This window comes from Rhinoraja longicauda, chromosome 3, assembly GCF_053455715.1.
Source record: "Rhinoraja longicauda isolate Sanriku21f chromosome 3, sRhiLon1.1, whole genome shotgun sequence".
NCBI classification, from domain to species: domain Eukaryota; kingdom Metazoa; phylum Chordata; class Chondrichthyes; order Rajiformes; family Arhynchobatidae; genus Rhinoraja; species Rhinoraja longicauda.
The window spans coordinates 45,671,224-46,086,275 of NC_135955.1; the positions used below are offsets into that span (position 1 = coordinate 45,671,224).

General features: G+C 40.4%; 1 protein-coding gene across 2 annotated transcripts; it reads left to right on the forward strand.

The window, feature by feature from the left end:
- The first annotated feature begins 7,631 nt into the window (after window positions 1-7,631).
- On the forward strand, window positions 7,632-385,540 carry glis3 (GLIS family zinc finger 3). Of its 2 annotated transcripts, XM_078396063.1 has the most exons (11): window positions 7,632-7,749; window positions 12,940-13,445; window positions 111,926-112,121; window positions 121,069-122,104; window positions 261,338-261,499; window positions 265,713-265,823; window positions 300,740-300,881; window positions 319,511-319,676; window positions 341,715-341,881; window positions 363,867-364,049; window positions 383,560-385,540. In XM_078396063.1, exons 2-11 carry the CDS (start codon window positions 13,052-13,054, stop codon window positions 383,694-383,696), a joined length of 2,694 nt encoding a protein of 897 aa, XP_078252189.1. In that variant the 5' UTR covers window positions 7,632-7,749; window positions 12,940-13,051; the 3' UTR covers window positions 383,697-385,540. The 2 variants fall into 2 exon arrangements, 1 of the variants encoding a protein (XP_078252189.1); XR_013547051.1 differs by lacking the exons at window positions 319,511-319,676; window positions 341,715-341,881; window positions 363,867-364,049; window positions 383,560-385,540 and adding an exon at window positions 265,172-265,303 and having other exon boundaries at window positions 300,740-300,766.
- The last annotated feature ends 29,512 nt before the right edge of the window (window positions 385,541-415,052 follow it).

The window sequence follows — 415,052 nt, forward strand, 5'->3', positions numbered from 1 at the left end:
GAAATTGCCATTGTCGATCAATCAGAACAAGAGTGATGCATTAATTAATTGAATTGGATTCAATTAATCAATTACTTGAATTGAATTAAGGCTTGGGCAGCAGAGTTTTAGTTAACCTCAGGATTACAAAGAAATAAACAAGGAGGGTATTCCATGAATCCAATGGTATAGTCAAGTTTAGAGGTAGCAAAGGCAGAGATGAGGATTTCAGCAGCAGTTGAGCTAAGTAAGAGGAAGAGTTGGGTGATATTATTGAGCAGGAAATAGGCTATCTTAGTGCTGCACAGAAGTAGTCTGTAGCTTAATGCTGGGTCAAAATATATACTCATCAATTAATTCTGGATCCTATTGTGGGCCCATCTCTGTATCATCATAAATAATGAATATTTAAATTCCAATTTGTGAAACAGAGCTCTGGTTGGTTAAATCAAAGATCTTCACTGCAGTCGAGGGACACAAAAACAACACACTATGTATTTGCAATTTGGAAGAGAATTTAGTTAGAATAAAACAGGTTTGCATGAAAAATCTCTGTCATAATGTGAATGCAGGAATTTACAATGGAAGTAAACTGATGTCAAATTTAGAGAAAAATAAAATGTTATGTAATAGAAATTTATAGCTGTAGGATATTTTGCCTATGCCTAGGGTAAAGAATAATCTAATAATCGTAATTTTTTTATCAATAGTGGTCCAATTCTGTTATCTAAAACAGATGTCATCTACTGCACTGTAAATATCATTCTATTAATAAGAATGCATTTCCTCTTACATAGATGTATATTATTATTTAAAAGAAATATTAATTTTATTCCCAATTGTTTTAGTGAAAAACTGAAGCTAATATCAAAGTCTTCCAAACAGCTTCAGTTAGCACTCTATGATAACATAATTAGTAATTTGTCATAGTCTGGTCTAAAATACTACAATGATACAATAATTTTACAGTAACACCTCCCGCCTGCATTTTATCGGTGTCTATTTCTTATGCATGTCATATCATATCATATCATATATATACAGCCGGAAACAGGCCTTTTCGGCCCTCCAAGTCCGTGCCGCCCAGTGATCCCCGTACATTAACAATGTGTCTTAAGAAAGAAAGAAATAGACTTGTATTTATACCATGCCACAAATATTCTATCAAATCCCCACAGGAGTATGGTGTTGAGCAAACCAACTAGCTCCATCAAGGCCTAATATGGAAATTTAAAAACACAAGAATGAAGGAGGCTGCAGAAAGTGGTGGACATTAATTACTGACATCCACACCATCGAATGGATCTACAGGAAGCATTGCCTCAAGAAGGCAACTATATCATTAAAGACAAACATCACCCAATAATTTTGTTGCTATCATTGGAGAGAAGATACAGGAGCCTGATAATAGTTACCCCTCGGTTCAAGAAGAGCTTCTTCCCATCAACTATCAGGTTCTTGAACCACTTTGAACAACTCTAACCAAAACCCTACTTCAGCACCAAATTACTATGGGCTTTGTATGACTGAGATAATATATATAATGCCATATGATAATGTGTACATGTATGTCTTACGTATCTTTAATGTATCCCTGAACAGATTTTTTTTAAACATTGGTATAAACATAAATATAGATTTATTTGGATGTAGAGAAGGCACCAGGTTTACATTTGCAAAATGCAATTTGGTGGATAAAACAATGTAAAAGTGTATAGCTTTGTACGATATTTTATTTATATTTGCCTATGTCCGAGGTTTAGAATAATCTCACAATCATCAATTTCTATGAGTAGTGGACCCAGTAGCTTCATGCACATAGTTAACCTTTTTTTATGAAACAAAGAGGCATGGTAGTGCAGCGGTAGAGTTGCTGCTTTACAGCGAATGCAGCGCCGGAGACTCAGGTTCGATCCTGACTACGGGTGCTGCACTGTAAGGAGTTTGTACGTTCTCCCCGTGACCTGCGTGGGTTTTCTCCGAGATCTTCGGTTTCCTCCCACACTCCAAAGACGTAAAGGTATGTAGGTTAATTGGCTGGGTAAATGTAAATGTAAAAATTGTCCCTAGTGGGTGTAGGATAGTGTTAATGTACGGGGATCACTGGGCGGCACGGACTTGGAGGGCCGAAAAGGCCTGTTTCCGGCTGTATATATGATATGATATGATATGATATGAGTACAGCACAGGAACAGCCCCTTAGGTCTGCAATGTATGTGCCAAACATAATGCCAAGACCAATTCTTATCTACCATCATATAATCCATATCCCTCCTTTCCCTGAATATTCATGTGCTTATCCAAAAGTCTTCTAAATGCCATGTTCATATCGGCCTCCACCAACACTATCGACAACACGTTCCAGGCACTCACCAGCCTCAGTGTAAAATATTCATCCTGTGCATCTCCTTTAAACCTTGCTTCTCTCAACTTAAATTTATGCACTACATCAAGTATTTGTTATTTTCATCCTGGGAAAATTGGTTTTGACAGTGTTCTCTCTATGCCTCTCATAATTTTATCTACTTCTATCTGGTCTCCACTCATCCTTTGGCATTCCAGAGGAAAAAAATCCAAGTCTGTACAATTTCTCCATGTAGCTAATATCCCCTAATTCAGGCATCATCCTGATAAACCTACTCTGCATCTTTTCAAAGCCTTCACCTCTTCTCTCCCCATTCTGTTCTCTCTGTACATGCTCCCCCTCGGCCAAATCATTCAAAGGCACGGCATTTCTTTAGACCGCTATGCGGATGACACACAGCTTTAACTCCCCCTGAAACCCAACAACCGGTCAAATTTAATCAGCCTCATGCACTGCCTTGAGGACATCAAATGTTGGATGGCACAGACCTTCCTTCAACTAAACGAGAGCAAGTCTGAGGTCATCCTATTCGGCCCCCCCCGACTCCATCAAAACGATAACAGGCAGGCTTGGAAGCCTATCCTCCCTAGTCAAACCGCATGTCAAAAACCTTGGCGTGATATTTGACTCTGCATTAAAGTTTGACAAGCAAGTCAATGCTGTGGTAAAAGCCAGCTTCTTCCAGCTTCGTACCATAGCTAAAATCAAACCATTCCTCCAATTTGACGACATTGAAAAAATCATTCACGCATTCACTTCCTCCCGCCTAGACTACTGCAACTCCCTATACACTGGGATCAGCCAATCATCCCTGTCCCACCTGCAATTGGTCCAAAACGCCGCAGCGAGACTCTTGACGGGTACCCGTAAAAGGGACCACATCACCCCGATTCTGGCCTCTCTCCACTGGCTCCCAGTACTGTACATAATCAACTTCAAGCTCCTCCTATTCACATACAAAGCCCTAAACGGGCTTGCCCCCCCCCCCCCCCCCCCCCCCCCACCATATCAAAAATCTTCTAACCCACCACTCTATCTCCAGGTCCCTCAGGTGGGGCTACTCACTATCCCGCGGTCTAGGCTTAAGCTGAAGGGTGACCGTGCTTTTGCGGTTGCAGCTCCTAGACTGTGGAACAGCATCCCTCTCCCCATCAGAACTGCCCCCTCCATCGACTCCTTTAAGTCCAGGCTCAAAACCTATTTCTACTCCCTAGCATTTGAGGCCCTCTGAGGGGGCGCTGTAAACTGTTTATGTATGTGCTGTTATGTTTGTGTGCCATTGTATGTCCGTTCTTAGTACCTGAACTGATGTACAGCACTTTGGTCAACGTGGGTTGTTTTTAAATGTGCTATACAAATAAAATTGACTTGACTTGACTTGACTTCACATCTTTCCTGCATTGGGGAGATCAGAACTGCACGCAATACTCCAATTGAGGCCTAACCAAAGTCCTACAAAGCTGTATCATGATTTCCTGACTCTTGTACTGAGTGCCCCAACCAATGAAAGCAAGAATGCCGTAAGCCTTCTTTACCCCTCTATCTATGTGTTGTTACTGTCAGGACTGTTTTGGGCTTGGACCAAAGATCCCTCTGTACATCATTGCTGTTAATTTAATATTTCACCGTATATTGACCTACCAATGTGTAGCACCGCACACTTGCTTGGATTAAACTACATCTGCCATTTCTCTGCCCATTTCTGTGGATTACAACATATATGTGCATTCCTATCAAAATATGCACATTATTTAAAGTCTTGCCTATTCGATACAACACTTTCAAGCTTTTTTTTCATTCTACAATTATGTTTTAATTTGTTTTATTGTATATCTATATCTATTTCCATATATGTTCATATGGTCATTTGCATATCACTGTACCTTAATTGGTACACGTGACAATAAAAGACCTCTGAAACCTTTGAGATATAAACATATCTCTCCAGAGATGCTGTTTGTCCCACTGAGCATTTCCAGCACTCCAGCATTTTGTGTCTACCTTCGATTTAAACCAGCATCTGCAGTTCTTTCCTAAACATATCTATGTTTAATTGTATATAGGTATGCAATAAATAAACTATTGTAGGTCACAATGCAGTTGCAAACATCTGCCATTGATGTTGCCATGATATTGATGTCTCCCTGTCCTTAGTTTCCATCTTCACTTCTTTTGAATATTTGTATAGAGCAGCTCTATAATTTTCAACATGCACCCTGAATCTCTTTAACTATGATTCATTTGAAATTGCCCTCACTGTCTCAGACAGATGTGCATATATGCATTGCTTGCATATACCTTGCTCTATGTTCTTCACTTTGGCCACCATTACCACAATGATTATTCTCAGTGGTATTGGTTGCATTCTTTATTGTAAAAGTTGGAAAGCGACTTCTCATGTTTTATGTTTTGCCTCCTCGCCCTGCTACCTAATTTCATCAGTCCCAACTTATCTCAACTGATCTTCAATTTTCTTTAGTGAGGCTATGAAGCCAAATACACCATTTGCATCCTAGCAAATCAATGACCCAGAATTAATTTAATTAATATTGCCCAGAGTCTCTCCGCGTTTTAAATATATATATTATTGGCCACCTCACAGTTTTCAGGCAGTTTGCATTTCATTTTGCCTATGATCAGGCTTAAGATAGGCAGAAGATGTGGTTATTGTGATTTTTTGCAGCTTTAAAGGAACTGGAAGCATGCACTGGAAGGCAGAAAGTTTTGGACAAGGTCAGATGATCTCAAACACATGGAATGGAGCTGAAGGGTCAGATAATATAGCATGAGAATATTATAATGTGAAAATACATGAACGTGATAGAATTGGATGGAATGCAGTCACTGAAGGGGAAATTGACAATAACAGGTAGGGTAAAGAAAAATGCAATAAAGCAGCACCCACAGGTTCAAAACATACAGTATTCATGCTCTGCAAAAAAATCTTGAAGTTCTTGAAATTCTAGCATTGAGTAAGTGGTGGTAAACAAATGTTCTGTGAATACAAGATAATAAAAAAGTGATGGAGAGAGAATGGTGTAAACTGGATTGCGAGGGACAGCGTCACCTGTTGAAAGCACTTAAGCTACAGAGAGAGGTTGAACAGGTTGGGTCTTTATTCTTTGGAGCGTAGAAGGTTGAGGGGGGACTTGATAGAGGTTTTTAAAATTTTGAGAGGGACGGACAGAGTTGACGTGGGTAGGCTTTTCCCTTTGAGAGTGGGGAAGATTCCAACAAGGGGACATAGCTTCAGAATTGAGGGACAAAAGTTTAGGGGTAACATGAGGGGTAACTTCTTTACTCAGAGGGTGGTGGCTCTATGGAATGGGCTTCTGGTGGAAGTGGTGGAGGCTGGCTCGATTTTATTATTTAAGAGTAAATTGGATAGGTATATGGATAAGAGGGGATTAGAGGGTTATAGTCTGAGTGCAGGTAGATGAGACTAGGTCAGGGAGAGTGGTCGGCGTGGACTGGAAGGGCCGAACGGGCCTGTTTCCGTGCTGTAGTTGTTATATGGTTATATGGTTAAAGCACTTGAGGATGTGATGGGAATATTCAGTAAGGAACGTATAAAATGCAAGGATAGATGGAAAGCCCTACGAACTGCATTTTAACCTAAAATGAATCCTCCATTCAAAAAATAATCTATTCCTATTACAATGTTGGTTACATCCGGTTTTATATTTATAAAGAAAAAGAAACCAGAAACCCATAAAGGGATAAACCAAGAAAAATACACCTGTAGAAAGTGCTTTCAAGAAATGACAAAATAAAACAAAAGATGTTTGAGAATAACTATATCCTCTAACTTCCTCCAATTAATGTCATGCTTTGGATATGCTAATTGATAGAAAACATTTCAAATCAATCCAATAAATCCATTGACTTGATTAATTCGTCGGTTTAAAATGTTTTCATCGTCGATCATTGTAAAGGGGAACAAAATGTCGCCTACTTTAATGATGGATAATAATTGGAATTACCATTCGAAGTTCTTGTACTGCTTTTTGCATTCTCATTATCCAACCAGTATGGCCCAAGACACTGGGAGTGTGCGTTTTCGCGATAGAGGTTTATTAATGTTATGTTCAGTGCCTGGTTGCAGCGTAAATGAGTACTCTCGACTGGCATGGTGATCATTTCTCCGTGGGTTGTGGTAACCAAGTGAGTGTTCATTCCTGTTTACAATGACTGAGTAAGGTGAGGGTGCAGCTTTTGAATTACAAAATGTCTTTCAAAAGTGTGTGACGAAGATGACTTAATATTTTCTTCCTAGTGTATACACACACACGTGGCCAACAGATTAGTGAAACATATACAAGTGTCAGAATATTTGAATAACGTATTACTTTATCCAACGCCTTTGGCAATTGAACAGCAAGATCCTCGCATTATGGTTTAATCCTTTTATCGCTTTGTCCTTGCAGTTTTAAGGATTTGAATAATCATATCATATCATATCATATCATATATACAGCGCGGAAACAGGCCTTTTCGGTCCACCATGTCCGCGCCGCCCAGCTATCCCCGCACACTAACACTATTAACACTATCCTACACACACTAGGGACAATTTTTACATTTACCCAGCCAATTAACCTACATACCTGTACGTCTTTGGAGTATAGTCATAGTCATTTTTTTGTAAAACAATATTACAATCAATGTCTCAAATAATTAGCTGTCGTGAATTAAAAATCGCCCAGCCCAAATACACATGCGTTGCTAATTCGTAAAATTTGAGTACATTATAAGGAATTAAGATTGTTAAGCGAATTGAGATAACCTATTTCTACTGGAATTGCCGATACCACATCCGTGTGTAGGTGCAGATATTAGTATTCATGTTGCATTCAAGACAGTTAATCAAACGCACTCAGAGATTAAAGACAATTTAACGGAAACAATGCAGATGATATATCTGCAGCACGCTGTCGTGCGAAACTCAGCTGCCGCATGCAGGAGCGCAGACTTGTAAAAGTTCTTTCAGCGAATGGCTATTGCATCTCACAACTCCTCGGTTGAGTGAGTTTCTACAAATCGGTCACCAATTACCCGCCCCTGCATTTGCATTGGGTTGAGCACAGATCTGCAGCCACTGGCACAGATACAGCTGCAGTCGCAGCATAACACCAGGCATCAAAAATAAAACCCGGACATATTGCAGTGATCCCAAAGCTAACAAAAAAAGTCGTAGAACCCCTCCCCCTTGGCGAAAAGCAAAGAGAAAGGAAATGCTTCTGTACGGAGAGAGAGAGATCTGCTGGGAAAACTCAGAGGCGACATGGGATTTGTTTAATCTGTGAACGGCGAGAAACTTCACTCCGGAATATTTGCCCCGATCCAGACACACTCTCAATCATGAAGGGGCTTATGGTGCGTTGTGCGAATCACTTAACTATCCGGTAAGTGGCTCTTGATTCGAACAGGATGCAAAAGTAAACCTTGACAACATTTCTACCGTGATCTGTGTGCAAATGACTGCTATGTGAATGCTTGCGATTTGAGCGAACTGCTGTTGCTGTCACAACTATCAGAAAGACACAAGGAACAGCAAATGGTGGAATCTTGACCCGCTGAGGTACTCCAGCACTTTCTGTGCTGTTTGAGAGAGACGCAATGGAATAAGGGGTCAAGCATGATTACCATTTTATCTCTGGTGTAATGTGCATCTGAAACTTGTGGAACCAGAGGGGATAAGCATTTATGAGCATTTATTTCAATGTGAACAAACACTGAAACAAATGTGGAATGTCTCGAATAACAACGTTTTTATGTTGCTCTGACCCTTCATTGAAGGTGTGCAGTCGATGTGAAAGTAAAGAGAACTCCAATATCTCGCCCTCCCCCGGAGAACCAACAAAACACTCTGAAAGATTTGACTGCGAAACACCTTTCAGGAAACATGGTCCTGAGGCTCTGCATTAATCACAGGTGAAGTGTTGGGATGAAGTGACGAACAGGCTTGTGTCCGGGGCAAATTGCTTTTTGCGGGGTCCATAAAATGTTAGACGAGCGAGGATTATTCATATTTAGTCGTTGTTATGAAGTGGCAAAGTTAATTAGTGACATTGCAAACTTGACGCGGAAATAAAACTGAACACCAAAGCGTGGTCATAGGATCAATTTCGCTCCTTTACTTCCTTCCTGACAATTCCGAGTGACAAACAACAGAAAATACTCATGATTTAAACCCAAATCCACAAAAAAATATTTGTCATGTAATAGCGTGTCCTTTTCCACCAGTTCTCATGATGCTCTGCAAAATGCTTTAAAAAGTATGCCTGCGCTCAGAATGATGGCACGTAACTGAATGAGTATAGAAAATAAAAATAATTAATTCCTCTAATATTCATGCTTGGTACCGCGTTCGAATTTATTAGGAGCGGTCCTTATTAGGAGTGTTTATCAGTCAATCCCCTGGTACTTTAGATGGACACAGAGAGCTGGAGTAACTCAATGGGTCAGGCAGCATCTCTGGAGAGAAAGAGTAGGCGACATTTCGGGTTGAGACCCTTCTTTTCTCCAGAGATACTGTTTGGCCCGCGAGTTACTCCAGCTTTTTACTCATTTCGGTTTAAACCAGCATCTGCAGTTCCTTCCTATAGCCCTTGTACTTTACCTGCGTACTGTGCTGCATGTAAGACATCTGTTTGCAATGTCTGCATGTTAATGTTCCTATTAATCTCTTACAATATTAAGTTTAATTAATTGCACTGACTTTTAAAGCAATCAAACCTCATCTTCACAGTTCTGAATCGGTATGGACAGGCAAGATTATTTTAAAGTTGTTTATTGCGCCCGGGTGCAGCGGCGAGGACAGGCGGGCGCTGGATGGAGCCTGGAGCCCGGACCGGACCCCGGGCTCGCGCTCCAGGTGCTCGGGCTCGCGCTCCAGGTGCTCGGGCTCGCGCCTCTAGGCGCATCCCATCACTTCCCGCTTTGAATCATCGAATGCAAAGTTCCCACGTTTTCCTCTGACTTTGTTCGCTGGAATACTCGCTGGAATTTAGAAGACTGAGGGGGGATCTTATTGAAACATATAAAATTCTTAAGGGGTTGGAGAGGCTAGATGCGGGGAGATTGTTCCCGATGTTGGGGAAGTCCAGAACCAGGGGTCACAGCTTAAGGATAAGGGGGAAGTCTTTTAGGACCGAGATGAGAAAACATTTCTTCACACAGAGAGTGGTGAGTCTGTGGAATTCTCTGCCACAGAAGGTAGTTGAGGCCAGTTCATTGGCTATATTTAAGAGGGAGTTAGATGTGGCCCTTGTGGCTAAAGGGATCAGGGGGGTATGGAGAGAAGGCAGGTACTGGATACTGAGTTGGATGATCAGCCATGATCATATTGAATGGCGGTGCAGGCTCGAAGGGCCGAATGGCCTACTCCTGCACCTATTTTTTCTATGTTTTAAAAGCACTGCCTTCACCAAAACGTTCTGTTCCACCTGCTTTGGGCCACTGTCATTCGCATTGTATTTTAAACCAGTGTATCGGTTTTGGGGGTAGGGTACTGACATGGATAGAAAATTGGTTGACAGACAGAAAGCAAAGAGTGGGGATAAATGGGTCCCTTTCGGAATGGCAGGCAGTGACCATTGGGGTACCGCAAGGTTCGGTGCTGGGACCCCAGCTATTTACGATATACATTAATGACTTAGACGAAGGGATTAAAAGTATCATTAGCAAATTTGCAGATGATACTAAGCTGGGGGGTAGTGTGAATTGTGAGGAAGATGCAATAAGGCTGCAGGGTGACTTGGACAGGTTGTGTGAGTGGGCGGATACATGGCAGATGCAATTTAATGTAGATAAGTGTGAGGTTATTCACTTTGGAAGTAAGAATAGAAAGGCAGATTATTATCTGAATGGTGTCAAGTTAGGAGGAGGGGGAGTTCAACGAGATCTGGGTGTCCTGGTGCATCAGTCAATGAAAGGAAGCATGCAGGTACAGCAGGCAGTGAAGAAAGCCAATGGAATGTTGGCCTTCATAACAAGAGGAGTTGAGTATAGGAGCAAAGAGGTCCTTCTACAGTTGTACCGGGCCCTGGTGAGACCGCACCTGGAGTACTGTGTGCAGTTTTGGTCTCCAAATTTGAGGAAGGATATTCTTGCTATGGAGGGCGTGCAGCGTAGGTTCACTAGGTTAATTCCCGGTATGGCGGGACTGTCGTATGTTGAAAGGCTGGAGCGATTGGGCTTGTATACACTGGAATTAAGAAGGATGAGGGGGGATCTTATTGAAACATATAAGATAATTAGGGGATTGGACACATTAGAGGCAGGAAACATGTTCCCAATGTTGGGGGAGTCCAGAACAAGGGGCCACAGTTTAAGAATAAGGGGTAGGCTATTTAGAACGGAGATGAGGAAGAACTTTTTCAGTCAGAGAGTGGTGAAGGTGTGGAATTCTCTGCCTCAAAAGGCAGTGGAGGCCAGTTCGTTGGATGCTTTCAAGAGAGAGCTGGATAGAGCTCTTAAGGATAGCGGAGTGAGGGGGTATGGGGAGAAGGCAGGAACGGGGTACTGATTGAGAGTGATCAGCCATGATCGCATTGAATGGCGGTGCTGGCTCGAAGGGCTGAATGGCCTACTCCTGCATCTATTGTCTATTGTTATCATTCGCGGTAAACGGCCCTGACTGGCTAACTGGCCGCATAGGTGAACACCACGTTTCAGGGTCGGGACCCTTCAGACTGATGAGTTCCTCCAGCAGTTTTTTTTTTTTTACTCAAGACTCCAGCATTGCAGTTTCTTGTGTCGAACATTGCATGGTTCATTGCAGTTTTTGCTGCGTGTGCGTTGCTTTTTAAAAAAAATTTGAACCACTGTGAAAATTTGGCTCCGGGTTTCCAAATATTTACTGGGGGAAATGCAAACCCGCCCGTGGATATCATCCCTCCAAACTTTCCCCAACAAACAAAAGCAGCCGAGATAAAATGTGTTCTGTATTTGCTTGCGCCACCTTTTCCCCTTCCCTGTCACGATGGATGACAGTGTCAGTGCTGACTGAGGTGGGAGCGGACGGAATTGAGCTCCTATCTGTTCCCAAACCTTTCTCAGCCGCAGTGAAACACCAGCTGGGATCCTGAAGCAAACGGTAGGTGAGCTGAATCCCGCCCCGCCTCTTGTTTCCTTCTTTCCGCCAGAGGACCAATTGGTTGCAGCCCGCCTGCTCTGGCGAAAACATTTGATTGCCATTTCACCTGTCAGCCAGGCTTGGGGATTCGGGCATTTCGGCACAGGAGTTTTCTGCAGAGTTTCTTTTTAAACATATCGGCTGGATATATTTTCGGCACCACGGCACGCCTGTCAGTTTGCAGTTTCTTTTGGTTTCATTTAAACAACTCTGACAGACGTGTCAGAGCGTGTTGCTGCTCACTGCAACTTTTTGCACTTTGGCACCGTGCTCTCTGCTTTCCCGCGACACTTTGCCGCTGCAATGTACCGCGGATTATCTCTAATTGCTAAACAATGGACCGCTCAACTGGTCTGCAGTCACACCATGTACATACAACAAGCTGCCTCTTGGAGTTTGCCGAGCGAGATCCATGTAAAATAAAGGAGACCCTATTTTTCTTAAAAATACACAAATAACATGAATTGAGAGTACATTTTGCAAAATCTACAAGGACGCGGTGGTGACTTTGTGATATCTATTTGCATTTACTACCCATTAAAATAACTTGCATCAAATGGGATACTTTCACAAATAACTGGACCATTTTCAGTTTCCTGTGCTCCTGGTTCATTTACTAATTCTATTGCTTTTAATGCAGAAACAGCATTGAAGTATTTCCCCCCCACCCCCTTTCAATAAATGTGGAAAATAGAAATAGAAACGAAGTGAATAAATGTGTGATCAGTGGCCCTTGGGAAATATCACCCAATGTTTTGAGTATGAATATCAAAGAGATCGCCACAAATCCGAATCCAGTGCTGGTGTACGACCATCTCCATCTCCTATTTGTTGAGAAGGAAAAAACCCTCCAGATGCGGGAGATGGGAAATATAGCAGGGAATTCTCAGCCTTCCGGGTGGGTGACTTTTTCTCCAGAACTGCGCTATTGAAAGGTCATTGACCCGAACCTTTAGCCCCGTTTCTCTCTCTGCATCTGCTGCCCGACCTGTTGAGAATTTCAATAATTTTTTGATTTTTATTTCAATATATATGGAATTGCTTTAATGCTCGCGTTTGCCCAGCTCATATTTTTTGTAGTTTTTGTCAAGCCTCCCACAAGGACACAGTTAGACCTGTCTTATGGGGTTAGTTGCTGCCTTTAAAACAGGTTGTCTCAGTATTATCAGAAGTGAAGCAATCGTACACATTTGTTAAAATCGTACAATTTCGTTGACAGCGTTTGATTCGGGTCGGATGCATGCACAGGTTGCTGCAGAAAATATAAATTAAACCATTTATCACATTCAGGATAAGTTTTATCAGGGCTAAAATGCAAGTACTGTACATTTGACCAAATAATGGCTGTTCGGCAAACAGGGTAATATTTATATATAACAATTCATCTGTGTTTTCATGTAATGCATTATATTCAATAAAACAAGCCTTTACAAGTGTGTATTTGTTCATTTGACAGGTGGATAATTTGACATGTGGATAATTTATTGAACTCTCATTAACTCTTGGTGGATTGACGAATTCCGTGGATAAACTCAGCACTTTTTTTTCGCTCACGAACCGATATAACCATGAACGGAAGACCATGTAATATTAACCACCGGGGAACGGGTACTCCTCAGGGGCCAGCCTTAATCAATGGACAACAGATCCCGCCCATCAGGATTCAGACAGAAACACCATGCCCGTCTTCAAACAGTGCAACACCGAGTCCCGCGGCCGCAATGCTCGCAAACAACATGCACTGGGAGCTGTCAATGAATGGTTGCCAGCACCCTACCGATACACCTCAAAACACCAGCATGCCCGAAAATGCCATCCATTTACCCGCTCTAAGTCCGAGAAGGCAGGTGGTATCAAAACATACCTTTCAAGTACCCCAACTACCGGGTCATTCAGCAGCCCTTTCCTCAAAACCAAAATCCATGGAGTTTAGAGGCATCTTTTCGAACAGCTGTGCAAAAGGTAAGGCTTTTAAAACCGAAATGGATGTTGTTTTCGCTTGAGAGTGTCTGTGTGTGGATAAATCTGAAATGATTAATTAAGTTATACATTCTCCAAAGAACTTTTAAAGCTAGATATTTTTTGTTGCCTGCATAGAATATATTACTTTCATTGCTGGAAAAACAAGCATATTGGAAATAATGGTTGAATGATTAATAATGAGCTGACCTGTCCTGATCCACTGCCTTAAGCATGTCTTTGCATGTTGGTGGTGACGTCAGCACACTGCCAGCAAGTTGCTTGGTTAAATAGTAAGTGACCCTTTCTAATGTTACTGCCAGCTTTTTTAACCTTTTGCTTGGTAACTGTTGCATAGGACTCCTGCAGCACATGCAGTGAATCAATAACCAGCTTTTCGTGGCGTATCTTATTATAAAGCATACTGATTTATTATTCTCAAGTATTGAACGGCAAAATATCAACAGATGAGTCACCGGATTATAAAACAATCATTAATCACAGGACAAATCATCAGTCTTCAAAGTGTGTTGTGCTGCTGTTATCTGTTGTAACAGTAGACACCAGCAGAAATAGAGTGTATATTCGAAAATAACACATGGAGAAATTTCAAGGAAATAAATAACCCTGCAATTAGGACATCACTCTGACTATGTTGGCTCCCTTGGTTATTTGTCATTTTAAAACTGGGCTTCTGACCACTCACAAATTTTGATCTGAGATCTCAAACTAAACATTTTGTGCAATGATCATCCATATATTTTCATAGTACATTTCATAAACAAAATAAAACAATGACAATGTACATTTATACTGTATGCTTTTGAAACCAGATGGTGCACTGTGATTATATAACTCTAGTTTGTAAACGTTAGTTATTATTATTCGACAAGGCTATTATGCTTTGCACTTAATTTATCATGCTGTCATCACCTTCAAAAAATGATGCATCGAATTGTTGCAAACAGTCCCTCATCTCTTGTCTTCCAAACAAGTCTCTGAATAGAGCCAGATATCACGTCAGTTTAATTTAATCCATATTTCCCAGAAGTTGTAAATATCATTTTAACTTGCATAATTTGTTTTTTATAACTTTGGATTTGGACCCATTGGAAATGAACTAATAATCCAAGGGTCATACCTCTTTTGATGTTTCACAATAGTCAGAACCAATATAATATATTCTAGTTTATTTTTGAATCTGAGTACAAGTTTAATAGATTAAAAACATCAGTGCCTTTTTTTAAGCAGGACTGCAAGAACAAGGCCAAAGTGCAGAAGATCAGTGGTGGGAAAGTGACTGGAGGGAGTTCTTCAGAGGGGATTGTTTTTCAGATTTGAAGCTTGTGACCATTGGTGTGCCACAGAAATCAGTGCCGTGTTCACTGTTGTTTGTCATCTATCTTAATGATGTGGACAAGAATAGGGTTGGCATGGTTAGTAAGTTTGCGAATAGCACCAAAATTGGTGATGCAGGGGCAGTGAAGAAGGATTACAACAGGATCTAGATCAAATAGGAAAGTGGGCCAAGGGTTGCCAGGGGAAATTTAACTTGGGCAAATGCAAAGTGTTGAATTTTGATTAGTTAAACCACTGCAGGACTTGCAGAGTAAATGGCAGGGCCTGGAAAGTGTTATTGAACATAGATATGTAGTGGTATAGTTATGTAGCTCCCTGAAAAACCTGACACGGGTTGACAGGTTGGTGAAGAACGCAGTTACGAGGCTTCATGAATCAGGCATGAAGTAAAAACAGTTGGGACATCATGTTAAAAATGAAAAATATCTCTTATACTAAACAAAACATTATTGAGCCACATTTGGAGTGTGCAGTTCTGTTCACCTAGCTGTTGGAAGGGTGTCATTAAGCTGGAAAGATTCACAACTGAGTCATAGAAACATAGAAAATAGGTGCAGGAGGAGGCTATTTGGCCCTTCGAACCAGCACCGCCATTCATTGTGATTATGGCTGATCATCCACAATCAATAACCTGTAGCTGCCTTCTCCCCGTATCCCGTGATTCCACTAGCCACTAGAGCTCTAAATAACTCTTTTAAATTCATCCAGTGAATTGGCCTCCACTGCCTTCTGTGGCAGAGAATTCCACATATTCATAACTCTCTGGGTTGAAGGGCTTGAGATTTAAAGGAGTGACTGGATATGTTAGGGCTTTTTTACCTGGAGCGTAGGAGGCTGAAGGGTGCTTTGGTTACAGTATTTATTTTCTCAGGGTAGGCATCTAAAGCTCAAGAGCATAGGTTTAATTTGAGAGGGGAAAGACTTAAAGCAGACCTGAGGGTAAACCTGAGCCTGTACAGAATTTTAGATTCTGGCACAAAGTGCAACTCACTTAATTTGGGCCAGATAAATGTCCATGGAAAATTTGCAGATTGTTTATTAACAAAGTGCTTAACGTTGTCAATGCCTCATGCTCTCCCAAAATGATTTAGTTTGAGCAGTTTGTAAATTGAAAATAGATATTCCATAATTAATTTTTCCAAAACATTCATGATTTTAGTGGACAATGTGTTGGACCATCATAACAATATGTATTTTGACATTGCCGTCCAACAACACATTTAATTTGTCCCAAATGAAAGATTCTCGCCTTTCTTCTATGTTACTCCAGAAGATTGTATGGCTTCAGAGATTTCAGATCATTGCAACTCTAAAGCATCTAATGGTTATTACCACTATTTTCTCCCAAATATAATTTTTGTGCAAGTTGTAACTCTAGTTGCGAAATGTAATGTAGTTTACTGACTCTGGGCTGTATCATTTTGGCCCAGGTTCACTGTTTGGACTCGCTGCCGGCCGGGCCTGATCATCAGTAGTCTGCGTATGAATATAGAGGACTATACTATCTGACCCCCTGCACCCAAGAAGCGAAACGGGTTCTGAGTGGCAACTGGGCCACCATAACCCTTGAGGCTCTGCCTTTTAAATCCTACTAGACTAAGTGGACCCATTGGGCCCAAACATAGAAACATAGAACATAGAAACATAGAAAATAGGTGCAGGAGTAGGCCATTCGGCCCTTCGAGCCTGCACCGCCATTCAATATGATCATGGCTGATCATCCAACTCAGTATCCTGTACCTGCCTTCTCTCCATACCCCCTGATCCCTTTAGCCACAAGGGCCACATCTAACACCCTCTTAAATATAGCCAATGAACTGGCCTCAACTACCTTCTGTGGCAGAGAATTCCACAGATTCACCACTCTCTGTGTGAAAAAGAAAATTCTCATCTCGGTCCTAAAAGACTTCCCCCTTATCCTTAAACTGTGACCCCTTGTTCTGGACTTCCCCAACATCGGAAACAATCTTCCTGCATCTAGCCTGTCCAACCCCTTAAGAATTTTTAAAGTTTCTATAAGATCCCCCCTCAATCTTCTAAATTCCAGCGAGTACAAGCCGAGTCTATCCAGTCTTTCTTCATATGAAAGTCCTGCCATCCCAGGAATCAATCTGGTGAACCTTCTCTGTACTCCCTCTATGGCAAGAATGTCTTTCCTCAGATTAGGAGACCAAAACTGTACGCAATACTCCAGCTACAATACTCTATAAGATCCCCCCTCAATCTTCTAAATTCCAGCGAGTACAAGCCGAGTCTATCCAGTCTTTCTTCATATGAAAGTCCTGCCATCCCAGGAATCAATCTGGTGAACCTTCTCTGTACTCCCTCTATGGCAAGAATGTCTTTCCTCAGATTAGGAGACCAAAACTGTACGCAATACTCCAGCTGTGGTCTCACCAATGCCCTGTACAACTGCAGCAGAACCTCCCTGCTCCTATACTCAAATCCTCTCGCTATGAATGCCAACATACCATTCGCTTTCTTCACTGCCTGCTGCAACTCAACCATATTATGGTCACTCTTGCCCAAGGGGCCACGCACATCAAGACTCCTAACTAATCCTTCCTCATTACTCAATACCCAGTCTAGAATAGCCTGCTCTCTCGTTGGTTCCTCTACATGTTGGTTTAGAAAACTATCCTGCATTGGTGCAGCACCCTCTCCTCTCCCCCCCTCCTCTCCTCCCCCTCTCCTCTCCTCCCCCCTCTCCTCCCCTCCGCCCCCTCCTCCCCTCCGCCCCCTCCTCCCCTCCGCCCCCCTCCCCTCGGCCCCCTCCCCTCTCCTCCGCCCCCTCTCCTCTGCCCCCCTCTCCTCTGCCCCCCTCTCCTCTGCCCCCCTCTCCTCTGCCCCCCTCTCCTCTGCCTCCCTCTCCTCCGCCCCCCTCTCCTCCGCCCCCCTCTCCTCCGCCCTCTCTCCTCCGCCCTCTCTCCTCCGCCCTCTCTCCTCCGCCCCCTCTCCTCCGCCCCCTCTCCTCCGCCCCCTCTCCTCCGCCCCCTCTCCTCCGCCCCCTCTCCTCCGCCCCCTCTCCTCCGCCCCTCCTCCTCTCTCCCCTCTCCCCCTCTCCTACCCCTCCTCCCCCCCTCCCCCTCTCCTCCCCCCTCTTCCTCTCCTCCCCCCCCCCCCTTCTCCTCCCATGTACCGTTTTGGCTGTAGTTCAGGAACAAACAAACAAGAGTTTTAGTATATAGATGGTGATCTTCAATAGCTCAAAGCACAGAACAATACTAACACTTAATTAACAAATAAAGTATGGGAATATATTTAAAATCTGTACCTGTATCTATAGAAACAGGAACTTTCTCCATATGGATGGTGTGGTCATTTGTATACCAGCCAGAACTTCATATGAAAGTTTAATCTTAACAAATCTCCACCATATGTATTGCACAGCTACTGGGCTTGCTGGAAGGTTCTGCAGTGGGTGGGTGGGTGGGGGAGTCAAATGCACCAGCATTAGATGTGCAGCTCATTTCAGACTGAAGCATTTGGCTGTGTTTTCCACCAACAGTTCCTTGTGGGACCATTGACCATCTGGTAGCTTGATTTGGCCCTATCTGGTTTGACAAGAATACATCAAATTAAAGGAACAGTTTTCCTAATTTTAAGTAGATCCCAAGTAATACAGTTGACTCGGCCATTTTTCATTCTAAAGATGCTGAAATTTTAGCCTTTTCAAACTTAGCATTTTGCATTTGGCAGAGAAATTAAGCTTGTCTTGCTCCAATGTTGTTTGCAGTCAGACATCACTTCAAAGTATCTGTACACCAGTTTGCAAAAAAAATCTCACTGAATAAATGTCAATTGAATATTTTAAAGGGATTTTCTTTCAAAGGTCTACAATTAAGATATCAGTTTAAAGAGCTTTGAAATACCAATGAAAAATTCCCGTGAACTAAGCTTCCATTTCACAGGAAGTCTATTAAAAATAACACTTTCTCGTCAATGGACATTTCCTGACATCAATGGTAGCATATTTGAAGACTGTGTTGATGCATGTAGAGAACCATATAATAGAGAAGATAGTCAAAGATAATTTTTTATGATTTGAATTGCTTTGCATAGGCTAGCTGATTATTAATTTCGCTCACTAAAATAAAGCCAAACCTATTTCTAATTGTAGATGCCCAAATGAGGAAAACTGTCAATGTAGTGTTAAAATAACAATGTTATGCATTGAATTACTCGAGAAAAAAAGTATTTCACTATACCCTGGCACTCATGATAATAAAGAAACTGTTGAACCATTGAATATATAAGTGAGAACACATTTTGTAGCATGAATATTTATTGGTATTATACTCTAACTCTGCATACTCAAGTTGTCAAACAATCTTTATATATATATATATATAAATATATATCACTATGAAGAGGCATTGCATACATACTGGTGACAAGCCATACTTGAAACTATTGTGCTGAAATCTTAACACAGGAAATTCTGTCAACAAATTCCAGCTGAATGAGGCACATTAAGTGACTGACGCACAAACGTGTCTGCAAGAGAGCAGATAGATACTGCAAGATCTCTTGCATTTTGTGAACTGCAATCTTGCAAAGATGTGTTTCAGATCAGGAGGGAGGGGGGAGGATTGAAAATTATTACTCTGTTAAACTGCAATGGAGATTTTAGTCTCCCCTATAAATGCTGAATGCAACAGTATTGAAGTTAAAAGTTGCAGTCGTGGACTTTATGCCAATTCCTTTATTGACACCATTTTACCTGGGGCTTTGTATTGGGCAATCCAAAAGCACAACTAAATGGAGAATTATTTTTATTGACCTATTCAAAAGAAGCTCCATAAAATTCATTTGAGACTCTTAAAATGGTTCTGAGCAGGAGTTATATTTATGACGTAAAGGCACATATTTGTGAGAGTCTTGCCACAAAAATCAGATTAGCAATCTGATTACAGAATTCAATTCTACAGAAATCTGATTAACAGTGACCTCTTGAGTATTAATTCTGCTTCCAAGTTGATACAAGTCCAAAACCTACTCTCAGTACTTACTAACTTAAGTAGCAACATAAATGCCTGTTTATATTTCAAAAATTATTCCTAAAAGCTTAATCAAAGACAATTATAGTTTCAATAATATAAAAATAATTAAAACTGGAAATGCACTATTTGTCAGACCATTTGTCAACTTTACTCTTTGTTTTACCATTTTTCCCTAATTTCTAATATTGAAGGGAATTCCTGTGATATTTTCAAAAGGTTGTTTGTTTCTTAACAGCCTCAGATTTTAACTTTTTTAATTTTACAGTTCAAATTTTAACAGCATATTATGGATAATAACATCAGAACAGTTGAATTGGTTCAGTAATAACTTGAAAAGAAAAGTAGCGAGCCCCCATCTAGACTGGTCTAAAAGATTCTGTTACCACACCATGTGGCTGACTGTTAATGTGGGCTAAAGGATTACTAAATTGTAAAACAATTGTTTCATGAGCAAAGCAAGCACTATTTTATCAGAAGATAGACACAAAAAGCTGGAGTAACTCAGCATAACAGAAGAAAATGAATAGGTGACATTTCAGGTCGAGACCCTTCTTCAGACCCCATTCCCAATTATACTATTTTCTCAGGATTGCTTAGTTATTAATTGTGGCCTGGCTATTGTCACCAATGTCCTAAAAAATCTCCTCAACCATCCCATAAAATTCCGTCTATAAATTCCATCTAATCGGCTCAGTTAAGCATGATATTTTATGTTAGGTCAAAGGGATATTTCCAACATTATGTATGTATTCCATTTCCTTTTCTCAGACTGCTGCTGAACTCTGTTTTCTGTGACCTTGTAATCAGAATCAACTTCCATACTACTGCTAATGGCTTCATCTCCCCGTCATCTGAACCATGTCCATGAACATCAAATTACATTGCTTGTCAATGACTGGATAATAGATTAGACAATCTTTCCCCACCAAATAACAAGGGAATGTCCAAGTTTTCATTCCGTCACAAGTTTCATCTCCCTCAATAATGTCTATCTAAGAAAAATTAAATCGTATATATCCTACCATCTCCATCTTCTGCTCCCCATTCTTCCACAAGGCTTTAATTCCTCATCTAAAAAATCCACACCTGCCTGCCTTCTCATTTTGCACCATTCTGAACTCTCACATCTGCCCCATCTCTTCCTGGCCTCTGAGATGACTTCCTGCACAGTCTTTCTTCTCTCTCTTTTTTTTAATGAACAACTCTTAATTCTCCTAATTCTGTTTTTTTTGCAGTTCTCTTCATAAATCCTTCAACCTCATTACCTTATTCTCCATATTTTAAAATCTCATAATCTCAAAAAGCTTGCATTTCATTTTAATTAGGAGTTTGGCTAGTACATTTAACTGTCACATAGCTGTTCATCTCATTAGATTTTTCTATGAAGTATCCAGGCATATTTTTCCATGAATAAATCTGTTTTATATATCTTTATTGATTTGTATAAGATACGAAAGCTGTAATTTGACTTCAGTTCTACCTCTATTATAAACACTAGTTAATTATGGAGAAAAGGAGTCTGAAGAAGGGTCTTGACCCGAAACATCACCTATTTCTGTGTAACTTCTGTGCACACCACCTGTGTAACTTCTGTTCCCCAATCTAGAATCGTTCTTTATAAACTGCAAACCCTTTTACTCTCTGAGGGAATTTACCTCTTTTATTCTCGCTGGAGTTTACATCCCCCCAAGCCTGCGTACGTGAAGCGCAAATGCAACTCGCTGACCAGGCATTGAGGGTAGAGAGTGACTTCCCATGGTCATTGTTTTGGGGGACTTTAACAAGGCCAACCCAAAGTACAGACTTCATGAGCTCCCAACCTGGAGCTCAATGCTCTCAAGACAGTGGAACTAATTGTAGACTTTCGAAGAGATCCCCCTCCCCTCCCCCCACTCACCATCAACAACACCATAGTCACATCTGTGGAGTCATTTAAGTTCCTTGGAACCATCATCTCCAGGGACCTTAAATGGGGGGCCACCATCGACTCCACAGTCAAAAAGGCCCAACAGAGGATGTACTTCCTGCGGCAACTGAAGAAACACAATCTGCCACAGGCAATGATGGTCCAATTCTAGACTGCTATCATTGTCTAGAATGACAATGATAGCAGTCATTCTCCATGATGGTCTGGAAGCTTTCTTTGTAGCCCTTTTAAAATAGAGGTTCAACGTTAGCCACTCTCCAGTCTTCTGGTACCTCGCATGTGTCTAACAATGATTCATATAACTCACCTAGGACTCCTGTAATTTCTTCTGCAGTTTCCCACAATATCCTCAGATATATCTCATAAGGTCCAGGAGCTTTATCTATCTACATATCGCTCACCTAGAGATCCTACTGAATGTTTCATTTTTTTTTCCTTAGTACCTAATCAGATGTACAGCACTTTGGTCAACGTGGGTTGTTTTTAAATGTGCTATACAAATAAAATTGACTTGACTTGACTTGACTTGACATACTTCGTCCAACTTCCTCCTTGACTGTAATATGAATTGGCTTCAAGACATCTCTATTAACCTTTCCAAGTTCCTGGATCTTGATGTCTTTCTTTGTGGTAGAAACAGAGGAGAAATATTAATTGAGGACTTTGCCTATCTAATGCGGCTGCAAGCATAGATGACCACATTGGTTTCTGAGGGGCCCTTTTCTCTCTCTGATTACCCTTTTTTTCCTGTAATGTATAAAATAGCTTTTGATTCTACTTAATCTTATCTGCCAGGGCTAATTATGCCCCTTTTTGCGCTCCTGATTTCCATCTTAAGTCTGCTCCTCAATCCCCTAAACTCCTTCAGGGATACTAGTCAGGATCGCGGGAACGATGAACGGAGCAAAGTACAGAGAGATCCTTGATGAAAACCTGCTCGAGAGTATTCTGGACCTCAGAATGGGGTGGAGGTTCACCTTCCAACAGGACAACGACCCGAAGCACACAGCCAAGACAATGCAGGAGTGGCTTTGTGACAAGTCTGTGAATGTCTTTGAGTGGCCCAGCCAGAGCCCGTATTTGAACCCGATCGAACATGTCTGGAGGGACCTGAAAATAGCTGTGCATTGACGCTCCCCATCCAACCTGACAGAGCTTGAGAGGATCTGCAGAGAAGAATGGGAGAAATTACTCAAATACAGGTGTGCCAAGCTGGTAACGTCATACCCAAGAAGACTTGAGGCTGAAATCGTTGCCAACGGTGCCTCAACAAAGTACAGAGTAAAGGGTCTGAATACTTATGTAAATGTGATATTTCAGTTATTTCTTTTTAATTACTTTGCAAAATTTTCTAAAGACCTGTTTTCACTTTTTTTATTATGGGGTATTGTGTGTAGATTGATGATTAAAAAAAAAGAATGTAATCCATTTTAAACTCGGGCTGTAACATAACAAAATGTGGAAAAAGCGAAGGGGTCTGAATACTTTCTGAATGCACTGTATGCTTCCTTATTCTTGACCAAAGCCTCAATTTCTCTCATCATCCAGTGTTCCTTCATTTACCTATCTTGCCCTTCACTCTACTTTGAACTTGTTCAAACTTGTTCCATACATCCACCACTTTCAAAGGAACTCTCACTATCAGACTTTGAAATGCATCCCACTTAACTAGATATCCCTTTGCCAGCAAACAACCTATTCCAATCAAATGTTGCAAGGTTCTCTCCAATATCATCAAAGATAGCCATATCCCAGTTCAGAGCATTAATTTGCATATGTTATGTTGATACAAATCATAACATGTTCAAAAATATAATTTTGATAAATACTGAAGTTGGCCATCTTTCACACTGACAGTCTTCGATTCTAATAAAATGCGTTAATAACTTGCACCTGTGAATATGGTTCAGGAAACCTAATAGTACATCTAACTGAACAATTATCTCATGTGGAATCAGAGAAGCAAAGATTCTTATGAAGGGCATTAAATGTTGCCTTTGACTGTGTTAGTTTTTCTTAAACTAGAAATTCACTGAAGGATTTTTTTTATCAGTTCCTTGTCTTATTTCAGATATTCTGACCTCTGTTAAAATCATACTGACACAGTGTGGAAACAGGCCCTTCGTCCCAACTTGCCCACGCCGGCCAACATGTCCCAGCGACACTAGTCCCACCTGCCTGCGCTTGGTCCATATCCCTTCAAACTTGTCCTAATCATGTACCTGTCTAACTATTTCTTAAATGTTGGAATAGTCCCAGCCTCAACTACCTCCTCTGGCAACTTGTTCCATACATCCACCACCCCTTGTGTGAAAACGTTACCCCTCAGATTCCTATTAAATCTTTTCTCCTTCACCTTGAACCTATTTGCTCTGGTCCTTGACTCCCCTACTCTGGACAAGAGATTCTATGCATTTACCCGATCTATTCCTCTCATGATTTTATACACCTCAATTAGATCACCCCTCATCTCCAAGGAATAGAGACGAAGCCTACTCCCTATAACTCAGACCCTCTAGTCCTGGCAACATCCTCGTAAATCCAAGAAAGGAGCGAGAGACAAAACGGGGAATTACAGACCAGTCAGCCTGACGTCGGTGGTGGGGAAGATGCTGGAGTCAATTATTAAAGAGATAATAACAGTGCATTTGGATAGCAGTAAAAGTATAAGTCCAAATCAGCATGGATTTATGAAAGGGAAGTCATGCTTGACTAATCTTCTAGAATGTTTTGAGGATGTGACAAGTAAAATGGATGAAGGGGAGCCAGTGGATGTAGTGTATCTGGACTTTCAGAAAGCCTTTGATAAGGTCCCACACGAGCGATTGGTGAGCACAATTAGAGCACATGGTATTGGGGGTAGAGCGTTGGCATGGATAGAGAATTGGTTGGCAGACAGGAAGCAAAGAATAGGAGTAAACGGGTCCTTTTCAGAATGGCAGGAAATGGTGAATGGAGTGCCGCAAGGCTCAGTGTTGGGGCCGCAACTAATCACCATGTATATTAATGATTTGGATGAAGGAACTAGAAGTAACACTAGCAAGTTTGCAGATGACACAAAGCTGGGTGGCAGTGTGAACTGCGAAGAGGATGTTAGGAGGTTGCTGGGTGACCTGGACAGGTTGAGTGAGCGGGCAGATGCAATATAATGTAGATAAATGTGAGACTGTCCACTTTGGCGGCAAAACAAGGAGGCAGATTATTATCTCAATGGTGTCAGGTTAGATAAGTGCAGCGAGACCTGGGTGTCCTTATACACCAGTCACTGAAAGTTGGCGTGCAGGTACAGCAGGCAGTGAAGAAAGCAAATAGAATGTTGGCCTTCATAACGAGAGGATGTCAGTACAGGAGTAAAGATGTTCTTCTGCAGTTGTATAGGGCCCTGGTAAGACCACATCTAGAGTATTGTGTACAGTTTTGGTCTCCTAATTTGAGGAAGGACATCCTTGTAATTGAGGCAGTGCAGCGTAGGTTCACGAGATTGATCCCTGGGATGGCGGGACTGTCATATGAGGAAAGATTGAAAAGACTAGGCTTATATTCACTGGAGTTTAGAAGGATGAGATGGGATCTTATAGAAACATATAAAATTATAAAAGGACTGGACAAGCTAGATGCAGGAAAAATGTTCCCAATGTTGGGGGAGTCAAGAACCAGGGCCCACAGTCTTAGAATAAAGGGGAGGCCATTTAAAACTGAGGTGAGAAGGAACTTTTTCACCCAGAGTTGTGAATTTGTGGAATTCTCTGCCACAGAGGGCAGTTGAGGCCAAATCACTGGATGGATTTAAGAGAGAGTTAGATGGAGCTCTAGGGGCTAGTGGAATGAAGGGATATGGGGAGAAGGCAGGCACAGATTACTGATTGTGGATGATCAGCCATGATCACAATGAATGATGGTGCTGGCTCAAAGGGCCAAATGGCCTCCTCCTACACCTATTTTCTATGTTTCTAAATCTTTTCGGAACCCTTTCAAGCTTGACAATATCTTTCTTATAACATGGTGCCCAGAACTGAACACGATACACTAAATGCAGTCTCACCAACGTCTTATACAACTGCAACATGACCTCCCAACTTGTATACTCTTCTTTAGACTTTAGAGATATAGTGTGGAAATAGGCCATTCAGCCCACCGAGTCCGCGCTGACCAGCGATCACCCCATACATTAGCACTATTCTACGCACTAGGGTCAACTTACAATCTTACTGAAGCCAATTAACCGGCAAACCAATATTTTTTGGGATGTGGGAAGAAACCGGAGCACCCGGAGAAAACCCATGTGGTCACAGGGAGAAAGTACAAAGTCCGTACAGACAGCACCCACAGTCAGGACTGAACTTGAGTCCCCGGCTCTGTAGGGCAGCAACTCTACTGCTACGCCATTGTGCCATCCTCCCTTCTTTGCCGTGTTACTCCTCATTTTTTTTCCTTCGATCTCTTTACTAAACTTTGCTCAGTAAATCACTTTTTCTTTATCTATATACTAAAACTCTCGTTTATTTGTTTGTTTGTTCCTGAACTACAGCCAAAACGGTACACGATAGCGTGACAATTTTAGGCCCACCTTAGTCACCGTTGTCCCTTTGGTGCTAATGGAAGAAGTTTCATTGAAATCGGTGTTATATTTTTTAAGTTATTCACGTTTTAAAGTTTAAATCTCCTAAGGAGGGAGGGGGGAGGGAGGGGGGGAGGGGAGGGGAGGGAGGAAGGGGGGTAGGAGGATAAGGGGGGTTGAAGGGGATGGAGTGGGGGGGAGGGGGGGAGGGGAGGAGAGGGTGCTGCACCAATGCAGGAGAGGTTTGGGCCCAACGGGTCCACTTGGTCTAGTAACTTAAAAAATTTCTCATCAGGATATTTCACATTTAGTATCTTATAACATCATTCCAAGTAATTTCCACATATGACTTCAGCACACAATTATTTTTTTCTGTATGTTGTTGAATAAATTAATGCAGAATAAATCTTTATTTATTTTGAAAAATCATATTGTAACTGGTCATCCTGACATTGACTACATTTTGCACCGCTGTAGCTTATTCTTCCTACTGAACATTTTGATTCCTTTGGTCAATGAATTAAGGGAAATGAGAATAAATGGAGTAAGTTATTAAGTTATGAAGAACAGGTATTAGATTTACTGAGGAAAGTTCAGTGAAGAGATCGAAGGAAAAAAAATGGGGAGTTACACAGAGAAGAAGGGAATGCGGCACAATGGCGCGGCAGTAGAATTGCTGCTTACATAGCCAGGGACTCGAGTTTGATACTGGCTGGGTGCTGTCTGTAGGGAGTTTGTACGTTCTCCCTGTTACGGCGTGGGTTTTCTCTGTGTGCTTTGGTTTCCTCCCATTTAACAATCTTATTAGTAAACATTTAATAATCTTACATATATTTAAAGTACTTTATCTTTGCTTTGACCAGACGTTCTGGCTGCACTTGTCAAATTTGTCTGTCCTCGTGTTGAACCATTAATATTTACTTGAAGCATAATATGTGGAAACACCAATAGCTTGCACCAACATTACACTTTACACGTTTCTTCTTAATCCAGGATGTAAATGACATCAGAAATCAATTAACATTGTTAAATTAGGAAAATTCCATCAAAGGTTTACATAGAAACATAGAAAATAGATGCAGGAATAGGCCATTTGGCCCTTCGAGGCATACCACCATTCAATATGAAAATGGCTGATCATCCAAAATCAGTACCCCCGTTCTGGCTTTTTCCCCCATATCCTTTGATTCCCTTAGCCCTCAGAGCTAAATCTAACTCTTTCTTGAAAACATTTGTACAGTTCTATTCTAAAACTATTTACATATGTATTATTCACCAAAAATATCATCTTACTGCAAACCTATTGATGTTCTAAAGATTTGGAGAGTCTCTGGTTTCTAAACCAGATGGGATACAATGACCATTCAGTGGAAGTCCTGGATTAGTTTATGTTGTTTTGCACTTCAAGCAACAGATTGAATATGTGGGTGTACCTCAGCCAGCAGTTATCTTCATAATGGAGATCCAAGAAACTGCAAGAGAAAAAATCAAACTGCTGGAGGAACGCAGCAGAACAGGCACCATCTGTAAAGAGAATGGGTAGATGACATTTCAGGTCAGCACCCTTCTTCAGACTGATTGGAGTAGGAGGAAGAAAGCTGGAAAAGAAAAGCAAGGGTGGATCAAAGCCTGGCAAGTGATAGTGGAAACAGTGGGTGGGGGGGGGGGGGGGGGGGGAATTGGCAGATAGACGGGGTAAGTGACAAAGGCTAGAGGTGAAAAGGGGACAAAATGACAATGATATGAAAGGGAAATTTGGGACTTGGGGGATGAGATATGAGCATAAGAAGGAGGGGAAAAGAGTATAGTGACAAGGGTAGTGGGAAATGGTGGAGAAATGTGTGTGTACCATGGTGGGGGTTGGGCAGGGGAAAGAGAGGTGGGCGGTGGGGGGGGGTATATTGCTTGAATTTGGAGAATTCAATGTTCATACTGTTGGATTGTAAGCAGAATATGAGCTGCTGTTCTTCCAGTTTGTGTATGGGCTTACTCTGGTCATGGAGAAGGTGATTGCAATGGAAAGTGCCTGGGGAGGGGCAGGTTGGGTGGGAAGGGGCGAGTGCACCATGGATTTGCAAAGAGAGCGGTCTTTGTGGAAAGCAGGGACTGGGACTGAAAGGTGTGACTGAATGTGGGATCACATAAAGGGTGGTGAAAATGTCAGACAGTGATGTGTCGGATGTGGGGGGGGGGGGGGCAGGTGGGGTAAGAGATGAGGAGCAGCAGAGTACTATTCTTGTTATATCTTGGGAGGTTGAGGGGGAGTGCGGGCGGGAAGCAATAGAAGAGCTGCGAGACAGTGAGGAGACACGGCTGAAGACTCCATCTACAACTGCAGGGGGAAGCAATGTTTACTGAAGAAAGACATCTCAAATGTCCAAAAGTGGAAAGCTGATAGTGGGAGCAGATGTAACAAAGACGGGGGAATTGAGAGTAAGGGATGGTGTTCTTCCAAGAGACAAGATGGGAAGAAGTGTAGTCAAGATAGCTGTTAGAGTTATAGGTTTTGTAGTAGACATCCATTGATAGTCTGTCCCTTGTGATGGAGACAGTAAGATCGAAAAAGGGAAGAGAGGTGTCAGAGATAGTCCCAGTTAATTTGAGGGCAGCGTGGAAGTTAGTGGTAAAATTGATCAAATTAGTGAGTTATTGTAGGGAATCTAATTGGGTCTCTGCTCAAAGAAAGAACCAGAGGGCCCTATGGTCTTCCTGATGTGGTAGAGCGACAGCCATGGTAAATGTGGGTAGCTATTAATTGGAAGTTATTGAAGTGATAAAGACTGTGTGAAGTGTCATTTTCATAAAACAGAGGAGAGCAAAATATAATTTCTCTACAGGTCACCAGGAAAGAGTAAAAGGTTTCACTTTCATTCAGAACTTTCATATCCTAATTGATTGACAAATAACAATGTACTTTTGAAATGTAATTACCAGCACACGAGTGAATCCCACAAGTGTCAATAAATGAATGACCAGTATGTCTGAATTGATGGGTACAGCACAATGTAAGGGGGAATCACTGTGTGAACGAGGATCAAGCCAAGCCCTGTTATCATTCTGATCTCTTTTGATTCTGCCTTATTAAAATACCATACCTCATTTTTAATAAACTTCCAGTTCAAGATGAGTTGAAGCGTAGGATGAGTAGAGATCTGTTCACTGTCATTATCTCTGCTTCAAAACCAAAGTTGTGGAATGACATTATTCTGATGTACTTGTATATCTGCACACTTTTAGAATGAGCTAAAAATTACTGTTGTGTCCTTCAATGTTTATTAAATAATGGTTCTAATACTAGCAATGTGGAAGACAACAATCCTCCACCAACCTGTTTTTGATGAGCATCAGCATTTCCTGCTAATCAAAATGAATAAGACCCTGGGAATAAAACTCTCTTTCTATATCTCAGATGTAATTCATCAGGAACAATGACATTTAACACCATGTGCAGACTGTGGCCAATGGTTGAAGTCCAGAATTTCACATCAACTACCAAGTCTGCTGAGGAGCAGTTCCCTTCTGGACAACCTACAGCATATTCCCAACAGCACAGATAATTATTATCAACCCGGCCTTCACAACATCCTTTAACTCCATTGATGAGAGAGAGGAAGTAATGTTGCAGTTTCTCCATATTAATGTCCCCAACACAATGGTGTTGATTGTGCACAACTCGGCTTCAGTGAGTGCATCATACTCTTCCCATCCCTGAAAGTAGACTCGAGAAACAAGCACTTGACTCCAATCTCTGCCATGGGAAGACATTTTCAGGAGAAAATTGACAATGGTTGGAGAAAATGTAACAATGATTTGGGCATGGGCACTTTAAAAAAAGGATGTAGATTAGCCAGGAAGGTATTGAACACTACAGATCAACATAATGAGGCCAAAGAACAGAAGGGTTTCACAATATCCCAAGATGCCACCCCACCCATTCCATTAAGCACCATCTTTCCAACCTTTGTCAAACACTGGAGATCATGTATTGGGTATGATTGTACTGGAGATAGTGCAGAGGAAATTCACCACAACGTTTCCTGGATTGGAGAACAATAGTAATGGGGGGAAATTGGATAGGTTGGGTTTGTTTTCTCTGGGGTGAAGGCAGCTGATGGATAAACTGACAGAGGTACATAACATTCTAAGGGCATAGATGGGATAGATAGATGGTCAGAATTTTTTTCCCCTTGGTATGAATATCAAAAACCATCTGCCCTCCTCCAAATATCTGCCCTCCTCCAATTCCAGCTTCTTAAGCATCCCTAATTTTGAAAATCCTTCTCTAAACCTTGGCTTCTTACCATTCCAGTTCGCACCCCTTAAGAACATTTCAAAACATTGTTTCCCATTATTGAAACACATTGGCACATTTTGCATAATTTCTTCCTGTTACCAATATGTATCTATTTTAGAATACCTTTAAGAACTTGGAATGTTTCCAAGCTATGGTGGTGCACAATCAAAACGTAGCACTACTTCTCAAGCTTTGATTGAGGCTCATTAGGAGAATGGAGAGTGCCAAACCAAAAATCAAATGAGAATGCAACAGTGAATTAAAATAACAAACTAGCACCAGTTCAGGTTTCTGATCTGGTTTAATGGAAATATTCTGTAAAACAATTATTCAATTTTCATTAAGTCTGCCCAGTGTAATGGAGCTCTCAAAATGAGCAGTAAATAACTTTCTTGACTCCGTGTGGAGTTCAATACTTCTGGAGCGTGTCCACTGCCACAGCGTTTTCCCTTCGGCAAAAGAAGGTGATAGTTGAGCTTTTATAAATTAAAGATCCTCTGGACGCATTGATGTGATTCATTTGTTTACAGTCTCCTTTAAATTTCACCATCCTTTTGTCATTTAACCTCTTCTGCCTTTCAAGCTTTCATACCTATCTTTTTGATCTTTCCTTTCTTTTCTCTGTACTTGCTAAAAATCCTGTTCTGGTGATGAGATTATTAAAGTTTAGTCTGCATCGTTTTTCACAGAAAACTTGAATATTTACAGCTTATTTATTTTCTTAGTTTCAACTTTCAGTACCTGCATCATTTTGCATTTGTTTTAGTGGGACAAAAATTATCCAACAATTAGACAGCAAATAAAAAATGGGCAGTGTTACTTCACTGGCAATTTGTGCATCACTGGAACTCAATTATGAAGGTTGCTGAGCATTAAATGTCAGCAAGCAGATTAGTTTATAAAGGGTGAGATTATTTTTGTATGTTAACTGCTTTCTATATTTGTTCCATTAAATAACTTAAGTATAGGTGTCTAATAATGTTTTGGAATTTATACAACCTTACCCTTGTAAACAATGTGATTGAGTAAAGCTCCTTCATTATTTACAATGCAGGTATCAATTTCTGGAATGTTGAGTCAATGAACCTCCATTTCTTTTGGCTGCATAGTTCATCTTATACAGACTGTAGTTCACTTGACGCATTCGTGCCCCCGAGTTAAAATATGGTGGCTTCAAGTCCCATTAAAGCATAAAACCAATGTTGATACTTCAATGCAGTGCCGAGAGAGAGCTGCACTGTCAGGTCGTGCCTTCTGCAGAACAAAGAGCTTAACTAAGAAAAGAGAGACTTTATTGTTCTGTATGAGATGTTTGAGAACTCACTTGCTCCCTCTTAATAAAGATTACTAATCCTTAAAAAGTTTTTAAAAAGCTGATTTATTAATGCAAACTAATGTTCATGACATTATTCAGGCAGATCAGTTTAGGACCTTCCATATTTTTATTTTAAAAGGTGGTTTCTTTACATTTTATCCATTAGGACGAACCTGACATCAATTAATTTTGCATTTCTGGCAAACATACTTTATAAGTGTAAAGATCTCTAGCTGCCAATGAGTCACAATTCATTGTTTTCCTTCCAACTCAAGAACTTTGGTGTGGTTCATAATAATCAATCATGAATTTCTTCAGATTTTTCCCCACACAATTGAAAATATGTCAACTTTGTTGTGCAGACTTGTCACTGGAGTCCTATGTTGAACCTGAGGGATCTCAAGATAATAGGAAATGTATATACAGAAATTGCAGAGATTTTGTGTTTTTAATTTGTTTATGGCCATCAATTTAGAATATTCCAGGACATTCATGGCAAGATGCCTGGGTGACAACCAGCATTGCTTGTGATAGTTCATATTTATTATTTCATCTCAGCATTCAATTTATGAAAATATACATTGTCTAATAAAACCAAACGGTGTACTTTTTATGTGCTTGAATGCAATTTTTCTGGAATGTTGACATGGTGACTTTTTTTTCCCAAGTTACATTTTATGTTGTCATTACGCATGTTAGAGCAATTTCTTAAATTGTATAGCTTTATTATCTGGACCCAACATTGATTTTCACCAATATTACACTCACTGTGGAGACTAACATTTATTCTATTGAGTACTCACAATTCTGGAACACATAATTATTTTAACCAAAAAAAAAGATGTTATGAAATTAAGTATGCATTTAAATGTGGTTAATTCTGTTGTTTTAAGGCTTTTACTAAGGCCAAGGCTGATATTATTGAGGTTGTCATCAAACCACAGAATGAGCATTTGCATCAAATTACTTTTCACTGCAATATTAAACTGTTTAAAATGGCAGCTTGTATTTCCATAAAGTTGCCCACAGTAATTTCTTTACTTTTGTGTACAAATCCCAAACCAGTTGTGGATCTTCACCACCTGGTTTACTTTGGTCTTTTTTTCTATAACTTGCTCCCCTATGCTTATTTTTCTTTAACAAATCTTCACCAAACCGTATTTTCTTGATCATGTCTACTTTTGTTTCTGCTCTTGTCTTTTCAATCATTTAATCATCTCCTTTTCTCCACTTCATTTTTTGAGCACCCCATTTCTTACCTCTTGTGTAGCTTGTTATCTTCATCGTTTTCCTGCTTCTGTGTCTCCTCATAAACAATTCCTCTTTCAGTTCTGATGAAGGATCAGCAAAATTATTTTTCCTTCCGCCACAGTTACTACTGATCAGCTCAGCGTTTGAGTCATTTTATATTTAGTTGCTGCTCTGTGAGATTGACTCTTCTATTTCACCTGACGGTACAGAGAAGATTTACGAGGATGTTGCTAAGACAAGCTGCCAGAGGAGGTAGTTCAGGCAGGGATTATCCCAACATTTAAGAAACAGACAGGTATGTGGTTAGGACAGGTTTTGGAGGGATATGGGCCAAACGCGGGCAGGTGGGATTGGTGTAGCTAGGACATGTTGGACGTTGTGGGCAAGTTGGGTCAAAGGGCCTGTTTCCACACTGTAACACTCTATGACTCTATAATTTGTTCTATATAGAAAGTAGATTTAGATGTCTTGATGATAGTTGATGATTGTGTGACTGTTTACAGCTGTTTTACACTTTTCCAGTGAGGAACTGTTTTACTTCAAATCAAAAATGTGGATTATTTTCTCAATAAGTTGAAAACAGATAAATTACTTGCCCTCACCAAAGTATTGTGACCTATAATTATCCTAAAACGTAGGTACAATTATTGTATGTAACAATGCGTGCTGGTATGAATTTCTGTTTTCTTAAGATACCAACAATCAATGATATTCTACAAAAGATACATATTTAGTTTAAATTGCTGATTTATTGAGAAAACAGAAATTCTTGCCACCATGCATTGTTACACGGAGTAGCTATCCCTACATTTTAAGACAATTATAGGATACAATACTTTGGTGATGGGTAGCTTGAGCATGAAAACCTTGGCTGTGTTATCTAAAGAAATGAATGAAGGAGCCTGGCTTCTAGAAGGGAGCTTCTGTTCCTGTTTGTTTTATAGCAGTAAAACTACTCAATTACTTTATTAAAATCAGTTGGACTCTCCGAATTGAATGATTGCTGACAATTTAACAGCATGGGCAAAATTTGTAATTCGGAGATCAGCAGCTGATATTTTTAACCTAAAGCTATAAGAGCACTGCTCCCCGGGTTAGGTTGTAGGCTTAAGTCTCTTAACGTATTTCCCCATTATTGCATAGGCAGTATCAGAAATGTTATTCATATGTTACTTAACAATCAATGTGTGTTAAATATTCTGCAAATTTTAAACATTTAATTATATGTATCTATAATGAATGTTAGTTTTAAAGTGGCAACAATTGGACTGCTTCTTAAAGGAAAATAATTATTCCACAATTAATAGGCATTCCATGTTGCCTATGGACTACAACCATGTTGAAAAGTACAAAACAGTAGTGGCCTGAAATGTAACCCTGTTTATCTTTCCACTAATGCTACGTGTCTTACTGAGTATTCCAGCATTTTATCATCTTGCTCTCAAATTGCACGTTGGAGAAAAGTCTGTTTTGTATTTTAAGCTCAATTTCTATGTTAAAAATAAAATAATGCATTGTTATTGCTCCATATTTGTACATAGAATGATTGGGATGAGGATTTGTTGTGTCTTGTCCTTTCATCTGATGTTCTGTATCCCACTGTGGGGCAAAGACACGAGAGAGCTAGATAGAGCTCTTAAGGATAGCGGAGTCAGGGGGTATGGGGAGAAAGCAGGAACGGGGTACTGATTGAGAATGATCAGCCATGATCACATTGAATGGCGGTGCTGGCTCAAAGGGCCGAATGGCCTACTCCTGCACCTATTGTCTATTGACTCGGAAGATGAAACAGAACCAAGGATGGAGTTTCTTCGTCAAAACATAAAGCGCTGGAGAATTTCAGGAAACCAGCCAACATCTGGTGATGAAATGGGCAGACAATGGGATCCTTCTTCAGACTGATAATTGCAGGGGTGCGAAAGCTGGAAAAGAGGGATGGCGGCAGGGACTAGTCTGGCAAGTGATAGGTGGTTATAGGTGGGGGGGGGGTTGATTGGTGGATGAATAGCGTAAGTGACAAAGGCTGGAGGTGAAAAGTAGACAAGGGGTCAAGGTGGAGTGGAAAGAGGGGGGGGGCTAAAAGGGAAATGAGCTCGGTGTTGGGAGATGAGTGTATAAAGGAAAGGAAAGGAGCAAGGTGCCTGGGAGGGTGAGAGATAGTAGGAGAAATGGGTGTGCACTGGGGTGGGGATTGCACAGGGAAGAGACGGGGGGTAGTGGTATATGACTTGAAATTGGAGAATCCAATGTTCATGCCCAAATTCAAATAATCTGTCTCACCTTTGGTCACCTGTGCATGCTGGGTGCAGGTATGCCTTGTTAAGAATTATATAATGTTTGGTCAAGGAATTGAAACACTGATTGAGCAAGCCATTTTTAAGAAAATTTACATCAAGGATTCCCAAATCATTTTTCTGGGAAGGGGGATCTAATAACTGACGGAAATCCAGGGCAAAAACATCTAAATACACCTCAGTGGATTTTGGGGCCTTTGCCATTTTTGTGGGTACTGCTCAATTAGTTGGGCTGAGACACTGAAGCATTAGCTAATTAAATATGATAGATTTATTCAACCTTGGCCTCTGTGAACTATAAATATGCACTGCTGGCACCAGTCCCAAGAAATAATTATAACATGATCCAAAGTTTTAAAGTGGGTTTAGTCACAAAAATACCAAGTATTGTTGGATGCAAATCTCTTTAGTCTTTCCTAATCTTTTCTTCCTGCACCTGTGCTAAACAAATCAGACGGCAAGAATCCCCATCCAAAAGACATGCAGATCAATCAGGACTATTGCAAGCCAAACCAGTGTACATTCCTCTTGAGAAGCCAGACAAGAAGCATTATAACCAATGTGTTGTATATACTTTTTTAATAAAAAGAAAACTATGCGCAATGTACTTTATCTGACATTGAAACTAATTAGAATATACATTTGAGGGGATGGAAATTAGTACATTATAACAACCCTGGGCTTATTGTGGAATTTTGAACTAAAGTACATAGTAGGAATGAATTGTGCATCTGTTAATCTAATTTGCAGGTCTCCAGATGCATGTGTGAAATACATTTATTTTATGTCAGTTATTTTTTTCATGAATAAAAATCTGGATCTAGTCAGGATTTTAGTTCAGTTCAGTGACTTGGTATGAGTTTATTATTGTCACGTATATTGAGATACAGTGAAAAACAGTTATAGAGAGAAAATATGCAAGGTCTGCAATGAGGTAGGTTGGAGGATTGGGTGGGGAGTGGGGTGGGTGTGATGGACTGGGCTACATCGACAACTCTTGCAATTTCTTGTTGTCTTGTGAAGAGCTGCTGCCAAACCAAGCTTTGAGGCATCCCTTCAGGATGATTTCTACACTGAATCTGCAGAAGATGACAAGAGTCATTGGAGCCATGTCAAACTTCCTTTATCTTCTGAAGAAGTAGTGGCCTTAGTCAATAGTCAATAGTTAATAGTCACTTACACATAAATGTGTAGTGAAATGAAACATTACCCGCAGTTCAACAATAAGACCAATAAGAATAATCAATAAAAATGCAATAACACATACAATCATAAACTAACACCAAACAAAAGAAACATCCATCACAGTGAGTCTCCTCCAGTCCCTCCTCACTGTGATGGAAGGCCAGAATGTCTTTTCTCTTCCCCTGCCATTTTCTCCCGCGGTCAGGCTGTTGTAGTTACCACGTCGGGGCGGTCGGGACTCCCGACATTGAAGCCCCCACCGGGCGGAGAAAATCCCGCGGCCTATTCCAGGCCGCGCCGGACAGTGAAAGGTCCGCGGCGGGCCGACCCAAGCCCCGCAATCCGGGGCGGGCGAAGATGCTGCCGCTGCCGGATCTCCCGATGTCGGCCCCCATCCAGGGGCCTGTGGGCTTCCGACGTCCAGGCGGCCCGCGCCGGAGCCTCCGGAGACGAGTCGCAGCCGCTCCCGCAGCATCCGCAGGCAGCCAGCGCCGCAGGTGGTGAGTCCGGGCCGTGGGCTCTGCGAACCAGAGCCCCAGGTGGTCCCAGGTGCATGGCCGATGGTAGGCCGCAGCGGGAACGGAGACACGACACAGAAACAAATGTGTTTTTTTGTCCGTAGATTCAATGTGGATGGTGTAGGGCAAATTATTGGTGATATTTACTTGATCGCAATCTCCAGGTCATCAAAGTCAAAACTAGATCATAAACACTAACCCATCCCCAAAAGTTACCACTTAAGTTTATGTTCTGTTATAGTCTTTCTAATCTTTTGAAGAACAGGGAAATATGAACTTAAAGAGAAAGAACAGCCAGATCACAGATAATGTGAGTCCCTCACCCTGACTTGTTCCAGACTAGCTAAATAATTTACACAATGGTATGTGTGTGTGCGAATGAGATTGTGTGTGTATGCTCGTGTAGGTGAAGATAGAATGCACTTGTTGAGACTGCTGGAAATATAAAGGATTGCTGCAATGTTTGAATATAATTCAAACTATATCTCTGTAATATTTAAATAAATTATGTTCATCAGTTGCATTCATGTTCCATAATGCATCTTTTAAGGTTTTGCATAAATTAGCTATTACCAAAGATCGATGTTGCATTTTGTGTCTACCTTCGATTTAAACCAGCATCTGCAGTTTTATCCTACAAATATTGCTATACACAAGTGTTTACAAGCAAAGATCGATACAAAAAGCTGGAGTAACTCAACGGGACAGGCAGCATCTCTGGAGAGAAGGAATGGGTGTCGTGTCGACCCGAAACGTCACCCATTTCTTCTCTCCAGAGATGCTTCCTGTCCCGCTGAGTTACCCCAGCTTTTTGTGTCCATTTTTGGTTTAAACCAGCATCTGCAGTTCCTTCCTACACAGTGTTTACAAGTAGGTAGGTTCTCAGTTTAATCTGAAGAATGCATTGTTAACAACGATGCAGTCACTGAGCAATGCTTTCAAGTATTTGCCTGGACTGTGGTTAAGTGTTGAATGATACCTTCAATCCATTGTTTTTGTCATGATTTAGCTCTGAATCTTTGCATGCTGTTTTATTTTGATAACCAAGGTGACATTACAAGCACCTGCTACTTTCACTTTTCAGCAAGTATTGCCGGCTGGGAATGGCTAATGTTTCACTCAGTCATATGGGCACTAAGGTCAATTAGTTATCTTGATTTAAATGTCCAGTCACACTAACCAGTAATTAATGTTGATCGGGATAGTGTATTGTTCCACAGGGGCACATTTTCATAGCAAGGAGATTATTCTTAATATCCAATTTTCTGATGATGCTTACATTTAACCAGCTGATAGATTAACTCAATTGCAATTTCATAATTTGCACATTCATTGTATCTCTATTGACAAAACTCCACCAAACCACACTGTATATGGACTGCGAATGATTAAGAAATGAATGTACTTTGTATTCCATTTTAATGATTCATGCGCTACAATCTTGGAATAAAAGTTTATAATTAAACTAACCAATTTATTGACTATAAAAGCAGCATTCAACAGTGGCTAGTGTAAGAGGATTCATGCTCTGGATAATTGATATGAATAACTAGATTAAACGTTTCCTCTACCAAAGAAACTTGGAAAGCTATTACTTGGAACCCATAGATTTGTAAAGCTACACAGCACGGACACCTTCCCTAGGGTCCAACTCATCAATGTTGATCAATTTGCTGACAATGCGCTAAGTGCAAGCTAGTCCAACGCGCATGTACTGGGTTCATATCCCTGCAAACCTTTCCTATCTCTGTACCTGTCCAAGTGCCTTTCAAATGTCGGAAATGTCCCGACCTCCACCACTTCCTCCGGCAGCTTGCACCACCCTCTGCATGGAAAATATTGCCCTCGGGTCCCTTTTAAATCTTAAATTATGCCATCTTATTTTAGACTCCCCTATTCTGGGAAAAAGACATCCAATCACCCTGTCTGTACCCCTCATGATTTTATATACTTCTATTCTGTCACCCCTTGGCCTGTAAGTTCAGGGTAAAAGGACCCAGAAGCAATTTTGTTGTTATGTAAATTGGCACTTTCTAGAACAGCCTTTTTAAAATTATGCTTTCGTTACTGAAGTCAGTCTAAGCATGCACTGATATATTAGATTACATTTTATTTGGACCAGTATAATAAAACCCAGCAGAGGAACAGAAAGTTCAACATTGACTATTTCAACATTAACTCCATGTTTTGTTTCCTTCATCTAGATTGATAAGATTTTAAACTAATTTTGGAATAGCTTTGTTAGAAATCTTATGGGCAATTGGTCGTCTTTGCAAAATGCTCACACTTTCCAATTATTCAGACACTTTTTAAACTAAACTATCTTGGGAGACAAAAGCGACAATGTTTCAGGTTACCAATGAGTCAGCAATTGGCAACTATCGGGCGACAGGCTGAATGGTGCATTGCTTACAAAAACAAGTTGTGAATAATCACTATTCAAAAAGTACTAAATAAAGTTGTCAATATTCACTGTTGAGGTTGGAAAAGGTTTTCAGACATAGAGAAATATGTAGATTAAAACTGAATGGCTTTGAGTAAACCTTTGTCCAGTGATCAAATCAATAAATTTGAATTTTGTCAGAAAGGGAGTGTACGTGAAGCATTTTATAAACACTTAAACCTAAAATTAGATCACTATTTTGAGGTTTATTGCAATTAGCCTATGTACATAAAATCGAATTAATATGCTTCATCATTATTCCATTCAATGGTGACTGGGGCTTTTTATGTTAACTCCATTAGTTACTAGTTATGTCTGTCTCAAGATGTTTTTGTCAGGATCTTTGATTCTGTGGCATTGTAATTCTAATGTTTGACCACCAAGTGGTGTTGTGGAGTGTATTTCAAAAGCTTCATTAGATTTTTTCCATTTGTTTTCATCCTAACAACGTTTTGATGTACAAAATAAGAATATAAACAGAATACATCGAATATATATGATCACAACAATGCATATATATTTTTTAAGTTTCCTTTTCCTTGATCTGTCTCAAATGATTAGTCAGCAGTTAGATATTTTTCACTCCATAATAAGAGAGCTTTAAATCAATATGTGTATTTAAGCATGAACCATTTGTGGAATGTCTGGCATACAATATGTGCTTAACGGTGGTAGGTTAAAGGATGACATCTCCTCCTGAGGATTTGAAATTTGGATTTGCAAAATATTTAAGAACTACTTGGAGATTCAGTTTTATGGCATTTGTGCATTTTAGACACATCATATACTAACAGAGGCATTTGTATGGGAGATCACAAACAAAAAAGATTATTTAGTTAATAGTTGGTGTCATTATGGCTTTCTTCTACAAATATTTAAGGCTAGATTGGAAATGACAAAGCAAACAGTGTCATCAATGTGCGATCAATAACACAGTGCTCGTCAAGGGGAACAGTCATCTTCACTTTCACTCATCCACTGAATCCATGGATGCAACTGTATTGGAGAGGGTACAAAGGAGCTTCACCAGGTTATTGAGTACAACACAGTGCTGGGGTAACTCAGTGGGTCAGGCAGCATCTCTGGAGAACATGGATAGGTGGTCATATCACCTGTTGACACAAAATGCTGGGGTAACTCAGCGGGACAGGCAGCATCCCTGGAGAACATGGATAGGTGGTCTTATCACCTGACGACACAAAATGCTGGGGTAACTCAGCGGGTCAGGCAACATCTCTGGAGAACATGGATAGGTGGTCTTATCACCCATCGATACAAAATGCTGGGGTAACTCAGCGGGACAGGCAGCATCCCTGGAGAACATGGATAGGTGGTCTTATCACCTGACGACACAAAATGCTGGGGTAACTCAGTGGGACAGGCAGCATCTCTGGAGAGAAGGAATGGGTGACGTTTTGGGTCGAGACCCTCAGTTCTTTCCTATATATATGGTCTTATCACCTGCCAGGCCCCCACCTCTTTTCCGGTTCGCTATCCACTATATTTACTCTGAAGAAGTGTCTCAAACCAGAATGTTGCCTATCCTTGTCCTCCAAGATTTTATTATTCTAGTCCAAATAAAATGCCTAATCAGTGAGTTACACCAGCACTTTGTGTTTTACTCAAGATTGCAACATCTGCAATTCCTTGTGCCTCAATTTCATTGGTATATTGCCTAACATGGAATGTTTCAACCATGGGGAGAGACTAGAAAGGCAGGCTTTGTTTTCTTTGGAGCAGTGGAGGCTGAGGTAGGAAGGTGGCACAACGGTAGAGTTGCTGCCTTACAGTGCCGGAGACCAGGGTTTGATCCTGACTACAGGTGCTGTCTGCGGAGTTTATACATTCTCCCCATGGCCTGCTTGAGTTTTCTCCGGGAGCATCGGTTTCCTCCCACATTACAAAGATGTACAAGCTTGGAGGTTAATTGGCTTTTAAAAAAATTCTAAATTGTCCCCAGTGTGCAGGATAGTGTTAATGTGCAGGGATCGTTGGTCAGTGTGGACTCGGTGGGCTGATCAACCTGTTTCTGCGCTGTATCTCTAAACTAAACTAAACCTGATGGAAGTGTAAAGATAAGGAAAAATTGAGATAGGACAGATAGAAAGAAACTTGTTTTAGTGAACAAGCTGTCTAAGACCAGAGTGCATGGAATTATGATGAGCAGTAAGGTGTGTAGAGGGGATCTGAAGGGGAATTCTTTCACCCAGAGTGTGGTGCAATCTGAAACATACCACCTTGGATGGTGGTAAAGGCACGTGCTTTCTCAACATTTGAGAAGCATCTGGAAAAGCACTTGAATCATCAATGCATAGTAGACTACAGACCGTGCTGGTAAAAACGATTGGTGTGGATGGATGTGGTGAATTTAAGGCCCAGTTCTTACACTGTAAAATTCTAGTGTCTGATTCTACATATCAGTGTTGTTCAGGGTCTTGTCTTTAATTGTATATTTTCCCCTTATATTCAACATCTTAAAATTCTCTGGATGCTTTAAAGGGAGAGCTAGATAGAGCTCTTAAAGATAGCGGAGTCAGGGGGTATGGGGAGAAAGCAGGAACGGGGTACTGATTGTGAATGATCAGCCATGATCACATTGAATGGCAGTGCTGGCTCGAAGGGCCGAATGGCCTACTCCTGCACCTATTGTCTATTGTCGAAAATGCAATAATTCGCATTTGCTCAGATTAAATTCCATCTGCCAATTCTCCACCAATTTCTGTAGCTGATCTATATCCTGCAGTATACTTTGACAGTCTACTAAGTCCACCACCCAGAAACCTGGTGCTATCTGCAAAGTTACTAACCAGCCCATCTACATTTATGTCCAAGTCATTTATATATATCACAAATAACAGAGGCCCCAGCACAAACCATTGTGGAACGCCACAGACCTCCAGCCTAGATATTTCCTTCACACCGCAACTCTGTCCTCTGTCAGTAAACCAGTTCTGAATTCATACAACCGTCACTGTTAATCCCGTGCATCGTAATCTTCTGAATCACATGGTGGACTTTATCAAATGCCTCACTAAAATCCATGTAGATAACATTCACAGCCCTATCAATCACCTTTGTCACCACCTCAAAAAACTTGGACAAGGTAGTAAAATACTTACTGCGTTTTTGTACAAATCCCTAATTAACTCACAAAGTGCTGGAGCAACTCAGCAGGTCAGGCAGTATCTCAGGAGAGAAGGAATGGGTGACGTTTCGGGTCAAGACCCTTCTTCAGACATTATCGTTAGTCTTCAAATAAACAGAGGATGCAATATCTGATTGTGATTTAAGAGTCTTTTGATAGCATTATTGCAATATCTACAGTTGGGTTGAATATCCTCAGTTCTGTTCCAGAACTCATGACAGTATTGATGACGGTGATAAGGTCACTTAAAAGGAAGAATGGAAGACGATAATGTGGCATTGGTGAACTGCATTTTACTCCACCATTTTTAATGAAGCGTATTGCATAAGCAGTTCTCCTTTTGGCATTAATGATTTAGGTTCCAATCATAGGATTTGACGATTAGAATCAGAGATGAAACTACTTTTGTAGAATGGAAATTTGTCTCTCCTTTTCTGGCATTAGGGCCTTGATGTGGGCTGGAAAAAAAAACATTGCCTTGATCCTCATGCAGAATGAATTAGCCCTAATTTCTGTACCTAGCAGGTGCATTGTTGATATGGCTATTTGTTGCCTCACATGAAAGAAAACTTTATTGGCTGTGGAACACTTTTAAATAGTCCAGAGTTAGGAAAAACTACCATATGAATGCTAATTGATTTTTTGTTCCTTCTGGCGAAAAATGGTCCGATTTTTATTCTTAAAGATTTTTTAGAACAGAGATATAGACAGGCAATCACAATGTATTTGACTTTAATGTGTATTGTATTGGAAAGGGTGGTATGTTTTTACCAAAGAGTGATGGAAAAAATGGACATCAAGACAAAGTAAAGGTTAGAAATCATTTCAGAGAATGGTAGTGTTAAAGATAGATTGTTTCAGGGAAGATAATGAAAATAGGACTGGAAGTAGTAGAAATTGTTCTCTGTTGTAAGAAGCAGACAATTGTGTTGACAGTCATGGGGACATGGAAGTATTGGGTAATCCAGTGGTCAGTTAAACTAGTGGTTGGCTCATGACAGGAAACTAAGGTAGTGCATAGTTGGAAAGTCGGCAGGAAAACTATGCCAGTGAACTTTGCAATTTATTTCTTTCAAATCCGAATTTGTTTTGGGCCCGACTACCATGGATTGTTTTTGTATAGCATGTTGGACATAATTCAAATAGTTTCCTGACAAAAGTATTTGAGTGGGATGGTTTTATCAATGGCAAAATGTGAGTGTGAGGTACAGTGTATATCTCTGTGAAGCTGGATTCCCTTCTATTATATGTATTTGCTCACTGGGTCAATGAACTTTGTAAATGATGTTTAATCAATGGAAGACATTTAAAAAGGTCTTATGATCCAAAATGCGATGAAACTGGTAATCAATTTGATTCTCTTCTTGACATATGGACATGTACGGTGAGGTAAAGGTACAATGCAAAACGTGCTAGTGCAGCATCGCAGGCACATAGGCTCATACAACAAAAAAAACATAAATTCTACATAAACTATCCAAGATGGAGAAAGGAAAAAGCTTGCAAAAAACAAGAAAAAGAATGAGAAGACATTAGTACAAAGAAAATCTGTGCAAACAAAAACATTAGTGCAATATTTTTATCATCTTCATAGAGGAACACAATGAAGGACCACAGAGGATGGTCCACCCTCCCTTCCTGTTAACCAACTGCACCTCGGACTTCAGATATAACTCCTGCCACCTGCATAAGTTTTCAGATGACTCTGCAATTGTGGGCTGCATCAGTGAGGGGATGAAAGTTGAATACAGAGGTGTAGTCAACGACTTTGTTGAGTAGTGTGGGCTGAATCACCTGCAGCTCAACACCAATAAGACTGATGGTGGACTTTAGGAGGAGAGGAACACCCCTTTCCCCTGTCTCCATCAATGGTGTGGATGTGCAGTTTATCAGGGAGTACAAATACCTTGGAGTGTACTTGGACATTAAACTGGACTGGTCCAGGAATGCTGAGGCCCTGTACAAGAAGGGACAGAGCTGGCTGTACTTTTTGAGAAGGCTCTGCTCCTTCAATGTCTGCAGTAAGACGCTGCAGATGTTCTACCAATCGGTGGTAGTCAGTGCCATTGTATTCGCTAACGTGTGCTGGGGCAGTAGGGCAAAGGCTGCGGATGCCAATAGGATAAAAAAAATGTGGATCATCATGGACAATACAGCTCACCCCCTCCATGACACACTGATCAACGTGAGGAGTACCTTCAGCATCAGACTGTTTCCACCAAGATGCAGGACAGAATGCCACAGGAGTTCCTTCTTCCCTGTGGCTATCAAACTTTACAACTCCTCCCACTTCTGTCGTGGGGTAGACTGAGTTTGACTCCCCAAACTCCCCCCCCCCCCCCCAAATCTTTGCACATCCCTCAAGCCTTTCCACTTGTCACTTTAATTTCATGTTTCATGTATTTTGTGTTTTTATCATCTTCCCTCCTGGGATAAATAAAGTTCTATCGTATCGTATTGAGGAAATATTTACTACAACTCAGTAGATCAGCTAATTGAACAAAGACCAGAAATGAGCTTGGAATTTTTGGTTTGTATGAGTGAATATCCTATATTTTCCCACCATGTATTTTTATTCCCTTTTACTTTAAGCTTCTGCCGAAATTGTACACAACCATTTCTATAGAGAAGGAATGATCTTGCATTGAAGTCCCTGGAGATACAGGTACTTAATGCAGATGTGGCTGCCAGGATTCTGATGCCCTCCACAGCTCCCACATGATGCTGTTGTGGCACACTAATTGCAATTCCATCTCTATCAAATGTTTTACGATTTACTTTTGGTTGAGACCTTTTTTCAAGAAGGGTCCAAATAAGGGTCCCAATCCAAAACATTGTTTGTCCACTCCCTCCACAGATGCTGCCTGACCTGCTGATTTTCTCTACCACTTTGTTTTGCTCAAGGTTCCATCATCTGCAATTCATTTGACAAATCTGGAATCTTGGCAAATAAGAAAAATAAGCCATGTTTAACCAATTTAATAGCTCCAACAGTTGAAAAATTAAAGTTTTTGCTCTTGCATTTCCCCAATTATTATTATCTGCAAACAAAATTTTGACAAGAATGGTCAAACTGTGGCAAATTTTTTTGTGCTGTGTTAATTGTTCTCAAAGAAGATGTCTTCTTGATTTATGCACACTACTTTGAAAACAGATTTTAAATACAATCTAGAGTCATAGAGTGATACAGTGTGCAAACAGGCCCTTCGGTCCAACTCGTCCACACTGGCCAACAATGTCCCAGCTACACTTGTCCCACTTGCCTGCGCTTGGTCCATATCCCTCCAAACCTGTCCTATCCCTGTCTAATTGTTTCTTCAACAATGGGTAGTGCTTGTTCCATACACCCACCACCCTTTGTGTGAAAAAGTTACCCCTCAGATTCCTATTAAATCTTTTCCCCTTCACCTTGAACCAATGTCCTCTGGTCCTCGATTCCCCTACTCTGGGCAAAAGACAATGCATCTACCCAATCTATTCCTCTCATGATTTTGTATACCTCTATAAGATCTCCCCTCATCCTCCTGTGCTCCATGGAATAGAGACCCAGCCTACTCAACCTCTCCCCATAGCTCACACCCTCCAGTCCTGGCAACATCCTCATAAATCTTTTCTGAACCCTTAAAAGCTTGACAATATCTTTCCTCTCACATGGTGCCCAGAACTGAACACAATATTCTAAATTCAGTTTCACCAACGTCTTATACAACTCCACCTTGACCTCCCAACTTCTATACTCAATACCAGAGTATGAAGGCCAAAGTGCCAAAAGCCTTTTTGACCACCTTACTGACCTGCAACTCGACTTTCTAGTGCAACAAAATTTAGGAATTACCAAGACAGATTTATTTTTAATTCCCCTGAAGAATATCAAGTATTGGTCACCCGAGAGGGAGTGTGTTCAGGGAAGTGGAAGAGAAATCAAGGCTGACACTTGCAGACAAGTTGGAAGATTTGTGTTCATAAGGTCATATGATAGGAGTAGAATTCGGCCATTTGGCCCAACAAGTCTACTCTGTCACTCAATCATGGCTGATCTATCTCTCCCTCCTAACCCCATTCTCCTGCCTTCTTCCCATAACCCCCGACACCTGTACTAATCAAGTGTTAATAATATCACTAAAACAAATATACTTGTAGGATATAAATATGTGAAAATGGATTAAGATAGAAGAGAGAATTGTGGTGATAAAGAAAGCTTTTGCTGCAGTGTGCAGGTGGTTTTATCATGGGGAGAAACGTAGGCAAACTCTGAGCAATGAAGGAATGAAATTAGCAACCTAAGAATAGGAGAGTATTTAAGAAATATTGTTGATTCACTTAAAAAAGAAATCAGAAATTAGGTCAAGAAAAGACGAGCCCAGGAGACTGGGGTGATGTTATAGAGGTGTATAAAATCATGAGGGGAAAAGATAGGGTGAATGCACAGAATCTTTTTCTCCCCAGGGTAGGGAAATCTAGAAACAGAGGACATATGTTTAAGGTGAGAGGAAAGATTTAATAGGAACCTGAACTTATTCACACAGAGGGTGGTGGGTATATGGAACAAGCTGCCAGAGGAAGTACATGAGGCAGGTACAATGCCAATATTTTAAAGGCAGTTGGACAGGTACATGGATGGGAAAGATTTAGAGGGATACTATTCCAAGTGGACCCATTGGGCCCAAACCACTCTTGTATTGGTGCAGCACCCTCTCCTCCTCTCCTCCTCTCCTCCTCCCCTCCTCACCCCTTTAAAAATATAACACCGATTTCAATGAAACTTCTTCCATAGGACCACAGGACGATGGTGAGTAAGGTGGGCGTAAAATAGCCACACTATCGTGTACTGTTTTGGCTGTAATTCAGGAACAAGCGACCAAACGAGTCGTAGTATATAGATGCACCATACGGAAAGATTTAGAGGGATATGAGCAGGTGGGACTAGCATAGATGGTCGACATGGACATGTTGGGTTGAAGTGCTTGCTTCCATGCTGCATGACTCTATGACCCCTGGTGCAGAAAATGTTTATTAAAATGTTTGTTGGGATGAGGCATTGGCAAAGATGATGGTGAAAGAACTTGAAAATCTGGAGAAAATGTAAATAGGCTGGGGAAAGCCTGGCGATGTTCTTCTTTGAACAGAGGAGGGTGCAAGGGGATCAGGGGAGAATTATGATGGGTTCAGGAAGAGATTGTTCTTGTTGGCAGAAAGGGTTAAGAACTAGGAGAGAGAATAAAATTGATTGGCACAATGAAACAAATGTGAGAAGAGGAAAGAACTATTAAAAGTCTGGAATGGAGTTACAGGATTACTAATGAAGGAAGATTCAATAATATTGTTCAGAGAGTTGTGTAAGTAACTTAATGGATAGCAGCTAGCAGATCATAATGTGTTTCTTTGAGCACTTCAGGAGCATGGTGCAAATAAAAAATCTGCGGATGCTGGAAATCGAAACAAAATATAGTGAAAATACGAAGCAGGTCAGACAGCATCTATGGAAAAAGAAACGGTGTTAACATTGCAGTCAAAGAACCTTCATCAAAATTGGGAATAAAAGGAAACCAAGTTAGTTTTAAATTGTAGAGAGAGCAGAGAAGGGTTGGAGAGGAAAGTGGGAATATCCCTAAAGGGACTGGCAAGGGGATAAACTATTGATAACGCAATCTGTTAATAGAATTTGAACAAGGAAACTTAAAAGTTGTAAGGAAAGCTGTTAGTGAAAGAGAAAAACACATGAATAATGGAACATTAAAGTTGTAAAATGGAGGCTTGTCGGGAATGCCCATTGGATTCAACAGCTTCAGGTAACGTCGTTTCTCCCTTTGTGTTGGAACTTATCAATACTACCCCAGGTCATCCATCTGCAAGATTTAATTTCCTCTGTGGTTCTTATATAATTATTCAGGTCAATGACCTTCATCAGAACTTGTCCTTCTGATGGAGGAGACAATTTCTTCCAATTGCTTAATCTCTCCAAATATTGAATGCCCTGATTAGGAAGGGCTCTGCTGAACTGATCGAAGAGCACACATGATCGAAGAGCACTCTTCTTTTCATGAAACCAAAGTCATGACCGACTATTCCCTTCTAACTTCCTCTCTATCTTCTTGACATCTTTCCTGAAATATTATGCTTTGTATTCTAAGCAATGCTGAGCTCTGACTGTCGATTAGTGATTTTTTTTGCATAACCTACTTATTTTGTAGTAATTTCTGCTAATTAAGTCTAGTTCATCCCATTCTTTCTAAACCATTTTATCAATTACATGTTGCTTCAGAGTTTTGAATTTACATCCCCAAGTCCCTCTGCACTTGGAGCTCCATCAAAGTAATACCATTTAGAATTTACTTGTTTTTTAGGTTATTTCTCTTTGAGTCAATCACTTCACACTTAGCTATTTTAAACTGGATCTGGAAGTAGTAAAATAATTCTGTAATAACTCAGCAGGACAGACAGCATTTGTAGAGAGAAGCACAGTTAATGTTTAAGAGTGATCAGCATCATCAGAATTTATAATTGAGTTAATCTTAGTTAAAATAAAAGTTAAAATAAACCTAAGGAGACAATTGTTTAAACAATTTAAAGTGCAAATTTACCATACACACAAAACACAAATTGTACAACAAATACCAATATAGGTATTTAAAACATGCAAAACAATAATTTTGATGCCTGAAGGACATCATTCCATACTTTAGTCAGGAAAAGATTAATTGCCTTTTCTTCATTAATCACTTTTCCAATTATCATCATCCCTTTAATCACATTGCTTCTGTTTTTTGAATATGCTTGAAATGTGGTACTTTGCCAAATGCTTCCTGCATGTCAAAGTATTCAACATGAATATTTATAATTTCAACACAACTAATCTCAGGGTGATTTCACTCTGTATAATTTCACTCTGGTTCAAATTAATACTCACGGCTTAAAATGTAATTTGAGAAGCTTCACTAATATTTGGCTGTGCTGAGTGCCAATTACCTAGGAGAGAATTTTGAGTTAATAGGATAATTACAAAAACCTGAACTTATTTACTTTAGTTAATTTGTGGGAGAGTGGTGATAAAATTAGGACAATTGGATGTTATGGGTGCAGCCTTTTCACCTGTATGGATCTTTGGCCCGAATGTGTTGGTTATACTTGGTTTATATCACAGTTGACTTGGAATCAGAAAGTTGCTGGTTCAAATACCACCAGAGAAGCTTCTGCACAAAAATCTATGCAGCACTAATAGAGAGCACTGTGCTTTTACAGATCTTGTCTAGAAAGAGAATCACTTTTCTCAAGTGAATGTGATAGTTTTACTGTATTATTTCAGGGGAGTAATATCTAGTTTCCCGACTAAAATAGTAACTGGATATTTTCACTTTGTTTGTAGAGGTTTGCTGTATCCAACCACATTTATGTCAGTGTTGCAGTAGTAACTCACTTTTGGGTATTTTGAAAGAGGCATGAATGTGCTGTATAACAGGTCTTCCCCACTTTTTGTACAGTAATAACCCTGATTCAAAAAGCTGTAAAAAGGCACATTTTCAAACTCTGTTCATCAAAGCTCACGATAATGATTTTTTATCTGGAGCAATATGGTTGCCAGAAGTAGGTTCGAGCAGAGTAATTAAATCTTGTTTTAATTCTGTATGTTCAGCTGCCTTTCGGATGCAATCCCCTTAAAAAAAGGAAACAATCGCCATGGGATTCATGAATAGTTAAACCATCAGGAATCATTTGTTTCTAATCATGTTCTTACTCTTGATGGTATGAGTTATATATATATATATATATATATAAATACGCACACGCACACACCACCAATAAGATATGGCCAGAGGAGCTGCCTGCAATGATCTTACTTTCTGGGATATTTGGGGAAATTGTGAAAGAAAATACTTGCCTACTTGCAGCTACGAACAGATTCTTATTTATTTTACGTCAGAATAAGTTCTAGTCTTGTTATAATTTCTATAATTTTGCATGAGCAACCACTGCCTCTTACCTCTAATCTCTCTATTTGCTTCTCTGATCATGTTGATTCCACCAATTCCTCTTACCTGAAGTGGCAAGTCTCAGATAAACTTCATTGTCAAAATGCCTTCAAAGAAGTTTGAGTTCCTTGTTTGAATGACTTTTGGTTCATCTAGTGGTGCTAATTGTCTGTAAAACTCATCCTAGATCCATAAAGATTCTCAAGGCATTTCTTTCAAGTTCCTAGACAAGTTCTTCTGTCTCTCCTCATCACCGAAATGCTCCTTCCAAGGCAAAACCCTCTTCACATCATTCATATCGTGCAGTGACCAGGACTGTAAACAGTACTCAAGATATGGCTTAACCAACATTTTATAAAGTGTACCATTTTCTTAAATTCCAACTAGAAATCAAATTGGTCATACAAGACCTCCTCTCTCCTGCTCTAACAAAGCTATACTGACTATCTTTGATTAACCCCTGCCTTTTCAAATATAAATTAATCCTGTCACCAGAATTGTTTCCAATAATCTCCTTACCACTGGCGTAACACTCACAGGCATTGTACTTGCTGCCTTTCTTGAATAAAGGTGCCGCATTTGCTGTCCTTCAGTATCTGGCACCTCACCTATGGATAGTGAAGACTTTAAATCTCTGTCAGGAACCCAGCAGTTTTGTCACTTGTCTCCAAGGACATCCTGAGATATATCTCATCAGGTCCTGGAGATTTATCCACTTTTTATCCCACTTTAACATCAAATTCCTCCTTTTCAAAAATGGCATGTTCTAGAATGATAAGGAGAATGATGGTGCAAGGCAAAAAAGGTAATAATGGGGCAATAAATTATGCACAAATGTATTTACGGGAGACATATGATAATAGCAGAATCATTATTTAAAATTGCTGAAGTGAGCATGGAGCCCAGAAGGCTGCAGTGTGCCTTGTATAGAGATGAAATATTATTCTTCAAACTTGTGTTGAGTTTTATTGGAATATTGGTACAAATGAAGAACATCAGACAAATCTTTGTCATGCTTGTGGATTGGATAGAGCTGTTGCCCAATATGTTTTTGGTTTCCCTAGAGGTTGGTGCATCATAAATTGTGAGGAGAACTAAATTGCTAGTTCATCTGCACAGTCTGAGAGTAATTATGAAATCTTGTGAATGGAGAACAGAAAGAGGTACATGATATTTATGACATGCTGGTGTGTTTTTAATATTATTATTCTAAGATGCTCCCAAAGTGTTAAATTCTCAACTCATTCCCAAAAATGCTGTACAGAAACAAAATACATTATGTCTACATTTTCACTCCTATGCCAATCTCTGACTCCACAACCTTGTTCCCAACCCAAAATATTGTCAATCATTCCTTCAGAAGTGGATGTAATTCATTATTTACAGTCCTTAGAGATTTTTTACTTTATTGTAAAACATTCCAGTTTACATGCTGGCAGAGCTTGTTAAAGTTTAATACTTGCCTCACAAATAATGGTTTTAAGGACTAAATGTCTGACAATTCCGTTATGGACAGGGAGTTGTAAATTTCTCTCTCACATCCACAGTCTATTTTTATAAGCAACCATGTTGCTCTTTGGGATTTTTGTGATTGCAGGGTAGTCAAATTCTCTATACGTGAAGGCACAAAACACCCCAGCCTAAAACCTTTGATCATGTGCAATGAAGCCTTCTAAAGGGGCCATATTTCATTAGGCAAGATCAGCAGAACTACATTTCATTAATCTGGATCATGCAATTGTTGTCTCAGTTTGCACACCTCTTCAACACCTAAGTGCCTAAATTGCAGTGTTCATGGTGATTGTACATTGAAGGACTCTTGGCAAACTCTTTCAAGAATCACTAGAGTCAGTAGTGGTTCCAGACAATTGGAGAATTGCAAATATTACCCCACTGTTCCGGAAGGGAATGAGACAGAAGAGTGGAAACTAGATAGACATAAGAAGCTGGAGTAACTCAGCGGGACAGGCAGCATCTCTGGAGCGATGGTATGGGTGATGTTTCGGGTCGAGACCCTTCTTCAGTCTGAAGAAGAGTCTTGACCCGACAGGTCATCCATTCCATCTCTCCAGAGATGCTGCCTGTCCCGCTGAGTTACTCCAGCTTTTTTTGTCTATCTTCGGTTTAAACCAGCATCTGCAGTTCCTTCCTGCACAGTGGGAACTGTAGGCCAGTTAGCCTGACTTTAGTGGTTGGTAAGATTTTAGCCTCCATTATAAAGAATGAGGTTTCTGAGTACTTAGAAGTTCATGATAATAGGCTGAAGTCCGCGTGGTTTTATGAAAGGGAGATCTTGCCTGACGAACCTGTTGGAATTCTTGGAGGAAGTAAATAGCAGGATGGACAAAGGAGAGCCAGTGGATGTTGTTTACTTGGATTTTCGGAAGGTCTTTAAGGTGATGCATGTGAGGCTGCTAAAGAAGATGAGAGCCCATACTATCAAAGGGGAAATACCAGCCTGGATAGCAGGTTGGCAGGATGGCTTTTTCTGCTTGGCTGCTGATGACTAGCGGTGTTCCGCAGGGGTCTTATCTTCCGTGTAAACCAGCATCTGCAGTTCCTTCCTACACATGCTGCAGAAGGACTTGGACAGGTTGGGAGATTGGGCTAAGAATTGGCAGATAGAATACAGGGGCAAAGTCCAGAGTTATGCATTTTGGTAGTAGGAACAAAGGCGTATACTATTTTCTAAATAGGGAGAGAATTCAGAAATTGGAGGTGCAAAGGGACTTGGGAGTGCTGGTGCAGGATTCCCAAAAAGTTAATTTGCAAGTCGAATCAGTAGTAAGGGAGGCAAATTCAATGCTAGCATTCATTTCGAGAGGACTAGAATATAAAAAACAGAACTGTGATGCTGAGGCTTTATAAGGCACTGGTCAGACCACAATTCAAATACTGTAAGCAGTTTTAGGCCTTGTATCTAAGGAAGGATGTGCTGGCGCTGGAATGGGTCCAAAGGAGGTTTACGAGAATGATCCCAAGGATGACCGGATTAACATATGATGAATGTTTGACAGCTCTGGGCCTCTACTCTCTGGATGAGCGAGGATGAGTGAAAACATTGAAACTTACCGAATAGTGAAAGGCTTGGATATAGTGAATGTGGAGAGGCTATTTCCACTAGTGGGAAAGTCTGTGACCAAAGGCCATCGCCTCAGAATAAAAGGACTTACCTTTAGAAAGGAGAAGAGAAGGAATTTCTTTTGTCAGAGGGTGATGAATCTGTGGAATTCATTGCCACAGATCGTTGTGGAGGTCGTCAATGGATATTTCTAAGGCAGTGATTGACAGATCTTGATTACTACGGGTGTCAAGGCTTAGGGGGAGAATGTCGGAGAATGGGGTTGAGAGGGAAAGATAGATCAGCCATGATTGAATGGCAGAGTAGAATTGATGGGCCAAATGACCCAATTCTGCTCCTATAACTTATGAACTTCATTATCACCTTTTTAATCAAAAAGGTGCTTGTGAAGTTTGTCAAGAATCCTCTAATCTCCTAATGCATCCTCAGAAACATAACCTGCAGCATTTTAAAATGCCCGAGGGATCTATTTTGTGAGGATAGATTAACTAGCTGAGGCCTCAATCCCTTGCTGTGTAAAAGAATAAGATCTGATTTGATTGAAAAACAAACGTTCCTGAAATGGATTGATAGTATATTTGCAGAGAGGATATCTCCTATGGTCAGGGAAGGACAATTATTTTAGGTTAAGGGGCTATCCATTTAATATTTGAAGAGGCACCCTTCTCCCCTTCTCCATTACAGTCATTAAATATATTTCTGCTGTTTGGCTTTAACAAAGAATGCATCTTCTCAGATTGCTGGGCAGAGTTATTGGGCTTTATGTTCAGTTGAGCGGAATCTTATTGGGAACTGCACGTTTCCCATTTCAATGGATTATTTTTGAACTAGTTAGCACAGAGATTTGAATGATGGTATGTAAGATAAGGAGTACAGTCAGAGGTACATCAGAATAGTTACGCCCATATGTAGCAAAAACTTGACTGATGGTTTTGGTTATGGGAATGAAAGCACAATAGCTTTGTTATTGGATATGTAATCATAAAGCTTGAATGATTAACCGGGGTTCAGGGTCAGCAGTGAGGGAATTTAAATTCAGTTAATTCATTAAGACTGGAATGAAAAGACACCAGACTCGCATAGAACTATTGCAAAACCCAGTTAGGTTTGCTGATGTTCTTCGCGAATGAAATCTCCATCCTTAGCTGGTCTGGCCCGTGTTCAGCTCCACATACAGAGCAATGGCTTGAGTCTAATAAATCATTCAGTTGTATTAAGCTGATGTTTTAAGAATTGACATTATAAGGAAAAAATCTGGATGAACCATCCAATGTTGATCCTGAATCAGAACCCAGTCAACTCTGGAAAAACATCCTCACTAGTATTTGGGGACATTACAAATGTGAGATTAGGTAAACTGCATCCGAGCACATATATCATCTCAAAATCATACAGCCAATCTTCTCTGGATGTGTGCTATTCCACCAACTATGCACCCATTATGTGTTGTGGTGTATGAATTACATTTGTGAAGGAGTGGCAGAGGGAGTCTGCAACATTGGCTCTGAGTCTCATGAAGCCTTGCCATCAGGTCAATTATAAGCAAGTGTACTTCTTTGTGTTAACTGTTCATTGTCCATAATCTACCAGATGTAACGTAGCAGCCCACTCAGGCTTCCTTTACACCATCACGCAAATCTGTGCTTTCTGCTGTCGAGAAGAAAAGGTGTATCTAATCCACAGAATCATTCACAGTTAACTGGTGGATTAAGACATGCGTGCAATGTTCATACTCTCCTGCACCCTTTCATTGGCCATTAGACATTACACAGAAAGTATAATGCAAGGTCGTGGTTGTATCACGGATTCTATGGGCCAAATGCCCCTCTGTAAGCGTGAAATATTGCAAGAAATTACTTTACGTGAAAGAGAAATACATTATGTAAATATTGGATCTGCTAGTTTGTGTAGGAAAAAAACTGCAGATGCTGGTTTAAATCGAAGGTAGGCACAAAATGCTGGTGTAACTCAGCAGGTCAGGCAGCATCTTGGGAGAGAAGGAATGGGTGACGTTTCGGGTCGAGATCCTTCTTCAGACTGATGGGAGGGGGAGGGACAAAGATAGGATGTAGTAGGAGACAGGAAGACTAGTGAGAGAACTGGGAAGGGGGAGGAGAAAGAGAGGGACAGAGGAACCATCTGAAGTTAGAGAAGTCAATGTTCATGCCGCTGGGGTGTAAACTGCCCAAGCGAAATATAAGATGCTGTTCCTCCAATTTGCGCTGGGCCTCACTAGTTTCTTCTAGTTCTGCTAGAATCTGCTAGTTTCTTCATTAATTCTGATTTATTATTTTGAAAGCACTGTACACATTAATGTTAATATATTCAGAAATAAATACTGTAGGCAGTTCTCCAAGATATTAAGGAAAAAAATGTTGATTTTTAAGGGGTGGCTGTTTCCTTTCTTGCCATTGCAAAAATTCCTATCAACAATCACTGCTTCACACTGTCAGCTTAACCTGAGAATCCCTCAAGTTCACATCACTATGCCTGTTTTAACAAGAGTAAAAATTAGGAGGACCACAATGGTGGGTGGCAGTGTGAACTGCGAAGAGCATGTTAGGAGGTTGCAGGGTGACCTGGACAGGTTGAATGAGTGGGCAGATGCGTGGCAGATGCAATATAATATAGATAAATGTGAGGTTATCCATTTTGGCGGCAAAAACAAGGAGGCAGATTATTATCTCAATGGTGTCAGGTTAGGGGTTAGGTAAGGGGGAAGTGCAGCGAGACCTGGATGTCCTTGTACACCAGTTACTGCAAGTTGGCGTGCAGGTACAGCAGGCAGTGAAGAAAGCTAATGGCATGTTGGCCTTCATCACGAGAGGATTTCAGTATAGGAGTAAAGAGGTTCTTCTGCAATTGCATAGGGCTCTGGTAAGACCACATCTGGAGTATTGTGTACAGTTTTGGTCTCCTAATTTGAGGAAGGACATCCTTGTAATTGAGGCAGTGCAGCGTAGGTTCACGAGGTTGAACCCTGGGACGGCGGGACTGTCATATGAGGAAAGATTGAAAAGACTAGGCTTGTATTCACTGGAGTTTAGAAGGATGAGAGAGGATCTTATCAAGACATATAAAATTATAAAAGGACTGGACAAGCTAGAAGCAGGAAAAATGTTTCCATGTTGGGCAAGTCCAGAACCAGGGGGCACAGTCTTAGAATAAATGGGAGGCCATTTAAAACTGAGGTGAGAAGGAACTGTTTAACCTAGAGAGTTGTGAATTTATGGAGTTCTCTGCCACAGAGGGCAGTGGAGGCCAAATCACTGGATGAATTTAAGAGAGAGTTAGATAGATCTCTGGGGGCTAGTGGAATCAAGGGATATGGGGAGAAGTTGGGCACAGGTTACTGATTGTGGATGATCAGCCATGATCACAATGAATGGCGGTGCTGGCTTGAAGGGCCGAATGGCCTCCTCCTGCACCTATTTTCTATGTTTCTATGGTAGGGATGGTGATTCAAAGTACATCCAAAAGCTGATAAAAATATAGTCTACATTTTTATCAGCTTTTTAAAACTAGTTAGCACCAACAATGGGTGAGTACCCAAAGTAATTTATCCCAGTAGACACCTCTGCCCACCAGCATAGCACTCGGTGTTGAATGATGTTAGATCTGTACTCAGAAATATCCTGAGTTCTCGGCTGGATATTAATTTGGATTTGGACTGAAGCCCTGTGTATCAGATCATGTTTGATGTGATCCCTGACAGCTGACCCATACTGGCATTGAATGGACCAGAGAACCCAAGTCCACACTAGGGTGTTCATGGGCTGACTGGATGATTGGAAGGGCAGTATTTTGCCTCCGGTCTGCAACCACTGCCTCCACTGCTCTGCTCCTGGGCCAATGTGTTTTAACTGTATGGTGATGACATCAGCCACTCCTTTTTTTCAGGAAGTGCCAACCCATCAGCCTCAGGCTTTACTGACAAAGTTGTAATTCTGAACAGTATGTGGTTACTTCAAGCTACGGGAGTGGGGGAGACTTTAATCCTCCTCTGAGCATTACCTTTACACTTTCAAACCGAGACAGCAAAAGAATTCCAGCCTTGTCTGAGAAACTGCCGTCCTATTAATCAATAGGAAAGAACAAAACGTGTTTCCATATTCTGCTGTTCTAAGAGTAACCAAGGTGCTATAACCTCCATGTCTATGCTGCCTTCTGTTGGTTTCATTTAGACTTGTTGTGTGATTGAGCACTGTCTTAATCCTGGGCTGTTGTTAGAGTAAACAAGCCTCGTTCATAACCAGGGGTACAGTGCTGCCCGAGCTCACCGGAGCGCCACTCCGTCACATCTAAAAAAAAAATAATAATAAACTGCGGGCAATTTAACAGTGGCCGCTCTGGACCAGTGACAGCTCCGGCACCTAAAAAATTAGCACTGCAACACTGCTCATAACTACCTCTTTCCCACTACACCTCAACTCTCCTTAACATTCAATCAATGGTTTCCTATTCTTCATGTGAAAGAAAGGGTGGTGGTTCTCAGCTCGAGAACAAATTTGTACAGCATCATATTTAGTTCATTTATGTTGTATTCACAGATGAAAAGTTTTTACCATTTGTGGTTTGTTTGCCTTTTGATTTTACGCAGGTAAAATATTGCTCTGTACAAGATCAGATATTAGCAAAGATTTGGTCATTTGAATATCTTCAGCAAATTGTTCAGTTTATTTTCTAAGCTATAGTGCCAGTGCAATTATAACTCTTTCTCAAAGCAAAACATGCAAGTGAAAATGTCAATTGCTGCAATGGTTAGGTTGACTGCATCATTGCCAGGAACTGAAGCTGTTTGATCTGTGACTGCTCAGGACCCCCACTGAGCCAGTATTCGGGATTGCATCTCATAAAACATGGAGCATCTTCCAAGCATACACACGGTGCACGTCAATGGTTCTTTTCCTAATCTGTTTTAGCAAATTGTTTTGTGGCAAAAACAAGCATAACATAATTTTTTCTTCTTTTCAAGTCAATGTAGAGTAATTTTGTAGAGAAAATAATGTAACTCGACATAGAAACTGCCTTCTCTGAATAATGTAACTCGAGATAGAAACTTTGCCTTTGCTGAATAAATGTCATCCTTATTTCTAATGCTTCTGCAAGGCTACATTTTTATTAGTTTCTTCACAACCATTGAGGCAGGCAAAGGAGAATTTAATAGATTAACATGGGAGGCTCATGAGTTGTCGTGGTGATCATGGGTAGGCGTTTGAGGATGGCCTGTCAGCCTCAATACGTGGTTAAGCTTCTGTTGAATAAAACTTGAATGAGGTTCAACTGTTGCTGTTAAGTTTTTCTCTTCTCCTTTCTCTTTGCCTATTAGTGCATAACACAACATTTTTCTTCCCTATATAGCAGCGTTCCATGTTTTAATGAGATGCATCCAGCATCTTTACAGGGGCAGTACAGAGGCGCAGCGGAAGTGTTGCTGTTTCAGCGCCAGAGTCCCGGGTTCGATCCTGACTAAGGGTGCTGCCTTTACGGAGTTTGCACGTTCCACCTGTGACCCTGTGGGTTTTCTCCAGGTGTTCCAGTTTCCTCCCATACTCCAAAGATGTGCGGGTTTGAAGGTTAATTGGACAACGGGTAAATTGTAAATTCGCCCTAGTGTGTAGGATAGTGCTTGTGTACAGCAGGGTGATTGCTGGTCAGTGTGGACTCGGTGGGCCAAAGGGCCTGTTTCCGTGCTGAAGTCTAAATCTTTCCCAGAAGATAAATTAAGGTGAACAACAATCAAAGTTTATACTGTAACATGGGTTGACCAGCTTGTTTTACTGGAAATATCAAACTATTCATACTGCTTCCTGTCTAAGAGCCTAAAGGGTTTCGGCAAAGTCATAATACATCAACAGAACTTGAGTAGATAAAAAACCATAAATTTTCCAGCATTTGGAATTCCATCATTCCATTTGAAGTTTACTTTCTGTCTGGCATAAAATGCTGGGATATTTGATAGTTTTGAGAATTTTTCCTGATTGTAATTGAATGCTTCTTTCTGAGGGAGCAGATCCACAGGTGTCTTTAATATAAAAATTGACTGTCCATTACTATTGTATAGTAACTGCCCATTGTAACAGTCATTGTAATTGTATAGTAACTGACAATTACTATTCATTCTGGAATAATTTTCAATATTTTGTTTCAAATTTCATAGAAAACATTTTTAGTTCTTACTCAAAATACTCCTGGTTGTGATTTGTGGGGGTTACAATGTTGGGAAAGACTGCTTAAACTGGAAATTTTCTCAACAAAGGTTACACTAATGGGTGGAAAGGAACTGCAGATGCTGAATGGGTGGCATTTTGGGTCAAGACCCTACTTCAGACTGGTTAGGGATAAGTGAAATGAGAGATATAGATGATGATGTGGAGAGATAAAGAACAATGAATAAAAGATATGCAAAGAAGTAACGATGATAAAGGAAACAAGCCATTGTTAGCTGTTTGTAGGGTGAAAATGAGAAGCTCGTGGTTTGGGACCTGCCACATTTTCCCATCTTCCTTTCCGCCTTCCGCAGAGACTGTTTCCTCCGCAACTCCCTGGTTAACTCATTCCTTCCCACCCAAACCACCCCCTCCCCAGTTACCTTCCCCTGTAACCGTGGAAGATGCCACACCTCTCCCTACATCTCCTCTCTTGACTCTGTCCAGGGACCCCGACAGTCCTTTCAGGTGAGGCAGAGGTTCACTTGCACCTCCAACCTTATATACTGTATCTGTTGTTCAAGATGTGGACTCTTCTACATTGGTGAGACCAAACGTTGACTGGCCTATCATTTCGCGGAACACCTTTGCTCAACCCGTCTGAACCTACCTGATCTCTCAGTTGCCGGACACTTTAATTCTCACACTTTCCATTCCCACACTGACCCTTCTGTCCTGGGCCTCCTCCATTTTCAGAGTAAGGCCAAACACAAATTGGAGGAACAGCCCCCCATATTTCGCTTCAGCAGCTTACAATCCAGATGGATGAATATTGATTTCTGTAACTTCAAGTAACCCTTGCATCGCTTCTCTCTCTGTCCCTCCCCCACCATAGTCATCGTACTAGTTTCACTGTTGTCCTATTGAGTTTCACTGTCTGTACAACTCGTTTTCACGCATCCCACAGCCCCCAATGGACCATTGTGGGCTCTACCTTTCCTTGATCATTGTTACTTTTTGCATATCTTTCATTCATTTATTCTATATATTCCTCTATATCTCATGTTTCCCTTTCCGCTGACTCTCAGTCTGAAGAAGGGCCTCGACCCAAAATGTCACCTATTCCTTTTCACCAGAGATGCTGCCTGACTCTCTGAGTTATACCAGCTTTTTGTGTCTGTCTGGTCTGGCGAAACTTTAGTTAGGATGTGGAAGTCATTACTACATGAGATTATTGATGATTACTTTAGAAATAGCTAAATGATTTTCATATTGAATGTTAATTATTAAATCAAAATAAATTTAAAACAATGAAGCAGAGAGTAAGATTAAGCATTCTGGTCTTAAGAATAAATGAGAACATAAAACATTGCAGCACCAGATCATGCCCTGCGGTGCAGCATGGCTACGTTGACAATGACACCAATCTTACTAATCACATTTGCCTGCACATGGTCCTTATCCCTCTATTCTTAAGATAGTCACAAAATGCTGGAGTAACTCAGCGGGTCAGGCAGCATCTCTGGAGAAAAGGAATAGGTGACGTTTCAGGTCGAGATCCTTCTTCAGACTGAGAGTCAGGGGAGAGTGTAATTAGAGGTGTGAAAAGGTACAAAGAATAAATGAATGAAAGGCATGAAAAGAACAAATCAAAGCCAGCCACGATGATCAAGGCAAGGTGGAGTCCAGAATGGTCTCTTGTTGGCTGTGAAAAAGGTGATAACGAGTAGATGCAAACTGAAACTAAGCAGGACGACAGTGAAACTATTAGGACGACTCGGGTGGGGGAGAGACGGGGAGAGAGAGAGGAATGCAAGGTTATGTCAAAATTAGAAAAATCAATATTCATACCACTGAGTTGTAAACTGCCCTATTCTTTGCCTGTTTATGTGTCTTTCTAAATGTTTTTAAAAGTTGCATCATCTTCTACCATCTTCCCTGGCAGTGCATTCAGGCACCTATTCGCTCTCTCCATGTAGAAAGAAAACTTGCATCGCACCATCTCCTTTAAACCTCTCACATTAAACCTATGCCTTCTAATACCTGTGAATAAGAGTTCTTATAGATTAGTAAAATGGCTATTGAAACTAGCATGACTCTTGGAACAGAACATTACAATGAACAGGATCATAATTCTCTTCTGCAATTTTGATTTCAATATTCAAAAGGACTAATCCCCTGCTTTCACATTGTCAATCAGGAACGTTGCTCTCATGTTACACAATGTGGCAAAATAACCAGCATGTGCCTCTAAATTAACTGTTGGATTTAAGCAGAAGCTAAACAAGCACATGACAGATTTAAAAAATGGAAGAATATGTTGATATAATTAGATCACAACTTTTATTTGAGAAGCCTGATTTATAATCCGAACCACTCTGTAAGGCTTCTCATGAGAAACATATTTTAAGTATATAATCAGGTACGAATACTTCAATTTGTGGTTATAGTGCCCCATCTCTTTGCTGTTCCACTTGGCTTCCTTTTCACGCTTGTCTTGCGGCCCTTTCCCCTGCTGCTCAACTTCCATTCCCTCACTGTGATGCTCATTGCCTTTCTGCCTCTGCCTCATTGTTCTGCTTGTTTCTTGATTGTTTCTCCATTTGGTATCTCCTCTACTCCCTTGTTGCTCTGAGCATCACATCTCTGATGTTCTATTATCTTGTTCTTGTGATTGTTCACCCTCAACTCAGGCAATAGATTTATCACTCCTCCACTTCTCTTGCCACTTCCTTGCTGCTTCACACACCACTCCTATGATTCACCTTTCTGCTTGGCCTGAAGTGTGCCCAACCCTTCTGCATACCAGTGTTAAACAATGAGAAAATTGTGTCCATGAATACTGAAAACATTGGTGGCAAATCTCTGCATACAGTAGCATATACATGCAACTAGAGGTAGAATGGACCTGGATCTGGACTCGGGGCTCAGAAGATTGGTTCAGGCCCAGCCTGATCATGATTCCAAGGTTCCTGGGTGTATCATCTCTAGGACATTGGTCTCGGGTACAGAGTTTTGAAAAAGATGGCTATTAAGATAGGAGGTATTATACTCATCTTTTTCGAAAACTTAACAGATTCTGGAATTGTTCCTATGGATTGGAGAGTAGCAAATGTGACCCCACTATCAAAGGAAGAAGGAAGAGTGAAAGAATTTATGAAAGGAAAGTCATGATCTATTGGAATTCTTTGGGATGTGATTACAACAATAAATAAGGTGAACTAATGAATGCGGTGTATATGGATTTTGGGAAGACTTTCAATTATGTCCTACACTGGAGATTTCTCAACAGGTGCGGACTATGTGGAGGTAATGTAGTGGCATTGATTGAGATCTTGTTTATTGGCCAGGAAGCAAATAGTGGGAATAAACAGATCATCCTCAGGTTAGCACCCTGAGATCAGTGGGGTATTTGCAAAGATCAGTACTTGAACCCCAGATATTCACTGTTTATTTCAATACCTTTGCTGATTTTCAAATTGTTGGCAATGTGAACGATAAGAAAAATGTAAAGAGGCTTCACGGGGATAAAGCAAGGTATGTATGAGAATATGAAATATATTATGGAAAATATGAAATTATCCACTATTGTGGACAAAACACTAAAACAATGTATTTTCTGAAATGGTCAGAGTTTGGGTAATGTTGATGCTTCAAGGGAACAAGGTAAGCTTGTATTCAAAGATTAATAAAACTGCTTTCAGTTAAGGCAAGTTTATCTATGTGAGGAAACTAGGCCTTATTCTCTGAGATTTAGATCAAAGAAACATCTCATGAAAACTAACAAAACACAAAGAGGGCTTGATAGGCTGGATACAGGGAAGATTTTTTTTTCTCCCCACATTGAGATGTATAGAATCAGGGTTCATAGTCTCAGCATAGGAAGCAAACTGATTTAGATTAAGATAAAGAGAAATTTGTTCACTCAAAGGGCAGTGATTCTCTGGAATTATCTACCCTGGACTGGTGCAGAAGCTCAATTAATTCATTTAAGACTGAGATAACAGATTTCTGGATACTAAGGGAATCAATGGATATGGGGATGGTTGCTGAAAATTACTCTGAGGTAGAACATTAGCCATGATCTCAATGAATGACAGCACAGACTCCGAGAACTAGATGGCCTACTCCTGCTCCCATTTCTTGTGTTGGTGTGCACACATCAAGGACCAGTACTGGGATGAATCTGGGCCGACAGTAGCATGAGTCCAACTTAGAGACTTTAGCCTTAGTCTTAAGGGCCTGTCCCACTTAGGCGATCTTTTTGGTGACTGCCGGCGACTGTCAAAGTTGTAGCAGATCGCCAAACTTTTCTTTTACCCGACGACAATGACCACGACAATGCCAAGTCAGGTCGAGATTACAGCGTCTTCTGAAACATCACGAAAATTCTCACACTGTCAATGCTTCTCCGGCATCCTGGTTTTCGCTGAAATCACTGACAAGTCTGTAAGTACTTGAGAGTTTGGGACTATAACACCTTGTATGGGTTACTTAAAAACCAAGCTTCACTGTAACAAGGAATAAACTGGATTTACTTCCAGTTTACTAATAGCTGTATTTAAAATATATAATTTTAAAAGTGCTTCAGTGGAGCTTTGTGAAATGTGTGTGGGCATTCTTTGAAAATGTAAGGGAGATGTATATCTGGTTTCTGGGTTGAATATCTGGGTTTGGAGCCCACTTTAAATGTAATGGCTGAGGCCAAAAACATCGCGAAAATTCCCACGCTTACCTGACCGTCAAACTGTCGCCTCCAATCTACCTGTCAAATGTCCTGACGGTAAATAAATTGGTTAAACACAAGCATTTTATGGTATTTTGAAATGACTTTACTTATTTTAATATTATGTGCTTCTAAATGTATCTTAAGAGAACCTATCAAACCTGGGGACAGCATGCGACAGCGACCGCAATAAGCTACGATACCTGGCGACAAGCCAGCTGTTGCTGAGAGATTTCAAACCGTTTGATTTCTCGGCGACGCGCCGAGATCCACTACGATCCATTACGATCTTTGGAAGACTCCTCACGATCATGCCCGTGACACCCCGGTGAACGTTCGGTGACAGCCTAGTTGCCGGCAGTCACCTTAAAATCGCCTAAGTGGGACAGGCCCTTTAAAAGTGCTTCACCTAATGATCTAATTGGCGGCTTCTTTTAAAACATTGGACTTCTTCACAAGTCCTTGATCAGGACATTGACATGAAGAGTACTAGATGTGTCAGAAATGGGTAAGGTTAGTGTGGGCTTCGAAAACCAAACTCATGGGTCGATTGTTGTTCAAATGGAGTTAGATGGCATACAGCAGGGCTTTATGTGCAATGCTAGTCGTGGCAGAGAGGTGCTTGAGATATTTTTATGTAGGTTGTACAGCAGGAAAGCTAGAATCAAAGAAAGCACCGCAGAGCTCCAAGAAGAGGATGCTATGCTTTAAAATAATATTGAACACGTTCGGAATAAATACTAAAGTTAAATTCACATTGCGAATGGAAACAAAAATAATCTCTGTGCTATTGTTTCTATGCCCTCAGGGAACACTTCTCACAGCACTCACTGCCAAACATCAGTTTTCAGTATCTTCGGTTGCCAATGGAGGAGCCCACATCCATTCAGCAATCAATTAACTTTTTATTCATAAAGGTTTGAAACTTTCCAAAGGTCTTTTGGCAAGTCAGAGCTCAGTTGAGGCTTCACAGGGTTGTCAAAGGGCAGTTACCAGGCAGTCTGCCAGACACACCCCTTGAGTCAAGCAAAGATCCACCCACTTTCCACCCACCAGAATATGCTGACCTTTTCTCCATGAACTGGAATTCTGGCAGAACAATGTTTTGTTCCATTTCTGGCTACAATCCAATAGAAGCTGAAAAGGCATCTAATAATTATTTATGCTACTTAATATGGCACAAAAAGCCATTTAGCCTCAGCAAAAAGTAGCAGAATGGGTGCTAGAGGCATCAATTTTCGCAGAGTATAATGCTTCATTTAAATAATATAATCAAAGTGATTGTTAACCAAAGATAACATTTTAAAAGTGTTTTCCAAAGTCCTACACATGTACTGCATTAAATGCAAAACAGCAGTGCAGATAATAGGAAGTATTTTTTGAGCTTACTCTACCATCTGCTATCCAGATTTAGCCTGAATTGCTAATCAGCTTTATTTATTCACCTTTGGTACTGCACTTATAAGCTCAAGTTCTGGTGAATTTCTCAACTCAAAAAGCCCCATAACCTTTGATAATTTTTCAAAACTGACCTAGTAATTCAGGTGTAGGATTTCTATAAAGGCCATAAAACTTCCTTACTTTTGTTCTTTGGTCTTCTTGAGAAAAGATTTGTTTTAATTGGCAGTTCAATTTGGAATGTTCTTCAAGGGGTACATTCCCTTTTGGTGAATAAATGTTAGGTGAAAGACATCCATTTCCCAAATCTACTTCAGACTTTTGAGCCTCTCATCATTAATAAAAGTATTCCAACTAGGCTTTTCTGGATCTGGCGAATGGCCTTGTCACACATTATTCAGCTTGTCAGTTTCACACACTCACTGTCTGTGATCCTGGGTAATGTTATTCTCACATCCACACAGCTTCTTGTTTCCCTTAATCTTGTGTAATCTGCAAATGTCCCTGCATTGCAAATGGCCTTAGGAGGCCACACATAGGTTGTACATCATTTTGATCTCTTTACCTAAAAAGCATTATACTTGCCAGAGAGAAAGTGCAGTCAGACTTTCTCCAGAGATTTGTATCTGCCATATGTGGAATGATAGAGAATTAGGCAGGAAATGGTTTTGGGTAGACTGATGGGACTGAAGGCTGATAAATCCCCAGGGCCTGATGGTCTGCATCCCAGGGTACTTAAGGAGGTGGCTCTAGAAATAGTGGAAGCATTGGAGATCATTTTTCAATGTTCTATAGATTCGGGATCAGTTCCTGTGGATTGGAGGATAACAAATGTTATCCCACTTTTTAAGAAAGGAGGGAGAGAGAAAACGGGTAATTATAGACCAGTTAGTCTGACATCAGTGGTGGGGAAGATGCTGGAGTCAATTATAAAAGACGAAATTGCTGAGCATTTGGATAGCAGTAACGGGATCAGCATGGATTTACGAAGGGGAAATCTTGCTTGACAAATCTACTGGAATTTTTTGAGGATGTAACTAGGAAAATTGACAGGGGAGAGTCAGTGGATGTGGTGTACCTCGACTTTCAGAAAGCCTTCGACAAGGTCCCACATAGGAGATTAGTGGGCAAAATTAAGGCACATGGTATTGGGGGTAGGGTACTGACATGGATAGAAAATTGATTGACAGACAGAAAGCAAAGAGTGGGGATAAATGGGTCCCTTTCGGAATGGGAGGCAGTGACCAGTGGGGTACCGCAAGGTTCGGTGCTGGGACCCCAGCTATTTACGATATACATTAATGACTTAGACAAAGGGATTAAAAGTACCATTAGCAAATTTGCAGATGATACTAAGCTGGGGGGGTAGTGTGAATTGTGAGGAAGATGCAATAAGGCTGCAGGGTGACTTGGACAGGTTGTGTGAGTGGGCGGATACATGGCAGATGCAGTTTAATGTAGATAAGTGTGAGGTTATTCACTTTGGAAGTAAGAATAGAAAGGCAGTTTATTATCTGAATGGTGTCAAGTTAGGAGGAGGGGGAGTTCAACGAGATCTGGGTGTCCTAGTGCATCAGTCAATGAAAGGAAGCATGCAGGTACAGCAGGCAGTGAAGAAAGCCAATGGAATGTTGGCCTTCATAACAAGAGGAGTTGAGTATAGGAGCAAAGAGGTCCTTCTACAGTTGTACCGGGCCCTGGTGAGACCGCACCTGGAGTACTGTGTGCAGTTTTGGTCTCCAAATTTGAGGAAGGATATTCTTGCTATGGAGGGCGTGCAGCGTAGGTTCACTAGGTTAATTCCCGGAATGGCGGGACTGTCGTATGTTGAAAGGCTGGAGCGATTGGGCTTGTATACACTGGAATTTAGAAGGATGAGGGGGGATCTTATTGAAACATATAAGATAATTAGGGGATTGGACACATTAGAGGCAGGAAACATGTTCCCAATGTTGGGGGAGTCCAGAACAAGGGGCCACAGTTTAAGAATAAGGGGTAGGCCATTTAGAACGGAGATGAGGAAGAACTTTTTCAGTCAGAGAGTGGTGAAGGTGTGGAATTCTCTGCCTCAGAAGGCGGTGGAGGCCAGTTCGTTGGATGCTTTCAAGAGAGAGCTGGATAGAGCTCTTAAGGATAGCGGAGTGAGGGGGTATGGGGAGAAGGCAGGAACGGGGTACTGATTGAGAGTGATCAGCCATGATCGCATTGAATGGCGGTGCTGGCTCGAGGGGCTGAATGGCCTACTCCTGCACCTATTGTCTATTGTCTATTGTCTAGTCCCTGTTCTCTAGCACTTATATGATAGAGAGATAATTTAATTGAACCCCTTCAATTAAACCCCTTCTTAGAGGGGTTGATTGGGTAAAACAGGAAAGAAGTTTCCTTGGCCAAGTGTCACAGTCCTTTCTCCATGTCTACTGTCAATGATCTGCCCACATTTCCCTATGTGGTCAGTCATCCTTTCTCTGAGAACCCAATGACTTCCCACCACTGATACCAGGCCAGTATTTGTTTTCTTCCCACCACTCTGTTTAAAAATTGCAATAACATTTGCAATTTTCCAATTGATAACCACAATTGGAAAATACCACTTTGGAAAATGATGACCAATCCTCAATTTCAATGTCATCACTTTGTAATACTCTTTATTAAAAACACTATAATTGTGTCCATGACCAACTCTTACTAATAATAATAATATTTTTTCCTTATGATTAATATTCCGGTTCTCTATTGCCATTGGTATTTTTCCACTTCCTCCACTGTCTAAGGAGGCTGAAAGTCTACTTCAGGCATGCCTTGAGTTAGTGGACTGGAACATGTTCAAGACTGGTTCATCCAGACCAAACTTTCATACCTCAGTCTTCACCAGTTTCATGAAAAAAATGTGTCGATGACTGCATTCTGATGCAGACATTTAGGGTTCTATCCTAACCAGATATTTTCGATGTACAGAGAGATTTGCTCTCTGCTAAAGACAGATCCAAAGCTGCTAGATGACCTGGCACTATATAAGAAGGCCAAGAATTATCTTTGTAAGGTTATCAGGGATGCCAATAGAGAATTCCAGAACAAGCTAGAGGCTCAATTCAATTAAGCAGGTGTCAAGCATCTGTAGCATACCTGAATACCATCAGGGGCTACAAGCCAAAACCAGATGTGATCTGTGGCAACAATGCATCTCTGCTTCTGGAGCTCAGTGCATTTTACCCCAATTTTGAAGAGGCAAACAAAGTTCCACCGTGGCATGTTCCCCATCCCATACATCCCAATGACAGACATCATAATTTGCTTTCATATGCGTAATCTTTCAGAAAGAAGTCCCTGGATGGCTTCTGAAGTCATGCTCCAATCAACTGGCCACAGCCTTTGTCGATGTTTTCAACCTCTCACTTTACAATCTTTTGTCGCCATCTGCTTCCAGGAAGCCTGCATTATTTCAGTCCCCAAGAAAAGTAAAGTGACATGTCTCAATGACTATTGCCCAGTACCTCGAACACTGACTACAATGAAGTGCTTTTTTAAAGATTAGTAATGGGCCACATCAGCACCCGTCTACCAAAAACTCTACACACTTTGTAATTTGCAAACAGAAAAAAATACTTCTCTGGAGGAAGTCATCTCTCTTGCATTATATTCTGCTCTGACTCACCTTGATAATGTGTACATCATTGTCATGATGCTATTCATTGAGTACAGGTCAGCCTTCCACACCATGATACTGAATACGTTCATCTCAAACCTCCTGGATCTTTTCCTTCAGGCCTCAATCTTCAAATGGCTTCTGGACTTGTTGGCTGGCGGACTTCAGTCAGTTAGAATTAGTCATAACATTGTTTCCCCCTGTACCCTCAACACTGGTACTCCTCAAGACTGCATGCTCGGTTCCTGATCTACCCGCTGTATAATCCATGAATATGTGGCTGAGTACAGTGTCAACTTGATAATCTTCACCAATTATACCACTGCTGTCGACCGCATCAACTACAATGAGGAGAAAGAGTACAGGCCTTAAGGTCGAGGGAAGGGTGGGAGAGAGGTGGTGGTGAACACAACGCTGCCTTTATCAACAGAAATTGGTGTACAGCATCACGTCGCGAGGCATCCATAGCACCAGCAAGCTAACCTGTCCCTTCCCTATGGTGATCAAGAAAATACTTCAGTCTAAAGAAACATTTCTTTCCATAGATTCTGCCTGGCCTGCTGAATTTCTCCAGCTATTTATGTTTTGCTCAAGATTCCAGCATCTGCTGTCTGTTGTGTTTCCACAAGCATATACTCTCTTAAGCATTTGAGAAGATTCAGCATGTCCATGAAGATTCTCTTGAACTACCCGCTCTCGATGCCAGAATCTGCAAAGAGTGATGAACACAGCCCAATCCATCACAGCCCAATCCATCACTTCCTTCCGTCCAGTCCATCTTCCTGATGCATTGTATCGGGAAGACTGGAAGTATCGTCACAGATGCATGCCACCCTGGCCATTCCCTTTTCTCTCTTCAACCTTCTGGAAAAAGACAATGAGTTTCAAAGCCTGGATGTCCAGACTTAAGAACAGCTTCTTCCCCACTGCTATCAGATTCCTGAACTAATCAGCTCTTTCACACCCCTTTTCCGGAGGTATTTTCAAGTACTTTTAGTATTTACTCTACCTCATTTGGTTCTTCCATTATTGCACATCAGTATTTTTTTTACCCTACTTAAAGTTTAGGTTAAGGCTTATTAATGCCACGTATACTGAGGTTCAGAGGAAACTCTTGTGGACTAACCATGAGCTTTGTTTTGTATGCTACCCAGTCAAATTGGATATACATAAATAGAATCAAGCCAAAGGGTACAATAGGTAGAGCAAAGAGTTTAGAATACAGTTCTCAGCACTGTAGTGCACCAGTTCCCGAGACACAGTGCAATGTCCTCAAAGGGGTTGAAGTGAATCAGGCAGTTTCCGAGCTTATGGAAATACTATTATCAGGCTTCTGAACGGAGGGGAAGAAGCTGTTCCCGAATCTGGTGGTGCTACTTTTAAGCTTCTATATCTTCTGCCCGAGAAGAGCTGGGAAAAGAAGGAATGACCAAGGTGGGACGTCTTTGGTTATTTTGGCTGCTGTTCTGAGGCAACGTGGTGAGAATGGAGTCAATGGTGGAAAGTCTAGTCTTTTGATGGACAGCGCTACATCCACAACTCACTGCAATTTTTTGCGATCTTGGGCAGAGCTGTTCCCAAACCAAGCTGTGATGCAAACCAACTGTATGCTTTCTATGGGGCATCTGCAGAAATCTGTAAGAGTCATTGGAGTCATTCCTACGTTCCTCAGTCTCGTAAGGAAGTAGAAGCGTTGGTGTGTCTTCCTGGCTGTCACTTCAATATGGTTGGTCTATGACAGATTGCACTACAATCTTTGCATCATTCTGCTGCTTTGCACTTAATAATAATAATAATAATAAGCATTTATTTTATATAGCGCCTTATCGGGTGCTCAAAGCGCTTTACAAAAACAATCAACATAAAAACAAACAGACAAACTATCCTAATGGAAAAGCGGCGAATAAACAACGCCAGCGTCCTCTCACGTCAGGGTCCGGCAGTAGACAACAAAAAGCACAGGACACACAGATACAATTTTTACACAAACAGCCATCACAGCGATTGCTCCAGGCATACCCTCACTGTGATGGAAGGCAAAGAAAAGTCTTATTTCCTCCTCATTCTTCTCCCGTGGTGCCACGAGGTGATCGAGGCTCCCAACTTTTTGAAGCCCCCACCGGGCGATGGAAAGTCCCAGGGCCGAGCCGAGCAGGCCGATGAAAGTCCTGAGCCCCCACTGGGCGATGGAAAGTCCCAGGGCCGAGCCGAGCAGGCCGATGAAAGTCCTGAGCCCCCACCGGGCGATGGAAAGTGCTGCGGCCGAGCCACGCAGGGCGATGAAGGGCCTGCGAGCGGGTCGATCGTACCTCGCGCTTCGGGGCGGTCGAAGCTGCTACGGCTGGAGTTCCCGAAAACCGGTCGCCAGCCAGGGACCTGCGAACTCCCGATGTTGCGGTCTGCAGGGCCCACGGCCGAAGCCTCCGGGATGGTAAGTCCAGGCCCTGCGACCGGAGTCTTCAAGGTCGATCCCAGCTGGAGGCCGCCGACTCCACGATGTTAGGCCGTAGCGCGAACGGAGATACGACATGGTAAAGGTCGCATCTCCGTTGAGGAAGAGATTAGAAAAAAGGTTTCCCCCAACCCCCCCACTACCCCCCCACATACACAGAGTTAAAAATAGAACAAAACGTACATTAAACGATGACAATAGACAAAAACCAAAAAAAAGACAGAGAGACTGCCAGTGAGCCGCAGCTGCAGAACACAGCCACGCCCCTTGATGTATATATTGTTATATTTAACATTACCATGTACAGTGTATACTCTATAAGCTTCATTCAAGCAAGGTAGTTCATTGCACCTTGGTGTACATGACATAAACTAATCTGATCATATAAGATCAGGTGCACTGATCGTGGAACCCATCCACTAGCACAAAAGCAGGGAGATTCCGATCTCAAAGGGCCACTGTGACAGAGGGAGGGGTCAGCTTGAATGGTGCATGGGATGGTCAGAAGGAATAGTCGGTGTCATGTGCATCTATCAAAGTGCCTACCTCTCGACCAAAGGAGGCGAGACCCTTCTTCAGACCAGTCTGAAGAAGGGTCTCGACCTGAAACATCACCCATTCTTTCTCTCCAGAGATGCTGCCTGTCCCGCTGAGTTACTCCAGCATTTTGTGTCTTATCTTCAATATCAGATATACACAGGTATGGAATTGAGTGTATTTGTAGCATGTGAACAAACAAGACTGGAATGACTTTCAATAGCTAGAAATGACCAATTTAAGTACATCATAGGTAGTCTTGTTGTTCTTCTTTCTTGGAGTGTTCTATTAAAATTGCCAGGTCTCTTTTATTTAATTCAAGTCTCAGAAGAGAACATGTTATGCATTAAAAATATTTAGTATATGAAATTATCTTCATTGACTCCATTTCCTTAAATCTTGGGTTCTTCCATATTTGGCATTTGCATGGTTAATTTCATGATTTCCTAATTGCATCTACTGCGGGTACAGCATGTACTTTCTAATGGGACTCCTAAGAAATAATTACTTTTGTGAAAATCACTATCTTGAGTATCAGTTAGATTTCGAATTAAGTACACTTCCCCTGCAGTAAAATGCAAGACATTTTTTGTTTTTGATGTTTTATGTTTTCTAACAAATCTTGCAATTCCTTTCTCAAAACTTACTTAAAACTGCCTCTGCAAATTGTTCTTTACTGATTATGAACGTAAAAAAAATTCTAAATATATATTTCATGAATACCTTTTATACCTTCTAAAAAACATGAATGTTGCATTTTGTTTAACTGTATGGCATCCAAAGTAATGTAATCATTCATGACTGAACAAAGCACCCATTAAAAGTTGGTAGCAAGTTAAATACTGCAAGCGACTCCCATGTTTGGGCTATTTGGAAATTCGCCCTTTTATAATTCACCAATAATGTTCTATAAGGAATAAAATTTGCTCTCTCTGAAATTATGTGAATTAAGTGTAAATAAATCCACACAAGGATATTTTTTTCAGCTTACATTTCGTGATGCATGAGCACATGACGCAGCTGTGTGTTATGGAATATCATGATACGAGGCATTCTCAAGAAGGCAACATCCCCTCCACCTCACCCACCACCTCCTCTCTGTAACACAGGGTGCATTGATTTGAAACTCATGTCACTCATATCTTATATTTCCTTCAGACATAGACAGAGATAATTTGGTCTATTAAGTCTATGCCTGTTCTCAAAGCAGGGCGGCACAGAGGGGCAGCAGTAGAGTTGCTGCCTTACAGCGTTTGCAACACCGGAGATCCGGGTTCGATCCCGACTACGGGTGCTGTCTGTACGGCATTTGTACGTTCTCCCTGTGACCTGCTTGGGTTTACTCTGAGATCTTCAGTTTCCTCCCACACTCCAAAGACGTACAGGTATGTAGGTTAATTGGCTTGGTGTATGTGTAAATTGCCCCTAGTGTGTGTAGGATAATGTAAATGTGTGAGGATCATTGGTCGGCGCAGTATCTCTAAACTAAGCTAAAAAGCAATTCCATAACTTCCATTCTCCCAGTTATTTTTCCAAAATCTATGCACACTCACATGCCTATCAATACCCCCAATGCCCCTTCACACCCCTGATACTCGTGTCATCCACTCACAACAGAGGTAATATTCAGTAGCCATTGAATGTACCAAATAACACATCATTGGGATATGGAAAGAAACCGCAGCAGCCACATGGTCACAGGAGAGTGTGCACAATCCATTATAACAGCATCAGGGATCAGGATTGAACCTACGTCACTCAAGCTGTGAGGCAGCAGTTTTATTTGCTATGCTGTATTGAATAGTGAACTATTATTTTTCTTGTGAATTGTTAAATGGTTTCAAAGCAGGTTGCAAACCAAGGCCAGTGCCTGTTTCATGGGCAAAGCAGACTCTTAAGCTTTCAACATAACTAAGGGGTGTGCAAGTATTTGCACATTGGTTGTACTAGTTGCCAGAGTAGACTTGTTGCAGGTTCCGACACCCCACTGACTTCAATGATAATTGTGAATTAACTCACAAAGAGAAAAGTAAGGAGCTCTCATGGAAAAAAACATTACTTTCATTATATACTTCACTTTTTAAAAAATCATTAGTTAGAAGTCCTGTAGTAAGAATTCAATTCCTCAAATCCTTTCACTTGGGGCAGTCCTCTTCCTTTACCTAAGGTCCCATTGACCTCTGGATCATATGGCTGGATCATGGCAAGCAAAGGCTAATAAAACACATCCTCCACACCCAGTTGAAATAAATGCAGGCATGAGCAGACAGTGCCAGTTCATCATCATCTGACCCAATAAACACAAGGTAAACAGAGCAATATTTGCTTACCTGTCTTTAATTGATACGATCTGATCACTAAATAAATTTCACACTGTAGTTAACATCATTTCAACAAAATAACAATTTTGTTGCGAATTAATTTATCCTTAAGCTGCCTAGACAAATTTAATAATCATTTATACTCAAATAGGGAACCTCATTCCAATGTTAAAATTGATTGAAAGAACATGTTCTGCTATTTTATTAACAAAAATGGTCACCCTCATTTACAAGGTAAAGCTACATTTTCATAACTCAGAGTCAAGTTGTGGTCTGGAATTTGTTGAGGGTGTAAACGTCAAGTTGAATTTCGTCTTTAACGTATATATAATGCATCCGTTTGTGGTAAGAGAAGAAAAGGTGTCAAACCTGCTGGGTAACATCTGCCACTTGGCCATCAGTGCTGCACAAGTGGGAATTTGTTGTCAAGAAATTGGTGTTAAATGAATTGTATCACAAAAAAGATAGTAAATTAGCGATACGGAAAACCGATAATTAAAAGATTTATATATTTTCAATGCAATTTAGTACCTCCAGACCATAAAGGAGACACTGTCATTATGGAGCCTCATTGCTACAGGTGGTCAATTTGACCAGGAAGGTCTGAAAAATATTTAGTTTTGATGGTTTTCTTTATTTTTCTTTTTATGTCTTTTTTTCACAAGTAAATTATATTTCACCCCTATTTTCTTCCTGTATCTAATTTTAATAATAATTCATCTAATTTCAGTGTCTTTGCTTATCTGTTAAACTACAGTCAGTGGTCTCATTGATCACCAAAATTCCAAATGCAATTACTCACTTGCACATTGAACAACTGTGACGGTCATGAGATTTATAAATATATAAGGATGACCCATTGTGATCATATCCAACTAGATGTACCTCATTCTGTATTAAATACTGCATAATATTCATGAACTATAATGGATATTGGATGGATATGAAACCATACCACGTCCATTTAATATCCATTTAATTCCACCATTATAATGATTTCCCTCAAGATAATTGTCATAAAATTGGTGTCAAATAATACTAAAAGATAAATAATTTATTTTTTAAAAAGTAAATGTATTCTATGAATTTCAGTGTAACTACATTTCCACCATCATGTAGTGTATTTTACTGAATCCCACTCAACTGCAATCTGTTCTTGCTAAATTTTGCTGACTCCCCCTTCAGTATTCAATTGATGAGAAATTTACCTTGAGCAACCTCACTGAAAGGACAGTTAGTAAAGTTTCTGCTATCACGCTATCTAATTATCCCCCCAAATAAAGTTTGGATATTGGGTCAATTGGAATTTCAAGAATGAAATATTTCTATGAGGATCTAAAGCAGATATATGGAATTGAGGTTCAAAGGCACCTATGGTTTAGTTAAATGGCCTAACAGGCTCAAACAGGAACATGATCCACAGTGAGTTGCTGTCAAGCAATGAGAACACCACCTCTCAATGCCTTTTAACATCTGCAAGGCACAAGTCAAGAGTGTTGACATCCATTCCTCTTGTCATAGCAAATACTGCTCTGGCAAAATTCAGAAGTTTGATGCTATCAAACCAGCCTGCACGAACTCCATGCCATCCTCTGTCAGCAGCGCAATGTGTTAGTAATGTGTGCCATCTATAAAATGGACAGCTGCAACTTACAAAGATGAATTTGATAATATAAGCCAAATCCAAAATCTTTATTGCCTGGAAGTACAAGACAGCATTTGCAAGGAACAACGCCCACTATAATTGCCTCCAAGATGCAAACCATCCTGATTTAGGCATACATCTGCCTTTTCCCTTGGTGGCTTTATCTAAATCTAGAAACTGCCTCTCTAACTGTACAGCGGGAGAACCTTCACCACATTCAGTGCAAAAAGCGAGCAAAGTGGCTTCCCACCATGTTCATTTGTGAAAACAATGATCTTTAAGTGCTACTTTGCCAGAGTAGCACTTAAAGATTCCTTGAGTGAATAAAATATAAAAAACCTTCCTCATTCTATTCTAGTTTCCATCTTACTTTCCTTCGTTTATTAATCATGTCAACTTTTTGACATCATTGGTGAATACAATGAAACCAAATTGAAACATGCATTCTCACCTAAATATAAACCATCAGAATCATTTATGACTGCGTTCCACCTTTACCCATGCTGTTCAAGTGTCTACAGCAAAACTGATAGAAGGTTCTTCACTTGCAATGCAGCAAACTGCATATTGCTCTGAAGAATGACCTAATGAGGAATGACATTCTGATTGCCCTGTTTAAAATGTTGGCCACAACTATATTATTGGGAAGGAAGGGCCCCAGCCTCCCTAAGATGCCCAATGCAAGATTTGAGGTAAAACCGCATCAGATTGACACTAGACAATAGACAATAGACAATAGGTGCAGGAGTAGGCCATTCAGCCCTTCGAGCCAGCACCACCATTCAATGCGATCATGGCTGATCACTCTCAATCAGTACCCCGTTCCTGCCTTCTCCCCATACCCCCTCACTCCGCTATCCTTAAGAGCTCTATACAGCTCTCTCTTGAAAGCATCCAACGAACTGGCCTCCACTGCCTTCTGAGGCAGAGAATTCCACACCTTCACCACTCTCTGACTGAAAAAGTTCTTCCTCATCTCCGTTCTAAATGGCCTACCCCTTATTCTTAAACTGTGGCCCCTTGTTCTGGACTCCCCCAACATTGGGAACATGTTTCCTGCCTCTAATGTGTCCAATCCCCTAATTATCTTATATGTTTCAATAAGACCCCCCCTCATCCTTCTAAATTCCAGTGTATACAAGCCTAATTGCTCCAGCCTTTCAACATACGACAGTCCCGCCATTCCGGGAATTAACCTAGTGAACCTACGCTGCACGCCCTCAATAGCAAGAATATCCTTCCTCAAATTTGGAGACCAAAACTGCACACAGTACTCCAGGTGCGGTCTCACCAGGGCCCGGTACAACTGTAGAAGGACCTCTTTGCTCCTATACTCAACTCCTCTTGTTATGAAGGCCAACATTCCATTGGCTTTCTTCACTGCCTGCTGTACCTGCATGCTTCCTTTCAGTGACTGATGCACTAGGACACCCAGATCTCGTTGAACATCCCCTCTTCCTAACTTGACACCATTCAGATAGTAATCTGCCTTTCTATTCTAACTTCCAAAGTGAATAACCTCACACTTATCTACATTAAACTGCATCTGCTATGTATCCACCCACTCACACAACCTGTCCAAGTCACCCTGCAGCCTTATTGCATCTTCCTCACAATTCACACTACCCCCCAGATTAGTATCATCTGCAAATTTGCTAATGGTACTTTTAACGAGATCTGGGTGTCCTAGTGCATCAGTCAATGAAAGGAAGCATGCAGGTACAGCAGGCAGTGAAGAAAGCCAATGGAATGTTGGCCTTCATAACAAGAGGAGTTGAGTATAGGAGCAAAGAGGTCCTTCTACAGTTGTACCGGGCCCTGGTGAGACCGCACCTGGAGTACTGTGTGCAGTTTTGGTCTCCAAATTTGAGGAAGGATATTCTTGCTATGGAGGGCGTGCAGCGTAGGTTCACTAGGTTAATTCCCGGAATGGCGGGACTGTCGTATGTTGAAAGGCTGGAGCGATTGGGCTTGTATACACTGGAATTTAGAAGGATGAGGGGGGATCTTATTGAAACATATAAGATAATTAGGGGATTGGACACATTAGAGGCAGGAAACATGTTCCCAATGTTGGGGGAGTCCAGAACAAGGGGCCACAGTTTAAGAATAAGGGGTAGGCCATTTTGAACGGAGATGAGGAAGAACTTTTTCAGTCAGAGAGTGGTGAAGGTGTGGAATTCTCTGCCTCAGAAGGCAGTGGAGGCCAGTTCGTTGGATGCTTTCAAGAGAGAGCTGGATAGAGCTCTTAAGGATAGCGGAGTGAGGGGGTATGGGGAGAAGGCAGGAACGGGGTACTGATTGAGAGTGATCAGCCATGATCGCATTGAATGGCGGTGCTGGCTCGAAGGGCTGAATGGCCTACTCCTGCACCTATTGTCTATTGTCTATTGTCTATTGTCTATAATCCCTTCATCTAAGTCATTAATGTATATCGTAAATAGCTGGGGTCCCAGCACCGAACCTTGCGGTACCCCACTGGTCACTGCCTGCCATTCCGAAAGGGACCCATTTATCCCCACTCTTTGCTTTCTGTCTGTCAACCAATTTTCTATCCATGTCAGTACCCTACTCCCAATACCATGTGCTCTAATTTTGCCCACTAATCTCCTATGTGGGGCCTTGTCGAAGGCTTTCTGAAAGTCGAGGTACACCACATCCACTGACTCTCCCCTGTCAATTTTCCTAGTTACATCCTCAAATAATTCCAGTAGATTTGTCAAGCATGATTTCCCCTTCGTAAATCCATGCTGATTTGGAATGATCCTGTTACTGCTATTCAAATGCTCAGCAATTTCGTCTTTTATAATTGACTCCAGCATCTTCCCATGTTAGATCCCATGCTTTTTGCCATTTCACATGGGTTTTTAGGCAGCACAACAATGGCCCAAGCATCTTCAGGTGGGTGTTTTTGACTCTTCATCTCTACATGACCCCATCCAAATCCGACTCTGACTTGCTATGACTGCAAATCCCACTTGCTCAGTGAAAGACCAAATGCTGACATTGCATCTAATTGTACCTCTGAATTGCAAAGTGCCAGATCTCATCTGGTAGCTGAAGTGAGCTATGACACTGGAATATGTTATAGTAAGAGAGGGAGGGCAAGCATGAGGCATTTGCTTGCACTCTCTGCAAATTGTACAATATGCGGAAGTGGAATATGAGCTGGCTTGTCAAGTATAAGCAATCTTAATCTCCCTGGTCATAGACTCTGGAACACAGCTCCAATAATCATTAGCTCTCTCCTACAGATCACTGAACCAATGCTCCAATTGGTTTCTGTTGGCATAGGTTATCTCCTACATTAACACATAGAAAAGGGAAATGCATTTGTAAATGTTGTTTAAATGATTTGCCACTCAATGTGGAACACCTGGAAGATGTAGAAAGAAGCTTTGTCACAATGGTAAATATGGGAAGGTGTGGCGAGTCATACCTTGATTGATATCTTGCATTGATTGATCGAGATTTGTTGTTGGGTGAGTGAAGAGTGTATAAACGTGGAGAACTGTATGAGATTAGTTGTGCAGATGTTGAGAGGTTGATTTAATGATCTCTTCAGTGATCTTGATGATGCAAACAGATAAGAGGTCATTCAATGCTTTGGGGCACAACAGACACCTACTTGGGTTTCTCTGGCACGTTTTCAAGTGCATCCTCCTCCATTGCAATCATGTATAGTCTTTCTGCTGACTGGATAACACACACCAAAAAAGCTTTTTACTGTATTTCGGTATACGTGACAATAAACTGAACTAAACTAAACTACACTCAAAGTAGAACTCATATGTGGTTTTGACAGACACCAAACCATTAGGATTGAAATTTTACTGGACATATGTTTGCTATTACTTGGGCTGCAAACATTTCAACATTCAGTTACTTATTGCTGGAATTGAAATTATTGAAATGAACTTCAGTGCTAAAACCTAGATATTTAATGTCAAGCAAAATGCCAGACTTTGCGTTTAATGTACTTTAAATGTGAAATTTTGACTTTCAAAAAAAAATTCATTCATCGTGGGAAGACTTAGAATAATCATTTGCCTGGTTAACTGTGGAACAGGCTGTAAATGCAGTGTAGATGTAATTCACATAAGTAAAATTTTTAAAAATTGAAATGTAGAGGTTTCACTATTATGGCCCAAAACCTTTTATTGTCGATTTGAGCACAGGTATCTAATAATGAATGACTTAAAGCTTTTGATACCTAGAGTAGGCATTCTCTATCCTTGTCTAACACCCCAGAGATAAACGGGCCTACCTTAGTTGAGAGACATACTTGAACTTTCAAGTAAACAATATCATTTTTATGTGGTTTTTGACTAACTTATCATGTCAAAATCATCAAAATATATGTATGGATTGGAGTCCAAATGATGATCTCCAATCATCAAATTAGCTTTTTGTCTTTTCCTGCTATTGTATATTTTGAATATTTTATAACCAAAATAAGTTTATATTCTTCCATTACCTGTATTAAAAAAAATATAGATATTGAAAATGTTTCACTTTTTGATGAAGCCAATGATATGTAATTTGGAGAGCAAAAATGTCAGAATCCCAGGTGAACCTGAACCACTGTGTCAAGTCTGTAATGTGAAATATATTGTACCTTTGTTATAACTGCTCACACTGTCATAACTGCTCACACTGGCGACTGGAAATCTCCACCATAAATAAAAAAGTTTTTAAATAAATTGGAAACGTATTTTCAGATTGAAGAATGTCTAGCCAGACACTTCTTCTTGTGTATGGCATGCACAGCGTAAAGTTGTAGGTCAAGGGTAGACATCCAGGCCAGGGCAGCATCAGTTGCTGGGTGGATGGCCTTGATGCCACCAGGGAAAAGCCTCAGTGAGCAGTCATTCACGATGTGTGGGATGGTCTGGTCTGGATATCCGCATTCGCAAACAGGGCTGTCTGTTATCCCCCACTTGTGCAGGTGATGAGCTGTTCTTGCATGGAGGGTGCGGATCCTGTTCAGGGTTAGCCATTGCTTGCGATGGAGGTCAAATCCCGGTGGTTTCACTGTGGGGTCTGTGATGACCTTTCCGTTGTTGGTGTTGGCATCTTGCCAGGCTCTGCGCCACTCAGTCTTGGGGTCAAAGTCTTCCAGGGATTTGGCTGAAGACCAGAAGGGTTTGCGGGACTTCAGGCGCATGTTGGGCAGATTGTTCAAGTCAGCATGGATGGGAAGGTCAGGGTTAGCCTCGATGGTGCATCAATCTTTCAACATCCTCTCCCTTCTGCGTATGCTGGGAGGGAGGACAGGGAGCCACTGCAAAGGTGTTGACTTAAGCGTCCCTGTGATGACCCACATTGCAGAGTTAAGGACAGTGTCAACTCATTTGGTGTGGCAGCTATTAGTCCAAGCTGTTGAGCAAAACTCGGCTGTTGAGCAGACTAGGGCTAAGCTTGCGTTACGGAGGGTGTATGCATTGGATCCCCAGCTGTTGCCTGCAAGTTTCCTGATGATGTTGACCCTTGCTTTCATCAGGCTCATGTCTTAGTCTATTCCCTGTCTGAGGTCAGTAACATTAGGTAACTCTCCCAGTCACGATCATAATAGTGGTCCCAGCACTTTGCCCAATACTGGGGTTAGTGTTTCAAGGGGAATGTGATCAGGAAGTATGTGCCCAAAGTCAACAGGGACTGAAATGTTCCTTGTAGGGTTTGGTGGAGTGTTTATTCTCTTCCTGGCCCTTCAGGGGAAAGTAGAATAAAAATACGATCTAAACTGTTTGAACAGCTTCAAGTCTTCACTCCTGTTTACAGGAAAGTTAGTACAGCTTCCCTGAGATCATCAATTTAACGTTGTGGTCTATACCCATTTATGTTATCAAACTTCTGTTTACATATTTAAAGGCACCCTGCTGTTCCTGCTTCCTATAAGAACAGGTTAAAATAAAAGACAACAAAAACAGAATGTGTGCCAGATGATTTTAATTACCTGTCCATCCATTAAATTGTCATTATTTGTTGCTTTCTAATAATATAGTTATAAAGGAATGCAAATCTAAATTACTGACTAGATTGGTATTAATAAACATCCGTTTTACTGTCTGTTGACCTTTAAGCACAATTAAATTTGTATGTCACATGGCAATATTAAATGGTGAATTTACGTATTCAATTAAGTTGGTTCGTTTTCAGCTGGGTTCTTTGTGACTTATATGTCAAGTCAAGTCAAGTCAAGTCAATTTTATTTGTATAGCACATTTAAAAACAACCCTCGTTGACCAAAGTGCTGCACATCTGATTAGGAAAAAAAAAAAAGAAACATACAGTGGCAGGCAGCCAAACACAACGGCGCGGCCATCTTGAACAAAATGTTTAACTAAAGCAGAATGGTGTCCCGCGGCCGCGCCGCACCGGGCGATGGAAGGCCCCGTGGCCGAGCCGCACCGGGCGCTGTTCAGTCCCGCGGCCGAGCAGCACCGGGCGATGGAAGGCCCCGCGGAAGAGACCTAAAAAAAAAAGAAAGATTTCCCCCCCCCACCCCCCCCCCCCCCACATACCCCCCCCACCCTCACCCCCCCCCCCCCCCCCCCCCCCCGAGTGATCAAGCCAATCACAAACTCGTGGCAACATTCTCTGTGACCTATGTGTCGGCTTTTGACCAAGCCTATTGTATTGAGGATCCAAGAGCAATAGTTGGCAAATTGATTATATGTGATTTCTCTGACACGTAGACAAGCAAAAGCCAATTCCTACATATTTTGCCTAAGTAGATTAAAATCTGTAACAAAGGTTGTCAAGTCAGTTTTCACTGACCTGAAGACCGTTCACTTTTCAGTTTTACTTTTGGTATTTGAAATTTCAAATAAAAGGAACAATAAAGTGAGTGAAATGCAACAAATCATTACTTCCATATCTTTAAAAAGAAAAACAAAATCAGACTTGTCTTTCTTAATTTAGCCAGGTCAGTCTGTTCAAGGGCTAATTTCTGATCTTGAACAACATTGACAAAATAGATTCTACTTCAAAGAAAGAATAGTTGTGGTTAAGATGTCAGCCCCCTTAAAGGAGTTTTGGCACGGCTGTAGCAAGGGGCAGGAACTGGAGTAGTCTTTACTGGGCTGACTCATTCATACTAAACTTAATCCTGTCGTCTATTCTCTGGCTTTGTACTGCACTCTGGAAAGTATATAGAACCTCTTTAAATTGAAGGAATTGAGTTTTTGTCAGTGCTACAAAAGCCTTGGAAAATTCCAATTAATTAGCACGCCTTGTGCTAATGAAAGAATAAAACTGAAAAGAGAAATACCTTCAGGTCTGAGATGAGAGTACGCAAGTGGGAACAATGCAGGTTTTAAATATTTGTGGCTGTTTGTATAATTTTCCCAGGCTTTGCCTCCTATTACCAAGGTCGAGAAGAAGTAATGGTCAAATGGTTGGTGATGATGAAGTAATATTTCATTTTTATTTGCCTTGATAAGTAAAACAGTTCAAATTAATGTGGTTAAATGTCCTTATTTGAAAATTGAAAATGGTACACGTTTGGACATGCATCCAATTTACAGTATCTGTTTTCTTTACACCCAATTAACATCAATAAACATTCCATTCAATTTTGCATATTCACTTGGCAGACCTACAACCTAAACACAATGACTGTTTACCATTACTCACTTCTGAATTAATTTCCTGGCCTCAGCAATTTTGCTTTACTGCTAGAAACTCAAAGTAGGGGACTTGTTTTTAAATTTTGCTCAATGTTAGGTTGGAGTATTTTGTACAACTTTGGATAGCCATTTAAATCAACACTCTAAAAGCAAAGGAGATGGTTGAGAACCAATTTTCTTGTCTGTTACCAAGGATGTTACCATGGATTAGTTATTTAGAAAGACCTGAATTTAGGATATTTGCATTGTATGAAGGATGGGTCATGATGAAAGCATTCACATTTTTGAAGGGTTTGTGATAAATTGAAAAGATAACAACAAAAGGTGCACATGTGAGCCAGCGGAAGAACAATTAAAGGGGAGGAGGTGAGGTGAGTACATATTAGGGTGGCTGGAAGGTGGGATTCTCTGCTAAAGATCAATCCTATGGCACCTTACTGCATGTAAACTGTCTTGGCAGGTTTCAATTAAAGTGAGTTTTGCTGAGGTCTTTCAATGGTGTAAATAGAAAAGTTGCCTTGCAAAGCTTAAGAATTCTCTTCCTATCTATCCTTTTTGCTGACAAGGCTGATTGAAGAGAGACCAAAGGCACACCTCCATCCTCCCAATTCTACATTGTATGAAACCAGCTCCCAGTGTACATTTAATATCCCCCCCCCCCCACTCTGATAAAAGTCATGTCCAGTTGCAACATGTGGTTTTACAAATCTCCTGGATCAAATTGACACTATCAGAGTTTGAACCTTCTTTGCATTTTTCATGTCCTCAGAGGAAGTTCAAATTAGTTGAAATATGTTTCACTGATTATAGTTGATTTTAAGATCCCATTTGAACCTCCGTAAAATGGCGTAACCATGATTGATAAAATTGACTTGCTATATGAAAGAAAAGTAACCAATAATGAAGATCATTTTCAATTATATTTCATTTTGAGAATGTTTGCAAGCATTAATTGATTTGCTTTTTTAACTTTGAAGCATAATTTATGTAAATGTTATCAGAGTCAAATATCAAGAACCTCTGCTGGCACAAGGAAAAAAGAATCATCCCAACTGGAAACATTTTCTGTAATATTTATTTTTACCTAATGACCCATAACTTTTAAACCAACCATGGAAAGAATAGTTAAGCTCATTAACCAAGCATGGAAATGCTGATGGCATATTAACAAATTATACGGAGCCAGCTCTTGTCTATATGTTTCTTCCAAAATTCAATTTCGCAGAAAGCTCGTTTAAACAATCTTTTTACCTGCAATATACATGAGTCCTAGTATTGGACTTATAAGCAGACACTCTATTCCCAGTTCTATCATGGGAAGAGATTATAAGGCAGAGTAAAATAATTTGGGATATGCTCAAAACCTCCTTGAAGAATTGCAACTTCACTCATCCATGGGAACCTTGGGCCTATCATCACTCAAAGGAGTTTAAGGATGGTATTGAAAATCTCGAAGCCATGTATCAAGAGCTCACGGAGCCTTTGCATGTGGTAAAGAAGGAAATGGCAACTCACAAACAACCTATTTGCATGCCCCATTGGTCACCAGCTGCACAACCTGTGTTTACCACTCAGGTGTTTACCTGTGTTTATCCACCTCAGATACCCCAAAGCTGGAGTAAAAGTAAATCACCCTCAATGCTGAGAAACTATTAAGGACAGAAGATATTAGTTGTATGGGGGAAGTATTTTGTGCCACAGCATTTTCTACCTTCTCTAGAAAATTATATTTTTGTAATTGTAATTATACGATTATGGCCATTATCAATCCAGTAATATCTTCCAAGCAAAACAAAAGGTCACCACAATTTTCATCAGTATTGATGTTTGGGGCTGTTTCTGTATAATATGATTCCATGATTTTAATAAAATAACTTATGTACTCTGAAGAAGTTCCGCTTTGGATAAGGAATAATTAGTTGTCAAACAATTGTCTACAGGTATGTTGTCTTTTACTTGGGTCGCATCTGAATTTTGAACAGTAATCTATATATTACTAAAACTCTCATCTTGTATATTTGTGGGTTTGTGGATAGATTTGTTCCCAAAATACAGCCAAAACGGTACACAGTAGCATAACAATTTTAGACCCACCCTACTCACCATTCCCCTGCGGTCCCGATTCATCAAGTTTTGTTACATTTTTAAAACAATGAACTTAGTAAACTTTAATAAATGCGCTCCCCCCCCCCCCCCCGGCCGGGAGGACCGGCACCCGTCCCGGCGTGCCCCATGCCTGACCTTCCTCCCGTGGTGCAGCTCGGCGACAGAGGGTCAAACAAGATGGCCGTCGCCGCTGAGCAGCTGCCGAAGAGGTTTGCACCCAACGGGTCCACGGCTCGCTCTGGCCGACACGATGGCTGCCCGGGGCCGAGGTGAGTGGCTCCCTCTCCCCTTTCCTCTCCCGCCCTCGCCCGCCCATGGCCCCAGGGGACACTCCCCAGCCGGCAACGGGTCCACGGATCGTCAGTTGGGGGAGTGTAAGAAAATAACTGCAATAAATGCTGGTACAAATCAGTTGGGGGAGGGTTTCTGGGCCCGCAGGAGAGGTTTCCACCCAACAGGGGTTGCCGAACCCGCAGGAGAGGTGTGCACGGAGGGTTGCTGGGCCCGCAGGAGAGTTTTGAACCCAGCGGGTCCACGCCTGGCTATTTCTTTTTAAAAATGAGCAATTTGATTGGTTTTGTGTGCAACCTTGATTTACAGTTGTTTGGCTTCTTAATTGCTAACCTTTTCTGCTAATCTATGAATCTTTATAGTCAACTGGTAGCAGTTTTTATTTGAAACAGTTGCAAATATGATGAATGTCAGGCACAAATTAATTTTTAGCATTAACTTAGTTCATACACCACATTATAATTTCTGGCACAAAGATCTCTAAGTTCAAGTACCACTCGAGATATTCAAGCACTTCAAGGAGGCACTTGAGAGACAGCTGCACAATCAGAGCTGTTGTTGCTGGTGCAGGGCACATGGTAACACATTCCAGGCTTCTGCAAAGTGCAACACAGAAGCCAGGATAGCTACCGGTTGCATGGACATACTGTCACAAGGCCATTGGGGCAGAGCATGGTTGGAGCCTTACTTTCCATCCACTGCAGCACAATTGCCCTTTGCAGCCTGTTGTATCTTATGGAAGGGCCAGGGCAACAAAGAAAACAGGACCGTAGGGGATGTATGGACACAAAAAATGTCAGTGATGCTGCAGGGCACATACTGTGATCAATGCAATCAGGCCCGTTAAAATTCTGGCCGAAATGATTCGTCAGAATAAGGCACAAAGTGCTGGAGTAACTCAACGGATCAGGCAGCATTTCTGGAGCACAATGAAAATTAATTTTGAAGTGACTTGTTTGTAGGAGTAGGTAATCAATCAGAAAACTAAAATGTAGTTCTGAAATACCGAGCAGTCAATCAATGTTCCACGAATTGTGAATCAAAATATCTGAACCCTAGTTAAATCAATGAAAGAAAAAAACAGATCATAGCCTATTTGTGAGTTATAATCTATTGAGTGATGTACATAGTCATATTACTTCATTCATGAGGCTCACTCTGCCACCTTGTCTCACCTCGGTTAAGTTGGAGAAGATAATGCAAGCCTAAGGCTAAGAAAAGGCAAGCCTGTGTCGGGCAATTTTCTAAGTAAAAATATAACTATTGGTATCATAAGGTCATAAGGAATAGGAGTAGAATTAGGCCATTTGGCCCATCAAGTCTACTCCGCCATTCAATCATGGCTGATCTTTCTCTCTCTCCTAACCCCATTCTCCTGCCTTCTCACCATAACCTCTGACACCTGTACTAATCAAGAATCTATCTATCTCTACCTTAAAAAAAAATATCCACTGACATGGCCTCCACAGCCTTCTGTGGCAAAGAATTCCCCAGATTCACCACCCTCTGACTAAAGAAATTTCTCCTCATCTCAATCGTAAAAGAACGTCCTTTAATTCTGAGGCTATGACCTTTAGTCCTAGACTCTCCTACTAGTGGAAACATCCTCTCCACATCCTTGTATATTATAAGATTTTCACATGAATTCCATGTTTAATTTATTTAGTTGCAAAAATTTTAGTGGAGGCAGTACTGGGAAAATGCTTCAGATGGGCTTCCTCATGTCCTTGTCCCACTTCTGCAGCCCTCTTCTTCTGATTGCTATCATTGCCCAACAGCCAACCTGAGCTGATCCTTGGCAGGTGACCTTTGTCCAGCCCCTCATTGAACCTTCCACCCCAAACCCAGATCTTTGTCCACCAGTTCTTCTCTGATGTGTAAGAAAGAACTGCAGATGCTGATTTAAATCGAAGGTAGACACAAAATGCTGGAGTAACTCAGGAGAGAAGGAATGGGTGACGTTTCAGGTCGAGACCCTTCTTCAGACTTCTGAAGAAGGGTCTTGTCCCGAAACATCACTCATTCCTTCTCTCCAGAGATGCTGCTTGACTTGCTGAGTTACTCCAGCATTTTGTGTCTACGTAGTCCTTCTCTGATGTCAGTCCAATCCCTATCATTCTGCTTCTTGATGAACCCCCAACTCTCCCCACTCAAACCAGCCCAATCTCAGCCCTCTTACCTGTGCAACTCAATTCATATTCCTTTTCTCCAGAGATGCTGCTTGACTTGCTGAGTTACTCCAGCCTTTTGTGTCTATCTCCGGTGTAAACCAGCATCTGCAGTTCCTTCCTATACGTACCCAGATTTAGCCCTTTTGCACATTTCGCACAGATTTAACACTTTTTGCAATAACATAACATAAAAAAGGCTCAGTCAGTGAAAGACCTTTCTAATACCAGATTATGTTTTGTGCCTCATACACTACTGAACTTTCCAGTGATCACCACTCAAGTTATGATATTGTTGGCTTTTATTTATCATCATGTAGTTATCACATAAGTAGATATCATTCAATTCTAGACAAGTACGTATGGGTTTGACATGGAGATTAACAAGTCAGAAAATCCTTATCCAATTATTAGTTGCCTCTCCTTCACATTCACCTAAAACCCACATTTGATTGTTATTTCCTCCTATTCATTGTCAGATACCAATTACTTGGTCCTCTATACAATTCCAGTTTATCAATTATTTTCCATTATATTTCAAAGCTTCATCTTTTGATTGGATCAAACAAAAATAAGTCTGAACTGCAGAGCAAATGTAGATCAAAAGTATAGGAAATTGGCCAGCAATTGCTGATCAGAAATAATAAAACGACTTGATGTAAAACTCTCCTGCATGGTCAGCCAGTAATTTTTTTGGAAATGCTATGAATTACTCGGATTTTGTGGAACATTTTTCCATTCATTGTATTTTATAAGGTACATCGAGTTATCATGTGCTTCTACGTTTCAAAATCAGCATGTTTTATTCCCATTTCTGTTAGTTATTACAGTGCTTAAAATTTGATATGCTTTCTGAAACATCAGTGATTACATCCACAGACTGATTGTTCTTCAGCTGATGAAATAATAATTTTAGACATGTAACACAATTGCTAACCATCCAATTGATCAAAGTAATTGCTATTTATAACTTTTCAAGTAATCAACTGTTACTATCCATTGGTATCCATGGATTCCTTCTGTTCAAATGTGGAGAATTAGTAAACAATTATTTTTCATGGTTGGTGCAAAAACCAAGAATCTGATGAATGGCAATACTGTTGCTGGACAAAAACCCAGGAGGTTCTAGATTTAAGTACTCAGTTTCATTGAACTTTAAAGTTTTTTAATGTTAGTTTTCAGATGGTGATCATTCAAATGTTAATAATCATTTTATTTGGAAAAATATGTTTTGATTTTGTTATAACTTAAAGGAATAGCATTCTGTCACATTGTGCATTGTTGTCTTTAATTGAAGAGCTAACTAACTTCACATGTTGTACAGTGTCTGTGACTGGCAAAATGAGTCATAATGGGGATTGCACGAATTTTCCTGGCAATGCAAAAAGTGAAGCATATAAGTGCGTGTAGTACTTGTTTTTGAATCACGACAGTGTAAAAAGAAACAGTAACTCATAAATAATCATCATTCTTATGACCACTCACATTAATATTCTATTGATGCTTTTGGTCTACATCTTTCTAATAAAGTACAACTGCTACTAATAATGGTTTCACTGGTTGATGAGATGAGGAGATATAAATGTAAGACTCATTTACAAATCCTATAGGAAATTCAAGAAATTCCCCTAAAATAACAAAACCTGAAACTTACAGCAAATGTCATAAATGCATTTAAGAGGAATCTCATGAGAAAGAAATGTAAAGATAATGCAATGGATTTAGATCAATGTGAATGGGAGAAGGCTTGTATGTGGGATAAAAACATTGTTGGATAGTCTGGACAACTGTTGCAGATACTACTCGCCATCTTCTCCAAAATCTTTACTGCATTTTAAATTGAGTTGCTTTTTAAATTGAGTTGCAAAATTGAGTTTGCAGCAATCTGAATATACCCATTACTTCTAAGACAATTGCTTCTCTTCCATTCATTCAGATTCCCCAAGAATCTATACAAGAATCTATATTTGACCTTTTTCGCTTCCTTATCTAATTTTGGCAGTACCATCTGCAGTTACAAACATAGATCACATTGCACAGGAACAGGCACTTTGGCCAACTATGTTCGCGCCAAACATGATTCCAAGTAAAATGAATCTCTTCTCCCCGTATGTGATCCATATCCCTCCAATCCCTACATATCGATGTACCCATGTAAACGCCTTTTAAATGCTATTTTACTTGCCTCCACCACATCCCTGGCAGGTTCCCACCATAAAAACTCACCCCGCACATCTCCTTTAAGCTTTGCCCCTCTCACCTTAATGCTATGCCCCCTAGTTTTTCCCTGGGAAAAAAGGTTCTGACTGTCTCCCCTATCTATGTCTCTCCTCCCTGCAATGGAGTGATCAGAACTGCACACAATATTCCAATGCCGTCTAACCAATGTCCTGTAAAGCTGCAAAATGACTTCCTGATTCCTATACTGAATGCCCAGATCGATGGAGACAAGCATTCCATATGCCTTCCTAACCACTCTATCTATTTGTGTTGCCATTTACATGGAGCTATGGACTTAGACTCCAAGGTCCATCTGTACATCAATGTTGTTAAGGGTCTTCTCATTAACTGTATACTTTCCCCTTACATTTGACCTCCCAAAGTGCAACACCTTTGGATAGCTGTGAAATCATGAAGAATATATGCAATTCCAAATCTCTTGACCTCTTCATTGCATTGATGCTGTTTGGGCATATCCAAGTTTATCAATTTAGTATGAGCCTGTCTTTCTCCCATTTCTGTCTATGCCTCTCCTCGTTTATCCACGTTGGTTATTTGTTCCTACTGTTCAGTATTTGACGTGTCAATAGTATCACCCAAGAGAAGTTTCCACTCCCATTTATCATATCTATACCACCTTTCACTACATCTTCTTTCTTTGCCTGTCTCCCATTATGTATTTTATTTCCCTCAAGACAGATATTCCCTTACTGATCTCCTCAGCTTACACGTCCAAAATTCTATTTCCCTTAACCTACTTTTTCTGACCATTTTCACCCAAATTGGTTCTTGATCCTTAAATGATCTCACTTGGGTATTCCCATCTCACATAGCCTTGCCCCCTCCAATGGCTGTAAATTCCTTTGTGCCTCCAAACCTTCTTTTTTCCCTTCAGGTATTGCCCTAAATCTACACCAGCTTACCTCTTTTTATTCATTTTTGCCAAAAGAAATTCCTTGTTGCCTCTGTCAAAAATTTGAGAAATTCATGTACTTTAAAATCCTATGTGTGCATATCACTATTTAATCTGTTGGAATAAATTCAAATTTGGAATAAATTGGCATTATTGGCAACTCCCCAGAAATTGCCGAGATATATCTTGTCCACAATATAAACAGAAAAAAATCCAATCCAGCTAAATGCCTTTCCAATCAGTCAGCTCTCAATCACCAACAGAGTGATATGGCTGCATTGGCAAATCTTACAGTGAGTGACTCACTCTCTGATATCTCAAACCATTTTTGCGATGTACAAGGCACAAATCAAGTGAATATCCTCCACTAGTCTGGATCAATGTAGTTTAACATTCTAAAGTAACATTCAAGAAACTCAATTCAGTAAAGAACCATTAGGGCACCTCATATGGTCAAGTAGAACCACAGGTTCAGTAAACTTCTACTTGGATATTCTGGGTTCTGAATTGCCTAATGAGACCAATGTAGAGGTTCCAGACTTTCACTTATGGGACAAGAGGTGGTTGAAAAGGGTGTTTTTGAGTTGGACATTTATCCTGCTGCTTATGCATGACATTGAGGTTCTGGAGGGGAGTCAATGAGATGGCTGACTTACTGATTCTTGTTTGGAAAGCTTTTCCAGTTTTCCAGTTTTCTTCTCCAGAAGGTGTACCCACTGCCTTCTTCTTTAAACTGGCATTCTTCTGCCCAGTGTAGCTGACTAGATATTACTGCAGGAATAGATTTCTCTGGATTAGAAATATATAATAACAGATCATCTGCATAGAGAGATAGCTTATATGACTTATTCCCACGGATAATACCAAAAATATTGGGGGATTCCCTAAGAGCAATGGCCACAAGTTCCAAAGCAATATCAAACAATAAAGGGCTTAAAGGACAGCCCTGTCTAGTACCTCGAAAGAGCCTAAAGAAAGGGGATCTCTGATTATTGGTAAGTACAGAAGCCTGAGGTATATGATATATCAGCTTGATCCAAGAGATAAATTTTGGACCAATCTTAAATTTTTCAAGTATATTGAATGTATTCCCATTCCACTCTGTCAAATGCCTTCTCAGCATCAAGTGAGATGACACATTCTGCAATTTTATTTGAAGCAGTATATACAATATTCATTAATCTCCTAACGTTAAAGTATGAATAACGATTTTTAATAAAACCTGTCTGATCTTCAGAAATAATTTGCGGTAAAATGTTTTCCAATCTCATAGCTAATAGTTTTGAAAGAATTTTAGAATCTCCATTTAACAATGATATAGGTGGCACTTCAGCAGGATCTTTATCTTTTTTAAGAATGAAAGAGAAAGATGCTTCATAAAAGGATTGTGGTAATTTATTCATTAAAAGGTCTTCTTTAAAAACTTTGCATAGCCAGGGGGACAGTAAACTTGAAAAAAGTGGCAGACATATTGATTGATTGATTACTTTGCACAAGTGAAAGTAAAGGATAGCATCCTGAGAAAACTAATTTTGGATGCCTGTGTGTTCATGAAGCCTAAACGCTGCAGAACTGTGGTAGTGAAGATCCCGAGGTGAGTTGCTGGCACAAGTGACTGCCTGGTCTCTCCCTGGATTTGTATTGAAGCTTGGTTATTTGATGATAACCTGAGCTGATGGATAGGGTACATTTCATATCCTGCCCTTTGGCTACATGCCAACCATAGCTGCCAACCTTTATTAAAAAGGCAATAATTAATATTTTTATTTTAAATCAGCAAATGGTGTTTTAAAATGTAATTAATATTTTTTAATTTTATGTTAATAGTTTTGTTTTTCTCCAAATAATTTAATTGTTTTGCGATCATTTTAAATGACTCGTAAATACCAAGAAATATGGAAACTGTGAAAAGGTCTTTTGACAGCATGAGATGTCTGAGGCTCAGTCACTTCATAGAATGGGCATTGTGAAAGCTAAAAGTTGTTGTGATCTGTGTAGCTGCAAAAGTTTAGTGTGGTCACTGGCTAGCAGGAATTGGCTGCAAAGTCTGTGTGAGATCCAGCACAAACCTATCCATTAAATCAGAAGCAGAGAATTATCAAACTTAACATAAATTAAAGTGTAGGAGAAGCAGTAAGCCATTTGAGCCTGCTCCACCATTCGTAAAGATCATGGTTAATCTTCTTATTCACAAAATGCTGGAGTAACTCAGCAGGTCAGGCAGCATCTCGGGAGAGAAGGAATGGGTGACGTTTCGGGTCGAGACCCTTCTTCAGACTGGTTAATCTTCTTCCTGATTCAATTGATATACTGAGGCACCAACACACAGAAAATAACAGTACGTACAACAAAATGTAAATAAAATACCCACACCACACAACACAACCACAGTTCATACCAAAACATACCACAATAATTTGATAATCCCAGTAAGAGTTGGCCCCACAGCAAAACCAGAGAATAATTTGAGGCCCAGAACGGTCATCAGAGAGTCATTTTATTGCAACCATATTCCCCGAGCACCAATGACACACAAATGTAAATAAAGTTACATCTTTGCCTTGACATCAAACTATAATGTTCCATAAGCTGAGTGCATCTTTTCTATATGAGCATCCTTTAATATGCACTATCCCCATTTCCCTCGTTTCCCTTAAAATCCAGATTTGTATTGATCTTGGTTTTGAATGATTTCAATGACAGCTTCAACAACGTTGATTAATGATTCCAAAAATACACAATTTTCTCATTTGCTCATCTCAATTCAAAAAGTTTACCCTTTTTTCTCAGTCTGAAAAAAGATTGCGACCTGAAATGTCATCTGTCCATTCCCTCCACAAAGGTGCTGTCTTGATCTGGTGATTTTCTCCAGTACTTTGTTTTTTCTCAAGATTCCCGCATCTCATTTCCTTGTGTACCATAATTCTCTGATACCTGGTACTTGATTCTTCATTCAGGGGTCACAGTATAAGAGGTAGGCCAAACTATTTCTTCTAAACATTATCAAATATAGACTTAGTAACTCCTCATGCGGACAAGGATCCAAACTGAAGCCAGTTGAATGCATTCCCTCTATTGAAAGAACTTTTTTTTTCAGGAAAGGAAACAAAAATTGTACACATACTCTAGATGCAGACTCACCAAGGCCCCACATAATTGTAGGAAAACATCTTCAAACCTCATACCTTCTCATCACAGAGGTCATCCTGCCATTTGCCTTCTTCTTCACTTGGTGCATCTGCTTGCTGGCTTTCAGCAATTTGTATACAAGGACAGCTAAGACCCTTTTGAACATCAACACTTGAAAATCTCTAGTCATTTAAAACATGCTCTGGATTTCTGTTCAGTATATCAAAGTGGACAACTGCACAGTTTCTACATTACACTGGCATTTCAGCGTGTTCGGTTTGTGTTCCAAGGGACAAGAATACAAATGGAATCAGTGGTAAAAGAGATTATTATCGTATTATGTAGAGTGAGATGTACTGCATTACTGGCAGTATCGTTGTGTCAGGAACATTTTGTAATCTATTGACTCCCTTGCTGCTGTGCTAGGTTGGTGGTTGGTGGAAGTCTGGTATGAATTCCTGTCCTCAGCTGATGCTTCCACCTTACTTGATTTGGATAAAATGTATCTGAAAGCTGGTGTTGGGTGGGACTTGCAGAGAATCTTCCAAAACTGGATATTATTGCTAAGGCTTTATAGATTTCTACACATAGGTTCTGTCAGAAGAGGGAAAGTATAACTTACACATTGTAAACAGTAATCAACCATTTACCAGACACAACTCCTAAAATTACTTAGGCAATGCAATAGGACAAACAAATCAATGAGCATACGGGACCATTTTGGATAAGTGTATTAATACACAACTACAGAAATTTATCTAAAGACACTGTGACATGATGATGCAGTGGTAGAGTTGCTGCTTTACAACGCCGGAGACCTGAGTTCAATCCTGACCACGGGTGCTGTCTGTACGGATTTGTACATTCTCCCTGTGACTGCGTGGGTTTTCTCCGGGTGCTCCGGTTTCTTCCCACACTCCAAAGACATTCAGGTTTGTCGGTTAATTGGCTTTGACAAAGAATATAAATTGTCCCTAGTGTGTTGGATAGTGTTTGTGTACGGGGTGATCGCTGGTCAGCATGTACTCGGTGGGCCAAAGGACCTGTTTCTGCTCTGTATGTCTAAAAACTAAATCTTTTGACTTGTCCACATCTTTTGACGTGAACTGTCCACGTATGTCTGAAGTAGGAGCAGGCCAATATACATATTACATTCAGACCATAATGTCCATCAGCTCTATTTATTGGCTCTATCCATTGGGGGGCAGTGACATTATGATACCATTATAGACATAAATGGCTGATGTATACATTTCAGATATTCTAGTCTTTTATCAGAAAGACAATTTTCTAAGTCTTACTGCACAATCAAAATGGATTGAAATTAGATACATAGGATCTTGTATGATAGCAAAATGTATAAATAAATGTAGGAACATAGAAAATAGATGCAGGAGTAGGCCCTTCGAGCCAGCACCACCATTCAATATGATCATGGCTGATCATCTTATATCAGTACCCCGTTCCTGCTTTCTCTCCATATCCCTTGAGTCCAATAGCCCTATATCTAAATCTCTCTTGAAAACATCCAATGAATTGGCCTCCACTGCTTTCTGTGGCAGAGAATTCCACAGATCTGGGTGAAAATGTTTTTCATCATCTCAGTCCTAAATGGCCTACCCCTTATTCTTAAAAGGTGACCCCTAGTTCTGGACTCTCCCAACAAGGGGAACATTTTTTCCTGCATCTAGCCTGTCCAATCCCTTAAGAATTGTATGTTTCTATAAGGTCCCATCTCATCCTTCTAAATAGGGGGATGCAGGCCATGAGATTAGTTGGATTGAAATCTTGGTCAGCTCAGACATGGTCAAGTCAAGCCAATTTATTTTGACATGCATAAATACGGTGAGGTACAGGTACAATCAAAGTCTTGCTTGCAGCAGCATCACAGGCACCTGGACTCAGGCAATACACAAAAGCATAAACTATGCATTAATTACTCAAAATTCTACAAGACAGTGAAAAGAAAATGACTGCAAAAGCAAGACATTAGTGAAAAACACAATTAGAAAATAATTCCATGGTAGTGCAAAGAGGTGGTCCATACTGTTCCATTACTAAAGTAGGATTACAGTGGTGCAGCTCAGTTCAAGAATGTTGACAGCTGAAGGAAAGTAGCTGTTCCTGAACCTGGTGGTCTGGGACTTCAGGCTTTTATACCTCCTGCCTGATGGTAGAAGTGAGAAGAGGGCATGGCCGGATGGTGGGGAACCTTGATGATAGATACCACCTTCTTGAAGGAGTGCCTCACACAGATGCTTTTGATAATGGAGAGAGTTGTGCCCTTGTGGTGGGCCGAAGGGCCTGTTCTTGTGCTGTACTGTTCCGTGATATAGAAGTATAATTGAAGACCAAGAAGAGATGCTTGGACTCTTTTTTTAATATGCGGCCTTTTAACTTGTAGACACAAATGTCAATTGTCAAGTATCTTAATTGGCATAATTACTTTATTATCTAAGGAATTGCAAAGGAAATTAAATAATCTCATCAGCAAGTGTTCCCATTCCTAATCTAATAATAAACCACATGAAGGTCCCTTCACTAGCCCTCAGTCATGTAGCAATGTGCTGAGGTGCTGAATAGACCAGTCTCCACCAAAAACCACAACATTTCCTTTTTTCAAGCTGTGACAACAACTTTTGGGATTCTTGGGCCCCTTGATGTGCAGTCAAAATCAGACCTGATGTCATGGTTATTTCCCCCTCTGGGATTCTGGAATTCAAGTCTCATGTACGTGTGAGGAAAAGGTTGAAATAAGATCTAGCAGATTGGTCTTAGTAGAATCTGGTCTAAGCACCATTGGATTGGTCATTGGTGAATAAGAGCAGCTTGAAAGCATTGTCCGTCATACTTACCACTTTGATGATCAAAAGCTAACTGGGGTGTAATTATCAGATTGAATTTGTTCTGTTTTTTTGTGGGAAAAGTCTGAAGGTAATTGTTTACAGGTTGGATAGATACCAATGTTACTGTACTGAATAACCAGCTAATTCTGGAGCACATATTTCTTGCACTAGAGTTGGCATAGTTTCAAGGCTATAGTGTATTCAGTGGACTTGGTCATTTGTCCACAGCTTGTGGAGATAATCATATTTCCTGAAGAGGGGATATTATAGTAAAGGAAATCTCAGGAAAAGTCCAAAATCAATCAATCACTTGGCACAAATGTTAGATGATGGTTGTAAGCACATGGGGTTGGAATTTCACACTTGTACTGGGCTTCAACAATACCGAGGGCCATTTATGGAGCCTTGTGCTTATTTAGTTGTTAATAATTCACAACTTTTCATAGCTGAATCTGGCAAGGAAGTATTGAATTGTTCTTTCAACTGTTTTTACTATCAGGTTTGCATTGAGTTCTGTGTTTGTCCATTTCCTACACCCTACATAGTCTTCTATCCTGATAAATGGTCAAGATTAAATGAGGCATATGTGCTATCATGAACTCACAGATTGTGATGGTATAAAATGCTGCTGCTGCTGCTGGAGGTCTCGTGTGATTCGTGATTTTGCCCAGCTATCTTATTTTCAGCTGACAGTGCTGTTTATGAATCTATCCCATTTAGCTATTTGTAATGACACACAACATAACTTAGTCTTAAAATAGAAGATCTTGAGAAAGACATTGCAATTGAAACTCCTACTAATACTGTGATGGACAGATAGATTGATTATAACTAAGTTAACTTGTATTTATTCTTTCACCACCTGTTACTATTTGGCAGTTACATTCCTCGTGGCTCAGCCAGCTTGGGCGTGATGGTGCTATAAATGGTGATGGGCATTAAAGACCTTCATCCAGGATATAATCTGTGCCCCTGTACCATTTGGTGTTCAAGAAGAGTGCTTGTTGACAGTTTTGGAAGGGCAATACTGTAAGCAATAGGAATTCCATTTAATTTGGTCTGATGCCATGAAAATCCACACAGTCCAAATACAATATTGTATGATCTCAGGATTCATCTGTCCCAGCTGCATCCCTGTAGTTTATCTTTCCTTCTGTTTGGTTACCTTTTCTTCTGCTTGTGTTTGGAAGCAACTATTTACTTTCGTTCTTGCAACCTGTCTAATGACAGTACAGGTGCCAGGGGTTATGGAGAGAAGGCAGGAGACTGGGGTTAGGAGGGAGAGATAGATCAGCCATGATTGAATGGTGTAGACTTGATGGGCCGAATGGGCTAATTCTGCTCCTATCACTTATGAACATGAACTTATGACATATTTCAAATTCTAACTAATTTTCACCACTGGTTCCTTACCTCCTCATGTTAACTTTGTGCCTTTGTTTATTGACCCACAAGTGGCTGGAAATGCAATTCCGTTATGCACACTTTCTTAAATCTTTCATGATTTTAAGCATCTCTACCAAATCTTTTCCTTTAGATAATATTTTCTAAGCTTCTGAGTAGCAGGTTTGTGGTCTAAATTTCTCTACTTAAAGTCCATGATCACCAACATGCTTAATAGTATAGTTACACAGTTCTTCACTTTCAGTCTTTTCCATAAATATTGCAAGTATTCTTACAGTCCTATTAATTTTGTACAATATTAATTTTTCTTTCCTTGTTCTTCTTACCAAAACATAACAACACCTTTCTGCATTAAATTTCAAATGGCATGTACCTGCACATTCCAGCATCCATTTTTATTTAAGTTCATTACTACCTTCCTCACTATTTACATAAAATAGCAAACTTTAAAATTTTCTGTATGCGTCTTTATTATTACCATTGATCAGAAAGAGCAATAGGCCTAATATTGAACCCTGGGAAACATTTTAGAAAGTTTCCCTTCGCTACAGACCAGTTACCCTTTGGGAATATACAATGTGCGTGCTTGTATAATAGCATATACATGAAAGATCAAGAGCAGCGAAGGATCTAGCTCATAAATGAGAGCCAAAACAATCTTATAGATTTGTCAAAACCAGGACGTATATATTTGCAAAAACATATAAATAGCCATGTATAATTTAGTGGATTAAGATTACACAATTTAACAAAGGCACTGGAAGAGATTTTGAAATATCCTAGAGAGAGCTTTGGAATCTTAAAGAATCAAGACAATTATATCTCTGTCCCAGAAAATCATTATTCCATTGTATTTTTTGGCCAGTGGCCCACTTGATAATGCCACAGGCAACAACTGCCATGCTCTTTCTTCCATTAGGTAAGTAATTAATGCTTTGCTTGCCAGTTCACCCCAGTTCACAATGTTTGACATATGAGTAAGATAATTAAGTATGTGCACCATTAATTTTCATTTAATTACTGGATCTGCATGACTACAGATTTTACTCACGGGGACACATGAATACTAACTCCAAAGACGTACAGGTTTGTAGGTTAATTGGCTGGGTAAACGTAAAAATTGTCCCTAGTGGGTGTAGGATAGTGTTAATGTACGGGGATCGCTGGGCGGCACGGACTTGGAGGGCCGAAAAGGCCTGTTTCCGGCTGTATATATATGATATGATATGATATCATAACTTTGATTGAAAATATTGCATTTCCTTCAAGTCCAATTAGCATGCACATTTTTTTATGCCGGTGGCTAGAATTCAGAGAGCTGCCATGATTCATTCATCCATCCTTTAGCATTCTAACATCCCTCCATTTTTTCAGAGACAATGGCGCTCCTGTACTGAGGGAAGATAGAAATCTTGGATCATTTACTCTCTCTCCTGACTTAATTTCCATTTGAGAATCATTCCATATGGTCATTTTCTCTTTCAGATAATTCCTTGTTCCAAATCTACTGGTTCCTGTGTCCTTATTATGCACATGTAAAGTTTTCATCAGAAAATATATAAATGAAAACTAATTTCTTTATACCTTTTAAGCAATAGCTTTTATTCTGACACAAAACGGTTTAACAGCAGTCCAATCCATTGTGCGAGTGTATATCCACTACCATTGTCTAATGCCTAGTTTAGTTTAGTTAGTTTAGAGATACAGCGTGGAAACAGGCCTTTCGGCCCACTGAGTCCGCGCCAACCAGCGATCCCCGCACATTAACACTATTCTATACACACTAGGGACAATTTGCATTTATACAAAACCAGTCAACCTACAAATCTGTATGTCTTTGGAGTGTGGGAGGAAACCAAAGATTTCGGTGAAAACCTACGTGGTCAAGGCGAGAACATACAAACTCCGCACAGGCAGACAGCGCCTGTAGTCGGGATCAAACCCAGGTCTCTGGCGCTAAAAGCACTGTAAGGCAACAACTCTACCGCTGTGCCAATGTGTTAGCAGGATACTTTTATACCCACTGAGTTCTACATTGTATAAGAAGGAACTGCAGATGCTGGTTTAAACCAAAGATAGACACAAAAAGCTGGAGTAACTCAGCAGGACAGGCAGCATCTCTGGAGTGAAGGAAAGGATGACGTTTCGGGTTGAGACCCTTCTTCAGACTGGTTAGGGATACGGGAAATGAGAGATATAGACGGTGATGTGGAGAGATAAAGAACAAAGAATGAAAGCTGGAGAGCAGGAGGAATCACAGAGGGGCAGCAGCGAGAGAGGATGTTACAGATCTTATCGGAGAGGGAAGGAGAACTTCTTCAAAGTAGACATACCTTGAGGAAATTTTGCAGGGGGGCAGACAAAATGTGTCGAAGGAACTGCAGATGCTGGTTTAAACCGAAGATAGACACAAAACTCAGTAACTGTAGTAACTCAGCGGGACAGTCAGCATCTCTGGAGAGAAGAAAAGGGTGATGTTTCGGGTTGAGACCCTTCTTTAGACTGAGCTCTACATTGTGGTCTTTTGATATTTGGTTAGATGCATCATACCTTCAGGAATTCTGGTTCTTCTTCAAAAGATGTAACACTTTAAATGCATTAAACGCTTCAGAAACCCATCCTGCCCTCCTCCCCTCTTCCCACTCTTCCTAATATTTCCCAATCTTTACCCAAATGGTCAGTATGACATGCATATTTATTCTATCCAGGACAATTAAAATGATTTAACCATGCAGTTTATTTCCAGTTAGCATTTGGGACATTTGAGAAGACATAAATTCTGTCTCATCACATTTCCAGCCTTGGTAGAGCATAAAATTTACCAGTTTTAAAAAAATAATTTCAGAAATTAGGATGAGATGACGAAGTATTAATGTAAAATAAACACACCATGAAGATTCTTATTGTGCAGAGAGTGACTTTTAGTTGGAATAATTTGCAAGGAGGTGCAATAAGCACCAAAGAATGCCTTAGAAGGAAATCTCATCTTCATATAATAATACCATCAACAGACTCTCATTAATAGATCACTCTTATTTTATAATATCATTGAATCAATCAAATCACTTGAATTATGGAATTAAAGTGATTCCCTGGAAAAATAATGCCTTTCTAATCAACAAATCACAGTGTTATTATCTCTTCAATCAGCAAGTTTAATAACTTTATAGAAACACGTACAATTAAACATGCATATCCTGTAGTTAATGTTGTTTTAAACTGATTAACTTTAGTAGGCTTTTTTTTAGATATTTGCAATAATTGTACATTAGAATTTCTGGTTCAATTAGTTTTGCTTCAGATTCCAGGAATCAGCAAAAAAAAATCTTTAAACAGGAATCATGCTCCAAAGTTGATCAATAGGGTATTATTTTGTGACCTTCCTGGAAACAATAACTTATTAAGAATGCCAAGCTGTGATGACATCACCTCGCTGTTTACTGGTTAAAATTGGAATGGGAACATTAAGTCAACAGCTTGGCTTCAAAACCCAGAAGAAATTTTCATTGGCAAGTTTAATGTAATTATGAAAGGACATTTAAGGTTAATTGCTACCACACTTTATTCATGAAACAAAATGCAATAAACTATATTTTAATTCCATCTATTTCCTTAATTGTTAAAACAAAATATAATGATTTAACATATAAAACACTTCCCTTCAGTAGCTCATGTTTAACATAGAGTGTAGGATATGAGACATGGATGACTTTGCTGTAAACTTACAGCACTTGCAGTGCCAGAGACCCAGGTTTGATCCCGACTACGGGTGCTGTCTATACGGAGTTTGTATGTTCTCCCAGTGACCACGCGGGTTTTCTCCGAGATCTTCGGTTCCCACCCACACTCCAAAGACATACAAGTTTGTAGGTTAATTGGCTTTGTATAAATGTAAATTGTCCCTAGTATGTGTAGGATAGTGTTAATATGTAGGGATCGCTGGTCGGCATGTACTCGGTCAGTCGAAGGGCCTATTTCGAAGCTGTATTTCTAAACTAAACTAAACTAAAATGCTACAACCAACAGGACAAATGGATATTGTATTTTCCTCCTTCGTTCCACTTTCTTTCTTAATTTTTCCATTATGTTTTCATGATTTATTGATTTTTATCATTACTTGTTTTATAAATTAATAAGCCAATTAAAAAAAATCTGGCAAATCAAGTGAATCAATTTCTACTGAAGATTCCAAACAAAAAGGATTATTGTAATTTATTTGTGCAGCCACTTCTTGCAAAAGATTTGAATAATCTCTTTCCTCTTTTGTCATTTTTACTTTACTGACATAGCAAGCTTTCATCCTTAAGGATTTGTTATTTGTAAATGGTAGACTTAACAAATGTTTTTTCTCTATTTGACCTGCCAGTGCATCTCAGAATCAAGTCAGGTGAAACGTTGTTAACATTTAATTCATCATTGTTTTTAAACAGTTTTCTGGCTTTTTAAATGACATTGGTTAAGCTTGCGTTCGATGATGCCCAAGTTTATTTAGTTTGCTGCAGTTCGGGCTGCTCTACAAGATACTCACATGGTGTTGTTCACAGCAGATCACATTGGTTGCTAATCTCACATCTTTTCATATCCATAAAAACAGCTCAATACCAATACCAACTATTTACTCATTCATTTTAAAGTTACATAATGCATGCAAATCATCTTTAAAGCAATAAAATACGAATAATGCCACAAAGGTTTAATACATCCTTGTAAAGATATGAACAAAAAACACCAGGCTAAAGGAGGAAAATAACTACAGATGCTGGTACAAATCGAAAGTATCACAAAATGCTGGAGTAACTCAGCAGGTCAGGCAGCATCTAGGAGAGAGGGAATGGGTGACGTTTTGAGTCGAGACCCTTCTTCAGACTGAAGAAGGGTCTCGACCCGAAACCTCACCCGTTCCCTCTCTCCTATATGCTGCCTGACCTGCTGAGTTACTCCAGCATTTTGTGATACCAGGCTAGAGGATCTCAACTGGCCAGGTGGTCCCTGATGTTGCAGATTGGGACCCTTCAGATGCTGCCAGACCTGCTGAGTTCCTGAAGCACATAGGTTATTGCTCAAGATCCCAATATCTGCAATCTCTTGTAAAAATCTGGTTCTAATAAGAATCAGATAAGCCTGATAAGATACTACTGAGAACAGAGCCTGACTGGAATCCTATGAGACTTTTCTGTGATTGAAAAGCCTATCCACATTTACCCTATAGGTTCAAATGTTAAAGAAAACTGTAACCATCAGAACAGTGGGGCCAATTCTGCAGTTGTACAATGGACAGAGAGATAAGAATTGGAAGATGTTGACACAAGAAACTGCAAATGCTGGTTTACAAAAAAAGACAAAATGCTGGAGGAACTCAATGGATCAGGCTGCATCTCTGAAGGACGCAGCTATGTGACATTTGAGGTCAGGACCCTTCTTCAGACTCGGTCAGAAGAAGGGTTTCGAGCCAAAACGTCACCTATCCATGTCCTCCAGAGATGTTGCCTGACCTGCTAGGTTAGTCCAGCACTTTGTGATAGAATTTGAAGAGTTGACTGTGATCCTGCACCTATCATGGTTATATATTTGTATACTGAATTGCTTCTGTCCATTTCTTGTTTTACCTTCAATGAGGTCTCAATGAGGATTTAACTAACCATTGGCACATTTTTGCATGACATTTCTTGAGCTCACACTATTGTTGAACTACAAAAAGAAATGTTATGGATCGTAGAGATTTCAAAGGTAGTAGGCCAATTAGCCCATAAACCCACACGTCTTTGGGATGTGGGAAGAAACCGGAGCACCCAGAGGAAACCCACAAAGTCACAAGGAGAACACGCAAACTCCACATAGAGTGCACCCCAGATCGAACCTGGATCTCTGACGCTGTGAGGCGGGAGCTCTGGCAGATGCTCCACTGTCTTGACATTCAATGGCATTACCATCGCCGAGTCCTCAACCATCAATATCCTGGGTGTCACCTTTGACCAGAAACTCAACTGAACAAGCCATGTAAATACCATAGCTACAAGAGCAGCTCAGGGGCTAACTATTATACAGTAAGTGGCTCACCTCCTCACAACCCAGGTCTTTCCACGATCTAAAAAGCACAAATCAGGAGCACATTGAAAATACTCTATTTGCCTCAAAACTATCCAGGGCAAAGCAGTACATTTGATTGGCACCCCATCAACCACTTCATTTCCTCCACCATGTGTGCACAAAGGTTGCAGTAACTCTCCCTGGCAATTCCAACAACGCCACCCACAAAGGACAAGGGTAGCAAGCATATGGGAATGGTGCAGTCCTGACTTGAAAGTCCTTCTTGGTTAGCCTGCAACTCCCTGGCTGGGAGTAACTACACCAGAAAGACTGCAGCAGTTGCAGACAATAGACAATAGACAATAGACAATAGGTGCAGGAGTAGGCCATTCAGCCCTTCAAGCCAGCACCGCCATTCAATGCGATCATGGCTGATCACTCTCAATCAGTACCCCGTTCCTGCCTTCTCCCCATACCCCCTCACTCCGCTATCCTTAAGAGCTCTATCCAGCTCTCTCTTGAAAGCATCCAACGAACTGGCCTCCACTGCCTTCTGAGGCAGAGAATTCCACACCTTCACCACTCTCTGACTGAAAAAGTTCTTCCTCATCTCCGTTCTAAATGGCCTACCCCTTATTCTTAAACTGTGGCCCCTTGTTCTGGACTCCCCCAACATTGGGAACATGTTTCCTGCCTCTAATGTGTCCAATCCCCTAATTATCTTATATGTTTCAATAAGATCCCCCCTCATCCTTCTAAATTCCAGTGTATACAAGCCTAATTGCTCCAGCCTTTCAATATACGACAGTCCCGCCATTCCGGGAATCAACCTAGTGAACCTACGCTGCACGCCCTCAATAGCAAGAATATCCTTCCTCAAATTTGGAGACTAAAACTGCACACAGTACTCCAGGTGCGGTCTCACCAGGGCCCGGTACAACTGTAGAAGGACCTCTTTGCTCCTATACTCAACTCCTCTTGTTACGAAGGCCAACATTCCATTGGCTTTCTTCACTGCCTGCTGTACCTGCATGCTTCCTTTCAGTGACTGATGCACTAGGACACCCAGATCTCGTTGAACATCCCCTCTTCCTAACTTGACACCATTCAGATAATAATCTGCCTTTCTATTCTTACTTCCAAAGTGAATAACCTCACACTTATCTACATTAAATTGCATCTGCCATGTATCCGCCCACTCACACAACCTGTCCAAGTCACCCTGCAGCCTTATTGCATTCTCCTCACAATTCACACTACCCCCCAGCTTAGTATCATCTGCAAATTTGCTAATGGTACTTTTAATCCCTTCATCTAAGTCATTTATGTATATCGTAAATAGCTGGGGTCCCAGCACCGAACCTTGCGGTACCCCACTGGTCACTGCCTGCCATTCCGAAAGGGACCCATTTATCCCCACTCTTTGCTTTCTGTCTGTCAACCAATTTTCTATCCATGTCAGTACCCTACCCCCAATACCATGTGCTCTAATTTTGCCCACTATGTGGGACCTTGTCGCTCACCACCACCTTCGCATGGGTAATTAGGGGAGGGCAATACATTTATGGTACTTTATTTGTCACATGTACCGAGATACAGTGAAATTCATTTTTGTTCACTGTGTAGTCCAAGAATCATTATACATAAGTACTTAGATACATCTTAGATAAGCATCTCAGATACAGACAAGTGTGTAGCAGTAGTATACTGAGATAGTACACAGAATGGCACAATTTTCAAGTCCCAGTTGTTACAAGTGTATGGTTAGTGACGTGACCATGAAGGCCTGTTGTCCTGGCGGCGTTGCAGGATCGGCTTGGCGAAGCATGGCCGTGGTGTTCTCTGACGCCGCTCCACCACTCCAGGCCGCATCCGGTCCATGTGCTCGGCCTCTTGGAGCAGATCCCCTGGTCCAGCCGAGCCCCAGGCTGTTGCAGGGCCTCCAGCGGCCCGCTGCACTGTCGAGGCAGTGCACTCCCCTCCGGGAGTCGGTCTGTTTACCGGCCCTCCATCCAATATCTTCCAATCTAGGCGGGCGAGCCAGGCCTTCAAGGTGGGTTCCCAGTCTGCTGCACAGGTCCTCGATCTGTGGCAGGTACATCACCGGTCTGCGGTGGACGAGCTGGGCCTTCTGGATGGGTTCTAGTGTGCAGTGCTGGTCATTTGTCCATGGCGGACAAGTCTCCAGACTCTGGCAGGCCAGCTGGACTTTCCAGGCGGGTCCTCAGTCTTCTGTCCGCAGCGGACAGATCAGGGCCTGGCAACAACGAGATGCTAAAAAATCAATAGGAACAATCAGTAGGTTATCTGTAGCTGCTAAAGCTGTAGAGGGTATCTTTAAATCAAGAAAGTATTTGTGAAAACTCAGTAGCTTAACAGCACAATTCAGCAGCCCAATTAATTACATATAAATTAAACTGGTTTACTATTGTACTCCAGAAACAAAAGTTAGCTTTGGCTGTATATAGCTTAATCTTATTATAGTTGTCAAGCAATTATAACTAGTGAGATATACTGCAAAAGCAAGTTGTATTATTGTCAGTACTTTGTGAGGTCTGTTACCATGGATTCCATTTATCTAAGATTACATGACTGTGGAATTGAGCAGGAGAGTGGAGAGAATAAGTATTTAGTCATGAAGGTATCACAAAATGCTGGAGTAACTCAGCAGGTCAGGCAGCATCTTGGAGAGAAGGAATGGGTGACGTTTTGGGTCGAGACCCTTCTTCAGACTGAAGTCATGAAGTTCAGTATATCAATTTGTGTAGAAGGTTGGATGAATCAGTTGTTTTTGCAATGTTTGTATAATTTTCCCAATCTTATTCTCTATGGAGTATTTTTCTTTTTACCTGACTATTCCCTGCTTAGAATTATATTTAAAAATTGCCTTTCATTACTTATTAATGCACCTCACTCAGAACAATTAGTGATGATGTCATGGCAGTGAGAAACTTGATCAAGTCAGATCAGGTGGTGACTAATTTATTCCATCATATGCTGTGAATCATAACCTCGAGCTACTCTAAAAAAAAACATCTCGTAGGCATTCTATAAACAATGCTAATGTGATCTAGTACCATCCTGATTTTCCGAGACTCTTTCGAAATCCCCTATGACCACTGTAACATTGCCTATTTTACATGCATTTTCTATCTCCTGATGTAATTTGCACCATACCCTGGCTGCTATTCAGAGGTCTGTATATGACTCCCATTAGGGTATTTTTACCGTTGCAGTTTCATAACTCTATCCACAAGGATTTTACATCTTCTGATCCTATATCATTTCTTGCTAATGATTGGATTTCATTCTTTACCAACAGACCACCTCGCCTCTTCTGCCCACCCGCCTGTCTTTTTGATAGGATGTGTATCTTTGAATGTTCACCTCCCGGTTAAATTTTTCAATTTTGCTATTCAATGGTACTGGCCCATCCATCTGACAACATTGCCTTGCTTTTGGGCCTGTTATTGCACAAAGCCTCACTATTTTGGAATTGGAAGGTTTTGAGCAGTAAGTCAACATCAGTGGGTCCTCAGAGGGTAGGATTACGCTTACCATGTCGACCAAGAGTGGGTATGATTAGCTCACCCTCTGGCAGCAAGCTCAGATCTCTTGTGTATTATTATCTTTTCCCTCAGTCTCCAAGAATGCAACAAACAAGATTAAAGAACATATTTCCCCTTGCCAGGCAAACTGTTAATTATTTCCCTTTTTAGATTGAAGAATGCAGAGCGTTGGAGCATTCAACTCTTCATTCCTTTTGATGGTGTGCTCTGGTGATGGTTCTGCAGTTATAAACTGTCAATGTTATAAGGATTTCATAGTTAGGAGGAGGTCGCTGAAAAAATTAACATACTTGCTGATGATGTAAAGAAGAAAGTCGGTTGTCTGAGAGATTTACAATACAATACAATACAATATCTTTATTGTCATTGTACAAGTAGATTTGAGTAGGTAAAAAGCTTGAGCATAATGTTGGGGTACATGTGGAATTATACAGTTTGATAGGAAGAACAGAAATGCATTATTTAATTCTATTCGAATATTTAAATAATGTTTGGAGGATCTGGGCGACCTTGTGAGAAGGGGAGGGGGAAGTGGGGAGGGGGAGGGGAGGGTGCTGCACCAATGCAGGAGAGGGTTGGGTCCAACGGGTCCATTTGGTCTAGTTTAAGACTAAAATGAGAAATAATATCTCCTATCAGAAAACTGTTATTCTTTGGAACTCTCTACTTCAGGAAACTGGTTCCAGATACGTTAATTATACAACATGTTTATATATATTTTTGAACTCAATGTGAATCAAGGCTTATTGCGAATGTACGGGAAAGTACGGGAGTATGGGCCAAAGATAAAATGGGCCATGATTTTGTTGAACGTCAAGATAGTCTTCCTAGAATGTTTGGTCTACTTGTGCTCCTACTACTTACATGATGTCTTCTCTTCAGATGACACCACTTAACATTTTACTACATTAAAAAAATCACAACTGAAACTGAGCCACAAGGTTTTATAGATTTAAGACCACTAATTCTACATATTATATTATCGCACCCTAGAAAATGGGTTGCTTTGTAAACAGGGCATAATCCCATATTCTGCATGCACATGAGGATGCCAGAAGTATTAGCATAGCAAATATTCACAAGTTTTAGTTGTTTATTATTGTGAGCTATAGACACTGGTCATTTAGTCACCTCTGTGGAGGCAGCTATCAGAACTATAGTGGTGATTGGGAAACGAGATGGAAATGTTGGAGTGAAGGAAGATTTGGTCAGCTGAGACACTGGCTCAGGACCTGTGGCCACGAGTGGGAAGGCACTCTAGATATGTGTGTGGTAACCAGCAACTTCATGGAAGTCTGTTCCTCCCAGCAGCACAATAGATAACTACCTCTTGAAGGTGTTCACTATTCACTAGCAGCCACCACCTAACTCTTAATATGGAGTGTAAAGAAAATCCCTGGATTATTTTCTAACGCTTTATTAATCCCTTTCCCCTTACTCTTTCATCCTTACCTCTTATAATAATTGCTAGATTATCATGAACTTCCTTGACACCAAGTTTGAGAATATCCAGTCTGTTATCTCTGTTGCTTTTCTACTTTCCCTTGGTTCACTGGGCTATACTTCTGATATTGAACCACACTCCACCTGCTCCAAAACTCCCTCTCCAGTTACTAACTTTTGTGTTTGATTTCTCACTCATCTCTCTTCATGATGCCTCTGAACATGTCTTGGCCATTGGACCCACTGCCAGCTTGAGTATATAATAACAGAACTACTGATCATCCAATGTCACTTCTTGCCTCATATATTAGCAGACATTGTTCTCTCCTCAAATACTTTACCAATTTCCATGAAATCTGAAATCTTTGACCCTCTCCTCCAAAGACTTGCCCAAGTCCCTTCCATACTTGGAAGCTACCAGCCCCATCTCAATCTCCCTTTCTGTTTCAAAGTCATTGAGTGTGATGTGGCCTTGTAAATTCATGTAGTTTATCTGAAATTATTTGCATTAATGTGACCAAATTGGCATCCTCCCAACATGTTCAGCAAAACCTTTCTGAACCAAGATACAAAACCTTTCTGAACCAAGATAATATCCCATGTAATAGTGACAGCTCCTTGCTTTGCTCTTCCCCTCTGCAGTCTTTAGCAAGGTTGACCACAGCATACTTCTCCAATCCCTTTAAATCACTATTGTGCTGCATGGGACTGCACTTGTCCTGATCAATTATTAAGTGCCTAACATTAGCAAGGGTATCACCACATATGCTTTCACTTTCCTTTCATTGGTCATTTCTTCTGGTGTTCCTCAAGAATCTAACCTTAATTCAGCTCCATCTATCAACAGTTTTTGGCAATATCATCTGAACACATTTGTCGCTATTTTTCACATTACACTAATGACACCTTGCTTTGCCTTCTGCCAGCTCTCGTAATCCTTCTACTCTCCTTAAATGCTCAGACATTTGGTCCAATAACCCCCCCCCCCCCCCTCCTCCCCTCTATCTCTCTCTCACACACACACTTACTCGTTAACTCACATTCTCCCTCACCTTATACCACTTTCCCTCACGGTCTCCCACTGTCTCTCACTCTCTCGCACTCTCCTTGAACCAAATTGTTTGCAACCTTTGACATTTTTGAGGTTAAGCGTCCATTCAGACCTCATCCCTGATACTTGTCTCCAAGATTATATATTTCAGCTCTGTAACAATGTCTAAATCTGTAGTTGCCTCAATCATGTATCTTCATAACCTTGAGGTCATCCAAAACACAGCTGTCAGTATCCTGTCCTGCACCAGGTACCATTCAGCACTATTGTACACTCACTATTTTAGACAAGGCCACAGTTAAATAACACCTGGATCTCAAAATTCTCTTCCTTGTTTTTGAGAAATTGTGAGGCAAGTAGGCAAACATTAAACCAGTTAGGTACATTTTGGTAACATTATTCTCTTGTCATATTTTGAAATATTTTGTTGAGATTGCTGCATCAACCTAACATTTATTTTTTCTACACTTCAGGGAATCCTGGGTTTGGACCACAATGCAAAGCAATTGGAAAAGCCACCAGCAACAATCTTGTGGTTACAAGCAGTCCCATGACAGTGCAGAGAACAGGGCTTCTATCAACCCAAGCAATCGTCCCTGGCAACCACCTTAATCGGTCAATATGTCGTCAGATGTACCCAAGCCTAAACATTCCTGCTACAGATACAAGGTCTTGTAAAGTTCTTGGAATTTTAAATTAATTGATTTAGTTGACCTTTTCATTCCCAATTTGCAAGCAGTTTTACATGCGATGCGTGGACTGAGAAAGATAGATACATTTATCTAACTGAATTAGATGTTTAAAAAAGAAGTGAAAAGCTGCTTTTTATGTGCTCACCTTAAGGATGCATTTTAGTAAATCAGGCTGGCGTTGTTAGGAATATCTGAAGAGTCCTTTGGGATATTACCTCTCACCTGAATCCTGGTGACTGGACAGAATGACTAGTCCTGATAGACTAACATAGAATGACCAAGCCCAGATAAAAAGTGAAAGATTATCTTCATCAGTTACGGACAACCCAATTCCATCGCCTGGGTGGTGTAACTGTGTAATTGTTGGATAGCCTGAAGAGGAGGAAGAGGAAGAAAAAATGTTTGGTGGTAACGAGTAACAAGGATAATTATGGTGATTGAATTCCTTTCCATTTTGTTATCACCAGCCCAATGACATAAGGTGTTTGGTCCATTTAGAAGGAGCCATCTGATCAACACAGACCTACTGCATTGATGACAATATAGTGTCCCTATGAAAGCAAGCATACCGTTTGCCTTCTTTACCACTCTATCCACTTGTTTTGCCACTTTCAGTGTGTTATGGACTTAGAGTACTCAGGGAGTGATGGACAGAGGGATCTGTACATCAATGCCGTTAAGGGTCATGCCATTCATTGTATATTTTCTCTTTACATTTGACCCCCAAAGTATAACACCTTACTTGCTCAGAGTAAACTCCATCTGCCATTTCTTCGCCTATTTCTGTAGGTGACCTTTATGCCATTGTCTACTTCAACAGCCTTCCTCACATTCCTTTGTGTCGTCTGCAAACTAAACCATCTATGTTTACAGCCGAGTCATTTATATCACAAATAGCACACCGACCTTCCTGCTTTTTTCTATATTGTACAAAATTAACATTCTTGCTTTGTAATTTAAATGAAAAATAGCTGCATTTTTACATCCTATCATTTTCTCAGTAAACTTAAAACATTTGAATTATAGTAAATTATATTTAAAATAATGGGACTAGGTTTATTTCAGTCAAGAGAAACGGCATTGGAGAGTGGTGGTGCGATATTCTGATCTACTTTCCTGGTTAGAGGACTATTATCCAAATGAACCTAAATGTGGAACAATCCCATCAAGTTCAAAAAGTTGAATGAACTGAGCAGTATGTGCATTGCTGCATCAAATGATAAGAGATCCTACAACTGTATGATGGGGGCAAATTATGGAAGTCTGTTAGAAACCTTGGTGAGAAAAGTGTAACATTAGATGGCCATCTCTGGTTCTTTTTAAGAGAGTCAATATTCAAACTTGCAGTTCCTTTCTACCCGTGAGTCCAGCCTGGAGTTATTAATGCATCTCACTCCAAAGGTGACTCAGACCTGAGCCTACAATCCAAATGACTTAACATTATTGGCACATTTATCAATGATTTATAACTCAGCAATTCTGTTGAAATTTTATTTTTTTAACAATATTGGCAATTTGTATGTTGAAACCAAAACAAGAAAATATATTGTATTAACATACGCTCATTGTTGTTTTATGCTGAGACTCTCTTATAATTTATACAAGTTCACAGATTGGTCATAAAATAACCTTGGGGACAGAACCTCAAAGTTTAATTGTTTCTTCCACCCGATCCCCCCCCCCCCCCCCCCCCTTAACTGAGATTAACCATTAACAGAGTAGGAGCGAACGGTTATCTCATGAGCGACAACAGAAATCAAAATTTATGTACCTTGAAGTTACTTAGCAGTAAAAAAACAAAACCAGGATATTGCTTTAGCTGCCTCTATGACACTTGCAATTCTTATTATAACTGATCACTGACTTAATTAATCCATGCAGGAATTTCAGTAATTTCCAAGGTAATGAGATTTGGTTATAGACAAACATGCTCAAGGGCAAATTGTGAACACACTGCCTTGCATCATTTGAGAATAATATGTTTTGGCTACCATCAGGAATGTACTTGGAATGTCTGTGGTTTAACTGCAGACTTACCATCTAAAAGTGTCCAACTAAGAGTTAGTTTTACTCTTCATCCTAAATTCTAGGTTAGAAGACTCCAAGCATAACTTTGATTTCTAAGTCGCATTGTAAAAGTTGACCTAGAAATTGAAAATGTGCATTGAGGTGCTTTTGAGGGATCTCTGTGTAATCATTTCATGAAAAGGACTTAAGTACTTCAGAGATCCTTTTCCCATTAGTGTATATTAAATATAAATAATCTCAGGAGTTCCATGTGCAAATTGAAATTAAACTACCCTAGTAAATGCCCTAATTAATCCCATGTCTGGATCTCTCAAAAGGGAGGTAATTGCTAAAACCAACCATAGATGAAAGTCATCGCACAGTTTGGGTAGCACACAGTGGAAAGGTTAACAGAATTGAGATGGCATAAGCACTCTGTTTTACTGAAACAAGCTTCTGGGTCCTGAAAACTTATTAAAGATGCTGAGAGTTGTTTTTTTTAACATATGCCAGGGTTGGAAACTGCCAAGGACTGGATAAAGCAGCAGTGGGAAGAGATAGCCCTGGAGAAAAATACCCAAAGTCCTCATGCAGGAGAAGGTTTAGTGGCCTTGCATATTTGGTATCAGTTAGGAAAATAATAACAGGTCCTAACAAACGTACTAAAGCAAATGCAAACCAGCCACCACTCCGGTCGGTACTCACTTGAATATCTCAGACCTCCAACACAATTCCAGCTATTCAGCCATGGTGCATCCTACACACAGATTGCAGTACATTCCCTAAAGCAAGAGTAAATTCCTCAAAATTAGCAGTTTGCAGCAACAGGCTGTGCAGTTCTTTAATATGCCCACAGGCTCCGCGAATTGAATGGTTTTGCTGCTGATGAGAATGGAGTTTGCTAACACAGTAACACAATGACAGTTATCACTTCTTACTGCCTACCCCATTACATAATCTCTTCTGACATACAATATAAATTACATGTTTGAATGTGCCTCTCTCATCTGCTCCCTCCTCTTGTCATGACCAACACTGGATCCTTATCACTTTAGTCATACACCAAGTAACATATGTCTTGGCCCCAGTAATGATAGACAGACAGAAAAAAAAGAAGCATATGCTACATCTGTGCATCTGCCAATCCCACATGTCAGCTGCAATTCTTACACTTTAAGAACAGTAGAGAAATGATCAGAGAGGGGATGCACATGACGAGATGTACCAAGCAGGTGTGGAATTTAACCTCTCCAGGCAGAAAGGGGACCTTATGTGCCAGCTTTTCAGAGGGATGTTCACAGTGCACTTCTGCTTCAGAGACCAGTTTAAAGAATAATATGAGGCAATCCTCAGATGTAGATTTTGCGCAAGTATATTTTTTCTTTCCTGTGCTTTTTCCTTCTCTATGTTGGAGCTTTTCCCAAAATAGCAAAGAGGTGCCCACCAACAACACTTACCATTAACCAGTGATGATGAATAAAGAGAAACCCTAATCTCCAAGGTGACATTGTTCCCATTAAGCCATCTTCTGCTACTTTTCTCAAAACAAAGTCATCAGCAATTCAATCCCTAATTCTATGATTAACTTCTGGGCCATTATATTTAATCTGGTGCATAATGGTGTAAAATATGCTGGAAGAATGTGTAAATATCATTGATTAAATCCAGTCTCAATTAAGTTATTGGACATTTAAGGGCTATTTTTTAAGTATCTGCATTTAAAATATTCAATAATTGATTTTATGAAGATTTGCACCATTAACACGTATTCTAGAATGAAAGTCGCTGTTATTAACAGAAGTTTGTACATCCACATCCCGATAACAACGGTGGTACGTGAATATCTGAACAGAATTGTTTACGTTGTAATATTTAGTTAATGGTATATAATTATAATCAACAGTCTATTGAAAAAGGACTGAATTTGCCTGTGCTTTCGTTAAGAACCAGCTGAGCAACTCCAGGGGTCAATGTAAATGACGTACTTATTCTTTTCTTGCAGTTTATTTTTCCATGCCCCTAGTTGACATTGCTACATTCCATGTTACCATTTTGATAAGTATGATGAAACTCTATAAAAGTTTCTATTACCAATCAAGTATAAGCACACATTTAGAAACAATTTTTTCAAGCTCACAGAACAAACTTTATTTGAATTTCTACATAAATCTTTCACAATTAAAAGAAAATTCATAATTTCTACGTTTTTGTTCTGAGATATAACATTTGGCTTCACAACACAATTTTTTTTTCTAATGACAGAACACCTAAAGAAAATCCACATCTTTTCAAAAAATAGACAAAATTACAACGTACAAAATGTCTGGGTTAAGTTTCATAGACAAAATTCAATTTCACATATCATGCATGTAGATCTGCATGGAAAAAATATATTTGTATTCCCCACTTTCAGCCCCTCAGAATAAGTTTGCTCTTTAAGAAAACTCTATGTTGAGGGTTCAACTACCTGCAAACAAAAGGATTTCAGGAGTAGTTGGTGATATTTCTGGCTAGCTAAACACAGTCAGGTGAGGACATTTCAGTCGGTCTACCTATCATTTTCAAAGGGAAAGTGAAATTACCTTCAATTTCTACTCTTGATTGGAAGCCAGCAATCCCTGCACTTTAGTGGATTTTCGATAAAGGACAAACCATGTTGGCTACAATGCCAGACAGCAGTTTGATAGATTCCCAGAACACAACTTTCAATTTGTTACATAAAGAAGAGCTTTGAATAAGTTACCAAAGAAAGCCCTGTTACCCGCAAAGTCTAACCCTGTGAGAAATAGAACATTCATTGAAGATGGACATGGGAACATTTGGCAGAATACTATGGGATTTTTTTTTAAATGTGGACAGAATTTTTGTTTGGCATTGGCACAAGATGCAGCCCCATCTTCAATTCTGCAAAGTTGGCTTCAGCCTTGATGTCTTGTATTTGTCGTACTGCATATTGCTACTACTTGGCTGTCTTACATATAAACAATGCAATATTGATGGTGTTCTGTCAGTACTTCTGAACTTCCACATTTTCTTGGTCATCTGCTGTCAGATAATGGCAGGCAGAAAGTGAAACACATAAAACTACTGTCCAAGGTAATTTAGCAACATTGCACCTACCAATAGTAGAAAAAATAAAAGGTATTTATTCACAAAATGCTGGAGTAACTCAGCAGGTCAGGCAGCATCTCGGGAGAGAAGGAATGGGTGACGTTTCGGATCGAGACCCTTCTTCAGACTGATGTCAGGGGGGCGAGACAAAGGAAGGATATAGGTGGAGACAGGAAGATATCATATCATATCATATATATACAGCCAGAAACAGGCCTTTTCGGCCCACCAAGTCCGTGCCGCCCAGCGATCCCTGTACATTAACACTATCCTACACCCACTAGGGACAATTTTTTTAATTTTTTTTTTACATTTACCCAGCCAATTAACCTACATACCTGTACGTCTTTGGAGTGTGGGAGGAAACCGAAGATCTCGGAGAAAACCCACGCAGGTCACGGGGAGAACGTACAAACTCCTTACAGTGCAGCACCCGTAGTCGGGATCGAACCTGAGTCTCCGGCGCTGCATTCGCTGTAAAGCAGCAACTCTACCGCTGCGCTACCGTGCAGATAGGTAGAAGATAGAGGGAGATCTGGGAAGGAGGAGGGGAAGAGAGGGACAGGAGAGCTATCCAAAGTTGAAAAAATAGATCTCGTTGTTGAAAGGCAAAACTGCTAATAACTTAGGAAGTTGAATTTATGTGGTGCTTTATCTGAGTTCTCAAAGTAATTTATCACCAATGACTATTTTTGAATGAGTTCCCAATACTATTGCAGATAAATGTGACAATAATATAAACCCTATAAGATCTTGCAGAGTAAATGAACACATTTCTAGAGATGTTATTATGTGATACTACTATTATTTGGAGACTGCCATGTATGTACTACATCGTCACCTTTTACATTAAAGTTCAGTTCCTTTACTAAATTGATTATCCTTACTGAATACACTTTGTTATGAATACCTTGGGATGAATACCTTTGAATTAACTCCCCCATCCCCCTCCTAATGTTTGGGGATTATCTATTTGAACACCCAAATCAAATATCATTTCTGTAGGTGGTTCCAGGAGATTATTTTTATTTTTACTTCTATAAAAATTACAGTATTTCCAAATTGATTTGAATGCCAATTGTCCCTAAATTATAAAGGAAATATGAAGTCAAAGAACTAATTATCTGATTTATGGTTATCATGAGCCATATTTTGAAAATTTGTATTGCATGTGAATAGTCAGTTGGCGGAAGAGCGAAGAAAAATCTGCACATACACATAGGCGTTCATCAGAGACGAGGTGAATTCATTAGGCCCAGGGTGCAAAAAATAATATCTAAACATAACAGTAATTGACACCACAAATTGTGTTCAAATATAAAATTCTAAAGCTTCAGGATATCATACATATGATCAAAATACAAAAAAAATACAGCCGACTTAGCTGGTAAATTAAAACATTGTATTGTGTCGTTGTCACATGGTGTGTTCAGAACATGAATACCAATACTACATACCAAACTCCAATAAGCCAGAAATGATGGTAATCAGCAGCTTTAACCTTGAGTTAATTGGTTAAATTTAAGATTTTTGTTTTCTTCCAGTTAAAAGTAGTATGGAGTTAAATTCTGGCTCTGAAGATATCCTGCTACCTCTCTAATCCTTGTGAAGAAAATTGTAACAATAATGGCTGAATGATTACACCTGATATTTGGCCAGAGGAATGGCAAATGGAGGTTAATCCGACCATGTGTAAGGAAGGTCGAATGTGAAGGAAAAACAAACAGTTAACAGCTAAGCAAACAGCAAGACCCTTCACAGCATTGATGTACAGCGGGATGTTGAGGTCCAAGTCTATGGCTGCCAGAAATTGGCATCACAATTACAGTAATAAAAATGTGTATAGAATGCTTGCCTTCATTGGTCGGGGCTTTGAGTAACAGTCAGAAAGTCATGTTGCAGCTTTGTAAAACTTTGGTTAGACAGATAGACAGACAACTATGCAGTAAACCCTCATTTTAACAGACCCTTTCATAACGGATTTCAGATATAGTTGATGGACTTCCCAATGCACCCTGGCTCACATCACATCTTCGGCCGTCTAAAGCCCCAGCACCCCCAACTCACAAGGTGCACCAGCAAGCCCTACCTCCTTCTCCCATCGCTCTGTCCACACGGCCTCTTCCCCCCCTCCTCCCCACCCTAACAACCACCTCCTCCTCCTCCTCCTCCCCCCCTCCACCTTGGAAGCGGAAGCCAGTGACCGAGCATGTCTTCAAGACCAGTGCATCAGTGCCCACATGGACATAATGTGCTGTCGTAACTCAGCAGACTGAATCAATCTGAAGAAGGGTCCTGACTTCACCTATCCATGTTCTCCAGATATGCTGCCTGACCCATTGATTTACCCCAGTACTGCCCATTTGTATGAGGCATCATCTGCATTCTTTGTTTCAACTACTGTACATGCAATGGTAATAATTTACGTGGTTATAATGGACAATCAGCAATAATGGATACCATATCCTCCCCTACGGTCTGTTATAACGAGGATTTAGTGTCATGTGTCTAGTGGATCTGCATATGTTAATTCAATCTTTCATCCTTTCTATATCATTTGATTCCAATTCACCCTTTTCCGTTGCTTCTCTGTCAATGCTTAAACCTGGTTAAAGAATTACACTGTTGGTCCTCTATCCTCATGGCTGCTGCTCGGCCTCTTCTCAGCATCACAAGTTCACAGGTTATAGGAGTACAATTAGGCCATTTAGCCCATCGAAGCCTTCAATCCCTTTACAATGTGAAGAGAAGTGGCCCTAGTACTGACCCTTGCAGAACTCCACTAATCACTGGCAGCCAACCTGAAAAAGCGCGTTTTATTGCAACTCTTTGCCTTCTGCCATCCAGCCAACCCACTATCCATGCTAGTATCTTCCATTTAATACCATGGGCTTTCATCTTCCCTTGCAGCCTGATGTGTGGCACCTTATCGAAGGCCTTCTGAAAATCCACTGTTGTTATCAGATACATTACCAGCAACTTAGAACATTTTTCCTTGATGTGACCAATGCAGGGAAACAACAAACTACATATATTGTGGTACATTTTGCAACAGTAACATTTGGAGCTCCAGGTATTACTAAATGTACCAATATAATCCGATGGTTATGGAATACCTCTTGGGAAATTTGACCTACACAGCATCTGTCCATCATTCACTTTCTCCTTTTTCCAATGCAAAAAAATTGGGAAATAAGTAAATTTTGCCTGATATAAGTCTTTGTTCCATTAAAGGATACTCCTTTAAAAAGCCCTCCTGCTCCTTTAAAAAGCCTAATATATTCATTTATTGGAAAGTGCATCTTTTGCAAATGGTCTCTTACACATCAGTCTATCTCAGGACTTGTATCTTCAGCATGCTTGGGACTTGATGTCCTCCAATATAAAAGAAGCACATTCCATTTTTCAATCAATTTGTACATCTCTAATAATACTTTTGCTTTAAAAAATTAGATTATAAGATCTGATCTGTCTTCAGAATGGCTACATCTTACTGTTTGACCGCGGTGTCTGTGCAAACCGAGATATGGATACATAATACAACGGTTAAACTCTTTTTGTTTACTTCAAAGAAACTGAACTTGCTTTACGTTACAAAACCTGAGTTTCCAGGCTGTAGCAATTAGGCACCTTTCCACTGAAAAGGAAACTGTGTAATTAGGTTAGATTAGGCAACCTCAGAGCATCATTTTTCATTGGAACCGAGTATTTCAAGTGACAACTGATATTTTGTCACCTGTGGGAAGAGCTGTGACAACTTGTGTTTTATTTTCATTGTCTTTTTCTTCTCCTTTATTTCATTTTAGATCGATTACTTCAGGTGGATCTTTAGGCTCCACTGCACTAAGTCTTATAGAAAACCAATCAACTTTGAACGTAAAACAAGAATGGCTACATGGTTACCCAATCCTTCCATCGCTTCCATCAAACCAAGGTTCCCAGAATGGCAGTGAACTCGGGGATGTGCTGAGTATACCACCAGGAACCGCCATGTCAAGTAACAGCACAGCAAACTCTTTACCTTCTTACCTATTTGGAAATGAAAATAGCTCACGCAATTCTGCCCGATCTAATTCTGCTCGATCAAGAAAAAGAGGACTTTCCACCTCGCCCTTTTCAGATGGAGTTGGAATTGATCTCATTATCCGTACATCCCCGACATCATTGGTAGCATACATCAATGGGTCCAGAGGCTCCCCGGCCAATGTTTCCCCTCAGCCTGAAGTGTGTGGGCATTTTCTAGGAGTGAGGGGTAGCTGCATCCCTCAAGCCTACAATGCAACTGGTAAAGAACGAAATCTCTTTACACTTACTGATCTTGAAGCCAGCAATAGTGTGTATCAGAGAATGCAGCAGTTGGAGCACTCTTCCTTTCACCCCATGATGATGAACAACATGATTGTCCATCAGGGTATTTCAGTGATTGGTAATCAGCAGTACGATACATTTAAAAATGAGCAACTGGATCAATTCCCCTCGGATATGGAAATACCAACACTGCCCCAGGGCCCCCCGCCACCGTATCATGCTCACCGGCATCTCATGACCCACTCCCATTCACATGGGCAGCCATCACCACAAGGGGCACAGCTGGATGAGGATGGTGAGCCATCAAGAATCAATGGAAAGCACTGCTGCAGATGGATTGACTGCAGTGCAATGTATGATGAGCAGGAGGAGCTTGTGCGACATATAGAAAAGGCACATATTGACCAGCGTAAAGGAGAGGACTTTACTTGCTTCTGGGCTGGTTGCCCACGCAGATACAAGCCATTTAATGCTCGCTATAAACTGTTAATCCACATGAGGGTGCATTCAGGAGAAAAGCCGAACAAGTGTACGGTAGGTGGCAAAATAATGCTCTGTATACTTCTTATTTATGTACATGTCAACCATTTTCTTGCTGCGAACCATTATATTATGACAGGCTACTCAGCATCTCATATCTGTCATCTTTATATTTAGTTTCCATCCTATTGACCAAAAAGACTTCCAAATATATAGTACATATACAATATCATGCTTTGTCTTTTTGCTTGTAAAATACAGAAGAATCCCACAGTTTTAGTAAATTACTGAATATCTCAAAGATAATATAATAATTTGCTTCACAGTATTTTCAGTGCCACCTCCATAAAATATGACCAATAGATTATGAAGATGACTCTTGAATATGTAGAGAATATTGTGTTTTCAAAATAAATCTTCCATAGACTGCCCCATCCAGGTTTAAATGTCTTTTATATTTATTGTGCAAACAGTCATGCAGAAGATGCAGTGAACCATTGTGTGAGGAATGTTCCACATTATTTTTGTATTTCCCTTTGATTAGTAAAGGGTGAAAAATGCAAATGCCACACATATTTTCTGAACTATAATCGTTATCTAATGAAAATATTTATTTTAAATTATTCCAGCATAGCAGTGAAGAACTTCCTTTGAAAAGTTATATGGCTAAAAGTGGGATGTGATTATATGCACTGAGTGTATTGGTCAGAAAAGAGGCTTGTATTCTCTGACATCAGATATTTGAGAATTAGTGTGGTGCAATCATCAGCTTCTGTTACCCTAATCAAATGACACAGACAGGACACATATAAAATTACCTCAAAATCACTTTAATGGAACACTTTTCAACATGACTGAAGATTAAAGGAATCATGAGCACTACTCAGAACAAATAATTGCTTACTCAGAACCTGCTTATTGATTCTCAGTTCGTGTTTCACCTGAATGGAATGGAATACTTTATGGAATACTTTGTCACATGTGACAAGGCACAGTGAAATTCTTTGCTTGCATACCCAAGGTATGTAAATAGTCACTACATAAACGGCACTGACTAAGTTACAAAGTACCCCTGCCGGCTCTTCCTATGTACTCCCTCCCTCCCCCCTCCTCCTGGCAGTCCTCCCATGCTGTATCCTCCATTGTTCATTGGTCTTCCCCCTCCCTCCTGGCAGTCCTCCCATGCCGGGTCTTCCATTGTTCCATTGAATGTTGCAGCTTTCATCATTGGTCTGAGTCATCCTCGAAATTGAGAACTCAATACCAGAACAAATCTGAAATGGCACGGTAGCGCAGCGGTAGAGTTGCTGCTTTACAGCGAATGCAGCACCGGAGACTCAGGTTCGATCCTGACTACGGGTGCTGCACTGTAAGGAGTTTGTACGTTCTCCCTGTGACCTGCGTGGGTTTTCTCCGAGATCTTCGGTTTCCTCCCACACTCCAAAGACGTACAGGTATGTAGGTTGATTGGCTGGGTAAATGTAAAAATTGTCCCTAGTGGGTGTAGGATAGTGTTAATGTACGGGGATCGCTGGGCGGCACGGACTTGGTGGGCCGAAAAGGCCTGTTTCCGGCTGTATATATATGATGATATGATGATATGATAACTACCTTTGACTACTGGGCAACAATCAACTGAGTCTCTTAGCAAGTAATTTTGAAAATAAGTATTCCATTTCCTGGTGGCCCATCAGATCAAAGAAAGACACAAGGAGCTGCAGAGACTAAAATCTTGAGCAAGTGCTGCAAGATCTGAATGGGTCAGGTAGCACCTGTGGCGGGAATGGATGGAAGACATTTTGGATCGGGACCCTTCAGAGTTTTTGGGTCGAAGCTCTAGAGTCTGAAGAAGGGTCCCAACTCAAAATATCATCTATATATTACTTCCACAGATACTGTCTGACCCACAGAGTTCCACCATGCTTTGTGTTTTTTTAGGATTAAGGAATATGTGAATGACCATTGGAGACCAAACATCCTGAACGCAACAATATGCATGCAAGGGATCCTGGGGACAGCAGGCTAGACCCAACCCACTCAAACTATTGCATCAATGACCTTCAAATATAAAATATTGAAGATACTGAAAACATAAAGTACAAGAGGGTACAATAAAACTTTGATATCCAGCAATCTTGGGACTCTGACAGTGTTGAACCAGCAGATATTCTTTTAGCATTTCTCGTACTTTTATTTCAGTTTTGTTTTACATGCTGTAGTGTATAATAAATGTTCAAGTGAACCCAATGATTTTAAAGAGAGTGGGAAATATATAAGCTCTTGGGATCCTACTCCAGTTGCTGACCGGCTCGTGTTTCTCATTTTTGGTGTTCTGGACATCAGCCCTGTAGCTCCGGATCCACAGTGTGGATCTGGGTTCTGGCCACACTCCAACCCAGGATTTATTAACAATCAGATGCTGGATTAGCAGAATTCTGTGCATTTATACACAGCAGATGAGGCAACATTTTTGAAGTGAGAAAAAAGAGTTATCATTCCAAGTCAATTACTTTTCATCAAGACTAGTTCTGATGAAATGTCATCAACTTGTAATGTTATCTCTTTTTGTCTTTTCCCTTTGTTGCTGCCGGACATGTTGTGTGCTCGTAGCATTATCTGATGTATTTCACACATGATCTTCCCTGTTTCAAGAAGACTGCAAAATGTTCAGTTCACTTGTAGCTAATCAACGACCACTGACAGGTGAGGTGAATAGCACAGTGCATCGCACCCTGCTGCATATGGGGCTGCCTAGCCGCAGACCGGTCAGAGTGCCCATGATGATCCCTGTCCACTGTCCAAAGCGCCTACATTGGGCACGCAAGCATTGGAACTGGACCTTGGAGCAGTGGAAGAAGGTCGCCTGGTCCGATGTCCCGTTTTCTTTTTGATCACGTGGATGGCTGTGTACGTGTGCGCCATTTATTTGGGGAAGTGATGGCACCAGGATGCATGTGGGAAGACGACAAGCCAGTGGAGGGAGTGTGATGCTCTGGGCAATGTTTTGCTGGGAAACACTGGGACCGACCATTCATGTGGACGACAATTTGACATGTGTCACCTTGAGCATATGTAGGGTGTGCTGGATCGACAAGTTCGATCCATGGTGGCTCCACCTCACAACTTACAGGACTTGAAGGATCTGCTGCTAATGTTTTGGTGCCAGATACCACAGGACACCTTCAGGGGTCTTGTAGAATCCATGCCTCGGCGGGTCGGCAGTGTTTTGGTGGCACACGGAGGACCAACTGCATATTAGGCAGGTGGTCATAATGTTTTGGTTCATCAGTGTATGTAAGACTTGAACTTTGCATTTGTGGCAAGTAATGTTTGTACTTAAAAAATCTTACTATGTTTAAGAGACAGTTAAACAGTTCCTTTTATAAATACTCTTTTTACTATTATCACCCTCTACATTGCAAATGTTGTCCTTAGATTTACTAACTACATGTCAAAGATAGCCACAAAATGCTGGAGTAACAACGGTCAGGCAGCATCTCTGGAGAAAATGGAGGGATGATATTTCAGGTCAGGACCTTTCTTCAGATTGATGGGGGGGATCTGGAAGCAAGAAAGAATCAGGACAAATCAGGGCTGGTAGCAGATGACCTTGGGCAGAGTAGTTCCCTGATAGGGCAATTGAGGGACTGTCCCTTGCCAACAATTGGTTATGGCTGTAGTTCAGGAACAAACAAACAAACAAACGAGTTTTAGTATATAGATTATTAAATACCTGCCAAGGTTTGTAGATTAGTTGTTGTGCATACTGCATACCAAAACCTCATCACCTTCTATAAAATGAAGGGAGATAATATATTTACCATTGTATCAAAGTTCATGATATAACACCATACAGAACACAGAGGTTGTCTAGGATATTTATCAATTACGATCGGAACCATTCAATCTCTTCACCAATGCCACGCCATAGCTGGAGTGCACCCTCTTTAATGGTGATCCTTATCAAGAATTCAATATAACACTTTCAGCACTGTGTTTTCCTCAAGATTCAGCATCTGCAAACGTGTGCATCTGCATACGTTACATGACTACCATCAAGCTATACACAAATACAACAGGTCGTGAAAGGAGAAAAATACCAGAGTGAAGAACATAGTATTACAGCATTATAATTTTACTGTTCCAGGGAAAGTGCAGATAACAAAAGGGTAAGCCTGCAATGAGATAGGTTGGAAGATTGCAAATACACCTTAGTTTATGGGAGGACCATTCAATGGTCCGACAGCAGCAGAGAAGAAGCTGTACCTGAATCTGGTGGTACATGCTTTCAAGCTTTTGTTTCTTCTGCCCACTGAAAGATGGGAGAAGAGGGAATTACTGGGGTGAAAATCTTCATTGTTTGTGTTGGCTGCTTTCCTGAGGCAGCATGAAGTGTAGATGGAGTTGATGATTCGGAGTCGGGTCTGTGTGATAGACTGGGCTACATCCACAAGAATCTTAGGCGGAGCTGTTGCCAAACCAAGCTGTGATAGATCTTGATAGGATGCTTTCTGTGGTGCATCTATATAAGATTGTAAGAGTTTTTGGAGACTTGCGGAACTCTCTTAGTCTTCTGAGGCAGTAAAGGTGTGTACCAATAACATTCATTCATTTTTATTAAATCAAAAATCCTCAGCCCTCTATCAGACTATACTGTCGGAACATCTTGATCTTATTGACTCTAATATTTCAGAACAGTAATGGACGGGCTAATAATTACAGTCTGACAGGTGAAGTTCATACTTAAACAATGTATGTGAAAATTCAGAAATCCTAACCCAAAATGATTTTGTTACACTGGGACATTGAAGTATTCAAACAGCTTAGTATTGACGGCAAAGAACAAGGCTTGTGCAACCTCAAGTTTGTTTCCTTTTACTTTATAACTATCACAGAAATAGATACTTTTATCTTATTTATCTTAGTTGGAACTGAAACATAGATATTTGATGGCCAAAGACAATATTACATCCAGTTTGCCACCCAATCATTCTTTGGTATGTTGTAACTGGCATAAAAATGAAATAACACTAAAATTCTTTGAAATGGCTTGTCGTATTTAGTTCTTTGGTTATCCCTAATATATCAGGGTCTGGTAACATACCGTAGCCAGAAGTAACATTTGTTCATGATTTGAATTAGAACTGAATTCCTCTTAGTACATTTTACCAGTCAGAAGAACCACATTTGGTAAATCTGAATGCAATCTAATGTTTATCCATATGGGTAGAATTATATATTTGCTCTTTTTAATATTATGTTACTCCCTTCATTGAAATATAAGGCTTTTGTAAGTAGCTATCCACCATGGTAACCAATAAAATGCAGTTCCAGGAAATGGTATTTCACAGTCTGAATTCAATTTACATTGCCAATGAGATTTCACATAGGTGTATCAAGACAACATGCAGTCTCTTGCCAACATGATACATTTTCAGCTTGCTCTTCCACAAAATCCTAAAAATGTTTAAAAAAAGAACATTGTCTGAATCATACAAAGAGATAGAAAGAGGTTTCCTTTGATTAAATCAATGCCATGACGTGCTACCTTTTGAAATAAACATGATGAAATGTAACATCTCTACTACTGGAAACTGAAAACAAAAAAAACCATGCTGTTTTGTAACATCTGGGGAAGTTTAACCATGTCTGAGAAGAAACATTTTTAAGCTATTGGCATGTATCCCATGAGGCATCTGGTATATCAAACTCTTAACAGGTATGATAGAAGTATGATCTTCAGAAATTTTTGAATGACATTTGCTGGAAGGATGGGGAAATGAAAAAGGGAAACAGAGGGGAGAAATCCTCTCCAGATGTTCTACTGGCAGCAGTCAATAAGAATACCTGCCAGAAACTATTTTACTTCTGAAAGCACAATTTAAGATCTGTCGTTCAGTAATTTTAATTCAGTTTCCCATGAAGTAGTATGTGATCTGGCATACCTGAGCAACTGGCATCTTTTTATACTATTCTTTCTCTTCAAAATCAGAAACAGATTTTACATATTTTAGTAAAAAGCCATTTTCACATGTTGGAGAAACATTCCATGTATCAGAATCAACAAATAGATTTTAAAGGGGTATTAGTACTTAAAACAAATAAGGGGCAGATCTTCAATGTGGTCGCTGGTATAAAATAACTGTGTCATATCGGCCACCTATCTTGCACAATTTTTTTAAATTTCAAAGAATCATACCCTGATATGTTTAACCATATCTATAACATTAGTTTATTTACAAGTTTAATTTTCAGTGAAACACCATTAATCCACTTTTTAATTATTTGCCAATCTGGCTCACAATCTCACTGGGGCCATGTTTCCCACACTTTTTAATCTCACATTAGGCCTTGTTCCCCACTGACCCTTTACACTCACGAGGACCTTAATTTCCATGCACACTTCAAACTCACTGGGCCCAGTTTCCCATGCACCATTTAAAAACCAGGATCCCACTTCTTGCATTTAAATGCACCAGAGCCCTCTTTCCCATGCACCTGTGAGACATTGGGGCCCTGCTTCTATTGCATACTTTAACTCACCAGAACCACATTCCTTTGATGGCTCCAATAAACTTACCAGTGTCTCTTTTCTGTGCTTCTTTTAAACGCAACATGGTTCCATTTCCATCATCCTTTAAACTCATCGGGTCCCAATTGCCATCATAAAACTTACAGAAGCCTATTCCTCATGCAAATTTTATTTTTGTTCACCCTTTAAACTCATAGGGGACCTCTTACCTGTGCTTCCTTTAAGCACACCACGTTCACTGGAAAATGTATCATAATATTTCTAGTGACTTTAAATAATGTGGATTCAAATTGTGTTGGCATATTGCTGGGAGTAATGGTCAAAAGGCCAGAAAGTCTGCGCATGTAACAGCATCAAAGTTCTGAGGGTGCCAGAGGGTATCAGGATTTTATCATACAAAGAAAATTACATATTTTAATGGATTAGCGCCTTCATGCAATTACGTTGATTATTTAACTAAGATGATAAAAGTGTGATTTAATAGGAAAAAACCCTGCAGATGCTCGTTAAAATCGAAGGTAGACACAAAATGCTGGAGTAACTCAGCGGGTCAGGCAACATCTCGGGAGAGAAGGAATGGGTGACGTTTTGGGTTGAGACCCTTCTTCAGACTGATGTCAGGGGAGAGGGCGGGACAAAGATCGGATGTAGTCGGAAACAGGAAGACTAATGGGAGAACTGGGAAGGGGAGGGAATAGAGAAGGGAAGCAGGGACTACCTGAAGTTAGAGAAGTCAATGTTCATACCGCTGGGGTGTAAAAGCGAAATATGAGGTGCTGTTTCTCCAATTTGCGCTGGGCCTCACTCTGACAATGGAGGAGGCCCACGATAGAAAGGTCAGATTGGGAATGGGAGGGGGAGTTGAAGTGTTGAACCACTGGGAGATCAGGTTGGTTGAGATGGATTGAGCGGAGGTGTTGAGCGAAACGATCGCCGAGCCTGCGTTTGGTCTCGCTGATGTAGGGAAGTTAACATCTGGAACCGCGGATACAATAGATGAGGTTGGAGGAGGTGCAGGTGAACTTCTTCCTCACCTGGAAAAACTGTTTGGGTCTTTGGATGGAGTCGAGGGGGGAGGTAAAGGGACAGGTGTTGCATCTCCTGCGGTTGCAGGGAAAGTACCTGGGGAGGGGGTGGTTTGGGTGGGAAGGGACGAGTGGACCAGGGAGTTTCAGAGGGAATGGTCTCTGCAAAAAGCAGAAAGGAGTGGAGATGGGAAGATGTGGCCAGTAGTGGGATCCCGTTGGAGGTGGCGGAAATGTTGGAGGATAATTTGTTGTATGCGACAGCTGATGGGGTGGAAGGTGAGGACAAGTGGGACTCCATCCTTGTTACGAATGAGGGGATGGGGAGCAAGAGCAGAGCTGCGGGATATTGAGGAGACCCTGATGAGAGCCTCATCCATAATGGAAGAGGGGAACCCCTGTTTCCTAAAGAATGAGGACATCTCCGATGCCCTAATATGGAACACCTCATCCTGGGTGCAGATGCGGTGTAGATGGAAGAATTGGGAGTAGGGGATAGAGGTTTTACAGGAAACCGGGTGGGAAGAAGTGTAGTCAACATAGCTATGGGTGTCATTGGGTTTGTAGTAGATGTTGGTCACTAGTTTGTCTCCTGTGATGGAGATGGTGAGATCCAGAAATAGTGGGGAGATGTCGGAGATGGACCAGGTATATTTAAGAGCAGGATGGAAATTCGTGGTGAAATTTATGAAGTCAGTGAGTTCTGCATGGGTACAAGAGGAAGCACCTATGCAGTTGTCAATGTAGTGGAGGTAGAGTTCGGGGATAGGGCCAGTGTATGCCTGGAACAGGGATTGTTCGACGTACCCTACAAAGAGGCAGCCATAGCAAGGGCCCATGGGAGTGTCCCCTAGCTACTCCTTGGATTTGGAGAAAGTGGGAGGAGTCAAAGGAGAAGTTGTTGAGGGTAAGGACCAGCGCTGCTAGGCAGAGGAGAGTATTGGTAGATGGAAACTGGCTGGTTCTGCGGTCGAGGAAGAGACAGAGGGCTTTATGACCCTCCTGGTGGGGGATGGAGGTGTAGAGTGACTGGACATCCATTGTAAAGATGAGGGAGTGCCTGGAAAACAGAAGTTATTGAGGAGACGGAGAACCTATGAGGTGGTTTGGATATAGGTAGGGAGGAATCGGACCAGGGGGGATAGGATGGAGTTGAGGTAGGTGGAAATTAATTCAGTGGGACATGTACAGGCAGAAACAATTAAAGTGTGATTTAAAATCATTAATAAATTCTGGTAAAATATAACATATAACATATAACATATAACAACTACAGCATGGAAACAGGCCTGTCCGGCCCTACCAGTCCACGCCAACCATTCTCCCTGACCTAGTCTCATCTACCTGCACTCAGACCATAACCCTCCAATCCCCTCCTATCCATATACCTATCCAATTTACTCTTAAATAATAAAATCGAGCCAGCCTCCACCACTTCCACCGGAAGCCCATTCCATACAGCCACAACCCTCTGAGTAAAGAAGTTCCCCCTCATGTTACCCCTAAACCTTTGACCCTCAATTCTGAAGCTATGTCCCCTTGTTGGAATCTTCCCCACTCTCAAAGGGAAAAGCCTACCCACGTCAACTCTGTCCGTCCCTCTCATAATTTTAAAAACCTCTATCAAGTCCCCCCTCAACCTTCTACGCTCCAAAGAATAAAGACCCAACCTGTTCAACCTCTCTCTGTAGCCTAAGTGCTGAAACCCAGGCAACATTCTAGTAAATCTCCTCTGTACCCTCTCCATTTTGTCGACATCCTTCCTATAATTTGGCGACCAGAACTGCACACCATACTCCAGATTCGGCCTCACCAATGCCCTGTACAATTTCAACATTACATCCCAACTTCTATACTCGATGCTCTGATTTATAAAGGCAAGCATACCAAACGCCTTCTTCACCACCCTATCCACATGAGATTCCACCTTCAGGGAACAATGCACAGTTATTCCCAGATCCCTCTGTTCCACTGCATTCCTCAATTCCCTACCATTTACCCTGTACGTCCTATTTTGATTTGTCCTACCAAAATGCAGCACCTCACACTTATCAGCATTAAACTCCATCTGCCATCTTTCAGCCCACCCTTCCAAAAGGCCCAAGTCTCTCTGTAGACTTTGAAAATCTACCTCACTATCAACTACTCCACCTATCTTAGTATCATCTGCATATTTACTAATCCAATTTGCCACACCATCATCCAGATCATTAATGTAAATGACAAACAACAGTGGACCCAACACAGATCCTTGGGGCACTCCACTAGACACTGGCCTCCAACCTGACATACAATTGTCAACCGTTACCCTCTGGTATGTCCCATTCAGCCATTGTTGAATCCATCTTGCAACCTCACTATTAATACCCAACGATTTAACCTTCTTAATCAACCTTCCATGTGGAACCTTGTCAAATGCCTTACTGAAGTCCATATAGACAACATCCACAGCCTTGCCCTTATCAATTTCCCTGGTAACCTCTTCAAAAAATTCAAGAAGATTAGTCAAACATGACCTTCCAGGCACAAATCCATGTTGACTGTTTCTAATCAGGCCTTGATTATCCAAATAATTATATATATTGTCCCTAAGTATCTTTTCCATTAATTTTCCCACCACAGACGTCAAACTAATAGGTCTATAATTGCTAGGTTTACTTTTAGAACCTTTTTTAAACAAAGGCACAACATGCGCAATGCGCCAATCTTCCGGCACCATCCCTGTTTCTAATGACGTTTGAATGGTGCAAACATTTAAATAAATCCTGGGTAAATTGGTAAAAGATTTCAGGGTAAATCAAGTTTTAGTTTGATGACCACTAAAGGGAAAATGTAGTCAGGTGTATAACACTTCACTGGAATATTGTGTCATTCTCACAGCAGTATAATTCACCAGTCACATAACTTTTTCTTTATTTATCAATTATTTAATTGTGAACTAGATGAATTGGTCCAGCACCCTCTTCTCCCCTTTCCTCCCCTTTCCTCCCCTTTCCTCCCCTTTCCTCCCCTTTCCTCCCCTCTCCTCCCCTCTCCTCCCCTCTCCTCCACTCTCCTCCCCTCCCCTCCTCTCTCCCCCTCTCTCCCCCCCTCTCTCACCCTCTCTCTCACCCCCTTCCCTTCTCTCCCCCCTCCCCCTTCCTCCCCCCCTGGTTTCTTAACGTTCTCCAACTCCTACTCTCCAATGGTCAGAAATGCCATAACTGTAAAAATTTAACTGACGTTTATTATTCCACTACAGTATAAATTATTTTGCCCCTCGTTGCCTTTTGGCTTCATTGAAATGAATGGATGTATTATTGTTTTAAATTCTCATTCTAAGACATTCAAAGATGGAGCACAGCTAGGAAATCTTTGACGAAGAGCTGACAGCCGCCCGTTCAGGAATTCAGTGTTCAAGTAAGTGCTGGAGAGGTCCTGAACTTGCCAACACGTATGTAGATCAATACCTGGAGTTTCATACAAAACCCCTGGATTCCGACTCATTGTGGATTGTTTGTTCACAGTTTCCTGCAGCATTTCCAGGAAGGCATGACTGAAACATGCCACAGCCTTTGCCAGTCAGGAAACCATCTTGGCACATTACTAACTCAAACTTATTCAAATCACTTATTAGGCATCTCCAATGAGACCATGACATGGAAGTTTATATCATAACCACGGTTACCAATTTGTCCACAGATATTTACAAGTGGAAACAAAAAATTACGATGTTAATAAAAACATTTGCTTCTGGAATTCATTCACATCAACAGAGCATCTGCCTCCAGTGGATAAAATAATTAAATTTGGAGCTATAGTCCCTGTAGGAAAATATATTTGGAAGATCATCATTGTATGTTATACATTACATAAAATGAGGTACTGTGAGATTTTCTTGAGAATCTAGGTTTACAGAGAGAAGGACTATTTATATTTGCATTTTGCAATATCAGTAAAGACTCAGTATAGTAATTCTGAAGTGTCACTTTTTAAAAATATTGTGGGTGAAGGATATAACTTAAGTACCATAAGATCCCATAGACCGTTGAAAAGAAATAATCTGTTGATCGGTTTGCAATTGAAATATTTACACATATATTTTAATGTCAATGCAGTTTTTTTTTGCTAATTTTTTTTGCTAATTAAGTCAGTTATCAGTTAATTCTGTTCATTTGTGTCTCCCGGCAATGATGGAAATGTCAATGCTATAATGCATAATATATTAATTATGCAGCGTTGGCAATGAAACTGGCATTTAAAAAAATCTGGCATCAAAAGAGGCAAACAAAAGATAATTTAATCAATTGGTCTCATTTTTCATGAGAGAGGCTGCCACAAACTGTTTTGGTATCAATTCGTATCTCCCATGATTTATTTTTCACCCAAATGCAAGTGTTGCATCTAAAGAAAACTCTCCAAGTTACTGATAGCTCACTGTTGCCAAAATATTTTAAACACTTAAGTTTTAATGACTTTTGCAGAACACTGTGTAATTACATTGAATGAAGCTATAACATTCTCTAACTCGCCTGATATTTTACATTATGGGGCAAGAAAGACTAACCTTTTCGGCTGTTGATTCAAATATTTCTATTAATACATACCATGTGTACAGGTAAATGCAAGTGTTTGATGTGCAGGACTTTCCTTGAGCCTTTTTCTGAATAAAGGATCTAATGAATGCATTGTATTATTTCTTCAAACTCAGTAGAAATCTCATCTCAACAACACAGCTCAAAATCCTCTATATTTGATCAACACGTGGAAATTATTCAGCACGATGATAATTTATAATGTCAAAACAACGTGATTTGTATGTCTGAAGAAGGGTCTTGACCCGAAACGTCACCCATTCCTTCTCTCTAGAGATGCTGCCTTTCCCACAAGTTACTCCAGCATTTTGTGTCTATCTTTGATTTGTATATCATCATGTTACATAATTAAACATGTTGATGCAATTTTAACCTAACATCACCTGTGCTAACAGGAGCAATTGTAAGTATAAGCAGTAAGGATGGCATTGAGTTGAGATCAATGGATTTTAAGAGTTAGATTAAAACGGAACTTTTGACATTTATGCCAAAAATCATGTTTTATTAGCTAAATTATTTTAGTTTTCACAACCATAAAACCATATTGTATCCTTTTACCGATTATATCCTGAGAAATAGTAAAGGCAGTGGTCATTAAACATCTTGCCCCAAGAGGAAAGTCTCTCACAATCTATCCTATATTTCTTTTCAAAACAAAATTGAATATTCTACTTTATCAAATTCCTTTTGACAATCCAGCTATGTTGCACCCATCTACTTTGCTAGTTGAATTATCAGAAAAGCTCAGAATTTTCCCTTGATAAGAATGAGCCTACTCTTTTCAGAGGAAAATTATTTTGTAATTTAATAGAGTAATTTAATAGAGTAAATTACATAGTGATGGTCAATCACATAGCTTTGTGTATCAACTAGAAAAATATATTCATGAATTTAACTTAAAACAAAGCTGAGTAAAAACTCTCTATTGCTCTTGTTTAAATTGTGTATGCTAAATACAGTATCTGTTCATGTGCATCAAGATGCAATTTTGTTTCCAGTGTGTGAGACTATTGCTTATTATGGCCATAAGCAATATAGAAATTGAACGGAATTCCCAAATTTGTTTCATTTTGAATGGGAAGGGAAAAAAATCAAACTATTAATCCAGATTTGGTAGGAATCTAAAATTAACCTAAAATTAATAAATTACCTCTACACTACTCAAGTTTTTTTTAAAAATCAGTCTGTTATGGCAAAAATAGTGGCACGTTTGACTCATAATATGCTTGTTCTAAGAGCACTTTAAACATTATGATTATTGTATTTCTCAAAATAAGCATGCAACTGATATTAGTAAGGATTAACAATAGTTATGTAAATGTTGTTGAAAAATGCTCAATGCAGTTGAATTTTGTTGTCTGCTATTTGAACAGGGGTGGGAGGTAGTTAATTGTAACATTTATTAAAATATTAAACAAATGTCATCATGTTAAGTGCATGTACATATTACTAGTTTTCTAAAAAGGCTACAAATTATGACTTGTTACATTGATTTTATTATAGCACACAATATATCATGGTTTGAATCTTAGAAAATGTTTAAATTTTTTAATTTTAATGCTCATTCTTTATACTTGTCAGATCAAATTCTTGACAACTCATTTTGTTTCAGAAATGCATTTTAAAAAGTACAGCTCTACTCAGTATGTTTTTATAGTCATAATAGAACATCACTGATTCCGATCAGGTCTGTTCTACGTGATAGACTGAGGACAATGGTACTGTTGTTTTTTTAATTACTAATTTGCTTCGATTTGCAGTCGTTTTCGTTGCTGAGAATGAAAGTCTCCTCTGTTGTGACCTAACTGACTCAGTAGCACTTGTCCAAACATGTTCTAGGTATTTGTTTAATGGTAATTTGGCAAACATGCATCACATGCTTTTTATAATTGGTACTACTCTGTTTGTTCAGCAAAGCATGAACATCATGCAGAATTTATTGAACTAGAAGTGCATTTATTTGCATCTTGTGTCATCATGTTGTGAAATTCTATTATCTGTTGAAGCTTTGCCATTTTTCCCGAGAAAGCTTCGTCCAAGATTCATTTGGGATTTATTTAGGGAGACTTAAAGGACTTACTCATACTGTTCATTCTCATACTGTTCATAATTGTCCATTCATTTATTTGTAACATGTGTTTATAAAGACCTTATTAACATGAATGACAAAATATTTGGCTTGACCATGTTTCTGCAGTGTTCCATTGGAATGTTGAATCATGGCAGTTCTCTTTGGCAGGCTGATTCACCTTTACAGCAATGTAGACTGTCTGGCCTTCTCGCCTGCCGTTTGCACAACCAAACATCAAATGGGAATCTTTGCGATAGTCATTAATAGAGATTACATCATGAAGAAGAACAGTACACACTGTTTGTGTTGGGGCATGGTTCAGTGAAGAGGCAAACCTGATGGTATCCTTCATGCTATGAGTACTTTAGATCTCAAATCCAGTTTTAATTGTTCTTGCTAAATGGATCCACATGGCATGAAGTGCTCTATTTTTTACCCGTTGGTCTAAAGGCATGCTTCTGTACTGTATGCAATATACCAGATTATTCTCAGATAATAGCCATGGGGGATATTAGACTCGGTATGACAGTCTTTATCAGATCAAAGTTGGGGGGATGCAAGATTTTGGCCAACTATCATAAGAATATTAGCGAGACAGATCAACGCAAAAGACAATACATGGCATGCATACCAAGCCCTATTTTTGTGCTGACATAGAGCAACTATACATCTCAACAAATCAGTTTGAAGTATTACAACATTAACATCCCAGTGATTGAGAAGAGTGCAAAATATCAGGTCCAAGTAGAAGAAGACCAACGAAAACGACTGCAAATGCAAGCAGATGAAAATAATTATATTAAGAAAGAAATAAAATACATATCTTTATTCTCAAACCAATCAAGACCTGGAGTACTGAGCTTCTACTTCTGTATGTGTTATTAATCTATTACTGCAGAAATCAAGACCTGGCGTACTGAGGTTCCACATCTGTATTTATTATTAATCTATTACTGCAGTAGTTAAGACTTATATTGTCAAAATATATTACAAATGGAAATGGTGTGCCTTAAGTTTTGTTTATGATTTAAAATTTGGATTACTATAGAAATATATGGAAATGTATTTCTGGAAATTAATGTATTACGTTGAGGCAGATGGTAAAATGCAGCTTCATGAAACTAACGGCAGAAATTTACAACTGGGAGAACAATCATTGAATTTCTAAACCTTACATCTTTGCTTGACTTGATACTCTGAAGTTTCCAGATAATTATCAATGAGGACCACTAGCCTCAGTAATTTGGCATATTATATAATGGCAGTAAGATTTGGGCCTAGTTAAAGAGAAACTGCAGATACGATTTAGGAAATTTAAAAAATGATACCTATGGACATGAAGCAAACCAAAATTGGCATAATTATTGACAATTATTAATTCATTTTAAGTAGAATTATGAATTACCACTGTGTATGCAGTTATATTGAATCAATTTCTCAGTTCACTGCATAAAATCTTTTTAATATTTTGATTTGACAATTACTGACAATTACTAACAGGAATATCAAAAGCTTAGAAAATTGTGCCATTATATTTGAGTGCATAAATTCATATCAGGTAAAACCATCCTTAATTTACAAAAGGAATATGTTCCTGGAACATGCTTCAGTGAATAAATGTTGTTGCAACAAAAATATATTAGTTTTAGACTTTAGATATACAGTGCCGAAACAGGCCCTTCGGCCCACTGAGTCCGCACCAACCAGCAATCTCCCCGTACACTAACACGATCCTACACACTAGGGACAATTTTACAACGTACCAAAGTGAATTAACCTACAAACCTGTGCATCTTTGGAGTGTGGGAGGAAACCAGAGCACCCAGAGAAAACCCACGTGGTCATAGGGAGAATGTACAAACTCCATACAGACAGCACCCATAGTCAGGATCGAAGCCAGGTCTCTGGTGCTGTAAGGCAGCAACTCTACCACTGTGCCACCTGCAAATGTGTCACGATATATCAAGGAAATACTGCATGTGCAAAATTACAGCTGGACTGGCAAAATGTATGAATTAACATTGTTGTTTAAATTGCAAACCTTCTTTCTTTTGAGCTATCGTTGTGGTTTTAGCATTCATGCAGTTTCTAAGAATTGTTTTGTATTTAGTAAGGATATACATAAGATAGAGGTCAGAGTAGATCATCAGCCAGGCTTTCTTGCTCTGCTTTTCCCGTAATATCATAGTTCTTCGCTTACCTCAGTGTTACTTCCCTCTGCATCCCTGGTGCCCTTAATATTCTAAAATGTATTGATCTCTGTTAAATATACATGGAAATTAAGATTCACTCTTGAGTAGAGAATTCTGAATGCTCTCTACCCTCTGGATGAAGATTTATTCTCATATCAGTCATGAATGGCTGACTTCTTATTTTGTGACAATAATCCATGGTTCTAAACAACCAGGGCAAACATCAACCCTGTATTTACCTGTCAAGTAAAAAAAATTATATGCTACATTTCCTACAAATCTCACTAAATTATTTCACAAATTTCTTGTGAAAAATCTAATGTATTCATTTTAGCTGTGGCTCCAGAAATATTACAACACAAGGAGCAACATTTTCAGTAAACATTTACCCAACCTGTTTAGCCAGCATTTATTGGAGTGATAGTTTAAGTTAGTGACCTAGGAAATACTTGTTGCTATGATACAGCTTTCTACAATTCTTCATAGGATTATTCATGCATTAACAAAATCCTTTTCACTTTTCTTTAAGGAAACATTAGTGTTCTTTTATTTCTGTTCTTTGCCATCTAATGTTACAGTTCCATTCATTCTAGCAGACTAGATGCAGACTACAGAGTCTGCATATATTTGATCTTCTCTGTGAAGGCTTAAGAACAAATATAATAAAATATTTTAACACTGACATTGTTCCCACTGGTAGACTGGAAAATAATTGTGAGGCATTACTGCTAAATATCAGATATACCAAGTGCTGTTAGATGGATCTATGGTTTCATGATTAGTTGGAATGTAGGAGTGTAGTAAAATATTTGAAATCCTTTTAAATAGTCAACCATAAAATATTTGATAATCTGGGAGGCAGATTGGATAATAATTTCTCATAAGAACCAACTCTGGTCCAAAAACCATACGGCAGAAAAATGGCAATTCGGCAAAGCGGATGAAATAAAACATATTGAAGTGAAAAAAATAATTACATTTGTTTTTTTTTGCAATTTAATTTCCAGGCTGCAAGTGTCACTAGCATGGTTAGCATTTATAAAAACCTTGCAAGGAGAGCGGGAGAAACACAGCACCTCACAATCTATCTATTCGGCTGTCCTGTCTCCTTTAAACTTCCCCCACTGACGAAAAAGCTATGCCCTCTAGTCTTTGACATTTCCACCTGGGGAATTTTTTCTGACTGTCTACCATATCAATCCCTCTCATAATTTTACATACTTCTAGCAAGTCTTCCCTCAACGTCTGACACCAGAGAGAAAACAATCTACATTTGTCTGATCTTTCCTTATTGCTAAAACCCTCTAATCCAGGCTGCATCTTGGGAAACATCTTTTGCGTCCACTCTAAAGCCTCCATATCCTTCCTGTAATGGGGCAATGTTGATTCGACTCCGTATACACCCTCACCAACATTTTATAATGATTCAATGTGACGTCCTTATTCTTCTACTCGACTGAAGAAGGTCAGCAAATGAAACCCCTTCTTTACTACTCCATCAACTTGTGTCGCCACTTTCAGGGAGCAATGGACTTGGATCCCAAGGTCCCTCTGTACAGCATTGCTGTTAATGCTGTATACTTTCCCTTTACATTACCAGTCTACTTTCCCCTTGTGTTCGACACTTTCATTTGATAATTAGAAGACATTAACAAAATTCTGTTGTGGATTTTGAACCTTGTGATTGAGAAGGGACGGCTAAGGAAGTAACTGCCAATGAAACGGAATAATGGATTTTAATTTGAATGAATGTTGCTATTAATTGTGACATTTTCTTCATTTAGAAGATGTTATAATGATTAGTAAATAAATATTCTAATCCAAATGTCCATGTCAAACTATGTTTATAGACCAGTTAGCCTGACATCGGTAGTGTTATTAAAGATGTAATAGCAGCGCATTTGGAAAGCAGTGGCAGGATCGGTCAAAGTCAGCATGGATTTATGAAGGGGCAATAATGCTTGACTAATCTAGAATTTTTGAGGATGTGACAAGTAGAATGAATAAGGGAGAGCCAATGGATGTAGTGTATCTGGACTTTCAAAAAACCTTTGACAAGGTCACACACAAGAGATTGGTGTGCAAAATTAGAGCACATGGTATTGGGGGTCAGGTATTGACAAGGATAGATAACTGGTTGGCAGACAGGAAGCAAAGAGTAGGTATTAACGGGTCCTTATCAGAATGGCAGTGACTAGTGGGGTGCCGCAAGGTTCGGTGCTGGAACCCCAGTTATTTACAATATATATTAATGATTTAGATGAAGGAATTAAATGTAACATCTCCAAGTTTGCGGATGACACAAAGCTGGGTGGCAGTGTGAGCTTCGAGGAGGATGCTATGAGGCCGTAGAGTGACATGGATAGGTTGGGTGAGTGGGCAGGTGCATGGCAGATGCAGTATAATGTGGATAAATGTGAGGTTATCCACATTGGTGGAAAGAACACGAAGGCAGAATATTCTCTGAATGATGCCAGATTAAGACAAGGGGAGGTGCAACGAGACCTGTGTGTGCTTGTACATCAGTCAGTGAAAGTAAGCATGCAGGTATAGAAGGCAGTGACGAAGGCAAATGGCATGTTGGCCTTCATTGTGAGATAATTTTAGTACAGGAGCAAGGAGGTCCTATTGCAGTTATATAGGACTCTGGTGAGACCGCACCTGGAGTATTGTGTGCAGTTTTGGTCTCCTAATTTGAGGAAGGACATTTTTACTATTGGCGGGACTGACATATGATGAAGGAATGGATCGACAGGGCTTATGTTCACTGAAATTTATAAGGATGAGAGAGGATCTTGTAGAAACATATAAAATTCTTAAGGGATTGGAAAGGCTAGATGCAGAAAAAATGTTCCCGATGTTGGGGGAGTCCAGAACCAGAGATCACAGTTTAAGAATAAGGGGTAGACCCTTTAGAACTGAGATAAGGAAAAACTTTTTCACCCAGTGAGTTATGAATCTGTGGAATTCTCTACCACAGAAGGCAATGGCCAATTCACTGGATGCATTCAAGAGAGAGTTGGATATAGCTCTTCGGGCTAATGGAATCAAGGGATATGGGGAGAAAGCAGGAACGGGGTACTGATTTTGGATGATCAGCCATGATCATGTTGAAAGGCAGTGCTGGCTCGAAGGGCCAAATGGCATATTCCTGCAACTATTTTCTATGTTTCTATGTTATATTTCAGGAATTATTACCATTGGGCATTCTCTTAGTACCTGTCCTCTTTCTGGCTTTTCCTTTGGTTTTGCATCATGCTTCTTATGGTCTGCTCTGATTGGTAGGTGGCTGCTGACATTATTGAAGATGATTGATGATAGCTTGGATCCCTTGAGAATTATGAATATTAATTTTTAAAAGTCAATCATACCTGTTGTATGTGGAGGCTGGTGAGGATATGGGGAATCTTACCCTTACCCCAGAGGGTAGAAAAGAGGATGAGAGGCCCTTGCACGGTAGTTCAAATAGTGTGGCGCACGGAGTCGCTGAAGCATTCTGGAGGACAAGCAAGCCTCTGGCATACACTCCTCACACACGCAACACGTACGTTTTTACCTGGAAAATACCGTCAAAATGGTCTGTTTTTGTGCTGCCTGTCCCGCTGAGTTACTCCAGCATTTTGTCTACCTTCGATTTGTTTCCTACACATTTTGTCCGTTCCACTGCAAAATCTCCTCAAGGTATGTCTTCTTTGAAGAAGTTCTCTTCTCTCCCCAACGAGAGTTCAGCAACATCCTCTCTCATTGCTCCCCTTCTGTGATTCCACTATATTATTTTGTCAGGCCAAACCCTTGGCCTATCCTTTTCTCCTTAACTTCATCCAGCCTGGCTACACCCTGTCTCCATTATCTTCTAATTCCAGCATTTAAGTGAGCCGATTTAAATCCCTCCACCGCTGGTATCCATAACCTTAAAGGCTTTGCAGGAATACCTTTTGAAATCTAACCAGAGCCACTGCAATTGGTCTCCTGTGTACCAAAGCAAGAAAAAGTAACTGTTAAATGTATGCAAGGTCTTTTTCATTAAGCCCTAAGGAAAGACACAAAGTGCTGGAGTAACTCAGCAGGTCAGGCAGCAACCCGGACGAACATGGACAGGTTATGTTTTAAGCCGGGACCCATCTTTAGATCAGTCTGAAGAAGGGTTCCAACCCGAAACATCGCCTATCCACGTTCTTCAGGGATGCTACCTGACCTGCTGAATTATTCTGGCATATATGTCTCTCTGGTATAAACCAGCATCTGCTGTTCCTTGGTGTTACAAGCCGCAAGGAACAGTGATTTGTGAGTTCTGCATCTGGTATCTGGCTTATCATCTGTCATCAAAAGAGCATCTTAAACTTAAATATCATCTTCACCATAGAAAGAGGTCCCAAAGAACACTACGACAAATGGCACAAAATAACACAAGAACAAATTAGTCCACCCAATCAATAAGTAAGGGTAGGGAGAATGTAGGAATGAAGTTGCTAGGGGTTATGGAGAAAATACCAGAGCTCAGAGCCAGAGCTCAGAACCAGAGCAGAGAGAACCATATTCCATAAGTCATTTCCAGAAAGGTGGAAACAAAATAGAAACATTGAATTAAAAAAGGTCTGCTTCACAAGGAGAGAAATATTGAGGAATATATCCTGTCTATTTTCAGCTATGAGATGAATTATTTACTTTGATACGAAGAATTAAAATAAAACAGATTTCTTTAGAAAAATGTTAACATTCCGCTAGATATCACTGTAATGAGTTGCAAGAGTGCTGATGCGTAAAACATAGAAAATTAAAATGCTGTATGTCAAACGATGTTTTGGCCTTTATTTCCAAAAGGAAAAAGAAGAAAAACAGACATTTAAACAAAAAATAAAGACTATTGAGAACACTCAGCAGTCAAGTCGAATGTCATAGAATCATAGAGGAATGTCGTAACAAACAGGCCCTTTGGCTTGTTGATCATCAACAACCTAGCTATATTATCTCATCTACAGTACTTCATTTATAGTCTTTTATGCCTTGACAATGCAAATGTTCATCCAGCCCTGTCTAATGTCTCTCTGCCAATGACCAACATTGTATCCTCCATGGGGTCAGGCCCTGCAGGAAAGTCTCTCCCATTTTCATTAGTTCTTGCTACCTCTAATTGCAGAAACTTGTCTTCTACAAGAATGAGGAAGTGTTGTGGATTATACTGGGGTGGTGAGATTGACATGGTTCAACAGGCAGTGTATGCATGTTGTGGTATGTCGCGTGAGGTTTGCAGCTGTACTAGGTTTATTGGGATGAAGTTAAGCAGCCTGATGTGATTAAGCACTGTAATTATGTGGTACCATTCATAAAGACTTTTGGTTGGGACTGAGGTGTTGCAAGTTTAGTGGCGATTTGGCTTCAGATTCTCTGGCAGAAATCTGGCAAAAAACTGCGACAATTCAACGGCTGTTGGGACCGAAGATGGTCCCGCTGTACTGGCAGCCATAGTAAGTGCTTGCCTCCAGTACACCGCTGTCCTCCAGAAGGCGTTGCGTGGCAACATTACGGGTCAGGGGTCGTGACATTGCCGGCCGTGAAAGAGCCCTATAGGAAATGGAGGAAACATGATTGAGCATTGCCAAATACAATGGATGGGAGACTACAGTTGAAGGAAGAAAAAAAGATGAGGGAAGTACTGATGTACTTCATTTATAAAAAACTGTAACAATCATGGAAAAAATAGGAAAATAGAATGGAGCACTTAAAGGAAGCAACGTGGGAAAATCTGTGATCAAGTTATTTGCAGGAGTTTATGGATGGAGAGAACACATAATTATCCCCTGAAATGGAGATGGAGTAGGATAGGAAAAGCAAGATTCAGATAGGGATGTCAAAGAGCCTTCCATTTATTTCTCTGTCCCTTATCTCTTTCTCTGCAACTTAAAGTTTGTTTTATCTTTTAACTGTTTCCTGTGGAGATGAGGAATATTGACATGGTTTTGACTTGGTTCTTCATTCCACAGATGTAGCAAGATCTGCTATGTATAATTTGCATTTTCTGCATTCCACTGTCTGCAATATTTTGTTTTTGTGTTTTGTAATTTGATCCACTTGCTGTCATCTTACTCTGACTTGTCTTTTACACTCTGGATAAATGTTGTCAACATTGTCAATTCCATCGAAAAATGTTGTTTGTAATCTCTCAGAGTGTTTTTGATTCACGCCTGGCCAAGTAATGCCTTGAATTTTGCAAAGGATTCGTGCCAAGTATAAAGTCTATATAACACTCTGATAGCAGGTCACTTGGTACTGTAAATCCTTGCTTAACTTTAATTCAAACCAGGCAGATTCAACAAGACTTTCTGATTCAAGCAATTTTGCAAAGAATTCAAAATACAGAGAATTGCATTACTTAAGCAAAATATGGTTGTTGCCAAAATGTATCAGTTTTGTTTCAGGTTATCTTCCACCTGCTATAGATTTAATGTTACATTGTAAGTAGCTTGCAACCTGACCGTATTAAACTAATGAAACAGTATGAATCAGTCTGTAGAAGGGTCTCGACCCGAAATGTCACCCATTCCTTCTCTCCAGAGATGCTGCCTTTCCCGCTGAGATACTCCAGCATTTTGTGTCTAAACGGTATGAATATTGGTCTAACAGTATGAATATTGAATTCTCCAATTTAAGATAATTATCTTGCAAACAACACCCTTCTTCCCCACCCCCCTTTTTCCCCTATCTTCCTTCTGCCCCACTTGGATTCACACCCATTTCTCCCCCCATCCCATGGCCCCTTCCTTTGGCTTCACAATTTGTACCTCTTCTGTCTCAACTCACACTTTTTGTCTTTTCACCTCCAGCCTCTGTCCAACCATCTGCCAATCAATACCCCTCACCTGTATCCACCTATCACTTTCTGGGTTTTGTCCTGCTCTCACCTCTCTTCCAGCACATTGTGTCTTATTTTGTAAACCAGCATCTACAGTTTCATCTTTCTCTACTTCACAGAGGATGGTCAGAATATGGAACAAGCAGTCAGATGAGGTAGTTAAGGCATGCACAGCAGCAACATTAAAAAAAAAACTTTTGGACAGATACATGCATCGTAAAAGTTTTGAGTATATGGGCCAAACACGGGCAAACAGGACAGTTTAGATGCGGCATCTTGGTAAGCATGCGTAAGTTGGGCCAACAGGCCTGTTTCCATGCTGTATGATTCTATGATTTTATCTAAACTCCAATGAAATAGGAACAGACCAAAGAGTAATATTTGTTCATTTTCCAGAAAAAATGTTTTAATGTTCCTTTTCTCGATTTTTCTGATGGTTCTCTCATCACCACGCTCTTGAATATTGTATAATCATATACTTCAAAATGTGTAAATATATACATTTTAAAGATAAAATGGGAGGGGCATAGTTTCAAACTTCCTCAGAGAACATAGTTTTTATTATCAGAGCTTACGTTTCCCTTTGTTTCTGCATTTAGTGCTCCAAAAATAATGGATTTATGATTTTTTAAAGACCCGATTTCAATCTGGCAAAAACAAAGAATGGGATAGTTAGATGTTTAACTAGCTGATATGTCTTTACTATTGTTTTTCTGACGTGTGCAGTCTTTATGATTTACGTCATTGTGAATAAAGGAAACTAGTAAAACTGGCAGAATTTGTTCCTCAGAGCAACTGAATTTGTTTAGAAAGGCAAAAGAGCAGTGAGTCATGGGATTTTTCTGCAATTGGGTTTTCCAAAAAATGTTTTAAATTTTCATTTGGCTCCTATTCCTGTTTTTGTTGTATCTCATCAGCATCTGTAGCTTTCTGTCCTGGTATTCATTGAACATATGTGCACTTGACATTTGAAAACAAGACTCAAACAAGAGCAAAGAGATTTTGTGAGTAAGAAAGGTTACCCTCCATTACTGTCCATTAACATAATTTATATATGTCAATTTCAATGTGATGTGGGAACAATCAGTGGCATGCTGTACTTGTCAGTGAATCGACAATATCGCTGGATTGATCCAAGTGCTTTTATTGCCTTTTTTCCACTGGGAAATGGTAAGACTTTTGTTGTACTGGAGCAGAGGGGAGCATGAGCTCCCTAATATGTTCATGTGCTGCAAGCAGATGTTGCAGCTGTTTGCTCCATTACCCTTGAATGATCCATAATCAGATAAAATGATGGCCACTGCAACCGTAACACCCGCAGAATTGCTGCTCTAGTTCGACTGCGCGTATAGTTCTAGTTGCAGCATGTGGCAAATCTCGATCATCACTTTGCAAACATTTGTCACCTCATACACTGCCCTACTCTGAGATGAGTGTGTAAGTATCCTATAAACAAAAGTCTTCTGAGGTCACTTCTCCATCCTCCTGCTTCTTGGGGCATGTTGCCTATTCCAGCTATCTGATCAACATTCTCTTTGTCATTTTGTTCATTCTTCTCGGGATTTGGGGGTGGAGGTAAAGAGGTCCCTGAAAGTGACAAAGCAAGTGGATATGGTGGTAAAAAAGGCATACGACATGCTTGCCTTCATCGGTTGTGGTGCTGAGTATAAAATTTGGGAAGTCATGTTATTAATAAATAATTGATGTGGTGTGGGGTATCCGTTGATTTCTGAGGCCAGTGGCAGAATTGGAAGGATACAGCATTTGAAAAGTATTCACTGAACATAATCATCTTCATTAAAATTTCCGCAGCATTGCATCCAAGTTCAGGGAACTTAACTGCTCACATTCATATCTACCAACAGCCTTTTCACCATATGTCTGTAGGGTATACAGAACAACTCTGTTCTTCTGCGCCTTCACCAATTAAATAAGTTTTAACCTTCTCCAATGCAGTGTTTGAAAGTCAGGGAGTCCAAGCTTTCCTGTCTTGGGCGGCATCTTCCAATTCACTACCTCCTTCAGAATCAAGAGTCAAGAATATTTAATGGTTGTATGTACTGAAACGAGACAATGAAATTTTACTTTCCATTACTTGATTCAGGAGAGTGCAACATGAATATTGTGTACTCCCTGCACCCATTCATGTAAGCATAGATCCTGATCCATAATTGTTGACTCTAAGACCCTCAAATCCTGGATCATAACTGTAAACTACTACAATATTTTGAAGAAAACTTTCAAGGAAAATTAGTTTTCTTTTATTTTAAGTTGATTCTTTAAGTTATTGATATTTCTAAAAATATTGCATAAGTGCCAGTATCTCTGTGGTTGATTAAGTCATATTGCAGCTGAATAAAACTTTGACTATGCCACATTTAGAGTATTGTGTCAGTTTTCGTTGCTTTGGAAAAACACAAATTGGATAAAGAGGAGAGACAAAAACTCAGCTTAATCATAGCAAAAGGAATTAACTTCACACATGACCTCATGAAATTGGAACACACTCTAATTTCTGTGCTGAGTAGTCCAGTCATAGTACAGCATAGCAGATATGACCTTGCAATATAAATGAGTTTGGTAGTTAAATTTCAGCCACAAAACTGAAATAAAATCAATACTCCAGTGTAGACAGGTGCAGATTTAGCTGTGGTAGCTGTTGGCTGACTGCAGTTTTCATAACATATTATCCACCAGAAAAATGAATAAAACTGGAAATAATTTCCGGGAATGCAACTGAATGAAAATATATGTAGGAAAAAGCATAAAGCCAGTAATTTATTATGTAGTTGTGAATAGTTACTTCCATAGAGAATCTGAATCCATGTGATACAGTAATACTCAGCGTTTACTCGCAAATAAAATGTTCTTCTTCACATTGTTCTGTTGTAAAGTAATCCAGCTTGTAAAACTGCTTTTTTTTCATCAACAAGGGGATAGCATTGTTTCCTCCTTCCTGAAATGGATCCGGACTGGGCTGCAATTGGTGGGTTCTTTGCAGACAAACATCACAAGTTTCTATAAAAATCTCTTTGGGCTTTCATTAAAAATGTGAAACTTTTCTGACAAATGGTTATTGCTGTGTAGGGTCAAAAATGCCTTTGACAACATCTTTTCTATAACATGGTCCCCAAAACTGAACACAATATTCTAAATGCAGCCTCTCCAATGTCTTGTGCTACTGCAACATGAGCTCCCAACTTCTATGCTCAGTACTCTGAGTGATGAAGGCCAATGTGCCAAAAGCCTCTTTGACCACCCTATCTACTACCTGTGGTGTCACTTTCAATGAACTATGTACTAGTACTCCTAGATCCCTCTGCTCTACAACACTCCCCAGAGCCCTACCATTCACTGTGTAAGTCCTGCCCATTGTTAGTGCTCCCAAAATGCAACACCTCACATTTCTCTGTATTAAATTCCATCTGCCTAACTGATCAAGATCCTGCTGCAATTTTTGAGAACGATCTTCACTATCGACAATACCACCCACTTTTGTGACAAAAGGCACCGCAAGGATAAGAGCATGCGGAGTTGGGGGTAATATATTGGCATGGATAGGAATTTGTCATCTGCAAAACAAAAGGACAGAAAAAATGGGAAATTTTGGGTTTAGAATTTGCTATCTCATAAAATGCCACAGTGATCACTACTGAGGATTGAGGCACAATTTATAGCATATGTTGATGACTTGAATGAAAGAAGTAAATGTACTGTAGTCAACTTTGCCAGTGATGAAAATAGTTGGCTTATTATGTTTGAGGAGGACGGAAAGAGCCTGCAAAGGGATACAAATAGGTTAAATGAATGTGTAAAAAGTTGATGGGTGGAGTATAAAATGAATATATACAAAGTACTGTAGAAGGAAGGATGAGAAATTAAAAAATGATTTAAGTGGAGCAGAACTACAAGATATTGCTGGAGTTTAGAAGGATGAGAGGGGATCTTATCGAAATATATAAAATTATAAAAGGACTGGACAAGCTAGATGCAGGAAAAATGTTCCCAATGTTGGGCGAGTCCAGAACCAGGGGCCACAGTCTTAGAATAAAGGGGAGACCATTTAAAACTGAGGTGAGAAGGAACTTTTTCACCCAGAGTTGTGAATTTGTGGAATTCTCTGCCACAGAGGGCAGTGGAAGCCAAATCACTGGATGGATTTAAGTGAGAGTTAGATGGAGCTCTAGGGGCGAGTGGAATCAAGGGATATGGGGAGAAGGCAGGCACAGGTTATTGATTGTGGACGATCAGCCATGATCACAATGAAAGGCGGTGCTGGCTCGAAGGGCCAAATGGCCTCCTCCTGCACCTATTGTTTCCATATGTTTCTATTGCAGTAAAAAGGAACTGATTTGGAAGGTTAAAAAAATTTTGGACTTTATTGCAAAACAATATGAAGTCTAAAAGGAGGGAATGTTGGAATACTATATATATTGTGGGTTCCACACTTATATTATCACTATGTTGATTCATAGGATGTTAAGTGCTCAACATATGAGGAAAAATTGTTCAGATTGGGCCTCTATTCATTGGAGGCTGAAAGAACAAGATGATCTTATTGATAAATATAAAATTCTGATTGGAATTGACAGGGTGGAAGCTAAGATAATATTTTACCTAGTAGGGTTTTCTAGAATTAGGGGTTATTGGTTCAGAATAATGGGTTGCCCATATCAGATGGAAATGGGGAAGAATTTTTTTCTCTCCGTGAATGTTCAGAATTCTCTACACCTGAGAGAGATAGAGGTGGTATCATTGATTATGTTCAACAGGGAGTGATGGACATTTAAACTTCAAGGGAATCGAGCAGTATGGAGAATGAATGGGAAGATGATGATGAGGCCAAGGTTTAGAATAATTTTGATCTTATTGTATGAGGGAGCAGATTTGAGGGGCTAGACAGTCTCGTTCTGCTCTTATTTCTAATATTAATAGAGAATTTGGGACAATGATTAATTACTGGTCTTGCCAAGATTTGTAAAGCATCCTTCCCCTCCCCCCAGTTCCAATGTTTGCATTTTGCTTCTTTAACTCAGCATCTGCTTAACCATAAAGGACAAAAATAAATCAAAAGGTTAAAATATCTGTCAGAGTATTTTGAAGAGGTCACCAAGAGGATTGATGAGGGTAGGGCAGTGGACATTGTCTATATGGACTTTAGCAAGGCCGTTGACAAGGTCTTGGATGGTAGTAGTTGGTAAGTAATTTGATTTAGTTTACGTTTCCATTGAAATACTTGCTAGAGCAGGTTAAGTTTTACCCAGCCACGGTAGCGCAGCGGTAGAGTTGCTGCTTTACAGTGAATGCAGCGCCGGAGACTCAGGTTCGATCCTGACTACGGGTGCTGCACTGTAAGGAGTTTGTACGTTCTCCCCGTGACCTGCGTGGGTTTTCTCCGAGATCTTCGGTTTCCTCCCACACTCCAAAGACGTACAGGTATGTAGGTTAATTGGCTGGGTAAAATGTAAAAAATTGTCCCTAGTGGGTGTAGGATAGTGTTAATGTACGGGGATCACTGGGCGGCATGGACTTGGAGGGCCGAAAAGGCCTGTTTCCGGCTGTATATATATGATGATATGATAAGTTAGTTTTAAGTAAAAATTTATTTACTTTTCCTGGTCATAAATAACTTTTTTAAACAGTTATAAAGGCTTTTGATGCACCCATCTGCCAGAAGGTTATTAGGACATTCTGGAGAAGAATCCCAGTGTTTTCTGCCTGAAGCCAGGTTGCTGCCAGTTTCATGTTCTATTGCACGGGATTGTCACGGCATCCAGGCTTCCAGTGTGGTCGACCCCGCAGAGCAACAAAAGGCAAGTGTGGCTGTAAGATAATCCCAGAGGGAATCAGGCCAGGTTAACCACAATCTGTCCATTAAACTGTGCATCTGCCCATCCATCCAAGGCACTATTTTTAAGAAATATGTTTCTTTTTCTCATGGAATTGTGTATCTGTATCCTTCCGTCTCTCTGTTCCTCAGGGTTCATTCATTTGCTGTGCAAATGGCAATCCCCTGGTTTGTCTTACCAAAATGTAACATCTCACATTTAATGAAATAAACATCTGCCCATTGCATCAGGTCATCATGATCCCATTGCAATCAAAGTTAACCTTCTATACCGTAATTTTAGTGTTGACTAGCACAAGTGTGCCCGTTCAAAGCGGGCCCGTTGGGCCCGTCCCCACACCCCCCATTTTCTCCTCCCCCAGCCCCACTCTTACTCTCCCCACACCCTCCCCTTGGGCGGAGTCCCACTCCCCAGTCCCCATTCTCAGTCCCCCCCCATTTTCTCTCCCCCAGACACACTCTTAGCATCATTTTGGGAGAGAGGAAGGGGAGAGAGGAGAGGTGCCACGCTGAAAGCCTTCAATAAATCAGCAGGAGGGGGGTTGGGCGAGTTTTTTGACGTCACACGCTGAAGGCAATTGAAAAAACGGCTTTTTTTTTTTTTTTTTTACTAAAACCTCTGTAACTTAAAAAATACGCGACCGAATCAAATTAAAAAATCATTTTCCAGCAGCGTTCAGCGCGGTGATGAAGGCGGTGCAAAAATCGTGGTGCTGCAGTTCACCGTTTTTTCCGAAATCAGCCGAAAAAATGGAGAAAAAAAAGTATTGACTTTTAAATCTCTGTAACTTTACAAATATACGATCGAATTAAATGAAAACATCATTTTCGGCAAGCGTCCAGTGGTGTGATTAAGGCGGTGCAAAAATCGTGGCGCTACAGCTCACCGTTTTTTTCAATAAATCCGCTTTAAATCTCTGTAACTTAAAAAATATGCGACCAAATTAAATGAAAATATCACGGCCGAGCGAGCGCGAGGTTGGCGATTAAGGCGGTGCAAAAATTGTGGCGCGACGGTTCACCGTTTTGCCGTAATCACTGTTACGTATATAGAAACAGATTTATTCACAAGATCTGAGTTTTAGTAATATACTAGAACAAGTGTGCCCGTTCAAAGCGGGCCCGTTGGGCCCATCCCCACACCCCCCATTCTCTCCTCCCCCAGCCCCACTCTTACACTCCAAGTGTGCCCGTTGGGCCCGTCCTCCTGATCTGTGTATGTCAAGTGACCACTATAAACCCTCTTTTTTTTTTTTTTTCCTAATCAGATGTGCAGCACTTTGGTCAACATGGGTTGTTTTTAAATGTGCTATACAAATATAATTGACTTGACTTGACTTGACTTGACTTGCAATAACAAAACAATCAGTGCTTTTCTGGAAACTTTTCGAAACAATGTAGCCGTCACAAGCTGAAAACTAAATCCTTTTCTGGAAACTTTTCGAAACAATGTAGCCGTCACAAGCCACAAGCTGAAAACTAAATCTGCACCGCAGCGCCCCCCTGAAAAAGGGGGGGGGCAGCGCTTTAAAAGCTCTGTAACTTAAAAAACACGCGACCAAATTAAATGAAAATATCACGGCCGAGCGAGCGCGAGATTGGCGATTGAGGCGGTGCGAAAACCGTCGCGCTACGGTCCGCCGTTTTGCTGCAATCGCTGTTACGAATATATCAGGCCAAACCACAAAAAAAAATATACACAAGATCTGAGTTTTAGTATTATACTAGAACAAGTGTGCCCGTTCAAAGCGGGCCCGTTGGGCCCGTCCCCACACCCCCCATTCTCTCCTCCCCCAGCCCCACTCTTACTCTCCAAGTGTGCCCGTTGGGCCCGTCCTCCTGATCTGTGTATGTCAAGTGACCACTATAACCTTCTTTTTTTTTTTTTTTCCAATCAGATGTGCAGCACTTTGGTCAACATGGGTTGTTTTTAAATGTGCTATACAAATATAATTGACTTGACTTGACTTGACTTGACTTGCAATAACAAACCAATCAGTGCTTTTCTGGAAACTTTTCGAAACAATGTAGCCGTCACAAGCTGAAAACTAAATCCTTTTCTGGAAACTTTTCGAAACAATGTAGCCGTCACAAGCCACAAGCTGAAAACTAAATCTGCACCGCAGCGCCCCCCTGAAAAAGGGGGGGGGCAGCGCTTTAAAACCTCTGTAACTTAAAAAACACGCGACCAAATTAAATGAAAATATCACGGCCGAGCGAGCGCGAGATTGGCGATTGAGGCGGTGCGAAAACCGTCATGCTACGGTCCGCCGTTTTGCTGCAATCGCTGTTACGAATATATCAGGCCAAACCACAAAAAAATATATACACAAGATCTGAGTTTTAGTATTAGATAGATAGATAGACAGATAGATAGATAGATAGATAGATAGATAGATAGATAGATAGATAGATAGATAGATAGATAGATAGATAGATAGATAGATAGATAGATAGATAGATAGATAGATAGATAGATAGATAGATAGATAGATAGATAGATAGATAGATAGATAGATAGATAGATAGATAGATAGATAGATAGATAGATAGATAGATAGATGTGGGTGAGTCTTGATATCTATGCAAATTTGAACCAAACTCTGCCTTTTGCTACATCCCTCAGGCAGGGTTTCAGTAAAGCCTGGCATTGCAATAAGCATCTTCATGTCCATCGGTCTTCACCTCCCAGTTGCCCCATTGAAGATCCCATGTTATTCCTCATGTCATTCCAAACATTTCTTGTCACTCTGCCATAGGCCTAACTGGAATATCGAGTCTCTTGTATCAAATGGGGAACTCAAAAAATTGCATTTTACAGAATGTTGATTCCTCAATGGATAGTTTTGTGGCCATGTGAAACCATACAATCAGGATGTGCAAGTCTAATTTACAACAAATACTGAATTAGGCTAGATTTCTTACTCTGGGCAAGGAACCACCCAAGGTTTTCACCACCCATTTTGATAGAATTACTTTAATTGTATCAGATGTCTGCTACAATGGCTAAGAAGGAAGATTACCATTATCCAGGTATGCAGTATGACAATAAATACCAAATTTTCCAACCACATCCATGTTTCAATCTGTCTTTCATCACTTAATTAAACATGGGATGATAGGCTCACAAAGCGTGCAGCCCTTACATTGATGACCTCAGATCAATAAACTTGAAGCCTGCTCTCAGGGATAACATGTAAATATTATGTGCTCTACAAAGTTCAGCAGGGAATAGTGGAGATTAAAAATAGACCTGACAAACTCCCTTGTGTGCAAAAAAAAGGCCATTATACAGAAATTCCAACAGCATTATCAGGGATCAAATGGATCAAATTTACCCTTTAAAAGTCAGCAAGTTTCTGGGGCAGTTCATACTACAGAAGTGAAGTTCATCAGTGGAAAAGCATAGAGTTCTTCTGTTACTTCAACATTGGTGTCAGACTTTGCTACGGCTAAAGGAACACAAGTGACCTAAACTAACAACGTTCAAACTGTTTTTTGGCCTGTCATTTAAAAAGATCAAATTAAAGTGACAGTTATCCAGATATTATCTCATCACTAAGATATTTTGCTTGCATTAAAGTTCCATTTGTAATTTAGTCATTGCAAACTTGCACCCTATCTCAAATCTTCCTTCTGCTTTTCTCTCCTTTACTCCTATAATGTAGTACAATGCTCCAAAAACATGTCAAAGAAATAATACCAAATGCATTGTCATTATGCTACATCAAAATATATAGACAGAGGACCAAAAGTTTGATCATAACGATTAGTTTTATTGAGGGAGATGAATGGTTAATGAATTCCAGTGTCCCTGTCAGGAATGGAAATTGTTGTGGATATGTTGGAGATTATTCCCATATTTCAGCTTGAATTGAAATATGACTTCATAGTATCAAGGAGTCTGGTTTAACCTCAGATCATTGGCAAAGAGATTGATGAAATTGATAGCTCGTCTGTGGTGGAGATCAAATATGGTGTTTGTCTTGCAAGTTTCAAGTTGGAAGAATACTTTGTTCTTCAATGCTGGATGTTAAACAAACAGACTGACAATTTGAAAACCGATCTACTAGTAAATAACCATTTCTCTCCCATGTCCCTTTCCTTTGATCTATGGAAGCAGTGATGAGTGCAGTACCAGAAGTCAACCAGGATGGGAGAAATGAATGGTGTAAGGGTCACCAGAGTATCGTAGGTGGATCTGAGGTAATAATGTAGTGCAGCTGATAACTATTTGCAAAAATCTGTGGTAAGTGAATGGTCAAACGCCAGGACGAATGGTTATTAAAAGTGAAGTGAAATATAATGATTGAGTAGCATTGAGAGGTAAAAAAAAGAACTTGAGTACAGTAAAATACAAGAAAATACAGGTTTTTGTAGATTTAAAATGTGTAAATTGTTCAAAGCATTAAAAAAAAAACAACAGGTGGCAAAGGTGGGATTGTGGCTATGCTACAATGTCGAGACTTTGCAGCCATTTTATGAAGAGAACATGTTCTGATTTACCTGTTTGACAGCATTTTGTAAAAAAGGACACTGCCCTATTCCACTTAGAGTTTTGCCATTCAGGATGCGGTGTTACCATTCAGCAGCCTGAGGTTAGTGTGCAATTAATATGCACCTTGGCAGCTAAAAAAGGCACTTGCCCTCACTCCATTGTCCTGCAAATATTTTTTATTTCTGGAACTTATTCAGCTCTATTTGGATAGCTACAAATGAATCTGGGTGGTAATATATTCCATACCCTAACTATGCATGAGAAGTCACGGTGACACAGCGGTAGAGTTGGTGTCTTACAGCGAATGCAGCACCGGACACCCGGGTTCGATCCCGACTACAGGTGCTGTACCTTCTCCCCGAACCCTGCATGGGATTTCTCCAAGATCTTCGGTTTCCTCCCACACTCCAAAGACATACAGATTTGTAGGTTAATTGGCTTGGTAAATGTAAAAATTGTCCCTTGTGGGTGTAAGATAGTGTTAACGTGCGGGGATCCCTGGTCAACGCGGACCCGGTGGGCCGAAGGGCCTGTTTCCACGCTGTATCTCCAAACTAAACTAAACTAAAGTGTGTAGGAAGGAACTGCAGATGCTGGTTTACACTGAACATAGACACAAAATGCTGGAGTAACTCAGCTGGACAGGCAGCATCTCTAGAGAGAAGGATTGGATGGAGTCTAAAGAAAGGTCTTGACCCAAAACGTCATCCAGAGATGCTGCCTGTCCCACTGAGTTACTCCAGCATTTTGGCCTATGCATAAGAGAAAGCTTCCATGCAACTTGTGGTTTTTAGCTGCAATTATTTCATATCTTGAAGGATTATCTCAGAAAATGATTTAAGTTTTCAGGAGAAAATCAATATAACGTGGTTGATTTTTATAGACTTTCTACAGTGCTGATCAAAGGCTTAGCCAAAACGTGTTTGATTTTTGGACTGAAAATGTATCCGTCATGACAATATAAGCAAACATTGCAGTTCTGTTTTATTAATCAGCTCTCACTTATTATCTTGATTGATTTGATGGCAAAACGCTTGATACTCCGCTGCCCGTCTACTCACCCACACCCCGATCCGTGACCATATCACCCCCGTCCTTTACAAACTCCACTGGCTCCCCATCCCCCAGAGAATCCAGTACAAAATCCTCCTCATAACCTAAAAAGCCCTCCATAACCTGGCCCCATCCTACCTGACCGACCTCCTCCACAGGCACACTCCCACCTGCACCCTCCGCTCTGCTGCTGCCAATCTCCTATCCCCCCACATCCGGACCAAACTCAGATCCTGGGGGGACAGGGCTTTCTCCATCGCTGCTCCCACCCTATGGAACTCACTACCCCAAACCGTTAGAGACTCCTCCACACTCACCACATTCAAAACATCACTGAAGTCTCACCTGTTCAGTACTGTCTTCAACCACTGAAGGTTACCTCACCTTCTGTCTCCTTTCTCTGTTCGTTTCCTTATTTACTTATTTATCTATTTATTCATTTCCCTATGTTCTCTAAATCTCTGTAAAGCGTCTTTGAGTATATGAAAAGCGCTATATAAATAAAATGCATTATTATTATTATTATATATTGCGTCATGAGTCACACTGTGTTCTTGAAATCAATAATCCAGACAATTTGTATTAAAGGATTTAAAACGTCAAAAATAATTTGCATACATGTTCAAATGAAAATCAAGCAAAAGTAAATTTAATGCTGTGCAATTGATGTTGGTTTGGTCAGAATCCAAAATGTATTTTCATTTTTTTTGTTGGAAAGAGACAGACAGGTTCCAGGAATCAGTTGTACAGTTTCCATCATGAGTGTAAAGTATATGGCCTAGCCTTTAAGTACTGGACTTTCAAATTGTAAAATATTATCATGTATGTATTTCCATATGATTGGCTTTTATTCCTTTGCAGGTATTGTTATTGCTGGGATGAAAAAGAATGGCGATTTTCATGATTTCATACATAACAATTCCTTGCATTCCAATTGATTTTGTTATTTTATTATGAAATAGGTACTAAGTTAGTTCTAACATCTTAAGTAATGTTTTGATATGGAATTAAATGAGACAGCTCACAGGTGAACATTTTACTGCATTACCAATTATTTACAGTTTGATAATCTGGAAGTATAAGACAATCAGAAACTCAAACTATACAACAGGAAAAAAAATTGTTTTGCATTTGGACTGGTATGATGTCATTAAGCTGGAAAAGGTACAGAAAAGATTCATGATGATGTTACCAGAACTGGAGGGGTTGGATTACAGGAAGAAGCTGCATAAACTGGGACTTTTTTCCTGGAATGTAGGAGGCTGAGAGGTGATTTTTTTCAAGGTATATAAAATCAGGAGGGGTATTGATAAGATGAATGGTCACAGTCTTGTCTTTTTCCCAAGACAGGGAAGCCTAAAACTAGAGGCCATAACTTTAAGGTGAGAGTTTGGATATTCTCCCTGTGACTGTGTGGGTTTCCTCTGGGTTCTCCGGTTTCCTCCTACATCCCAAAGACAATCCAGTCTGTCAGTCCTTGTACATTGCCCCTCGTGTGCAGGGAATGCTTGACAAAGTGGAATAACAAAGATTTGGTGTGAACAGGTGGTTGCCGAAAGGCCTGTTTCCATACTGTATCTCTAAAACTAAAAGAACACTCGGGGGAAAGATTTGAAAGGAGGCTGAGGGGCAACGCGTGGTGGGTATATGGAACAAGCTGCCAGAGGAAGCTTTAGAGGTAGGCACAGCTATAACATTCAAAAGATATGGTAAAAATGTTCACAGGGATATGGGCCAAATGGAGGCAAACAAACCAGTTCAGGTAAACAATGTAATCAGTGTGGATGATTGAAATAAAGGGCCAGTTCCGTGCTACATAACTCCATGACTACATGACTCGGGTTCTGATGGAGAAAAACTATTACTGAAAATTTACCTCACCTTCACTTTATATGGCAGTTTCAGGGTGCTCTATATATTCAAGTTCAATATATAAATATATATTAAGGAAAGAGGTAGTTCTGCTTCTGATTATTGTTTCAGCACTGATGGTAAACCAACTTATCAACAGTCACTGGGTATATCCCAGAAATATTTGCAATTTTCCTCAGCCAACTGTTACTTGTAACCAAGGCTGCTTCCCATCTGAATCAGTAATTCACCTATTTTATGTCCAGCTAACATTTTGTAATACCTAGCTTTTATTCATTTTTAGTCCATTCAGAATCTCAATCAAACTTTCCTGTGTCAAGTCGAGCTGCATCTTCCTCGATAATGACTGATCTGAAGTATTGATTCAATAGCTCAGTCATGCTCTGTGCTTACACTACTAATTTTCCTTTTTACTCTCTGACCAGCTACACTCCTCTCCATACAACCCTTTTCCTCTTTATCTGACTGGAGAATAGTTTGGGATTCCCTTTTACATTTGCTCCTTTTCTCAAGCTCTCTACTAGACCCTATCAACTCCTTATTTTATTTCACCTTTTAAACTTGTTACAATCAACCCAGTTGTTAACAGTGTGCCATCTGCCATAAGCTTTTTTTTTCTGCTTCTATATACCTTTCCACCTTTTTGGTTTTCCTGGGAACTCTAGCTTTATTTTTCCTACCCTTCTTTCTCCTGCGATTATACCTAAACCGTAGCTGGAATGCTTCCATCTCAAAAACCTCCAGTCATTTTGCTTGCCATAGTTTAATTCCAATTTGTCAGTGCCAGATCTGTTTTCATCCGATTGAAATTGGTCCTTCTCCAATTGACTATTTATCCCTCGGAGAGGTTTATATCATTTTCCATAATTATTCTAAACCTTTCTCTCAATTGTTAGTTATGATTATGTTTCCCAGATGTTCCCCAAAGTCACTTGGCCTGACTCATTTCCTAGACTTAAGTCCAACAGTTACAGTCAAATATTGATTAGAGAAAAACTGATCTTGGCAACAAAGTTAAAAGGAAGTCTTGACTTAGGTGCAATGTTCTAGATGGGGAAAGGAACGTTCCCAATGTTCTCATTCTCAGAATCCCTAATTGAAGCTATGATCCATGTTTGTCTTACAAGCACGTTATACTGCACAGCTGTAATGTCTGTCACTGTTTTGATGTATAACTCGCTGTTCTGACCCGCCAAAATATATGACATCCACAGGCATGGAAAAAGTACCTCAATGATTTCAAAGATATTTTTTTAATGTGAAGAGGGAAACTGATAGGAAAAGAATTGAGATGAAAAAGAACCAACTACAAAAAATCCTCGGATCTAAATATGCAAATAGAATAAATCTAGTTGGGTTTTTTTAGAAAAGTCTCTGGAATTGAGCTCTAATGCTTTATGTTGTATCAATTGTGCAGAATGTTAACTGTATGTACAGATGAAATGAATCACTGATAACTATCGGACATTCTAAGACATCCACCCAATAATTAGCTGTTTTGACAGCCCTTGTGTGGACTGAATAGAATAGGTTTCCTGCTCTGATTTCCCTACCCTGGGAGAAAGTCTACTTCCCTATCTGTGCACCTCATAACTTTATAAATCTCTGTATGGTCACCCTTCAGCCTCCTTCACCCCAGGCAAAACAGTCCCACCCTATCCAATCTCTCCCCACAACTTAAGCCTTTATGGCATTGGTTTATAATATAGACATCATGTTTCCTTCTGAGAGGATGAGAAAGCCAGTCACTAAATCACAGAATATGAAGCTGTACGTTGTCTCAAAGTGAGCAGCAGGAATATGGTTTCCAACTCCTGAATTCATTTAGCATGCAGTTTAGTGATCTTATCAAATCTGGAAATGTGAGCAGACTGTGTAAGGAAGGATTTCAACCCGAAACGTCACCTATTACTTTTCTCCGGAGACACTGAGTTACTCCAGCATTTTGTGTCTATCTTCAATTTGAGCATAGTGGAGCGTTAATATATAACCTGCTGTGCATGTGTCTTAAAGGCCCTCAATCTGTCATGTTTAGACCAGGAGAATCGGACTGTCTAATTAAAACAAACATTGTAAAGGTCGCAGCTGGGTGTTAATAGAATAGAATAGAATAGAATAGAATAGAATAGAATAGAATAGCCTTTATTGTCATCCAAAAACATGTTTTTGGACGAAATTATGTTACCCACATTCAACAATGAGGGGCAATTTAAAAAAAAGCAATAAAACACATAATCACAAAAACCAACATTCATCACAGTGAGTCTCCTCTAGTCATCTCCTCACTGTGATGGAAGGCCAGAATGTCTTTCTCTTCCCTGCCGTCTTTTCCCGCGGTCAGGCAGTCGAAATTGCCAAGTTGGGGCGGTCGGGGCTCCCGACATTGAAGCCCCCGCGGTGGAAAATCCCGCGGCCTATTCCATGCCACGCCTGACGGTGAAAGGTCCGCAGCAGGCCGACCCAAGCCTCGAAATTCGGGGCGGAAGAAGACGCTGCCACAGCCGGGGCTCCCGAAGTCGGCCCCCACCCAGGGACCTGCGAGCTTCAGACGTCCTCAAGGCCCACGACCCCCAGCCGAAGCCTCCGAAGGCAAGTCGCAGCCGCACTCGCAGCGCCACCACAGCCTCCAAAGACAGCTAGCTCCGCAGGTGGTGAGTACAGTCCACGGGCTCTGCGAACCAGAGCCCCAGGTAGTCCCAGCTGGAGGCCGCCAGCTCCAGGTGTTTGGCTGATGGTAGGCCACAGCGTGAACGGAGACACGACCCAGAAAAAAGGTTGCATCTCCGTTCGGAAGAGACAATTTTTATAGTTTCCCCCCCCCCCTCACCCATTGTACACAACCACAAAAAATACTACATCACATCCAACACGTACAATTAAGACAAAAAAATAAAACAAAAAAACCCCAAAAAGACAAACGGACTGCAGGTGAACTGCAGCTGCTGCGCAGAGCCGCCACATGAACATGCACATGCAATGTGATTTCTGCCCTGGGAAGACTTTTTCCCAGGTTAGGGAAGTCAGAGTAAGGAACTATTCTATTCACAAAGTGAAAAAGTCCACAAACAGGACTGTGCTAGCAGACCCATTGTTTCTGCCTGACCCTGTCCCACAGACCTCATCTCCAAATATCTGATTCCATCCAATCCCCCCCTGTCTGGTCTCTTCCAACATACATCTGAGGCATCTCACACACCCTTCAACTCTTCAATAACTTTCAATGTCTCAGCCTCTATTGCCACATCTTTACCATGGACATAGAGTACTTCTCCGTTCACCACCAGGAAGACCTCAAGATCCTCCAGTTATTCCTTGATCAAAGACCCAATCAATTTCCCTCTACCAACACTCTCCTCCACCTGGCAGAACTTGTCCTCATCCTCAACAATTTCTCTTTTGACTCTGCTCACTTTGACCAAGTCAAAGGTGTAGCCATGGGCACTTGCACGAACCCCAGCTGTGCCTGTCTTTATGTTGATTACATCGAGCAGTCCTTGTTCAAAACGTACACTGGCAACATCCCCCAACTCTTTCTCCGTTACATCGACAACTTCATCAGGGCTGACTCCTGCACCTGTGCAGAGTTCATTGATTTCATTAACTTTACCATAAACGACCTCCCTGCCCTCAAATTCACTTGGACTATCTCTGATACCTCTCTCCTCTTTCTTGATCATTCTTCCTCCACCCACAAACTGGAACAGCACCTCATAGCTTACAAGTCAATGATGTGAACATTTTTCTCTCATTTTAAGTAACTATAGAACTCCCCTTTCATCCCCCTTCTTTCCCCACCTCTTTATTTTCCTACTCCCCCTCTCGCATGTGCCCCACCTGGACTCACACCTACCTCTCTTCTCCCCTTTCCCTTCCACCTTCATTCCTTCCTCTAGCTTCACAATTCCCAACTCTTCAATCCTTTTGAATCACACCTTCTTTCTTTTCATCTCTGGCATTTGTCCAACCATTTGCCTATCATCCCCCTCCCCCCCCCCCCCCCCACCTCCCTTTCACCTGTATCCATCTATTACCTGCAGGCTTTGTCCTGCCCCTTGTCTTTTCCAGCTTTCTTCCCCCCCCCCCCATCAATCTGAAGAAGGATCCTGACCCAAAACATCACGTGTCCATGTTCTGATCCACTGAGATACTCCAGAAAAACAGCATTTGCAGTACATTGTTTCTACTCTGACGAAATTAAATGAAGTGCAAGTAAATCCTCCCAATATCCAACTTGTAACTGCACCGGCCTTTCTTTTGTCTGTGTAATGTCTCACATCCCCTCCCATAATGTCCCACATCCCCTCCCATCTAGTCACCAGTGGCAATCAGCCTCATCTTATGTGGTGCAATGCTTGTCCCTTACAATAATCATCTACAACTACATTCCTTCTATCCATCCAATATTTGCTCTTTAGTGATCTCTCTTTTATACATGAAAGTGGCGCAAAGAAAAAGGAAAGGCTGAGGGCAGGTCAACGTTCATCAGCCAATTGACATTTGTGAAAGAGTTAGCTCAGATGTTACCAACATAATCAAATGGAAACTTTTTAAATGTGGAGAACATACCCATTTCTCCAGAAAGTATTGCCAGAATTCTACTTCATAAAGTCACTTTGTACACACCGCTTACTCAAATGAATGAGGTCAGAAAGGAATGACAGATGATATTATCTGTTTACCGATAACCTCAACAAATTCTAAATCATGCTTTTCAATTCACAAAGGTCCTCACGATGAATCTGATAGATAGTGGGAGATAGATAAAGACAACCTCTTAGAGGTAGTCACTTACTCTGAATGCACCTTCACAGGACACATGCATTCCATACACCAGTGTGGATGCTCATATTTTGGTGGGTTTTATAAAGCTGGCAGTTGGGAATAGGTTTGATTTGATTTAACAGTACCAACAGTTCAGCAATTGCACATAATGTGCTGAAGGGTAAACTGGGATTATGTGCATACCTGTGGAAAGTGGTTTGAATCCATGAACAAATGACTCAAAAGTGAGAGTATACTTGAGCCAAGACTAGTATGTTTATTTCATTACATAAAGAATACCAGCTGCGATGCAGAATTTTACGTTTACTTGATACTGGCAAGTTGGTCCCAGTTGGTAGGGTTGGCCTCATGTGTAGATGAGTGGTTGAAACTTGGGAGAGTTGACGAGAATGGAGGGAGAATAAAAGATGGATTAACATAGCACTAATGTAAATAGGGTGGTTGATGTTCAGTGCTGACTCGATGAGCCTTAGGACCTGTTTCTCTATCTTTATGTGACTCTGTAACTCGTTTGAAACCCAGCAATGTAATAAATTAAAGCATACTTCTACACTTGAATTTCTGCAGAGCATATTTCTTACAAATTCACGACAGACACTTGACTATTAACGGACTTAGCATGCAGCTGTTCCTGAAAGAGGATAGACGGGGGTAAGAATTTAGAAACCCAATATTAGAAGACTCAAAGACTTAATTTGTAATCCACAAAGGAGATGCAATTTTTAATGCTGCAAAACAAAAGGTTAACAAGAGATGAGTTTATGGAAGGAGTGGCCTCTCCATTGACAGATTAATTTTGCTTATCCTTATATCTGAAATATTTTTTGAACTTTATCCCAAATCAGAAACCTCAGTGAATTTTAGATATTATTTAAAAAATCAACTTATGAGTCCTCAACCAGCTAGTAGATTTTATGTACATTCAGATCACCTCTAACTGAACTGCATGTCTTATTCTCTGCAGCCATCCACCTACATTTATTTGCATGCGATGGGGTGGAAGATGTAACAGCTCCTGATATGGACAGAGGACAATGCAACTCTCCTCTCTTAATAGAGTGGGGCAAAGTAAATCAGTCTCAAGTAATATTTGGTTGCTGAACTACATGACAATGTTGACCACAATTGAACACAATTTTGTAGTTTATTGGCTGATTCAAAGAGAACATTTAGTATTTTGAAATTTTCCATGATTTACCTAATTTGGGAGAGATTTCACAGAAACTAATTTCTTTGTAATCTTTACTCCATGTTGTTCCTTACATAAATATCCGTTGAAGAGAGTCATGCCTATGCCAATTTATATGGTCTGTTACAAGAGCTCTTTGAGCCAAAAGTTATTTTCTTGGTTCATTATTATTTATGAGCAACATTTTTTGCCAAGTGTTCTGAATTAAACTTTGCCATATTGCTCAGAACGTAATTTCCTAATATTACAAGCAAGGAGATACCATTGGTTTCCTTGCACATATTGCACTCTAAGAAACATGACATCAGCCCTCCTAATGTGCGGACTATCGCTTTACTATGTAAAATATACAAAACGTGCAAACAGCCTAACAATGAACAGGAAAAGACCCACTAGAATTCATGTCATCTCTGGGGAGAGATACAAAATCAGATTCAAAAAGAAAACAGGCAGCTTGGAAAAAGACTGAAAGTTTTCTTTCTGACCACCTTAGGCATTCATTACTGTTCCATGAGATCATTGTAACCCAAACAATTCTATTCTACCTTTCACATGAGGTTATTTCTACCCCAACTGGATACAAGAAAGTTCTTGCTTGATTGACTGCAGTGAATTTATGTCTACCACACAAAGAGGCAGCTTGTCTCAGAGGTTCACTATTTTCTATGGGGGAAAAAAAAACACCTGCTGATATCTAACTTGGATCTGGTCTCATGTAACTTAACATTGTGACCCACAGAGCTCCATAACTGATTTAATAAACATAAATTGTCAATGAGCACAAACTACTTACTGTATTTAATCATATAAAAAGTTAATATGAGACATAATTAAAACAGTTTGCTCAAAAAATCTATCAAATGCTGCAGTGGAACAATGGAATGGAAGGCTATTAGAATGGTATCATTCCATACATGCTGCAGTTGATGAAGTGGGAGTGGCTGCTTGGTGATGGAACTATATTCCTCCATTATAATATACTGCAAAATGTAGTATACATTTTTACCTCTGTCCATCTATAATTGCCCTTGATAAGGTGGAGGTGAAGAGCTTAAGGTCTTAAGTTCATAAGTGATAGGAGCAGAATTAGGCCATTCGGCCCATCAAGTCCACTCCGCCATTCAATCATGGCTGATCTATCTCTCCCTCCTAACCCCATTCTCCTGCCTTCTTGAATTGCTGTAGTCCTTTTGGTGAAGGCGCTGCCATATGCTGTGGAGAGGGAGTTCCAGGAGTAAGATTTAGAGATGATGAATAAGGCAGTGTGGTTTACCACTTAGAGGGGAACCTGCAGATGTTCATTTTCCCATACAACTGTTATCCTTGTCTTTGACAGTGGAGGTTGCAGGTTTGTAGGTGCTCGGATTCTTGCAGCAAGTATGTGAACCAAACATTAACCGAACATTAACCAAAAGGTTGATTGAAATTCCTCAAGGTGTTGTTAAACAGACTTTAAGTCAGAGGAAATCTTAAGTATTTGTGTATTTAAGGAACAAGCATTTTGTCTGGACACGTGTCATGTGACAATCCAACCAAAGTAACAAGCATAAATCACAAAATGGCTGTGATTTGAAAAGCTCTGTCCTCAATGGATATTGGCAAGTGTGAATTGTTTATTAAGAAAGTTTAGAAACTTGAAACAAAATTCTTTAACAAAGTCTTTGTTTTACTAAATGGTTGGACATCAAACATTCCTACATTGACTAATGGTGAGCTGCAACCATTTTCCCGAGTACAACTCCATCCTCTAAACCTTTGATGCCCATTGACTTCAATATTCAGTTTAACACCGGCACCTTGATAGCATGCATTGGTCAAATGCTACCTTTTATCAAAGGCAGTCATTCTCACCACTCCTCCAGAATTGGTTCATGTTTGGACCAAGGCTCTGGTGAAGTCTGGAGTTGAGCGGTCTTAATTAAATTGGTGACTTTGCATCAGTGAGTAGTTATTGGTGAGTAAGTGCCACAAAAGCAAAGAGTGGGGATAAATGGGTCCCTTTCGGAATGGGAGGCAGTGACCAGTGGGGTACCGCAAGGTTCGGTGCTGGGACCCCAGCTATTTACGATATACATTAATGACTTAGACGAAGGGATTAAAAGTACCATTAGCAAATTTGCAGATGATACTAAGCTGGGGGGTAGTGTGAATTGTGAGGAAGATGCAATAAGGCTGCAGGGTGACTTGGACAGGTTGTGTGAGTGGGCGGATACATGGCAGATGCAGTTTAATGTAGATAAGTGTGAGGTTATTCACTTTGGAAGTAAGAATAGAAAGGCAGATTATTATCTGAATGGTGTCAAGTTAGGAGGAGGGGGAGTTCAACGAGATCTGGGTGTCCTAGTGCATCAGTCAATGAAAGGAAGCATGCAGGTACAGCAGGCAGTGAAGAAAGACAATGGAATGTTGGCCTTCGTAACAAGAGGAGTTGAGTATAGGAGCAAAGAGGTCCTTTTACAGTTGTACCGGGCCCTGGTGAGACCACACCTGGAGTACTGTGTGCAGTTTTGGTCTCCAAATTTGAGGAAGGATATTCTTGCTATGGAGGGCGTGCAGCGTAGGTTCACTAGGTTAATTCCCGGAATGGCGGGACTGTCGTATGTTGAAAGGCTGGAGCGATTGGGCTTGTATACACTGGAATTTAGAAGAATGAGGGGGGATCTTATTGAAACATATAAGATAATTAGGGGATTGGACACATTAGAGGCAGGAAACATGTTCCCAATGTTGGGGGAGTCCAGAACAAGGGGCCACAGTTTAAGAATAAGGGGTAGGCCATTTAGAACGGAGATGAGGAAGAACTTTTTCAGTCAGAGAGTGGTGAAGGTGTGGAATTCTCTGCCTCAGAAGGCAGTGGAGGCCAGTTCGTTGGATGCTTTCAAGAGAGAGCTGGATAGAGCTCTTAAGGATAGCGGAGTGAGGGGGTATGGGGAGAAGGCAGGAACGGGGTACTGATTGAGAGTGATCAGCCATGATCGCATTGAATGGCGGTGCTGGCTCGAAGGGCTGAATGGCCTACTCCTGCACCTATTGTCTATTGTCTATTGTTATCATGTTCAACAATGAGCATAGACTGATTGCATAAGAATTAGCTGTTTTTGTTTACACCTGGATTTGTGAACATATCTGAGCAGCCTTCTACATTGTTGGTGAGATGACAGTGCCTGTTTCCTTTATCATCGTTACTTTTTTGCATATCTTTCATTCATTTATTCTATATCTCTGTATAGCACCGTCTATATCCCTCGTTTCTCTTTCCCCTGACTCTCTGTCTGAATAAGGGTCTTGACCCAAAACATCACCTCTTCCTTTTCACCAGAGATGCCGTCTGACCCGCTGAGTTACTCCAGCATTTTGTGTCTATCTTTATCTTTTAACTATACCAGCTTGGCAAGGAATGCAGTTAGTTCTGAAAAGTAGGACTTCAGTAGTCCATTTGGAATGTTGTCTGGCCCCACAGCATTTGTAATATCCACTGCTTGCAGACTTTTATTAATACTCCATGGAGTGAATCGGATTAGCTTGAGACTGGCTTCCATCATGGTGTGAATCTCAAGAAGAAGGCGAGAATGTTAATTTATTTGGCATTTTTGGCTGAATCTGATTGCGGATGCTTCAGCATTTTCTTTAGCACTCACATGCTCCATCATTCAAGGGGATGTTCTTAGAGCTTCCGTCTTCCATTAATCCTTTCATTGTCCTCCAGCATTAATGACTGGACGTACAGGTACTTTACACCTGAGCAAGATCCAATTCTCACTCATCATTTATCAGATGTGCCTGTCGACAAAGATCAATATGAATCAAGAGGTTAATAACTAACTCCCCACACCATGATCTCAGCCTCAAGATATTTGGTTGTAGTGTATTATGGGAAACATACAATTTCACATGAGGGTTTTGCTGGCTGAACTATTAAGATAGCTTTGACAAAAACTTTATCTTACAAAAGTATAAGGCTCCATTTATTGCAAATATCTTCTCAATAGTCTTTTAAGGTGGAATTTCCCCCCAATAGGATTAGCAGAATTTGATAGATTTTGATATATGAATAGCACATCTGGGTGGCACGGTGGCACAGCAGTCGAGTTGCTGCCTTACAGCGCCAGAGACTCGGGTTCAATCCTATCTATGGGTGCTGTTTGTACGGAGTTTCTCCCCGTGACCTGCGTGGGTTTTCTCCTGGATCTCCCACACTCCAAAGTGTTTCCTCCCACACTCCAAAGACGGATAGGTTTGTAGGTTAATTGGCTTGGTAAAAATAGTAAATTGTCCCTCGTGCATGTAGGATAGTGTTCGCATGCAGAGATCGCTGGTCGGCGCAGACTCGGTGGGCTGAAGGGCCTGTTTCCACACTGTATCTCTAAACTAAACTAAACATGTTAGGTCAGAAGAAGAACCAAGCAGGAGCAAAAACGATATTAGATTGCCATCCTAATATCAGCAGTAACAAATGTTTCACTATTCTAATTAACTTGTTTTCGATCAGCTTTTATATGGATAAGTGGTATGTTTTCCTAAGGAAGCTGCTAATTGGCACAGAGTAGAAAATAATGTTAAGAGTGGAGAGATGATGATGATGTAAAATGGTAAGAATATGTAAAATATCTAAAAATCAAGTATTCTCGATGATTGATTGTTTGAAATGTTTTTGGAACAATTTTATGGAACTTGTGCAGGCTAAAAATGTATCACTTGTCAATAGTGCTAATTGTATTATGGAGTAATAACAACATGTTGCACAATGCAATTCCTTCAGTTAAAATCAATGGAATTAATTTTGGAGATGCAGGGAGACTCACTGCAGTGCATTCAGCATTATCCACCAAAAATGCACAATTTTGTAACCCTCTAAAAGGTCATGTCTCACAAATCTGAGTGAGTTTTTTGAGGATGTGACCAAAAAGCTTGTTGAAGTCAGTCCTGTAGACATCATACACATGCATTTCAGTAAGGGAATCGACAAGGTTCCGCATGGTGCACTGCTCTGGAAGGTTAGATCCCATTGGATTCAAGGAAAGATCGTTGAGTAGATAGAAAATTGACTTCATGGAAGTAAGCAGAGGGTGATGGTGGAAGGTTGCTTTTCAAACTGGAGGCCTGTGACAAGTGGTGTGCCTCAGGGTTTTTGGTGCTGGGCCCATTGCGATTTGTCATCTATATCAATGATTTGGATGAGAACGTACATGACATGGTTAGTAAGTTTGCAGATGACACAAAAGTGGATGGTATTGTAGATCAGGAAGATGGTTCTCAAAAATTGTAGCAGGACCTGGATTGGTTGGGCAGGTGGGCTGAGGAATGGTTGATGGAATTTAATACAGAGAAATGGGAAGTAATGCATTTTGGGAGCAGTATCATGGGCAGAACCTACACAGTGAAAGGTAGGGCTCTGGGGATTGTTGCAGAATCTAGGTGTAGAGGTGCATGGTGTCACAGGTAAATAGGGTGGTCAAAAAGGTTTTTGGCACATTGGCCTTTATTAGTCAGAGCATTGAATATAGAAGTCGGGAGGTCATGTTGCAATTGGATAAGATGTTGGTAAGGCCACATTTAGAGTATTGAGTTCAGTTTTGGGCACCATATTATAGAAATGATATTGTCAAGCTGGAAGGGTGCAGACAAGATTCACAAGGATGTTGCCAGGACTCAAGGGCCTGAGCTGTAGGCAGAGGTTGAGCAGATATGCACTCTATTCCTTGGAGCGCAGGAGGATGAATGGTGATCTTATAGAGGTGTAAAAAATCTTGAGAGGAATAGATCGGGTAGATGCACAGATTCTCTTGCCCAGAAAAGGGGAATCATGACCCAGTGGATGTCGGTTTAAAGTGAGGGGGGAAAGATTTAATTGGAGCCTGTTGGGTATATGGAACGTGCTGCCGGAGGAGGTATTTGAGCCAGGTATTATCGCAACATTTAAAAAACATTTAGGTACATGGATAGGACAGGTTTAGAGAGATATGGGCTAGTCGTGGGAAGGTGGGACATGTTGGCCAGTGTGGGCAAGTTGTGCCAAAGGGCCTGTTTCTAAGGTGTAAGACTCTATGACTCTATGACCATGACAATGAGGTCACCCCTCAGTCTCTTGTGCTCCAGTGAGAACAATCCCAGTCTATCAAATCTCTCCTTCTAACTAAAGCCCTTCATTCTAGGTAACATTCTGATAAATTTCTTATGCACTCTATCTTGTGCTATCACATCCTTTCTATAGTGGTGCAACCAGAAAGGCACACTATATTCCAAGTGTGGCTGAACCAATGTTTTGTATAGCTACAACTTGATATCCCAATGCTGACAATAAATACCCCTTCCTCTGATAACATTCTTCACTATGCAATTCTGTGTTGCCATTTTCAGGAAGCTATGAACTTGCACTCGAAGGACCGTCTATACATCAATGCTTGTAAAATCTCTGCCATTTACTGTGTATGTCTGGCCAGTATTAGATGACACAAAGTGCATTACCTCACACGTATCTGGACTAAATTTCATCTGCCACTGTTGCCCAACTTTCCAGCTGTTCTATGTTCCTCTGTATCCTTCTGAAAACATCCTCACTATTCACAACTCTAACAATTTTCATGTCATCAGCAAACTTGCTTACCAGACAACAGATATTCTCATCTCATTAAATACAGGCACTCTCCCACTTAAATAATAGGCAATTTATGGAAACTTTCACTTACGTAAGCAATTCTTTAAGCCCACTGTTTTATTTCGGAGTTAAGAGTCTCGGTATAATTGCGCTACTGCTGAGGCATAAGGCCGTTTCCGCAAGCCAGTCTGCGGTTCTAATGAATGCTCCCATGTGGTCTCTGTTTTGGAGTTCCCATGTGGTCTCCATAGTCTGTCAATGGTGTCCCACTGAACTTGCCAGAGTAATTGACAACTCATTGTTAAACAGTCTGTGACAGGATAAATTCACATTTGACACTTTGCACTTTACTCAACAGCCATCACTCAAAATTAGGCCCAGGATATTTTGGAATAGAATCAAGAAACACAAAAGACAGTAGGATTATCCTTCACAAGTCTGTGGAATTTGGGTTAATTGAAATTTTGCAACACTTGATTAAAAAGTGTATGTCCCTTAAATGTATCATAGAACAGAAATAGGAATATATTCTATCAAATCACAGGAAAGAGTTGAGATAATAATATATTCCTTTATTCGTCCCACACTGGGGAAATTTACAGTGTTACAGCAACAAAGTGGATAGCAAGAGAGCAAGAGATCATTCATTATAAATAAAAGATACATAAATTGTCATCAGTTTTCTGTGCGTTCTTAGCTGTTATTGTTGACTCGTCTGCTGGGAGCAGTGCTGGTTGTGCAGTCTCACAGCAGTGGGAAGGAAAGAAGTCCTATATCTCTCCTTCACGCACTTGGGGTGAAGGAGTCTGTCACTGAAGGAGCTACTCAGTGCAGTAACAGTGTCCTGCATGGGGTGGGAGTCGTTGTCCAGCAGCGATGTTAACTTTGCCATCATCCTTCTCTCTCCCACCACCTGCACTGAGTCGAGGGGGCAACCCAGGACAGAGTTGGCCTTCCTGACCAGCTTGTCGAGTTTCTTCCCCTCCACTGCTGAGATGCTGCTGCTCCAGCAGACCACTCCATAGAAAATGGCTGATGCAACCACCATGATGTAGAAGGTCCTCAGGAGTGCCCCCTGCACTCCAAAGAATCTGAGTCTCCTTAGCAGATAAAGTCTGCTCTGGCCCTTTCTGTATAGCGCATCGGTGTTTTCGGTCCAGTCCAACTTATTATTGAGGTAGACACCCAGGTACTTATAAGAATCCACCCTCTCGATGTCCATTCCCTGGATGTTCACCGGTGTCGGGGGGACCTGTCTGCGCCTGCGGAAATTTACCACCATCTCCCTGTTTTTTTCCCACGTTGATCCGGAGGCGGTTCCGCTGGCACCAGTCCACAAACTCCTTGATCAGTTCTCTGTACACCCTGTCCTTGTCGCCCGTGATGAGGCCGACGATGGCAGAGACGTCAGAGAACTTCTGTAGATAGGAGTTTGCAGAGCTGTGCCTGAAGTTCACAGTGTACAGGGTGAACAAGAATGGAGCTAGCACTCTTCCCTGCGTAACCCCGGTGCTGCAGACCACCATGTCCGAGACCACGTCCTTTGTCCTCACATACTGTGGTTGGTTGGTGAGGTAGTCCAGAATCCAGGATGTGAGGTGGTGATCCACTCCTGTGCGCTCCAGCTTGCCCTCCAGAAGCCCCGGCTGGATGGTGTTGAATGCATTGGAGAAATCAAAAAACCTGATTCTCACAATGCTATCCGGCTTCTCCAGGTGTGAAAGAGCTCTGTTCCGTAGGTAGATGATGGCGTCCTCCACCCCGATGCGAGTCTGCTAGGCGAACTGCAGTGGATCAATTGATGGTCTCACCAGGGGACAGAGATGGGCGGGGACCAGACACTCCAGTGTCTTCATCAGGTGTGATGTCAGTGCCACCGGCCTGTAGCTGTTAAGTTCCTTCGGGTGCTGCATCTTTGGTACCGATACCACGCAGGATGTTTTCCACAGCTGTGGAACTCTCCCCAGTTTCAGGCTCAGGTTGAAGACAGCTGGTCTGCACAGGACTTGAGGAGCCTCGAGCTGATGCCGTCCGGACCAGCCGCCTTCCTCGCATTGAACTTCCTGAGCTCATTTCTCACCTGGTCTGTGGAGAAAGACAGATTGGAGCACAGGGACTGGGTGCTCAAGGGTGTGAGAAGAGGAGGGGGACCCAATGGCCTCGTGTTCTTAGGACAAAAGTAAAGGTAGGTTTCCTTTTCAACAAGTAATAATTTGTTGGATGGTCACTTAAATGTGGAGGATATCTTCTGTTTTATGCGTAAATAAGTTCTGTTTCCACTACTAATACCAGACTGCATATTCTTTCCATATTGAAATTAGCTTGGTCATGGACATTTATTAAACAAAAGGAGGTTTGGATTTTTCCATATATTTCTACATAAGATGCTTGAATGTTTCTCCTCCAAAATGGAAATTTGTAATAAGGGAATGATTACAGGCTTCAATGACCTTCAGGTGTAATGCACCATAATAAGAATAATTTATCTTGTGATGGGCTTATTTCAAAACCATGGTTAGAAGGTATAATTCACCAGTTGAAGATAAGTGAAAGGGCACTAGATTAAATTTGCTGAATTTATAGTACGAGAGGAAATATAAATTCTGGAAATTAAACCAGATGTTCCAGCTAATATTTAGCCTTTTTTTCAGCTGGTGAGTTAACTTTGTTTCTTACACACCTAATAAAATTTAGGCTTACCTCATTAGGTCATATTTATTCTTCATATTAAGTTTATGCAATAGTACCTGCAGTGCATTGTTACTCATTCTCAAGTGGTGCCAAATTAAAGCATCTTGAATAAATTGAGTACACCTGTGCTACATAGATCCTGACAGTTGTTTCTAATTGGTAACAGGTTCATTTGTGATTTCAAAACAATATTTCTCCCTTTCCCTAAAGGCAAAGTCATTAATAGAGATGGTGCTAAACACTGATGCATAATTTAGGCAACACTTGGAGTAGTGTTCAACTTTGCCTACCATGCCATAGGAAAGATCCCATTAAGCTGGAAAGAGGGCTAAAAGGATTTACCAAAATGTTGCTAAGACGAGGGATTGAGTGATAGTGAGAGGTTGGGCAAGATGGGGCAAGTTTTATTCCCTGGAGCATTGGAGATTCACGGCTGATCTTGCAGTGGTGTAAAAATTTAAGAGAGGCATAGGTGGAGTGAATGCACACAGTCTTTTCCCCAGGATTGGAAAGTCAAGAACTAGAAGGCAGGAGAGAGGAGAAAGATTCAAAGAGTCAAGAGAGAGTCAAACATCAAGTGTGTTTAATTGTCACATGTACTGAAATGGAATAATGAAATTCTTACTCGCAGCAGCACAACAGGTTTGTAAACTGAAACTCAATAGATAACATAATAAATAAACATAAAACACTTCAATAAATAAAAATCCCCCATATAAAGCAAAACAAAATAGAAGCCCAAAGTTCATAGTGCAACCAAGACAGTCGTAGTTCAAAGTTTAGTTGGTGTTTGTAGTGCTCAATAACCTGATGGTTGTTGGGAAGAAGCTGTTCCTGAACCTGGAGCTCATGGTTTTCATGGTCCTATCCTTCTTCCCAGTGGCAAGAGTGAAATGAGAGTATAACCAGGGGGTTATAGTCCTTAATGATGCTGACTGTCTTTTTGAGGCAGCACTTCCTATAGATCCCTTCGATGGTGGAGAGGGCAGTGCCCGTGATAGAATAGACGGCAGTACCCGTGATGGACTGAGCAGTCCACCACATTGTAATCTTCATTCCTGGGCATTCAAGTTGCTATACCAGGCTGGAAGGCAACCAATCAATATGCTCTCTACAGTGTACCTGTAGAAGTTCAAGGGAGTATTCATCGACATACTGAATATTCTCAATCTTGTAAGGGAAGTAGAGGTATTGATGGGCTTGCTTTATGATTGCATCATAGAGAAAACCCATTTAATACAATCCTGAGGGGCAACATTTGTGAGGGTGCTTCATTTTATGAAATGAGTTGCCAGAGAAAGTGGTTGAGATGGGTGCAATAAATCATTTAAATGGCATTTGGGCAGGTTTCAAGATTAGAGAATCATAAAAGGTCTGCTGATTCCTCTTCTGACCACTGAGGGTGGCATAGATTATGCTGCCTTTTATTCAATTCTCTTTAAGTATCTTTACCTGTGCCTCATTATCAGTTGTGTTACCTATTGAGTTCCCTATTTAAGTACCTGTACTGATGTTTGTGTCTTTGCTTAGTCTTGGATTTTCCCCTGCTGAGCCTTGTACTCATGTTTATCAGGTTTCTTATAAAACCCTTTTTGAGTTTAACTTACTCCTGACTCCTGTGTCTTCTCTGCATTTGGATCTACACATCTCTCGGCATTGTTACACATATGGCATAAAAACGGTCCCTCTGGTCCCTCTTGCCCATGCAAACCAAGATGCCCTGTCTACACTAGTCCAACCTCCCCATTGAAGATATCGGGCAAATGTGGGCAAATGGGACTGTCTTAGATGGGTATTTGGATTGGCATGGATGAGTCAGACTGAAGGGCATGTTTCCATGTTGTATGACTCAATTTTAAAATGTATTTTAAACCAAAAGCAACAAAGTTTGTAATGTCATGAACTAAGAATTAAAATTCCTAATGTTCATAGCATCCTTTTTTTTAGACTTGCATATGCTAAGGACCTGTATTAGGATTGAATTTTATTTTGGAATATAAATTCTGTGAATCTGCAGCAATTTATTTAAATCAAATATATTTTTCAATCATAAAAATGAAATCATTTATGGCTATAAATGGTTCAAGGGCAATAATTTTACCTAAAGATGCTGACAATAACAGAATCCTAATTGCAAACTTAAGTCATTTTAACCTTCACCTGATTTGTGCAAAAAGTGTTATTAGATTGAAACCACTTGTATACCACCTTCCAGTTTTATTGCATAGCTGTGAAATTAATAGTTATTTTATTGCTCTCTTGATTTTGCTTGCCCCATGATACTGATGAGCTAATATGTGCACCAAAGGATTAATTACCATGATATAGGTATTGTTCATACATTGAATAATAAATTTACAGACTGTATTGTGAAGTCAAATTTCAAGACTGTTTTGTTTGTCAGTTGAAAACAAATGCAATTTTTATTTTCCTTTATCAAAGAAAATAATAATTTGCTGGATGTTCATTTATCTGTTGAGGATATGTTGTGTTTTGTGTGCAACTGTGTTTCATTTTGATTGATTAAACCAGACAGCACATTCCTTTTTATATTAAAATCAATTTGGTCGTGGGATTTCTGAACTAGGTAAATATTAATCAAGTTCTACATTTTTTTAATGATCAAAATGATTATTCTTGTGCCTGAGGGTTGTTAAAACAATATTAGATTGTAGAAAAACTGTTCTTATCTGCTTGCAATTTCCATAGGTTTTCTTGAACTGAACAGCAACAACAAGGGTCATACTGTGGGTTATCTGAGAGGTCACCACAATCCCTAGTTGCAGCTCACTGACTTGGAACCAAACGAATAAAATGCACACATACATCTGCAATTTAGTTGATATCAGAGTTTATCCCACTTTATCTTTATCCCACTGTTTATTTAAAAACTTGTTATTGATCTATTCCAAAAGATAAAGTAACTGCAGTCCATTTCATGAAAGCCCCAAAAAGGACCTTTGTAGATGTTCCATAACTTTATAGCAAAGCGTTACCTGGTTTAGAAATTGTTTCACCTTGTAATTTTGTGTGGAAAACCTTTACAGATCATTCAAGGAACTTGTGTATGTTCTAAAAATGATTTCAATTTTCTGAGCCAGTTTATGTAAAGACATTCCATCTGACCAGGTGAAATAAGTTATGTTGGCCAAATTTGCTCTCAATGTAAGCAAGTGCCCTACATTATTATTAACTTGCAGAATTAAAAGGTAACCTGCTTTCTGAAACTGAAAATGATGCCAAAAAAAAAAGGTTGACTATGGGAGGGAGTTGGTGCTTGGGTTAAAGTAGAAGTTTTGGTTGAGGAAGACGAATGAAGAGAGATTGCCTTTATCGACAAGAGGCAAATGATCCTATACAAACACAACGAGTGATTATAGATAGTTGCAAAGGGCATAGCTGGGAATCCAGCCCCAAAAACCTGAGTACAGTGTTGAAATAAGTGTAATGACATCACATGGAGTGTCAAAGTTAAGAATGATTCCCTACATACCATTTTTCACCAACATCTTGGAACTGGTATTGGTTTATAATTATCGAGAATACCGAGATACAGTGAAAACCTGTTATTTGTACTATACAGTTAGATCATACCATGAGTGCAATCATACCATACATGAGTATGTCAAGTCAAGAGAACAATGAAACTCTTACTTGCAGCAGCATAGCAGGTCTTTAAACACAGTAATTAGGTAGTAAATACACAAAACACAATAGATGAATAACCCAATACAAGAGAGCCCATAGATCATTGTTTAGCTAGTGTTTTATAGTTCAATGGTTGTTGGCACAAAGCTGTTCTTGAACTAGGTTAAAGTCATGGTTTTCAGACTCCCGTGCCATCTTCTTGAAGGTAAGCGTGAAATGAAAACTTGGTCAGGGTGGTGTGGGTCTTTGATGATTCTTCTCCTGACCTCAATGATGGGGAGGTCAATACCTGTGATGGGCAGTGTTTACCACATTTTGGAATCTCCTTCATTCCTCGGCATTTGAGTTCTCAAACCAGACAAGCAGTCAATATGCTCTCTACCGTACACTTCTAGAAGTTCAAGAGAGTATTTGTCTTCATACCAAATCTCCTTAATCTTCTTAGGAAGTAATGGTGTTGCTGAAATTTTTTCTATCATTGCATCAATATGGTGGGCCCAGGACAGATCAAAGCCCAGGAACTTGAAGTTGTTGAATCTCTCCACCACTGACTTGTCGATGATCAGGTAGTACAAAACAGAAAAGAAAAAGTGCAGAATGTACTGTTTCTGAATGCATTCAAGAGAGAGCTAGCTAGTGATCTTAAGGATAGCGGAGTCAGGGAGTATGGGGAGAAGGCAGGAACGGGGTACTGATTAAGAATGATCAGCCATGATAACATTGAATTGCGGTGCTGGCTCGAAGGGCCGAATGGCCTGCTCCTGCACCTATTGTCTATTGTCTATTGCTGCAGAGAAAGGACAGATAAAAGAGTGCAAGGGTTGCAATGAAATAGATTGGAGGATTCAGAATACATCTTTAGCTTATGAAAGGTCAGTTCAAGAGTCTGTTGATGAATCTGGTGGCACATGTTTTCAAGGTTTTGTATCTTCTGAAAATGGAAGAGGCGAGAAGGGAGTATGACTGGGATGTGAGTGGTCCTTGATTATGTTGACAGCTTTCCCAGGCAGCATGAAGCATAGAGGGTGGCTAATATGCTTATATTCAAGAAAGGCTGCAAGGAGAAGCTTGGGAACTATAGACCAATGAGTTTAACACCTGTGGTAGGCATGTTACTGGCGACTCTGAGGGATACAAGCCTAGTTTACAGAAACAGCACGGAAACAGGCCTTTCAGCCCACCGACTTCGCACATTAGCACTATCCTACACACACTAGGGACAATTTAAACTTATATCAAGCCAATTAACCTGCAAAACTGTACGTCTTTGGAGTGTGGGAGGACACCGAAGATCTCGGACCCACACGGTCACGGGGAGATTGTACAAACTCCGTACAGACAGCACCCGTAGTCGGGATCAAACCCGGGTCTGGTACTCAAGCGTTGTAAGGCAGCAACTATTACTGTGCCACCATGCCGCCCTATAAAGGTGTGTAAATCATGAGGGGAATAGACAGATTTAATGCACAGTCTTTTAACCAGAGGAGGGGAATCAAGAACCAGAGGCCATTGGTTTAAAGTAAGAGGGGAAAGTATTAATAGGAAGGTGGTGGGTATTTGGAACAAGCTGCCAGAGGAGGTAGTTGAGGCAGGTACTAGAACAACATTTTGGACAGGTAGAAGGTCTAAACCTGCAATGTTCAACACCTAGAAAAGCAATTATTAGAACACAACATCTTCCAAGTGAAACCACCCTTGTTTGGAAATATATCCTAGTTCCATCATTGCTATCGTGTCAATTGTTTGTACTCGCTTCTGACAATATTATATTGAAACCTCACTTTAAGAAATGAGTTGAGTCGAGCTACCCCCACAGCAGGGGTTTGGCCTAGAGAACCCAGTGCATTTGCCAATTACCAATTGGGCGTATTGTCACCAGATCTTTAGTTTAGTTTATTATTGTCACATGTACCGAGGTATACTGGAAAGCTTTTTGTTGCCTGCTATACAGTCAGCGAAAAGACTATACATGATTACAATCAAGCCATCCACAGTGTACAGATACAGGATAACGGGTATAACGTTTAGTGCAAGATAAAGTCCAATGAAGTCTGATTAAAGATATTTTGAAGTTCTCCAATGAGGTAGATGGGTGGTCAGGACCATACTCTGGAGGTAGACACAAAATGCTGGAGTAACTCAGCGGGTCAGGCAGCATGTCGGGAGAGAAGGAATTTGTGATGTTTCAGGTCGAGACCCTTCTTCAGAAGGGTCACCCATTCCTTCTCTCCCAACATGTTGCCTGACCCGCTGAGTTACTCCAGCATTTTGTGTCTACCTTCAATTTAAACCAGCAGTTTTTTTTCCTATACTCTGGAGGTATGTGTTTTCAAACTTCTGTACCTCTTGCCTGATGGAAGAGGGGAAAAGAAGGAGTGGCTGGGGTGAGACCGGTCCTTGATTATGCTGGTGGCCTTGCCAATGGAAGGGATGTTGGTTTGCATGATGGTCTGGGCTACATCCACAACTTTCTTCAGTTTCTTGCGGTCTTGGTCTTGCGGTATTTTTCAAATTCAGCAGGAACTTTGGAGCTACATGATAAGGAAAAGGGATTGCTGAGACTGTGACAGAGAAGATAGGGACAGATCATTCACAGCTGCACATGGAGGTGCCGGAATACCTTTAAATTGAGTTATGCAGCAAAGTTGATTTATGTCGTTCAGAAAGTAGTGTGCATGCAGCTGAGGACTCTCTCTCTCTCTCTCTCTCTCTCTCTCTCTCTCTCTCTCTCTCTCTCTCTCTCATGAAGACTACAATCCTTACAAATCCTTACACATGGAATATCACTTTCTATCAGACAAGATAGATTGAAAACTTATCTCTTTTGCCAGAGTGCCTTGGTCAGTTATCTTATGCAATAATGTATTAAAAATTGCAAATTACCAAATGGTCTTATAAGATGCACATAAACTTTAGTCACTTGAAAAGTGGTTAATTGGCCTGCTCAAAGGTTAGATTTGCAGCTGTGACCTTTCTCCAATAAAGACGACCTCTGTTGGTTATAGTTGAAGTTAATTGTTAGTCATTACTGAAGTTCAGGTAAGAGATGGTAACAAATTTCTCTTAGAAATTCTACTTCCTCATCCAATCAAAAAATACTACTTCCCTTTTCTAGCAGCTTACATCCTATGTGTGCTTCCTGGAAGTTCCAGAGGTGCACTGATTTCTGGGAGTAACTGATCTGTGCAGCAGCCTAGAATTCAGAACAAATATTTTAACATCTGCCACACTACTCTATGTATGCATCTGAAAACTGAAAAAAAACATCAAAGACAGCAGAAGAAACATAGCAACTGCTAGCAGAAATAATAATATCTTGGTTAATGATCCCTTTAAAAAGAGGAGGTCTTCTTCATGCTGTTTAACACTAATCACCGACATAAAATGGAAGGAGAGTATTCGCTGTGAGCTAGACTCAAAACTGGCAGTGTTAGCTTCAACCAGCTCAGTGATTAATATCATGATCTGATTGCTCGCTATACATCCAGCAGACTAATTATCAAGGTATTGGCTGGTGCACAACATGTCAGAGGTTTGTTTGAATGTTGTCACCTTTTTGAAATTATAAGTTCCCCTCTAAAGCATGAAAAGAAAGTTATTGAACCAGCTTTGTCTTCTCACTCCTCAACCCCAGCACAGAATTTCTCTATGTACATATACATATCATATCATGATTTCCTATATCAAACTTTTTGTCATTATAGGTGAAATAACTGATCAGTTATAAAGTATTTATTTCACATTCCATTGTTTCTTATTCAGTCAAAAATCATTCAAAGTAAGGATGTTAATAATTTGTTTTTTAAGATGCAAACAGTGTATCTTATTTTTGATATTTTTGATTTCTGTCCACCGGTATCAATCTTAATTTTTTGGCATTATAATTTCAAGTATCTTCATTAGACCATATCCACAGGTCAATACAATACAATACGGGCGGCACGGTGGCGCAGCGGTAGAGTTGCTGCTTTACAGCGAATGCAGCGCCGGAGACTCAGGTTCGATCCTGACTACGGGTGCTGCACTGTAATGAGTTTGTACGTTCTCCCCGTGATCTGCGTGGGTTTTCTCCGAGATCTTCGGTTTCCTCCCACACTCCAAAGACGTACAGGTATGTAGGTTAATTGGCTGGGTAAATGTCAAAATTGTCCCTAGTGGGTGTAGGATAGTGTTAATGTACGGGGATCGCTGGGCGGCACGGACTTGGAGGGCCAAAAAGGCCTGTTTCCGGCTGTATATATATGATATGATATGATGATAATAGTAGAATATTAAAATAGTAGAATATTATTTTTATGACATGTAGGTGGAGAAGTTCAAAAAAAGCTTAGTTTATTAAAATGTCACCATATTTTTACAATATTATTGCCATGTTTGTCTAGTTACATGTGCATTCATTGTGGTTCATCTGTTAAAAAGGCAGTATCAGTTTGATACCATAGATCCTCTCCAAGGACATGAAAGTTTGTTTAGCAGTAACTGCCAAGGTGCAAAGATCGATTTTAATAAATTCTAAAGTGAGAGAAACGTTGATAAGATTTTCCCAACTCCATTCAATGATTATTATTGATCCCAGCAGACAGGAATCAAAAGATTCATGTGAAAAATACACAAACCCGTGGGAAAATGTATGGGACTATTTATCTCCAACTCTTTTTCTAATCAAAACCATTAATGGAAATAACTCACAATTTGTCTTGGACAAATATTTTTGGAGAATAAAATGCGGCCTTCCTGTCATTTTAATCAAATAGTCAATACTTTTTCATTGCTAATTAGTAAACTGGAATGTTATTTTAATTCACTGTACCACAAGTGTTTATGATATTATTAACAGAGGCACTCGTTTCTGTTGATTGAATTTGCATCAGCACATAATGAAGGAAACTAAAGGTTTTGTGTCTAAAAGCAGAAAAGTAATTGAATTCATTACGGTGATTCCTTTAAAAAAAAAGACAACAGAGTAACTGTTTTCCACTTTTATCTCTTGCACAACATGGAATCAAAACTCTTACTCGAGGATGTATGTTTTTAAATTAACTGTTTGAATGAGTTGGAAGAATATCATGTGTAGAAAGGAACTGCAGATAGGTTTGTACCCAATGGGTCCATGGTTCGCTCTGGATGCCATGATGCCCTCCCGGGGCAGGGGTTAGTGGTTCCCCCTTCCTTTTCCTCTGCCACCCTCCCCGCTCCCGGACCCAGGGGAGACTCCCCGGTCAGCAACGGGTCCACGGATCGTCAGTTCGGGGAAGGGTTGCCGGGCCTGCAGGAGAGGTTTCGACCCAATGGGGGTTGCCCAACGGGTCCATGCCCGGCTGGTATTTATTAAAAACTTCAAATTTCTGTTTTGGTCTGTAATGACAGACTGTGTACTTAAGCTGCAGTGAATTCGTTGATCACAATCAGATAGAGCTCTAGGTGCTAGCAGAATCAAGGGATATGGGGAGAAGACAGGCACGGGTTACTGATTGTGGATGATCAGCCATGATCACAATGGTGCTGGCTCGAAGGGCCAAATGGCCTCCTCCTGCACCTATTTTCAATGTTTCTATTTCTTATTTACATTGTTTACCAAACAAACTAAATTTGTCAACTGCAGGCTTTGAGACAAGGCTCTCTTTTGTATTATGTAATTGTTCAGCAACCAATGATTCCAGGTACGTGCAATTTCTCTTTAAATTATATAAATCAATGATGAAAGACAGTGTATATATTCACCAAGACTAAATTACAGCCCTTATACAATCTGACATGCTTGACCCTAAAGTAATAAAAGTATTCATCACCTGCATTTAGAAACAATGTGCCACATCTATTCATTTTGCATTGCATGTTGCTGCATAATTTCAGCTTCCCTTTACATAGAACACAACATATAGAAAAGTAGAGGACAAGACCAGGCCCTTCAGCCCACAATATCTGTGCCAAATATGATGCCAAGATAAACTAACTCCATCTGTTCTGGAGAAACAACCAAGTTTGTTCAACCTCTCGTTAAAAAAAACTTGTTATTTTTGTTTAAATGAGAAACTCATTATTTTTAATCAGTTATCCCTGGCCCCAGTTTCTCCTAGAAGAAGAAATTATTCTCTTCAAATCTAACCTCTCAGGAACCTTCAGTCACTTCTCATTCCTCTGAACTCCAGCATGTAATGCTTAGTTTATCCAACCTTTCCACATAATACAACCCACAACTACACATGCTCACTTTCTTCCAACATGTTAATATCCTTCTTTAGGTAAATTTGTTAATATTTTTAACAGTACCCGAGAAATGATTTCACACGACCTTTGAAATAATTTAATCTATTCAAAGAAATGGTTCTACTAAGGCATACAATGTTAAAATGTTTTTAAGTGATATGAGGATACTGTGAGAATTCAAATAGGGGTTATGGAATCTGGACATTGGCTGTGAGTTTGAGATTTACTGTCAGAGTTAGGTTAAATCTTGTGGATTTCCCCATCATTGATTTCCCCATTAGTTGCACCAAAGAAGGCTCTCTAGGTTCCTCCACATGCTTGGCACAGTATCTGAGATCATATTGATTTCAATAGAATTTCAGAATACAAAGAATACAAAGCACCATTTCAGAATACAAAGAATGTAGTGGATTACTTTTTAAAAATCTCTTCGTGTTAATTTAAGATTTATTAATTATTTCTAAGGTTTCAATATGTTTTAATTAACTTTTAAAATTTAGAAAATATTTCTTTCCAATTATTTAATTATAATTGACATCAATTACTTCAGTTATTTTTTCAGCTTTAATAACGTAAAGTTCTCTGAAGGTAGGAAGCAGTTAAGAACTCTTAAAATTGGTAGTAACTTTGATGGAAGACAATGCAGTTCCAGTAGCTTTGCCGCCTGTTGGTAGCTTCCATGGTTGCTTTGTGGGCTGGGTCACTGCACAACCCCTCAACAGCCCAACTTATGGTTGACCTTTAGACCTGACCACAGAACCCAAGGGGGAAGAAGGCTAACTTAATTGGCTGCCCACAGCTACCTGAGGAAAGAGTGGTTATTCAGGTGCTGCAGGTAGCAATTCTAAGCAGGAAGTGCAGATCAGCATCACTATATGTGCAGGAAGTAACTGAAGATGCTGGTTTAAACCGAAGATAGACGCAAAAGGCTGGGGTAACTCAATGGGTCAGACAGCATCTCTGGAGAAAAGGATTAGGTGACGTTTCGGGTCGAGACCTTTCTTCAGACCCGACCTGAAACGTCACCTATTCCTTTGCTCCAGAAATGCTGTCTGACCCTCTGAGTTACTCCAGCTTTTTGTGTCTATCTTCACTGCCAATTATAGTTTGATTTATTTTTAAATATATCAATGGTAGACATTCAACATTTGTTTCATTATTTCCATGTTATGCCTCCTTTTCAGTCATTATTTCAGCTTGATTTTGAACAAAAAAATGTTAAGTGATGATACTGCATGCTAGAACGTAAAGTTCTGTCACAGAACGTTGGAGATTCCCTGCACCTGTAAATTTTCCATCCAAGTTCCCGATTTCAGTCATAGTACCTACCTGTGTAAAATCATTTCACTGGTAGTAGATCATTCAGTGGGGTTAGTTCATAACCCAAGTTCATAACTCATAACACAATACTGCAAAGGTTGTGAGCATTCCTCTCAACAACAGAGAAAAGATACACAAATTGATTGATGATATTGTGGGTCAAGGGCAGTTATTTTAGATATAAATCCACAGGTAACCAGAGTACTTGATCAATGTGACATATCTCATAACAGTTCAATTACCTGAGGAGGCAGACCATATGCTATTTGAAGGAATTTAGAACATAGCCTTTATTGCAACCGGGCATGACTTCAACCGGCACTTAATGTGCCAGATTTCTGAACCTCCACCTATAAAACCTCCATCTTATAAAATCCACTTAATTATAATATTAAAATTATGAGCTTGCTATATTTGAATGGAGAAATGAATCCTTTTTTCCATTGCCTCTGATTTTGAAAAATTGCTTTTGTAATAAATCTCCAAATTAAGTATATATATTAGTTTGAAAACATACTACTGCTATGGAACTGTTAAAATATGTGTCCCTAATATATAATTAGTTCCATACACCACATCTATTAATGAATCTGGTTTATTAAAACCATACTTGAATTTCATATTTTCCATTATATTTAAATGACAAACCCATATTTCCCACATACTGTTTTCTAGTAAAATGTATGTATCTGACACAACATCTTGTTAAAATATGTTCAGACCTTTTAATGAATACGAAGGCAAGTGAAAACTGACCAAATAATGAGTTTAATTAAATTTTACTTCTGTTTACTGTTTATCACATTAAGATAAAACAATTAAAACGTATTGGTGATTTTTTAAACTGATTATTACAATCAATTTCAAATAATTAAGGAAACACAAATCAGATGCCCTGCCCTCTAGCTTTATCTTTTGTAATTAAAGTTTTAGGCATGATGTAGGGTATCAGAGTTTTTTATATAAGTTTAAAAAACAGCAGGCTCTCTAATTGCAGATTTAAAACTTTCAAAGGTTGGATTATGTCAGGAAATACATATTTTCATCTAACTGTAGTAACTAGCATCTGGCATTGTTATTGAAAATGAGGTGATGGTGTACCTTTGACGATCAGCAAAATTTTGCTGGACGTGGCCAACAGGTCAGAGGTTAGTCACTGGCATTCTGTTGCTCAGCTGTCCCTGCAACCTTTTATCCAGGAACAAGCCTGGTTCTGCGGCTGTTGATGTCAGATGCAGCTACAAAAAAAGATAAGTTAGACAACATCCCTCTGTGTCCCCTTTGCAGTAGTTACAGTGTCAGATAATTTGTTTGCCCTATGGTAGAAAATCAAGTTTCCATGTCTAATCTTTTCAACATATCAGCATGCGTCTCAATTATTGTGCATCTGACCATGGAGAAAATTGAGAAGAACAAAGTTTTTGGCTGAGGATTGCTGAGGGCAAGAGTGTAATGCCGCTACTGTTCGTTTACTTCTCTCCTGAATAGAAAATTGCTGGAACTAAATATAATTGTTTGAAGTTTTATTACCTAAATGTATACATATCATTGGTTTTCTGCCCATTTTTTTGTGGATTGAGACATTTACCCTCATTTTGTAATGTTCAGTTATTTTTTTAACTTATCCATGCTGTGGAAGGACTACAACTAAGAGCTCACCAATATCTTCAGAACCTGCTACTAGCTCTCACCGTTGACATACATCCTGACTGCACACTTATTTTTATGGATGCCCACATCAACCTGCCAGGTAGTTTCACCCTGATCTAGAGTGATGAAGTCCCGCATGGCAGCAGTGCTTTGCACAACATAATGCCATCAGCTGTGGATACTAGAGAGCAGAACCAGCCTCACCCACAAGTTAGCAAAACACAAATTGACAGACTGCTAAGACATGGTCCCAGGCTTTTCCACCTGCCATAAGACTATAAGACATAGGAACGGAATTGGGCCATTCAGCCCATCGAGTCTACTCCATTATTCAATCATGGCTGATCGAATTTTCTCTCTCAACCACATTCTCCTGCCTTTGCGCCATAATCTTTGATGACCGATGACACTTAAATCTATGAACACTTCTGAATATCCTTGATGTAATGTACAAAAAAAAATCAAATAACTTGCAAGCACAAAGCTAAGACAATTCATTCGAAACAAAATGTAAATTATGTTGTACTATGTTATTATGTCAAACCCCTCCATCCTGTACTGGAAATAGCAGGAAAATCTTGCTCCTTTGTTGGACTTCATGTCATGTCAGAATACAGACAGGAATGCTGGAAGATTTCAGAAATTCAAATGTGCCACTATTGTGTTCAATTGCTTGTTCCACAATTCCCAATACATTTCGTCCACCTTGACCCTCAACACTGATATTCCTCAAGGTTGTATGCTTAGTCCCCTGATCTACTCCCTGTACATAGAGCATCAACTCAATCTTTATGCTCGTCAATTATACCCCTGCGGCACCGGTCAAGAACAAAGATTGAATAAAGTACAGGAAAGAGATGGGGAACGTTGTCATGGTCTCAGAGCATCAGTTAGCCTGTAGCACCAGGAAGGTGAAAGAGTTGATTGTTGATCTGAGGAGGAGGGGGCATGATCAAAACCCTGTTGTCATCCAGGGAGCAGCTGGGTGTGGGATTTAACGCCAGCACTTTCACATGAAGCTGCCAGCACTTCACATCCTAATAATGCCACCAATTTTGGAATATTTGCCATGATCATGGCTGGGATGTAGAACACCCCAAAATTCACTGCACAACATTTAAACAGGAAAATTTCCTGCCTTTTGATTCAAATCTACAGTAATGATTTAGGTTTTTCAAAGTATATGGTAAAAAAATAACAGAACCAGAGAAACCACTTCAGAGTGATACTGTACACTATCTTAATTTTGACAGTAAAACCTTCAAATCCAGGTAAATAGAATAATAGTAGCAATCAGTTTATGATCAGAATTTGCCAGAAATTATGGATGGTTGACTTCTGCATGTGTTAATGCTTCTAACATTTACTTAAATGCTGGCGTGGTATTGCTTGTTAATAGAACTAACTTCATGAGCCTCGACTAATTTCTAGGTAAGAGCAAACTAGTTTACAACCAAAGTGATCCATACATTTAACGCACTGAGGTAGTATGGTAGTAACATGTGCTGGTGTTGAAGGTGGTCCTTTACAATTTGGAGAAACATCGCTGGAGAGTATATGAATCTACTTTCTCGCAACTACTTTTGTAGAATTTAATGCTAACCCTTTAGGCTAACCAAAATTCTGTATTTATTATTTCACTACTTATCAGCAGGATTTAGGGGAAACATAAAGTTAGAATTCTAAACATTCAAATTAAAACATAAATGTAAAACTGAAGCTGATAAATTAATTTGAATAACAATGGTTAAAAAGTAAGGAAGTGCAACCTGCATAGACTGGAATATTAAGAGTCAGAAACAACAAGAATTCATATAGATAGGAAAAATCAAAGCTAAGAAAAACTGTTCAATTCTTTGTAAAGTTTACGATACGACTCGATAGAACTATATTTATCCCAGGAGGGAAATTGATCTGCCAACAGTGATGAAAACACAAAAACACAAAATACATGAAACATGAAATTAAAGTGACGAGTGGAAAGGATTGGGGATGTCCAAAGATTGGGGGGGGGGGGGGGGGGGAGGGGAGGTCAGTCTCAGTCTACCCCACGACAGAAGGGGAAGGAGTTGTTCAGTTTGATAGTCACAGGGAAGAAGGATTTCCTGTGGCATTCTGACCTGCATCTTGGTGGAACCAGTCTGTTGCTGAAGGTACTCCTGAGGTTGGCCAGTGTGTCATGGAGGGGGTGAGCTGTATTGTCCAAGATCTCCGCAGTTTGAGGAGCATCCTCCCCTCCAAGACCACCTCCCATGAATCCAACTCTGGCCCCAGGACGGAGCCAGCCTTCCTGATGGGATAAGACAGTGATTTTTTTATTCAAAAAGTACAAATCTACATTTTATAGACTTTGTATTTTGAGCAAGAACACATTAGACACGAATGTCAAGAATTAGACACGAAAGATAATGGAGCTAGCGATTTTCCACCCAGTTTTATTGAATGGCATTCCCTCTGGAATTCCCCCATATCTGTACTGTCAAATTCAACAACAGAACCAGTAATTTTCTAAAAACATGTTCTGTAATATATATGAATTTTCCAAAGGCTTTTAGCAAATTACATTGCACCTATGCACATCCAAGGTTGAACACTGAAAATGATTAAAAATATGGTTTAGAAACAAAGAGCAGTAGAAGAGGTTCAAATTAAAGTTTTTCAGCTATTACTCTTTGGACACATCAAGCAAGATTTTCCAAACGTTTGCTGTCCAGTTTCGGATGGATTTGGACTGGGGAGATATGTTGTTGCTGTCCCAGTTTTGGTCTGGCAAAAACAAGTTAAATGTTTTGAAATTCTCCCACATTTTGTAATTTTGCAAATTATTAACAGCCATTTCACTTCCTGAGGCAAGCTGCCCATTGCAAGGTGGGAACCCAGCCAGAATTTCACCAAAATATGATAATGATACTGGGGTAGGAATATTCATCAGAACCTGACAGTCTCAAACTCCATCACATAAATACTTTGTATGAGCTTCCAGCAAAATAATACATTTTGCGCTTCTAATTTTGAATCCACATTAATGGTCTGGATATCAAAACCAAATGTAAACTTGTCAAACTAAACTTGCCAGATTAGTTTGTTGTCATATACATCAGAAACAATGAAATTCCTTGTTCACATGAAGTTCATAGAGTACACAGTATACACGATTGTGATAGATACAATAATAAACATGACAAATGCAAACAGCAGAACGGTGTGAAGATTGCAGTGCAAACTGAAGTAGTGCAAAAAATAACTGAAGTGCAATAACAACATTGGTTGGTATGAAAGAGATGATTGTTTCAGCAGTCTAATTGTAGCGAGGAAAATGCAGATGGAAAATCCTCTGTATTTGGAGTTATTGAGGTTCACATCAACTGCAAGGTTGTAGAAACAAGGAATTGTTGATGCTGGTTTACACAAAAAGACACAAAATGCTGCAGTAACTCAACAGGCCAGGCAGCATCTCATCACAGAAGAAAGGAATCTTCCTCTGAAGACGAAGGGTCCTGATCCGAAACGTCACCTATCCATATTTCTCCAGAGATGCTGCCTTAACTGCAATGAGTTCCGTCTGCTGAAGTTCTTTTGCAGGATAGGCAAGAACACGAAAATTCATTTGGGCATCTAACATTCGTGGTCCTTAACGATAAACCATGACATATTTTTTAAATAAAATGATTATTCACATGAAAGGAAAACTTAGAAATGGAGAAATTAGCAACAGGAGTCAACCTGTTGGCCTGCTCCACCATTCCACACAATCATGGCTGCCGCAATACTTCAGTACCCTGCTCCTGTTTTCTCCGCTTATCATTTGACCCCCATCAGCAGTAAGTAATCGAAGCTTAATCAAGGAACATGTAATAAAGACTTCACTGAAGTACCAATTGCATGCAGTGACTGCTGTCTGAAAGTGGAAACTACTTAAAAGTTTGACCATTGAACTTATCCCATTTTCTCGTGCCCAATGGGGGGATATGATTATTATTCTGCTGAATAAGCATCACTCAGAAGTTAAATTACTTATGGTAATGCTTTGCCAAGACCCTATAATGCCTGAGGAGAGAAACATGGTTTTGATCGACACTGAATTATCACTTCATCATTTCTTCTATGATAGCCTCTCGGGTCTACTAGACTATTTGTCCCTTATTCAAGACAGGCTCAAGGAAATTTAACATTTTTTCCAATGAACTGTAATAATTTTATCCTGCTTGAATAATTACACTTTGCCAAAAGACCAGCTATACAGCAGCAATGTTCCACAATTTAATACAACTATGTTCTCAATATTAAAATTCCATTATTGTGGGTTATGAAATGTCAACCTAATAAGTCAAAAATATAATTTTGGAGCAATAGATTTACATTTAGCCATTACAAGTTTCATTTTATAAATGTTTACCCAGTGGAATAATTACTCCAAATCCATTTTCAACTCCTTTGTTACATCATGTTTCTGAGCGCCAAAATCGGTGAAATTGCAGACAGTGAGGAAGGCTGTCATGGTGGAGAAACAAGGAATTGCAGATGCTGGTTTACAAACAAAACACAACATGCTGGAATAACTCTGCGGGTCAAGCAGCATCTCAGGAGGATATTGATAGATGATGTTTTGGGTCAGGACCCTTCTTCAGACTCACCTATCTTAATTTTGAGCTCTTCCCATATGGCCTCAATGGATGAAACCTCCAATATGCCCTGTCTGAGTACTGCTTGTCATTCTCCCTGAGTAGTAATGCAACTCCTCAATCTCTTTTACCACCCTCTCTGTTTTTGCCATACCTCATCTGGCACAAATGTTCTCCAGAATAAACAGCTAATATGTGTAAACACTCTGTAACTGTACCCTACTTGTGTTTACTATCAGCTCAATGACAAATTAATTGTTTTAATTTGCCAATGTTATTTACCTAGTCAGTTGTTTAAATGTATAGTGCAATGCCCCATGGTTTACTCAGTGACTGCTATTCACAGAAGGCTGTCTTTAAAAGTATGCCAATTTGGATTTCATAGTCCAGAGACGTTCACTATTTTCCAAATCGATCTCATAGTCAAGATGCTTGGAAGGGATTGGATTGTAGTGATGTGCAAATCAACACTGGCATTTTGTCTCATAATGTCAGAAGTAATGGGAGCAGAATTAGGCCATTCGGCCCATTGTCTAGACATCTACTCCACCATTCAATCATGGCTGATCTATCCCTTCCTCCTAACCCCATTCTACTGCCTTCTCCCCATAATCATTCACATATCATTCAGCAAAAACACTATTTGAGCCTACAACCCATCGTTTGAGCCAGAGGCCATACCTCTGTATTTTTGCCAGTATTAAGGTTTAGGTTTTTGGTCTTTATTATTATTGTTTTATATACTGAGGTACAATGAAAAACCTGGTTTTGCATGCTATCCAAACAGATCAGATATACAGTACATAAATACAATCATTTCAAACTCAAGTACAATGGATAGTGCAAAGGGGAAGACACGGAGTGTAGAATATAGTTCTCAGTACTGTAGTTAGATCCAAATTTGGACATATATTATAAAGGGAGTAGGGGACTGAGAACGCATCTTTACGGGACATCGGTCTTGAAAGTTACTGAAGGGAATGGTGGAAGCAGATGTTCTCATAACTTCCAAGAAATATTTAGATGAGCACTTAAAACCCATGGACTGAGTGCTGGAAGGTGGGAATAGTCTAGATGGGTTATTGGTGCCGGCATAGACATTGTGGGCCAAAAGGCAACTAAAAGCTTGACCACAAATAAAGGATCAGTGAAAATATGGGATTTCCATGAATTAAATCACTGGTGCTACAGCTCAAAGACAATTTTGATTCAAGCCTCTAATTAACTTAGGTTCTCAAGTGAAAAACTGTTCCCTAGTTTATTCCAAAGAGACGATGGAATACTTTTCCATTTTGCCTCTATGCCTCCAAATCAATCTTGGGATTTTCTTTGAAAAAATGTCAACAGTAGCTCTGTAAATGTGGAGATTGAATCACAGTTGAAATTATCCAGAGTTAAATTCAATGCCTGTAAATTTCATTCACTGAGAACAGGGTAAGCCACATTCTGTTTGTTAATATTCAGTTTATTATTTGTCGTATTGTGCTATTTCTGTCTTCAATAACTTTGCCAGTAGTACCCAGTTTCCTGAAAATGAATAAATTACCTCATTTAAAACTCCCCCTACAGGGCAGGGGAGGCAATTAGAAGCAATTCGCATTGTTGACTCCAAAGTCACACAGAGGCCACAGGAGGCAAGAATAAATAGTATTCAGGTAGCTTTATAGCCACCATATCTAATGCAAACTTTTTATACAGACGTTATTTGATTACTTAGATGTCATTGTTATTGTTGCCATGATAGGATTGGAACTTGTTTTTATCAATCAATCATACAGCCTCTGAACACTAGTCTAATACCTTAACCACTATGCCACATACTCCTTGTGAACAGTGGAGCTGCTACTTTCCCAGATTAAGGTGTTATGTAAAGATCTCTTGTTAATAGCTTAAAAGTATGAAGGTTCATGTCTCTGTATGTTGGCCAAGAAAATAAAGTCCTATTGTTCCATGCATAAACACTGTTTCTTACAAAGGAGGAACATACATGGAGTATATATCTCCTGTGGAGAAAATTGTATGAAAATGTCAAGTCTTGAAAGACAACTAGTAAATTGAGATCTCACTCATAGATAAAATTAAACTATCAAAGTCAGATTGTCTCAGGGTATTACTTCAAAATAAGCTGGGAGTGAAGGACAAAAAATATAAAGTTTTAAAAGTTATAAAACTAAATTTAAAGGAATTAGTACATAAGATAATGTATGGCTGTAATCATAATGAGAAAAAAGTACATGCAGCGTTCAAAATAGAGTTGGGTGTTATAATGACAGAACTAGGAAACTAACTGATTGTGTTTGCTATATTTAAAAAGTAACACAGTTCCACTGACAGTTTTCTTAACACAAAATCTTTACTTTTCCTCTCCTGTTTCTGTATATGTTCTTATCTCAGGACCTCATGGTATAAACCAATAATCTGGATACAGTTTACTGGATAAAATGAATTTTTTTTCTATTTTAGTTTGTAGAAACGTATTGTAGAAACATATTGTAGAAACGTAACTAGCCAAAAACCGTGGCACCTGATGTTTACAAACATACATTTTTAACAATACAATTGGAAGCTTTGCTAATTTCCTCTTCATTACCCTTAAGGCCAGAGATCAAGGGATATCAAGTACCATAGCTCGATTTGTGCAACCATTTAACCAACTGATATATTAGAAATCTTCTGATATTTTAATCTTTATCATGACATTTTCACATAAAATGTTACAATTGAAACAGAAATACGAACTTCGAGTGTTGAAACTGAGAGCATAGATATTTAAATTATTTTATCTGCTAGTTCAGTGGAGTCATTTGAAATAAATGACAGAGAGCGCAATTTCAGACAATCGTATTATGCTTTAATTTTCTCGTATCCCATGGTGCAATTTCAGGATCTCAGATCATTTTGACAAAGAGAATCTTTCAAAGAAGATGTCCAGTTGATTTTGGGTTTGAAGTTACAGGAGTAATTTTGTAAATTTTAGCTTTCAGTGTGGAGCTTTGCTCATCAACAACACTTTGGTGAAATTATTCTTCACGGTCAGGATTAGCTGGAATGAATGATTTATGCAAACCTGTCAGCGATGTCTTAATTGTCTCATTATAATGAAACCTAAAAGTAGACCATATTTACTTTTTCAGACCAGTACGAAATATTTTGCCAGTCAAACTTTCAAATTTAGGCTAAATATATTTCAGTTTGCCTGTGAAAGAACCTATGCTGATGTAAACGCCAAATGCCTTTTGCAAGTAGCATTAGTGTGAACATGCCATTCAGTCATGGTTTAACAGAATAATACAGCAGTAAATGCAGTCTTTCTTAGAAGCAATAGCAAAGATAATTGAGCATAATAACTACCCTACTGTTGTCAAGATAAGTGACGAAGAGACATTGAATGGTTTACTATTGTGTAGCCTCATGCAATTCAATAGATTTACACAATGAAATGAGTGCCAAAGAATTTCAAGCGTCCAATATATTTTTGTGATTGTTCCTCCTGTCTTTTAAAAATTTGAGAAAGCATATAACACCAGTAACTGCTTACAGGTGCTTCCATTTGTGTGAAAATGATGCACGCAGTTTTTTTAGAATTGACACAAAAATAACCCCCTTAATGTTATATGTTTTATTGTCTGGTATTGTAATACTAAGGTAATATTAGATTTCAATTAAATATGAATTACTATTTAATTATTTGTCTGTGATCTCCAAATTCCCCTTCAATTTTCAAATAAAAGTACCTTTGACAGCTTTAACCATGGAAAGTAAAACACATAGAAAGATTGTTATATCCATGCGCCACATCACAAACCAATTCAAGGTGATCATTTTATAATCAATCTGTTAGGTACAGGAAGATGTTGAATCTTTGCAAGGATGCAGTTTTACTTTACAGACTGGAAGAAAATCAAGAGGTTAGGACAGTGAATAACCCCATTCTGTGGCAGAGAAATTAGAACATTGGGAACCAAATACCATAAAATACCAAAATATAACAGAGTTAGATCAGATCCAAAGGTAGAGGCAGTGTACCTAATCATGAGCTAGTGTACCCAATCATTTATAACTTATTTATAACTTATTTTGTCTGTTACACTGATTTATTTGGTTTCCATAATGATTGTAGATGTATTTTGATCTGCATTGCGAAAATACTTTTTTCATTATCTGTACATGAGGGACAAAATAAAATATTTAACTATTTGATGAATGTAATTGCCTTTCTTTCATGATGTATCCCTGGTTACCCTAGGAGACAGCCCATTGAATATGGCAACTTGTGGTAATTGAAAAGAAGGTAGTACCTCAAGAAAATATAAGAAATTGCAAAGAATAAAGTACATAATAGTATTATTATGCCGGCAGTAATGTTTGTAGTCACTATGTTTCTCGATGGATTGTGTAAGTTTTCATATGAGAATGAGGTCAGTTAGGACGCTCTCCGACTTTGGTTAGGGTTATGTCCCGTGGACCCTTGCATAAGTCAGATGTTATGCAAGTCAGAAACGGAAGTGCTACGGTACACATGCAAATGTACTATTTGTACTGTGTACCAAAGGGAGACCTCGTGGTAGCTCCAACACAGAGACCACATGGTAGCTTCCAACACAGAGACCACATGGTAGCTTCCAACACAGAGACCACATGGTAGCTTCCAACACAGAGACCACATGGTAGCTTCCAACACAGAGACCACATGGTAGCTTCCAACACAGAGACCACATGGTAGCTTCCAACACAGAGACCACATGGAAGCATCATGAGGACGTTGACTGACATGCAGAAACGGCCAAATGCGACAGCATTAGTGCACTGCTACAGAGACTATCAAAACGTGCAACTCAGAAATGACGCAGTGGGTTTAAAGAAACGCTTATGTAAGTGTGAATTTACGTAAGTCGCCTATTTTTGTAAGTCAGGGAGTGCCTGTACTACCAAGAGCAGGACAAAGGTGGTCAAGTCCAGTCAGCTGAGTTATTGTTATATGCACAAGTAGGCTGAGGTGCAGGTTCCCATTGTTTAAACAATAATGATGTGATGTGAAATGTTTATCTATCTATCTATCTATCTATCTATCTATCTATCTATCTATCTATCTATCTATCTATCTATCTATCTATCTATCTATCTATCTATCTATCTATCTATCCATCCATCCATCCATCCATCCATCCATCCATCCATCCATCCATCCATCCATCCATCCATCCATCCATCCATCCATCCATCCATCCATCCATCCATCCATCCATCCATCCATCCATCCATCCATCCATCCATCCATCCATCCATCCATCCACCCACCCACCCACCCACCCACCCATCCATCCATCCATCCATCCATCCATCCATCCATCCATCCATCTATCTCCGATTGGTAGGTTAATTGTCACTGTAAATTCTTCCTCATATGTTGGTGAGTGGTAGTATCTGTGGACAGTTGAGATGAGAATAAAATATAATTGGTGGAAACAAGTGATTGATGTTCGACATAGACTCGGTGTGTGCAAATAGACGGCTGTGTCCTACATTACAATGCTGCACTTCAAAGTATTAAATAAAGGTTTATGGAATATCTTGAGTTTATGAAAGATTTTCAATAAATTGAGATTCTTTCATTTCTTTGCTGCCTTCTGTCAACAAGTTACCATCCATCATGTCTGAAATATGATTTTTTTAATGTATAAAATCAATATTTCTATTTTCTACGTGACTGTAATGAAAACAAAGACTTGCAATTATGAATGAAATTGTGGGATCTATCTGAATTGTTCTAGATGCAAAGACAGTGTTGAGCAATAACACATTCTGTTTTCTAGTCTTTTGTGCATTACTGGATGATTCGAGGAACAGCTCGTGAATCTTTTTATCACAGTTTCTTTGTCTGTCAGGGAAAAGATCAAGTTACACCTTTATTCTTTGAAACATAAATTTAATTACATGAAGAGTATTTATCTGAAAAGTGGAAGGTGATGATTTTGGAGCATTTACTGTCAGAAGTCAGAATCAATTTAAGCTGATTATTAGTTCCCCTTTGATATGTATTAGCTAACTTTAATCAGATGTTGAAAGTACAGTGATAGAGATAATTGCAGGTTCCCGATGTGTCAAAGAAAAGATTCTTAACTGCTTAGGACAGTTAATGGTTGCATTTTGACATAGGTATGGGAAGACCAGTCAGTTTCATTTCAATCAATTAATTGAAGTTTCCAGGCTTTGCAAAATTTATTGCATTCTACAAAGTGAAACCATCTATCAAATAAGTCCAACTTAACTAACAAAGAATGTGACAAGGATAGGCCTTCAAATAAGTTTGGCAAAATAGAAAATAAACAAATATTGCAATGTTTTAAAGGAACTGTGATTTTAACTGGGTGACAGCATGACTTTAAGTTTCAGATATCAATCTCATGTACCTCCAAGATAGTTAAAACATGCAATTTTATGGAGAACAAAATATGCCCATTCACAATTCTTATAAATACAAATGAAAGATTAATATATTTATATGTTGTAATAAAATGTAACACCTTTTATTGGAACACTTACATATTAATTGCTGAAGTAGGAATCATGAGTCTGTCCTCCAAACTCATTGCACCAATACTCAGAGGAATCCAAATTAATATGTATCACGAAAGCTGCTCAAACATAGGGAGGTCATAGAGTGATACAGTGTGGAAACAGGCCATTTGACCCAACTTGCCCACACCGGCCAACATGTCCCAGCTACGCTAGTCCCACCTGTCTGTGCTTGGTCCATATCCTCCAATCCTGTCCTATCCATGTACTTGTCCAACTGTTTCTGAACGATGGGATAGTCCCAGCCTCAACTACCTCCTCTGGCAGCTTGTTCCATGCACCTACCACCCTTTGTGTGGAAAAAGTTATCTGTCGGATTCCCATTAAATCTTTTCCCCGTACCAGTGTACATCCATATCTGCTTGAAATAAACGACAGAGACAGGAGGTAGGAGATTCATAAGCTCGTAGAAATTGGCACCAACACATCAATAGGACCCTAATGTAATTTGGAAGTCATAGAGAATGATTCTGCCAATTTTCTTTTGTGTTGGCTCTGTTGCTTTTGGCCAAAAAAATCCTGAGATCTCTGGTAGAAATTGGACAGCATGACTGAACATTTTGGAAACTATTAAATATTGACAGATCTTTTTTTATTCAAATCAATAGCCAAATCATGCTGAGCAATGGGGAAACAAAGGAAATTAATATTTTTTTATGTTATTCATTTCAACTCTGGTGTTAAGAGTAGTGAATCCTACAACATGAAAGTCAAAGTAATTAATGCTTCTATTTAATTTTCTGTCTGGTGATGAAATTGAATGAATTGTAAAAGTGAAATCATTGTATTTCTATTAAACATGAATGTTAACTCCACTTTTACAAACCAACAAAATAATTTATTTTTTTGTCCAGTTTTTGTTATTTTAGAGGAATGGAATTATAAGTAGATATGAAGGAAGAATGTTTATGTGGAAAGCTTGCCACAGATTTGGGTAATACCCTTGCAATAATGTTATTATTGGAATTTTAATGTCTTTACTGCTTTAGAGTTTTGTTTTATTAGTATACAAGCAGGAAACTTACAATAGTAATGAGTGCAAGAAAGCAGAAGCAGCTTTCCATCAACTGGGAACCCAGGAGTAGAAATCTATATGCTATTATTAAAAAGCAAGTGCAAAATTGAGATTTCTAAATTGTGTTGTATACTGCAGCTTATTGTGTTATCTGAACCCCTTGAGTAAATCACTGATCTCTAATTATTTCCATGACCTGATAATTTAACATTATTACACTCGTGCATTGTATTTTCTGGTTAGACTTCAATTCAATAAAGATGAAAAGCAAAGATTATGTTGGATTTTTGGATGCTAAGAGTCATAGAGTGATACAGTGTGGAAACAGGCCCTTCGGCCCAACTTGCCCATACCGTCCCACAATGTACACTAGTCCCACATGCCTGCGCTTGGTCCATATCCCTCCAAACCTGTCCTATCCTGTTTCTTAAATGATGGGACAGTCCCAAACTCAACTACCTCCTGTGGCAGCTTGTTCCATACACCCACCACCCTTTGTCTGAAAAAGTTACCCCTCGGATTCCTACTAAATGTTTTCCCCTTCACCTTGAACCTACAGTGCCCTCCATAATGTTTGGGACAAAGACCCATCATTTATTTATTGCCTCTGTACTCCACAATTTGAGATTTGTAATATTAAAAAAATCACATGTGGTTAAAGTGCACATTGTCAGGTTTTATTAAAAGCCATTTTTATCCATTTTGGTTTCACCATGTAGAAATTACAGCTTTGTTTATACATAGCCCCCCATTTTAGGGCATCATAATGTTTGGGCATCATAATTATGAAACTGAGAAACAAGAATAAAACTGTTAAGAGACATCAGCCAAACCATAGGCTTATCAAAATCAATTGTTTGGAACATCATTAAGAAGAAAGAAAGCACTGGTGAGTTTACTAATCGCAAAGGGACTGGCAGGCCAAGGAAGACCTCCACAGCTGATGACAGAATTCTCTTTATAATAAAGAAAAATCCCCAAACACCTGTCCGACAGATCAGAAACACTCTTCAGGAGTCAGGTGTGGATTTGTCAATGACCACTGTCCGCAGAAGACTTCATGAACAGAAATGCTACACTACAAGATGCAAACCACTGGAGAGCTGCAAAAATGGGATGGCCAGGTTGCAGTTTGCTAAGAAGTACTTAAAAGAGCAGCCACAGTTCTGGAAAAAAAGGTCTTGTGGACAGATGTGATGAAGATTAACTTATGTCAGTCAGAGTGATGGCAAGAGCAAAGTATGGAAGAGAGAAGGAACTGCCCAAGATCTGAAGCATACCACCTCATCTGTGAAACATGATGGTGGGGGTGTTATGGCCTGGGCATGCATGGCTGCTGAAGGCACTGGCTCACTTATCTTCATTGATGATACAACTGCTGATGGTAGTAACATAATGAATTCTGAAGTGTATAGACACATCCTATCTGCTCAAGTTCAAACAAATGCCTCAAAACTCATTGGCCGGTGGTTCATTCTTCTGCAAAACAATGATTCCAAACATGCTGCTAAAGCAACAAAGGAGTTTTTCAAAGCTAAAAAATGATAAATTCTTGACTGGCCAAGTCAATCACCCGATCTGAACCCAATTGAGCATGCCTTTTATATGCTGAAGAGAAAACTGAAGGGGGCTAGCCCCCAAAACAAGCATAAGCTAAAGATGGCTGCAATACAGGCCTGGCAGAGCATCACCAGAGAAGACCCAGCAACTGGTGATGTCCATGAATCGCAGACTTCAAGCAGTCATTCCATGCAAAGGATGTGCAACAAAATACTAAACATGACTACTTTCATTTACATGACATTGCTGGATCCCAAACATTATGGTGCCCTGAAATGGGGGGCTATGTATAAACACTGCTGTAATTTCTACATGGTGAAACCAAAATGTATAAAAAATGGCCTGTATTAAAATTTGACAATGTGCACTTTAACCACATGTGATTTTTTCTATTACAAATCTCAAATTGTGGAGTACAGAGGCAAATGAATAAATGATGGGTCTTTGTCCCAAACATTATCGAGGGTACTGTATGTCGTCTGGTCTTCGATTCCCCTACTCTGGGCAAGAGACTCTGTGCATCTACCGAATCTATTCCTCTCATGATTTTGTACACCTCTATAAGGTCACCCCTCATCCTCCTGCACTCCAAGGAATAGAGACCCAGCCTACTCAACTCTCTGTGATCAGAAACTTCTGATTTTACTATTTCCTTTGCCACGTTTCATTGTTTACTTGAAAATCAAGAACTGTAGATCCTCAACATCAGAAATATAAATATAAAATACTGCAAACGTTCAGCATGTCAGGCAGGATTAGTGCTATTTGACCTGCAGAGTGTTTACAGCATTTTCTGTTCATATAAATTTCTGGAAAACATTCATTCATATAGTTTCTGAGGGAAATAATTTCTGTCTATGAATGGCTTAAAATGATAATCAGTAAGGAATTTGTAAGTTAGAGTCATGGAAACAGAATGGAAACAGGTTCTTCAGTTCAACTCATCTATGCTGACCAAGATACCCAAAAAGCCAAGGATTACTGGTCTTAATGACTACAGGCCTGTCGCACCGACCTCTGAAATCATGAAGACCCTTGAAAGACGTGCTGGCCCACCTGAAAAATATCACAAACCCCCTGCTGAACCCCCTGCAGTTTGCATACTGAGCCAGTAGATTGGATTATGCAGTCAACCTAGGCCTGCACTTCGTCCTCCAGCACCCACACCGCCGGGGGGTCTATACAAGGATTTTGTTTGTGAGCTTTAGCTCTGCATTTAACACCATTGTGCCAGAGCTACTACAAACTCTCCCAGTTGACTGTGCCTGGACCCCTCTGTCAGTGGATCACCAACTTCCTGACAGACAGGAAGCAGCATGTGAGGCTGGGAAAGCACATCTCGGACCCTCTGACCCATAACACCGCAAGGCTGCGTACTCTCCCCTCTCCTTTACGCTCTCTACACCAACGACTTCACTTCCACAGAATCCTCTGTCAAGCTTCTCAAGTTTGTGGACGAAACAACCCTGATTGGACTGATCCAGGATGGGGAGGAATCTGCCTACAGACAGGAAGTGACACAGCTGGCGTCCTGGTGCCATCGCAACCTGGAGCTCATTGCTCTTAAGACAGTGGAATTCATTGTAGACTTTAAGACTTTAAGAGAACTCCCCCTCCCCTCCCCCCCCCCCCCCCCCCACTCACCATCAACAACACCACAGTTACATCTGTGGAGTCATTTAAGTTCTTTGTAACCATCATCTCCAAGGACCTTAAATGGGAGGCCACCATCGACTCCTCAGATAGGCCCAACAGAGGATGTACTTCCTATGGCAGCTGGGAAAGCAAATTCTGTCACAGGCAATGATGGTCCAGTTTTATACTGCCATCATAGAGTCTGTCACCTTCTCCATCATGGACTGGTTTGGCTCAGCCACCAAGCATGACATCCAGAGGCTGCAACGCATTGTTCGATCAGCCGAGAAGGTCGTGAACTGCATCCCCCCTTCGATGAACTGTAAGGGCCAGGAAGCGAGTGGGTAAGATCATCTCTAACCCCTCTCACCCTGGCCATAAACTCTTTGAAGCGTTTCCCTCTGGAAGGTGACTCCGGACTGTCAAAGCCGCCATAGCCAGACATAAAAACAGCTTTTTTTCCACGAGCAGTAGCTGTACTCAACAACCAAAAGTGTGTAGCCTCCTTTTGGTCTGGTATTTTATTTCATTTTTCACATGTTTAAATTATAATGTTTTATTCTTAATTGTTTACTGTATATCATGTTGTTACTTGCGAGCAAAGCACCAAGGCAGATTTTTTGTATGTATACATACTTGGCTAATAAAATGTATTCAATTCAATTCAATTCAATTCAATACCCATCCAAGCTAACCCCATTTGCCTCCACATAGTCCATATCCCTCTACCTTTCCTCTCCATGTACCTAAACAAATGTAACATTTCAGAACGGGACGTTTAGGGCCCCTATCCATGTTCTGCCTGACCTGCTGAATTACTCCAGCTCTTTGCACATTTTTTTACATTAGTTCTCTTGATTGGTAACTAGATAAAATGTTAATGGTACTATCCTACTCTGTTTCTCTTCCTGCAGATGTGGCCTGACATGACAAGTATTTCCAGCATTTTCTGTTTTAGTTGTAGATTTCCATAATTTGTGATATTTTTGAGTTTCACAGATTTACAATTCAATAAAGGGAGAAAATCACCATTGATTGATACACAGTTTGTGTAGTGCTATGAACACTCAGTACACCTTTTTTACACTGAAAAAATGTTAAAAAACATATAATTCCAGAGGCAAGGTTGAAAGTATCATCAAAGTATAAAATGCTGACCACCAAGGCCCTTTTCACTTTTCTATCTTCTTGAATAGTTCCTCCCAACTGCTATGGTCATTGTGTTACAGTACTTTAATATTCTCCTGCGCTACTTGGATTTTGCATTAAGGTAGAATTGCATAGAACACGGTAACAAGGAGCATGTGTAGAATTAAAGTCAATGGGAATCAAGAGGAAAACATTCTACTGGCTGAAGGCACATAATCAGAAAGTAAGATGGCATTACCAGCTGAAAAGCAATCATCTCAGCCCCAGGAAATCACTGCAGGGCTCCCCAGGATAATATCCTGGATCCAATCGTTTTCAACTGCTTCATAATGACCTTTGTTTCATCATGTCAGAAGTAGGAATGTTTGATAATGGTATTCAGTTTTATTCTCACCTCCTCAGAAAATGAAGCATTTCTTACCCATTCCAAGCAAGACCAGGACACCATTCAGGGATAGGGAAAAAAAAGACAGATTAACATTCACACCGGAGAAGTAGGAGAAAGGACCACATCTGTGTGACCCCACCTGAGGAAATACAATTTCGACTCAGCATCAACATAGCAAGGTTTACTGTTGGCAAATAAATATGGTTGCTATTAAGTAGTTTATGGTTAGGTATCCTATGGCAAATAATTTATCTCTAGGCTGCACAAAACGTTTAGAAGGCATATCAGGAGTGATGGAGAATTCTCCACTTGTCTGGATGAATTCAACTTAATCAACAGCAGTTGGTAGTGCTGTTTTACGGCTCCATCGACCCGGGTTTGACCCTGGCCCTGGGTACTATCTCTGTGGAGTTTGCACACTCACCCTGCGAGCACATGGATGTCCCCCAGGTGCCTATCGTCCCATCTACATTGTAAAGACACGCTGGTTGGTAAGTTAGTTGGCTATTTTAAATCGCCCCATTGCCACCAGAGTGGATGGGTGGTATAATAAATGGAAGAGGAAGAGGGTGGCCAAGGGAGTTGATGGGAATACAAGAGGAAAAATGGTATTAGTGCAAATGGGTGGTTAATGGTCCATGTGCACAATGGACCAAAGAGCATGTTTCCTGCTGTATGTCGAAACAGCCACGAACCTCAAAAGCATTCAGGACAGACTATCACACATCTAACATCCTAATTGTTGCTCCATTTACTACTAAGGCATAGAGCAACTTGGATAAACTTCTTTAACAACATCAACTAATCCATGATGTCTATCACTTTCAGGTTTAACCTCCAAATATCATATCGCAGTGAAAATATATTCTTTCATTTTCACTGGGTCGAAATCCAACAGCATTGTGGGATGACTTTAACCATAAGGATTCTTGGTGTTTGGGAAAGCACAACCCCATGACATCCTCAAGGGCAATTAAGGATGAGCATTAAATATTCACCTTGCCAGCACTGTACACATCATGTGAGAGAATTCAAAAATACCATAATTTTAGTCGCTTGGAGGAATAGTTTCTGCAGCATTGCTCATAACAAGTGAAAAGTGTCCCGTATCAACAAAGGTAACAAGGAAAGTCCCTTCTTCAGTCACTTGAAATGTTGTACTTTCTGCAGAGCTATCTACATCTGAGAGATTTTGGCATGTAGGAAAACTAAGCAGAAAGAGCAATTGAACAAATTGTACAATACAGAGTTTTACTACAGTTAAAGTTGTGAGTCAGTTTGTCATTGAAACTAATTAACGCTGCTCGATACAGAGAGTGAATAACACTTTAAGACCATTTCAAATGGTATCAGTAGGATTCAATCCAGTCATTACTTAATCTTCAAAATTTGCCAGTTAAATAATACAATGACCTAGAATTTGCACCAATTGCCTTTGACTTACAAAGACATATTATGACAGTCTCCTCAGACTAGGAAAATTGACAAGGGAGAGTCAGTGGATGTGGTGTACCTCGACTTTCAGAAAGCCTTCGACAAGGTCCCACATAGGAGATTAGTGGGCAAAATTAGGGCACATGGTATTGGGGGTAGGGTACTGACATGGATAGAAAATTGGTTAACAGACAGAAAGCAAAGAGTGGGGATAAATGGGTCCCTTTCGGAATGGCAGGTAGTGACCAGTGGGGTACCACAAGGTTCGGTGCTGGGACCCCAGCTATTTACGATATACATTAATGACTTAGACGGAGGGATTAAAAGTACCATTAGCAAATTTGCAGATGATACTAAGTTGGGGGGTAGTGTGAATTGTGAGGAAGATGCAATAAGGCTGCAGGGTGACCTGGACAGGTTGTGTGAGTGGGCGGATACATGGCAGATGCAGTTTAATGTAGATAAGTGTGAGGTTATTCACTTTGGAAGTAAGAATAGAAAGGCAGATTATTATCTGAATGGTGTCAAGTTAGGAGGAGGGGGAGTTCAACGAGATCTGGGTGTCCTAGTGCATCAGTCAATGAAAGGAAGCATGCAGGTTCAGCAGGCAGTGAAGAAAGCCAATGGAATGTTGGCCTTCGTAACAAGAGGAGTTGAGTATAGGAGCAAAGAGGTCCTTCTACAGTTGTACCGGGCCCTGGTGAGACCGCACCTGGAGTACTGTGTGCAGTTTTGGTCTCCAAATTTGAGGAAGGATATTCTTGCTATGGAGGGCGTGCAGCGTAGGTTCACTAGATTAATTCCCGGAATGGCGGGACTGTCGTATGTTGAAAGGCTGGAGCGATTGGGCTTGTATACACTGGAATTTAGAAGGATGAGGGGGGATCTTATTGAAACATATAAGATAATTAGGGGATTGGACACATTAGAGGCAGATAACATGTTCCCAATGTTGGGGGAGTCCAGAACAAGGGGCCACAGTTTGAGAATAAGGGGTAGGCCATTTAGAACGGAGATGAGGAAGAACTTTTTCAGTCAGAGGGTGGTGAAGGTGTGGAATTCTCTGCCTCAGAAGGCAGTGGAGGCCAGTTCGTTGGATGCTTTCAAGAGAGAGCTGGATAGAGCTCTTAAGGATAGCGGAGTGAGGGGGTATGGGGAGAAGGCAGGAACGGGGTACTGATTGATAGTGATCAGCCATGATCGCATTGAATGGCGGTGCTGGCTCGAAGGGCTGAATGGCCTACTCCTGCACCTATTGTCTATTGTCTATTGTCTATTGGAACTTGTCCTGCAAACACAACCCAATTTTCTGTAGGAGATACTTTGGGGTGGAGGGTGTGGAAAAATTCTGGTGCAGAAAAAGCTCTGCCACAAACCTGCTGTACTGCAGGAAGCGCATTGGTAGAAGGTTTAGGCCCATCCTTTGACTTTGCCAGCAGTCAAAACACTTAAATATTTCCAAATAAATCTAACACTCAGAAACAAACAAGAACCATGAAAAGTATTACAAAATTATTGCCATTTCAAACAGATGCTGCATTGGACCTCAAAGGAAGATTGAGTTTATTTAAACAAGATAATTATTTAAATGAAAGTACTACTGTTTTGGAAGATATCACAAACTCTAAAACTGGTAGCTAGTTAGTGCAGGGTGACCCAGCGGGCAATAATATCTGTACACATTACACCTTTTAGCTGACCTATTAAGGTTTCCATAACAAAGATCCTTGTAACTGACTGGCACAAATGAACATGACTTCACAAACGGAGCCTGAGCCAAGAACTTTTCGAAGTGTTTTGTACTTTGCATTCAACATCCTTGTTTAAAACCTTTTTAAAAAAACAGATGCTAATAAATCTGCTGTATTTGATTATTTATGCAGCTGTTTCTAAATTGGTGATATAAAGTTGCCACATGCTGTTTAATGCAGAGCAAATCATGGAAGGAAGAACATGGCAAACTAATGTTCTCATTCATTCACCATGGTAGTAGGTAATTACTATTGTTTCAGTACGAAAGCCAACGAAAGAATTTGCAATATAAAATAAATATGCAATACAAAAAGTGTTCTGGCATTCAACACTGGTGCACCGATTTCACAGTGACCAATCTGTAAAGGATTTGGCAGCAGGAGACATTTTGTTTTACAGATGGAAAAGGTTTAGTTTTTGCATATTTACTCCAAGAATCTGCCGTTATTTAAACTATAATACTTGAAATGATAGAACAACTGAATGAACTTAACTTTTATAAATAGTGGGAATCCATTGCCAACTTTTGAGTATATTTATTGCAATAGACTAATTATATTTCTCATCTGTTGGGAAAATAATGTTCAAATTATTGCTGTTGTAAGCAAAATGGTAAAATCGAGACTGAACATTTTTTTTCTTCATTTGTTTGAACTACCAAAACATTTGGCCAACCTTTAGGAATATAGAAAAAGCAAAATGATCAAAAAAGACCCTGTTTCGTCTAATTTTACTATTGCAATGCAGTTAATTGCATGATAATAGAAATGTAATGGAAGTAATAATAATTAGGATTTTTATCATTTGGGAAAACGTAGACACAGAAATGCCCAAATGAACCATGGGTTTATATTACCTTTCGCCTCCCAAACAAATTATACTTACCATGTCATGTTTCAAATTATTCACGTTGTATCCCAAAATTATTTGAAGGAAATCTATCAATTTGCACTGAATAATTCAGCGCTAAGTATTTCCATTGTATCCCTGGAGACTCCATTCCAAATAGTGCACTCCCACACGCTGAAATATTTACTCTAGTATTTACAGGAATGGTAGAGGGAAGGCGAAAAAATAACCATGGAACCTAATGTGACTGACGGCATAGAGATCCTGCCAAACTTAATGGGAGAATTTTATTATCATTCTTTGGATCAGTTTTCTGCCCAGCAGCCATTTATGTCAAGAGGCTGACAAATGGCCTGGAGGGGAAACCCACAATAAGAGGCCACAATGGGGAATCTTAAGGAATGGTTCTCAGCAACAGGGAGTGTTGTGTAGTGGTTGATTGTAGAATGGAGCATGCCATGTTTGGAGTTTGGCAATCAAGAAGAGGAAGACAGTAGGTATGATGTACAGAGTGGTAGTAAAACATTTATTTGCAGATTAGAGGGAAATATTATTGTTTCACTGAGCAATAAAGAACACAGCTAAAGTGAAGGAGCACATTAAAACCATGTAGCTGGCAATCCCCCATACCCATTCACCACCTTGGTAACTCATGCAGCAGTGGTAAATTTAAGTCAAGTTCCCATTTACATGGTGACTCCTTAGGTAAGTTAATTTAGAAAATGAAACAGTTCAAAGGAAGACCAAATTAAATTAACAAAGGACTGCAGTAAGTTGAAAGGAACTGCGCTGGTACGACAAGTAGTTAAAGCAGGATTAAAATCATAGTTTAAGAAAAGTAAGAAGATTTCGGGAACAGCAAAGTCACTTGAAAATTTAGCAGGTGCACTAGATAAATAAACTGAGATCTCATTATCAAGAAGGTATTTAAATCTGGAAATTGTTGTTTGTTATGAAATGGTCATTTTGTTGCTCACCAAACTCAGGCTGGCTATAACAAATTAAGTAGCACTTAAGGCTTTACTAAATTGTCATTACGTGGTTCACATTGCATGCTCGATATATATATAGTGTTTGGATCAAAGGAGAATGTGTACACCCTGTAGGTGGAAAATAGGTGGAGGGGCAGGTAGTGTAGGGAAAGCAGGGACTCTGCAGAAGGACTTGTATAGGTTGGGATAATGGGCAGAGAAGTGGCAGAAGTGTAGCAAAGTGTGAAGTCATGCATTTTGGGAGTAGGAATAAAGCCATAGATTATTTTCTAAATGGGGAGAGAATCCAGAAATCGGAGGTGCAAAGGGACTTGGGTGTGCTGGTGCAGGATTCCCAAAAAGTTAATCTGCAAATCGAATCAGGAGTAAAGAAAGCAAACGCAATGCTAGCATTTATTTTGTGAGAGCTTATATGCAAAAACAGGGATGTAATGCTGAGGCTCTATAAGACGCTGATCAGGCCACATTTGGAATATTGTGAGCATTTTTGGGCACCATATCTGAGGAAGGATGTGCTGACCCTGGAGAGGCTCCAGAGGAGGTTTACAAGAATGATCCCAGGAATGAGGTTAACATATGATGAGTGTTACAGCACTGGGCCTGAACTCGCTGGAGTTTAGAAGAATGAGGGACCTCATTGAAACGTACAGAATAGTGAAAGGCTTGGATAGAGTGGATATGGAGAGGATGTTTCCACTAGTGGGAGAGTCTAGGACTAGAGCTCATAGCCTGAATTAAAGGATGTTCTTTTAGGAAGGAGATGAGGAAGAATTTCTTTAGTCAGAGGTTGGTGAATCTGTGGATTATTTGCCACAGAAGGCTGTAGAAGCAAAGTCAGTGGATTTATTTAAGGCAGAGATAGGTAGATTCTTGATTAGTATGGGTGTCAGAGGCTTTGGGGAGAAGGCAAGAAAATGGTGTTAGGAGGGAGATATAGATCAGCCATGATTGAATGCAGAGAAGACTTGATGGGCCGAATGGCCTAATTCTACTCCTATAACTTACTTATGAATGTCAGTCTACAGAAGCCTGATTGAGACTAAGGGGACCGGAAGGCAGTGGATATCAAAGTTCCAATTAGAATGTGGTCTTGGATGGTTGGGAGGTATTGGAGGTGATGCACATATGGACATCAGATGCTCAAATGGGAATCCTAGGCTGGACTGGAAGATCTTGGCTAGCCATTAAACATCACTTTGTGATGGAAGGTGGGGGGTGGGAAGAATGGGAAAGGGAAAGAAATAGAGCACAGACATTCAATAAGGGAGAGTTCAAATGTTCAATGATCAGGAAGATGATTTAAAAGTAGTGAGGAATCAAGAAACTGGGGAATTGAAGTTGGGATCTGGTCCATCAGAGAGAGAGAGAGAGATCCGTGAGATCAATAAAATAGGGGATTGTCAGGGGGGGTTGGGTGGTGGGATTGAGTGGGGTTCTAGTCCATAAAACATGAGCAGAACACAAAGTGCTGGAGTAACTCAGCAGGTCAGACTGGAGAACATGTATAGGCCACATTTCATGTTGGGACCCTTCATCAGATTCCTCCCTATCCTCCAGAGATGCGGCTTGAACTGCTGAGTTACTCCAGCACTTTGTGTTTTACAAGATTCCACAATCTGTAGTTCATTGTGTCTCCCAGCACGAGTCAAATTTTATTGTTCTAAAAGTGACTAACAACAGTCACTCCTTGGAACAATCTGTTGCATTTGCCCTCATTACACTCTGAAAGAATCATTACAAATGAAATAAATATTATTTTACAATAAATGGCAAGATCCTGGTGCATTGATATACAGAGAGATCTTGGGTGCCTAAAAGAGGCAACACAAGTGGATAAAGTGGTAAAGAAGGTGTATGACACATACATGCCTTTATGGCGAGTCCGAGACTTGTAGTTGTAGATGAAGTTTATTGCAACCGCAATACACGAATACAGAATCAAAACAACAAGTCGCAGGACAACCAATATAAACTTACTGTCTTCCTTGAAGACTCAGACGAACTAACTAAATCGGGCGCCAAACGCACCCATGACATCGCTGACCAATCAGCGATGTCCTTCCCTGGACCAATCCCCATGGTCGCGTTCCCACGTGACCTCGCTGGCCAATCCGAGGGTTCGACGACCTAGACCATTCTCCATGGTCGCTACATGACCCCCCCCAGAACCCGAGGTGCGGAACCTAGCTGGGAGCCTGATTTCGCGACCACAACGAGTACGGAGAGGGACAGCCTGAACCACAGGAGCCAGAGGTTCCGGACTTGGTGGAACAGCCGGAACGAGAGGTTCTGGAGGAACTACCGGCACGGGGGGCTCTGGAGGAACTGCCGAAACGGGAGGTCCTGAAGGAACTGTCAGAACGGGGGTTTCTGGACTGGGCGGAACTAACGGAGGTCGGCCTCTCCGAGGGGTTTGACCGACCAAAACTGGTTGATCCGGGTCCAAATGGGCAGGTTTGAGCCGGGACACCGAGACTAGTTCGCTCTTGCCGCCCATGTCTAAGGTGAAAGTAGCCGTTCCCTTACGTAACACCCGGAACGGCCCTTGATAGACCCTCTGCAACGGGGCGCGATGGGCATCCTTACGCAGAAAAACAAACTCACAGTCTTTCAGGGCAGCCGGTTCATGCACCATGGAACACCCATGGCGTGAAGTCGGCACTGGAGCCAGGGAGCCCACCCGTTCCCGGAGAGATGCTAACGCTGATGGGACCGAAGGGAGCAGGGCTGAAGGGTCCGAAAAAAGGTCTCCGGGTACTCGAAGTGTCGAGCCATATACTAGCTCTGCAGACGACGCACCGAGATCTGGCTTAGGAGCAGTCCGGATGCCCAAAAGAACCCAAGGGAGTTGGTCCACCCAGTCCGGGCCTTCAAGCCTTGCACTGAGGGACGCCTTAAGTTGGCGGTGGAACCTTTCTACGAGTCCATTTGCCTGGGGGTGATATGCAGTTGTAGGTTGTAACTTGGACCCGTACAGTTCCGCCAGCGCGGCCCAGAGGGACGAAGTGAACTGTGGCCCTCTGTCAGTGGTAATAACTGCCGGGACCCCAAAACGAGCTACCCAATGGAGGGCCAAAGTCCTAGCACAAGACGCTGACGAGATATCAAACAATGGGAAAGCCTCTGGCCACCGGGTGAACCGATCCACCACCGTGAGGAGGTGGGTGTAGCCCTGGGAGGAAGGCAAAGGTCCGACCAAATCCACGTGGATGTGAAAAAAACGAAAGGCCGGGACCTCGAAATCCTGTACGGGGGGCTGGACGTGGCGCTGGACTTTAGCGGTCTGACAGGGCATGCAGGAACGTGCCCACCCCGCTGCCTGTTTTCTCAGGCCATGCCAGACAAACCTCGCTGCTACCAAGGCAGAGGTGGAGCGGATGGACGGGTGCGCCAACCCATGAATGGCATCGAAAACTCGGCGCTGAAGGGAAGGCGGCACTACCGGCCTGGGACGAGGAAGAGAAATATCGCACCAGACTTTCGTGCCCTCCGACCCACAAGCCACCTGGGCCAACTTTAATCCCGAAGTGGTGGACCGGTAAGCCGAAACGGTATCCGCCAGAAGCTGCGCCTCCGCGAGCTCCTGGGGATCCACCTCGCAGTCCACCGCCGAAATAGGGGGAAAAGCAGGTCTAGACAGGGCGTCAGCAACGGCATTAAGCTTACCCGCGATATGACGGACATCTGTTGTAAATTCGGAGATAGCAGTCAGGTGCCGCTGCTGGCGGGCCGACCATGGGTCAGACAATTTCAAAAACGCAAATGTTAATGGCTTGTGGTCCGTAAATGCCACAAATGGGCGGCCCTCGAGGAAATACCTAAAATGACGGACAGCTAAATAGAGAGCTAGAAGCTCTCGGTCAAATGCACTATATTTCAGCTCGGCCGAATTTAGTTGCCGGCTGAAAAAGGCTAAAGGCTGCCAATGGCCACCAACCTGCTGCTCCAGAACCCCACCCACCGCCACGTCAGAGGCGTCAACCGTCAGGGCCGTGGGGGCGGAGGGGCTCGGATGGACCAACATGGTGGCGTCTGCCAGGGCTGCCTTAGCTGCCGTAAAAGCCGACTCTGCGGCCGGGGACCACAACAACTCTACCGGGTTCCCTGCAAGGCATTGGAAAAGCGGGCGCAGGACTCGCGCCGCTGCCGGAACGAATCTATGGTAGAAATTAACCATACCGACGAACTCCTGCAGCCCTTTTACAGTGGTGGGCCTGGGAAAGGCCCGGATGGCTTCCACCTTCTCGGGTAAAGGGGCGGCACCGGCAGGAGTAATTCTGTGCCCTAGAAAATCAAGGGCAGGCAGGCCGAATTGACATTTGGAGGGTTGGATAATGAGCCCGTGGTCTTGGAGCCGCTGGAACACGGTCCTCAAATGGGCCTGGTGTTCCAGCACGGAGGGGCTGGCTATCAGGATGTCGTCTAGATAAATAAACAAAAAGGGTAAACCCCGGCCCACGCGGTCCATCAGTCGCTGGAAAGCCTGTGCCGCGTTCTTTAAACCGAAAGGCATACGCAACCATTCAAACAACCCGAACGGAGTTATAGTTGCAGTTTTTTGTATGTCCTCCGGTCGCACCGGAATCTGATGATATCCTCGCACCAAATCGATTTTGGAAAACACTACCGCACCTTCCAGCCCAGATGAAAAGTCCTGTAGGTGCGGTATGGGGTAGCGATCAGCCGTGGTGACAGCATTGAGACGCCGATAATCGCCACATGGCCTCCACCCCCCAGATGCCTTGGAGACCATGTGTAACGGCGAGGCCCACGGGCTGTCAGACTGACGGACAATTCCCATTTCCTCCATCTTCCTGAACTCCTCCTTTGCCACCACCAGTTTGTCTGGCGGCAGTCTCCTGGCCCGAGCGAAAACGGGAGGGCCTTCGGTGCGGATATGATGGACCACACCGTGTTTAGCCGAAGGTGCGTCGAAACGTTGAACGAGCAGCTCTGGGAACTCGGCCAGAATCGCAGCATACGAGTCGGGGGCCGCGACGACGGCCTGGACAGTAGGGCTGAGCGAGGAGGCGATTGTCGGAGCGACGTGCTCGTCTTCGGCGGAAGGTCGGAGGTCGTTACCGCGGACATCAGGAACCAGTGAAAAAGCCCAGAGAAAATCTGCGCCCAGGATCGCTTGTTTGACGTCGGCTATGATGAATGGCCATTCGTACGTGCGGAGGCCTAAACCCAGGGACATTTTCCGTGTACCGAAAGTGCGAATTGGGCTGCCGTTCACCGCGATGAGGGTGGGACCTGTCTTACCCGATCTGGTTTCGAGGTCGGTCGGCGGCACTATGCTGACGATGGCTCCCGTGTCTACCAAAAATTCTGTGTCCGTGAATCGATCATGGACATAGAGGCGCCGGTTCTGGCCAATCGTAACTGCCCCTATGTACGATCGGCCGAGGCATTTCCCGCGAAGGTACAAGGCAAGCGGCAGTTGCGGGATTCGTTACCCCATCGTAGGTGATAATAGCACCAGCCGCGCTTGTGCGGATCTTTTTGGCGGGCTTTCGGAGAATTGGCGGGAGACGTGGCGCCATCTTGCCGTCGCTGTGGCGTGGTCACCGATGTCGAGACTTTGTTGATGGAATCCCCTGCCTTGTTTTTTCCCGCTATGAGCGCGTCCGCTTTCGCTGCATATGCTTCGGGGTCCTTAAAAGAACAATCCGTAAGCAGCAATCGGACATCCTCGGGGAGTTTTTCGCGGAATGCCTGCTCAAACATCGGGCAATCCGTATGCTCACCGGCTAGCACCATCATTTCGGCCATGAGGACGGAAGGCAGTTTGTCTCCAAGCTCCGGTAGGTGCAGAAGTTTTGCCGCACCACCATGCTTTTTTAACCCGAAGGTCCGCAGTAATACCTTCTTCATGGTTTCATACTTGTCTTCCGCAGGTGAATTTATTATGAACCGCATCACGCGCTTGGTTGTGTCCGGCGATAGCGCGCTGACGAGGTAGAAATACTTCGTGGAATCATCCGACACCTTCTTTATATGGAATTGGGCCTCGGCGTGGATAAACCAAGCTTGCGGTGCGTACGTCCAAAATAACGGAAGATGAACGTCCGCCGCGCTTGACTCCGGTGTGCCTTGCTCAGTCATCGTCAACGAGGCGTCGGGTTTTTCTCAGTCGGTGATCGTCCAGATCACGTTCGGGGTCACCAATATGGCGAGTCCGAGACTTGTAGTTGTAGATGAAGTTTATTGCAACCGCAATACACGAATACAGAATCAAAACAACAAGTCGCAGGACAACCAATATAAACTTACTGTCTTCCTTGAAGACTCAGACGAACTAACTAAATCGGGCGCCAAACGCACCCATGACATCGCTGACCAATCAGCGATGTCCTTCCCTGGACCAATCCCCATGGTCGCGTTCCCACGTGACCTCGCTGGCCAATCCGAGGGTTCGACGACCTAGACCATTCTCCATGGTCGCTACACCTTTATCATTTGGGGTCTGAGTATAAAAGTAGGGAAGTCATATTGTGGCTGCATAAAACTTTGTTTCGGCCACATTTGGAATATCCTGTGCACTTCTGTACAGCAGGCAGTGCACTTCTGTACAGCAGGTACAGCAGGCAGTGCACTTCTGTACAGCAGGTACAGCAGACAGTGAAGAAAGCTAATGGCATGTTGGCCTTCATAACGAGAGGATTTGAGTACAGGAGCAAAGAAGTCCTTCCGCAATTGTATAGGGCCCTGGCGAGATCACATCCAGAGTATTGTGTGCAGTTTTGTTCTCCTAATTTGTTTCAAGGACGTCCTTGCTATTGAGGCAGTCCTTGTAGGTTCACAAGGTTAATCCCTGGAATGGAGGGACTGTCAAATGAGGAAAGTTTGGAAAGTCTAGGCTTATGTTCACTGGAGTTTAGAAGGATAAGAGGGGATCTTATAGTCAAGTCAAGTCAATTTTATTTGTATAGCACATTTAAAAACAACCCACGTTGACCAAAGTGCTGCACATCTGATTAGGTTCCAATGGAAAAAAAAAAGAAACATACAGTAGCACGCAAACAGTTCACAGCGCCTCCTCAATGAGCCTCAAACGCTAGGGAGTAGAAATAGGTTTTGAGCCTGGACTTAAAGGAGTTGATGGAGGGGGCAGTTCTGATGGGGAGAGGGATGCTGTTCCACTGTCTAGGAGCTGCAACCACAAAAGCGCGGTCACCCCTGAGCTTAAGCCTAGACCGCGGGATAGTGAGTAGCCCCAAGTCGGCCGACCTGAGGGACCTGGAGTTAGAGAGGGGGGTTAGAAGATTTTTGATGTAGGGGGGGGAGTGTCCATTTAGGGCTTTATACGTGAATAGGAGGAGCTTGAAGTTGATTCTGTACCGTACAGGGAGCCAGTGGAGAGAGGCCAGAATCGGGGTGATGTGGTCCCTTTTACGAGTACCCGTCAGGAGTCTCGCTGCGGCGTTTTGGACCAGTTGCAGGCGGGACAGGGAAGATTGACTGATCCCAGTGTATAGGGAGTTGCAGTAGTCTAGGCGGGAGGAAATGAAAGCGTGAATGATTTTTTTCTGTGTCGTCGAATTGGAGGAAAGGTTTGATTTTAGCTATGGTTCGAAGTTGGAAGAAGCTGGCTTTTACCACAGCGTTGACTTGCTTATCAAATTTTAATGCAGAGTCAAATATCATGCCGAGGTTTTTGACATGCGGTTTGACTAGGCAGGATAGACTTCCAAGACTGCCTGTTATCAATTTGATGGAGTCGGGGGGGGGGGGGCCGAATAGGATGACCTCAGACTTGCTCTCATTTAATTGGAGGAAGTTCTGTGCCATCCAACATTTTATGTCCTCAAGGCAGTGTAAGAGGCTGTTTAAATTTGACTGGTTGTTGGGTTTCAGGGGGAGGTAAAGCTGAGTGTCATCGGCATAGCAGTGGAAAGAAATGCCATGCCTTTAAATGATTTGGCCAAGGGGGAGCATGTATAGAGAGAAGAGAATGGGGCCTAGGATGGAGCCTTTGGGAACTCCGCAGGAGAGGCTAGCTGGAGCAGAGGAATAACTGCCTATGTTGATGGCGAAACTCCTATCTCTGAGGTACGAAGCGAACCAGCTCAGGGCAGTGCCATCAATGCCAACCGCGTACCGGAGACGGTCAATAAGGATGGTGTGGTCCACTGTATCGAACGCTGCGCTGAGGTCGAGAAGGAGCAGGATTGCACATTTATGATGGCGAGAAGCAGGTCGTTGTGTACCTTCAACAAGGCAGACTCTGTGCTGTGGTGGGCTCTGAAACCTGACTGGAAACTTTCCAGGATGGTGTTTTGGTGCAGGTAGGGCACTAATTGGTTTAGAATTGCCTTTTCAAGGACTTTTGACAGGAATGGCAGTTTGGAAATGGGTCTGTAGTTGCTAGGCAAGGTGGGGTCTAGGTTAGGTTTTTTCAGTAGGGGCTGGACCACCGCGTGCTTGAAACTGGTTGGAACAGTGCCAGTGGCCAGAGAACTGTTGATAATAGAGAGGATGCTGGGACCGGCTATTGCAATGACATCCTTCAGAAGGGCAGTGGGGGCAGGATCAAGGGGGCAGGTTGCAGGTTTCATAGCGGAGACAAGCTTTGCAAGGGAGGATAGAGTGACGGGTTGGAAGCAGTCCAATTTAGATGAACAGACTAGTGAGACAGCTAGGTCACGGGTGGGAGGGGAAATGTTCATTCTATAGAGACGTACAAAAATTATAAAAGGACTAGACAAGCTAGATGCAGGAAAAATGTTCCCAATGTTGGGGGAGTCCAGAACCAGGGGACACAGTCTAAGAATAAAGGGGAGGCCATTTAAAACTGAGGTGAGAAGAAACTTTTTCAGTCAGATAGTTGTGAATCTGTGGAATTCTCTGCCTTAGAAGGCAGTGGAGGCCAATTCTCTGAATGCATTCAAGAGAGAGCTAGATAGAGCTCTTAAGGATAGCGGAGTCAAGGGGTATAGGGAGAAGGCAGGAACGGGGTACTGATTGAGAATGATCAGCCATGATCACATTGAATGGCGGTGCTGGCTCGAGGGGCCGAATGGCCTACTCCTGTACCTATTGTCTATTGTCTATTGTCTATTTTTCACCCAGAGTTGTGAATTTGTGGAAATCTCTGTCACAGAAGGCAGTGAAATTCACTGGATGAATTTAAAAGAGAGTTAGATCGAGCTCCAGGGACTAGTGGAATCAAGGGATATGGGGAGAAGGCAGGCACAGGTTACTGATTGTAGATGATCAGCCATGATCACAATGAATGGCGGTGCTGGCTCAAAAGGCCAAATGGCCTCCACCTGTACTTATTTCTATTTCTATGTTTCTAGGCCCTAGGACCTGTTCCTGTGCTGTACTGTTCTTTGTTCTACTTGATCCATGTATTATGTCTAAATATGCAATGTGATGCAAAAAGACATGAAATACTCGTGATGTTTAATTCTGGGAATATTTCAGGTTTCTATGGATATGAGCAGCCTAAGTTGTTAAATTGAAAGATAATGTCTGATCTGTGACATAACCTACTTTTCCCCATAACATTGAGTACCTTTGATGGTTGTAAAACAATTAAGATTTAATATTAACAATTGGCTTTGCATCAATTGCCATTTAAGAAGAATTCCATGTAATGCCATTGTATTGAACAACTGAAACATGGCTATGTAAACTTTACACTGAGGTTGAAGTTTAAGGATCTAAATCTGGACCAAGCTTAATTCTACCAAGAGTTATCCTGCTATAAAAGCAAAATGTTGTGTATGCTGGAACCTCCCATCCCACAGCACTTGCGTCACAGTCACCACCCACTGCTTCTGCTTTCCCTGCCCCAACCCCACCACCCCCACCTCCTCCCCCCACACCACCCTCCCCCCCACAGCCCCTCCTCCTCTCACACCCTTGAGCACCCAGCGCCTGTGCTCCAATCTGTCTTTCTCCACAGACCAGGTGAGAAATGAGCTCAGGAAGATCAATGCAAGGAAGGCGGCTGGTCCAGACGGCGTCAGCTCGAGGCTCCTCAGGTCCTGTGCAGACCAGCTGTGCGGAATAGTGGAGCATGTCTTCAATCTGAGCCTGAAACTGGGGAGAGTTCCACAGCTGTGGAAAACATCCTGCGTGGTAACGGTAGCAAAGACGCAGCACCCGAAGGAACTAAACAGCTACAGGCCGGTGGCACTGACATCACACCTGATGATGATATTGGAATGTCTGGTCCTTGCCCATCTCTGCCCCCTGGTGCGACCATCAATGGATCCGCTGCACTTTGCCTACCAGACTCGCATCGGGGTGGAGGACGCCATCATCTACCTACAGAACAGAGCTCTTTCACACCTGGAGAAGCCGGATAGCACTGTGAGAATCATGTTCTTTGATTTCTCCAATGCATTCACCACCATCCAGCCGGGGCTTCTGGGGGGCAAGCTGGAGCGCACAGGAGTGGATCACCACCTTACATCCTGGATTCTGGACTACCTCACCAACTGACCACAGTATGTGAGGACAAAGGACCTGGTCTCTGACAAGTTGGTCTGCAGCACAGGGGTTCCGCAGGGAACAGTGCTAGCGCCATTCTTGTTCACCCTGTACACTGCAGACTTCAGGCACAGCTCTGCAAACTCCTATCTACAGATGTCCTCTGATGACTCTGCCATCGTCGGCCTCATCACGGGCGACAAGGGCAGGGCGTACAGAGAACTGATCAAGGAGTTTATGGACTGGTGCCAGCGGAACTGCCTCCGGATCAACGCGGGGAAAACCAGGGAGACGGTGGTAGATTTCCGCAGGCGCAGCCAGGTCCTCCCGAGACCGGTGAACATCCAGGGAATGGACATCGAGAGGGTGGATTCTTATAAGTACCTGGGTGTCTACCTCAATAATAAACTGGACTGGACTGAAAATATCGATGCGCTATACAGAAAGAGCCAGAGCAGACTTTATCTGCTAAGGAGACTCAGGTTCTTTGGAGTGCAGGGGGCACTCCTAAGGACCTTCTACAACACGGTGGTTGCATCAGCCATCTTCTATAAAGTGGTCTGCTGGAGCAGCAGCATCTCAGCGGCGGAAGGGAAGAGACTCGACAAGCTAGTCAGGAAGGCCAGCTCTGTCCTGGGTTGCCCCCTCGACTCATTGCAGGTGGTGGGAGAGAGGAGGATGATGGCAAAGCTAACATCGCTGCTGGACAATGACTCCCACCCCATGCAGGACACTTTCACTGCACTGAGTAGCTCCTTCAGTGACAGACTCCTTCACCCCAAGTGCGTGAAGGACAGATATTGGAGGTCCTTCCTTCCCGCTGCTGTGAGACTGCACAACCTGCACTGCTCCCAGCAGACGAGTCAACAATAACAGCTAAGAACGCACAGAAAACTGATGACAATTTATGTATCTTTTATTTATAATGAATGATCTCTTGCTCTCTTGCTATCCACTTTGCTGCTGTAACACTGTAAATTTCCCTGGTGAGGGACGAATAAAGGAATATATTATATTATTATGTTATTATAAACCAGAAGTAAAAACCTGAAGCCCCAGCATTTATAGAGTTGTCCCATCAAAACTGGAGAAGTCAGCAGAGTTATAAATGTAAATAATTTTGAGGCTGGGAAAGGATGAAACCGGAACGAACAAAAGACATGTGGTATTTTGTAGCATTCATTTCAAGGGGACTACAATATAAAAGCAAGGATGTAATGTTGAGGTTGTACATTTGGAATATACTGGTGGCATATTTGGAATATTGTGAGCCGTTTTGGACCCCATATCTGAGGAAGGATATGCGGCAATGGAGTGAGCCCAGGGGAGGTTAATGAGAATGATCCCGGTGATGATTGGGTTAACGTATGAGGAGCGTTTGATGGCTCTGGGCCTGTGCTCGCTGGAGTTTGGAAGGATGAGGGGGGTTCTCATTGAAACCTACCAAATAATGAAAGGCCTAGATAGAATGGACGTGGAAAGGATGTTTCCAGTAATGGGAGAGACAAGAACCAGAGGTCACAACCTCAGAATTAAAGGACGTATCTTTTATGAAAGGCATTTAATGGAAATTTGGAATTTCTTTAGCCAGAGGGTGGTGAATCTGTAGAATTTATTGCCGCAGACAGTTGTGGAGGCCAATTCACTGGGTAATTTTAAAGTGGAGATTGATAGATTCTTGATTAGTAAGGGTGTCAAAGTTTACAGGGAGAAGGCAGAAAAATAGTGTTCAGTGGGAACAATAGATCAGCCATGATCAAATGGAGTAGATTCAATGGGCCAAATCTGCTCCTTTGTCTTATGATGTCATGATGTACTATATTTACAATGAAACTGGGAAAGATTAAATAAGGAAAGGTATGATGTTCCAATGTAAACAAGTTGGCTAACTTCAAGTGGTGTCAATCATGTCTGAATTCCAGCCTTTGCAAGCAGACATTTGGCCAATAAACAGCATGGGTAGCCCTAACTATGTCTGATTTGTGATAATCAGCTGACAGCACCAATTTCACGACCCCTCTAACTACAGTATGTGGGTGCAACATATCAGCAGCAGCATGACGTTTTCAATGTTATGTTACTTCCGTGCCGAATGGATGCATCTGGGATCACTTATTTCTCTTTCATTTCAAAACTGATGTATACAAAAAATTTCTTTAGGTAAACTCTTTTAATATATTAGTTTATCTTCTCCCTTGTATCGTCATATATAATGCAGAGGTTCTGAGTAAGTCACTGAAAACCATCCATACCCACTCCCCTTTAGAATTGCATATTATTTTGATCTTTTTTAATTACTATCCAGATTTATTGTATAGAACTGAAGATTCCACATTCAGCACATGATTTGCTCAAAATACATCTGCGGCAGGGTGACACAACTTCCATGTTTAAATGTGGTTTCGCTGAGCTGGAGAAAGTAAGAGGTATCCATATTCAAGAGGGAGTTAGATTTAGCTCTGAGGGCTAAAGGAATCAAGGGATATGGGGAAAAAAGCAGGAACGGGGTACTGATTTCAGATGATCAGCCATGATCATATTGAATGGCGTTGCTGCCTCGGAGGACCTATTTTTCTATGTTTCTATGTTTCTATACTCCCATCAACTCAACCCTACTGTTGAGTAAAGAGCAGATTATGCATTGCTGTATGGATTGCCATCGTATCTTGGAACTACAGAGATTGTTGTCTTGCATCATTCATTGGGAGAGATACAGAAAGGTATCAATACTGATGACTTTGAGAGAAGAAAGAAGGAATGAAAAAGAAAAGGTTAATTGTCTGTGGAGTAAGAACCCTTTGTGTAATACAATCAGTTTCTATGAGAGTTCAATTCAATATCCAAAATGTATAATGTTCCTGTAAAAGAAGAAGCAAATATTCTAGTCACACCACTGAATCATTTTAATGCATTTGGTGTAGAATGTAAAATTACATTCCTGATAAATTCCTGCACACCCAAACTAAATGAAATCCATTTGATTTGCTTCGGACATAGCCAGGTCTAAAATCAATCAAAGCAGTTACTCTACACAATTGAAGGTAAGATTCTGTATGGATGTTGTACCATTCCATCTGCTACAAAATAGTATAGTCGTAAAATTAATTCTAACCAAACAGGTTCATGTACTACAATCATTGTTGTGGAAACAATAAAGAGGGTGTTCAAAAAGTAACTGGGAATTAATTCCTAAGTGGAAGGTTATGTGGGGAGTGAGCAGTTTGTTCTGCTCAGATTTCAAAATCTGTTTATTTAATAAGATTCCGCATTTCATTCCGCAAGTAAGATGATATTTGTAGTCACAGCTTTATTGGCATCCTTGTTCTTCACCGAACAAGTTGTATGATTTAATGCACATAGATTTCTATTATTAACTCTGTGGGATGTTGCAGTGAATTATTGTAGTTAACTCCTGACATACCTTGATTTTAATTCTGTGCCATGTGTTTTCCATCATTAATTTACACAGATTGTTTTACTCCCAGGCATTACTCATTCTACCATTTGTTACTACATCTGTATTAGCCAGTTCAGTGTATATGAGAGCTAATTCCAATGTAACAAAGCATCATTCTCAGTTTGATGCCCTGCTGATACTACGACTGATTAGCCAGTAGATTAAGCAAAAGAAAATGTGACAGCACAGAAAGCCTCACATGTGGGAAGTTTCGGCATCTGCCAACAAATCCCCACATGGTGAGTTTGTGATCTATATCATGCTGTGATAGAGAAAAATATCATGTGCTTCTGTACATGGAGGAGAGTGAGATCCAGCAATGTACCCTTGTGTGGTTTCTATCAGCCAGAGCAGCTGCAAAATTGGCAGAGGCCTGTGATCCTCAGTTACCAAACCAAGTTGCCAAGAAAAATCAATTGAAATCGAACTCATTCCTTTCTCAATCTTCCAGTAATCTACTGAAATTCTAAATGCACAAACTGGATTATAACTTCAGCAAAATATTTGACCAGGGATGGGACAGCTGAGTCTAATCTGCTTTGTCACTGCAAGTAAGAAGTAAATGCCAATAAAATGATGCTTCCTCAACTTAAAGATATTGAGACAATTCTGGTCTCTGCAGGATCCCAGCTATTTCCCCCTAATCGCAGCTGTCATCCCTACAGACTACTGATTCCACCCCTCAGCTACTAATTTGACTATTCACCTCAACAGCAGTCCTTTGCTCATAGCTTCCTCCCAATCCTGCAACCCTGACATTATCATCAAACCCGCCGACAAGGGAGGTGCCGTGGTAGTCTAGCGAGCTGATCTCAACGGCACTGAGGCTGGGCACCAACTTTTGGACACCTCGTCCTACTTATCCTTGGACTATGACCCCACAGATAAGCACCAGGCCGTGATCTCTCAGATCATTTCTGATTTTATCACTTCCGTCTGTCTGCCCTCCACAGCCTTCAACCTTATCGTTTCCCAGTCCCGCAAGGCCCGGTTTTACCTTCTCTCCAAAATCTATAAACACAACTGCACTGGCAGACTTTGAGGACCTCTCCAGAGATGCTGCCTGACCCGCTGAGTTACTCCAGCATTTTGTGTCTGCCCTGACAGACCCATTGTTTCTGCCTGCTCCTGTCCCACTGAAACGATTTCCACATACTTGACTCCATCCTATCCCCCCTGGTCCAGGGAGATAGGAGGGGTGGTGGTTGGGCGGGGTTAGTTAGATGTTACCTAAAATTAGAAAATTCAACAGTCATACCATATGGTTGTAGCTACCCCAAGTGGAATAAGAGGTTCTTGCAGTTTGCTTGTGGCCTCACTCTGGCAATGGAGGAGGTTCAGGACTGAAAGGTCAGCATGCGAATGGGAAGGGGAGGTAAAATGGTTGGCAACTGGGAGATCCAGCAGGCCTTGGTGGACCAAGGGTAAGTGTTCAGCGAAACAGTCGCCGAGTCTACGCTTGGTCTCGCCGATGTACAAGAGACCAAATTGGGAACACCAGATGCAGTAGATGAGGTTACAGAAGGTGCACATGAACTAATGTGTTTCCCATGTTCAATGGCTGAATGTAAATTGTCAAAATGCCCAAATCACTTTCATGGGCCTTTAATAATTCTGCAGCCTTAAAGATAAAGAGACATTTTTGGGTAATAGTACAGGTCTCAAAAGGAACCAGTTGGAAAACTTAGCTAAACTGTGATGATTCTTCTAAAGCTATGACAGTAATTTTTAAGTTAAATATTTTGCATTTTTTAACACCAACTAGTTACCAATTAATGCAATTCTAAATCCAGACATATGTGCAGAAATGAGTTTTAATATCAATTGAAATTGAATCTCTGTGAACTTTTAGAAAGTTGATCACCTTTGTAACAAAACCGATGTAAACCACAAACATCATTTCAGGGATATGAAACTGTTTCAGGTTAGAGGTACTAAATACAGGTCAAGTCTTAATATTGCTTGATGGAATTGTTCTTGTTGACTTGCTCCGAAGTAGTTCTGGAATTTGTTAATTGTTATGGCGCTCTGCCAATGGTCACCGCAATGAACTGCTATTTCTTTTGTTGTGATGAATTTTTTAATCTAAAAGGTTATCGTAAATTTAGAGACACATTTATTTTACAAAAATTGCCAAAGCATTCTAAATTCAACTTTTTAATATTCAATGAGCAAATTCAGTGTTTCTGTTCTTGAAACGCTGCAATCAATAAGAAAGATTTTTTTTTAATTGTCCCCATTCTCACTGGTAGTTTAACTCCTCTTTGCTGCCACCTACCTTCATATTACACCTCTTACTAAAATGTGCTTCTGTTATTCTTTTCCTTTCCTTTATGTGGGATGAAATGCTCTCTGGCAGAAATGCATTGCATCCACTGAGGCAAGAACAAATAAACTCATTCACTAAAGGGTTGGATAGTTCAAGTGTTAATCACGGCAGGGATTTAAATATAAGCCCTCAAGTTGGGAGACCGGTGCTCTACTGCCACAGCTACTGGACTCAGTGACCTTTTTTCCCATGACCTTAATGATTTTAAGCAAAAACTTGTTGAATTTTCCATATAACAGCCTGTTAAATACTGCAACTGCGAATCATCATACAGCTGTTAAACCAAAATTGGACAAGAAGGATACCATCTGCTTCCCCTAGATTCATGTACTTCCTCAGCATGGGTGGTCTTATTAGGTTACATTTTTCCTTTATTAGAGATGCATTATTGCATTTCACATGATTTTATTCTTCCAAGTAGATTTTACTTTAATGCATATTATTTTATAATACGCTTGACCAGATTGTTTCAACTTCACTGCCTTATTTTTTATCTTGGGCTGAGTTTAGACTTTCTGAGTTCTTGTACCCAAACCAGCTTTCAATATTACTCCCTAATTGTTCTTAAAAAGCATTCATATATAAATTTGATTACTTTCTTTTCCCTCATTTCTTCTTCACTTGTAATTGTGCTTTACCAGCGTGACTGGCTTTCTCCAGCAGTAAAGTCTGTAAAAGCTTGTATGATATCACATTTCAATATTAGTCGTTGAAACTTGGCCATATGAAACATAATTCTAAATCATAGTACCAAAATCTCAATTGTCAATAGCAAATTATATTTATGTATTATCTTTAATATAAATTAAACCTAAACCTCACAGATATAAACATAGATCAAGGAATGAAATCCGAAGCAAGACAATGAAGTATGGAGCAATCATTGAAAATTCATTGGAAAATGTGTCTTGTGATTTTTAAAAGTGAGGTGGGAAAAAGTTTAGAAATTAAATGCGAAAGATTAGTGGCGAACAAAGCAAGAAGGCATACATCAAAGGTCAGATGTATAAGGTGTCGACAATGATAAAGGAGGCTTTAGAAATACTATGAACAAGACTGCAAAGATATTTGAAGCAAGTGGCCAAAATTTCTTCTCAAATAGCAATGGAGATTGAGAAGTAGTCCTTTGCCTAAAATAAAATTAAATATCAAGCAATGCATGTGACATACATTCACTCCAATGCTACTGATCTGTGAGATCAATTTCTAACCTGACCTTTTCTAAATTTTGAATTTCTTAATGGGGGAAAGACATTGTGTATGCGTAGGGAACAATCAGTGGAAGTCAAGTTCCCTGCCGAACCTCTACTCCAGTAATTTGCTGAGGTATTAGGTATATTTAATTATCGAAGAAACAGTAAGGATGCATTCAAGAGGCATTCTAAATGCTGGAAAATTTAAGGGCCTTTGCACACCACTAGAGATGGAGCTATTATGAATCAGCAGGAACTAAGGTCAGCAAAAAGTTTAAATGTTGAAATTTAGGAAGGATTGAAAATTGTGAATCATTGTTCCTGGTTTGTACATCATGAGAATTATTCATTGTGATGGGCTGTTTAATCAGCACAATGATAACACTGCTTCTGAATGCCAGAGATTTACAATGGTAACCATAAAGTAGGCAGTGTAAGGTAAAATTTAGCTGCAGTGCACACACATTTACACCTCAACACCTTTGATAGGTTGAAATTTCAGACTGTCATGCAGCCGATAGAGTATGAAAGTATCAATGTTGAATTTCACAGACTGTATCTGTGAAGTGCTGTTTGTCCAGCTGACTTGATTTCCAAAAGCCATGGAGAATGTAGCCAGCACTGTCCTCTACAGCAGTGTCATTCTTGGACACGATTCTAACTTTAATTCTGTTTGTCTCGTGTACAATTTGAGTTTGAATTATAATGAACAGTAATTGTTATACTTCGTGGTCCGGTACCTGTTGTACCTTTAGTGACTCTGGACGGACCACAAGTACACTTGTGTAAAAGGTTACATTGCTGGAGCTCAACTCCAGGCTGTTTATTCCGTGACCGCCTAATCACACCAATCACTTGTATACACAGGCATACAAAGTAGTCCTTGGATACACAAAGTAGTCCCAGCAATATCACAACATCCCCCTTGTCTTATATATTACAACATCCCCCTTGTCTTATATAAAATTGTTTTCTTTACCATTCGAGGGCTAAAATATATTTAACAAACAAAACCAAAACACCATTGCTTTTTGCAAACAAAACCAATAACACAACTAAACACAATTAAACACAATTGCTTTTTTTTCGCCATTATGGTGGTCACTCCTCTGCGGAATTTCACTCATCGCCGGGTGGACACTCATCTCCGGGTGGTCACTCATCTCCGGGTGGACACTCATCTCCGGGTGGTCACTCATCTCCGGGTGGTCACTCACTCCGTGTGGTCACACACTCCGTGTGGTCACTCCACAGATATATACATTTATATACAAAAACATCAAATATAATACATTAAGCTTTCAGTACACAGATCACTACACAGATCATTAAACACAAAATATTCATTTTGTTCCATATCTTCCCCTCAAGAAGACGTGCTGTGTAGATCAAAACGTATTGTAGGCTCTTGATGCTCCACCACCATGACTTGGCTCCCACTGCTGGGCTCCCACTGCTGGGCTGGCACTGCTGAGCTCCCACTGCTGGGCTGGCACTGCTGGGCTGGCACTGCTGGGCTCCCACTGCTGGGTTGGCACTGCTGGGCTCCCACTGCTGGGTTGGCACTGCTGGGCTCCCACTGCTGGGCTGGCACTGCTGGGCTCCCACTGCTGGGCTAGCACTGCTGGGCTCCCACTGCTGTAATCGCGGTGCGCTTGCCCCGCCCACGGGTGCTCCACGGCAGCTGCCGCTCAACTTTTCGAACGCGCTGCCACTGCGCGCTGGCCCCGCCCACAGGTGCTCCCCGGCCCCACCCACAGGTGCTCCCGGCCCCGCCCACAGGTGCTCCCGGCAGCTGCCGCGCAATTCGAACGCGCTGCCGCTGCCTCGGGCCCAGGGCCCTCCCGACTCTACGGTCGACGCGCCTGGGTGAGTATGTAGTGCCTCGGCCTTACCGGCCGCCGCACCTCCGCGGGTGGTCGGTCCCTCCGGTCGCCGCACACCTCCGTGGGTGTCGGTCTCCTTCGGGGCTCTCCCGGTCGCCGCACACCTCCGTGGGTGTCGGTCTCCTCCAGGGCTCTCCCGGTCGCCGCACACCTCCGTGGGTGTCGGTCTCCTCCAGGGCTCTCCAGGTCGCCGCACACCTCCGTGGGTGTCAGCCTCCTCCGGGGCGCTCCCGGTCGCCGCACACCTCCGTGGGTGTCGGTCTTCCCCGGTCACCGCACACCTCCGTGGGTGTCAGGTCTCCCGGTCATCGCGTACCTCCGCGGGTGTCGGTCTTCCCCGGTCACCGCACACCTCCGTGGGTGTCGGGTCTCCCGGTCTCCTCCGGTCGCCGCACACCTCGATGGGTGCCGGTCTCCACCGGTCGCCGCACACCTCCATGGGTGTCGGTCTTCCCCGGTCACCGCACACCTCCGTGTGTGTCGGGTCTCCCGGTCGCCTCCGGTCTCTCCCCCGCGAAGCAGTCGCAGGCTCCCAATCTCGGGCCTGCACAGGTGCTGGGGCGCGATGTGGGCCTTCACACACCGCCCTCAGCAGCTTGCAGCGTCACGTCGGCAGCTCGCCGCTGACTACTGATCAGGTAAATATACCTACATATATTGGCCCCTTACCGAGCGGGAAACGTTTTTCGTTCTTCAGGGCTCTATCTTATCTTCCTGTTAACCTTTTTGCTGGGTTCCTTTTTGTTAACCTTCTTTTTTTTTTTCTTTCTTACGCACTTGTTAACTTTTTTTCTTGGGGTTTTTGTTGTTTTCCTTTTCTAGGCTAAACACCCAAACCGCTGCCATCATGTTGTTCTTCGTGGTCCGGTACCTTTGGTGACTCTGGACGGACCACGACTACACGTGTTTAAGATGTTATCATGGTGCAGCTTGTACTCCAGGCTGTTTATTCCAAGGCCGCCTGGATCCAGAGTGACCGCCTAATCACACCAATCATTTATATACACAGGCATACAAAGTAGTCCTTGGATACACAAAGTAGTCCCAGCAATATCACAACAGTAATGTAGGATTATTGTAGATGGGTGGTCGATGACCAGTGTGGATTCAGTGGGCCAAAGGGCCTGTTTCTGCATTGGATCTCTCTATGACTTTAGTTGATTTTATTTGATTTTTTGCTGTGTCTACTTCCACACACTTCAGTAATCACACTGAAGTGGTTTCCAGCCACAAAATGCATCAGTGCACAACTGTCCTCAGGATTTCTAAAAAAATACTCAACAGGCTAGGCAGCATTCAGAGGGTGAGTCAAAAGGTCATTTTTCATGCTGATGACCTTTTTATCAGAAAAGATCTGCAGAGTCCACCATTCCATAGATAAAGGTGTTATCACAAGTGGAAATAGTCTTACAAATGCAAAAGCCTGATCATGCCATTTTGCTGCTAAAGCTTTTCCTCCACCCTCTCAGATTATGTCCGATCTATATTTTATTTAGCTGCATGTACTCTATATTTAATACACATTTTCAGGATACACATTTTAAGTTAAGGACTTTATATCAATAAAAAAGCAAAAGCACCAAGCTTGAAATTTCTGTTTGATCTAAATAATGTAGAAATAATCATTATCATGATTCACAAGAAAATTTGATTTTTTTGTTACATAAAACTGAATCAAAGCAACCTTATCAATTGAATTTCTTCTCAACTATATTTTACTGTCTACCGCCACATACCGATAATCAGTTAACCTTTAAATGTAAGGATTATATATTTATTAAAAACATGATATAAGTTGTAATAATGCACCAGGATATCATTTATGAAAATGTGAAACGATAGAAATCAAGGCTATAAAATCAGGTTATGTTTTAATTTTGTCTTCCACACAACTGAAACAATATATTTTCTTGGATGATTTTTGTGATGATTATATTAAATGAATTACTGAATGTGCTTTGTGGATCAATCCAATAGGAAATAATTATGGTATTAATTTCACAGCTGGAATTGGTTGCAAATTTTCAAAATCAAATTGATAATACATGCTATTAAATTAATTAGTGCAATGGACAGTTTTCAATTAAAACTCATTCTTAATTCACTTTTTCTACTGCCAGTGCTTTTGATGTATTAGATACTTCTGTTCAATCTCCAGAAACAATTGTTGGTGCAGGACAGATCACCAAACAACTGCTTCTCGAGAATATTGTATTTCTGCCAGATAATTAAAGAATTTCTGAATATACTTTAATCTCATTATCCCACTCTACATGCAGAGATTTCTTGTTGAGAAATTGAAGGGATTCCAACAGAGTATTCGAGAAGATGTGTTTAATGAAAAAATAATGATGACATAATTTCAAGTATTGATTTAAAAACTCAAACTTTAAAGCAAAAAAGAAATTTAGGAATACTTGTACATGTCCTTAGATTACCTACTATTCAGCACAACAGCACAAACCACAAATTCTATGGTAATTAATTAATTTTGTCTTTACCTTTCACAATTCACAAGATTATTCTCGACTCTGTTAAATATTTGCATGGTCATGTTCTAAAGGTACTATTTATGTATATTGCAAGCAAAATAAGATACTTTATCTAATGACCACAAAATATGTAATTGCTTTACATTGCCAACACTGCCCATTTGTGAAATGCCATATGCTATGGCAGTCCCTTTCCTTTATATATTTTCAAATAACCCTTGAAAGTAGATTTCTGCAAGTATTGTAAAATAAAGGAAACAAGATGGAATGCAATATGAGAATATATTCAGCATTAATCATTGCTGGACATCAATAATATCACCTAGCAAGAATCTAGCCCTTTCTCGCTTCTGCGGTCTGAGGTTCCCACTTGCTTCAAAGGGGGATCTCTTGTACCAACACCCAAGAAGATCACAGTGACCTGCCACAATGGCTACCATCAGGTCGCACTCACATCCCTTATAATTGTGTTTTGAGAGGTTGATGATGACATGAATTATCTCCTGCGCGCTCAAAGCCCTGCTCTACTCTCTTTATACCACTGACAGTGGCGAAGTACAGTTCCTCTGCTAAATATAAATTTGCTGACAACACCACTGTTGTTGGCTGAATCATGGGTGATGTTGAGTCTGTGTACAGGAGAGAGATAGCACACCTGGTTGAATGGTGACATAACAACAACCTCTCACTAAACATCAGCAAAACCAAGAAACTAATCATCAACTTCAGGAAGTGAAACACCACATGCTAGCTTTCATTTTTGGCTCAGCGACAAAGAAAGTTAGCAACTTCAAATTCGTATGCTTTAATATCTCGGATGACCTGCCTCTACTTTCTTAGAGATTAGTGCTAACCCTCACTTTTTTGAAAAATGAGTTACATGCATTAACACAATCCTTACCCACTACCCTACAACATGTAAAAACTTAATATTTAAATTCAACCCATAAGTTGGTCAAATAACATAGGCGCTTTCATGCTTTTTTTGTGATTTATAGATTTTCCAAATGTGAATATCTTATAATGACACGTTTATTGGTTAGCAGTACATTGCACTAACCCCCTCAATTTTAAATCATTCAAAAATGAATTTCATAAACAAGGATAACACTTTTTATTTCTGTCATTCATGGTAAGATTTACATCATTTTGTGTGCGAGGTATACAGGGTTGCATTGTTTCGCATATCAGCTAACCAATGAAAAGATCAGGTCCTGATTTATACCAGCTCTTCACCACCTCCCCCCGCCCCATCCCCCCCTTGTCTGAAGAAGGGCTCCATCCTGAAACATCGCCCATCATTTTTCTCCAGAGATGCTGCCTGACCCGGTAATTTACTCCACCACTGTGTCTATTTGAATTGGATTCATGCTTCTGTACCACATCAGGCAGCATTGGTCATTTTAGTGGCTGTCAAGGGTTTTTAACTAATCAATTCACCAATTCAAATTTTCTTGGCTCTAAGTATAATGTTAAATGTCTTTTCAATTATATTGTGGATACAGTAGAGTTCTATTGTTTGCAAATGCCTAATCCCTGCTTCCATTACTTTTTAAAATAAAACAAAAAGAGATACAGCTCATGGAGGTGAAATTACAGAGAAAGCAAATATCATTAAATATGATCAATTGGCCTGATACAGACAGAGTGATCTCTAGTGCAAATATTCAATCAGTAACATCCAAAGTTTAAAGATCACAAAGCAGCGACTCTTCAAGAAATAGTTATAAATGTCAACTGTCAACTTATCCAAGAAGTTGAACAAAAATAATTGTTTGCTAACATTTTATATACGAAGAAATCACAGAGAGTTGTGAACACTGCCCAGTCTAGCACACAGAATCTGCTTACTAAAATGGCACTGAAATTTACCCATGACCTACTACGGTTTTTAGCGGTCTATCTTGCTCCTCTATTATTTTTTATTGAAAGCATCCATGATAGGCATAGCCTCAACAAGGCAGTATCTATCAATCACCCCCATCTGGGCTATTCTCTCTTCTCACTGCTACCAGCAGGTTGAGATATAGATATAGAGATAAAGTCACATTCTACCAGATTCAGGAAAGTTACTTTTCTACAACCATCAGGTTCTTGAACCAACCTGCACATCCATTATCCCAACTCGGCAACAGAACATGACCGAATAACTCCTGCATTGCAATGGACTTATTTTCTAATTGTACTTTGCACTAATGTCTTTTTTTTTCGTAGTCTTTTTTTGACTGTCTTGTAGAATTTATGTGTGATTTATTTATAATTTTATTTTTGTGCGTTTGCTTTCGTCTATGTGCCTATGATGCTGCTGCAGGCAAGATTTTCATTGCCCCTGTTTCTCACCGTATTTGTGCATCTGACAATAAACTTGACTTGAATTAACTAGAACATAGGGGAATAACTTAACAGGCTCTGGCCGTGAAGGCAGTGAGAAACAGCTGAATTCCACTTAGCTCAGGTTTGCCAAGTTTTGAGCGGCAATTAGCAAAGCAAGGAGGGAAAAACATGCTGATGCTACAGATTATGGAATCAATGACATCATTACAAAAGTGGAGGGGTAAAACTGGGAAAATGTTAAATCATTTCTTTTTTCCATCCTAAAAGGTTTTGCTCAGACAAAAGAAACACATATCAGTATTTAATTACATCATTAAGAAACTGGAAATATATGAAAATTAGACAGATAGTAAATGATAAATATAATTGAGTCAGTCAGGAGCTGGTGATTGTTTCCAGCAGTTTAATCCTATTCCTAAGACTCTTTTATCCACAGACATTTGTGATCATTTTCATTGAAAAACTTTTTTCTATCCTCACATCAATTTTCTGCGCTGGAAATTACTTTTACTCCAGCAGTTTTGAAATTCACTGGATTGACCTATGAACATAGCATGCCACAGTTAATCAGCCACTTCATTTTTTTTGTTATGCCAGTAATGCTTTGCAGAGCAGGTGAATGCTTGCGCTGCTATCAAATGCACAGTGGGTCCACATTTGTGATGACAAATTAGTTTTGACAAGCTTAATGACCCCAGAAAAGAAAAGTTCCCAGTGTTGACAGAAACAGCAGAATACTTGGTCAACTTGGCCAAGCCAGGAATGTGTTAAAATTTGAGATCCTTGAATCAAGCCAAATACACATCAAACATGGATGCCATTTATAATAATCCTTAAAATATATCCAAATACTAATATAATTAATTAATTTCATTTTTTAATTAATTTCCCTGTTATTTTCATCATAGTCCCATAAAACAGGTCGGATTCTAATAGAATCAGAGGTCCCATGTTTCTTATTCACATGGTCTCCTGCAAGAAGTTGGACAAAGACCTTCATTTGGTTACATCTCCCTGAGCATCACCTCAGTTCATCTGTTCTTGTCTGCCTCACACACCCGACACACCGATTTTCCAGCAGTTGCTACTTGTCACAGAGAGGAACAGGAAATTTGGACCTTTGTTCCCTTCATGGGCTGAAATCAAAATCCAAATTTACTGCTCCAGCACTATCCTAGCCAATACCCAGTGACTATTTTGTGTACAATTGATTTCATTTTCCTTTTCCAAAAGACACAATAACAAGATATTTGACAGTAACAATTGTATTATAATAATCTTTCCTAATGACATGATAATACGAATGATTTTATTGTCTCACTGCAATAACATTTACAAGGTGACAGCTGTATAGAGAAAAAAATTATGTTATGGTTGCCTTATAGTAAGATAAAGGATAAGATCAATCAATACTGAGCAAAGTCAATAAACAATATATGTGGCCATTGCATTATTTCTGATCAATGGTCTTCCATACAAACTAATATATCATAAATAATTAGATTTAATTGTATATTCCTTGGTATACCACAATACAAGTTGTAAAATTGTTTTCAGACCCATCACTCTTCACATGCTGAAGAAGGGTCTCGACTCGAAACATCACCCATTCCTTCTCTCCAGAGATGCTGCCTGTCCTGCTGAGTTACTCCAGGATTTTGTGTCTACCTTCGATTTAAACCGGCATCTGCAGTTCTTTCCTACACTCTTCACATGCTATTCCCTCTTCAAGAAATTCATGAGATTGTGCTAAATGAAGAGAGACAATCTTAGAATAGTATAAGAAAGTAACTGCAGATGCTGGTACAAATCGAAGGTATTTATTTCACAAAATGCTGGAGTAACTCAGCAGGTCAGGCAGCATCTCAGGAGAGAAGGAATGGGTGACGTTTCGGGTCGAGACCTGTCTTCAGACTGATGTCAGGGGGGTGGGACAAAGGAAGGATATAGGTGGAGACAGGAAGATAGAGGGAGAACTGGGAAGGGGGAGGGGAAGAGAGGGACAGAGGAACTATCTAAAGTTGTTTTGTCAGGGTTGTTGCAGAGTGAGTGGAGGGCTGCCCGTTTTGTCAGGGTTGTCAATCTTAGAATAGAATCATTTCACATCATATTTGAACCATTGCATCCACACAGTTCACGGAAAGAACTGTCCATTGAGTAGCATTCCTCTGCTTTTTCTTCATGCCTTTCTAATTTTTGCTTTTCCAAGCATTTATATATTTCTGACACCTGTATACCTTCTGTACAATGTTGTTTTTCATATGGTTCTCCATGTCCTAACTACTTAAAAGATGTCTAAATTTCTCATTCCTACCCTCTTATATTCCAAATTTTATTCTGTCTAATTATCAATCTTCAAATAACCATACTAGTTTAAAGGACATGCAGTAAAATACCTTACAACATTCTTTGTTACTGTTTCTCTATTCTCTCAGTTCAAGTGATAATTAAATGCTCTCGATCTTATTTAGCACCTTGGCAACCATTTCTGGCCCTTTTCAATGTCAAGCTCCTTAAATCGGATAGCACCAACTGAATTTTAAGAGATGGCAAAAGTTTATTTCAAGAAACAATAAACCTGTTTAGAGTAAATGAATAAGTTACCAGCAACAGGACATTTTTTCCTGAGGGGTTTTGTGTTAATGCTTCAGATTTCACCAACAGAATCCAGAACTTGAGGTAAAAGTTGTCTTGATAGTTGCTTTAAACCCCTAAATACCTTGCTGACAATAACTCCTTCAGCTACTATTTCACAGCCCTTGAGGCTAATACTGAATATTGTTGTTAGTACACCAGACAGAGGCTCCTGGGTCCAGTTATTCCTGACAAAATTTTAGTTCTTCATCTAACATTTTTCCTGCTCCTATTTTTTTCCTCCCCCTTTCTCCACTCTACCAATCATATGAGAGTTAGATCCATGGAAGCATATTACAGTCTATGAAAGGGATACAGTGGACATTAAATGTAATTCAGCTGAGCATATTGTATATAATGAGATTGTGCTGATACATCATGCAAATACTACATACAGTACATTTACCACAGAAATATCTATGGACTTTATATCCCAAAAATTGTACCTCCAGTTAATTAATCATCTTTGCAGAATTTGTTTTATCAAATGGATTTAACTGAAGTTAACTGATGCACTGGCCATTGAAATAGATTTTGAAATAGTTTGAAATTCATTAAAACACATGTACATATTAAATAGCTGAAAGGAGAACTGTTTTGCACTGAATCCAAAGAACAATAACAATAATACAAAAATCAAAATGATGATGTATTTCCATTTTGTTTTACTTATTAACCCATAGTTATTTGAATTTATTAGACAAGTAATATGATTGAGAAGTCCACAGAAGATAGCGCTGCCAATTGTGTAGTTTATTGAGTTTAAAGGACCTGAAAAATATAGCTCTCAATGGTTGAAAAAATCAGATTAATTTTAATTTATTCATTTACCCAATTGCATATAATCTTCCATGAAACATTTAACCTTCAGATAATGGTTTTTTTCCGTTTTTATCAGTATTTAAAGCTCCTGCTATTTGCTTGCCTCTTGCCAGCTTAATTTTGTACAGGTTGGTTTAGTTTTAGAAAGACATAACAGTGAAAGCTGCTTTGAGGTAAAGAAAGTAAAAACAATTTTGTTTATCCTTCCCTTGATCTTGATGGTCTTAGATGACTTACCAATTTGTCTATGTTAAGCAAGGTATAGTGATACAATCAGTCCATTTCAATTATGTCAGTAAACTGAGTTCCCTCTTAATGGGTAAGGATCAGTAACTTCTCTTCAGATTAATGATATCACTTCTTAACAAAGATTTTGAAAAGTGATAAAAATTGAAGAAAAGATAAGCATAATTGGCACATTGAGGAATTTAAAATGGAGACCATTGCAGAATTTTAATTTATTTGATGTTTTGCTTTTGTGCTGATCTGTGAATGAAGTCAGTCAATGATTCAAATGGCCTTCTCTTAATCTCAGTTTTTGGTTGAATTTGATTGAAAGGCACAATGTGGAAACAGGCCCTTTGGCCCACGAAGTCCATGGCGACCATCAATCACCTGATCTCACTAGTTCTATGTTCTCCCACTTACTCATCCATTCCCTACACATTAAGGGCAATTTTACAAAGCCCAATTAGCCTACAAACCCATATATCGATGGGATGTAGGAGAGAACCAGTGTACCCAGAAGAAACCCGTGCAGTCACAGAGCAATATGCAAACTTCACACAGTCAGCACCTGAGGTCATGATTAAACCTGGATCTCTGGTGTTTTGAGGAAGCAGCTCTACGGGCTGAGCCACTGTGCCATTTTCTGTATGTTGTTATGAAATTAGTCTTTTCCTTTACTCTTCCTTGGGTTTCTCTTTATCTGGGAACAAATCAATGAAACATATATATATTTTTATACTTTTCAAAAATTAGTTTTGAAAAGATTTAATTGAAAATGGGTTCAATTAAAACAAAGTTCAGATGACCAGTATTCTCATCCGAATGTTTGATTAAGCAAGATATCTAAACCAATATACCAAATCACCAGATGACAGAGGAGGTCAAATGACCTTTGCCATTACTTGTTCCTTTATCCATTTATGGGAATAAACCTTCAAAACTGTACAATTAAAATTAGTACATTTTCAAGTGAGTTCTTGTCATTATTCATTCCACTGTTGCACAGGAATATCAGACATCAGAACCAGTACATTGACATCTGATGGTTTAATTTTCCATGTAATAGGTAACTGTTTGTTCTGACGTAGATAACTCTCCTAATTGGATGCATTGTTACTGGCAAAGTAATGTTCCATGTTGGTTATGAATAGGCTGTGAAGCACAGGAAGTTATGATTATGATGTGGTTGAACATTTATACACCATAGTGGATATGGATGTAGTTTTTTTATTATAAATGTTCCCACAAGTCAAATCAATAAAACAAAGTTATAGATTCCCTACATAATTGTATTTGCAAATTTAAAGTGACAAAACTCGACACTGAGAATGTTTTGCAAGCATTTTGATAGTGACTGAAAAAATACGAATTGCATTTTACTATCAAAAGAGGATTTTTTTTCCTCAGTAAAGTGCTGCACACTTTATGCATGTCACAGTAAAATGCACGTATTCAGACTTTTTTGAACAGCTCCTATGAATTAAAGAACACATCTGTTAACTTCAGTTGAAAATACTTTAATGAACAATGGCACTTATCTGTAAACTGTCCTGTTGTTGCAGCACTTTAAAATATTGAATTACACATAACCAGTTTCATCTGGTGTTCCAAAACCTTTTGAAGTTTGATATACCCACCTTTTATCACATTATCTATTGAATCATTCTGGTCAATATGAAAAGCTGCACATACCTCAAAGCATCGCAGTGATGCTCTCTGACAGTAGAAGCCATTTGGCAGAGAGACAGATGTCTCAGTTGACCCCTTTTCCCAGTTCATTTTTGCTTATGTTACAACCCCATTTCATATTTCATGACAGTTTAGGAAATATAAAATTTAATTTACAATATTAAAACCTGTGTAATATCCTTGCATCAATTTAAAGTTTAAAGATAATTTATTCAAAGGAATTTGCTCAAAATCAAAAATAGTTTTTTATTATAATTAATTTAGAGTGAAAAATGAACCATCATTGAAAATTTTCTCTATGCCTACGATGAATTAAGTTACATACTTAAAGTGACACAGTCACTGAAACATTGCATTATTGACTGTTCCTATCAAATCTAGTTCAGTTGCTTCATACAGTGGAACCTCAACCAACAGAAACTATTGAACACATTAACAACTGATCTTCCCAAATGCATCACATTTCTATTTTTATTAAAATTCTCTCATTTAATGTTCATATATTTTGTCTTATTTAGTCCAACTACAATCTGTTATGTTATTTAATTGATTCAGCTTTCCTCTACCATGTAGTCTAAACATTATACTCTTTTCATCCTTTTTGTGCCTCATCCAAAATATTAGAGAATTCATCTGTTCCTAGGCGAATATTGTTCTAAGGCTTGATGAGCAGACAGTAAACAAAAAATGGGAATGTATGGCTCAATTTTGTGTTCAAAGGCAACTCGTGGGTTCTGTGTTGTTCCCAAACTATATCAATGATTTATTGAGGGAAATTGTTTGGTAATATATCCAAATTTACCGATGATCGCAAGCTGGGTGACAGTGCAGGCTATGAGGAGGCATCAGCGGGATAAACATAGATGTGTGAATGAGCAAGGAAATGGCAGACAGATACAATGCAGAAAAATAGGAGGTCATCATTTAAAAAAAATAGAAACATCAATTATTCTTTAAATGCTAATATATTGAAAGGTGTTGGTCTTCAGTTCCAATATGTTGCTGTTATAGCTATATATAGCTGTTCCAATACATGAATCTCAGGAACTTAACATGTGGATGCAACAAACAATTAGGGTAAACGTTATGTCGGCCATATTGCAAGAGGGCTTGAGTAGAAGAGTAACAATATTTTGCTTCCATTGTGTAGCTTCTGATGTGACCACATCTCGAATACAGCCTAGTTTTTCTACCTAAGGAAGGAGCTTGCTTTTGACAACATCCCACATGCGAAACTGATTTGTCTTTGACAAGGTCTGACATGACAAACTAGTCCAAAAAGTTAAAGCCAAAGACATCCAAGGCAAGTTGGTAAAATGGATCCAAAATTGGCTTGGTTATGGGAGGCAGGGGATGACAGTGAAGGATTATTCTTTTGTGTGTGATCGGAAGCTTATTGACCAGTAGTGTATCACATGAGTCATTTCTGGGACTGGGATGTAGAATTTGAAAATTATTGTGGCAGCTATGATTAGTGAGTTCACAAATTAAATGAAAAATGTGTGGAGCTGCAGGAGATGGGCAAGGTCCTCAATAAATATTTTGTCTCTGTTTTTCCCATTTAGAAAGATATGAAGACAAGGGAACATAGGAAAGATTATGGAGAGGTTTTGAGGACAGTCCATATTATAATCGAGCAGGTGCTGGCCATTGTAAGATATAAAAAGGTGGATGTCTCCCATGCCTGATAAGATATATGTAAAGACATTGTGAGAAGCAAGGGAAGAATTCAGGAGTCCTGGATGAAATATGTAAATCATCATTAGACATGGGTGAGGTGCCAAAAGTGTGGCTCTATTTAAAAAGGGCTGCAAAGAAAAACCTGGGAACTATAGACCAGTAAGTCTAACATCTGTAGTAGGAAAATTACTGGAGAGGATTCTGAAGGATAAGATATACATGCCTTTAGAAAGACATGAGCTAATTAGGGATACTCAGCACGGTTTTGTGCATGGAAGATTGTGTCTCACAATTTTATTTGAGTTTTTTAAAGAAGTGACCAAGAACATTGATGGGGGTGTCATAGACATAGTCTATATGGACTTCAGCAAAGCATTTGATGTTGGCTGGTAGGCTGCTCTAGGAGGTTAGATCGTATTTATCGTAAGGTATTTAGCGATAGCTTACTAAATGGATACAGAATTACATTTATAGTAGGAAGCAGATGGTGGTGGTGGAAGGTTGTTTATTGGTCTGAAGGCCTGTGACTAGTGGTGTGTCTTAGGCATCAGTGCTGGGCACTTTGTTGTTTTGTCAGCTACATCAAAAATTTGGAATGAGACTGTAGAAGGCATGATAAGTAAGTTGCAGATGCAACAAAAATAGGTGTATCTTAGATAACGAAGATGGTTATCAAGAATTGCAGTGGGATTTTGGTCAGCTGAGCAATTGGACCAAGTTTAGTTTAGTTGAGATAAGTATTGGATTTTTGGAATTCAAACCAAGGCAGGACCATCGTAGTGAATGGTAGGGCCATGGGGAGTGTTGTAGAGCAGAGCGATTGAGGAGTACACACACATAGTTCTCTAAAAATGGCATCACAGATAAATAGGGTGGTGAGGGAGGCATGTGGACATTAATCGTTCAGGGAATTAAGTATAGAAGTTGGGATGTCATGTTACTGTTGTACAAGACATTTGGTGAAGCTGCACATGGAATATTATATTCAGTTTTGGACACCCTGCCATAGGAAAGATGTCATTAAGCTGGAAAGAGTGGGGAGACGATTAACGAGGATGCTGTCAGGATTGGAGTACAGGACACTGAGGGGGTAATCTCGTCATTAGACTAGATAGGGTGAATGCACAAAGTATTTTTTTCCCAGGGCAGGGGGATCAAAAACTAGAGGCCATAAGTTTGTGAAAGAGGAGAGATTTAATACGAACCTAAGCGGGCAACGTTTTCATGCAGAGGTTGGTGGGTACATGGAACGAGCTGCCAGCGGAGGTTGCTAGGGCATGTGCAATGAGAATATAGGTAAATGGATAGGAAAGGGTTGGAGCGATGTGGGCCAAACATGAGCAAATGAAACTAGCTTAAATGCGGCAACTTAGTCAGTTTGGATGATTTGTGCCAAAGGGCCTGTTTCTGTGTTATACGACTGTATTACTCTAAACTTATGAGGGGCAAAGACTGGGTAGATGGAAAATATTCCCCATTGCAGCTGTTTAAAACTGGGGAGCATTGGTTTAAGATAAAGGTTGAGTGAATTAGAGGGAATCTGAGAAATATTTTTTTTCACCCTGAAAGGGTGGTGGAGCTGTGGATCAGGTGGTGGTAAATGCAATTAATATAGTTGGTAGTTGATGTTCAACATTATTATGATGAGCCTGTTTCTGCATTGTATAATTCCATGAACCTATGCTGAATTTGTGATAGCGTAAACATAGCCAAGATATGTCAGATAGATTCCTATAATAGTAGGACTGTTTCCTTATGAATAATAAGCAGACTGTGCCAACACTATATTGATTTTCAAAGAATGAGGGGAATATCATTGAAACTGGAAACATCAATACAGTGTAGGCAAGGTATTTCCATTGGCTGGACCGCAGATTCAATAAATGGTCAGTCATTTAGAACCGAAAAGAGAAGAAATTTCTTCACCAGAATGAATCTATGATTCTCTGCCAAAGAGACTCGGACTTTGAATGTATTCTAGAAACATAGAAACATAGAAAATAGGTGCAGGAGTAGGCCATTCAGCCCTTCGAGCCAGCACCGCCATTCAATATGATCATGGCTGATCATCTAAAATCAGTAATCCGTTCCTGCTTTCTCCCCATATCCCTTGATTCTGTTAGACTCAAGAGCTATATCTAACTCTCTCTTGAAAACATCCAGTGAATTGGCCTCCACTGCCTTCTATGGCAGAGAATTCCACAGATTCACAATTCTCTGGGTGTTCTAGATAGATTTTATTAAAAGAATCATGGGATATAGGTTATTGTAGGAAATTGATGCTGAGGTATAAGATCTAGTTGATCTTGTTCAATGGTGGAGTAGGTATGCAGGGCTGAATGGTCTGTTCCTGCTTCTGCTTTTTATGTTCTTGTGTTGACGGCTGTATTTATGGTCTCACGTGTTGCAGCAAAACTGCAGCAATGACTTGATCTATACATCTTTGTATTGAGCGCTCCAATCGCTTCACCCATTCTCATTCCTGCACTCCTCTGATTCTGGCTTCTTGTGCTTTCCTGATCAGTCCACCAATGCCTTTAACATCCGATGCCCTGTGCTCAGACATTTCTTCTTTAAAGCTTTTGCCTTTCGACCCCTTATTCTTTTTTTTCATAACTCTACTTTAATTCTGCCAGCTTTTGTAACTGCATATGTACCTCAAGTCTTGTAATTCAAACTCTTTAAAGTAATTCTGGACATTAAGCCCATTTAAGGCACCAGTAAAATACTATGTGGTTTTAAAATAATCTTCCAATCAACATTATTGTGCCTGCACTGGTTAAAACTAATCAATCATTCCTTTGAACATCACTACTATATAATCTAGTTCTTGTTTGCCATTCTTAATAACATGTGATTCTCTTATAATGACCCACCATTTAAAAGGCTTTTCCTGAGCCTTTTTCAGCAATTTACGAGAAATGACATCTATTTTATTTTTGGTATAATTTTATCTGCTACCTTTTAAATGTCTCTCTTTATCTTGCTGTTCCCCTGCTAATGCTTTGCTGAATGTCCTTGCATTCATCCACACAGGCCTTTTTCTTTACACAGTTGTGCAGGTCCCTTCAGCATTCCATCTAATTTTTAATTTGCATTCATCCATCACAGTTCCAATACAATCTTTCATTTAATTTGGATATTAATTATTTAATTTTGCACACTTCAAAACACCAACTTAAACTAAGGTTTAATCCCTGACATGAAGCCACTTTAGGAGTGAGCCAGTTTCCCCCTACGTCACATATCTTGAATCTAATTACAGTCTCGCAATTTTGCATCTTATTTCTAGGTTTCTATGTTTTTCTGACTACTTATTTTAGATGTTTTATTCTCTTTATCCCTGCTGTCTGCATGACAAACAATTTCTGGTCCATAAATTATGCACCACAGTTCTGAAGGAGAATGAATCATTGTCAGCATTACAAATAAGAAATGTGATTCTTTCTTATTGGATAAATAATTCAGCGTCACCCATTTTGTATTGTCACACAGTGAAGTTGTACCCCCTCAGTGCTCAAATGTGATATTATCTTGATCAGTACATTTCATTATGAGGATGGTCCTCCTTGACATGTCATGTCTGCAAAACGTATTGATCTGAAACTAGCGCTAAAAACTAACATTCCTGTTCAACTAATATGTAGTTGAACGAATATGTATTTGAAGAATTCTTTGGCACCACTTAAGATCATCTGAAGCTGAAGATATAAGAATTAGTATTTTATGATAAATTTCTAATTTTGCAAACCCGACAGGCAGCCTTTCCACAAAATAAGAATATTGAAACTTCAAGACTGCACTCCCCGTGATTTTCAGAACATGTAAAATAATGGTCGGAAAATCATGGACAATGCATGCCTGAATTTCTAATATATGCTCTCAGTTGGCAAGGCTCCCCATCAGGAAGGCAGGCATAAGACAATCCCTCTGTATGTACATTAATAAAGGTGAAACATTGCCAAGGAAATATCTGAGCAACTTTGAAAGTTCACAGTCATTTAAAAAACTATTATTGCTTTTTACATTGCTGTAATTCATAATTATAGTAATCCTGATAAACCAGATATGTAACATAAGCTAGTATCATAAGTGCTGAGGGTCGATTAACTTTTCTTAAAAAGAACTTGAAGGTGATTAAAATTGTAAGTTTGTAATAGACCAGTTAACATTGTGAAAAAAGTAAGAAGAAGATATTTAAACCTATTGTCAGAAGATCACTAGACTCAGTAAAGCATTTCTGAAATTAATTGTAGAGTCATAGGCCTTCAGCTTACCTTGCCCATATTGACCAAGTTATCATACCGGGCTAGTCCATTTGCCTACATTTGGTCTTTAGCCTTCCAGACCCTTCATATCCATATAAATGTAAAAATGTCAGATTTGTGTCCACTTCTACAGCTTCCTTTGACAACTTATTCCAGACACGGATATCGTCTTAGTGAAAATATTGCCCGAGGTCCCTCTTAAATCTCTCCCTGACACCTTAAGCCTCTGCCTTCTAGTTTTAGAATCCTCTACCCTTGGAAAAGAATGTGAACGTTCACTTTATCCATGCCTCTCATGATCTTCTGCATCGCAATAAGATCACCCTTCAGCCTCCGACACCCAAAAGAGAAAAGTCCCAGCCTATGCAATATATCTCTACTATTCAAGCCTGCAAACCCAAGTAACACCATCCTGATGATTCTCTTTGGCATGCTTTCCAAGTTAATCCTTCCGATAGTTGGATGTCCAGAATGGCACACAGTACTGTAAGTATGGTCTTAACAACAACTTGCAAAGGTGTATCATGATGTCCCAACGTCCTCAATACCCTTCCCAATGAAGGCAAGCATGCCAAATCCATTTTTCACCACACTCTCTACTGAAGTGCCACTTGTAGGGAACCAAGTATCTATTCTCTCAGATTTCTTTGGCCTCGCTCCAAGGCTCTACCAATTATTGTGCAAGTCCTGCCCTGGGTGATCTTACTGAGGTGCAGAAGATCATGAGGGGTGTGGATAAAGATAACATTCACAATCTTTTCCTCGGGTAGAGGATTCTAAAACTAGAAGGCAGAGGCTTAAGGTGTCAGGGGAGAGATTTAAGAGGGACCTCGGGCATATTTTCACTAAGACAATAGTGAAATTTGACCCACCAAATTGCAATACCTCACTCTGTCAGAGTTAATTTCAATTTAGCAATCCTTGACCCATCTTCCCAACTGATATATATTTTGTTGTAAACTTATATATCCTTCCTCACTATCCACTATACCACCAATTTTGGTGTCACCTACAAGCTTACTAACAAAGTTAACTACATTGTCATCCAAATCGTTAATGTATATAAAAAACAGCCGTGCCCTAGTAACGACCCTTGCAGCGCTACACTGGTAGCAATCAGAAAAACAAGCATCCACATTGACGCTTTGACTCCTTCTTCTGAGCCAATTTTGAATCAAATTGGTTAGCTTACCTTGGATTCCATGTCATCTAATCCTCCAGACATGTCCACTGCCCAGTTGCCATAGATTCCTGCAAATATATTTTTAATTTCTTTCGATTCCAAGTAATTTTTATACAATTACAAGCTTAAAAATAGTTTCAAAATATACTCATAAAGATAGCCTTTGGCATGCAATGCCCAATTCAAACTATTTGCATTATCATCCATTTCACCATAATGTTATTACATTGTTGTCAAATGCTTATTTTGTTGGCTTTTAATTCCCGCCTTTCAAAATAATCAGTGTTGTTTCCCAATTTTAGCATCATTTTTCATTTCTTTGATTATCCCCCTATATCTTCCTAGTGAAGAAGTGACACTCTTGCAAACCATTGTTGCCAATACTGTCTAACCAGCTGCTCTGGTTGTGGGCAGAGGGTTGGGAAACTTCCCCTCCAATTTTTTATTCTTCCCTTTGGAGAATACGCCTGGTTTCCTAACAAGCTAAAAATGATTCTGAGATCACTATGAAATGAACCATTCTGACAAGTTACATGTAATCCACTTAGCCAGAGATCCTATCTTTTGATTGTCACCTTATAACCAAAAGGAAACTTCAGAGTTCTGGGAAAAACAGAATTTTGTAATGAAGTCACTCTTAATTCCCTTTTCTGCATGCTATAGTTACTTTGATTCCGTTTTTCAAATTTGATGTATAGTTTTGTTATATATTTGTATCTTAATTTAATTTGAATAATTTAATCAAATGTACCTCAGATAATTACATTGATGCTTGGATTGCATTTAATTTAATTGAACTGCATTAATTTCATCTATAATTAGAAGTTACTGTCAAAGACAGATGTAGAATATTGTGGATGACACAAAAATAACAAGATGCAGGTGAAAACATAGTTGGGTTTGGCAAAAGCTTCTGCAATAAGCTTGAATTAAATTGATTAGTACAGGAGCAAGTTGAAATATTAGCTAATGTTTTTCAGGAAGAATTTTGGCCTAACCTACATATAGTGCATGTCAAAAAATGGTTATGTGAAACATTTGCAAAAAGCTGTCACTCAAACATCTAAAAGCTTCAGTAAGCATAAAGATTTTTGGTAGTTATTTCAGTTTACTTTCAATAAGACATTCTCTGTCACAATTTCTTAACCATCACAAGAGAAAGGTCTTGTCACTTGAAAGTGAATACAATCACAGCGCATGACAATTATTATTTGGTATAGCTCTAGAAATAACTGAGTTTAATATTTTAAGGAGTTTTTCTGAATATAAATGTAAAATAATTATTATTTGGTCTTGCATTCAAATGCCTTAGATTCCATATTCTGAGAAAGTCTATTTATTTTACATATATTGAAATGCATTTCAATGGAGTGGAATGTCCACATCTGTACTTTTTCCAAACTTAGGGCTTTGACAATTCAATTTACTTCCATCCACTGATATCTTCAGATGTGTAGATTGTTTGTTGAGTCACAAACCGAATCAGATTTGTTCCATGCATCAAATCCTACACTACAATCGAAATGGGAATTCAGAGGATCAATGCTTGTTTTTATACTTGATAGACGCAACATCAAAAATTTTACTTTATCATATCATATCATATCATATCATATATATACAGCCGGAAACAGGCCTTTTCGGCCCACCAAGTCCGTGCCGCCCAGCGATCCCCCCCCCCCGTAACATTAACACTATCCTACACCCACTAGGGACAATTTTTACATTTACCCAGCCAATTAACCTACATACCTGTACGTCTTTGGAGTGTGGGAGGAAACCGAAGATCTCGGAGAAAACCCACGCAGGTCACGGGGAGAACGTACAAACTCCTTACAGTGCAGCACCCATAGTCAGGATCGAACCTGAGTCTCCGGCGCTGCATTCGCTGTAAAGCAGCAACTCTACCGCTGCGCTACCGTGCCGCCCAGGAGCGAAGGAATGGGTGACGTTTCAGGTCGAGACCCTTCTTCAGGCTGAAGAAGGGTCTTGACCCGAAACGTTACCCATTCCTTCTCTCCTGAGATGCTGCCTGACCCGCTGAGTTACTCCAGCATTTTGTGATACCTTCGATTTGTACCAGCATCTGCAGTTACTTTTCTACATAATAAGAAAATGATTTAATCTTGTGCTTCCGGGTCTTTTCCCCTTTCGTTAGCTCATCATCTTCTCAATTTGAGTTTCTGGTACAAAATCAGGCTGGCTTAGAGGTCAATCGGTTAAAAGAAGGATCATGTGTGCTCAGAAGGGCTGTATTCTTTGGAGAAAAGAATACAGCCTTGTCAGCTAATCTATCTCGATTTATGTAGTGTTCCTTCTTATGCTCCATCCTGACTAAACAATCCATGGCAAATACTAAAATCTACCTAGATTTGCTATCATAGGTAAAGCAGCAGTTATTTTCTAACTCTTCATAATCCATTCCCATTAACAATATTTTTTGCTTAGTAAAAGTGCATCTTGTTCGTTATTCAGCTTTGAAATATATTTTCCCTTGTATGTTCCGTTAAAATCACATATATGGTGATATGGATATAGAGTTTCACAGAAACATGGGCTAAGAATTCATGCAGCAGCGGGAACATTTCGAATTGGCACCCTAATCATTTCTAGTGCTCCATTTCTACAGGTCACAATTGAACTTTCATCCCATTATGTAACACCATCTAATTGTTGACTTCTATACAACTGGTTAATTGGGGCCTGGGGGTTCCTGCCAGCTCAAACTAGCTCCTAGGAAATTAGAGTATAAAATAACTTCAATAATTCACCTTGTTATCGGTGCCCTCCAGTGGTTCCTACGAGGGCCACAAATTACATCATTGAAGACTTGGGTTCACTCAGAGGAACGTGCATAATGCAAGCTCCCATCAGTTTGATGATTCATTCATTCTGTGGGAGCCCAGGGAAACCTTTATTTTCTTTGTGAAGGGCAGGACATCATTGGATTGGGTTTATTCTGTCCCATTACAATCCTTGATGCTTTTCCAAACTATTGTTTACCATTGAAAAGTACTGTTTTATAAAATAAGGGTGGACGGAGTGTGGCAATCAGTTGAAGTGTTGCTTTCCTATATTTAATCTGGTCCTATGAGATTACATGGGATCTGGAATCAATGTTATCAATGAAGATCCCTCTTTCCTGATTGTATAGCACTCCACCTTCACAACAGTGATTGTGCCTTGCCAGCACATACAGAGGAGAGGTAGTGATTGTACCCTACTCAGCACACAGAGGAAAGGTTGTGATTGTGCCCTGCTAGGGCACAGAGGAAAGGTAGTGATTGTTCCCTGCCCAGCACAAAGAGGAAAGATAATGATGGAATGTTTGGCCTTGGCTGTGAGACAGGAGAAGAATAATATCAGGCTGGTGCATGGCCCATCTGTTGGGCAGTCTACTAATCTTAGCACGTGAGTGAAGAAGTAAGATGGATTGGTTTGTATGTGCCCTGACTGAATCCCGATCCATTATCCCAGGTGGTCATTGTAATTTTGTTCTTAAAAGGTTTTTTTGAAAAGGTTAATGTATTTGTGCGACTTGGTAGATCATGTCAGAGGGAAATTTAGAGAGAGCCATACAGGTTTGGATCTGAAACAACATATTTCAGATTACGTTAGAACAGCAGATTACTTTCCCTTTAGGATATTGATTAACCAGATGAGTTTTTAATGATAGTCCGGTAGTTTTGTCCTCTGCATTTCTAAACTTTTGTCTGACCATATGATCATTGCCTGTAATTTTTATCATGACTTTATTAATCAATTGTGATATTTAATTTTGCTTTGCAAATGAAGAATGAAAGCCTTTTTTTATTACATTTATTATTCCTTTGTTGATTACATTGGTTTAATCTTTGTAATTAAACACATCACCAAAATATAGGTAATAATCTCAAAGCACTTGTGAACATGCTTTGATCAATTTTGCAGTCTGGTTGCCCATGCTATTAATGAAACACATGGGGTATTTCATTTTTAGAAACATATGGAATGCTGTATGAATTATATATACAGATTCATTAAACTATATCTGTACTGTAAAGTATGTGCGCTCAGTGGGTTCTTAACCTTTAATGAAGTTCACTGTAATATGTACAGATGTTTATGTGTGAGAGAGTGTGTGCAGTTTAATCAAGGATTCTTGCAAAATGGCTCTGGAATTTACAAAAGGCAATGATGCAGCCCAGAGAGCAGCTAGTTACACAGAGTCATAGTGCAACAAATCAACCCCTTAACCCTCTAACCCTTTCTTATAACATGACATTGTCCTTTGAAGCAACATATATTGCTCATTACTAGTCTTAAAGATACTATATGTAGGTAATTTCTAATTTCATAAGAAATATATACATTGCAGTAATTCAGGAAGGTACAAATCCAACACATCATCCTCCGACATTTCCAGCACCTCCAAAGTTATCCCACCACCCATCACATCTTCCCACCCACATTCCTTTCCACCTACTGCAGAGACTGTTCCCCTCACAATGCCTTGATTCACTGAACCCTTCCCACCAAAAACATTCACCTTCGCCCGGTACTTTCCCCAGCAACTGCAAGAGATGCAACACATGTCCCGATATCTCTGTTGGCTCCATCCTGGGACCCTAGCAGTTGAGACAGAGGTTCACGAGCACCTCCTGCAACCTAATCTATTGCATCCGGTGTTCCCGATGTGGCCTCTTATACAACAACGAGACCAAGTATAGGCTCAGCAACCCTTTCACCAAACATTGGCACTATGACCACCAAGGCCTCGTGGAACTCCTGGTTGTTAACCATTTTAACTCACCCTTCCCATTCCCTTACTGTTCTTTCTGTCCTGGGTCACCTCCATTGCCAGAGTGAGGCCACACGCAAACTGGAGAAACAAGATCCTCATATTCTGCGTAGGTAGTTTACAACCCAATGGTTTAAACATTATAAAAACAAAGAACTGCAGATACTGGTTTGTACCAAAGATAAAGTCTGAAGAAAGGTTCCGACACGAAACATCACCTATTCCTTTTCTCTAGAGATGCTACCTGACCCACTATTTTGTGTCTATCTCACCGCAACATGCAACTGAACATCGAGCATATAGATTTGTAGATTTTCCTTCCCATGTTCAGTAAATGGACACATCCAGCCTAATTGATTATGACTATGTTCACAATGCTTGCAGGGAGGCAAAGAGGCGAGAAATTATTTTACGCTCAACGTTAGAAACAGAAAAATAGGTGCAGGAGTAGGCCATTCGGCCCTTCGAGCCAGCACCGCCATTCAATATGATCATGGCTGATCATCTAAAATCAATACCCCGTTCCTGCTTTTAATTTTGCACTATGCAAAGGAAATTATGTAAAAGATATGTTATTTTTAGCAACTGATTACTTATTGTAACAAGGAAACAATCAAATATTATTTGTTTTAACATGAAGAGGAAAAGTAAAACGCAAAAGTAGTATATAGAGGAGATAGACACTAGAGACTTGTGAAAAAAAAATCATATTTTGTTTATGAAAACTAGATCAAATTGCAAATATTTGGCATTCTGTAATGTCAGGCTGAAAATTTGACCTGATGCATTCTGCTTTATGTTGACTGGCATCATATGTTTAGCTTGTTAAAAACTCAGAATGTCTCCACTTTAAAATCTAAGCACAATTCATGTAATGTAAATAGGTATAATCCTTTTATTTGAGACTCATTAATAGAGAGCCAGGAAAACAGGAAATGAATGCAGTCAGGAAATTACATTTTATAGGGTTCTGTATGGTTTGAATTTGTATGCAATTGCATAAATACGAGTAGCACATACCAGCTTCCAGATAAAATGAAACCTTCAGTATGTAATTTAATTTTTTCACCATAACACAAATAAAATCTTAACAAAACATTACAGTACAAATAAAATTATTCAGTTGGGATCTGTCTTGCAGATTAAGAAAGTGTATGATTTAAGAGAGTCAATTCAATACAAAAATCTATATTAATCCTCCATAACTAATGTCAGTTCCATAAAACTATACAGATTGATTCTTTGATAAAAGGAGAAAGACACATTTATGTATGTTTACTATCATCTTTTCTGTCCAGCATCATTAAATAAACTAAAGACTGTTCGACATTGCAGATCAGGCCTTATCTGTGGATAGAGATTTAAAATAGGAAGGTTACGCTTCAATTATGCAGGGCAGTGGTGAGACCACATTTCAAATTTAAACATTTGTCTCCCTTTTTAAAGAAGAATATTAAATGTCCTAGAAATATTTACCAGACTAAAGGAGACACAAGAGACTGCAGATGCCTTAATCTGGAGCAAAAAGCAAACAACAGGAGGAATTTTGCAGTTTAAAAAAATCCAGACTACTGCATGCAATGGGCTTATGAAGTGGTTAGACAGGCAGTATCCATAGTTTGTATCCAATGGAGTTGAGAAGAGCGAGAATAGACTTGATTAAAACTTATGAGGTCTTGAGAAATTTTCAGTAGTATATCTGGAAAGGTCATTTCCTGTTGAAATAAAATCGATAGCTCAGGCTCACTATTTAAGACAGACAGGATACAAAAAAAAAAAATTCTGACGATCTTGGGTCTTTGTAATTTTCTTCCTCAAAGTGCAATGAAAGTAGACTCTTTGTCAATGACCGATACTCGATAAAGCAAAGTTATCACAGGTAGGTAGGAATGCAGAGTTGAGCTGAATATCAAATCAGCCATGACCCTTTTAACAGCAAATTTGAGTTGAAAAGACCTACTTCTAATCCTATTTCATATGTTTATAAGTTTCACATTAATAGCCTGTCATCAGAATGGGAGACGTTGAAGTGGCCCAGGTCTTGAGCAAGTCCGGAGGCAGGGAAAGGAAGGAAAGGTTCAAAGGAAAGGTCTATGATGTGCTGGATGGCAAACATTTTGAATGATATGAGTTGTTTTTATATATTGCTGCAAATAAAGAAATAAAACCACAGAGGAGCCAAGAGGATATGTAAACGAGAAATCAGAATTGTTACCCACAACTGGTTTATGGAAAAAAATGGGCTGTAAACATTTTCTGGAACTTTTCCATAAAACTATAAGACATAGGAGCAGAATTAGGACATTCAGCCCATCAAGTCTACTCTGTCATTCAATCACGGCTGATCTATTTTTCTCTCCCAACCCCATTCTCCTACCTTCTTCCTGTAGCCTTTGATACCCTTACAAATCAAGAACCAATCAATCTCTGTCTTAAAAATACCCAATGTCTTGTCCTCCACAACTGTCTGTGGTAATGAGTTTCATAGATTCGCCACACTCTAGCTAAATAAGTTTCTCCTCATCTCCATTTTTAAGGTACATTCTTTTTTCTGAGGCTGTGCCTTCTGGTTTGAGACTCTCTCATTACAGAAAACATCCTTTCCATGTCCACTTTATCTAGTCCTTTCATTGTCCAGTAGGTTTCAATGAGATCCCCTCCTCATTTTTCTAAACACCAGTGGATATAGGCCCAGAGCCTTCAAATGCTCCTCATACGTTAACCCAATCATCCCAGGGATCATTCTCAGATATTTCCTCTGGACCCTCTCCAATGCCAATACATCCTTCCTCAGATATGGGGCCCAGAACTGCTACAATATTCCAAAAGTAGCCTCACCGTCGCCTGATAAAGCCTCAGCATCACATCTTTGCTTTTATATTCTAGTCCCCTAAAAATGAATGCCAGCATTGTATATTTGCCTTCCTAACCATTAATTCAACCTGCAAATTAACCATATGAGAAGCCTGCACCAGCAATCCCAAGTCCCTTTGCACCTCTGATTTCTGAATCCTCTCTCCATTTAGAAAGCAGTCTATGCCTTCATTCCTTCTACCAAACTGCATGAGCACACACTTTGCTACGCTGCTTTCCATTTGCTATTTCTTTACCCACTTTCCCAACCTGTCCAAGTCCTTCTGCAGCCTTCGTGCTTCCTCAATTGCTACCTGCCCTCCAGCTATCTTTGGATCATCCGCAAAGTTGGCCACAAAGCCATCAATTCCCTCATCCAGATTATTAACATATAACATGAAAATTAATGGATCCATCACTGGGGGACAGTACCCAACAGTAGCAGACCCAACCCAATAGTGACCCTGCGGAACACCACTAGTTACCAGCAGCCAACATGAATAGGCCACTCTTTGCCTTCTGCCAGTCAGCCACTCTTCTATTAGAATGTTGTTGAGTCCAAAAGGCTCTAAAGTACCCATGAAAAGATGAGTTGCTATTTATCAGTTTTGCATTGAGCTTGGTGGAACAATGTGGGAGATTAAGAATGAGAACTCGAAATGTGAGCAATTCGGAGAATTGAAGTGACAAGCGATCATGTCTTGGGGACATGCATGGTTGGGAAAAACAGTCACATTTCACATTTTTCTTTTCCCATTGTAGTTGAAACTGCCCCAGAAGGCACAGATATAATAACCAAACTTGAAATATATATAAATAAATCCTTGCGTCTCCAAGAAAAATTGTTTAAGGTCCCTGATGTTGAGAAATAAGGCAGTAAGAAGGCAGAGCCTTATAAGAAATAAGGCTGGAGTTTAAAAGAATGATGGGGGACCTCATTGAAATATACAGAACAGTGAAAGGCTTGGATAGAGTGGATGTGGAGAGGATGTTTCCACTAGTGGGAGAGTCTAGGACTAGAGATCATAGCCTCAGAATTAAAGGGCGCTCTTTTAGGAAGGAGATGAGGAGAAATGCCTTTCGTCAGAAGGTGGTGAATCTGTGGAATTATTTGCCACAGAAGGCTGTGGAGGCCAAGCCAGTGGATATTTTTAAGGTAGAGATAGATAGATTATTGATTAGCACAGGTGTCAGAAGGTATGGGAAGAAATGCAGGAGAATGGGGTCAGGAGGGAGAGATAGATCAGCCATGATTGAGTGGCGGAGTAGACTTTATGGGCCGAATGGACTAATTCTAGTCCAATTCCTTATGACCTTAAAAGGTTGATGTTGCATCTCTTTGACTTGAGTGTAGAGCAGACCCAGTAGTGTGAAGGGCATGTTAATTTTTCAGAAGAGAGGAGGGAGGATGATTGTCAGAATTGTCAGGAAATAATTTAATTAGTATAAGGTGATGAAGAGAATCTGGAAGTGGGAGTGGGAAAGGGTGAGAACCTAAGTGAGGAAAATGGTGCAACCACATCAGGTTTGTCAACCGCAGTGAAGATGTAGGGAGGAATAAGAAGACATGTGGAAAGTACTTGTCCCAAAGATGGTACAGGCAGAATGGGTATGACACAAATGTAAAAACTGGGAAATCCAAATGAGATTTGATGAGGAAATGTAGTTGAAGCATTTGAGGAAGTCAGGCATTATCACGTGATGACCTATCCCCAGAAACGTAGATGCTTAATTCAATGAAGAAAAGAAACCAGTTGGGTGTTGGATTATGGGATTTTTGGAAGGCATGCTGCTGAGCTGTTTCAGTTCTGGGTAAGTGCAGAAATAGCACTAATACAGTCACCAAGATAATAGAGTAAAAGAGGCAGGGAAAAAGATCTGAATAAGAATTCTCTACTATGTTGAATAGACAGATGTAGCTAAGGCCTTGGTAATCTCTTTGGAGAAAGTGAATGACCATGTGAGAACTAGTTCAGGTGCTGGTGAAGGGGTGGAAGTGGTGGATGAGTGATAGTCGGACAGAGCCGAATTATTTTGTGCCGTGCTGGAGGTGGAAGTGTTAAAGGATCGGATGACCACGGATGGTGGGACAAGGAAACTAGTAACCATCAGAATGATGGTGGGCTTTGGATGAGTTCTGGTTTTGGGTGGGAATTGACTGTTGTAGAGAAGGAAATAAAAAAGGGAATTCCTCCCATTATCTGTGGGTTTTTTTCATTTTGATTGTTTTGTCTAAACAGAAGATTAAAGAGAATTTTTTAAAATCTATCTGTCATCAAGTTATATGACATGTAAGCATTGTGTAATGATGCAATGATGATTGCTGACAGGCAGAAATGTGAATTATGTTGTAACATGCTGTACTTGAAACCATATTTTGGGATCTAATGAATGAATGAATGAATGAATGAATAAGTTTATTGGCCAAGTATGCATATACAAGGAATGTGCCTTGGTGCTCCGCTCACAAATGACAACACAAACATACAGTTAACTCTTAAGAATAAACCATAAACCATAACGATTCATCTATAACCACATCAAAACAATAAGGATACAACATTACGTTCTAAACATGTGGGTGAAAATAAACCAGAGCAAAAAAGAGACTACAGACTTTGATTATTGAGTAGAACTATCACTCGTGGAAAAAAGCTGTTTTTATGTCTGGCTGTGGCTGTATCTAACATAGAGAAGTGTGAAATTTAAATGAAAAGTATGAAAAGTATGAAATTTGATTGAAACTGACTAATGTTTTCACTGAAATAGCAGGGAAGGGAAAGTCAAATTAAATATTATATATTATATGCTCAAATATTATAGGTTATTTTAATATTATTAAATATATTATAGGTTCAAATATTATATGCAAATCATTCACTTTAAAACATCAAGGATTCTGTCAGAGAATCATTCAAATTTACGGCACAGAAGGAACGCATTTGCAGCTTTGTGTCCATGCCAACCAAAAATTGACTTTAGGTTCGGCCAACTTGGGCCTGCAAGTAATAGCACCTCCAGTGTTCATCTGAGTACTGTTTAACATGGTGAGAGTTTTTGCTTCTGCATCCTTTCAGGACACCAGCACTCGGATGAAGGAATTAAAAGTACCATTAACAAATTTGCAGACGATACAAAGCTGGGTGGGAGTGTGAGCTGTGAGGAAGATGCTATGAGGTTGCAGGGTGACTTGGACAGGTTGTGTGAGTGGGCGGATGCATGGCAGATGCAGTTTAATGTGGATAAGTGTGAGGTTATCCACTTTGGTGGTAAGAATAAGAAGGCAGATTATTTTCTGAATGGTGTCAAGTTAGGAAAAGAGGACGTACAACAAGATCTGGGTGTCCTAGTGCATCAGTCACTGAAAGGAAGCATGCACGTACAGCAGGCAGTGAAGAAAGCCAATGGAATGTTGGCCTTCATAACAAGAGGAGTTGAGTATAGGAGCAAAGAGGTCCTTCTGCAGTTGTATAGGGCCCTAGTGAGACCGCACCTGGAGTACTGTATGCTGTTTTGATCTCCAAATTTGAGGAAGGATATTCTTGCTATTGAGGGCATGCAGCGTAGGTTTACTAGGTTAATTCCCGGAATGGTGGGACTGTCATATGTTGAAAGACTGGAGCGACTAGGCTTGTATACACTGGAATTTAGAAGGATGAGAGGGGATTTTATCGAAACATATAAGATTATTAAGGGGTTGGACACGTTAGAGGCAGGAAACATGTTCCCAATGTTGGGGGAGTCCAGAACAAGGGGCCACAGTTTAGGAATGGGGTAGGCCATTTAGAACTGAGATGAAGAAAAACCTTTTCAGTCAGAGAGTTGTAAATCTGTGGAATTCACTGCCTCGGATAACAGTGGAGGCCATTTCTCTGAATGCTTTCAAGAGAGAGCTAGATAGAGAGCTTAAGGATAGCGGAGTCAGGGGGTATGGGGAGAAGGCAGGAACGGGGTACTGAGAATGATCAGCCATGATCACATTGAATGGTGGTGCTGGCTCGAAGGGCCGAATGGCCTCCTCCTGCACCTATTGTCTATTGTCCATGCAAAATATTTTTTCTCTCATTCCCTCTTTCAATTAATTCAAATTTGTGCTACTTAATTTGTGAAGGAAAGAACTGCAGATGCTGGTTTAAATCGAAGGTAGACACAAAATGCTTGAGTAACTCAATGGGACAGGCAGCATCTCTGGAGGGAAGGAATGGGTGACATTTCTGGTCGAGACCCTTCTTCAGACTGAAGAAGGGTCTCGACCCAAAAATGCCACCCATTCGTTCTCTCCAGAGATGCTGCCTGTCCCGCTGCGTTACTCCAGCATTTTGTGTGTGCCACTTAATTACTGACTTTTCTGCTCTTAGAAATAGGTTATTTCTCTTTATCCTTTTCATTTTCAATAATTTTATACACCTCATTCCTATTCTTTTGTTTTCTTATTTGAGACCCAGCATCTTCAGTCTTTTTATTTGCATTTGCCCAGCACTGATGTCAGACTGATTGGCCTGTGATTACTTGGTCTATCCTTTTCTGGTCTCTGATGGGATCTGTTTGTTCATTTCTAAAAATCTCTAAAATCTTCCTCTTCACAATGTATTTATTTATTTCCGTTAACCAATAAATAAGTAATTAAGCAATGTGGAGTGAAATTGCTACATAATGTATCTATGCATTTGTTAAATTTGATCCATGAATGTATTTGTTTGACAGTTTTTCTCTAATCTTAAGGTTCATTATAGCAGTCAAATATGATGGGAATTTTGAAGGTAAATACTGTTTCCTCTCCAACAATCTGATTTATTTTATTCACTTCAAAATAAAAACATTTATCCATCATCAGTCTCCACTTTTCAAAATAAAACAGCCATCACAATGAACTATCATCAATTCTGGATTACTAATTAGTTGTGAGTTTGTTGAAGTGTTGGTGTTTTATCTTTCCTGAGAGGTGGAGAAAATGGAAAGGAAGTTGGAAATGTTGTGGTAACTAACGTTGAACAAATTATGTGCATGAAAGTTCAACTTGACATAGCACACTTGAACCCAAATATGAATTTGTTGGCGTTATTGTTATATATTACTGAGGACATTATTTTGGACACTACATTTATTTTTGGCTTCACATGTTGTTAACCTACAGTTTTAGTTAAATCGTCATACTTTTTCATTCAACAAAGTTATTAAACAGGCAAGAAAAACATCTTAGATTAACAGCAGAAATCTGTGAAAGTAGATCATATATATATGAATGAGACCTGTGTCAACAATATATATGCATATATATGTTGTTTCTGCTTTGAACTTCTGAATATCACAGGCAGCGTGGTAACATTATTACAAACGTGTTGTGTGACCGAATGATTTACCTGAGATTTTGCATTGAAGAGAATTATGAAGACAGCAACTGAACTTACAATCATTCAGCTTGGTGGAATCAGCAGCTGAAACTTGCTTTGAAACAGCAACTGATTTCTATAGCTTTGCAAGTGTTTAACTAAGTAGGACTGCAAAACATTTCATGATTCCAGTTTCATTCAGATAAGAAGTCAAGTCGCATGAGGCTTTTATACAGTTTCAGGTGTAGAGTTCCCTGTCAAGTTACAGACAGCATTTCTCGACCTATGACATATAATAGGGTTGAAAGGGACTTTGAATGATGGAATTACTTGACTTTGTACTTTCGGTTTTTAATTAAAATCAAATGGCATAAAATAGATGTCTGGTTGACATCCTTTATGTTTTTGGTTTGCCGGACATCTGAGACAATGCTGAAATCTGATCTGAAGAATATCATTGTTGTTAAACTTTAGACGATGTGCGTTCATAAGACAAGGCCAGTAACGGAGCATATTAATAAAGTGAAATGGTTTCACATGTGATTGTTGACTGGAAGTGGAATTAACCCCACTCTGCATCAGTTGCCTGATGGAATATCCATCTCTTTTAAAACACAAGATAATTCATATTCTATATTAATTGACAAAGTTCACATGAAACTAACATGTCAGAGTTCCTTCTCCAAGAAAGAGATTCTCAAAAATATTTTCAGTTAAATATTTAGTTTCAGCTAGCAGTGTAGCATCACTCCAAAAGTTATGGGTTTAACCTCTACTTAAATTTAAATATATAATCCAGCCTGACCCTCCAGTGTGGAACTGAGGTATTGCTGCACGATTGGAGCTGCTGCCTTCCTGATGAAGTGTTAAGCGGAGACCCCCATCTGCCATCTTAAGACTGACATAAAACTTGCCAAGGCACTGTTTGAAAAAGAGCAGAAGGATTTTGAGAAACATTCATCCCCCCCTAGCCAGATTCGCTAAAAACGAATTACCTGGGTCTTAGTTTCATTAGTCTATGAGGAACCTTGCTGTGAACAATTTGGCTGTTGTGTTTTCCTATTACAGGGATGGTGAAACTACAAACGTATTTCACTGGCTGTGAAATGTTTTGGGACACACTGGGGTTAGCAAAGGTGCTGCATTAAATGAATGTTCATTTTTTCTAATTGGCCATTCCCTACTCCCAAGCCACAAACATCATAAAAGTAGTCCTTTGAAAGGTGTTTACTCAAGATTTATACTCTGTTTATACCTTGCATAATAATATAATTTCACCAAGATTACAACATATCTTTTGGGAAATATAAACAAGGAATAAATGATTTTTTTTCCCCTCCCTTTATCCTTATTTCCCTACCATAACCTCACCGAGTACTCAAGCCCTTTGCCAAACAATTTCAATCTAGAATGATTAGCAGGATGTCCTTAAAAACATATCAGGAATGTCTACCTAACTTCTACTCCATGCTGTGGAGGAAGAATTGTCCTCTACTTCGATGAATACTGGCTAATGATCAGGAATGTAGCACAGGAAAGGTTTAGAAAATAACTCCTTGCACCGAAAAAGTGACTGGAGTTTTCACAAACTTCTTCAACCTCCCACTGCTATAGTCCAAGGTCTCCACTTGCTTTAAAAGTAAATCCGTAATACTGATGCCAAGGACAAGCAAGGTCTTTGGTACCTCAAAGACTACCTTAACGTACTTCCTTAATTCTATTTTATCTCATTGCTATGCATTGCTACGCAGATATCAGTTTGCACTTCCAGCAGCTTGTGATATAAACTTTGAAGATTGCCTATCTGTTGTGATGAAGTGCTTCAAGAAATTGGTTATGATGCAAATCAATTCCTGCCCTAATAATAATCTGATCCCACTTCAATTAATCTAACAAAACAGAAGATCGACAGCGGATGCGATCTTACTGGCCCTCTACTCTGCGCTGGACCAATTGGGCAACAGGAACATATAGATCAGGCTGTTGTTCATCGACTACAGCTCATTGTTCAACATTGTCATCCTTCTAAACTCTAGTACTGGGTCTCTGTTCTTCCCTGTACAACTAGATTTGATGACTTCCTCATAGGCAATCTTCAAAGTTTATATCACAAGCTGCTGGAAGTGCAAACTGATATCTGCGTAGCAATGCATAGCAATGAGATAAAATAGAATTAAGGAAGTACGTTGAATTTTGAATTTTGCAAAAATGTCACAAAGAATAATTCATTCTCTGAAGGAATCCCATTTCAGCTATTCCTTTTCTCTACCAAATAGATTGATTGGCATTGCTCTATCAACAAATACGTAATTAAAATGGTATTTAAGGTATTAATTACAAAAAATTGACTTTCTGCTACAAATTTAGTAATGCAGATTTATCATGCAAATTAAGCTTAAAAAGAAACAGAGGCATTAAAATTGCGATCCATTTGAGTAAAGAAAATTGAATTGCATAAATGCACACTCTGGAGAGTTGCATCGTGCGGGCATTCTTCAATCCCCTGAATTTGCTGGGTAATTTTCAATGAAATTGCGAGTGTAATTACATGAAGCTTCTCCCAACAAAATATGCGCATCAATCCCTGTGAATGCAGTTTAGCATCTCTGATTGCACAGCACAACCAACAAAGCTTATTAGGATTCGTGTCTCAATTAATTGCATTTATTGAAAGTAAACAGGCTTAAAACTTCAAAAGTAATTAAACGTCGTCAATGTGTCTTGCAAAGCATTTGTGAGTCCAGTATTTTGTAAGCCATCTCAAATTGTCATTCAAATACGATTAAAACAAACCCATTTGTTGTAGGGAATGCAAGAGGTTTTAAGGAAATCTTACATGAATTCGGAATGATACTTTTTTTTAAATTTAAAGAAATACATTTTAGCTTGCTTGTGGTGAACATGCAAAACTATCATCCACCATTTGAACTGAATGGGGTCAAACCTTGAATACAAACAGCATCCATGAATATTTAGGAAATAGGTGAAGGATCATTTAACATTTGAAGGAAAACTACGTTCATTTTATTAGATTGATCTCTTACATTTGCTAATGGAAATATGTATCGTGGTGTTCTTTTTTCTAACAACAATTTCTCAAATCTTCCTCTATAGTTTGAAGGCTGTAATAAGGCATTTTCAAGACTTGAAAATCTCAAGATTCACCTACGAAGTCATACAGGGGAAAAGCCTTACCTATGTCAACATCCAGGCTGTCAGAAAGCCTTTAGCAACTCAAGTGACCGTGCCAAGCACCAGAGAACACATCTAGACACGGTAAGAATCTCTTGGTTAAGAAATAAGTCAATCGATACTATATTCTCAGTAGCAATAATTTAGTTCAAAAATAATTACATCAACCCACTTCTGCTTTTTAATTTATTTAATCACCAGCCTTTCATAATCACAATTCTGCAATGTAAAATGCAGCAGTACTGACACAAGCTAGGCCCTGAAAATTGTTAGATTTATTATAATTTTTGTTACTTATAGACCAAGAAATCACATAGATATAACATAATTTCATTGTTTTTAATGATTTTTAAATATTACAGGAATTAAATTTATGATAAATGATAGTAATTTGAATATTTTAGCATTATTTGCAGTAAAAAAAAATTGCTAATAATCTGCTGTTATGAGGATCTGAACTTATTCAAATAAATATTATTTACTTGTTTACTTTTGACTTTTCTCATGGGTTGAATGCAGTTAAAGCATGTATTGATTTATCATGTTTATTCTTTGTTAGTGAAAGAATCCAATTACTTAATTCATTTTGTGCATCACAGCTTTGTATTTTTGGATCATTGGAAATTTTTGTCACCCACTCTTTTGAAATAAAGGTGTTAATACACATGTTAAAATAGTGTGAACTGTGAGGAAGATGCTATGAGGTTGTAGGGTGACGGACAGGTTGTGTGAGTGGGCGGTTGCATGGCAGATGCAGTTTAATGTGGATAAGTGTGAGGTTATCCACTTTGGTGGTAAGAATAGGAAGGCAGAGTATTATCTGAATGGTGTCAAGTTAGGAACAGGGGACGTACAACGAGATCTGGGTGTCCTAGTGCATCAGTCACTGAAAGGAAGCATGCAGGTACAGCAGGCAGTGAAGAAAGCCAATGGAATGTTGGCCTTCATAACAAGAGGAGTTGAGTATAGGAGCAAAGAGGTCCTTCTGCAGTTGTACAGGGCCCTAGTGAGACCGCACCTGTGCAGTTTTGGTCTCCAAATTTGAGGAAGGATATTCTTGCTATTGAGGGCGTGCAGCGTAGGTTTACTAGGTTAATTCCCGGAATGGCGGGACTATCATATGTTGAAAGACTGGAGCGACTAGGCTTGTATACACTGGAATTTAGAAGGATGAGAGGAGATCTTATCGAAACGTATAAGATTATTAAGGGGTTGGACACGTTAGAGGCAGGAAACACGTTCCCAATGTTGGGGGAGTCCAGAACAGGGGGCCACAGTTTAAGAATAAGGGGTAGGCCATTTAGAACTGAGATGAGGAAAACCTTTTTCAGTCAGAGAGTTGTGAATCTGTGGAATTCTCTGCCTCAGAAGGCAGTGGAGGCCAATTCTCTGAATGCATTCAAGAGAGAGTTAGATAGAGCTCTCAAGGATAGCGGAGTCAGGGGGTATGGGGAGAAGGCAGGAACGGGGTACTGATTGAGAATGATCAGCCATCATCACATTCAATGGCGGTGCTGGCTCGAAGGGCCGAATGGCCTCCTCCTGCACCTATTGTCTATTGTCTATTGTCTATAAAATAGTGTATTGAAATCAGCAAAATATACCAGGCAAAAAATACTAAGGGGTTACAAACAGAGTCACAGAGTATAAGAATGAGGAAATCCTGATTATACTTCATTATAAAATTGGTCTCAGTCACAAATGGAATATTCTGTTCAGTTCTGGATGGTATGGAGAGGTGCTGAAGAGATTTCAGGGTTGAAGCATTTTGGGAATGTGGGCAGTTTGCAGAAGCTCTTGCAATCCTCCGTAGTACAGAAGAGGTAGTACAGAAGATCTGATGGAAGCATTTAAAAACATGAAGCGCATAGATAGAGTAAGTAGGGAGTAACGGTTCCCATGGCTGGAGGACTTAAGATCATGGGGACCAAGAAAGAAAATGATCATCAAAAGAACCAAACCTGATAAGGAGGCAAAATCATTTCCCTCAGTAAATGGTTCCTCTCTGGGACAACAGAGGAAGCAGATTCAATTATTTTCTTCTAAAAAACAGATTCAATTGTTGTGTTCAAATTAAAAAAAATCTAGGGTCATTGCTCTTACATAGAGCCAGTCGAGCTTGAATGGCCAAATGAACTCCTATGTAACTATTATGTAATTCTGTGTTAGCATAAAATCTAATGGCCATGATCCTTTTCGAAGATGTAGAATTATTTTTAATTTGAGATACTCCTTCAGCATTATGGAAATTTCTGTTGAAAAAAATTCAGATCTGATTGCATAATATCCAATACAAATCTTAGTCTCTTTGTTAATGTTAGCATTTCTGGTTTTAGTAATAATTAAGACACAGGAATATAAGAGGTAGTTTATGGCTTCTGGCCTTACCCTTGTCAATCAGGTGTATGTTTAGAACCTACTCGAACCATTTTCATCTCCTTTGTGTAAAGTTTTGTGCAGATCAACATAAAATCTGGTGATTTTTGACTTGTTGGCTCCATTGGGGGATATGTGTGAGATAATTCTAGAAGCTCCAAAGAACAAAAAGGGAGCTCTACTGTGCAGTTGCTGCTGGGTGCCAGTGGAATTAATTGTATGTCGGTAAAAATCAAAACAGCCCTTTCAGCGCAACCATTCCATTTTATCTAATAGTCTAATCATATCCTTTTGCTTCGTCTTTCTGTCCAATCCAATCTTGAAAACCGATGTGGATTCTACATCAACTACCAACTCTAAAATTGAATTCCTCAGCTTCAGAATTCTCTCTGGAAAGAAATTTCCATTTAACACCTTTACAAATATCTTCCATTTAATTTTGTGTGTGGGATCCCTGATAACAAAACTATCAGGCATTTTTTTTAAAATCTACTATTCTGTCCAAGCAGTTCTTTCATAATCTGCATTGTTCAAACAAGAACAGAAGTTTTCAGGTCTTTCTTTAAATGCTTTCCTAATTATCCAAAAATTAAGGGAGTTCAGCACAATATTATGAATAGGTGGAGAATCATCATTCTTGTGGGGATATGTTAAGTCCTTGGAGAGGGTGAAGAGAACATTCAATAGAATTATTTAAATTATAATGAATGTATCATGTGGAAATGCTAGAAAAGTTAGAATAGCTCGCAAAGTGGGTATGCTTAAAGGGAGACTTAATGGTGGTGTTGAAAAATACAGAAAATGTGGGTATTGTGAATAAGGAGAAACTGGTTCCACCAGCAGAGAAGTAAATCGAGAAGACATATTTGTAACATTCATAAAACAACCATGGGTGCATGCAGCAATTTGTTATGAATCAGAATGTACTGTTTAAAAGTAGAGTAAGCAGATACAATATCGATTAGAGTATAGACTTGAAAAGGCTTAGTCCAGAAAAATGAGATTAACGTAAACGGACAAAAAGGTCAGCATGACGGGCCAAAAGGCCCATTCTATGTTATACAAGTCCATAATCCTATGAAATATCACAGTTCTGAAGGAATAGAATGATAGGAAGATATAATCGAAAGGCTCCTACACTGTGTTGGCCTTAAATATCTCTACCCTTAATAAATAAATGCAATTGATCTAATTTAGAGTATTCTCCTTGGGCACCTCTTGCCCAGAGTTACTCCTTAAATTGTATTTGTACCATTTGATAACTGTAGTTGTTCGATGAGTTAAACAAAATTGTTTGGAAGAAAAATCATCACATTCTGAACCTTCAATATGCACCAGAACTAATTCCTTACCTCTGCCTTTGTTTTCTCTCTTTCTTAGCAGATTTAATTTTTCTCATAATGATCTGATACTATACATGGACCTTTCTGCTGTTTCTTGAACTGAGACCCTAAATGCTTTCTGTTGCTAATCGTTTCTGACTATGCTGCAGTCTCATGGGCTGAAATAATTGTAAGTATATAATTACAATAATTACAGAAGTCAGCTGCAAGTTTTTCATTGAAAAATAAAAGTCACAAAGATGGTAAAGTTACAAAAGAACAGGATTTAGTGAATTCTTAATGACGCATTTAGTTTGGTAGTCATTTTATTCTGATCAATGGTTTGCATGCAGCCACACGAGGTACATTGTTATATTATGCACAATTGGAAAATAGGTTGTCTGTCAATGATCTTTGACCTCGACTTGAGATCTTGCATGTCTCACTCCAATGTATGTCTGGCAGGTAAAGTTGATTAGTCTGAGATCAGACCAGAGTACAGTACAGGAGAATGCTCCTGGTCAGCTCTTATGAAGAATCTCCACTTCAAACTAATGTTCACAGTACTAAAGCTGTTGCTGTTTTTTCTTTTGCTTTAGAAACCATATGCATGTCAAATCCCTGGCTGTACAAAACGGTATACTGACCCAAGCTCCCTCAGAAAGCACGTGAAGGCACATTCTACAAAAGAGCAGCAGGCTAGAAAGAAGGTGAGTTAATCAGTGGGGTTCGAAAAAGAGAATGATGTTGACATGGTAAAATAAAATGTATGCTGATTCTCTTGTTATAGTTGAAATCAAGTTCTTATTTTAGACACTAATTGCAAACCCTCAGTCTGAACTTTCTGTAATAAGGGAAGAAGAAATTCCACATAGATTCCAGTAAGCTTATTTTATTACTTAAATTAGTATATAACCTTATTTAAAAAATGCTGGTCAGAGAAAGAATTTAGTGCAAGAAAGATAATTCATTCCAGATTTCCAATCCTTCAAAACAAGTAAAGGACAAAAGAAATGCCTGTGGATTTTTTACCTGTGATTATTTAAGCAAAATAGTAATTTATTTTTATTGCTGTAATATCATGAAGAATTTTTAAATCTAAATTCCTTCAGAGGTGTTTCAAATTGAAAGAAAGCTAATTTTTAGAATGTGCGAGATTGAATAGTATACCATGCACAAATTGGTTGGTAATTTCACTTCTTAATATGGGATTAAATCAAACAGACCGAGTTCTATCATTGACCCATGCAAGTGCAAATGATTTGTGCTGAGGCTGTGGAGAAATGACATACTTATTCATAGTTTATGAATTCCATGATTTATGAAAGAGTTACTTTGATGAATAACATTGCAGTCATACAGTACAGAAACAGGTCCTTCCACCCACCATGATAATACTGATCATCAAGTAACCACCTATGCTAATCCCATTTATCAGCACTAGGCCTCTGGCCTTCTATGCCTTGGCGATTAAAGTGCTCATCAGACCACTTTTTACAGTGGTCTCCCATGACCACCGTAGCATTACATGTAGTGTAAATGTACAGATACTTCACAAGTAGTGGGAAAACTTTGTGATCTAGAACTCAGAATCTCAGTCAGAAGGACCTAAGTACTTATTGTATGAGATAACTAAATATTATTTAATTAACAATTAACTCTAAAATTAAGATGATAAATATATCCAAATGTACCCTGTCAGAATACTCAACAATTTAAAGACGTTCATGATGAGTCTTGCAGGGTGCATGTGGAAAGGGTGTATCTTTGTGAGAGAATCTCTGGAAGTAGGGAGCACTGTCTCAAATTAAGAGATCACCCATTTAAGGTAGAGATGAGGCATTTTCTCTCACTTTTGCACCTTTCTTTGTCAAAGGCTAGTGGAAGCAAAATATTTTTTTAGGCTTGCACCTTGAAAAATATTTTTTAAGGCAGATTCTGAAAAGCTAGGAAGTGAAAGGTTACACAAAAAACCAAATGACCTGCTCCTGCCCCTATTTTGTATGTAAGTGATAGTGGTGGCTGTGCTTGGTCAAGATGGTAGTGAGAGGCAGAATAGTCACCATTGTTTGGATGCTGATGTGGTGGTGCTGGGGAATCTCAACTAGATATAGTTTACAATGTGGTGACAATGGACTTTCCTCTGACTCACCAGGGGCTTGTAAACAAGGTTTAAAGAGCTGATGGGTGTTGGAGATTTTACGTTTGTAAATCCATAGGAATTGCATAATCTAGCCATAATTTCCTCCATACGCCATTAGTTGTTGCATGTGTTATATTACCCTAAGAGGAACAAATATCGTCCAAGAGCATCTTGTTATTATCTCCCCAAAACATCTGTCTCAACAGAAACATTGGTGCAAGAAGATCGCTATCAAAGTAATTCACCGATGATTGCCAGGTTTTGTCCCACCCCTACCTCCTTTATCAGTTTTCTTATCAGTCTAAAGAAGGGTCCCAACACAAAACATTGTCTGTCCATTTCTCTCCACAGATGCTGCCAGACTCACTGAGTTCCTCCAGTATTCAGTTTCTGCTCAAGATTCCATATTTAGGTGCATTTTGTGCTGTAGCAATAAAAGCTTCTTAAATTAAGGATGCAAATTATAAAGGGTCAAAGGCACGAGTGCAAACATTTATTGAAAAGCATTTGTAAATCAAGGAACGTTGTGGTTGATATAGCATTTCTGAGCTGGGAGGGCTTATAAATCAGTCAGATTTCCACTGATTGTTCCAGATCCAGTGACATTTGGTGGAATGTAGATGTGAGTTATAATTCATTTCTCCCAATCCATATCCAAATAGCCTTCCTATTATCAAACAAATGTTAAAGAACTGGATGGCCGTTATTGCACATGAATTCTAAATCTAGCATAAATCAGATGAGAAGAAAATCACAAATAGGAAAAAATATATTTTACTGACATTTTAATGGGACGTCATGGCTATAGTTGGCTCCAAGGGTATAGTTAAATTCAAGTTGAATTTAATTATCATATGCACAAGTATGGTGAGGTACAGGTACAATGAAAATCTTGCCTACAGCAGCATCACAGGCACATAGACCCTGACAAAACACATAAAAAATGTAAATAAATAATACATAAATCCTAAATAAATTCTATAAAAACTGAAAAGAAAAAAACTGTCATGCTTTGTCCTGCCCCTGTTTGACCTTTGAGCTTTCTTTCGTCCCATTCCTGCAATCAGTCTGAAGAAGGGTCGCATCCTGAAGCTATTTGTGTTCTCTCGGGATGACCCGCCTGAGTTACTCCAGCATTTTGTGTCCTTCCTTGGTAAACTAGCATTTGCAGTTCCTTGTTTCTACAGTTCTCAACACATGTCTGGTTGGTCCAATAACTTAACATGCACTGGTTGGGCACATGCATTATGTGGAAGAATGCAAACTGGAGCAAATGTAAATGGTCACATCCTGCATTATAAGAACCAGGATCAAAAACTCCACACATATCCACTTTCCTTTAGAAATTTGAAATAGGGAATTTCACTTAAATATTCACTTTTCTAGGATGCTCTCAATATGCATATAATTGTGAAAGTTGCTTTGTATTCAGGCACTGACGCATTGTACATTGGCCATATTAAAATATGCTCTTTTTTGTTAATTAATGGTTTCAATGTCATCTAAAAATCTATTTATGCCACCTGACAACATCAATACATCGTGTGTGGATTAGAAACACTGGATAACTTCTGAAGTGTTCAGTTAATAGTTCATTTCAGTACAGACAGAATTGACCATTTAAAATCCTTTGAACCAACTCTGTCAAGATGCAAAGCTCCCAAGACATCTTTCTTTTAGTTGAAAACTCCGGTTTCACTTTGGCATGAACTAGCATTCCCCACTAATAACAATAAAAACTGAAGAAACAATAAATTGTCTTAAAACTGAATTATGACTTTAATTAAACATGAATGCTGGCATGAGGTCAAACAAGCTTATACAAAAATGTGCAAGTTATAAAATAAAAATAACCATAAAAATTCCAAGGTGATAAAGACTCAATGAAACAGTGGTGTAGCAGTAGGATTCCAGCTTCCTGCAATGGATAAAAAATCTTGCCTGTCACACCCTGTTAGTCATGCATTCGTGTGTTTTTTTGTGGTGAGTTTACAAATCCTCTTTTCAACAGACGTGGGCTTGAAAATATCTTTAAAAATCACACTTGCCATTATTTACCCTAGTGGTTTGCAGTTAATAGCTATGATTCTCAGAATTATTACGCAAGAAGAGTCAATTGTCCATTGTTGAGTCAAGACACCATTTATGTTACAAAAGATAAACACAAAATGCTGGAGTAACTCAGCGGGGATAGGCAGCATCTCTGGAGGGAAAGAATCTCTCCAGAGATGCTGCCTGTCCCGCTGAGTTACTCAAGCATTTTGTGTCTATCTTCGGTTTAAACGAGCATCTGCAGTTCCTTCCTACACATTTATGTTACAAAGATGCTTTTCAAATTACCAAGATTAATTTTAGATAAATATCAGGAAAGATTTCTCAAAATAGCAATAGCAATAGCAAAAAAATGTGTGGCGGTCACTTGGAAAGATCATAATGAAATAAGAATTGCAAGATGGTATGCAGAAATGCGTAGTTGTATCCCATTAGAAAAAGCTACTTATAATCTGAGAGATAAATATGATTTCTTTTTGAAACTTTGGAACCCATTCACTTTAAAACTAGGATTAAGAATTGGAAATATTTAATTTCAGGATTGTTTTGATACCCCTAAAAAGAATTTAATAAGAAATTAGCCGGAAGTGTTTCCTTCTTGTCTCCAGGTTCCCTTCTTTCTTCTTTCTTTCTTTCTTTCCTTTTTTTAATTTTTTTATTTCTTTATCTTTCTTCTTCTCCTTTTTCCTCTTTTTTTCTAACTGGGGGGTGGGGGGAGGGGGGTTGTGGGTGGGGAGATAATACAGAACAATACAGGTATAATCGAATTTAAATGTATAATCGAATTTATAATGTAGGTACCATCGCGTACTATGAGTTCATACATGTATTTGTTTTGTTAAAATTTAATTTAAAAAAAGATGCTTTTCAAATTACTTGCCAAAATGTAATTTTGAAGAACACGTTTCACTATCGAGTAAATCTGAGGTGTTTCTGTTGTTGCACTGTTGGATAAGTTTTCCAATTAACATTGATGGGAAAATAAATCAAAATGTGTATATTCTTACCAATAAATGTAGAATACTGAGTATCCACGGCAATATTTTATTTTAATGAGCCATTTTTTTAATGGAGTCAGCCAACAGCAATTTAATTATCAAAAATATAAAAATGGTTATGGGCAGAAGAAATAATGGGATTTAATAGGACTTTGCTGAAGTCATGGTGCAGTTTTATCGGACTTCGGGTAGGCCACATTTGGAATAATACATGCAGTTCTGGTTGCCCATTACAGGAATGATGTGAAGGGGGCAGAGGTGGTTTACCAGAATGTTGCTTGGATTATGGAGTATTAACTACAGGAAGAGGTTGGACAGACTTGGATTGTTTTCTCTGGAATGCCGGAGGTTGCAGGGAGACCTGATAGGAGTATATAAAATTATGAGAGGCATAGATAGGGTAGACATTCAGAAATCATTTTCCCAGATGGAAAAATCAAATACTGGAGAGCATAGTTTAACATGAGAGGGGCAAATTTTAAATGAGATGTGCAGTGCAGGTTTTTGCACAGAGGGTGGTGAGTGTCTGGAACATGCTGTCAGATGTGGTGGTTGAGGCAGATACAATAGTGGAATTTAAGAAACTTTCGGATAGGCATTTAGATATGCAGAGAATGGAGTTATGTGGATTATCTGCTGGCAGATAAGAGGAAGTTTTAGCATTATGTTAGGCACAGATGTTGTGGGTTGAAGAACCTGTTCTTGTGCTGTACAGTTCTATATTCCATGTTCTAACAGAAACATCAAATGTATTGAAAGAAAATCTATTTGACTCTAGTAATTCTGCATGTGTGTAAATGCTAACTAAAAAACAGTAAACCTGAATAAAGATTGGTGTCAAATTTTCCCCCACCATGTTCTGTAACACCTCAGTAAGTTACCATCTTGCAAAAACTCAACTTTTCCTTTATTTGAGAAGAATCTTAGAAGTAAGTTAGAAATAATCATTTCTCTCTGCTTTCACATCACTGTTTTCCAAAGCATTTTGATTCAGAATGAAATACTTTGGCAAGCATAAGTAGAGGAATAGTATCAATTCAAGTCATTTGTTTACTCCTAAATTCTACTTATAGACATTGCTGACATCATTCATTTGTATATGTGAATGCATGTCAGTGATTATGTGTGAGACCATAAGCAAAGACATGCATTAGAAGGAATTACATTTCACGATCATGTTAGTTTCATTTTTGCAACAAAACATCCTGAAGCATTTACTGAGACATCTAAAATAAATGCTTTGGGCATATCAAAAAAAATCATTTAGACAAAGCAATTCATTGCCATATAATTTGAAACTATATTTTTAAATGAGTATTAGTTATTTACAGTTCATTAGCATATGAACTGACTGCACCTTAGCATCAAATTGTCAGTCTAACAACTTAATATTCACAGTAGAAACTCATTGAAAAGATTTTCTACTTATCATGTTTTAGAACATTATTCACTGGACTACCAGTAGCTATAATTCTACAAAGTCTTGAAATTTTGCTCCATGAATTTGTATGTACAGTATATCTCTTGTGGGCGAGGAATCTGAATATAGAGAACATCAGTTTTTATTATGGCCAGATTTTATACAACATTATGTAATGCTGCAGATATTGAAAATTACAAATAACCCCTTTCTGTGTTTAATTTCTCCTGTGTCCTATTTTTAACTTATCAGACTCCATGGAATTTTTTTTAAAGTTTTTAACCCAGTTATTGAAATTGCACCGGTGACTGGATTAAAAATGAACCAAATTACCAAATTAGGGAGAAAAGCATGTAAAATAATGAAGCCCAGTGATGCTTTTTTTTGCAGAAAATTAGTGCATTCATATTGATTCCTTTGTATATCCGGTGAAATAATTATGGATTATACTTTAAACTGGGAAATTGAAATAATTACGATGTGGTTAAGCTTCCATCTCCAACTTTAATAGCAAGGCCATAGTTGTTCCCTAACTTCATTTAAGAAAGAAGGTGCCTATGTTTTTTAAAAGGAAATAATTTGCAAGTTTGCTGTATGACCTAATAGGACTCGAGAAATTGTTTCTTTTATAATTATTAAAGCTAAATTCCTGCCAGTAGAATTTTCTTTTCTTAACTGTTTAAAATATGTTCTCCCACAGTACACAATCTTTGCCGTCCAAAGTTAATTTTTCTCCTTTCTTTCCTCATGGAGGAAATAGGTAACTATTTAATCCTGTGGTGCATGATCAGTAAAATGAAAGCTCATAACAAGAAAATGATCTCATTATATTTTATTGCCTTCTGTGCCTTTTTGTTCCTTGCTTCATACAATGGTACATAATTGTCGATGTTGAAGATAAACAAAATTGTGCATAACATAAGGAAAAATCTTGAATTTGTTGTACTGTGTCTACATCTGAAGAAGATATTTATAAACATTCCTAAAGGTAATTTAAAATATTTTATGAATGTGTAAAGAGGCACATGAAAAGGCTGAGGGTCACTGAACAGAGCAAATGGTATCTAGGATACATTCCACGCAAAAATGCAATGAAGAGTAAGTGTTTTAATCCTTAAACCCTAATCTGCCCTTCTTCCTGTCAGGAATGAAATATAAATCTGGCACCATGGTGTGAAGCAATTTTTATTGAAAAGGATGTTTGCAAAAGAGGATTAGTAATGGGCAAAGTGTTCAAGGAATTTAATCACACAATTTGTTGTAAAACTTTTCAAGCAATGAGTGACCAATTCTTTTTAGTGCAGCCAAGAAAAAAAACAACAAAAAACACTTTGAAAGGGATTTAGCTGACAATAAACTAAATGCAATAGTGGACAGTTTTAAAATTTGTGCAAAAGCTAATATCAGAGGCAGGAAAGACAGCCAGTAAGGATTGCACTTCATTAAATTTTAAACCTCAATGCAGTGAATTACGCTGTGCTAGCGATCTATTTTTATAATTCTAGTGTTAACATTAATTGTTAAATCAGATGTAATGGAGAATCAATAAGCAGCAGCTAATTCTTTTCAAGACTCATACATTTTGTGTGGCCAACTGTTTATACTTTCAGCCCTGTCAAGCTAATGGCAACTTCCTTCTCTGGTTAAACTGAATGCTATGATCAGTGACAAAAAAACAACAAAGACTTTGTCTTTAAAAAAGTTCCAGACTAAATAGCGGTGTTATGTAAAGCAGGTACCCAATCTGAGTTTGTTTTTCATGTGGTGGATGCTACATTGTGAACAATACATTGGTCCATTAAATTGGAAGTGCAAGTAATTCGATTGGCCTGGAAGAGGTTTTTCCGTTCCTGGATAATGAGAAGGGATAAGATAAAAGGGCCTGTAGTTCACAGAAAGGAGCGTATTGGGTGACCATGAACTATCAGTTGCTTGTCACTTTAATTCTCCATCTAACTCTCATCCTGACCTGTCTGTCAATGCCCTTTTATACTCTTCCATTTAGCTGGAAAATACCTATTCTTCTTCTGACTTGGCACATTGCAACCTTCAGAATTCAGTATTGAATTCAACCTTTGCAGATAATCAACCTTTCCGGTTGTATATCCCATATTTCCAACATTCAGTTTTCCATGTCTTGCCTTTGCCGATATTGCAGATTTGATATACCTCCAGTTACGGAGAAGGATAGGACTGAGTCATGAATCAAGGTCCTAAATTGAGGCAAAGTTGATTTTTCAGAGCACGAGGTGTGAACCTACAGAGGTCAATTAGGGGCGTCTGCTTGCAGGTAAGGGGAGGGCTGTCTCGTTGGAGGCTTTCAAAAGTGACATAGCAAAACTGGAGGACTGCATGTTCCTGTTAAGGTGAAGGGTAAGGCCATTAAGTTTAGAGAATCCTAGTTGACAAGAGATGATGAAGTTCTGGCCAGGAAAAAGAAGGAGGCATGTATCAGATTTAGGCATTCGGGATTAAGTGAATCTTTCCACGAATATAAGTGTAGGACCACACCTAAGAAAGCAATCAGGAGCACAAAAAGAGAACATGAAATGGAGAAGGAAAGGGTAAACGCCACCCGTTCCTTCTCTCCAGAGATGCTGCCTGTCCCGCTGAGTTACTCCAGCATTTTGTGTCTATCTTCGGTTTAAACCAACATCTGCAGTTCCTTCCTACGCATGAAGTGGAGCTGGTAAAGGAAAAGCCCAAAAGATTCCACAGGTATATGAATAGATCCCTTTAAAGATCAGCATGTCGAATTACAAGAGGCGATATCAAATGAATACTCTTCACCATTTTTCATATCATATCATATCATATATATACAGCCGGAAACAGGCCTTTTCGGCCCACCAAGTCCGTGCTGCCCAGCATACATTAACACTATCCGAGGAGAAGATCACAGAAGCTCGGGAATTGAAGCATAAAAGTTGTAATGTCTTAGATCAAATACAAATTGCCAAATAATAGATATTGGCAGCTTAAAGGACATTAAGGTGGATAAGTCCCCAGGGCCTGACCCAGTACATCTTTGGATGTTGTGGGAAGCTAGGTGGGAAATTGTGGATGCCCTTACAGCAATTTTTCCATCATATTTGGTCACAGGTGAAGTTCCGGGAGACTGGAGATTGGTGATTTATTTTAGAAGGACAGCAAGGACAAGCCAGAGAACTACAAGCTGATGCGACTGACATTAATCATGGGAAGACTGTTGGATGGATTCTTTGGAATGGATCTATCAGCATTTAAATAGGCACAGACAGATTAGGGAAAGTCACAATGGCTTTGTATGTGGAAAACCATGTCTCACAAAATTGATAAGAGATTTTTGCAGAGGTCACCAAGAGGATTGATTTTTTAGATTTAGATTTAGAGATACAGCGCAGAAACAGTCCCTTCGGCCCACCGGGTCCGCGCCGCCCAGCGATCCCCGCACATTAACATTATCCTACACACACGAGGGACAATTTTTACAATTTGCCCAGCCAATTAACCTACATACCTGTACGTCTTTGGAGTGTGGGAGGAAAACGAAGATCTCGGAGAAAACCCACGCAGGTCACGGGGAGAACGTACAAACTCCATACAGACGGCGCCCGTAGTCAGGATCGAACCTGAGTCTCCGGCGCTGCATTCGCTGTAAGGCAGCAGCTCTACCGCTGCGCCACCGTGGCAGGGCAGTGGACATTGTCTATGCAGTCTTTTGTAAGTGCTTTGACAAGGTCCTGCGTTATAGGCTTGTCTGAAGGTGAACTAGCCAGTTGGATTCAAAATTGACTTGGGAGAAAGAGTCAAAGGATAGTTGTGGGGGGGGGTTGCTTTTCTGATTGGAGGTTTGTGAGCAGTGATTTGGCACAGGAGCCAGTGCTGGGTCCACTGTTGTATGTGCATAGATACATAGATACATAGACAATAGGCGCAGGAGTAGGCCATTCAGCCCTTTGAACCGGCACCGCCATTCAATGTGATCATGGCTGATCATCCACAATCAGTACCCCGTTCCTGCCTTCTCCCCATACCCCTTGATTCCGCTAGCCCTGAGCTCTATCTTACTCACTTTTGAATGCATCCAATGAATCGGCCTCCGCTGCCTTCTGAGGCAGAGAATTCCATAAATTCACAACTCTCTGTGTGAAAAAGTTTTTCTTCATCTCAGTTCTAAATGGCCTACCCCTTATTCTTAAACCGTGCCCCCCTAGTTGTGGACTCCACCAACATCGGGAACATGTTTCCTGCATCTAGCGTGTCCAATTCCTTAATAATTTTATATGTTTTTTTAAGATCCCCTCTCATCCTTCTAAATCCCAGTGAATACAAGTCCAGTCGCTCCATTCTTTCATCATATGACAGTCCCGCCATCCCGGGAATTAACCTTGTGAACCTATGCTGCACTCCCTCAATAGCAAGAATGTCCTTCCTCAAATTAGGAGACCATAACGGCACACAATACTCCAGGTGTGGTCTCACCAGGGTCCTGTACAACTGCAGAAGGACCTCTTTGCTCCTCTCGTTATGAAGGCCAACATGCCATTAGCTTTCTTCACTGCCTGTTGTACCTGTATGCTTACTTTCAGTGACTACATTGTGATCTACATTAACGATTTGAATAGCAATGTAGTTAAAATTATCTGTAAATATGCATGTTTCCAAAATTGGCAGCATAGTGAATAGTGAACATGGATATCTAAATTTACAACAAGATCTAAATCATTAAGTTGGAGAGGGTGCAAAAGAGATTCACTTGTGTAACATATTCATACATATTCATGTTTTATGTTAATGAGTTGGCATTCAATATAAGCAGGGAATGCTGGGTAATAAAAACACATGTGATACCGGCAACTAATGTGTGAATCTAGTTCTTAATTCTGCCCTCGGGAATATAACAAAATTGGCGACGAGGATGGGTTGCATAGGATTTGAGACTGAGGTTTTTTTCGTGTCGAGTTCTTCAAGCTAGTATAGCCTTTGTACTGCTAAGATTTAAGTGAATTGCTGTAACTTTGGAACCTTTCTCGAACGCGCACTACGCGACAGATTTGTTTGTGGTCTTGTGGATGAACAAATTAAGGCCAAACTCATGAACACTCCAGATCTTACATTCGAGAAAGCATGCAAGATTGCTACCACAATGGAGATGGCATCAAAGAATGCTCGCGAGGTTCGTCCACCACAGACTGCAGTGGCCGTTTACAGTCACAAAGCAGTGCCTATGGCCAACCCAAAAGGCGCTAAACCAAAACCAAAGTTTGGTGGGGAGCCGAGTTCAGCCAGTTGTTATCGTTGCAACGGTAATCACTCATCCCAATTTTGTCCGTTCAAAACGGCCAAGTGCTATAACTACCAGAAGAAAGGCCATATCGTCTCAGCATGTCGGGCCAAGCTTAAAGAAGGAAACAAACAACCTGCGGGAAACAAGCGACAACACCAGAAAGGAGTTCACAACTTGGAGATGAACCCAGATGGAAATTAACTTGGGTTGTACACCATTTATGCAACCGACATCGATAAGCCTACAACCTGCCAAGGCAAGAACTTTCGAACAAAACTATTGATTAATGAACAGTTAATCGATATGTGTATTGACATGGCAGCAGATTGTTTGGTCATGTGTAAAGACCTGTACGAAACAAAGTTCCCACAGACACCATTGTCTGAGAGTAAGGTTAAGCTGAGAACCTACTCGGGCGAAGTTTTGGAGACATGCGGACAAATGAACTGTAAAATTCAGCATAATGGTCAGTCAGTAACACCGCACATCATAATAGCCAGCTACAGAAATAAACCAACCTTCCTTGGAAAGGATTGGCTGAGTAGAATAAAGTTAGACTGGAAGAACATTTTCAGCATCGATTTGTCCAAATCACGTCTTGAAAACGTCATAAGCAAACATGCAGAAATATTTGCTGACATTTACATGGGAATAACGGGGTATTCTGCACACATTCAACTTCAGCAAGATGTGAGACATGTGTATTGTTGACCAAGACCTATACCATATGCGCTAAAGCAACAAGTGGTAACAATGACTGGTATTTGAGGAAAGATTGGAAAGACTGGGCTTGTGTTCACTGGAGTTTAGAAGGATGAGAGGGGATCTTATAGAGACGTATAAAATTATAAAAGGACTGGACAAGCTAGATGCAGGAAAAATGTTCCTAATGTTGGGGGAGTCCAGAACCAGGGGCCACAGTCTAAGAATAAAGGGGAGGCCATTTAAAACTGAGGAGAGAAGAAACTTTTTCACCCAGAGAGTTGTGAATTTGTGGAATTCTGCCACAGAGGGCAGTGGAGGCCAATTCACTGGATGAATTTAAAAGAGAGTTAGATGGAGCTCTTGGGGCATGGAATCAAGGAATGTGGGGAGAAGGCAGGCACGGATTACTGATTGTGGATGATCAGCCATGATCACAATAAATGGCGGTGCTGGCTCGAAGTGCCAAATGGCCTCCTCCTATGTTTTCTTTGTTTCTACATTCATGCTGAACACAGTATTTCTTCCCAATGATAATACTTTGATTAAAAATTATTTTGCCCACTTCCTCCATTAGATCATTTTATCCTTAAAAGGAAAACATTTTTTCTTATGTGGAAATATTTGAATACAAATGCCTGTTGTGTTGTCAATGGATAAAATCATTTCAGCAATAATGAATACTTCATAATAACTTGAGATATAAATTTATCGATGAAGAAGTATGTATTATTTTCGAATAAAGTGTACTTCTTTTCTACTCAGACTGAGGTTGAAAATCTCTAAGCCTTGCTCTGAGTATTACCAACAGGTAACAAATTCCCAGCATATTTTATTCCCATGGCCTCAAAATTACATAGTAATTACACAATATCCAGGGTTATTAGTCATTAAAATAAAGTAACATTCCATGATTTCCAGGTTTGTACAACATAGAAACATAATGAATAACTTTGGTATCTAAATCATCAAAAATAATAACCTAATAAAACAGGGAGTTGGTTTTAGTTCTGAATCATCAGGAAATTGATTTTTCATTAAATTTAATTGGGAAATAAAAATGTAATCTGCTATCCAAATTGGACACAAACTCTAATTTGTACTTTAATTCTAAAAATTATATTTTAAGTAAAACTTTTTATCCAAAATATTTCTAAAAAGAAACATTAAACTAAAACCAAATAATTTTAAGCAAATAATTTGCCTTACATCTCGCTTTCTAATTCAAAGCCCAACAATCCTAATTGAAAAGGTTTTGGCTCCTGCACCATCTAACCTGCAGCAGCATCCAAGAAGCTATTTCTGGGAAAGATGCTTGTAAATCTCAGAAAGGCCAGTCACTGCTCTTACCTCCCATGTGGAGACCAGTGGTGGAGTATCCTGACAGAATCTGTCAATCAGCATGAAAGTTCATTTTATGCGAGTGTATGTGCAGACATTCTCAACTTTAAGCAGTAAATAATGTCACTATTTCTGTTCCCACTGACATTAATCAATGAGATAGATCACATCAAGTCTCTGAAAACTCATAAAATTATGCTCTGTGGATGCCAATGCCAAATGCCACTTGTTAGAAACAATTTATACATAAAGTTCAGAAGGAGGAAATATAAGCTGCAGGAAATGTTGAACAATTTGCATTTGATTTATTCATAAAAATAAACTAGCGTTTTTGCAGCCATATCTCTTGCATCAACACCTCGGTCAGTTTACATCACAAGGAAAATAGACGGGGAAAAGAGTCAACTTTCTTGCATCCTTAATCATTTCACAGAAGAACTTCTGCTAAGAATATTGAGATAGTAAAATATTGAAGCTAGAAGTGGCTTCCAATTAAGTACACCATGCAGGCAAATTGTTTTAGTTGTATTGATATGTTGTGCTTCAATGTCAATTTGATCTGAGAACAAAACAGGTTCTCTGGTTCCTGCCATTCCTCATAATTTCATAACAGCAAAAGACATATTGGAAAAATCTGTGATAAACTATATTGCTTTGCAGAACATAAAACATTTGGCATTTTCTAAATTATATTGTCATAAGAGGAAGATTACTGCTCACAAATAATGACAACTTCAATCCCAACATGGAAGAAAATTATGAACGGGCTAAAACTCTTTAATACAAGTGGCCAAGGAGAGTTAGAATGGGAAATTAAAGCTGAGCTTGCTAGCAAAACTTCAAATGAAGCATTTAAAAAAAAAAATCTTTGCCCTGGACAAAAGCAGAAACTATTGCAAGCAAACAATATCAGTAGAAGAGCGAAATCAATGTTTCAGGTCAAGGATGTTTTAAGTTGTAGAGAAGGCAAAGGGTAAAGAAAATTAAGGTTGTGAGAGAGTACAGATCAAAGTTGTCCCGGTAACAATTACTTACCAGCAATTAAGGACAATAGATATATAGCTGGAGACATACAGGTATATACATACATGCATATATACATGCATACAAACGAACAAGAACATACAGGCACCCCTGGAGAAAAAATAAAATAAAGTGGAGGCTATCTAAAGTTAATCAATTTAATATTAAGTTCCAAGGGTTAACACAAAACCAGAAAAGTCAGAAAGGAAGCTTATCTAAATGGTCTCAAAACATCAATTCTGTGTCTCTCTATTGTGGTTCTAACATTTTCTGCTTTTGATTTGGATTTCCAGCAGCTGCAGCTGCCTGTCCTGTCACTCCATCTTAAATGTTGCTAACAGGGACAGGATTTCTTAAAATTATTTATTTTGTATTAATATAGAACAAGATCATTTGGCCCATCTTGTCCATTCCAATCAAAAAGAGCTCTCCAATCTAATCCCAACTTTCAATCCATGGCTCAAAGCTAGCTATGCATGCCATGAATCTTCAAGTACATATCCAAGTATTGTTTAAATGCAATGTTTTTCCTTCCACCACCCTTGCAAATGGACAATTTCACTGTTACTACCTTCTAGGTAAAAAAGAATTCCTCATCACCAGTGGAATCCTTTTAGTGAATACTTTAAATGTATGTTCCCAGGTTTTTGATCCTCCAGCAAGATATTTTTATACTCCTCAATTAAATCTCCCCTCGGCCTTCTCTGTTGCCTAGCTTATGCAACCTTTCTTCGTGGTTCTTGTTTTCCAGTCTAGCAATATCTTCGTAAACCTCACGTGCACTTTCTCCAATGTGATCTTGTTTTTTCAACAGGAAGGTAAATAAGATTAAGCAAAGCTGAAGGTATTGGTCCTGCTTCAACACTTTTTCATCATCTTACTCATTATGTAGGCACATACACTGATGAGCCAAAACATTATGACCACCTGCCTAATATGCTTTTGGTCCTCTGTGTGCCGCCAAAACAGCGCCAACCCGCCGAGGCATGGACTCTACAAGACCTCTGAAGGTGTCCTGTGGTATCTGCTACCAAAACATTAGCAGCAGATCCTTCAAGTGCTGTAAGTTGCGAGGTGGAGACGCCGTGGATCGGACTTGTCGATCCAGCACATCCCACAGATGCTCAATCGGATTGAGATCTGGAGAATTTGGAGGCCAGGGCAACATCATGTTCCTCAGACCATTCCCGAACAATGTGTGCAGTGTGGCAGGGCGCATTATCCTGCTGAAAGTGGCCACTGCCATCAGGGAATACCATTGCCATGAAGGGGTGTACCTGGTCTGCAATGATGTTTAGGTAGGTGACACGTGTCAAATTGACGTCCATATGAATGGCCGGACTCAGGGTTTCCCAGCAGAACATTGCCCAGAGCATCACACTCCCTTCACCAGCTTGTAGTCTTCCCACATTTCATCCTGGTGTCATCACTGCCCTCGTGCATCGATGAGCCTTGGGCACCCAACACCCTGTCGCCAGTTTGTGGTTTGTTCTTCCTCGGATCACTGTCGGTAGGTACTCAGCACTGCTGAGCACCCTACAAGCCTTGCCGTTTCAGAGATGCTCTGACCCAGTCGTCTGGCCATAACAATTTGGCCCTTGTCAAAGTCGCTCAGGTCTTTACTCCTGTCCATTTCTCCTGCAACCAACATATCAACTTCAAGAACTGACTGTTCACTTGCTACCTAATATATCCCATCCCTTGACAGGTGCCATTGTAATAAGATAATCAGTTATTCACTTCACCTGTCAGTAGTTATAATGTTTTGACTCATCGGTGTATGTATCAACGAGAAGAGGTGCTCAAAAACAGACGAAATCAAATTAAATAGAATTGTTCCTTTCTCTGTCAAGCAAAATATCTAACATACATCAAGAACATCCTAATGAAACAGCAAAAAATAAATAAATACAGATACATTTAATAAAAACATAAAATGGAATAGAACCTACTTAAATGGATAGATAAATGCACCATTCAAATACTTTACATAATTACTTTTGCTACTGACATGTATTACTTTTATGAATATAATTCAATTGGACAGTTTGATGGATTTCTCCATTGCTGTATATCTTTTTCCACGTGAAGCACAGAGGGGCTTTTTGCATCTGAAACATGGAAACAATGAGGCTTTTGCAGAAACCCATAAAAAGGCAGGGCAATCTGGATTTCAATCCATCATACATTTTATGGTATTTCACATGATTTACAATGTTTGCAAATTTTTAAGCAGTTTTAAAGCTTTTGTCATAAACCATTAAATAATTAAAAAGCGATTAATTGGTCTATCAACGGCAAATTAGTTAGATTAAGGAATTTTTAATTAAGTTTTATGTGGATTATTCTGCATAATATAAAATTAAATGTTTTGGGGGGATTATATTATATTGTTGGTATTGGTGAACAGGATACAGTTACAGAGATTTGTACTGTAATTCTTGGCTTTCACTCTAATAAGAAGCAACTGTGCACGATTTATTTAATTAAATGATCGAAGCTTCCATTTTTGCCGATATCCAAATACAAATGACATTTCTAATACTAGAAAAGAGCTGGAGGAATGGAGAGTGGTTTCTATCATCAAACACACTTATGAGCTTCTCATGAGATGTACAGAGTCTCCTGCCTGGAGTAGGTGAATTGAGGACCAGACATAGGTTTAAGGTGAAGGGAAAAAATGTAATAGGAATCTGAGGGGTAACTTTTTTGCACAAAGGGTGGTGAGTGTATGGAACAAGCTGCCAGAGGAGGTAGGTGAGGCAGGGACTATCCCAACATTTAAGAAACAGATAGGTGCAACGATAGGACAGGTTTGGATGGATATGGACTAAACGCAGGCAGGTGAGACTAGTGTAGCTGGGACATATTGGCCGGTGTGGGCGTTGGGCCGAAGGGCCCATTTCCACACTGTATCACTCTATGACTCTATGAGATATGTACTTCCAAAGTAAGGTTGATTTAACTCTTAAAGTTTAAAAGGTCTTCTTTGATTCATTTCTAGAGCCAGGAAATAATAAAATATGACACCACATCTAACATTCCTATCTGATGCTCTATGACAAATCAATACCATTTAAGCTGGTATTTAGCTTAGATAGAACATTTCAATGGGAGAAACATTTTGCAAGGATGCATAACATTACATTCAAAACTCCGCTGCCCGTCTACTCACCCACACCCCGATCCGTGACCATATCACCCCCGTCCTTTACAAACTCCACTGGCTCCCCATCCCCCAGAGAATCCAGTACAAAATCCTCCTCATAACCTACAAAGCCCTCCATAACCTGGCCCCATCCTACCTGACCGACCTCCTCCACAGGCACACTCTCACCTGCACCCTCCGCTCTGCTGCTGCCAATCTCCTATCCCCCCACATCCGGACCAAACTCAGATCCTGGGGGGACAGGGCTTTCTCCATCGCTGCTCCCACCCTATGGAACTCACTACCCCAAACCGTTAGAGACTCCTCCACACTCACCACATTCAAAACATCGCTGAAGTCTCACCTGTTCAGTACTGCCTTCAACCACTGAAGGTCACCTCACCTTCTGTCTCCTTTCTCTGTTCGTTTACTTATTTACTTATTTATCTATTTATTCATTTCCCTATGTTCTCTAAATCTCTGTAAAGCGTCTTTGAGTATATGAAAAGCGCTATATAAATAAAATGCATTATTATTATTATTATAACTACAACAACACGGGATAAGGAACTATGGAAGAAATAGAAGTAGGAATGGCCAGACAACCACACAAACATTCTTTGAGATTGTTTGGCCTCAACACTGCCTTCTTCTTTTTCCAGACCATATTATTCCCCTGCAGCGTAAATGTCTATCAATTTCATCATTTTGCATGAAGCGCAAGTAACAGTAGGCTATGTAATGTTAAATGTAAAAAATAATTCAACAGAAAATTGAGGAATTTTAATTATGTTTTACGTGGATTATCCTACATAATATTATAAAAAGCATGTTTTTTGAGACTATATTATACTGTTGGTATCAGTACACCTGTAAAATGTTGACATGGTTACAAAGATTTGTGCTGTTATTCTTGGCAACCTGAGATGTCACTATAGAAGGCTGCCTGAAAATCGCATCGCATCATCTATCTTATCATCTAAATATGCTAAATGGCATAACATCCTGTACTGATGCCATAAACAAGAAGTAAATTCATCTGACTCTAGGCATTTCATTCCTATTTATTAAATTTATTCATAGCATATGAACAGCACTGGCAATACCAGCACATATTTCATGTTTCTAATTATCTTAAGAATTGCAACATTTAGCAACAATGAAGGAATGGCTGAATATTGTCATTAGCATAGCAAGTAACTTGGAGGAGAACTTATGGATGGGTATTCTTAAGCACCCAATGCTCTCATCCTTATTAGAGTTGAGCTTGTGCCTATGAAAAGTGCTGTTGACAAGTTGCTTTTGCACATGTTGGAGTTGATATCCACTTCAGCTACGTGCAGATGTTGTGCAGGGAATGACAATTCAAGTTGGTAGATTCAGTTCCAATTGAGCGGTAGCTTGGCCCAAAATGTTTTCAATCATATTGACTGCACTTTCAGCAATGCTCAGTCACTCAAGTTGTTAAGCAATCCATCATACTTCTGATTTGCCTCGTTTTTTTACTGGGAGGTCTGTGGGGAAGTCGGCCACTTACTTGCTCATGTAGCCACGGTATTTATGTGTCTGGTAATAATTTTCCAGTCAATGGTGGCAGCTAGGATTTTCACAATGGGAGATTTATTGACAGAAATATCTTTCAATGTCAAAGGGAACTGGTTGGTCCCTATCAAAAACCAAAACAGTTTCCTTCACCCACTCTGCTCCCTGGTTTACCCCTGAACTCCGCGTGATGAAAACTCATGCCCGTCAACTTGAAAGACTCCGCAACAAAACAGGTCTCACAATTCACTCCCAAGCCTACAAAGACCACATACAGCACTATAAAGATGCCCTCTCCCATGCCCACTCCACCTACTACTCTCAAATAATTCACTCTGGCTCCGGAAACCCCAAAACACTCTTCTCTACAATAAACAAACTCCTCAGCCCCCTGGACACCATCTCCCAATCATTCACAGTTGACAAATGCACCACTTTCCTTTCATTCTTCCAAAGCAAAATAGACAACATCTACAGCACCTTAACCACCAACGCACCTGCTCCCCCTCAAACCACCTGCCCCCCCTTATCCTGTCAGCCCCTGCCTCAGTTCTCCCCAATCTCCACCACCGACCTCTCTGACCTCTTCACAGGAATAAAAACTGCCACCTGCTCTCTGGACCCCATCCCCTCCAGCTTTGTCAAGGCCTGCCTTCCTGCTCTCTCTCCACTTATCACTGCAACAATAAACTCCTCCCTGTCCACTGGCATCGTCCCGCCATCCCTCAAAATCGCTGCTGTCACCCCCATTCTGAAAAAACCTGGTCTAAACCCTGACACCCCAAACAACTTCAGACCAATCTCCAACCTACCCTTTCTGTCCAAAGTTTTGGAACGTGCTGTAGCTTCCCAACTAAAATACCACCTCTCTACCAATAACCTGTATGAAACTTTCCAATCTGGATTCCGCTCAAACCACTGTACTGAAACTGCGCTCCTCAAAATCACAAACGACATTCTCCTCTCCTCCGACGCTGGCAACCTCAACATCCTCATCCTACTTGACCTCAGCGCCGCCTTTGACACCATAAATCACTCCATTCTCCTCACCCGACTTGAAACCTCCCTTAACATCACCGGCACAGCCCTATCCTGGTTTAAATCTTACCTCTCTGACAGACACCAGTTCATCTCCATTAACAACTGTAAATCCCCCACCGCTCCCCTCCCCCAAGGTGTCCCCCAAGGCTCAGTCCTTGGCCCCCTCCTCTTCATCCTCTACCTGTTCCCCCTTGGTCAATTAATCCGCCGTCATGGTCTCAACTTCCACTGCTTCGCCGATGATATCCAGCTCCTCATCTCCACCAAGTCAATCTCCTCCACCACACACTCTACACTGACAAACTGCATTACTGAAATAAAATCTTGGCTTCAATCAAACTTCCTCAAACTCAATTGCAACAAATCTGAAATCATCATCATTGGTCCAAAAATGCTCACCAAATCCACCCAAAACTTCATCCTCAACATTGATGGTCTCCCAGTATCCACCTCACCTCACATCCGGAATCTTGGAATCATCCTTGATCAAACCCTCTCCTTCGACAAACACATCAAACACATCACAAAGACAGCCTTCTTCCACCTCAAAAACATTGCCCGTCTCCGTCCATCCCTATCCTCCACAGCTGCAGAAACCCTCATCCACGCCTTCATCACCTCCCGTCTGGACTACTGCAACAGCCTCCTCTATGGCGCACCCTAAAAAATCATCAATAAACTTCAATACATTCAAAACTCCGCTGCCCGTCTACTCACACACACCTCGATCCATGACCATATCACCCCCGTCCTTTATAAACTCCACTGGCTCCCCATCCCCCAGAGAATCCAGTACAAAATCCTCCTCATAACCTACAAAGCCCTCCATAACCTGGCCCCATCCTACCTGACCGACCTCCTCCACAGGCACACTCCCACCTGCACCCTCCGCTCTGCCGCTGCCAATCTCCTATCCCCCCACATCCGGACTAAACTCAGATCCTGGGGGGACAGGGCTTTCTCCATCGCTGCTCCCACCCTATGGAACTCACTACCCCAAACCGTTAGAGACTCCCCCACACTCACCACATTCAAAACATCGCTGAAGTCTCACCTGTTCAGTACTGCCTTCAACCACTGAAGGTCACCTCACCTACTGTCTCCTTTCTCTGTTCATTTATTTATTTACTTATTTATCTATTTATTAATTTCCCTATGTTCTCAAAATCTCTGTAAAGCGTCTTTGAGTATATGAAAAGCGCTATATAAATAAAATGTATTATTATTATTATTATTATCTTGTTGAAGACGATCATGGCCTGGCACCAACATAATGTGAACGTTAAGTACCTCAACATGCAATTGTCTGGGTCAAGCTTGATGGTTTATTGCTTGAGGAATTGTGAATGAAACTGAACATTGTGCAATCATCAGCAAATATCCTTTGGAAATAAGTATATTTATGAAGTAACTGATGATAATTTGGTCAAGAATACTGCCTGTGAAAGTATTACATTGATGGCTTGAGGCTGGGTTGATTGACCTCCACTTAGATACGACTATCTTTATTTTGTGCAAGGTATTATTCCAATCAATGGAGAGATTTACCCTGACTTTGATTGCATTTGAACATTGGCCCAACACTCCGTCAAATGCTCAATTAATATCAATGACAACCAACCTCATTAGTCACTGAAAGGAAGCATGCAGGTACAGCAGGCAGTGAAGAAAGCCAATGGAATGTTGGCCTTCATAACAAGAGGAGTTGAGTATAGGAGCAAAGAGGTCCTTCTGCAGTTGTACAGGGCCCGAGTTAGACCACACCTAGAGTATTGTGTGCAGTTTTGGTCTCCAAACTTGAGGAAGGACATTCTTGCTATTGAGGGAGTGCAACATAGGTTCACGAGGTTAATTCCCGGAATGGTGGGACAGTTGTACGTTGAAAGACTGGAGCGACTGGGCTTGTATACTCTGGAATTTAGAAGGATGAGAGGGGATCTTATTGAAACATATAAGATTATTAAGGGATTGGACTCGCTAGAGGCAGGAAGCATGTTCCCGATGTTGGGGAAGTCCCGAACCAGGGGCCACAGTTTAAGAATAAGGGGTAGGCCATTTAGAACGGAGATGAGGAAAAACTTTGTCACTCAGAGAGTTGTGAATTTGTGGAATTCCAATTCTCTGGAAGCTTTCAAGAGAGAGTTAGATAGAGCTCTTAATGGTAACGGAGTCAAGGGATATGGGGAGAATGCAGGAATGGGGTACTGATTGTGGATGATCAGCCATGATCACGGTGAATGGGGGTGCTGGCTCAAAGGGCCGAGTGGCCTACTCCTGTACCTATTGTCTATTGTCTCACATCCCCTTTAAAATATAGTTCTCTTCTTCTTCATTTGTGCAACCTCCAATAAAGGCTGGAGTTGTGATTGTTGTCCCTACCAGTACTGTCATTGACAGGTGACAATAATATTTACTTACTGCCTGAAAAATGCAGTCCAATACAACTTTACAGCAAGATTTTGCTTTGATTGCAGAGGACAATGGTGGAAAGACTTAGAGAACACAAGGAAGAGTAATTCCCACACGCTACCAAAAGTTTTCAAGTAGTTCTTTGGTCTTCTATGCATTCGTCAAATCTGCCTTAAATTGAATTTTAAGGTTTGTGTAAATAGGCATTGCCAAACATGGTTCTTTAAAATACTTTGGCACGGTGGCGCAGCGGTAGAGTTGCTGCCTTACAGCGAATGCAGCGCCGGAGACTCAGGTTCGATCCTGACTATGGGTGCTGTACTGTAAGGAGTTTGTACGTTCTCCCGTGACCTGCGTGGGTTTTCTCCGAGATCTTCGGTTTCCTCCCACACTCCAAAGACTTACAGGTATGTAGGTTAATTGACTGGGTAAATGTAAAAAAATTGTCCCTAGTGTGTGTAGTATAGTGTTAATGTGCGGGGATCGCTGGGCGGTGCGGACTTGGTGGGCCGAAAAGGCCTGTTTCCGCGCTGTATATGAAATATGAAAAAATAAATAAATAAAATAACAGGTGATTTCTGAGTTCTCAGCTAACTGCGAGAATTTGATGAGAACTCAGTAATTATTGGTGTTTGCCATCAAGAAATAATTAGTTTTATTGTGACTTTGCATACAAGTAATACATGTGAAGCAAAAAGTTAATCTAATCCAATTGTTAACAAATTTATATTAATTATTTTTCAGGAAGGTAGTATTTCTACAGTAACTGCTTATCAAATTTCTTTGTTGGTTACTGTTGTAGGATCTTTTTTTTTCAAAGAATACTTCATATTTTCCAATTTTCAGTCAAGTAAAAGTTGCAATAAGGTATCAAGTTTACTTAACTAGAACTACTCATCTGAATAAAAATGTCCCCAGTTAATTACCAGTGTCAGTTTGCGTATGGGATTGTAAAATAAAATTACACAATAAATACAGCCGTGAAATAACATTTAATTTAGAAAGATCATTTATATGCATTATTGCAAAGTAATTAAGAGACCATGAGCATTCTTATTAAATCTATGAAGTTGCACAGGGACTGTAAAATTTATAGCTTAAAGTTAGAGGAAGTACACTCTTTTTTTTAGCATGAAACTAATCAGAACCACCCTTGTGTACAGCGATGCGATGGAATGCTAAAGTTATCAGAAAGGATTTTCAAAAATTATATTTTCTTCATCGCTGATCTAAAAACCCACTTCATTTGCATCAAAAATAGATTTACTTATTTTCTGATCACATAATGCTCACAAAGTAAATTTAGGTAAAAATTAAGTTTTTAGTGGTGTTCTTAATGGGGCATGAACTTTAACATCTCTGAATACTTCTAGCTACTTCTTAAAGTGAGTTCAAAAATGCAGCTTTAACTACCCTTTCCCTGTTGAAAGACACCTTATTATTGAGCTTAATAACTTGCACTTCCCCACCAAAAATTGTAATTTCTTTGGTGGCATCTGAAGAAAGGGCCTGACCTGAAACATTGCCTGTCTATGTCTCCAGATATGCTGCCCGACCTGCTGAGTTTATCCAGCACTTAATGTAATTTTTATGGTAATTTCCTTGACTGGTATTTCATCGCACTTGATGATTGTGGTCCTCATATCATATTTGTCTGAAACATGATAATGTTTGCATAACTGGTTGAAATAGTCATGAGTTCATAAGTTATAGGAGCAGAATTAGGCCATTCAGCCCATCAAGTCTACTCCACCATTCAATCATGGCTGATCTATCTTTCCCCAACCCCATTCTCCTGCCTTCTCTCCATAGCCCCTAACACCTGTACTCAAGAATCTATCAATCTCCACTGTAAAAATACCCATTGACTTGGCTTCCACAGCCTTTGTGACAATGAATTCCACTGTTGCCATCAGTTTTAACAATATATTTGTATATTTTCTACTCCTCAAGTTGGGACTTGCCCAGTATGACATCATGGTCAGCATGGGGTGAAAGGTCTGATTCCATGCAGTACAGCTCTATGGCACTAAATCAGGTTTACTTTTTAGTTTTAAATTTGGTTTGAGGCTTTAGACATTCAGGAATGTTTTCTTCAATGGTTCTCTCCCGAGATGCTGCCTGACCTGCTGAGTTACTCCAGCATTTTGTGAATAAATCGATTTGTACCAGCATCTGCAGTTATTTTCTTATACGAGGAATATTAAGAGATACTCACAGTACAGGTGTTGTACTGGAGGTTTGCCGGGCCCGCAGGAGAGACTTCCACCCAACGGGGGGTTGCCACACCCGCAGGAGAGGTTTGCACGGAGGGTTGCCAGGCCCACAGGAGAGTTTTGGACCCAACGGGTCCATGCCCGGCCAGTAAGATATAAATCTACCATCTATCATTATCATCATATCATATCATATCATATATATACAGCCGGAAACAGGCCTTTTCGGCCCTCCAAGTCCGTGCCGCCCAGTGATCCCCGTACATTAACACTATCCTACACCCACTAGGGACAATTTTTTACATCTACCCAGCCAATTAACCTACATACCTGTACGTCTTTGGAGTGTGGGAGGAAACCGAAGATCTCGGAGAAAACCCACGCAGGTCACGGGGAGAACGTACAAACTCCTTACAGTGCAGCACCCGTAGTCAGGATCGAACCTGAGTCTCCGGCGCTGCATTCGCTGTAAAGCAGCAACTCTACCGCTGCGCTACCGTGCCGCCCAATTTATTATGTGTGACTAAGTGCACATGTAAGATGGCTGGTCTTTGTTTTTGCCTAAAATAAGTGTAAAGTCAATGAAGGAGCCATTCCTCCTGCCAGGTTTTTCTGGTGTAAGACTCAAACTCTTTTAACTGTCACTGCAAAGTTATATGTGCCATTTTGTTGCAGTTGGCCAGACATTGTAAAGCTGGAAGCCTGCTTCCCCTCAAGTTGCCAGCCCGGTTGTTCTATGATTGGTTTGTGCCTACTAACTTAAAGACTTCTGATGAGAGCAATCACTTCCAGGCATAAATTCATTCAGCAATTCATACCTGAAAGTTGCAGTCACCATCTCAAAGATATGTATTTATATAAGCAGTTTCTCACTTGTTGGAGGTGAGTGAATACTCATCAGCATGCACATCTGTTTGAAAATTGTACCAGATGAACATTCAGAGTCAAAGAGTTAATCATGGGTGGCTGCTTTCCTAATTGTCAGTCGCCTGCCAGATAAGAAAGAGAAGGTCAACCATTGAAGAAAACATTCCTGAATGTCTAAAGCCTCAAACCAAATTTAAAACTAGGAAGTAAACCTGATTTAGTGCCATAGAGCTGTACTGCATGGAATCAGACCTTTCACCCCATGCTGACCATGATGTCATACTGGGCAAGTCCCAGTTGTTTGCATTTGGCCCACAACCCATTAAACCTTTCCTCTCTATATATATATCCAAATGTCTTTTAAAAGTCATAATCGTGTTTGTGTGACACAATTCTCTTTATTTTGCTTATCATTTCTTCAACAGTTTTTTTCTCTCAAAGGAATAAGAGTAAAGTAACTGCAGGTATCCTACTATGCCTTGTCTGGCAGCCGGGCATGGAATCGTGGAGACATGGAAATTAATACTTAATCAGTGTAATCTCTTTGAGAAGTTGATGCCTCTCACTCAGTGACAATGTTATTGTTTCGTAATTGTCCGATTTCAATGAGAAATCAGGATACAACCAAAAGCATTAACATAAGTTATGGAGTTACTGACTGCCTTTGCACCGTTCAGGTCTTTATATCTACAAAGAGAAGGATAGAACCTGTGCAAAACAAGAAGATTATGTTAGGATATCTACCTTGAAAGTAAATAAATTGGGTAGCTGCTTTGCTGTCCACAACAAGAGCAACAAGGAATGGGCAATACATTCTGGCTTTGGCACTGATATACCTGATTTATTAGCACATCATTATAAGGTCATATTGGTAAATTTAATTATTCCATCTGGACACCATTGGATCTATTTTGGGACTCTCTGTCTAACTTGATTGCTTCAGTTAGTATAAGAAAATAACTGCAGATGCTGGTACAAATCGAAGGTATTTATTCACAAAATGCTGGAGTAACTCAGCAGGTCAGGCAGCATCTCGGGAGAGAAGGAATGGGTGATGTTTCGGGTCGAGACCCTTCTTCAGTCTGAAGAACTGAAGAAGGGTCTCGACCCGAAACATCACCCATTCCTTCTCTCCCGAGATGCTGCCTGACCTGCTGAGTTACTCCAGCATTTTGTGAATAAATGATTGCTTCAGTTGTTCTTTTTAATTTCAGATCCGAAATGGCCCCAATTAAATTGGCCCTGACTGACTGATTCAATAGCCAGAAGATAATTTCAGGCCATTTCAGGTCTTTTTGGTTTGGCCAGATTATTCCTTTCAAAAATAGAATTTGAACTCAGCTGTTCATTAGTTTTTATCATTGCTCACAAATTTTCTGATTTTGACAATTTGTTTTCAACTGAATTAGAAATTGTTTCAGGTTTGCAATGCCTTTTGGATTCAAATACTCACATTAAGTCTGTGTTCATTGTAACATTGTAAAATAACTGTTTTTGCCATTTGGTCTATTTCTAGCACTCTATTTCAACAGTTAATAACATTCTCTTATTAAACATGATAAATAAGTAGACAAGTAAAATCAATATATCCTTCCCATTAATTTAAAAAAATTAAGGCCATATGGCCATATAATACATGACACTCCTGATAAAATTTAATGGTTTGGCCTCTTGATCAGATACCTTAATGCTTAAAACTAAAATATGAAACATACCGATTAATGTGATTTATGCTAGTAAAGCTTTTATGTTTTATGCAGGATTACTGTTTACAGATGCACTGACATTACAGTTCCAGGTGTTGCATAATAGCAGAAAGAATATAATAGCTTTGGATAGAATATCTTGGCTAGAAGATCCATGTAATCCTCTTAGGAATTGTTTTATGATTGCCAATAAAGAATATTTGTCCCTTTTCATTTCACTCACATTGGCAAGGTACTCTAAAACACTCATTAGTGAAAATATAAATATAAATACTCTTTGGCTGGGAGTTATTGGGTTGGTGAGTTTGGATTCTATACTCTCCATCTCTGGAATTCTCATCAAACTAACAGCCTGAGAGCATTCTGTCTCTCTGCAGTGAGTTTATAAAGTGGGATGTTGAACAAGAAACATCTAAATGGGCATGTATTGCTATTCGAGGCATGGTTGTCATACCATATGTAATTACAAGAGTACACACTTCAGGAAATTTCAGAATTTTGCAAGGTAATATGCCCTTTGGGGAACACAACCAGTCCTCATTCAACATTATCGCCATCATCGATCATAGCAATCAGTCTACTCGTTTTCTCTGGAAGATATTGCTGCTAGCAGCAGTACACAAATAACTTAATTTATAAAATTGATTCAAATGAGATGGGTCCTCAGCCCAATTTTGGCACATTAATCCAGATACACCCCCCACTCCTTATCACATAAACCAATTATATTTTAAATTCCAATGATGTTTGTGCTTTCACGTACCAATCCAGATGTCTAATCCAAGTGCTTATCTATTTGTATCTTCATTTATATATGATCTTTTTGACATTGACTCTAAATTTCCTTTTGTAACTTTTAATCTGTGCCATCAGTACTATACCATGCCTTCCCAACATTTACATTTTGTCAACATTTTGTTTTTAATGCATGTTCTGTATCAACTTTTTTTACACCATCTGTATTTTTGATTCATTCTCAGTACCATCTGTATAATTCAAGTGTCTCCATCTTGTTCCCCTCAAATTGTTGTAAGAATTACTTGCCACTTTTGTTTCTAGTGGTTTATGGACTTAACTCTTTTTGTTGTATCTGAATACCTAGAACAGGACGAGAGAAAAATACTTGCATGTAAATAGTACCTTTCCCAAAATCAAAACATTCCAAAACACTTCAGAGAGTATGAAGTATTTTTGTAGCCTGGATACTGTTGAAATGTATAAAAAGTGGCAGCAAACTACAACTCTGACAAACAAGGAGGCAATGATTGGAAGATCTGCTTTACTGATGTGTGTTCGAAGCATTTAGAGTCATCGAGAGCTAGACCACAGAAACGGACTCTTGGCCCACAAATAGCACTGACACCAACTGACACTAATTACACTAATTGTATACTAATTGATTTTAGTTTCCCCACATCTTCAGCAACAACTAGATCCTACCACTCAACATATTGGGGGGCAATTTACAGTGGCCAATTAGTCTACCAACCTCAATGTCTTTGGGATGCGGGAAGAAGTCAGAGCTCCTGGAAGAAACCAACAGTTGCGGAGAGAATGGCCAAATACTACACAGACAGAGGTCATGATTAAACCCGAGTTTCTGATGCTTTGAAGTAGTGACTTTGCTAGTTGTGCAACATTGCATTGAGGGATAAATATTGGGCAGGATACCAAGGATAACTTTGTGTTCAGATGTGATGTGCCTGGAGTGCTACTGAAACTGGGCAATTTCAGTACGACTCCAGGTGACTGGGTTGTTGTGATGTTCTCCCAAATCAATATCAAATCCTCCTCCACTATTACCTCCATGTCTATTATGCCTGCTGCATCTGTACCCTAGAACATTGAGTTGCGGGTTCTGCCCTTCCCTCAATCCTTTTAAGTAATGGCGAAAAATATCACACCCCCATGTCTCTATCCATGAGTTCATCTGCCTTATCTATAAAATATTTTGTGTCAAAACAAATGCAGCTTAGTCTATCAGACCTTCCACACTCCATATCCTGTCCCCGCCTGCCTACTTGCTCACTTTAATTAATGTATTTTCGTCAATTTTCTCATCTGGTACGCTGCTCCTTTGGGTCCCACCACTTCTAGACTAATTTAAACCCTACTGAGTAACTCTAGAAAATCCCACCTTTTGTGGAACGGTCACTTCTACCCCAGAAGAGATTCCAACAGTCCAAGAGGCTGAATCCTTGCACAGGTTTTCAGTCATGCCTTCATTTCCCTTATCCTCCTTATTCCTATCTTCACGAAATTACAGCTCTTGAAGCGCTGCTTTTTAATCTAATGCCCAGCTCCCCATATTCACTCTGTAGGACTTCATACCTTTGTCTACTTATGTAGTTGTTGGAGATATACACAGCAATCTCTGGCTGCTCACCCTCCCCTTACGAATGTTCTGCAAACTGCTCAGAGATATCCTTGACCTTTGCACCCAGGAAACAACATTGAATTGATTTGAATTGAATTGAACACTGTGACAAGTCACAGTGAAATTCTTTGCTTGTATACCCAAGGTATGCAAATAGTCGCCCACAAAGAGTGCTTACAAAGTCACAAATTCACCCCCTCCTGCGCCAGGTCCCCCTTTGATCTTGCCCCCCACTCTCCCCTCCCTCACGGCGGTCCCCCCGTGCCGGGTCCTCCATTGTCCATAGTCACATTCATGGCCACAGAATCTCCTGTCTGTCCCTCTAACAATCGTGTCTCCTATTGCTACAGTTTCCAAGTCTCCATTCTCCCCTGCTGTGCATCAGAGTCAATCATTTTGCCACAGGCTTGGCTATTGCTGCTACTTTCCTCTGAAAGCTCATCTCCCCACCCCCTCAATATTATCCAAACCAATATACTCATTATATTTGAGGCAAAGTAGTCATGAATCATGAATAGTAACCATTTGTTATTTTTTAGGTAATTCTCCTTAGACTCCCTTCCCCCTCCTTCACCATCACAGCACTGGCAGAAACGCAACAGAAATGTTGATGACATGTTATATTGAGTTGGGAGTATCATATTAACAATACATTATACAGCCAAATAATTCATAAAGCCAAAAATAATATCTGCAAGTTTACAAAATATTTAAGTTTGTAGAATTAATCACAAAGCATTGTGATAAGGGAATATTATAGCCTAATATTATAGTCAGCTTGGAATCAGATGGAACGGTACAGTATTTATTCGAGGGGATTAATAAAGACATTTAAAACTCTTTAAAAAACATCATTACATAAATTCAAAATCTCATATGGACTTGGTTCTATCCCTTTCAAATTCATCTATCTGTCACTAATATGCACAGTGTCCTCCATAATGTTTGGGACAAAGACCCATCATTTATTTATTTGCCTCTGTACTCCACAATTTAAGATTTGCAATGGAAAAAAATCACATGTGGTTAAAGTGCACATTATCAGATTTTAATATAGGCCATTTTTATACATTTTGGTTTCACCGTGTAGAAATTACAGCAGTGTTTATACATAGTCCCCCCATTTCAGGGCATCATAATGTTTGGGATCCAGCAATGTCATGTAAATGAAAGTAGTCATGTTTAGTATTTTGTTGCATCTCCTTTGCATGCAATGACTGCTTGAGGTCTGCGATTCATGGACATCACCAGTTGCTGGGTGTCTTCTCTGGTGATGCTCTGCCAGACCTGTATTGCAGCCATCTTTAGCTTATGCTTGTAAACAGCAATAAAAGTTTCCAAAGGTGATGGAAAGACTGAAGGAGCTGAGAGCTCTCTTATACCTGCATTACGGAGGCATTTAAACACACCTGAGCAATTATAAACACCTGTGAAGCCATGTGTCCCAAACATTATGGTGCCTGAAATGGGGGGACTATGTATAAACACAGTTATAATTTCTACATGGTGAAACCAAAATATATGAAAGTACCCTTTAATAAAATCTGACAATGTGCACTTTAATCACATGTGATTTTTTCTATTACAAATCTCAAATTTTGGAGTACAGTGGCTAATAAATAAATGATGGGTCTTCGTCCCATACAGTATGGAGGGCACTGTAAGTTTGATTTTCCCATCCATCTGAAAACTTGGACATTTCTGACTACATTTATCCTCTTTGGTGGTAGGTATGTAGCATGGGCTGCAAGAGGAGGTAGTTGAGGCAGAAACTGTTGCAACATTTAAAGGACATTGGGGCAGGTACATGGATAGGAAATCTTTAGTGTGATATGGGCCAAAACGATAGCAGGTGCGACTAGTGTAGAAGGGGCACCTTGGTCAGCACGGGCAAGCTGGGGCGATGGGCCTGTTCTCGTCTGTGTGACTCTATAACTGTAGTATCATCGTCATGACAAATTGGAAGCCAAATGACATATTTTAATATTTTGTGCACAACTACATCATTACAAACATTTTGTTCAGCTGGAATATTCTGTTGTTAGAATGACACTATTGGTGATATTTCAGTCACGTCATGGGAAATCATAACAAAGGCATTTTCCATCAATGGAAGAAATCAGAGCTCTGCACATGCAAGTTGAAGTAATTGCATGGAATGTTCTTTGTTTTGGTGGTTCCCTCTGCTGTGTACATGGTTTAACAGCATTCTTCAAAGTTTGGCCATAATTTACTGAAACGGAGATGACTAGCCCCAGTATCTTCTGGTTAAAGTGGGAAGATGTAATACTTACTCAACATGGTTTCATTTTCTGAATTACTTTCCATATTTAATGAATGTACACCAGGAGGTACAAAACATGGTTATAAATCTGAAACCATGCCAACAAGCTGCAAAGCTGTGTCATCGCAGTAAATGTCACTGCCTTGCAGCTCTGGCCACCTAGAGTTAATCCTGAATTTGGGTGCTTTGTGGAGAGAATGTTCAATATCTCCTTGACTGAGTGCCATTCCTCCAGTGCTCTGGTTTCCTCGCAAGTCCCAAAGAGTCGCTGATAGGTTAATTGGTTACTCTAAATCTCAGTATAGATCATTGGCAAAAAGAATCAAAGTGGAGTTTATAGTCAAGAATGAGAGGAACTAGGCCTCAAAGACACAGTTAGCAGGAGGAGTGAAGTTAAAGGGGTTACACCCATCGAGATGGCATAGACTTCTGTGTCATTAAAAGTATAATGTGGCGGCTCCCAAGGGTCGGGCCATACCACTACCGACCCCTCGGCACGGAAATGGACCAGTCTAGGAGGGCGATATTTAGACCAGTGCCTTACAGAAAACTGCAAATGATGTAAATGTGAAATAAAAACAGAAAATGCTGGATATGTTCCGCAGGCAAGGCCGTATCTGTGAAAGAGGAAAAATAGTTATCCTTTTATGTTACCGATCTCTCATCAAAGTTTTGCTGAACACTAACGCTCAGTCTGCCAAAGTCTCGACTCGAAACCATCTTCTCCAGAAGTGCTGCCTGACTTGTTGAGTTACTTCGTCTCTTTTTGTGTATTACCCTGCATTTGCTGTTCTTTGTTTCTTCATCAAATTTGACTTTTAGACTTTACTTTACTTTAGAGATACAATGCTGAAACAGGCCCTTCAGCCCACCAAGTCTGCACCAACCAGTAATCACCCTGTACACTGGCACTAGTCTACACACTAGGGACAATTAACATTTTTTTTACCAAAGCCAATTAACCAATCTTTGGAGTGTGAGAGGAAACCAGAGCACCTGGAGGAAGCCCGCACGATTACAGGGAGAACGTACACACTCCGTACAGACAGCACCTGAAGTCAGGATCAAACAGGTCTCTGGTGCTGTAAGGCAGCAACTCTACTGCTGCGCCATTGTGATAATTTATTTTTACTGGAAAATCACGTTATATAAAATCAGTTGGGTGGGTCACCTTTAAGCTGTTCCTTCATTTAATGCTATTGGGATCCTGTGTCTATAGTTCTATTTGTGCCAGCAACCTTGAAGTTTTCTTGCAGATGTCATGAATTATGTGTTTCACTATTCACCATTGTATGCTGAAGGTATACTGAATTTCTAGTAGAACAATGAAATTGTAGCATTCTCATTAAATGTTGTCTTTTCCAAAGAATTGATCACGTACCTTATTCCACCCTCACATTATTGGTAGATCTACACTATTGCTCAATAATCTTATTTCTCCTGCTCAAAAGAGAAAAATATGATTCTTGCCCAGAGTCAGAACAACCGCATGTTTTGTGCCACTATAACATTTCAATTTCTTATACAAATTTATTGCAACTTAATTGACAGGCTAATTTTAAACTTGTTGATAAATTAGGACTTAATTTATGGATTTGGGTTGAGATAACCCAGCATCAATTAATTTTCTATTCCAACAATGTGAAATAGATTTCAGTAAAATGCGTTAAGTGAAAAGACAGATTACTCAACCATTAGCCAACTCACTTCCTCTTCTGCAAAACTTTAAATTAACAAATGTGTAACTTTTGTGCATGTTGAAAATATTTTTGCAAATGTTAGAAAAGTTGTATTTGAATATGCTACGATTGAATTTTATCAAAAGCTCAATGGCTAATCTCAGTAGAGTAAAGGGCATTTGATTCAGCTCCTCTGCTTGCATAGAGTGCTAAGGACCACTAAACAGAAGCAATTACATCATACCGTGTCAAACCCCACAGTTGGATGAAAGTTTTGCAGATTTCTGCAATAGAAGGCTGTGAGCATGCTAGCTTCACACACAAATGCAAAACTTGACTGGATATTGAGGACTTGTTTTGTTGTCAGCTAAAGGGAGCCCATCCTAGTCCACTGCCAAGCACCTCAGGATCATCCATTGTTTTCCACACAGAAGAATGGCCTTTTAAGTTATTCTCCATGTTCATTCCCACAAATCCACTTTCTATTCCCACTGTTCCCAGTGTCACACAACGCACTACTGATATCCTCAGAGCAATAAATCAAAGTTTCCATAATCAAACCTGACAAGCTAGAACTGACCCCTTTCCCCGGATTGTCTCTTTGCACGCATTCCACTATACCCTTCACTCTCAGTCTTCTCACCCTGCCATTCTCTCTGTTCCTTTCATTCTCCTCCTGTGCATCTCATGACCGGCCCCCAGGAAATGCAATTTGTAACCCAATTTAATTCCATTTATTGCAGTAGAGTATCCCTTATGCACAGCAAAATTAGTGTTCCAGAGAAGCTCATATGAAAAGGGTGTAAACTCTTTTCCTCACATTCCTATAATATACTTTTTCAGGGGCTGTACAGTTTCTACCCCAGTTTGTCACAGGGCAACTCGCATGCCATATGTGGTTCAATCAGGATGCACAGTTTCAAAGTAATCCATTTCAATGAAATGTCTCCAATTGGCCTGATAGTAACATTTATTGCTGAAAGAAAGAAATGCACCTGTTATATCTGATTTGGATATTATACAAATATCCATCACCGTTTGCTGAACCACATTTCTGCCTGCAAAAGAAATGCATCAACTCATGCTTCATACACTTTGTGGTGAAGTCTCAGTCTGTCATAAAGGGTCAAAATTGCAAGTTAAGTTAAAGTGAATAATCTTCTCCTTATAAAATTCAGAATTTGGTACGTAACCACATTGCATACTTTCTTTAGTTCCTATGTAGAGCATAATAAATCATTCCCGACTAGTTAACAAGAAAGGATTTGTAAAGACCATTTCATGTAATAATCCATTTCAAGTAATATAGGATTCACTGCCCTCCCTAATAATGTTTGTTTTAAGATTTTGGCATCTCTCATGAAAGCTTTTAGTTCTCTTCACTCAAATTGTTCGCATTTGTTACACAGTTACGATCCAGTAACGAGCCAGATCAGGATATGCTCAATGACTGCCTCACTATTCAACCACTGCAGCCTGCTACATCACCACAAGATGCTGTGGACAGCACCCTGGGTCGATCACCAGGGCCCCCACATGACATGTATTCAGGTAAGCTTCCAAACACCTCTCAGTTATTTTGCATGAAATATATTTCAGTTTCAATATTATAGGGTTGGTCTCCTATGAGCTCAGTAAATTATCTTCATCAAGATTTTAATGGAGGATATGAATAATAGCTGTTAGATATTTATCAACTGCAAAATTAATTATTTCAGCAGCAGCCACATTACAAATATTTCCTACCATTGCTGGACTCACACTCAGCTTAATGACGTGGATGACCATTGAGTCGCATTCCATCTTACACGTCAGAGAAATGTATGCAGCTCAAGGATCGATAGTTGTGCTTTATTTGTTGGTGAGCTCCTCATGGCAGCACCTGTATGCTTGTCATGCATTGGTAGATATCCATGACTTTACATCTCATTTACAATGGCCCATTCACAGAATAACCAAGTAAAAAGTAACAAAATGAAAGCCATAAAGTACTGGAGTAATTCGGCGGGTCAGGCAACATTCCTGGAAAACATGGATAGTTAACGTTTGGGGTTGGGTCCCTTCTCCAGCAAGATGACATTGAAACTTTTTGTTTATGATAGTTCAACATTTGTAAAAAATAATACATTTGGCAATACTCTCATAAAACAACAAACGCTTGGATTTGTGAAACCGCCGTGAATAACCAATGTATCATAGTTTCATTTAGAATGAGCCCTTTTCAATCCTGTTCTGCAGCTAGTTTAGTTTAGTTTAGCCTAGTTTAGAGATACAGCGTGGAAACAGGCCCTTCGGCCCACCGAGTCCACACCGACCAATGATCCCTACATCCATGATAACCCATTAGGGTTCCAGTCCCCTATAAGTTGATACAGTGGGACAGCTTGAGAATCCAGATGGCAGGTAACCCTCGAGCATTTCTGGGCCTTGACATTTAAGTTGGTGACTGCTGAATATTAACATGAAATGGACAGTCTGACTCATCTGGCTAAGTGATACTGGCAAGAGTTGTGCTGAATACATTGATCAGGTGTTTCATATATCTCTGGATGACACGTAGCTATCATCTCAGCTCTCAGCTGTGTGCAAGGGGAAGAAGGCATGTAGAAGTGGTTGAGCGCACTGCTACCTCACAATGCTCAGATTTCAATATGATGGAATTAAATAGGCAGTGGCAAAAACAAGTCAAGTCAAGTCAATTTTATTTGTATAACACATTTAAAAACAACCCACGTTGACCAAAGTGCTGTACATCAGTTCAGGTACTAAGAAAACGAACATACAATGGCACACAAACATAACAGCACATACATAAACAGTTTACAGCGCCCCCTCAGCAGGCCTCAAACGCTAGGGAGTAGAAGTAGGTTTTGAGCCTGGACTTAAAAGAGCCGATGGAGTGAGCAGTTCTGATGGGGGAGAGGAATGCTGTTCCACAGTTTCGGAGCTGCAACCGCAAAAGCGCGGTCACCCCTGAGCTTAAGCCTAGACCGCGGGCTAGTGAGTAGCCCCAAATCGGCCGACCTGAGGGATCTGGAGATAGAGTGGTGGGTTAGAAGATTTTTGATATTGGGGGGGTGCGGGGGGGGGGGGGGCAGCCCGTTTAGGGCTTTGTATGTGAATATGAGGAGCTTGAAGTTGATTCTGTACTGTACTGGGAGCCAGTGGAGAGAGGCCAGAATCAGAGTGATATGGTCCCTTTTACGGGTACCCGTCAGGAGTCTCGCTGTGGCGTTTTGGACCAATTGCAGGCGGGACAGGGATGATTGGTTGATCCTAGTGTATAGGGAGTTGCAGTAGTCTAGGCGGGAGGAAATGAATGCGTGAATGATTTTTTCAACGTCGTCAAATTGGAGGAATGGTTTGATTTTAGCTAACCAATCTGGTCTCACCAGGAAGAAGCTCTATGAAGTCCAAGAGGGTTTAATTCCGAAGGCCTCCAATGGCTGATGACAGCCAAAATCCTAGTATATCAGCAAAACAAAATCCCGATCAGTAAAAGGAACAGCATCCAGCTAAAATGATCACAGTATCAGTCACTTGAGGCGTGGTGTAAAAAGTCCCTTCGACTGCTCTTCCAGATTCTGCAGAAAAGGAAGAGGACAGCTCTTTGGGCCCCTTACTTCCCAATCTTCTCTCTACCATGGATTATTCTGTCAGGAGATCCAAAATCATCTTCACCCCAGGGCTCAATAGCAGTTATCAGTAAAATTAAAGGAGGGTCCCATTGTTTCCCAGGGAATATTTTTACCTTCTCTAGTAAGTTAAAATCACAGTCTTTGAGATCATGAGTGCATGTTGGCAAGTTAGTTTCATCATGGGCAATTATAACTGCCAAGCAGGCAATGATAAAATAACTACTCAATGTATCGACCATACTTTTGCTACAGTAACATGGCTCACCAACCTCATCGCTCATCTGGCTTAGTTCCACAAATGTGGTGGATGGTATCATAACAGTCAACCTTTCGTAGAATGTGTTCAGAATTTGAAAGGATAGAATATTGCACAATAAGACGCCTATAACTTGATAAGTAAGCCCTTATTTTAACATTTGCTTGGATGTGGCATTGCATCAAAATGAATGCCCTGCCTGCTATTGCATGACTGTTGAAACTAAGGAAACACTTCACAGATGCCATCAATTATGAAATCTCTCTACTATGGAGGATCGCTGGTGTTAGTTTGTCCACAGCTTTGGTAACAATGATTGAATAATTATCAAGCAAACAAATAAATTAGGAGCAGGAGTAGGAGTAGGATACTTCATTTCTCAAAGTCTGCTCCACATTCAATAAGATCTGGCAATCTCATTGCAGCCTTGTATTTCCTCCACGATCTAGGAAACAAAAATTATCGATTAAATTTTAAGATGAAGTCACACAAATAAAACACAAACTCATAGTAGAAACAGTGGAAAAATATAATTAACTTTGCAAAGAGCAGAAATTGTAACAGCTGTAATCTTGAGCAAGGAACAAACTGCTGAAGTAACTCAACAAGTCAGGAGGCATTCATTGAGATAAAGGGATAGTTGTATGTTTTGGGTCCAGAACCTACAATAGGTCCCGTTGCAGAGTCTCAACTGAAAATCAGAGTATAGAACCCAATACCAAATCACCATTATTACGGCAGCAGTTATGGGGTATCTTGAATGGGGATAGGTCCATGTTCCTAATGTTTTGTTAAACCCAGACAAGTAGATACGTTTACCAGGACCTAGGAAACTCATCAATTAAAGAGAGGCAGGGACAGCAAATCTGGCTTTGGGACAAAAGGAGCATAAACAAGAGGTCATAAACATATGGTAGGTATTCACCACTCCTGACCGGGAGCACCCCACAAGCCTTGCCATTTCAGAGATGCTCTGACCCAGTTGTCTGGCCACAACAATTTGGCCCTTGTCAAAGTCGCTCAGGTCTTTACTCCTGCCCATTTCCCCTGCATCCAAACATCAACTTCAAGAATTGACTGTTCACTTGCTGCCGCAAGGGCCTGTCCCACTTAGACGATTTTTTAGGCGACTACAGGCGACTAGGCTGTCACCACAAGGTTGCCGGGGTGTCACCTGTATGGTCGTGAGTAGTCTCCAAAGAGTCGTAGCGTTTTTCTGGTCACCTCTGAATTTTGAGATGTTTAAAAAAATTTGCCGACTGTTGGTTTGACACCAATGATCGTAGCTTGACGTCTCCTGACGCAGGTGCTGTCGTAGGTTGTTGCCAGGTTGTCGCCAGGTGATGTAGGTTGTCGCCGGTGCTGACTTCGGTGAATTCCATTGGTGTCTAACTACATCAACCTACGTCAATTGGCGACAGGTACCGGCGTCAAAACCGGAGGCCAAAATGACGTGAATTGTCTTCAGTTGTCGCCGACAGGATCGTAGCTTGTCGTAGCTTGTCGTGGGTAGACATAGGTTGACTTCAGTTATCGTAGGTTGTCGCCTGTGTGGTCGTAGGTTGTCGTAGGCTCGGTCGTAGATGGACGTCCTACTCGCGACAATTGGGTCGCCGGTTATCAGTAGCTTGCTGTGGCTTGACGTCGACTAGGTGGTAGGTTGTTGGAGCGTGTCGTAGACATTGTCGTTGGGGAGGTCCAGTTGCCATTTTTTCAGCGACCTTCTACGCCGGCAGTCACCTAAAAAATCGCCTAAGTGTGACAGCTCCTTAATATATCCCACCCCCTGACAGATGCCATTGTAACAAGATAACCAATGTTATTCACTTCACCTGTCAGTGGTCATAATGTTTTGGCTGATCGGTCTAGGTTTAAAGTGAAGGAGAAAAGTTTTAATGGGAATCTGAGGGGTAACTTTTTCACACAAAGGTGGGTGTATCGAACAAGCTGCCAGAGGAGGAAGTTGAGGCAGGGACCATCCCAACATTTAAGAAACAGTTAGACAGGTACATGGATAGAACCGGTTTGAATGGATATGGGCCAAATGCAGGCAGGTGGGACTCGTGTAGCTAGTTGGTCGGTGTGGGCCTGTTTGCACGCTGCATCACTCTCTCACTCTATGACTCTACAACTTTTTTATAAATACGACCAGTTTCAAGATTTAGAGGACCTTGTCTTTTGGGATACAAGGCCTGGAGGTTCATCATTTGCCTCTCAGATCCATGAGCAACAATTGAGTCAGAACATAAGCAAAGCAGGGGAGAAAAGGAGAAAATATAACTGCATTTCATGAAATGCCCACTTGCTCAGATACCCACTTTCCGGAAAAAAAAGAATACAGTACCCAAATGGTATTATCCAAAACTAATTTCTACTGCAATATTTTTCCTTTTCCATTAAATTAATTTTGCTTTGCTCGTTATTTGTTTCAGTCAATGCAAACAGCAAATGGCAAAATACTTTAACATGGTTAACAATAGTCCCATATATAACTAAATGAATATTAATTACAGAATATGTAATACTTTGCTTCGATATTGCTCTGTTTTCCAACTAAGCTTCTTTTACCAACATAATGCATCTGGTTAAGTGGACAGCATTTTGAATACAGGTATACAGTGTAATACATTAACGTAACATTCCTTCATCTTGACACGGCATGAACGTGATACCTTAAATATTTATCATAGACCTCGTGATATTCTCGTTATGACTATAATTTACGTGATAAATGTAAACAAAATCACTGCAAACTCAATAATGGGTGTGATAAAATAAAAAGTTATTTTACATTAAATATCATTCAATTTTAGATGGATTAACTAACTCAAATTGTTTATATTACAATCAAATGTATGCCTCAAGGTATCCCATGATAATGATAATCAATCAACTTAACTGGCCAGACTTGATGTCTATTCCTTGATTAACATCTGTCCTAAATATGTTTCTTTTTCTGCCGAAGTTTTGTTCAGAAGTTGATTAATAAAATAGCTCTTTGGCCGAAGCAGCATAACTAAAATGATATATGTGGATTGACAGACAGTGGTGGTGACAACCTAACCTTTCTAAATACCGAAGCATTAGCAAAATCCATTTTTATTATGCAAGTTCGTTTTAGAGAAATAAGTCCAGAAAACGATAATTCAAATCATAAGAGTTGTTAAATGGCGTGTATTTATGTACTTTTTTTTAAAGGGAGTGTAGAATGAGGAACTTGCCATGCCTACAAAATATGGTTCTGTTTCATCGGTGTAAGTTTTGGCTCAAGATCAAAAATCTGTTTGAGGACTGGAAAGTCACAAGCTTCACATATAAAATGGCATTGTGCAGGGTAGCTCAAGGCTTTGTATGATAATGTAAAATTGATCATCTTGAGCCAGACTACAGCCTGCTTTAAATCACAACTGAATTTTATTTCCATTGAAGTTTTCACCACCAATTAATTGCCTGTACTTATCAAACATAGATCATTTTCGTTAAGTTACTTCTTCCAATTAATCTATTTTAACTGTTTGTTTTGAATTGACCAAAACAAAATTAAAATATCGGAGTTGCCTCAAATCTGAAAAAAATATACTTCACGTGCTCAGCTGATCAAACAACATTTGTGAGGAAAGAAACATAGTTGGCCTTTTATCAAAACTAGAAAGTGTTAAAGATAGAATATTGCAGGGAAAAAATGTGGAAACTGGAGGAAGGAACAGGGACAAGGTCCATGATCAGGTCATAGGTAGCGGGTGTGAACATCCAAAGAGGTGTAAAAAGAGGTAGTGAACTAGAAAAAATGTAAGTGCAAAGAGAAGGATCATTTGGTGCAATTGTTAAAATCAATCCCAAAGATTATAGGTGCTTTTTCAAAAGGTAAAGGGCCTGTCCCACTTAGGCGATTTTTTTGGCGACTGCCGGCGACTGTCAAAGTCGTTGCAGATCGCCGAACTTTTCTTTTACCTGACGACAATGACCACGACAATGCCGAGTCAGGTCGAGATTACAGCGTCTTCTGAAACATCGTGAAAATTCCAACACTGTCAATGCTTCTCCGGCGTCCTAGTTTTCGCTGAAATCACTGAAAAGTTGGTAAGTACTTGAGAGTTTTGAACTATAACACCTTGTATGGGTTATTTAAAAACCAAGCTTCACTGTAACAAGGAATAAACCAGATTTACTTCCAGTTTACTAATAGCTGTATTAACAAAAAAAAATTTTTAAGTGGTTCAGTGGAGCTTTGTGAAAAGTGAGTGGGCATTCTTTGAAAATGTAAGGGAGATGTATATCTGGTTTCTGGGTTGAATAACTGGGTTTGGAGCCCACTTTAAATGTAATGGCTGAGGCCAAAAGCATCGCAAAAATTCCCACGCTTACCTGACCGTCAAACTGTCGCCTCCAATCTACCTGTCAAATGTCCTGACGGTAAATAAATTTGTTAAACACAAGCATTTTATGGTATCTTCAAATGACTTTACTTATTTTAATATTATGTACTTCTAAATGCATCTTAGGAGAACCTATCAAACCGGGGACAGCATGCTACAGCGCCTGCAATAAGCTACGATACCTGGCGACAAGCCAGCTGTCGCTGAGAAATTTCAAACTGTTTGATTTCTCAGCAACGCGCCGAGATCCACTGCGATCCACTGTGATCTTTGGAAGACTCCTCACGATCATGCCCGCGACACCCCAGCGTAGTCGCCGGCAATTGCCTTAAAATCACCTAAGTGGGACAGGCCCTTAAGGTATTTTTCCAGAAGCTTAAGTTTCATTTAAACTATAGAAGGCCAAGGACAAAGAGACCATTGTTTGATTGAGAATTAAATATTTGGAAAAACTAGGATGCTCAAAATCTAAAGTAAAAACAGAATTTCTCGAAATACTTAGGAGATCAGGCAGTATTAATGGTGAGAGAAGCATTAACATTTCAGAATTAATGAAAGAGCATTTATCTAAAACATTAACTTTATTTTTCTCGAATTAACTTTTTTCTTAAGGTTTTTATATCTCAATCTATTGTGGGTTTTTTAGACCATCCACTCAATTAAGATTAAACAATTAATGCCTTTACTTCAGGATTTTAAAAACTGGAACTTAGAAAGTCACTATCACGGGCCTCTCATACAAGTCCAAAAAAGTATATAACCACTCTATAAAAAAAGCAGGATACGTGCTCATTATATGCCGATTGGACGTAAGCAGTCACATTGGTAAAAATGCAGATTTTCATAGCTATGTGAGGACACTTATACAAAAATCATTTGTCCTGCATGTTGCAAGTGCTGTGTCAGCTATGCCCAGGTCAACATGGGGGTTACATGTGTTTTATCAAAAAGAATGATAACATTCATCTCTATGTGCCTTTGACCATCTGAATAAAAATGTGTTCAAAGAGCAAAACCTCAAACTGAACATTGTACTAATGGTCTACCAGGCAGCAATGATTGCTGTTGCCTGAAATGTTTCAGAGACATCTTATGATGCGGGCATCTTAAAGCTATCGCTGAATAATGCTTTGAATCTACTCACAGGATAAGCAAACTAACAGCACGATGCCAGAATTCTACCCCAGATTAACCTGCCCAGCATTAGTGGGCTCCATTTGTGTGTCCAACTCCAGACTTCTCTAACAGCCATTCTACTCTGATCTCCAATGGCAAGAGATTATCAAGACAGAGGACATAACTATGTTCAAAGCCTCCTTGAGAAAACAATCTAACCAACTGGTAGGAATCAATGGCCTGTTACCAATCAAAATGGAGAAGTTGCAATGCCTCTGAGACCTTTTCAGTTCATAAATTCCCCCCTGCATAATTGGTGGAAGCAGCACACTAGCTTCTAATCTGTCTACCTGCCTGCTCAATGAGATTCCTCCTTTCCCACGCACAGAAGAGTCTGTGATTCCCACATTGCACTCATCAGCCACTTCAGAACCCATTGAAACACGAACAGAAGCAAATTCTCAAGAAGAGCCGAAGAAGAAGAGACCAAAAAGATTTCAAAAACTCACCTAAATATGAATACTGAAGTTCTTCACCTTTGACTGATGGCCACTACCAAATCCCAATATTCCCACCTTCTGATCATCAAACTTCTCTTCCATTTGCCTTTTCACCTCTCAAATCCTACATAAGACCCACTCCCAACAAAGTAATGACCCAAGCTTGAAATTCAGTTTTTGTGGGAAAGAGACAATGTCCATTGGTCCATGCCCATTGGCAACAACAATCCAGGTCAAGGACTATTGCCAATACTAAATGTTAGCTCTAGGTTATTAGAGTATGAAACATAGCCTTACTAATGAAGCCACACCCAATTAAAAGTCCCCTTTCTGAGATATAATCTTTGGAGTTTTTCATGATCAATGGATCTACACTAAGCCAGCATGGTTCTTGAAAGGTTAAATATACAACCTATTTTTAAAAATAGTTGGGAATGAGTCAAATGTTAATAAAATACTTTTGTTTGGATTTTGTGGTTTGTAATTTCAATAAGAATTCCTTGATTGAATTAAGTGAACTGCTTTCTTGAACCTCACTGACAGACATCGTAGAAATAGATACCCACTTTCCTAAAAAAAGCACCTGATCTTAGAGCCTGATAGAACTAGAAAATCCATGTGTAGCACAGTGGTCCACTGTGAAATCCTAAGGTGCACTGGGATACACAAGAACCCAAGGCAAATGTCAAAGATCCATTAGTCAATAATATTAAAATAAAAAAAACAGAGACAAGAGATTTAGCCATTATGTGTCTGTGTCTCAAAGATTCATGTCTTGGACTAAATCCCTTTAGTCGTAACAAAAAAATTCAATTACAATGCTGTACATAGCCAAATTCCTAGTTTTGAGAATTTAGCTCATGTTATTAAAATATATTAATTTTCCTTTTTAAAGAAGAAGTCAGCAGGATATTGATGCTCATTCTTGCAATGACTGCCATATGAAAATCCAGCTGAGTTGAGGAAGTGGATTCATCATTTTAATCCCTTCATCATCATGGCATTAATACTGTATGGAATAATGTTATTTCAGACAATAGCTGAATTCTTTTCAGTACTTTGATAGTCTTCGTACATTATCCTCCAGCAGGATGACTAGACAGGTCCTGTTGACTGCATTCGGTACCTGTCAAAGTGATAGGACAAAAGCTTGGTTTGCCCCTGACACCAAACTCTTAACTAATTTGCTGGCAAACAATATTGTCTGTCTCCAGTACTCCACTGCTGAGAAAACAAGCACTTGTTGACTGATTGATTACTCCTGTAAATGTTAAACATATAAATTTAAAGAGCCATTCCATTAATTAAAGCATGCGACAGATGATAAGGGCTTTAAAACCACTAAAAATTTCCATTAGGATTGGAAGACACAGAATACAATTTTGGACAATGAACCTAAAAGGCCATTGTCCAGACGAAACTGAAATTGCCATTTCAATTCTTCTTGAACAAAGCAAAGTAAAACTGATTTTACATGAATCGACACAGGGCTTGTACTCTGTTTATACCTGTTGAACAGCAACTTAACCTGGAATTTTGCACTACTGTGCACATTTCTAGGTGTTGTTGGGAAATGCATCTACTTTTTGGCCAATTTTTATTCTCTTGCTCTTCACTTAGTCACAGAGTCACGGTGCTATGCAGCACAGAAAGAGGCCAGAGGATCAACAGATTTCACATTTTTAAATTTCATTTCATACTTTAAATGAAAGGTATTTTAAGTCAGACATAGCAGCAGTGTGATGAATACAGATGTTGATCAGTTATTTCTGCAAATTATTATAACTAATATGGAGACCCATATGTACTGAATGGTACATAAACTATTGCACAGCACAGAGGCCACACATGGGTGGATATTTGCTCTATTGTTTTAGACCCATAGATTATCACATCGCCACTGTTACAGGCCCTTCAGACCAATTTATCCATGATGACCAAGTTGCTTAAGCGACCTAGTCGTACTTGCCTGCGCCGGGACAATATCCATCCAAACCTTTCCTATCCATGTACTATATATCCTCGTAAATCTTTTGTATGCCGTTCCTAGATTTTATGACATCCTTCCTATAGCAAAATAATACCTTTTCAAAACTTAATCAGACCCTGAACGAATGGTTCTGAAGAAAAATAACCTCTTTGCTGCTTCTGTTACTCTTGTCTTTACTGCAAAAACTAGATTGAATCATATTTATATGGCACTTTGGACATCATAAAATTGAAAGAAACTTCACAGGAGCATTTATCTCCAGAAGCAAGAATCCTTCAAACAGAATTTGTAGCCCTCCCTATCAGCAAGCTCTCTATAAGGATTGATGTTGCCTGCAGGCCCATCACATTCCAATCTATCATGGCCTTTGACTGCTCAAAGTCACGCTGCTCAAAGTAGCTTTTGGGGTATTATTGAGAATCTTGCACTCAGAAACATTCCATAAGTATAATAAACATGCAAACACTCAACATATGATTGATGGCACGCTAAATAACAATACAATGAAGATTATGAGCCCTCATGGTGTGAAAGGGGCCTTGCACCAAATTTATTTGAGGCATCCCATGAGCAAAGTGGAGCTGAGTGGAATAGATGTGCAGTCAAATGTGGAGTGATTAATGGCTTGTCTGGTCTGCTGCCCAAGCATCAACTTGCAAGCATCATATGCTGGACCAGGGTGACGGGGAAGGGGGATGAGCAGGGGTTGGTCAGCCAAACATTTCAGTATGAGCCCAGATAAATTTAGCAATAAGAAGGAAATAGGGGGTTAATTCTAGGGAAACTACTTAAGAGAGAATCCCACCAACAAGGCTCCAAGGCAGTAGACCAGATGAATTCAAATTCCATTTAACTAATACTCAACTCTCCAAGGATAAGTGGCCCACACTCTCCATAGGCTTCAAGTGTACAAACAATCTGTATCATACACTGTGTAGACCAAAATCAAATTTGCGATGGATTTAGCTGTCGTTTATCCAAAAATATTTCAGAATGTGGGAAAATCTTTAGCCCTATTTGTGCTGGCGGACTAGAATAATCTTTATTGCATTCAGTTATTTTAGGATGTCTCGAATGAATGCATCTACTTCGTCTGTAGGCCAAATAGTGGGAAATGGAATCAGTATGGATGGGAACTTGATGGTCAGCCTGTTTTCATGTTATATAACTCAATGACTCTACTTCCTTTTTGTTACAAGTACATTCTTTCTGCAGCATCATCGTTAGTATTTCTAGAAATCTGACCCCAGATTAGCTTGGAGTGGTGGTGACGCAGTGGTAGAGTTGCTCCCTTACAGCTCCAGAGATCCGGGTTCGATTCTGACTACGGGTACTGTCTGTATGGAGTTTGTACGTTCTCCCTGTGTCCTGTGTGGGCTTTCCCCGGGAGCTCCGGCTTCCTCTCACACTCTAAAGACATACAGGTTTGTAGGTTAATTGGCATTGTAAAAATGTAAATTGTCCCTGGTGTGTGTAGAATATGCATGGGGATTGCTGGTTGGCGCAGACTCGATGGGTCGAAGGGGCTGTTTCCACGCAGTATCTCTAAATTAATCTAAAAAAAACTGTCCAGAGATTGCCTGCTGTACAGTTGGAAAAAAACTTTGTGATAGGAAGCACAGGTAAATTTCTTGCCACCTATTCAGTATGGACCAACCCTGCTATTTACAGCTTTGACAGTTTACGTGAAGTCAAATAAGTAAAATTTCTATTCTCACAAACTCATCTCCCTCTCAAAGAGACATTAATAATACAACTGGCCAGGGAGACATCGGATGCCCTGGACTTGTCTGACTTGCATTTATCTATCATGTCTGTCTCAGCACAGATCCCAATCCAAGCATGTGATTACATGGCTCACTTTCCATTGTCCCATTTTCTCAAAAGATTCTGCATTATTAGCTGACTGGGTATCTGAATTCATTGATTATATCTGAAGAGCAATGTGGAGCTCAGACAATCGAGGTGAAAAAGAGAAAGTATGTTACCAAATGCAAATGAGAGTTGAATAAATGGAATGAAAATTGTACCTTCCCTAAAGGGCCTGTCCCACTTTAGGCGATTTTAAGGCGACTGCCAGTGACTAGGCTATCGCCGACAGTTCGCTGGGTGTCGCGGGCATGATCGTGAGGAGTCTTCCAAGAATCGTAGGTAAATCATAGGCATCGCTGAGAAATCATCCGGAGTGAAATTTCTCGGCGACAGCTGGCTTGTCGCCAGGTATCGTTGCTTATTGTGAGAGCTGTCGCCTGCTGTCCACAGGTTTGCTAGGTTCTCTTAAATGCATTTAGAAGCACATTATATTAAAATAAGTAAAGTCATTTCAAAATACCATAAAATGCTTGTGTTTAACCAATTTATTTACCGTTAGGACATTTGACAGGTAGATTGGAGGCGACAGTTTGACGGCCAGGTAAGCGTGGGAATTTCACAATGTTTATGGCCATCAGCCATTACATTTAAAGTGGGCTCCCATCCCAGATATGCAACCCAGAAACCAGATATGCATCTCCCGTACATTTTCAAAGAATGCCCACACACTTTTCACAAAAATCCACTTAACCACTTTTAAAATTATTATTTTTAATACAGCTATTAACAAACTGGAAGTAAATCCAGTTTATGCCTTGTTACAGTGATGCTTGGTTTTGAAGTAACCCATTCAAAACTCTCAAGTACTTACCGATGTCAGTGATTTCAGTGAAAATTAGGACGCTGGAGAAGAATTGACAGTTTGGGAATTTCGTGATGTTTCCGAAGACGGTGTAATCTCGACCTGACTCGGCATTGTCATGGTCATTGTCGTCGGGTAAAAGAAAAGTTCAGCGATCTGCTACGACTTTGACAGTCGCCGGCAGTCGCCTTAAAATTGCCTAAAAGTGAGACAGGCCCTTAACAAAAAGGCCCAGAGACCAAAAATGCCCCCTTAGCACAATAGCACAGAATGAAGAGTCGGAGACTTAGTGAAGTACAGATTGGACTATAAATTAGAAATGTTTCAAGGCCACTCGGTCTCTCAAATCTGCTTTGCAATTTAGTAATAGCATGGCTGTCTGATTGCAATCTCTTTTTTCCCTCATTGCAATGTCAGCTCTACCTTTCCAGCCATCCACGGTGGCATTTCATCATATGGCTCATCGCATATTTGGCCAGCTTAAAAATATTCAAAAACTCTGCTTCTACACCCTTTGAGAAAGTGTGTTCCAAAGATTAACAGCTTCTAAGACAACAACAAAATTATTCACTTCATCTCTGTCTCAATTGATCGATCCCTATTTTTTAATAATGACCAACTAGTTCAAGATTTATCAAAACAGGAAATAACCCTTCGCATCCACCCTTCTATAACTGCTCACTTACTGATAGGTTTGAATCAAGTCCTCTTTCAATTCTCTAAACTCCAGCAGGTACAGGACTAGCCTTTCCTCATAAGACACCTCAACCCATCCAGCTATATATCCAGCTATATGACTAGGGCTTCCGAGATGTCCTCGTTTTTCAGAAAACGGGGCTTCCCCTCCTCCATTATAGATGAGGCTCTCACTAGGGTCTCTTCTACATCCCGCAGCTCCGCTCTTGCTCCCCATCCCCCCACTCGCAACAAGGACAGGATCCCCCTCGTTCTCACCTTCCACCCCACCAGCCAGCGGATCCAACATATCATCCACCAACATTTCCGTCACCTACAACAGGACCCCACCACTGGCCATATCTTCCCATCCCCTCCCCTCTCTGCATTCCGCAGAGACCGTTCCCTCCGCAACTCCCTGGTCCACTCGTCCCTTCCTACCCAAACCACCCTAACCCCGGGCACTTTCCCTTGCAACCGCACGAGATGCAACACCTGTCCCTTTACCTCCCCCCTCAACTCCATCAAAGGACCCAAACATTCTTTCCAGGTGAGACAGAGGTTCACCTGCACCTCCTCCAACCTCATCTATTGCATCCGCTGCTCTAGATGTCAACTCATCTATATCGGCGAAACCAAGCGCAGGCTCGGCGATCGCTTCGCTGAACACCTGCGCTCGGTCCGCATTAACGCCACTGATCTCCCGGTGGCCCAGCACTTCAACTCCCCCTCCCATTCCCAGTCTGACCTCTCTGTCATGGGCCTCCTCCAGTGCCATAGTGAGGCCCGCCGGAAATTGGAGGAGCAGCACCTCATATTTCGCCTGGGCAGTTTGCGGCCCGGTGGTATGAACGTCGACTTCTCCAACTTCAGATAGCTCCTCTGTCCCTCCCTTCCCCTCCTCCTTCCCAGATCTCCCTCTATCTTCCTGTCTCCACCTATATCCTTCCTTTGTCCCACCCCCGACATCAGTCTGAAGAAGGGTCTCGACCCGAAACGTCACCCATTCCTTCTCTCCCGAGATGCTGCCTGACCTGCTGAGTTACTCCAGCATTTTGTGAATAAATCGATTTGTACCAGCATCTGCAGTTATTTTCTTATACAGCTATATGTCTAATATGTCTCTGAAATGTCTCCAATGCGTTAAACAAAAGTCTCTGCAATTATGTATGTTTACCTATTCCCTATCAAAAACTAAAGAAATAAAAACAAGAGTTTTGTTTTAAATAATGGTAAATGCTTTATGGGCTTTGCTTGGTAAGGAACCTTAATGCAAAGCTGCTTTACTTTCATATCAACTTACAACTGTAATAACGTATACGGTTTCTATAAGTAACCCCACATTAAAACTATCTAAAGAGAAAAGTATCTACAACCAGATGCTATAATCTCAAATTCTAATTAATACCATAAGCACCAGTTTCAGATTAATCTCAAAATCTCAGAGAGGCACAAACAGTGGTCATTACAGATAACGTTTTTCTGCCGTGCCTAATCAATTGTTCCACCTGTCAATCACTTAAAGTGTCTGAAGACAAGCTTAAAACCAATGCAGCAGCAGTAGAAAAGAGAGACTTTTGCTAATCTAAAAGATCCAGACAATGAACAAACCCCCCTGAGGCAGAATTTAATGTAAATCTATTGCAGCATGCTTGTTATTATTGTGTTGCATACCTTAGGCATTTACAAGTGCATTTAGTTACTTATAAATAACTTAAATTTTCACTGTCAGAAGTGAACCGGATACATCACGATAGCACAAAGCATTTTTCTAGTATAAATTACTTATTAAAAAAAAGTATAATGTTTACAGTCATTATTTAACTTTATTGTTGTTCAAAATGAGTATGAGATACCATGGAATCCAATGTTCAGAGATTGATATGATGCTTTTGCTGAAGAGATTTTTTTCATAAAAAGAGGAAAAGTGTTAGACAATAGACAATAGACAATAGGTGCAGGAGGAGGCCATTGGGCCCTTCGAGCCAGCACCGCCATTCAATGTGATCATGGCTGATCACTCTCAATTAGTACCCTGTTACAATATAATGATATGCCACAGTGAGAAGTAGAATGGGTTTTTATTCATAACGTCATTAAAACATCATTATTAACCTTTTAAAAAACTCTTCAGCTTTTAGAGACATAGGGACTGCAGATGCTAGAATTTGGAGCAACAATCAATCTGCTGGAGGAGCTCCACATAGATACAAAATGCTAGAGAGAAGTAATGGGAGTTTTAATTAACAAGGAACTCAGCAGGTTGAGCAGCATCTGTGGAGAGAATGGACAGTCTATGTTTCAGGTCAGGACCTCAATCCAGAGGTCTGACTTGAGTCCGAAGGGTTCCGATTATCTATGTCCAACCACAGATGCTGCTCAACTAATTTCCTCCAGCAAACTTTATTCCTCCATATTTTATTCATTTTTACAGGCAAGTCAATCAATAGCAACACCAGTATTTGCTGTGTATTCCTAATTCCTCATGAAAAGGTAGTGATGAAATGCCACCTTCAATCATTTCCATCTTTGCTGTAAGGAGTTAGATAGAGCTCTTAATGATAACGGAGTCAGGGGGTATGGGGAGAGGGCAGGAATGGGGTACTGATTGTGGATGATCAGCCATGATCACATTCAATGGTGGTGCTGGCTCAAAGGGCCGAATGGCCTACCCCTGCACCTATTGTCTATTATTTATCTCCCACTATGTTATTACGTAGAATGTTGCAGGATTTAAAGACAGTGCCAAGAAAGGAATGAAACTCTTCCAAGTCAGGATGATGTAGTACTTGGATAGGAACTCTTGACATAATGTTACCCCTCTTCCCTTATAAAAGGTTGTGTGTTTGGGAGTTGCTGCAGAGCCTTCAGTAGATGGTACACTATGCAACAACGTGATGAATGTTTAGGGAGATACTTGCAATACCAATCAAGGGTTTTGTTAATTAAAACTGAATATTCATTTTGTATGCAATGATTAAATTACCAAATTAGTAAATCAGAGGTATTAATTAACAAATTCAGGAACATGAGTTCTTATCTCACCTGTAATTATTATCTTGGGGGAGCTGTGTTTTCAAAAATAGAACATACTTTACATATTAGTGTTTGTGTCGGAAACCAAGTGGGATTCCATAGAACGGCATCTAACTGAACCATGCAAGTTAGAACATACAACAGGACCAGTCCCGATGGCCCACAAACATTTTTGTGTAATGTGATGCCAAGATAAACAAATTGTATTTGCCTGCACATAATCCATATACCTCCATTCCCTGCATATCCATGTACCTATCGAAACGCCTCTTTAACACCACTATCATATCTGCCTCCACCACCACCCCTGACAGTGTGTTCTTGGGCATTCCTACAGCCAACATAACCTGATGAATTGATGGATCTGTAGGTGCTAATCAGTCACAGCATTGCAGCACACCTGTGAGTGTATCACTACTTCTGCGCTGCACCAAAGTACACAGGTTAGTCTGGAGAATGAAGATAATGAGGAGTAAAAGTTCAGACAAGATTGGAACCAAAGAGGAATGCTGCTCCTTCCACCTTCAAAGGACTTTCCCTTCAACTCGATGTCATTGATTTTTAAAAACCGTGCAATATTATATTAACTATCATATCGTGTAACCAAGGGCAAATTTTAGCTCTTTATTCTGTAATTTAATAATATGCAGCAGTCTTGAAATTAAGTATAATAAAATGCTTCAGCCTATGTTTGGTACCATGATGTCACACATTTACATTCTAATATACAGTATTGCTGTTCAGATATTGTAATCTGCATTTCAAATCTAGAATGCGTACATGTTTAAATATTAAAATCTATACACTGTTTATATGTATACCACAATCTAGGTCAATATTCAATTTTAAGTACATTCAATCATCAATTTACACACAATATGATCTAACTCATGTTGATATCAAATATATGTTCTGCTGAACATCATTTTTAGTCAAAGCTTACAGATGTTAATGTCCACGTGGATTTGTACAATGCTGCACACACGGTATAAAAATCAGTATAAAATAATTCACTCACCCATTGTATTCCTCCCATCTGCCAATCAACTTCACCTCTGGAGTTTGTTACATACTCCACCCATCACCTCCCTGAGTGAGTCAAGGGGGTATCCACTTGTATCCACCTAAACCTTAATAGGATTAGCCCCTTCCTTCCACCACCCTTACTCCTACCTCTCTTCCACCACCCTTACTCGATCATTTTTAATGAAGGGTTTCAACATGAAACATAGTCGGTCAATTCCCTTCAAATATGCGCCTGATCCACGGGGGTTCTCCAGCACTAGTTTTTTGCACTGTATTCTTCATGCAGTGTTACTATATTTATACACTTTTATACCAAACTCCCTTCTTTCAAATAAACATTATGTTTTTTGAATCTTAGAATATATTCCACACAAAATAAATCTGTTTTTACCCTATTCATCTGGATAATTCACAGAAACCTATTATTTTCATTGAATACAAAGTTCGGGGTGTAGAACATTTTTATGATATTTCTAAGAAAGATAATTGGATATCCATCATCTGACAATTAGAAACCAAGGACATTAAGCATGCTGAACTCTTAAAGTATTTGCTGAGTATTTGCTGACGGTTTTATTTTCAAATTCAGGGGGTTTCTGAAAGACCAATTACATCTATTTTGGAAAGTTGGATTTATTTATTTTTTATTCGATATCAACTTTTGTTATTGAGGAAGAGCATTATCTTGTTTCACAGCAACCATGTGACTGAGAATGTGGATGTTCACCACACTGCCGTGAATTAGGAACGCAAGGGTGCAGGAAGGGGGCAGAGGGTGAAGGATTTATCTAAACGCAGACCTTTATCATTGAGCTCACATGCCCTTGCATGAAAGAAAAAAATCAAATCTTTCTGTATTAAACAATGTTGTATTTTGAATTCTTTGCCTTAAGGCATGTTTTCCAGTACACATTCGAGCCGGTGTGGAACAGCAGCAGCCATCATTCCTTCTTCTCATCCTCCAAACCATACTTCTCCTGTACACAATATGCAAGGAAGCCCGCACAACCCACAGACACAGCTATCCTTACTCCCAGTGGTAGAAGAGAGCAATGAACGGTAAGTGACAATTGGACATGCTAACATGTTCTTTGATGTCATTTGTATTTTCATCAGTTTACATCTGACATTGGTGGTCTGTTGTTATCTACGTTTTGGAATAAAGTCTTTGCACTTCATTAAGTGAAAAAGTAATGCTTGTTAGCCCACCAGTCTGAGCACAGTTACCTTGTTTAAAGTGGGCATGTCAATGCCAAAATGCGCTAAAAGTAAGGCCATTCAAGGCAGATGACTTCCCTGTAAACCAAAGGCCATCCGTCCCTGGATAGGAGATTGGCATCAGGCCTTTCTACCTGAAAATCAACTTTGGTGATTCATAACCTCTCTGAGTATATAGTACATCAATCAGGACCTAGACCGACAAAAAATGCATCTTTATTCAAGACTGGAGATGAGAACAGTTGCTTCAGCAACTAATGTGCTCACCAGACACGGTGATCCCAGGACTAACATGAATTGGCTTCATTTAATTGGGTGCAAATGCTGGCAAGAGCTACCTAGCCAATCATCATGTTATATAGAATTGAATATTCTCGGATGCAAAAGTAAATTAATTTGCCATATAACATATAACATATAACATATAACAACTACAGCATGGAAACAGGCCTGTCCGGCCCTACCAGTCCACGCCGACCATTCTCCCTGACCTAGTCTCATCTACCTGCACTCAGACCATAACCCTCTAATCCCCTCTTATCCATATACCTATCCAATTTACTCTTAAATAATAACATCGAGCCAGCCTCCACCACTTCCACTGGAAGCCCATTCCATACAGCCACCACCCTCTGAGTAAAGAAGTTCCCCCTCATGTTACCCCTAAACCTTTGTCCCTCAATTCTGAAGCTATGTCCCCTTGTTGGAATCTTCCCCACTCTCAAAGGGAAAAGCCTACCCACGTCAACTCTGTCCGTCCCTCTCAAAATTTTAAAAACCTCTATCAAGTCCCCCCTCAACCTTCTACGCTCCAAAGAATAAAGACCCAACCTGTTCAACCTCTCTCTGTAGCCTAAGTGCTGAAACCCAGGCAACATTCTAGTAAATCTCCTCTGTACCCTCTCCATTTTGTCGACATCCTTCCTATAATTTTTAAATATTTGTCCTTTGCCAACCCAAATAGTAAACAGAAATACGAGGCACGTTAATGATCCTGAGTTTCATAAGTCCTTCTTTTTCATGACCCCTCTTCCTTTATCAAACAACAATGAAAGGAAGTCAAGGTCAAGTATTACCAGTAAGTGTATTTTCAACAGAGATAGGATAACGTACTTGGTATTACTGTTCCAACCAAATTAAGTTTATATTATTTTACATCAAAGTCCAAAGTTACAGAGAAAGTAATACTGCATTACACAGAATGTGTCCACTATTGATATAGCCATAAAACAGGGACATACTGTTACTTAGATAAATTCAAGAATCAAACATAGAAGCTAATTTGCTTAACTTGTATCGCTTTTAATTTTCAAACATTGAACGGACGTAGTGTAATAATTCAAGCTTAGAGAACAGTACAGTTTCCAAATGTAGTTATGTTTTTCGTACGATTTTATGTATTTAAGGAAGATGTATAATTTTGGTACCTTTGGCTGAGAAAGGACTTCATAGATTTGGAGACTTGCAACAGAAGTTTACTAGATTGATTCCTGGGAACAGGAAGGTTTCTCTCTGAGGAACGATGGAATAGAACAGCCGATATTCTCTGGAGTTTGGGGAGAAAAAAAGAGTGATCATGTACAAGATTGTGAAGTGGTTTCGCAAGATGACGCTAATGGTTCATTTCCCTTGGCGAGAGAGCATGGTCTCAGAATATGAGGTCTAGTGAAACTCAGTTCACTATCTACACCAGGATATCAACCAATTCACATTGTTCTGAATAAATCATTAGTGCACGTTTGTTTTTTCTTTCAAAAAGTAAAAATGCAAGCAAAAGGTTAATGGTAATGCCACCATGATACAAATGGAGAATTCTGATATTCTGATTTCAGGCAAAAGGGGATCTTCAGTCTATTCTCAGTGTTCCATTTAAGTATTTCTAATGAGCTTAACATTTTTTTACCAGTCTGGGAATATTGTGCTGATGGATTTAATCACCCATTGGCCAAGGTTCTCCTTCTGCTCTCCATGCATCCTGCATTTCATTTTCTACATCATTGATTTATTTAATTATTATATATTAAATTACATCTGCAATTTCTTTATGAGTTTGTCAAGATCCTTTGGAATCTGTGTATATTTATGTCCATTATTTGCTGCTATTTTCATCTTGGTAACCTCTGCAAATGTTGACATTTTGCACAGTTATTTGCTCCCAATACACTTTTGTCAGGTGCTGTGTTATCTTATCGAAATCAATCTCCCCCCCCCCCCCCCCTTTTCTATAAGACCCTTAAAGATCACAGGGTTATGGTCATTGTCTCCTAGAAATCTCTCACAGTAACCCATGCAATTACTTCTCAATGCTGCTGAAGATTATGTCCAGTACTACCCTTGCCTTGTAACAGTATATATGCATTAGCTCAAAAAGCTCTTGTCGATACACTTTTAAAATTCCCTCCCCCCTCTATGACTTTCACAGGAAGGTGACCCCAGGTAAGACTATTTGTACACTTTTCTGTGATTTGCCCACAATTCTGCTTCTGTGTCTTCCATTAGCCATTTAGAGATCTGAGACTCCTCCGCAAAGTGATTGTCTGCTTTTCATCTCTAAGGTCCTACCACTTAAGGGCCTGTCCCACTTAGGCAATTTTAAGGCGACTGCCGGCGACTAGGCTGTCGCCAACAGTTCGCCAGGGTGTCGCGGCCATGATCGTGACGAGTCTTCCAAAAATCGTAGTGGATCTCAGCAAGTTGCTGAGAAATCATCCGGAGTGAAATTTCTCAGCGACAGCTTGCTTGTCGGCAGGTATCGTTGCTTATTGCAGGCGCTGTCGCATGCTGTCCCCAGGTTTGATAGGTTATCTTAGATGCATTTAGAAGCACATAATATTAAAATAAGTAAAGTTATTTCAAAATACCATAAAATGCTTGTGTTTAACCAATTTATTTACCGTCCGGACATTTGACAGGTAGATTGGAGGCGACAGTTTGACGGTCAGGTAAGCGTGGGAATTTTCACGATGTTTATGGCCATCAGCCATTACATTTAAAGTGGGCTCCCAACCCAGATATGCAACCCAGAAACCAGATATGCATCTCCCGTACATTTTCAAAGAATACCCACACACTTTTCACAAAAATCCACTTAACCACTTTAAAACATTTTTTTTAATACAGCTATTAGTAAACTGGAAGTAAATCCAGTTTATGCCTTGTTACAGTGAAGTTTGGTTTTTAAGTAACCCATACAAAGTGTTATAGTTCAAAACTCTCAAGTACTTACCGACTTGTCAGTGACTTCAGCGAAAATTAGGACGCCGGAGAAGCATTGACAGCGTGGGAATTTTGCGATGTTTCCAAAGATGCTGTAATCTCGACCTGACTTGGCATTGTCGTGGGACAGGCCCTTTAGCCTCAATTGAAGAGCGCTCTGTGATATCCTTCGTTACTGGAGTACTGGATTCCTTGATTAACACTGCAATGCCTAATTCCTCTTTTATCTCTCCACATTGCCTCCCACCAAATCTGAAGATTCTACATAGAAACAAAGAACTGCAGATGTTGGTTAATACACAAAAGAACACAAAGTGCTTGAGTAACTCAGCAGGTCAGGCAGCATCTCTGAAGAATATGAATAAATGAAGTTTCAAGTTGAGACGTCTTCAGACACTGAAGTGGTGGCAGGAGACAGGATGAGTGTGAAGAGGGGTCTCAACGTTTTAACATCCCACGTCTGCGGATAACACAAAGCTGGGTGGCAGTGTGAGCTGCGAGGAGGATGCTATGAGGCTGCAGGATGACTTGGATAGGTTGGGTGAGTGGGCAGATGCATGGCAGATGTAATATAATGTGAATAAATGTGAGGTTATCCACTTTGGTTGGAAGAACAAGAAGGCAGATTATTATCTGAATGGTTTCAGATTGGGAAAAGTGGAGGTGCAACAAGACCTGTGTGTCCTTATACATCAGTCACTGAAAGTAAGCATGCAGGTACAGCAGGCAGTAAAGAAAGCAAATGGCATGTTGGCCTCTATAGCGAGAGGATTTGAGTATAGGAGCAAGAAGCTCCTACTGCAGTTGTGTAGGGCCCTGATAAGACCACGTCTGGAGTATTGTGTGCAGTTTTGGCCTAATTTGAGGAAGGACATTCTTGCTATTGAGGGAGTGCAGTGTAGGTTCACCAGATTAATTCCCAGGATGGCGGGTTTGACATATTATGAAAGAATGGATCGACTGGGCTTATATTCACTGGAATTTAGAAGGATGAGAGAGGATCTTGTAGAAACATACACAATTCTTGGGATTGGACAGGCTAGATGCAGGAAAAAAGTTCCCAATGTTGTGGGAATCCAGAACCAGGGGGTCACAGTTTAAGAATAAGGGATTCATTTAGGACTGAGATGAGGAAAAGCTTTTTCACTCAGAGAGTTGTGAATCTGTGGAATTCTCTGCCACAGAAGGCAGTGGAGGCCAATTCACTGGATGTATTCAAGAGAGAGTTAGATATAACTCTTAGGGCTAAAGGAATCAAGGGATATAGGGAAAAAGCAGGAACGGGGTACAGATTTTGCATGATCAGCCATGATCATATTGGTTGGTGGTGCTGGCTCGAAGGGCCGAATGGCTACTCCTATAACTATTTTCTATGTTTCTAGGTTTCAACCCAAAATGTCACCTATTCATGTTCTCCAGAGGTGCTGCCTAACCCTCTGAGTTACTCCAGCACTTGTGTCCTTTTCTGAAGTTTCTGCACCCAGAATGTCCGTCATGGTACTTTGAAGAATTTCCACAAAGTTCACACACCTGTAAGACACTGGCTCATCCCCCAAACCATTCTTGAAGGCATGGCTGCTTTTTTTCCAATCTTGAAAATTTGGCCAAGCCTCATAAACTCTACAGAATGTGCACAGGATGGCGGTGTTAAATTGCACATGCAGATTTAATATATTCAGATGAAATGCCCTCCATTTATCATGCCAACTGAGGTTTTAATCCATTTTAAGTGTAAACTGATATGATGCAATGTGATTTTGGTCATTTTAGAATAGTTTGCTTTATCAGGAAAACTGAACTGGAACTGATGCTGTAATAGAAAGAATCAAGGTTGAATTCCAAAGAGTTAGCAATATATATTCTGTTAAATATTTTACTCCACCTGACAGATATTCTTCATAATGCACCTGCGTGCATAGGCTAGAAGAAAATTAAATGGAGATGATATTGTATTTGAATCACCACTAATATATAGAATATAATTCTCAAATATGACTTTTTTCTCTAAGGCATTAGAGAATACAGCATAGCAACGTGTGGGGTCATGCATTAGAATTCTTTGAGGAAGTAAATAGCAGGACAGTGGACGTTGTTTACCTTTATTTACCATTGTTTCATTTTCAGAAGGCTTTTGATAAGGTGCCGCAAGGCTGTTAAACAAAATGAGAGCCCATGGTATTAGAGGGAAGATACTAGCATGGATAGAAGGTTGGCAGAATGATAAAAGGCAGTGAGTGGAAATAAAGGGGTGTTTTACTGGTTGAGTGCCAGTGACTAGTGGTTTTCCGCAGGGGTCAGTGTTGGTGCTATTACTCTTCACGTTGTATATCAATGATTTGGATGATGGAATTGATGGCTCTGTGGCCATGTTTGCAGATGATAGGAAGATAAGTGGAGGAGCAGGTAGTGTAGAGGAAGCAGGAAGTCTGCAGAAGGACTTGAACAGGTTGGAGAGTGGGCAAAAAAGAGGCAGTTGGAATACAGCATAGCAAAGTGTGGGGTCCTGCATTTGATAGTAGCTGAAAAAGGCTTTGACTATTTTCTAAATAGGGAGAGGATTCAGAATGTTGCAGGTACAAACAAAATTGGGAGTGCTAGTGCAGGATTCCCTAAAGGTTAATTTGCAAGTTGAAATGGTAGTAAGGAAGGCTAATGTAAAGTTAACATTTATTTTGAGAGGAGTAGAATATAAAAACAGGAATGTAATGCTGAGGCTTTATAGGGCATCATTCAGATCACATTTAGAGTATTATGAACAGTTTTGGGCTCCTTATCTGAGGAGGGAAGTGCTGGCATTGGAGAGGGTCAAGAGGAGGTTTATGAGAATGAACCCAGGGATGATTGGATTAACGTATGATGAGCATTTGATGGCTATGGGCCTGTACTCCCTGGAGTTTAGAAGGAGTTGAAACTTACCAAAAAATGTAAGGCCTGGATAGAGTGGATGTTGAGAGGATGTTTCCACTAGTGGAAGAGTCAAGGACCAAAGGGCACAGTCTCAGAATAAAAGGACTCACCTTTCGAGAGGATATGAGGAGAAATTTCTTTATTTCGAGGGTAGTGAATCTATGGAATTCATTTCCACAGATGACTGGGGGAGCCAAATCATTGGGTATTTTTAAAGTGTAAATTCTTGATTACTAATGGTATCAAAGGTTATGGGGAGAAGGCAAGACAATGGGAAGATAGATCAGCCATGATTGAATGGCAGAAGAGACTCAATGGCCCAAATAGCCTAACTCTGCTCCTATGACATGAACAATTCAAGAGAGTGGTTGGAGGGAAAGAAATCTAGCATAAGCAGTTATCACTGTTCGTTATCATACAGTTTCTCAGAGCTAGTGTGCTGCTTGCCAGGAGATATGTCAGAAGAATAACATAACTGAAGCAGGATAACACCAGATGGTTGCTTGAACCTATCTGCCATTAAATGGGAGTGGTGCCATGCCCCTAACCGTTTCTCCAGATGGAAGTATTCTGCTAGATGTCAACCTCGTACTCAGAAGCTGTTTCCTACTCTATGATTCACGCAGGCAGCACATGTAAAGTTCAAGGACTCACCCGTGCATTCACTCATAGATTCACTCTGCCCATAAAGTTGCAACCTCAGCATTCCAAGATAACCAAGCTTCATTCCTTGTCACAGTGTGGTGATGGAGGAACAAATTAATGTTTAGAGTGGTTGATAAGATGCTTTGTTCCGGATGGATCTTAGCTTTTTTGAGTGCAAAGGAACACTCGTCCGGGTAAACAGAGATAATTCTATTACACGTTCCTTATTAATGTTGGGTAGGCTTCAAGACATCTGTGTTCTGAAAAAACAATAAATAAAAATTGGAATAATTGCTGCCATTGGAAATAAATTCAGAGTTTTGTTCCCTGTACTATGTAAGACTTAACACATAATAATGGAATACAGGGATTTCACCTTGTCAAAATAGCCCTAAAAGTGAGCCCTTTAAACTTGTTCCCAAGGCTTTCAACCATTTCCCAAACTTTATTTGACATTCTTGGAAGAATATAGTTAAACCTACAGGACCAAGGGTAACTTTGTTCATTTACCTACACGAACATTATGACTTAGCCAAGGGTGGCATAGTGGTGAAACTAGTAGGGCCACTGCCTCACACAGCTGGAGACCCGGGTTCAAACCTGTCTTCGGATTCTGTCCGCAAAGAGTTTCATTTAAATGCTCTGGTTTCCACCCACATCCAAAAGTCATAGGGGTTGGTAGTTTAATTGGCCACTCTAAATTTGCCTAGTGCCTACTTGAGTGGTAGAATCTGTAGGGAATTGAAGAGAATGTGGGAGAACTGAAAATGAGGTGAAAATACAATTAATGTAAAATGGTTGGTGTGGATTCAAATGGAGCAAAGGGCCTGTTCCTATGCAGTGTCTCTCTGTGACTATAACAACACGTTTGATGAGGGATCTTCCAAAAAGATACTTATTGGTCCAAGCTAATCCCTGATTCAGTATCTAATCATTAATGAACGGATAATCAAGTTATCCCAATCATTTATCATTCTCTGGTCAGCTATGTTTCGAGAGTGCTTTATTTGCCACTGATACTTTGGGCAATTAGAATAAGGCATAGTTTGTAATTATTACCTTAAAGAACACTTTCAGCACTATTGTATTGGAAGTAATGAAACTGCAGCTGGCAGACAATCAAGCTATATTTTCTGATTCAAATCCAATATTTAGATTTGCAAAGATGGTTTGGAGGATCTGGTTTACATCCACATTACTCATGCTGTCTTTTGTGGGTGGCAATATCAGTCAAAATCAAAGGGGAGCAAGATGCAATTTCCTGCCCATTCTTGATCCAGCATGGCTTGACTTCTTTCTCAAAGCTCACCAAGACATGAACCACTTCAAAGGCTTGGCGAAGTTTTATCATTTACTTCTGTCATAACTATTGCCACATTTATTATGCATCAGAGAGCAATTCATTTGCTGTGACCCTTAGTTTTATTCAAATCTGTTGGGATTATATGTTGCTCTATCTTGTACAATCTAAATGTAAGGGAAATGACACATTTGCTGATGTCATTTTTGTGGTCACTTTTTATTTTGAAAGCTGTAAACTACTTTGTGAAAATGTTCCAATGTTCCTACCGCATGATCCATTTACCATTGTATGTAGTCCTCCAAATTTATCATTGCACATGGGAAAGATATTCATGTCTGACGTGGGAAAACATCATTTATGTATGGTCATTTCACATTACTAATGATGTGAGGTCTGAATCAAAAAACACCCTATTTGTCCATTTGAGCTACAATAATTAAATCAAAATATTTATAGCTTGCCAGCCAAAATGAGTTTCTAATTGGGAAAAGTTTTGAAAAGAATAAAAAGTTATCAGAAAAGTTACAAAAAACATACAATATGATAGTCAGAGCAGTGTGTTCATTTCATTAAATATTTATGTCCAATCCTGCTGCAAAGAATTGTGTGCTAAAATGGTCACTTTCACACTCATTCTTATAATTGAGTGGAATAATGGAATTATTCCTGAATTTCAATGTCAGCTGAAAGGAACTGAGGTTGAATGAACCTGTGAAGGGTGATGTATTCACTAGCCAAGACCAATGACAGAAGTAATCGTGCAATTTGGAAAACTGACTGAAAGACAGTTGCAGGTCACAAACGTGAGACCAGGGTGTCATAGAGAGCGCAGCAGGAGTGGGACTGCAGACACAAGGAATCAGGAAAATTTCTAAGAAGTGGTTATTGGTATTGGGAGGAAGTGGCATGGGAGGTCAAGATTAAAAACAATGTTCCTGGAAACCAGTGTGTGTAGAATCTCCTCACACATGTGGTTGAGATCTGTGGAAATTACAAACAGTTCCATCTTGCAATAAATCACAAACTTGTTGTTATTACTATTCTGATGAATCCTTCAGAACCCTTTCTAACAATATTATAAGTGTGTTTTCAACATAACCTTACCACCAGCTCAGAAAGACAGGTCTATCTGTTTGCTGTTCACTACTGCATAATGAGGTTACCCGAAACATTATATTGTAATAGAGACGACTTCATCTGCTGTTCCTACAACTCACGGGAACAGGCAAACTGGCATTTGGCTGCACAGCGGGCTTTGCCAACATACAGGCATTCATAGATTTAGCAAATATCGTCGTAGAGCTTTCCCTGGCAACCCCCTAGCATGAGTGCACAGTTCTATGGTACTATTAAAGAATCTCTGTGGTTACATTGCTCCTGCAGCCAATGTTTTCATTCTCCCATCGTGCCCACTTTGTGATCTTTAATCAAAACTGGAAAAGTTGGGAAACCTTTTCCTGAAACCAATGAGTGTTTCTTATTTTGTGGCATGTTCCCATAAGAGTGCTAGGAGAAATTGCACCTGTGAGTCTAAATACCAACAGCTGTGAAAACTTGCAGTAGATCAATAGAGACACCATATCAAAACTGACACTCTGTCTCAGTGTTACATCACTCTGGAAAAACCTGACAATGCTCTCCTATGAGCCTTCAGCTGAATTTCTTGCTTTCCTCTCGATTTTCAGCAACAATAATTTTTAACTCTGTGAAAATAAAGCATTTTTTAGTCAGTGGAGCTGAGAATGCCACATTGATGATGGCACGGCAGCACAGCAGTAGAGTTGCTGCCTTACAGTGCTTGCAGCGCCAGAGACCCGGATTTGATCCCGACTACTGGTGCTGTCTGTACGGAGTTTGTACGTTCTCCCCGTGACCGCGTGGGTTTTCTCCAAGATCTTCAGTTTCCTCCCACACTCCAAAGACATACAGGTTTGTAGGTTAATTGGCTTGGGTTTGTCTACTTGGTATAAGTGTAAATTGTCCCTAGTGTGTGTAGGATTGTGTTAATGTGCGGGGATCGCTGGTCGGTGTGGACTCGGTGGGTCGAAGAGCCTGTTTCCGCACTGTATCTCTAAACTGAATTAAACTGATGTCTGCCACTCCACAAGCATTATAATCACTTCTGTCCTCTCTGGGTTTTTCACGACTGTTAGAATGACAAGGACAAAATTACAGGATTAAAAGTTTCATTATATCAAAATGAAGTATAATGATTGTTTTTCACATTTCATTTTCTTTCACAATTCATTCCCATAGCATTTACGTGCTATGTAATTGAATTTCTCAGTTAAGGAGTTTTACAAATGCTCGGCAGATTTTGCACAAGTGTCCCCTCTCTGCTGACTTCAGTAAAAAGATATAAACATAACTCATTGATCCTTACTGCCAAACTTGAAAACATTCAAAAACTCATTTAAAAAAAACAAAAACTAAATAATTCAAAAAATTAATTCAAAAACTTGAAAAATATAAAACACTTTACAGTACATTCAAACAATTTTAAATGCTTTAAAAACAGTTTGAAAGCTAGTTGAAGATATTTGTTGAAGCCTGGAAAGAGTTGGAAGGAAGTGTTAAACCATCTAGAAATATTTTGAAATAATAAAACACCTCACCTGAGGCTCAATCAGCCATTTTCTTCCATTTGAATCAAGGTGCTGGGCTGCTCCTCGGGCCCTGTTCTCAGCGAATGCAAAGGGTGAGCAGGAAACATTCTGTCATATCTTTTTTTAATGAGGATTCAAATGTCGGGAGTCCAGACTGCTACCCAGAAGCAATTTGCTGACAACATTTTTAGGATTTCTACATTCATAATTACCCTGTCATTCATAATCTTGCAACCTCATGCCAGATTGTTATTTATACAAAAGTAATATTACCCTCATCAACATCATGCAGGTCAATATTCATACAGTTATCATGGTACATTCGATTTATCTCTGAGTTCAGTTTAGTTGAAGGCAAAAGCAGGCAGCAGTGATGTATGTCACGGCTAAGGATATCCATATGCATTTCTGAGCAAATACTGCTGCAATGAGACCCATAAGACTAACAGAGCCATTATAGCGTACAACATTGGTATTTTTAAACAGTTCTTCAAGAACTTTGAAGTCAAGAGCACTTGACTGCTAAGTCTTTCATGCAAGAACATTATAATCGTTGTAAGTTGACAAACTTTGAAAAGGGACCAATCTCTGTCGGAACTAGAAACCAGGTCAGAGCAGCACATATATGCAGGTCTCACTGTATAACAGCCGTGTTAAAGAAATGTAATTAATTCAGCATTGTTCCAAATGAATTCTAACTCTGAACAAACCACAAGAAAATAAATTGATCTCTTCACTTTTTTTGGCTCAGATCCACGTACATCAGCAAAAAAAATTTGGATCAAAATTGAAATACATTGCAACCATTTTTTTTCCACCCAAGCTCTGCCTCATGTCAGTAATGGATGTTTCTTCCGTGACATTTTCTCTTAGTGCTTAGGTGTGTGCAACCTGTAGTTCATAACACATACATAACTCTCAGTGTTTTGGTTGCAAATCGCATAGCCTGAAAGGCAGTGGCTTTTCTGCTTCTGTTCCTGCTGCAGTTTGCACCACCTGGGGGGAATGATTTGTGGACTGCAATAAAGTGAACTTCAATTTATCGTTTCTTTTGATTTAACCAGGCAACATAATTGAAGGAAGCTCATAGTCCCATGTAATAAGAACTCTTGATCTCTAACAATTCTTTCAGTTCATTATATTTAATTCAAAGACGTTTAAAAACATAATACTGGAGACTATGGTGGAAATACCTCATGCAATCCAGAAAGCTAAACATATGACATGCTTTTTACTGAAGATAGTTGCAAGGTTAACAAATTGTGAGGAGTCATTTATATACTTGGCTCAATTACCTGGTAGGAACCCAAATCTTGATAGATCTGCTTATGTCTGATATCTTCATCCTTCTCTCGAGCCAGATTTTCATGTTTGGTAGGCTGCATCTATCTTGTTTATTGTAGTATTCTTCGATGCAGAGTTCATATTGTGTACACAAAGGATTGGCTTGCTCTTCAAGTAAACACTTCTTCACAGCGAAGCAGAGATCAATAGACAATAGACAATAGGTGCAGGAGTAGGCCATTCAGCCCTTCGAGCCAGCACCGCCATTCAATGCGATCATGGCTGATCACTCTCAATCAGTACCCCGTTCCTGCCTTCTCCCCATACCCCCTCACTCTGCTATCCTTAAGAGCTCTATCCAGCTCTCTCTTGAAAGCATCCAACGAACTGGCCTCCACTGCCTTCTGAGGCAGAGAATTCCACACCTTCACCACTCTCTGACTGAAAAAGTTCTTCCTCATCTCCATTCTAAATGGCCTACCCCTTATTCTTAAACTGTGGCCCCTTGTTCTGGACTCCCCCAACATTGGGAACATGTTTCCTGCCTCTAATGTGTCCAATCCCCTAATTATCTTATATGTTTCAATAAGATCCCCCCTCATCCTTCTAAATTCCAGTGTATACAAGCCTAATTGCTCCAGCCTTTCAACATACGACAGTCCCGCCATTCCGGGAATTAACCTAGTGAACCTACGCTGCACACCCTCAATAGCAAGAATATCCTTCCTCAAATTTGGAGACCAAAACTGCACACAATACTCCAGGTGCGGTCTCACCAGGGCCCGGTACAACTGTAGAAGGACCTCTTTGCTCCTATACTCAACTCCTCTTGTTACGAAGGCCAACATTCCATTGGCTTTCTTCACTGCCTGCTGTACCTGCATGCTTCCTTTCAGTGACTGATGCACTAGGACACCCAGATCTCGTTGAACATCCCCTCTTCCTAACTTGACACCATTCAGATAATAATCTGCCTTTCTATTCTTACTTTCAAAGTGAATAACCTCACACTTATCTACATTAAACTGCATCTGCTATGTATCCGCCCATTCACACAACCTATCCAAGTCACCCTGCAGCCTTATTGCATCTTCCTCACAATTCACACTACCCCCCAGCTTAGTATCATCTGCAAATTTGCTAATAGTACTTTTAATCCCTTCATCTAAGTCATCCACTCACAATTCTTCCATTCTGGTGCACTGTATTGGGTGTTTGTAATTTACCAGACTGGGGATCTTCCTTACAGAACTTCTGTTCAGTCCACAAGAATGACCTGAGATTCGAGTTTTCTGATACTTTCGTTCTCCACCCCACTCCCACTCTGACTTATCTGTCTGTGGCTTTCTGTATTGTTCAGGAAAGGCACAATGCAAGCTTTGAGGAACCTTCCATCTGGATCTATTCCACACTTCAGATCTCAATATCAAATTCAAGAATTTCAGAGAGCTACTTGTCTGTTGATCAATTCAGCTATAGGATAGCTATCAGTAATTTGAATTCATTTTTTTCTCTCCACAGAACTCTCTAATATACTGGGAAATCCTAGTTTTCTCCTTTAGGTCCCAGGTTTAACAACAGCTTTGGCCTGCATTTCACAGTTTTATTTGTACCATTATTTGTTTTCTCTTTTTCTCTCCCTCTCTCTCACACACACAAACATACATAAACACCAACTGCCCTTATTAATGTATTAATTGGTGGCACAGTGGCACAGTTAGAGCTGCTGCCTCACAGCGCCGGAGACCCAGTTTTGAACCTGACTACGGGTTCTGTCTTTACAGAGTTAACATAGAAATATAGAAAATAGGTGCAGGATGAGGCCATTTGGCCTTTGAGCCAGCACCCCCAATCATTGTGATCACGGCTGATCATCCACAATCAGTAACCCGTGCCTGCCTTCTCCCCATATCCCTTGATTCCGCTAGCCCTTAGAGCTCTATTTAACTCTCTTTTAAATTCATCCAGTGATTTGGCCTCCACTGCCCTCTGTGGCAGAGAATTCCACAAATTCACAACTCTCTGGGTGAAAAAGTTTCTCACCTCAGTTTCAATGGCCTCCCCTTTATTCTTAGTCTGTGGTCCCTGGTACTGGACTCCCCCAACATTGGGAACATTTTTCCTGCACCTAGCTTGTCCAGTCCTTTTATAATTTTATACGTTTCTATAAGATCCCCTCTCATCCTTCTAAATTCCAGTGAATACAACCCCAGTCTTTCCAATCTTTCCTCATATGACAGTTCCACCATCCCGGAGATTAACCTTGTGAACCTACGCTGCTCTGCCTCAATAGCAAGGATGTCCTTCCTCAAATTAGGAGACCAATACTGCACACACTACTCCGGATGTGGTCGCACCAGGGCCCTGCAGAAGGACCTCTTTACTCCTATACTCAAATCCTATCGTTATGAAGGCCAACATGCCATTAGCTTTCTTCACTGCCTGCTGTATCTGCATGTTTACTTTCAGTGACTGGTGTACAAGGACACCCAGGTCTCGTTGCACTTCCCTTTTACTTAATCTGACACCATTGAGATAATAATCTGCCTCCTTGTTTTTGATGCAAAAGTGGATAACCTCACATTTATGTACATTATACTCCATCTGCCATGCATCTGCCCACTCACTCAACCTGTCCAAGTCACCCTGCAACCTTCTAACATCCTCTTCGCATTTCACACTGCCACCCAGCTTTGTGTCATCTGCAAATTTGCTAATGTTACTTTTAATTCCATCATCCAAATCATTAATATATATTGTAAATAGTTGCGGCCCCAGCACCGAGCCTTGCGGCACTCCACTCGCCACTACCTGCCATTCTGCAAAGGACCTGTTTATACCTACTCTTTGCTTCCTGTCTGCCAACCAATTCTCTATCCATGTCAATCTCCTACCCTCAATACCATGTGCTCATTTTTTGCCCACTAATCTCCTGTGTGGGACCTTATCAAAGGATAAGGTCCATCACAAGTTTGTACATTCTGCTTGTGACTGCGTGGGTTTTCTCTAGGTGCTTCAGTTTCCTCCCATATTCCAAAGATGTACGGTTTGTAGATTAATTGGCCTCTGTAAATTGCCTCTAATGTGTAGGATGCGAACGTAGGATAACCTAGAACTAGTGTATGGGTGATCAATGTTCAGCGTGGACTCGGTGGAGTGAAGAGCCTGTTTCCATGCTGTACCTCTAAACTAAACCAGATGTTTCACTGCAACAATTCAGGCGATACCATATCAGATATATTCCTTATTACATACCTACCCTCTCTGTAATGTAAAACAAACTTACCTTCTCACTTTCTGCACCATTATTTGAAATATTTCATTTCAACAGATGCTGACTCACTTTCTGAGTGTTTATAACATTTTTTGTTTTTATGTTAGGCTTTCTTTACCTCACTTTATCCAGCATGATTTCAAGGACAGAATCCTTGAATTTTGTATACAGTCAACCACCCATTTTCAAGAATAGCTTACTTGCAAATCCCTTCCCTCTTCATACCATAAACAATCTAGTCTTCTAACTGGGCTTCATATAGCTTGGCTCACATGGATGCATTGAGCCAAAGGACCTGTTTCTATGCTGTACATTTCTATGACTCTTAAGTGGCATTGTGACTGTCAACCATCTTAGTATACCCTTTAATTACGTAAAGAAGAGCTTGTAGTGGCCAAGAGATGATGCCTCAATTTCAGGGAGATTGATAGTTTAAAAAAAGGATGATGTCTTAAATTGCAATTAAATCCATGTTTGGACATTACTCTGCATTTGAGCCTGAAATTCTTGAGCCTAGATCCCAAACTGATGGGAAACTATGAAACTGTGCACTACTCTGTTCCAACAAATAGCACAATAGTCTGAAGTATCCTCAAGAGTCAACTAATGAGGGAAAAATATCAGAGGTCTCAGAGTGAAACAATAAAATAAGCTGTTTGTTATTAAAAATTGAATAATTAGGAACTTGTTGGTATTGGTGTTGATTTATTCATGTACCCAGGAGTGCTGACATTTGCTTCATATTAGCAAATGGAATATACTTGTAGATTCCAAAGCAACTAAATTTATAGTTCCAGAATTAAAGACCCTGACCAGAGAAGCAGCACATGCCAGAAACATTGTAAGGGTCCTCCTTCCCACCCCAACAATGCAATTTATTAATATCAATTCTTTCCAACTAAGTACTGCCTGATCACTGGTCATTCAGCAGCAATTAGCTCTGTTCATCGAGAGCATGGGGTATACTGGCATATAGACTGAGAATGGATTCAAAAGAAAGCAAGGTATTGATCAGGTTAAACTATAAAATCTCAAAGGGTCTGCATCTAATTCTCAGTCAATAGACATTTGCACATTTCAGGATATTTTCATGTTCTGTCCATATCTGTTGCAAGAATTTTTCAGCCTTTTAGTTTCACATTTTCAATCAATTGTACATTGAACATGCGGGTGAGATTGGAAAGGAGGGACACATCTAATATAATTAGGCCTGATCATGCTCAATGCAGCTGTGTCTCCTGTTTATCCCCTCCATTATCTTCATAGCCCCCCAGTTTGATGAGGAGGAGGCACAGTCCTGCCAGGTGGAGCAGTTAGTCAAAGAGTAAGACAACAGGGAAACAGGCCTTTTGGTCCAAATTGTCCATGCTGACCAAGATGCCCCATCTAAGCCAATGTTTGGCCCTTATCCTTCTAAATCTTTCCTATCCATGTACCTGTCCAAGTGTTTTTTAAATGTTGCTATAATACCTGCCTCCTCTAGCAGCTCGTTCCATATACCCACCAATCTCAACTGTGTGAAAAAGTTGTCCCTCCGGTTCCTATTAAATTTTTACACTCTCACTTTAAATCTACGTCTTCTAGTTCATGATTCCCCTACCCTGGATAAAATACATTTATTCTAACTATTCACCCTATCTATTCTCCTTACACCTCAATAAGATTACCCCTCAATCTCCTGCACTCTGAGGAATAGTCTTTAGTTGATGAACAGTAATTAAGTGTGGGCAGGTGGATTCTGAGCATTCACCCAGACCTGATGGCCTTTTGGCAGCTCACTGCCATGAAAAATGTGATCAACCATCTCTAAATATGGATGAAAATCACATTTGGAGATATGTAAACACAGTTGATTGAAATATATCTATTAATGTTTAAAAAATGCATTTTAATTTAATTTAAATGCATTAAATTAAATATATATATAATTGTTTGTCAGCAATTCCGATCAAATGAACAAGGTGATATGGTCGCCTTAACTGCCACAAAGCTGAGGAACCAGGATCCATAACTTGAACTTAGCACAAATGAGCTCCACCCATGGACTTGGCACTGAGTCCAGCATCAGAATCAAACATGTTCCGGATTCCCTGTTGCAATGTACAGGCGCAGTAATCAGGATAATACCGACCTGCATGTTATTCTTATTAGCTGGCAGTTCTTTCCAGAAACACCAGCTGAAGGAAACCGTGACCAATGTCATTGTATCTGCTTCCAATGCAGCTGGAAGTCTTTCAATGCAGCCTCCAATTCATCTGGCAGTGCTGTTTGCTGCACGGAAAAGATGGTTAAAGGGCAACTCAAACAAACGGCTATTCACCAAGATTCTCAGTTGATTGAATCCACACATTTACAAATATCAAGAGGCAATGTTTTCCAGCAGCTGAAGCACACTATAGGCAAAGAAAGGCAACAAAAAAATCATTTATATAGTGACTTTTCAAGCCTGAGGAATTTGGTTTGAGGTGCATATTGACTGTTTTAGAACGTTAGTTTACAGTTTACCAGTAGAAATGTCTGATTAATTCAGAAACACCAATGGAGATTGAATATGTCCCAAAAAACATGTATTACAGTGTGTGAGAGTATTAATAATGAATATTGTCATTAAGCGCTCAATGAATAGTTCATAACAAAACTTAAAAAACATTATTTTGCAACGGAAATCACTTGTAATTAGTTTATGGATATTAAAGCAAACGTGTAATGCTTACTCTGTCTACTGAAGTTTTAAGTTTCATTTCCTGAGGAGAGTATCCTGGCCAGTGATTTGCTCTGTCATTTGCTGTTAGCAATATAGAAAGTTAGCTCCTAAATCATCTAACAATCTATCTAGCTCAGGCATGAGAAACACAGGAGCAAGAGGAGACCTTTCAGCCCCTGGAGTTGGCTTCACTACTCAATACAAATTTGTCTGATCCTTTATCTCAATACTGCACTCCCCATTCTGTTTGTTGCTCTTTGTATCCAGAACTCTGTCCGCTTCTTAAATATATTCACCAATTTTGCCTCCGCCATCTTCTTTGGTAAATAATTCCACAAGTTCACCTCCCTTGGAGTGAGGAGATTGCTCCATATCTCAGTTCTAAATCTCCTACTGCCAATCTTGGGACTGACCCTTTGTTCAAAATACCTCAGCCAGGGGAAATATCATACCTGTGTGGGGGATCAGGCCACTCCTTGGGTCAGCCCCCTCGTTACGTGACGGACAGGCGAAAGGGGTTAAAAGCCAGGCCAAGGGAAGGCGTATCTTATCCCTAGGAGAACTACGCTGTGGGCAGGAGCTCACAGCCTAATAAAAGAATCTAACTAAACACTGCCTGGCTGTCTTGCCTTTTCTCTGGCCTCCGCCAGGCCACTACATTGGTGACCTCGACGGACATCACACGTAGTGATGTCAAACGATAATATGCAACCCGGTCCTGCCGCCCTCGTGCAACCCGGTCCTGCCGCCCTCGGTCCTGCCGACCTCGAGGCCGTCTCCCTCAAACTCCCGACCCTGTGGACCGAAGAGCCTGAGGTCTGGTTCCAGCAGGCAGAGGCACAGTTTGCTGTGCGAGGGGTAACCGTCGACTTGACGAAGTACTTTTATGTCGTCGGCGCCCTGGACCAGGCGACAGCAAGGCGAGTAAAGCCTTACCTTAATGACCCCCCCGCGGCTGACAAATATAAGGGCCTTAAAGAACTCCTTATCAGGAGGTTCGGCCTCAGCGACGCCGAGAGGGCAACTCGCGTTATGAGCCAGGGGGGGCTCGGGGACCGACGGCCGTCGGCCCTTCTGGAGGACATGCTCGCCTTTATGGGTGACCACCCACCCTGTTTTTTATTCAAGCAGGCCTACCTGCGGCAGCTCCCGGTCGACCTCCGTTCTCAGCTCGCTGAGGATCCCTTCACCGACACGCAGCGGCTGGGCACGCACCTGCATCCCGTGCCAAACTTCAAAAATCCAGCGACACGTGCGTGCGCCTCTGCAAGAGTTTCGTGTCCCTCGGCAGCGCTTCGACCACATTCATGTGGACATCGTGGGGCCGCTGCCGCCGTCCCGGGGCATGACCTACCTCTTCACTGTGGTAGATCGCTTCACGCGGTGGCCGGAGGCCATTCCGCTGTCAGACACCTCGACGGCCACCTGCGCGCGGGCCTTGGCGGCGCACTGGATCGCCCGGTTCGGGGTGCCACTGGACATTACATCCGACCGGGGGCCACAGTTCACTTCGGAACTGTGGTCGGCCATGGCAAGACTCTTGGGTGTCAGCCTACACCACACTACGGCGTACCATCCACAGTCGAACGGGTTGGTGGAACGTTTTCACCGCCAGCTGAAAGCTGCCCTGAAGGCTCGGCTCACGGGCCCAGACTGGGTGGACGCCCTGCCGTGGGTTTTGCTGGGGATCCGCACCGCACCCAAGGAGGACTTGGCCTCCTCCTCCGCCGAGTTGGTGTACGGGGTCCCCTTGACGGTTCCCGGGGAGTTCATCCCACCAGCGCAGGGTCGAGTGGAGCAGCCTTCTGACGCCCTGCAACGTCTTCGGCAGACGGTGGGCAGGCTGGCACCTGTGCCTACGTCACGTCATGGGACATTCCAGCCACACGTCCCTGCCGCTCTGGAGGACTGCCAGTTTGTGTTCCTGCGCAGGGACGCACACCGATCACTTCTCCAGCGGCCGTACGAGGGCCCCTTCCGGGTCCTGCAACACGGCTCGGCCACATTCGTTCTGGACATGGGGGGTCGCAGAGAGACTGTTTCGGTCGCACGGCTGAAGCCGGCACACGTGGACATTGATCGGCCGGTGCCGGTTGCACAGCCCCGCCCGCGCGGTCGCCCCCCGTCCAAGCTACCCCCTCCAGTGTCTGCTACGACCCCTCCACCTGTCGGTCAGTCGCCGGTCCCTGCGCCGGTCATGGTGCGCACCCGGGCTGGTCGCCTCGTGCGCCCTCCTGTCCGTTTTGTACCTCCGGTTCTTGGGGGGGGTCCTGTGGCGGATCAGGCCACTCCTTGGGTCAGCCCCCTCGTTACGTGACGGACAGGCGAAAGGGGTTAAAAGCCAGGCCAAGGGAAGGCGTATCTTATCCCTAGGAGAACTACGCTGTGGGCAGGAGCTCACAGCCTAATAAAAGAATCTAACTAAACACTGCCTGGCTGTCTTGCCTTTTCTCTGGCCTCCGCCAGGCCACTACATTGGTGACCTCGACGGACATCACACGTAGTGATGTCAAACGATAATATGCAACCCGGTCCTGCCGCCCTCGTGCAACCCGGTCCTGCCGCCCTCGGTCCTGCCGACCTCGAGGCCGTCTCCCTCAAACTCCCGACCCTGTGGACCGAAGAGCCTGAGGTCTGGTTCCAGCAGGCAGAGGCACAGTTTGCTGTGCGAGGGGTAACCGTCGACTTGACGAAGTACTTTTATGTCGTCGGCGCCCTGGACCAGGCCTTTTCTCTGGCCTCCGCCAGGCCACTACACCTGCATCCAGTTTTTCAAGCTCACTCAAAACTAAATTTTTCAATGAGATCTCATTTTGTTTTTCTGAACTCTGGTGAATGTAATCTTAGTCAGTCCAAGCCCTGCTCCTACAACAGTCCTGCCTTACCAGAAAATCAGTTTGGTAACTTTCATTGCACTCCCTCTTCAGCAAGGATATATCTAGTTTGGTGAAGAGACCGAAGCTATACACAATAGTCCAGGTTTGGTCTCACCAAGGTGCTGTATAATCATAAGGCACCCTTGCTCCTGTATTCAAAACCACTGGTAATAAAGGCCAACATATTGTGTGTCCTCTTAACTGTTTGTTGAACCCACCTTTTTGCTTTCTGTGACGGAGAAACAAGGACATCTTGTTTGAAAATCAATATTTCCCAATCAGTTACCATTTAAATAATGTTCTACATTTCTATTTTTCTGTCATGTCGTATGTTTTTTGTCCACTCACTCAACATATTTAAATGTCCTGGAAAACCCTTTACATCCACATCATAATATTCCTATTTGGTTTCATGTCATTTGCAAACTTAGAACTCTTACATTTGGAGACATAGGAAACTACAAAAAAAAAGCAAAGTGGTGAAGGAACTCACTGGGTCAGGCGGTGTCTGTGGAGAGAATGGACGCGCTTGAGTCTGAATAAAGTTCTCTCTCAAATTGTCTGCCTGACCCGCTGAGTCCTTCCAGCATTTGTTTTGTGCCCAAGCGTTATGTTTGGTTCCCATCATGCAATTAATTGATATGTATTGTGAAAGGTTGGAGCACAAGCACTGATCCCTGCAGTCTTCCACTAGTTACCACCTACCATCCATAAAATAGAACCATTTATCACCACTCTCTGTTTGCTGTCTACAAACTAATGTTCAATAGATATGTTACCACCATTGTCTTTCATTCTGCACACTAATCACTTCTGTGGACCTTTATTGAAAGCCTTGTCAAAAACAATTTCCCTTTAATGTTGTCTTTGTGGAATTCTAATGTCATATTATTTAGACTTGAGTATTTCACCCCCCCCCCCAGTGATATTAGGCTGACTGGTATGCTTTAACCTATTTTCTTTCTCTCTCCTTTATCATTAGATCTCTGAAGTAAAAAAAAGGCAACTTTGTAAAGTTATCACAAATGTTTATCTCATGCATGTTATTATTGTTTTATGCACAGGTTTGCAGCCTCAGCTCCTTCTCCTCATCACATCAGTCCCAGGAGAGTTGCAGCACCTCCTCCCTTGATGCACAGAAGAACGCCACAGCCACCCCAAATACAGCAATATTCAGGATCCCACCTCAAACCTTACCCACCAGCACAACCCAGCAGCATCCATGTCCAAGGTAAGAAATAAGGACACTAAAACAAAGTCAAGGCCACATGGGAAATCTTGTGAAGAATGAAGATTTTTGCATTTACATGATGAAAACTAATTAATTTTTTTCATTCTGCAACTGGAAATTTCTGATGGCAAATCTTATTTCTGGACGAGACGTCTTTAGTGGAAAGAAAAACAATGCTAACATTTCAGAATATGACTTTTCACTAAGTCTGCATTTGATTACCCTCTATTGGTAGAGATTCAACTGTTTTAATCAACTCCAGAAAGAAAAAGAACAAACGGGAATGTTGATAGGATAGTTCATTGGAATAGCATTAGCGACTGAGATTATAGTGGGGTGGATCAGGGGATTAAAATGACCAAAAGCTCAAGTTCTTCCTCACGGATGCAGTTTTCCACAGCGCATCACCCACTCTATGTTAAATCTCCACAAAATGAATGACAGCATTTTGGGCAGCAAATTCAACAGACTAAACTGCAAACAACACAATTAATTCAATGATTCATCTGGAGTTAATATTTGGGATTTAGTTTATTAGGAAGGGAGGAGATAAGATGCCAAAGGGTGCATCCCCTCTGTGGGCAAGGTTCCCTCAAATGAAAGGGAGAGAACATTCATGGTGAATAACAAGTGGGTTATAACACTACAAAGGGAAGGTTTATTTCAGAATACTGATAAAGAAGGAAAAGTTATGTTTGGGTGGTGACATTTTAATGGAGATTGATTTGAGATGGAGGAAACGGTAGAAAATGATCCCTTTAATGCAGAATGGATGGAAGATGAGGGCAAGGGAAACATTATCTGTGAGGTAGGCGCAAGGAAGTGCAGATGATGGTTTACAAAAGAGGACACAGTGTGCTGGAGTAATTTAGTGGGTCAGGCAGCAACTCTGGAGAACTGAGGGAAAGGTTTGTACGGGAGAAGAAGGGGTTAGAACACCCATGTAGGGACATCTCTCTCCATTCCAAACCCACTCTCGTCTCCCTCATTTCCAGCCACAAATCCTATTGTTTGATTTTCCATTGCTATTCAATTTGAGCTATTTTGCCTTCCTTCCACACATGAATTAAGCCAGTTTTTTCTTCATTTTTCTTCTTTGTATCGTCGGTTTGAGTTCAGTTGTTAATGGAAGGATTTCTGGCTACTTAAGGAAGTAATTCTTACTCATTTCAGCCTAGGTTTACACTGGTTGAAATTTATTTCCCATGCAGTAAGTTTATCATAGGAGTGACATTGAAAGGGAGGGGATTTCTGTAAGTAAACCAAACATATGCATTAATCTGGCCTTGTAAAAAACTCCTTAACTCTGCCTCTAGCTATAGTCATACTTGTGACAATATAGATTCAAACAAAAATATTAAATTTGATTGTTTCATTTTCTCATCTTTTGTCATTAACTGAGGAATTTCTAACAATTTAATTGTCTCTCTCATTCCTTTAATTAATTTTCTCTGTTCCTCACATACTTCTCAATCTTGCTAAAAACCTAATACACCACACCTTCCTTCAGATGAAACATCCTCTTGCAATATAGTTGCTGGAAAGTTTGATTTTAAATTTCTCCATTGCGCAGTTCTTAACATTCCAGATACCAACCACCCTCTGATGTGAAAATTAACGACTCAAATAATCTCTTAAACGCCTACCCCTTTACCCTAAACATGTGCCCTCTGGTTTTTAACACATCTGTTGTGCAGAAAGGTTTCTTGCTATCTACTCTTTTTATGCCCTTCATCATTTTGTACACCGCAATTAGATCCTCCTTTGATTTCTCCACTCCAAGAAAAACAAACCCAGCCTCAGAGCCTCCTTCCAATTGAAATGTCCCAACCCAGACAATGTCCTGGTGAATCTCCTCTGCACCCTCCCCACCACCGTTGCATCTTTCCAGAAGTGTGAAGAGCACACTCCCTGAGAGGCCTATGAAGACAGAGAGACTTGCAACATTCAAGAAGTGTCTAGATGCACATTTGAATTACCAAGAAGTAGAAGTTTACGGGCCAAGTGCTGGAAAAGGGATTAGTAAAGATGGGTGTTTAGTGACGGAATAAATAAGGCGGGCTAAAAAGTCTGCTCTTTGCGTTACAACTCTATGGCTACGTGTCAGGACAGCCCAGTCAAATTATAAACTTGCTGGAGTTTAGAAGAATGAGGGGGGACCTCATTGAAACATACAGAATAGTGAAAGGCTTGGATAGAGTGGATGTGGAGAGGGTGTTTCCACTAGTGGGAGAGTCTAGGACTGGAGGTCATAGCCTCAGAATTAAAGGACATTCTTTTAGGAAGGAGATGAGGAGGAATTTATTTAATCAGAGGGTGGTGAATCTGTGAAATTATTTGCCACAGAAGGCTGTGGAAGCAAAGTTAGTGGATATATTTAAGGCAGATAGATAGATTCTTGATTAGTTCAAGTGTCAGAGGTTATGGGAAGGAGGTAGGAGAATGGGGTTAGGAGGAAGAGATAGATCAGTCATGATTGAATGGCAGAGTAGACTTGATGGGCCGAATGGCCTAATTCTGCTCCAATCACTTATGAACATGAAAAAAGCACTGGATTGCTTCCATTTTTCTTTCATTCCTACTAAATTAATGGTGTGCTCTATTCTCACTGTCAGTACATCACTTTGGATTGTCAAATAGGATGAACAGATTTGGCTCTGATCAGTTTAATTAAATTTTGAAATCAATCATGTCCCAATTACATTAAATTTCCATTTGCTCAACGAGCACAAAATCAAGCCCACAGAAATTTCTATGAAAGTCAAAAATATACATGTGAAAAATTGCTGTCAGCAATATTAATGGATTAGTTTAAATTATTTATACTATGTGCTTCTATTTCCTATTTTTATACAGGCTTTACTGATTAATACCATTACAAAAATAGCTGCAGAATATGTAATATTTATGTATTAAATATTGAAGTGCTCAATTCATCACAATCATATTCAGCATATTGAGGTTATGTTTACTATTGTACTGTGCCCTTGTGATAGCTCAGCTTCCCACAGCTTTACCTTCACAGCCTATAAACCATGGTAATAACTTCAAGCAGACCAATATTAATTCTTGCTTCATGCTGGAAAAAATATCAGTACCAGTCCTTTTGAGATTTAGAGCAAGATTTTCTACATCATTTGCAGCAATATTGTGCCATTAATGAGGCAGCTGAGATGGAATGCTGCCCAGGGAAGCAATTAATAATGTTGAGGCAGTTTTCATACCATACCACACTGCCCTGTTCATTGCATATGCAGGATAGGCCAGCATCAGACAGGAAGTCATTCTACCTACTATCCATTACCTGCATTATATCTGGATGGTGTATTATTCTGATACAATTAATCTGACAGGTTCTCCAAATTTGCAACAGTATCATGCAGTATATAAATATTCTTGTGTACAAAATAGATGTGTGGTGACTTATGAGAGAGTGAGCAGGGGGGTGCAGATGATTTTTTTTTCAAAAGGTCAAAACGGTGAAATCTGTTTCACAAAATGCAAGAGTACAGCAAGATGCCTCAGTAATTTATCATATCCAAAGGAGATGAATGATGCAGCTGTGATGCCAAAGCCTTGAGCCAACCTAAATCTTTCAATTAACCAGCCATGGTGTCACCGAAGGAGATTTCCCATTATTTCTTCTTCCTTCCAGTGACAATGTAAGCTGAGAGTTGTGCCAGAAATTCATAAGTAGCAGGAGAGAAGAACAGGGGGGGAGGGGGCAAAAGCATGACTGATTGAGTGAGAGGAAACAGAGTTCTCCTCTGAAGGAGGAGAATCTTTTGAAGGGAGAGATTGGTAGAGCTGGAAGAATGGAAGGGTGTAATGGTATCAATCTACTTTCTTCAGCCAAACCAGCACTGTCTACACCCAGCCATTTCCAGACCCTGGGTAACCTGTCACCAAACCCAGATTTCAATATTTTGATGAAGCCAATACAATGTCCTCAGTCTGCACAATAGGTACTCCAACAGAAGAGTCAGCACCGTGGAAGCTCCCAAGAGCTGCTGTGGAGCCATGCAAGAACAGACCCAGCGGCCACCGTGAACAGCCGGCAGCTGGCTGAGAGCGAGCACGGACTTGGAGGCCACCGAGAACAAAGACCCAATGGCAGGCCGAGAACTAGGACAGGCCCAGAGTACAAAGACCCAGCAGGCCACCCGCAAGCTCGGAAGCCCCAAAGACCAGAGAGTCAAGGAGGGAGCCACTGGCGGCAACGGACGCGAGGAATGGACTAGTAGCAGAGGGATCGGGGTATTGCCTCCAGCGCCTTCAAGGTTGGCTGCAGGAGGTGCCCCCCAGGACACAGAGACGACTGGGCGAGGAAAGGGACATCGGGTCACGGACCTGCAGCAGTCTGACGCGTACCCAGGGTTACCCAGATCAGGGGACCTCCAGTACTTCCAGCATTTGGACATTTCTTTGTAAAAAGCAACAAAATACGGCGATTGTGCATTTGTGGGTTGTGCAAAAGAATATCACTGTGCTGTGCATGGGTGATAATAAAGAACCATTGAACTATTGAGAGCCCGAATACAACTTAAAAACAGCAGTCGCCGTGTATATGGCTGGTTCGATTCCCTCTTTGTGATTTTTAATCTCGAAACCCAAACCCATTGAGGTGTAAATGCTGTAGAGACAATTGATCAATTAAGCTATTTTTCACAACATAAACCAGCTAGAGAATAGCATTCAGTTCAGGGAACAACATTCCAGAAAAGGTGATGAAGCATTGGCGAAGACATGGACAATGTCTACATGCATAAAGGATTATGTAATTTGGAGAGAACGATGAACTATATCATCATTAGACCAAACATAATTGAGAGGAGATATAATAGGTGTTCAAAATTATGAATGGGAATTAGATGTCAGGAAGCTATTCAAACCAATTGTAAACTGTTCTATTACAAATCTACTGACTCCCTCATCAATCTAAACTACACTTCTTCCCACCTTGCCGCCTGCAAAGACTCTCAATTCCTCCATCTCCACCGTATCTGCATTCAAGATGAGGTTTCCATACCAGGACATCCGAGATATCTACATTCCTTAGAGAACGGGGGATCCCCTCTTCTATCATAGATGAGGCCCTTACATGTGTCTCTTTAGTATCCCGTAGCTCCACTCTTGCTCCCCCTCCCCCCCAGTTGCAACAGTCCCCTTAGTCCTCACCTTTCACCTCATCAGCTGACGCACATAGCAATTAATCCTCTGACATTTTCACTATCTCCAATGGGATCCCACCACTGGTCACATTTTCCTATCTCCCCTTTCTATTTTTGCAGAGACCGTTCCCTCCACAACTCCCTGGTCCACTCATCCCTTCCCACCCAAACCACCCCCTCCCCAGTACCTTCCCCTGCAACCACAGGAGATGCAACTACTGTCCCTATACCTCCCCCCTCGACCCTGTCCAGCGACCCCGACAATCCTTTCAGGTGAGGTAGAGGTTCACTTGCACCTCCTCCAACCTACTGTATCGGTTGTTCTTGATGTGGACTCCTGTACATCGGTGAGACCAAGTGCAGACTGGGCGATCATTTTGCTGAACACCTATGCTCAGTCCTTCTTGGCCTACGCAATCTCCCAGTTGCCAAATATTTTAACTCCTCTTCCCATTTCCATACTGACCTTTCTGTCCTGGGCCTCCTCCACTGACAGAATGAGGCCACACGTAAATTGGAGGAGCAGCACCTCATATTTCACCTGGGCAGCTTACAATCCAGCAGTATGAATATTGATTTTTCCAATTTCAAGTAACCCTTGCATTCCCTCTCTCTCTGTTCTTCCCCACCCTAGTCGTCTTGCTAGTTTCACTATTCGTATCCCTTCGTTATCACCTCCTCACCAGGCAACAATGGACCATTGTGGACTCCACCTTTCCTGAGTCATCGATGCAGTTCTGATTTGTTCTGTACCTTTTCATAACTCTAGTTTCCCTCTTCCCTGACTCTCAGTATGAAGAAGGGTTTCGACCCGAAACGTCACCTATTCCTTTTATCCAGAGATGCTGCCTGACCCGCTGAGTTACTCCAGCAATTTGTGTCTCTCGTTGATGGAAACAGTGTCTGCAGTTTCTTCCTACACAGCTGATGTCACTGGCATGTGGACAAGTAATTAGAAGAATCTTCAGACAAAAACCCAAAAAGGGTGTCAAGAAATTATTAGAAACATTGTGTGCTATTGAAATTTGAAAGGAAGTGGAAACTGATTCAATGGGAACTTTCAAAAGGCAATGTTTATATACTTCAAAAGATATAATTGTCGGATTGTTTAAAAATAGCAAAAGAGGAATATTAATTAATTTCACACAGCTGGCATGGATACAATGGGCCAAATGGCCTCCAATTGTAATGTGTGCCAAGTGATGCTATAAAAAGACCACAAAATCAAACTCAGAGGTTTGAAGACACCAATACCTGAAGGACACTGAAACAATTTTTTAAGTGGTCATTCTGTATAATTTTTGTTTGATAGTCACAGGCCCATAATGTTAAATCACTGACTTCCTTTATAATCAAATTTAGCATCTGCCTAAATCTTGGACACGACAAACATAAATAAATTCAAAATCAATATTCTCGCATTCGGCGAGTTCTGAGCTCCAAAAGACATGCCTCTTTCCATGATTTATTATTCTAGGATTGAACTTCACCAACCGTGCATAGGCAGAAATTTTAATCGTGTTCAGTTGTCTCATCTCAATGTGTTAAATAGAGGATAATATTGCTGCTTCATCACTTTTAGCTCATTTCATAGTATCAGGTGGCTGTGGGAAGCCAGTTCTAACAGTCACCATCTCCTGCAGTTCACTACCTTGCTGTTCCAGCTTGTTTAGTATGATTTAAAGAGCTGTAGCCATGGTCACTGAACTTTCAGCTCAGTCCAGAACAAAACAATAGTGACATTTATCTATCTCAATGTGCAGTCTTAAACTTGTCAGTTCAGTTTAAATTGGCTGTACCAGGCGAGAACAGCTTCATGGCCAACATGCCTTTTTAACAAAGAGCAGTAAACAGTTTCTCTGTTAAAGACTGAATGTCTTGGAAGCCAATGTGAATCTCCAAGTGTTAGTGCGTTAACAACAAGTAGTCATCAAATGAGTCAAGAGCGACTGTCCCATGTACTCCATTAGCTGTTTAGTTTTGCTAATGTGTTTCCTTCAAACAAAAACAAAGCAAAGTTTTAAAATGGTCATTATGTCTTTCAAAAGCTATTATTTAAGGATTTGTAGGCCTCATCTCATATTATCATGTTGTATATCTGTGAAGATTATAATAACATTTCCATATTTTAAATCTGCCAGAATTAGTCATAGTTCCTCTATTATTTAACATTGTTTTACTCTATTTGCCAAAAAATTGTGTTCACACCAACAGTTTCTCTCTCATATGGCTAGATATTCTTTGCTCAACAGTTCAAGTGCCAATTGAGATGCCGTTGGTACAACTGTTTTACATTTTAAAAGCATAAGATTTCATATGGTGAATAGAATACTTTTCATTTCCTATCATGGTTCTGGTAACAGGGCATTTATTTTTGAAATACTTCTCTGGTAAATGAAAAGGGGTCCTGACCCAAAACTTGGTCTATCTATTCCTTCCACAGATGCTGCCTGACTTGCTGAATTACTCTAGCAGTTTGTCTTTCACTCAAGATTCCAGCATCTTATTCTTTGTGTCTCTCTGGTAAATGTTTAATAACTTTCACCAAGCCCACCCTTATTCCACCCCTGCAGTGGCCAAACTGTAGAAGGTACAACCCAAATGAGATTGGGCAGATCAGTGGCAGATTGTAAACATGGTACATCAAGACAGGGTCATTCCACAAATGGCCTCTACTGAAGGGGCCTGCAGTAACAGAGTGTATGTATCATGATTTGAGATTATCCCTTCCATGGACCAAAACCTTGCTACTGTGAAGGGCCTGAATTTATCAAACATTGCAGAAAAAGATTAAGAAGTGAGGAGTCATCTGGGGCAATTGTTTTAAAATGGATTATTAGTAAAGAACTTGTCTGCAACTAATATCTATAACTGCATTTCTCTAACCAGCAATGGTTCCACACCTTATGTGAATTCAATAAATGGTTATCACAGTCTCTTGGCCATAATGCAAGAACAAAATTAAACCGTATAAAAAAGGGCAGGTGCGTCTAAAGCTAGAGAGCACAGGTTTATGGTGAAAGGACAGAAATTTTAATGAGATCTGAGGGGTGTTTTTCACACAGAGGAAGGTGAATATCTGGAATAAACTGACTGAGATGCTAGTGGAGCCAACGCAAATGTTTAGAAGGCATTTGGACTCGTACTGGAAATGAAAGGAGTGGAAGGATATGTGCCTAATGCAGGCCATTGGAATCAACATAGACAGGCATTAGGGTTGGTATGGATGAGGTGGGGCAGAGTGGCCTGTTTCTATGTTGCACATTTGTATGATTCAATTATCACGGTGCATATTTCCATGTTCCTTTGCCTGTCCTGGTGCTCCCCAAGTGGCTGCACCTACCTGGTGAAAGACTCTCATTGGGAGATACTGTACTATGAATGGCTTTGGAAGATGGTTTTGTACATCTCCATGCTGATAAAACTCAGCCTCTGACTACACTACCTCATGAGAGGAATAGATCAGGTAGATGCACAGAGTCTCTTGCCCAGAGTAGGTGAATTGAGGACCAGAGGACATAAGTTTAAGGTGAAGGGGAAAAGATTTAACAGGAATCTGAGGGGTAACCTTTTCACACAAAGGTGGTGGGTATATGGAACAAGCTGCCGGAGGAGGTAGTTGAGGCAGGGACTATCCCAACATTTAAGAAACAGCTAGACAGGTACATGGATAGGCCAGATTTGGAGGGATATGGACCAAACGCAGGCAGGTGGGACTAGTGTAGCTGGGACATGTGGCCGGTGTGGGCAAGTTGGGCCGAAGGGCCTGTTTCCACACTGTATCACTCTATTACAATGAGGTTTGACTGCCTAGCTGACAGGAAATGGTGATTGTCCTGGCAAAATGGCAGAATTGAGAGGATGACTCTTGAATATTGGAACCAATGCTCTTCCACTGAATAGCATTGCCAATCAAACTGCATGTGGCTTCGCTGCAGGAGTATGGAAACAATTAGCCACTATTTACACCTTGATTCTAATTTCCACAATCAATGTCAAAAATCATGGAGCAGTGTTAGAAAACTCTGGACCCTGCCCTCTCCCATGCTGTGCCTCTGTTTAATACTTCTTAAGTTGGATATCCTTGAAGAATGCTGGCCAACAACTGCTCCAGCAACAACATACCTGTTAATTGGTGCTGGCTGGCTTCAGGAAGTGCAGGCTTATGTTACAAGGAGTTAACATCTCACAGTATTGGCCTGTCAAAGCATCCACTCAATCAAAGGCAGAGTTAGTCACTGAAGTCATTATATTGAGCACTTAGCACAAAGTTAGCATGCTACCTGTATTGTAATTGTTGAGCGAAGATTAATTATGCATTGCAATTCTTGCATCCTTTACCAGGGACTATGAAAATTAACCCAGGCCCACCCTTCCCTACAATGTTGATACACATTTCATAACTATCAGACCATTGTTCAAGCATCACATTTGGCTGCCACAGTGAATTATTGGAAAATTTATTCTTGACTTCTTTTACTGTTAATTGGGGCATATACAAATTACTCTCAACCATCTTATGTAAATAAGAAGACCAAACATTTGGATAATACAACAACATTTCCCATGTGATAGAAATTAGTTCAAAGGTCTGCAGCTTATATTCTAAAAACTAGTCTTAATGATGATAGTTAAATAGAGTACATGAGATCTAGACATTTAAAGACCCATTTTAACTCAGTTTGGCCGGTATGAATGGAGCGAGTGGAAAGTTAAAATGGCAATAAGCACCAAATATTGTAATTGTCCAATTTGCCCTTACTACCTTCTTAATTTCCTGATGCTCAACAGTGTCAATGCAAACTTCCCATAAACAGCAAGAGGCCTCATTAATATTTAAACGCTGAGCTCCAGTGATCACATTTGGACCCAATTGCAAGCTTTATTGCTGATCACAGCAACCTGAAACTGTGAATGAAAGGACCCTGCTTAGAATCCAGGTATGTGAGGTTTTATGTTGTAGCAGGTTTCCTCATGGGTCACGGGCTCCCTACTTTTGGCCTTTCCTGTGGAGGCTTCCTTTTGCTCTTCCAGTCTAGATTACCTCCAGACCTTACCTGACAAACTAACTTACGCTAAGGGCCATATCCTGACGGCCGCAACCCAAAATCCTACTAATGGGAGCAGGAAATTAACATTTTACAGCCTTCCCACCAGCAGCAGTCATGAATAACTTCCACCTGGAACTGCCTGTGCATGCTGCAATCCAGTCTTGAAGCAAAATCAAGAGTGCCATCTTAAATTTTAACCTAACACAGCAGGCAAATGGGAATGCCACCGGATCCGTTCCCCACTTCCAAATCGCAAAGTATCCTGACGAGAAAATGTCACACAATGTCATCATCACCACTTTGAAGTCCTGGATAAGTTAAGTTTAGTTTATTGTCACGTGTACCGAGGTACAGTGAAAAGCTTTTGTTGCATGCCAACCAGCAAGGGGATATCCCTAGTCAACAGCACTTGGCGGCATGCCTTTCATGAATATGACTGTCCTGCATTTTCCCAAGGAGAATGGGATGTACAGTAAGTGCTGTCGTTTCCACTGATGTCCAGATCCCACGAATGACTAAAATAAAGTATCTTCACTTTCAGGGTTCATTGATTTGACTGCTGAGATAAACTAATTGACCTCATTCCACACAGCTTCCAAACTAGAAATTAAACTTACATTCAGTTTTGTTTTTGGAGTACCATGATCCAAATGTTATTTTAAACTTCTATGAAGCTTATTCTTCAAATAAGCTGAGCACATTCAGAAATAACAGCCATTTTAAAAGCACTTGAAGAAAGTGGTGCTTTACCTGAAGCTGGAATTTCTTATTTGATTCTCCCATGTTTGGTTGCTCTTCCCATTTATTCTAGAACAGTGGCACATTTATAATGTTGAGGATCAAGGATTAATGAACTGATGTAACATTAGTTTGTTACATTAATTCATAAACTTTGATCTCAAAGTCATAAATCATCACCATGACCCCCGACTCATCAATACCCCATCTCAGTCTCCTTTTCCAAAACATGTTCACTGCACTGAGGGGCAGGGGACAGGTTCCGACAATGAACAGGAGAAAGCCAGAAGTTCTCTCAAAATTTCTGAAAACACTCCTGCTCACATTTTTATGCAAGTGCAGGTGTCTCTGACAGCCTTGTACTATTTAATGAGGATTGTTTGTTGGCTGATAGTCAATTCATATACCATTTTCCTCCATGGTAAACTTGACCATTACAGCAAAACTACATATCACAACGATCTGCATGCTCCTCCATACTTTTCTACACTCACATCTAACTCCTAATCCAAACAATTTACACATTTTCAAATATTTGGCAAGTGAGAGATCTTGCAACTATTCTTACCAGCCTAGCCACAGTTGTCTATCCCCAGTGCTCCCGGATCCAAATACCCCATCACTTTTCTACATCAGTATCACTGCCAGAAATACCATTCTTCTAACACACAACCCCAACATGCTATTACTACAACTCAGTATGCTTCACTAACACGTCTATATCTTATTATTGCCTTCCCAATCTGCATTCATCCTCATAATGTATAAGAAAATAACTGCAGATGCTGGTACAAATCGATTTATTCACAAAATGCTGGAGTAACTCAGCAGGCCAGGCAGCATCTCGGGAGAGAAGGAATGGGTGACATTTCGGGTCGAGACCCTTCTTCTTCGTCTGAAGAAGGGTCTCGACCCGAAACGTCACCCATTCCTTCTCTCCCGAGATGCTGCCTGACCTGCTGAGTTACTCCAGCATTTTGTGAATGAATTCATCCTCATAATGTTCTCCCTGCCACAATATCTCCCCCCTACTTCAACGATGTCTTGGAATTCACACAGGTCATACGTTGCTTAATTTCCAGTCCCAGCATCATTTAAATTCTTGCAAAGTCTATTTGTGCCTACACATATACAGTATTTAGTTTAGTTTACAGATAAGGCGTGGAAGCAGGCCCTTCGGCCCACTGAGTCCGTGTCGACCAGCGATCCCCGTACACTAACACTATCCTGCACACACTAGGACAATTTACAATTTTACCAAGCCAATTGGCCTTCAAACCTGTACATCTTTGGAGTGTGAGAGGAAACTGGAGCACCCATAAAAAACCCACAAGGTCATGGGGAGAATGTACAAACTCCGTACAGAGAGCACCCGTAGTTAGGATCGAACCCGGGTCTCTGGCACTGTAAAGCAACAATTCTACTGCTGCACCCATATGATAAGACATCTTACATGCAGTACATCCAATCCAGATTCAAAACATAAGCTTCACAACAAGGAGAGTGATCATTGTCCAAAAACAATTTTTGTAGTGACGACGACTAATATTTAAATGCAGACATAAGTAAATTGAGTGTTTTATGTTTTATTACATCATACATCTGATGCATCTTGACATGGTCATTTCACAGAATATTTTTGCCATTGCCTGCCTTTCTCCTCCATTCTACTTCTCCATTTCTATATCATGCTTTGATTTTGTACCTGCAGTCGAATGCCCATTACCTCCTTCTCATGCGCTTTTTATAGCTTGGGGAATATTCTGGTGCATATGGCTTTCTTTATCTGGTACATTCTGCTGATATTAAAACATAGCAGATGTTTGGGGTTGTGCCAATTCAAACGCATCAGTTATTTTCAGCAGAATAATCTTGCCATGACAAACATTTCAAAAGTGTCCTTTTAGAATACTGTAATAAATTAAATTTGCATTTCCAGAATATTTCAATTAAAATAAATGGCTTTTGTGATGGTTCAATGATTAAATGCATTTCCAAGTTAAAATGCATTTCCAAGTTAAGGGGCATCATTGGAACAGTAGAGGGAAAGAGGGAGGCAGGGAGAACTCCATCTTATTTGTTTTCTACCAGCATGTTAAATACAATTTATAATGGTGATGAGTTGTTGACTTCTAATAGCATTCAATTGTTCAACTACAGGAGATTCTCCACTCATGGAAAGTTCTGCAAATCATAGGGCAAATGTTACCAGCACCTCCTGACATGCTACATTTACCATATGTGTCAAATTACAAACTCCCCAGGCTCAATTCCCCTGCAGTACTAGTTGCCTGATCTCATCCATGACGGCAGCAATAAGCACAAAATATGGATTGTTTCAATAATTTGGATTATGGAGAGGAAAAATTAGCTGGCATTCCAAGTCCAGATAACATTCTGCTATATGTTCAGGGACATCAAGTGAGAACTGAATTAGACTCAGCTGCGAGAGTTCCCTATGCCTAAGTTGCCAGTCCGCACTCACTGGCTAGTCCCATGCATAAAGAAAGCTTGAAGTACTCTTGTTTGGTTGAAGGCTGAAATTGCATTTTGTCAGAAGTCACCATCTTCAGGAGAACAGGTGAAAAAATTGGATGAAGGTTATCAGCAATACTGTGATAACAACTGTTCTTACTTAAAAAATAATGAAGCTTACTTAGCAAATAATGAAGCAACTCTTCAGATATCAATCTGAGCTGTTTTGCGATCCATTCAAAACTGCCTTGTTTGTTTTCTCCAACTTAAGGGCTGAAAAACTTGGAATCTTTCCCTGACAAATCATGTTCAGCTTTATCTTTAGTTCCATCTCCAACCTCAATCTTTCCCAATTTCCCAGCAGGGAAAATATTTGTGTGTGTTTGCAAGTTGTTTTATTGAGTTATCTCCAGTTATGGATATATATTGAAGACAGCTTAAACATTAACAATTCACTGCTTCTCCCTATAACCCCTTATGCCCACTGCAGCTGTGAACTCAAATGATTGGCAGTTTAAATTGTCAACATTTCAGAATCATTCAGTAATCATCTATACATGTATTCAGTAAACATCTCATTGAAATGTCTTGGGAATATAATGTTTTCTTTCCAGAAATTATTATTGTAAAGTATAATTGATGCTGATTAAGAAATCAATTTAGAAGGGAATAACTACCCCATTAGTGAGGTTAAGTTTTTTGTAATAGTCTGTAAAGTTTCTTTGAATGTAAGAATGTATAGAAGAACTGAATGTTCTAGTTTAAAACGGATCCAAAACAGATCCAAATATCTTTTCCAACATACAAATGACCAGTTTTCATGTGCTTGAGGGATTCAGTTAATTAACAGTTTTCATCCACAACTCTCTTCAAAAATAACTAACTTTTACCTTTGCAATCTAATCATTATCATTACCACTGAAGAATTGTTTTTCAAGGGAATGTAGAATACCAGAATAAGGATTGCCTATTATTGCATCTTTAAACTGTATCTGACTTTCAGGACCACTGGTATGCTAAATTTAGGGCAACAAAGCCCTTTTAGCTATTAATGTTCCTTTATAAAGAACCTTGAGTATGTGATGGATATTTGAACTGTTGGATGCAAAAAGCACAGTAGACAGCACTTTGGCAGTAATCCCATATACCTTTAACTGATCATTAATGCTAAATTTTCTAGCCCACGGATAGTCTTTCTGTCAGATATTTACTGAGGTTATTAACATTTACTATTGATATGGTGGAAATTAGTTACTTGGCACGTAAAACTGAAAATGATGTGTTACAATGGTGGCAATAAAGAGGTGCAAAATGGCAATGAATGAGAACTCACACTCAGAACACCGTGTTTCAGTAAATTTGAACTGTTTGTACTGTCAAAACAGTACATTGGGTTCAGCCATGCTTGGCTTGGCACTACTGCAGCTTTGACAACAATGGATAGCTGTTGAAAGCCCGGTCCATCTTCATATAGAAAATTATCAAAAAGTGAGAGAACCAGGAATTTTATAAGGAATTGTGTAACTTAAAGAATTTGTTATACATTGCCATGAGTAGCAACCTTCAGTTGCAGCTGATATATCTTGAGATATCAAGCATCCTTTTTAGTGCTTCATTTACATCAAACACTGTTTTTTTAACCAGGGATTTTGCTCTTCCAATGTGAATATTGAATTGCTTTTGACTGTATCTCTTACTCAGCTTGATTTCTTCTCTTGCGTGATGTTTCTCCAAGCACAGTTCCTTGTGCCAGATTTTCTAAAAGCTCTGTGTATGGAACTATTGTTCCCCACTGGAAATGTGCCATACAGCTTCCATGGAACAGTGTTTCACAAAAAAGGGGCAATGCAATAATAATTTTTAGATGACCTTTCTGATTATAATGCACATGGACTATACACTTGGACCACTCCTGGAATGAAAAAATGCCAAGGTGCCGACATTATCAAGGCATTCCTGTTATGATGGATTTGTTCTCATTTGTTCTGAGTTCCATGCTGTGACTTACTGCACTGCACTCAGTTGCTTTAACAAGGCCAGTGATCTTTTGCGTACAGAGTACAGAATATATGTTGCAGCTACAGAGAATGTGCAGATAAATAAAGGTGCAAGGGCCGCGTTGAGACAAACCGGGAGATCGGGAATACATCTTTTGCTTATGAGAGGTCCATTCAAGAGTCTGATGACAACAGGGAAGAAGCTATACTTGAATCAGGTGGTATGTACTTTCCCAATGAGAGAGGGGAGAAGAGAGAATGATGGGTGTGAGTGGTCCTTAATTATGCTGATTGCTTTCCCAAGGCAGTGTGGTGTAGATGAAGTTGATAGGAAGAAGAATGGCTTGTATGATGGACTGGGCGGCATCCACAATTCTGTCATTTCTTGCAATCTTGGGCAGAGCAGTTGCCAAAACAAGCTGTGATGCATCTGTGAAAATTGGTAAGACGCATTGAAGGAAAGTCTCAGGAAGTAGGTGTAGGTGTGCTTTCTTGTCCGTAACTTCAATGTGGTTGATCCAGAACAAATTGTTGGTAATAATTACACCTCGGAACTTGAAGCTCCAGACCATCTCCACTTCAGCACCACTGAGACAGATTGGGATGTGTACTTCACCGTGCTTTCTGCAGTTGATGGTTAGCTCCTTCATTTTTCTAACATTGACTGTGAGGTGATCTTGTTACCTTGACACCTTCTTCCTAGACTCTCTATCTCCTTCCTATACTCTGCCTTGTCATTGTTCAAGATCTGTCCCATTATGCTAGTACCATCTGCAAACATGTAAATGGAGTTAGAGCAGAATTTGATCACACAGCTGTGAGGGTATAGGAATGGGCTGAGTTTACAGCTTATCGGGCAGCATTGGTAAGAATTACCATGGAGGATGTTTTGTTACTGCAAAACATGTTAAAACAACTCTGCCATGAATAAAAGGATTCACTTGGCCAGAGAGAGGTTGTCATGTGCTTCAAGATGAATGGATAACATCCCAAAGAGATAAACAGGACAAAGATTCTCTTGCAACACACTCTAATTTTATCAATTATCAATTGTAGCTGCCACTTCACCCACGCATACCAATTACTTTTACTTGAATAAAACACTAAGTGCTGGAGTAACTCAGTGGGTCAGTCAACATCTCTGGAGGACATGGATAGGTGACATTTTGGGACAGGTCCCTTCTTCAGAAACATTGCCAAGCTTCCACAGATGCTGCCTGACCTGCTGAGTTACTTCAGCATTTTGTGTTTTACTCGATCAGCATTTGCAGTTCCAAAGTCTCCAATTCTGTTTACTTGTTGCTCATTTAGCATTCCAATCTCAGGATTTGCCAGTTCATTTCACTTCACAGCAACACTCAGGAAGGATTTAATATACATAAAATAAATATTATTTTAAGGCTCACAAAATACTGCTTTATTCATAGTTATTTCCATTAATGGTCTAAGCTGTTCATTGTTACCAATGTGCATAATTCACATCATCCCCCCCCCCCCCCCCCCCCCCACAACCAACATCTCCACTCTTCCTTTGATGAGCTTCGATATCAGAATCCTACCTGGGCACAAAACCAACCTTCTTATTTAACTTAACAATGCCAAGCTAGAAATGGTAAATTCAAAACAGACCAAGCAAGATCTATGCAGATTTATTTTTAATTCAGCATTGATCTGGTATTTGGAACAACAAGTAAACTTTCTAATTCTACAGTCAGTTTCCTTTTATCTGCTAAACATTAAATTAGCTTTATAAACAGTACGAATAAATCAAAGAGCTAATTTTATGGCATTATGCTCCTACCATAGAGTTTTGTTCCTTAGGGATTTAATTTTGTTTGTTAATCCTCTCGTGTCTCCAAATGGAAGGTTTTGCACCTCTGTCATAACACTTGATAATAACATTATTAAATTGCACCATTGCAGCTTTGAAGCTAAATGCTAAATTAACCTAACAACACTTGTTAGTATGTTCTAATTACAAACTCAGATAATTCTGGAGGAAGATAATTGGATATTTTCATAATCATTCCTAATAGGCTGAAACAATCAACCTCATGACTGGCAGTGACTGATCCAAAGGTTAGAACCCGTGGGTTTCTAAAGTAAGCTGGCAAATTGCATCAAAAATAGGCTTGTAAATCAGAGGCAGAGGATGGTAGTGGAAGATTGCTTTTCTGATTGGAGGTCTGAAACCAGAGGTGCACCACAAGGATCAAAGCTGGGAGCCTTGATATTTGCGATATACATTAACAAAGTAGGAGCTATGATTAGTAAGTTTGCATATCACACAGAAATGTGTGGCGATGTAGATTGTGAAGAGAATTATCTAGGGCTACAGCATGATAATGATCAGCTGGAACATTTAACAGATAAAATGAAGGTGGAATTTATTCCCAACATGTGCAAAAAGATGTATTTTAGAAAGTCAAATAGGTGTAGGACATACGTAGTAAATAATAGAGTCCACATGAATGTTGATGAACAGAGTGAATGGTGGGATATAAGTCCTGAAATCCATGTGGCACCAGCAATAGATGGAGTGGTGAAGGAGGCATATGGGGTGTTTAACATCATAGAAGATGAGAGCAGGGATGTCAAGGTAAAACTTTCTAAACATATTGATTAGGCCACATCAGGAGTATTGTATGCCGTTGTGGTCACCACACTATAAGTAGGAAGGTGATTGCAACTGAGATGTTGTAGAGTAGCTTCACCGGAATGTTGCCTGGATTGGAATTCCAAATTGTAAAAGACTGAAAAGCATTTGTGTTCAAAGGGACCTTGTAAACACATCACTGAAACTGAAGATCGACACAAAATGCTGGAGTAGTTCAGCGGGACAGGCAGCATTTCTGGAGAGAAAGAATGGGTGACGTTTTGGGTCGAGACCCTTCTTCAAACTGATATCAGGGGAGAGGGAGGTACATAGATAAGAAAGTGTATGGTGTGAAAAGAGGACAAAGGGAATGGAGATCAAGGAAAATGTAGAATAGATCATTGTTAGCTGGAAGAAGGTAACAACAAAACAAATGTAGATAAAATGAAGTCGGAGACGGTAAGACTGGTCAGAGAAATGGGAAGGGGGAGGGATGGAGAGAGAGGGAAAGTAAGGGTTAATTGAAGTTAGAGGTCAATGTTCATATCACTGGGGTGTAAGCTGCCCAAGTGAAATATGAGGTGCTGTTCCCCCAATTCGCGCTGGACCTCACTCTGACAAGGGAGGAGGCCCAGGACAGAAAGGTCATAGTGGGAATGGGAAGGGGAGTTAAAGTGTTTAGCAAATGGGAGATCAGGTAGGTTTAGGAAGACTGAGCGGAGGTGTTCTGTGAAATGCTCGCCGAGCCTGGTAAGTAGATTAGACTTGAAGATATTCAAGGTTTCTGCATAGAAAGTCATATTGAAGTTGATACATAGAAGTGTTAATTTCCAATGATAACTCTTAAGCTTTGTGCAGTTACTTTATGAAGTGCCTTTAAATTTCTGATGTACCTTTGATTGATTAAAGGATACATATGGAAACAGGCCACTCGTCCTACCGAGCTCAGGCTGATCATCGATTTGCACTGGTTCTGTTATCCCACTTTCACATCCGTTCCTTACACATGAAGGGCAACTTACAGAGACCAATTAAACTATAATTATCTGTAGGATCTGCAGAGTCTGAAGAAGGGTTCCCAGCCAAAATATCACACATCCATGTTCTCCAGTGATGCTGCCTGACCCTGCTGAGTTACTCCAGCGCTTTGTGTCTTTTTTGTTGTTGTAAACCAGCACCTGCAGTTCCTTGTTTCCACAACCTACCAACCCAACAGCTTTAGAAGGATTTAAATGGAATTAAGGTGTCTTGCATTGCCTGTAAAATGTAATCTCTGTTTTTTGAGGGCATGGTTTAAGGTGGTTTCAGCAGCATATGTGGGCTAGTCTCATGACCTACAAATACCTGGTAAGACCAATATGACATGGGATTTACCAGAGGATGATGCTGCTGAACTTTCTCAGATGCTTGACAGGGTCACAGTGTCCATTGTGGCCATTTTTCACAGCCAGGTGGTTGGCTAAAAGCAGTTTAGACATTCTGGGCCAATGAGTGCTCGAACTCCAATGAGAGAATCTTTTTCAATGCTGTAATCAAAACAGAAAATAATAAAAGTGCAAGCTGATATGCTCACATTGTGGCACAGAAACAAAATTTTACGTGACTGATGTTTCATAAAATACTGCATGACCTGCTGAGAATTTCATCATTTTCTGTTTTCATTTCAGAGACAGAGAGAGAGACAGAGGGAGAGACAGAGGGAGAGACAGAGGGAGAGACAGAGGGAGAGACAGAGGGAGAGACAGAGGGAGAGACAGAGGGAGAGACAGAGGGAGAGGGAGAGGGAGAGGGAGAGGGAGAGGGAGAGGGAGAGGGAGAGGGAGAGGGAGAGGGAGAGGGAGAGGGAGAGGGAGAGGGAGAGGGAGAGGGAGAGGGAGAGGGAGAGGGAGAGGGAGAGGGAGAGGGAGAGGGAGAATTAAATTGAAAGTGAGAATTAGGATAGGAAATCTGCACATTTAATTTAAGGAAAACAAGAATAAAACATGTTCACTGTATATAAATTTTAAAATAACAGGCAGTGATTAAAAATTCTGTGACTCCGCTGGTGGCTTTCCGTGGATTTGCACTGGAAAAAAGGCTGATTGGTTTTGCAACAAAATGACATAAAGAACAAGCAATCGCTTTGTGGTCCTGATCAAAGCACTTTGCTGCCCTCGCTTCACTGTAGGATGAATCTGGGATACTGACAACTGATAACACATAAATGGACAGGTAAAGAAAAAAACAAGAAAAAGTAGCGAGGGTGAGAAAGGGAAAGATATTTTAAGATGATTCAAAGGGTGGTGAAACACAGGTTGAAAATGGCGTTCGAACAAGGCTTTTCCAAAATTTGCAAATTCAAAATAACCCAGAAATAAGATTGAATTATCAACAATGATATTTTAAAGATTAATAAATAGTTTATTTTTACATTAAACACAAATCATGCACATTTGAATTGGCATCTTTGCATTATTTATTTGGTAGCCTAACCCTTTCATTTTTCATTGTCATTTAATCAATAATATGTGAAAATATATATGTGCTAAAACTAAATTGCTTTGGAAACAGGAACTAAAACTAGAACATAAGCATAACTTATACCAAAAGAATAAGGATTAACAAATCACTTCTTTTAAATTTGTCTATTTGACATTGTTGTTAAAATAATGAAAACATTTGATCTTCTTCTTTTTGCACTGGACATGATCTGGAACAAGATAGCATTGCTTCCACATTATTAAGATAACAGATAAAATAGCACAATTTTCTACATTGTGAATAGGAAGTTGTAGAAGGGTGCAAACATGAATGCAAAACACTGTGAAAGATGTGTTCAGTATGCAATTTGATGGGCTATGCCAGCTGGCTTGGCTTTGTTAGTTTGCTCTTATAATAAGACTCAGCTGTAACCTTTCACAAAGCAGTCTGCTTCCAGCAAGTGTAACATTTAATTCTTTGTAATGTTGTGCTGAACATTGGGAACAGCTGGCTTTAGTCATTTATAAAGATACGTTGTCTCTGAACTTGATCGGCACTTTTTCCATTCAAACATTTATACAGAGAATGTACTATTTTCAATTGCCATTGTGTAATTGCCCATAATAATGTGATAAAATAAATTCACTGACATTGCAATGTGTTTTTTTCCCATTTCAGTTGAACATAGAACAGAGGATGAATTTGATTTAGTCCAAATTATTCATGAATACAAGAAAATATACTATAGCCAATTTTAAATGTTTTAAATGTTGATTTAAAACCTTATCCATGCTCAACATGGAGAAATGCCAGCTTTTGTTTATTGAAAACCTTACAAGTTCCACCAACTTATCTTAACCAATAGGCAATCCAAGTAATGATTCTCCTCATTGTTACCAACTAATGAGCTGAGAAATGCAGAAATAAGGAACAAAAGGTGCGGGTTTACCAAAGAAAGATACAAAATGTTGGAGTAACTGAACAGGTCAGGGAGCATCCCTGGAGAACATGGATAGGTGTCATTTAGGGACGGGACCCTTTTTAGTTGAGAAGCTCTCGCAGCCAAGAGACAATACCTGTACTCGGTCTTTGCACAATTGTTAGAAACATTTTACATGGATTTTATAAATGATGCAAAATATAAAATTATATGATGATGTAGCATGCTGTTTCAAAGCTCCAAGAACCTACGTTCAATCCTGACTTTGATTGGGTAGGGTTTACACATTCTCCTTTTGTCTGAGAGTTTCATTCCACATCTCAAGATGTGCTGGTTGGTTAACTGGCTGCTGTAATTCTTTGCTCACGTCGATAGAAGGCAAGAGAATCAAAGGGGAGAAAATAATTTGTCGGGCTCTGGGGAAATAAGAAGGCAATGGATGTAATGGGATTGCATAGGTGGGAGCCACCTGTGCAAATAGCCTCCTGTGCTGTATTAGGTGAGTAAGTTGATAAAGTAACGCATCTTCATCTAATTCCTTTGTTTGTTCTTTATAGGTTATTACGGCCAGTTGCAGACTTTCTACCCACCCCAATATAGCGAAACCTCTAGAAATATGCGCCAAGTCAGTCCTCACAACATGGTGCCTCCATTTGAAGACTGTCTGTTTCCCACAGCTGGGGGACAAGGTGGATTTGATGTCTTCCACAGAGCCTTGTCTGCTCATCCTAGTTTTCCAGGTGAATTTATTTTCATTTAATGCTATAATAGCAGAAACAGAAGCCTCAGTATACCAGAAGCTTGCCAGGTGAAGTGCATCTGCACGTAAAAGAATTGTTGAAGCTACAGTAACTAAAACTTTTATGATGCTGTGGCCATAGTGATTGTATTATCTACTGGGAAAGACCAGGTGCAGAGTTGAAAGATTTAACTCTTTCCCTATGGAAAAAGAGAAAAATAAATAAGTCAACCTGCACTGCACTCTTCACCTCTAAGATATTGGTTATAGAAATAACTTTTCAGCAGGTCACTAGCCAATCCTTAGGGAGATATTAAAACATGGTTATGGTTAAAGAGAATTAAAGCCAGATATACTTCAACAATAATAAACCTTAAGTAATCACGAATAACTATTAGGTTTACTCCTTTAAGCACAATTGAACATTTTTCAAATGTGATGTTTCAATTTCAATGATGCAGATGATATCACCATTTAAGTGTGATATCATTATTTACATAAACTGAGGAATATCTATGTTTAAGTAGTTAAACACAAAACCACTTTAACATCTATTCGTGAAATATTTAAATCCGGTTTTTTTAAATTGTCATATTTTATATGTTTTTCATGCTACCATACCTGTCTTTAACTCATGTACAATTCAAGGATCTGAGGAGCACGATTTTTACACAGAGTGTGGAGAATTTATAGAGCAAGCTACCAGAGGAAATGGGGTAGAAATGCAACATTTAAAGAACATTTGGCCAGGTACATGGATAGCAAAGGCTGAGGGAGATAGGCAGACAAATGGGCACAAAGTACTAGAGTAACTCAGCAGGACCAGCAGCATCTCTGGAGACATGGATAGATGACATTTCAGTTAGAGTGTGTACATGGTCAGCATAGCCATTGGGCCTGGAGTCCTGTTTCTCTGCTGTATAACTCTATTTAAAAGGCCACAAGCCAACAAAACAAGTCTAACCCAATAGTTCAAATCATATTGAGAAGATGAATATCGTTTCTAGTGACTTCTTTGATGTTTTCAATTTTTTTGCACACAAAATATTTATATATAAAGTTGCTATGAAATGTTGTAATAATAAAATCAGTGCAATGTAAGTTTACCTGTAACTCCATTGCAAACCGCATTACATTTCCATCACATTTCCAATAAAGTGATGGACTTGATGCAGAATCTGCATGGAAGACCATGTATGGATGCATGTTTAGTTTAGGTTAGTTGAGAGGTACAGCGTGGAAACAGGCCCTTCGGCCCACCAAGTGCATACATTAGCACACTACACACACTAGGAATAAGTTACAATTTTACCAAGCCAATTAACTGATAAATCTGTATATTTTTGGAGTGCGGGAGGAAACTAGAGATCCCGGCAAAAGCCCATGCAGGTCACGGGGAGAACATACAAACTCCGTACAGACAGCACCCATAGTCAGGTTCAAAACCAGGTATCTGGCACTCTAAGGCAGCAACTCTACCGCTGCACCACTGTGCCGCAATGTTTGAAAAAATAACAAGCACAGATGATGGTGAAGCCGGAGATGCTGAAGGATAATGGATCATAAAATGTAACTCAGAGGCTTCTGAAAGCAATGCTCCTAACTCCATCGGCCCTCCGAGCAATGCATTCAGTGGTAGACATTTAGAGATAGTGGTGACAGCACTCTGCCAACATTTGCAAGAAGAGCTCCAGCTATGTAACTGTGTCTGGAGATGAAGGCCACTGTTGCCCCTAATCTTTGGATCATTCCATGTGACAATTGCTAAATATAATTCCTTGCCGTTTGGAGTGCTCAAAGATAAAATAATTAATTTCAATTTTTTTTTAATGGAGAGCATCAGGTGGCATTGCCATGTGAATTGGCCTAGATCATGGTCTTCCCAAGCTTCGGCAAATGACAGACCATTTGGCTGGTGGCCCTCCAGGCTCTAGCTAGCAATCAAAAGGACAATAGTTCCCTGAATGTATGAATAGTATCTTACCACTAGTACGATAGTATAATATTCAACTCAGTGGAACCATGGAAGCTTGCTTTCTAAACCACTCTGAACAAACAGCTGTGCTCATCACGCTCTGGCCTCAGACAAATAGCTTGTGATTCTGCAAGTGCTGGTGAGTCAAACTAACATTTGCAGCTAAAGCCAGATAGTATTGGTATTGATTGGTATTGGTTTTGGTTTATTTGGAGACTGCCTTCGAGATCCTTAAGATGAGACTCCTCTGGCTAAACTGGTCAGAAGGCTCCCTACCTGAGTCTCCGGAGAAAGCCTTTCAATCCATTGTTTGCCAGCCGTCAATGATGCGATCTTGCTATCAATGAGGTACAACACAACCCTACCTGCACACAATCACAGCAGAACAAAGTAGAGCAGAAGGAACTGGAAGAAGCTGCAATAATGAGCAGAGAACCTCTTCTAAAAGACACAAAGTGCTGGAGTAACTCAGCCGGTCAGGCAGCATCTCTGGAGAAAATGGATAGATGATATTTCAGGTCTGGACCCTTCTTCAAACTGATTGTAGGGGTTGGGGAAAGAGAGCTAGAAAAGTGGAAGGGCAAGGCAAAGCTTGGCAGGCCACCATCTTCTCCATTTTCTCCAGAGATGCTGCCTGACCCACTGAGATATCCAGCATTTTGTGCCTTTCCTCGGTAAACTTGCATTTGTATTTCCTTGTTCCTAAAGAGAATCTCTTTTGATGGACTGTCAGGGGGCACTTTATGAGGTTCAAGAGCATCAAGATGCAAAACATACTTACGTAGCCAATCAAGATCGAAAGCATATATTTGTTGGCTCATCTCCCTTGTACAGTGTCAGTGCCTACCCTACCAATTTAACACTCATTCAGAGGCTGCAGCCAATGTAATGAACAAATGGTTACTTGCATTCAAGGAAGTTGGGATGAATCATGAATGCTTTTACGGGCCTACATTGCCTGTCTTTAGATCATACCTCCTCATCACGAGTTGCCGCAGTTTGGGCCAGCTGGTTGAGGGGCAACAGCAAGAAGACTGTGGTGCAGGCTTTGTTGGGAATAAATGTTGTTATTCTGTTAAAGAATAGGAGATTGGTGCATCAAAGAGCAACAGCTGCTCTCCAAGAAGAGGCATCAATAATCCTGGTAACCTGCTGATGAGCAGATTGCTGCAGTGATTGCTCTGTACTTGTAATGAACTGGAAATTATCAGGATGTTGTGATGCAATGTATGCAAGCTTTTTGGTTTGAGGCATTATTTTAGCTACATGTTTGGGTTCAGTGCAATTCAAGTCACATTGGCAGCAATCTGATTTTGTACAGTAGAAGTTAGTGGTTTCTGCTGGAGAGGTCATACACTGCGGACTCCATTGTAGTCAAATACACAGAATCAATCTGGAGGTACAATACAAAGAGGAGACCCAACACATTCCCACTACAAGGAGCTGTTGCCACTCCACCTAGGAGGAGCCTCAACACCTCTTGTGATCTGCTGGAGATCTTATTGCTGGAATGCTCAGAGATACTTTGCCAACTGGCATTCATGAAGACACAGCCTGAGTTTTCATGGTGCACTCATTCATTTTGTTACCTCTGCCTGTGATCCAATGGAAACTAAAATTGTTGGCATGAACCTGGTGATCACCACCATTCTGGAAAGTACTGACTCCAACATTCATGGAAAGCCCAATTCAAAATTATGGTATTCAAAATGAATGCCACCATGACAACATATTGGCAAATTCATCCAGCAATTCTAACCACCCTCACAATCAATATTTTGCTTAGTTTTACCATAGTTCCTTAGTCCGCCTTTGAAAATGTTGGATTTGTGGTGAAAATTTGAGAAATTGGGTATACCTGATTCATGTACCATAAAATGCGACCTTTGCAAACCAGTGTTGTATAATTATGTGAATTTGGTTGGTGAAAGGATGAATAAGTGTAAATTTAAGGAGACTTTTAAGGAGTATCACTGAAAGCAAACATGTAGCAAAAATAATACCCAAATCCAAAGTATTTGCATAACAATGAATCACAATGTGCTGAATCACTTTCAGTTCATTCCCAATACGTATTATTCCAGTACATTTAATACATTTAACTAATTCATGTTTTATACACTTCCAGGAAAAAATATTAAACATAATATTTCCATATATATATCAAGAGTTCAATGGAAATATTATGTTTAATATTATATATATATCAAGAGTTCAATGGAAATATTATGTTTAATATTTTTTCCTGGAAGTGTATAAAACATGAATTAGTTAAACATGCAATTCATTAGCTCTCATCATCATCATCATCATAATATATATATATAACTCTCGATATATATATTTGTATACAAATATATATATCAAGTGTTATATATATATATATATATTATGATGATGATGATGATGAGAGCTAATGAATTGCAACATTCTACATAAAATGCCAGAATATTTTAGTGATCAAATCTGTTTTATATGAAATATGTGATAAATCATTTTCTATTATGTTTATGCTCAATTGCTGTAGGATTAAATGGGTTATGGAACAAAGGTTTGCCAACTGGTTATTTATGAGCTGGATAAAAATCTGATGAAGCATAATCTTGAATCAAGCAGATCATTACTTGGCAGACTAGTTATGCATTTGTCAGGATTCAATCGGACCAGAACAAAATTTAATTCTGGACATTAGCCAATAACATTTCTTCAATTATAACTTCCAGTCTTATTCAAAAAACTTCCTGTCTTATTCAAAATGTTTATATGTTTTTTTCAAACATTGATAATTGGGCAAAGGTTATAAGTTTGATATTTTCATATTCTGAATTTGGGACTGGTATTGGTATTGGTTTATCATTGTCACAATTGTACTGAGATGCAGTGAAAAATGTTTGTTGCAGAGAAAGTGTAGATACAAAAGTACAAGGGCCGTTATGAGGTAGGTTAGGAGATAGGGACTACATCCTACTTATGGGTGAATTATTCAGTAGCCTGATAACAGTAGGGAAGATAGACACAAAATGCTGGAGTAACTCAGCAGGACAGGCAGCATCTCTGGAGTCAAGTCTGAAGAAGGATCTCAACCCGAAACATCACCCATTCCTTCTCTCCAGAGATGCTGCCTGTGTCTATCTTCGGTTTAAACCAGGATCTGTAGTTCCTTCCTACACAACAGTAGGGAAGAACCTATTCTTGAATATAGTGTACGTGCTTTCTGCCTGAAGAGAGAGGAGAGAAGAGGGTATGACCAGGGTAAAAATGGCCTTGATTATAATGGCTGCTTTAATTTAAAAATGGATGAACTTAATATTTAAAACTGATAGGCAAAATCTTGGAAATCAACCCAAAAACTGAAAATAGAGCAGCATATTTTAAGCTTACCGTTTTGATTGAAGGCTGCAATGTCATGAACTGTCTCAGGACCTCTACATAAATAAGTTTTTGAAATGTGTAACGATCCCACATGGACCCTACCCATAATATGAAGGTTTCAAGTATTATACATTTGTAATCATGAAATCCTGCCCATTGATAGCCTTAAAGTGAAAATATTTGTAATTGCATTAATCATGTCGGTATCATGTTGAAATCTCAGAAAAGCAAGTAGCTTTCACAAAGTGGGCTGCTACCTCCAAGAAGAATGCTTAATAAATGGGAGAAATTATGAACAATAAGCCACAAAGGTTATATGCCTAGAAATTGAAAGGCAGCCTCATGCATCATTTTGACTGTGGCCCTGCCACAGCAAACCTCATTGTGCCTAAGCCACCAATTGCAATGGAACAATGGTGAGAGGTTTTCCTTTTTGTCCTCCGCAGGAAACATCATGTCAGGAATAAAGATCAGATACAGGAAGTCCGCCTCTTAAAGATTTAAGTTGGAGTTTCAGACTGGATTCCAATATCAAATATTTGAGGCCTTTTAATATCTTGCATCAATTGTGGTAAAGATTTCTCGTGACTGAAGTCTTAGATTTACTTGGGTAAAGAAACAGCTTACATTGCAATTATTGCATGCTGCAGCTGAAACCCTTTAAAATTACATTGAAAGTCAGAAAACAAAATATCTCAGTCAAAATGTTTATTTTATCTTTGCATGTTCCCATATGCTGGTATGGAAAAGTAGTGACTCCAACAATATATAAAATGGTGGAATATTATAAAAAATGTATATAAATACATACCCTCTTCACAGTGCTGAAAGGCCTCACTAATGGTCCATGTTTTGAAGAATAAAGACATACTGTATGCCAGGAATTTTCCATCTGGAGAATTTCTGATGTTAATCATGTTATCAGATGAAGACTCCAGGTAGAAGTAAGCATGTTATTTCCAGCACATCCTTTATATCATTCCCTGTTAATGTAACTGCTGTGAAATAGTTACAGTGCAGTGTTGACAGGGATGCCAGAGCACCTTAACTTTAGAAAAGCATGTGGAACCAGGAGATCTTAAAAAGGGAAGGAAACCTGCAAGACACCATTTTATTTGCTTTCATATTTGGTTTAAAATATTATAAAAGCCAGCAGGGCAAGGTTCTCAATGGACAATTTTGCACTGCAAATATTTAACTGGATGTTATATAAAATAGCAGATATACGGATATCTTTCAGACTGTATCAAATTTTTGAACAACCACACGTCTTCAGTAGCAAAATATTAACTTTACTTGACATCATCAGGTGGCTTCAGGTGTCTTTTTACACTTCTTCCACCTTGTTCGATAAATTTCCATGGATTTGCCCCTAATCTGCACTTTGACAGTATTTCTGGAAACATTCCATGGTTCCTGTCAATATTAATTTGTGGAAAGATGAAAACAAAATTGCAAGCATTTAGGTAGTACGACTTCAGAATGTCCCAAAGCACTTTGCAGTCACTAAAACCCCCTTGAAGTATAGTCACCGTTTGGAAAAGTAAATGCATGAGCCAATGTCATGCAAGGAACAATGCTCAGACAACATGTTTTTGCAATGTGGTGTGAGGGATAAATATTGGCCAAGACATATCCTGTGCCATTCACCATCAACTGCTGTCCAAGGAAGAGGCAATAAATGTTGACGTCCTCAGTGATGCCAAAATTCTCATAAACAAATTCAAAAGATAGAACAAGGGAACCTTTATATTGTGAGGGTAACTGAATCCTCAGATTGGCTCATGGATGGTACCACCAATAGACAATAGACAATAGGTGCAGAATGTTGCACTCATTCCCTACTTCAGAACTGCACTGGAAGGTCAACCTTAATTTTAAGCATTTTTTAGGGGCAAGACTTAAATCTACAACCTTCTGATTGCAGGGCAATAGTGCTATTCCTGAGACTCCAGAAAGCCCCTAGCCAGGTCTCTGGCATTGGCAGAATATGATTCAGTTGTCATGTTCATGATTCGTGCCTGTAATTTGAACATGATCTTTTTGATACTTAATGATTCTTTGGCAGAATATGATTCAGTGTTGGAGTTCCACAAATTATTAAAAACAAGGAACTACAGGCGCTGGTTTACAAAAAAAGACACAAAGTGCTGGAGTAGCTCAGCGGGTCAGGCAGCATCTCTGGAGAACATGGATAGGTGACGTTTCTGGTCAGGATCCTTCTTCAGGTTGAAGTTCAGTCCGAAGAAGGCTCGTGACCTACTAAATAACTTCGGCACTTTATGTCTTTTTTCCACAAATAATTATTTGGATGAGAATGAATTGTGATCCTTACACAATATGTTCATAAGTTAAAGCTTATGCTTTTGGGGACCAAAAATAACATTGACTTCCTTTCCCTGTTGTAAACCTTCGCTGTCAATTGTTTTCCGCCTTTCAATTCCCACCTTACAAGTTATGAGGAACCTACAAGAATGTAATCAAACAAATAATTGATACTGTGCCAAAGGATACATTAGAGCAGATATTGACAGAAAGGCTGGTTTAGTTTAGTTTAGTTTAGAGATACAGGCCCTTCAGTCCACCAAGTCCGGGACGACCAGCGATCCCTGCACAATAACACTATCGTACACACACTAGGGACAATTTTAACATTGATAACAAGCCAATTAACCTACGAACCTGCACGTCTTTCAAGTGTGGGAGGAAACCGGAGATCCTGAAGAAAACCCACGCAGGTCATGGGGAGAACGTACAAACTCCGCACAGATAAGCACCCGTAGCCAGGATTGAACCCAGGTCTCTGGCGCTGTAAGCTCCGTGGGGCAGCAACTCTGCCGCTGCGCTACTGTGCCACCCGTGGTAATACTGAAAACATTTAAAGTGGCTCTTTAGGCAAGCGAGATATGGAGAGATAGAAGGGTAGGCATTTAGTCGCACTGAAAACCATGTGCTAAACAGACTCATGTGAGGTCGCGTTTAAGTGTCATTCCCACAAGCACTGCTTGCTGCCTTTATGGCTCTGCACAACACTTTTGGAAGGGGCTGTAGTGGTGCTAATCATTCTACGATTGTTGTCAATAACTTACCATGTGGAAAATAAATTCTGACAGGGAACAGAAGGTTCATTCCCCAGATGGTGCCATCAGAAATTGTGCTCCCACTAAAATACTTTGATCATGCCCTCACCACTCATGCCACTCATGGTGAGAGGTGTGATCTGAAGCCAAGCCATTTAAGCTCATAGCTGCTCATGACTCTTCTTTACAGTCAGCAATAATAATTTCTCTCACCCTCAATATATTTACTATCCGGATTAACATTCAATAACACCAGGAACAGCAAAACATAAAAGCTAGTAACCTACATTTAGAATGATTTGAATGCCACAAGATCCACCTCCTTTTTTTTTCTAAATGATAGAACATCACATTGGCCACTGTGGGTGATACGGTGGCGCAGTGGTTGGGTTGCCTCCTTACAGCGCTTGCAGCGCCAGAGACCCGAGTTCGATCCCGATCACGGATGCTGTCCGTATGGAGTTTGTACGTTCTCTCCGTGACCGCGTGGGTTTTCTCCGAGATCTTCGGTTTGCTCCCACACTCCAAAGACGTACAGGTTTGTAGATTAATTGGCTTGTAATAAGTGTAAATAGTCCCTCATGTGTGTAGGGCAGTGTTAATGTGCAGGGATCTCTGGTCGGTGCAGACTCAGTGGGCCAAAGTGCCTGTTTCCGCTCTGTATTCCTAAACTAAACTAAACTAAACGAAACATTGAATGTCTGATTTTTTAAACATCCTGCTTTTAAATTATCAAACAAATATATTGTTTGAACCAAGAAAGCAACCATATGATTAATAACAATGGACATTTTATCATCCATCTCCTCAAAATATAAAGTAACAAAAAGAAATTAATGTAAATGTTAAATGAAATCATTTAAATGCCCCGACTACATAGACAGCTCCCTGAATCTTATCTCTTTCCATGTTTGTATTGAGTCAGCTGACACCTACTTGCCTGTGAATGAATCTTCATTTTGTTTTATTCTCAACTGTCCCTTTTTCTAAATCTCTAAATCTGAGCTAATTGCCAGATAGCTTTACTAATTTGTAGTCCCCAGTTGCATTAAAAAAAAGCAGATTCCTAATTGAATCAATTCCAAGGTTTGTGTGCATATGTTGGGCATTCTGAGGCTTGCTGCCAAGGAGACCACAACAACCTTTACAATCGGGGTACCAAAGTAGCTTGAGGGTGTGCAGGTGGCTTTTTTAAGTTGTTTTTAATTCTCTACTGAATTGCAGTAATGGAAAGTAATCAGACCCAAATAAGAAATAGCTTTCTATGCTTTGTCACAGATCCTATAAACCTCTTCATTGCTCAGTAAAACATTGGAAAACTTGAGTAGTTCTGATCAACCCCAAGTACAAATTTATCCTCCAAAATTTCCACCAGCTCCAACGGGATCCCACCACTAGCCACATTTCCCATCTCCACCTCTTTCCGCCTTCTGCAGAGACCGTTCCCTCCACAACTCCCTGGTTATCTCATCCCTTCCCACCCAAAACACCTCCTCCCCAAGTACCTTCCCCTGCAACCGCAGAAGATGCAATGCCGGTCCCTCTACCTCCTCCCTCGACTCTGCCCAGGGACCCCAACAGTTCAGGTTAGGCAGAGGTTCACTTGCACCTCCTCCAACCTCATCTATTGTATCCGTTGTTCAAGATGTAGACTCTTATACATCAGCGAGACCAAAGCTAGACTGGGCAATCGTTTCACGGAACACCTTCGCTCAGCCTGCCTGGACCTACCTGATCTCCCGGTTATTAAACATTTTAATTCTCCTTCCCATTCCTACACAGGCCTTCCTGTTCTAGGTCTTCTCCATTGTCAGAGTGAGGCTAAATGCAAATTGGAGGAACAGCATCTCATATTTCATTTGGGCAGCTTACAGCCCAGTGGTTTGAATATTGATTTCTCTCACTTCAAGTAGCCCCAGCATCCCTCTCTCTCTATCTCCCACCCAAGTCACACTAGCTTGTCATTTTCACCTTAAAAGCAGCTAACAATGGCCTGTTTCCTTTATCATCGTTACTTTTTTGTATGCCTATTATTCATTGTTCGTTATCTCTCTACATCATCTGTATATCTCTCGTTTCCCTTATCCCTAACCATTCTGAAGAAGGGTCTCGACCCAAAACTTCACCCATTCCTTCTCTCCAGAGATGCTGCCTGTCCCGCTGAGTTGCTCCAGCTTTTTGTGTCTATTTTTGGTTTAAACCAGCATCTGCGGTTCTTTCCTACCCTATAATTACAGCTAGCTACTGGGGTGAGAGAGTCCTGGAAGCAGATATTAGCCTCAGCTATCAGTAAGAAAGAAACATACCTTTGGGGGGGGGGGAGAGAAAGAGAGAGAGAGAGAGAGAGAGAGAGAGAGAGAGAGAGAGAGAGAGAGAGAGAGAGAGAGAGAGAGAGAGAGAGAGAGAGAGAGAGAGAGAGAGAATAGACAATAGACAATAGGTGCAGGAGTAGGCCATTCGGCCCTTCGAGCCAGCACCGCCATTCAATGTGATCATGGCTAATCATTCACAATCAGTACCCCGTTCCTGCCTTCTCCCCATACCCCCTGACTAATTATGTAGGTTAATTGGCTGGGTAAATGTAAAAAATTGTCCCTAGTGGGTGTAGGATAGTGTTAATGTGCGGGGATCGCTGGGCGGCGCGGACTTGGTGGGCCGAAAAGGCCTGTTTCCGCGCTGTATATATATGATATATGATATATGATATGACTCCGCTATCTTTAAGAGCTCTATCTAGCTCTCTCTTGAAAGCATCCAGAGAATTGGCCTCCACTGCCTTCTGAGGCAGAGAATTCCACAGATTTACAATGGGGAAGAGAGAGGGAGAGAGAGAGAGAGGGAGAGGGAGATCGTGTACAATCTCCTTTGTGTTGCTGACATTGAGTGGGAGGTTGGTGCGTTGCCACCAGCTTTGCTGAAGGTAAGATAATCAGCAGTCTGGATTTCAATAGTACACCTTAGATGGAACGGTAAGAAATTTCCTAAAGTAACAAAATATTTTGTGGTCTCTTGTTATGCCGGTTTAAGTTGAGACCACTGCCTTCAAATTTCACTGTGGTTAGATCCACAAACATCACCATGGAGTTCATTACCATTTCCCTGGTGAAATGAGTGTTTTCTACGCTTTCTGCAAACAACCATGTAAATTTGACGTGGGCAGGTTCCATGATATGCAGTACAAACATGTGGACTGTTCAACATCCTTCCAATGGCTTCTCATCTGAGTCCTTTAGTGCAGAAGTATACAATCTCACCATCTAAATCATTGGCATGCTAATATCTCTTTCCCCTTGGCTTAGCTGGTGGCCACTGCTGTCTGGTGACTCGCCTCATGCAAATGTTACTCCTAAACTATATCTGAGCAGGTGCATGGATGGAACATGTACACTGACACCTTCTGCTTCTCCTTTGAGAGCCACAGTTCACCAGAAGGGACCTGGCTAAATCGGATATCCTATGTATCTGAAATGATAAGACCCTGGGGAGTGGCAGGAAATGGGATGAGAAGGCAGATTAGATTTTAAAATACCAGTGATTTCCAATCTACCAGTGATCGTAGTTCTGTCGCAGCTACGCCACTGGTCGCTAACGCACTTTCTTCCAACTATCTTCCAATCCATGAAAGGGGACCAATCTAATTTGTTCTTGCAGCTGCTGCTTGCCAAAGACATTTTCCTGCAAGAGAAAATGAAGAGTGTGAGTGTATTTTGGTGCATGTATGACTGAAGAGAAGTAGGTCTGTGTAAAATGTGGGGGTTGTGTGTGAGTTTTGGAGTCGTAGCAGGTGCGTGAGTATATATTCCAAAAGTAGCAGTAAGGCAATGCAAGTCTACGCTTGACTTCACCGCACTGGTCAAGTCACAAAACCTCTTGTGGCACCAGGACCATGTTTTAGCTCATCAGCCTGGCTACATCCATCCATTAATGCTTCACCTTAACACAAGGCCGAGGTGGGACGACACTACCAGAGTGGCAAGGACAATGTGTGCTGCCAAACATCGTTGATATTTATAAACAGCCAGCAAGACTCAGGAAACAAAAAAAAGTTGTTAAAAATTGTTCACGTTAAAAAGCTAAAATGACGATTTACACAAGAAAAATCAATTAAACTCATAAAAAGGAATAAAAACAACTCATTATCATTCTTCTAGGAGAAAATATCTCCTATTCCGTGCATGGTTTTTAACTGGGCTCAGACTCAGGACCCAGCCTTAGAGCTGAGAGCTTGCAGTTGTTGCAACACTGAATGAGCCACATGGAGACTGCACCTCATGGTGTAACAGAACTTTTCACACAGAGGAGACATGGGGTGGTGGTGGGCAGGGGTTAACGGGGTGGGGGGGGGGGGGTGTTGGAGTGAAGTAAAGGAGGTTCTCTTGAACTCAAGCTACATTAAGTTTTTATAGCCTTCAGGTATAAAAAATATATAATGTAGTCATGGTCAAATATAATTTCAGTAGTTAAAATGCATAGTTTAGATCAATATTTAAGTGTAAACAAATTGTTCTATAGAGTTACAAAATGAACATATCTCAAATAAAAAGACCAACATGCACCTTTGTTGATACTGGATTGTTCATATCAAGAGAGTGTTTTATAGTCCTATGTCCCAGATCGAACAATGAAATTCTTACTTGCTGCAGCACAACAGAATATGTAAACATAGTACACTGTAAACAATATAATAAATGAGAGAGAAAAAAGTTCAGTGTATATATATACACATACTCACAAGTACACACACACACATATATATATATATATAAATATATATATATATATATACACACACACACATATATTTACACATTTCAGTTTTCAGGAGAGTGGGGTTAAGAGGGAGAGATAGATCAGCCATGATTGCATGGCGGAGTAGTCTTGATGGGCCAAATGGCCTAATTCTACTCCTATCACTTATGATCTTATAATCTTATGAATTGGACAGCTAAGAGGGACAGGAGGATGTGACTGAATGAGGCATGTAGGGGATCCAAAATATATTGTTGCAGAAACCTTAGCCTTTGCATTTGTCCAACAGGTATGAGGTTCTGTGAATTAGCGTAGAGACTGCGGTGCAGATAAGCAAGCCCATTTCTACATCATTTTAATAGTTAAGAGGATAAATAATCTCTCTGCAGCAACATGTGCCTGGTGCCAGGATTAAAGACATGTCCTCAGAAATGGAAAGGAACTTGGAGTTAAATCCTATTGTTCTGGAGTTAATGGAGTAGCCTAGACATAGCCGAAAACTCCACTCAGGAACATGAGCAGCCAAGATTGAACGTAAATAAAGAGAACTACAAAGGGAAATTGCAACAAAAGCAAGATAAATATTTGCAGAATTTGCATTTGGGGGCCTATAATACAATACCAGCAAAATGATCATCCTTTTTACTTCTCGACTCCACTTATATTGCCTCCCTGGACAAACCTACAGTATTATCATCTAGGAATACTACTGTGATGTTCTCTTTGATCAATAAAGCAACTTCCCCTCCTCTTTTACCCCCATCTCGATTTTGCTTGTAGCTCCTGTATCCCGGAACATTAAGCTGCCAGTCCTGTCCCTCTCTTGGCCAGGTTTCTGAAATGGCTGTGACCTTCCAATCACATGCACCTTCCACGCCCTGAGTTCAGGCCTCAAGCACTCAAATAAATACATTTTAATCTAAACATCTTTCCTCGCTCTCTGCATGCTCTTGCCTTCCTGTCTACTGATCTTTCTGTGTTGCAGTCTTCTATGCCAACTTCCAGTTTCCCACCTGCCTCAGCACCACACTGGATCCCGCCCCCCTGCCAATCTGGTTTAAACCTTCCAAAGTAGCATTTGCGAACCCCAGGATAACGGTTCCTCTCCAGTTCAGATGCAACCTGTCCCTCTTCTATGGGTCACCCCTACCCCAGCCCAGTGATCCAGGAATGTGAATCCTTGACCCCTGCATCAACTCCTCAGCCAAGCATTCACCTCTTCTATCTTCTTATTCCTTATCCCAGTGGCACATAGCACTGGGAATCATCTGGATATCACTGATGCAGCTGTCACTTTCTCTTGAGGACCTGCTTTTTAGTCTGGTTTAGTTTAGTTCAGTGAAATTTTGTTTAGTTTAGTTTAGTTTAGTTTAGTTTAGTTTAGTTTAGTTTAGTTTAGTTTAGTTTAGTTTAGAGAAACAGGCCCTTCAGCCCGCCAAGTCCATACTGACCATTAATTCTATGGTATCCCACTTTAACCTACAAACCTGCACATCTTTGGGATGTGGGAGGAAACTGCAATACCCAGAGGAAACCCACACAGTCACAGGGAGAACGTGCAAACTCCACACAGTCGGTACCCAAGGTCACAATCAGAGCCGGGTCTCTGGTGCTGTGAGGCAGCAACTCTACAAGCTGTGCTTCTCTGCCGCCCCTATATATAGTGGGGGAGATGGGTTTCAGTTAATATGCTATCGGCATCAGTACTGGGGGAAAGGGAGCTCTTCCATTGGGTTGGGCTTCACTTGAAATAGGGTAGGACTAGTTTCTGAGTGAATCACATATCCAAGTCTTTTGCCTAACTCCCTACATTCACCCCATAGGACCTTAACACTCTTCATTGCTATGTCATTTGTGCCAATTTGCAAGACGACTTCTAGCTGCTCATCGTCCCCTTTGAGAGTGTTCTGCAACTGCTCGAGACATCATGGACTCTGGCACCAAGGAGTAACACACCATCGTAGAGTCTCATTTGCTGCTACAGAATTCTCCTATCTGTCCCCATGACTCATGACTCTCTGATCACTATGCCTCCACCTGACTTCACCCTTCCCTGCCATGCCTCAGAGTCAGACCGAGAAGTGTAGGAAGGAACTGCAGATGCTGGTTTAAGCCGAAAATAGACGCAAAAAGTTGGAGTAACTCCATAGGAAAGGCAGCATCTCTGGAGAGAAGGAATGGGTGATGACAGACTGAGACCACAGACCTGACTGCTCTTGATGCTCTCCTTCAAACAATCAACCCCCTCCCCAACTGTGTTCAAAAAGGTGTTAGTAATGCAATAATTTACATTTAGACTGGCCAAGCCAGAACAAAGGATATTAGTAATGCAGGGCACAGGGAAAAAATCGTAAAATTAGAAGTGTATGTAACAAGGTAATATAATAATTTCGGGGTCATTAATTTAGATTTTGACTAGCCAAGCCAGAACAAGGGTATTGCTGTGAAGGGAACATTCATGCAATAAATATAATAAAACAAAGGTTTCTAACTCAGTATATTGAGGAAGCAGAAAGGGAACATGTTGTTTTAATTCAAGTATTGTGCAATGACTTAGGATGATCTGGCAGTCAGGGACTGGTGATCGTAATAAGATAAAGTTTTATATAAAATCATTTGGTAAGTCGTTGGGTTCAATCTGAAGCTAGGATCTTAAATCTGAATAAAGCAAGCTACATTGCTAAGAGTCGGCTATGTTAGATTGGAAAACTACATGAAAAGGTGTGATAATAAACAAGCACTGGCAAATAATGGAATAAATAATACATGATTTCCATGTAATAAGGCAGAAGAAACATCAGGAGAAGTGTCTCAGTCATGGCTATCAAGATAGGTTGATAGTATTAAATCAAAGGAAATGGTTTTTAAGTTGCAATAAAAAGTAAGTTTGAGCATTTGGAAATTTTCAGAAGTCAACATAGGAGTTCAAAGATTGATAAGGAAGTGGAAAATAGAATATGAGTAGGCTGGCGAGAAATATAAAAACAAATCATGAGACCATTTATAGATACATAAAAGAAAGAATAGATTGGCTAAAGTTAATGTGGATTCGTCTAGGCTGAGAGAAGAGATATTAGTTTTGATAGTTATGGATTAGACTGGCTCAAAGTTAAGGTCCTAAATTGGAGCAAGGCTGAATTTAGAGGCATTTGGTGAAAACTTGCAGAGATCATTTGGGAGAGTGTTTAGGGATTCTGGGCATAAGGGAAGCTGGGGATAAGGGCGGCTTTCAAAAGTGAGATCGCAGGAGTACAAGACAGCATGATCCTGTTAGGGTGAAGGGCAAGGCTTTGGAAACACTTGGTTGACAAGAGATGTTGAGGCCCTGATTTGAAAAAGGAAGCGTACATCCGATTTAGGCCGTCAGGATCAAGAGAGCACCTCTGTGAGTACAGAAGTGTAGGAATTTACCATTATTTTAAAAGGGCAGCAAGACCAAGCCAGGAAACTACAGGCTAGTGATTCTGTATCAGTGGAGGGAAGGTTGTTGGAGGGGATTCTAAGGGACAAGATCTACCAGTTTTTGGATGTGTATGGACTGACTAAGGATTGTCAGCATGGTTCTCCATGTGGAAAATCATGCCCCATAAATCTGAAAAGGTTTTTGAAGAGGCAGCATGGTGGCACATGGGGGCAGCACAGTGGCACATGGGGGCAGCACAGTGGCACATGGGGGCAGCATAGTGGCACATGGGGGCAGCACAGTGGCACAGCCGTAGAGTTGCTGCCTTACACCACTTACAGTGCCAGAGACCTGGGTTCAATCCTGGCTACAGGTGCTTTGTCTGTACGGAGTTTGTACGATCTTCCTGTAACGTGCGTGGGTTTTCTCCGAGAACTTCGGTTTCCTCCCACACTCCAAAGACGTAGAGGTTTGTAGACTAATTTGCTTGGTTTAAATGTAAAAATTGTCCCTATTGTGGGGATCACTGGTCATTGCGGTGGGCCGTAGGGCCTGTTTCCATGCTGTATCTATAAACTAAACTAAACTAAACTAAGGTTACCAAAAGGATTGATGGTGGACTGAAGGGCTTGTTTCCATGCTGTACAGCTCTGACTTCATGACTGCCTGAGGAAACAAGTACTGCAGTTACAATTGAGGAGGTGCAACAGAGATTTGCCAGATTGAGTCCTGCATTAGTGGGTTTATTGTATGAGAAAAGATTAATCAGACCAGGTCTATAGTTTGGAAGAATTAGAAGTCATTGTATTGAAATGTACAATCTTTTTACAGGGCTTGACAGAGTGTTTGCAGGGTTGATTATTATTTTAACTAAGCTGGGGTGACTGAGTACCTGGGTGTCTACCTCAACAATAAACTGGGCTGGACTGAAAACATCGATGCGCTATACAGAAAGGGCCAGAGCAGACTTTATCTGCTAAGGAGACTCAGGTCCTTTGGGGTGCAGGGGGCACTCCTAAGGACCTTCTACAACACGGTGGTTGCATCGGCCATTTTCTATGGAGTGGTCTGCTGGCGCAGCAGCATCTCAGTGGCAGAAGGGAAGAGAATTGACAAGCAGGTCAGGAAGGCCAGCTCTGTCCTGGGTTGCCCCCTCAACTCAGTGCAGGTGGTGGGAGAGAGGAGGATGATGGCAAAACTAACATCGCTGCTGGACAACGACTCCCACCCCATGCAGGACACTGTCACTGCACTGAGTAGCTCCTTCAGTGACAGACTCCTTCACCCCAAGTGCGTGAAGGAGAGATATAGGAGGTTCTTCCTTCCCGCTGCTGTGAGACTGCACAACCAGCACTGCTCCCAGCAGACGAGTCAACAATATCAGCTGAACACAGAAAACTGATGACAATTTATGTATCTTTTATTTATAATGAATGATCTCTTGCTCTATTGCTATCCACTTTGCTGCTGTAACACTGTAAATTTCCCCGGTGTGGGACGAATAAAGGAATATATATATATTTCTAAAACCCACACCACAGTCGTTTTTTGGAATTCTCTACTCAAGAAGCCTGTAGCTATTCAGTTGCTGAATATATTAAAAGCAAAGATATACATATATGGCATTTCACGTTTCACGTGTCCCTACAAAAGTGATGTTCAGTGCCTATCTGAGATGGCAAATATGTTATTGACCTAATATGGACATTGACATCACGGCAAACTAGTTCAACCAAATGGCTTGTTGTTTTGTATATTCAATATAATAATAAGTCAATAAAAACTTTGATATCAATTGCAGCAAATTAACTGTCAATATTCTGAGCATGTGTTTTTTCTCCTTAATTTTTGGCCATTACCTTACTTTATTTCCCGTTCCCTAAATATTAACATTTTTGCCAATTGTAAGCTGACTAGCCTGCCATAAGCTTGCAGCATTGTCTGCACCTTTCTCAGAAGTCTATTTTTTTGTTTCCTTTTTTTATCATCATGGAGAATCAAAAACTGTTTCAGAATTCCCTGTCTTCCAGATTTCAAATATTCATTGCTGGGTAATAGCATTTTAAAAATATTTAAACCATTGACTATATAGTACAGCATTGATATAAGTTGATATACATTGATATAAGTATTTGGGTGTGGCTCAGTGGTTCAGTTGACAGAGTTGCAGCCTCCCAGCACTAGAGAACTGGGTTTGATACTGACTTGGTTGCTGGTTGTGTGGAGTTTGCATGTTCTCCCTGTAACCTGGTGGGTTTCCTCCGGGTGCTCTAGTTTCCTCCCACATCCCAAGTTTGTAGGTTAATTAGGCTCTGTAAATTGCCTCCAGTAAGAAGTGAATGTGAAAGTGGGATAACAGAGAACGGCAGTGTTGACTCCGGTGGACTGAAGGGCCTGTTTCTACGCTGTACTTACAAAATATAATATATTGGTGGCACCACTTAGACAGTAGTGGCATTGCGGAGTGGCATGGTGTCCTCCCCTTCCCCACTCACCATGATATCCCATATAGTGATAGCATCATGCTGAGCAGGTGCCCACCTCACCATGGAGACCCATTGAGTACCTGCTGAAAAGTGAAGTAGGAAAGGAGAACAGAAGTGGGACAGTTGGCTGGGCAAGTCATCTGTTTAACAATGTACACGTTAAGTTGTCTTTGCAATAGGGCTGAAATGATTCTGTCTGAAAATCTTGTAAAACTGAAACTGGGCACCATAACAGAAAATCTTTAACCTGAGTTCATAACTTGCTGTGGTAATTTGGAAAGAACCAGAGTAATATTTTATTCTCTGCCTACATTTTGGATTTCATTTTTCATTTATGTAATAAAGTTTACTTGGAACTAAGACTGTTAGACCTACACACCTACGAAATTTGAGGTTAGTTTGTTTTTATTCTGTGCATCATATTAATATTTTCTTTCACTTTTCAGTTTATGACTTTCAAGCAACTTCCCCTGGGATTTTCAGTGACTCGGTGCGGAATTGTCCTGAAGACAGTGGTTTCCTACAAATTAATGCAATTGATCGTTGCCCTAGTCAGCTGTCTTCCATTTACACAGAGGGATGAAAACAGGGGCAAAGAAGTTCTACAAGGAGACAATTCCTCTTTTTTTTTCTTTCATCTTAAATAAATTCTTAAACTCTTTGATACTCAATGGGGGTATTCTGGTGAATTCAGACTCTACACCCCTATCTCTCACAGAGAGAAACCACACTATTCACGTAAATCAGCTGAGTGGAAGAAAGTGAAAAGCATTTGCTATGGAAGCACTTCACAGAAGTGAAGTAGCCAAGGAATCAAACCACGGCTAATTCACCTATTGCCAAATTACAAACTACCTGAAAAAGAACAGAGAATTCACAATTTATATGAAGGATTGTATGTTTTATATGGCGTGTTCTTGCTTTTTAATTAATCTGCTTTGTTTCTTTCCTCAAACACAAAATACAGAAAAAAGTTGTGTTTTCATCAATATGGCTGTTGAACAGATATTGTGCTGTAGTGCTTCCACACTAAGGACATTGCACTTGGCAGTGTCAAATGAACATTTCAGTCACCCATTTGTTTTCACTTTGGGACCTGGTACTTGGGTGAAAGTTCCAACTAACAGTGATGCAAACAAAATCTTAATTTTGTAACAAAACATTGCAGTGTTATACTGAATCATGTAAGATTGCTTGTGAAGAGAAGCTTCCAGAACAGATTTATTGGTGTGGTTTTTACAGGTTATTTTAATTTTGTTTTACCCTATCTCCTATTTACATACATATTTCACATGTGCCATAGTTTTATAACTCATGCGTAATGTTTCCCATATTTACATTTGTAAAATATTATGATGTTTTATTCAAGATGAAGAAGAGATAGATTGTGAAAGTATGATAAACCCTTTCATAAAGTGAATCTTGGTAATTTCCTTGTTGATTTTAAGTTAGAGAGAATGTTATGTTTCACAACCTAAACTCATTGAGAAGCCCAACAAATTAAATTTGAAATCCAAAGTTTGCTGAAGCCAACAACTAGAATTAAAATATTGAGCACTTTTTGGCATTTGGTGAAGCTGCTGTTTCAATGTGTTATTTTGCAAATTTAAAGATGTGACTTTTATAAATGCAATCTAAGAATTGCACAAGTTTTTAAAATAGAGGACACCTTTTTCCAGAAGAAAGGAACCAATGTTATCACAACCACTGTATGGAAAGATATCTCAAAGTTAAGAATAAAATTATCTTCCTATTTCTTCTTGCACACAATATTCTGTCCATTTTTGAATAGAAAATGATGTGAAAATGTATTATGGTTTTTGCATGGTTTTATAAAGCTTGTATATATTTCACATATCTTCACATGTAGATTTTTAATTGCAAATTTGATTGTATATTTGGTTGATTGTGTTGCCCAATACATATACAACATATTGTAGATTATGTTGCTACAGCTTGAATTTTCAGCAGAATAGGTTAATCACTACTTCTTCATTAACATATAATGTAGTCTTGTGGTTTATTATAACTTTGATAAATTATTTTTTCTCATTCGTATTATTCGTTTGCTTTAAATGGTTCACTATTTTGCGCACAAAATAATTCTCAGAATAATTTCTCTGAAAATGGTACAAGATTGAAACTGGATCTCTGTCAGCACTTAAACAAATGAAAGATGTATTGAAAAATAAAGTAGTTTTTTCACTTGTTTTACTATTAGTACCGAGGACTCGTGCTACTTTCTTTATATAATCAGAAACAGAAATATCCTTTCAGGTCTTTGCTAATGAGGCTTTTGTTTTATTCTTGGAAAAGACTAGGATTGGATTTGATTTGAAATGTAGATTCTATTGCTGTGAAATAACTGTCATAAAAATTCAGCACCTGGAATGGACCTTTTTTTGCAATTTTTATCCTATGGGAATTGCTCGAAATAAAACTTTTGAAATGGCTAAATGACTAATTAGGTTTTTATTATTTAACTCAACTTCTTCACCCAAACCATGGTTTAATATTTGCATTATCTGATCATGTCATTCGCAAGCACCCTGTTGACAATTTTGCTGATAGTTTACTTTTGTATGGGAATTGCATCTTTTTAATATTTTAATGAGAAGAGCTAAAATGGCAATGCCATTTGAAGTCAAGTAAAGACTTAATCTGAGACCAATGAGGTTAAAATTATCTACAGTAATTAGTTACATTGAATAGTCCCTGTTATTCATTATTTGTTGGTATATTTATCACAAATATTCTGCCTATTCTCAGTTCAAATGTATCTGTGAATGCAGCCTTCTCGTTAGTAATGCAACTTTTGCCTTTATGAGCTAAAATTCTAATGATATCTTGAGGATTTTAAATCAATGTTACAATTAATTTGAACAAATTGTAAGTTACAAATACAAACAGATCCTTGTGTTCACATTTGAGGGGGGTGGTGGATTCATTCGCCTATGAGACAATCACATTAAAAAAGTTTTTTCTAAGGGTCCAGGGCCATAAAAACTTTAAATAGTGTAAAGCAACAAATAAATAATAAAGGAAAATAAGACTAGTTTGCTCAGGCTTCATGAGGTAGATAAAATAAGTTTTGACGGTTGCGTGTGACATTTTCATAGAGATTTTGACACCTTGGTAAGAGATGAAGTGAAGTAAGTGTGACAATCTCAAGAGTTAGTAAAGCTGCACATTTGCTCCTCAGGAGCAATTTTAGCCTAATAAGCTTTCATTGTTTTATTTCTATTAATTTAAACCGCTTTTGAGCTTAAAAATGTTTAGATGCGGTATTGAATTTTGCTTTAACGTTAATCTATAGCATTTAATTCAGAAATACTTTTAACACCTTGAAATGTCTATTTTTGGTATTTCTAATCAGAAAGTATGAGAAAGTGATTAAGAGAAGGGTTTAATAATTTCGGACGAAAGTGCCTTTGATGAGTCCCGCATGGTCGGCTGATAAAGAAAGTTTTGTTTTTAGCTTAGTTTTGTTTATTATTATCACGTGTACCAAGATACAGTGAATAGGTTTTGTTTGCGTGCTATGCAGTCAAGAGAAAAGACTCTATACGAATACAATCAAGCCATCCACAGTGCAAAGATAAAGGATAAAGGGAACAACATTTAGTGCAAAGATATAACATCAAAATCCAATTGTCCAATTAAAGAAAGTTCAAAGTTCTCCAATGAGGTAGGTGGGAGGTTAGGACCACTGATGAGAGAACTGTTCAGTTCTAGCTGATGAGAGAACTGTTCAGTTGCCTGATAACAGCTGGAAGAAACTTCCTGAATCTGGAGGTATGTGATTTCAAACTTCTGTATATCCTGCCTTATGGGAAAGGGAAGAAGAGGCAATGATTGGGATGAGACTGGTCCTTGATTATGTTTGTGGCCTTGCCAAGGCAGATTGGTGTAGATGGAGTCGATGGAAGGGAGGCTTGTCTGTGTGATGGTCTGGGCTACATCCTCAAGTCTCTGCAATCTATTGCTGTCTTGGATGGAATTGTTTCCAGGCTGTGATGCATCCCGATAAGATGCCTTGTATGGCGCATCTGTAGAAGTCGGTGAGAGTTGTTGGATACACGCCAAACTTCCCAAGCCTTCTAAGGAAGTGGAGACATTGATATGTTTTCTTGGCCTTAGCTTCAATGTGACTGGCCACGGACAAATTGCTGGTGATACTTATTCCAAGAAATTTGAAGCGTTTAACTATCTCCACTTCAGTGCCACCAGTGTAGTCTAGGGTGTATGGACTGCTTCACTTCCTGAAGTCAATCACAACCTCCTTTATCTTGCTGACATTGAGGGAGAGGTTGTTGTCTTTTCACTAAGTTGCAAGGTTCTCTCCTTTCAGTACTCTTTCTGTACTTCTCGTCATATTCCATATCCGTCCCACCACGGTGGTATCTTTTGCAAACTTGTAGGTTGAGTTGGATTGGTATTTGGCTGCACAGTTGTGAGTGTATAAGTGGCTGAAAACACATCTTTGCAGGGCACCAGTATTGAGAATTATCATGGAGAATGTTTTGTCACCTGTTCTCACTGATTGTGGTCTGTGGGTCAGAAACTTGAGGCTTGTGTTGCAGAGGGGAGTACTGACCCCACCTTCCATGAGTTTGGAGATGGGCTTGCTTCGTTCCAATGTGCGTTGGCAAACTGGCAAAATTGGCTTGGTGATAAGAGGTAGTGGTCAAAAAGTGCTTTTCAGACTGGTGCGCACAAGGATTAGTGCTGGGACCATTGTGGTGTGTCTAACACGGGTCTTTCTGAGACTAACTCAGGTCTTTCATAAGTTGTGTGCATCACCACCACTTTCTTTTACCCAATCACCAATTTAGTGCCAATAAATGCTAAACTACTGTTAAAGGATTCAATAGAATGTAGTCGGAGACAGTAAGACTAGTGGGAGAACTGGGAAGGGGGAGGCGATGGAGACTCAGTTTCCCATGCTTCCTTTCAATGTTCCCCATTAAAAAAGATATTGTCATGTTATAAAAAGGTGACTTAAGAGTGCTGAGGTACTAATATTCTGAGAAACCACCAAGGTCCCAGGCATGCCAGATTATCATGGTTTTACTAAGGTGGGCTGCTGGCAGTAGGAACTATCAGTAGGTGTCTAAGGAAGCCCATAATTGTCTCTTTGTATGGAGAAGGTGAGGTTGTTGGAAGTAGGGGAGGAAATGGGATGTCAGGACCTGACAATGATGAGTTTGGGTTTGGGGATTGGGGGGAAGGTGAGGGGGAAGGTGAGTGGGGTGTTATCTGAATGGAGTCAGGCCTGGTAATCAAGGAGTCTGTACGGAGACCATTAGCTGATGAGAGTCAGTGCTGCATGGGGAGGAGAGGGGTGGTGATGATTCCAAGGGATGTAAGGTTATTGATTTACCAGCCAAGTGTTCAGGCCAGGAAAACACGGTCCAAATTTCCTTGTAATGTTGCAAAGGACACATTGTTCAGGCTATGACATAAGAAGTCTGGCCAGGAAAGCAACGAAGGCTCATGCCTGATTATATTTCTGGCGTAATGTCAAGAGACAGACACATGGATGGCAGTCATCAAATTTAGAACAGGAACTGTCATTTTTCAATTGCCTATCACTAAGAAGAAATCATGCAATTGAATTTCTAAGCTAATATCATTAAAATCTGGCTAAAAACTCCACACTAAAATTGACTGTTCCAGCCAAATTCTTTTTGGAGTTGTTGATACGCATTTTATATTTGCAATGAATTCACGTTTATATCAACTAAATGTAATGGAAACTTGAGATAAAAGAAGTGCATCAATTTAGTGGAGTACCTTGGGGTGCTAAAGATTAGCATTAGACCCACAAATATTCAGAACTTGTATTTATGGCTGAGATGAAAAGTCGATGTATGGTATTCATATTGAGTGGCATTAGAAGGGGTGGCACAGAGGTGCACCAATAGAGTTGCTGCCTCACAGCGCCAAAGCCGTGGGTTTGATCCTGACTACGGGTGTTGTCTGTATTGAGTTTGTACGTTCTCCCTGTGACTGCATGGGTTTTCTCCGGGTGCTCCGGTTTCCTCGCACACATCAATGACGTTCAGGTTTGTAGGTTAATTGGCTTTGGTAAAATTGTAAATTGTCCCTAGTGTGTAGGATAGTGCTAGTGTATAGGGTGATCACTGGTCGGTGCGGACTGGGTGGGCCGAAAGGCCTGTGTCCGCATTGTATCTGTAAAGTCTAAAGTAAAGTCTAAAGAAAGCAAGATGTGAAAGTGAGCTGTAAGGGGTGCAGAAAAAAAGAAATTGGTTACAAGAAGATAGGTAAGAAGGTGGTAGATTTAATATAATGTGAGATTATTCATTTTTTTAAGAAACAAAGCTTTTAAATCATGAAAAAAACTGACAGATGATGGAGTATAAAAGGACCTCAATGTTGAACCCTTGCTGAGATTGTGAAGGACTTTGGTGAAACCAAACTGGAGTTTAGATTCTCAGTAATTGCGTGTTTTCAAAGTGGCGATTAATAGATTTTTAGACACAAGTTAAGAGAGGATAGGGGAATAGGAGAATTAACTTGGGGCACAGGATCAACTATGACTTTACTGAATGATGGGGCAGAGTCAATGGGCCATTTTGTCTATTCTTGCTTTCACTTCTATGCTTTTAGTTAATGGGTTAAAGACACGGTTTTATATAGAGTACCAAAAAAATAGCAGATAACTTTGTAATTGCCCTCTTGTTGATTATTGTAAATACACATTAATTGAAATCACTTAAACCTACCTTTGAAAATCAATACACCCTAAACTCTACCACTCTAAACATTTCCAGTTAGATGCTGCAAACTTTGATTTGTTAATTGAAGAATTTAATAATTCACAAAATAGATGACCAGCTTGCTAAATTATGACAAATGTCTTTTATTTTAAGTACTAAAGCATACCGACACAGTGACTACAAAATACCAATGTCATGAATGAACGCATTTATGGTTAACATGGTAATTTATCTTGATGGACTAGTGAAGTTCGAAGAAGAAAAGCAACTTTGAAAAAAAAGAAATTGCCATCATTAAGAAAATATATTTTTCTACATTAAAAACTGGAGAAAAATTGACTTGTAGATTAAAGTAAAATGCAATTTTACTGCTAAAAGTTGAGCTGTAAAAGTCGTTTGCTGCTAATGAGTGAAGTTTGAAATTCTGGCAACTGTCCTATAGTTACCTCACTCACCAAGTATTTAACAAAGGCAGCATTATTGAGGAACAACCAATTATTGGAAAGGCAGAGAGGACGTAGGACAAAGGACACCTGACAGATGTAATGTTAATAATTTACTTGCATGTCTTTGAAAAGTAGAGACAGATGCTGTTCACAGAAAAAGGTTCTTAAAGTACCCTAATTGAACTTTACTTTTACCACGGCTTTTATCATTGGCTACACTACTTGCATGCAGCACAATACTGAAGATTAATACATTTATAGTTTACACATCTTCTATTTTTTATTTTTCATACTCCAGGGAAAAGCATACATGAAAGAGCACAATCTGTATCCTGAAGTCACTGCATGTAGCTGCTTCATCAAGTCAAACTAGGTGAAATCATTAATAAAGAGGGAAAATATCCAATGACATCAATTAGTTTAGTTTAGGTTTGAGATACAGTGCGGAAGCAGGCCCTTCAGCCAACTGAGTCCGCACCGACAAGCAATACCCGCACATTAACACTACCCAACACACACTAGGGAAATTCTTACAAATAACCTACAAACCTGTACACCTTTGGAGTGTGGGAGGAAACCGGAGCACCCAGAAAAAACCCAAACAAGTCGGGGGGAGAATGTACAAACTCAGTATAGACAGCACCTGTGGTCAGGATCCAACCCGGGTCTCTGGTGTTGTTAGGGAGTAACTCTACTGATGCGCCACCTTTTCGCCTCTTAATTATCTAATTCAATTAAATTATCTCCTTAAAATAAATACTCTAGCATTTACAATGTTTATAACACTGAGAATCTATCAGATACATTATTCTTCCTTCTCTTTGGTGCTATATTTAGGTTGCAAACTAATGTGATATCTAAGTAAACTTCATCTGTCTTTTCAATTGCTTGGTTTGTACCAAAATAAAAAAGATTCAACATTGAAACTAAAACAAATGTAATCTGGAACTCATATCAGTGTTCTGGTAAGAATTATTTATATGCCAATAAACGGGACCATGTCTGGAAGGCACTGTCACATCTATTATTTTGGAACCTATGGCAAAGTTCAGAAACTATCCCATCAGGTTTTCAATCTCTTTAATACAAAGCATCTTCAGTTGTCTTCCAATGTCAAAATGTACCCATCTGCTGTTGAAATTCATCTGGTTTACTAAATGGCACTGATGTAATAGCAAGCAAAATAATAATTATCAGGGACTCCGATGTCACCCGCTATGGCTACCAAGAAGCAAGAAACTGCAGATGCTTGTTTACAAAAGAAGACACAAAGTGTTGGAGTAACTCAATGGGTCAGATCACCTCTTGAGAACATGGATAGGTGATGTTTTGGTTCGGGACCCTTCTTCAGACTAATTGCAGGGGAGGGGGAAGAAAGCAGGAAGAGAGGAATGGTAGGGCAAGGCCTGCCAGGTAATAGGTTGAAGGGGTTTTTGATAGGCAGATGTAAGACAAAGACCAGAGATGAACAGGCAGAAGGTGTGAGACAAAAGGATTGAAATTGTAAATTGTGAAGCTCGTGGAGGGGGGGGGGAGGGGAGAAATGGGTGTGCATCCAGGTAGTGCATAGAGGTATGGGTGGGAAAGAATGGCGGGGTTATATGGGGGAGAAGGAACATAAATATTTTAATTTTCTATTTTGGGTTGGTTGTGAATCCAGATCGCAGAGGGAAAAGAACATTTACAAAGAAATTCAATTGATTTTTTTTTCATTGAAAGCAATTGACAATTTTTGTTCTCATTTTAATGCTTGAGAGGGTCAGTATTTTCAGACTGAAGCATGATGATGATTATTTCTGAATCATTTTGCTTCACACTCGAATATCAACTGGGCCATTCCGGCAGTGAGTAATCCTTGTGCCTCTGACAAAGTTGCCTCAGATTGCAACACTTATTTTGTGGGAGAAGCATCCATAAAATTGACCTGTGAATGACTACCTTTAGACATGCCTGAGACAGCTCGGTCTTTTCCCCAATGGTTGATTGGACCTAAACAATTGAATGGCCTAATTCTGCTCCTATGGCTTATGGTCATGTCTTCTGGTTAGGACCACACTGATATGAGTGCACTGGGAGTTTATTCAGAGAACTTCCTGAGGTCATTTGTAGCATTTTATAATTATATTTATTTATACCTGTAGATTTGTGCAGTGTGTATATATCATCATCATCATATCATATATCTACAGCCGGAAACAGGCCTTTTCGGCCCTCCAAGTCCGTGCCGCCCAGTGATCCCCGTACATTAACACTATCCTACACCCACTAGGGACAATTTTTACATTTACCCAGCCAATTAACCTACATACCTGTACGTCTTTGGAGTGTGGGAGGAAACCGAAGATCTCGGAGAAAACCCACGCAGGTCACGGGGAGAACGTACAAACTCCTTACAGTGCAGCACCCGTAGTCAGGATCGAACCTGAGTCTCCGGCGCTGCATTCGCTGTAAAGCAGCAACTCTACCGCTGCGCTACCGTGCCGCCCATATATTCTGCATCATATATCCAGATGTTGATAATAATAATAATAATAATAATAATAATAATAATAATAATAAATAATAATAATAATAATACATTTAATTTATATTGCGCTTTTCTGGAAACTCAAAGACGCTTTACAGAGCAAACAAGACATAAAAACAAACAAACAAAAGATTTATCCAGACCAATTTTATCCAAATCCTTTACATTAATACATTTCCTCATCAGAATTAATTAAATGGATGTCAGTTCATACCATATACTATGTGAATCACTTGTTCTTGGAACAATGGGAGTGTAGCATATTTCAATAATCAATCATTTCATACAAATGATTTTTGGAAAATGCCTTTCAATGTGTATAAAGGGAGTTAATTTCTCAACGTGTTGAATATTATTATCAGAGTGAGACTCATTTTAGACCATGGTATTCTTGTTTTATATATTATCTGAGATATAGGAATTATCAGTCGATTCCAATACATCATCATTCTATTATATTATTGCACTGTAAACAAAGAAACCATTTTATCATTTTTGAATTGACATCTGGTCGACTTTATTTCTGCTGTAGTTATAAACTTATTGTGCTGAGTTAAACTGGTTATTTTAACGATCATTACAAGATCTAAAATGCTAGAACCAAAAGGGAAACATTATTAACATACTGTAAAACTCTTCATTGAGGAAATCTCAGCAAAGCATAGGATCAGACAACTCAGAAATACACCGAAGGTAGACACAAAATGCTGGAGTAACCCAACAGGTCAGGCAGCATCTCAGGAGAGAAGGAATGGGTGACGTTTCGGGTCGAGACACCTTTGTTTAATTGCTGATGCCCTGACACACACACATGCAGAATACACAGATGAGAAACCCCATCTGCCGATATATGGTGAAGGTCTTTGAGTTTTAGGTCAATGTGCTGGTGGGCGACCAAATGAAACCGAAGAATTCTGGAAGTGCCAAATTTACTGTCAGCACTTCAGACTAATTCCCAGGAATGCACATAACACCAATGCACATGTGGAATCCAACATGGGAGGGGGTTTGCAGACATTACTCATAATGTACAATAGGAAATTTGCTTGAACAACCTGCTTCAATTTTGACATTGAGTGCAGGGAGTTTTATTTTTCAATTCAATGGAAAAGAGGAGCTGCAAGGGTCCAACATATTAGTGCTTTTTAAATTTTCTCAATTGCTTTAAATTTATTTGAATGTTTGAGTTTTTGTATGTTGTTTTATTTTAACATTGTTTAAATCGTTTGAAGAACTCTAAAAAATGTAATTGTTTCTGAAACATTCAGAAGTATTCAAAGTAATGGACATGGTGGGGTGGTGCAGAGAGATGGCTTAGCTCTGGCAATCACAACTTCAGTGGTTTCTTGGCCAAGATGAAACTATTTACATCACACCAGATTATATGACCCTGCAAAAATTTGCTTGATGCATAGAGCTGATTTCCTTGAACAAGACTTTTTTTTGTGTTGCTCAGTGCTCTAATGACAGCTCACTCACATTATTTCTGGCAAATTGAATTTAATATATATATATTTTTTTTTGTCCATCCTCAGTCATATAGCATGGAAAAGGTCCCTTCAGTCTAACTCACCCATGCTGACCAAGACACTCCATCTAAGCTAGTCCCATTTGCCCAATTTGGTCTATTCTAATCCTTTTTTATCCATGTACCTGTCCAAATGTATTTTAAATGTTGTTATTGTACGATCCTCAACTACCTCCTCTGATAGCTCCTTCCATACCCTTACAATCCTGTGCGAATAAGTTGCCCTTCACGTGTCTAATAAATCTTTCTTCTTTTATCTGAGAAAAAAGACTCTCTACATCCACCCTGTTTATTCATCTCATGATTTTATACATCTCTATATGATTAACCCTCGGCCTCTTGTCCTCCAAGGAATAATATCCTGGCTTGCATGATCTTTCTCTGCAGCTTATGCCCTTGAGTCCTGGCAAAATCCTCATAACTTTTCTCTGCACTTTTTCCACCTCAAAGGCAGGGTGACCAAAACTGAAATCAATATCCATTTCTGCCACACTAACATCTTGTACAACTGTAACATGATGTCCCCTATTCCATATTCATATTCCATATTCAGTTCCCTGACTGATGAAGGCTAGGGACAGCCTTCTTCACTACCCAATCTACCATGTCCATGTCTTTTTCTGTGGTAGAAACAGAGGTAAAATATTAATTGAGGACTTTCCCCATCTCCTACGGCTCTACACATAGGGGACCACTTTGATTTCTAAAGGCTCTTGTTCTCTCTATAGTTATATTTTTTTCCTTTCATATACATAATCTTTTTTGATTCTCTTTAATCTTATCTATCAGAGCTATCCCATGCTCTTTTTTATCCTCCTGATTTTTTTTTGAAGTGTGCACTTCAATCCTTATACTACTCCAAAATACATGTGATGGCAGCTGTACATACCTGACCCATACCTTTTTGCTGACTGGAACCTCAATATCTCTTGTCATCCAGGGTTCCTTATTCTTTCCTGCCTTGCCGTTCGTTCTAACAGAGACGTACATAACTTGAACTCACACTATCATACTTCTAAAATCATCCCACTTTGTGATGTCTCTTTGCCCGCAAATAACATCCTCCATTAAGCTTATCCTATCATTACCATTAAAGTTGGCCTTGCACAACTTAAAACGTTAACTTATGGACCTGCCCTGTCTTTATCTCTCAATATACTAAAACTCTCGTTTGTTTGTTTGTTTGTTTGTTCCTGAACTACAGTCAAAACGGTACAAGATAGCCCGACAATTTTAGGCCCACTTTACTCACGGTCGTCCATTTGGTGTTAATGGAAGAAGTTTCATTGAAATCGGTGTTATTCACATTTTAAAGTTTAAATCAATCTCCTAGGAAGGGAGGGGGGAGAGAGGGAGGGCAGCAGGAAGAGGGTAGGGAGAGGGGAGGAGGGAGGATAAGGGGGGTTGAGGGGGATGGGGTGGGGGGGCAGGGAAGGGGGGAGGGGGAGGGAGGGGAGGGGGAGGAGGGAGGGAGGGTGGAGGGTGACGAGGGGTAAGGGGGAGAGGGGGCGGAGGGGGGAGGAGGGGGGAAAGGGGAGGGGGAGGGGGGGGGAAGAGAGGATGCTGCACCAATGCCGGAGAGGTTTGGGCCCAACGGGTCCACTTGGTCTAGTAACTATTTAAAATTTAATAGAACCATGGTTGCTGGTCGTGAAAAGTTCGCCCACTGTCATTTCAATCACTTCCTCTGCACAATTCCCAAAGTTTAGGTCAAGTTCTGCCCTTTCCTTTGTAGAGCCCTCTACACATTATATAGAGGAAACTTTTCTGAACACACATGACAATCCCCTACTATGACAACCCTTTAGTCTTGCAGCTGCCTGCAATTTCCTGGCATGTTTGTTCTTCTAATTCCCATTGAATCTTTAGGGGCCTATAGTACAATCAAGGTGATTATTCCCTTCTTATTTCTCAGCTTCACCCATCCAGCCTCACTGGATGATCCTTAAAGGGCCTATCCCTGTTCGGCGATATTTAAGGCGACTGCCGGCGACTGTCAAAGTAGTAGCAGATCGCCGAAAGACTGGCGACAGGACTCCCCCTACGACAATGTCTACGACAATGTCTATGACAATGTCTACGACAAGCAACCACCTAGTCAACGGCAAGTTACCGACAAGCAGCGACCTAGTTGTCGCGATTTAGGACGTCCACCTACGACAACAACCACAACAAGCTATGACCTACCTCCACCCCTGACAAGCTACGACCCTGTCGGTCACAACTGATGAAAACTGCAGCCATTTCACGTACTTTGGCGGCAAAGGGGTGTGGGTAGGGTTTCCAATCATTCTGCTTGGTGACTGCCATGGGGCAACATGATGGCATTGCTCTTACAAGAAGAACAAGCCCTGCTGCTTGCAGCGGCCCTCGTGCTTAAAATTCTGCAAGACAGAAGGACAAGAAGAATGGGGAAGAAGAAGCCCAAGAAGAGGTCTGTGTGGTTGAAGCCCTTGTCCCTGAAGAGACCCAATGCAGTGCAATGTCAAAATAAATTAAAAGAGTTTGCTTTTCAATGCAGTGCAATGCTTCTGTTTGTGTTTGTTTTATTGTTCAAAATAAATGAAATTAAAATATTTGAAAGCGATGACGTGAGAAACTACTCTGAAATACAATAACTTCAAACATCAATCTTTTGTCAAAATGTCCAAAATTTACTTTATTCAAAAAACAAAATTCTTATAAAAGGTGGATAACCATCGTCAGTACCGGCGACAACCTAAGTCACCTGGCGACAACCTGGTGACAACCTACGACAGCACCCACGACAGGAGACGACAAGCTACGCTCATTGGCGTCAAACCAGCAGTCGCCGAAAATGTTCATGCCTTGACAAACTTCAGCGACGACCAGAAAAACGCTCTGACGTTTTGGAGACTACTCACGACCATGCCCGCGCCACACCCCCGCGACCGTGCGGCGACAGTCTAGTCGCCTGTAGTCGCCTTAAAAATCGCCGAACTGGGACAGGGCCTTTACTAATGTCATCTTGGAACACTGCCTTGATGTTCTACCTCATTAATAAAGCAGCTTCCCCTCCTCTTTTATCCCACCTCAATCTCACCTGTAGCACCTGTACTCTGGAATAAGCTGCCAGTCTTGTCCCTCCTTCAGCCAAGTTTCTGTAATTGCCATAACATCGCTGTCCCACATACCTATCCACAACCTGAGTCCATCCACTTACCTGTCAGGTGTCATGTAGGTCATTTATCAACAATTTTTCAATATGCTTGCTGAGGGAGGTCCACAGGTATTTGACCGATGTAAGCATGGAGGTGCCTGCTGTGAGTGCTAATAATAGAATTAGCTAATAATAAATGAAAGAGTAATTTTAGATACACTAGCATTAGTGTGTGTGTGCGTGAAAAGTCACAAACCTGTTTCCAGTTGAAAAGACAAAATATATGCACAAAACCATCCTTAAAAAATGGCAAATCTTCTGAACTTGCAGATACTCTTAGATTATTTTATTTGTACATTTGTGTCAGAATCCTCAAAGGATGTAACCCTGCTAGCAAAAGGCTGACAGCAAGAGGCTGTATCACTTGCACAGTCGGTGTGCTGCGTCACCAAGGGCTTCTGAAAATTCACAACCCATCGTCCACTGGTTTTCCCACATCTACTCAATTCGATATAACCTCATATAATATGAATGGATGAGTCACATATGATTTCCTTTTCATAAATCTGTTCTAACTTAAATCAGTACTTTCAAAAGAACATTTCAAATATTAATATTGTATTTTCCATAAACTTTTATTATTAGAGGGACAGTATAACCTTGCTCTTTAAATTCTTATTGCAAACATGGCGACAAGCAAGCCAGGTCTGCAGCTGGGAGAACCTTTGGTTTTCCCTGAAAGTGTATTCCCTGAAAGCTGATTAAGTAGTCTGTTTCCTTGCAACTATTTCCATTACAATCGAAAACTCTCAAATAAATTCTTGTCACTTTAGATTTAATTTGTGTTTGTGATCTTTTACATTTACTCACCCACTTAACCACAAAGCAATAATTTTATATTTTTGATATTTTTATAAACTCTGATGAGAAACAGGCTAAAATATTATACTGGCCATACATTTTGCAATGTTGATGCCATAACTGAAAGTCAGCATTTCCTCACAGAGTGTATTTTTGTGTTTAGTTAAAGACATTTAAAGAAAGATATTTCCATGTACAATAACAAATACAGTTAGGAAAGTTTCCAAGGGATATGGACCAAACTCAGGTACATGGGATTAGCTTAGGTGGGGCATCTTGGTAGGCAAAGATGAGTTGAGCCAAAGGGCCTGTTTCCATGTTCTGTAACTCTATGATTTGGAGATCACAGGCTTGGGCACCACCGATTTTCATGAGTAGCCAGCATTTTATGCCCTTCTGTTGGAAAGACCACAATTGACTGTCCTGGCATTGATGGTTTAGTAAATTTGTTTGTTAAATCCCCATGCAGTATTATTTTTTAAAAATAGATATATTTCTAACATTATTTATGCACGTCTAGTTGTGTAACTTTGGGGGTTCTGTGTATACTCTGTTCAGTTCAGACAAACGGGTTAAATAATTTGCTGAGTAAGAACTCATCCAAAATGGCAAGTAATCTTATAAGCTTCAGTTTTGCTTGCTGATAATATTGTCAAATGGTTAAAAGAAATGTGCGTTCCTACTTATTTGGGTGATGGAAACTTGCATTAAACAGAATTAAACAGCACAAAACTTGCCTTCAGCGACAGTGGCCAGGAAGGATGTGTCACATCAGCATTGTCATATGTCTATATATATATTAAGTTTGTTCTTTGAGGGTTGACCATAAATGCAAAGCCATGATAAATGATAACATTTAGCCATAATCGGTTTATTCAATTGGATAATAAAATCATTATAAGTTTATATTCCATTGATATTCATCAATTACCAATTTTATTTGGAATATTACATTTAAACCACGTAAATTAATGTGACATTTGGAGCAATTGGGGTGTTAAATCACAGAAGGCATTTCTAAGTACCACTTTTATATGTTGCCAATCTCAATCCATTCAAGTAAGAATAAGTGGGACATTCAACTTCACAAAAAGCATATTAAATAAATACCCTAACAGCTGTGTAATGTTTTTCCTCAACTGACAACAAAATGTACAATGGCCAGTTGTTTGATCTGTGTGGAGGGTAGCATTTTGGAGTGATTACCTCAACTGATCAGATGTGTTCATTATTTTACACAAATTCCATGATATTTTCAATTCCAAGGTCATCAATTCTTTGTTCAAATTAATTCGATTTTTAAAATAAAAGTTATCAGCAAATTAAATTCAATCCACAGGCCTTGCGTGCTTGTTCATTTGTTTTGTACTCATCTCAGTTTTAAATGGCCTCCCCTTTATTCTTAGACTGTGGACCCTGGTTCTGGACTACCCCAACATTGGGAACATTTTTCCTGCGTCTAGTTTGTCCAGTCCTTTTATAAATGTATACATCTCTATAAGATCCCCTCTCACCTTTCTAAACTCCAGTGAACACAAGCCCAGTCTTTCCAATCTTTCCTAATCTGACAGTCCCGCCATCCCAGGGATTTACCTCGTGAACCTATGCTGCACTGCCTCAATAGCAAGACGTCCTTCCTAAAATTAGGAGACCAAAACTGCACACAATACTCCAGATGTGGTCTCACCAGGGCCTTGTACAACTGCAGAAGAACCTATTTGCTCCTATACTCAAATCCTCTCATTATGAAGGCCAACATGCCATTAGCTTTCTTCACTGCCTGCTGTAACTGCACACTTACTTTCAGTGACTGGTGTACAAGGACACCCAGGTCTCGTTGCACTTCCTCTTTACCTAATCTGACACCATTGAGGTAATATTCTGCCTCCTTGTTTCTGCCGCCAAAGTGGATAACCTCACATTTATTTACATTATAGTGCATCTGCCATGCATCTGCCCACTCACTCAACCTGTCCAACTCACCCTGCAACCTCCTAACATCCTCTTCACAGTTCACACTGCCACCCAGCTTTGTGTCATCTGCAAACTTGCTAGTGTTACTTCTAATTCCATCATCCAAATCATTAATATATATTGTAAATAGTTGCGGCCCTAGCACCGAGCCTTGCGGCACTCCACTTGCCACTGCCTGCATTCTGAAAAGGACCCGTTTATTCCTACTCTTTGTTTCCTGTCTGCCACCCAATTCTCTATCCATGTCAATACCCTACCCCCAATACCACGTGCTCTAAATTTGCTCACCAACCTCCCATGTGGGACCATATCAAAGGCTTTCTGAAAGTCTAGATACACTACATCCACTGGCTCTCCTTCATCCATTTTGCTTGGCACATCCTCAAAAAATTCCAGAAGATCAGTCAAGCATGATTTCCCCTTCACAAATCCATGCTGGATTGGACCAATCCTTTTACTGCTATCCAAATGCGCCTTTATTAGCTCTTTAATAATTGTCTCCCGCATCTTCCCCAGCACCGATGTCAGACTAACTGGTCTATAATTCCACACCTCTCTCGCTCCTTTCTTGAAAAGTGGGATAACATTAGCTACCCTCCAATCCACAGGAATTTATTGAACATTGGAAAATTATCACCAATGCATCCACGATTTCTAGTGTCACATCCTTGAGTACCCTGGGATGCAGACCATCAGGTCCTGCGGATTTATCAGCCTTCAGTCCCATCAGTTTACCCAATACTATTTCTCGCCTAATGCAAATTTCTTTCAGTTCCTCTGTCTCCCTAGATCTTCCGTCCTCTAGTACAAGTTAGAGATTGTTTGTGTCTTCCTTAGTGAAAACTGATCCGAAGTACCTGTTCAACTTTTCTGCCATTTCCTTGTTACCCATAATAATTTCACCCGTTTCTGCCTTCAAGGGACCCACATTTGTCTTTACTAATCTTTTTCTCTTAACATACCTAAAGAAGCTTTTACTGTCCTTCTTTATATTCTTGGCCAGCTTCCCCTCGTACTTTTCAGCCAGTATTGTCTATTTTGTTACCTTCTGTTGTCCTTTGAAAGTTTCCCAATCCTCTGGCTTCCCGCTACTCTTTGCTCTGTTATACATCTTTTCTTTTAGTTTTATTCCATCCCTAACTTCCCTTGTCAGCCGCGGTTGCCTCTTACTCCCCTTAGAATCTTTCTTCCCCTTTGGAATGAAATGATCCTGAATCTTCTGGATTATGCCCAGAAATTCCTTCCATTGCTGTTCCACTGTCATTCCTGCTTGGATCCTTTTCCAGTCGACCTTGGCCAACTTCTCTCTCATGCCTTCATAGTTCCCTTTGTTCAACTGCAACACTGACACTTCTGATTTAACCTTCCCCCACTCAAATTGCAGATTAAAACTAATCATATTATGGTCACTACCTCCAAGTGGTTCCGTTACCTTGAGTTCCCTTATTAAATCTGGTTCAATGCTGAGAGTTGTTGGAGCAGCACACGTTGAGGCCAAGAGTATGTACGACCTAATATTATTGTGTTGGTGGAGAGGCCTTGTAATGTCAGGAGACAGTCACTGACAGCAGCATCCCAGCCTCTGGGCCACTTCTGTAAACAACTGCACCCTTCTTTGTCAGTAGGTGCAAGAGTTGGAGTGTTTTGCTTTTGATCCCCTTTGACCAGTTTTACAAGTGTGCTTCGATGGTTAACTTGGCTAAGTACTTCCTTAAAGACAAAAGTAGCCACTCACACCTCATCTCTGGAATTAAACTTTCGAGTCCAAATTTGGATTAAAGGTGCAGTGAGATTGAGAGTTGAGTGGTCCGAGTGAATCCCAGCCATAAGTGCAGTTAAGCCAGTTAACTGAGTCAGTTTGATGTTTGCAGGATGTGGGAGGTCAGGGACACCGCTGGTACCTCTGGCTGCTACAAATGTGGAAAGTGTGTCCAAGTTCAGCTCCTGAAGGACCGTGTTGGGGAACTGGAGAGGCACCTGTGGTCAGGATTGAACCTGGATCTTTGGTGCTGTAAGGTAGCAACTCTACCGCTGCACCACACCTGAAAGTGTAATGATAACTGAGTGCATGCACTTTCCCTAATTGACAAGGACCATAAAATATCAGAAAGATTGAGCTTCCCTGCAAGAGGGGTGCAGACAGAGTAAATGATTAATGATCAGAAAGGCTTGCCCATTGAAGATGTGCCTAAAACTAGAGGCCATAGTTGGAATGTCATAGTTTAAAGGTAAGCGGCAGAATGTTTTGAGGGGATCTGAGGAAGAACTATTTATATGTTAGAATCTGGAACAATCTGCGTGATGTTTTGCATGGAGACACTGTCACAACACGGAAGACACATTTAACGAGCATTGCAAAAACCTATGGACCAAGTGTTGATAAATAGGATTAGTATAGATGGGTGCTTAATGATCAGCATGGACATGGTATGTCGGAGGGTCTGCTTCTGTGTTGTATGACTCTATATATGAAAGAAATTGAAATGAATCCTGTCAGAGAGAAGCTGCATATTTCACAATCGACAAACAAATCAATTTTAAATCTACAAGTTAATCACTGTTTCGTATGCTGAATATTGTAATCAGCTAATGGGGTAGTTTAGTGAACAATAGGCATGCAAGTATTTATGTTGCAACTGAAACCAGGAGACCCATTGCCTGGTTAATCCCTGCTGTCAAACTAACTGTCACAGCAAACATTAGAGAGTAATGGTGCGAAGGAATGGGTGACGTTTCGGGTCTGAAGAAGGGTCTCGACCCGAAACGTCACCCATTCCTTCTCTCCCGAGATGCTGCCTGACCTGCTGAGTTACTCCAGCATTTTGTGAATAAATCGATTTGTACCAGCATCTGCAGTTATTTTCTTAGAGAGTAATGGTAATCTTCTGAAAGAAGTGGTGTTTCCTGCCTGACCTTTAAAGTTCCTGAGCAGTTAATGTCAATAAGAAATGGAACTTCAGTGACACCTACTGAAGGATATGGAGTACTACAACAATTAAATGCTTGATCTGAAGACGGGTCTCGACCCGAAACGTCACCCATTCCTTCTCTCCTGAGATGCTGCCTGACCCGCTGAGTTACTCTAGCATTTTGTGTCTCCCTTCGATTTAAACCAGCATCTGTAGTTATTTTCCTACACAATGAAATGCTTAACACGCTGGCTTGCACCAGTGTATAATAGTAATTGTACATAATGCTCCACTTTGTGTTTGAAGCTTTGTGTTTGATGTTTGATTTTAAAATGCTGCAATGTAAAAATTAAGCAAAATAAAGGACTTAAAGGTAATTACCATAATATTATTTAATGAGGGATGTTACCGTAATGGCAGTAATTGTAATGAATGGTGGCATGATCTGTAATTGTACTTTATATATTTTACATGGAGAATTTCAAATATCTTTAGGAAATGATTGACAGAGATTAATAAACTTTAAGAGAAATGGTGGTAGGCAATTTCATCAAAGCTGCTTTCTGGCACATAATTTGCAATGTATTGTCTGCATTGCACCATGTGAGAACATGAAAGAGCAGAAAACACCAATGAAATAATTCTAGAGGTTGATTGTGATTTATATCATAGCATAAATACTGTGTACCCTCACATTACGGTAATTCAGGTAAGCTTCTCAATAGATCTTCCGGTATCTGCAGTGTTGTTTTGCAATGCAGTCAAAAAAGTAGTACGTTGTGTTCCTACTTGCATGTGAGTATTGAACAACTATAGCTAGTTGTACCTAAAATCTTCAATTTATTCCAACAAAGAAGAAAACATATTATGAGAGTCATAAAGCATGAATACAGGTTCTTTGGCCCAACTCATCCATGCCGACTGAGATGTCCCATCTAAGCTAGTCCCATTTGCCCAGGTTTGGCCCATATCCTTTTAATTCTTTCCAATCCATGTAACTGTTCAAATGTCTTTTAAAATATTGTTATTGTATCTGTCTCAACTACTTCCACTGGCAGCTCGTTATGTATGCCCATCGCCCTTTGTGTGGTGAAGTTGTCGCCCCCAGCTTCCTATTAAATCCTTCTCCTCTCACTTATGCCCTCTCGTTCTTGATTCCCCTACCCCAGGAAAATGATTTTGTGCCTTCAGCCTATCTATTCCCCTCATGATATTATATTTCTCTATAAGATCACCCATCAGCCTCCTGCCAGCCAAGTAATAAAGTCTTAGCCTACCCAACCTCTCCATATAGCTCAGGCCCCGAATTCCTGCTAACATCCTCATAAATCTTCTCTGCATTCTTTCCAGGTTAATAGCATCTTTCCTACAGTAGGATGACCAAAACTGAAGACAATACTCCAGCTGCGGCCTCACCAATGGCTTGTACAATTGTAACATCTTCATGTATTTCTCTGCGGTAAAAACAGAAATATTCATTGAGGATCTTGCGTATCTCCTGCAGCTCCACACAAAAATGACCACTTTGGTTTCTCAGTTCTCTCTCTAGTTAAACGCAAAAAACTGAAGTAACTCAGTGGGCCGGACGGCATCTCTGGAGAGAAGGAATGTGTGATGTTTCGGGTTGAGACCTTTCTTCAGACTGGTTAGGGATAAGGGAAAGGAGAGATATAGATGGTGATGTGGAGAGATAAAGAACAATGAATGAAAGATATGCAAAAAAGTAACGATGATAAAGGAAACAGGCTGTTGTTATCTGTTTGTAGGGTGAAAATGAGAAGCTAGTGCATACTCTCTCTCTAGTTATTCATTTAGTATACATAAATTCTCTTTGCTTTCTCCTTAATCGTATCTGTCAGAGCTTTCTCAAACCCCTTTTTATTCTCCCGTTGCCTTCTTAAATCCTTTGGACTATGGCAGTCCCTGTCCATATTGGGAAAGTTAAACTATGATAACCCTATTAGTCTGACAGCTGTCTGCAATCTCCCAACATATTTGTTCCTCTAATTTCCATTGACTATTTGGGGGCCTATAGTATAATTCCAACAAGGTGACAATCCCCTTTTTATTTCTCAGCTCCACTCGTATAACCTCACTCAACGATCCTTCAGTAATGTCATCTTGAATTACTATCATAATATTCTCCTTTATAAAGCAATTCACCCTCCTCTTTCCCCCTCCACCCCCACCCCCCCTTCCAATCATGCTTATATCACCTGCACCCTGGAACATTAAGCTGCCAATCCTGTCCCTCCCTTAGCCAGGTTTATGTAGTGGCTATAACGTCCCAGTCACAGACACCTGTTCTTTCCCTGAGTTCATCTGCCTTACCTGTTAACAATCAGGTCTAGCAGGGAAATAAATGTCATTTAATCCAACCATCTTTCCTCACTCCTGCCTATGCTCCTGCCTATCCTGTCTACTGAATTGTCATTAACCTCTATACTGACTCCCAACCTCCCATTTGCCTCACTAATGCATTGGATCCCTTCCCCTGCCAATAAAGTTGATACCATCCCCAAGTGGCTCTAGCAGACCTGTCTGCCAGGATGTTGGTCATCCTCCTGTTCAAGTGCAATTTGTCCCTCCTGTACAGGTCACTTCTGCCCCACAAGAGATCCCAATAGACCAAAAATCTGAAACCTTGCCCCCTGCACCCGGTCATGCATTCATCTATCCTGTCTTTCTATTCGTATCCTCAGTATATGTAGCACCAGAAGAAATCAAGAGATCCCAAATCTAAAGATCCTGCTTTTTAACCTCTTTGCCTAACTCCATACATTCACTCTGCAGAACCTCATCCTTTTCTCTACCTGCATCATTTGTGCCAATGAGCATAATGACTTCTGGCTGCAACCCAGCCCTCCTGAGAATGTTCTGCAGTCACAGAATCTCCTCTCTGCCCCCACCCAATGAGTCGCTCCACTATTATAGCCCTGTCTGACCTCCCCTTACCCTGCATTGCCTCAGAGCTGCTGCTGCTGCTGCTGCTCTCCTCTGAACAGTTATGTTCTCCAACAGTATCCAAAAGGCTATACTTGTTTTCGAGATGAATGACAACAGGGGATTCCTGCACTTCTGCATACTCCCTTTCCTGGTGGTCATCCAATTGCTATTTGCCTGTATTTTTGGTGTGACCGTCTCACGATAACTCCCGGTCTATCTATCCCGAGGTTGTCCGATTGCAGCTCCAGTAGCCTCAAGCGGTCAGTGTTAGGCTGGACGCACTTCCCATAAATGTCGTTCTCAAGGACACTGGAAGTTTTCCTGACTTCCCACTCTGCAGGAGAAGCATACCAATGCTCCAACTGGTATCCCTACTGCACTAAAACCAGAGAGTTACACAAATAAAGATCTTACCTTATCTTACCACTACACTCCGCTCAGCATCCTCACCTAAGTCTTATGAGACAAAGCCTCAAGATTTACCCGCAAACACAGCACTTCACGTCAGGAAAACAACCTCGCCCAAAACGGCCGCTCCCTAATGTCTACCCCACTGCCTGCCTTCCTTTTACACACCATAGATTATGATTGATATCAGAAAATGTTTTAGGTGCAAATCTAATTTGGGGGAATATCTAACTTGAGGGGTACATAATTGGCAAATCTCACTTGGGGAATAAAAGTATTTATGTGATTTCTAAGCAATTCTATCACATTGCAATAGATATCGTTGGAAATGTTGTACTTTAAATAATAAAGTTATCCTCTCTCTGAGGACGTTAAATATACCTTGGCATTTTAAAGTAAATGTTCTTCCAGTCTTTTGAACAATATTTGCTCCGTATTCTCGATCTCGCCGTTTGCGAGAACATCGCTTTCGCTTGGTGGGGAAGCTCAGTATTATTAACCGCTCTTTCTTGCTGTCCTTGGCGGGCTCAATACAAAAACGTTTGTTTTTATTTTGCTTCTCGCCTCAAAGATTCGATTTTGTGGCAATCAACATTCTTCCACCCCACCCGGAATTTGCGGAGGTGCCAGCCTTTGTCAGCTTTTCACACGAAAAGCAGGGCTCCAGTTTGCAATGCTGCTCAAAAAATATATAAATATTAAGTGTCACTCCGTCTTTCCCTTTAAATGCAATTAATTTGTTGATTTCACGTTTGGTTTGGTCATGCCCATTGCCCAGGAAGCAATGTTTCGGTGCTATTAATTTAATCTGAAACATCGGTTATCGAGAAATGAGGGATTGTTTCGCATGGGCATTTATGATTGGGGGGGGTTAATTAAGGCACCGTTTTAATTACAGGGAGCGATCTTCATTCCTTCCTGCATTGAAAGGCTCGCCACTTAAACAGGGAAGCTCACGGATTCTTGTAAATGTAAAGGGAGATTGATTCGCTTCATTAAATATTGTTCAGGAGTAAAGATTATGTTGCATGCTCGAGTGCTGATGTGACCTTGTGTGATGGATGACTCCAGCAGGTTGGCGAGGTACAGGTAGGTAGTGGATACATTATTGTGTCAATACACTGCCCTTTGTGACACCATCGCCGAGGGGTCCCCCGTGCCACGTGGGCGGCGCTCCCCCCTGTCACCGGCGGTGGTAGCGGAGCGCACCATCTCCAGGCTCCCAACTTACATCTGCTTCCAAATGCAATTACTGCAAACCCGTGGAGCAAATATCAAGTGTGCCCACAGGTGTATTGCGTGCCTAATGCGTTAAAACGTAGTCCCCTGGACTCGAGTTTGTACTTCAAATGCGATTGAAATAAATCATGTAATTTCTTGCAATCAAATCCTTTCTTCTTAATTTGCAACCGGTTACAAGTCCGCGTGTTTAGTTCATGTCTAGAGTTTGTGTTCGTGTGTGATGGACGTCGCTCCTAGTCAATGTTTCGATCGCTGGTGCTGATTGACTGTTCACCAAAGCGGAGGGATGAGGATAGGGGAGGGGCGCAATGTGAGCCGACTCTTTCTCTACCTCTCCGCCAAACTTGCTGCTAAAAGCGGAAATCCCACCTTAAACTGAGCGGTTGCGTAAGTGACAACAGACGTTCGTCCAGCGGAGACTACCTGCTGCAGCGAACACCGCCCCTCAATGCGTGAGGAACTAAACAACTACAGCTGCTGGGGAGATAACATTGTGCATCTATTCCACACAACAATATTTGCAAAAGTATAACGAAGGCCATGCTTACAGTAAACCGTAACAGAAAACTTAAATGGTGCTTGTTAACTGAGGTTATCGGATTGCTTTTGATTTTGTTCTAATGCATACCATTCTTATGTATTAACGTTTCAGGAACAATAGACAATAGACAATAGACAATAGACAATAGACAATAGGTGCAGGAGTAGGCCATTCAGCCCTTCGAGCCAGCACCGCCATTCAATGCGATCATGGCTGATCACTATCAATCAGTACCCCGTTCCTGCCTTCTCCCCATACCCCCTCACTCCGCTATCCTTAAGAGCTCTATCCAGCTCTCTCTTGAAAGCATCCAACGAACTGGCCTCCACTGCCTTCTGAGGCAGAGAATTCCACACCTTCACCACCCTCTGACTGAAAAAGTTCTTCCTCATCTCCGTTCTAAATGGCCTACCCCTTATTCTCAAACTGTGGCCCCTTGTTCTGGACTCCCCCAACATTGGGAACATGTTATCTGCCTCTAATGTGTCCAATCCCCTAATTATCTTATATGTTTCAATAAGATCCCCCCTCATCCTTCTAAATTCCAGTGTATACAAGCCCAATCGCTCCAGCCTTTCAACATACGACAGTCCCGCCATTCCGGGAATTAATCTAGTGAACCTACGCTGCACGCCCTCCATAGCAAGAATATCCTTCCTCAAATTTGGAGACCAAAACTGCACACAGTACTCCAGGTGCGGTCTCACCAGGGCCCGGTACAACTGTAGAAGGACCTCTTTGCTCCTATACTCAACTCCTCTTGTTACGAAGGCCAACATTCCATTGGCTTTCTTCACTGCCTGCTGAACCTGCATGCTTCCTTTCATTGACTGATGCACTAGGACACCCAGATCTCGTTGAACTCCCCCTCCTCCTAACTTGACACCATTCAGATAATAATCTGCCTTTCTATTCTTACTTCCAAAGTGAATAACCTCACACTTATCTACATTAAACTGCATCTGCCATGTATCCGCCCACTCACACAACCTGTCCAGGTCACCCTGCAGCCTTATTGCATCTTCCTCACAATTCACACTACCCCCCAACTTAGTATCATCTGCAAATTTGCTAATGGTACTTTTAATCCCTCCGTCTAAGTCATTAATGTATAGTCTATGTATGGTATTCCTTATTAACAAAAATAAATCCAAGTGGATTCCAAATATTTTTCTAATTTCAAGAAACTTAATCTCTGAAGAAACGTCACCCATTCCTTCTCTCCCGAGATGCTGCCTGACCTGCTGAGTTACTCCAGCATTTTGTGAATAAATTCCTTCGATTTGTACCAGCACCTGCAGTTATCTTCTTATACTACTTGTTACTTCATTGTCATATACACCAAGGCACAATGAATTTCAGTGCACCTTGGTGGAAACCCATATGGATTTTTTTCTCATAATAAAGAAAAACACTAATGTGTGGAATTTTGGTTTCTTTACTTAAAAATAGATATACTCGCTGTGGAGTGCAGCAAGTGTATGCTAGTCTGGGATGACAGGTCTGACGTATTAGGAGATGCTGAGTAGGCCAGGCTTCTTCTCTAGCATTCTGAAGAATTAATAATTTGCATAAAATGTACAGAATTCATAGAGGGCTGGACAGGATAGATAGAGAGAATATCTTCAATGGCCAAGGAGTCCAGAGTCCAAAGCCTCAAAATAAGGGGTAGGCCTTTTTCAGCTGAAATTAGAAATTTCTTCACGCTGAGGTTGAAGAATTCCAGTCATTGATTGCATTCAAAACAGATATCAATAAAATTCTGGATATGAGAGCAAACTGAGGATAGGAAAATGGTGTTGAGGTAAAAAATCACTCCTGAATGGTGGCATAGGCTTGAGAACCAAATTACCATTTTTTGTTCCTATTTAGATACCAGGAACTGCAGTTGGTAGTTTACAAAAAAACGCACAAATTGCTGAAGTAACTTAAGAAGTAAGCCAGCATCTTTGGAGAACATGGATAGAAGAAATTTCTGAATTAGTCAGAAGAAAAGTCCTAACTCAAAACATCGCCCATCCATGTTCTCCAGAGATGTGGCCTGATCTGAGTTACTCTGTGCCTTTTCCGGTTCCTAAAATTGGAGAATTCCGTTGGGTTGTAAGCTACCTAAGTGAAATATAAGGTGCTGTTCGTGCAATTTGCTTGTGGCCTCACTCTGGCAATGGAGGAGATCCAGGACAGAAAGTTCAGTATGGGAATGGGAAGGGGAGTTGAAGTGATTAGCAACCAGAAGATCCAGTAAGCATTAGTGGACCGAATGCAAGTGTTTGGCAAAGTGGTTGCTGAGTCAATGCTTCGTCTCAACGATGTACAGCAGCCCACATCGAGAACACTGGATGTAGTAGATGATAGAGGAGGTGAATGTGAACCATTGTCTCTGTCCAACTCCTTTCTCCTGAACACTAGGTCACCTCGCACCAGATTCTCACTCCCCCCCCACCCCTCTCACTAAATGTCTGTCAACTAGCTTCACAGTTCACGACTATGCATCCCCCTTGGGTTTGCATCTGTTTCAATCCAACAATGTGTCTATCAGGGAGCCTCCGTGCCTGAGGTCATCTGTTGCCAGCCCTGATTTGTCCTGCCTCTTTTCGCTTCCAATGTTTTTTACCCGCTCTTCCTGCTACAATCAGTCTGAAGAAGGGTCCCGAAGTAAAATGTCATCTGTCCATTTTCTCCAGAATTGCTGCCTGACCCCTTGAGTTACTTCGGCATTTTGTGTCTATGAAAGACATGAATAAGAGGCCGAACATCGGTGATATACAGGACGATATTGGAAAGCCCTAATTCTTTAAATAAAGCAATTAAATCATATCCGTGCACCAAAAAAACAGGTTAGATTTTGGTTATCCAAAACACAATATCTAGATCACAACTGAAATTATGTAGCATGTTCTTGGATTCAAGGACTTTTGGCTCAGAAATGCAGGTACTACCATTCCGCCAAGGCTGATTGATTGACAACTTAGAATCAAATCATAATTTTCAATTATGCTTAAAATATTTTAGTGGGTAGCAATTATCTTTGATGTGATGGAAGTTATGTTTGTGCATTCATCGTCCATAATAACAAATTAACTATTTTGGATGTTTATTATCTTGGTATTGTAACACCTGTAAATATTCTGCATGTTGCATGTTCAGTATTGTGCCTGATTGTCCAATGATGCCATGGCCCACCATGATATTGTTTCTCAGGTGCAGCTACAAGAAACATGTTCCAAATGCTTAGCACCAATTATGATTGAAAATATCCTGCTGGCTACAGAGAGACTGATCATTGTTGTCAGTGAAGAGAATTGGGTTATTGGGTTCTTGTGCTACATGACCCTGCAATGGACCAATCTTGTCAAACAGACATTGAATTCCCAAAAAGACTGTATAGAACTGGGAAACCATTTTATTGGGCAGAGGTTAGTTTAAAATAACACACATTAGTGGCCTCAAAGGGAAATTTAAAAATCTTCAAATTCAGAAAAATTTGGGTAATAATCAAGCTGAATTCTATTTAGAAAAACATTTCTAGCGTTATTATGTCAGCATCAAATCACACAAAAAATAACTTTGAATGCAACAGGAGTACAGCCTTGTAAATACGATGTATTAGCATTTTAAATGTTTCTCAAATATATGTGAGAAAAATAAAATGGCAAAGTCTAATCAAAATTCATTTAATTTTGAACTCTTCCCAATGAATGGGCATTGGTGCATAACACCATATCACTCCCATCTTGAACCTTTTGGTCACTTCTGGATGGACTCTTATGATCCATTACATGATTTAGTTAGGTTTAATATTCTCACAATACAGGTCTTAAATTAATATATCATAATTATATATATGTTCATCACCTCTTGATCCATCTTTTATTCCCTTGCTTCTCCAACTATAATTTATTTTTACCATGCACCCTCATCCATTGATATTTTAGCTTCGCAGTCTTGCAACCCTTTCTCAATCTCTTTTCCTCATTTCTCACCACACCACCCACTTCTGCAGCTCAGTTTATTTTCACAATAACATTTACTACGGGCTCATCCTAATATGGGTACTGTCAGCATGTTCTGTTTTTATTTCAGAAACAGCATCTGTAGTGCTTAGCTTTTGTAATAAATTGATTGTCATCTCGGCCGTTACAGAAACAGTCCTGAGTACTGGATTCCATTGATATGTTTTTTTTGGCTTGGCAGTTACCTACCTCTCAGCTAGTCCCTTTGGATCTAGGCTGATTTGTTGTCGTCGAGCTCTGAGGGTGCAGTGGTGGCAAATGAGGCCAATGTAGAGACTGCAGACACTTCCACAGATGGGGCAGGTGCGACACATGGGATGGATGAGTAGTGAGTAACATATTCCTTTATTCGTCCCACACCAGGGACATTTACAAATTGGAGTGAGGTGGTCTACTCCATTGCTGCTTCTTGGGGCTTCTAATGCACGACCTTGAGGTTCTCAATACCATCCTGAATGTAGTTTCTCCACTTTCAGCAGTTATGGGTCAGAGATTCCCAGAAGTCTGAGAGGATGTTACATTTCTTCAAGGGTTTGAGCACATCCTGGATTCCTTTTCTATTTGCCTGATAATATCTTACCATGACAGAGCTTAGACATGCCTGCTTTAGGAGTCTGTCGTAGGCAGACAAACAATATTGCCACAGTGTATAACTGGAAACAGCATATTTGAGCATCATGATAGGAATGGGCTATGTTCTATGTTCCAAAATTCATTTGGACCAAGATACAACGAACTTCAATTGCTGGTAATAGACACATCCTATCTGCTCAAGTTCAAGTGCCCTTCTTCTTCTTATCGAGTCCACATCACAAGATAAGAAATTGTTCAGCCAGAGCTGAACACACTTCTAGGCATCTGCAAACAATGGAGTCTTGTGCTTCTTGTGCGTGGTGGTGGAAAGATTGGTGGAAACAGGGCCGCGACGTGAACGCTCTTTCCTTGACCCCATTATGGTGCCCTGAAATGGGAAGACTATGTATAAACACTACTGTAATTTCCACATGGTGAAACCAAAATGTATAAAAATTGGCTTTATTAAAATCTGACAATGTGCACTTTAACCACATGTGATTTTTTCTATTACAAATCTCAAATTGTGGAGTATAGAGGCAAATAAATAAGTGGTGGGTCTGTCGCTAATGATCTGGAGGGCACTGTACATGCCTTCTCTTTCCTTGCCAGCCAACCAATGTTTATCAATGCCAAATGTATCAATTGACCTATATTGTAAACTTTTATTTTCTGCAATGATCATTGGTACAGCAAAACCAGAAATCTTGGCATACCAGTTCTCTTTGGTACATAGCACATTATTTCTTCTAAGAACTCTAAAAAGTAGTGATAACCCTGTTGACTTCACCTTATCACGTTGAATTGTTCCAGTGCCTTTCTCTGTAGTCTTTAATAATAGACTCGGACGATTTCCCTATCCAATGTTAAGTAATTGCCCCCTTGTTTCATGTCTCTCCCTCCTTTCTGAATAAGTGAATATTATTTACTTTTAAATGTAATGTAATTTCCTCAAATCTCTGGAATTTTGGAAAATTAAGATGAATGCATCAACAAACTTGATCCCCCTCGTCCTCACCTTCCACCCCACCAGCCAGCGGATCCAACATATTATCCACCAACATTTCCGTCACCTACAACGGGACCCCACCACTGGCCATATCTTCCCATCCCCTCCCCTCTCTGCGTTCCGCAGAGACCGTTCCCTCCGTAACTCCCTGGTCCACTCGTCCCTTCCTACCCAAACCACCCCAACCCCGGGCACTTTCCCCTGCAACCGCACGAGATGCAACACTTGTCCCTTTACCTCCCCCCTCAACTCCATCAAAGGACCCAAACAGTCTTTCCAGGTGAGACATAGGTTCACCTGCACCTCCTCCAACCTCATCTATTGCATCCGCTGCTCTAGATGTCAACTTATTTATATCGGCGAAACCAAGCGCAGGCTCGGCGATCGCTTCGCTGAACACCTGCGCTCGGTCCGCATTAACCAAACTGATCTCCCGGTGGCCCAGCACTTTAACTCCCCCTCCCATTCCCAGTCTGACCTCTCTGTCATGGGCCTCCTCCAGTGCCATAGTGAGGCCCGCCGGAAATTGGAGGAGCAGCACCTCATATTTCGCCTGGGCAGTTTGCAGCCCGGTGGTATGAACGTCGACTTCTCCAACTTCAGATAGCTCCTCTGTCCCTCCCTTCCCCTCCTCCTTCCCAGATCTCCCTCTATCTTCCTGTCTCCACCTATATCCTTCCTTTGTCCCGCCCCCCTGACATCAGTCTGAAGAAGGGTCTCGACCCGAAACGTCACCCATTCCTTCTCTCCCGAGATGCTGCCTGACCTGCTGAGTTACTCCAGCATTTTGTGAATAAATCGATTTGTACCAGCATCTGGTTATTTTCTTATGCATCAACAATCTTGTTAGCTCCCCCTCTGTCCCTCTCTCTGTCCCCCTCTCCCTCCCTCTCCCCCTCTCCCTGCCCTTCTCTCCCTCTCCCACTGCCCCTCTCCCTCTCTCTGCCCATCTCTCCCTCGCCTCTTCTCTCTCTCTCCCCCTCTCCCCCTCTCTCTCTTTCCCCCCCTCTCTCTCCCCCTCTCTCTCCCCCTCTCCCTCTTTCTCTCTCTCTCGTCTCTCTCTCTCCCTCTCTGTTTATCTCTCTTTCTCTCTCCTTC

What these genes read in the sequence shown, in the direction of transcription:
- glis3 (XM_078396063.1), top strand. Translation starts at nt 13,052, where the DNA reads ATGAACGGAAGACCATGTAATATTAACCACCGGGGAACGGGTACTCCT. An exon ending in ATTCCTGCTACAGATACAAG is followed by an intron (nt 112,122 to 121,068) that starts GTCTTGTAAAGT and finishes ATTTCATTTTAG; the next exon opens with ATCGATTACTTCAGGTGGAT. An exon ending in AGAGAACACATCTAGACACG is followed by an intron (nt 261,500 to 265,712) that starts GTAAGAATCTCT and finishes CTTTTGCTTTAG; the next exon opens with AAACCATATGCATGTCAAAT.